Source organism: Phalacrocorax carbo, chromosome 7 (assembly GCF_963921805.1).
Source record: "Phalacrocorax carbo chromosome 7, bPhaCar2.1, whole genome shotgun sequence".
Lineage (NCBI taxonomy): Eukaryota > Metazoa > Chordata > Aves > Suliformes > Phalacrocoracidae > Phalacrocorax > Phalacrocorax carbo.
Window position 1 is genome coordinate 30,170,016 of NC_087519.1, and position 576,311 is coordinate 30,746,326.

The 576,311-nt window shown below is 41.2% G+C and overlaps 4 protein-coding genes and 1 long non-coding RNA gene across 7 annotated transcripts; 3 read left to right on the plus strand and 2 right to left on the minus strand.

Moving 5' to 3' along the window:
- Window positions 1–50,664: 50,664 nt before the first annotated feature.
- On the plus strand, window positions 50,665–88,172 carry LOC135314340 (uncharacterized). The gene is made up of 4 exons (XR_010373854.1): window positions 50,665–51,102; window positions 52,083–52,126; window positions 83,482–83,731; window positions 85,373–88,172. It is a non-coding gene; the product is annotated as an uncharacterized LOC135314340 (long non-coding RNA).
- Window positions 64,744–461,409, minus strand: LOC104046963 (glypican-5). Of its 3 annotated transcripts, none has more exons than XM_064457301.1 (9): window positions 461,112–461,406; window positions 437,540–437,701; window positions 364,944–365,638; window positions 325,697–325,827; window positions 320,992–321,051; window positions 318,947–319,072; window positions 222,752–222,872; window positions 163,826–163,976; window positions 64,744–68,466 (listed from the first exon to the last, which is right to left on the minus strand). In XM_064457301.1, the coding sequence occupies exons 1-9, from the start codon at window positions 461,278–461,280 to the stop codon at window positions 68,264–68,266; spliced, it is 1,818 nt and encodes a 605-aa protein (XP_064313371.1). In that variant the 5' UTR covers window positions 461,281–461,406; the 3' UTR covers window positions 64,744–68,263. The 3 variants fall into 3 exon arrangements, with proteins under 3 accessions (XP_064313371.1, XP_064313372.1, XP_064313373.1); XM_064457303.1 differs by lacking the exon at window positions 64,744–68,466 and adding an exon at window positions 163,332–163,372 and having other exon boundaries at window positions 461,112–461,409; XM_064457302.1 differs by lacking the exon at window positions 320,992–321,051 and having other exon boundaries at window positions 461,112–461,409.
- An 86,252-nt stretch (window positions 461,410–547,661) lies between these two features.
- Window positions 547,662–550,385, plus strand: OTOS (otospiralin). The gene is made up of 3 exons (XM_009510745.2): window positions 547,662–547,753; window positions 548,093–548,119; window positions 550,151–550,385. Exons 1-3 carry the CDS (start codon window positions 547,702–547,704, stop codon window positions 550,333–550,335), a joined length of 264 nt encoding a protein of 87 aa, XP_009509040.1. The 5' UTR covers window positions 547,662–547,701; the 3' UTR covers window positions 550,336–550,385.
- Window positions 550,386–550,906: 521 nt separating this feature from the next.
- Window positions 550,907–553,123, plus strand: COPS9 (COP9 signalosome subunit 9). The gene is made up of 3 exons (XM_064457305.1): window positions 550,907–551,014; window positions 551,115–551,187; window positions 552,821–553,123. Exons 1-3 carry the CDS (start codon window positions 550,952–550,954, stop codon window positions 552,856–552,858), a joined length of 174 nt encoding a protein of 57 aa, XP_064313375.1. The 5' UTR covers window positions 550,907–550,951; the 3' UTR covers window positions 552,859–553,123.
- An 8,749-nt stretch (window positions 553,124–561,872) lies between these two features.
- ADIPOQ (adiponectin, C1Q and collagen domain containing) lies at window positions 561,873–565,214 on the minus strand. The gene is made up of 2 exons (XM_009510692.2): window positions 564,973–565,214; window positions 561,873–564,549 (listed from the first exon to the last, which is right to left on the minus strand). Exons 1-2 carry the CDS (start codon window positions 565,184–565,186, stop codon window positions 564,032–564,034), a joined length of 732 nt encoding a protein of 243 aa, XP_009508987.2. The 5' UTR covers window positions 565,187–565,214; the 3' UTR covers window positions 561,873–564,031.
- Between the last annotated feature and the right edge of the window lie 11,097 nt (window positions 565,215–576,311).

The window sequence follows — 576,311 nt, forward strand, 5'->3', positions numbered from 1 at the left end:
TTAATACCTCCTTAAGCAAATTAATTTACCTTAGTGGAAGTGCAGAGATGTGAAGAGAGTAGAATTTGGCCTATAATCTTCAGAAGCAAAAGATTTCTCTTAACCTAAAGTGTTGCCTCCTCCAGCTTCATTTACAGCAGGTTCTGGCATGGATACCATGTATTTTTAGAGACTCTACGGACACATACAAGCTCCAAAATTTATCTTGTTAATTACAAAGTGTAGGACAGGAGAATCTACCAAATAGTTCTCTTTATTATTTGAAAATCAGTGCTAAAGCCACATAACATTTTACAATCTTTTTTCTTTAACTGTAAAAATATATTTCTGTACCATTAATTGTTGTTCCTGTATTTGGCATTACACTGAGTTGCCTACACATTCCCCTATTAACGTTCCTATAGCTACTGATCTTCCTCCTGGACATACATAGACAAAGGCTATCGCCGTCGTACTCTGATGATGTCATCTGTTCTTCCAGAGCTGACAGTTACCTTGACCTTTCTACCTGCCACTTTGCATTGCAGTGCAAGCTCATGTAATTTGCTGTCCACTATAATTTTTGGACTGCACATCTATTTCCCTCCATAGAATGACAGAATCATTAAGGTTGGAAAAGACCTCTAGGATCATCAAGTCCAATCATCAACCCAACAGTACCATGTCTCCTAAACCATGCTCTAAAGTGCCACGTCTCCATGCCACTGAATTTCTGGGTCTGGAGTTATTTTTCCTCCCAGAAGCCCTCCATGGCTTTTATCCAAGCAGATTCTTATACAGTGGCATTTAGGTCATATTTCTAGTACCTGTACTTGCTGCTGTATCCTTCCTTCATCTTGAGTAGTATCCATATCAGGTCCACTCTGGCATCATACATGCTTTCACACGCCAGCAGGAACTCTTTCAGATTTGTAGAAAACATGTTAGGCAAGAATGGAACTCATGTGAGTGTGGTAATTTCCACTAGACATAATTTTCATCAACCCCCTGCTTTTTATTTCTAATTGTTTCTTTCTCTTCTCCCAGCTAGCAGCCAAAAGACACTTATAAATTCCAAAACATTTCAAAATTAAGTTTTATGAGTAAGACTTCACCAGAAACCACGTTAATATCAAGCCAAGTCTTCTTCAGTCACAATAACGCAGTTTTCAAGCCAGGTTTCATTCTTATAGCCCAGTACGTGATAATGATTCTGCAATGGGTGATGTACTTCAGGGTACCTGCAGTCTCATATGGAAACCTCTGCTATTTGAAAAGGAGAGATCACTACCCCTTTTCCAACAGGGGCCTGTGGCAGGAGGAGAGCATATAACAGAAAAGGAAAAACAGGTGCAACTGTATGTAGGGACGCTTTAGTACATTCCCTCTGAGGCTATTTGTTTGAGGTTTCCAGGCATGGCTTGAGTAGGAGCAGCAGCTCGAGCAGAGCTATAGCTCCAGCTGGCTGGATTGCACAAACATTTGCCACGCAAGAGCTATATGCCCTTGCATATACGGACAGTCCTCTCCTGGGACTCATGGGAACTGCCAGGAATGTGTTGAACATGCACCCAGATTATAGCAGAGTAAATCCGACACAGTAACCATTCAAAAAGTGTCAGAACTACTACACATCTGCAGGACACCTTGCAGTGGGTCTGCATATGCTTTTGTTTTCATTTGGGAAACCCAAAAATAAGTATGTCAGCCTGCCATGTACAAGAGCTCTTCTGAACAGAACTTCATACCAACCCATCTCTGTCCCTGAAGGTTCTTTAGCAGAGCGAGTCTTTGTTACTGCAGAAATGACTGGGTGCCTATGTTGGTAGCAGACCAAAGGAAAATATAAATGGGGAAAGGAGGCTGCTGGGTCTCAGACCTCCATCTGGTTTTGGAGGATCTGTAGTTGTCAGCTGTGGCTGACCTTTCTGGTCATCTCTGCACTGATGCTTCACTTCAACAAAGAACATCAGCCCACTCCTACAGCTGCCTTCTGGGCTGATCTGCAGTGCCTTTCTATGGTCTTACTAGAGCTTGAAATTAGGTCTACCAGACAGGCACTGCCAGGCTTTTTGAATTCTGGTATTTCTAAGACATTCACAAATGCTAGACATGTCTTTCACCCACCTTATACATCCTAGAGGTCAGAAGGAAACCTCAGAAAAGCATGACAATACAGAATCCAGAAATAAAAGTGTCAGACAGTGGAATTTTATTACAGTAATGAAAGTTATCTGACAGGAATAAATGAGCCCCTAACAGCATTCTCGGGTACACACACACACGTAGAAACATAACCAGCAGAGGGGAAGGAGAGCAACAAAAATTCTTTCTCAAAGGCTTCTGTTATACCTTTAGTTTTTAGAACTTAAAAGCTTACTAGAGAGCAATACAGTCAGTGGTCCTGCACTGTAGCCAGCAGGGCTGCCAGCACAGACCTTGTTTCCTGGTCCTCACCTTGCAACACACAAATGGTCTGGGGCATCTGCGTCCTGCAGAGTCCCTCACACAGGAGGCCTCTGGTGGCAAGTGGCAAGTAGAGATGTGGCCTGTGATGCAGAAAAGAGCTCCTTCCTCAGGCTCGCCTTCCAGCCAAATTCTCCCTGGCTCTGCCACCGAGAGGATAGTAAAGATCCCGTCACTGCAAGGTTCAGCTCTCCCTTCTACCTCAAAATACCATGGAAACACGCAGTAAGCCTTTATCCTTCCTGTCCCAACCACCTCTCTTTCTATAGCCTGCTCCCCCCTGAGCTTTCCATTACATGGTATTCACCCGATGGCACTGGCTTTGTTCCTCTGAGAGAAGTTTTGCATCTATGTCTCTCTATACAGCAGGTTTCAGGGCACTATACATAAAATGCATTGCCAGATAACAATGAGTAATGCCTGCCATATGGGACCTAAATTCTGCATGTCATGCACTCAATTCCAACCCCAAAATTTAGAGGCCCAGATGGTCCTTTGGGTTATCCTCATCTGGAATCACATGAACAAAGTACCAGGTAGACACAGTAGGGTGTGTCTTGTCAGGTCCTCTCCTCTTTCATACCCAGTGCCCTGTCTGTGTGTCCCTCTGCTTAGTCATGCACGTAGAATCAGCCTGTTTCCTGCCTGGACTCCTTCTGTCATCTATATCTAAACAAGGGCCTGCATCCATGGACTTTATTACTCAGATCTGCTTTTCTCTGCACCACCTACATCACCTACATTTCTCTGCATCACCTACAGAAAGTAAAAGCGGATGTATATGCTTTCTCTTTTGGATAAAACCTGTAAGTCCCTCCATGTGCTAAACCACCTCATTTAGTTTGCCTCTAACTCTTCAGCATTATATTTCACGCAGCAATTAATTCATCCTCTATTTCTCACTACACTGAAGGCTCTACCATATTGAAGTCTGTATCTGAGCAGAGCTAGTAATTAATCAGCACTCCAATATCTCTACCTACAATGTGCTCATTTTGCTATAATGGGCTTTTTTAATCTTGCTGACAACTGAAATGTTGATATTGTTAAGGTTAATGACCCACTGATAAATACTGAAAACACTTTTACCCTCAAATAGTTTTTAATCATGGCTGTTGCAAAGTGTGACAAGAATGCTTTGTGCCTAAATAGGCTTTAGGAGCAGTACTTTCTAAATATCTGAAGCCCCCTTTTACTACCAAAGTGGTTTCTCTGACAGTTACTGGGTTTGCTTTTGTGCCAGGTTCTTAGGTTTATTATACTGAGGTTGTGTATGAACTGGCTGGCTTTTCTTTCATACTTCTTAATGGTCTGCATTGTGTGTTATATGTGCTGAGATGCCTTTGATATGTACCTTACAACTGATGAAATCAATTCAATCAGTAAGCAAGCTAACTGAAGGAACCAAAAGCCTGTGAGAGTTTTATTGGGGTACAATCACCTAAAAGGTACTCTCTCTGATATAGTACATTCAGCTATGGTTACTGGGTCATAAGAAGGCAGATTAACACTGATTTTTCACAGTTTAATGGTGCACATTTTAACACCAAGGTGCTTGTGGGGAGATGTTTGCATTGTACTAAGAAAAAGGCATGCCCATTTAATTCATGTAACTGCTAAGCCAGCATGCAGAGAGGGCTGGAGAAGTAGTCTCCATTTTTAATTCACATTGTGTTTTGCTGGATTTCTTCCAAGCATTGAACCAGCAAAAGAAATATGAAGCACTTTACATTGTGTTCTCAAAGATACTGCCCCAGCTCTCTTTAGCCAAAGAATGTCAATAGAGCTTCACTGGAGCCAGAGCAGCATGTGTCTGTCAGCTGACGATCTGACCCTAAACAGCGATTTCTGACTGTATAAGCTCCGTGAAAAAGACAGCAGAGATGGATATCACAGTATGCACAGTATGAAGCGATGGGAATGCAAAAAGAAAATTCCTATTCAAAGCAAGCAGTATTTTGTAGCACTGAAGGGATTTAAGTGGGGAAATAAGATCCAAGATGTGCGAGTCTCATATATTACATGTGTATCGTATCTATATGAGGGGAGAAAAAAGCCTTTTGCTTTGGCATTTACTGTCCTTGATTCATCCTGTTAATTCCCCAAAAGGTGGCTATAGAAATATCTAGTACTTGCAAACACTTTCACATGAACTGCGTGTTTCAGAGCATGCTAGCCAAATGCCACTCACATCCATGCTCGCCTCACACTGAAGCCAAGCAACTGAGCCAAAGGACAGTGCCAGGGAAGGACAATGAACTAATGGAAGTGGCTAGAGATATATTACCTCCGCAAGTAAGAGGCTTGGTGAGAAATTATTATTGCTACTTGCATTATGAAGTATAGCACCTTTGGAAAAGTCAAGGTAACCATTTTCCCTGCAGAGACTAGCCAATGTGTCTTAGCTCTATTCTGAAATAGCCTATGTTCCTTTTGCCAGCAAGAGAACTCCAGAAAGAGTCCACTTCTGATTGCAGATTTGACAAGGACTGGCCCTCTAGAGCCAAGACTGAACCTGACAACCTGCACTGCTCAAGTATAAGGTATATGAACAACATGAGGATGCAGGAACTGCCTCCTGGGTCAGACCAATGGTTAACCTGGCCTAGGATCCTGACTCAGACAGTGGCAACAGGATAACTCTCTAGAGAGAGCATGTCAACCTAGTCACTCTCTGCTCTCCATTTACTTCGTGCTCCCCCAGAGCTGTTGTATCATGGATGTTATAGGGTATATCATTGCTCAGTCCTCTTAGTATCCATTTAGAGACTTTGGTCCATGAATATCTAATCCCTTATTTAACCTGCTTGTACTGTCTGCCTCTATAAACTCCAACAGCAGCAAGCTCCAGAAGTTCACCACCCACAGCATAAAGAAGCACTTTCTTTTATTGACTTCAAACTTCTCCCACCAGCTTCACTGAGGTTCACGAACACTTGAAGTGATTCAAACAGTAACCCCTGCTGCATCACAAGATAACAATAAAAATACATATGTGGTCCCTGTTCCAGCCACAAGAGTTCCAGAGTCCTGCAGAATGGCTTGTAAGTCTCCAGGAACAAATAAATGATCACGCTTTTTGTCTGATTTAAAGTCACTAGAAGTCTAAGTACACTAGTAACATTATGTTGATTTAGCCCACACAGCAGCACCCAATGCAAAGGAAAAATAAAAAAATCTCATTTTGTATATACCTAGACACACATACCAGATGTTCCATATTTTTAGCTTCTCTGCAGGTGTGTGCAAAAGCAGTTTTGGGACTCATTGATTGTGGAGTTCTGCTAACTGTCTCAGGCTTGTACCATTCCAAAAGAGATATAGTCCTAAGAGCCTTACCACTAACAAGCTAAGCACTTTGCAGGTGCTGGCTTTTGGTTTGGCTACATTTATTTCAAACTGTGTTATTCTCTGCTAATTAAACTTTCGAAAAGGAACATAGCTGACAAGAAGTTCTGAGTAATTTGCTCAGTCCTTGACATTAGCCAGAAAGTCTCAAAGCAGAGGCCACAGAAGTACAAGAATACTAACCTCCAAGAGAAAAAAACAACAGTCCTTAATTAGAGTCTTACCTCAGATGTTGTTGTGAGGGTTGAGCTGAAGATATCAAAGCTATCCAAACCACAGATGATTCTGGTGGTAAGCGATCAGTTCAGACACACTGTGGCTGGTGGATCCCTAGAGGCAAAAAGAAATGGAAGAGATTCTGAGTATAGCTTGGAGACACAGATGCAGAGACTTGGAATTCGCCCTGTGGAATTCTTGGATGCACTTGAAAGGTCCCTCTCAAGGATGAAAGTGCAGTCTCTGTTTGTTTTGTGCCTGGAATGAACTGAGACCATCATATTATCTCAGATTCATTGGCAAATGGTCTCTTCCAATGGCTGCAACTGTTATTAGATTATAAAATATGCAAAACGACAGATGGCTCCTAAATTAATTGCCAAATTATTAAGTGCATGTTAACAATACAGAAGTTTAAGAACAAAATTTAAGGGAAGAGTCAGGTATGAAGGAAACCTGAAAACTGCTCCCATTTTCATGCCAACAGTGGCTAGGCTCTATCTTAGAGTTCACTGTTAGCCAAGGAGAGACATTTTTTTCTAAGTCATGAGCAGCATGTAAATTTTCCCACTTAGAGCAGGAATTAATAATTCAGGGACACTTCACCCTGTCCACAAATGTCAGTGGAACTGAACTAATTCTTTAAGCAACAAGACTTACTCCCCTCCCTCGCTCCAGCTGAAACTACTCTCCAGTAGAAATTGTCTAATACAGCGTTTGTATGAGTGTCCACTTTGTGGACACTTGGAGACAACCCTTTTTTACCAAATGTTGTGTATAGAGATTAGTGCTGTTGATATCTACAGCAACTCTGGACTGTACAAGTAAATGATAGTAAATCCACAAGAAAACATACTTAAACACCTCCCCGTCAACATGAGCTATAGATTTAGGCACCCCAGTAGTAAGATGGGAAGTATAGGAAACAGTCTTAGAGAAAAATGGAAGGTCAGTAGAAATGCCATGTCAGTAGTATGAAAAAAAGGCTTAATTAAACATCTTAGAAGCACAATCACAGCCAAGAAGCCCATTACACAAGTCAGACTCAAACTACTGCCTGGCGCTGCAGCTCCTGGCACCCATGCTAAGGGAGCCGCAGGGCCAGCCCTCGTGGCCTCGCAACCCGCCTCCTCTATCAGACCAAGGCTGACACCACATCCCTGCCACCTGGTTGCAGTGGAGAGCTGCAGGGCTGCTCCCACTTTACAGCAGGCAGAAGCACTCTCCTGGTCATCACTGGAAATGAAAAGCCTTTGAAAAACAAATGAACAAACCTGGTCTGTGATAAAAATACCACCAAGTCTTCACTGCGCCCCATTTCCTACAGGTAGCTGATAGATAAAGCCAAAGACGTTTGAAGGAGGAAAGGCAAAGCACTGTTTGTAATGGCAGCCTCCATTTTTCTTTTCCCTTGATATACTACTACACACAGCTACATATCTTCAGTTTCCAGGCTCAGGTCAGTGCTGTCTGCAGCTCTCTGCTCACCATTGGTGCTCTAGACAGTGGTGCAAGGACACCCCAGGAGCTCTCTCAGAGTCAGCTCTGTCTTGCAGCTCCCACCAGCTCTGCTTCAGGCCTGAACATAGTTAGGCTTCAGCTAGAGACACCCAGATGTGTCCCAGCTACAGCACGTTCCCCAGCACCCCTAGCTGGGACCCGCATGCTGGTCTACGTGCGGAGACATGAGACCAGGCAGCCAGCTCCAGCAGGGCTGCGGCTCCAGGCTCCCGCAGGTTGGTGGTCCTGACCAAAAGTAGCTAGATTGCTTCAGAACCCAGGCTGGACCCTGGCAACAGGGATCATGTTCCTTTCTTCCACACACAGTTAATTTATATAAAACCAGCACTGACATGTATTTAGCTCTGCACAACACTTTTGGAGAGGTTCTGGAAAACCTTTGTCTGTGATTTTGCACGGTGTCAGGCCTAAGCGCAGGAGGCAGAGGCATACACACAGTGGTGGCCAGCGTCTCCAGCCCCTTTACACAAATTTTCAAGGTAGGGATTGCTTTTGACTTTCTCCATATGATTCCTTAAACATTATTGTTCTGGCCTAGGTCATTTTAACTATGTACCAGCGCCCATATTACTAACAGTAACTGCATGAAAACATCACAACAGTTCATTGAGAACTATCGGAAAATAATGTATATTCAGCTAGCCAGTCAGACCCAGAATGGCGATCTGCTTGCTCCTATTCATTTTGCAAATGCGTGCCGACAATTTTAACTTTCATAGATGTAAACTTACATATAACAGTTTTGGGGTGATACAGTGGCAGAACTGTAAGGCTCTTCTACGTCTCATAGCATGTACCACTGAGTATTCCTCTTCCAAGCTGTCTGGCTGTTAGCACTTATTAAAATATCAGTGTTGAAAGCTCTGTTAAGACTTCCTTACTAGCCCCACTGACCCATCTCAAATCCAAAACTTTGTACAATGGTCTCAAACCTTCACCAAAAAAAATACACCTAATTCTTCTGCTCTCTTGAGTTTCTCCCAAGCTGCACAAACGCTTAGGCTTCCCGTATGTGATGCGGAGCCTTGTTCTAGCTATTGGCCTGAAATACACGCAAGAAAAACCTGCTTTGAATCCCGCTCTCACTTGGCTTTAGAGAATTTGGTTAAGTTTGTTTTGGGACATGTCACTGTGGTCTTTTTCCTTTTAGTTACCATGGCTGCCTGAGAGAGACATGACGTGACAGAACATCTGCAGCACATGCAGTTCTCTTTCCCAAGAACCAGACCAAGAAAAACAGGCTGGCAATGAAGTCAGCTAACTACAAAGTAGCACAAGACAATTTCTGTGCTTTTTGCCGCTGTTAAGGTAAAACAGTTCAGAATCCTGCTGACACTTCTACACTTTTCCTGGGAGGGGTCCTATGTGTTTCTACAAGTGTTCTGGCCTCTACCACTACGTGCAAAGCTGTATCATCTCTCTTCCGCTCTGTTTCCACTGCTGGTTTTTGGAGAACCCAGCTGCCTACAGTTATGGGATGGAAAGAAAACATGTAAGGGATGTGTAGAAGGAAGATGGATAGTCAAATTTCTGGCTGAAAGGAGTGGGACTGACCACCCAGCAAATGTTAGCTACCGCCTTGTTTTTCAAGAGCTTGAAAAACCGAGAAAAAAGAATTATACAGGAAAAAGTCTGTACATCCAACCTTAATTATGGTAATGGATCACAAGTGGCTTCTGGCACTCAGTTGAAACATGTCATCCTGTCAAAGACCAGGGAGATGAAGCACTGACTTCCAGCCATAAGCCAGACTAAGACAGGCTAGCAGTTGTGAAGCAGAGAGCCTCAGGAAATCCAAAGTGGGAGAGTCCAACAGCTTCACAACTCCAAGCACAAACAGGCTGGATAACATGTTAAAAAGTCATCATGTTTCTCTTTAAATGCATCCCTCTGCAACAAATGGCATTTGTAGTTAGGCTGTGTGATTTCACATTGCATTAGGCTATATCATGTCATATCATTTGGCAGTAAAATGATATGCCATGACATATACATAATCCGGGGCATGTCACACCCTATATTTACAGTATTTAGTATATTTGATTTAAATATATGACCATCTTGTCCATCTTTTTCACACCTTCCTCTTACTGAAGCTGATGGGAGAAGCATATGAAAAACTGATCAGATAATCAGGATCCAGAAGCAGAACAAGAGAATGAGTGACAGTCTAGTGCCAGTGGCTTATTACTAGCAGCAACGTTTCAGTTAACCTTGCATACTTCTAATTCCCCTTTCTGTCTGTGGAGCATTCCCTGTTGCCATTACGTCAGTGAATGCCATTAAGCCTAGATAGTCACTTGCAAAGTCTTGAATAGACCAGAAGAATAATATTGACTTTTATTAATGCTGTTCAGCTTCTTCATTTGGTCTCTTGCATCTTTCTTCCTCAAGAATATCCTGAGGAATTTCATTGTTTTCTTCTTGCCAAATGAGGTCTTTTCTTTTCTGGCCTAGATTAAAGGCTATATGGCGGCTTTTGTTGATTAGCCACAACCAATTATGACACCATAATATATATAATCTATATCTATATATATGATGACATGACATCTACTTTGGTGAAGTCTTCCTCATCTAAGACAGTACAAAAAGCCAGTCACTACGTACTGTAATAGAACTCTGAAATCTATCCTTGGCACTTATCAGATCAAGATCAATAACTGGAAAGAAACTGGTCTGGAGCAAGGCAGGAGGATACAAATTTGTAATGATACTGATGAACCTTCAAGTAGAAGCATGCTGCCAAGGTGGAGATGAGAGGAGGCACGAAAGAGCTCAGAAAATAAAGCACCATTTCCCAATCTTCTCAAATTATAGTGCTTCACTTTGAGCACACCTATTCTTCAAAACTAATCTGCTTTTGGATGAAGACTTGCACAGAATTAAAATTTAAAAATACCTACATCACTCCAAATCAGAGTCACAATCAATCACAATGGACAACCAATAAATGCAATATATGGTATCTTCAGTAGAAGACAGAGTAAAATTAATGAAGATGCCCAGACCTGGCACTCATATATGATCATAAAAATGCAGACAACCTCCCTTGTTAAAAAACAAAGGCTGTACAGAATTGTATATTGTTGTGCACAGGCAGTTTCTGGGCAGTTTCTGTGTTACAGTACAGCAATAATTTAACTGAACACAGCAGCCCTGCCTGGCAGTTTATGGAGAATCTATAAGGGAGTACGATGTCAAAATAACATGTCGGGGGGATTTAGATGGGCACAGTGCAGTAATTGGAATTAGATTTGGGACACTCTTGCAGCCTTGTTCATGATCAATTACAAGGCCCCTTGGAACTACACATGATCAAAATCTTCATTCCCAACTCCACGACAGACTGCACCTCAGGAGTGACTGGGGATAAAATACTGTCATGTTCCCCTCTCTCATTTTCCCTGCTCAGAGCACCCCCAGGAATCCAGGGCTAGAAAGCCCACTGCAGAGCAGGAGACACCAGGTGTGGGCTGAAGGGTGGTGTCAGTGGCCACAGCTCAGTGCCACATTTCTCCTGGGGCAAATGTGCAGGTAAGGTGACAACCTGGCTTCTCAAGCTTGGTTAACTGGGTTGCCCATTTATGCTCTTTCTTTTTAAAAACTCAAGAATAGAACTGTTCTTAACTTCAGATAAAGCCTTTGCTTCTCTATTTCTCTAAGTGACCTTTTCATGTACAGATGAACACTGTTTATGCTCTCCTCCCTTCTCTCCCCAATTTAGCAGGCAATGCTCAGAGGTTGAAATGACCTCCATAAGATCTTTTGCCATTTAAGAATTAATATACAGGCAACGACTCAGATTAGAGCACATGAAGGATATCTGTATGTCAAACAGGCTGCTCGTTTGTATCAAAGGTGAACATGTATGATATCTGATGTCTTCAGCCCATTTCTCAAATTAATTTCAAAGGGTGTGTCAGCAAATAAATAAGCATGGGAAGAAACAAAATACAAACAGTGCAGCTGAAAGATGTGCTGAAGGATGTCACATAGCCGAAACAGTTGAGCAACCTCATTTTCTTCTGGACATATAAAATATGCTAACTCACTCTTCTCATACCTATGTCTGGCAGAGTTCTTGCACCAATATGCTTTAAAAAGCACTAAATCTCTACTTTGGGATAGGTAGCCGTCACTCAGCCCACTTCTTCTGCTAGTTTTCCCTGCTGCTGGATCTATTTCTGACCATTCCCAACTGCAATCTACGGCAGCTTTGTCTTTGGGGCCCTCAAACAAACACCACTCCTTCCCTGGGAGTAGAGTATGTGGGAAGATGGGATGGGAGGTACTGACAGAGTGACAGCTTCAGGTTACCCAGGTGTTACTCAGAGCCTAATTCCCCAGCATGGCTAGTGGTCCATCGGCAGTGGTGGTGGGAAGGGGAAGAGAGGGGATTACTCCCAGCACTGAAGCAGGACCCCAGCCTCAGCAGTGGCACTATGCAGTCACGGGGATGGTCTTGGTAGATTCCCCAGGGAAAGCATCTCAGCCAGAGACCACTCAGCTGCTGAACAGAAAACATCTGCTGACTTAGCTTTACATTTCTTTAATATTTCATATTATGTACATCAAGTCACTCATTTCTTGGGGATTTTTTTCCAGTGGACATTTTATTCATTATCTTTTATTGCCTGATGCTCACAGGAGAGTTTCTCACTGAAGGTTCGCTAGATTAAAAGCTGGAACATTTTCTGACCCAAGTGGAGCTTACTAGGTTAATTTTCATCCAAGTCAAGATGTTACAGCATCTTGAATCAACAGAACAGTTTTGTGCCTACTGCTTAGCGCAGAGTTAAAGAGAAACCCGAAAGGTTAATGAGTAACAGGAAGCAATTCATTATAGTTTTGATAATGTAATGTTTCACAGCAATTTCACTTCATAATAAATTATAAATCCCAAAGGAAAAACAAAACCTTGGAAAAATGTGCACCTAATATAAGAGACTGGCAAGCAGGGAGGACTTCTCAGCACCATCCAAGAATTTTGGCAGCTTTAGCACTGTTTAGGGAAAAGTGCTTGTTCGTTGAATTGCTTTCTTAAATGTGGCTTTTTCTGATAAAATATTTCATAAACATTTTGATGTCTTCCCTTTAAAAATTCAGTTCTGTATAATAACATCTCAGAACGTCTGCAGATAAGTTTAATGTAACGTATTCTACCTTGAGAATTGAATCTTTTTAACAAAGAAGTATTGCATATGTATCTTCTGACACATACAGTGTTAGCCCCTCCTGCAGACAAGATGTCAGACTGGACAGACATGATGTCTGGTCTACTAAGGAGGTTTCTAAAGTACCAACAAACACGAAGGAATTCCTGCAAAGCCTTGTAACCTGCAGTGGGCTCCACAATGAGTCCAAATGGTTTTGCTTTCCTTTTAAAATCAAAACTTCAGAGTCTAATTTAACTTCCCAAACTGAAAAATCCATAGATTTGTCTTTTCAGCCTAACAAGGATTATGAACTAGAACATTAACATTTTGGCTTCTACTTTCTCCATCTCCCTACTTCCCAGAGTTGCTCAGAAAACAAAAAACCCTTCCTTCTTAACCAGTGAACAATAGCAAAAATATGACCATGACAAGAAAATGTGACAGATGACAGCTCCTGCAATAGCAGTTGAAAGCTAGGGCCCCCAGCGCAATTCTACTGAACGTGCAACATTACTATAGTTACAGATTAGAACAATGAATGTATTTATTTATGCAGTGATTATTGTGCATTTTAACACACTGGTAACTGGCATTTAACTTCTGGAATAACAGCTTAAATCCAGCCATTAAATTAATTTTAATTAAATGTTTTTGAATGCTTTTTACACTACACAGACAGCTACTGCTAACGACCTGCTCCATCTAGTCTCCACATAGCATTATTCCCCATAGGAAGCCCCTCACTGCTTTGCCTGCCCTGTTTTGGGGAGAGTGTCAGTGTTACTCTTTATGCACTGGGCCTGATTTTTCTGCTGCCACAGGAAGACATCTCATTCCTCAGACTGTCACTGTTCATCAGCTCAACGCTGCAGGGGATCAGCATCACGTTCTCCAGGGAGACGATGCATAGGAGGACAGAGCAGAGTTTGCTGCGCTCCCTGCTGTAGTCCTCAGTGTTTCTCTTCTCCTGCAATTCTTTCCCCTAAGGATATTTCTTGCTTTCTGATAGGTTTGGACAGAGCTCCTGGGTGTTTATGTAAATTTGAAGGATACAACTGATTTCCAGCGGGTTTGCACTTTGCTTTTGAAGAAGCTACTGGCACGCTTAATGTTGGAGGCATACCTGTTGTCTTCCCAGACAATCCCAAGTGCACATACAGGAATCCACAGTACTAACTAATCACAGTCACCTTTTCTCCTCACAAGCCCTGTAAATATTCCTCAGATTTAAGCATGTAAGCCAGTTAAGCATCGACAGAGACTTCACAGAACAGAACTGCCGTTATTGCCGAGCACCACCATGTCTAGCCCACTTCTGCAGGAAACCAGGCCATATAATGTTGTTCATGAAGTCATCTCTTTCCATCTGACAGTTACATCCCCCTCATTAACCCTACTGGGAGCTGCCCCAAAACTCACCACATTTATGGTGAAAACTTCCTTTTTCTCTTCAGAATTTATATTTGGTTAATGTCCATTTGTTTCTGTCCCTTAGGCATGAAAAGTTTAGGTTTAAATGGTTAAGAAGGAGAATGTCCTAACATTTCCTTGCCTAATTCATCTCTGTACTATATAATTGTGCTACATTATTCTAATAGAGTAAGATAACTGCATCGCAGAAGAAAAAGATTTAAAAATATATTTTTATCTACAGTGTGCTTAGTGTTAGGTGGGTGGAAGGGTAAAATACCAGCAAGGATGCAAAGGGATAAAGAACACTATGTGTGGTGAGCAAATCCTAGCTTCTTCACTGGAACCGGTTAAAGATTTTGGAAGGAGTGTCACAGCATCTGACTTGGTTAAGCTTTCCATAAACTTGACAAATAAAACTCCATCAAAATAAATCAAGAAATATTGTTTTCACATGCTTAAAGCACTAATGTCTGGAACAGAGGGACTATTAGCAAGATAGTCATTTGTCTGCAGCTGCCAGAAAAGCCAGGAAGTGGGAGAAATGGTATTCTCTACTGCTAACGGGCGGGAGAGACTTTTCTCGGTTAGTGCGAGAATGGAAGGAAGATCAACTCTTTGCCTGCAGAAACAAGCAGTTACAGCAACAGCAATCATAACTTGCTGGAGAAAGCACATGATACATGTCTACAGCTCAAAGGAGCTCAGCATTCCCACTGCATTAAAACAAACACACAGACAAAATGTCGTTGGAAAAAGTTAATTCTCCCATTTAAATAGTCCTTAAATTCAACCACAGAAAGAGATGCGAATTGATGAAAACTGCAAACATGTTATTGACTAGCACACTGAGGAGGGTTTTCAGAAGCCACGCCTTGGCAACAGTTTTCAAGATCCCAGTCTTGCAGCCAGGAGTAGGGAAACCCTGGGAACACCAGCCAGATCCACTGAGGCCTGTGGCCACTTAAGTGCTTCTGTCTGCTTTGAGATGTCCTCCAAAAGGCTGCCAATCCAGCAGCAGACTGCTGAGAAGGCAAATGAATTGACAAGAAACTGTTTCCATTAGAGAATTGTGAACAAAAAACCTCAATGTGTTCCTGTAGACTACCTTTATTTCACTGCGTATCTTTACCTTCTGACTGAGGAGCAGTCCACTGGAAGATTTACACGGTGCTCTGAGTAGGATTATTGTCTGTACGCCAATCAACTGAATCAGAAGTACCTAAATTGATGAGCACTTCAGACACATTCAAGGAGAAAGAGAAGGATTTCAGACAAGCATTTATTTCAAAACGAGTTCCTGAGATGCTATTTCAAGTAAAGAGACATATCACTTGATTTTCCAGACCAGTTATCCTACAGCTCCCACTGCGATGAGTAAGGATTTCTGGATACTCAGCAATTTCGAAGAGCAGGATGCCTGATTTGGGAACAGATGAACAGTGCCAGCACGAACACAGTGGCTCAGCAGGAGGCATGCAATACTGGGGAGGTGGCAAAACACACACCTGCTCACATTAAGGAGGCAGTCCCTGTTCAGCAAATGCTCCTGGGTTTGGCATTTCCTGTGGCTACATTCACAGCAAACTTTTCTGAAGGCAGCTGTGATACCCTGCAGAAGAAGAGGTTGCATGACTTGCCCACTGGCCAACTATATAAATTTATTTGGTATAAAGTAGCCCCTTGCCTACAAACCCTGCTGCCCAGCATGTCTCCATGCATTGTACAAGGAACACAGGCACGTTGTTTGCATGCTGCTGCACACAGATTTATAGGGTTTAAGTCCTGTGTGTGGATTGAGCCCTAAGCATCACAAATATAGTATTGAGGTTCTGAGTTGTGAAGATGTTGGCCTTGACCTTCTGCTTTAAAGAGAAATATTTCACAGGAGTCAATGGAAAAGAACTATTTCAGCTACTATGGATTCAGTACATTCTTTCCTTCCAAAACAGGCTGACACAGAAGTTACATGCTAGGGAGGAAAAAAGGGAAGAAAAAAAAAAAAGGACAGGGATTTTAGCTGATTCAGTTCCATACCTGATGTGATAAAGAATCTGAGGTTCATCTTCTGGAAATCCAGAAATTATTTTTTGGAAAGCTGAAAGGACCTAAAGAACATGAGAGATGGACTGAAGATTTTACCAGTCTTTAAAGCACCTGTGACTTATGAAAGAGAAATTTTTTGTTTCAAACTTTTCAAAGTAGGAAGCCTGAAGGGCTGACTGTAATTCATTCGCAATGTCTTGCAATAATCTAATTTAGATGTCAGACAAAACCCTGGGTTATTACTTTTAGAGAAATTACAATGTAATTGTTATCGTTTTCTTCTATAATTATTCTGATGGAGTTAACAAAGGATATTTTTAATAAGCTTTGCTTAGCTGAGAGATAACACTTGAACTAATGAAACATAAACAGAATATAGCCTTCATTCAGTGCCGTAATATTTTCTGTAAATGTATTCACAGTGATATTGGAATTTTGCTGAAGAGAAGCCTGCGCTGATTTTGCATCTGGCTATATTCACATATCAGCAGTATGAAGTGGACAACTAAACTGTTGCACCAATAACAAGTCTGCCACACTTTTATTAGAAGCCCACATCTTACGCAAAATATCATCACTCTCTCTTGGAGTATGTCAACATATTCCCATGTACTTCAATGAAGATTACAAGATACATCTGCCCAGATATTGCTGTCTGTCAAGGAATTTATTAAATGATTTCACTGGCTTTAAAGAGAGCGTGCTAGCCACTGTTTTCACATCAGAGATCAAATATCAACTTTGACAAATATACTTTGTAGACATGATTGCACCCAGAAGCATGGGATACAACATTAAAGTGGGCATTTTGTGGGAAAATCAAAATACCTTAGCATAAACAGAAGTTTCCAGTCTTGTTTCCATACCTCTGAACTTGGAAAGCAATTAGGCATCATAAAGTTTAATTTTAAAGTCTCAATTTAAAATTTCAGATTTCAACATTGCTCTCTGCTTTTTTGCAGCAGCCTGTATTTTGATGACCAGATTTGCAAGTCAATGGCTGGGTATGCAAGTATGTACACTATCATCCATACATCCATGTTAGCTGTAAACCAATCAGTGAGCTTTCCTGTGGGGTTTCAAAACTATCTTCCACTATTTGGATGCAATCATATGGATAATCTCACTCGTCAAGCTTTTCACCTCTGTGGATGGGGACTGTCCTCTGGAAAAAGCCCCAGTAAGGGCTATGTCAGATCTGCAGTATACAGCAGTATTTTCACAGACTTTAAATCATGGGAGTTCCCAGGAGGTAGTGACCTATGTTTATACACCTGAAGATTATGAGCTACATATTTTATTATATGACTGTCTGAAAACCGTATTGTATTAAGTACTCCCCATTGTCATGAATCACTTTGAGAGTCACTGTGAAAATATATAGGCTTCTCTCCTTCAGGGTCAAGAGTACCTTCCTCTGTGACCCTTCATTTTAACATGAGGCACGGATGTAAAATGCCAAAGGCTCTTTTTCCACTGACTTGAGTGGACATGGCCCAGAGTTCATTAAACAGCAAATCGTTCCACTATCAACCTAGCATCTTAATACTGCAAACCACCTACAGAGAACAGACAAGTATGAGCCAACATTAAAATGTAGATACATACACACGCACAGGCTGCTATTCAAAGAGTGGCTTTAATGAAGCATTTTTTTCTGGAATATATTCTTTCTGTTGCCTGAATGACTGCGGTCTTTTTTACCTTAACTATTGTGTCCAGTCAATCAAGGCAATGTAAATTATTCAGGTAAGTCTTGCTGTGAATCTTTAATGAAGAATCTCTGTAGCAAAAGAAAAAAAAAAGCTGGCCATGTAATTTTGTCCATCTGCAAAGGCTTTTCCTAATTCTATTAAAATACAGTACATATTATGAAGGACAGAAATCATAAAGTTAGCATCTAATTTGATTCTGGTCTGTACATTTCTCAAATACTAAGAATAACTTGGACTAAGCATTATTTTTACCATCAGATTTTTATAATGAGAAATCTGAAGTGCATGATACATTCACAGAAAGCTTGAAAAAGCCTAGAAATTGTGTGTGAACACAGGTTAATTTCTGAGAGTGAAGAACAAGATCCTCTCCTTTTCAAGGATCACAGTTTTTCACTTTAAAAAGACAGGCAGACATTGTACCATCTAATTTCACAAACAAAAATATTACCCAATTTCATCTGCTGTAAGTATCTTAGGATAACTACAGGAGTTATGTTTTTATACTTTTCATTTGAGTTAAGAGTATTTTTCAGTGAAGAGATAACTGATATTGTGCTTTTAGAGCAAACCAGTGAACGTAAATGATTTGGAGATAAAATATATTTTCAATATCTTCATTTGAAGTTTAAAAAATTGATGTTTAATAACTAAAATTTATGAAATTTAAAAAATAATTTATTGTTCAAATTGCTGGTTCAATTGCTTAAATTATGAAAAAACCCCATTGGCTGGTCAGTCCCACAGAGGGTGTTTGGAACCCCTGTACAGGGCCGGTCACTCTTTCACACCCTAATTACACAGTGTGTGCCCAGAGCACCTGTTCCCACTAGGAAGGCAGAGGCCACTGCCTGCTCCCCAGCTGCACCAGGCCAGTCACCTCCTGACACCTTCACACACCTTTGTCACTAAAAGAGGTGACGGTGTCATCTCGTCCTATACAACACTGAAATAGCAGGGGTACGAAGTACTGCCGGAGCACTCACTGTGTCTGCCCGTGGGACCTAGCCTCTGTAAAGCTAAAGCTTGTGCTTGCAGCTTGCAAGGAATCAAAAGTATGTGCTCAACAGGCATGTGGTTTAACTGTAATAAACCTGAACATTGCAACTACCTGTGCAGGCTCATGCTGCTTCATCACAGGCACGCAGGAGACAAGACAGAAGGCATTCACACGCGATACAAACTCCTCCCAAACACAACTCCAGAGACGGCTGTGGCGTTACACGAGGACAAGGGGTTTGTGTGTTTTGCAACTTGCGGGTTAACCTCCACCAACGTCTGGCACAAGAATACACCTAGGAAAGTCTACCTTAATCCATCAGATGGTTACTTATACTAGCAGGAAATGTAGGCTTGAATCTTATAAGAAACTATAAATTTTTTATTTGTTGAAGTTTATGAAAGAAAAGGTTTGTCTGGAAATGTAAGTGCTCCCAACAAGACTTCCAAAAATAGCAGCCCTCTTGTTTCAAACTGGGTAACCAAGGCAGTGATTTATAACAACTCACTGTATTTTCTTGAAAAAGCTCCAAAGTGAATAATCTCCTGAACTTTGTTCTCAGATTCTTCAAAGTCAGCTGAAAGGTGCAGGGTGGTGGGTTTTTGTTTTTATTTTTTTTAATGGGGCCATAAGCTTTAACGCATCTGTCCTTACATTAGGTGTCCAGATAAGGGGGATTAGTCCTCAGAAGGGCTTAGCATAGTGAAATTTAAACAAACAACATCTAAATGTTTTTTTTTAAGAAATCTAACAAACATTCACAAGCTTAAATATAGCTTTATGCTTCTAGTTGTAAAACATGTCTGCTAGGACTTGAGATTTTCTTCTCGTGGGTGAGTGGCCTAGTTGCCAGGCTATAAAAAGTCATTTACTCTCTTGGTCTGGCCCAATTAATATTTAATTATGCCAGGCAAAGAGGAACAGCTTGAGTGGAAGGACTTGAGGGTCCTCACACAGCTACGGGTAGCCCAAACTCAAAAAGTCATGTGGTACAACAAAACCAGTAACTGAATCCAGGTCCTCTGCACCCTAAGCAAATGCCCAGTTTGCTGGATAACAAGGAACAGAAACTATTACCTCTTTTGTATTTGATGCTGAGACCAAACCACTAGATTTGCTCTGAGGCTCAAGATCACGGAATCACAGAAGATCCTTTGAGAAATGGAAGACAGACTCTCAGTCTGTGAAGCATGCCAAGGAGAGAAGTGCCTACCTACCCCCAAAACTACCAAAACAACGCATATCCGCAAGTGTTGAGAGACAGCTTCAGCACCCAGTCAGAGTACCCTGACACTGAGCTGCTGAAATCCAAAATGAAGTCCGGCACCTAAGTCCCTCTCTGATCTAACCTCTGATCTGGGGCCAGATTCTGACTCACCAGTCTAATGTGACAGGAAGGAGAAGAGAAAATTAATTCATTTTTCTGCATACCTTGTCTTCTAACTGCCATTCAATGTTTGATGTCAGGTGTTTTATATGCAGGATGTTACAAAGAGAATTGCTTTGTGTTTTCTTCATGTCTAAAAAAAGATATTTTTTAACATTTGCTTTTTTCCCCTCACTCAGTTCAAAATACTTCCTGGACTGAAAAAACATGATTCCCCACTATATATATGGAACGCTTTCCAGTTCCCATCGCTATTTTGCAAATTCAGCTTGCAATTCGTAATAAAAGTAAGATTCTATGCTGTTATTTTATACTGTACCCGAAAGATTTAGGCAGTTGAGGGCTAAGATGAATTGTTCAGAGAAAATGAAATGCGGGTGTAAAGGACTACATATTACCCTGATGGGCCTATGTGTAAGAATAGCCCCTGAAGTCAAACAAAAACCTGAATGTTGAAGTAGCACAATTGTAGCCTTGAGTTCACATGTTCTGACCATGCATCAGGTAAGGGAGGCAGCACAGGGAATGGGTGGGAGAACTGTGCCCACTCCCAAGCTGGCATCTGTTAAAGATGCCCAGGTGGAGCAAGTTTGTTATACCTACAACCCTCATGTCCCACAGTGCTTCACAAGCCGCAGTGCCCAGACCTCTTGCACTGGGAGCTCGTCTCCCAAGCCCTGTAGCTCCTCTGGTCTCCCAGTGCAGAACTGTTCCCTGAGCTCTTGTCCCAAATCTACTCCAGCCCAAGACCACCTTCATCCTTTTTGTCAATACTTCACAAAGACTTTCACTTGTCTACCCTAAAGCCTCCCATATCCCACACACCTGAGCCCCTCGAGGCTTTTTCCCACATGTCCCACTCCCCTCTCTCTCAAACGCACTGCCATCTGGTTTTGTACCCACTACAATGCCCCTTCACTTTTAATTTCTTCACTCTTTATGAGTCCATGTCTACCCAGCCAGACTCCCCACTCCCCACCTCAGGGCCACAAGCCCTGCTGGGGTCCCAGCTGTTCTACTAATGCTGACATGGCTATTGATACTGTGGCTGCTGTCCCTCCTCAGCCAGGCTCTGACTTCCCGCCAGCATTCACTGCCATCTTCCTACTTCCCACCCCAGCCAACCAAGCTCATGTCTTCCTGGGACCTTGCATGCAGAAGGCTGTCCTGTCTTCTGCTCTGGCAAACGTTTTCAAAACCTGAACACAGGCTACACTTGCCCAAAATCTGCCTGGCTCAGCTCTGAAGAAATTAAAAATAAGCTGCATCCAAGAAAAATAGGATATATGGCAGCTATAAAGATCTGCTAGTGTGAATTGGCTCTTAGGCCCCCAAAATAGGCAACTACAAGTCTCGTTTCCCTGCACATATGTGCAACCAGGTTTTGTTTCCACAGTGCATGCGGTTATATCTGAAAATGATTGGACGGAGCTGTAGAGGTATATATATTGTAAATAACGTGAAGAACCTTGATACTTTAAAATGTGATATAAATATCAATAAGCCATCATTATAGTGCTCAGCTGTAAGCAACACACACTGGCTTATAGCTGTCACATCTCAGTTCCTGGGAATAACTGCTTAATATATGTTAAAGAACTCCCTTTTGCCTCAGAAGTATCAGAATACAGAGGGGTTTTTTGACTTCTTTTATCAAATGTTGCACATTTCTCAGAGTTCAGGCCTGAAAATGAATTATCTGTAGCAGCAGGACATTCAACCAGGACATCCACAAGTATGATACACTCGTGTGGACATCGTTACTGAACAAGACCGACCGCTCTCAGATCTTGCCTGCTGATGAATCCTGAGTATCAGGAGCACAAATAACAGAATACATTTTGCAAGTGCAAGAAGGTGGTGTCCAGTGCTCACAATGTCAGTTGTCAGCCTGACGGCACAGACCATAAACAGCTTAAGAAATTGTCATATAAGGATAACAGTATTGCACTGTAAGCTTTGTTCTTATCAGCACTTAGTCAGCAGTTAAGGATGTCTCACATCCTGCTGATGTTCTCCAGTTTGGGTTTTTTTCCTGCGTTTGGCAAACCATGAAAATATTTGAAGAATTTTAGTGATGTAACTATTGCCTTTGGGACTTCTGAATATTGCTAGTACCTGTGTGAGAATATTATGTCCTGATTTCAATGGATCCTACTTGCCAGTCATTTTATTCATTATAAGAATTTTTATCATTATTTTCCCCTTTTTTTCTAGCATTTATAATTTCTATTAAGATGAGGAAATAAATATTTGGTGATATTTTTAATTTAGACAGGCATGTACTCAGATTGCTATTAGTACTAGAATTCCCTGTTCAGTCAGGTTAACCTGTCACTCAATACTTAAGGTAGACAGTAGATCAGATTTATTCTTTTTCCATTATGAAGAATATACAGCATTAAAAAAAGAAAAAAAGAAAAAAGGGTAGCATGTACTGCATTGTAATGGAAAATGCAAGGCATCTAGATGTTTTTAATGTGTTTACCCACTCTTTGAGAAAAGGGACACTTCAAATGTCTGCATATTTGGAAACCTGCTACTGTCCTGAACCATTAAATATATTAAAACAAGCTTTGCTACTTCTGAGAATATTGTCCTTACAAAAATATGAATATAATCTAGTAACTTTGAAAGTCTTCTATGAACTAGCTGTGGATGTCGAGTGGAATTTTCAAATATTCAGCCCAGAAAGTTGGGCAGGCATTATAAACAGGCTTGATACTCATGCAAATACCTACTTGAATTTGTGTGAGTTTTTGAACAGCTCATCACCCAGCAGCTGCTACTGTAGAGTGCTGATGAACCATTCAGCAGCTCACTCTTCATGTTCAGATCTTGTCCATAGTTTTGCTCAGAATAGGGGCTTAAGCGTAACTGAAGCCAATCATAATACTGTCTACCTCAGGACATGTCCGAGAAATGAACAACTGTACATAACAAGATGCCTATGCAGTTTCCAATGGCTACATTCAAAATGCTATAAAAGTCAGATAGTCTTATACAAGCTTCCCTGTAATTAAAAACTTTATAGATCTTTATAGCAGTTTTATATAATAGTTTAGTAAAGAACTGAATCAATAGAGAATTTTTATGAGACTCCTAAGGCCTGCATGTATTAAAGCAGTAAATATTTCATTTTCTTTATAAATGTTAACATGGATAACATGCAGCAACATGCAATAAGACTTAAATATATAGCACTTGGTTGGAGATGTACACTGTTCTGTCTTGTCTGCGGAAGTCAGGACAGTCAGTGGAGCAGCAAAGCCAGAAACAAAGCTGCTCCGACTTCAAACATGACTCTCCCGAAGCCCTCATCACACTTTGTCCCAGTGCATTGTGTGACCTCCTCCCACTACCATCATTGCATCACCAACCACTTTTTCCTTGCTGGAGCCAGCTCCTCCTGCTCCCACTTTCCTCTCTGCCAGAGGGGAGCTGTGGGAATGCTGGTGGGAAGAAGGGAGGCCAGCTGCAGCGGGGACTGCTTCCCTGGCTAGTCAACTACAAAGGCAACTTGAGCCCATGAGTTACTGCGAGTATGAACAAGAGCCTGGGAATGCCCCAGAAATCACTTTCCCTGCATCTGTAAACATAGCTGGAACATTTCCCCCATCTTTTCTATAAATGCTCAGAAAAGGAACTTATGCTGGCACTAGCATCATGTCACTCAAGAATAATTCTATCAGATTTTATTACATCTAAGCACTTCAGTAAATATTTAAAGAATCAGACTGCAGCATATAGGGTTATAAGAGATTAAAAAGAAATAAATTGCCTTACATTACCATATAATATTATTTACCCATGATAATTAAATCAACTAAGTTAATCACTAAATCAACTAAATTTTCATTACCATGACATGCTTAAGGAGTACAGGTGACATTTGGTCAGAAACGTTAAAGTAATAATAGTAATAACGGTTGGTTGAGCTAAAATGAAGTAGCATTAAAACACATGAAGTATCCTTGCTGTTAATCTTAGATAAAAGTCAAGTCTACGCTGTTGGAGGGGAAAGTATTCATTCAGTTGTGAAAAGTATAGTTTAAAAATATTTACCGCTTTACCCTCTACAAGTTTTAAAAAAATACCACAGTGTCCTTAACCACGTCACAGGTGGGAAACCAACACACTGTAACATGCACTTTCCAAAGCAACTAATGACTTTCATACGCCTAATCTTTTGACATTTTATTTGATAATTCAAAGGGAACGGCTATTTAGTTGTTCCCTGTTGGGGTGTTTGGAATACTCAAAGGTGATTATTATATAGAAAGGTAGCTGGTCAGAATCATTTTAGTGCCAAAAAATTGGAAGGCATGTATAGCAGACCAATAGCCAAGGAAGACTGATGAGAGGAATCAAGTCTGAGAAAAGATGGGCCACTGTCATTAGCAGTAGCAAAAAAGAGACTTTTTCACATGAAACAGTGCCACAGTATGGCTCTACTTCATATTTTGTTTGCTCTCTGCACCTCTACCTGATAACATCTGGATGTTGCCCTACTTGCACAAACACTCCTTCCTCAGGAGAAAAATCTGGCAATCACTGTAACTGCACACAACAGCAATACACCCAAGGAGTCAGAGCTTCCTGTCACCGCTCCAGGCAGCTGAGCCAGAGCTTCTCCCAGGGAAAAGCTGAACTTCTGCAATTTTACTGTTCCTTTCAAGATGTAACTTCTGATTAAAACTTCCTTCAATCAGAGGCATTCACTGGCAATACTAAAACCGTTGCTCCTCAGCAATGACTCTGTAGCAACTGATTACAATGAAGGGAGCTTGTTCTCAGTTAGCAGACATAGTATTACAAGCTGTAGTATCCCTATCTCACTACGTGCAAATGGAAAGCAATCCAATTTTTATTGCTGATCACAAAAAAGCATTAAACTTTAGAATATTTTATTTTATGGTTACAAATAAAATTGTGGGGTTTTTTTTAAGGTTTGAGCACTCTGCACTTTTTTTCCCCCCAAATACAGTATCAGCATCATTGTTTTTTTCTGTTAACTTGTCTAATACCTATATTTGTCTGTATTCTTCCAGTTATAGGCCTGGGAATCAGAAATACGGTCAATTCATCAAAGGCAATGGAAAAAGTGGTACAGAGGGAAGTAGGAGCAAACATTCACTTAAAATAATGATTAATTTATGTAATTTACTGGTCACCACCTGTTAGGAACCTTCCTTCCCCTGTGCTGATCCATTGGGACTGTTAATGTCTTGCAATTGTCAGCTTGAGAACCATCCTCTCTCACGCATATGCAAAAGCCTTGTATTTTTAGCCTAGATCTGTTGATCCAGGTGGCATCCCTTAAATTTCCATTTACTGGGAGTCCATCCAAGAGGAGATGGAAACCTTCTTGGCCAACTGCATTGCAGGAAACGGGCCACGAGTGAAAAACCATGGCTGAGCATCAGTGAACAGCAGATAGTGGAGTTTCTGTGAGACCGTAATGCAAAAGGTACGTGGGAGGGAGGAGCTGTAAGAGCTGGAGACTTGTCAGGGCAGCAAAGGGCTCTACACCAGATATGGAAAGCAAAACTTTCATGCTTGCCCTGTTTTTATTGGTGGTCAATGTCCTTGGTTATAATGCAAAGCCTCATCCCGGTTATTTTGAAAACAGTGCATTGTCTGATCAGATGAACTGGGAAATAGCTACATTTCAAATAATTAACACTTAGAGTTTAGGTTCACCTTTCATGGCTCATCCTTGTCAGCACTTTCCATATTTTCTCTCCAGTATGTAATGTACAGTTTCTATTCCTTTATTCTTAATCACTTTTACTGTGTAATTTTCTTAGGTACTTATCTACCTTTTCATCTCCCTGCTTTGCCTAATTACCTGTCCCTCTCCTTCAGATGGTTCTTTTATTCCCTTCTTGCTTTTCAGAATCATTAGCATTGCATTATTATTCTTAACAGCATTACATTTATGTTTATTATGAAGTGTTTGCAAATAAATAGAGAACTGAACTTCTGGCTCTATCTACCTAAAGCTAAAAGGAGAAAATGCAATGCAGGTTGAATTCTTGTTTCGTTTACTTGCTTATTTTTGGAAGGAAGAATTTTTAATGACTACAAAACCTCTGCTTTACATTCAGTACGTTTTATAGCTTTGGCGTTTCAAGGAACGTTGGCGATATTTATCAAATCATATCATTCAAGTACAAAAAACCCTGTCCTAATATTGAATCCAATTTTCTTCTTTCTTGGGTACTATTATTTTCCTTAAGGAAATATTTGTAACTAAATCCGATAACTGAAATGATCCTGACTAAACTGTGACATTCTGCCCTGTGAAGCACTTCTTGCTAGTCCATGTTTGGCTCCATAAACTTCTTAAAAGGATAAACCTACCCACCTGGTGTTTCACCATTGTACCAGTTGGGTTGTTAGGTTTTTTTTTTAATTTCTTCTTTCTTCTTGTTTTCTCCTGGCTGTGTGGCTACACTGCCATTGGGTAAGATGACTAAAGTGACGCATGGCACTTTTCCCATTTGGGTGAAGGACAAACACTCCTACAGCTTACAGTGAAAGCAATGTTAAAGCTACCCAGCTCCCCAACTAGGCAAGCGTGTAGTTGTGCACTATTCACATTTAAGTCAAAAGGCTTGTTGAATGCACAAAGTTCAGCACAGGCTTCCCTACCTGATCAAGGCCCAGTATGCCTGCTGATCATCCATCTACAGATTAATAGTTTGTTGTTGGGTTTTTTTTGTAGAAGTAGCAGGAAGGTGGAAGCTGTTGGAGTATATTATTGCTTTGTTTGAGCTCATTTTAGTTAAAACTAGCTCATGCCATTGTGTTTTTGTAAAAACTAGTCTTGCTTCCTGCCAGCCCAAGCACTGACTGCCATAGCCACCACAGGCTCTCAGCCAGACTCCATTCAAAAAATTGACACAGAGAAACTCGGCCTTTGAAGAAAGAGACAGACTTTCTCCCTTCCTCTGGCTTAGGCAGCAGTGCTTTTAATTAGTCCAAGGAAACAAGGAACTTCTACCACCAAGGAAGGGCTCAGTTGCCCTGGTCTTTGTAAACCACTCACTCCATGACTCCATTTCTCTTTCTCTGCTGGCCTCTATTTAAAACCATGAGCTGTGACTTGTGCTCTCACCCACCTCGACTGCCATACCTCTTCATAATATGGGATCTGCTGATAACTTGAGTCTTTACATCTCTTCTATTGCTTAAGTTCACATGAAAAAAAATACTTGTTAAACATAAAATGCTAGGCGTTGACCTAGCATTTTTGACCCTAACATCTCAGCATTAATCCAAAGGTAATTAGATTTGTTACATGCCTTCTTTTCCTTTTGCCAGCAGTACACAACTACTCGAATTCTAATGGCAATTCTGGGCCTTGCCCATTAAATGGGGTCTGTGACTTCCAGGACCAGGCTGTGCTATGAGATGCATGGTTTTATGAATACAGGATACTGGCTGGTGGCCACTGCATGACCTTCCTCACACAAGAACACAAGCCCAGGCTACAGGTGGGTTCACAGAACTGGTATGCCTCCAGCTGACAAAGTAGCAGGTACTATTAGCTCATGGGATCACATGTCTCTGGGCATAGGCTGAAATACTGGAGTGGCAATTATTGCTTATCCTGCTCCTAAAAGACATCACTGAGGTCAAAGCTACTGCTTCTATAATTTCTTATTTTTTCCTTGTTTCATTCTTTCTGTCAGAGACATTACCAGTCAGTGAATGCATCAAATTATACAGGAAGAAAAGCACTTACACATCAATCTTACCCTGAGAAGCTTCAGTTGTGTTTTATTAACAGAAACATTTCACTTTCATAAATACTTAATGAAGTGACTGCCCATAGCAGAAAGTCACTTCAGAGCTAATTGTTGCAGTGGTCAAACCAACAAGCTACTTAGTATTTGCTTGCAGTGCCGCGTTACAACGTACACAGCTGACAAACTCGTTATTAAAATATTGGAAACATCTGCTCAAAAAAAGTGATTGTTTAGCTAGTACAAGTAGGTTGCATTACCTCTGGAATGACCAAGAGTCTATTGAAATACTGCATGAAAGAAAAGTCAAGGTAATTAATACATCCTACACAGTAAAACTAGAGACTACGGGCTTCGGGGCAAAGTGGCAGTGACAATTAATTTGTATCCACTTATTTCCACAAGACTATCAGAAACGTGAAGTTATCTTGCTGGTTTATACTGGTAGAGCACTGAGTTACAAACCGGAAGGTGTAAGAGAAAGAAACTCAAAAGGACACTGCTGTCACTTGAGAAGCCTGAACAGTATCCGGAGGCATGCCGTGAAACGCTCTGGTGGTACCAACAGGAGCGGTACAGAATGGCCATTCATCCAAAACAATTTGGTGCAGCGGTGTCTGCTCAGCTCTTCTGAAATTGGGTAGCACAGAAAGATTACTGCAAGATTAAAGTAGATAAAGAGCTTGCACAACTAAGATACCGAAGAAGGAAAATAGTAAAACAGCATCTAGATGATTTGGACAGCCGGTGATGGATTTCTCTTACTGAAGATAAAATAAATTTATTATATATGTTATCTTTGTAGGATGCTGAGACACATTGACAAAACAAATTGTACCTAATATTCTCCAAGAAAATCCTTACTGCATATGGATTGCCATGCCTAACAGAAGGGCACTAACACCTAAACAGGAGGTGGAGTGTTTTCTTCCTTTTTTTTTTTAAATACCTTTTATTCCCTATTGTTATTAGTGAACCAGACTGCACTGTTTATTTTGGCTTGCCAATAGGACACAGCCTGACTGATGGCCTGAGAGGACAAAGGTGAATGGCAGAAGCTAAAGGAGAGCCTTGCGCTTCAGCAATCCTGGGTTTTATACAGCAGTCCCAAAATGACCTCCTCACCTTCTACAGCAGTGCTGGAGAAGAACAAGTCCCTTCATCCACTCAAAAGATGTCACAAAAAATGTCTTGACCACCCTCAGGGTCAGAGCCTAGAGCAGCCTGGACATAGCAAAACCCCAAACCACAAGAGTCAGGGGAGAAAACAAGTAGCAGGTGCTGACATACTGGGGCCTGGGGCTTCCAAAAATCCATTGACCTTGCTTTGGGATGAGTGAACTCCAGATGCTGTGAATCACTATATCAGGCCTTAGGTATGACTGCTAGAGATTTTTTTTTTGTTTGTTATTTCTGTCATTATCTTTCCCTACTACACTACACAGTGAGTCAGAATTCATGATAAAACATGGTGAGTCATACCAAGAGTCACTTTCCCAAACCTATAAAAGTTAATTTATTTATTTTCCTTTTCAGAGACTCTTGCTGACCATCCACTGCTTTTACAAGGTACGTAAGTCAGCAGTCTGTCAGGGTTTTTAAAAATATTGATCCAAAAAAGCACATATGCTGAATCAAGCAATGGAAAAACAAAGCAGGCATGTGGAGACCTCAGCACTGAAATGTGATTTAGACAGAAGCAGAAGCTGCAGAGGAAAAAAGCCATGTCAGGTTGAAGTCTGGCAAGCTGTGAGGCTGCAGCTAGCATTCTCAAAGGGTTGCCTATAACAGGCAGTCCTTGAGAGTACCAGATTTCACCTCCAGACAGACTGGAGATTAAAACAATGGAAGACATTAGAAAAATATAAAGTTTTTATAAAATATAAAGTTTTTCCTGAAGGAAAAATGTGCATGGTTGATTGAAGGAAAATTTAGTTGTGATTATGGCAGAAAGCCATAATCATAAGGGCCAGCAAGAACCTTATGAAGTTCAACAAGGACAAGTGTAAGGTCTTGCACCTGGGAAAACATAATCCGGGAGTGCAGCACAGACTGGGATCCACCTGGCTGGAGAGCAGCTCTGTGGAAAGGGACCTGGGGGTCCTGGTGGACAAGAAGCTCAGCATGAGCAAACAGTGGCTGCTGCAGCCAAGAAGACCAACAGGATGCTGGGTTGCATCAAAAAGGGCATCACCAGCAGAGATAAAGAAATCATCATTTCACTCCACTCGGCGCTTGTCAGGCCACACCTGGAGTACTGTGTGCAGTTCTGGTCCTCACTATACAAAAAGGATGTTGGACAGGCTGGAAAGGGTCCAGAGAAGGGCCACCAAGATGATCAAGGACTGGGAAGCCTGCCATATGAGGATAGGCTGGGAGAGCTGGGTTTGTTCTGCCTTGAGAAAAGGAGGCTCAGAGGGGATCTCATCACCATGTACCAGTACTTAAGGGGTAGCTACAAAGATGGAGACTCCCTTTTTACCAGGAGTCACATGGAGAGGACAAGGGGGAATGGACACAAGTTGCTCTTGGGGAGATTCTGATTGGACACCAGAGGGAAATTTTTCACAGTGAGAACAGTCACCATTGGAATAATCTCCCCAGGGCAGTGGTTGATTCGGCCACGTTGGACGCCTTTAAGAGTCGTCTGGACAGGGTGCTGGGCCATCTTGTCTAGACTGTGCTGTGCCCTTCCCAGAAAGGTTGGACTAGATGATCCCTGAGGTCCCTTCCAACCTGTGATACTGTGATTCTCTGTGACTGCATATAGATATTTAAAATGATAGAAGAGCATGTGAGAAAGTAATCCATTTAATGTTTCGCCTTTACGTTGTGCCATTCCCTTATTCATCACATTTATATCTCTCAGCCAGTAAATTCCTTTTTAATTTTTCAAACACAGCTAATGTCTTGCTGTGGAGTTACCTGTGGAAGAATACTGTTGAATGTATGGGCAGTAAGAACCATACAATTCTTGTTTATATTGGGAAATTTCCTTGTGCAAGAGCGCTATGGCTCCCTGCCTACTGCTGCATTACACACACCAACAAGCATTCAGTAGAGTTATAGAGAAAGACTGCTGTGAGGTCAACACCTTACTTGATCCTTTCCTTTATTTTTTACTGTTGAAATGGAGACATGCTCAGTAGTGGGGAAGCAGGCTAGGAAATATATAAAACAGGACATGAAAGTCCTTAGGACCTGATGGGATGCACTCTCAAGCACTGAAGTATCTGGCCAATGTCACTGGGAGGCCATTCTCAATTATCTTCAAAAAGGTGATAGTGGTCAGCGTAATTTTCTGAGGACCAGAAGAAAGCAAATCTTCCTCTTATCTTCAAGAAGGGTAAGGAAGAGGATCCAGGGATCTACATGCCAGTCAGCCTCACCTTGATCCCTGGGAAGCAGTAAGTCCAGGGAAGGGCCACAAAGATGATTAAGGGACTGGAGCATCTCTCATGTGAGGAGAGGCTAAGGGCACTGCGATTGTTCATCCTGGAGAGGAGGCAGCTCAGGGGATTTTATCTGTGTGTATAAATACCTGATGGAAGACTATAAAGAAGATGAGCCAGGTGCTTCTCAGTGGCACCCAGTGAAAGGGCAAGAAGCAATGGACACAAACCAAATATGTGAAATTCCATTAATCATGAGAAAAGAACCCAAACACGTCTTCTACTGCAAGGATGGTCAAACCCTGAAACAAGTTGCTCAGAGACGTTGTGGAATCTTCATCCTCTAAAGTGTTCAAGACCCAACCAGACATTGTTCTGCACAGCCTACTCTATAGAGGTCCCTTCCAACCTCCATGATTCTGTGATTTTATGTGACTCTGGTTTTATGTTAGACCTGGAGACTTTAGGTCAGACTTAGTTCTCCTGGCTTTATTTTTCTAGAAGACCTTCCGAAGATTTGAAAGTTATTTTCAAATCTATGATGCTTGTCAAATCTGAAGACCTTAGATTTGAAAGGTCTGCATTACAGACTATCATACTAAAGATCACCTTCTTCCACAACATTGTTTTTTCCATGAACACAGGGTACACATAATTGCAAGTAAGAAGTCTGTCCCCTCCCCACCTTGTTTGTTGCTCTATCCTCTAGACTTTTGTGATGCTGTGATTTTTGCCAACAATCTCCAAGTAAGACAACTTAAAATCCCACACTTTTATAGGTTTTCAAGTGATATATAGGTTTTCTACCCTATATATACATATATATATAGGTTTTCAACCCTATATATCATAAAGTTATATAATGACAGGTCGATATGTAGGGTTTTTTTTTTCCTGTTTTTTTTTTTTTTTTTAAACATTTGTACCTTTACTATAATTGTCCAGATAGCACAAGGAACTCCAGCTATATTGTTTTCTTTGACTTAATACAAAAATCAATTAATTCCCATTACTTTAGACTACAGGGATCTTTGAAATCAGCCTAACTCCACTGATATCAGAGGAATTATACTAACTGACTTTAGAAGATGATCTGACTATTCAACTCAGTGCAACAGAATTTTACGTTAAGATCTGAGCATGCAGGTCTTTGGTGACAGCCAAAAGCAATCTGATTAAAAGCAATTCTGACTTCACTCCAAAGCACAGAACTTTATTTCAAAGACTTCTCATGAACCTAAGGGCTTACAGGACTACCTGACAAATCAGTAGTTTCAAGTCATTAAAAAATAAATTCCATGAGCTTCCCATGGCCTCTAATAATATCAAGATTGGAAGTATGGGCTATAGCATCTGACCCCATTACAAAATCTTTTCACAAGCTGATCAGGCTATCTCTCATTTACAGTTTTTGGTGTTACTGTGCCTACACTATTACTGCTTCCAGGTTTTTCTTCTGAGTTCTAGACATATGTCATCAAATCCTGTTTATTTGTTTTTATGGAACTGGTTCTACACCCAGCCTCTGATGTTACCCCACAACGTATACTTACAGAGCAATTATTTTGCCAAAGTAAACCAGCTAAGTCTGATTAGTTTCCACTTATAAGACAGGTTTTCAACTCCCCTAGTGTCCTAGTAGCCTTTTTCTGTACCTTTTCCAGTGTGAATTAGAATCATAGAATGGTTTGGATTGGAAGGGACCATTAAAGGTCATCTAGTCCAACCCCCAGTTTATTTTAAATTGATCTTTTCTGAACAAAATTACTAGAATTATTCACACTGTTTAAGATTATGTTAACTCAGGACCTCATGCATAGCCCTATCTCCAGTGGAAAAATATTGCCTGACATTGTACGTTCACATTCATCTTGCTCACATTGATAGTCATCTTCTGATCGACGAATATACTTATGCCTTGCTTCTCCTTTTTCAAATTTAGAGCTCCAACAGTGTATAAGACACTATTACTACTAGTCCCTAGCAGCACAGGCTTGCCCTGTATACTGTGGCATTTATGTTCACTTTGTTAGTTCAGTCCTCAGAGTTCTCTTGTTTTTCCTGTATATTTAGATCTTCTAAGTTCTAGATCAATTTTATATGTGTACTCCCACCTACCCATGCCATTAATAAAAATTTTAAACAAGATCAGTCCATCTGGAAGTCTTCTCTAACCTTTACTCCCCCTTCAGCATAACCTACTGTTGGCTCACATTCAGCCCACTTAACAATTCTTGCCCTTGTCCATATCTTCATCATTTTGACTGTTACGTTCCCATCTGGCAAGGCCACATGGGTTGCACACTTGCTGAGGCACAAGATATATGTGTGCAACCAAGGAATGAAAAATTACTACTGAAGACAAGAGAATGAAGGAAAGGCTCCTTTTACATGTCTTATCAGTCACTATTACTTTTTGGGTGCTTTAAGGATGTGTATCTGAAGATGTAAACACCTGACCATTATCAAATACTTCATTTCCAAAAATTAAAACTGACTTTGTATCAACTCAACAGTTTCAGCTTTAACTAGATGTAAGTCAGGAGTGCCTTTTGCTCACATATCTAGAGATGAAGACTGAAGAGGAATCACCAAGCACATGAACGGGACTCAGGAGATGTGGCTTCCATTAACATTTGTGCCAATTTGATTTCCTTTCCATCTATGTCCAGCCCTGCAAATTCACAATAGTGTCTGTTATCATCTTTGTTCAGTGTTCCCAGAGCTATGAATGCTAAGTGGTCCATAGAAAGGACTATATTCTTAAGTATCTGCTTTTCCTACTTCATCTATGGAAAAGCATTTCCTCTCCATGTAGACCTTGCCTCACTTAAAACCACTGCTCATATACGACTGCAAAAGTGTTACCACCACAACCTGGAAGAAAACATAAGCCAGTCAAGACCAAGACAGCAAATACATTACATGAAGAAAAGTGAAGCTAAGTTGTACACATTTCCTGAGTTAAAAAAAATACACACCTTTGGCGTTCATTACCCATATCTATTTCTGACTACCAAATGCAATGACAAACACCATATGAAGAGTGCTTTTGCATATGAAGAGTGTTTTGTTCACTCTTGTCGGATGGTGTGTAATATAATATGCAGCAAGCTTGCTAGAAACCAAGTATTATGTATCAATTTTCACAACAGTGCAGAGGATTTCCTGCAAGGAAGTTCTTCCTTCTGTCTTTGCTCTCATATCACAGTATCATCAACTCTTCAATACTGTGCTGTTTCCCCTACGCTGTGCAAGACAACTTTCATGTGCCAATCACTGCCTCTAAAGAGCCAGAGTTTGATACCAGAGGATGAACTGGAAGAAAACAAAATGCTATGTTGGTTCTGCCATACCTGCCCATCTCTCTTACAGATTACACCTGGAGCAACCTGCCGGCAAGGGAAGGAGGAAAGAAAGCCTATCCTTGTTAGTAAATTCCTGACACTTATCTATGAAACACCAATTATAGATTCTATTATATCAGTAATATCAGAAAATCATGACTCAGCAAGCTTATTACAGGAGCAGCAGCCGACTGAAAACCTATAATACTTTCGTACAGTTTAGAGTAAAGAGAATGCTGAAGACCTGAACCTGGAAGGACATTTTTCATGTGTTTCATCACAGAATGGTTTGGGTTGGAAGGGAACATAAAGATCATCCAGTTCCAACCCCTCTGCCATGGGTAGGGACACCTTCCACTAGACCAGCTTCCTCAAAGCCCCATCCAACCTGGCCTGAACACTTTCAGGGATGGGGCATCCACAGCTTCTCTGGGCAACCTGTTCCAGTGCCTCACCATCCTCACAGTGAAGAATTTCTTCCTTGTATCTAATCTAAATCTACCTGCTTTCAGCTTAAAACCATTACCCCTTGTCCTATCACTACATGCCCTTGTAAAAAGTTCCTCTCCAGCTTTCTTGTAGGCCCCCTTCAGGTAAGGAAGGCTGCTATAAGGTCCCCCTGGAGCCTTCTCTTCTCCAGGCTGAACAACCCCAACTCTCTCAGCCTGTCTTCATAGCAGAGGTGCTCCAGCCCTCTGATCACCGTTGTGGTGCGTCTGAGAGGTAAGCTATGCAAACGATTATGATCTCTCTATAGATTATTTTTCTGACCAAATTGCTTGGCTGGACAGGGGAACATTCAAAACCTAGAGCCATTCAGTACCACAGCTCAAAGGCTCACAAGGCTGGGTGCCTGGAGCAGTGGTGAGCAAGCAGAGCCCTCTGGCGAGGCCTGCAGGAGGGCAGCTCACTCTTGGCACCACTGACAAGCGCAGAAGAGGAGTACAGCCATACAGACAGCACCTAGAAAATACAAACCTCTGTCACACTGAACCCTGAGATGTTAACAGAGGACGTGGCCTTAGGAAGTGTGCTTATTAAAAACCCTCATTCTCTCATACACAGTGCTGAATCACTTGTTAAGCCCCCACAACAAACACAAAAGACAAAGGGAAATAACCACAGGGCAAACACCCACCTGCTGGTTTTGAGATGGAAGAAAATGAAGTACCTTGTATATTAAGATCTTTTGTTCCATGAAATAATGTGCTTGTTCTAGTTAAACAATCCACACCTGGCAAGAGCTCATTCTATTGTTCACAATGCTTCAGAGGGTTCGCAGAGTGGAGAAATACTGCACCACTAATGTTTCATTTCATCCCCCTCCAATGCATGTTGTGAATGACTAAAAGTCAAACACACCCTACTGAGTTTAAAAACGATAAATTATTATAATCCTCCTACCGGTGGGCAGAATGGTTAGCAAGAGTATAAATGAAAGGCTGGCACTTTAGCACAGCAAGTAATTGTAAACAGAACAAGGATGGAGGGTTGTGGACACACAGTAACATAGAAAAATGTGCCATGATTGATAGTCATGCTGTGAAGAAAGAAGTAAAAAGCCACATGCCACCTGGAAGAAGTGTTTGTGTTTTTAAGGACTTAAAGAGAGCAATGCATGTTTCTCTTCATCAGCAAAATTTGCAAAGCAAGAAGAGGAAAGGAGCCAGTAAGTTACAAACAGGTGACACATCATGTGATCACAATTTATTTTTAGCAATTGCAGAATTTTTCTTACATTACTTCTTTTCTGCTCCTGACACACGAGAGACATGTTTTGTCTACGTATGACATTTTACTAATGCCAGAGTATTCTCTCAGCTCCATGTGCTCAATGAATCATTGTAACATTCAGAGGTGAGATTTATTCACAGTAATTAGAAATGATTCCACAGTTTTCTCTGGGAGAGGTGGGGGGGGGGGTGTGTGTCACACATCCACCTTTGCACAGCCTCTACCCATTCTTGATCCGAAGAGCATGCCTTATGTCAGAGAGCACTGTGCTCCCAAACTTGTCAGTTTTTCTAAATCAGTCCTGGAGCCTGCACTCTATAGGCAGATACTCCACACTTCTTAAGCATGCTTACTTAGCACAGTACCTGCAAAACCATGGGTCATTTGGCCTGTTACTGGAGAGATACTTCCCTCTCAAGTCCAGAGGAGAAGCCTGGAAAGGGACTGGGCTAGCAACATCAAGCCTTCTGGGTCCAGCTGCTGCTAAGGATGCAGTACAAACCCCGTGTGTGTTTCCAAGGAAAAAATTAGAACTTGAATAGCCCATGTTCTTCATTGCTTCTGTAGAGTGCTTCTTCAAAATAAACCTGCACAAGTGGCTACTGAAACCTTTCTACTCATTTCACTGCTGAACTGAGGCAGATTTAGAAACCCACTTGTACGCTGTCGAGCAGTTGCCAAGATCCATGCTTAAAAGGGTTTCTTTGCATGGGCCGAAAAGTTTGTTGTTCTATTTAGATGAAAGTTTAGTCTCTGGAGAGGTGGATGGCAGCAACAGAAGTCTCCCAGGAAACTACTATGCTGGCAACCTTCTCATTTTTTTCCCAGGGCAGAATGATTTTGCAAGCCTATCAGAAATGAACTGTGCTTACTACCTGACTTCCAGGGAGTTTGTATTTTGAAGCATGTTACACTCAGCTGAGTATATTTGACACTGATGCTTTAGAGCTTTTAGTAGGGCTTATCAGCATCTATTTCAGTGTTCGTCCCTTTGCTGCGCATGGATCCTACACTGGTTTTCATGTCTGTGTCTGCTCCAAACCTATCAGAAGGTTAATAAACACGTTAGCTGGCTCTGAAGTGCTAGATGGCCCCAGCTTATCTGAAAGCTGACATTCCTCAGTGCTATCTCCTCCTGCCTCAGGTAATAGATCAAACCAACCAAACCTATTTCTACTTATGCTGTTCATTGTACCCAGTAGGAATCAGGGTAGTTGTTTCTTCTTGATCATGTCAAGAATTTGCCCACCAGAGAGAAACTGCCCTCCAACACTTCCCTGTGATAGCCAACACTGCTGATGAGATGCCACACTAGGACTGTCCCTGTGCAATCTCATGTTTTGCTGTGGTCTGTAAAAAGGGGTAGGAGCCCAGTGGGTTTTACTGAACAGTTTCATTCATTTTTGCAGATGTCTAAATCAGAAATATGCTTCCACAGTCTTCAAGTCAAAAACCTTTACATAAGGAGGACCTTATTTTTCAGCACTATGAACTTGAACTAGAGGCTAAATGAATGTTTCACAAATTAATTTTGGTTCTGTGGCTCTGTCTTTTCTTCTGGATTACGTGGATTAGCAGCCCTTGAAACAGTTTCAGATAAGACAAAGTGGATGAATTGTAATGATTAGTAATTTCAGACACCTCATACACAATATCATCAATTGCTATAAACAGTTCTCCTTAGTGAATACAACCTATATTTTATCTATTACTGGCCTAGTAAAAGCAGGGCAGTAATATTTCAAAACATTAGCATATTCTGTAGCACAAATTATATGTAGTTTGGAAAAGTGTTGGGTTTTGATAACAAATGTTTGAAAAATTGTTGGTCTTGATAACAAATGTTGAGAAATCTGTTTGGTTTTCAAATTTTAAAATTCAGTGAGGCAATAAATAATTAGAGGGCAGTTTTCTCTTTGCTCCTGCTTACCAAATGGGAGCTCCGTTTAGCAGCCATTCCTGTGACAAAGAATACTGTGAATCCAGAATAAATAATGCAGCCCAGATCTGTGCAGACCAGGCAAAACAGAGCCAATATCTTGCAGAGGCGACAACAGCTCAGTTTCATCATAGAAGAGATACTACCCAGTGCCTTACATGTAATAGCCTTAGCTAAAGGCTTGCTGTCAGCTCAGCCCAGAACATTTAAAATCATTAAGTACTAGACCTGACAGGCAATGGAAAATCAGCTAGGCAGGGTCTAAAGCGATGAAAGGATTTAGCGTAGGTTCTGCGTTTTAATTTTTTTCTGTATGAACTATAATCCTAGAAATAGTTTAATTAAAAAAAGAGAAATACAAGACAACCCTATGATGGAATAATGAAGTCAAATGAGGCTAGCATATGCATCAAGACATACATATGAAATGGCAACAGGATGCAGCTATAATGACCGCTTCAGTGTGCGCTGTGAGAGAATTAAGTAAAAGCAGGGACACTGATGTTTCTAATTTATCTCACCAGTGGATCCAGAAATGGTTCTGAAAAAACAAAGGCCCAGTTAGTGGCCTTCTGAAGCCTTATTATCTCCTTTGCAAGCACCATCCCATAGGGACCAAACCGAGACATTGAACAGATTAGGAAAAACTCAGGATTTGTTTCCTATGGGAAATTCTGATATTTTGTGAAGGGCTTTGTTTTGAATTAGAACAACAAGAAGAATTTTAGAAATATCCAGAACTAAGGACATTGTGGAACATGGGGGGGGGGGGGAGAGAGTAGAGAAGCCAAAACAGTTTGGATTGTTTTTTTTCTTTTTCACCCTGAAATGAAACAGAACAGTTGATTGCTCCCAGCTCTGGAGGATTTTCTGCATGTTTTCTTATTCTGAGAGACTTCAAAAGAAGTCCTTGAAAGTTGTCTTCACCTTCAACATAGAGAAGGACAAAACCTTGAACAAGGGCCTTTGAGGCTCTCTGCCAAGGAAACTAGAGTAAGCCATCTCACACTAAGGCTGAAGGGCCCAGATTTTCCCATTTCTAGACACCCCCCCCATAAGAGCACCCAGAAGATTGCCAGGACCCCGAGGTCCCAAATCTCTCAAGAGCCCACACGCAGAGCCTGCACTTGAACTGCAAGTCCTTCAGGTCCCCAGCATCAACAAGGCAGCAAGAAACCAGACAGCTCTCTATTAGAAACTCACAGATATGGCAGCAATGGGTTGTCAAACAGCCAGGTTTCCTCAAAGATTTTGGTTTTGACATAACCGGCATTTTCCAACAAACTCCCTCTCCTGGTGGGGGTGGAAAAAAGCATTCTTGGAAAGTTCCCATCCAACTGTACTCGTGATATACACCTACAAAAATAGCACTGCATTTAAAGTCCTTTCAAGCTTAATTTATATGAACCCTACAAAAAAAAAGGAATACAATCACATGTGATGAGTGCCTAATAGTATGCAATATCCTCCTGTGAAAAAGCATCTCTAAGAGTACAGTGCATCTATGTAACATTTGTGTATCACAATCTGTACACGTCTGCCTCTTAGTCACTGAAATAACACCTTGGTATTTCATTTTTGTGACTGCTAATTAGAGCATACTACCTTCCTTTGCGGTAACATATTCTCATGCACAGCTTGACATTACAGTGCACACAGATTGCCCAGAGAAATGCAAGCTTTTCCGTTTTTTGGTGTGATAATTGATCTGAACTTGACTGCATTCATTTCCCTCAAGATGCTTCAGATTAAATGAATGAATCTTGTGGCTGCAGAAGAACCGAGTATTAAAAGGATTATGCTCACTGCAAGAGACACAGCACTCCTACATCCACAATTACTTTTACACGCTTTCTACCTGCTCTTCAAAATATGATGTCTCCTCACTAAAAGTCAGCAAGTTGTGGAGTTCTGCTGAGTTTAGAGGTAGAGCTGCACTGACATCTTTTGCTCAGGCAGACTGCATACCAAAGAAGTACTGATAAGGTTCATGATCTAATGATTAACAGCAGAAGACACCTTTAGAGGCAAATGAAGTTCACTAAAATAATTGCTAAAATGAAGAACTTTGCTCTTTTTTGGTTTTACGCATCAGTGCGCCCTGGGAAGGTGCAATCTTCTCCCAGAACCACGACCAACCATTTAGCAGTAATGTTTTTAAACCTAATGATGGCTAGACAACCCTTCGTCATTTTTAAGCGGTGGAATCACTGTCTTAGTAACTCTACAATGATTTCTGAAAATGTAGGATGGAACTAGCAATTATATCCACTGAAACAAAGGTCATGAAACAGAAATTGCTACAGGTCAGCAGTATAGCAGATTTTGCCAGCATTTGAGCAGAGGAGATGGTGGCAGTGGATTCAAGTGAAGTCACCGGCAGCAGGTACAACACCCTTAGCTCTCATCATGGAAGGTGCAAAATTGGAATTATGCTCTTTGCAATGGATGTCCCTCCCTGCTTGACTGGATGCTTGGGGAGAGACCCAGTCTTGTAGACCTCCCTGTCTGATGGCCTCTGCTCTTTAATCCCCATGTGCCAGTGCCTGATTCGAGCACAACTTCCCTCACTCAGCAGAATCGCACTCTCTAGATCCAGTCTGGATCTCACAGAATAGTTCAGGAGATCATCTTCTCCAGCTCCCTGGCCAAAGCAGCTAGTTCCTCAGGGCCTTCTCCAGTTAAGTACTGAATGTCCCAAACCTCACAACATCCCACACACAGTGCCCACACTTGAACTGTGAGTCCTCAAGTCCCCCAGCATCAACAATGCAGCAAGAAACAAGGTGTTTGCTTTCCATTAGGATATAAGCGATCTCCTTTAGTTTAGAGAGGTGTCCTCCAGACAGTGAATTTTAAGTTTGCAGATTTGGTATTCATATCAGAAGTCCTTCCTATTAACTAGGGTGGGACATTGTTCCAAAGTCCCTTGCCAGAAGCTAGGCACAGAAACAAATAATTTAGAGCCAAGATGAGGATTTTATCACACACACTGCTGCTTAAACTGCCCATGAACCAGTTTGTGTTGGGCTACACCAGAGTCAGAAAGCTGGACCAGTAAATGGATGGGGTACCTTGAATGAGAGACTGCAGAGAACTATCTAGTCACTGATTTAAGTATATGCATTAGATTTTTTTTTTTTTTTTATAGAGCAGAAGAGAAAAGTGTTTCCTCACTAAAAGTAAAGAAGCAGTCAAATCAGATAGCAGGAGTTACAGGCACCCAGGCATTCTTACACTGATTTTCCCTGTTTGTATGACAGAAATAAGGAGAGAAAAAAAAAAGAAGAAAGAAAAATTTTCACATATGCTGCCTTGCTGCCTACATCTTCAACCAAATGAAAAGTCACCCAGTAGCCACATTTTCCTGGGAACGATGACTTAGATATGTCATCCCATTCTTCCTACACACACATGCATGCACAAAATCACCAAAGCTCCCCAGTTGTGGCCACTGAATTATGCCATCTTTGTGTTTACATCATTCAGCTCACCACAGGATCACTCAGACCTGATGGTGCATCCCTCTTTTCACAGGGGAGCCACCAACACGCAGATATCTCAAGTGGGAAGACAGCACCTTCTTCACAGCATATGGCAAGTCTGCACAACACACAGGTCTGGAAAGAGACTACCACTAGATCCCACTGAAACTGCAGGGGCACCACTCATAACATACCAAGCAAAAATATGACCAGGGCATAGAGCCAACGTATGCACTTTTGCTAAGGGTGCCATCAGATCGGTATTTGCCGCTAGCACTTGGTGCTTAGAAACCTGGTGTCATACCTTGTCCCCCAAATACACTGTAACACAAAGTTTGCTCTGAGCAGGAGAAACAAAATGAACACATATAAACAGAGTGGATTGACAAAGTGCCTCTGCTTTGACTGTATCATTAAATAACCCTTTCTAAAGGGGAATCACTATGGCCACAAAATCAGCCTGTCTGTGGGGGTTAGGGGGAAGTTTAAGTGAGAGAAACAGATTGCTCTTTAATGCTTTTTTACCTAACATGTCCACAGAATCCCTCAACAGCTCTTAAAAACACTTCAACCAGAAAAACACATTGGATGACTGAACAGCACAGGGGGAACAAAGCGTACCTCTATTCCCAACCTGACATCTGTGAAACTTTTTAGATAGGTGTTGTATGGGTATGTCTCACGCTTGTGCTGTGCCTCAGATGCATCATCATCAGACTCCATAGGAAGCACTCTGTTAGGGAACCAGAAGTATCCAATGCCTAGCCATCCTCCAGCAAGTGTGGGCCACGACCAACAGGTAACTCTGGCATGCAGAAGATGGGGGAGGGGGCATGCATGAAAATGATTTTTTTTTTTTTTAAATGAGTTTGACACAAGAGGTGACCTTTAGGACATACTAGATTAAAAAAAAATACTGACCATGTTGACATAACAAGGTAAGGTTGAACTGTTTTTTTCAAGCCTTTTTTTTTTTAACACACATGTATATGATTCATTGAAAAAATATGAATGCTTTGGCAACAAAAAGCTGGCATTAAAAGGCTACCTGGCTTCTTTCTTTCTTCTTTGTTTTTAAGGAAAGATTGAACCTTTTAATCGAAAAATGGGATGTCAGTTTTATCAGGTTCTCCAGAAAGCCACTTAACTAGTTCTTGAATAAATACTCTTCTCTGTGGTTCCTTGCCCACAGGTCCCAGAACTAAGTAAATTCACCTGTAGGTCACTTCTTGCAAGCATGCAATTCTCTGCTTTTTAAAAACTTGACAGAGCTGCTATGCATTCCTTTTTCAGTGAAGTACTGATTTGCCTGCTCTCTCTTGCTTTTTCAGGACAGGCTCCCTACTAGTGCTTAGTTCAAACTGTTGGCTAAGCAGAGACCAGGGGTGGAAAAACAAAGAACAGGGCTGGAAAAACCTATTTCAAGGAATGGAAAACAGATCACTTTATCAAATCAGAACAAGACTAAAGTTGCTCCATTTGAAGTCCTGGAAAAAACACAATTTAGCTCTAGGGTGAGTGTTGGTATATGAGTTCACACCTTATGTCAACGCATACTATTCTTGCTGCAGGTAAGCTAGAAAGGGAAATTTATTGCCATTGCATACTGACAATTGTGTAACTGGCTGAGTTGTGGGGGTGTGTTAGTCTTGAAAAAATAAAGCATCTAGAACCTGGAAATCAACATGTTCCCCAAAAGCCACCAAGGCCAGGTCCATTCACTGTCTGAACGGGTGAAAAGGCCTGTTTCCCATAGTCAGACCTGCATGCTACTGGAGATCTTCACTTGGTAGGAGTACAGGCTTTATTTACACAGGTGGGACGGGTGCTCTTGCACCATTTTAGGAAGGAACTGGCACATTCATTAGTTGCTCTTTTGGGAGTTGCAAATGGCATCCCTCCAGCATAACATGGTTTTCAAGTACGAACACGAAAACCCTTGAGACAAAACATACATACAGCATAAGCCTAATATCAACAGCTCCACTTGGGCTGGCTCCAGTGTACCTCCTTCCAGGAACAGACACCAATCCCCATAGGGCACGACATTGGGCACAAAACTAGGTCACTATACCTTTACAACAAAAGTAAAGGCATAGATACAGACAAGTAGAAAAACAGGTCATTATTTTTCATTTAGTAACAAAATACTTTGCAGATGGTGCCATCATCACCTGTGGAGAAATGGAGCAAACCATTCTTCTTGCTGGGGATAGTGTGAACTGAACACCACTGGCTGGTTAAGAACTTTGCTTTTATCAAAACACACTATCTTCTCTGGCCCTATCTCTAACCTCATTTAGATTACATGTCTATGCTGCAGGGCTGTCAGTAGAGGCAACGCACTGGGAAGGAGATGAGAGATTTCTGGGGTAGCATAGTTCTCATTTCAACATCAGACGCCTTGCTCACTACCGAGAGAAAAGTTGGGTCGTTTGGCTGTTGTTTTAACTTAGTCTTTGTGCAACAGGGTTGCAAGAAATATACTCTATAAACCCAGCTTGACCTTAGATCTTGCAAATCTCAAGGCACAACAGATGTATTAAGGCTAGAAAAGTAAAAAATATGGGTCTGTCTTTCAAGATGCTAAACCAAGCATTTTCAAATAACTACCTAGAATTAAAGTTGCAAGCTCTTGTGAGACTAAATCCAGTGCAACACTTGGGTGAATGTTATTCAGGCTTGATTTCTTTTCTCCCTCCAGTTTCTCAGTTCACTTCAGTGGTTTCTCAAGCTAACTCAGCAATTCAGGCAACACAACAAGGTTTTTGCTAGTGATTAATACAACTCAGAAGACTCACTAAAGCCATTTTAATGCTGCTGCTTTGATGCCAGGAAATGTGATCAGTTTAGACCAGATGATTTAAACAATGCAGGGCTTGAAGGGGATCCCTGTTTCCACTGCATAGCACGACACGGGCATCAACCCACCTTTCCCTAGCTGTTATCCCCAGACTTCAGGCACAGAAGAGTTACCATCTCTAGCCCAGGATCTACAGCCAGAATTGGGGGCCAGTGGGGGAGCACAAGTGGGAGAGCTGTGCTCTCACTTTACTGGGTAAAAGCAGACAGAACACAGTAATAAGCCAGTGGTTCTAAACCATGAGTTTTGGGAACTCTCCCACCCTTTACCACTTGTCTTCCTGCTTTTCTCATGAGCTGCGGCCAAACACCCCTCCCTCTGCAAGCAACTGTTCAACATCACTTGCCCAATTGTGCCTATCCTCACACCCTGAGAACAAGCCACTCCCATCTACCTCTTGCAGAAGAAGCCTGTTCTCCAAGATCCTTATGCAAGCAGCCACTATCCTCTAGTAGCCACCCCAGAGAAGCAGGCTGTTGCCAGGAAGAGCAGCACAGAGTCCTGGGCCAGGCAGGCTGCAGCTGCCTGATCCAGAGGTTTAGCTGCTGCTGAGGGGAAATGCAAGGCGGAGTTACATCTGTCAGGGTCTTGCAGATCCTGGCTACTTCATCCACTCTCGTGCCTTTATTAGGCATCAGCTTGATGCTTCTCACCAGGCTGTGACAGGTTCCTGGCTGTTTCTGCTGCAGCAAGTGCTCGAGCAGAGCTTGCCCCCTCCTACGGGGAAAGTGTGACAGACCACCTGGCAGCATCCCACAGGCCAGGCTGGGGTCAGCCCCTGAAATCAGTGCATCACCACTCAGGCTCCATTAGCAGAGTTTGGAGGTAATGATACAGCACCTCCTTCATAAAGGAGTGACCTCCACTACAAGTAGATCTGACCCCTCTGTTCCTTTAGGAAGCACGCAACTTGTGGGAAGTTCTGTCTGTTCAGAGTTTGGGGTGGGAAAGGAGAGCAATTGTGCTTTGTAAAGGTCAGGGATCAGTTTTCTTTGTGGGTACAACATAGCAATTGGAAAAGCGTGAGGCAGGTCCGACATTTTAATGTAATGCTATAGCTATTACTTATCTTCTTTTGTACGTGTAGAGTTTAGGTAGGAAGAAGATTGGTCCCTGCTCAGGCAAGCCCACTCAGGCTACAGCAAATAGGGTTAGTAAGAACTGACTTGCAACACTGGGACATTCTCCAAAAATAATCTCCAAAGGAACAGCTTGTTTTCTTGGCAGAGGTGGAAGAGGACAGAGACTGGATATTGTATAAAGGTCTAGGGCTGGTCTAGAAGTGGAAGGAAAGACTGGAAAGAAAAAAATTAGGTTCAACTAGTTATATAGCATAAATGAAGCCATCTCATATAGACCTCTGGCAAAATAGGTAACAAAAGGCAGGCAACAAAAACACTCCTCGCAGATAACAGCATGGCTTATGCGGTCTTCAGAAACATGATCATGTGAATGAAATAAATTGTCCAATATGTTGGCAATTTAAATGAAAAGCCTTGGATCAAGAAATATATTTTAATGTTGCAACAGTGTAGAATATGTTGTCCTCTGGGCAAAACAAAAGCCAAAATATTTTTCTATGTTTCTGCTTTAATTACTTCTTAGGAAAGAAATGGCCACATCAAACTAGGTCAAGATGACAAATCACAGTAAATAAAGCCTGCCATGTTGGTTCATCGTAATTAGGCTCTACAACATGTTCTTGGCCTAATTGGGATTCCACAAGTACTAGTGAACCTGGCTGGGCACCCACGTTAACCTGAAGGAGCAGGGCACCAGGAACAGTTCATCACACTGCGATTTTGGAAGCTACAGTGATGCCTGCAGAACAAGTCAATTTAGTATTCTCCTTTCAGGGGAGAAGTAAAGTATTTCCACAGACCAAACTGAGGCGTCGTTAACACTGAACAAAAGTATAATAGTACTCTTGAGTAGGAAAGAGTGATTTCACAGCACTTGCAGATGAAAGACAACATGCCCCATAACACAGTATAAAATATCCCCAAATCTCCTACTTTACAAAGTAATTCAATGAAGAGCTATAAATAAGCAGGAGAGAGTCAGATGTTCCAGGGAGAGATGCTGGTGACTTAACGACACATTAAGCTGATCTGGATAGTTAAGAATCAGTATGTTCACATAGCAATAAGATAAATAAGCAAATTAAAAAAAAACCAGATAAGCCTTTCCATGGCTCTTGACAAGCAGAGGTAAACAGAGAAGATTTTTCTATATACACTGATGAGATTATAAAAATGTGACCAGATGTCTTCTATGCTTCATAATACCCCATGAACCTTCAAGACATCTGCAAAAAATGCTTTGAGGATATCATTTTGATATGCTGCCTTCTGCTTCCCTTCACTAATATTGTTTCCCTTAACAGTGGACAGAGAGATCTACTTCAAGCAGCTGTTCAACCCAGAGCAATCCAATTCTCTTCATTTTAACAGGATAAGTAGGCTACAATAAGTGTATTAACTTGAAGGCCCTAGAGAAATAGTTTCATGCTTAAATAGTACTTGCACTGACAAACAGAATCAATACAAAATTAAAAATGTAGAACCTCCCCCTACCAGATCGTGTTTGTATTTCCTGGTTAGTCACACAGCATCTTCGAAAATTTATCTTTCAACATTTTTTTTTTATGCTGAGCAGCAGAACTTAACCATCAACATAAAAATTTTTGTCTTATTGCATTTTATAATCTATATGAAGTTAGCAATAAAGCTGTGGATGCTTTAAGGATTGGCTCAGTGTCCCATTTCTGATCCACTTGAACCAATTGCTGATGAGCCACTGGAGCTAAGACCAGGAGTAACTGGACCACTCATGACTTGAACAAGGGCTGTTAAAGCAGCTATTGCATTGGTCTGCCCACTGACTATTTGCTGATTGAATAAAAGCTATTTTATTTTTAATTTAGTTTCAGACTGCTACAAAAAGTTTTGGTTTTGTTCTCCAAGGAAGCTAAAAGTATTGATCTATAATAAAGCAGCATATTTCAAAGTTAGAGAGGTACATATTCTAGATTTTTTTTGTTCTCTGAATGACTGAAATAAAACAAGTTCATACTGAACTGGCAAAATTTTCTGGTGGACTTTTTTTTTTTTGACAAAGTTCCAGTGAAAGAATTTCACGTAGCTTTTCTTGAAGCCAAGTAATTCCTGTGATACCCAGAGAGATAAATTCCTGTAATGACCCTCATCTGAAGGCAGTACCAGGTTGAGTAGGTCTGGCATCTTCTTATTTCCTTACGGTTGCTTATACAAATTAACCATAAACATACCCTTAATAATCACAAGGCACGTTTCTATCCCAAAACGCTGCTAAGAGGAGATATGAAGTAGCCTAATCAAGCCTGAGAGATGGTCCACACCCTGCTTGGTTTTGTACCTAGTTCATTGTTCCAGCTCTTTCTGCTTCCAGAAGTTGCCAGACCTGCCAGAGAGACAGCAGCACTGGTTCCACTAAACCAAAAGTAGCATTGCTTATTGGGCTCTAATGGAGCTCCAGAGTTTTTACTCCTCCAGCACAGTGGCCCAGGGGTCTGTGGAGAACTTCAGCAAGAGCCCCCTTGCATCTCTCTTTACATCAACTTTTCAAAGACCCAAATAAGGGAAAGCATTTGGCATTTTGTGTGTCAGACAGATGGGTGGGAGGAGTGGTACTTGGAATGCTGAATAGTGTGAATGAGGCATTTGGGGATGGATTTAAAACATTATATAGTGAGCATGGTGTACTGACAAAATCATTGGAGCTAGGGAATCTGGTAATGCTTTAACAGAGCAGCCAATTAGTTAAGATTTTATTCCGGTTTTGGCTCTAGGTTTGCCTCTGTAGCCTTTCACTAGACACCATTCCTACTAAAAGTCAGTTGTATTTATACCACGATAGAAAAATGCATTGGCAAGTTGCTAAGACTAATTTTAAAAAGAACTGACAAAGTAAGTTTTAACGAAGAGACAGGAGACTAGAAAGCAAGCATGATTTAGATGGATGTGGAGGAGTAAATCTGCATTTAACTCTCAAAAAGTCATGATAACTTTGCAGATAAGGATTAATACAAGTTGTCCAATTAATTTTCTTTTCTGTGCATATCTGCATGGGAGGGGAGAAATGAGATGGAAACAGGGAGACCTATAAAGATGGGTATAAATTATTTTTGTTCTTTTGTCTTGCACAGATTCAAATCAACAACCAGGGTATGAAGATAGATCAAAATCCATATTCTGTGAATTACCATAAATAGGAGTTGTACTTGGGACTTCACAGACTTTTACTTAGTTGTTCCCTCTTGTTTATTGTCTGGACTACCATAACGCAGCTCTAGCTTTCATTAAGGTCTCTTAAAAGTCTGCCTTGACTGAAAGCTTCCTTGCATATTTCATGCTTCTACATTGCTATTGGCTGTCACTCTCCAAACTCTCTTCCACTTTGTGACCATTAGTTTAAAAATTATGCTGATACATACAACCATAAACATCCTTCTTCCCTTCCACATTTGCCAGCAGATGCACAGTAGTTTTTCCCTAAAACTTTTATTTCTGAAAAGTCATTTGAGTCACGTCAGAGAACTCTTCAAGCCTGTGACACCCCACCTAGATGAATGCTCTACATCACTGACATCCACTCTGGACATGCTGCTGTGTCATCACTGCCAGTGGAAAACACTGGAGTTGCCAGATTTAAAAAAAAACCAAACACAAAACCAGCCAATTATTTTGCCAATGACCTCTACATGACCTTGCACAAGCTGCTTTATCTTTCTCTTACTTCCCCTTCTTCCTTCACTCAGCATTTATCATCTTTAGGGAAGGGACTCTCTGAATAAGCACAGCGTGTATCAGCATGGATCTCTCATTTCAAAGCAATATTTACTGATACCAAATGATGACAAAGGTTCAGATATTAGAGAGGGATGTGGTATGAGAGATTTAACATTGCCTCTTTTGATTCATGAGAGTTTTCCTCACGCTAGGTTTAGAGCTGGAACAACGCATAACCAACAGTACAACTCATCTACGCACAATGCAGTATTTTATATTTATTCATACTTCCGTTTTACCCATGTTTAAGTAATAAGTTTGGCTCTGGTGAAGTGTGTGGGAGAAATCCTTAGTACGTTGCAACAGTAAATTTCACAGCCCATGGGACGGAGGGAGCTATTTTCACTAGCAATGCCTTTTGAGACAAACACAGAACTGTGGGATAAAATGGCAGGAGGGCACAGCGGTGTTCCCCCATACCCCATCTCTCCCCTCTGCCGGTCACCTTCCTGCCCTCCAGTACAGCACGACAAGCACAGTAGTCTTTTTTTTTTTTTCTTGAAGTACCATTATTTCCCAGTAGAAGAAACAGTATAAAATAAATTAATTAGGAGGAAAAGTATGCACAGCCTTCCCACTTAGCTACTAGGTAAGGATTCCTCCCAGGTGGATGTGAGGCAGCCCACATCGTGTCGTATGCGACCGCTACCTGGGGGGAGAGCAGAGGGAGACAGAGCAGGAAATTATTCATCTGCTGAGGTGAGTGCAAAGAAGTGAGGTTACCCCGATATTCCCGTTCCTGAGCCGTGCTCGGCTCGGGACATGGTACAGCACGTGCCAAGTTCAGCTGCGGCCTCACGCAACAGGTAACAAACTGCGCGGGCAAAATCACCTCCGGCCAGAAGCAGCCGTGGGCTGACCGAAACGGAGAAACCAAGTGGCCGTGAGGAGAGCGGGAGGGAGGGGAGTTGTCCAAAATCAAACCCCCACCGCCGCTGCCGGCTGCTCGGCAGGACGGGGCGGGCCGCGGGGGAAACCCTGCGCTGCCCTCAGCCCAGGCCTCCAGCCTCACCCCGCGAAGCCAGACTCTAACCGACAGCGGCCGTAAGGAGGGAGAAAAAACAGCAACTCGAACAACCTAAAAACCAGCCAACAACAAACCGCCCCAGAGCGTACAGCGAGCCCTGACCGGAGGGAGCTGCGGCGCAACTCCCCCGCCAGCCAGAACCCGCGGGTACCCAACAGGCGCCTCCCCGCGCCCGCTCTGTCAGCTGTGCGGGGCAGCCTCGCGGCTCCCTCACGAAGAGGGGGCTGGAGAGGCTGCCGCTGCGGTGGAGAAAGGGGAGGGAAAGGGAGGCGGTAGACGAGCTGCCGCCGCCCGCCTCCGGGCCACCCCCCCCCGCCCCCCGGCCCAAGGCGATCCCCCCGCCCTGAGGCAGGGCGGCCGCGCTCCCCTCGCACGCGCTGCCGCCCCGCTCACCCGCCTCCGGCAGCGCCCTGCCGGCATCGACAGCAACCCCCTGCCTGAGGAAAGGCGAGGGGCGCAGCCGCCATTTACCCAGCAAGCTCCAGGTGAGCGCCACTGAGCGGGGGGGAGCTGCGGGTGAGGGGGATGAGCTCCAGGTGCCCGGCAGCTCTGAGGTCTTCCCCTCCCTCACTCTACCAGGATATCGCTGGGGTCTGTATGCCTCCACCAGTCTCCTATTACAGACACGGGTGCCTCATGCAGGGTGTGTTTTGGGATAGCAGAGTTGTAGTTTGCCCTCCTGAGCTCCGTAGCCCAGTCTACCCGCTGAGGTGAGGACATGGCCACCCCACAAAGGCATCTCCTCATGAGAGGGCTTGAGAGTCCTGGGGCCGTGTACCTGGGCTGTGTCTGGCCCCACGTCCTGGCCCCTGACCCTTGGGGCTGGCCACCACGCAGCGCAGCAACCGCTCTCGCCATGGGCTCTCCCTCCAGGTGTGGGCCAGGTCTGGGTTTTGGAGGGAAAGCCTTCCCATCCTGAACCCATAGGAAGCAGGTGGAAGTGCCTGGCCCAAAACACGCACAACACTGGTGCCTTGAAAGGGGTGAGGACCTGTCCTTTTGAGATACCTTTAATTTATAGAGCATAATACTTCAAGAAATCACAAAAATCAAAGCATACCTTTTGTGAAGTACTCCAGGGGAGAAGGAAATTACTTGCCCTGAAATCTTTTTAGTACTGCAGGAGGGAAAACCTACCTTTTTTTGTTGTTGTTGTTTGTTTTGTTGTTTTAACATTAAATGTATTTTTTTGCTTTTGCTCTGATCTCTTAAATTCTTCAGTGTTTGCTTTTCTCTTGGCTCTTGTGTACACACATTTTCTTTTAACTGAATTGCTTCTTCATTGCAGTTGTATTGTCTTTAGTAGCTATGAGAGAGGTCCAGCTTTGCAAAGAAATTTCCATGTAAGGTCCAAACTGGGCACCTGTGGGTTAGGGACAGGAGCGTGGGACAAAGCTAGTCTGTGTTTCCTAATCTATATTTGAGCCCCAAACTGTCATTAAAAACCAGCTTTTTTCTTCTCCAGTTAACAGTCACTCAATTGAGAAGACCACAGGAGACCATTCCAAGGTAGGCTAAACTCTCTAAATGTGTTTTTTACATACAGCAGTCTTAAACCGTATTCCTGTTAAGTGTCAACAGGATCTGCTTTATTTAAGTTCCTTTTAATTATTCCAGTCTCTATTGGTGTGTTTTTGAGATTTTGTGTGGAGAGAGCTCAGCAAGCCTAGTCCTGGAAATGAGACAGTTTACTAGGTATTTTTGCACTGTAATTTTTTGATCCTGTTTCCTCAGCTAGCCTTGCTTTCCCCTGTATTTGTTCTTCACTTTTCCAGCCCTTTTGCTGTTGCTCACTATCTTGGATATCTTCTTTCTCTCTGTGTTCATCATCTTCTATCTTCTTCTCTCAGAAGAAACTAATCACCACATGATGCAGTGGTTCAGTAAGTTACTTCCAAATAAATTATTTCATTCCTATCTATCTGGGAATAAATCATCTCAACAGTTGCTGGGGTTTTTGACCACTTTATCTCTGCCTTTTGGTAGCAAACAAGAGGGTTTATTGCTGAAGGGGCAAAAGATAAACCAATAATATTTTGTTTTCATGTTGGCAATGACTGTTCATTAGTGCATCTGGAGAAAGATGAGAAGCAAGATTAAAGGGGTTTGTGCACATGCATCTGCTTTAATATGGAAGTACAGTCAGTCCAGTTATCTGGCATGAGAATAACCCTCAGTATAAATTGCTTGAATTAAATATCTAAGTCAAATGTGGATGTGTGCACATAGTAAGGCTGCTTAAAAAGGGAGATGTCTGAGGGAAGCCATTAGGAGAGGAAGAGAGGCTGAAAGACTCTAAGGAAGGTTAAACCTCACTAAAGAAAACCTGATAAAATAAATCCCCCCATCTTCTCCCCTGCTGCACACACAGATGTTTGCCAACCCCAGTGGAACATGACAGATTACAAAGGAATTTCTTCCAGAGGATATCTTCAAAGGATGTGCACAGATGTATTTTAAAATAAATTGGGTGGGTATTGAATTCACATCATTATACTATATATACTGCTCATTTCTTCCTTAGTGGATGACTCTTGGGGATCCTTCTCTCATTAGGTCCCAGACAGGAAAAAACACTTATTCATTAACTGGAAGACTGTGTAATCTGTTTTTTTTTTCACTAATCAATTAATCATCTTCCACAAAGGCCATAAGCTCCAACAGGCGCCACCTTTCAGTTTCCCATGGATAGGCTTTCTTTGGTGAAAGCCCAGTCATTTTCAAGTGTTCTTTATACAATAAAACATGGGTTAAAGAAAAACAGAAGCCTCCACCTCAGCTGATGACTAAGTGTACTATCTACTCCCTTTGAGTGGAATAACAAAATTGGTCCTCTGTACTGCAATTAAGGTAAGAAAGAAAAGGTGAAGCCTAACACAGGACCAAACCAGTACCAGTACTTAGTAGTATTAAGAGAAAATATTTACCTTCCAATAACATGGACAAAGAATTCAATTAATATTTTTCTGAGTATCATGAATCTTCCTGACAGATTGTGAATTTTCCTTTGTATGTAATAATATAAGGTGTCAATAACAGGAGTAGAATGTGAGAATGTTTTAGCACTGTAACTGATTCTTCTGTGGTGTCAAGAATATAACCTCCATTTTGCTCCATGAATGACATTTTGCAACTTGCGGCTTAGTTTGCTTAGTCCAAACCTATTTTTTTCCCGATCACAGGACAAACAAACGAATAAGGAAGACTTTGTGCGGTTTGATTGGTTTCTTGTATTATGGTTTCCTGTTAGTTCTCTTTTTTCTTTTTTTTTTTTTATTTTTTCTCTTCTGCTCCCCTCCAAGATAGAGAGGCTAGGGACAGGACAAAAAACAAGTGGAATTTGGTGTTGATGAGTTTAAGTGAGAGCTTAAACTAGAGGGAAAAAACCCACCTCTCTTATTCTGTTGCTTAGCGGAAGGAATATGTCACCTGCCTTACACTTGCTGTACATACACTGTAGGAACCATCTTAAAAGCCTGGAAGAAGACTGCTATCAAAAGTAGGTACTGCTCTCCCTCCTGAATGACTTCGTTCATTTCTAGACTTACCATTAAAAAGGAAAAGAAAAGGTAGAGCAGATACCAGAGTTCAAAGACAGGTGCTAAATATTGATAAGAGGCAGGAGGGAAACAGTTCTTCATAGACAACTGAAAAGAGTTCTAGAGTGATTATTTTAGTGAGAGGCTACTATAAAGATATAATTATTATTAAATAGCATGCAAAATGTTAATGAATATCTGCTGTTATTCCAACTGAATAAAGAATAAAAAATATATATTTTCTGGGAGACAGCTTGGATCTAGGAGCATGAATCAAAATGGCTAGGCAGTTAAATATAATAAATGGAATGGAAATGTTTACAAAGCAAAAAGGGTATCAAAACTGGGGGGACTTGCAACCATTCAGGAAAACGTTGTGAACTCTGAACGGAAAGCGCACTGCACAGGGTAGTAAAAGGATGTATGTTTATCTGAGGGACCCCAGATCCATTATCACAGCAAATTCAGAGCATAAAGTTAAATCCTGCAGGTAGAAGAAATGTACCCAATGCATGACTGATTCCATTATTCTCCTTTATGGGTTTGTGATTTTTTTTGTACTTTCCTCATATCCTTCGCCTTTTCCATTTTCTTTTCTGGGATAGGTTCTTTTAGACTGAGATGGGCCACCAGTCCACTCAGGAATTGTAACGTGTGACTCTTCTCTCATGGGACAAGCTGATAACTCTGAGTAATGCACTTTTTTTAAGCTCTTCGTTTTTCTACATCTCTTTAATTATGATTCCTTCTATTAACTGATTTGCCTCCTTTCTAAACTTTATGCTTATTGATTTTTTTTTTTTGAAGATAACTATTAAAGTCATGTACTCATTTCCATGTACCGTGAAGGCGTTTGGGAGTTCTCAAAAGATCATATGCCCAAGTAATGAGGAGTGACAGTTCCCTGAGCTTTGCTCGTGTGACAACACAAAGTACCATCTTATACCATCATTAAAGTGAAGCACCTTGAAGTAATTTATTAAATCACTGCCTTGCTTTGTTCTCAACAAGCAATAAATTAAGCCCTCATATCTAACAGAGTCTGTAACTTGGCCACTATTAAGTTTTCTGTAGCCTTGTTTCCCAGTCTGGCTCCCCAGAAATGCTAGCAGAAATATTCTTTATTTTTCCCTAGAGCAAGTCCTCGTATGTTGGGGATTACAAGCTTAGGTATCCACAGGTGAGTGTCCATTGTAGTTGGCTGGTATGACATGTTCCACAGTGGTTTGCTCTTTTAGCGGTTCAAATCATAGCCACAAGTTATTTCTGTGTCCTTTTTCAGGAGAATAAAACATAACATGGCAACAGCAACTGCTACTGTCTCTTGTCTTATGCACTGTGAGAATCCACAGCCCTCTGCTGTGCAAGGAGCAAGAGATGTGCCCAGAAATGTGTACCAAGGAACTGTCTCGGTGAGGGGAGGCTGAGGTGTGTCTTAAGCTCTTTCATTGGGAGACACATCCTTCCCAGTAGTAAGGAAATATGTTCTTTCCTTTTGAATTTCCTGTGTGAACCATCCCTTTGGAGTCTGTTAGATGAACCAGTTTTTCTCATAAAACGTTTAAGGACCTGAAGAAACTTGCTGATGCATGCAGGTGTTTCTGCACAGATAGGTGTCTATATATGGAAAGAGAACTAGATAATAGTGTAGGACTCCTGCTGATCTGTCCATTTGGAAGACAAGCCTCATTTCTGGGGCAGAGCAGAGCATGGAGTAATAGGAGGGCAGGAGATGGCTCCTGGCTGCCAGCGTGGAAGAAAGGCAAAGGGAGAATGATTCTACAGCTGTGCCCTGCATCATCCTGGGGCAACCTTTTACTCCAGTATTAGTAAATAGTTTTGGGGATCTCAATTTTGGACGTAGCTGCTTACTGGGACAAAGCAGGTGGCACTCTGATAGATAGGTTTTTTAGTCAATATATGTTTGAATCTTGCTGTTGTTGCATGTGCCGCTATGTCTTTCTGTCTGAATGAATTCCTGCATTCTGCTCTGCCCAAGGATGAGTGATCAGGAGTTAGCAGGCAGCATCAAACAGGAGGAATCATTTACCTATTAGCTGATTTTGCTCTGTGCAAATACCAGTCTTGTGCTTTCAACTTTCTGTTCAGACAAAATAAGCTGCTACTCCTAACTACTTGCATATCTGTGGCTATGAACATAATCTTGTAATGTTATAAAATCAGTATTTACCAGTGCGTTTACTTCTGAGAATTCCTTTTCTGCCTCTGAGAAAAGGTCAGGGTAGTTACCACTGTGTGGTAAGTTAGCACATGCTGATGTTCTTAATTTGTGTTGGGTTTTTTTTTCCAGATTTCACCCATGGTAAATATAATTTCTTTGCAAGGAGAAAAAAATAAGGGCTCTGGGAGATAATGAACTTGTTTGTTCACAGTGTTCTAATAGATTACATGCCAGAGTAGGAGCCAAAAACATGAGTTCTGATTGTGGGTCTGACATGCACTTGCAATGTAAGAGTACTGTTCCCTGAGGTTCATTTTCCCAGACAGACAACGAACTATGGGTCTCCTCATCTGAGGTTAATTGGAGTCTCTGTACCTTTCCTTAAATTAAAGAAATGCCCTGAGGAAATTGATGCACTAAATGTGTCTCAAACACTTTACATCCAATTTAAGGTGGAACTGAGAAAGGAAAGACAAGTGATAGGTGGTGACCGCAAACTGAATGCATCGGAGTGACACAGCAGTGCATACCAGGTGCGTGAGTAACATGGATGCTTTCCGGGGAAAGCAAAACGACTGCCACTCTTAGCAGTTTCTAATTCCTGAAAGATCTGCGGAAATCCACATTTTAGACCCCATAGGACTAGAATACTTTCTAGCTCTGCAGGTTCAGTTACTCTGTAATGAGAAATAATTGATTTTGCAACTATAAAAGTCTGCTCACTTCTGGCTGAGAAAAGAGAGGGGAGACACGGTAACAGTTTGTGCAGTACAACAAAGGGAACAGACTCCTACTGCCCCAGCACTTGCCTGAATCAATGAATAAGGGCTCATATGAAAAAAGGATTTATTTTTATTTTTTTTTACAGGATAGCTGCGAAACAGAATGGTTGTTTCAGGCCTAATTCATAGAATGGTTTGAGTTGGAAGGTACCTTTAGAGGTCAGCTAGTCCGACCCCCAGCTGAACTCGAGTTTGTCCCTTTTTGCTCCTGGGTGAAAGAAGATGAGCATAAACTTCTCTTCCTTCCTTCATGCCCTGTGGGCTACCTGGGGAGCATCCATAACCTATGGGTGTACCTTGGAGAAGGGAATGGCAGCATGCTGCAGGACCCTCTGTGAACCCTGGGTGAAAGCATGGGTCCCCAGGGGCTGAGAGGCTCACTGCACCCTTCCCCCCAGGGATAAGAGAGAATAATGCCTGTGCAATGATGGGAGGCAACCCCATAAGGAATGAGTTTTCTGTCTTCTCTGTGGGGATTTTCAAGTTCTAAGTGTTACTTTGGACCAGTGACCGCGGAGCCAAAAGTCTGTAAGTATCGGAGTAGCCACTGTGAGTGAATAGGGCTCACACATCTGGTGTAATCTCCTCCTGCTTGCTCTGGCGAATTCCTTTCATCCATATGTTGTTTTCTTGAAAATACGCAAGACGGGAAAGTAGTAATCTGTGGTTGTAGGGCATAAACCTGTAGGTGTAGGACATGGGTTTCTGTTGCTTTTGGAACTCCTTCTTTCTTCTAAAGTTAACTCTGAATCTCCTTGAGGACATAATAAATGCAAATAAAACCTGTCTTTTTCTTACACAAGCAGGAGTATTTTCATTTTGCTCTTTTAGGATGGTGGTGGTTCATGTTGGGTTCCTGAGTTAATAATGACTTCACAAGTGTTCTTTCCAAAAAAAGAGTGTTTATTTTCAGATGTAAAGCTGAAGTGTAGGAAGACTTCCTACACTAAAGTCACGCAGCCTCTCTCTGTAGCATAAGGCAAGTCATCATTCTGACAAGTCAGTGGTTGTACTGGGAGCTGTACCATATTGGAACCCCTGGGACAAATTAGGCTAAATCCACTCTTTTTACCAGGCTTTGGGCATGACAAATTCTAGATGTGTTTCAGAGCCAAAGCAACATACTGCTTTAAACCAAAACCAGCTAACCAACAGAAAAAAAACCACCACAACAAAACCAAAACCCCAAACGTGAGGAAAGATTTGGATTTCTGATGGGAGAAGCATCAAATGGATCATACACAGTTGCATAATGATCATACTGTCATTAGGCTAGCAGAAGGGCTACTTAATGCATTTAAAGATCTTCAGTCAAGGATATGAGCTTGAGTACCACTATTAAGGAACATCCTTGAGGCATCTCATCAGATCTGATGTATTCTGTGTATTTCTGGAAAATAAGTACTGAATCAGGTGAGAGGCAAAGCCTTTAAATAACCCTACAAATTTGAACTGTTGAAGCATTTTTAAAAAACATCTTTGGGAAAAGAAACAATGTCCTTTGAAGTGGAGGCAGGTTGGATTTCAGAGTGAAGCAGCTTCACAGATTTAGACACCTGCTTAATTAGAGGATGAATGTGAAATCCTTAAACTTAAAAGGCTTTTATGAGGCAGCACTTCAGAGAACAAGCATTCCTCTAGCATCGGCAGAGAAGAGCTGTTGGCTATTATCTTTGGAGCTGGGTCAAAAATGAATATTTTAGTAAAAAGCACTCGCCACAGATGGTGAAATGAGCTGTATGTAATTCCCAGACCTCAGATAGGAAGTGTTTTGAAAGAATCAAGGAAAGCTGGAATCATGGATGCTTTAGAAGGCAACACTCAAATCGTCATGCAAGCAGACAACAAAATGAGTAAGAAAAAACTAGGTAGGTAGGTAGCAGGTATGCAGTCATTTAAACACAATAAAGGAACATTTTGTTCATGATGCTATTGTGGTACAGTGGTCTGTCCTACAGTTTTCATTCAACCCATTTGGGAGTACTATAAGAGGAGCTCTTAAATACTACCAAAACAGGAAACAGAAGAGATAAAGCAGCTAACATCTGTCCCACCAACTTCTAAGTATGAAAAAACCAGTTGTTTTGACAGAGAAGATAATGGAGATAGTGGAGGGAATGATAGTGGAGAGAAGCTCATGAAAAGTAGCTTTAACAAATACTTGTACAAGCAAAGGTCTCTGCTGTGTCACTTTAGGACATGGTAGAGGCACAACCACGATAAACAGCATCTGACAGAAAAATACCAGATGAGGGTTTTTTCCCCTCAAAAGAAGAGAATCTGCAAAGTTCATAACTGACAAGTGATAAAAACACAAAGCTAACAGCAGGGCATTTCCTTTTTCTATTACATTGGCCTATATGAAGACAGAAAAGTAATGCGATCCTAATCAAAACCAAGGGCAAGACTTCTTACATGGCACACAGCTATTGCAAGGCCTTGGTCAATGGAGAACTCAGGTCTGACTGCTTATGTAGGAATGGAAGTTTGATGAAAAAATCCTACCTGTTGTGGTGAGGTATGCTGGCATTTACCCAGGAGACTGCTGCAAGCATTGTGTCTCTTCAATAATATTAAGAGCTCCCAGAAGAGCAGGTAGGCACCTTTACATCTTACTGTGTTTATTGCAAGAAGAAAAGAGCAAGAAAGTAGTTATGTGCTGAAGAAACAGACCTTTCTTTGCCAGACTATGACCAAAATACTCAGAGTTCCTCAGCAGTTCTCAAGGCCTGCATCCTTTATTCAAAGCATCATCTGAACAGATTAAAATATTTTTATTTAAGATTTTATCAGCTTTGTAATTTAAAACAAAGGTGATGAAAAATATTCAGAAAAAAATATAAAAATTCTAATAGACAACAACAGTCACCTGCTGTGGATTATTTATTTTTATTCCCATAGTTCACTGTCCTTTACAAAACACACTGTTTACCTTTTCAAGTAGCTTTGTTCTTCTTTTAAGACATTTTTTTCAGACTGCTTTTTAAAATTGCCTTTATAATTTTCAGTGCTGAAAACAAACTGAAGAACACTGACCAATTTATTCAATAAAAATATAAGCAAATATACTGCAAATAAAATGTGCTTGGGAAATAGAAATAATTATTAGAGCTTGAATACAGCTTAGGGCAAAACCAATCTATCTTGGAACTTAAAATACCCATGATGCAACTAATGTAAAGTACAAATGTAAGCAGCCTATTAATTCCTGTAAAATAAAATGAACTAAAAAAGACTAGGTGGCCATAAACTAATTATTTCAAAAGCTAAATGACAAAGCACATATTAGACTATCTATCCCAGTGTACTGTAAACATTCATACTGTATTAGTTCTGATATCAAAGCACAGTAAGTGGTTATATTATGCAAGGTGTAGCGTACTGGCTTCCATTTTTATTCTATTACTTCCCCATATAATAAATGGGATACAATAAACATTTTATATAGTATTGCTGCTACATTAGCCTGCTCCCGTATGCAACTACAGTGTTTTGGGAGTAGGTTTCAACCGTAATTTTACCCTAATTAGGTTCATCCCTAATGAAAAAGCTCAAATATTTCAGTTAATTTTCTAATTTTTCAATGAGACTGCTGCCAAAAGTCTTATTCCTTTCTTGAGTGCTTTATGGACTTATCTGCAACTTTTCCCTATGAACAATTTGTCATCTTTAAGCCATAAACTGTAGCTTGTCTCAAGCCCCAAAGAAGAGCCAAAGGGTGGATATCCTCTTCCATGACAAGCAGACAGACTAACGCTGTTACCAATACACACATGAACAACCACCCCACTCAGGGGAATCGATGTCTTTGTGAGGCCCAACATCCTGTTTTGGTTCCCTTCCAAGTTGGATGTTTAGCATAATATAAAATAAAAATAAAAGAGCCTTCTTTTTGTTTTTGTTTAGGAAGAAATGTTATTTCCTCTCCATAGGAGAACATCAGGCCACAGTAACTCACAAGTAATTTTATCTGAAACTGAATGCAAAGATACACAAGCTTCAGCTGAAGCAGAATATGGCTGCTTGTCTTCTCTGCTGCTTAAGCTTCTCTGGAAACATCAAAGCCATGATCAGTTCTCTCCACTGAGTCTCAGTTAGTTTCCAAGGCCAGTTTAAGACCTGGATCCTATGTTTTAACATGAAACAGAAAAATCAAAGCTGATTTGCCTCAAGGCCTGATCTGTATCAGCCAACCTCTGAGAAAGATTTTCTACCCTAGGAGATACTCACAGTATGAACATCTCCTCATAGCCCCAGATCATACCAACATGCTTCTGGAGAAGGCCCCTACCGTGCCCCTAAAAAGGGAAAATGCCAGAAGACTTAGAGCATCCCATGTGTTAGAGCTCTTCTTTTCAGGCATGAAGATACTATCTGATTAGTGGCCCGGGCAACATTAACCTGTTATGCAAATTTGTAATCACTGCAGTTACTCTTGAGTCCCTGCACCTGCAGAAAGATAGGAAGGAATTCACATTCTTGGGCTAAATACTGTGCTGGGGTAAATTTACATAGTTAAACTGAAATCAAAGGAGCTATACTGATTTATAGGAGCTGGGGGTCTGCTGCAACATTTCATACCCACAAAGAAGTCTCAAGCCCTTTTTTGGATTCTCAATTCCATATGTGTGGAGGTTGTAAATATTTGATACTGGCATTTTTGTTAGAAAGTCTTTTTCAGATCTGCTTTTAAGAAAGATCGAATGATCTTCCTCAATATACTGTGCATTTAAAATTACTATTTATCTAGAAGCTTACATGTGAGATTGAAGCAATCTGGTTTAATTTCTACAATTTTAACATAGTATCCTTTACACTCCAGCATAGCAATGCTTTTGGTAGCCTCTGATCAGTAAAACTTCCTAACTGTATAGGCGTATATATAAATGTGAAAGTTACACTAGGATCTATATTCCTGATGTCTTATTGCTTTCCTTTTTCATTACTGAATAAACTAGGCTACAAACCTGGGCTACCGTACCTAATGCTGGGGAATAAGTATCTGACTATTTCCATTTAACTGCATTAAAAATATCAGTACCTATTCTAGGTGTAATAGCCTAAAAGCCTAGCCTAGCCCATAAACCCAGAAGACATACGAAAACATGTTTCCGTATTCCCCTGCAAAGTAATTTTTACAACTGTGTATTTGCAAGGAGTTGACAAAACTAGCAATGCATTTAGTTTTCAAATGAAATGTCCATAGCCTGTAGAATAATTCAAACAGGTGCTAATTAGGTGTACAGAAAGGCCACTGAGGATAACATATATATCCCCCTGCAACAGAAAAGACCAGAATAAATGTTAATTGCTTATATTATGTAACAAATGATTTTTAGGATAGCACTAAATTAGCTGCAAATATTTTAATTACAAAGTACTGGGTAATTTACTAAAGATTAATTGAAATGATTAAGTGCAAGCTGCATAATTTTGCAAAGTAGTATTAATGCTTTCTGCACAGAAATGAAAAAAACCACCAAACGCCGTGGTTGTTACTGGCTATTTAATGAAGTACTTTATGCACCCCATGAAAGCGTCAGTGACCTCTCTTTATTTGCCTTTCTCTCAAAAGGGTATTACATGATTTTCATGGGGGAAATCATTGCAGTGTTTATAATAACTAGAGTGTCTAAACCAGTCTATTTTAAGGACTGAGTTTGATCTCAATGACATGGGAGCAACACAAAAATACTACTTCACAGTCTGTGTCCAGCAGCCTCTTCGGAAAGCTGCAGCAGCTGTGGCTATTTACTGAATAAGAATTTAAGCAATTGCACATGTAGTTTGAGGCATTCCTCATAACCTGCAAAAGGAGGCCCACTTTTAGCAAGATACTTGGAAATATCACTACGCAGCAATAGTTCTAATTCACTTTCCTGAACTCAGTGCACCAGCTTCCTGCATGCAGGCTTCATATTACACTGTGTGGGGGTAGAAGGGGATGGTGATGAATCTGGAGAGGGGAGAGGGACTTGGAAAACCATTCTAGTCCAGGAGAGCTTTCTTACCTAGGAGTATTCTCTATTTTACATGGAGGATACTTTTCTGAATTTATTATCTATTTATTACAATCTCTTGGCCGGTATTTATTTTTTGGTGGCTTAATATTTAATACAATGCAAATGTGGTTATTTAGAGAGTGACAGTGGAAACCAGAAGAGAATTCATTATTGGGTATAATTCTGGACTTCTGAGCCAATGGGAGGAAGACATTATCATGTTCTTTTTGACTAATGCATGCCACTCCTATAATGACATTGACTATAATATGTATCACTTTTCATTAATGCAGGTGCCTCTACAAGAAGCACTGTGAGCAGTGAAATGCTATAAATGGAAGTAAATGTCTTGTGCTTTTGGCTAGTTGTAACATTAAGCAATTATGATGCTGTGATGCTCAATGTGCAGGATACGTTTTAGGGAGTGTCTTCTATTTCTGCAGACCTAAATGTACCCATGTGCAGAGACATGAGGAAAGCATGTATATCAATTCCCACTTAAAAAATGGGTAGACTCATTATCAATTTTCAATACAAGGCTGAAAACCCCTCAACACCATGCTAGTTATGAAATTTTGACTGTAATTTCACGTAAACCTTAAAATCTGCTTAATGGGAAGAGTCCAATTCAGGAACACAGGGATTTCCTGGATTTTTGTCCTGCTCAGTACCTTACTTTAATGTGTGCTTCATCTCCTTTCACTGGAACAGATCTTGCTTAAACCTAATAATGTGCAGTATTGAATAAGAATGGCTCAGTAAATCTGGGAAAAAAGGCTCATCTAACATTAAAATGAAGTCTGTACACAACATCCATTAGAACAACATTGAGAAGATCCATACAGGATTAGAGTAAAATTTAAAATTATGATATACATTGCAGTCTTAGTAACAGAAGGAAATAGGGATGTATTAAATACAGATCTGATTTAAGAGATCAGAGAGATGTGAATCTCATAGCCAGATACCCGTACACAGAGCCTCTGAAGTCAGTGCAGCTGGACATTATTATTTGTGTTGCCCTTATCAAGCTCTGACAGATATTTGTACCTCAGAAGGTTCATTACTGAATGAGAGATCAGAATGACAATTCCTTGTGCAGTGACAAAGTACTTGGCACACTAGAAGACAGGGCATGAGACTGGCAGTGTGCAAGCCAGAAGAAAAAGTGCAAGGTTGAAAATCAGAGGCCAGATCCTGTAGAGCATTTAAATTGCAACGAAAGTGCAGTTCATAGCAGGTATCTGTGAAGTTGCCTGAAAATGCAGTCTCTAGGTTCTCTGCTGCTCTGTGCCTGGCCAGTCTCTATGTGTTAATTTGGAGAGGTGTAAAAGCCACTTGAAAATTAGCTGAGAGCACTCGGCTCAGGGCCTCAGAAAAGACAGCTGGAGGTTGCCATGCACTGGAGCATTGCAGCCGTGCATGCTTTTGTCCACCCATGTTCACTCTTCTCCCTGACGCTTTCATAGCCCGGAAGGGAATTAGTGACACATGAACCTCTTGAACCTCTTACATGAACCGGGTGTAACATGGAGCCCAAACAGCAGTGAAACACTAAGAACTGACTGTATCCCATGGCAATTTTGTCTTATTTGGTAAGAAGCCTGCATCACTACCAAGAGAAAATTATAGATTGATTTTACTCACAAATGTATGACAGCAGTTACTTTCTAACGCTGGCATTCACAAATGCTGGCACAGCAAAATATTAAAAGAAAGTCATAGCAAAACAATAAACATTCAAAAAGCAGTGGCTAAATACAATTCATAACTGTTAGGCAAAGCTACAGCAACGCTCTTCGACTGGTGCCTTATTTTACACTCAGATTACATAGACAAATTCAAAAGTATGTTTGAATTTAGACCTTTGTAATTACATCGTAATTACAGTGTCCTGGATAACAAAACAAGATTTTGCAAAATAGGTATCTCATTAATCTGAAAAGAAATACTTCCTTTATCTGACACAACCAGTTGTTTTTGCCTTTGCTGGTATAGATTTGTTGTTTGCTGGAAAATACTTTTTTAAATCTGTAAATGCGAGTGATCCTGAGGAAAAAAAAATCATAAACCATCAGTAAAAATATACTTCATCGCCCCTTAAAGCTGCACCATTTCTGATGCACATTATGAACATATTTACTGCTGGTTTGACCAGTAATCTTCTTACGGTGTAAAAGTATATTAGTGTGAAATGTATTAAGAAGCATGGAGTCCTCTGCAGTCTCTTCCCTCGTTCCATAACAATTTGTGTCTATTGAAACATTGGTTGAACCCAATGAAATGAGTTGATGAAGAATCTTTATCACCCTGCAGTTTGAACTTGTTCTAGTTTTGTTACAGAAACTTTAAAAGGGTTGCCTTGTTTAGCTTGAGATGAATGCTACATCATACTGATATTTGCCAACCAAACCAAAAATTGAAACACTTGATTTTTCAGAGGTTTTTGTTTAGCAAGATTATGATATTTAGCAACAACAAGTAATGCCCTGGGTGAGTTATTCCTTAGATGCCTACTGCAGGGCTTCTACAACTTCCTCTGCTACAGCTGAATAGTAGGCTAGCTGGATCACTGCTCTGAGCTAAGAGCACAAAAACTTTTACAGAAAAGACCTCAAAAAGACACATAAGTCTGGGTGTTTGAGTCCCCACTCTGCAGGTGAGAAGAACTGAAAATTCCAAGCTGCACAGCTGAAAGCTGGCAGCATCAGAGCCCAGCCCTGAAACCCTAGCTCTATCCATAAGAATCCTGATGGAGACTTGAGTGTCCAAATGTGGATACATTTTCCTGAATGACGATTTAGCATCTTAAGTGTGAGAATACTAAGTTAGGGGTCAGGTTCACAAGCAACAGATAGGAATTGCTTCAGTGAAGCCACAGTGATGGGTATTACCTGAGGAGCTCATGGTAAGTGTTAGTACCTGATGTACATATCTGTGTGTGCACAGAGACCAACCTGTCTAACATCAGCCATCGCAACTGATCCTTTAAGACTGCAAGGAATTTTGCTATATAAATGACATGGCTTGCACAGCTCCTTAGGTAAAAGTGCACTTTTCCAAAGAGTACTGAAAATGAATACACGAAGCGGCATTTTTAACTATGGATCAATAGACTGGTGCAGCTCACAAGCCCTGGAAAACATAGGACAGCCATTTTAGTACTTTTGGGAAAACTGATTTTCACTGATATGATTGGAAAGCACTACTTAGGGACATTAATATCCTTACCATTTTCAAAAATCAGAAATCAAATATAAAATATTTCATGTTAGTATATTTTCCATTTTACCTCCTTGTTTCAATATTAAAATTTAACTATATTTTAGAAAACTTAGCTGCTGCCACTTCAGAGACACTGTCTTTGCCGCTGGGTGTGTCGATTGTTCTGATTATACCGTTATGTCTGTAAATAGGATCTAAGAGCCCATATTAAAAATGAAACTTAAGCCCCACCTTTGCAAACATAATTAGACATGTTCACTAATGTTATCTGAAAACATACATTTGCATTGTCTTTGTTGACTTATCATATGCTTGTTCTGTATTATTGCCACTTCCTATATAATGACATCCAGCAGTAATACTGGCACGTGGCACTTCTTTGAGTCAGGCTGTCTTTTATAATCAGTGTTGCCAATAAAATGCCTGAAGTTGATAGTAAGATACAGGGTGGTTCTTTTGAGTTATGTCAGTGGCTGTGTCACTCTAAATACCAAAGAGATCTTTTACAAAAAAACCAAAGACAAGTGTTTTGCATTAAATCTTATAAAACTGTACATAAAGTCTACAACATGAAATCAACCATTAAATCGTTGTAATAGTTATGAAATGTAGTAAATATAACAATTCTGTTTCATGTATTTACCATATTAATCACTGTATTCATTCAGTTGTGTTTGTATATATATCTATTCAGTGGCACTGTAAACAGTTGTTGGAAAACACACATTAACTCTTAACCCATTAGAAGTTATAGTACTTTTTCATCCAAAGAGTTAAAATGCACCAATGTATCATTGATTAAAAAAAAAAGTCTTGTAATATAATGCACATTTTGACATTTTCTAGGGTAGCAATCAAGATGAGGCGTAACAGAGAATGTTCTAGGTTTCAGATTGCTTTACATTTACACCTACCATGATACAAAGTTTTGAACATTAAATGCAATTAAATAATACACAGTTTATGAAATAGAGTTGATTTCAGTGATCCACAATGCACAAAATCTAGTTAGTGTCTAATGGGAGTTCCCAATAATTCATCTCTCTGGGACCTTTATGGAAAATTTAAGTTGGTTTCTCTTTAACATCACATAGGCAAAGAAAGTTTGAACTGAATTATCTTTTTTTTCTCTGAATAGAGCTGCATTCAACCATATAAAACATTACGTTTATTTATGTTTCCTGTTGCTGGACATTCATCCAATAAGCCTTGAGCATATGCTTAAGCATCTGGTGATGGCATTTTGTGGGGCAGGGAAACTCACTATCTATATCCCTCAGTAAACAAAGTGGTTCTAATTTTTTTCCATAGTTAAGGCAACTATACTGATATATTAGACACACCATATGCTTTTATGTTGCTTCCTACAATCTAAACAGTAAGAGTGAAAAGAAGTTTCAAGCATGCTTTGATCTTCTTGACCACTTCGGAATTTCATCAAGCTGGTAGAGAGTACTTTGCTTTAACATGGTTTACAACTGTAGACATAGCTTGTTAGCTGTTCACGAATTAAAAAAAAGAAGTATGCATTGGCTGGAGTTTGAAGACTGACCATTCAGATAATTTAACAGAAAAATTAAACAAACAAAACCAGCCAGTCAGATTCCAGCAAACAAAATTGAGAAAAACAATCACACACACATACGCAATTTCTGTGTTTTCAATTATTTCTACCCCATAACTTAAGCTACTCAGACCCTTGTCAGCATTCCCTCTGTATCTTGGGTGGGCTTTGTCAAAAGCTATCTTCAGGCATTGTAAGTGATGACAGTTGGTATCTGCCAACTCCAGCGTATTGTTTAATACTTACTCTAACATATCACATAAACTAGAGAATTTGTTTTCTGTTGGGTAAGGCTGTAGGTATAAATGACAATGAACAGAAATGCTTGCGCAGTGGCTGCAAGGCAATACAGCTACAGTGGACAGTGCCACAGAACTGCTAGTGCTGTTAAAATAACAAGTGAGGAACTCGGGGCTGGATTGCTCCCATTTCCAGTTACACTGTGCTTAGAGGATGACTTGACAGTGCTTGTGGTGGTTGTGGTGTCAATCTTTTTCACAGTTGGTTTTGGTTCATTTCTGTTTTCTGGATGGGTTTTCTTGTCCTTGAGAATATCTGAAAACATGGAAGTAAATGGAAGATTAATCACACATCTTTTAAAAAGTGGCTTTAAGTTCTGTCCCTTGCGGAAACATGTTGTACGCAAATCTGAATAACTAAACTATGTATGGAGAGTGATGGGGCACTTGTGTTAATGTTTTAGTTGGACCCAGTGGGGTCACCGGGTCCTCAGCACCCACTGTTTTGCTCAAAAAGTCTTCTCTGACTGGCCTGCTCTATTTGCCTACTCGTAGGCACAGCCTGAGCAGAAGAACAGGTGTTCTGCATTGCAGTGACTGGTCTCAGAATCTGGTGTTCTCTCATGAAAAGTACCTTCAGTTTCACCTGGGATGGGAACTGGCTCATGCTTTAAAACATGATGTCAGGATTGAGTGGTTTTGTAACATGCTGCAGTGAAACACCCGTCAGGTTGCTGAGTTGCTGCAGGAGGAGCCCAGAGGGTATATTGACTTAACAGTCAACTTCATGGCTTCTTTCTGCTTTGCCACTACCCTTAACTTTAAAGCAACATGTGACCCTTGTGACAACCTGCCAAGAAAGATTGCTGACACGAGGAAATAAAGAGGTATCTCATATGTCTTGTCCATCAATGTGGGCAAAAATGGCTACAAAGATAAAATGCTTCAAGTTTTGTTTCACTGTTTTTTCCTAGCAGGTACAAGGATTTTTTGTTTTTAAAGTATGGAACAATACCACTGGGGCTTTCTTCTCCCTCCAGATGTATTTTGGGGCAATTCCAGGCATCTTATATAAAGGACTAGATTAATGACAAGGTGGTAGTAGTAGTAGGCCTTTACTGCAAAAACATGGCTTTTTTTTTTTTTTTTAAATGAGAAAATGACTGATAAAGGTCTTGGTTTCTTGACATTCCGAAGCTATTTGCAAGTATTACTGAGATCATATTACCCTTGAACCCTCTCACTGGCATTGGGGGAGGGGGGGAGGAATCACTATTTCATCTGATGATGGGATGATGCTTTTACAGTCAATCTGTAAAAACATACCTGAGTGCATGAACAAAAACCAAATTCCTACCTGGAAGAATTTATAAATTAACAATAATTGTTCAGGTCCAAGCTTAAAGGATTTGTGATACTAATGAATGCTGTGCACATACACAAGAAAGTAAAAGGCAGATATTTGTAATGCAGATTAAACAACAGTCCAATCTTAAAATAAAAACTCTGAATCACAGAAGCAAGTTCCTGGCAGAAACTGGAAAGATGGAAAGTATTCCAGAAATGTAAATGCAATCTGAGATCATTGTCTGCATGTCAGTAGTTCTGAACAACCATCAATAAACTCACTTGATAATAAAAATGAGCTGTTGTATTGGGAAAGCATACATTGTTCTTTTGCAAGCACAAACTGTAAAAGAAATGCAATGTATTCCTCTATTTTATCATAATATCAACATTAATCCCAGAGGAAGCTGTGATTCCTAGACGTGACTCAAGGGTGACTGCAGGGAAGGGACGCTGGCTGGTAAGGCATATAGGGGGAAAGGGTAGTCTGACACTGCGCTCAAAATTCATTATAGCAAAATGGGGACATAGCTTCTCTTTAATTCCGACTTGCAATGGAGCTAACAGAAATGAGGGGGAGAAAAAGCATGCTCTAAATGTTTAGAAAATGTCAGTATTCTGAGGACACTTAAAGAAAAATGGACAACCTTCAGACTGTCATTAAAGTAAATTAAGAATAAATCATGGAAATAGGTGTGTTCTGACACTGCCTAGACTCCTTTCCATCACTGTCATTCTCCATTTCGACTGCGGTAAAGGCACTATTTCTCTTCTGCCTCTTATATCATCCCAGCCTGCTGACTTCAGCTCTCTGGGGCCAGCTGATTAAATTAAGACCTCACTCAGGTAAATCTATTCCCCTCTTTCAGTTGGCCATGTCCAGCATTGTAACTTGATTGGCCTCTATAAATCGGGCAGACTGAAATGTATTAATTCATTTATTTTCTTAATATTGACTTAACCAAAAATCTAAGGTAAGATTTAATGCTATCAGAGAGGCTGTTGGTTTTTAAAAGCTTTCCTCTCAGTGACTGCTTAATGCACTACATAACAAGTGTTAAATAATACATTAGAAAATTCTGCCTTTATCCTCTCCACGGGAAGGACTACGTTCTGAATTCTGTCTTTATAGCAGAGTATCTCCTGATGCTGTTCATGGCCAATTCTAACTTGGGATTTAATTGTGCAAAACTGGCATTTTATTTAAAATGCTCTGTTTTCTCTCTTCTTAGAAATAAATAAAAATAGCTTTGGTCCTAATTCAATTTAAGATATTTTTCAATCCTACATTTAGTTTTTAAGGCACAAATTTCAGCAGTGTAAAGATCTCATGTTTTATTCCAGTTTCCTCAGAGTTCCTGTTGCTTACTCATTCCAGGATTTTGGCTGAGAGACTTCAAGTTAAATGAGTTTTTCCTCTTAAATCTTTTTCTCCAAGTCAGAGATGGTTATGTTCAGTCTACTACTGACATTCAAAAGGCAAAAAAAATAGCGAGCATGCTAAAAAAGAAAAAGTCTCAGTGTGAAGACAAGCACAGAAATGAAACTCCAGTCTCAACAAAGCAAACCCCAGATGTTCAATACCTGGGAATCAAGCCCCCAAAGTAGGACTTCTTCAAACCAAACTAACCCACCCCACAACTTTGGTTTGTTCTAATACTCACCTTCTGCATTTTAAAGGCTTTATGGCTCCCAATTAAAAGCTTTCTCCATCACTAGAAACTTTCATCCCATCACTGACTCCTCTCTCCTTTCCATAAATGGAGTGGTTAAAATCCTTGAAGGCTTCAGCTAACCTCAGGCTAACACATGTGACAGCCTTTTGGACATTGGCATGTGAATATTACTCTACACTGTTTATTTATCACTGCATCGTGATGGTGATATAGCCACTGTAGTAGCTACTGTGCTGTTGTCTTATGCAGGCTCCCAGAGTGAATATGCAAATCCTGCCAAAAGGGGTACTTAGCGAAGGCAGCTGACTGCCAAAGCAGCCTCTGAGAAGAGCCTTTTGGGACTCTTGCCGAGGTCTGTTGGGGTCAGTGAAGATGGCTCAGAGTCCCTCTAGGCCCCGTGATTACTGCGAGTACAGGGAACAGCTCAGATAGTCCAGGGGATTGAGTCCACTTCCTTAGCTGAACTTTCATCTGTGTTAACTGCTGTTAAATTAATATCTTGACAACATAAACAAAGCACATAATGAAAATTCCTTGACCTCGATGTTTAGAGCATTTAGGATTATCTTCACCTCAAAGATGTAAACGCAGACTGCTACCCAGTAATGCATGTGCCGCTCAGACGGCACTGAACTTCTCATAAATACTTATACGGATCAATACTATTCCTCAGAGAGACTAGCTTAAGACAAAACGGAGAGTCAAAACTGTCACTGTCATCTAATTTAGGAACAGGAAACACCTGCAGTGAGGGCCGAGCATGCCTTTCAAATGCATTTGGTGAGTCACACATTAAAGCACCCCTTAATCTTAGCAATAATGATACAGGGGCAAAACAATGCATTTATTATTTTTTTAGGTTATTACCAGGTTATTTGACACAAGTTCAAGTCATTTTGGCATCCCAGCTCTTAGTTCCCCCTCCCTAGTCTAAATGATTTGCAGTTTGTTGCTGATAGGGATTATCAAAGATGTAACTATTTATTGGTGTACTTGCATGCTGTTGCTCTCTAGTGAACAGTATTGGCAAGGTCTGCTTAAATGTCTGTTGAGATTTCCTGTTGTCCTGCCAAGGGATGAACAAGTTCATCTACTTAACAGAAACCCCTTTCCATTTTTGTCCTTCTCTTGACCTGACTTGAGCTCAGTCCTTTCTCTGTGTTTGCAAATGATCAGTGTGATAGAGAGTCTTTCCCTGCAAAGATCTGCCAGTGCCACTGAGTCCTCCTCATCTCCTATCTGAATCATGCTCAGCACTGTCTCCGCTGAGCTGGGAAGTGAATGCAAAAACTCCCTAAACAGGCTGCTGCTGCTGCTACCAACGGAGAAAGAGAAACTATTTCTGGGGTGAAAGAAGGTGGCAGGAAGGGAAGGGCTGGTGAATGGGCTGATGATCCCACATCGAGGGAAGCTGCATTAGTTTCGGGGAAGCCTGTGTTTGAGCTGCCCCAGCACCTTTTGGATTTAGGCCTTGTTGCCCTTCACCTCTCACAACTGAGCAGAGAGGGCCGCTGGCAGACTCTGCTTTGTATGCCAGCGCAGACACTAAGGCACTACTGCTTGTGGAAGTAATGTGCTTGTGCCTCAGGACCTCTGTTCCTCAGGCAGTGATTAACCAACAGCCATGGTGCCTGCATACATCTACAGCTACAGATCATCATGCAAGACAAGTGTACAACTCCTGTGAGGGAATTCTGAATAAAAACAAAACAAAGAAATTTGCCAGACTAGTCCTGTAAATGTTAATTATAGCAGCCCAGTTTCTAATGGAGTGAGGCACTGACAGCAGAGAATTGATGCTCATCAATCCACTATGCCCACAATAAAGTGGGGATTTTGAATACCTCTCCATCAGTTTTACAGCATGAGCTGCTAGGGAAAATTTTCAACCCAGCTATTTGGGGAGAAAAGAAGGGGAGATTGTTTTTTTCTTCTTTCCCACATTAATTACATGAAGTCAGACCTGTCCATTTCTTCCTAGACCTTCATGCAAACACTGCGCTTTGAAAAGACAGAATGTCAGCATCTACGATAGCAAATTAATGCCTTGGCCTTGCATACCTCATCATGGTTGTAATGATACTCATAACACAGGTCTAAAGCAAACTGGTCAGTACGTACATTTACTCTCCACGTTGTAGCTCAGTTGCTTGATAAATTTCACTTCGATCACAGGCTTGGTTTTGGCTGACAGCTTCATAAGAAAATTACAGCTAGGTGCAACTTGGTGGAACAGGCTCTTAAATTACAGTAGATGCTGCAGTGTTATTATTAGCTTTTTATCACCTCTGGTAGCAAAAGCTGAAATTACTTTTACATACTCAAAGGAAGGAGCTCTGAAATTGCAAAACAATGCTGTCACCATAAAATGTACCAACAATTTCCAAATAATCTATTATCCCGACATTAACACCAGCACTAATTATTTCCAGTTACAGCTGCAGCAGACAAATGGAAACAGGAACGCTGTGGAAGTGGGAATGTGAGAACTTTTAAAGTGTGATGAACTTGTGATGCAGTTCTCCAAATTCTGGAGTCTGTTATTGTCCGCTATATAATACTAGTCAGTAAAAGGCAGGTGTGATATATCCCTTTTGGAGCCAGAAGGAGTAATTAACAGCTTGGCAGCCTCCCACGTATGTACTGTTCTGCCCCTCTCTATTTCAGCCTGAGAATATGGTGTCCGTATAAGCCTTTCACCCACCACCTTCTTATTGAAACATGGCCTTAGGAGGAAAGAATCTGTAACCAGTAGAGGGAAAAACTACAGGAGTTACAACCAAATAGGGTCGCTCTGCTCCCTTCGCTACTGAGTTGCGTTAGGTTTAGGCCAGCCACTCCAGAAGACTCGTGGGACAAGATTATGAGGGTTAACTGATGTGTTCCATTTTCATTCTGTTATAAAAAAGTTGAATGCAACAAAGAAAAAAAGTGCAATAAAAAAATCAGGAACAACTGTGAGACAATTTGAGATGTCAGGTGCCTGGAAGCCATGCCTACATGAAATGGCAACTCCTTCTCCCATTCCCAAATAATCTGTTGTGTATATACATTTCAATGCAATGTATATACATGGAGAGAGAGAACAGGACATTATCTCAGCTGTACTGCTGTAAGGAAACCTGTCGCTGTATTTGTTTGGCTTTTGGTATACAGCTGCCATAGCAAACTCTGCATGATTTTCATGAGCCACAATAAAACTGTATTAGTTCTAAGGGCTAAAAAGTAAACCCACACGTATAACTGCCTCGGCTCCTGACATGGTAAATGTCAAGATAGAACAATCCATCTTTTCCTTGGGAAGAAATAACCTAACCTAACAAACCTTGTGTGATTCAGCAATAGTTCCATTAATCAATCAGTCGTTTGCAAGAAAAGACTTTGTAATTTTGTTTATATAAATACGGGACTTACTAAAATACAGACAAGCTGAAAGAATAAGCTTAAAACATGCCAAACAACTTTTACATTTCCGGGAAACATCTGTTTTTAGTCTAGTCCTAGGCACATGTTTGTGGTTGCATGTTTAAGCTTGTTTAGTTTGCCAGATACCTCGTACATACTGCAACACAGCTGACATGATATCCTGAAACACAGCATGGAAGTAACTGTAAAACATGATGTTCCCAGTAAATCTGTTGAACTTGTGCTGTAACTCACTTGTAATGAATGAAACAACTGAAAAGCTCTGTGACAGCCTTCTGCCTTCACTGTACGGTGCAATCAATTAGTTAAGTTTAGAAATGCTGTACATGCCTCACTGGTAATATCCAGAAGACTGAGAGCGATCCTGATGCCACATGCCGCACATGCTTAAAACTCCTATTAAACTTAATGGGAGTTTGGGGGGATACAAGGAATGCAGGATTGACCTTTATGGTTAAAGATGAATGTGTGCTCTAGACTTCAAAGATTAGGTGCCCCTGCCAGTCTGGAGTGTGCAAGTGATCAGCACGCCAAGTGCCAAAGGCATCTGCTAAATATCACGCCACAGCTCAAAGCTGTAATTAAGAAAAATATAAACTGGCTCAAGGAAGAAAAATATTAGTAATAATTGAAAATGCTTTGGCTGTTGCTTTTGTCCTGATGATCTCATTAGTTTTGGTTTTAGAAACAGTTCTCACACTGGCTGATGTAGGGCATGCTTTGTTTGTGCTCTCATTCTACCCACATCTTTGCCAGTTAACTTTTATTGCTCAATACAAAGGTCAAATCGAAGGCTTAATTAAATTGTATATGGGGAAACTATAAACTTATTTTGGAATGGAGTACTAAAACATTTAAAGCCATCCCAACTCCTCTCCCCCAGACACTCCTTAATTCTTGAGAGGAAAAAGAGCATGTGTTGTTGGCGCTGTTTCCCTTAAGGGGAAACTGCACCTTTTCTTGCTAGAAAATTTACATGTTACAAATATCCAGCCTTTTAATAAACTGCTAATTATATTTGCAATTGACATTTGTAACTGGGATTTTAATTGATCTCTGCAGCTCTGAAAAGACAAAGCTCCATTTTGCAAAAAGATTGGATGTGATCTCAGGCTAGCATCAGTCCAAGTTCAACTTACAGCAAGGATTTGAACTTCATCTGCTTAACTTTAAACAGAGATCATACCACTGAAATAAATACTGTTAACCACCTGCTTGAAGTTAGGCATATGTCTCAGCCCTGAGGCCTAAACCTGAAAAGCAGCATCTCTCTCAGCTGAAAAAACTCACACGTCATATATAAGCACCATTTAGTTTCTCCGTGCTGTAAGAAAAAAATTGCATCGCTTGAGAGGAAGGTCAGGTTCGAGTATGCTACAACCTGTGCACTAGCAACACCTATCTCCAAGAAATTCTAGGCTTCCATGTGACAAGTTAGCTGCCCGAGTTGAGCACTTTTGCACCGCTGAGGTTCTCAAAGCTCCTCTTCAGCTGTTGTCTAGCCCTAGGGACATAACAATTAGGTCCTTCAGTTTCAATCTTGAAAAGCCCTACGCCATTTACATTTCTGCAGCTGGCCATGCACACAGACCCCAGGGAGCTGTGAGCCACATGTCCCTTGGGGTGCTGTGGTGGACGTGGAGGGTGGCCTGCAGGTCTCCTCTCCTCTGCCGGACCTCGTCAGCATAGGGTTGCAGGATCACACCAAATGGCAAGAGATCAGACAGGTATCTGCCAGCTAGGGCAGTAGTTACAATGCGCACCAATGATAGATGATATCTAGGTTCAAGTCCTTCCTGTGGCTGATTTAGAAGGGGTGCTTGAACCCAGGTCTCTCCTGCACTATCCACCCCGAAAATGTATGAAGAGATGGGGGTGTCTCAGCCTGAAGCAGGCTCTGCAACATTGCTACGTGCCCTAACTACCTGGGGTCTACCCTGAGAGCAAACTGGCCCAAAATACACTGGAAAGAACTACTCAACTTAAGTAATAGGGTGGCAGCAAAAAGAGAAGACACAATAGAAACTGCTCTGTGCCACGGAGTGAGGTCTCTTCATGCCTCCACAAGGAAACGCCAGTGAGAGGCAGGAAGATGGACTGCTATCTGCTTAGGAAGCCATACTCACACATTTTAGCATAAACAGACATATCTGTAAGGAACAGACAGGAGAAAATAAACCATGGAAGAGCTCCCCTCCCACCAATCAAAGAGCTCCATGGCTCAGGGCAGAGCCCTTTTAGCTCACAGTTGCCTTTGTGAGGTAGGGTACATTCAACACATACTTCAAGCAGCCCGACTAAATCCCTCAGTATGATAACCACAAACAAGGCATCAACTCCCAGCGTGGCAGATACAGAAAAACAATCACTGATATCTCTACAAGACATCTGAAAAGCTCCTTTCACCTTGCAAACATGCTGCTCTAGTCAAATTCTTCCAGTTATTCCCACTAAGAAACTTGGGCAGACATGATTTTTGCTGCGAGATTTTGAAGTCACCAGATACCAATGGTGGCAGTGAGGATTTAAAATATTTCCTATATTTCTGTACTTTCTTGAGCACATATAGAATCTTACACTAAAAATGTTTTAAAGAGGTTCTAATAGGATATAATAATAATTAATGTTTAATTGTAGAATAAACATTGAAATCACTTCAGTCCACATATCATCTGATTTCTTTTAATCTAGATGACAAAAAGGATTAGTTATAATGGCAAAGCGTAGTTTGGGTCCTTAGATCAATCAGTAGGAAACATTTGTTTATTGAATATTTCCAGTATTTGATTTCAGTCAGAACTGAAATAAAAACTGTGGCAAGATATCCTAGATTAATCATTTTAGACTTAATATCAAGAGCAGTAAAGGAAAACATCACAGCTTGCTTCAGCTCTGGTATGGGAAGTTTAAATTAGTCTTTTCTCCTGCTTGAGTTTGGCAACTATTCAGCATGCATATCCTCTATTTCACATTGCTAGGTTTATCCAGCCAACCAGAACCCCAGCTCTATCACAGCTGACAGTTATTGACGGAGAGGATGATTAGAGCCATCACTCTACTGAATATCTGTAGCAAGAAGAACATGTTTAATGTGAAAATACCAAACAGCTTAAAAGCATTATCTTATTAGTAGTATGCGGCAAAACTGATGAAACCTTATCACATACAGCAGGATGACGAATGCCCAAATCAACACAAATGGAAAGGAGATATACAACCAGGCGTAAAAAATAAACTTTTCTAATAAAATGTCTTGCAGAATGAAGCACCATCTGTTAGCATATGCAGAAGACTATGCTCAGTCAGTGTTCAGGCTGTGGAGCAAATTAAAGGAAGGAAATTCCTGTCTGGAGCTGGCAATGATCCCATTCCCCAATTCTGTTCTGGAAGGGTGGGAACTGCGCCTTCCAGTTTTCATGGGAGACACACCAAAATCACCGGGACTGACTTCAGCTAGTCTGCTAACATTATAGTATGTAATAGACTGAGGGCTATAAATCTTCCCCCTTTTTCAAGGTAACAACACTTTTCATTGGCCAGGAGTGACCAATTTCTTCTCCCACTTAGCCATGTGGAAAAACCACTTCTGGCCATAGCCCACATATCAGCTAGAAACTCCTTGAGAATAATAAAAACACCATTTTGAGAGTGATAAACATTGAAACATTGCATTGGAACTCAAAAGCCTGCAACTTTCAACTGGCTTCTCTACACTGATGTGCTCAAGCTTGACTGCTCAGGTGAAACCAATGACAAAGCCAGTGTGGTTCCCAAAGCCCTCCTCCAGGCACCTGTGGCACCTCTCCAACAGATTGTGCCAAGTGGCTGAGGGTGGTGATGAGAAAATATATCATTTTTTAAGGAAGAAGTTGGAGAGCATGAAAGCAACAGATGTGTTGCTGCAAGTAAGTAGAGAGCAATAGGAGACTCCAGATCAGGAAACTGAATTAATACATAAAAGACCATTTCTGCTCGTTTCTACGCACAGAATTGGCATGGACATACGTAGAGCACTTCCTCGGTGACTGAGCATGTGGCTTGATTTCTGGGTGCTTCCACCCAGCCAAAGAAGCTTTGACAGGCCTCAGTCTTTTCTGAGATTTATCAGTAATTGCCAATTTCCTCCTGTCACAGGAGCTCCAATAAAGGGAAAAACCTGCTAGAAGCTCATGAGAGCTGACACTGTGCTTCGATGGATCTGTTGGCACTGCTGTGGCCTATTATGCAAATATGCATCAACGGACTTTGTAAAACATAAATTATGTAAATGCCCATTTAGAGACTCTTCAAAATGCAGATTACTTGCCTGATGTTTGGAGACAATTAACATCTCTGATGTCAACCTGCACTCAGGGACTGCTATGATTCAGCGTGTAGATGTCTAGGCCTAGCAAACTTTATTTTCCATGCAAATTCAATCTTGGTATGATGGACTTCTACTATAGAAGTCAACTGTGTCATGGTCTACTTAAGCCACATATCACTGACACCACAGGTTTTAAGAGACCTGTCAATTTGCTAGTGTAGCTGCGCTCCAAAAGATCCATTCTGGAATTCAGGTATGCGCTTGTATATTTGGGATTATGAAGGTTTTTTCTTTTTAATTAAGGCCTTGTATTGTAATTGATACATACCAACCATCTGTATGTCTGCATGAAGCCACATGGCTCATTCTCTTGTGGGGGTAAGGGTTTGAGTCCTGGTTCTCTACCTCTGCAATCCTGTTCCTGCCCTTGGGTCAGACCTCAGTCAAAGCCAAAATGGAACCAACATTGACAAAGATGACTTTGGGCTTGACTGAGCTCAGCTGCCAACTTGACACAATAGGTATAGGTCGATTCCTCAGGGTGCTTAGTGCTTCTTAGGAAGGCTGGGCCCCCACTCAGGAATGTAATCAAGCAGTTAGACTGTTTTTTGAGAACACTAAGCATCTTGGATTGTTCTCAGTAGGCTCATTCCTGGCATCTGAGATCTTACAAAAGTCTAGGCCAAGCAATGTATCCTTTGCTAGGAAAGAAAACGTCACAGAGCACCTACCTAGGTAAAGAATTTGGAGAAGCTGATTTTTTAGGAGTAGTAAACTCAGCATCTGTTGGACTTCATTAAATTCTTGTTTAACTTAAGTTGAACTGGGTGAAATTAACCTTTATACCTCAACAGTGCTGCTCTTATTTGAAGCAATTGAATCAAAGTAGCTTACCAAGGGCATCTTTCTACTTTATAACTTCAAAGAACATTTATTCAGAGATAGCATGTGAGATCACATAATTGGAGCCAGCTGATGGAGAAAGGGCTGCATACTGAGCTTGCTGGGGGAAAAAATACCTAATTTAAGGATATATTACAGATCTGAAGCAAAGTTCATAAAGACTGGTGTGTTACAAAGCAGAGGTAATAGTTTCCCAGACTGGCAGAGACAGTGCAAGATGAATGGAAGAGTCTTTCTAATCACTGTTGGCTGAGTAGTATTCCCTGAGCAATGAACCAGTTCCTATAAAAACCAAGGACCTTAGAAGACAATTTGTAACCATTCAGTTTTCTTTACTAGCAAGTTTAGGTTCTTTGGGACAGGGACAGTAATTTCTGTGGATCTATAGTAGCTAAGCATCATAGGGTCATGATCGTGACTGAGGCATTCATGCACTACTGTCAAATCAATAATGGGAAGGACATATACCTTGACAATTAAAGGACAGCAAAGAAGAACAGTGGACGTTTTTGATTTAATTGAAACCCAACTTTTACTGGTATCCAGAACAGTTACCAATTAGTAAGGCTGCAATCAAATCTTAAACTAGAAGCCCCACAGATTTGTAGTCATCTAGTTACAAATTTCGATTAAAAACATTCAAAATAATTATAAAAGATAGGACTAGTCACTTTACTGAACCATCTTGAACTGCTATGTGTTGGGATATGCACTAAACATCCCTCTGTCACTGGCTTGGGACTCTCAAGCAGTGCAGGCTAATGACATCTTCAAAGCTTAAAGCAAGTCAAGACAGGCTGTTGTAAAAGGAAATATAGATACTCCTGGGATATGTCACCGAGCCATAAGAAACTGAAAATTCAGATGTTGCTATTCCATAAAGCCACAGATACTGTGAGATGAAAGCTAGCAACATCCCAGAGCATTAATTTCTGGCTATGGCATGAGAGAAGAAAAGGCAGGAGAAGAGATAATCTCATATCTGTTCCTCTGCAACAAATTGTTGCACCTCACTGAATATCAAAAGGCAGTTCAGCTCTGCCATTCATAGTAAATGAAAAAAATTGCTGTAGAATGAGAGTGGTTATACAACTCTAAAAACATAGTTTCCTTGTAAAATACCAAGGGACAGAAATCTTGTTTGTGTAAGGATTACTGTAGTATCGTCCCTTAAGTCCCTTGTACATGGGCTGATACTCAACCTCTTCCCCTCTGCATTTCCACTGGTTTCCCTTAAACACCCCCCCCCCCCCCCCAAAAAAAAAAAAAAACAAACCCCAAACCAAACTAGAAGGAAATGGTTTAACTTAAAAATTATCATCCTTACACTAAGGTGAGTTTGAAACTGAACTGGGAGAAGTGCCTGAAGCTTGCTTTGGACTTTCCTATTACTATAACTATACAGGGATGTTTTTTTGGCAATAGGTTTTGCTTAAAACTGAGCATCCGTCAGAGCATCTGAAAAACATAAATAATTTTACTGTCTCCAACTAGTGAATCAAGACGTGGCAGATCATGGGCAGGCAGCCGGAGAAGAGGTGGCCATACGCAGATCGGCCAGGCATCCCCTGTTTAACCAGGCAGGAAAAGGAAAGGTACAGGATAGTGGGAATGGGGTACATGGTGCCAGCCCACAGAGCAAAACCTCTGTTTGCATTGAAACTGGCAGGGATGCAAAGGGCCACAAGAAGGGCTCATCACCAATGACAGGGAGACTGAGAAAAACACATACCCAGGGATAAATGAGACAGGGTGACAGAGGACACAGAAAAGCCTGAGGTATTAGAAGCCTTCTCTGCCTTGGCTTCACTGACAAGATCATTGCTCAGGTTCCTGTGTCTATGTCTGCGGAGTGACGTATTACCCATGGTAGAAGAAAATTAAGTTGGGGAATGTGTGTTCGTGCTGGGATGAGGACCAGTATTAGGGCTGCACAGGCTATAGGAAGCTGTAAAAACTCTCTCATTTAAGGTATTAAAAACCAGACTAGGCACATAGGAAAGGTTTTGGTAGAGCTGACTCTGGCTTGGAGCACAAACGCACACTAGAGAATCTTCTTCATCTCCATTTTCAATCTTGCGATGATCTATTAATTTTGATGAACCTATTCCATGTGAAAAGCAAATGAAAATGAACTATTCAATCAGTTTGAGACTAAATTTGTAACTATCTATAAAAACTGAGGGTGAACATCTTGTAAAAGGAATATACATTGGCAGCTATTGCTGATGAAGTGCTATCAATAGGCATTAAAGCTGCAAATGGCAAGGTGTTGGCAAAGTGAGAGGAATTGCTGCAGAAAGTAAAAAGCCAATCTGTATGATGAACAGAGTGTACATAAAGTAGAGCAAATTACCAGACACACAGACATGACAGTAGAGAGGCATGGGAGCTGCTTAAGAAGTCCTTGTGAAGAAATCTTGAAGGCTGGCCAGTTCCTCTAATTCTCTGGCACCCTTTCCAGCCGCTCAGCTAGTGAAAAGAGCACTGTCTGTGATGTGAGCGTACATGTGGTCATGTATTACAGGGAGACGATGGATGTGCAATACCATTGCAAATGGCTGCTTGGAACTGCCATCCCCCTTTCAGAACAATCCTGCTTTTCAGAGCCTCAGTAATCTTGGATAAATGCCAAAGAGGGAGACTTGAAAGGCCCAGCTCCTGAATTCCTCAGCGAGGAATAAGCTGGGCATGCGGCTGGATGCAGTGTGTGTCACGGACACCTCAAGTGTGTGACATTGGAGGCTCTGCTGCTGGGGTTTTACTTTCTGAACGCCTTATCCTGTACATTTGTAACCTGAGAGAGGCGATAGACGTAAGACCTCACAAGCCCATCAACTGCTGTTTTTCCTTAAAACCAGAAGCGTGATTTTTATTTATTTTTAACTTCCTAGGTTTTCTCAAGACATTCCTTTTTCCCATTTCTTTATGATTAAATACAATGGAGTCCTGCTCTTTAACTTTCTAACTAGAGAAAAAATAAATGAGTTTCTGAAAAAGAATATGCATTACAGACCTCTACTAGTTCAAATGGTGGAAGCCTGCAGCAGCTAAGCACCCTCAGGTGTTTTGGGTTTTTTCCATTACAGAGAAAATATGGATCATTTGAGGTTTGTCTCCAATATTGTTAATAATGGTTTGTACTAGGGAAAAATTAATGGTAACTGTACTGAATTTGATATAACTGAAAGTTGAGCTTGGCTTACAGTCATAAAGGGACCAATTAAGCTCAGGATTTGTATTGGAAGATTATTCTCTGCTTTACCTGCTATCCAGGAAAATTTCAGGACAGAAAAATCACAAACATGACCAAAAGTCTGATTTACATGCCCATTTGAAAATTACTGGTGCTTTAATTCTTCCCTTTTATGAGGCAGTCTGCTGTAAATGAAAGCTGAGTAGGCAGAGGTAGCCCATTAAAAATTCATTACCATCTTTTCGCTTATACCTTGAAAAGGAAAGCCCCCCCAAATTATGACCATGACTACTTTAATTGGGGTGCTGGGTGCTGCAGCAATGGAAATAATAAAGCATGCATGAGATTTGGATGTTGAATTTTCATCAGCTTACTTTCTTCATTGCTCTACAGTAGAAATAATAGGAAATAGGTGATTGCAAACATCGGCCAAATGCTTTTCCAAGGGTGTGTCTAAGTAAGTCTTTTTCTTTTCAGATGAAAGAAGCATCTATAACTGCCACTAAAATCAAGACCTTGAAATGCATCTCAAGGAAGATCCAGCTGCAGTGCTGTAGTGGGACCAGGGAGCACCACTTATCAGGTTTCTCTACAGCGCACCACCAAAGCGAGAGAACGGCTACACTGTGCCCAGAAGTGTTTCCAAGTCGTCTTCCATTGTGTCTTCTAATAGGGCACTCTACAGCAGCTGATACAGAGGTGACTGAATACAACTTGTTTTAGCAAGGTCAGTATCTGGGACAGGTTTTCTTGGTGCACCCTGAGGGGAATCCATCCTGCCCCCAACACACATCATCACAGGCACGTTGTAGCTGCTGGAGTATGAAGGCACTGATTAGCATCTGCACTCAACAACAGACATGAATGGCAACATTTTTGCTTTTTGTGCGTGGAGTGGGGGAAGAAGGGGAGGTTGTGAAAGACTGTGGAGATGCATCAGGATGGGAGGAGAAGGTACAGCTGCTTTCTGCAGCATCCCACTATGACCTGTATTTTAGTCTTAAACAGCATGGCACACCGAATTTCATTTTTCTTTTAAAATACGCCTGACTCTTGAAACGGCAAGCACACTGCATATGGAGCCATGGGGCCCTTTTCCACTTCTTTGCATTGTACTGTAGTTATGGCTGCTGATAAGAATTGTGTCTGGCCTTGCAGAGCTCTGAATGACTACCTTAAGGTCAAGGCACTCGTGAGGCAAGCCTGAATAATTTTTCTCCCACTTCAACCATTAAATGCTTCCCTTTGGTTTGGATCACAAGAGGGAAACCACACTTTCAGCGCTGCATAATGCACCCAGTTCAGCATACTGCTGCTCTGCAGTGCCAGCTGGATGGTGTTGCACAAGAACATAACCAGCATAAGCAGGGAGACAGAAAGCCAGCAGATACACAACATTTACAGGTATAAAATACTTTTGACTTGGGTGTTATTGTGCCCTTATTTAGCCTTTAAGCCCAAAAAATTAAAACCAACTTTTTCAATAGCTCTGAAGTGGTGCTGCTAGTGTATTACATAACTTCTAAAACATCTGCCTGTAAAATTTGACTGAAAAATGAATGCAACAAAGCCCAAACAAACCCCAGCCTCCCTCCCAGAAACACCATATCCTTTAAAACCTGGAATTCTTTAGCAGTTAAAGTCATACTTCAGTTGAATTCCCAGTGCTTGGGTAAAATTTATGATACAGCAGCGAAGTAATTTATATTCTTGTTTGGAATGAGCTTTCTAAATTCTGCTTTACTATAGATGCCAGCCTCTATACTATATTCTATCATGTGCCAGTGAAAGTTTTTCTTTAGAGTTAAGACATTCAGATGAATCACGTTTTCTTTGCATCTTTTTTAAATGAAAGGTTTCCTTGTCTCTGTAATTCCCACTCCCCACCCTCCAGTTTCTGTTGCTTTCACTTGTACAGAGCCAGACTTTGATATTTATTCCCTTACTTAACAATGAATAGTACAATGTATCAGTGAAAGCCCTTCTGAAATCAATGAGACTTTTTATGGAGCATGGTAGTACTCATTGTGAGCAGGCGTTTTTCAGTCTGGCCTGAAGAAAGATCCAAGAGGACAGAAGTTGAAGTGAATACAGTTACTCACCACTATAATACACATGTTTAAGAGAAAAGACCTGGGCAGATGGAATTTCAGTAGCTGCCAAATATTTTGACCCCCTACAGCAGGTAGCAAGGGACCTGGGAGTTCTTAAATCAAAGCATTACTGTCTTGACACTAAAATTTCATAAAAATCAGTGGAAGAAGTAACTTTTTCCATTTCTAAGAAGTCTTTTGTTCCAGAGTCCTGACAGAAGTTACTAACAGTAAATGTGGCAGCACTCCTAGGAAGTATTATTCCCATTTTTCAGATGAGATAATGGAGATGTGAAGAGACTAAAATGATCTGGATGGTGGTCACAGAAGAAACCTGCAATTACGCTCAGAATCAGCAATATTTGCATCCTTCAGTCCAGAAACTGACGCAGCCAGATGTCATTTTGTACTAAGTTCAGGCATTTACTAAAAGGTAGTTTAGCTTCTCTCCAAATAAAAAAATCAAACTATAAGTAATGATATGCTGGTTTTTATCTTGTAGCTCACATGTAGCTCATGATTCTTAGCTCACAGTATTTGATGAAGGATTGTCTTTGTTCTGCTTGCACAGCTCCAAACGTAACAGTGTCTGAATCGAACACTGGGGCTCCTGGGTTAGTGAAAACCAGGAATATTTGGAGCTGGATCAATCCCATGCTGTATTTACCTAGGGCGTACCACAACTGAATGCCTGGTCTTGCTAAGAATAGGATAGACATAAAAAATAGAAAATCTAGAATGATGTTACGGTTCTTAAAAGAAAAAAAATGTTCAGATGTGACGATACAACTACAGAACATCTTCCGCTGATGCGAGGTGCAGTAAATTACAAGTTGGAAGTATCAAAGGCAGTGTTATAATGGGGAGAGCTGTCAGCAAACAGGCATGGAACAGTGAAAGATGAAATAGCCTTTCTCAAGTCATGCAGCCTCCTAGAAGCTTCCCATCCAGTGTGATACAGATTACACTGAAGGTCTGATGAGACCAGTATTTTTGTGTATGTGTGGTGTCGGGTTATTTTTAATACTTCCTACAATGGGAACAAATGGTACCAGGTTCCAGAAGCACTACTTGGCACGCTTATTACAAACATCTATTTAATTAAAAAATTCTCAGCTTCTGTAAGAAGTCACAAAGCCACCCAACCTGCCTCTAAAAAACAAAGTTACCCAATGACAACATATGCCTCAGCATCTGGAGATTACCGTGCAACATACGCATCAAACCTTGTTTGCAAAGACTGAGAGAGGTAGTAGCTTGCTTTTGGCCCACCTGCTACATTGTTAGATTATTATCCTTGAAACACACTGAATGATTATGTAGAGATAACTTCATGCTTGACCAAGTATACAATGCAATTAACATTTTAAAGCCATTTGGTACATGTCTAATCTTAACTGCTGTCTTCATATTTACTCCTGTTCCCGTATTTACTGATATTAATTTATTTGTTTTTGCCTTGTCTTATCCTAAGCTATCAAATCTCTCCTTTCTTGTCAGCATACATCATCAGCCAGCTCATCATCATCATCGGCTCAGGTAGTAGGCACACTGGTAGAAGCAAAGGGTGGGCTAGACTTGGTTGTAAATATCACTATGATGGTGGGCTTGGCAGTGTTTGTTTACGGTTGGACTCAATCTTAAAGGTCTTTGCCAACCTAAGTGATTCTATGAAATGGAAACGTTATCCATAAACGTTTATCATGTGCTAATAATTCTGTACCAGATTCTGTGAGAGACAGAGAATGGAGAGATTTGGACCTAACACTCTCCAAAGGCCTTTGTGCTCAGCACAGTTGAAATATTCTTATCTGTGTCACACACCTGACACAGCCAGAAGTGCCCCTGAACCTCCAAGAAAGACCCTTTGGTTAGTATTGTGCTAGATAAAGCAAGAGCTAAAGATGATAGAAGTTCTCCTCGTGCTCAAGAGCTGAAAGGGATACTTTGATTACAGCAACAATGGGATAGTGGCAGTGCTGATGTTTGTACAGCCAAACGAGGCAGAAGGGGCTTCTCCTGTTGCCACACATGGCACAGACCCAGTCTAGCTGTCAACCTTTGGCTTTCGTTCTCTCCCAGTCTCCTCACATCTCAGCTGTTTTGCCTTTCACATGCATGAAATCATGGATGCTTTCCAAGAGAGATGCTGAGGGCATAAAACAGTTGTGACCCCCAAGTTTCTGGAATGAAAAAATGAAGATCCTGAGGTATCTCTGAGCAATTTGCCTTTTCTCCTGACATTTCTGCATGTCCCAATTGCTTCCCCTAATTGAAGTTCTATTTTTCCTGTTTGCATCATACACTTTTCGGTGCCCTGTGTGCTAAAGGGAACAGCACAAGTTCTCTGACAGGTATGATACAGCCTGACACTAAGTCGCAATAAGACGTACGTGATAAGAGAGCTCAACGTTTATTTGGGATGGGTGGTATTTGTGTAGGGAGCTCTGCTAGTGTGCAGGGCACAGAGAGACCTTAATGAAACATGTAAAACCTTTGCACTTGTTTTGCCTCCAAAACAAGAGAACATATGGTCTGACTCTGATTAATGCACAAAAATGTTAAGTATCATCTGTTTTAAAAGACAAAAGGTGGTTAAGATTTATAGGGAAGCTGGGTAACCCCAAACCTTTCATCAATATCCCCTCTCTGTGGAAGTGAATGGAACAGGCTTCCCCATATACATGCACCACAGAGGGGACTGCCATCCTGCACAGCCACAGGCACTTTATGGCAGTAATTGGCTAGTGGAAGTGAAGGAATTAATTTGTACACATATAAATGCAGCATTAGGAATGTGCAGTAGCATGCAGAGGAGTCATTTCAATTTTACTTGTTTATGTACCTCCTGTAAAAATAATCATTTATGGTCATTATAAACCAGTAAATCAGTATATTACTGCTGTCTCCTTTGGTCTAGTTTATTTGGCAGCTGGGTTTGTTAGCCCTGTTAGGAACCAAGGTTGTCAGTCACCCCACTATCCACAACTGAAAAGGACATTAAAAAGAGGTGGATGCAACACTGGGCTTGAATACTTAAAGAGTAGTCGCCCATCCCTCTATCTGCAGGAGGCAAGAAAGAGGCCGAGCATTGGGATATTCATATACTCAGGTGCAGGTACACAAACCTGCGGGGAAGGCTGCTGGTGGGAGGGCAAGGCTTGCTGTCTGGCCTCCCTCCCCTCATGTCCACCTGGCAAGCGTTGTGGGGGGATGCTTGTATTGCACTCAGTCCCTCATGGGCTAGATTGGCAGCTGCATACCCCCATACCACATCTGATGGATAGTCCTCACGACCTTCACCTGTTGGACAAAGAGGAAATGCACCTCATGGCATGCAGTGAATGGGCCACACTGCCACTCACAACAGAGATAAGGATATGGATGGCTGCACACTGTGCAGAACGGTCAAAAGCAAAGGTATTACAGAAGCTCACGATACCCAAACCCATCCCCTGAAAACCTTCTGCTTATTTCCTCTGATTGCAGCTGGGAAGGGAAAGACTTCTCTTGGTGACGAAGTGACAAACCAAAGAGAGGGGAAAAAAGTGGAGAGCAATACCTAAATCAAAAGAGAGGCTAGATGGGGAAGTCTTTCCCTAGATACTTCTAGCGTCTCAGGATATGAATTACTTACTCTTATTTATACCGGAGAGGTTCCTGGAATAATCTGGGGAAAAATAAGGGCCTCTGACTTGCTCAAATTTAAAAGCATTGTTGAGAGGAAAGCTGAAGGCACTTTTTGTTTGTACCCAGCAACTTCTCTATGCAATCTGATGGGTATCACATTGTGTTATGCATGAGCACAAAAGAGAGCACAGAGGAGCCTGGTCCTTTAATAGAACCTCAAAAGTAAAAGAGTTTTGAAAGGAGATTTTTTCCCCCCTCTTGAAGTAGTCACTATATCTGTTCAAAAGAGTCTCTGTGGGGAAATAAACCTTGAGAAGCCTCCAGTAAAAAGCTCCATCACATTTAATCCTTCTTGCAATGTAACCTGGGGTGCCAAGAAGGAAAAGAACAGGGATAACAGGGAGGAGAAGCAGACATACCAAAATACCCCTGACAACAACCCTGGGTTATGCCCCCGCATGACGAGTTGTCCCCCAGACAAACCTGGGTGGGTTTCAGTTTTCTGTGGGAATGTGCCACCTGGCAAAAAAACCCTCAAATCACCATATTTAGAACCTCTGCTGCTACCTGCTTATTTCTGTATCAGAGATACAATTTGCACCTTGTAGCTGTACGCTTCTATGGGAGAACTTATCTTGGGCCGCATATCTCCGGGACACAGGGGTCTACCCACCCTGGGGACAGTGATGCACAGACATCAATATGATGGATGCAAAATGTCCGTCTATTTGGCTGCGTCACACGCTTATATAGCTCTTGCGGTTCCTGTTCCTGCCACTCCTATGGGGAGGAGTCTATCTTTCCGTCACATCCCGTAATCTTCCGGTCGCCGATCCCTGTCTATTCCCCTACAGCACCTGAAATGCTTCTTTCTTGTTTCAGCTCAGAAATGAACACATTTGTAAAAGCAGACAGAGTACCTCTCATTTTTATGCCTCCAAGAAAAGTCGTTACAAGATCCTGCAGTTCTCTGTATTCCCTAGGCAACATTCTGCATGGTGGCATTTCCTACTCAGCACCTAGCTCAAAATGAATACAGATGGGTATTTGCTTTCATAATTACCATTTGATAGTAGGGATTATATTCTGTCCTGAATCGGCCATCTCCTGCTAGAGCAAACTTGGCTGGATGACTATCATTCATTAGAAATGAACTTAACGGTATTTTGACAACATCAGTTGTTTCCTCCCTGGTAGTTCACATATACCTTTCTATTTGATAGGATACAATAACGCACATTGGCATTTGAAATAATAGTGTCAGCAAACCTCAGAGATTAATGGGATGTGATTTGTAATTGCCGCAGCAGAACACAATGCACACATTGCCAACTGCTGATGAGCATGACATTGCATGCTTGATCCCCAAGCGGGAAACGGTACCCTACACAATAGCACACACCACAGGAGCAGCGAGAGCCGAGGATGAAACAAGAGGGCTGCAGGTGCAGCCAATAAGCCCCACTGCTCCCTTCCTTGCTTATTACTATGACTGCTATGATTTGACTGTAATTTCCCTTGAAGGGGAGCGCTCTCGTCTTTCTCTTCTCGAGTCTTTGGGCCCAGAGGCGATGGGAAAAGAAGTCCTGTAAATTTGGACAGTGGCGTCTCTGGGCAGTGCCTTCTTCAATGCTGTCTGGGAAGCTACAGTGTGAAGGGTCTCCTAATGGATGCTGTGCAATAGACCTGCTTACAAAAATGACACCTCTGATGGAAGGAAACTATCACCCAGCATGGACGTGTTGCCAAGGCCATATAACACATGCAAAAGGACTGCAAACCTGCTGTCCCTAGAAAAATCAGACCTCAAAGCAAAACACAGTGCTTCTCCAAAAGAAAAAAGAAAGTACATCCCTAACAAGCATCTCCTCCTGCCAACTACTAAGAAAATCAGCTTTGCATATATCCAGAACTATTCCAAACCAAGACTCAAATACCTGAAGGCATGTTTGAGGGAACATTCCTCTCCATGCCCTCTAAGGAGGGGTGTACTGAGACAGGGAGTTTGGTGGCCTGGATGGACCCCACTGTTCTGATCCAGTAAGAAGTTGCTCTGCTTTACTAAATGATTACACAGCATCAGTGAAATAAAGTCAAAACTCTTCCAACTGATGTGGGTAAATGTTTTGAATGAGACTACAGGAGACATGCTGTGTCTCACTAGTGTCCAACAGTGACCCGTAGGCAGTTCTTATGTCTGTGGATTGTGGGGGGCAAGACAAGTACTGCAGAGCCTCCTGCTCAGCCAGAGGTAGCTCCCAGAGTCACAGACACAATCTGGAAAATCTAATCTCCTCTGAATCCCGATTCCAGTACTGCGGGAGGGAATTTGCATTCTTCACAAGGTTGCAGAGAGAATGAAATCACTTTATAACTGATAGATGCATGTACACTATGGTGACAAGTCTATGCATTCTGGAAGCATATCTGACATCCTTTCCATAGGAAAGGGATTAATCCTGAGGGACTATCACTGGAAGGTTTCTATGAACAAATCTAAGAAGTGTTCCTTTTCCTCCTTAAAAAATAAAAACAAAGGAGAGATTCTCAGTGTTCGGTGATGAGTGACTGGGGTCTTACTGAATCTCCCCTCAAGTTTTTCATGTTAGCATTTGATCAAAGGGCTAGTTTTCCCAACTAATAGGGAATAAATTCTATACCTTTTCTGCTAAAGGTAATTCCATATGTAGAGAGATGTAAGGAGGGACTCTTCAATGCCTGTGTCAAACTTGTGAGAGAAAAATCCTATTTCCTAGCAATTTCATAAGCTTCAAGGAATATGGGAAGTTTGGTACCTTACAACTTTTTTTTTTTTTAAATATATTTAGCCTCATATTACACAGGAGAATGTTGTTGCAACATATTTACTATATGTAAGTAGACCTGCCAGCTGAAAAGTCTTATCTCTGGAATAATTACTTTGTAACTGAAAGCAAGCATTCATCAATACACCAAAAAATGCATGGGCTTGATTCTTTGTTGTAGAAGACATCAAAGCAATGATAAACTTGAATAAATGAATTAAGGCAATAGAAAACTCTTCCAAAATTTATTTTTCAGAGATTCACTAATGTACTGAAAACAAGAAAATAAATTAAGGGGTCACATCTGCACTAAAAATCAAAGAGAATTCCACCATATATTTACAAATATTGTGGGGAACATTTCTTTACTGAAGTTGTCCAAGAGTTTGATTTTATCTAAGCCACATCACTGAAGAAAGCTTATTTTAATGAAATTAAAAAATCCTTACTGCACCAAACTCTTCAATACTTACATCCTATTAATGTCAGAGATGCACTTCAATGCTCTGCTGAGTAGGGATGGTCTGCTGATTTTAGGACATATCTGCAATGAATCAGCTTCTGCCAAGTCAACTGAAATCTCCTGACAGCTTGCCACAGTATTCAAGAGCCATTCAGAAATATGAGGTTACCCACCTACAGTTGTGTTGTTGGAGATGTCTCCACACACAGTCACACTGCAGGTGGCTCTGAGCTTTGTCCCACACGTCCTCCTCTCATGAGGAGCCATCCAAAAGAGCAACCACTGCACAACCAGTGTCCCACGTGCCACCTTACTGTGATTGCCTGACTCCTGGTAAAGAAATAAATGGACAGATGGCCTCTCTGTGGCTTTCAAGGGTGGAGACAGCCCATAGTGACACATCCTGTGCTCCAGTGAGGGCTTCCCTCCTCTGAGGCAGGACCACATTAGCCACCTTGCAAAACAGCTGTGAAAGCCAGTGCTACAACTAGGCAGTTCCTCTGGGACGATGGCTGCACCTTTTGATCTCTTGCATGGTGACATGAATGGCCATCAAGACTGCTTGAAAGGCTTGTACATGATAAAAGGTGCTCAGCACATGAGAGGCTATTTCAGCCTAGAGTTACAAGGCTGGGAGTAAAACCAGGTATTTTAATTTCCTGATGCAGATGAAACTTGGCTTTGCCTCTGAACGGGAGCTGGAGAAAGGATCCAGGAGATCCTTTCCTTCCCTTTCCTAGGAAGGAAATTATATAGGGCAACTGACTGTTAGCACCTGGATTTCCTTCACACAGTTGGTATAAGCAACACCAGCAGAAAGGTGATCCTTACAGAAAGCCAGAGCTGCAAACAGGTTGTGTTGGGCTCAAATATCCACCTCTGAGTGCTAGAGGCACTTGTACAAGTGAAAAGGAAGTGCTTCATTGGAAATGGGATATTTACTTAAATCCAAGGGAAAAAACAACCAACAAAAAAAACCCAAAACAAAAAACCACCCAAACCCCCAAAAACTCTCAGACATGTTTACTTTTGTTTTGCTGCTGACAGAAGACACTGGCAGACAGTAGCTATTATGTCATCATTAGAAAGCTAATGGACGAGTCTGGAAGTCTCAGTAACAGAAGAACAAAAAAAACCCCAACCAAACCTGGGGATTCACAAAGTTTAAATTTCATTGAAAGGGCAAAACAAGTAGTAATAAAATGTTTCAGTCACAACTATTTGCATGCACAATATTAACTGCTACACTTGCACTCCCTTCAAACATTAGTGCCTATTTTGTACAAGGAAAGGAAAAGAATTGGACAGTTTTAGGCTGAATCACCTCTTATTTGTTTCAAGACAGTTTTAAATGCTCACTGGGTTTGATGGAAAGACTCTTGGCACTTAGCTTTGAATCAAAGTTTTTTATGATTTTCTCAGGTGTGAATATACAATACCTAGGACTTCAGCACGCTTTCTTTTCAGCCAGCCAGCCATTCTCTCCCTTGTTGCCAACGAGGCAGCTGTTTTCTGCCATTCGGTGAGTTTGGACGCTGGTGTGCGCACACACACTGGTTTGAATGTGACTGCAGTAGTACCAAAAGCCTTAGAACAGTACAGTACATGCCCAAAGCGGCTGAATGGCATATACCTAGTCTGCCTGATGCCTTCATGCATATTCCTGTCTGGGATGCGTAGGGTAGAAGCAAAGCAGCCTGCCCTTGGAGGCATCAGCCCCGTAGCCAGAGGGGCTAGCAGAGTCTTAGCATCTGTCAGGATTGGGCCCATGCATTTTTGAAATGTGGCATGCCAGCAAAATATCTGTAACACATCAGTCCTCATTGGTGGTCTCTAGTGACCTAGAAAGCAGTAGTTCAGAGTTCAGACACAAATCTGGCAAAAAGCTGTAGCTGACTCAACAAGCTACCTTGGGAAATGGTGCCCTTTTGCAAGCCCATGCTGGCAGTTTTTGAGGTGAAGAAACTGTATGGCTCAGACTGTGCAGCTACTGCTGTTTACTGTTATCGTCACAGATACAGGGAGATATAACTCCAGTTGAAGAATCTGCTGTAAATATTCACAATTTTCATACTATCTGCTGGAACTTAAAATGTACCCTTTTCCACTTAACAGCACTGCAATGTGAAGTAATGGTCTGTGACTGCGGAAGCTTTCAGGTAAGCAAGAGCTCTCTCAAGTTCATACCAATGTCCTCATACTGGTGTCCTCCAAAGGTCTATTTTGTGTATGTCTTACTCTGGTAAAACATTTGGAAGAACAGCTTAGTAGATAATCAATTTTTCTTGACATGGGATTCTTCACTGAGTGTATTTTTCCCATGATTTTGTCTTACAAAGACGACAGTACTCTGATAAACAGCCTGACTTTGTATAATTCATCAGGAGTTTCAACAAACATGGTTTCAAACCTCTAATTCTTTCTTCTTAACCCCTGTGGTGCATTCAAACCAATAACTCCTGAACTTTAGAAACCTAAGACTAGATTTTGGATCACTAAACCCTAATAAAGTCTCTCTGTACAACATTTATATACAAATCCTGAAACAGACACAAAGTATGTGATTTTAATGGTCTGAGGTCATATTACTGTAGGTACATAGCTCACAGTTTACATGATCTGCTGGCTGGCTTGTTTATCGAAGTACGTGATACTGGCTAATTTTGTTTTATATGTCTGAGTTGGGCTGGGGTGAAGGTCAGCTGGAGAAGACAGCCTGGGGCTAGGGATGCAGTTATGGTGCAGTAAGTGGGGAGGGACAGACAGAGCAGCAGACATGCAGCCGACACCCTGGGGACAGGGGCAAAGGGAAAACTGAAGGGTGAGCACAAACGTGGCATACGGGTGAAGGTACAGGAAGCCCAAAGCCCAGACAAGAAGAGGTGTGCTTTCCAAATTCATCTCCTGGAGAGGGAACCATGGCTGGCAAGAAACAAGTGGCAGAGGCAGAAGAAAGAACTGTGAAAGAAAACCCTGGGAAAGCAGTGGGGCAGCTCTGGGGTAAGAGGAGAAGACCCAGAAGGCAAATGGAGGGGACAAAAGCGGAGGGAGGCAAAACGAAAAAGGGGGATGAGAGAGTTGCCAACAATAGGGCAACTGTTGTCAAAGAGTGGTAGCTGTGACTGAAACACTTCAGCCTTTTGATGCAGTTAACGACACTGAGAGACTTGCCTAATGCAGAGAGAACTGGGCATGGGGCCAGGACAGAAACACAGGGCCTGATTTTGCAAACGTGCTGTGCATCCTCACTGGGAACAGTGGTTGGCTAGGGGAAGAAGGCTCGTGGCTTCCACCACAGGCAGTCGCTGTGTGCTGGGCTGCATTTCACCTTAATGCCAAGCTAACTCCGAAGAAGATGTGATGCTCAGCACCTCTGAAATTAATGCTATCTGAAATGCCAAGAGGACAGATTTTGATTTTTCTTTATGATTTTATTATATTTCCTTCAGTTGCTGGAAGGGGTCTGCTGCAGATTTGCTTGGGTACTCTTGAAAACCCTATCTGCAGCTATAAAGCTCCTTTGAAAATTTGGCCCAAAACACAGATTTGCATGCTCGCATTCTGGCCTCAAAGATTGAAAATGCCAAAAAAGTTCCTCAGGATGGTCTTGGGAGCCTGGCTTGGCTTCAGTATTTCTGAGAATACAGGCTTAAGTATGGCAAGGACTTTTCCAGCCAGGATTTAAAAAAAAAAAAGAAAAATTTACCTACACCTCCCTGTATGATACGTGTTGAGGTACTTTTTCCAGAGTAATTCTGAAAAACCCAGTGCAACGATACACCACATGCTGGCACTATCATTTCCCAGACTACTATTAGGCTATATGCAAACCAGCCTGCACACTTAAACAAAAAATAAAATTAAGAGATACTAAATTAAACAAAAATTACATCCTTATGCATTTGTCTGCAGAGAAGCATGTAATGGAATTTTGTTTGTTTCCTATAAAATAGCTTTAGCAAGATTCATTTAAGCCAGTCTTTAAGACAACATAGAAAGCATTGCAAAGAATTACATATCTAATACTGTTTTTGCACACACACAAATACACAAGTACATGAACATACACACAGACACAAAGAAATTAATGTTTATCTTCAACAGCTGTAAGTTAACAGATCCCTAAAAGGTAGATTTGTACTCAGCAAGTGGATACTCTGGGTTTGCCATTTAATACCTGTAAAGATTTGCTACAGAATCCCTTCTTTCTTTCCAAAAATCCTCATGCAAGGCACATTCAAGCCACCCATTTAAAAAGAAACTGTCTACTTGCGATAAGCTGCTCCCTACACATTTCTGCATTTATCAAATATGACTTAACTGAGAAAACAAAATGAAAATCTATTAGCTGCAATTCAGAGTTGTGACTGCAGTGTAATGGCTTCATTATGAGCGGGATGATAAACATTCCCAACCGCAGGCTGTTTCAGAAGCAGCTACCAAACATAAGCCTACACTTCAGCAGCAGCTCTCCTCTTCCGTTCTGTACTCCCAGCGACACAGCACACAGCACCCAGCATAAGGCAGGGCAGCGACCCCAGGCTGGAATTCCTGGGAGGCAGATTCCCTCCACTGTCTCTGAAAGACTTCCCTGTAGCCTTGGGAAAATGAGCTGTTTTCTCCATCTCTCTGTTCCCAGCCTGTATATGGGAGCCCACGTACTCTGGGAGAATAAATGCAGAGGAGGACTATGAGGTCCTCTTTCATTATAGCAACAGGCCATGCAGATAATCTTAACGTTGTAAGGATTTATGCCATAATATAACAGCAATCCTTGTTTTCTAAGAATTTTCATTAGCTCCCCTCCTATAAGGGCCCATGGGTCGGGGAAGTAGAGCTGTTTACTGTGGACTCTCTCTTGAGAAATTAGAGGGCTATGCTTCATTAGACGATGATATGGCCCAACGCAGAGAAGATCAAAATCTATCCCTTCACCCCAGGCTCCACAGCACTCTGTTCGCTTCTGGTCTGAGACATGCAAACACCAAGCATAGGGCCACAGCCCGATTTGTTTGAGTAATATACTCCGATTTCAAAAGAAGGAGCTGAAGAGACAACCTTCATTTGAAGTATATCTTTAGAGTGAGGTGCAAAAATACACGTAGCATTTAGCTGCCTTACATGCATTCAGTTTGCATTTGACTTGAATTGCTTAAAAATCCAAATATGAATTTACTAATGCATTTGCCTGTAAATTAGAAGCTTTCACAGCAAACATGGGCAAGTTATTTACTACCCACACAAAGCTCAAAGTAGACCTTTAATAGTAGCTAGAAGGCCAAGTCCTGGGCCAAAACACCACTAAGCTTATGTGCTTTACAAACACAGAGTAAAAAAACCTGCTCCTAATCTGAAGAACAAATAGGGGATTTATTCAGAGAATGCTAGAGGGGGTGTGGTAATGCCAGCAGACTTCTGCAGCTGTCCTTGTGGAAGGTGATGAAAGTTCAAACTTGGTATGTGAAAGCTTTTAGCCTAGGTCAAGACAAGAAAAAAGAAAAAAAAAAAATGCAGGATCTGCAGCAGGAACTTTAACCTCCATGGTTGGAACTGACCATGGAATAGATCAGGCTGCTTTAGGTAAGCACAGCATAGAAAAAAGGCCAAGTTTAGACCCAGTCTGCCCCAAATCAGTGACAAATTAAGTAAAACCACATTTCCTCTTTGACTCCTGTTGCTTTATGTTGTTCATTAGATAATAAACAAACTGGTTCTGCCCCAGAGCAGTGCTCCCCAGGCACTGAACTCATGCTCAAGCTCCCACCTACAGATGCAGAGACACTTCCTTTCTTACAGTGTAACATCTGAAGCACGGGGCAAGGTGGGGGTGCTGGTGGGCTGACCTCTCAGTAACATCTTTTAACATCTTAGAAATTATAAGAACCTCAGTACAAAGATTCTTCTCCTTCTTAGATTAAAATAAAAACCAACACCCAAACACTTATTTCTTGTATGCAAAATATGCATTATTTAAATAAATTTGCTTTCTTCTACACTGCTATTTTTGGAATATTCAATTTTTTTCTAGAATTCCTCCAGCCCTCTCTGCTCCTTCCTGATGTGTGGGGTCAATAACACTAGCCTGATGTGTACATGTTGGTTAGGTGCACTTGTACCGTGGGGTTACCTTACTCAAAATTCCTAATTCCTGTCACCCTGTGACTTGGGAAGCGCAGCCCACTGCCCTTGGTGAGGAGGACCACGGCGTGTCTCACTAAGGAAAATGTTTCACCCTTGCAATTAATTACATGCAATAATGCAACTGAAGACTGAGAAATGGAGCATTCAGAGATCACCGACATGTACATGTCTATTTTCTGTCTACAGGAGATGTAGACAGAAGCTGGAAAACTTAATGTCCAGTCTGCAATTTGGGCTTTTGCCATACACTATGATTTCTGCCCAGGAGTGGCTAAACAGGGGGGGGAAATTAAAATAAAATCTTTCAACAATACAGAAGCAGCAAATGGCTAAGGAAGTCCCTAGGATACAGGATGCTGGAAACTGTGAGAATACAAGTATACCCTTGCAAGGTTTCTGCCAGAGACAGAATCAAGAGACAGTCAGATCTCTGACAAAATTAAACTACCCTTATATTCCTATATTCGGACTCTAGATTTTGAAATAAATTTCTATGTTTACCTTAGAAAAAAAATTAAAAACAAACACAAGTTTGTTTCTGAACTGGAACAATTTGGGCCAGCTCTCCGTGAATTAAGGCCACCAAATTTCAGCTGCATACTTGACAGAGGTCCCCTGAATGCCCTGGAGAACACAGACCTTAAAATTTAGTTGGCACCTTCAGGTAGTATAAGATGAACTCTCAGAATTTTAGTTCTATTAGACACCACTACTTGGCACCAGCAGAACTTGTTCACATTAAACTTAATTTATGCTAATTAAGTACTGCTTATTACTGTTCTTTATCATTAGGCAAAATTAGTTTTCTGGGAGAAGTCATAATCAAGAGGCAACTTCATTTCAGAATATTCCAATTTTGAATAGAATTCTGTAATAAAGTTCATTTATAGAGTAACTCACTACAAATCATTTTATAAATATTACATGTAGCAGCAGTGAAAACCCCTGTGTGTGCAGCAAAGGGCAGTGGCCAACCTGCCTGCAGAGCATGCCAGAAAGACAGAGGGAAGACCCTTTTTTAAGGGCCATGAGATACCAACAACAAAGAGCTTGTCTGTGCCAAGAAAAGGATAAATCGCACACTTGTTATCAGTGCACAGCTTTTGTTTTTTCCCCTTAGGTATATCACAATAAGGACTTTTCAGGAGAGAAAACAACAAAGCGCAAGTTGTCTCCAGCATGAGGAACAACAGGGCAGACAGCCTGAAGATGCGTTTTTGCAGATGTGAATGGCAGCTGGTCAGGAGCTGCCACATTGCTAATGGATGAACGGCAACAGGCAGGGCCCCTGTGGGCCGGCGGGCCTGCAAGACCGGGCCGCAGCTTGGGCCTTATGTGCTGTCTCCAAGGAGGCTCCCATGCTTTTGGCAAAGGTAGGAGACATCAGGCTGATGCCAAACAAAAAGCGAGATGTGGGAACTGGGAAAGAGGAGGTCTTGGAGAGAAAGCCTCAGAGTGGGTTTGGCTACACTGGGCTCAGTGAGAAGATTGAGAACTCAAAGTCTGGTCGGGGAGGAAGATCTGCGGGGGTTACCAGCACAAGGACAGCACTTGTGTTTGCCCACGTGGGTGAGATTACCGCTGCTTTTAGTGGGAGCTCAACTAAGTCAAAACTGATTGCCCTGGGAAATCCCACCCATGCTGTTTTAGAACACCAGCACAGGACACTGCAGTAATTATTTCTTCTTCTAAAATAATAGTGCCCTGTGGATTAACTGTGGTGCTCTTTAGAGTAAAATTCTGCCTTTCCGTAAGTGACTTAGAAGTCCTTTAGGAGTTTTTATTCTCTCTACGCTTAATAATTGGTACCTATAACTTTAAAATGCTAGTGTCTCAGCAGCTGAGTTGTCCCCAGCCTTCCTTTTCCCTGTGTAAGCTTATAGTCATCTCAGTGATCCAGAGCGTGCAGGAATACAGTATTCCAACTCATTGTCCAGTCAATAAAGTGAAAAATGCCATTCCTCTTTTAGCAGATGGCAGCAGAAATGCAATACAAGGAGCAAGAACACTAATATAGAAATCAATATCTATTACAGTTTAAATCACATTGCAGTCCTGAAACGATAATAGCAATCCTTTAAAAGCTAATGCTGATCCTGTTTGTATTAGAAATTGGTTCAATGTGTTTCAGGTTTTAATTCTGTTACAAAAATAATTACCTTTTAACCTAGACCCTCCAACCCCAGACCCCTCCTCCTTCTCCAGACCCTGTTCCCACAAAGGAAAACAAACCAACCAGGAAAAAAAAAAAATAAAAAAAAGAAAAAAAGCGCCCTCAAAGAAACAAACCTAACCTCGTCCTTCCTCACTCTACAGCCAAGAATATGGAGAAGGGATTGTTATAACGGAGATGGCTGGGAATTCCCACAGTACATGGTAAATGCAGAGGGATTATTCAGGCAGCTCTATCTATTGCTGTGCAAAGCCTTTCTGGACAGCTCCAAAATATGAAGAAGGAGAAAAAAAGAAGTCTTTAGAAACTGCTGACAGAGCAAATGCTTACTTCCTTGAGTAAAATTGAAGTCTTTTTATCCTAGAAAACAATATTTTTTTATATAATCAGAAGAGCTGTGTGCACAGCAGTGTTGGTAAACCCATACTCTGTGAATTGTCTGCATGCAGCCAGTGATTAGCACAAAACGACAATTGTGTTACGAACCATTTGTACGCTAAATAGCAAGAGTAAACATTGGGGGGAAAAAACGCCACTAACCTCTGTGTGTGCTGGATGACCTGATAAACCCGATGATAGCAGGTAAACAGAGCAAGTCATACGCACGCAAGTGTAAAGCCCACAGCCTGACTGGAGCATCCTGGCAGATTGTGACCTGATCAGGAGCTTGCAAAGTAGCTTTATGGCTACAAGGACTAGAGTGCTTTGGGCATATAGCAGGGGAAAACTGAATAAGTTATATTACCACTACATTTATTGCCACTACTGCCAGCAAAATACTACATTCAGTGTTGATGTTCACACATCAAGAGAGAGCTTGATAAATTGGATATGGCTATAAGTCATGAGATTGATTAAAGGATGGGAAACTCATCTTAGAGTGACAGTCTTAAGGAGTCCGATTTATTTAGTGTATCAAAGAGAAGGTTAAGGCATGTCTGATCACTAAGCAAATACTTACTTGGGGAAGGGAAAACTGATGAGAGGAGGCTTTTCATCCAAGCAAAGGTACAACAGTCCCATACGCAGGACACGAAACCAGACAAGTTTAGGCTGGCAAAAGCCACACACTCAATAGTAGAGGAATGAACTGCTGGAGGAATTGCTGACAATTTTACAATTATAAATGGATGTTTCTTTAAAAGGTATGCTATACCACAAAGTGAAATTCCCAAAGTTAAAAAAAAAAGCCTTGAATAAAAGATAATTTTTTATTAGCCTTTTGATTTTTCATCTTGTCTGCTTCTCAGCATTCAACAAAAGTTGTTTGATGCAATAAAAAACCCCTCAGTGTCATATATGTTGCTTCTAGCTCATTTTGCCTCTCCAAAACCTATTCCTTTCTACTTTTGAGTATAAAGTGATAGGTCTTTATTTGCAAGAATTTATATTGGTGTCCTTTATGGTACATATGTTACTATACATGCTCGCATCTCTATCAAGAGCTGCTCCCACTTTGTTTCCTTGAGCACTCTTTACTCATCCCATTGAACAGCAACTCTGGAGCTCAGCTTGCCCCATTTGGTCCCTGGGTCACAGCATAGGTTGCTCCTACCCCAGCCCTGATGGTATCTCCTCTCACCTACTCCCTTGAGATGTTTTCTTTTTAACTGCCTCTGTCAGACCTGGAGGAGCAGAGCTTCAGGTTCCCCCGTTGCCCTTTCAGGACTATGGAAGAAAGTTCCTGGCAACTTTTACCCAGGTTAGCTCAGTCCTACAGGCAAAGAAAGAAAAGGGAAAAGAAGGGGGGAAAAAAAAATCTATATTTTTTTCTCCTCAGGAAAGGCAATAGGAGGTATCCTGGGAGCTGGGCTCCTCTGGCTGACCCGCTCCTCCCTTCCTGTGCAGGAAGCTTTCCACGCTTGTCCCCAAAAATGCTGTGAGACATGACAGGGCAGAGTAGCCTTTCACAGCAGGGCGGCAGCACGTCAGGCCCCTCTCATGGCATAAGCCTTTCAATATCATGTTGTCTTTCATCAGGATTTCCAATTTCCCAGTTCTTTCTCATTTTTGGTGATTTCCAGTCCTTTCCAGTGAGCAGAGGTGCAGGGTTAGCCCTGGCTTCCCCCTCACTCATGGGTTAGGAGACACTAACCCTGAACTTCCCTTCAACTTCACTCCTGTCTTTATTATTTATTATTTATGATTATTATTTATTAACTGCATTGACCCCAGGGGTGGCTGCCAGAGCTCCTGCCACCTCCCTTGGGGCTCCTGGAAAGATCTAATGCCCCAACCCAGTCTTTTTTTCCCTTCCACATGCCAAAAGCCACACTCTTTTTTTGCATGTCTCCACCCAGACTGTGGCTAGCAGAGGCCAGGTCCTCTCCCTCTGACTGCCCTGGGCTTCTCCTTCTGTCTCCTTTCCTCCTCGCCTCCCCCTGCTCCATCCCACACCACCTGCTGACCCAGGGAAGCACTCTGCTTCCTCGCTACTCCTGCTTTTCAAGAATGAACCTTCAAGATCAGCCGCTCAAACACAAGGGCAGGCAGGGCCTGAATCCCTGTCCCTTGGAGAAGCCCCTCTACCTGTGACAAGCCCCTATTTGTAGCAGTCAGAAGCAGTGAGCAAAGCAGAGAAGGGCTTGTCAAACACCATTGAACAAAAGGTTTTATAAGAAAAAGCCAAGACTGTGTAGATACCAGAGGAACCCTCTAAGCAAGCCCTCAGCTAGGTAGAGGAGCTGCTAACAGCCAGCCTGGGTTTGTGCCAGTCCCAGCGCGGCAGCAAACAAGCTGTCCTACTCACTGCACTCCTCGGGCTGCCTCGTGCCCAGGCGGCACCAGCCGCCGAGCCTCCCTGTTGGCAATTGGATTTGGGACCTTTCAGAAGCACTGAAATGTTTCCACCGTCTGGTGTTTGTGAAATATTTTGGAACAGCAAACCAATTAAAGTGTTTTGTTTGCCCTACTTGGGATGATAGGAGTATCGAGAACATTATTATCACTCCTGCTGTTTTGCCTGCCAGGAATCTCCCCTCCCGGCCATGCTCGCTGTGCTAGGCAGGCTGGCAGGCTGGGGACCACGTCCCGTCTTGGCTTTTAACCATTTCAGTGACTCAGGGAATGACTCTGTTTGTTCATGTGAGATGCAACATATTTATTCAATCCACCCACTGAATTTTTTTTTAATTGAATGACCAGTCTCTATTTGCCAAAATAATTGCCCTGGAACAAAACCACTGGCCCAGGAGGCCGCCTCTTGCCCAGGGAACAGCTGAGCCCAAACACCTCGTAAACAAGAGTGTGGGTTCAGGTCACTGCCAGCAGCACCGGTGCCACGTACAACCCCTCATCCTCTGCCTCCCTTGCTGCCAGCACTGTTTGCTGGAATAGGAGCTACTACAATTGAGTAAACCTGTTTTTGGGGCAAGGACCAGCTTTTTACTTGATGTTTGTCCAGTGCTCTGATCCACGAGTACAGCTCCTGCATTTTGCAACGACAGTAATGACAATGTTACAGCCACTATCCGAAGCTGTTCTGTCCACAATACACTTCACAGCAGAGATCCAAGAGACAAGTAGCCCCTAATATGTATCATTTTATAGGCATATTGGGGCTTTTATATAATTGATTTTAAAGAACCCTAACAAAGTGTCATTAAGAACATTCAAACTTCACTGAAGCCCATGGGAATTCTGGGTTTAACTTCACAGTTTCTTTTGTCTTGAGTTTCATTTGGGAGCAGCTGAGATCAGTCAGCTACGAAACTAACACAGCAACTTATGCATCAGCTTTGGTAGCCTTTGGATCAGGACCACGAATGATGATTTTTAAGAAAACTTGACAAGTGCTGTACAACTAAAACAAACAAAACAGCTAATAGGCTACATACATCACTGAGTATAATAAACCTCTGGTGATTTATTATGTTTTTAATTCTTGCAATATGCAAAAAGGTTAAATTAATCATTTCTGTAGAGGCATAATAATATTGGGCTTCAACGACATATCTCTGCAGTGCAGTTTGCCTGGAGGACTAATAAAAACTGATCATTATAACAACTGGATTTGGCTTTGATTAGAATCACCATAGGATAAAAGGAATAAAATGGATTACAAAGAAGAATGGGTAAAGTAAATGAAATAGACAGATACTAGTGGATACTGTACATTAATATTTACTAAAGAATTAGAGATGATAAAAACTTTTAATATGGTCAGCAATGAGGTGTGAAATGCACCATATTAACAGGTTACTCACCACTGTGCCAGACTATAAAACAACAGGGTAAGGTGCAATCAGAGGTCATTTCCATCCTTCTGCACTTAATTACGCTCTACCCCGTTTGGAAACACAAACAAAGCTTTTACACAGAACCACACAAAATAATTACATATACACCTATGAAAAATAAAATACTTTGTTAGTCATACTGGACTGAAGGTCAGGTTTCACCACTGGCTCCCGCCATGACTGCTCCTATCACATTTTTCTGTACATACCATTTCATAGTCAAATCTGTTTTCCCTTTGCAAAATGGCAAATTTCTACTTGAAAAATTACCAGCTCTTTCTCTAGCACAAGTGGCAAGATAGTAATGAAAAGATCAAACACTGATTGCTCTTTTTAATTTTTTTTTAAATCAGCAGTTCCCGCTTCTCCCTTTCAAATGAGTCCCACTACTCTCTGGCGGCAGGGAATATTGTGATTTACACTTAACAGTTCTTTGCAAAGGACATGTTTCCGGTTTGCATATTCCATGCTGTCAATCGAATACCAAAAAGAGAGGGTGGAAAACCAGTTGCTTTGCTAAGGTAACCTATCCTGTTAACTACCTGCGATGAAATGGCTCTAGAGTTCCTCACTCAAATTTGGGACCTCACTCTGTAACCTCCGTATTTTACGGAATAAGTGACGGCTTCAATTACTTCAGTAGAGCTAAACTTTAGAAGAAGGAATCCTTACACCATTAAATATTTACAGTATTAGAGGGTCAGGGATGCCAGGTTAGTTTTCTTAGGCATCTTGTATAGCTCTGAAGGTCCCTCCAGAAGGTAATTCTAAGCCAGGACCTAACTCAGGAGGTCTGAGTTACCTTCAGGAGTGGAGATTGTCCCACCATTCATTGTGTACCCAGGATGTCTAGGGAGAGCTGCTTTCCTGAAACAGGCGGTGAGAATAGGTCTTCAATGCATCAAAATGAAAAATAAGGAATTTCACATATAACTATATGCTTGTAACTCTCTTGGCAATGTTCTGAGGACCTTCCACATGGAAATCCCACTGACTGAACACTCTCCTTATGAAAAAGCAGCTGGATCAAGCTCTGAAAACAGAGCTACTTCTTTTTAGACTTCTTGAGCCCTGAAGTTGTACATGTGCTACATTAAGTTTCTGAAACACAAATGTAATTTTCTTTGATGCTGGATCTAGAACAGAAAAAAAAAGGGGGGGTGGGGGGGGGGAATGCCTCTTCCCTGAGGCAGGTAATTTTCACCAGGCATTGGCCAAAAGCATAAGATGTGACGCTGGAAGCTGGGATGGAGCTGAAGCTTGTGAGCAGTAGCAGCAGTATTATCTCCTTCCCATCAACATTGCTACCAGGGCCACACCACTATTAAAGCAGTAACAAGGTTTGGGTTTTTTGGTTTGGATTTGCTTCCCCTCCCCTTCTCCTGGCAAGATACCTGAAACAGCTCACCAAGGAAAATAAAAACTAGCAGTGGTAAACAGTTCAGGAAGAAACCCGTCCAAGATCAATGCAATAAGCATAACTCCTATTGTCGGTGCCACTGAATCCACATCGATCAGGTCCTAGATTTTTAGCCACATGAGCACACAGTTGAGTTGCACAGCATGACCCAAAGGTTAGTGATCTGTGACCACTTAAGGCTAGGACTGGAAATAACTGTAAGACTAAGAATTATTTATTGATTAGTAAACAAACGAAAATGCACAGCAGAGCCTGTTTTCAGAAGGTCCCTTAAGATATATTGAAACTAATATCTACATCCCTATTTTGTACTGTTACTCAATACGCAGCCTTGAAACCCACACCCAAAACTGTTGCAACAAAAGACACCACCACCACCACACAGCTAAGCAGTGGCTTCCCAAAAGGCCTAGGTCTCTTGGGTACAGGTGACAGGTTTGGAAGCATTGCTTCTGGGGGCAGAGCCAGTGTAAGTGTCCCCAGTGCCCTGAGCTTGCATTACATCCCCCGAGACAATGCCCACCCATGCCAGCGCACGTGTCTGTGTGCCATTATCATAAACAGGATTGGAGACCTGAAGAACTGATCTAGAGTGAAAACTTCTCAAACTTCATCACATGCGCACAGAGTTATGCAGAAATAATGGAATGGGAGAAATGGGGCAGGAATAAATGGGGAGGCACTAACGCAGACTGCCTTTTCAAAACCGTTTTGCTCTTCATGCCTTGCTCCTGGTTAGGAAAACAAACAGCCTGGTGGTTCTGGAAACCGGCCCAGGTCACTACCTGGTTTGTGGGAGTGCAGATTCCCAAAACTCAGTTACATCTCCAGGATGGCACGGCTGAGACAAAGGAAGCCATCATCAAAGACAGGGTCTGAGAACGGCAGAATGACAGACCTCATCCGGCCCAGGTAAAGACAGTGCGCAGGGAGCCAAAAAGAGACAGAGGAGCAGCTGAACCTGGGCTGGTAACAGGTACAATAAGATACATAAAATATATTTGACAGTATTTAATTGCTTAAGGTACGAGTCACAGGTTGTTTTTTATTGTTCTCATATTTTGTTTCCACTTTTACATGTACCATATTTACAAAAAAAGACAATGCAGAATAAGAGATGCTATCGATATAGTTATACAGCAACTAAAGATATAAGAAACGATGAGAGAAAAACTGAGAGAGCATACACTGAGTTTTAGTGAGGGATCTGTTGCTTCCTGGGATAATGGCAGATGAGATGAAATAGCCACATTTTCCACAGCAAAATAAAGACTTGCTTTGACAATAGTAATCCACGTAGCATATCCTTCTTATAACACAGAACAGTGTCAGCTCTTAGACACCAAAGTAGATCATGAGGACAAGTGCTATTCGTACGCAGCAAACACCCCGCAAGACTGCAAGCAATGCATCTGATGAAGCTTTAAAGTAGATACGTACAATTAATTCAGCTAATATTTTTATGGAAAATAGGTCTTGTAAAAAACAAAACAAAAAAGCAAAGGAAATCCCCTGGTTTCACTTCATAACAAGACCAAGTTTGATAGATAATGACACTTTCATCGTGATAAGTTTTTATATGGGGTTTGATTCAGTGCAGCATAATACTCTGGTTAAAAACACATTAATAACACATCAACTGAAAAAATTGAAGCGTTAGCTTGCCAAAGGGAAAAAATCATTAAAAGATGTTTCTAATGGGGTTTCCTAGTTACAAGTTCCTTTGTTACTAGCCTCCCTATATTTTTCAACACTTTCATCCACGCTCCAGATGCAAATAAATGACTGCTACCAGAAGCTGTGGGTAACACTGCTAAACAAAGAAGAAAAGACGGTGGTTATGTTGAGGAATCCAGTTCACCCATCTGATTCAAAGAAAATCTACTTTAACAGAACCAAATGTGACCTTATAAGCATATTTAAGCATGTTAATCATTGGTCGTCCAGATCAGCATTTTAAATAGACTGCAGTTCACTACCTCACCTGGCCTTCAAACAAGACTGGAAACATGGCAGCTACTTCAAGGAGAGGCCAAATAAAGCAGAATTTATGTTTGACTTTTAAAACTTGTATTTTTTTAATGTCGACATTAAGCATCCAGACCCACAGAGTTAAGCAATTCCCAGTACCACAGGAACTGACACTGACAGCACGATGAGTCATGAAAAATATTATTGCACATTTTGTACTGCACATTGTAACACGCATGTTGTAAATGGCTACAGTGATGCCTACTGAAGGAAATACTTCTCTTCTGCCTCTCATCATTTGTTGCTGCCTTCTCATGTGCCTTCTGCTCTTTCACATTACTGCCAGCAGTGAAACCTTCATCACCCGCATGTGCTGCCCCATGGGAGTAGATTCGTGTACCCCTCTGCAATTCAATACACAACTTGAAGATGTCTCTTTCCCACTCCTTTAATTGTTCTAATCCTCCAACAGCACAAGTTGGCGTCGTAAGAGTTCATCAGTTGTTCTCCATTGTCTGAAACCAGTATAATTAAGAGTAGTATGCGGCCCGACTTGTTTGGGGATATGACTGCTATGGAAATTGTGAAACACAACAGGATTTTGATCCAATTGCCTTTCTTTCCTCCCCTGAACCATGTCTCAAACTTCTCCTAATCCATCCTCATCATCCATTATCTTGTACTTCCCCATTTCGTACCCTCAGAACAGCTTCATTGAATTTTCTGTTGTACATTTTCTACTGGAAAAGGCCATGTACACATAAGCAAGTGAACAATAAATCATAAACACAGCTCGATCACATGAGCTGGGGTTAGCTTATAGCCAGGTCTCCAGGGTGAATTTACACAAGCACATTTGCCTGATTCTACGATCTCATTTGCTCGCCTGGAAAGTGTTAAGCACAAGGAATTATGCAGAACACAAAATGCTGTGTGAATGGGGGTCTGAGCTAGGAAAGCTTGTGTTTCCTTAATGAGCACCTGCTGTAAGAGATGCTGCCAATATCCTGTGCAGATGGCACCAGCAAGAGAAAGTCAGGTATTGACTGGTGCCTCCAGGGTACGGGAGGAATTGTTAAGGGTCTCCCAAAAGCGCAGCCCACAGTAGTTCCTTGCAGATGTGCAGGTTGCCGGTAATAACATTATCCCTGCAGTCTCAGTTACCTGGATCTGCAGTGCCACGGAGCAGAACCAGCAAGAGGCTTTCCAGAAATAGAGGTGCAAACGAGCATCCCATTTACCAACACTGTCACTTTAAAGGAGCTATAGATTAAATAAAGTCCAACTCCCTGTTTCTGAGTAGGCAGATTGTTGTGGGTAAGACACTTCCTACTGTGTTGACTTCTTAAATCTACCAGTGCCTGCTCAAAAAGAGCTGAAACTGATTATACTCAATGTGCTAAATGTCACTTAGTCATGATATGCGAGGTTTCTTCCTGCTTCCTGTGGACTGGAAGAAAACAGACTGAGCTATAATTTCATACCAGTGAGAGAAAGTTCGGTCACCAAAGGGCCAAGGAAACGTTGCCAAGCTGGTGAGGATGGCAGGAGGTGGAAAGGAAGAAATAATACATACTTGAACTGTCGTGAAATCTTTAAGGAACTACATTTAAAAAACTAAGGAGATATTTTAGGGAGATGAAACACTTGCTAATGTGATGCTTATATTAAAATTGTAGCCAGATTGGATAGTGGTATAAAACATGTCATTGGAACCAGCATTTCCATATTGTATGTTGTGAATTTTGCCTCGGGGGCAGAAAAAGAAGCAAATGAAATAGGAGATTTCCACTCCCCCACCCCACTGAGTTTCATGTAGTTATATCAGCAGGCTTACATATCAGAAGACATACTGGAAAGGGGGTATTTTTAACTGAATCAATCAGAATCAGACAATTCAGCATTTTTTTTTGACTCTTCAGTGACAAGATCTTAACCTGGGGAATGTATTTTTAATTTCAGTCAACTGTTTAATCTTGGTAAAATGCTGTGGTATTAGGCATTGCAAATAGCTCACTTGCAAAATGCCAATAGTATTTTATTAATATTGTTGCAATCGTTCTCTGGGAGAAGCAGCCGTGAGGGACAGAGAATGGAAGGGAAGGAAAGGTAAGTGGGTTTCTTTGGAATGAACTCAAAGTCCTTCCCACTCACCAGAGACAGGATGCCGGGTTGGCGTTCCTCCTATTACCAGGCATACGTAGAGACCCCCTCCTAAAGGGAAGCAAAGCTGATTTTAACTGAGAGTTCTTAATCCAAATGGGAGAGCACACACACCCTAAGCTGGTGTGGAGCTCATTACCCAAATAGTTTCCTTTGCATAAGGGTTTATGATCAGGAGAAAATGATGAATTATGCACACAAGGTGATGTTGTCAACATGAATCAAAGGCTTTGCAGAAAAGAGCTGTATATCCTTAGGAAACCTTCAGTCTAAGAGAAGCTGCTAGCATCTTGTGTAGCACAACATCAGGAACAGCAAGGCTGAAGCATGTTTTACCTCTGGCTGTAACCAAAGAGATAATTGCAAAGATGACATGTGCTCAGGAGCCAGATATTCTAGTAAACATATGGTTTCTCTTACACCCAAGCAGAAAATATCAACAAGAAAACCATAAACAAGCTCCTCTGGAGAAAGTTGACACTACTTGCAAATAACTAGAAATAAAATATCTATATACTCTGGACTATTTTCCATGCCATTTATTACACTTGGGAGAAAATCACATGCACTGGGCAGGTTCTTAATGAGTGGTGGGAGAGAGGGCTTAGGATGACAGCAATTACAGTAAAATTGTACAAAGGACTAATGGATATGCACCTCCCCATGTGGAAAAATCCAAGGCTGGGCAGCGGCCAATAAAATAGTTTATTTAATTAAACCTCAGACCCTCTTAAATACAGAAATGTCCATAGTAATGATGAGGCAGATCTTTTGGACCTGAGGAGAAGTTCTCGCAGCCCTTAACCTCTCTCTGAAAACTGAATTCTGGTTGCTTCTTCAGTGAGTCAATGTCTGTTAAATGATTTGACTCCCCCAGTGGCTTTAAACATATGTTTGGCAGAACACTGGTAAAATAATGCTTATTTCTGTGCTAGCCAACCAAAACCAAAGTTGGGCACCTGGGCTGCAGACACTCTCCCTGGTGGGTGAACTTCACCCCAACACAGCAGGGACCAGGCAGGCAGGCAGAAGCGCCCTGTGAGGAAGGATGCGTTATTACTCTGGTAAACACTATTTCTGCTTGTTGTAAGTTAGAGCTTTTCACTGTTTCACCTGTCACAGAAGCAGAGGCTCTGCTTTCCTGTTGACCCAGGTCAGAAAGTGACCATGATTCTAAAACAGACAGGAAAACTTAGGCCATACTAGGGCGAGTTTCCCCATTTACCTTGGCATCATCTTTAAAATCGCTAGCCTTTTAATGATCAAAAATTTCAGAGAAATCCCTCAAAGTCTCTTTTCCCACAGAAGTAAGAATCACTCTGGGTTTTATTACTAAGCTGTGAGGACTAGAGGCAGTCTCTACCAAAGGCCTTTCTGTGGATCAGCATTTTCTGACTTTCATCAGTTTGTGACCCTTTGTTCACTGCTCATTCATTTAGAGCCACTGATATTTGCAATACTGAGCACCTTGTTACAAAGAGCTGGCCACAGTTGTCTTAAAACATGCTTCACGATGAATTATGTTGTTGCAGACTTAAAACTATCAGTGGCCCATCTGAAGTAAGGCCAGTGGTATAATTATCATTGATTGACAGTTAAATTGGATATGCAATGGTGTGAACCCTTTGGGACAAGGGTGGTTACAGTATGGGGATGGTTTGCTACAACAGTTTCCTTGGACTGAGGTCTCTCCCTGCAGTTCTCCTTCCTGAGAGCCCCTAGGACATGGTCTCTGTGCTGCCATGGCTTCACACTATTTGTGTGTGTGTGATACGCCAAAAACTGGATCATGCAATAAGGCAGATGATGCACATCTGTCACACAACTGCTGTGTGTCAGGCCACAAAACAGCGAACGGCTGCTGTGCAAAATGGCAGGATTTGTCCTGGGACACAGCCTGGCCAGTCATTTGGCACCATCACCTCCTGGCACCTGGGCACACAATTTATCTCCTCCACAATTTAGGAGCATGAGAGCAGATCGTGTAAAGATACCCGAGTTAGCTGCAAAATAGCTAGTGGGGGCAGCAGCAATCATCTCATCACAGAAGAACAGGCTTCAGAAATTAGCCAAGCCCCCTGGGGAGAGGCACACGAAGCCAGTGGTGCAGAAGGTGTGCTGCCATGTCCCCTGAGCTCAGCAGATCCATGCTAGACCAGGTGTCTTCACAGAGTTTACAACCTTTTCTTGGGATGACAACGCTATCATATACTTGGGAGCTCTTTAAATCCCATCCAAATACATGTAAATTAAGACTTGACATTTTTGCTCCTGTCAGGAGATGTATCCCTCCTGAACAAACACATGCTCAAAACAGAATTTCCTGTTTAACCTGAGTTCAGTCCTAAGAACTCATTAGGCGAAGTACATACTTATCTTTAATAACCTTTCCCTTTCCTCAATCCTAAATTCAGATCCTTTTCACTTTCTCTCAAAAGAAGTTTTGAGAGAAATCACGGTAATTTTCTCAGTTTTACATTGCATCCTTTTAAAGGTTAGGGTACAATGCTGTATTTATAGAAAAATCAGTTATCAACAGCTAACATATGGAATGCACCGAATAGCAGGAGTCACAGTATTTATACCATATTTACTGAAAATGTGTTTGTAGCCTTATTCCTCTTATACTGCTGGGTGATGCACTAACTTACAAATTAAACATTAGCAGTGATGGCAACTGATTTACTAAATAGAAATTATAATGATTCACTAAATTACAGCAGCACCTGCTGTTACATATCGGCATTTATGAGACCTGTATTGATGAATTTTAGCACTACAGTGTGTTAGAGATACCGACTAATAAGTTCTACACTCAAATCAATATAGCTCATGAAAAGCAGTAATAATTATTCTGCCACCTAATAGAGAGGCTTTCCACTGGTTGCAACATTCGCCTTCATTTTCAATACTTATGCCTATTAAATTCAGATCAAGATAGGCAACAGGACAATCTAAATAAATTCTCCTGTGAAAGCAAAGCTCAGCAGTGAAGCTGAATTCTACCATGACTTACGCTTTCTGTGATGCCTCTAACTCATTCTCATATTCTACTGATTGGATGGCAGAGCAGCTGCGAACCCCAAACCACTCTTATGCTTAATTTATGGCAGTAAAGCTGCTTCTGCTGCAACCTGTCCTTTCTTGGTTTGTGTTCTGACGGGAAACAAGGGGCTTCTTAAACTGAACTGGCTCTTTACAAAGTGATTTATTTCCTGAGATGCTGCAAGTGCCACTACCTGCTAGCCTAATGCAAGCAGATTGACCTCCTAGAGCTGTCTTCCCAACATGTCCATCTGCACTCCCTGCTGCTCAGGTAAGCCAGCTTCCATCAGAACACGTGCAACTCCATAAATTCAATGGAACAAAATACATGAGACTCCGAAATAAACAATTTTTTTTTTTTTTTAAAAAAAAGCTTTGCTTTTTCCCAAGGAAAAAAAAAATCATTATGGGGTCAGGGTTGCACTGTGAGACCAAGTGTCTCCTTTTCGCCCTGTCACCCGTGCTCTGTGAACCAGCTTAGGAAAAACAGGAAACACTTGAGTGAGTGTCAACAGTACGTTGACATCAGGGCTCCTTTCACCTCTAATCTGATCACATGCATTGGCCTAGATATCAAATATCTAATGTGTGCTGCTGTCTGGTAGTTCTGCAGTGCCTCTAGCCAATAGGTTGGTAGTCAAAACCCGAATACCTTTGTTGGGAGAGAAAATACTACTGTCAGCCTGAAGGCCAACAGCTGCTTTTTTCTCTTCTTTAGTGCAAGATCTCCTAGTTCAGAGGAAAGACCTGCTGGTGATAGAGTGTGAGAATTCAATGTTTCTGAGGATATAGCAACTGCACCGCTTGCTCCGATTTTATGGGGTTTCTTTTGATCAGCCTGTGTCAGTCTGAACGTGCTCAGTACTTACAGGATTGATTCTTAATTGTTATGCACCAACCTTTTAATCTACTAAAAATCTGAACAAAGGAGAGAGAAAGCTAGTTGTCTCACAACCCTTAAAAATAGACAGTTGAAACCCAATAAGACTATATAATGTGAAGAAGCCACCCAACACATACAGACAACACAGCTTTACGCAGTGTACTACGAGAAGCAAGCGCCACAGTTCTCCCTGCAAAACTGACAGCCGTCAGATGGAAATCTCATTTCAAATTCTTGGCGCTGCCTCCCTCCAAATGTTTCAGCCAATGCTGTTAGAAGTGCTCAAGACTGCAAGCCTACCAAGAAGTCTCGTAACAACCACCTCATTAAACTATCATCTGTCATTGTAATTTAATTATTTGGTGCATAGACCATTTCTACTCAGGATTGTTTTTCAACACTTGTGGTAGTGGATCATTCACCTGGATAGCATTTTATTTCATTTTTACAATTCTAATCTAATCTGTGAGCTAAAAGAATTGTTTTAGCTGTCGTGAATTCAGAGGCACACAAAGAGCTTCTTTAGAAATCAGCTTCTTTGCTTTGCTGATGCTTTAAGAAAAATTTACCAAAACTTAGCATTCCTCTAAGATCATTACAAATTCTCTGATTCTCTTTGCGTTAGACTGACTGAAAAGGATAGTGCTCCATTATCACAGTACATTTAAAATATGTATTAAACACAAAACTATGCGTAATCTTATTATTGATGCCAACATAAAACCAGATCTAGATCAACCTTTAGAATCCTAGATGGTTTCTCAAATTACTTAGTGTATGAATTAAAGAAAACGAATCTCTTCATATGAAGTACCTGATTATACAAAAGGTATGTGCCAAGCCCTGCCAGACCTCCTTACATGGATCGTGGACCTTGCCTTTCACCCTCAACTGCCTGCCTGCAGTCTGCTGCTGCTCCCTCCATAGAGAATCCAGAAACACTCCAAGTCTTTAAAAAGCCTTCATTCCCCTGGGGAGCTACACAACCTGCTGGTGTCTGTGGTGACACAGGGTAGCCTTTTTTTTAAAAGACAATGTCTTTTTTTATTCAGGCAGAATACAGTGAATTAAAACGTCAGGGTAGAAAGGGAAAGGGAGGTACACACCAGTGTGGGGATGCCGGCAGCCATGCCAAAATCAAAACTCTTGACTTAAAAAGCCTGGTACCCCCTCTAGCCCCCTTCCTGGGCATGCACTTCTTAAATCCTAGCAAATTTTTCAGACAGTTTTGTGACTTTGCTTCTCTTCCCAAGCTCTGTCTGTGCTACTCTCACTTTTCTGGCCTCTCTCAGCTGCTCAAGGTTGTAATTCAATGGCCTCTCCCTGCACCACAAGGCACCCCCATCCCTGGCTCACCAGCCAGACTGGCTGGACAAACACCCCCTCCTCAAGCTCTTTCTTTCTGTCAAGGCGCATCATGGCACCGAAGTGAATGGAGTAAGCCAAGTCACTTCTGCTTTTGGGGAACATCAGAGAGAGATCCCCACCACCCCCTACAGTGGGTCATTTCCTACAGCTTGCATTTAAACCTCCAACAGCCTCCTCTCTAAAAAAAGCCCGGGGCCACGTGCCTTCTGCTCATCAAAAAGGGCCAGGAGGGAATGGGTGTATGGTGCTGCGAGACACCTTACTGAGTGATGTTCATCTGATACTGATATTTTCTCACACAAACAGTGCAAATGCAAACCATACACAACTGATCTTTGAGGATGGAAATGCTCAGCAGAAGCACTATATCAGGACTTGCGCTTCCTTCCCAGGGCCTTCCCAGCTGAAGGCCAAACTGCAGCAATCAGGAGTCTCTACTTCTGGTTCATGGCATATTTGCAAATCTGGCTTTTACTTGCTTTCATCATATTACTGAAGAAGACCATGCTTTACTACTGAAGACTGAACTGTTCAGTATAACGCTTTCATTCAGTGATGCAATTCAGTGCAGAGTGACTTTTTTGGTAGGAATCAGGTACCTAACTGTGAACACTGCCTGGGAGCTTTGGGGCTGGCACATGTATGGCCCAGCACCTTCCTGCATGCCAGGGAGCCTTCAGTGTCACCAGCAGTCACTAAATTATATTCCTCCTCCCCCTACCCCAGTGGTACTAGCACCCTACCTGCTCTGCACAGCTCAAATGGGAACCCACTCCGGTGTTATCCTTTGGATACTGTAGAATGTATCCCCCTTGGATGTGCTGAGGACTTGGGGCACTTGCTGAACTTCTTAAACAACAAAAAATTAGTTTATGAATTTGCCATACCAAATAAAAGATACCTTGCTTCATCCATTTAATCTTAAACAACAATAATCCACATTAAGATAAAAAAACCCCAAATGTCTGAGACAGACAGCACAGGTACATGTGTTTATGAAGTCACCCCCACCCAGAAAGAAAGAAAGAAAACTACCATTAGTCTAGTTACACCACAGCTACATCAGAAAAGTGTCTCTTTCCCTCATTAAACTGAATTACTGTTTCCCTCCTAACAAGATGATAATCATGACTCAAGGCCCTTTGCCTGCCCTCCCTTTTTCCTGGTGGGAGAGCTTGACTCCTAGGGCCACGCTCTGCACACACATTATTGATCCCAGCCCAGCCAGGCTTCCAGCTGGGTCTCTAACAAAGCCTGGGTTACTGAGCACAGCTCACAGAGCAGCTGATTTACCTCTTGAACTTCCTGATATTATTGGATCTTCCAGTGAAGATTTGTAAAGAGAAAACAAGGGCAGATGATTAGCTCTTCTGTTCCCCCATCCCCCAGATGCAGCTATCCTGGACAATCAAGCGCAGAAGCAGTGGGTCATTCCTTTTGCATCAACTCGCTGAATGGCTTCTCTGAATCACTTCAGGTCTGTAATATGGAGAGTGCCCTTCAATCATATCTAATGCTTTTCCTCTGCTGAAGCAAAAAGCGCCCCAAGAGGCGTTCGACATTACCTGCTGAATTGCTGTAAAATTACAATTTCCCCCTTGTTATCTGTTCATAGGGGGTCTCTTGACAAAGCCCACTTGGGCAGGGTTAAGTAATTTCTGACGCCTCCCCTACGGCTGGTTCTTCAGAAACCCAGCCACACACCTGCAATTAGCATTAATCACGGATGCCAGCCTGACTCCCACAGGCCTGGAAGTCTTTGGCAGCTTTATGAATTAATTGTTACAGCAGGGATCTCATTTCCAGGGAATGATTAAACATACTTTTAAATTTTATTTTTAAGGAACATAGGATCCAGCTTCTAACACAGGTGATAAAATTCTTGCTTGCACATATTTACCTCTGACGGATTTGTCCTTACCTTTGTTTTTAAGGCAAAGCTCAAATGTTTCTTCTAAGATACAGTCTTCCACATCTTTTCTGTCATCTGAGTATAACCATTTGGTACCCCTCAGGAAGTCTCTAATCACCTCTGGGTTACAGAGAAAGGATGAGGCATATAGCTTGTTGCTTTAAAAAAAAAACACACTGAACACGGCCTCCTCTCCCCCCTTCCCCCCAAACCCAAATTCCACGAAAGCCTTGTTGAAATTTAGGTGTCCCTTAGTTACTGTTTTCCCAGAAGAAACTTCATATTTAAAATTACGAAGTGCTTGTGCAACCACTGAATTTTATTTTCAAGTGATGATCTAGCTTACTTCCCTTTTTAATGATATTCTTCAAAGCTCAGAGTACCCAGAGGCAGTTTTGACTGGGCTGCATTTAAAGTTGCACAGAGATTCACAAGTTCTAGCCCATTTCTGAGGATTTTTGTTTTGAAACCTCTTCCTACTGGTTTAAGGTAATCTTCTGCTTATTTTGATGTTATGTATTTTCTTCACTGAAATACAAAGACCTTCAGCTTGGAAGAGAAGATTCATACCGCCCTCCTTACTTCCACAAAAGCAGGTGGCTGCTGTATCAGTGCCGGCAAGACCAGCACTGCTGACACAGCCACCGGAGCACGGTTCACTACGGACGTGGGAAGCACAGGGCGGCTGTGCTGCACTGCTCCTCCCTTACACATCACTCTCAGGGCTTGTCCCAAGCAAGTGTGGGAGCTGCTCTATTTCCTTTTCATCCAGCGGGTCCCCAGGCAGCCTTACACCCAGCTTACTCACTTTGCAGAAGTCTTTATCCCTTTTATATCCTAACAGATTCGCCATCTCTTTCTCCCTATATATCAAGTAGGGATTTGGGTGTGTCTTTCAGACCTACAATATGGAGTGCAATGCAAGCCCTGCTCTGCCTTTCTTCCCAGGCTACTTGTCCCAACTAGCTCCTCCTCTTCTTCCAGCTTTTTATGTTAGGGTGGTATCTGGGATGGAGCCAGAAGGGAATAAGGACTACAGTTAAACTTCACAGCTGGGAAAAGATGAGTCTTACCACTTTTCCATTCCATCCCTATCACCCCCAAAATAATTTCAGAAATATCTTTTTCTTATTCATTACTTTTGTGCATCAAGAGTCAGTGAACAGATATGCAACTGGGATGGCATCTTCTGAAAGAAAGCTGCAAATTCACATCCTTAGGCACATGAAAAGATCTGGCATCCAGATACCAAACTAATTACCCTGCAACAGCCAGCCGGGACAACTTTGTACCTGTTTCCATGTAACCCTGGCATTTGGTTCTTGCTCAGGAACAAAGAGAGAGATTTACATTTTCCAGCCAGAACCTGGAGACCCCAGATTGTATCCTGTTTTTCTTTCTGAAACGTATTTACAATTCACCCTATATTGCATTAAAATGAAAAGGCACTTAAGACAAAAGGAAACCATTCTTTTCTTCTAAACAAAGAACTAAGCACCACAATGATTTATATCACCTGCTCCCTTCCAGCATAAATATATGACTTACATAAAACTGAGAAAAATATTCCACAAGTTCAGTGGATCAGGGAAGATAATTAACAGGCTACTGTATATCTATGCATAATAATCTGTTACCACTAAGGCTACCAAGTCGGCATTAAGTGTCAAAAAATAACACATTGTCTGTGGATTCTTCAAAATCCCCTATTGCCTCGCAGAACTGGACCTTCTTTGGCTGAGAGGTGACACAAGACCCACTGGAGCACTCAGCTACAACCACTAACGTGATGACCACAGGATCCTCTGACAGCTGTGCCAGAAAAACTCCCCCAAAGGATTTCTATTTGCAAAGACAGTTATTCAGGAGAAGTTCCCTTCTGTTCAGGAACAAGGTATCTACATAACTCAGCTGTAGGGATCTGGTTAATTTTTGTACACAGAAAAGCCCTAAGTCACCTAAAACCTTAGGGCACTTGGGTCCTTCCCTCTGGAAGCATGCGGGGAAGTTCAGCCTTGTCAGCATGAGCAGCCCTAGAAACAGAGGCTAAAAGGGTGTCCCATCTTGTACAAACACACACGTCAGTGAGAAATTAAATCTTCATTTTCTCTAATTGTCATCAAATGTACATGTGAGGAAAAAAATCCCATAATTCTGAAGCCTATAAAAAACAAAGCTGGTTCCTGATACATGATGAGATAATACAAAAGGGATATAGAGGCAGGAAAAGAAAAAGCAGATCTGATTTGTGACTTTCATATGCACCTTACTTCCACACTCATCACTTTACTGCCTGCATGTGGCACACTGCAGCCACAGGCACTCACCAGCCCTAGGATCTTTCAGCTTCACTCAGATTCATACATCCTGTCATAAGCTTGACTTGATACGACTTAATTTCAAAATATCCTCTGATTGAGGATAAATATGATATGATAGGCGAGTTACACAACTGTTTGCTGACACATTATTTGCTAAAATCCATAAATAGAAAACAAAACATTAGCACAACGCCGTTGCATGTAATTAATTGTGGAATAGTTCCAGGATGGTTCTTGGGATTCAAGTTTATGCATATGAATGGGACTCGGTGTTCCCTTGTGCTTTTCTGTGTCTTCTTGATGGGAGGCCTAGGGAATGACTAGGTAGTTTGCCACTCATAGCAACATACTTTGAAACAATAAGGACTATAAATCTAACTGCTGTTGAAGCAATGGGTGACTTAGCTGGCAGTGAAGCTGCCCAGTCCTCACAGCAGATGGGCCAGATCTACATCTGTCTGGTGACGGTGGTGCTGGGAACGCACCTGCTGCTGGCACGACACGGACAGAACCAGGAAAATGCTAACGTGCATGAGAAGGTGACTTTTCCCTTAAGTCAGGAGGAAGGAGGTGTCCCCTCCCAGGGTGCCTTTCCTAACGAGAGAGCGCTACAGAGCAGGGTGCCTTGCCCCCACTATTTTTCTGGACAGCTGTTATGCATACACAGAGTACTCCCTTACTCCCTGTCTTACCAGTCATGCCCAATCTTATTAGTTGATCTCTTCTCTGTGCTAGGCTGTCTTCATAACCATGCAGGTATTTATTCACGTGGGAAAAGGCCTGTTTAATTATGCACACTTTGGCGGCAGGTTGCATTCACAGAGAAATCCACCCTGGCAAGATGCCTGTTAGCTCTGGAAGACAACGAAGTAGAAGCCCTGTCAGGACTAGCTGAGTGACACTGGCACAGCAGACCATGCCTCAGGGGATTAATGTTGTGTAACATGTAAAACAAGATGAACTATGTTCATTATTTTGAAAATTAGCATCAGAAAACGAAGTCCAGAGTTCTGATCTACGTTTATTTCTCATTTAAATCTTACCCACCTTTTTTCCTGAACGATGCCTGCAATATTTTGATTTAAATTATAGTCATCAGTTAAATCACTCATTTCAGGTATGACAGTAAAAGTGACGTGTTATAAAATTCATTCCTCAGCTAACATTAGGGAACTCTATTTTAATGTGTGTGACTGAAACGGCTGCTGCTTTCTGTGCATTTGACTTTGAAAACACCTCCGAAAATAGTAAGGCTAGAGAAATGCTGTGGTAAATGAAATTGCTTTCTCTGGACTGATTTCTGGCAGACTTGGCTGTGTAAAGGGAAAGACACTGGTTTTAGGAACTGTCCATGTTTATGAAAAGTCTAAATATAGACATAAGAAGGCTAAATATAGATATGAGAAGGGACGCTGTTCCTGGACAAGGAAAGCAAGCATGTTTTCAGGAACAATTTGCATGGGATCTTATGCACTAACCTAGAAAAATAAATGGTGTATTCTAATGCACTCAGGAAAACAAAAAAACCACCAACGCCCCCAGCCCCCCAAACCAACAACACACCTTTGTTGAAGAGAAACTCAACACACCATAGAAACACTGCCATCCTCTCCTGTCTTGATATCTCTTCATCATTTATTATACTTGTCAAAATTTTCAATAAAATCCTGACTCACCAGGAGGGCACCATACACAGGGATAGAATATCCAACATTTTCACCTACGGGTATTTTGCTTCCACAGCACTTTGAAGAGAGGAAAAGGAGTATCAGGGTTTGAGGTGAGCAGCCCAGCCCTTACTGCAGACAGGAGCCAGCTTGCTTGAGAGCTGCATGGCAGCAAGCCCACCAGCCAACCTGAGGCAGATACGTGTAAGCCTAGATAGATTAATGTTTAATAAATCCTTCCCCTACAATCACAGAAACATTAGGAAGCCGGTTAAAAAAGCAACAGCAAAACTGTTCAGAAAAAAAAAAATTAAAAAAAAAAAAAATCTGTGGAGGTGACTAATTTGGTGACTGAGTATAAACAGGAGACACAACAGCTGCACACAGCTTGGTTCAGAACCAGGGAAACTGCTGGGTAAATGTAGTTTATCATTAGAGGCAATGAGGTATTTAGAAAAATCAAATGAAGCACTTGTTCTCCACAACAAGCTCAGCCCTAGATGAGGGAGCAGCCCACAGATGGGCTTCCTCCCACTAGCACTGAATAGCCTGGGTACTGTGGGCAAGCTGTACAGCCATCCAGCCTCCAGATACCCCACCTGACAGCAGCACAGAGCCTGGCCCACTGCTGTCAGGGCTGTGAGGGACTATCGGACATCTGCAGGGTGCTTCTGGTGCTGACAAGGTTTCAAGGCCTCATGCTTCCTAACCCCTGGAAATGGCTAGGGGCACAAGCACACGAGCAGCCTTTGCCTTCTCTGCTGGGAGCCCCATTGGTACCTGCACAACTGCCAGACCTTTGTTCTTTCCTGGGAGCAAGAAGGTGCAGCGAGGAGACACCTGATTTTGTATCTGAACTGAACCTGGAAGAGCTGTGAGGAGGCAGAAGGCAGTGGTTATCTAGTCCTATACAACAAGAATATCCATTCAGTGTCCAGTTGCCTGTGTGGCAGGGTGCTAACAACTCTAGCAGCATTACTAGGAGAGGCACACAACTCTTTCAAATAACTTTCAGTTAAGAAGTATTCAAAAACTTTTGGAAGCTTTTATAAATTATATGAATAAGGCTACAATAGCTTTATTAGCACTTCTGTATTTTTATCTTCTATTTTTCCTTATTTCAACAGAAAGCAAGCTATTAATTTCAAGCTTCCACTGATGCTTTGCCAAGAGCTTGGCCACAAGAAGAGGAACGTACTGACACCAGGGCAACAATTCTTTGCTGTGAATCAGGCCATAAACTGGTACTTGGCATCCAGCAAGCACATGGGAGGTGGAAGAGCATAAGCTCTCCATTTCGTTTTGAGACACCCCAAGCAGACTGTTTGGGACAATGATTTTACTGATGGAAGAATGTGCCACCAAGGAGTCACCCAGAGCTATGACAACTTTTGCAGAGCAGAAACAGCAGCCACATCCATAAGCTGGGTGGTGTTTCCGTAGCCTTTAGCTTATCCCTATTTCTCTAAGCAGAGTCCAGCCCTCCCGCAGACCTAGCAGCTCAGCCTGGGAAAATGTCCAACTACATTTCCCAGCAGTTATCTTGTATATGAGTTTGGCGTAGGTATGTCTGAATAGAGCTCCTTTTTCCACATGACTCAGAAAGCTGTCCTAGGCAGGTCAACAGCTTCACTAAAAACATGCCATAGCCCTGACGTTTTCAGCAGCTAACTGCCTCGGTTGATGGGAACACAGTTTGCCTTCCAAACCCTAATACTTAAAAACGTATACTGTCCATATAATTATGTAATATATATACAGTACATGCATATAGAACATATATTACAATAAAAACACATTATATAATGCATTACACATTATGCATATTATTCTATAATGCATATATAGCACATTTGCACTATGTACCTACCCTACTGCATACATTTCATTGAAAAATCATGGCTGCATAGTGAATAAAGGTTATTGTAACAGTGGCAAAAATAAATACAGAAATTTAGAAGCTGCACCAAGTTTTTAATCAAGCGTAGAAATCACCATAGACCTCAAAGTAGAAAGCAACACTGCACCACTCTGCTCTACCACCTGATGTTTCTCAACAGCCACACACACAAACCCCACCTTCCCCCTGCTCTCACTTCAACATAAAAGTTTGCAGAACCCTCAGGCTAGAAACCATGGCCCATTTCCAGATGCTGATTTTATTCTGGTTCTGTATAAAGCCCATATTCTTTACCCATCTTTTTCCTCCTGCTCTCTCCATTTTGCCATCCTACCTCCCCCCATCCTCCCTCCCCCCATCCTCCTGCCTAGCTCACACCACACACCTCCTGCTGACTGTTCCTCCACTAGCTCTTCCTTCCACACTGCTGCCCCCAGGACAGCCAAGGAAGGGGGCAGCAGCAGGACTTACGTCCACAAGCTGGGAGAATGCTGGGTGGCAACGGGATTTGCAGCACGGGGGAGCACAGCAGGGGTGGTAGAAGGGGTGCTACAGAGTTGAGGGGGGGTGTTCACGTGTCACCCACCAAACAGACCTGAAAGTGGGGAAATCAGAACCTTTGCAGGAAGAGATTATGCCACAATGCTGGTTACGCAGACACAATCTAGATTCTAAAGAACAGGTGAAATGCACTTTGGATAAATCAAATAGTTCCAAGTTCATCTTCCCATGCACCCAGTCATTTATGTGAAACAATTTAAAGGCACTTTACACAGCTTGTCCTCACTAAGAGCCTCTTCTGCCATGCAGATATTTCGCTTCCCCCAATCTTGCTTTCATTCTTATAATATTACCACCATCAAAAGTCATTTAATTTCAATTTCATGGCTTGATTGGGCTGAATGTAATGGAACCAGATGCTGTGAATGAATGAAAGTTCCTTCTATGAACACCCATCATATTTTTGAGCTAAGTGGGCCATGTTCAGCTGCATGCAGGTACTTCATATGCTTTCAGAGCATTTATCTGTCTGTACCAGGTATGAAGCCAGTCCAATGAGCCGAAACTAAAGTAAAAGCATTAAACTGGCCTTTCTTGTTCCATAAAGAAAATACTATAAAGCTTTAATTGCTAGTTAATCAACATACTCTAAAATAAATGAATCATACTATTTTTCTTAGTGCTTACGTGGTTTAAAAATAGCGAGAAAATTATATGCTCATTTTCCTCCTAGGGTTTTCAGTGTGGATTATTTCAAAGACAAAACAATTTAACCAGAACATTTTATTTCAGTATAATCGCAAGGCCACTGCTGAATAAGGCCGCATAAAAACTACAGCATTTGAGAGTGCTAGTAGCTGGTACGCTGAGGATTTCCTTCAGAAACACAATTTCGCTGAAATCTTCTTCTATGCTGCCTGTACAGTGGTATGATAGGGTTGCACAGTGCCATGATAGGGTTGCACAGTGCCAGTGAGGGAAGCCAGGCTGGATGGGCAATACTTTGGAGACTCTTGGAGCAATACCTGAAGTTATCTGAAGGTGTTTCAAGTAGCATTTTTCTAACTTTTTCTAGTGGCTCTCCACACATTAGCTGGCCTGCAACAGAACTCAAGGAAGTCGGTACAAAAGTTATTCATAGGGTTCACTTTCAGCTAACTTCTGCAGCAATAAAACATGGAATTCAGCAAACGAAACGAAACATGATGGAACAAAACCACTGCATTATAGTGATATTTAGTATATATTTAGATATAACACTTCCAAAGTTAATCAATAAACAGGAGTATTAATCTTAAGGTGTATGAATTTTTAACGAAGTCTAAGGTTGTGAGGTTCTAGCCTATTGGAGGCAGATCTCACCCAGGCTTCAAAATTTTTTTGGTGCAAAAAAGTGAGTCTCCTGAGATCTGTGAATGGTATCCTCAGCATGAACAGGAGTGAGGTGTCACAGGGCCATCATCTCTGGACTGAGCCCTTCCTTCACTAATGACTAATACAGGATTATTAATCAATATCAAATGGCAAACCTAAATGCCTACAAAGCATCTTAATGTGTACTAAAAAGATCTACTGAAGTCTGCTAGCCTTATTACAGTCCCTCTACCTCTGGGTATGCACTTTACTTGCTCTGTAGAGTAGGAAAAGCTTCCTGCTGTTTACACAGCATCTAGCATGTTGGCTCAAGGCAACGGAGACTCAGACTCTGTTAAGAGGTCTCCAGGCTCATGCCCTTTGTATGGTTTGGGTACTAGATCTTTCCAGTAAATTTTGTAGATTAAGAACTAATTTAGGAATAAGTACCCAAATTTAGCAGTAGCTTCATGGAGACATGCGGATGATAGTTGAAACTTGACATGCAGAGCCACTGGATGTGCAGTAGTGTTATTAACAGCAGCTCTAAACCATAATTCAAAGCAGAAATTGGTATGTGGTATCTAAGTGCTTTTTTCATTGTTGATCCTGTCTTTGCCCAGAATGAGCACACAGGACTGAGTGTCACCCCAGGAAAGCTCCTTTTCCCAAGAGGCTCCATTTCCTCAGGTTCACCACAGGCAAAGCTGAGGCATTTCACTGTTCACAGACACACAAGTGAAGATTTCAGGTATTTCACAGATGTGTGCGGATCGCAGCACATACGCTGACACTCTCTTCACTGGTGCACTCCATAACTGATACTCCACGACACAAGGCACAGCAGTGCCAGTGGGGCAGAGGTCCTTCTTACGCTGGTCCATCGCATGGACATCGCATTCATAAACACAGAGGGACTGAACACCAGTAAAGACTATAAATGAAATCACCATGAAAAAATACAATGTGATTTTAATTCAAGTAACACTTATTTTGATTGGGGGGAAGGTACTGCAGCTTCTGATGTAAAATTTGAAATTTAGAGAGCTGCCAATATTAAGACATCTGCTTTTACTTTACACATTGACTTACAAAACCAGCCTATTTTTTATACCTTTTTAAAAAAAATAATCTTTTTGATATTAAGTTCCTTGTTTTGAATAGCATGTAAAATTGTGTTTAAAAAAATTCTTTAGATGGCCAACAGACAATTTTCCCCTAAATATTTTTTTGATAGATGGCTCATTATGGAAAATCAATTATGTTGATCTTCATTAAACAGTCCAACAGTATAATAAATGTTAAACATAATGAATTTGACACTGTAAGACAATTTCCATACTTGAAATCATGAAGTTAGTGACATTCTTAGCCTCTTTCCTAGCTAAAGCTCTTTTATTATTTCTGATTTTCTCTTCCTCCTATGAGGATATAATTTATGAGGGCAACCTATTCTAATCTGGGCTACTTCTTGAATTCTTACTGATAGTAAGCAATCTACTAAAATAACAGAATAAAATGAAACTACTTAAGTATTTTTAGAATATGGATGGATTTTCCTGTTGCAGAGAGATTAATTTAATACTGCTGTTATATGCACAAATTTGAGTTAATAAACACGCCTGGCAAAGACAGGAAACTAAACTGCTTCTTGCACAATGGAATTGACATTCAAGGTTCTCATACAGTTGGGCACATAAACCTTTAGCAAGGAATTAAAATTATAAATAGAATGTTCTCAACACTGAACACAGGCTTTCTCTCTTCCCCAAGCACATCCACCATATACAGTAAATGCATAAATAACCTTCATGTTGTGCATTAACAGATGCAGGACATGTAGAAATCCTTGACCATGGTGATGTTGCTTGTCACCAAAAAGAAACTCTCTGCACAGCTCTGTCTGTGGTCCAAATTGCTATCATCCTGATAGAATTACCACAGCAGAAGTTGCTCGGTGGTGTTAAAGACAGGCTGCCCCACACATGCAAGCAAAGGTTTTCATGTGAAGCCACACAACTAGTGCCATTTATGTTTTTTAAAACGAACAACTCTTGTAAAACAAAGTTATTTTACTCAATATGGAAAGCATTACATGGTCCATGAAGGATCCATAATGCAGTTTCTAGGGCATATCACCTCCGAGCATGCAGAAGCAGCAAAACGTGTAACCATTTGTGAGAATGCTCCAAATCCTCGAAACCACTCCTCACAGTGAGCGCCAAATCCTTCACTTACCAGCATAGGCTAATAACCTGGGGAGCTGAAGAATCCCTCTCCAGAAAACACACAAATCACAGACACATCAAAAGAATTAGAAACAGTGTACTACAAATATCACTGTGCATGACTAATACTCCCGGATTTTGCTAAAGGGTTTGCAGTGTCCATCCTGTACCCAGGCGAGGAGCTGAGTGCCAGTTTGTCAGTGTTGGAGCATTTTTTACTGCTACCGAAGGGTAGGTCCTACAAGGAGAAGGATTCGGGTGAAACTTGAGCAAATAATACCTAATCTTCCTTGTGGTTAAAGCTCTTGTGAAATGAAACTATTGAATTAAAATCAGCCAACTCAGGACTAGGACTTGCAGCGAGTTCTGCGCAGACAGATCCCAGGGTGGACTCCTCAACAGGTCTCTGCAGTTGCAGTTCAGAAAATATCCTATTGCCCTTTGCAGAAACTTATTTGATGGCAGGACAGAAAGTGGTGAGAGTGGCTGCTTTAACTGACGATGACTTAACATGAGCACTGAGCTCATCACAAACATTTTTTCCTCTTTTTACTTCCTTAGGTGTTTTTCAGCTGTAGATGAGTTAGAGGTGGCGGAAGTATGAAAATACACTTTAGGCTGAGGACATAGTGTCTGTGGCTTGCAAAAGCAAAGGCATAAACCTAAACCTTTTCATTAACAACTGAATGAAAGGAATGTCTTTGTATATTATATCCTTGTAATAGGTTTTGCGATTATATTTTCATAGCACTGTGGATTGTCTCTCTGTCCCTGTTCTCTACTGAACATTCAAAACTCCTTGCAAAGATGAGCAAGCATTTTCTCAGGTATTCCTAACTGTATATATGTTACTACAGAACACAAAATTAACTGAAATTTCAAGTAAACCCTGGGTAAAGAAAGAAAATCAGCTTTTATACTTTACCCAGAACAGAAGACAAAGTCTGATGTTCTTAAGTTACAGTCAGCCTATATCACCAACACTAGAGACAATGATGCTTCACTTCTCAGGTTACACCCCGCTTCCCCAGGGTGTTACAGCCACATGCGAGTTGCCACTTGCACAGATTGAAATTCTGGGACTAGAACACAAGTGAAGCCTGTAGCTAACCCAGGTGCCTAACGCAGGTACAGGGCCCTGCTGCATCACTCAGAAGGGTTTTGCTGAGGTCCTCTTTCCTTAGCTTTACGCTCAGAACCACAATAAAGCTTTCACATACACACATGAAGAAATAAAGCAATGTTTTGTCAGAAGAATTCAAACTGCATGCTTTCCCACCCATGTAAATGAGAAAAAGTTTATAAAAAAGCAATGAACAAGCCACATGTGATATAGAAAGAACTGTTTTCTTAGGCAGTTTATATCACCTGTAGGTCCTGAGGCAAGAATCTGGCACATGAGTCAGTCATGCCAATGGAGCCATGACCTCTTCTCGGTAGAGGAAAGTTTCAGAGGATGCTGAGTGGGAGCCTGAGGCAGTGACAGCCCTGCTAGGCGTGGGGACAAGGAACAGCATTCTGAATCCAAGGCAGAGGGATCTGCAAGCATCGTCCTCTGTCAAAAGCTGGGACAGGGAATACTACTGGGACATCTGAAGTCTCACTGTTTATGGCAAAGCTGAGAAGAATAAACCCTGAAGCCCCTGTCAGCACTACTAAAGAAATAGAGTTTACATTTGTGGTCAAATTCAACTGTGGGTCAGCCATGGTGTAACTCACTCAGCATAGTCCACACAAGACAGACTGAGCTAACTGTGAGACAGCTTGGCTTTGAGGGGGGGCACTGTATTGACCAAGGCCTGAGGAGGAAGGAAGGGTTTTTAAAATATTGGTTAGTGTATGGGAGGAAGAGGCAGTGAAAATACATTAACAGGCTTGGGGAAGGATCCTGAGCAATGTTGTTTCAGAAAGCAGTGAAAATTACTGAAGAAAAATGAACTTTACAGTTAGCACAAGCTGGTGCAACTCAACTGTAATCAGCAGAGGCAGTACCACTTACACCAGACATGCATTTGGCCCAGCTCGTTACCTCTGTCCTGCCTCGTTGCTCAGTAACAGCCACTGTAAGATCTTGAAGTGTAAGGCAGAAAAGAGAATCCCAACCTATTCTGCTCAGCTCAACACAGGTAGCATATTCACTATGGATTCTGCCCCTTGTGAATTATTTTATCTTTCTTCACTTAAGGCATAAATCTGATGTCTTAATTCAGTCCATTACCTATAGCCTGCACAGGACTGGAAGATGCAAGCAGGTATTACCGTGCTGTGGTTCACCTGCCTGAGAAGCTTCAACACTGATCCTTACCACCCTTTTGTTTCAAAACAATAGATTTGCACATAAAACCTCACCTTCCCCACTGAAATTGGCTAAACATTGTGGATGAGCCACAGGGAAAATGAATGTATGAACAAAGCCTAGTGGTGGGAAGGTGATAGGGGATGCTTTAATGACATGCCACTGCCATATCAGATTAGCATTTCAGAAAGTGGTCAATGCAGAGACCAAGCAATGCCTCAGCAAAAAATTGCGGAGTGTTAGTAGAAGCCTGAGTGGCAAGAGGATTACACTAAATCCACTGAAGGTTTTTCAGTGCAGGGAACCCTGACTTCTTGATGAGGAATATTATATGCATTCAAGACCAAAGGCTCTCTCCATAACAAGCAGCAAAAGATCACAGAAAACAGTGTCAAATGGGATATGCCCTGAGGCTCAATAAACTTGAAAAGTTCCATTTACTGGTTGTGTGAACTACCCAGGATACTGTTTCTCAAGTGGTGGGTCAGGAATATTTGGCAAGAGAGCAGACAAGGCACTATAAAAGGTCACAAGATGGTTAAAATTTCATTGCAATCTCCAGAGCTTGTTCCTTGTGCACCCAAATGCCTCCCCGGCAGAGCATCCTCTGTAAGCTATGCAGTGTGCACAAAAAGGTAAATTCTATGGGTTTAACTGTGCAATCATTAAGAATATGACTTCAAGAGTGAGAATAAAAAAAACTGAAGGGGAGTCATTAAAAACATATTTAGTTTGAATAAATCACTGGCAATCTGAAAAAGCTGCAACATGTCTAGAAGAAACTGCACGTGCCTTACTTTAAGGCTGCAGAAAGATAGGATGCTTGGTTGATACTGTTCATGGTAGGTAATATGCAAGATGATCCAGACAATCTGCTGAAGCAGGTAATCAGCTGGATAATTTAATATTATTTAAGGAAGAACAATTATGCATCTAATGGCTAAGAGAAAAGCAAAATACATCATGATTAAGGTTTTGCTGGAGGAAATGGGAAAGGCTAGAATACTTTGGGAATTACACTACAGAGAAGAAAGATTAGCGCATCAGCTCAGTACAGGTGACTTTTTGCTGTTAGGGGGCAACCGCATGCCTACAAGAAAGTCAGGATGAAGCCCAGTAATGAAGAATGTAGATGGAGAGATCTGGGATCTGTCCTGCCTGGACCATTAAGTTTGTGTGAACTGAAACAAGCCACTTTGCCTCTGTGCCTTACTCTTCTTATCTATGGGAGGGAGATTATCACTTAGCTTCAGAGTTACTCTGGCATTTATGAATATAAAGAAAGTTAAGTAGTCTGTGAATTTCAATCTTTCCTTTTTTTGAATAATTAAAATAAAAATCATATGCTGGTACTTTTAGCATCTCTTCTGTTTTCCCATATGCAGAACACCCCAGAGCTTTCTGCTCCTCCACTGCACTATTTCCCTGACTTCTTAAATACATTAAAAAAATTGGGCAGGAGGGGAAAGAAAAGCAAGAATAATAATCTTACCACAAAAAGCATAAAACTAATTCTGGATGTTAAAATAGACCACAAAATTGGTACACTTATGTTTGCAGTAGATGGTTATACATGAGTAGTTGAATTTTCTTAATCACAAGATTTATAACAGCATTTTTATACATTCAAAGTCTCTCAATGTTTACTAGTCCACTGGAAGATATTTAAAACAAATCAGGGCCTGCAACAGAAAATACTCTGTAGAAAACAAAACCAGGCTTTTTTTAGTGCGCTACTTGTGTCTAAATAACAGGACATATATCATTTTCTAACACTGTACTACATATACTGCTTCTCCTATTATTTAAAAGCATTAGGGCTGTTAACCTGTAAATGGCAGCTCCAGAGCCAGGCAATAAAAGTGCACTTAGAGCTATTTTAGCTCCACATGTAAGTAATTCAAGCTTTTAAATTATTAGGAAAAGCACCAATTGTGACAAAACTGAGAGGCTTTTTTTTTCACCATTCATATAATGTACTGCAAAAGACAGACGCTGTTTCTCAAATCTGCTCTATAACCACCTTTGTGCTGATAAAACTCTTCTAGTTAGGTGTGTCAATTCATATTAAAACAGATAGACTGGTCAGAGGTCCTCGCATGATCACAGTGATATCAAAGGGTTATACCAGCATAGCATACTCCCCTTCCTTTACATGCAGACACTGTAATGTACAAACTCCTTAGCAATGATATAACTTTCTGTAAGAGGGAAGGGGAATCATCTTCAGGTGTTTGCACTTCTGTACAACAGGCACCCTCCAAGACAAATGGAAGGGCTCACTCTGCTGTTATTGCTCCTTCCTGCTTGCTTGCAGGCTCAGGCAGACATCACTTCATCATTCTGTACTTGTTGCTTATTTTCAAGGTCATATTCTCAAACATGAGACGTAGGAACAGCCCTGGGGCTGAGGCGCTGACTCCAATACTTCACACTGGGAACCGGGGTCAGAGTCACATATTTGGTTCTCCCTGACACAGTTTGCAGATTAAAAATGCACTGTGAAGAAAACCTGACTCAGTACGGACCATCACAGCGATCGTTCTTTTCTACTAGTTTAAAATTCATATCAAGCATCCTTGTTGTAACAGCCCTGATTTTGAGTCCCTTTTGCCTGATAATGTCTGCTGGATACTTGACAGTATTTAAAGAGTTAAATTATAGGAAGTAACTTAATGCCTTAGAAACTGGACTCAGACCAAGATGCATCATACTATGTAATTTCAGCTAATAGAACTAAGCTAATAAGACCAACTGCTTTCTTAGGCGATAACTGAATTTCTTTGGTACAAAGAGCTAAACAAGGAAAATCATCGTGGTGACCATGGAGTTATAACCTGTTTCCGTCAACCCCCTTTCCAGCACTCAGAATTTAAGCACTGGTAGGATGAGACATGGATTTACATCTGGTCAACGCACTGGAATAATCCCCTTCTAATAGTAATATGTGTTGGCCTCAAAATCATTCCTATACAGCAGAGCATTTCCTCTCTCCTTTGGGCATGTCTTGTAAAAATAATAGTAGTATTTGTTTCTCTGGCTTTGCTGAAAACATAGCCAAGTTACCCTGCAGGATGAATTTCACTCCTTTCCTGGCAATCAGCAAATAAAGTCAACAGGATCTCTGTTTCTCAGTTGGAGGGTGGCTTTCTTCTCACCTACCATCAGGTAGCAAAGCTGTAGGCAGCACTACTGAAAGCACTACTGTAAGCCCTACTCTGCATCACTCTGTGACCAAGGGCAGGAGACACCTTCTCAGGGTAACTTCTTCCACAGAGTGAGGAGTAAAATTGCCCCTGCAGATATCCCCCCCTCAAGGGGAGCACAGATCTCTACCTCCAGGTAGAAGCCCGATATGCTGGCAGCTCATGTTAGGTGAGATCAAACAATCCCTCCTGCTCTGCTTCCTATCTAAACCCAAGGAACAGCGTCAGTTACTGGCACCACAGTCATGTTGCTGCTGGGGCTTCAACACTGCTTCTTCCAGCACTACACACAAGGATTTCCAACCCAACTGAAAGTGTCTTTGGTTTGCTGGTAGTTTAATTTCAATTGGCACAAGGATGCAATCAGAAACATTCCCTGTCCCAAATTAATAGAAGATGCATCTTACAAACAATGCAAGAGCAACTCTTTAAATAATTCTTCATTGACAGGACTGAAAATGGTTCTGGTACTAAAAGGACAGCTCAGCTGGCTACTCAGCAGCTTACTCTGAACCCACACTTTAAAGATATTCCTTGACCATTACAAAGTTTTGGTGGGTTTTTTTTCCTCTCTCTGTGTGTGTACATGTGTTTTTGTTTTCTTTTCTTTTTTTTTTAATGTACTGGAATAGTTTATTCCAAAAAAGTAGCACCAATTTAACAGAGAAACTGGCTAGAGATCAAGCATCCTTCTCATTTACAGGTTCCTAGACCTCCTCCTCCACAGTGGAAACCACAACCTCCAGGGAACTGCAGGGTATCAGACAGACATGTTACTCATCTCACTCATGCTTCTGAGAGGGCAAATCCAGCACCCAAGCTGCAGCCACCTCTCCCTGGCTTGCTGGTAAGGGGTCTGAGGGCCAGGCACCACGTTTTGGACACTCTGGCTTAGCGTAATCAGGCATCTCACTGTGGCATTTCATTTATGCTGTTATTTGTGATATTACATCCTAATGGTAACAAGAAATATCGCAGCTTCTAACAAGACTGGTACTAACCATCCCATCCTAAACAAGTGCCCTGGAGATCTGTATTTAGGAATCCAAAAGAGCAAGGTCAACAGTGTCGGCTACTACTCTTTGATTTGTGCTTTGAGTTCAGTCCTTCAGGCTTTCTGATATTAAATGTGGTTCTTCTGAAACAGCAGATTTGCCTATCTAGTCTCTGGCTAGAAACGTAGGCTGCAGACTGAGCCTGGAACCCATCAGCAATCTCTTCTTGCTCTCAGCAACTGTGACTGCCAATGAGAGCTTGCAGAAGCAAGGAAAAAGCAGCCTCATTTGCTGCCAGTCAGCGATAAGGAAACAGGTCCTGATTAGTTGCATGTTCAAGCCTTGGCCACAGCATCCATCACAGTCACTTACATTCCTGAGCTGACACAATCCCCAGAAAAAACCTGCGCCATAAGCCAAACAAGAGGGCAAATGTACTTTAGAAGGAAGCAAGAGAACTCATAACATATCCACAGATGCTTAAAATGAACTGATGAAATCCCAAAATGCTAACAAGTATAAGTAGCTTCAAGAGACTTCAAAAACAGGAATTAAAACCTGTTCCCAAATACCAACTAGTACCTCTGTTGTTACCAGACCTTCTGTACGATACTAGCCTTAAGAGAAAATCTAGCTTTGTTGATACAGTATCTTCCCAAAACAGTAATGTTTATTCATATCTGATAAAATCATTACTACTTAAACTGAATCTCTAGAGTGAGCTTTTACTGACAGTTAAACTGGTGTACCTTTTGGAACTGGCTTCATAGTGTTGGTTTGAGTGAAAAAAGAACAGCAACAACAACAAAAGACAAGCATATACAACACTTGCATTATCTCCATATCTCTCTGATGTCAACTAATTATCATAATGAAAAATAAGAACCTTCCTTCAGATGCCAGAACTTATCCAATATCTAGAAAAGATAACGTATATTACAGTTTTAGCCCTGCTACTTTAGAGAAGCTGAATCCCAAAAAATGCCATGAACTGGCCTCCATGCTAAAAGATACATTGCACAGGCTGTTTTCATAAACTATGCTCAAAACCAAAGAACGTATTTCTTCACATTAGCAATCGGTAAGCCTAATTAAGGAACGGAAATATTGCAAATGAATGCACTTAGTTTTGAAGAAAATGTGCAGCATATGCAAACTAGTAGCACACTGAGAAAATGGCTGCGCATCCTTTTTCTCTATTCAGATCTCATGAGCTCTCCGAGATAAACAGTTAGCAAGTCAAAGAAGGGGAAACACACAAATCCTTGCCATCCGGGTATTACAAATCACCACAGCTTCCCCTCCCTAACCCCCTTCCAAAGTCATTAGTTTACAAAGGCTTGTACACAAATGATTCTGGTCTGGAGAAAACACCTTCCACAAGTAAGTCCCCATGCCACGGGCTAATTTAGTGTGGCCAGAGAGGATGGGAAAAGAGCATAGGGCATCCCATTCACTAACAGACTCAGCTATCATGAATTATCTGAAGATAATACCTCTAGTATTTTGGGACATCCACTTCTCTCCCAACAAATGCAGCTGAAGAGACTTCCCCCTTGCAGCCTGAGGGAAGGCACTGCTTTGGGTGCCTGACCAGGGCAGAGCTCAGCCCCCAGCACAGCTCTAAAAGCGGTAGGTACATGCAGTGTCACTTGTGGGGCTCACGTCAATGCCAAAACTTAAGACCACAATGTGTTTAGACATGTTTAAGAGGAAATCTTCAAAAAAACCTCAGCAACAACAAAAACAGTGACTGGTAGAAAAAAGATGGGCTACGAATAATACAATTGAAGGGTGTATATAAAGGAAATGGTGATTTGTTTAGTCTGTTATTTAAAGGACCCTTACATAATGTAACATTGCTCACCACATATCAAGCCAAAGATAAGATTATTTTAGGTTGATTTTATGCTGTGGTTTTTGATTTTTAAACCACTGCAGGAAAGGAACAAACTGGTGTTTATTAACATTAGCTTGACTTAGACAAAACCCAGAGGAAGTTAGCAATGTAAAACTTAAAGAGGACAGGGATGGGCCTAAAGGAAAGAGCACCTGGAGGGGCAGTTTCAGGAATTGCAGATGCCAAAAGCCTCGCTTTACCAAGGACAGGCTAAAATCTGACTGCAGTCATTCCTAGCGAATCACACAGCCCTGGCTCTGCCTCCCACCCTCACCTCCACACGCAGTTAAATGACTGGGGCTTGATCTTCATGCAGACATTTGCTGAGCAGGGCTTACACATTGGTAAAGTGAAAGACTGAAAGAGAAGATAAAAAGCACAGATTTGAGCCACTCTGCTTTTGGGAATGGGAGAGGGAAGAGATCTGTCTTTACACAGCCCTCCGGAGGAAGACTTCCAAGCATGGGGCATCATAGTGGATTTCAGCATTTGCAATTGCCTACAGGGGCCACATCCTTAACCTTGAGCTACTGTGGTCTGCACATTTGGCTGTGGAATCTAAATTTGCTGCTGAGGTGGCTTCCAGTCCCTTTGGGCATGTTGCAGAATGTCTGTTAATCAGTTTCTTGCTCTAATAAGATGAGGGTTATGGTATTTTCTTACTGAATTATGGCCTGCAAAACCTTATATGATTTATTTTACATACCTGATTTCAACAGTACAATGATCTCTTAACTTGAAAGTGCCTCACAGCACACAAATGGGCTAGCTGGTCCTCTCTGTTGCAGCCTGTCAGCAATATAGAGATCTCAAATGATGCAGAACAAAGACTGCTAATCCCTGTAACTACCAGAAACATGGCTAGTCTGTTAATTGGTAACAATCAAATTATATTTTCTAATGTTACATTCAGTGGAAAAGCCTATCCCAGATGAACACACTGCAGCAGATGACTTCTTCATTTACTCTTAAGTTCTGACAGTTACCAGAAGCAGTAGGAAGGGAGAAACACTGCAAGGAATGAAGTGCTTGATTTAGTGTCAGAGCCATGGGATGGGTGGTACATGTTAACAGTTCTTCATGCCCAGTTTATGCCTTGAAACCACAAGAGTGACAGCCACTCCATGGAAGCGCAGATGCCTGGAAGGGACACTATTGTTTTCATTCCATCCATTTTGTCTGGCAGCCTCAAATTTCCTATCTGCTCTAGACAGGTCATTTAAAAGGTGTTAGAGTCTGTGACGGGTATCAATACTTCCTGTAGCCCCATATTTCAGACTTCCCAGACGGTTATCCTACATCCAGATCTGAACAGAAAGTAGTTATGATAGATTCTCTGTCTTGAAGCTCAGACAAAAAGGCCTACAGAAAAAGGAAAAAAAATCTATAGACGAAATTAAGTCACTGTTTGTTTTTCCCTTTCCTTTTCTAAAGGGAAATTATCCTTCACACAGTACAAAAAAGGCTCAAACTCCTGACATGAAGCTGGCACACAGAACATAGAACAAGATTATGTAAGCCACAGAATGCAACACAAACCAGTTGTTTCCCCCGAAAGCTTCAGAAGCACGTAGTCATACATCTAATATATACCTTAAACTACAAGGTCTGGACCAGATCTGTATTTGGCTAGACAAGCCCTGCTGACATACATCACTCCAAAACTTGGCCTAAACCATGTATTTCCATAGAATTTTGTTTTGTGGAATTCAAACTAATTAATATGTATTCACACAACACTGAAAACACTAAGCTGTCCTGCTGCTCCTTTGGATTTCTAAAGCATTTAACTCTGTCAATGCTGTGCAAAGGTGACACAGCAGGCTAGGTCACGCCCCATGCTGATTTCCATGAAGGCTCCTCTCCACCTAGAGCTCCACAGGACTGAGACATGTGCTCCCACAGCATCCTCCTAGAGAAGCTGGCTGCTCCTGGCTTAGACAGGTGTACTCCTGGCTGGGTAAAAACTGGTTGGATGGCCAAGCCCAGAGAGTTGTGATGAATGGAACTAAACCCAGTTCATGACCGGTCATAAGTGGTGTTCCCCAGGGCTCAGAGTATTGGGGCCAGTCTTATTTAATATCTTTATCAATGATCTGGATGAGGGGATCAAGTGCATCATTAGTCAGTTTACAGATGACACCAAGCTGGGCAGGACTGTCGATCTGCTCAAGGGTAGGAAGGCTCTACAGAGGGATCTAGACAGGCTGGATTGATGGGCCAAGGCCAACAGTATGAGGTTTAACAAGGTCAAGTGCCAAGTCCTGCACTTGGGTCACAACAACCACAGGCAATGCTCCAGGCTTGGGGAAGAGTGGCTGGCTGAAAAGCTGCCCGGCAGACAAGGACCTGGGTGTGCTGGCTGACAGCTGGCTGAACGTGAGCCAGCAGTGTGCCCAGGTGGCCAAGAAGGCCAACAGCATCCTGGCTTGTATCAGGAATAGTGTGGCCAGCAGGAAAGTGATCATGCCCCTGTACTGGGCACTGGTGAGGCCACACCTCAAATACTGTGTTCAGTTTTGGGCCCCTCACTACCAGAAAGACATCGAGTTGCTGGATCGTGTCCAGAGGAGGGCAACAAAAGCGTTGAAGGGTCTAGAGAGCAAGTCTTATGAGGAGTGGCTGGGGGAGCTGGGGTTGTTTAGTCTGGAGAAGAAGAGGCAGAGGGGAGACCTTATCACTCTCTACAACTATCTAAAACTTCTACCACCTTTTGGAGGTTGAGCGAGATGGGGGTCGGTCTCTTCTCCCAAGTAACAAGTGATAGGACAAGAGGAAATGGCCTCAAGCTGCATCACAGGAGGTTTAGATTGGATATTAGGAAAAATTTCCTTACTGAAGGAATAGTCAGGCATTGAAACAGGCTGTCCAGAGATGTGGTGGAGTCACCATCCCTGGAGGTGTTAAAAAAACCCCACACAGATATGGCACTTCAGGACATGGTTTAGGAGGCACGGGGGTGTTGGGTTGATGGTTGGACTTGATGATCCTAGAGGTCTTTTCCAACCTTAGTGATTCTATGATACTTATATCCCTGGTTCATCTTCCCAGGTTTGTTTCAGCCCTCATCAACTATCAGGGTCTGAAGAGGGTGCAGCTGGTCATTCTGCTCCCTTTATCACCTTCCCTCTGGTGTTGCTCTCCCCTTCAGTGATCAGCAGCACAGCGAGGGGGCAGCCAGGGATCAGGAGACCCTGGCTGCATTGCCAATCCTGGTGCTGGGAGATGGAAGGCAAATCTAAACCCTATGGTCTGACTCCCTTTCTGCTCCCCATCACTTCAGCCTGGCATGCCCAGGAAGCAGGCAAGGTCTCCCAGGTGACAGTGTAGTTTCTTATGTCATGGGACCCCGGCATGGATGCATCTTCTAGTCACAACAGCAATGCAGCTTTTACAAAGCTGGAAAGAGTTCATATAGTCAACATCTGGCAGCAGTTGCCAACATAAACACAGCATAGAAATATTTGTAAATGGCTAAGGAACAATATGGATAATGTGTCATTATACTATAAACAGAGTAGCGTATTAATCAAGAAACAATAAAGCTTTTAATTATATTTTAAAGAGTCTCACTTAAAACCAATGCAAAACATAACTTGTGCAGAATGGCTGGCCTATTTCCCATTGACTGTGTATTCCAGTTCTCCAGCTGTAAAATCAAGGAAACAAGTCTTGGGGGCATAATGAGGAAAAACAGATTAAAAACTAAGGAGCTCCAATACAGCTATAATGGATACCATGCAAGTAGGTGGGCTAGAGAAGACTATCCAAGTAATACAAAATTGTGTTTGTTTGGAAGGAAATACCACAAGTATCAGGAGAGGGCTTTGAAAACTGGCCATCCAGCACATAAGCGCAGATTTACTATGGAAGTCAAATGCACTTCTGCTCGCTGTGACCATTAAAACTCCCCAATAATGTCCTACCTTCTGTGATAAATTTAGAGCTACACAGTTCTTTCCTGGCACACCAAGCCTTTTGTAGTACATTTACGCTGCCTACCCATGGTCAGGAGACCAGAGTCACCTACTCACTAGATATTGTGAGAACTGGGCTGCCAAAACGCTCCTTAAGGGAAAGGCTGTGACACACATCCAAGCTGCACCAGGCCAGGTGTTTTGCATTGAGTATCTACCTGGAACACACATGAATCAAAGACCCTTTTGGATATAGCGGGGCAAAGATTGACAATATTAGCTGTTTTGTGGTGCCAAGAAGAGAGACTGTCATTGTTTACTGTCAGCTACGTTACATACATATGGCCTACTGCAGCACTCATCTCATCTTAACTTCTACCAGGGGAACTGTTAGATTGATGGGAAGCCCTGCATGATCGAGGTATATCTCCACTGAAATCCATTGCGATGAAAGAATATGCCACAGGCATATAGCACTTGCAGAGATTGAAAGCAGAATAGCTAGGGCTCAGACAAAGCCAACTGAAAAGCAAAGTTAAACACAATTGATTAAATGGCAGTGCTGGTCACAAGCACTTTGATAAGGTTTTTTTTGCCTTAAAAAGAAACCCAACAATTTCTGTTCAAAATGACCTTTCACCTTAAAATCAGGATAACTACAGTTATAAAACATCAGCAGAGTCAAATCTGTAGCAGCATGTTTAGAAGCTTCCAAAATGAAGCACTCTCTGTGAGCAAAATAGATCTCGTCCCCAGGTTCCCCATTCCCTAGGGTTTTTTCCTATTTCTGTTAAAGAGACATCAATGCTCTCTCCTCCACAAAGCTCTCAATGTTATCACAGAATCACAGAATGGGAGGGGTTGGAGGGACCTCTGGAGATCATCTTGTCCAACCCCCCTGCTTCAGCAGGCACACCTAGAGCAGGGGGCACAGGAACGCATCCAGGTGGGTTTTGAATGTCTCCAGGGAAGGAGACTCCACAACCTCTCTGGGCAGCCTGTTCCACTGCTCTGTCACCCTCACAGGAAAGAAGTTTTTCTCATATTGAGGTGGAACTTCCTGTGTTCCAACTTGTGCCCATTGCCCCTTGTCCTGTCGTTGGGCACTACTGAAAAGAGCCTAGTCCCATTGTCCTGACACCCTCCCTTTAGACATTTATAGGTATTTATGAAATCCCTGCTCAGTCTTCTCTTCTCCAGGCTGAACAAACCCAAGTCTCTCAGCCTTTCCTCATAAGGGAGATGCTCCAGTCCCTTCATCATCTTGGTAGCTCTCCGCTGGACTTGCTCAAGCAGCTCCACATCCTTCTTTAACTGGGAGCCCAGAACTGGACACAGTACTCCAAATGTGGTCTCACTAGGGCAGAATAGAATGGGAGGATAACCTCCTCTGACCTGCTGGCCACACTCCTTTTAATGCAGCCTGGGATATCATTGCCCTTCTTGGCCACAAGGGCACATTGCTGGCTCATGATCAGCCTGCTGTGCACCAGCACTCCCAGGTCCTTCTCAACAGAGCCACACTCCAGTAGTTCAGCCCCCAGCCTGTACTGGTGCATGAGGTTGTTCCTCCCCAGGTGCAGGACCTTGCACTTACTCTGGTTGAATTTCATCAAGTTCCCCTCAGCCCAGCTCTCCAGCCTGTTCAGGTCTCGCTGGATGGCAGCACAGCCTTCCTGTGTATCAGCCACTCCTCCCAGCTTGGTGTCATCAGCAAACTTGCTGAGGTTACACTCTCTCCCATCATCCAGGTCAGTGATGAATATGTTGAACAGGACTGGACCCAGCACAGACCCCGGGGGAGCACCAACACTGACAGGCCTCCAACCAGACTGCGCTCCGTTGATCATGGCCCTCTGAGTTGTTGTTGAGCCAGTTCTCTATCTACCTCACTGTCCACTCATCCAGCCCTCACATCCTTAGCTTGTCTATGAGGATGCTATGGGAGACAGTGTCAAAAGCCATGCTGAAGTTGAGATAGACAACATCCACTGCTCTCTGTTTGTCGACCCAGCCAGTCACGCCATCGTAGAAGGCTATCAGCTTGGTCAAGCATGATCTTCCCTTGGTGAATCCATGTTGACTGTGTCTGATAACCTTCTTGTCCTCTACATGCCTGGAGATGACCTCCAGGGTGAACGGCTCCATTAGCTTTCCAGGGACAGAGGTGAGGCTGACTGGCCTATAGTTCCCCAGGTCCTTCTTCTTGCCCTTTTTGAAGATTGGAGTGACATTTGCTTTCCTCCAGTCCTTGGGCACCTCTCCTGTCCTCCACAACCTTTCAAAGGTGATGGAGAGTGGCTCAGCAAGAACATCCGCCAGCTCCCTCATCACTTGTGGGTGCATCCCATTGGGGCCCATGGATTTGGGAGGATCCAGTTTGCATAGGTGATCTCTGACCTAATCCTTCTCAACTGACCATAAGTCTTCCTTTCTCCAGATTTTTTTCTCTCTCTTCTGGGGGATGGGATGCCTGAGGGCCAGCCTTAGCAGTAAAGACCGAGGCCAAGATCGCATTCTGTAACTCCACCTTCTCTGCATCCTGCGTCACCAGGGCCCCTTCCTTGTTCAGCAGTGGGCCCACTGCATCCCCAGTCTTCCTCCTACTGCTGATGTATTTAAAGAAGCCCTTCTTCTTATCTTTGACATCCCTCACCAAATTTCATTCCAAGTGGCCCTTGGCCTTCCTCATTGCATCTCTGCATACCAGACAACATTCCTATATTCCTCCCAAGTGGCCAGTCCCCTTTTCCACATACTGTGAACCTCTCTCTTCCATTTTAGTTTCTATAGAAGCTCTTTGGTCATCCATGCGGGTCTCCTGGCTTCTCTGCCTGACTTCTTCCTCCTGGGGATGCAGTATTTCCTCACCATTGCACACATCTGAGAAGCGGGATTACATTTTGGAGCAAGTGCAAATTTCTTAAGCTTCCTCCCACCCTTTGCAGTCACGGGGGAAGGCAATGAGCTCACCCTGTGGCATGGTCCCACAGCATCAGAGCCAGGTCAGCAGAGAAGGGTAGTGGCAGCAGCACATCCCATGGATGAGCCAGTGATCCTCAGGCAAAATGCAAGGGCTCTGATGCCAAACCAAGAAAACCAAATCATTCAGCTATAGCCCCAGAAGCAGGGCCAGCCACAGCACAACTAAACTCAAACCATTAATGAAAGCCATGATGGAGTTTAAATGGGGCTCCTGGGACAACAGCTGGAGGGCATGTGAGTGGGGGTCCCAGGTGAGGCTGATCAAGGTAATTAAGGGCTCCTGGTGGCACCTGAGCCTAAGAAGCTAAAAAAGCAAAAATCAGGTTCTGTGTTTTAAGCACCCAAAAGCATAAGATGTGAATACCCTGCAGCGTTGGTTCATCAGCGCAGGATTCATGTGAGGTTATCACAGCTCTGCATGGGCTCATGGACAGCCCAGGGTCACTTGGGAGCCTCTGGCAGCAACAAGGGATAAAGATCACCCCAGCTCAACATCAGAAACAAGTGGAGTGTTTGCAAAGAATGGAGAAAGGGAGGATTAAGTAGATTCTAGCAACAAAGGAGTATAAGGCTAGAGAATGAGATACCAAAAGTCAACCCAAGACTCAGTGAAAGACAAAAACACATGGCAAAAATGTTCTGCAACAGTATCTTTAAAAAGAGAACAGTAAAACAGAAGAGGAGCTGTTCAATATACTGCTATACAGTCCTCAGCTTTGTGATTATGCCAGTGAATACATGTAACTGGAAACAGAGACTGAAATGTCTTAGTAGGAAATCCATATGCAAATGGCCCAGTATCACATGTTCTACTGTGAGAAGCATTAGAAGACAGTCATTCACCATAAATAGCAATCCATGATAAAGTCTCTGACGGAAAACCAAAACACTACAAAACTTCAGATCTAACCATGATTGTACTGAAGCCTACAGGAAACTCTGGCTGAGAGCAGAAAGTGGAATAAAGGTAGCAAACGATAAGACTGATTTGCTTAAAAAAGTTTTGAAGAAGGCCAGATTGCTTGAGACAGACCATATTGATAAACACTTCTCTAGTGCAAACCATGCCAGCAAAGGTCTAAAGATATTTTCTGCAAAGAGGGGAAAGGTGAATCAAATTTCCAGCACTGGACAATGAGTTTTTCAGGCTGAGGTAAGCAGCAGAGATCCTTCTTTTTTTCATTCAGGCCTAACAGCAGTCATGAATCCCCCAAATAAAAGCTTAAATGGTAATTTATATTTAGAAAGATACAGACAAAAAGAACCTGTAGTCTCATGAGTAATAGGGTATTTGAATTACAGTTATTATTTGAATTACCATTATTGACATTGTAAATAACCTATGCACAGAAGCTCTTATAAGGGGTCTTAGCTTCTGATCAGTGCTCCAAGATGTACCTTAACACAGGCAATATAACAACCTTTGCATCACACTATGTGCAGATTAGCTTCCTTTGGTGCATATTTATTTCTTCCCGTTCAACTTAACCCGGGAGCTCTATGTTGCAAAAATATACATGGAGTTATGGCTGACTCTGGAATCAAAGCTGTTCTGCAAATTACAAACACTGGACTTTCTAACACAATGAAGTAAGAAAATATGTGTTGCCCAGGTAAAATGCAGAAGTACACTCTAATGCTGGGACAGAAGATAAGCTCTATGGAGAGAAGCTGCATTAATTTTATTGTATTGCACCGAAGACTACACAAGGGATACTATTATACAAAAGAATTATTCCTTATCTAATTTCTGCACACCCAGAGGATTGTGTCCAGTGCCTGCAGACAATACGTCTAGGTATAATATTAGCACGCTATCCAAGAAGCACACCTTAAAGCATGCTGAAACAGAGTGCATTTTCACTAGGCCCATAATTCCACTAGAGAATCTACTTTTATGGAAAAATCAATTTTTCACTTTCATAGCCATGTTTAAGTATTGTAATAGGTTTTATGATTGTTTTCTCAATATTAAAAATACAACTTCAAATATGACAGAGCAATAAATATGACACTTGACACTTATGAATATGATAGAAAATGATGGGGGAGGACTTCTGTGTTTAGTTTTTTTAAGATGGGTTGATATACTGCAGCTCATTCTATGGGGCTGACATACCTGACAATGTTGCTTTTCTCTTTGGCTATGTTTTTTTTTTTCTTTCATAGGCTTATTATTGCTAATTTTCTTCTTGACTGGTATTGGGTGTTTTGGAGAGAAGAAAATAAATGAGGGGCAGGATGATTCCAGTTATTGCATCTGGCACTCCAGCGACAGTATGGAGGCTCCTTTTAATTAAACAAGTGTTACTTTTTAAGGTTATAGTAATCCTAGCCTGTAATATGTATCTGGGAAAGCAAACAGACATTAGATCATCTGATAAGAACATGCTGAAGACGAGCGAAAGGAGATCAAATGGGATCCCACATGAATACAAACATGCAGAATGGCTGGGGTGGGGTGTGCATGCACAAGTTTGTGAGCACACGTGAACACAACGGAAGGCCTGCCACAGCCAGAGCTAGGGCCAGAGCTGCAGCTTAATAAGAAGCTGTAAAATGCACTCCTCAGAATGCCGTTCTATTAGAAAAGCAGGTGTTTTGGAAGGATAATCTGATTTCTGATGTGACATCACCAGATACCACATCACACTGTGTAGCAGACCGAATATGGGACTTGCCCTAGAGTTATCAATGCCTGAGTCTGCCTCCTCAGAATAGGAAAAGGTTTTGCCTCTCTCTGTCCATCACCTCTCCCACTTCAGATAAGAGCAAGTAGCAGGAGAATCAGTCCTTTACATACAATAGCTCTCCAGAGGCAGGGAGCTATACAGGCAGGCATCGGGGAAAACGATCTGTGATGCTCTCACTGCAACAGAAGGAAACACTATGAAAATCTGGTACGATGCAACAGAAAGCTTAGAAGGAACAAAGCTTGTTCTTATCTGCTCTTGGTCCAACAAATCAGCTAAACTTAAGCATACAAATAGCCCTAACTGTGAAGGAGGGCGATCTAAGTAACTATTTGCTTTAGTTTTTCTCTGGGTTAAAGCCTTTAGAAGGCAAATGCCCAAGCACAGAGCTTGCTTCCTCTGTGAGCTGCACACTGAGCACATGCACTGCACATGATAAGATTACCACCGTGTGTTCTCTTGACAGTAATGAGATGTTATTTCTCTTCTCATCTTAAATCACTATCACATAAAGAAAATTACTCCAAGTACTGTTATTCTTAACAAGCCTAAGTCCAGAGGATTTTAGAGCTCCTGCCCTAATCAGCCACTTCTGTCCATGATCTGCATTTGGCCTTGGCAAGTTTTGCTGCAGTTAGAGCCAGCCGGGTCTGAAACAGAGGAGCTGGCACCAAAGGCAGGCCGGTGAGGGTTTCATTTGTTGATTACATACTGCCAGGTTTAGAAACTGGAATCTCTCAAACCAAGGGAGAGGATGGTGTCTGGAGGATGTTGGAAAGATATTTCTGATTGGCGCTGAAGGCTTGCAAAGATTAGTAGAGAATTAGGCTCAAATAGAGTTACTGTGATCAAATATGGTGCTATGTGCGATCGGGTTGCAGCACTTCCAGGAAAGTGTGTCTAATGAAAGCGGCATCAGTCAAGCTAAGGAGCCCAGGTCCTTGTCAAGCCATGGGCACAACCCAAGAAAAGGCAATGCATGTTATCTACAGAGTTGCAGCACTGGGAAACTAGAAGCTCAGAGAAGGATGCTGAAGGGGTTTGAAAAAATCAGGAGCAGAGCTTTTGGGGGACACATGGCTGTGTGAACGACTGTAGCTGCATGAGCGGTAAAGCGACACTGGTGATTTTATTCCCACCCCAAGCCTCTGTTGAATACATTTTTTTCTGCCCATAAAAAATGCCAATAAATGAATCATAAGTCACTGACAGACTCTGAGATAGTGCCAGAAAATTAGTATTTCACATCCATACTCACAAGTAGTACTAAGAGAATGTTAATAAAGAACAGAGAGCAAAATTTGGGGTTTACTTTTCACAGCCAGAAAGAGCCTCTCCCTCTGAAATATCCAGCTACTCTCCCCACGCTCATGTGCTCTGCAATGAATGCTGACCTGTCTCCTTCCCTCAGCTCCGAGCAGGATGCTCTTCCTACCAAGGTAACCTGCTCCAGCACTGGGCTTTCCTCTCTTGTCCCTCAGAGAAAAATGAGATCTGAGACTTCTGAGATCTTAAGACGTACTCGTATGACAAAAGTGCCCAAGAATTTCCGAGAAAAATAAGAGTTTTTGAATACTGCATGGATTCTTGGTATCTAGAAATTGTGAAAGGGGATCATTGTACTAAGTTTGCTGTGAGAAAAACCCAAAAAGGAATAATATCATCATCATCTTCATCATCATCATCATCATCTCAGGCTGGGATGCTGACCTCTAAGAAATGTTGAACAGATGAGAGATCTGAGAAAATTAAAGCCATGCTATTATTTATTCAAATGGCACAAATAAGTGATATAGTTTGAGAAAATGCACTTTTTTTTTTTTCGAGAAAATACACATTTATTGTAAGCTGTTACACTCTTTTACATTGAGGGTGTTCAAATATTGTCTTCTTTTAAAATGGAATAATGTTTTGTTTTGTTTTTTAATTTCAGTAAGTCTGAATGTTTCATTTCTCAGTCAGAATTGTTAATCAGGAAGATGTGATACAATCTGCTAAATCTCAAGAGTGCTAAGATATGAAGGGCCTTTAGCAGTGGTACAGGTAATTAAGTTTGTTATGATTTTCTATATATTCTGCAGTAGAAAATCTGATTGTTCTTCTGGCAAGGGGCCATGTCTGTTCATCTTCAAAGATGACCTGTTTTAAATTTTAAAATAAATATTATTTAAAGCTGGAGATAATTTTATTTTAATAGGGCTCATAATACCAATGTATGTTCTTCATTATATGTAGCAATTAATTTTGTTGCTAATATACCACGGTATTGAAAACTTGTGTGATTTTTTAATACATATTCGAAAGATTAAAATACTAAAGGAGGTACTTAGCTGATGTTAACTAAGATGACAAATCCTGTGGAGCTACATTAACATCTTGGCATATTAATAGTCTGGAATTTTTTGACTGGCTGTACTCAAGGGAAGGTTTGGGTTTGAAAAAGAAGAGAACTTAGCAATTTTTTTCTCATTAGTAGTGTTTCTCACCGATTTCCATGAGAAATTATCAGAAACAACGTCTATGGGCATTCTCTACAGAATTCTTGCTAGTTGACAGGTGAAGGAGAACACTGTTTTGGAAGGAAACTGGAGTCAGGGGCTCCACATTTATCTGGTGCTCAAGAGAATACAAACGGTTTGTACCACTGTTTGGGGACGGTTCCACACTGAATTAGAACTACCTTGTGGATCCAAAAAAATGCCTCAGGTGTTTAAAACCTCCAGCTACTCTAAGGAGCTAATCTGAAACTCTTACTAGTCAGCTCAAAGGTGATCTATTTTATTAATCAGAAATATACCCACCCCCAATCTTAAAGCCTTGATAGTTTCAAACAGTATTCAAAACAGAACAATTCTCAACACCATTAATCCACACATGCTCACACATGCTCACACATCTGGTTCTAGCCAACAGATCAACTCATTTTCTCCCTCAAGAAACTGTCAAAACTGAAGCCCCCAAGAAAGCCGTAACCACATGCATCTCTCCACTTCCTGAGATTGACGCCTAACACTATTTTACAAGCTATTAGATCTAACAGGAAAAAAGATGACTGCAGCCATGTAGCTGGTTTACTGCACATAGAGCTGTTTACCAACTAAATAATATTAAAAGTATCCAACCAATTCTCATGTAAAGGCTTTGTTAATTTACAGACATAATCTGGATTTCTGGGAAATGAAACCTGTTGTTCATTTTGAAATTATACTTTTGTTTCAACCAATTATACTATTCATTCAACTTTAATAAATATGCTAAAAATAAGCCAAACAAAATATCACTCTTCGTGTCCTGTATTATTAATCTGTAGTAATTTAATTTCATCATGCTTGTATATTTTTCCTAAAAAGTATTCAATTAAAATAAGGCAATAATCAAATTAAATTGATCTACAACCTATAACAACTAGTTTTCCTTAGCACTGAATAACACATGTGCACCTCCTTAGCCTAATGAAGAATTTAAAGAAGAGTATTAATATGGTACTGTCAAGAAAAAAAAGGTGAGCTTCCTATGGATTCATCAATTATTACATTACTGCATACTGCCTGAGAGTTTAGCAGTCGTGCATTTGATGATGGGCATTTTAAGGCATTAACGCTGGGCAATTTTCTCTAAATTCTTTTCAGGACAAATCTCCTTAAGCTCATAATATCTTAACACCTTCCAAGAACAAAAGCCTTACATTCTAAGACAGCGGTGTTAATGTAGTCTATGTATAACACATTTATGATAACCGTGAATTGTACAAGACCCCAGGAGAAAAGAGATTACACATCTGCTTATTTTCCAAACCCAAGGTACAGAGACATGCTGTTGCAGGCAGTGTGAACTCTGCCATGCTCCCTACCAACTCAAACGCGCATTACTGGGGCTTAATACAGCTATGACTGCAAGCTATTAAGCCTTGCTGAGGGCTAAGATCAACTAGCTCAGGATCACTAATGCCACGCTAACGTGACTATAAGGACCAGAGTACAGGGAGCAGGAGCCCCCATCTGAGTGCCAAGGGCATGCATGCCGACATGCCCTGGATCTCTCATCTTGCGAACTATTCCTCCTAGCACTTACCCCTTGCCCTTGCAAATGCTCTGCTGGCAGACCTGCCTGGGGAGCTGCTGTACCACATCCACACAGAGATGTGCCTTGCAGCTCAGAAAAGGGCACAAATGCATAGCCTGCTCCTGCAAATGAAAGAGGCCACTCCCAAAGAACAGATTAGCAAGGGAAAGCCTTCTGTTTTGGAAGTTAATTTATGACCACATCCCAAATCTCAGAAATCAGTGAGAGATGTGTGATGCATGAATAAAATGAAGAGTAGAGAACCCAAATGCTCACTAGGGAAGAATCTCTATTTTGGCTATTTACCTTCTAAACTTGCCAGCATTTATCTGGTTTCAAACAGCTGTGACCAGCATGGAAAAGGGAGCACCACAAAGATTTAACATTAAGGCTCTTTCAGGGAAATATAGCAAACACAGAAAAGTAATCTCCACCAAAACCAATGCACGTATCAGCAAAGTAGGAGAAAGAACATGCCTATGCCAGTGTTCAAGCCTTCTTTATAGCATGAGGGAACAAATAAAGAAGTCCTTTTTTATAACAGTTTGCTGCTCTTTAAAAAATACAGTATTAAGGCAGTGTGAATAATACATAAATCTGTCTAAAAAGAACACATACGGAAGTAAGGGGTTGTGTTTGATTATATAAAATAGAAGTAGTGATGGATCACATTGCACTCATCAATATCAGCACAATGTAAAGGATTTGAAATCAATAATTTGATTCTTAACAAGATGCAGAGAGCCTGTACATGGTTAGCCAGAAGTTTGGTACTTTACATAAATGTTTTACAAATGGTGACACAGTAATTACAGTACTGGCTAATGGCTACTATCTATCTGCTCTGCATTTTACAGACTAAATAGAAATTTCATGCATATTGAATACACTTGTGTTAACTCAATTCATTTTTTCAATATCATTTTATAAGGTAAAAATAATATAAATTCTAAATTGCTATTCAAATGTTACATCTATTTTTTCATGAGTTACATTTCTAATAAAATGCAACTTTACTTGAAGCATACATAATGTTTGCATAATCTGTGGAAGAAAATTGTCACTGTAGGAATTTATAATTTGCTTATTTCTTACAAAACCTTCTTTTGATGTATTCTGCAGATTGATGGGTTTTCAGTGCATTTATACAGATATAAAAATATTTCCTGTTCTTGCATATTCACTCCTTTGAGTAGACTTCTTTATAATTTGCAATATATTTTCATATAGTTTGCAAAAATAAGTTTATGATTTATCTGCTGTTTAAAAAATTCATTTCAAATCTTTAATACAATTTTTGTTGTGACACAGATTATGCAAATTTGCTTGACAAAGAGCATGCAAACTGATTTTAAAGTAGGAAGTTCAGCTGACAGTACCTTGGCTTCTGCATTAAATCAAAAGGATTGTGGTTTTTTTTAGTCTCATGGATGGACATTGATTACCTGGGTTTTTTTGGATTAATGGGGAGACTCCCACTGGGCAATTCCTGGTGATGCATTTGGGTATGATACTGAACCACTGCTGTGTCCCCATTAGTGTCATGCATCTTCTTAATTTACTGACAAGCTGTCAAGGATCTGTTGAGATGTCACAGGACCTTGGAATATGATTAAAATGGGGTTTTTTGATTAAGCTCTTTCCAGTTCATGATATCTGTCAAGTAAATCAAAGCCTTAAAAGAGTCTGGAGACAGTCAGTACTTTGCTACTTAAATGGGTAGGACTGCATATCCAACAGATTTACTGGGAACACAAGAGATTCACACTCAGATGCTGTTTTCAGAGGAATCTCATATGCTGCTCACCAGTGCAGGGATCTCCCCTATGTACTAAAGGACCTGAGCGGGAAACACTCTGCTCTGTGGAAACCTCACATTCCTGAGTCCTCGGGATCAGGAGGCCACAGCAAACAACACAGACCAGCAAGTGTTTCGGGGTGTACGTGTGTGTGTATGTGCGTTTGAGAGACAGAGAAGCAGAGAGTTCTCCTGTGTGCAACTGCTGAATCTGTGTATGCACTGGCTGGACTTCAATAAGTTAGATTCTCGAAAAGCTGTCTGGTTTTCTTACAGGGCAGTGCCACGCACATCCTTGTCTGATGGGAAAAACATACAAAGATGTGATAGAGCCAATCAAAGAATTGCTCTGCAACTACGAGAAAAGCCTCCCAATAGAAATTGAATGTGATTGTAAGGCTCGTGACCAGGAGCCTCTGTTGATGTTCAGGGTTTTTCCTCGGCTTTGGAAAAGCAAAATCCAGGCAGCACCTTGCCTGGTTTCATGCTTCATAGCTGGGAGGGCTGTAATGAAACTCACAAGGATGGTTTCGATCCTGCACAGGCAATGCTGGGGGAGAGCCGTCGCTGGCAGTAGCATCCATGCCTTCAACCCCAACAACCAGGTTCTGCTAGGAGAACCAAATGGAAACATCTTGTACCTGGCAAGGGGAGGAAGAGTGTAGCAGAAAACCCACCCTCAGGGTAAGGCAAGAAAATTCCAGGAAAAATTCCCCCACCAAAGTTCAGTGGAATGAACATAAATACAGCAGATATTTACCAGACCGCCTGGTACACATGTTTTTCACACCGTGTAAAAATATAGTCCCTGAGACCTTAATAAAAGAAGAGACCCATGAAGAGAGAAAAACTAACTTCAAGTGAACATGAGTAGTTAGTCACTTTCACAAATAATAATTTTTTAAATGTGTGAACATAATGTGAATATTTCAGTTCCCAGGACTATTCTGTGAGTACTTTTTATGGTGAGTAATAAAATGTTGCAGCTTGGCTACAATTGTACTAAACTGTTGTAATGGGATTCTGTACTTCAACTTGAAATGGGACTGTATCCCAGTTTTGACAGCATGCTTTATTATCAATAGCTGATTTTGATACGCTGCCATGACCACTGTAAATTATATAAATCAGGATATGAGAAAAAGACAGTGTCACTGTTCTTTAACCTGAAACAATGTCATCTTCTGTGTTTTGGCCCAGGCCAGGCTCATCACTGCAGTTTGTCCTGAGCAGTAACTTTGCAGGCAGCCTCTTTAGGCATAAGCATCACTACTGTGGGATACGGTCCTGTGCAGCATGGATGAGGGCAGCAGAATGTAACCCTGCATTTGTTGGCTCAAACTGTCAAGTCAAAGGCAAAATTCCCAGTGGACATTATTGGTTCAGAACTAGGCCAAACTCCTCCATCTTGGTTTTTCTGGCCTTTATTCCTTCTCCTAAATGCTATAATATAATGCCTTTAAATCAAGTATCTTTCTGGCTGAAAATATCAAGTTTACTAGATGGCTTTAACAACTATAAGGTTTTTTTGCAGGTGGCAAAATATTCCAGCTTGAATCTATATTTTTCCTTTTGTACTAAAAGCCTACAAAAATATGCCCTCACATTAATGTTCTTCCAACTGCATATGTTACCAAATGTTTCTGTTTTGGAAAATGATACCTTTTCAATACAAAAACAAGTTTGTGTCTTTTTATAGGATGAAAACTGCATTTCCCCCATCAGTTCTAATGTTTCTATTGTGTAAGAGATTTATCCTGATACCGTTTAGCTCTGGGCGCTTTGCCTCCCCCAGCATGTTCAGGTTAGCGCAAATGTTGTTTGTGCTGGCTTTAGTTGTAGCAGCGTACAGCATGTGCTGCAGCAGTATACATATTTAAACAGGCTGTTCCTTTACAAGCACATGTTCAAAAGATTTTATCTAATCAAATTTTAAATAGGAAATTACTTGTCTGACTTCACATCAGAAAGCTAGTCCTTTGCCTACTGCTCCAGATTGGATTATTAGGACTTCACTACTAAATGGTCAGCAGTGTGTCTGAGTCACCAGTCTTAATTTTGGGCTATAAATATCAGATGATGATTTATTACTTGGCAGTTTCAATACTGCAATGGCAAATTCTCTTTAATCTCTTTAATTTGAGATGAACAGCAAACAGTTTTGAAAGCTGAGAATTTCTGAGGTTCTCTGTGCAAATAATGGCTAAGCCGTGGGCACGCACAATGTGGAATTTCACCCCCTTCATCAACTGATTTCAACGTACCCACTTTGTAGCAATTCAGAGGGTTTTTCATTGCCCATACTGATCTAGTCCTGCTTACCTTTTTGATTTACCTGTTAACTGTGGACAACAATTCAATGGTAAATGGGCTAAAACTGAAATTTTGAGAATGTTTACTCATTTCTACAACTAAACTGAATGAAGTTTGTAAGAGTAGTTATTACCCTTGTATGCTACCTGGATAGTAACTGTTTAACATTCATTCTTCATCTTGACTTCAGATGAGAGTTTATGATCTGCACAGTGCCAGAAAACACACTACCTGCTTACTCAGAAGTAGATGCTTGCTCACCACAATATAGTTATGGCTTTCACCTCTTCTAAAATTTTAATTCCATTTCTTCTAAACAGCACCAGATAACTAGATCTCGCCCCTTTCTGGGGAATGCTGCTACCTAGCAATGACTGCTAGGTCACTTGTGCAAGGTAGGTTTGCTTGTGCAAATCATATCTAGATCAAGAATGTGCATCCTCTCAGAAAGCATTAAAATAGGAAATGGACTTAAATCTTGCTGAAATTAAGACTAATTTGCAAACTTGACAAAAGTATGTATTTAGAAGATGAACAAACTCTAATGTGATAGATACCTCAAGAGATCAAAAAATTTTTTAAAAAATAATATAATTTCAAAAAATCACTTAGTCATATTCAAAGTTTGGTTGGTTCCTTATGCTACTTTATTTCAGAAATAATTCAAATTTGGCTTGACAAACTATTAGACATTCACAGAAGAACAGGCACAATAGGGGGGTTGAGAGACTGATTAAAGAAGACAGCCTAAAGAATGTTAGAAAATCTCTACAAATCCTAAAAGACAGGAAGACAAGGACAGAAAACATTTTCTGACTGTGATATTCAGGAACCTGGACTAGGAATAGAGATGTAATTAAGAAAAACAAAAACTTCTGATACAACTATACCTGAGGGGTCATTAATTGAGGCAAATGGAGGAAACCAGACTAAAAACAGTATTAGAAGAGGTGCTGTAGGATCCTGCATCCAGCTGACTTTTCCATTACTGAGTACTATGATGAAGACCCTCAGTAATGCATAATTTAGAGACTTCACCCTGTTGGCACAGATTCGTGCTCCACACTCCAGCATGTCATACAGAAACAAAAAGGTTTCTAACATCCCTGTTCTGCAAATTATATCCAGTTCCTGGGTTTGGGGCTAGCAGGTGGCATTATAGCCTCTTTGAATCTGCACAACACTCTAAAATGCCTCTGAAGGTCGTCAACTGCCCTGTCCATCCTGGAAAGTGTTAAATTTCAGGGAAACATTACTTAACTGCTTTCAGGATTGAAGGACATAAATAAGCACTCTTAAAATCCAGGAGACACCTTCAGATAAATCAGATGCAAAATCACCTACTGAGGAAGGTATTTAAGTTCGTGCAAGATCATCAGTTGGTTTAAGTTATCGTAAGTATCTTGATCTCAAGGCAGCCAGATCTAGCCCTATAAATTCATGATCCTGTTGGTACGTCACATACTTCAGCCTAAAGTTCTGTTCTTCTTATAGTACATCTAGTATAGTGTACGGAGCTTTTGCACTGTGCTCTCTGTTACTACAAAACTAGCCTGCGCTTTCTTTCAGGGTATTGTTTTATCCTAAATTTCTCAGCTGATACATTCTGATGGCATATCTGTGGCTTTAGGCACAACAGCGCTCTTTTAAGGTGTATTATTATACATTAAAATGGACAATCAAGGAATAGAAAACCTCAAAATGCATACCTGGTGTACTCAAGGCATTTTGGCCCTAAAAGCAAAGTCAAAACATGCCCAAGAAATACTGGTCCAAGAGAGGAAGGGAAGGAAAACAAACCCAACCAATTCTTCTCCTCCATTAAAAGAACAGCAACTGCTTAGGCTTTCCTCATGAATCATAAAACAAGGGAAGGTGGCAGCAGGGAGAAACAGAAATTGGATATTTATTTGTCAGTGACTTTCAGTTCTATTTCCACTGCCAAACAGCTGCGCTATCTGCCTTTCACTTGTTGTTTGCAATGAGAGGTGACAGAGGGTTTTTTAGAGCCTTTAAGATAGCACTAATTCATAACCTTACCTTAATTAACCTGGAACGATTTACCTTTGGAATAAACAAGGTTCTAGGTTTGCTTTTACTACCTTCCTTCCTCAGAGAAACGTGTTTTTTTAATCCAGGTATTCCCATGTGCAAACACATTGCTTCTCACAGCTATAGCACTGGATATTACTAACACCCTAAAACAAAGTAGCATGGCAAATGCTTCATACCAGCATGGGGTTTAAAAGGCACAGTAATACACTGTATTTAGTACCTCACTCTCCTGCTTTCAGGTGAGCCGGCCTGGTGAGCAGGCAAGGGCTCAAGAAGAGGAGGAAAGGTATGCAGAGGTGCCGCGTGGCACAGTTTAGCACGCAGAGGGTGCACTAACATCACCGTCACTTAGCTGTGACCAGGTAAGCGTACCCTTGTGTGGCATGAAGACTATCTTGCAGGTGAACATTTTCCTTAGGCTTGCAGGATTGTTTCGATAACTTATAGCATAATGGCATTAGCATATTAAACTGAGCTTCCATTAAGTTATACGAGTTATCTATTTTGAAGTAATTTGAAGGACCTTTCATTGTTAACTCCTCTTAATTAATTTTGGCTTTATGGCATTTTGGGGGCAAATTATCTTAGCCTTCACATTTATCCTATCACTACTTGGCATGACCGAGATATTACAGCTCTTAAGTGAATTTCTTGTCAGAAGGATCTAAATCACACAGCTTATGAGACTTACTTGAGGAAGATTGGTTTTACTCTCCATTTAGCTTGGCCTCTAAACTCTGGGTGCCAGCCTGATGCTTGCAAATGACTTTCACAGAAGAAGGCATTACGAGTGTGGGGTCAAAGCTTCTACCTGCAGAATCCTCTTGGCCTGAAGCGAGAAGTATGTCCTGCTTCATGTGTTTAGTAAGGCAATTTTTCTTGGAAGCTTGTCTTTCTCATAGCTTTAGCCATCACACACCAAGTTGCCTCTTTTCATTCATGCTCTTTATGGTCTGACTATGTCACTCCTATCAAAGCTGGCCATTCAGCTTTGTGACATTTTTGTTTTAAAAAAAGTCAACTTAATTAAAATGTGAGAAATTCTGGTGATTGGGAATTCTTTGGAAAATCAGATCAATGAGTTTTCAGTTTAGGGCTGTTTTCAAAACACATCTCAGAAATATATGTACACATCAAGTTGCCCCTGTGGAAAGTAACTAGATGAAATATTGCTGACAAAGTTAGTAAAAATTGTTCTGCTGTAATAAGTGTGTTCAAAGGACACAGATTACTTGTAATTTTTTAATAGAAAGTTGGTAAAAGCATGTTACCCTTCAGTGATCTACAATGCAATCTCTGCTGACTGCTTATATAGAACTACTGCACACAGTTAAGCCCCAAATGTCTTTATCTTGATCTCTCCAATGTTTAATTTCCCCTTATGGAACAGTGCATTGGAAGGCTTTATACCCTAAGCAACTAAAATGCTTTTACCTTTTACATTTGTCTAAATGGTTCTAAAATGACCAAAAATGTGCTGTAATTTACATTCCTCTGGTGAAATGGTAAAATTACATTTCCCCAATTACCTTTTTACCTCTTTAAAGGTACCAGAGATAGCATACTGAAGTTGTTCAGAGAGTCACAGAGCTGGTACTCGGTCTGTTATTCCTTTAGCTAGTGTTCTGATTAGCATTAAGAAATATTCCTACAGGGGACATGTTTATCTGGTCATGCAGGAAGTCATTTACACAACTTGGCAAAAACTCCTGTCTTGTATGGATCCAAGCAGGAGAGCTGGTGGTACTGGGAACTCTCTCACCTCAGGTCTAGGAGTGAAAATCTGAAGGAACTGAAATCCCTTTCCTTTCCACCTCAAACTGTCATGTAAATGCTGAGGTTGAGGAAGGATTAGGAGTGATTATACTCTTCTTCTCATATGCATTTCAGTTTAAATGATACTGTGTAATGAAAGACACTAAAATGACACATAATACCTTATCCCTTGTGTTGGTAGATTGTAAGATAGATTTAATCAGGGATAGAGAGGTAGGGAAACCTCCTTCTTTCTTTTCTTCTTACTTTCTTTCTTTCTTCTCCCTGCAATTGTCTCTCCTCCTATCCCCTTCTCAGAAGCCCCCTCCCAGCTATCTCCTGAGCCCATCTGCACAGAACAGAGGCTGTGGGAAATGTCACTGTCCCCCAGATAAATGCTTAGCAAAGTGAGCCCATGAGGCAACAGTGTGACAACACCATGAGTCCAGAGTAACTCATCTCAGGATGAGATCCTATCAAGTTCAGTTAGCATTAATCAAAATCTCTACTTTTCACCCTGATTATTTAGGTTTCTTTGGTTTTCTTTGCTCCCATGTCTTTTTCAAAACTGTATCTCTACAACAGAAGCCAAAGACAGGAATTTGCAGCTGTAGAACTACCACCTACCTCTCCTCACACATGCTGAAGGCCCTCTGGCAGGGTTTGCTTATGCTCCTGTTGACAGAGGTTCATCTCTATTTACCACCCCAAATTACAAATATAAAGCTTTGAAATCACTGGGTTTTCTTAAAAATCACCCTAACATAAGGGCTTAAATTGTTATTGTGCTGTTCTGTGGATAGAATGAGGCATTTACACTAAGAGCAATAAGGGAATTTATAGGCTCTCTAAAAACAGAGCTGGAGATAAAATTTCTTGTGCAACAAAAGATGTAGAAAAATGGCTATGCAAGGCAGTGGGATGGCGATGAGGCATGATGGAGAGGTTTCTCGAGGCAGGAAGATGGAAGACACTGAAAATGCAGTATTTCTGCAATCTAGGATCATCTGTGAGAAAAGTGAAGACGTGTGGCAACGAGAAGTTGATGAGCATGGCTGACTGCCAGCAGATATTATGATCTCAGAATATTGATGTTTTGTTCTAATAATTACAAAATCAGCAGCTGTACAATTACATATTTGGATAAATACAAGTGTAAGTGCATCCTGTAACATGGTGAATGGAAATGAAGTATGATTAAAATGACAGCTCATACAGTAATGCTGATGCCTAGAAAAGGCAGACAAACCAGGAGCATGATAACATAATAAAGGATAAAAGAATCTTGATTAAAAAAAAAAAAAAGGAACTGGTAATGAAAACCCATGAGCAGAGAGAGAAATATATTAACTTTCCATAGCTATTGAGAGCAGATACAGATCAGACAGAAGACATTAAGAAAAAAGAAAATGTACTTGTCTGCACTTATAAAGGCATTCAGGGGCAAAAAAGTATCCTTCTCGTATGCCCTAAAGAAGAAATCTATAACCAGGATAAACTCTTCTGATACTCTGTCTAGAGCAGAAAGATGCACTGAAGCTATGGACTGTCTAAACAGCCAAGAAGAAAGCCAAGGGTTGGAATCATGTCATCTAAATGTGCTAACAAAGTAAATTTGTTATAGGTTCCCACTTGGCCGCTGAAATGTGACAATAAGCAGGATATTTGACCGAGAGATATGTCTGAAATCAGAAAGTACTTATTAAAGGAAGGGAGCTTCATGAAAGAATTAAGAAGTACAGAAGAAAAATGTTATTGGGATTAGATAAGCATTTGGCAAAAATCACAGTAATAAAGCACATTTGACACAGTCATGTTCAAAGTCTGGCTAAGATGTCACAGGATGTGTTTGTTTACTGAATGCCTGCACCGACAGATATGATTTTAAAGTATTGTTTAAAATCTGCTGTGCCTGAGGGTCAGCACTGGTCAGGCACTTCTTGTTATTCTGCAGAAGTCCACTGCTTTTGGGACAGGGACAAAGCAGAAGCCCACCTCTGTGCAGAGCAGGCAGGCAGGCAGGGGAAAGGTAAAATCCATGCCTGTTTCCCAGTGCTCTAAAGTTTCAAGGCATGTCAGAAGGAGTGGTGTTAATATATGCCCCATCTGAGGGCTGAGCTTTTTGACCCATATATAGATTATACCCAGAGAGGTGGATGTAGTGTACATTCATGTACATCAGACAACTTGGCTTTGTCTATTCTGTCCAGAGGAGGACAGGCTCAAGGACAGGCTAAAACATATATTTTCCTTAACTTGTGCTGTTTGTCTGCCTTGTGGGCGAGGGGACAGCTGTAGTCCAGCACTAGCTACACTCCCTATGACTGCACGATATTGTATCAGGGTCCTCTAGAAAGAAGGTGGGACTAATTTCTGTCTTACACTGAATATGCAAAATGTACAGCTTCATATAAAGCACAGTGATACACGCTAGCAAGCGAGTCCAGGAATACCCGTGTCCTTCCATCCACAGACAGGTGTGCATATGGACCCATGCCAAGAGGTGTTAGCACAAGCTTTCTTCAACATAATGCTCCACAACTTACATGAAGACTAGAGCTCTTTGTGGGTGACTTGGGCTTACACTATACCCAGGTCCCTACTTGTGGTCTAAATATTTCCTCTGAACCTTGTTTAAGGGATAATTACCTGATGATTTCCCTCAATAGAGATCAAGTGTTGGTTGTCACTGCTTGGGTGGGGCCTCATCGCAACATACAGCTGTGCAGCACAACTGGGAATAGGAAATCCCCTGCACTAACTAACTTCCCACTTTTCACTGAACAGACTGAAACATTTTTCCTTTCCTCTGAACAGAGGAGAGGCAGGACACAACGTGAATCTGTTGCTGCTCTGTCTCCTCATGAACTGTAGGATGCTATCCCTCTCCTAGTAAATATTCCTGTGACTTGATCCTGCAAGGTACTGAGCAACTCCTGCTCTTCTCCACACCACTACTACTACGCTTCACAGTCCAGTAAGGGTTGAAGAATAAGCACTTACAACAGTGGACTCAGTTTGTGATCAAAGTCCATGTAAGACTATGCTTATGTGATCGCACAGTAACAAGCAAGGTTCAGACCAAGATGCTGCTGTGCCCTTCTGCCTAGAAATCTGCAGGACTGAAGCAGTGCAAATCACAGAGCAACTTCCCCATCCGTACTCAAGATTTATATGGCTTGCTTTCCTCTTCTTAAATCTCTCCTAACAAAGCTTTGTTCAAAGATGATTAACAGATGTTGTCATTAAAAGTTGGAACTCGCCAACAAATAACACATGGGTCTGCTTGAGAAACAGTGCTGTTTCCACAGCTTTCCCCAAGAAGAGATACTTGTAATTGATAAGGCCTGTGAGAATATGATATTTTAAAGTATCTTCCACCATACCTAATTTCCTAAGAGAATGCTGGTTTCCTGAGAATTTGTTAATCTTGTTTGTATGAAATCATTTGGACAAACACAGATGATAGAGAATAGATACTTACACCCATTATGATTAAAGGAGTAAGTGGTGATCTTTTTAGATAACAATGAATTTGGCGAGCAAAGGCTTATTTGTAACAAAAGTAAACAAAAAAGAACCACACCCCAGCATGAAATAATAGATAGCTATGTATCTTAATTGAAGACAGAAAATAAAATGATTAACTGATATGCAGAAATTATTCTCAAAGGCTAGAAGGTGACAAACAAAAGGACGGGATTTTACTATCCATTGCAAGCTAAGCTGAAATATATAGGCAGCAATCCCCAAGCAAAAAAAAAAGGTGAAAAGGGTATGTACAAAGGACCTGGCTGAAATATACAAGCACAGAACCACTTCTGGTTTTACCTGCCTGGTATACATTGAAACCTAAAACCTAGGCACCGGGCCTTCTGTTAGCAATTCGGAAAAGCAAACTGGGGAGATGGCAATGTACCCTGTCCAGGGGGATCTCTTAAGAGTTATAAAGATGGTAACATACATATTGACAAAATGCCTGGCAATTTATTGCTAATGAAAAGTTTGTGTTTTTTTTCTGGGAGGTGGAAAGCAACAAGCATCAGTAGGTTTTAAGAAACTGTTAAAAAGCAATTTAAGTCTTTCAACATATAAATTGTAAATATAATTTTCTTGTAGGTTTCAAATAAATGGCAGACGTAGTACATTTTTACTGCATTCTAAATTCAGCATTTTAGAGGTTCACACTGAAATCCTTTCCTCTCTTTTCCATGGACCTGTTGTTAAAAGCATGACTACTCTGCCAAAAAGTCTATGTTTTGAAAAGCTTTTATTCCCTTTTTTATTCCTTTTGTTCTGCTGTATGACTACACGCTACAACATGCACTGATGAGATCGGTGGCATTTTATAGCTATCATTTATGTCTCATCCAAACCTGCCGTAGTCAGTAGGAATATTCCCACTGACTTCACTAAGCTTCAAATCGGGGTTTTATTTGGGATTTAGCTTTAGCTTCAATTCATGTCTCAATTCACTGTGTACTTCAAGCAAGCAGGCAACAGTCAATGTTGTCATGTTCCACTTCTACAAAACAATGGTCAGATGTACTTGACAGGTTTTAAGTTTAGGAAATACAACAAATTCACAGGCTGTACAATTAGAAACAGCGTCGTACAGACATGCAGCAAGAGGAAATTGAACTAATCTGATGTTTATTTCTTTAACATTCTATTAAAGCAAAGAAGCTCTATAATGAGATTACTCCATTTTATCTCTTAATTGTATCCAGATATGCAAAACAGATTTACTGCTAGTGGCTTGTATACAGTACAATATTTTAAAGCTAATTATGAAAGTGCATTACTATTGTCACACAAAGAAATACTTATTCTTACTGTTATGAATCAAGACCATTTTCTAAAATTAATTGTAATTACCTTTTTAATTGGATATAAACCCTACTAAATTCTGAAACAACTAGTTATATAAATATAATTCTTTTAAATCCAGGATGATATCAGCATAAAATATTTTAATTAAATAGATCGCAAAAAAGGTAAAAAAGAGACGTTAAGTAGTTTTCCATTATTAAAGCCAGCTGTAAGTCAAGTATTCAAGTTTTTATTTTTGAACACCTGAAATCTGCCATTGTCCATGTAAGCATGCATACACATCCTCCCAGAACAGCATATTAATAGTTTAATTGTTCATTGAAGAGTAGTTACCACCTGGCTTTTGTTTCTATTATTCCACATAGAAAGGAAAGCCTATTAAAGTATTTACCCTCACAAATCCCCAGGGCCCAAGAGATCTAGCAGGCATTTCATTGCTTATGTATATAACACAACAAACAATTAAAAAAAGTTAAGCAAATAGTTTTAAAATAACATTGTATCAAAAGCATTGGTGAGTGGATGGTGAAAATCTTTACTTGGTCTGTTAGTTGCAATTATTTAATACTTTTAAAGAATACCGTCCCGATGTTATAATACCTCATGCGTCTTCATCATGCAGCTTGTCAACGCAAATTAAATTTCAGGTATTTATAACCTGGTACTGCAAACTAAATCTAACATTTTGCACACATTTCAAAATACATGTTTAAGCTTGTTTTTCCTGAACAAATATTCAAAATAGGAACAACTTAAGTCTTGACTACAGACTAATCCCAGCTTGTTTGGAAGTCTTACTTGAATACGGGATATATTTTCCCACTCTCCATTTAGTGGCAAAGGGACAAGAAAGAGGTATTTGTTTATTTCAGCTGAATGATGCAGCAGTTTAAAACTTACCTGAGTTCCAGCCATTTTAATGAGCATTATTTTTTGACACTATTATACCTGTATTTCATATACTTGCACATCTAAACTAAATTATATTTACACATACTATGATAACTAAAGCAGTTACATTTTGATGAGCTGAAATGAATCAGAACTTGCAGATAAGATAAACCAATAACATAAAGTATTTAGAAGGAAACATCTTACTTTTTATTGACTTACTATTGTAAGGACTTAACTACATATTAAATTGCCAGTATTTTGGCAGAAGTTGAGTTAGATTCTGATGCTGATTCTACATTTGATGACATATTATCCAAGTAATTTCATGAATAAATATTGCAGAATGCATACCTGAGGCTATCAAGAACTTTCATTTAACCAGCAGCTCACCACTAGAAAAAAAACAATACTTCATGTGTTTTTTCAAGAATATATACTTTCAGAAGCTAACTCTGTTCAGATCATCCTTCAGTATCATTATGCAACCAATAAATATTTATGTTAAAACGTAGCAGAGTCTATAAGGACATTAATTTTCTATTTGTTTGAAGAGCCTACATTATGTAGGAAGGCTCTTCCAGTATTTCTGTGATCTAGATTTCATTGCAGATATTATTCACTCTAAATTTAAGACCTTTATCTGTATGCCAAGTGTTAAATTATATTGGGTTACTCTCTGTATAATTCTATTTTTATTGCAGCTCTTCACAGATTAAGATTTGAATCCTTTTAATTTAGTAGGATTTTGACAGTAATTCAAGCAGTGCAAGTCTTAGCTCTGTCCACCTAATTGTGACATTTATGAATTTCTAAGCTCTGTGTGTGCCTATAGAAACTGTATTTACCTGCGGTGTGAATCCCGTCACCAGATCCTTGACAGCCATCCTCATCATCGCAATCCCCGCTTGACTCCATCTCTTCACTTCTTCCACCCCCACTGCCAGCATCTCGGGAAGCCCATCTTTCCAGTTTTAATTTTGCCTTCTCAGCATCCAGCTAGAAGAAGCAAAAAACCAACAATAGAACATTTACACAGTTCCTACCTCTGGTGACCAAGCTGCATTTATAAAGTAACAAGTACTTCCTCATTCATTTTCAAGAACTGCTCCTCAATTTGGAGGTTTTTTCTGGCAGTGACATCCAAATACTTTGGAATAACAGACTATACCGTCAAATTTTCTCCACCACAGATGACCAGGGACACTTACCATCAAACTTTTAATTGAAAACACCATATCTACCAATATCATCACAGGGAGCTCTGGTCCTTTTCCTCTTGCATACCACAGTTTGGAGATCACTGGTTAATGAAGGTACGCTCTGCGAGCTGTCTGAACATTTATTTTGGGTTATTTACAACTGAAGACCACAATATACTTGACAACCTTTGAAGAGTTGAGGGTATTTGCTACTTTTCATTATGGACTTGGAAACCTTGGCCCCTGGATATGACTTTTAAGATGGTGTCTTTTAAGATGCCCGTACCAATTGCAAGAGGTTCATTACAATTCACTTGAAATTTAATTCTTGGACTAGGTATAGAATAATAAAGCCTTTTCTAAAATAAGTCTAAATGCATCATACTAGGTCACGCTTGCTGTAACAACATATCTACTCCCCAAACTCATCTTTTTGACCTTTAGATAACTCTTTCTCCTTCTGTCACAAAGAACAGTTGCCTACTATTAGTGCTGTGGGAATAAGTGTTTTTTCAGTTCACTGGTAGTTCAAAAAAATGAAAAATACCATTTCATTTTCAGTGAATCTAGACCCAGACTATCCAGGGAACAACAAGAGCAGCACTATTTGGGAAGAAATTAAGTAACTGTCTTAGACTAATACATTCGGGCATTTGTCAAGGAAGGATGGTTCAGGAGAAACTTGAACCTGTCTCCAGCACCTGAAAGGAGCACCTGCTCACTGAGCTACACAGCACCTCTCCTGTTGGAGCTGTGCCATTTTTGTACCACATTTCAGAATTAAGGTGCTCCACATTACTCAGTGACCACCCTCCTCAACAGCTTGTACTTATTGTTGCTAGTGCAGAGGATGCTTCAGGGTATTAGAGAAGGTGGGGCAGCTTCTGCAGACAGAAGCCCCAACAGCTCAGCTTCCCCTACAGCCCAGTGATAGGGAAACACCCTGACTCAGAGTGGATTTCATCACAGCCTGGCTAAGTTGCCCTAGTTGTTACCGAGCTCCCATTCCCCCATACCATCACCCCCATTTTGTGAGTGAATACCAATTTCTTTTCTGAATCTTGTTGGAAAATTACATTGGGGGGTGTTGGTTTGGTTTTCAGGTGATGGAAAGAGCCATTCCAGTATTTCTGATTGCTTCCTTCTTGTAGCTGAAACTCAACCTACAATGTATATGGACACGGTTTTGAAAGGCAGCATCCTGTTTGTCCCCTTTGCAGTTACAAAAACCGTGTTCATGTTAGGTCTGCTTGTATGGTATGATGAGGTATGATTAGGACCTGATATTCCAGTTATGTGGAAATATTTTAACCAAATGGAAAGACTTCGTAATGCTTCTCGAAGTTAGTCAGATTTTGGATCTATCCAATATCCTTCATCACAAGTCTTTCCCCCCCCCGAGTACGGCAGATCCATTTTAGGCTTTGAGATCTGCTTTACCCAGAGAACTGTGATTATTCTTGGTACTGAGCAAAATATATTTTGAAATGTAGCTACTTTGAAGATCAAAACACATTTCACTCTAAAGAGGAGGTGGGCTGGGAACTGGGAGAGGAACTGGAGCACAGGGCTAATACAACTGTATTAACTAGGTTGAAAGGATGATGACGGATGCAGCAATTTCTCTGTAGTGGGAAGCTTTGTGTGATAGTCTCCTTCTTCAGATACTGTGAGCTGCCATCCTCCACTCTGGGGCTGACAAATGCTTGGATCAGTGTAGCAGAGATTTCTTTCTACGGAACAACAGATGCCAACTTCTATATGGCAGAACTCAGGAAATTTTTCACCCTTTCACTGAAAAGATCTGTTTGCTCATTCTGAAGACACAAATAACTTCACACTGCAGTGGGATCATCAGTAAGTGGGAGGAGAGGGTATGGACTCTAGTGGGGAAGTGCATTAAACACCCTCTAATTGTCACTGTGTGACTGTTTTTTATAAACAAGTTGCTTATTGTTGAGCTTCATTATTCACAGGCATAAAGACTGATGTAATGGCAATCGAACACAATATTTTTTTAAACAATTGGAAAAATTTGCCTATGAAGGAGAAGGATAACTCAGTTCTTTCACAGATTTATTGTGTCCTGACCATATTAGAGAAGGCTCATTCATTCTTAGTTATAATCCTTCAGAATGAAAAGAAATGGCTAAGCAGTGTACAGAACAGACACAAAATTTAATAAAGGCTTTTAATGACTGTTTGCCAGTCAAAGCAGAAATGTTTACTGCTTGTTAAGGTACTCATTCTTTTCAAAAATTTGATTTAATTCAGTGCCCATGGCTCAATCCTGACCTCTGCTCAAAACACGTAAATACTTGAACCAAATGTGCACCACCTTCTTGGACAAAGACCAAGAAACAGGCTCAGCTTTTCAACATGGTGCACTGCAGCACTTTACAGACTTCTGAGTTCTTAGTGCCTTCACTACAAAAAAGAGATTAGCTGTCACCCAGATCTGCATCTCCTGCCCATATTAATGAAGGCGCACCTCGGTCTTTCTTGACTTGCCAGTAGATAGTGCCATCAACTTACACAGAACCCTTATATACAAGTTCAACATTACCACTTAAAGTTAACTCAGGTGTGACCTACCAACCCTTTTCACCTTGTATACCCTCTCCTAACCTCTTCCAATGACTTTTTCCTCTGTGGCTACCATTCAGCTAGCACAGTGGACCAGAGTCCAACTTTGTGCGGACATAATGGTTTTTCTATAAATAAACCCATTCCGGTAGATGAAATCATGTAGGCACTTCAGTGAGGAGCTCCACCCACACCGTGCAGCCCTCCTGAGAAGGCAATGACACCATTGCATTGAGACTTGTGACGTAGCACCCTTCTCTTTTCCAAATTTTGAAGGAACACTTGTCCTCTGGCCACTGCCACATGACTTTAGCGAGGTCACTGTTTTAGTGCGATAGCAAAGCTTATGCCAGCATATCTCCACCTCCTTTTTTCATAGAATCATAGAAACCTTTCTCAAAGGTCTCAGACTGCACTGAAATACCACTGACTGCATCAGGATGGACTAGGATGGTGGAGCTTTAGAAGAAGATCATAATGAAAGACATTAACCTTCACTTTTTATTAAGCTCTGCTAGGTCCAGAAGATGAGTGTGGACAGGGAATGCCTGTAATGCTTTGTGGCTAGGGGACTGAGAGGTGTCCAGTAGCAGAGCTGGAGGTCATATAAAGGTTCCAGGCATCTTCAGATACAGCCATGATCCATTAAAAAGCCTGAATAATTCTCCTAGCTGCTGCCACCAATCAATAAAACTTTCTGCTTCCCCACAGATGGCTGCAGAGCGAATCACAGTCCCTTGCCCATATTTAAAACTGGAGATCAGAGATTGGAGTCAGTCATGGTATTTCTGTTATTGTTTAAAATCCACTCTTAAACAAGCCTTACTTTGCTGACCTATACTCTGGCTGCTGATGCATAATGCCAACCCGCCACCTCTGGCAACTCTGCACAATAGTTCTAGCCTGGGAGTGCAGTGTCTCGATGCTGAGAATTGATGCTTTGGTTAAACAATTGGAATGGATTTCAGGCTGGACACTAGAGCTTGTACAATTTCCTTCACAAAGCAGAAGTTATTTGCAGCCGAAGATTCTAGAAAATACTGGAATCTTAACAGCTTAACTCTTCACGCTTTTGCCACATCTGAAAGACCTGGGTTTTTTTCCCCTCATGAAAAGCTTATATAAATGGATCAATAAGATTTGTACAGCCCAATTGAAAACTGACTCAAATCAGGAATTTTCCCAACAGCAACAGGCTTTGGATCAGGTTCATAAACCTCTAAAGGGTTTTTGAGAAACTATGTAGTCTTTCTGTGGGAAAGCTTTAGTATTTATATCTGATTCAGCTGAAAGGTAAAAAATCATGTATTACTATTCAGCCCTGAGTCAGATATAGATGACTCTCCTCATGCATTTTATTTATTCCAGAAAGGTTCCAACCTTAAGTGACATAAAAAAAAAAAAGTTCTGCTGACATATGTTTTTATGGAGAAGAAGGAAGTCATATGAGAATGGTTGCTGTCTTTCTCCCCTATTAATACTTGATGATGTAGTGCACACGTTCCCGGTCACATAAAACAGTCCTTTAGACTGGAAAGGCATCAAAGAGTATGTGACACACAACCCCTGAGCTTTCTATGATGAGTCTAACCCTAATTTTCACTCTGACTGCAGGTGTGTTAGAATATAAATTTATTCTCATGGTTTTTCATGAAGGCATGTTCCAGTTGAATACTTCCACACATTAATTAAATAATAACTCTTTAGCTCCATGAAAACTGTTCGATAAAAGTACCAATTTCAATCCGTTTCATTGATTAGTAATTTTCTGAGGGGTCATAGATGCATGTATATCTGAGGGGATGACTCCAAGCTGTAGGACAATAAATCCATTTCATCAGAAAATAGGTTTTAAAATTATATTTTGTACCACAGTTTCAGACTTTTCAGGTCAGTGAACACAACAATGAAAATCTAAGAGAATACACTTTCTGAATAAAGCCACTTAAAAGTTGTGTGCTTGGAATATTCAGAGACAAATCCCATAAAATAATTGTTTCCTGTGGGATTTGTTAATTAGTTTTCTATATGACGGATTGCAGTGTGAGTGCTGTTCCTCTCTGAAGAGACAGATCTGAGGTGAAATCTGACTTCTGTCCACTCATCATGTAAGCACAAGTATCTTACTTGCTGGTGTTTTCACAGTGATCAAAAAATGGCTGATGATATACTGCATTTAGAAATTGTAAGCTAAGCATGATCTTTTCTCAAGGTACTAACAAGCAGTTGCCTTTTCAAAAGTGCTTTAGTGACATAAATATGATTTGCAGAGACAAAGCATTTTGCCAGCTCATGCAAAAATAATGTACAAAGCCTAATCTTGAAAAGAGTCATAAATGACTCAATCCTTCCATTCATTTTTTTTTAAATAAAAAAGTCCTTTCTAAACCATTATTAGGTCAGAAATGACTACAACAGAAAAAGACAATGCAGCTTTGTTTTTAGCCTATTATGTACATTTTTTGTTAGGGACTGACATGTTGCTTTAGGCATAAAGCTGCATTTTACTGGTGCCTTGCGACTGAGCAGATGTTCTGTCATTTCACAAAACAATAGCAACATAACAAATTTTAGACATAACTGCCATATATATGTTTATTCCAAGTGGGTCCTCTCCTTTGAGATAACATTTATGGTTAATTTTCCTCCACATATGCTCTTAGCTCCTTTTTAAAAACATTTGGAAGTTACTTTTTCTTTTTCTTTTCACATTTATCTAGCATTCATATATTACAACACAAATAAGCAAAATGAACTTATTTGTCTTCAATTTTGTCACACATTTTCTTTGGTTTGTTCTTCCTTTGTCTCTATTTCACAGAAATCCAAAAGGCCCAATGCATTATCCCCTTCAAGTTTCTTCAGAAAGTAGTACAACTCAGGGAGGTAGTACCACTCAACTCTTAAATCCTTTTTTTAGCTGAAGAAAACAGACATCTAACCTTCTGCAGCAACTGACACCCCAGAAGGTTTCCTTCTGCTCTATTTATTCAGGTACTTACAATAACCTTTGCATAACACATCTTGCTTTACAAGTCACCTGTACAATATTAGAATAATTTAACTGAACAGCTATACATAATTTATGCAACATGGTTAAGGGCTGACAATAGTTTTAGAATTCTATTCACATCTCTCCTGACCAGACGTTTTAGAACTAGGGAACTCACCAATATTGGTAGATTCCTTTGTTTCATGCTTTTCTGTCTAGCCTAAGTACCTTGTATTTACTTATGCTGACATTTGTATCTCTTGTCTATGCCACTGCTCCTGGTATACGTATGTACACATACAAACTGAATGGGAATGGCTCTCTTCAAGCACATGGAACATGCAGAGCACAGGTCTCGGACTGTATGTGCCCACAAAGGGGGAACTGACAGCCTTCTCTCCTCTGCTCCCCTAGCATATCACCACTTGAGCTATACATAGCATTTTGGAGGTTCTTTTTCCCTTTCTGATACTTTTTTTTTCAGTTTCTTTTGGCTTGTTTCACCACCAAGTTTCTCAGGTTGCCTGGAAGCACTTCCATAGCTGAAATGGCCCATGCCTAGAATAACAGTGCCAGTGTTATTCTAACCTGTACCTATGCACGCATCTCTCCTTCTGCATTTGTTCATTATATTGCAGCTCTGCAGTGAGCCAGTTTACAGATAAATATCACAACTTTCTGGTTGAGGTTATCTTGCAAAGATGATGCAGAATATACACTGAATGATGAGTGTGATTCTGAGTACTCTCATCCAAATGTTGAAGGAACTGCCGGCCCCCTGTCCTAGATCCACTTTTCCCAGGTCCACAAACTTGGAGGCAAAAGCCCTCAACTGCGACAGCAGTCCCCACTGCCCCGTGGCTGTTCTTCATCTCCTCAGGGGGAAGGGCAGAGGCCTGGCAGAACAGGGTCACAAGACCCAGCGGTAAGAACACAGTGGCCTAAGGATTCCTTAGGATCACTATATGTTGTGGGGGAAATAACACACCTGCTTCGAATGTGTTTTACATATTGTTTTTCATATTCTGCTTCATTCTAGAATTGTTTTGTTAAAAATATTTTAATTATTTGATGAACTCTCCTACCGTGTTTCTGAGCACCTTCATACAAGCTGTGCATCTTTTGGGAAGGTTAGGACTTGCTTTCTGACTTTATCCATCTTTCTCAAGCCAAACAGCTGATGTAATTGGTGTGTTTATTTATTTTATCCCATTAAATCACTAAACTACTCCTTTCTGAAACAGCATCTCTATTCCTACAATGGATTTAGCTTCCTATGGTTTCTGCAGAAGTCTCCTGCAACCATTCCTTTATTTTCTATATGTAAACTTCCCTCCTATTTTTATAGCCCTAACTTCTCCACATACACTTTCCAATCCTCTGTCCTTGAGGCTTTGTATTTGCATAAGTCTGTCTTTACCTGTGATTATATTTTGTTCTCCTGCTTTATACAGATTGAACTGTTACCCTCTTCCTCGTATTTGTATGGCCAGATGACACACTAGATACTTAAGGATCCACACTTTCGTTTGTCTTTGAATAATTTTCTTTTCCCTTCCGTGTCCGTCCTCTAACCTGGCTGTTTCTTCTGACTTCCTGTGTACTCCACTGCAGATCCATACTCTACAGTAGAGAAGCTAAAAGCAATTATTTCTCTCTCAGCTGATTACAAATATGATAGAATTATTTCAGCAGGAATCTAAGATGGTTTTTTGGAGATTCACCTTGTTATAATGCAGGATTAATGCTTCTGTTTTTGATGTTTCTGTTTTTCAGCTGCCTATTAAAGGTGAGTATATTTCCAGAAGAGTGCTAGCACTATGATCAGCTTAATATTCATTGAATTGAATTACGCAAGATACATATGGTCTCATATTTACTGATTACACTGTGAGTATCTAACAAGAATGTGCACCCACAGAATCTTGTCACTATTAGCAAAAGCTTCATAACAACAGTTTGGGTAAACTGTCACCCATAAAGCATTAATTGTGAATTATGTGAAGTGAGCACAAATAAAAAAAGATGACTTCTAGTTAATAATCTGTTTTAACTAAGCACAACAGCTGTTTAACTAGAATTAACACAATTTGATTTGAATTCAGTAAGCCAGTTGGGTCAAGGAAGCAAGCAGACACCTCTCCTTGATGTTTTATCATTGTGTTGGGCTATAGCTTTTTGTATTATGTGATGCATCAAAGATCTTTGTGACCTGATATCTAGCGTGACTAACTTAGACATATACCTCAGTTTAGTCCCTGCCACAGGCACGAATTTCACCTTTAGACAGTCAGCTTAGTGTAGTCTTTTCCAAAAATAAAATCTTCTTTTTAAATTGCAGTACATGTAGTCTGAAAATAGAGCATATGGCTAAAAAACCTGTTGTGTTATATTAAGACTTTCTGTATCTTGTTAAAGTAAAAAAAAAAAAGGTAAACAATTGTAATAAAAACGTAAGATAAACGTCTTAATTACTGGTGAAGAGTATGCAGGAATCACAAAAGATCTTTGACCCTTCAAAATAGTTCATTTTGGGGACAGTGGCTGTTTGAGACAAGAGCTTCAGAGGCAGGGTTGCCGAGAGCGTCAACGAGGTTCTCAGAATGACAGTGTCACCAGTTCTTGCAATGTGGCCCCTTGCAAGAAAAAGGTGGGCTGCAACATCTCTAGAAATGCATGCACGCCATCCGTGCACATATTAGACGGATGAGAGTGATATCACTAGTGGGAGCTGCACTTGGTTTTTGTAATAATCGCAGTAATGCACTAGACCAGAAGGCATAATACTCTGCAAGGGTAAGTGGCTGGGAGATGAACACGCCATGTCGCTGCCACACTGAGATACCAAGGCATGATGCCAGACCTGGCAAGTGTTGCCTCCTGTGCTTTCACAAATGAGTCTGTCCTACTTTGCTTACAACACTACTTCTCCATACTTGGAAAGGAAGAGCTCTAAGTGAGATAACTTTTGCAGGGGGTTAATAAAATGACCAGAAAGAATGAAGAGTCTTCTCTGAAAGACCATGGCTTGCTTTTCGTAACACAAAGATGACTGGGAGAATATGATTATTGTCTATAAATGTATTTAGCTTTCCCCTTAAAAGTGGAGAGACCTCTGAGGATAAAACTAGCATGAAAATAAAAAGAGAGAAACCAAGCTTTTTAACTATCAGAGTTATGAGTTTTGGGAGCAGCCTCCCAAGAGGAAGATGGGGACAAAAATTTTGTAAGACCTGGCTGAAGAAATTTACCAATAACGTTGTCTGTGATATCAATAAGCTAAATGTGATATTTCAGGAGGTCTCTTCCAGACTTCCATCTTCTGTCTCTACGCTCTGCTACTTTCTAGTATTAGAAAATTGATTTGTAAAATCAAAATCACAAACCAGAACCGCTCCCACAAGCCATTAGGAGTGTTATTTCCTTGCTTGTCTGATTTCTATATAGGAAAATTGTGTCCACATACCAAATGATGTCCATTCTTTCCTCTAGGCTAAGAACGAAGCCTGTTAGCTGTGCCTGAAGTCAAAATGTGGCTCAAAAAACGTATTAATTATTGCTGGGGCTTAATGTGGTTTACAAATGTCCTCTTTAACTAGGAGCTCTGATTCATCAGGTTTTGGACTTCTAATAATAGCCAACAGCCTTCTGTCTGATCAGACTTGGGAAGTGTGAAATGAGAAGTGCCTGCAATCAGGAGGCTGGTTGCACTCCATCAGCCCTTGAACAGCACCCTTCTGATAAGCTGCATGTTTTTATGGGTTAAGTGAGTAAACAGTGGCCAATCTAAATTGTCTAAGGAACAGAGCCAACCTTTGTCCTTGCTTTGTACTCAGGCAGCAATTACCTTTTTTATTTGCTGATGGAAATGTTCGTGACATGCTCCAGTGCATATTAATTCTGTTTCATGTTCTTGGATAATTATCTGTTTTCAAGCTCTATGTTGGTGAAGATCATTTTCATAGTATGAGAAGTTTGACATTTCATCGGTAAGACTTGTTAACAATCAAAGCTTCTCATTATTTGGTAGTGCCAAAGGACCCAGGCTTTGGATTTGATGTTCCATGTTAAAACATGACAGAAGCAGTGGTCTGTTTAGTCTCCTCCATACTAAATCCCAGCAACTGAGCACTAAAACACAATATGGAACAAAATATGGAAAATATGGTAAGAAGATGGATAATGACGTTTGTCATCCATTTAACGTGTACTGATGTTGGGAGATAAATCACAAATTACTTATTATGTAAGCTAACTAGCTTTAATAACACTGCAACCCAAACCCACATTTAAAAACAATCACACTGTCGCAGTGCCACCAGACTTCTCTGAAATCTTGAATATCACATTTCTAAATGTGTTATATTACTGAGAAGGTGCCATATATATATGGAAAAAGAAAGGATCAGAGCCCATGCTGCTATGAATCAGCAAACTGAATTCTGTGGAGCTGCTCCAATTTGTTCCACATGAAAGGCCAACCCACATTTTTTTTATTGGGGAAAGCGTGGTGTTGTAATGAAACAGACAAATGCATTTCATGTTGCATGAATGTGACAGAAGAAAAGATTCTCTCTTTCCAGATGTACTCACATGGTTTCATGTTAACATCTGAGGACATGTGATTGAGTGTTTTTGCTAAGTCATTTTTATTTAAAAAGGGACAAAGAAAGAAGAACAGGTATTTCTGCAAGCAGCAGCTGCCACTGCAGCCTTTTTTATATGGTTTCCTTTTCACTGGAGGCTTTCCATGGAGGTTCTCTGATGTTTTGCAGTGACTGAGTTCACAAGACAGTGTTTTTACCAGTGAGCCTCTCTCCTCTCCTCACAGAGCTCAGGATCTGTTAAATTTGGTTAAAATTGGCTAAAGGGTTAAAAAGAGATGGAGGGAGTGACAAGGCTGACAGGCAGGGACACAGAAGAGCAGTTATATAAGCTGTGTTTGTTTATGAAACCAGGTTAAAATGCAACGTAAGGGCAAAAAACCAACCAGCCTTGGCAGATGACTAGTAAAATTTCTGGAGAGCAGGAAGAGTTGCTTTGCCTTACAGTAGCTTTGCCTTTCCCCTCGTGGGTTAAAACTCTGTTCAGGCTTGGAACAGGCACAGTAAGTGGAAAAAGGTCAATGGATCGATCTTTGTGGACTATCATCTGCTCCTATTGCCTTCTCAAAAGCCACTAACTAGATAATCTGATCACAAAGACCAAAAGCTCTCTCGTGGTGCACTAGAGAAATTGATAACCACATTTTCCTGTACTGTATATACCTGTAATTCAGGGTTGGGAACTGGCCCACATTTACCAGAGATATAAAGTGGCTTTGAAATTCTTTCTTTATATCTAATTCACACTATATAAAGGAACTGCTGTCTCCAGGGAGAGGACTGAAACGTTCAGAACATTCAGGGCTCTAGACTTGTGCTACCAGCCCTTTACTGCAGAATACATTTAAGCAGTTTCAGCACATACATGTAACGCTCATTTGTCCTGTTGTTTTAAACTTACATTTTACACTTTTTATTTCAGAATGTTTTCTCTACAAGTGACAAAGTTCTCATTTAATCAATTAGAATAATTTCCACTGAAGTTTCTCCACACCATTTTTCATGTCATAAAAAAATTAGTTTTCTATTTAATTAAAATTAAAGCAATCTTTCTCTTTTCTCCAACGATGGGTCTAAATTAGATTCTACTTGTACAGCTCTGTAGGCCTTACCTAAATTTCAAGCAGTGTTAAAGAGGAGCAAAGAAAAAAGGTCAGCTGTATTAAAGACAAGAGAGTAATCTGGACTGGAGCTCGCTTCTGTTATTGTAATGAGACCTAGTTTTGAATAGGTGAAAACCCAGCAAAATGACCCCAGAACTACTGGTCAGTGTAAAACAAAACATTCTGCTGATAATTATCTTCCCCCCTTCTCAGCAAGATGCTTTTGCTCCCCATTTCATTTGTATTTAATCCTTCTTGCCAGCTCCTCTTCAATGCTTGCTTGTGACCCACCCATCTCTTTTTTTTGCCTTCTCATGGAACAGCATCCTCTTTCCTGCCTAAATACGGTCATCAGTTCAGCTGAGCATGATGACTCTTGGCCACTTCTGCTTGAATGTATTATTAGGTTGTACATGTGGAAGCTCATCTTCTATTGGAGGCTTGCCCCTGTTGGACCCTTAGGAGCTCTACCCAACAGATGGTTTTCTCCTCCTTTTGTTAATTTCCTTTGAAGGCCTGCAAGGACCATTCAATCATATCACCTGTTTCTCTTCCCCGCCTTAGCTGAAGAAAGAAGCTTGCCTACTTTTAAATTTTGCTCTCCCACAGCTTTTGTACAAATCTGAATCTTTCTTTATTCAGAGGATTCTCAGTGGAAACAAGGAGGAACCAACCCCAGTGATCTCACCACTGACCATCAGCAAGTTTCCCCACAGTCTGGGAAGTCCTACATGAGCTAGTCAGCAATACATTGTTCTAGATAAGAAATGTGGACGGGAAAAGCTTAGACATTTTCATGGACAGGTATGTTATTGAGGGACCATTAAGATGGCTCTAGGAAAGCTCATATTCTGATTGTAAAGCAGCCCGCGTGGGCTGCCTGCCCTGCCAGACCTGGCACACTGCTGACTCTGGCCTCCTGAGTGAGAGAAGAGATGTAAGCAGTATGAAGTGCTGGCATTTTGTGCTGGCAAATGTCCTGCTTTGCTCCCATTTAACTGTGCCCTTAAACTGCAGCAAGGACCAGTCAACACACATGGATAAGCTGTTGCTTTAAAACAAAAAGCTACAGGTGAAAGATACAGGATTTTAGAACTGACAGCAAACACTACACCCAGACCAGCATTCCTTCCTGACAAGGAGCTACCACTGAAATGAAGAACAAGTTGTGGCACGTCTCATTTACATACCAACTCAGGAAGAGCCTTGCTTGCTGTACATTCAACCCCACATGCATTCAAGTGTTCACATGCAGCTCTGGAAGGTACAATTATTAGTGATGACAAAGGATGATCTAAGCAAACAAAGGCAGACTCTCACGCACTTGTCCTCTCATCCTATGTGTAAGCAATCACATTACATAGCTTTGATTTGCCTTGACCATTTTCCTAACCATGAATCATGAAATACAAGGCAGAGACGGCACAAAAAGACTACAAAGAATTTACACTTGTAGCATACCTCAGCTGCATCATGGCTTCCCCTCCTTCCCAAGAGCTCCGGCATGGCTGTGCTGAGCCCGGAGTGCTGGCCACTCTGGCAGCAGCCACACAACACTAGTGCTAACTATAACCAAAATGGAAAGTAACAGGAGTCCCTAAAGAATGACTGGCATTAACTATTATATGTGGGGGAGTTATTCGGTCTGGGTTTTTTAAATATTTCTGAGGTAATACAGCTATATTTAGCTGCTGAAACATAACATGAAGTATACCAAAAACCCCCGCTGTGCATTTGGTCATCTGATACTAATTATGCATGAAAAAGAAGGAATCTATCTTCAGTTTAACTTCAAAGACAAGGCTATGCTTCTTACTGTCAAGAAGGTAGGACTCACAGTGATACTCTGTGATTACAACTGCAGGGGCACATACCCAGTGGGAAATCTAAGGCAGCTGGAAAGGCTCAACAACTCTAATGTTTCCTCTCTCTTTTCTCTTGCTAGTGTGTAAGTTACGGGGCAGAGTATTGCTATTTATTCAGATTACTCTGTCATCTTGAATGACTGTCTACCAAATCAAAGTCTGCTCACTGATTTCAGCAAAGGTCATCTCAAATTTTCCCTCATCAGTCCCAAGCCCTTCCCATGTTGTCACAGGGGTAAACACAGACGACACTCACCAACACACTCACAGGTAGACAAAGAGAATGATCCTGCAAGTCTATTTATTTAGGAAAGTAGGGAAAAAGCCATTGTGGAAATCATGGTAAGATCTACCTCCACCATAAAGCTCTCTGTTTTGCTTTATGTCCCCTTCCCCAGAGCTTTACCTGGACTTGAGTATGATTCTAAGCTCTGCAGGGACTGCCTACTCTTTTGGATTTACTACCAGGAGAGAGAATTGTTCTTAGTTGGTCCCTTATTTCTTCTGTAATAAACATGATCAATCTTAATAATTAAAAGGACGTCTCCCTCCTTTTTGTACTTTCATTACCATACAGATAGTAGGGTGTGTGGGGGTTTTTTGTGTTTTTTTTTGTTTGTTTGTTTGTTTTTTTTTCCTATGCTGCGTTTTTCTTTTTAAGTCTGATCTCACCACCTCTCTGCTACAGTGTATATACATCAGACAAATAACTGCAATTTTAATAAGGGGAACAGTGCTTAATCGTGCCCATCTTATAAATTGCATTTCCTCTTACCCCCTTTCATTTGACACGCTTTAATCCAGGTAAGTCATATCATGACTACACATATTACAAATCTGATTGTGAATATGTAAATAGCCGGTATCCTAATTCTCATTCACTTCAGACATTTTTTTGTTAAAAGAGATGGCAATATGGAAACGTAATGAAGGACCTTCTTGTCAAATTTTATCTTCAAGGAGGCTTGGATTAATATGAAGCACACAGCTGAGGTATCTGTGTCTTGAAGTGCTTGAGAGACTCTTTTAATTGCCACAATCTGTTGTGCCTCTCAGATCTATTTGTGAAGGTGTTCAGCATGGTGTGTGTTTTGCTGATGAGCTATTCTTCATCTTGTAATGAAGAAATGTTTTGTCTTGTGTCAGATATTAGAGCCACTGATATGTAAATGTTTAAGAATGGGAAATGAAAGGCTGAATACTAACAAAAGAATGCAAGGAGTTATGGCAATGATTGTTAAACATCGTAAGGTGGTGTTTTATTATTATGTTTTGTTTATCTCTCTTTTGTTCATTAGCCAGGAGCCCGGAGTTTTCTTTCAACAGATCCTCTAGTCTAATACTTTCTAGATAAAGGCAGTTTATTACCACCAAGTCAACTGTGTTCCTATGGTGTATGTCCATATGTTTTATATTTTTTTTCCCTTTGCATCTACAGTGGATGTTTTACATTAATGGCCTCTTTCAAAAGTTCCCATCTTTAAGATTTCTCTAAATGGTCTTGATACAGTGGAATATGCAGAAATAACTGATTATTCTGATTCTTCTTAGTATTCTATCAAAAATGGGAATTTATCTCACAATATGGGTGGAACTACCTTTGGAGCAGAAAACTTTCATAAATGGGATATTTTATATTAATAGTAAAACATACATGTGTTATCTCCACAGTAATCTAACACTTAAAATAAAGGGCCAGTGCAGAGCAGACCAAGTCATGTTTACTTGCCTTGTTGTTTGTAAGGAAGGGGTAACGACTGAAGCAACCATACTGTGCTATAATTTTCATGAAATCTCCCTTCTCCCTGTTATACATCTCCCACACCCTTCTGATTAGTAATAACAGATATACACACTGGGGCTTCTCTTCAGACATTCGTCCCATCTCTTTAGTCCATCTCTGCCATGCTCCCTGAGGCTCACGTCTCCATTCCCCTCTCATTCCACACTAGGTTTAGTTCTGCCCCTTCACCTGATCTCATATAGATACTTTATTCTCCCCAGTCTTCCTGCCTGCAAAGCCTCCATCACCGCAGTCTGCTTGTCATATCTACTCTAAGTCCTTTTATGCAGCTATGAAAGAATCCAAGTACTTGGGATGCTGATCTAAAGTTGCTGCCTTCATTAATATTTTTGTTCTGTAACTCCCTTTGTATACTGTCTTCTAAATTGAGGTGTACCTGATAGTTGGAGCATGACTTAATCTCAGAAAACTCTTTGGAAGTTAGTGCAGCTTGGGAGATCAGAACCAAACCACTCTCAGCTACTCATTTTCAAAGATCATATTAGTCAAGAATTTTTTTCAGTTCTCATTTAAGTGCCACAACAGCCAATGTAAGGTGAGGGATAATGATCTACCTCCAGAACTGTATTTAATATTTAATAACCCACGATCACTGTTTAATTTGGACCAATCCCATGGTGTATGCTGTAGAGGTCTCTCTATACTGTTCCACATCTGTTAAATACTTCAGATATTTTAGCTTTACATTTATGTAGTTGAGATGGAGTTTTAATAAAGCCTGTTAAAATCAAGAGTGTATGAGGTTATATTGGGTATTCTGAGAAAGACAGATTTAGCAAGCTTAATGGAAACCATTCACTCCTCTACTGAGATGTCAGATGTTTCTCACAGTTTTGCACATTATGTTTAACTCAGTTCTTTCCATCAAAGGCAACTGATGACTTCTAGCAACACATTCAGACATGGTTTCCTTCTTAGTTCCGACTTCTCCAGAATAAATTAATACCACAGACAGTGGCACGCACGTGAAAAAGATCATTCCATATGCAAAATGACGTATCTATAAAAACGTAAAGGAGCACAACTTACTGTCTATGTATACTGGAATTCTCCTAACTTCCTTCTGGGGATCTTGTTGAGTTTTGAGCAACACATTTCCATTATGGCTCAAAACTCCTTATATGATTCTTCTAAATCTTTAATAAGTCAGGAATGTCAGGCTGGATAACACCACAGTGATATGTCACTTAATGCTCCACCTCATGTTCAGCAAACTGTTCTACAAAGCTTGAATATCATTAGGCAGACAGAACATTACAAATATGTCTCTGCAATTATGCTTCTGTCCACAATTCTCTGTTGTCAGTATTTTCTCTAAAACTGAAGCTTTCATCCTCAAGAAAGACTCCTACCCTCAAGCAGGACACCTATCTTTACCAAAGGCAGGCCAACGTCCTCATGTGCCGTAAGTCAAGCAGGCAGGGGAGAAGACCAGCTTGGCTGAATAGGGAGCTTTGGCTGGAACTCAAGAAAAAAAGGAGAGCTTACCGCCTTCGGAAGAAGGGGCAGGTGACTCAGGAGGACTACAAGGATGTTGTGAGGTTATGCAGGGAATAGATTAGGAAGGCGAAGGCCCAGCCAGAACTTAAACCGGCCGCCACCGTTAAAGATAACAAAAAATGTTCTTATAAATACATCAGTGACTAAAGAAAGGCCAGGGAGAATCTCCCTCCTTTGTTGGATGCGGAAGGTAACCTTGCCAGGAAAGATGAGGAGAAGGCTGAGCTACTTAATGCTTTCTTTGCCTCAGTCTTTAATAGTCAGACTGATCATCCTCGGGGTTGTCAGGCCCCTGTGCTGGGAGATGGAGCTAGTATGCAGAATGAAGTCCCAGTTGTTGAAGAGGTGGCAGTCACCGACCTGCTCCTTCACCTGGATGTTCACAAGTCCATGGGGCCGGATGGGATCCACCCGAGGATACTGAGGGAGCTGGCAGAGGAGCTTGCCGAGCCACTCTCCACCATTTATCAGCAGTCATGGTCAACCAGGGAGGTCCCAGATGACTGGAAACTAGCAAATGTGACGCCCCTCTACAAGAAGGGTCGGAAGGAGGGTCCGGGGAACTACAGGCCTGTCAGCCTGACCTCAGTGCCGGGAAAGGTCATGGAGCAGATCGTCTTGAATGCCATTACACAGCACATGCAGGACAACCAGGGGATCAGGCTCAGCCAGCATGGGTTTATGAAAGGGAGATCCTGCCTCACTAACCTGGTCTCCTTCTATGATAAGGTGACCTGCTTAGTGGATGAGGGGAAGGCTGTGCACATTGTCTACTTGGACTTTAGTAAGGCCTTTGACACTGTCTCCCACAGCATTCTCCTGGAGAAGCTGGCTGCTCACGGCTTGGACAAGTGCACCCTGCACTGGGTTAAAAACTGGCTGGGCGGCCGAGCCCAGAGAGTGGTTGTCAATGGAGTCAAATCCAGTTGGCGGCCAGTCACGAGTGGTGTTCCCCAGGGCTCAGTGTTGGGGCCGGTCCTGTTCAATATCTTCATTGATGATCTGGATGAGGGGACTGAGTGCACCCTCAGTGAGTTTGCAGATGACACCAAGCTGGGTGGAAGTGTCGATCTGCTGGAGGGCAGGAAGGCCCTACAGAGGGACCTGGACAGGTTGGATCATTGGGCCAGAGCCAACGGTATGAGATTCAACAAGGCTAAGTGCCGGGTCCTGCACTTTGGTCACAAAAACCCCATGCAACGCTACAGGCTTGGGAGGAGTGGCTGGAGAGCTGCCTGGTGGAAAAGGACCTGTGGATGTTGGTTGACAGCCGCCTGAACGTGAGCCAGCAGTGTGCTCAGGCGGCCAAGAAGGCCAACAGCATCCTGGCTTGTATCAGAAATAGTGTGGCCAGCAGGAGCAGGGAGGTGATCGTGACCCTGTACTGGGCACTGGTGAGGCTGCACCTCAAGTACTGTGCGCAGTTTTGGGCCCCTCGGTACAAGAAGGACATCGAGGTGCTGGAGCGTGTCCAAAGAAGGGCAACGAAGTTGGTGACGGGTCTAGAGAACAAGTCTTACGAGGAGCAGCTGGGGGAGCTGGGGTTGTTTAGTCTGGAGAAGAGGAGGCTGAGGGGAGACCTTATCGCTCTCTACAACTACCTGAAAGGAGGTTGTAGTGAACTGGGTGTTGGACACTTCTCCCTAGTAACAAGCGATAGGATGAGAGGAAATGGCCTCAAGCTGTGCCAGGGGAAGTTTAGGCTGGATATTAGGATAAACTTTGTCACCGAAAGGGTTGTCAAACATTGGAACAGGCTGCCCAGGGAGCTGGTGGAGTCTCCATCCCTGGAGGTATTTAAAAGAAGGGCAGATGTGGTGCTTGAGGATATCGTTTAGTGGTGGTCTTGGCAGTGATAGGTTAGCGGCTGGACTTGATGATCTTAAGGGTCTAGTCCAACGTTAACAATTTTATGATTCTATGATATGCCAGGTAGGTTTAGAGGCCTGAAGATACAGGCATCGTTAGATGATGTTCTTATGGTTACAACTGTGGACACAAGAGAGAAATGCAGACCCAACCAATACAATTTGGTAACAAATCCCACTGTCATTCCTCACTAACATAATTTAAAGCGATCTCACTAGGCAGTGATAATACTGCACTCTATGCAAGTCCTAATGATTAAACTGGGTTACACAAACTTGGAAATGTAGCAATGCTATAGTGAATATCATGCATAGACAGCTAGGGACGTAAGCAAGAACCCATTAAAAAGAAAGAGACAGATATATCTACTATTTCTTATCGTTTACATTCTTAATGTTTAAACAAAACTTCTACTCCATTTATTTGTGCAATTAAGCACATTATTTCACTGGCTGTTCACAGCTCTTGGAGGATTTAGTCAAGCTCTTAAGCAATTCTGAAACATACTGCGCATATTTGTCTAAAAACATGCCCTAGTTGTATAGCATGGACAGGTAAGAGTCTTAATCAGAAAACAAAAAAGCAAACGTAAAGGAAGAAATGCTCTCAGGACAATAACGCAAGGCAAAAGATATGTTATTGGTCACCAAATTACCTACACAAGCATTTGCTTTCTTATTATAGCATTAATCTTTGCAAGCGTGATACAGGAGTCAGTAGCATTAATCCTTTACCTTGTTCTGCATGAAACCAGAGTGCTGCATGATACTATCGGCTTCTGCCCCCAGCACCTGACAGCAGCAGGATTCCTGGGTTTTGTGTAAGTCAAGAGAATATCTCTGGTAGAGAAAAGAGGATTTGTTTCCCTCTCTCTTACAAGTGCCATGTCACACTATTCAGAGAAATTCACTGGACCACTTCCCCATGTCCTGAAATTTCTTCCCCTCTCCTCTTCCTTCTCATAAACCCAGGATCATGCTAGCTAGCTTTGGCTATGGTCCACTCCACCTTGATCACTACAGCCCAGGCCCTTGTATTCTGTTCCTATTCACATCAAGCTTTAAAAGGCACTCTCCACCCTCTATGCTACTGCAGGAGGAAGGGCTGGATTAAGGAAATGCAGAATTACAGAGGAACACCGGCAAAACACCAGACACAGCCCTCACATTGCTGTTCGGCAGTGGAAAGCCACCTTTGCAGGACTAGGTTTTGGTCCCAAGTAGAGAATAAGAAAAATATTTTTATCTTGAAGATGTCAAGCACAAAAAGGAGATAAACAGCATCTGCACTTGATATAATAAATGCACCAAACTTTTCAAAATAGAAGCTTACTGGACACAACGCACAGCACCACACAACATGACCTTCCAAAAGAGAATTGTCACCTCTTGATTTGTACTTGCAACATCACTTTTTTCTTGCATGAATTTCAAAGTGTATGATAATGTACTACAAGTCCTCAGAGCCAGAGTGAACTGCTGGATAGCTGGCTCAGGATCAAAATGATCAGCATGCCATAAAGACAGCCATACAGCTTGAGACTAGGAGCTCATCTAGCCCAGTATCCTGTACCTGACAGTGGCACAAACCTGACACTGTTCCTCAGCACTGCAGGCAAAGCATAGTTCGTCATCCCAATGCCAATAGGCAAAGGACTTCATTCAACCCTTGTGGCTAGCAGCAAAAGTTATATTGTAGCGCGGTGGAGAACACTGTAGGACAAAGGATAGACTGGGAGGTGTAACAGAGCTTCAGGGGGCTCTGGCTAGGAGCTATAGAGCTGAGTAAGGCTCCAGAGGGATGACAGTAAGGCTTCTTCCCACTGTGGGACTCTAATGCCAGAAGGGACTGGACCTGCTGGGTAGAACTGAAGACCACAAGGGAACTGCAGGCGGGAGTGCTACACCTCCAATATGGTTTTTGAATAATATGGCTCTCAGAAACCTACATGTGAATATGTGCACCTGTATCTGTCAAACTGTATTGCTCCATCCCTTAGTCTTCACGTAGCCACTATTCTGAGAGGGAAGGTTTGGCACAACAGTTGGGAGCTGCTTCTCTTGCAGGCACTGCAGCGCAGAGCTCCAGGTGGGCTGATGATATGGGGCCAGCTGGCTGCGCTGCTGCAGTCAGGCTGCTTCCACGCTGGGGCTTGCTTGTTGGAGCATAGTCAGTACAACACTGCAGCACCCACTGCCACAGTGGTGGAGACACCCGAACACTTGGTTATCAATGTGCCAAACACACGGAGGGTACCTCCTACATAGTTATTTACAATCTTTAAGCATTGTTGCTTCATATTTGGTCCTGCTGATCCTGCAAAGAACTCCCCATAAGGGGCTGTTAGCACACGCTGAGAGACCAGGGAGAGTGCCTTGGATATGCCCAAGCCCTGCTTACAGAGCACGCAGCTGGGAGCTGGGAGGAAATGCAACAAAAACTGTCCATTTGTAATTCTTGATAGTTCACATTAAAAAAACCACGGGAGTACAGGAAATGCCTGACTGATAGTGTAAGCACTCATGTAAATTTGTGCAGGCTGGCAGACTGATTTTCATCATTCAGGCTGGCTATATTCTTTGAAGATATGTCACTTCCCTGGCTGTATGCAGCTGTGTGTTTGAAGCTCACGCTAGTTGGACAAAATGATTTGTTCATGATCTTAATGTTTAGCCCTTTCAGGGAAGAAATTCCAGCACTTCAAGCTTTTGTGAGCCTGAAAGCCTCATTCAGTTTTTAAGGATCTGCCTTAGCTTTTTTATTATGATTATTTATTTGAAGCCTGAACAGGCAATTTGATGAATGAGAGAGGGAAAGGGTGGGAGAGAAAGCACACAAATAATATATTGTATCTAGTTTTGCCAATTACCATGGAACAGTCCTAAACCAATTGAGAGGATTTAATATTTTTCATATGCTATTATATAAGGCTTCTTTTGCGTTCTTGTTGCTTTTCTCTTTCCTTATTATTAATTATTCTATTCAATCTCACCAGATTTTATTTTTAGGAACTGATCCTGATGTTCTTGCTTACACAGAGCAGTAGTTACTCTAAGTAGCTTCAGGAAACCAATGCTCTGGTCCAACAACAACAAAGCACTGGATTCCAGAGCTAGAGGGATATTCACTGCATGTAAGGCTGTTATGCAAAGATGTTGAATTTCTCACCCCTGCTTCTTCTGTGCATGCTTTTACAATTTTAACCCTCTGCATATGCACATGGTTGATTTCCTCCCTTGCATCTGAACCAATATACAGTCATTTTAATAGTAAGGTGATGTTTTTTCAGCAGTGTCAGTAGCTGCCAGCTCCATTCTGGGAAAGGTGGTTGTGATGTCTCTCAGCAAGGCAGGTAAAACACAAAACATCACATCAGCTGCTCATGGGGAGCCCGGAACAAGTCTGATTTAGTTGATTCTCCACTTGACTCAATCTGATATAAAAATGCAGGGATTCATTCTTTCTAAAGTGATAGACTAAGGTGGAAGCAAGATCCTGTGCAACTCCTTTTCTGATATGAGTACGGCTATACTGGTTTCACTCAGAGGATCTATCTCTACACATTTACAAACCTGCTGACTTCCCCATATGATAAAAATATTTACAGACTACAAAAAAAAAAAATAATTGCAGGGAATCACTTAATAAAGACTGATAATTCTTCCAGAGCTCTTAAAGTCAACCTATTCCCCAGCAAAAATATCAATTCAACGTTTTGCTGAATTTAAATGTTTTGTTCAGGATAATCTCTATTTGCAACAACATACAATTTTTTCATTCTATATTTTCTAAAGGATTGATCTATCAGGGGTTGTGAAATTTGGGCCTGAAAGCATTGACTATTTTTTGAAGCTAACCATAATCCTCTGGGCTACAAAATTATTTCTTAGGTAAAACTAGCACACTCTTCATTTAAGATCATTCAGCATTCTCTTGATTATGCTATGACATTATTTAAACTGCTGGAAAACTTTAGCTACTCAGTAAGTTTTACACTGATCGTATTTTGCCAGTAAAATTTAAGTATTGCATAGTTCAAGAGACATCTTTCACAACTGCTGACTGAATATTAATATGATTTTTTATTTCCACTAGACTCCATTAGAATGTAACTAAATATTAAAAATGCGCACTAGGTTCGGTGACACTTATTCCCCCATTGCGTATCACTATACGACTCTGGAGTCCTGTTTCTCTTTACCCCATTTGTGGTCCTATCCATCTGATTTATAGCACAAGCTGTACCAGGAAGTGGAAAGGAATTCTAAATCAGCACTCATTCGTCAGACTTCAATACTGAGTGCAAAATATGGTATTAAAGCAAGACTGAAAGCTTTCTTCCCTCCCCTTGTAGAAAATACCTCCTTGCAAAGGATTTCATGGTACAGCAGAGGTAATACGATAAGTGGTTACAAATTCTCCAACACTCAGCTGTGCTGCATGTGTGTGTTATCAGTCAGGGTAAAGTTTAAGGCAGGTTCAAACATGCAGAGTACATTCAAGTTTACAACTTAATTGTGCTGAGAACCAGCATTGTTAGTCTGGATCAATGGTGCTGAGAGGAGCATTTCTAAGTCTCAAAGCTTACTACACTGATTTGCAATTACCATGCAAACTGTCCACTTACTACACCATCCTGTAAGATGACGCCTTTTCCATGAGACATTAAGGGTTTTCATTTCTGCTTTTCAGCTCTCTTTTCCATCTTGAACTTTCAGACTGTTCAGAGGATTCATGCTGTCTGACATATGGTGCTTATACTATATGCATTGTTGAATTACTGCTTCAGAAAAAGATACAAACCTATTTTAATTAGATTTATGGGAAATCTTCCTCAGGCAAATTCTTCACAGATGCAATTACTGAGCACACCTGAGATAAAGGGATGGCAGAGGGAGGAATTATCTTTCTTTCAACATAAAATACAGCTCATTTGTTTATTTTCATTATCAAAACAGGTAATAATATTTTCAAAAGAAGCAAAGTAGCTCATCTCTATGAATCATTAACTGTTTATCCATAAATATGCACAAAGCTGCAAGAAATAAAGGAAATTAGGTTATGATGTTACAGACACACTTGTTGCAGCAGCAAAGCAGCTGGGAACACGTATCAATTGAAGCATGCGGGCAGAATGAGTAAAAACTCAAAATTACTAGAGCAAAATTTTTTCTAAGGTCTCTCAAGACAGCAGGTGCCTCGGGACCTGGAAATGTAAAGCACAGTCCTGAACCCTGGTGGTGCATAAGCTGTCTTTGGGATGTGTCCTAGAGAAACCCAATGCATCTACAGTGCACTGGCAGGGTTAGGAGCATTAACCCTTTGTGAACCTGCCTTTTATCATGCAGCTGACACCCTTTTGCTCTCTTCTGCCCAGGACAGCATTTGGGGACCCGCATTTGGGGACACATGAGCAGGGTATGTAGGCATAGGGGGAGAGGAAGGGACCAGGTAGTAGGGGAAAGCATCTGAAGCAAAGGCCTTTTACTCTCTTCATCACTCAGACTCAGAAATGAGTAGCCACGATGTTGCCACACAAAGCTCATCCCAGTCAAGCACAATATTGAAAAGAAACACACCGGAAGAGTTAGATCAGTGGAAGTATGCTACAAGGCCAGCATAGGTACTTGTTGAGGCCACTGTACTGGCTTTTGAAGCCCTACAAAGAAGCTGTTGTTTTTATCAATATCTGCAGAAATGAAAGTTGTATTTCATGCAAAAATCTACTCCGCTTAAATGGAACAGCTGATGAGGAGTAACCCCCTCAAATTGTGTTAACACCTGGTCCATTTAATTTCTGCTTTGAATAAGATTTTACAGTTGAATTCTAAGCTGCTCAGTGAAGGAGGCTGGAAGGGAAATGCTGACACCCTTACTACTGCAATATTGAATGTCTTTGCTGTAAAAGGTACTGCAATTTCATATTTGTGGTGTGAGCTAAATGGGATGTAATTTGTTGTCACTAATATAAACCACATTTATCAGCAGAAAGTTATCTTACATTTTTGGATGTACTCTAAGACTGTTTAAAATTAACGAAATGCTGCTGTGTGACCTTAATGCATACTAAGCAGTCAAGATTATAAACGTAGATCCATGGCCACAGCTTCATTTTATTAGATAACCCCGCCGATATCTACATTAGAACACTGTACATGTGGCTTTTTTCTAAAAATGATACATATTAATTGTGGCAGGTAAAGATGCCACCAGGACATCGACCTGAAGAAAACACTTAAATGAAGCTGCCCTATAGCAAACAACTAAACCCCAAATCAAGAATATGTATATTATAAATCACCAGGATGTTAAGCAAATCTGACAGTACAAGGACCCTTGAATTCAGCATCTAGGACAGCGAGAGCCACGTAATGATATAGGACCTAATGAAGGACTGTCTTTCTCTAAAAGTAAATACGTAATATTTCATAAGTATTCATATATGGGCTGCCAATGAGCTGCTTATGTGGAACTTGGGAGCATCTCACTCTCATTAGCAATATTAAATCCCTGGAAAAAAAACAATATAAATAAAAATTATTCCTGTCCTTTCAAACAGTGTTTTAAAATGTTTCCAGGAACATGCAATTACCCCAGCTGGGAACAGAATGAAAACTAAACAGAAACACGTGTAATCATTCCCTTAATAACAAATTACTGTTCTAATTTACTAGATGGATAAGCTCAACATCCATACCATGTATGAGAGATCAGTTTAGCTCCTTGCTGCTATGAAAGTTCTGTCACAATCTTATCAATCCAGCACAACTAGCAGAGCTAGACAATTGTCAAGCAGAGCTTGACAATTCATTCATGAAATTCTTCTTTCTCCCTTATGCTCCCCAGATTTCTCCACACATCACACTCCGTGACTGATGCAGTGATTTACAGTGGGGCAGCAGTGGTATCTCAAAGGCTGTATCAGCTTATCAGCCGAGGTCTTGAAATCTAGTCTGAGTACTGCTCTGCCCCACACAGAAACTAAAAGCTTCTTGGAGATTCTCCAGCTTGAGACAGATGGTTATAAGGGTCTCTTTCTGTGCTCACTACTGTTTCCACATTCATGACTTCTTTTGTGCACTAGTGATTGCTGTATTACTTCTGCTAACTGCAGTGTTTGTCCTAGCCCCTAACTTCTTTTTCCCTTTACAAGCCCTTATTTCTGTATATATATAGATATATATAAATACAATTTCCACCCTTAAAGTGTTCTTGGGACACTTAACTGTGAAGATATACCAAACAGAAGTAGCAATACATGTACTAAATATTACAGTGGTCAAATGGTCCCTTGTAGCAAGTATTAGCTTGGTTTTGCCTCAGTCAGTATTTAACTCTTGCCTCAATAAATCTTGATGTACTCCTCAATTCAAGTCAATATCTGTTTAATATTTCATGATCGAGCTAACCAGTGAGCACCAAATACATCTGCTTCCCTGTGCTCTGGGAAATTCAGATGATCTGCATACAGCCCGGGGACCTGGGGTTTGCTCTCCCCCCCATCTATTCTGGGGAAGGTGCCTTCCTGGTTCACTCCTGCTACCTCCTTGCTTCTCCCTGCTGCAGCCCCTCCTCCCTCTAGGACACTTTGCCCTCTTCTCACTGAGAAGCAGATGACACACCGTTGTCTATTTGGCTCTTTCCACCAATGTGCTCTCTCTGCTTGGAGTGCTTCAAATATTTAGCCGTTGGTTTAGCAAAACACAGTGCAGATGTTGGAAGTTTAGATCTATGATCCTGACAGCAGACTTGCTCAGGCTGCTGGAAGCCATGGTGTCATTTGAAGACAGATTGCTTTTCTTAAGTGCATCTATGCCTATTACTAGCTGCAGCTTTCAGTCCATAGGGTTCAGCTGTCATGACTTTTCTGGGGTTGTTTAAGGAGTAAAGGAAAGCAAAGGCCTTACTTCCTTGTCACACTGCTTTGCCTAGCTGTTACACAGGTCACCTTTTGGGTTATTCTCTATTGCCAGCCACTGGCCAAGGAAGGGACTGGAGCAGCAGGAGGAAGTGTTTGGGCGTCGTATGTTACCCATATCCTCCCTTATTCCCAAGAGGAATAACTGGGTATATGCAGGGAGAGAATAAGTTTGCTCTTAAAGGAAGAGAAAGAGCTGCCTCAAAGCAAGGGGAATTGTGCCTCAGCATTAGGGTGTCCTGTAGTTCAAGTGCTCAAAACCAAAACATGCCTGGTATTGCAGCCTGTCTCAGGCAATGGCATTGCTGCAGAAACACATCACACCTCACAGTGATTACTGTTTTTCCCTCATGATGCACCCGCTAGATAAGAAATGCTATTTTTCAGCTGAAAGCCAGAGAGAAGTAACTTGCATGGCAATGGTGGTAAGACTGAACATAATTTTCTGAAATACAAAATTATGTCGTTCACACTTCCAGTGCTTCCAACCAAAACCGACCATATAATTTGATTTTCAGCATGCTTATAGGAAACTCCACTCATTAGCCAGCTGAGCAAGCACAAGTTAAACAAGAAAGCTTACATCCAGGACCATGCTACCACTACTCACATTCTGTTTAAATTTTCAATTTAGGAATTACATCCCAAAGGTTTGTGCATCATAAAAAAAAAAAAGGAGGAAACCCCCCCCAATTATGTTCATGCAAAAAAAGGAAAAAATCTACCTAGCAATAAGCATTACTTGCAGGACTAAAAGCACTGCCAGATTGTGTCTCAGGTGAGGCACACTGCCTGCTCTGAACAACTGTCACACCTGCGGTAGCAGCAACCTGCACAGCCTTTCAGGGCATGCTGTACTGGACCCAACTGGTAACTCCGGCATCAGTCAGAGAGGCTTCAAACCCCTGTAAGCACTACTGATATCGCTTGCCAATACTTCCAAGGTGTTCTGTCAGCTTAACAAATCAGAGAAAACTGACACATTTATCAAGCTCTCTCCTGGTGGGAACTGCCCAGGGCTGTGCAATCAAGCAGCAGGGACGTACGGTGATGCCGGCTGGTTGTGTTGGCTCTGTAGGTTTCCCAGAGAAAGCTCTGCAGCCCGGGCCGTTGCTGGAAGTCAGACCCAGGGTACAGACTGCTGCTTTTAATTACCGTGCTTGCAATGCATTACTGTTCTTTAGGAAACTTCTAATTTCCAGATCAGAACTTTTGTAGATCAGGCTCACTCCTAGTTATATATTGATCCTTTTGAACCCAGATGCCTCAAGGGATGTTTTAAATTGCAGCATTTTGCGTAAGTGACAAAGACCTATGCTTTTCTTGCTGTGTGTGATCATGCCTGCACAAGTTGTGGGGTAGACAGTAATAAGCAGCTTCATGATTTATTTTGGGATGATAGTCTGAACTTGTAAGCTTTTAGGAAAAGCAGAATTGTTTCAAATTCATTCCCTTTTTATGTTATAGCTTTAAGTTTTGCCATTCACAAACCTTAGTTGCAGGCAAAAAAAAAAAAATTCAAAAGAGAGCTCAATTAAATTAGTGGCTCCCAAAGTTGTGTCTGTAGCACTGGCTCTCCTCCTGATCTCCAGATGAAATAAAACACATGTGAGGGGAAATGAATGGAGCAACCAAAGTAAACAGTGTGACTTGGTCAAAAGGAACTCCCTCTCCCCTGCAAGATTTCAAGACTTCCCCTGCACCATTCCAGCTGAAGGGATATAAATACTTTTCCATTTACACCTGGTTGAAGCTTTCTGTATTTCATTTCCTCTCTCCTCTCCCATTTTCATCTCCCCTTTTTTCCAGCCACCCCCTCCATAGGTATATATACACATATGTAAACACGCACATAAAAGCACACAGCAAAATACAGGATTAATTTTAAAAAAGCATGATTTGCAGGTTGACGTATTCTGAAATGTGAGAATAAACTAAATACTAACTAAATACTCTGTAGAATATTCTGAAGTGAGTCATTCTTAAGACAATTTTTTGAGACACAGTCTGGAGCTGAAACTCCAGCATTAGATATTCATTAGCATTTTGTGCAGTGTGGCTTTAAGTTAACGCTGATTAATATTACCAGCCCTGTCATTAAAACAACTGTTTTCTCTATTTAATATTGCCTGGATTTTTGTATTGGCACTTTCTTTCAAACATAGACACTAATTGCGCAAATTATGTAAATAGCCATTTGTTTTTATTAAATACTATCCATATCTCCATTTATCATTTAATTTTGCTCTGCTTATAAACTGCTCTGAAGACATTGGGACAGCAGAATAGATGCTCAACAACATTTGAGATAGTCCTACCAAGGTGAGGAAAACCATTCTCTCAACTCAGCCGGTAACAAGCAACACGCCATTCAGAAGGGGGTTTCAGCCAGCTGATGTGCACGTTTGAGGCTCATCTGACAACAGAACTAAGTTATAAAAGAAAAATTCTTTAATGGGAAATATGAGAGAGAGACAGAGCTAGGATGGAGATGAAGAGCAAAATGCTGGGCAAACATTTGTCATGTATCACTGTCAGGCCTCACCCAGCTCTGGGTTTGAGAGAAAGCAGGAGATGCTCTTGTTTGATGAAGAAGCCACAAGCTGCACAATGGGCTAATCTAATCCCAAAGACCATGGTAAGGGCAAGGAGAAAAATGTGTAGGCACTTATCATTTAGTCTAAATCTACTAATCTGTTGTGCAAACAAAAGTAAAGAATGACTGTCCCTTGTAAACTGTATCAACGCCTACGTTTGTTTGCCCCAGTTCTTATGACTGGAGGGAAACTTCAAATTCCAAGTGACTGCAATAGCAGTGCTTGGGAAGACCACCTTGTTGCAGAGGGGGCTGAGGGGCAGCCTGTACTATGAGAGGGCACTTTCAGCAGAGATGGTCACTGCTGTCTGCAAAGACCCAAGAAAATCAAAAGTACATTGGTCCAAAAAGCTTGGACTGAAACACAGCAGTCTGTCAGGGCTGGGTGAGCTCCCCCATGACACCAACGTCCCCCAGCAATTGAGGCAGACCACCAGCAAGCTACCGGCTTCCCCTCCTTATCAGGGACACCTCTACCCTATGCATGCAGCCAAGAGGTGCTTTTCCTTTACACATAACATACAGTGTTGCCTACTGCTGGTTTGGCCTTCCAGAGGAAAGAATAAATTATTAACAAACAGAGAAAGTGGAAAATTTGCATAGGTGACTTTCTAAGGTAGCTTGCTGCACTATAAAAAGAGGAAGCTTCAACAGTCCACTTTGAGGGAATCTCTGGGGCCCATCTGCAGGTTCCAGGCTTCCAAACTGCTCTCCCCATTTCATCTGGACAGTGGTAGCACACAGAGGGTGCAGTGCTGGGGAGCACGCCATGCCCTGACGCACAAAATTCATCTGCTCTCATATGCCGTATGTACGTACTTCAGGTTTGTTGAAACGTCTGTCACCATGTTCCTGCTCAATTAAAACCAGGAAAAATCCACATGAACCATTTGTTGAGGTAAGTGTTATGAACACCCCACAAAATAAACTTAAAGCCAACATGAATTGGTAGGGCTTCATTTTCCCTCATGAATATGCATAACTAATACATAAAATGCTAATCCTGCCCTCCTCCACTTCCTTTCTGCCTTCTCCGTCTGCCCCTTTTGGAATTAAGCACTTATCTCCTACATAGTGAATGGGGCTCCATTATGTGAAGGCCTGCAGAATTTTAATGAATTGCAAAATATAGTTAATTATGGAAAAAAGACATCTTCTGCACTTTTTCATGTAAATTAGACAAATTAATTGGTGTTCAGTATTTTTTTAAATGTATGCAGCCCTAGGAGGGAAGAAAAAAAGGCTACTTGACAATTCAGCATTGGAATCGTGATAGAGAAAGGAAAACAGAGGGGGCATTTCTGATACACTGCACTAATCCAGCCTCCAAAGTGAATACTTCCTAATTCCAATCTAGAATCGTGAGAAAGTTATGGAAGTCTGTTCTCACAAACCAAGTTATTAATTTTTTAAGTTTTCACCTGTTTGAGCTCCTGAATCTCAAGAATTAATATCAATAGCTAGGTCTAAACACAGCACAGGGCAGATATTGTGTAAGTTTTCCCACAGCCCTCTGCCAATGCACCTCTACACCAATTTCCCTTTGGATAACAGTGAGCAGTTGTGTGAGCTTGTATGGAAGCTTGATGATGGGAACACATGTCCTGTTGTGACTGCAATGAACCTATTAGGCCAATTTTCAGGTACCATTTCCCAGCATTTGAGTCCAGAATTTGCAAGACAAAAAACTAGCTGTTCTGGTTGAAACCCTGTCCACAAAGAAGCCAACGGCAAACTGCATAGTTTTAGCAGTGCACGTTACAAAAAATTAAATATACGTCATGGGATCTTGAGTCCTTCAAAAAACAATACAACATCTGCACTGGTGACCTAAATAAAGCACCTACATTCTGCTTCAGGCTGCCCAAATCAATACTCATGTATGTAAGCAGACACTTCTGTGCCTAATTGTTGCACGTGAGTTAAAGGAATTCTATGTAAGCGGAGCTTAAAAACAGAGCACTCTGTCAGCTGCAATAAAAGAAATGGGTTTATTTCTCGAAATGTAAAATTGACCCTGGGTAGTTTCAGAGAAGGTTACTGTCACAAAACAACATATCAGCAACAACAGTAGTATCTATTAAAATTACTATATAAAGCATGTGATCTCATATTAGGACTGTTCTTTATAAATAATATTCCACACTTACATAGCATCTTACATCTATAAGAAAAGTGTTCAGGCTGATTTATTTAAGTGTAGCGTGGCAGCATTATCACACACTATATATTTTTCTTCTAATCTGGCTGTGCTGGAGATATGTCCTGCTCTGACCAACTGAGGCCAGAATCTCTCACATGGAGCACGACTTCATGTCCTGAGGACCTCTAAAGCCAATTGCTCCCATCAGAATCAAAGCAGTGCACAGAAATTGATAGCATTGTTGTTTTCTATGATACATCTTGTGGTCCAGTCACTAGTTGCTCCTCCATTTCGTACATGTATTCTATATATCTTCATTGGCACAGAGAAAAAGCTATTTTCCCCTTTGTCCTAATATATTACAACTGATACGGCTTCAAGAAGTTGATGATGGTTTAATACTTAATGATACTAAATGCTTCAGTGAGGATCAGGAGTCTTTGCTTGGGTGCTATACAAACACGTAAGACAGGAGATGCTCACAAAGACAAATGTGTTGATACAGACAAGGGAGAGAATGACTCTCCTCACAGGGAGATGCCAAAGCCGGAATCAAACTCAAAGGGCTCTGAATGTCACCTAGAATTTCTCTTCCTCTCCCCTAACCATAGAGGGATTCTATGGACACTAAAGAGGACTAAAATTGGCCTTTTATAATTTTCTTGTATCTCCTCATCAAAGAGATTACAAGTGAAAATATCGAAAGTGTCTCCAAGGTCAAAATTTACTACAAATATTAACAAAATGGACTTCATAACATTAATACGAGGTAGAAACAAGGAAATTTTCATTCCTGTTTTACAGATGGAATCATTGACATTATTTAGATGGATCTTAACATTTAAGTAATATTAAAAATCTAAATTAAAAAGTAACTTGACTCTGACGGAAGAATGATAAATGCTGAATGCAATTTTATCAAAGTAAGAGTTCAAAGCAATGCAAACCGCAGTTGATCCTCACTGGCATGAAGAAAGCATGCCTGAATGATATCAGAGCTTGTTTCAGGAACTGATTTATTTGAAACATGAAACGTTTCTTAGAAAAAAGTTGCTGATTTTAACTTTTTAAGCAGCAGTCAGTAAGTCAGGCGGAAGACAAAATATGTTGTGGGTCATCTGCAGACCACTTGAAAGGTTGAAAGTGCTGAATGCATTAGAAAGCCTAGTTAACAAACTATATCCATATTAAATGCTTGTAGGAAAACCTGCCTGCTCATATGAAACATTTGTGCCTTGTTAGGAAATTTAATAGATTAGGTAGGGTTTAGCATCACAATTTTTAAGTAATGGAGGGAAACTCTGCTAACCTTTTTTAATACGCTTCATTTTATTAAGCATGATTTAAAATTAAAAACCCCTCTACACAGTATTCTTTTCCATCACCAATCTCTTTTAACCATATTAGAGCTGGCTTACACTTAATTTTTAGATAATAGATCTAGGATCAAATGTCCTTTGAACTCAGCCAAGGTTTTTAGGGCTATTTGGATCAGGCAATGAATTAGCATTTAAGCACTTCAGCATCTCTTTAACTGCTAAGCAGATGCTACATCCTACCTCTAGCCACTGATGAAAATTAAGACAATTTTAAGTGCTTTGCTGAAAAGAATGGAAGGAAATACCTTCCTCCTAACCAGGCCCAGAAAACAACAGAACCAGTGAGTAGAGTGCCTGTTTCTAAGGATACTTTATTTCTATCTCTTTCTAATAAATGAGATATGCAATTAGCTTAAGCAGAAGTATTTGATATAGCCATTAGAAACTACCTGAGCAAGAACATATAGGCCAACTTTGCTTTGCATTTCCTTCTAAGCAAGAATTGTCTTTGCTTCTGTTTACAGGGTACCTGATAAAACACAATCACAACGAAAGCCTGCAAAGGTGCAATACATACGGAGTATAATTGATAAGTTCATGCTTCTACTATTGTTATGTCTAATTCAAATCTTAAGTAATTCAGGTTCTGCTGTGAACAAGAACAGTGACAACACAAAATAGCACAAGATGAAAAAATATACTTCAGTAGGTACACCACAACCATAACATCTTAGATCCAACATGAATTAATGAGCTCTGCTGTTGAAGGTTAAATTAGTCTATGTACTACCCAGTTTGCACTACACACAATCTAATCTGTCAGCTAAAATACCCTAAATGTTGTATTATCAATTGCGGTGTGTTTGATTTAAAAATGAAATTTCAGGTTGTGTCTGTCCACCACTGCAATCAGTAAGTCCTCCAGCAGTGACTCTTGTGCGAAGCAGGATCTCTCTGTTAGGGTACAGCTTCACAAAGCTAGCTTCCTCAAACAGGATCAATTAACATGAAAGTGGCCTTGATTAAAGGGAGTAAGAATGAGAGAGCACCAATTTCTTTGCTATACTATAAACTCCGGAGAAGCAAATGACTGTCAGCTGCAATTACCCTCTGACCCTGGGATAGCTGTCAGTTAGTCCAAGGTCCCCATCCAAACATGAATGAAGGTCTTATCCAGAGCTCTGATGCATTTTATTTCAGCTATTAGGTCATCCAGCTCCCTGACACAGCTCCAGAGAGAATGCACCCTGCTCCTCCTCTACTAACCAAACCAATCCTGAAGATGCCAGCTGACAGAGCCCTAAGGAAGGACAGACACGTCACTCAGGCTGAGCTCACACGCCTTGGGTAGGTATTGTATGATTCACTGAGGTAAAGTGCTCACAACATACAAAACATTCTATAAATGCATTATTACCATTAGGGGAGCTAGTCAAGGAAAAGCTAGTTTAGAAAAAGTAAATCAAAAATGCATTTTAAAGAACAAGCTCTGTATAATAATGAATGAATTCAGTTAACATTATCAACCCTCATTTATATTTGTCTAGATAATGAACAAGATCTTTCTTCCTGCTGCTAACAAAATTTATTTGCTAACATATACTCCCACAGTATTACTACATGACTTTGCCAGATACACAGACATTGTACAAAATAAATAGCTTTGAATGGCATTACAAAGATATCATTCATTTACTTCTACTTCCTATCTGCCTAGAACAAAAAAGATCACAATATTTTTTCTTAAATTCTTCAGCTTAGAAAATTTTTTGCAAGAAGCATTGATTATCACCATCTACCCTTTACACTATCCATGCTGACATATGCCCTTCAGTTTAAATTTCTTCTAGTACAGGCAGCACATAAGAATCTCAGTGTGCCCTTTTAAATATATATTCTAGTTCTAAACGTATTTTGTGTACATAGAATAGCCATTGTACAGCATTCTTTCTATCTGTACCATTTAAAAAAATTTTTCTCTTCTACCTGAAATTGCTGACAAATTCATCATTGTCATGAGGAAACTGTGAGATGGTTAAATATCTTGTACCGGTGGTAAATTTGCTTAGTGTTCAGGGGACATTTTTCTCCAAATATATCCGTATTTCAAAGTATATTTTCTTAAGACGACACATTTTAAAACAATGGGATTATGAAATACTAAAAGACAGTAAAAAATTAGTACAAATAGTCCCCTCCCTCAAATAGTCCAGAGAATATCATAGCGTACTGTAAATTAGGAATCCACAATTAGTCTCTTAACTTGAATTCTTGAAATCCCCGGTTTTCAAGGAAAGTAGCTTAGAATTTTACAAGAAGGTCAGAAATTCTGGCATAGAAAAGGTGATTTCTACAAAACATATGTCCTCTCATCTTCTCAGTCCACTGTTCCTCATCTATCACTATGTCTACTCTTGCATTCTAACCCAGAAATAAAGGCAGCTATCTTTCCAATGAACATATTATCCTTTACTTCAATTGCATTTCCAGCAAATGATCTAATGATCCTCACTGTGAAAAATGATGATCCTTAATTCTCTATTTACTCTGGACTTTTTTTTGCTTGTAGCTTTTTGTCCAACTTATTTTTTCCCAAAGCCTTCAGTAAGACTGAAGTGATACGTATTTGATGAGCCTCTAGATAAATTTTAGAAAAAATCCTGTTTTGCCTGAGCAGAGACATTCAAACTCATGTGAAATCAGATTTCACTTTCAGTATGTCTCAGTTTTCAGCCTTAAAAACCTCTATTGCCTCGTTGCTGTAATATTCTACCCATGAACAGTAACAAGTCTTGTCCTCAGCATCCCAGAGGAAGAAAGGAAGTTATACTTCCATCACATCCTTGTTGTGTTCCTTGTTCCCAGGACCAAGGAAGACATGGAGCATGAGCAAGGAGACACCTGAGGATGCCATCGATTTACACTCACTGCTAGTGAGGCTGTTACAAATTCAGCCTAATGCAAACATGGTGGGGAGATTTTGAAATTATGGCATGAAGGAGTCTTGCGATCAGTTCACAGCCCCTGCTCATGCGTCTGACAGCTGGTGCTTTGACCAGCACCACCAGTGGGACAACCTTTGATACCCGAGCATCTCCAGATCTCCTTCTGTGGTAACAGCTGGTCTTTCGTAATCACTTGCCCTAGTAACACCAAAGGAAGGTAATGTTATTCTGTCTGTTCCAGAATAGGAAATAATGTGAAGGAGACACTTGTCCTTGAGAACACCAGGAGTTTGTCTCCAAGAGGGATATTAAAACTGAGTTCTCATTTGTCTTGTATATCTACTCTGAATACTTTTCTGTCTCTGCAACGTAATCATCCTTTGCTTCCATTTGCCTTAGCCAATTCCTGTGAGGCTGCCTTCCTCAAGCTGAACACTGAGAAAGATGCTCATGACTAAATAAATGGATATTAAAAAAAAAAAGTCAAGATATTGAGTCCCCAGACTTACTTGATCACACTGCTAGTGAATGAGCCGTTACGAGCTCTGTATCAGCAAGCTGCTACAGAATATTTTGTAACGATAATAACCATAAGTTGTCGTGATGAGAAGGCTCACTACTAACCTATTCAGCCTTTCTCAGGGACTGGGAAAGATCAACTATTTCTGTCTGGATTAGCAAAATGATATTTTATCTGCTTTATTTATATTTAACTGCATTTACCGTCTGACAGCACAATCTTCAACATGTGAATCTGCTTCAACTGAAGCTTTGTATTTCTTCTTACTCCCTTTTTATACTAGTTTATACATCTCTCTACAATACATTTAGAAGTACCTTATATACCTTAATTTAGGATAGATCCATCTGTCCTGAGGAATGGACTGAAGGAAGAGGGAGAAAACAGTTTTTGAGTCACACTACCCTTTACACACAGAGGCTCTTTCCACTCCCACACAGGAATTGGTGCTGGCAGTTAATGCTCTGTGCAAAGGCTAGGGATTGCTTGATTAATAAAACAATAGCTACCAAAAAAAAAAAAAAAAAAAAGGAAGGAACTGCCCTTTTTAACAAAAACTATGTATTTCTCTGAAGCATTTCCTTTTCCTAGGATGTACAATGAATATATTCTGTGAAACAGGTCTAATTATAAAGCTTCAATACCAATGCATCCTGAAAAGACCCCTGTTCCACTGGCAAATGCCAAACAATCCTCGAAAATGTGATGGAAACTGAAAAACTTGGGAGGACTGAGTGTACATATACACTAGAACATGCACACAGATAACATATATTACAATTGCTCCCTTAATGTTTCCTGCTGCTGGACAACTGCCAGAAACAGAGGTATCAGAACATCATGAAGAAACTTGTTTTCACAAGATTTCTGACAGAGGGCTGTAGGTTCAGACACAAAGGAGAGTTCCTACGTGCATTCCCAACCTGGGCATGTTCAGCAAACTGAACTCCTGAAACTTTGGCAGTTCATTCATCAAAACTCAGCTTTTTTCCCCACTTGAAAAGGTTTTTTGTTTCTTTATTTTCTTCTTTTTTATGGCTAACCTTTTGCCTCCTTTTGTGAGGTAGTTTTCTATCCCTGTTTCATCTCTCCTCTGACTCTAGTTTTGCCATTAATCTGCAATAGGCAAACTTGTCAAATGTCACCAACACCCAAAATGTAATTACAGCAGGCTTGAATTTCCTTCTTTCTTTTTATCAAATATGTGGCTCTGTCTTTCAGCATGACTGAAAATGACTCTTTTCTAAAGAAATGTAATTTTAAACCCAAATGCAGCTCAAACTAACAGCATTTGGTTTGGAGCTCTGGCATCTATGTCCTAAGCCTCTATTTTAATACTCAGAGGCATGTTCAGAAAAATGGTACAAGAGAATCAGAGCACGACTTTTGTGGATTCTGAATTTTTCAATATCTGTATTATGAAGCAACACGTCATGTACATGTAGCTCCCAGTGAAACTATGATTACAATGGACATCTTGATATCTCATACTAGTTATTTTGGAAGGAGGCACTTTTTGAGCTGTTTTCTGGAACCAGAATTGTTCTCATGCCCTGATCATATTCCTAATTTAGCCCTGAGCACACTTCTGTTAGTTACCCCACTGACTTTATGAATATCTGGCTACTGACCAGAAAGCAGAGACCCAAGAAAGCAAGCACCGACTTATTCCAAATGGCTATAGAGCTTCCCAGAGCTCGTCACAGCTTCCCAGCTCTGGATGTGGATATGTCCCACCACCAAACCCCAAGGACAGCTTCCCTGCCCAACAGCAGAGACTGCCTCCACTGACTTGGAGCCAGCCTGCAAGGAGGACTGGAAGGTTAGTGAACCAAAATGAGAGTTGTGTCTTTGGACAACTTCAGCAATAGCATTCCTCGCCGCATCCTCTCTTTGGCTCTGTACAGTGAAAAACACTTTCACGAAAGCCCCATGGAAAGAATGGGTTTCTATTATCAAGCCATTAAATCACTGTTTAAGAGGATGGCTATTTAAATAACAGACACATGAATTTATAAAAAGAACCATGTTTTGACTGGCAAAACACTCGGGAATATTTTGTTAGGCTTTGAAGGCTGCTTCAGACACTTTCACCTTCTCCCCACCTTGTGCTTCTTCCGAATTGTTGCAACTCAGGGCAGCACAAATCTGCACCAAAATTTTGGTATCTACAATAACTGGTTTCTTGAGCAGAAGCAGTCATCTCTAAGTACAGCAAGCTGTAACTCAGGGTGGGTTGTGTTGGTTTTGGTTTTTTTCCTGTCTGAACACCTCAGCCTTACTTTATTTCAAGTTTGGAACTGCGCTTATGTGGGATTGGCTTTATGAAGCACATTTCCAGCATGTATAGAAATAATTTGGCATTGCTAATTACGGCCACACTGATGGTCTCTGTGAAAGACAGTAGCTATATTTTGAGAGTTTTCTAATAAAGCTTTCTTGCATATGAAGCATTAAACAAGTTCTGTGGCATCTGAAACATTAATAATTCAGAGTCATTCAGTCCAAAAAACACATGTGACGGACAGCTGTCAAGTGTGTGACATCACCTTTTGATTATACAATACAATCATTTATGGTTTATTGATGTGTTCAGTAAAATGAACAATCCACAGTAAAGCACAGAAACTTAAAGGTGACATCCAGATAAGAGTTCCTCCTGAGCTGTTAATTTATATTTTCTGGACGCACTGGGAATTTGCAGTTCTCAGCACAGCAAGGCCTTTCTGATGTGACATTAACTTTCAGCAAGTAGTCATTAACCGCACAACTGGTCCAAGATCACATATTAGGCTGCTGTGTACTATGTAAGAAACTCAACTTCTGCTCTAAAAAATATAGGGAGATTTTTTTTTTCTTTCAGTGAAGTGAAGCTTTTAACACTCTTACTCATTACTGTGTTGGTTATGCAAATACAATAATGAACACATAAATCTATGTTTTGAGCTGCAGATCAATTTGCAGTTCCCTAGAAGAGACAGCAGAAAGCAATGGTTGGAAAAGGTAAGCATATAGACTTTACTTGCTTATAATTTTGAAAATGAGGAGTTTAACTGTTTTCACTGTCTAGCTTGGAAAACAGGGAAGTTTATCTATATTTTTATTCACCAAACTGCTGAGTACAACAGGGAAAGCAAAACTGAACACACAGGCACAAATGGAACAAGATGTTCTGTGGGAAGCAGAATTTAGCCTGATTACCTTTGGCTTTGCGTTCTGTGGCTGGATTATCTCAAATGTAATCAGGCATGAGACACGACTGAAGGTTTTCTTGCAGCTGGGCCACTCAAAGTCCTCTTTCTCATTCCTTCCCCTTAATGTAGATTCTTTGGGATATAAAAACACAGCCCACCCTGCAGCCTTTCTGTCAGTGGGGCACTGAACTGGATCTCACTCTCTAAATACCTATTCTCCTCAAACTTCTACGGTCTTTTTTTTTTTTTTTTGAGATTTAAACACTGCTTGAAATGACTGACAGGTTCAAAAGTTACTGGGAGGATGACCTGAGCTATTTACTGACCTGTTCACTCACTGATGGATGAGCAGGCGATTTCTGACCTACCCCATACCTGAATGCCACACTCCCATGGAGTGGACAAACTGCAACTGGTGCTGATCTCAGGCTTCACCAACTGTTTACAAAATCTGACAGAAGAGTAAAAGGAAGTTACCCGACATTGTGATTCAGTTTGGGCATCTGCTGCAAAGGTTACTCTGGCCTACGCCCTAGCTTCTATAAGAAACACTTGAGCTTCTGATATGTGAATATGCTGAAGGAGCAGCATTTTTATCAGTGAACTTTCCCTGTTATTCCTGCCGCAACTATTTCCTCTCTTTCTTGTTTTTTTAATTGTTATTAAAAGAATGCTAAGAAATTGCAACTATACATGAAAAGGATTGTCAATTTTCTAACAGCAACAGCAATTACACATTTTCTGCAATGGTGAGGAAAAAAAATCCCAAACCAAATCAACCACCCAACCCTTTAGCTTGAAAGCCATTCACTTGCTTGAAGATAGAACCTCACAATCTGGGGAGAGACCGGAGGGAACCTTCACATTCAAAGAAAATAATGAGCTGCAAGATGCCCTTATTTAAAGATACCGCACACAATTAGCCACACAATTCTAATTTCTGGAGAAGAACTAGCTGAAGAGATGCTGCATAAACCAGAATTTAAACAGTGCAGTCTTACTGCAGAATGAACATCAAATAGGGCAGGCCAACAGAGAATAGCAAGGAACTAAAGTGTAGCCCTCTACACTTTTTTAATTAAAAGAATCCAGAACAATAAATGTGTCTAAAAACTCCCAAGAGGCCTGAAAGAGCTAGAACTCAAGGACAGAAAATAATTGTCAGATCTGCACCCTTGTAAAGGTCAGCTTTTGCAAGGGTAAAATTTAAGTTACAAAAATGTTTAGGAACTTGGCATCCCAGAACACACAACAACATACACTCCTGCTTGTAGACTAAAAATAACCACTACCTATTATTAAAATGCCAGAAGAACAGTTATGCTGGGTCTTCACACTGGGGTGTGCAAAGCACCTGCAGTGTGTATATTAATTCAAACAGTATTCCCCAAAAAATCCCCAGCCCTCAGCTGCTTCTTTGGAGGAGATGGGGAAAAGTTGCTCCCTACTAATCTTTATGCAAAGGGCAGCTTTCAGCCAAAACCTTCTGCCTGCCACTGCCATGTAGTACACAGTCTATCCAATAGACCTAGGTTCACATAACCTTGGCAAACTAAGTTTGGGAAGTCGTGTTGTAATCCAAAAACCTGAATGGACATTTTTGTCCACTGCCTTAGTGAAGATGTGCAATAATATCCACAGCAGCAGCCTGAGAACAAATGAACCTGAGCAACTCCATCAGATACAGCTAAGAGTTTTGTCTCTGATTAGAGCAGTGCTCCAAAAAGTGACCTCCATCCAAAGCACTCAGTGAGCTTATAAACCTTCAAGAGGGGATGTTGTCTTGCCTAGAATTTGAAATAAAAGTTATTATAAACTACATGTGAAGATGAGTGCAGACCGGGCAGAAGGGACAAAGTACCTTTGAAGGATCAAGTACCAAACGTGGAAATGCAGCAGGTCTGGAGGATTAATGATGGAGACACTGTTGTCCATGAACCCTCTGGGTGGGAATGAAGCATAGCAGATGACAGAAAGAGGTATTTTAGATGGCCATCAACTGGTCTTCTTTCAGAGACAGAGGAAGAAAGAATCGCATCAATATGAGAGTCGCAGGTAACTACGCCTACTGTCAAAGTTGTCAGTGGCACATGAGCATCTGACTGATCAACTAGCTTTTGATTCTGCTGTCTTCAAGTTGTAATGCTCAAAATTATATGCATACTCAAACATACATGCACATACATATATGCCAATGCAGTTGATTACACTTGACAGCTTTCTAAAAGCTACCGAAGTCCAGATAAAATGGAAGCCTGTTCAAGCCGTTGTAGATATTTCATCTGATTTCTCTAGCATCTAAAACTTTGTATAAAGCCACATTAAGGAACAGCATCCTGAAATGAAAGACTGAATTGCCACCAAGCACTGTGGACTTGCAAGTGCTACAGAATATTTTGGGGTGAGGGCTACAGGAGGGAGGTGCTGGAAGGAACAAGACAAACAAAATTCTTCCTCAATATCATGTCTTCTGGGCCGATCTTACCATTTTGTTTAGTCCACGACTGGAAACTTAAAATACAGCATGTTTGCATTCTCAGGATTTTGTGTTCTTTAAGAAATCAATGTCATCTTCCCCTCCAGGAACCAGACTAACATCGCCTTCTTCCACCTTTCAGGGCTTACAAAATAGTTGAAGAAATTTGACTCATTTAACTGCAGCAACATAACTGTCAGGTACTTGTAGCTGTCATTGTCACAGGTTTAATCTGAATCCAAGGCAGAAACCAGGGACTAAGTATGAATTTGCTAAATCTCCCATTTGCTGCTCTTCCCTCTGTCAGACCCTGAAGTTTCAGCTCGCCTAAACTTGCATTATCGACCACTGTGAATGGTTGATGCAACAGGAACAGAGGAACGCTGAGAAACAGCTTTGGGGGTGATGCTGAGATTGACCTGAATTTTGGAGTTTGCACTGAAGTACCACACCCCCAAACTGCATCCTCCGCAAACTACACTTTCATCCCACTTGAATCTTCTATGGAGCACTATGTCCACACACTCGCCCACACCCCCCAGGGCATATGGCCTGCTTCACACACGTGGGGCTTGTGCTTCACCCTTCTCTTGTCACCCAGTTTTCATTGGCAAAATTAAATGTTTCATTTACAGCAGGGGTTGGGAAGAAGGAAGGGATAGGAAAAAATACGAGAGTAGGAGAGAGCTAAAAAGCAGACTGAATATTCTGGTCCCTTCTCTCATCCTCTACAATCTGTCCACAGTCATTTTTCCCTCCACAGCTAGATCATGCTGGGGGCATTCTCAGGCACCCAGACAATAACGTTACTAGAGATCAGACCAGACTTGGTCTTTTTAGCCCACTTCCCAATCCCCCTTAGAAAAGGGTGGCTAAAATCTTCCCTAATACAAACAAACTCCTCTAGTATTCTACACAGACCAGAATTTCCTTGGATTTGAGGCTCCAGCAAAATGATCTTGTTCTTTTTCTCTCTGTGTACCAGCCAGAATACATTTTGATCATATGATCTCTCTGAAATTGCTACGGGCCTAACAGCAGGCTGCACAGAAACTGCACACAGTTTAACTCCTGCTCACTAGTTTAACTCCAGTTTGACAGTTCATATTGAACTATTTTAGCTGAACCCAGATTACAGTCATCCAAGTTTTCCCCTACCTGAACTGAAAAAAAAACCCCCAAAACAACATCCACCTAAAAAAAACCTGTGCTGGCTTAATCAAAACAGTGAACACCAGAGTTACATCTAAAACTCTGCATACAGGCAATTCCTAAGAAGAACACAATGTCCTGCATCCTTTGTCGCTGTTTATGTGCTCAGTGCATCACTCTTGGGTGCTCCTTCCAAGAATCTTTTCTCAGGAATCAAACGGCCATATGTGCTAACATGTCTGTGTAGTCCAAAAACTTCTGAAACAGGAGTAATCGGCAAGGAGAGAAACTTCCTGCACAGATAAAAATGGCTACGGAAATGTGGTTGAACTTGATCACTTTAAAATGATGCTGGAGGAGCAGGCTGATAGGCAGACAGACAGGACAGCTTTGGCTTCCTCAAAGAATAAAGCCAAAAATTTCATAACATTTACTAAGAATGTTAAGTTGCACAGGGATATTTTTTGCCTTGCTATTAATTATTTACTCTCTAATGGTATACCTTGGCATGCAAGATAAGACAGTTTCTTACTGTCTTCGGCCCTACCAGCCACATGTTTTCCATCACACCTTTAGTTTTTCTTCTCAACTTTTACATGTTGTAATTTTGCTTTGTACTGGTCAGTATTTCTTTTATTACTTTTGTTACTTTTGAAATTGTAAAGTGTTTTTCCTTTGCCTCTGAACTGAAACTGTTTATTACCAGCTAATCCCATTTCCTGAATACGCACTCATGGCTTTCTAGCTTTTAACATTATACTCAGGAGCTAAACAGAAACTTCTTATGTGAAAAAGTAATTATTCAAGTTTTCAAAATAAATCCAATACATTTGGTTTTGTTTGATTGTCTCAGAATTAAGTAGCAATTTGTTATATTTTGTTTGGATTATTAGTTAATATATCATATTATTGACCCAAAAGTTATTTTACATGTCTGGTGAGTGGTGTGCAATTTTTAGTCTACCAAGTACTTGGAAGTGATCAGCAAAGCCAGATGAAAAAAAATCTTAAAAAGTATATTAACCAATAACTGAGATAATCTTTATAATAAGAAGGTATAATATTGCTTCATATGGTTCATAAACACTCTAAACGAAGTCCAATATTGAACTTTAATACTTAAAATGATTCATTTTACACACCTCAGTTAAAACTTTGTATCATGCTGCATGACTCAAAATTACCCTCAAGACTGAACTTCACGCAACACAGCTCTTAATATTAAACTTTTCTTCGAGTGACTGGCACAAACGGTCAGCTTCATCAAGGGGTTCAAAGTGCCTGCAGCTCGCTGTGGCCTGCGGCCCTCTCCTCTCTCTTTATGACTTCATCCAGCCCCAATTATACAGCCTAAGAAAGACAAATCTCAAGCTTTCCATTTACCCTTCTGAAATCCATTTTATATTATTAGATTCTCCTATTTCAAATGCCACATCAAATACGGTTCAGCGTCATTTTACTGCAGTGAAGCACAAGTCATATTTCATTATATTATCCAATAATTACATTGTTTGTCTGCCATTTCGCTCCCATGAACATGTCATTTTGAAAAACTCTGCTGTGAGAGGCTCCTCTTATAGACACTGAAGGGAGCAAACAAGATGCAGAGCCCTGAAATGACATTGAGCACTTTTTTATTCTGTTTGCAAGACTGATTTGTATCGGGACACATGGCAGCATTCAAAATGCTACATGTTTCATATCAGTAGGCTATGTTCTAGTTCTTTGCTGTGTTCCTCCCCAGGGAAGTGGTTGACTCCACCACGTTGGACACTTTTAAGATTTGTCTGGACAGGGTACTGGGCCATCTTGTCTAGACTGTGCTCTTCCTAGAAAGGTTGGACTAGATGATCCCTGAGGTCCCTTCCAACCTGGGTTCTGTGATTCAAATTTGACTCTCACTTGGATCCATTTGGATTAGTTATTAGACACATGTTAAAAGCATGTAGAGGCCTACATAAATTCATCTTTGATGTGACTGAACTGTGTAAGACTAGGGACACATTGTGGTTGCTTCAAAACAATTCAATCCTGTTACCCCTGTCTCTTCTGGGGACCGTGTGATGTGATGTGCACACTGCCATGAGTCTGGAATGCATAAACACCTGTGCAGGAGCATACTCAGCACTAAAGCATCAAAAAAGCACACACATCTGTACATGCACCAGCATACAATACCTGAGTGACCTGTGTGTTTGAATGCCATGCTGAATGAAGGCGTCTGGTAAGGAGAAAACAGAGGGGGGATAAATGATAGTGGACTGGCAATGGTTAATGCTAGCCTTGCCAGAAGACCCTCCCTAGATTCCCTTTATTATCAATGGAGAAGGGTGGTCTGGTGTAAAAGCCTTGATGTCAAGATTTTGGCTTCCCCTCTTGCAGAAGAAGTCTTATTCTCCAACTGTTATGCAACGGGTATAAACACAGAAGGTTTCCACCAGGCCCTGTATCTCTCTTATTTTTTAGTGTGCCCTTCAATTAAACAAGAATATAATTATAATTACACACGTGAATAGCCAATGGAATTATTTATGTCTTTAAAGTTAGGGACACATCTAAATATTGATTCTGGGGTTGAGCATGGCTATACGTGCTGGGTCTTCTTGGCTTTACTAGACCAGTGTCACCCTTTGTGAATACTCACCAATGTCTCTATACTAACAACTTTTTGCAAGCTCTCAGGTGCTGTAAGAGGCAGAGAACCTGGTTTCTGTCTTGCGACAAGGCAGGTACCCTCTGCCGTGGTATGTGAGAGGCTCATGCTTGGTAAGTACTGGCAACTCTCAAATCTCTGGGGTGGGGGGAAGCACTTCCATGAGATTTATGGGATAACAGACTCTCTATGGGATGGCTTTTTTCCAGAGTGAAGAATGGTGTCCTTGCACAGCTCAAAAGTGAGCTTGAGAAAACAGTGATGAAAGGGTATAATTTCTACATGTGAAGTGGCACTGTCTTACTCACTGCCTCTCATTTTTCACTTCGCTTTTAGTGTTAGGGCAAGGCTACCCATTTCTGGAGGGAACTGGTGGTCTCCTGGGTGACTGTTCTGCATAATAAGTTCATCCATGACATCTGGGACTGGGAATACTCAGCCCCAAATAGATCCACTCCCACATAACTGCTCTGAGGCACAGGCTCATTTTAGATGCATGCAAAAGGCAAGGGAAATAAATGTATTATCTCATTTAAAATGCATACAGTCCCATGAAGCAGGATAGATTGTAGGTGCCACTAAACAGTGCATAGTAAATAAATCATATTTGCAATGCAAGACGCTTCAGCTAACCAAAGCCTGAGGTGTTTAGGGTATAGAAACTGAAGGCCTGGATGTTTTCAGGACTACAGAGATCAAATCTCTAAGTAGCCTTTTCAGCCATGAAATCACAGTTAAAGGTAGAGAAGTCCCATCTCTGCTCAGCTACATTCACAAATGTGTAGGAGCCATCGCATTCGGTCTCTTACATGCACCTCATTGCTATTCAAAAGAACAGTAATAAGCAAATGGTCCCCAACTGTAATACCCAAGGCTTTTCTCAGCATCATGTGCACAGTAGTAAATTTTCTTCCAGCCAGTAAGTGTATGCAAATTCTGTGCTCTGTAAACGAGCAGGCTGCTGCCTAACCAGTATTCTCCATTTGTCAGCCTCACTGGTGATAATCCAGGCAGGCTGGACTCGCACAGGAACCTGGTTCATGCAAGATATGGAGACATGCTCTTTACTTTGGTTGTCATTTCCTTTGGATGTTTTCCTATAGGAAGCAGGAACTTCCAGGTATCCTGCTGTCAAGTTATTATATAATTGCTCTTGCTTTATATACTGGAACATATTTCAGTGTATAAAGGTATAAAGTGCCTATTCTGCGCCCAAGAACTATTGTCTATGAATTGAAGCTGGACCTTGAGAACTTTATAAACAGGAAGAACTGAGGCATTTAAGACTAGTGTCCTTATTTTCATAGATATAAGCAAGCAAACAAACACAAAGTGGAGGGGCACAAAAGAAGAGATGGAATCTCCATCACTGGAATTATGCAAGACTTGATTTTATAGGGCCCTGGATAACTTAATCTAAGGCTATGATTTCAATAGAAGGTTGAGTCATATTATCTCCAGATTGTCCCTTCCAACATCAAATTGTCTATTACTCTGGTAACTTTTATATTCTGGTAAATACTGGTAGAAGACAGTAGAAGAATCAGAATTAAAATATATGCCTCTAAAAACAGACTTACTGCTAACGCATTTGGAAAAAAATCCTTAATTCCCATTGACTATTACTTATGACAGCCCTTAACACAAGTGCTCTGTGTGGCTCTACATTTTGTCATTTAAGCACCATGTAAGCCAGTGTGTACAATGTTAGCTTGGACCTAGACTTTTAAAGAAGGCTGAGGAAGGTCACTCAACTCAACTGTGCCTGAGTTTGCATTTAAGACACAGGTGCACAGTAACTCCTTATCATTATTTCTACCAGTGTTTCACATCCTGGGTGAGGGAAGCCATTGGGTATCATGGTGATAAAATGCCACCTCGCAAGGTATCAACCTGGAAAGGCACAGTGGGGAGAGTCTGGTTAATATTGTATCTTACACAAATACACCAACTCTCCAGAGAGCGCCTGAGCACTAACAGAAAACCTTAGGTCTCAATCTGTGCTGAGCTGACACCAGACTACTGCCCAGTCCATGTTGCAGCTGGGGTTCCTGAACAGTCGCTTTGTAAGACCGTTCTCCACTTGGGGAGACAGGGCTTCTGAGCTCCTTGAGCTCTGGAGGGCCAGGAAAACCTGCTACTCCAGGAAGCCCCACTTTTCCTTTGTGAGTAGCAGAGTCCCCAGCTTCTTGGGAAGCCCAGATCTCAGCTGATCCTGGTGTCTTGCAGCTGTGAGAAACAGTCCTCCTAGGGCCATTTAAAGAGAGCTCCCATAAGCAAGGCACTGCAGCTGTCTGCCCCAGGCACCGCACGAAGCTCAGGCCTGGGCCATGGCTATTTCCTCTCAGGTACTTCATAAGCAACTTCTCCTCTTTGGGACAGAATGCAGAGATCAAGTGACAGGACATCAGCTCACCTCTATTTGAGAGTGAGTTTTAACCTTCCTTAAAGATGTAGTCCCTATGAGGTTCCCTGACACACAGACCATCTTCTATGGCTTTGGTGTGGAGTTTGGTTCCATACAGAGTGCTGGGCCATTTAACCTGTTATTGATATAACTTTCTCATTTTTACCATCCCTAACAATCCAGATAAAGCAGTGTTTATAGGAAACTATGCTGTAATCTCCTATGACCAAAGAAATTACTTTCCATTCCTCGCTATGTTTTCCTCTTAAGCCTACATGCTGGCCTAATACCTGCACGGAGCTGAATTGAATTGGGGCAAACTCTATAGGCTGTCTGGAGTACAATGAAATCAGCTGATATAGTCAGCTGAAGAGCTTTTATAGAGCCTTTAAATAATATACCCAACGTAATTATTTTAAAATGGACTTAAACTAGGCTCATTTTCAGAAACAAAACACTTCAATATGGGTGAGAAAGGCCAGTAAAAAAACTAAAATAGTTAAAACTAGCCAATGCTTATCAAAGTAACAGTGCAATTGGGTTTATAAAATTCCCACTAAACTTTTTGGCATTAGTGGAACTTATGGTCTTTGCAAATCTCCAAGTCTTGACAAAAAAAAAGACAAAAATTAAGAAACAGTTACAAATAAAAGTGATTTATCTCCCTACCAGGCGGTTCTCTTGCAGTCAGTATTAGAAAACAGGCAGGTAAGACTCAGCCTTTTCTATCTGATGGGAAGTTTATCGTGGGAATTCTGATGAGAGTACAGCATCAACTTTCATAATGGAGAAGACAGGATGTCAGCCACACAGAATTAATGCTATTAATGGAGAAGTGTTTCCCTGGAGAAGTGGGAATAGCTATATTTGAAAGCTGGAAGATGGGAGAGATGTCTCAGTGTCAGGATGGAAGAAGCCTCCTCAGCCTGCTTGTGGGGCAGATAGCAGGTAGGTGCCTTCTGTGCTGTGCTGGTACAAGCCTGCCAGCCATCATCTTCAACATGCTCGATGTTTTGGGGAGCACACTGAAAGCAACGTCAAGGAGGTCTGTGGCCTTTCAAGAACTGCATCATGCTTTTGATAAAAGAGGGGGAGCAACAATGATCATGCCAAACTGGCATTTGTGTGATTTTACTGATTAGGTTGATGCCCCTACATACATCTTGCTTTTTTGATTTCAACCTGGCAGAAGAGCTTATGATGAGATTAGGAAAATGTGAGTCTGATATCCTAGGATCGCTTCTGTATTTGGTGGACTACTCTCAGCACGGCTCTGGGATGTGTGTGAGATCAGGTGGGTGCGAGATGTAAAATACTTGAACCTTTACAAGTATCATGCACAACACCTAAGAAGTGCAAGACACAGGTCTATTTTAAGACTGAATTTCTTTAAATTGACAAATAATGCTATTTCATAGTTGCAGTTCTGCCTCAAACAAGAGGATTGTTTCCTTTAGTCTTCCCTATTTTAGTAATTACTTGTGACTATCTCCCTAAATAGAAGAGAAAGGCTATTCCTGACACAGTCTCTCCAACACTCAGGCTTGCTTTCTAAATTCCAAAGTGTAAGGGAACGAACACTGATAGAAGAGGAGTGCAGATCAAGTATTCCTCTGATGTTTGCTCATGGTCCTATTTTCTCCTTTATAGACTAGGCAGTGACACCAAGAAGTTTGCCTAACCTCACCTCATACCTATCATTAGCTCTTCGTTATTTTGTCCTCCAAGAAGTACGTGACTGATCACATGAACACAAATGGCACTAAACTGATTCAGAGGTTTTAGCCTCTCTACACATTGCAGATACAGTGAGGAGACATATTAAAAGGCTGCTTGCCTGGGCAGACAAGTATGAACCATCTCACACTAAGCTGCCATGGAGGAACCTGTTAAGCAGCCTAAATATGAGGGCTGCAGTTGTTATTGATGACTTGGCTCCCATGCTTCTGCGCTGTGCCAGAAGCATCTGGTAGTGGCATCAGGCAGCCATATCAGACACCTAGTAAGAGGAACCTCTCAGAGGGACACCTGATTTAGGGCTTCTCAAGTCCAGGTCTGATTCATCAACTTGTCCTACAATGCAACCCAAATTATTGCTGGAAACCAGTTGTTTGCTTTAACTGGGAAGTGTCAGTATACTTTAGTAGCATTAATCTACTTGCCACCAACTACAGATCCACTTGAGCTTTACAGACTATATTTGGGCTTTAAGTACTTTAGTTGTATTCTCTTACACTGTATTCTCTTACAATGCTTTTTCTACCTGTCTCCTCCCTTTAGTCGTGGAACAGAAAGAGGAAAATAACCCTGTTCTTGCTTTTGGCCAATGATCAATCAATTGTTTGAAGACCTTTCCTCTACCCTAAAAAACCCCAATGATCAGCCCATAAATCCCTGCTTTTCTTTCCTATTATGCTAAGCTTACCACCTCCAAAAATAAGCATGCTATTGTACCTCAGGAATGAGATCAAAAGTAAATACCATAATCACACTGCTAATGATAATAACTTGAAGCAATGTATATGACTTACAATTATTATAGTCATCAGAAAAAGATGATGGGATAATAGAACAAAAAAGTATAATAAGTATTTACATAAAAGATAATTCATAATTTCAGTACGACAACTTTAATTATTCCAGTGATAAACCCTGAATTTCTATCTTTAAAAAAATCAATTAACCTCAAAACAAAAAGGCTAATGTAGCAGTCAAATCCATGCTTCCTCCCCTCTGCCAACACCCACAAAGGGGCATTTCTGGTCAAGAACAATAACAACTGTTAACAGTCTTTGAACAGTAACAACAGTATGCATTTTGGTTAACACCTTATACCACAAAGACAACAGTTATTAGAGTGATGCATTTCTCTTTGGGTGAAAAGAAACCACAGTATTTCCATTAATGTTGGAAAAGTTTTCCTTTCGCTGCCTCCACCCGTTGGGCAGCAATCCCCAAAACCAGGGCTGACCAGCTGTTCCTAGATGCCTCATGCTCCTGCCCCTGCCTTGCTTTCTTGCCTGGCCTTGGGTGCCAACACCAGCCCTTGTACTCCTGTGACGACCTCGTGCTCCCGTACCACCTTTCACTGGTCAGGCCAAAGCAGATCCCTCCAAGACTTGACCCTCTCCTCTCTTGCAGGCATTACACCAGAGGATCCAAAACACTTCTCATCTGTGAAAACAAGTATTGGCTCAGGTTTTCCTAATCAGCTGCAGCTAGAACTGGGCACTCAAGCCAAAGGACAGACTAGGGGTTTTTTTGTGGGTTGTTGTTTTTTTTTTTTAAATAAGACTCTTTTCAAACTATGTTTTTCTATATGTGAAATGTTTTGGCTCAGTTATACACTGAAACAGTAGCTTTCCCCTCCCTCTCCCCCACTTGGCTCAAGTTGCTACTGTGACTCAATATGTGATTTTGATTTATTAAGACTAATTTCCCACAATGAGCAAAACAAAACACATACAATGGCCCATCTGGGCAAATAATTTCTGAAAATGCTTGCAAGACAAATAGCACAGCATACTCTGAGACACAACACATGAATAATAAACCGGCATTTTAGCATTATATATTTGCTAGCATATAATAAGATATGCTGGATTTACATGGAGATTCAGATTTGTCTTATTTTAAAATGCTACATTTTGGTTTAGTGAGCCAGTATTTCACATGATTTCTGTTTCTGTTGAAACCTTGATGCTGTTTTTAATACTAAAAAGCCATTTCTCAATTCTAATTAAAATTATTTAATTATATCTCGACTCACTATATTTAAAAAACCAAACAAACAACCTGCAGACCTCAGGCCAGTAAAAGTACACTGATTTCAGCCAGGGATGATATATATCTCAATTAGCAATAAATTACAACATTAACATATGGTCTCCATAAAACAATGCTCCAGTGACATTTTTTCAGTGGGACTGGATTAGAAAGAGCTCTCCTGTTATGATTCATGGACAAACTTCTGGTTTTGACAGGAGTTTCAATGCCACGGAAGAACCAAGGTTAGAGCTTCCAAACTCCTTTTCTTTTTAAAACAGAAAGGCGCATCAAAGAAGAAAACCACTGCACACAGCCCACTGACCGGGGCTGCCAGGCCTTGAACGAGGAGACCCCACATCTCCAGGTGAATAGCCTAATGACTGAATTATTATCAGCTGATCTGCTGTTCTATCTGTCCCTCAAGGTACACAGACAAAGGGAATATGATTGAGTTTTTCTTCCTTCATGGCCACAAATCTGTATTATCCAGTAGGAGTCCAGCTGAGTCCTCTACAGCCCTAGCCTGTCCCTGCTCCTTCCCCTGCCTGCCCCCTCCCTGTGGATGCTCCTCCAGCAGCCTCACCTGGGATGCCTAAGTCAGAAATGAGAAAGGGGCGCCAATTACTTGTCTCAAAGCAATGGCAGTTTGCAGAAGCCTAAGACTGGAATAGGATTTTAGCAGACTTCAGATGCCCCAGCTCACTATTTGAACATATTTCTTGTGAATTTTACTCCTTCTAGTGGAAGCCCTGACAGATAAATGCTCCAAAACAATCAGCAACTACATCCTGAGAGCTGCATGAAACATTTCCTAGTGAATCAACCCCATCACTATGTAGCCTCTATATACAACCATATCCTGATGTGCTACCGTGTGATACACTGCTCTGCAAAGAGGCCCCCATAGACAGCAGATGCATTTTCTGAACTTTGACAAGTCAATGTGAAAATACGTTACAAAAGCAAAAAGCTTCAGACCCAAAGGTGACTTGAAAGGAACTATATATGACAGAAATCTGCCAGGTTCTTTAAAGAAACAAAAGCGTGCTAAATTGCTACTAGATTTTTGTTTATTTTCCCAGGCAGGCACCATTTATATATAGTCTCTTGCTTTAATCACAGATATGATGAAATCTGATGTCTTCAGAATTTTTATATAGTCTACGTTACATATCTGTGTGTGTATATATATATTTCCTAAGAAACAGAAAACTATACCGAAGACCACACAGAGAAAGATTATGCTCAGTCTTTGAGTAAGCTGGATTGTTTCAAGCACTGGGACAAGTTGTTTCATTGAATATGGATTACGAAAAAGATCATAACTTATCGCAGAGCTTAGCATTCGGTATCTGTAACTGGAAGCATAGGGATGTCCGATTCTTAGCAAGGGAGAATAAAAACATCTCATGAATCTAATAAGAACAAACATTTTGAAAAAAACAGAATGAGAAACAAACTCTCTATAACCAATGAAGTAATCCGAGATGATAGTTTATTTGAAGATAGGGGTGAACAATTTTGATACTGCAGAGCAGGAAATAAAAAAAGAGAAAGTAAACAGTCCATTTGCTCTTTCCTGGCATTACAAGGCTTTCACAGAATCACAGAATGGTTTGGGTTGGAAGGGGACTTAAAGATCACCTGGTTCCACCTCACACCCCCTGCCGTGGGCAGGGACACCTTCCACTAGACCAGCTTGCTCAAAGCACCATCCAACCTGGCCTGAACACTTTCAGGGATGGGGCATCCACAGCTTCTCTGGGCAACCTGTTCCAGTGCCTCACCATCCTCATAGCAAAGAATAACTTTAAATATAATTTATTCAGGTTTCATTAATTCTATCTTTATTTTCCTGATGTATATGCATTTCTTGCTGCTATTTATTAATCAGCCAATAGCTATTGTATTAATTCAGTTATCACTGATGTTTACATTTGAGATGAAGGAGGTGAAGGCTGTTATTGCCTTTACAGTGATGAGAATTCAAAAAGGACCAGCACAACTTTAGAAGCATTTGCTTCAATGAAAATCTCTCTTGTATCTGAACTGTGGACAAGCAGAGGCAAAATTAATCTTTAAGACTTCTATGACCCAGACCATTCAAAACCTGCACTGAAGAATCAACAGTCTCTGCTGTGTTATGGACCGCTTTCACCAGCTGATTGCTGATGTGGGTCCTACATTACTTTTCAAGTGCCTGTATAATAGAGTCTGCATGCAGTGAATCCTGAAAGCCTTGAAAGCGTACTATGTGTGCAGAGATTGCCAGTATGCTGTACACACTACACAACTAGAACCGGGGCCCAGTCCCTTAGGTGTGTCTTTTTCTATTAATCCGTGCATCTGCATTAAATTAAATGCCTCAAATTACAGATAGTCTGCTTGGTTAGCCACCAAAGAAAGAATTAGTATCTCTGGGATTTCCAGATGTATTGCTTCACGCTTCCAAAAGGGATACAGAGCACCTGAAATCCTGAAGAGATGTCCAAAGTCTCCAAATGTTTTCAATGGAAAAAAGGAGGACCTGTTTTGGAAATCCAGACATGAGGCAGCTCTGGGAAAGGTGCTCTGTTCTGTAAGTGACAAATGTCTCTGCAGGTTTGGGGAGGTCTGTGGGGGGCAAGCAATAATACTTCTAAGCCTGTTGGGGCTGTTTAGATCCCAAGATGACTACACCTCTCTTTCTCTGTTTTCATTGGATGACATGAAGAACAGAATATTTTCAGTCTGAGCCCAAGTCAGCTACAAGTTTGGATGAAAATCAAACCAACTTGTCTCCACTTAAATCTAATATAAGAAGTCTATAATGTAATACATTTTATAGATGTCTAAAAAATATATACACTTTTAAGTTAAGTAGTAGTTAAATGATTTATTGTATTACTCTTTATTGTCTAACCCAATTAAATTCACATTTGAGATTAAATTATGGCTAGATCATATTATTGATAAGAAGCATCTCAGTGTTGGTGCTTCGAACTTGGCTATGACATCATCCTTTGTATACAGATCTGAAGGGAATTCAAGTTACATGCATACAAGTTACATACAATACAAGTTAAATTCAAGTTCAGCTGGCAGATCCATGAGACTTTGGTGGGGGAATAAAAAAGAACAGGTGGGTCCAGATCCAGCAAGATATGCTTTGGCATTACTCTCATTTTAAGCGCTAGGATATTGCACTGTCTTCTTGAATTACTGCCATGCCCTAAGCATTCATCTCTGACGGACAGCAGCAAAACACACTGATTCTCAAAATCTGTCAAGATCAGATTTAGGCTGACAAAAGACCAATAAGTTAAAATTGTATAATACTTATTATTTGAGAATGCCTATGTAACCCTGCTAGTAAAGTTATAGTCAAAGCTTTTTCACTTTTCCCTAACATTCTTGTTGCTTTTCAGTGCAATTGAACCTTTAGGATTTTTAACCTTGGCCTCAGAACCACTTGTTTTTAAACTGTGAAAAATGTTATGCTGAAGAAAAACATTAAAACATATTTAAGTGTGATTACGTGGCAAAAAGTAGCAGTCAAAAAAGGCACAATGGGGGATTTTATGTCTATTATCAGTTGCAGTTCACATCTGCTCTATTCACAACAAAAGAGGAGGAAAAGATGTTATTTCTAACTGCTAGTTCTTGAAAATCAACCTGGGACTCCACTTGATCTGCTTCGCATTACTAAAAGTTACTGTAAATTGTAACTCAGTAATTCTATTGATATGTGAATCAGCAGCTACAATAAACCCTTCAAACACCTTATCTGCCAGGGATGCAAATAATAGTAATTGTTGAATAACATTCTCTAAATTTCCATTTGCTTTTGGCTTTGCAAAGTGGTTATGAAGCAGCCTGTTATTTGTATAATCATTCTTTAAAAACAACAATTATGTGGTGAGGATTTCATTCCCAGATGAAAAAACATGAGGAACTGCTATAATCTCAACGAACTGGCATTTCAACCTAAATGACAGGCAGAAATGGAAGACGACTTGCATACAGATTATTTGTAACATGCTGGGGTTGGGATGCACCAACTAGAACAATAACACATTGTCAAGAGTTCATGTCCATGGGATTTAGGATCAATGAAGTTATTAATCTCTTTACATCTATGGATAAACCATAATAAGGAGCAAAGAAATGGCTGCTACTCAGCAAAGACTGTCAGATTTGGATTTAAATGAATGGTTTGCTACTTCTGCATGGCCAGCGACAAGCTGCTCTTGCTCACAGCCTTGTGCTGCATTGCCACCCCAATTGCCAGAAGCGCATGTTGTCTCAGGCCCAGCTGACCCTGCTGCACCGTGCTGCTGCGTCCGCAGCCTGGGACTGCCAGCATGGGGGAAGGTGGCTGCAGCAGTTGTTGCAGAGTGATGAGGAAGAGCTGGGGTCCAGCAGTGGAAGACAGGAGGTGGAAGAGGATCTACTGAAGCCAGCAGCAATTAGATTTGCTCTAGAAATCATTAAGAATTGCTCAGCTAAGGTACCTCTTTTAGAAAAATGAATCTTGTTGATTTGAACGTAGCTGTAGTTGACAGTACTCTACAACATCAGCAAACTGATCTAACAGCAGATTATTCTGATTTTCAAAAACATGCACCTTTGCAATACAGAATGAGAGAGAAAACCAACAGGTACAGGCTCTCTGGAGGATAGATGCAGCATGGCTGGAGCTTGTTTTGTTAAGACAGAAATGTTATTTCATTTAAAAAACTCAGCACATCTTTCTCTTATCCAAGAATATGCTTTCTTCTGGATAGTTTAGCAATATTACTTAAGTCGTATAAGATTTTTGGGGCGTAGACAGAACAAATCACCTACAATGCACATTCTGTGCATTGCTTTGTTCTCTGCTCTCCAGGCTTCCCACCTCTCTAGGATTGCTTCTATATATGTAATATGCAACTAGTGCTTAAAATGGGTTTGCAAATGTCAAACACTTAAGAAGATACAAAGATAACACCTTATTTGATCACTGTTTAAATTCCACCTTACGTATTACCTACAAAAAAAAAAAGGATAATCCAATGAAAAAGATCAATTTGCATGTAAAATGAGTAATGGAATTCTGTATAACTTCCTGTAGACAATCTACACACACTATTGATGACATTTTAAACTCCTGATTTAAACGGCTTTTCAGTGTCAGTTTTTATTTGTATATTAATGTCACAACTGAAATGGAAATTCAAGAAGCAGAAAACAGCTACCCATGTTTGATGTTGTATGTGAAAGCCTTAGATATTTAGCAATTTCTTTGATGCTTTGATCTCTGAAGAAATCTTACTAAAATTATGATCAAAGGAATTTATATTATTCCAAGTACTTAAGAACAAACCATCTTAGGGCAATAATCAGTATTCTGTTTAATCTTTCACCCTGCAATCCATTACTGCTAAGCACCTCAATCTGATGGGAGTTATATTTACTTAAGGATGATATTCTCCTAAAACAGAATTAGAAGTAACAGAAAGCAACATTTCCGACTTACAGAAAGAACTAGGAACTGCATTTTATTCTTCTGACTAAAAAGTGTTCTTTGAAGCTGTTTTGTAAACGTACATAACTTAAGAGTATTGGTATGCAACTCATTATGAGACCATTCAGATTTTTATTTTCCTGCAGCAAAGAAACAGAATTTCCAAAACACAGCTACTTTAAATCTATTTCTAACTCTTTCCCATTGTCAGTGCTTATAAAAGACTACAACACAGATGGATATACCTAATATTTATAAAGTAAATCACCACTATTCTTTATAACATGCAAAGACAGATAAATAATGAATTGTCATTTTCATCAATCTGACCACATAATGTCTATTCCCCTCTAATATTAAGTATTGCATCAGACTGGTTGTTGTAATCCCTCTATGGCAAGTTAAATCAAACAGTGTGATCCAAAGAATCCCTAAACTGCAGCCTACAGAACAGTAGAGCCAGCAAGATTTAACAAAAACACTAACTACTGGTTAGATTATGGATTTACCACCAGTGGTTAATGAAAGGTAAAGGAGGGTTGTACTTTTGCAGGAGCAAGTAAGAGATTAAACCATGACTCCTGGTCACAGCCACAGTCTTAATAACCTCTCACATCCTCACTAAGCAATTCCTCCTCCCGTTTTACCTGTGCAGACTATTTTTCTTCCAGCACACCCCACCTGCAAAGGTGGACTTTAATCTTACAGTGGTTTTCTACTAACTATTTACATCCCCATGCTCCATCATTCTTTAATGGTGAAGGACTATGAGCAGACTAATGTGCAAACACATCTGACTCCGAACACACTGTTGCAAGCATTCTTCCAAGCTGACAAGAAAACATGCCTACTTTAAATGAAAATCAATCTCTGTTAAATCTGTTAGCTCCAGCTCATTTGGACTGGCACTACTTTAAGAGCTCAAAAAAGAGGTGTGCTGAAGCAGTAATATCAGAGAATCATGCATTCAGCTTTGAAAGACAGCAGATTCACCAGGACTGCAAGTGCATCTGAGGGAACCCAAATAGATGATAGAGGCAGACACAGGTTAATCAATCATGCCTCTGACAAACTCATTGGTAGGTTATCTTTTCTTTTGGGCGGAGGGGCTTGAGAACAAGGCCTGTCAAGGAAATGTTTTCAAAGGTGCAAGGTTAATTCATCCTGGAGCACCTCCTGTCCTGACTTCAGCATTCCATACATTTCACTTATCCCACCCTTATAGACCCATTTTGTCTTTTGATCAGTTATATCTACACCACTGCAACACAGGAATCTGCACAAACAAGGAGATATTCCTACAACACAAGAATATCACAGGACTCCTAAAGGCGCTCACCCAGCATGACTCTAGTCACAAGCTTCATGTGGGGCTCAGGAGTTCCTCCATGTTCCTGGGACTGTGGACTGTAGGACAGTTGATCAACAGCTATGAAACAACAGCTGGGAATTAGAGCAACTTCCAGGGAAATAATTCTACCTCATTAGAGTTCATAAATCAGCTGATACGACAGAATCTGCTGTTGTCTTTAGCACCAGGCCCACTCCATGACTATTTCAGGCCTATGATCCTGGGAAATGCAACATGAGAAGCAGTACAACCTAGTAATTTTAGCTTCAGCTCTGCTATCAAAACCAGTAACAAAATGCTTTTACCTCCAGAAATTACTTACTTGATTAAAGTGCTGAAGTTTATCAATTAAATTACTGATGAGTGGGTCCAACCCTCTGACTTTCAGTTCTGGATTATTAATTTGTGCCTTCAGTCCATTGGAAACAACTCTGCTGGTGTAACTGAAAAAAAAGAGAACAAAAAAAGAGAAAACATCAGTGATTGGGACCATATCCATTGGAATCAAAACATCATATTAAAGGGAACTTTAAAAAAGCAAATATTTTGTAAACGGGAATAGAAATTTGTAACAAATATTTATGTTTTTAAATATACCAAACTGGAATAAAAATCACGGTTTCTTGCCATATCATTCATCACTTCAAACTATTCAAGTCATGAACAAACAACAATTTCATAAACCACATAGAGGTTCCTTTCATTCATATTTTAATATTTGAACCTTTATAACTGACATTTGGAAGTTCTTCCATGCAGCAGTCAAAGCTGATAGCTTCCCAAAAAATCATTCTTTCATAATTACAGAAACCCAGGGAATTTAAGACAGAAACTAACCATCATGAGACTGAAGTAAAATCCAATGAAACGTCACTCTGATTTTGAAAAGATTCTTAATCAAACTGTGAGATTGGACTTCTCTTTCTAGACTAGCAGTTTATCACCGAACTGCCTAGAGACACTGTAAAGCAGCACCTGCTGTGGTACCAGCATTCCTCACCATGCCTCATCTCCATTACAAACTCCCTAGCCAAGGTCCACATACAGGAATTGTCTCTAACCAAGTCTTGCTTTATTTGAGGAATAGCAGCTGTTCTCACACTGCAATGACCTCTTATCAGCCATCTTCTCTTACCAACTGTTGACTAAACAGTTTTGCCAGTCTCTTCTGGAATACGCTACAGCGTATTCTCAATTCCTAATCATCTTGGGGCTCCACCCATGTACTCTCATGGGGAAAACTCCAGGATTGTGTATGTTTGGTCTCTATTTCTGAACATGTCTTTACCACAGTTGAAGAGATGAAGTCATCAGCACACGTGTGCTGAATCCACTGCTTCCTGGAAGCCAATGCTCCAGATTTGATCTGTTCATGAGTGGTTTAAGTTCAACCCACCCACAATACAGTGCATGTCCCAGAGAGACAGAGCGCAACCTTTTTGGGTGAGTCACACTTTTGAGAGTTGTATGTAACCATTGTCATTAGTTTGGCACTCATTTGTCACAAGGTGAATCACAGATATTTGCATGACCAGTTATGAACTGGACAAGAAACTGTTCCCAAACCAAAGACGCACACACATGCCTGTGAGGATCTCATTAAGACACCATACTGGCATCTTTGTAAGTTGGGTAGTAATCAGCTGTGCTCCTTTGGACCTAAATGTCAGGAGAAACATCCTCCTACATCTTTCCCCTTGATCATACCTACATACTCTGATATCCCAGATGCTCTCCTATCAGTAAGTTCTTCACTGTAAACCAATTTGTGCCGAAGCTGAGGACAGCACTTCAAAGTAGAAAAAAGTGCCCAAATTCTATTGTAGAAAGACAATAGAATGTGGTGGGGGGTGACCTAACTCTCCAAATATATCAGTCCTATCTTAATTTCATTTAGGATGAACAACAAATTTTATGCAAAGTGTTGACGAAGCATCCTGTATTATGCAGCTGTAAAATGTGTGGCTAAAAAACCAGAAAGAACTGAGAATGGTCTACCTTGTCGGTAAAACCAATAAATTTCAGTTCTCAGGAGAAAAAGAAAAACAAATGGTTTAAACAAAGAATTGAGAAAAATTGTATTTTACACGAATAGCCAGATAGTATTTAGAAGGCAAACATTAAGGAAAATCTTCTTCAGTGAGTTTGTATTTTTTGTTGACTGTGCCTTTTAAAGGTAATGTTCTAATTTTTCTTGATGTGTAACTCAAAAAGTATAAACTAATCTGGAAGTATAAACTTTCATGATGCAATGGTGTGTGCAAAATGATGGTCAGGTTCTGATCTTACAAGCAGACTCAGGCAGCTGGACCAACATCCCCAGGAAGAACCCAGCTAAAGTATTATTTTGAAGTCAAGACTGGTATATATCATATCAATCCATATCAATTCATTTGGACAATATTGGAACACTGCTGCACCTCACCTGTCGTTAGCTTTACCTTTATTCACAAATTGTTCTATTTGCTGAATGCTCATCATTGCTCACCACGTGAAAACACATGGTTATCCACTGTAGATGTACAGGGACACTTGACACAGCTTTTTGAGATCACCTAGCTCCACCAGTCTGTTCAGTGATTCTCTGTGTGCTTCGCTGTGTCTGATCAGAAACTCATCAACAGCAGCAAAAAGCAAGGGTTTTCCTTTTCATTGCTGTTGACTGCTCTCCATTCAACCCCTGGTTAGAGCTACTGGAATTTCTCTAGAGGCTTACGTCATTACAATCTAGGACAAAGAATGCAAAATTGCTTCCCCTCTGGATTGGTTGGGTTGGTTGGGTTTTTTTTTGGCAAATGGTATTGGTTTTTTTCCCTGTGAATCACCAGGCTCCATTAAATGCCTCGAAGTGGTATTACAAACCTACAGCTCTGCATGGAGTTTGCATAAACATGACCAATTCAGTGACAGCAGCAGCAGCAGCATTAATGCTAGAGTCCTCAAAGGGACTCAGTATGTGGAAAGTCAGTCTCAGTCAACTCACACATATTGCTGTTGCTAAATACATAACCTCTTTTACATACATTGCTATCAGGAAAATCGGACCATTTGGTATGAATGAGTTCACAGCCCACCAAGACAAAGGGGATACCCATACCCTTAAAGTTCCATACGCATTTAAGGACTCCCTCTTTAAAGCTCTAGAGATATGCATAAACTACATACAGATATTTCTGTTGCCCAGGCTTCTTGTAATTAGATTCATAATGTGAAATAACCTGAATTTCAGATGTCAGAGAAAGCATGCATGAGTTTTGTGAATCCTGCATCATTTCCTTATCTCCTTGGTCTAGCATGGCTTCAGTATGGCAGTCACTAACAACTACACCTAACTGCTAATGCGAGGCTCCAGCATGTAAGAGTTGGCCCAGCTATGGTCTGGAATGTGACCTGCCTGACTGCCAATGCCCAGAAAACCAACTACAGACTTCTGGAAGTAGAGAAATAGATGTACTTTTGGAAGTAGAGAAATAGATGTGATCTGCCAAATGAATGGTGTAAAAAGGTGATGTAAAGAGAGGCAAAAGACTTACTTGCAGAGCACGACAAAAACAACCGTTGGGTTTCCCCGTAACAACCCCTCGTCCTACGTGTTCTTACTGAGACATCATTTCTGTAACAAACCTAAGCCCAGAAAAGACTCAGATGAAATAAAAAATGGTGAGTTCAGAGAAGGTGGGCTACACCTCTTGAGGAGACAGAGAACTGAAGGAGAAAGCCTGCAAGAAGGGACAAACTCATCACAGCCAAGAAGCAAAGACTGTACCAGAAAAAGACATTATGTCCATCTGACTCAAGGTACTACCCTGTAAACTGTGAATCCTTCTACTAGCTCTGTATCCTACTAAAATACCTTGAAATAAACACCGTACATTTCCTGAAAGATAATCTGATTACTTCACTTCTTTGCACTATCTACAACATTTTTTTTTGTTGACATCAGATCCTGAATTACTGGAAATGTACATTAAGTAAGATCAGAAATTGGCTTGCTTTATTTAATAACATGCAATTTAGCTGAAATATTGTAGTACAGAATTGTTAACTCTGGTTACAGGTCTAGTACTTTATTCATACTAAACCCAGAAATGTCAGCAGAAATGGCCAGGAAAGTTGTATTAAAATATTGTCACTGGAGCAATCCTGAAAGTAACTGTTACAGTGGAGCCCAAGGAACAGCGCGTGCAGGCAGAATTTTCATCCAGACCTCAAGCCTCATGCCAAGGTTATTCCACTGATTGTTTGGGCAAAGCTATGATACTTTAAAAAAAAACAAACAAAAACAAATTATAAAAAAAAAAAAACCAAAACCCAGCTTTACACCATTTCAGAAGAACAGTGTCAATATTTTAGATCTTAGTTTACACAGCTCATTGCAGGTTTAAAAAAAAATTAAAAAATGAAATGTTGTTTACACATGGGATTGCATTTCAACTGAAGGTACACGTTTTCATTTTCTATATAGATTAACAGAGATATTTGAGTCTAAACGTTTATTTTAAAATAAAGCCAGACGTTATTCTGATGTGTTCTTTTTAACTCCTAATATGAAAAGGAATCAAGGTATAGGATATCCTCAAAGACAAATACGCCATTTCAGATGTTCAATACTTTAAAAACAACATATAAAATAGAAATAACTTCAAATTCCAAGCAAACAACTGCAGCGGCTGCACTAGGGATAGATCTAACTAGCAGTGATATTTAGCCACAAAAGCCCCAAAAAAAGGGTGATGTTTTCACACCACTTCCTTCCCTCCTCCCTGCAGGAGACCATACCAGTCAGGATACAAATGTCTGATAAAGCTCTTGTAGGCAGCTTTTCCAAGCATTATTGATCAAGCTCCAGCTGGGAGACTATTTCCATTACTCCATATTCCTCAGGGTGCTATTACCCTGAGTTGTGCCACTAGCAGCCACTAAGCACCCCAGTGCTTTGATCCAGTGGATAATGGCCTGTCCTTTTCCTGAATGAAGTCAGCTCCAGTGCATGTACTCACCAGAGGGATTACAGAGGAAGACACCACACCACGCTTCATATGCTTTGTAACATTCACTGAGCATTTCAGAATTACCTATATTGGAAATTCAGGCTGCCTGGAATCTGAACTTCATCTGATTGCAATTTTCTAAACTTTAGTTCTCTTTTCTCCACTTGAGTATTTGGCCCAACATACCTCCGAAGAGGCATCAAAATCCTTACTTAATTGTGGGAGAAAGAAGGCACCTAGCATCACAAGGCAAATGTGAAAATTTGAGCTTCACATCCAGTTCAGAGGAATCCATGAAATGCCATAGCATCTCTGTGGGACAGAAATTGCTTCTGATGAAATAATTTGTCATACAACCTTGAGAGTTGCCATAAACATAAAATAAGAATAAAATGCACTGGCTACAAAATTGAAGATATGTTTGCTGAGATGTTTCTGATCTGTTATCCACATTTTAAAAAAATATAGTTACACACGACACATCACCAAGGCAACAATTTTTAACCAGAAATATTTTTTGTAATCTGCCATGTGTTTTTAGATCTTTTTTTTTTTTTTTTTGGTACTGGTTGAATAATTCCACTATGATCAACATGCGCTAAAACAGCAACACCTTTCTGAGACATACTGGAAAACTCAAAATCTTTATGACTGAGACTCTACTGGTTCTAGAAGTCTCATTTAACCATTCATTTCTTTGGCATTACAAAAATGTGACTGTCCTATTTTCTGTACAAATGTATAAACTATTCTGTAAGAAAAGCAACCCAACAGAAAAACATATTAAAAAACTGGAGATTGGACCACCTAAAAAAAAAAAAATATTTTCTCAGCCTTCTAAAAATCAATAGCTGTCCAGCAGCCTGCTAAAGCCAGAGACTAAAGAAACTAAAAAGACGCTAATTTTATAACCAACAAATTCATAAAACCACTGAGACAAAGCTAGACTTTACAATGATAATTTCACAATCAGCTCTGCTTTTTTCATCTTTTTGCATAACTTCGTAAAGAGGTAACAATCCTAGAGATTTACATTGCCTGTAAAACCACCCAGAAGTAGATAGCACTATGCAAATAATAACTACAATGAATTAAAATGACGTCTTTTTAGGCCCATATGTTTGAAAGTCAGTCATTGACCGCAGGCTCTCATTTGCTAAAAAAATCCTGAAGTAGCCTGTTTATTTCAGCAATATACTCAACACACTGTTGGAGCAGACACCACCCACCACCACTAAATGACTCAGAGGTTAAAGGGTTAGAGGGGGAGAAGGAAAGGAAGAGCTCTGAATGTGTCGTTTAGTAAGAAGCAATGAGAAATACGGGTAAGCTATTTAACTGGCCCTGAGATCCACTGAGCAATTAATTCAGTTACATTAGGCATGGTTCACCAGATGGTGTGTTTTGTCTTATATTTATTCATAATTTGACCCTTGGGCTGGAATGGTTTGCCTGAAATTCAATTATGTGAATCCACTGCTGATCTATACCAGTCTGTTGTGTCTCCAAATTGATAATTTTGGGACATTTTACTTGTAGTTTTTAGAGGCAGCCCGTTGTGCATGTGACACTCTGACCTACAGGACTCTGCAAGGAATGATTTTCTCCCAATTCAGAGAACACAGAAGTGCGCACCAACTAGTAAAAGCAGTAACAAAAAACCTGTATAGTTGCAGAATTTGAAGTAATTCATCAAGATTACCAGCTTTGATCTGATTAACCCTTCTGCCCACTTCTTTGCAAAATGGAAAGAACAAACAGAATATACGGCAATTGCATATCGCTTGCCTAGTTATCATAGTGGCTTGTCACTCAATACGTAACTTCAAGGAAGCAAAGCAAATGCCATTTTCCTGAAGTGTTGTTGATGCTTAAACATAATTTTCCAGGAGGAAGAGCCAGCCAGCACAGGATTGTCTTTTGACTCAGCTGTCCCTAAGCTGCTCCACACGATGAGCTGGGGAGTCCTGCCCCCACCCTCTCTTCAGATCCTTGTCATTAAAACTGACCAACAGGCAGATTGTGCTTCATCTCTGAGCAACTCCTCCTACAATAGCACTACTCAGAGAAATGTGTCGTATCATACTTTTTATCATTTCTGTAAGAACTTAACAAACCTGGATTACAGTCATTGAACATCTTGGCTGAGAGGTCACAAAGAAAGGAATGATCAATCCACGACCAGTACTGTTCTCTAGGAACTAAATGTTCTTTCACTAAGCTGAAACAATAAACAGTTTATTTTTTTTAAAAAAAGAATAGAAGTAAGAAATACATCTTGATAAATTTACTGTCAATCAGCAGCCCTGAGGGAAAAAACTGCCAAAGTTTGCAGATTTTAGTTTTGTCTTATAATTCAGTTTCTCTTCACCTATCCAACTTGAATAGAATTAAACCTTGGAAGACTTCCTGACTGTAATATTTATTCAGTTGGCCTGATAGGTTAGGTCATTCTGCAATTAGCTCTGTTAACTTAAACGGATATATGCCTTCCGTATAGGAAAGGTTTCAGTCAGGCCTCTACTCATAGCAGAACTGCAGTAAGAGCAGCTGAATTCCACCTAGCAGCTGACAAAGGTGTCCTGTAACAAGTAACATCCTGCAAACGACACTGTGTGAGGGCACATCTTGGGAAATCTTGAAAGCTCCAGATGTTTTCAAGCCCTTGCATGCAGGGCTGCAGCCTTTTGTGTGATTGTTGAAAATCACAGCTTGTAACTTCTTGGGTAACCTGAAAACCAGGGGGGCATCTTGTTTCTTTTTAAGGGAAAAACATGTAATTTATGACCATGTACAGCAGGAGCAATTCTGCTGAAGTCGGTGAAGTCATACTAGGGTAAAATTTGGATATATCACATGAAAATCAGACCCATCATGCACAAATAAAAAGATTTTCATGTGTTCTAAAAGATCAGCTAGGTACAACTGGAACATTCTCCAACAGAAATATTTATCTGTTTGAAAATACCCATGTAAAAAGCTCACTTTGAAACTATTAAATAACTGCCAACAGACTGCAAGAAAGCTCAAGTCTAGCACATAATGAGTTTAGCTGCCCCGAAGATTTTGTGAAGCAGAACTGACACAATGTGAATACTGCCCCTGCTGGAACTATTTTAATGGGCTTCAGTGCAAGTTCCACAAATAATCTTGTTTATTAGTACTTATGGGAAATGATGAGACAAATATAGTGTATTAATGGGCTAATGGGATAATAAAAAGAAATCACAAAGCAAAATAGCATTTATAATGGTCTTTCAACTTGTATAGGACTAAAAAAGACCTCCTGCAGTCTAGATTATAAAGACAGTTTTAAGTCTTGTGCTGGTTTTGGCGGAGAAGGGGTTAATTCTCCTCACCGTGGGGAGTCGGCTACCTTTCCAGCTTCCTGCGCTCTGCCACGTGGCGCGGGAGGGCTGGGAGGGGCAGGGCCATGGTGGGGACGGCTGACCCCGACTGGCCAATGGCAGGTTCATTCCTTACCATGTGACACCATGACCAGTATGTGAAGGGGGGGCAGGTGGCGGCTCGGGGGCAGCGCGTGCCTGCGGCGCGTGCGGTTTGTTTCGGCGGTTCGTTCCCCTCCCCCCTCCCCCAGGGCTTTGCGCCTCTTGTTGTTCTCCTTTACATTGCATTTCTGTTGTTGTTTCTTTTAATTATTAAACTGTTCTTATCCCAACCCACGAGCGTTACCCTTCTGATTCTCTCCCCCTTCTATCGGTGGGGGAGTGAGCGAGCGGCTGTGTGGGGCTGAGCTAAACCACAACAGTCTGCAGGTACAAAAACAAGTTACTGGAAGGCTTCAAGTGACTGGGTGTTGCCAGCCCATGAACACACTGAAAATCACAGCAAAAAGCAACTCAGCAAAGAGGTGTACATGTAAAAGATCTTGCAAACAAAAAAGATGCGTTCATCAGTTTTTCCAGAATCATGCTGAAAATGTACTGACTTGAGCTTCAAAGAATACTTGTAAAATGCTTGAAAAGTGTTGTAAAAAAGTTATTACGGACTGTAGGTGAAATAGCCTACATTCTTTTCCTAGGTATATGAAAAGTTAATACTACCTTCAAGGCACACTGAAAGCACTGAAGAAATTTGTAGAAGTTAATTGGACAGTGTTTATTATGTTGAGGGAAGGAGAAGCACTTGCCTAGAATAACATCAGATAGGAAAGCTGTTCAGTTTAGAGTGGAATAAACTCTACAGAACATGCAAATGATACCTCTATACCCATCAAAGTGAATATAATGAGCAATGAAAATGATACAAACCCAAAAGCTGATAACATAACTAGGAACTGGCAGCATAAAGACCGTTCCCCATTAAATGAATTTAAGAAACAGAACAGAAAATAGAACAATAAACAAACAGTATATACTTATCAAAGTAACATCTGTGGCCATTCCTAGGGGAAAAAGTAAAGCTTATCTGAAACACCTTTTTCTCAGTAACAACTAGACCAGGGGAGAACATTCTTCAAGTACAAACAGAACAGAGCTGAGCTAAATCCTGATGGAGTATCTGATTCTGTACTTCTTGGAGACTGGCAGGTTGCACCCTGTTCTGAGGGCTGTGGAAAACAAATGAAATAAATGACCGCCTAACTTTTTAACTTGCCAGATGGAAGACACTAGTGGAAAACATAACTGACTCAGCAGAAAAGAAAATACAGTCTCAAGAGAGGAGAGGACTTGAACTCTCAGAAGAAAAAATACAAGCAGACTAGCAATAAAATTCCCAGCAGTGGAGAGAGAATTAATATCAAGCAAGGGCTTACAATATTTGGTTGATAGGACTTTTGGCAGGGCAAGGCAGCAAGGATTCAACTCCCTTTCTGGAAACCCTGGTTGCTAATACTTAAAAATTAGGCTTGACAGATGACCACGGGTATACAATAGGACATTCTATGATCCCAGCATAGAAAATTTTATGAAGCAAAATTGAGTATGTCTTAATTTGCACAGTATCAGGCATATGTCACAGGGAGAAGACCTTGCCTGTGGCTCATTAAAAGCAAAGCAAAACAAAACATAACAAAAATACATTAAAGCCAAGAGGTCAAAATTGCAGCTTTCCTCAGAAGTCAGTTTCTCCAAATACACTTAGATACACATGGGAGATTAATGAACAGCTGACAGTAATGAATACATGAACTGCAGCTCTGTATGAACTCAACTCAGGGACTGAACTCTGCCCCCAAACAGTCTTGGCTTAAGCCCTTTGGCTTCAGCACACCCTGCATTCCCATTGCAGCCTACAGCTCCTACCGAGACAGTCCTGGGTATGTACCATAAGCATTTATTAATTCCACAATCAAAACTACTTTTGAGCCTAATAGTGCAGCATGACAGTTGAATAGCACTGCTTCTGCAGCATTTTCAAGTTTCTTGTCTCCATTTTTAACGCTTTCTACAACTCTGATCCCCATGCTTATCTCCATGGCACTTCATCTACCCTTCTGATTATGCCAACGTGAACCCAACTTTGCTCACTCCATTCTAAACCCTATTCTTCTCTCCCATGCCAATTTGAAGTACCTTCTCAGGTTACTCTTTAAGGTGACTCACTACCTACCTTCACCCCTCCCTCAATGCCTACATGTACTGCAATGTTGACAAAGCCATCAACTAGTGCCAAAGCTGGTGCTCTGTAAGGGAAAGATGCACTTATCTGGTATTTACTGGACACATCAGATATAGCATTCCTTCCCATCTCATCCAAAGGAGGCATTTAGGTTGTGCAGGATGACTGTCTTCCAGGCTGAAGTATAGGGCAGCTGAGATTTCCACTTTCAGAACACCTGTCACTTTCCCTGGCTATTTTGGCTCTTGGGGATGTCTCTGACCGTTATGTATTCCAAACATGCACTAATGCACACACATTTGATTATGTTCCCTTATACAGTTTTTCCAATATATTTGTGCAGAGTTATTCAAGGCAATTCTTATCTGCTCCAGTGCCTCCACTTCTGCTCAGGCCTTAATATCTTATAGCAGGTTTTTGGTCCTTTAGCCACAGATGGAAGAGTTATTGAGTCATTCTGGGCTGCAGGAGTGTCAGGTACACAGTTCCAATTTATTCCTATTTCTAGGTTAATAACTTTATCACTAAGATGGTGATGCTAGATTTTATTTAAGGAAAAAGTAAATAGGAGGCCTTAATGCTCTATAGAAAGAGATCAGACACTAAGACTTCCAAATCTCCTGACTCAGGGTTCTTAAACTCCTTCCCTTTTGCTTAATCTTTTCCACCAGCAAGACAGCTAAACTCATCATTCCAAAGCACCAAAGTTTTATTCTTATAGAGGAAGCAGTATTTTATTGCAGAAGCTATGAGCTACCTCCTGTTCAGCCCACCAGCAAATTTCTATATTTCATCCATCTCCTTCCTTTGCAACTGCCTAATTGGCATAGATCAGGAAAATCAAGTTATTGTTCCCCTAACAGTGAAACACCAATAAGCCAAAAGGTACTCAGCATATTCTGCTGCCACTGGTTGCTAGTTATGGGCACTGGATCAGGCTTAGCTTAATTACCATTATGCTGTAGGCACCTTTATTGCAATTCCTCACAGATACACCAAAGCCTCTGCCATACTACTACCACAGGGATAGGTTCTGAATACAGACTTTTTCAGCACCAGCTTCATGGTTGGGAAACAGTTTAGGCAGCTAGCAGTTTTAATTTGTTGCTAGCTTATATCTAATAATGTTTGATGCAGTATTTCAGTATCTAGCAAAAAACATCACTGTTATCACTCTTGAAAGCACTGCAGAAAATGCTAGTATTAGTAGAGAGCAAGTATGGTCTAGCTATGGAGATTAAAATGTCTTATCACTTGTCCCAGAGAAGTGTTTACCCAGGTCAAGGCTGAAGAGCTCGAGAGTAATGAGGGAAATTGGGCGGCCTCAATTCATGTTTTTGTCGTTAAATACAAAGCATTGTTTTCCTTGCTTGAGTGTCTCGTACTTCTCATAAAAATAACTGCACTAGAAGAGAGGTCAAATGTAGAAAGATTTTCCTGTCGTCACAAATTTGAAAAAGAGAATATTTATATAAAAATCAATTTACTTGACCTATACTGTTCAATTCTTCTGCTAATACTGTTGAAGATTTATGTCTGGTTAAAACTGTTCCCTTCCACAATTTAGCTTGATTTTACAGTAAGGTCACAATCCTGAGTTCATGATTTTATACTTTGTTTCCACAGACACAAGCAGCAACACAAATTCAACAGAAGTTCACTGCAGGATTATTTACTCTGAAGACCAAATTGTTAGGGGAAAAAACATTTAAGCACAAATACATATGCCACAAAATATTGTGCAGAAGAAAACCTAAGAAGAAAAATAAGGACAGGGAAACCTTTTTGCCCTGCTGTAAATGCTCTCCTCCTGAAAATCCAAGTGTCACAGAGGCTTCTGTCCTGAAGAAACCCAGTTCAATTATATGAAGCATGATCGTACTTTTGATAGTCACTTCTAAGCTGGATGATAGTAAGTGGGAAAAGTAACCACTTCTGGCATACTTGCAAGTTAGTGGCATGTTTCCTCCAGAATTTTTATTTCTGTTGCACAGATTCCCTTCCCTTACACCCCCACAAAAGCTCTAACACCTTTGTGTTAAATACAGTAAAAATATTCACTATAAAAACCCGAAGTACATGAACACAAAGTGGATCATGAGACTGACTAAAAACAGGTAAACTCAAACGACCTTCCCATCACACATATACATATAGCACGCTCATGAACATGCATTTCTCACTTTTTAGCTAGAAGGTGTAGGCACCTGAAATCAGAAAAATAAACCGACTGAGTAACATAACATTGAAAGAAATAAGCCTAACATGGCATTATGCTAGATGCAACAGAGAAAGGAACTGAAACGTACACAAGTAACTGATGTGGCAGTGACTGCAGGGACTCTCACACAGCCCTCATCTACATAAAGCCCAAGTTGACCTGACTCTTTTTTTCATGTAATAACATGCTACTGTTCTCAGTTTATGCTTAGGGGATGGAGTTATGGTGCCTTAAGCAGAGATACTAAAAGGACCCTGTCCCATCCAATTCCCATTGATCATCTGGGCCTGAACAGTTTAGGCTCATACTTGGAAAATGCTAATGACCAAGGAATCAAATGCTGATCTACCTCTATCACCCACCCACTGCATCCTTCTTGATCCTCTCTAGTTTATAACAACAGGAATAAATAGGTGTCTCTTCCACCCTCCTGAATAAGGGCACACTGATCCAATCGGTCTGTCATCAATTACATTGCTGGAATACTTGCCTCCAGGTACAAAGGCTCACTTGGACTTTCTTCTTGGCCCTCTTGGCACCTTGGAAGGAGCAAGGTGCACCCTCCATTATTGCACTCCCAGCACAAGGCCGAGGAGACACTTGAACATGGTCAGGACATACCCACGAGTGAGGCTGGCACAGCTAAGGCAAGATGACACTTGCCCACTGGAGTGCGCAGCAAACTGCCTTTTAAAGAATACTCCCCAGAGAACATGCATGAGCACTTCACTGCCAGCCTAAGCACTTCTCGTAGTAGGGCAAAGAGGTCATGACCTATCAAGCAGCATGTTATGTTTTCTATGGATGTAAGGTAGAATACAAAGTACTTCAGAGCTTGAGTGTGACCACACTCAGTTAAAAAAAGGAGCTGACAGTTTCAAGTGGTTGCCGTGGGCCAAGCAGAGAGCTCTTTCCTCAGGCTCAAAAGCTGCCCTGACCTGTGTATTTTTTCAGGTCTTTCTGGAGATGCAGAGAGCTTCTGCACAACCAACATGCTGGAGCTGACACCCCTCAGCACAGGAAGTATGTATCTGCCTGTGCTGAGCCATAAGGAAAGGCCTACAAGTACCAGGAAAAAAACATCAAGAAGACTGACTCTATTTTCCTGTTACAATCAGCAAAAAAAAAAAACCCAACAGGAAGTCTTTTTTTTTTCCTTTTAAAATGTACGATACTAGAGAACACAGAGAACCAAAGTAATTTTGAGCACAAGACAAAAGGAATGAGAGAATAGCAGGCAGTTTTTTGTGCCACAGCTATCAGCTACAAAGAACCACTTGTTATCTATGTGCTAAAAATATTATGATGATTAATGGCAAGGACGAAGGAAAAACCAAATAATAGATGGAAGAATATATGATGTAACGATGCATAAAAAAAAAAAGCATGTGACATTTCAACATTTACAATAGGACCTGAATAGGCTTCAGTTGTCTATAGCCTCATTCATCTTTGAGGTATCCTGAAGAACTTTACAAAGGGGCGGGTTGAGCTGGTACTACTGTGACTCTGATGGCAAACGGGCCAGGCATTTGTCACGAAAAACAGTCCATAAGCAAATATTAAAGTTGGTTTTCAGTATGTAAAAAAACTTTGCAAGTCTATACAGCTAACACTGTTGGATACTTAATTTCTCTTTTGAATAAGATGGCAAGGGCAGCACAAGGACACTGGTAATGGACAACTGTTCATTCTGAGGTCATGGGCTCAAATTCTTCAACATCTGAGTGTTTTCAGTGCTCGCTGGTTATTCAGTAGCCCGCGGAAACACATCCTTGTGGACAGTTGCAAGCAATGTCAGAGAGCGCGTTCTTGCTTGGGAAGTCTCTGGCAGGCTGACTGTCGGTGGGGTTGGCACCTTTCAGCAGAGAAAAAGAGAATTTCTCTCCCTTTCAGGGCACACAGTTTCTTTATTATGGTGTAGGCTTAAAGGGACAGGGCTGAGCACAAGGAGGTGATGGAGCATCAGTGCTCCTTTGAGCACTACCTCCCAGCTCTTGGGCAAGGTGGCACTAGCCCAGCCCCTAGCTCCTAAAGAGGGAGATGGAGCAGCAGCACGTGACAGCAGGGACAGTCATCTCTGACACTTCCTCTTCTGATCAGCTGGCAGACAGACTTATATTATGACTCTTCACAATTAATACCATGAAGGTAAAGGAACTCACAGGAACCCAGGGGCTTTTGCAGTCTGTCCATACCTCCTGCCATGTGTGCTACTCTGGATCCAGAACAAAGAAGGGACAGAGTCCCACACCACTCCCTGAGCAAGCACAGACCCGGTCCTTTCTTTCCTATAACAAGTCAAAACCACTCTTACGACTCCTGGTCACATTTGCAGCCACCCAAGACAGGCAGAGGGATATGTATCTTTCCTTGAGCTCTTTCTCAGGACTGTTGCAGCTTTCTAGGTCAAGCACAGCATCAGGAACCAAAAGGCAGCCAGCAAGTGCAGGGCATAGGATCCACATGTCTCAGCAGCGAGCAGGCGGCTGGCATTCCTCACTTCTGTTTCAGGGCCCAGAGCCACACAACTACGTGCATCGCCCCACAGCAGCTGGCCTGAGAGGCTGCTGCTTCTTGCTGAGCACAGCCCACAGGCTGCAGCCAGGTGTGTTTGTGTAGTGCGGCTGCGCATCAGCAGATAGCAGGTCCGGATCAGTCACCCCTACAATGCAAAGCCTCCAGCGTAAAGGTGGAGGCACCATGTCCTCTCACTCACTCCCCTCTCCCACCCTCTACTACGCTCTTAGTTAATGAGAAGGCTAATGTAAAAGGGTCAGACTTAAACCCCTCCAAGCTTTTCACAGATCTCAAGAAGCTCTGGATCACACACAGACAATTTAAGGAAGCTGGAAAACTTACAGTAAGAACCACTACAATATTCTGATCTGAGGAATATATGGCTAGAAAAAATCTTGTCTGAGAACATGATCCTGCACAAGGGCTTGATGTGACAGTGAACACAAAAACTCTGTTTAGACAGCAGCTGAAGAGTCTTACAAGTTTGTCATCATTAATTGAAAGGTTTTCCCCAGTTAAAGACTGTCTAAAAATCTGAACAAGCAATAATGTCTGAACCTGTTCTGCAGTGATTTGCAGAGGAGAGAGAAATTACTTTACGCACAAATACGCCAGCTTTGAAAGTTGTGCTGGAAGAAAGCAAGAGGAGCAAGAGAAGGATGAAGCATTGACTGTCATTTCCTACCAGTGCACAGAAAATCTTTTACCAAAGAAACCAGGTAGAAAAGCTGTGAACCAAGTTCTATTGTTTTACTCACTTGAAATTAAGTGTTTCCTATCAGCAATGGCAAAATATTTTCTGCAGACATTTATTAAACATGTCAAGCCTCTACTTTGAGATTGTACTTAAAGAATAATTAATGAAAAAATGTTTTTAAATGAGATTAAAGTTAATAAAAAAGGTGTGCGGGGGGTGAGGGAGTAGTTTATTGCTTGCATTTTAATGAATCACCTATTTTTAACAGAGCAAACATTAACAAAAAAAATTAGAGATCAATTTGGCCAAAATTACATTATTTCCTCAGATTTTTTGTTTTAGCATCTAAATTTAAAAAGTCCATTAATTCCTGAGGTGTACAAGATACTCCAATGTGACTGTATAGTTTTACATACACATACAAGCTCTTGTTTGGGTCTTGCCTTAGCATGAGCGCAAATATTATAAAAAATTAATAGCCTCCATGAAGACAGTTATGCTCAGCAATAACGATCTCTAATCTATTTCTCAAAAGCATCCCTGAAACTCTAATGACATCTCTCCCTCTGGCAAATGGTGCAAACACAGCAAATTGCTTGGGGAAAAAACATTTAATCAATGTTTTATTAGTTTTCAACTTGAATAGAGCAATATATGATCCATGTGAAAAGGTAAGACATAAAACTATTAGAAATTATTGGATGATTAGCTCGGCCCAGGCCAAATTGTTGGACAATCAAAGCCTGTGGCTCAATGCTACTGCTCTGGAAGGGATGAGTCTGGAACTTGTAGAAACAGAATTAAAAGTCACTTGGAAGAGACACAAGATGGTGGTTACACCATCATGATGCAGGCATCTGTCCTACTTACCAAGAACACATCAAAAGAAGCTCCAAACTCTGAGCTACAGAGTAGACTGCATTTCTTTGCCCATGTACAACCATGTCCTCATCCACCTCATGGCCAGAGACTGGTTTCCCAGCTGACCCTCCTTCCTTTGCAAAGTTGCCTGCTTTTGCAGAGAGGTGGGTTTCCACACCAGTGAGCTGGACTGCGACTGGAAACCTTAGACCTTAGTCATGAAAACAATTGTGCTTGGATATGCACAATTCAGTGGGGACTACTCATGGATTTAAATCTGGACACACAATCTGTTTGCACGAGTAGGGCCTTTGTTAGTAAGCCTTTGTTATGTATCTCTTTTTGTTGGAGAGATACATAAAATCTATTAGGACAGTCATCACGTAAAAGCTATTGGTGGAGATACTGTACTCAGAAGCTGTAATATGATAATGCAGGCTCATGGCTTATAGTGCAAATTAATGAGGAGCCAAGCAGAGAGGTCTGTATCGTGTTTCTGAGAGGTACTGTTCCCACCTTTAACATAAAATGGCCTGGGAGGATGGCCACACGTAGACAGGCTGCTCTCAGCTGCCTCCTATCAGCAGCAGTCCAGAGGCTCTGCTGAATGCTCCGCTGAATACTCCAACTAAAAGCCCTAGCAGGTACCACAACACGTCCCTCCAATGACCAGTTCAGCCCTGGGCACAGGAAGTGAGTGAAGAGGCAGTTGCAGGACAGCCTTGCTGAGGAGGCAGTGTGAATTTTTACACATGCTGGTTTATTGCTTTACTTAGCACATGGAGGTCTTAGGAGGGCATGAGAATCACGTCTTTTTCTCCTCTTCCCTTTCTACAAATTATATGAATCAATCAAAGGAGAAAAAAGACTGGAAACAACTAGTTTAAGAAAAATACTAAAAACCACCTGCTTACTTCAGCTCTCCCACATAAAGCTGCATAACTCATATACCATTACAATTTGATTGTAAACTTGGGCAGAGCAGAGTGACCAGAGCCTGTGACAAGCCTGACACAGCTGATACCAGCCACAGTGAGAGAACCCCTCCAGCCCAGTGCAGTGTCAGCTCCACTTTGCTCTGTTTCAGGGGCCCCTGGGGTTTGTGGGGCTGTTGGGCAACTGCTTGTCACTAATGAAAAAAAGCTTTGCAAGACAAGGAAGTGGAAGAAGCAGCTCTTAGCAGTAGTTTTCCCTGCAGGAAAACAGCAGCGCCTGCGACACACATGGATAGCACAGCAGGGACAGCATCTCAAACACTGAGTGCTTGGAGGCTGTAAGACACAGCAACAGGCTGAACATCAATGACAGGGTCTGAAACCTGCCTGAAAGCTGTGCCTGGAGACCACACCAACCTCTAGGTTTTTGTACCTGCTCCATACAGGACTTTTTTTTTTTAAAATGCAGAGCAAATATCTTTTATTCATAAAGCCTGTCACCACTTGCCTCGCTGAAAACCTGCTCTCTGCTTTCTTCAAACTATAACAGTGACCATAGACTGTCAGCACAATAGGTGTGGGCTCTGAAGGCTTATATGTAAATAAAGCTCCAGGATGTCCCAGGGCACTGAAGCCCTGCCCCAGCACGGACCATTGCAGTGGCCTGGCCATGCTGCATGGTGCAGGCACAGGCTTTGCCTCCAGAGCTCCAGCAAGGAAGTGCAGAGACCACGCAGCCCTGCAAAAAAAACTCTGTGGTAGCATGAATCGCCCCCCAGCAGGAACCTGGGCTCACAATGAAGGACCTCAGGAATAGAAGTGCTCTATCTTCAATAAGAGCCAATGATTAATCACACAGCTGTATGCTTGTGGGAGTGGAAATGAAAAGCCTTTTACTGGCATCCTCATTATTTAATGATAATTAGAGCCCAGCATGCCATAAACTGCCCCCAGTTTTTATTTTTACAAATAGGAGGTAAATTCATTGCTCCTCCTACAGATGTCTTAAAATCTGTTCAGTTAGCCCTCAAATATAAAGGAAACTGGAAATGCAATGGCATAGTTAAAAACAAATAATGTAGAATGAAACAAACCTTTACCCACCCTATGCTTTGGGAGAGGGGGAGAGGTGGGGAAGGGAGAGCTTTTGCTTAAATTATTCTTGCAGCTTTACATGGTTCGTCTCCAGCAGCTCTGATCTGTCTCATTTGTAATTTCTCCCAACTGTAGGAGGCATGTTGGAATTGCCAGAGAAGATCAGCTCACCAGCACATTTAGCCCTAAATTCCTGCCTCCGGCGACTGCCTAACTTCTAATGCTTCAACGGAGACAAAAAAAACCCGTTTTCACCGTATACCTAACAAAAGGTATTTTTCTGAACCATGGATGCCAGCTTGTAGCCTCAAGCGTGAAATTTGATTACTTAAGTTTACTTCTTGTCTCCACCTTTCCTCCCAGAGATATATTGTCACCTATACTCTGTTTATGCTGGTGTATATTTCACTGGCCTTCCCAAAAACAAGACAGTGAAGGAATTTCTTATCCAACAAAAGAGATCTCATGAGGCAGATCCCAGGGTTCAAACGGCTGGTATGTCTTCTCGGAGTTACACACAGCCACCAAAGAGAGAACCAGAGCCTGTAACTGAAGTTAAACCTATGGCTGTAATTATCTACCAAACTCCTGACCTTGACGACTTTTTTATATAAAAGGAGTATATTACCGCATTTCTTTACAAAGCAAGCAAGCTAGAATTTCTGATTATTTCTGATCCCAAATAAATTTGTAAGCTTGGAAAAATCCAAATAAAAGCCACCGCTAGCTTTTATGACAGAACACCAATACCACTTCCAAAGTGCACAAGGTACCCTGAGAGGGACAGGGATGGAAGCTGGTTCTGTTCTCCTGGATGCTTGTGACATTCTTGCAGTCACCACACAGATATTGCTGCAAACATGCTGCTGTTACTTCAATATACTGCAATGAGTGAAGCAGACTAGTACTGAAAATGATTAGATATCTATTAAATCCTGACTTCTGGTAGGAAAGAAGCTCAAGAATTTTTAGTTCTAATTTGAAAGCTGATGAAGTAATTTTCTGTCATTTCACTGTGCTCATTTGACATGCCAATCACAAAAAGTAAGCCACAGGAACTGCACTTCCATTTTAATATAATTTCAAATAATAACAGCACATCTATTGCTGAAGAGTGATTAGTACCACTACTTCCATTAAAAGCTAAGTGGCACAATATTACTGCTGACGCTCAGCTCTACTAAAGCTTGCGGAGTGATCGCCTCCTACAGACTCTCTAAAGTTATAAAACTGCATTCAATGTGGAGAGTGACTCTCTGCACGTCATCTTTATAGCTGAATAGGTTTACAAAGAAAACCCTTGTGAATTACTATTAACTCACCAGAGAGAAAAAAGCCAGTTTGCATCGATTCTACTGAAAAAAATCAAGTAGCTTTGGTTCCATTAAACCAATGATTAAACTATTACATTCTAGGAAATCATAATTTTATAGTTAAGTCTAATACACTGAACAATTTAAAACACAGAATGGCTAGGGGACATTCGGTAAAATGTCATGAATATTCAGCAGCAATTTGAGCCTTGAGCTCCCCCTTGTGTCACATAACTAAATTACAAACAGAATAATTTGGGTTTTCTTCACTGGCTTGGCTGGTGGGGATTTTTGGTGAGTGGATCCAAGAATGCTGATGGACAATGAGCAGCCACTGCCTGGCCCATCCCTGCCAGGGATGTCATATGTAAATTCAGTGGAAAAAGATTAAGGGTATGTAAGCACAAGGGGTTTTTTTTCTTGTGCTCAGCTCACAAAAGTATATTTCTCAATGTTACTGACACTCACATCAAAATGCTGCTGCATCTTAAATGCACGTAATACACATTACCTGCAAAATGTAGGCTCTAGATTCACTGTCTTCATCAATTCCTTCATTTTGACCAAAATACAATTTGTGACATATTTTTCAAAGAATATTGCTTTTTCCCTGAATACGTATGGAAATGCCACATGACCTGAGGCATGCAGTCCAATGTAAGAATGGTCTCTGAAAAATCAAATGTCATCTCGAGCCTTAGCATAACTGTCTAATGTTTTGAAAACAGAAAACAACACAGGCGATAACTATATAGACGATAAATTAGACTGCTTCCAAGGATAGTCTTTGAGGCCAGTTGTTCTAACCACTTATCCAGATTTATTCTTTTATAATACAGTAATAGTTCATCTATAAATTCATAAGGAAAACACAGTTTCATCACATTAGTTCCACCATGCTGTGTGGGTAACTAAAGCTGACACCTGAGCACTCCGAGAATGACAATCATCCATTTCAATAACAGGGAAGCTCTTCTTCAAGCAAAGTTATCTGTCTAAAACAGAGATATTATTCTCATGAGAAAAATCTATGCCTGTAACTGAGTCTGGCTTATAAACCACATGCAAAAAAAAAAACCTCCTAAAAGTGCCACTGCTTAAAAACCAAACCAATCCATGCACAAAATACATCTTAAAAATGTACAAAGAACTGCCCTTGCACCAGAGATTGTATCAAGCCAAATGCTGCTCCCCTTAAATCCAAAGAGAAATGAGACTTGATGAGAGTGGGACAGGACTAGGGTGTTGAAAACCCTTTAGAGTATTTTAATAGCTGTCATTTAAATAAGTGTTTGAGGGTGTGGAGCATAAGACACAGTCTGGCAGGTGTTTTGCCACGTTTTGTAAACTTTAAAAGATGAGATTTTTTTGAAATCTTTAGAAATTGCATTTGTATTGAGATATGAAAGAACTCTGTTTGTTAGAAGTCTACAGCCTGATGTTTTTCTGCAGGCATGTCCCTGCAAAGTGCTGCTGTAAACCTGCTCTTTCTGGGAGTTATGTCTGTTGGCCTTCTCTGGTTTCTGTAGCAAGGGCTCTCAGCAGAAAGGCAAGAAGTTGACACGCAAGGTCTGTAAATGTGTGGACAGTAAAAGCAAGCTGTGTTTTTTATTCTTTCATCCATCACATGTTCTGCAAGCCTAGGCAGGCTATATGTGCCACACGACTAAAGGCACTGCCGTCCCTGGGCTTGCACAGGTGTTAGTGACCGGGAACCTCAGAATCCAATGGCACCAGCATGAACAGAAAACAGACCCCAGCTTGGAGTTGTGCCTGCAAGGCTAACATACGTATATTTTTATCACCAACATCTACCAAGAAAACAGACTTCATATGGTATGCTGTGCTGAGTAATTCCTCAGAGGTATGTTCCTATATAGTAGTATCTGAGATCAGAAACACATTTTAACTGACAAATCCTGTTTCTCCAGTGTAGATATGTGTAAAATAAAACCTGTACAGCAATCACTAGCAAAAACTGACTCCTGAATAGACTTGAGACACATACGGTGAGGCAGAGACAATGGAAACCTCGCCCATTTCCTCATTCAGAAGGTAAACCAGTATTCAGCAAATCTGTTTCTTTAGGGAAGTGTTTATATTTATAAAAATGACTATGAATTTTTATCAGTCACACAGCTCTCCCAGAATTTTCTATAGTATGCTAAACAGGTGGTGAATTTGCAAAATATAACTAGTCTTCAAATATCCTCCTAGGTTTTTTTTTTTGAGTGTTTTGTTTTTAATCATTACTCTCATTTTTCCATTGTCTTCTGTGATAATGATTTTATATTTTCTTCCCAGACACAGGTACTGACTTGTACTGGGCTGAATGCAGATCCCTATGGAATGAGTACAAATTAAGCAGCCTCCTCAGATGAGTATTCCTCATTTCCAATTTGGTTTTTTGTGATCTTTTAGGCAGTCTTAATCCAGTAGACATGGGCAGTGCTGATTTAATAATCACACATGGTTTTACTCAGAACGTTACCTGGCACTATGTCAAATGCCTTACAGAAGTCTAAGTACATTAACAGAGTTATCTTTTTCAAACTTTCGTGAATTCCAATAAAATCCAGCATCAAGTTGGTCTGGTAAGATCTGTCCATAAACCAGTGCTGCTGGAATTATGTTACCGCCTTCTGGTTCTTTATTAATTAGGTCCCATAAGACCCTTTATAACTGCAATTATCATTAAACTGACCAGTCTTCATTTGCTTAAGCCGTCCCATCCATTGACTTTAAAACAGTGGCACGTCATGAGCTTTTATTCCCAGGTTTTCTGAGCAGTGTTGAATAGTCTGTGTCCTTACACAGACAGGCACATGTCTGCATGAGCTGTGCAACTGCTGCCTGCCACAGAAGTCCACAGAGAGACACTAATGTGCAGTAGGTAAGACCCTGGCTCTGCACTTCAACAATTAAGGGTGTATCTAAACTTCGATTTAAAGCTGTGCCCAGACTATGTTTATGGTGACATATTTTGTGGGAGAGCAACAAAGAAACAGGGTAAAACCAACCACTATTCTTGGCAACCAAATACCATCTTGTATTCACAGTAACCAGGTTCCTTTCCATTCATCTTTTCCACCCTCCAACCCTTAGCAAATGAAAACAACTTCTCTTAGGGCCACATCTACTACAAAACTGCTGTTTTCCTTTTTCTTGTAAAACGTATTTGTTGCAATTTTTCAAAATCATTTAATTTTAGCCTAACTCTGCTACTGTAAGAAATCAATGGCAAGACTCGCATTGATTTCAGGAGGGCAATTGTTCAAACCCAATTGATTTTACTATCTTCTCTACTCCTTTCTGCACCCAAGCCTCTGGTCCTTAGTGGGAAACAACTAACTGAAGCTCAAACACTTTGTTGTTCCCACTCGCTGTTTCCACTAAGAATCAGGACCACGCAACTGCCAGTTCCTAAGCACGGCCATGTGATGTGGTCAGCACTGGAGGTAAGACACTGCAAAAACAGATGATGTCCTCACAGCTGCAAGTTTCAAGAAATTCTGTAAGCGTGCAGATTTAAATATTACACATACAAACCGGAACACCAAACAGCCGCTCTCCAAAGGCAGCGGTATCCTTACAACTTTTGCATAGGACACTGCAGACTGACTCAAACAAGAACCACTAGCGATTTTCAGTCAGAGCAAGTCCTGATAAAGTGCCCCGCCTCTGGGCCCAGAATTCAAGAGAGGAGAACACCCCTCCCCTGTGGTGTTACAGTGCTGTGACGCTCCTTTGCTTGCCAGTCACACAGAGCCTGAAGTAAACAAAACCCGGCAAGGGGCCAGGTAAAAGTTCAAATGGTAAGAGCAGAGCAAGCTGCTGGCTAAGCCACGCTGGGACTCCAGCAGCACCGCTGCTGGCCGAGGACTCCCCACAGTGCCCCTTGGGCCCTGCCTGCCGCCCCCTGCACGAGCACCCTTCCTTCTTAATCCCTTAATCGCCAGGAGTAAGAATAACTGAGCTCCCCTCCATGTGCGCCACCGCTCTTCCCACAGCTCATTCTGCTGTTCACAATTAGAGTATATCAATCACTATTTACAGCAATAAAAGATCAGGAGCATAAACCTTGAAAACACAGACTTTCTGGATTTTTTTTTTTTTTTTTTTTTTTTAGAAAAGTTCATTTCCTTCCTTATTTTCCATAGCAAAGCAGAAAAGGAGAAAAAAGAAAATAGAAAGAAAAGTGCTTGCAAAGCCAGGGAAAAATAAAATTACATGGAAATAAATTTTTAGATTTTCTTTCCTCTCTTTCCTCCAATTGTAAATGGAAAAAAAAAAACCAAACCAAAAAAACTCCTTGTGGAAAACTGCAGACTGGGGATTTTTTTTTTATTGTTGGTGGTGGTTGAGCTTGAATATCTGTGAACTAAAAAGAACTACCATTTTTGGACCACATTTATTTCTTCTGTTGAAGATGTGTCTTAGTTTCCAAAAGTTTGTTTTTTGATAAAAATATAAACAAACATTACCAAGTGCCCCCCACTTTCTAAAGGGAGCACAGCAAAAAGCTGACCATTAGATGGCCTGTGCACACATGCTGAAATTAAACTTGTGAAACTTCAGCCTGAGAGTGTGTGTTTCTAGGAGATAAACATGTAATACATTATAACAAGTCAAAGTTAATCTATTGTTATCTGTCTTTTATTTCATCAGCAATTTGGATTAGACTACACAGCTTCACTACCAGGCACTATGAATAGACTAGATGGCAAATCTTTTTATTATTCTTACTTTAAAGAATACACTTTTCAAAGCCTGGTTATAAATCCTTGGCTGGCAGGAATTACTACCAGAAGTATTGTGTAAGAAATATATTCTCAGCACAAGGCAAAAGGCTTTCGTCAAGGATTTGAGGAGAGCAATGAAAACTATCATTAAACCTGAAATGGGGCAGACATTGCACCTTTCCAAACCAAGTCTAACAGCTTACTTTCACATTTGCATATTGTTTCTTATTTTACATTTTTAGTTACAGATCAGGTGCTTTTAGACATATTTTTAATGCATCTAAATATTTCTGCCTTTCATTGCACAGTATTCCTTTAAGTCTGAAAAGGAAAATGGTACCAACTCTACATCAAATCACTACATACGGAACATATCAACAGTGGTTATGTTGCCTTCCTGTATCAGAAAACAAGTTTAAATAGCATCTGTGGTATACTGTGCCCTGAAATAGTCAACCTTACCCAAACCGTGTGGGTGAAACAGCGCAGGTAGCCAACTTCCCTGTCTGTGTGCAGGGAATGCTCTCATTCATGCACATCTTTCCACAAAACTCTCTTCTATGTTATTACTGGGAAAGATTAAACTGCACACTGTGTGGCCTGTCAAGCACGTCTGGGAGACTTTAGTAACCCTCAACATGCAATGACTGACCATCCCACAGTTTAGTGAAGTGGAAAACAAAGATAACTGAGCAAGCTAGCTCTGCGTGCATGCTCACAGACCAAGCTACTGAGAAACAGCATGGAGGGGTGTCTCGGTGGCGTGTCACTTTGTACTTTCTGTCCTGCTTCTCTACGCCAGGCAATGTTAAAACTAGATTTGTCATGTACTGACAAAGTTAGAGAAACAGTGGATTAAAAGGATGAAGTCCACTAGGAAATAGATACTAAATAGATTTTTTTGCCTTCACTTATTAATTTTACTCATCCTTCTCTCTTACTGCTCTTGGCCCTTTTATGAGCTCCTCTGGACTGTTGCTTTTTGTGATATCTGCTGATAATTGCAGGCAGTGATGAAGAACAGTAGAGGTAGCAACTGGTATGCTGGCTCAATAATGCAATCTCAGTTATGGACGAACCCTAAAAAGCAATCTATCAAAAGAAGGATAAGCCTCCCCTTTATCCCAGGGGCAGAGACAAGGTTTTATTAAAAAAGGAGGAGGGGGTTATGGGTGAATGTCTTTGTTGAGAATTTTTATAATTTTATTTCAGTTTTCCTCTCAATACTGGCTGCCACTTGTTCCCACATCTCCTGGCTCTTTTGCCTGTATAAACCAACAAAATGCTAACAGGACAGTTTTAATATAAAAGGCAGATCAAATAAGGGACAACCCTTAGGCTCTAACCTATACAACAATCATTAAATGATTTCAGGCTATTCTAAAAGGAACTTTTCCACTGAACTCTCAAATGTACCCCCCAGTCTTGCTGAACTCAGCAAGTTTAGCAGGAAACCACCACACTAAATGCCCCACAGTAACATCATTAAATTCTCTGGATCTTGGACATGTATTCTGCATGTAGTATATTATATCCTGTGCATTAAAGGCTCTCTTAGCAACTGAACAACCACTGCTCACCAAAATGAGCTCACTCAGATTCTTAATAACAGACAGAAAACCCCAGATACCCACGGGAGAACATAATTCACAACCAACCACTGCATCTCTCTGACCTCTCGTCCTTTATGAGGGATCTTCAAAATAGTTCTAAAATACAAGCCTTGGAACTAAAATTCATAACTCTGCTGGACACTGAAAAAAACCCCAACAATAAATCACACTCAATATATATACTGGTTTCAAGGCATGTTGTATTTCCCCATCTCACAGCTAGCCTCTTCATGAGCTGCAGACAACAAACGACCTGTCTCCTCTTTTCTCTCTGCCAGAGGAAGTTCCCATGGGTAACAATCCCCTCCTCCACCTGTCCCCATCTCAGAGCAACAACCTTTCTGCCAGTAGTTTAACTGATTTACATAACAGAGTGATTGTATACGACATTTTGGACCTTTGTTCTAAGACAGCTACTCAGGAGCAGCAGACATTGCCCATGAAATTACTCCATATAATAATGCTTTTATACAAGCACAGTAAATTGAGAACCACCTCGCACTACATTTCTTTGTTTCTTTCTTCTCAGTTACTCACATATGCAGCCCCATTTTCTAATGAGGTCTGGGCTCAAAGCAGCCTTGTCTCCACCGTGTCTCAAAGCCAGATGCAACAAAAGCAAGTGAGAAGAATGACCACTAGGGAGCTTCAGTCTGAGACAAATTCGTACTGAAGTGAGCAAGTAGCATTTCAGTGCCATTTTAAATGTGACTGTGCAGGCTCTCTAAGACCCAGATCTGCTTTTGCCATTTTCAGGGTTACCCCTGGACTGAGTTAGTTGACACCTCTCATCCTACCTTATTTTCATGAAAAATAATTGCTCCACCTCCTTTCTTGTCCACCCTGCCTTTGTGCTGACTCGTGGATCGGGACAGTTTTGCATCAGAAACCCGTGCAGCATCTGCCTTTCCAGACCTGTACCAGTAACTGCTAGCAAATAACAGTAACTGCTCAAAAGAAGTTTTTCAGATTGCTGATAACCACTTCATTAACTGCAGTCCCAGATATCTTATTTAAATTGCTTATTTTAATCTACATGATTAGCCACTGTTCCTACAGGTCCAGTTCAGGCAGGCATTTCAACATACAGTCTCCTTACCTTGACGTAATCCAACTGAATAACCCAGTGACTTGATTTATTTACGTAACTGCAATGGATCACAGCCTAAGAACTTATATTGCTTTTACTTCTCCCTTTCCCAAATGAAATTCTACTGAAGCCACCAATAACTAATTGAGGAGAATGGATCTACACATGCCCCTTCTCACAAGGTGCTCTCTTACCCCTCCCCTCAGCCTATAAATGGATAGACTTGGTGGGACATGAAGGATATTACTTCCTGAAATTTGCAGTCATAGGCTAAAATTTAAGTAATTTTCTGACTTTGAGCCATGGGTCGGTGTAAGAAAGTATTGAGGATACACATCGAAATTAAAGGGTCACTAATAGTGTGGGTTTTTTTCTACTCTGTTATATCCTTCACTAGGAAAGGAAGAAAAAGCAGGAACTGTAAAGTGGGGAAATATATTCCTCTCCTGTTGGACTTGGAAAGTTAAGAGAGACTTGTTCTAAGATATGGAGAGCTCAAAGGAATAATCCTTCTGTTGGTCTTGTTGATATGACTGCAACACTTGCGCGCCATCTAATTCAAAAATCACAGGAGAAAATTTAGGAAGCTGACAAAGTCTTAGTGCACAGGACTTTGATAAGCCATTTTGCCATTCAGGTAGATAGGTTTGTTCAAGGGTCCATATTTCTGGGCTACCTTCTCATGCCAACTCTCAGCTTACTTCCCATGTGACTCAAATTCACACCCACTAGATTTCAAAAGAGATTGATTCCTCTTCTATTATACTTGCTTTCTATTTGTCTCCTTCACTCGGCCTGTCAGCTCAAGGTAAAATTTATTGCAGTTTAATGTTGTGTAGCATCTGTTCATCTATAAATTAATCACTGTCAGATAGGAATAAAGATAATTAGTTTCCTAGGGTACATCTTTTTCTTTAGTTGTTAATTACTTATATAGGGACCTGTGCTTTCATAGAGTCAGCATAATCATAACATTGAAATGTCATTATTCAATCTCTTTCTGAGAAAATATTAACTATCTTTATACTTAAGCAGCATTGAAAATTAATGCAAATATCTTATTATATTCATCATTATGTAAAATGAAATAAGTTATCACAATGTTCAAAGCACCTAAATTAGCGCCCTATCAGATTATATTACCATAAGAGTGACAGTCCTTGGAGGCAGACCACAGTCAGGACACCTGAATTCCACTTTCAGCTTTACAATGGCCATTTTATATGGCCACCTCTTCAAGCACCTTCTTACAAATTCAGATGACACTTATCCAACCTTGCAGTTCTTTGAGCAGAGCCCCGTAACCTCTACATATGAAGTATAGAGTTCTGCAACATATGCCTTCTTGCTTAGCATAAGAAATTTCAAACAAGTTGCTTGGAAATTAATTATTTATAGAGATGCCTGGTCAAAAAATGAACATATATTTCTATAAACCCAACAATATATAAACCCAACAACTTCCTGTATTGTTATACAAGAAATGTTTTTCAGAAAAAAAATCAACCAAAATAAACCCTCAAGTCCAGACAAACACATAACACACATCATTTTTTTCCCCCATAAAACAAGAACTTTTCCTGCCAGCTTTGAATTTTTATGTGCATCCGGTAAGTGGACTTCTCTCTGGCCACAGGATCAGAAACCTGAGACACAGAAACTTTCCCTTTTCCTGAGAGTTGGTAACCTAACACCTTTGTATGTCAGACTGAAATAAATGACCAGGAGGAAAGAATTTCTTCCACTGCCTCCCAGAGAAGTCCAGCTCTGTCATGACTACTCAGAGGGCACAGCTTACCCCAACAGGGCCTTGTGGGAAGAAGAGAGCAACTGCTTTGTATCTGTCCCAAAGCTCCTGCAAGCACCTATAGAAGAGCAGGTAACTTTCAGGAATCTAGTAGCTGGGATGGAGCCTTTGCATGAGGGGAACATCACCCCATTTCTTTCTTCACAGTGAACAAATGCAATGTCCTTGACTGAGTTTCTTTAGTCAAACAAACACTGTGAATGCATTTCAAGGAAGCTATCATCATGTAAACTAATGATTCCTAAACTATTAGCTTTGGTTCACCTTATATTTATAAAAATTCTATACCAATATTGGACAATGGAAAAAGAGGGGCATGGAAGGGTTACCTCTTCCCAATTACACTAGTGAAGACTGAGGGCACCTGTTAAAACAACTGACTAAGATGGAAAATAAAGCAGGAAAAGCACATGACACTTTCCCTGACAGGAACGCATTGGAAATCCATATCAATAAGTTTTTAAAAGTGAAGCTCCTGCAGAAAATAAATGGAATGTAAAATTCAAAGTTAACTTCAGAAAGTGTGCCTTCTCATAACGTGAGACACACTAATGATTTTCACCAAGAAATGGTCTGAATATTCTCTCCCCTAACTGCCAGAAGGTGGTAGTATTTCAAATTATTATTTATGAGGAAATACACTCACTGGTTTATGAATTTTGGCTGTCTGCCAGTGTTGTATTATTGTATTCATAAGAGTTACAGGTCAGCAGCCATGCTATGCCATAATCTAGACACTTGGTTATCAGAGGGACCAGAGAACATACTGCAGAGTCTTGTCATTCAAGACAGTTTGTTTTCGGGGGAAAATGTATTAATACTTGCTTGTCATTGAGGTAGTCTGCCACACTATCAAACATCAATGATATTATCTGGAATCTGCAAAAGAAACTGAGTGAAATATTCTCAGCCCTGAGAAGAGAGTTCTCTGTAGGATCGCTTGAGGCCAAGTCTCCCACTCAAAATGAACACCTCTTTACAAAGTCATGAAACCTTCCAGAGCTTTTTCTGCTATCTTCAAAAATGATTTGTCCAGTGAGGACAAAACAAACTTTAGGATGGATCTGTAACTAAATAAGGCTGCCAAAGAATAAATCTGGCTCATGTTAAAAGCCAATTCTTGGCATACGGTGTCTGAGTATCTATTGAGGTAACCTAAACAAAAGCCATTCCACAGCAATGCTAACAAAAAAAAACTTGAGTATTTTTTTTTGCTCATAAGTGAACAAACTTCTGCAAATCTTAGAACCAGGGTGAAATTGCTGTGGCCACATAAATATAGTACACGTTGCTTAGACCAGATGTGGTTAGTCAAAGAAATCGGTTATAGCAGACAAAAAACAGATGTCCCAACCAAATAAATTAAATCCAATGCATTTTTGTAGGATATCATAGACAGAAGTGGCACTGCTAGCCAACATCTTCTGACAACTTCTGCAGGTTGTCATTAGCACTCTCAGGATGAGCAGAGCATAGGTAGCACAGGAAAAGGTTGTCTTTTTGAACACAAGACAAGAAAAGATCCCAGTAATTCTATCAAAAACAGACCTGCACAGCTGTGCCAGCTCACTTAACACATTACGACAGAATCTCTGTGAGTCAAACGTCTTCTCAATGGGGGGTATTACACTAAATTTTCCTACATTTCTCCTTTTGGTGGAGATGGAGGGAATGAAGGAGGGAAGTGAGGACAATGGCTGTGCCCCCTCCCTGTCCCACCCATGGAAAGCTCCTTCCTCTCCACAGCTTTCCACGATGGCCCCAGCCCTTCATCAGAGGGAGAGCTACAGCAAGGGCTGAAGGAGGCAGCATGGCCTGAAGTCACTGGCTGTCTCCTCTTACTAGGGAGTGAAGAACAACGTGCACAAATCCTGGAGCCTTGAAAGTTTTCCTAAAGAGACCCAGAAAACATCTCCACTGAGAATCCCATTCCTATGTAGGTTTGTGGGAGCAAATAGGTTATTTCATCATGAATCTGAGGAAAGCTGAATGGCACTGTCCAGGTTCGACCTACAAAAATAAACACACTGGGTACCACCTAGAAGCTCTCACTTTACTAGTCATTTGTTATATGCTAGGTCATGCAAGTTAATCTTCCTTGAAGATCTAATGACACTCATTTGACGACACGTCCATGTATGCACCTACTGGTAAGAGAAGTGAAAAAGCTATCACACCTCATGGCTGCACATATTTATGCTCAATAAAATACTTGGTTGCAATAAGTGCCTTGTGATTCTTGCATTTTTATTTCATCCCTACATCTTTAAGAGACAAAGTATGACAGAAGGCGCCTTTAATATTCAAGGGGAGAAAAGAGTTTTGACAATGGCACCCCAGGAACCAGAACAATAGTGTTGCTTTTATTCTGATGTGATCTGTGCAGCTTGAAAACTAATCTAGAAAACCCAAGTACTATTAAAAGGGAAAGAACTTTTCTATGGGAAAAGAATTCCTTAGGGCTTGATACACAAAACAAAAAAAAAAAAAATCAAACCACGAATTATATGAATCTTGACTACACTTAGAGAATGGCTTGTATGCTTCAAAACTGTTAGCTCAGCTCTGGTCAAAATCCAGGCACAAGGAATGAGGCTGAAAAATAAAAAGCTATGTGGGAGATCCCTGGTGAATCAAAAGCAGTCTCGTTCCAGAAAGGAGGAAACAGCCACCCTAGGTCTTAGCTTCCACCACAATTATGTGATGGGGTGTACTTTAGGAACAGAGTAAAGTTGGTTGTACACAGTGTAAAAGTTTGGCCCTTTAGGCATGGAAGAGTACCCCTGCAATTTCTGGGAATAAGAAGCAAAAAGACAGAACAATGTAAAAATAGGAGGAGACAGGCCAGATTAGACAGTCTGATCCGTAATTCAACCTGGCGTTATCACCAGATAGAATCCTCAGAGAAAAAAACTATTAAGCATAAGCGAACATTAAGTAGTGACTCTATACTTTTTTTTTTTCCTTCTTCTTTTGAGTGTGCAAATACCATCTTCTGTTGATTTTTTTTCCTGGGAAACAGAATTTCCAGTGCTGAGCTGAACCCTGTCCTGCCTTTTAAACATACACAAATAAAATCAACACAGCTCTATGGTGTTGAAGACAGCAGATTTTGGCCTCCTTTTCCTGCACCATGAAGGGTGCTACACTCAAAGTGGGAAACTGTAAAAGGAACCAAGAATCTCACAGCTTTGCTCCTGGCTGGAGTCAGAGCCCAAATGCCTCCTCTCCTACTTCCTCACAGAGAATATAAAGTGACGACATGCTTTGGACTGGACTGGGAAATGTCAGGCAATAAATATACTGCAAATGTTGATTTCCCTGGACTCTCTGCAGGACTGGAAAGAAATTGAGAGTCCCTTACTAACAGGAGCTTACTTTTTCCACAGTAATGTCCTATAAAAAGATATTTATTAGATAATGAATTGCAAGGGGCTGTCAACTGAAAGTGATCTCTCATGCAAGTGGTCACATTAGGCAAAATTTTATTTTGGCCATTTAATCAAAACCAAGGAAATTAGTTTATATGTGAATTCTTCATGGAAATCTCTTTTCTACTGACTGTTTCTTCTCTTTCAACAATTTAGGACAGAATTTCTAAAACCATCAGTAATACTTAATGCTCAACTCTAAGCAATACACTATTTAAACATCTGTATCTCAACTTAAAAACTACATTCCTTGAAAATATTTTTATTTTTCTAATCAGAAAACAGTGTTAGCTGGACTCAAATTTACCGCTTTCTCCAAGCACCCCTTCTCTGTACTGTAAGCAGTTAAGAATGTTTTAAATTTGTTTTATGGGGTACTAGCAGGGGTGAAACAATAAGTAAACAGAAACCTAAGATGAAGCTCCTTTCCCATTCTGAGTCTGTCTGCCAACTCCCTACACTGACATTGTAAGGGAGCAAATGTGAAGACCGAAGACAGTTCAGTCCTCACAGAGCTCTCATTTTTCTGACTAAGCAAGCCAAGTGTCCCAGGTTGCTAAATATGCAGAATCAGAGGAGTACAAAAGACATTGTGGGTATATTGCCTTCATATAATGTATCATCAATGAAGCATACTGCTCTTATCTCTACTAACAATCCTGACACTTTGAACAGCATCACACTCAAGCAAGAGAGACCACCCCGTGAGCAGAGGTGGCCAAACCTGCTCAAAGGCAATGCCCGGTGATGCTCATGGACACAGCCACATTACCAGCACTAAGAAGGCTCTCCTTCCACCCAGGTGTTTCTGATTCAGAAACCAAATTGGTTCTTCTGCTGTTAGGGGGAAGAGAAGACCATCTGCACCACCCTTTGGCAAGGTCTAGCACATGACATTACTGCCCCTCATTGCCACTCACCTCCCAACTTTTCTGAGTTCAGACAGAGCAGGGAAGAGATCTAGAGCTGCTCAAGGGCTGGCTGCTCACTCCCCTCTCACCTTGTCCTGAGCTGGAAAGCACATGCCACATTCTCAGTGCATGTCAAGAACTTCTGGAGTCCAGAAGTTGCAATCCAGACAGACTTGTCACAGCCTTGCCACTTGTTGCCTTACACACCAGTTATGAACATTATGACTCTAAATAGCTCAGAAAGTGTTCTTGCTACATAAACAGGTAGCTCTGTGAGGAACAGAATTGATAAAGCCTTTCCTTTGTGGATTTTTTAATGTCTAATAAAGCTGAACTCACCCTGCAGTTTTTCACTGAATGGAAATATTAATGTGATTTCTCTTTGCTTCCTATTCTTACAGGAGTTGTAGAGCTAATATTGTTGAGACCTCTTCCTTTCCAACAAATTGGCTAAGACTGGTTCAAATTTCACTGAAGTTGCCCAATAAATTAAAAGTAAAGAGCAGACAGGCAGGAGAACACTGTGCAATTGCATACACCTTATTTCTGTAGGAAATTAAGCCAAAAACAAGGGGGCAAAAAAGCTTTTTTTTTTAACAGAGCTTAACTGCAGGGAAAAACCTAACTCAGTCTAGGATCCTTGTAAATGCCTGGCTAGTTCTGCTGATACTTTAAAAGCACATTTATTCCAAATATTTAATAATTGTGAAGTTATGTTAGAATTTCCACTTCTGAAATATTTGATTATATTTTAGTGTCTTCAAGCCAGGTCAAGTAATAGTGTGTGAAACCCAAATATCTGATGTACTCTCACACAGCAGGGATGGCACCTTTATAGTCAAAGCTGCAGCAGCACATGGACCATTTTAGCACTTTTCAGTCTTGGCAAATGATTTTAAATGAGAGAATTTGCTTGCATTTACCAATGAACAGGGATTCAGTACAAGAAAAACTGTAAGAAGATGGGATTACCAACGGGGGGGGGGGGGGGGGGGGGGGGAGTGCGGATGCTAATGTCAAGGACATTTTGGATGAGTAAAAGGGAGGTAACTCCTGCAACTTTTAGCAAAGCACCAGCCCATGTACATATAAATGAAAGAACCACCATGCCCTCAAACATTGCATATACTACACAATTAAATTACTTTTTAATGAAAATAGACGGCTTAGCCCTTGTATACCTGTTGTAAAAGCACTCTCACCCAACTGCTTTCAACATAAAGGCTTGAATCATTTAGCTGTGAGCTGCAAAATTCTTCTCAGGGCTGGAGGGGAGGAGGAAAAGGGGCATCTCATTCAAGAAGGCACAGTGGTGTAGTATAATGCATTTAGGTACTGTTAATGTGCCTGTTACAGCAAACGACCATCAGTCACACATATTTTACTTCTTAATAAAGGACAGCAGCATTAATAAGAGAGAAACAATTACAGGAAAAAAAATGGGGTGCAAGGTAGCTCTACTTCAGATTGTCTGTCATCCAGGAGAGCAAGTTTTCTCTTCTCTCTGGAAGTCTCCATTCCTCCTCCCTCACATACCCTAAGGCCTTTCACACAAATGGGGTCCTTTTCTGACTGTGCTGGCAGCTGAGCTGCCTGCTCCTCCTCCCATACAAAAGCCTTGTATACTTGATGGAAGCAAGAGGTAGAGGAAAAAGCTGACAGCAGGTTCTGCCAAAGCGTTTTCCCCTTTCCCTTGAAAAATGAGAGAAAACTAGGGTTGATCTTGGGTGAGAAGAGTATCTATTAAAGAAAAGGAGAAAATCAGAATGATGGTGAGAAAGGATTTATGGGCTTGGGAGGGAAAATAGTGGTTGAGCTGCTGAACTGAAATACGTGATCATAGTACCATTGCCGATAAGTGTTTATCAGCCTTCCACCAGCTGGGGAACAGCAGTATTTGCAGGAAGGCAAAGGGAGCTGGGCTTGTTTGAAAGGGCTACAGTTTTCAGGGAGTCATCTAGGTCAAGTGGACTCAATCTGCCCTCACCACAATATTAAAACACCCCATCTTTCCCAGCCACCCAAGTTATGAACTTCTGAACTGGCACCAGTGAAATCTGTGAGGGTTTATATAACCCATGAAGTCATGTAGCTAAGTTATAACTCAGTTCTCCCAGCACATATTGAAGGCCCCATTCCCTCACCTTGTACCATGTGTAATCATTTATGCTTGTCCAAAGTGAGGCAGATGTATAATTAAAAAACTGTGGTTGCACCTTGTGCAGATTTTCTGCTAGTGTAAGCGACTGGGAATTAGCCTTTTCCTTCCTTTCCCGCAGGAATTAACAATATTGTTTGGAGGTTGCAGTTGCACTGAAGTCACATAAGGGAAGCCATCGTTAGACTTTAGAACAGACCAGAAGTCAGAATTTTAACCTTCCTTTTCTCCCTGAGATGAGAAACTAGCCTACAACACAGAGGTGGACAACACTAGTGATGCAAAAGCAAACTGCTCACATCTAGCTGAAGCACAGACGAGCACAGCTGGGCACGGGATAAGCTAGATGGGAGATGCAAGACACCACAGAGTACGCAGTGCTCCTAGGTGGATTCATTACAGCCCCTTCCCAAAGCGAAGGTGTTAGAGTGAGTGTTCGAAAACACATGCTGATAGTGTTGGCAGAGTTCAAACTAGACAGCATGAGCAATCTAAACTAGTGAAATGCACAGGAGAAAAATTAACATATGTCAAGGCAGAGAGAAAGAAAGGGGGGAAACCAAGCACCTCCAGATAGGCACAAAGCTTCTAATGCAACCCTTAGGAAGAACTCATCTCTTTGTTCTGAGAAAAAGTCCCCTGAACAGAGTAACAACTTACATTTAGCATTCTTGAAAAGGAGCATGAACTGCTGGAGCATGTTTATGGGCTGCATGCTGGCTCAGATGACGTGGAGAAGCACATACCTCAAAGACACCTCTGAGCTGGAAGAAGATCCCGTATTACTTAGTCCTCGCAACAGCAGAGTCCTTTAACTCTGGGGGAACTGGAAGCATCTGAACAAAATAAACCAGCAAAGGTACAGACAAGAGTACACTGCTTCCAGTGGTGTCTTCCTTGCTGCCCAACCTGTCTACCTGCACTTCTCCTGCCTGAAGTGACAGCAGCACAGTAGTTGTTGGTGCCATCGGCACCTGAGCTGGTTCCCGTTGACATTTTTTCAACCTCATTTGGACTATTTTGCCTGAAATGGTTTAAGCGGCAACAGAGACCAAGAGTGAAAGAAAGTCAGGGATGTTATCCTTGTTCTACTGATGGGTTATTCAGGCAAAGGGAGACTAAGTCATGTTTGTGAGCAGGAATTGTAGCCTAACTTGGAGCTGGGCCTACATCTTCTCAGATCCAGACTGTACTTTATAAACATCAGACTTGCCAAACCCTTATTCTTGAGCCCTTATTCACATAAGGAAGAAACACAAACCTTGATAATTTTTTTCCTGAAACTCTTTGACTCAGGGGAATTATCACCATCCACCACTGCTTCTCCACCCTCCCCTTTGTGCCTTTTCTTTACACAGGCCAAGCTCCATACACAAAGAAGTTTTATCCCACAGCCTCACTCAGCTCTGTGCTTATACATCCTGCTGATTGTTAGCATCGGGCCCTGGATGACAGATTTTCCTAATGATTGTGAACAATTGCTGTGGCACAGGCTGCTGCAACGTACAGAAACTAGACTTGGACAACCAGAAGTTCAGCAGTTCAGAGGCAGCTGCAGATCGTAAAAAGAAAGCCAAGAAGTGAGTGAGCAACTGCAAACATCCCAAGGAAGACTATATTGAAAAGTCATTTCAGTTATAATCCTTTTATACATCATTATAAATTGAACTCTCTCCAGGCTAACAATGGGCTGGGTTTTTTTCTCCTAGGATGATCTTAGCCAAAAGTGCTGCAAGCTTTTCTAGAATTATTGCTTCATTGAAAAATAATTTAATACAATGATTGTATTAAATAAGCACATTCGGCTTGGCTCCATCACTTCAAGAGAAGTTGCAGGGAGAAAAGTATCTTGAATTTCAATATGGACTAGGTTACTTAAGATTTCAGGGGAAAAAAAAGTATATTTGATTCTGGCATACATACTGAATCAGTAGCACAACTTCCAGTATCTAAAGTTAGATAACAAGTTTGTACACTTTTATCCAATGGGACCAGAACTCCAAAATATTTGGTAAAAACAACTAGGACATACATAAATATGTATATTAATGAAGAGAGAGATGAGCGCTGAAGAATATGTTATCAATATAGCTTCTGCGCAGTTCTGCAGTCATTTAATTATGTGACTGTAACTCATGACAACAGTGGGAGCAATGGACAGCCAGGCACCACTACCTATACAACAAAGTGTGATTTGACCAAAAGGTCAGACACATAAAAAATAGGTGAACTAACTCCATCATGACTTACACTAATGCAATGCTAGGACATATACTGTTTCTCCTGCCCTGGTGCTCCTGGTGGAATACATAACAGATAGAAAAGGGATATGTACCATAAATCATGGAAAGTACAGTCTCAAACTCTTTCCAATAGGTGCTTGTATAAGCTGGAGGAAAAGATCAGAAAAGTATTTGGAACTTAAATGGATGAATTTTACAAAAAACATTGTACTAAGTAGCCTTAAATACTTTTTGAAAAAATAAGCTGATTTCTCAGGGTCCTCTGCCAACCCTATTTTCTTCAATTCTACCTGTGGTAAGCAACTTTCAGAGGATTAGCAGCCGCTTTTCTAACTTAAATTACAACCAGAATATATTTTATTCTCACAATACGGCATCCTCACTTACTTTCAGGTTCTCACTTTCTCCATGGCTATAGGCTGCAATACAACCCCCCAATGAGACAAGTGTCTGAGGCAGTGCTCTGAGACACAGTCATTGCTTTCCCACCAATTCTCTTCATGGAAGCACTGTGCAGAACCTTCAGCAGATTCACTGCTGACTCAGAGCTTGCCCATATGGAATGGGATGATCCATATTAAAATTTCAAGATCCAACTCACAATTTTCATCTGAAGATACTTAGTCCTCCTACCAACTCGTTAGTGGGCATAAAATAGCATGAATCTGTGCCTGTCAGAGGAGATATATTAATTTATAGCAGTTGAAAGTGGCTCATGAACTTCAGTGTAGATACTCTTAATTGCCACTGGTGGAACTGGGACAAGAACTGAGCTCTTTTGAGAAGTGAAACCCACAACTGATTCAATTGATCAAAACATGCCTGGCATTCCTCCCTCATCATTGTTATATCTGGCACAGATAAAGTATGCATGTAATATAAATCTTTCTCATTAATGTCCTTCAGGAATAAGGGCTACTGGAGACTAAGGATCATGGTAGCAGTCACACAGCAGACACAGCTTAGGGGTTAGGGAGGAAAGGTCTGCACTTTCTAACATGGCAGGGTCCCATGCATGACAGCACAGCTACTTGGGCTGTGTGGAAATGGGGGAAGATACATCCCTGAGAGAGTAGAGGGTGAAGAGTTCTCTCTCTCAAAAACCTGTTTCCCATGTACAGTATAAACTTCAAAGCTCTAGGGAGAGGAGAGTTGGTTATATTGTTCAGGCTGTGGTTAGGTCGCTGGGATTTGGTAAATAAAAGACATTTTTACAGCTCATTAAGTGGAGCTATGGGAAATGTTCTCATATCCGTTTTCAAGGGGCTGTGGAGAGCTTACATTGTGTGGTGGGTCAGGGAAGCAGTCATTTCAAACTAAGGGTTCAGGGGAAGGTATATATACTGGGCTGAAGAACACTGATGTGTAGCCTTCTCAGTTTACTGATATGGTGGTTGCTAATGTGTTATTGCATTCACTTGCTAGATTTCACTGAAAGGCAATATCTTACATTGTTTAATGAAAGAGAATAATCAAACAGCCTGGGAGGACGGGATAACGTAACTGGGGCACTTTAACTGATTCTGAAAGACCAGTGAATTACTATATTTTCTCTACATCACATGAAAACCATTTTCTATGCATGTAGCTGAAATTCCCATGCGTGCTTCACAGGAGCATTACTGGCCTCGCAGGGCTTAAGGGACAGCAATCTTTCTATTACTACTTTATACAGCTCACAAAAAACCACACACATGTGCTCTTCCAAACGAACACAGAGCACTTGGTGTGGGCCATTATTCCAAAGCAAGCTGTGCCCATGGGTCAGAGCACCTCCCAAGAGCACTCCTTCAACCAAGGAAATGCTCACTTGTGCACAAGGAGACACAGATGTAGTAGCAACTGTGGACATCTTCCCATTTCCCCCTCAAAAGTCTCATGTTTGGGGTTCAAATTATTTTAGGGTCGTCTTTTTTTTTTTTTTTTTAAAAAGGTACCCTCTTATTTTCAAGAGACTCCCAATTACAGGCAGTGCTATTGAAAAAACCCAAACTGCCTTTCCTCTTCTTTGCATTGTGCATATTTTCAGGGGAGGAAACAGACAGACATTTTTACTGCTTATTTCAGCCTTACTATCATTTTTTCACTGGTCCTAGAAAGGCAAGTTGTCACCTCCATGCCTGGCTTTGACCAAGAATGGTAAGACCTTGCACTGCCCTAAGAATTTTTATTTTGCTTGCATACGTATGCTTGCAAGGAGCCATGAGCTGCCGCAAGTCACCATGGAAAGCACTGGCACCCAGCAATGTCAAAGAAAGGAGAACAAGACAGATGGTGAGAATGGCAGAAATGCCATTGACTGGCACTTTCTCTTTCTCTTGCATAATACTTTCTAACCAGCCAGCTGTGCAGAGGGAGAGGTGCTGAGCAGTTGGGTTTATGGCACTGGAGAGTAATAGCCACTCTACCTCTTCCAAGACAGACTTAGGGCAGCTGGCCAGCTGGAGCACTCCGATTTACATTATTGATTTCAGTGTCTTGCCACTCTGATTTAGGACCTGATTCTGTACCACTGCAGTCAGCTCAGCCCTTATCTGCTGAAAAACGAGACTGTAGATGGGTATGAAATTAGTCAAATAAACTAGAGAGATCATAGCCTCCCTTTTCTGACGTATTTGCCTTTTATACCATTAACACTACATCCTGAACATTAACTCACAGAAGAAATTTTAATGGCTACACTTTGGTCTAGAAATACTCCTAGAATTTATGGGGTTGAGTAAATTGCTGTCTTTCAAAAGGGAAAACATAACGTAACTACATTCAAATGCCAGAATAACAGATAGTTTAGAAGAAAGATACTAAACCAGCTGAGCAAGCGAAGCCTGAACTATTATGTGAGCAATTCTTAATCCTGAATGGATTTTAGTTTCTCCATAATGTGATGATAGATGGGAACATTGATCCCGTTTTCAAAAAGGGGAAAAATGGTCTCGCTTACCTTTTCTGCAAGTGACTTGAGATGGTGACAGAAGCAGGTTGAGACGGGACTGAATCCTCTTGTGAGTGTTCACCCAAAGCCCTATGTTCTAAGCCAATATTTCTTGATTTTTTCAGGCTAGCGATCCTTATTTGCAGTTAGCAATTTTCATGAGCTTCCTTGCATTTACTTTGAAAGCATTTTAAAAGTAAGAAAGAAATTAAAAGTTAGGGTATTTGTGTGAGATTTAAAAGGCCGATACAAGCATTTGATCGTGAAGAATATGGTATGTACTGGCTGAGAAGCAATCTCTGCATAAACTTACCAATAGTTTTCTTAGATTAATAATTGTCCGATTGTCCAAATACGCTAATCACCAGTTAGGAACTGCTACATTAGGCCAGCCTTCTCATACTGCTAAACAATAAAAGCCCAGACACAAAGTGTTCTCACAGAAAGAGATGTCCCCACACACTTGGACATATGGAAGCTCATTTTGATTACACCAAGGGACACTCAAACATTCAAGGAGCACTGGTCTGATAAAACTTCTTGAAATAAGAAGCCTTCCTCTCTGTTTCCAATAGGCAGCCTCTGAACTCACAAAAAGAGGTAGCCACACCTTGAACTAGATTCATAAATTGAGAATGACCTTATAAAAAACAAAAAACCACAAGAAAAAATACCTCTTCAGCCCTGATTGGACTACTTTCTCCTGCAACTGGTTGACTGGTTTCCACCTGATCTCATGCCAATAAAATCCATAAGACTGTCACTCAGGGCACTCTCACGATCAAAATCTGAAAGATCCTTAGAAGAAACTGCATTACCTGAGACAAGTGCTATAACACTGTAACTAAACTCCAACTAGTATTAAATGTCTAATGACTTAATTACACCCACAACCACCTTTTTCATACTGCTTTAGAGATCATATGAATTCTTTGAAGGCTGAAACACAAAGTGGAAGAAACGAGTGTTTCTGTAACATTGTGCAAAGAATATCCCTGTCCCCACTCTATACCTCTGAGCTATTTAACACTCTGTATTCAGTACTATCGGGAAAGCAGATCATACCAACACCTTTCTGTATTCAAGGCTAACATTGGCCTTCCCAAGTGTGGAGTTCAGCATAAAGCCATGTTTCAAACCAATATACAATTGAAAGTTACACAGGGAAGTAAACAGATATTCAATAAATGTGATAAGTAACTTCCCTCACTTCGAACACTGTAAGGAATTTTTAGGTTCCTTTGAAATTTTTTATTTGAACAAGAAACATTTTATGCATTAGAGTGATTCCCCCACCCCCCACCCCAGGAAACAGCATTTAGTTCAGAACCCCACAGGAGTGCCAAAATGTTCAGGAGTTTGCAAGCATGTGAAAAAAATTTCGTAAGGAATGCACTGCATACAATCTCAAACAACAATGCAGTGGACTTGAAAGCTAGCAAAGATGTCCATGTAAAGTTTTGAGTATTTTTTTAATTCCAAGTCCGATGTTAGCATTGCGCTTGAAAGACAACAGCCAAACCAATGGGGTGTGCCTGGAATTAATTTATTGGAAGGAAATTTGCTGCTGGCAGCAAACAGGATGAAGTTGACAGCCAAATGTTTTCTGGGGCTGATTCAAAGAAATTATCCAGGAACTCGGTTAAGAGTCTCCCCAAGGAAGGAGTCTGTCACTGCTGATTAGTTTATCAAAATGATCCTGTTTCACTGGGTAGAATGAAATGAGATTTGGTAAATCTCCCCCAGTACTTTTTTTTTTTCCCAGCATGGCATGCCATGCCCATGTGTACCTTCAGAGAGCCTTCACATAAGATGAGTTTTAATTCTTCAATGTTGTTCTTAATTCTTAATTACCACAACTCCATATAGCCCAGTGCCAAGTCAACAGGCATCAAAAAGTGACACAAATGCTCACTTGTCACCTCTGTCAATGTTGCCTTCTGTTATCTACCTGCACGTGCCTTTGTGGGCTGCCTGCTAAGCTTTCTAAGGCTATGAAGCTCCGACACAGAGAATTCACTGTCAGCTCTCAAAACAGAAGAGAATGTTACTTAACAGACATGAGGGAAATAGGAATGTGAAATTTATGCCCAGAAGTTTTAGGGCATTTCTCCTCCCAGTGCACAGCTTCACTGTTCTTTCTTCTTCCCACGTACGTGAAAGTGGAAAAAGAAAGTTCTACTCTTAAACAAACAAACAAAAAACACACAAACCCTGCACACCACCAAAACCCCAAACAGCAAACAAACAACAAAAAAGAACAGTTGTAAAAATCATTTTAGATGTAACTTGTGTGCAAAACTGCAACAGCACTGCTGCTTGAGCACCAGTTCCACACAGACCTCCAGATCTATGGAATGAAAAAAAGACAGAAAGCCCCAGAGCAAAACAGGAGAGAGGTTTGGGTTTGTTTTGGGGTTACTGTTTATTTTAATACCTTTGTCATCCCTTACTTCACTGGAAAGTAATAAATCTTCTGAAGGAAAAGTACCACCTGCTGGTATCATTAAGAGATGTAAGCATGGCAAGATAAAACTCCCTGAAGTCAAAGCAACCATTTGTGTCAAAGAAAACAATACAGTAATTTATATTTCCACTCCCAAGTTTTATGTTACTGCAGAAAATTTAGTCCTTTAACAATTAATCATAAATCAAAACACTGACAAGATATTGGTCTCCTATTCCTTTGAGAGAAGTGGAATGTATATCAAGAAGGAAAAATAAGCGCTTGCTTGCCAATGTGTCAGAGGGAAGCTGTATTAAGGGGATTGCTGTATTTTCAACTGCAGCAGCAGTATGGAATTTCTGATTCAGCATTAAGCTAATGAACTGGATGACTAGCTTCAAAATCCACAGACTCCATTTGAAGTGAGCTGCTCTCTTAGAATGCTTAGTGAATGCAGATCAAAAAGTGCTGGTCATGGAACGCCTTTGATTGCTCTGTTTGTTTTACAGGGAGTGTCGAGGGAGGTGAATGGAGAAGAATTTATGTGTAAGTAGGGAAACACAAAGCACTGATAACTCGAAGGAGTCAGGAAAAAGGTAGGGGACAAATTTTACACATAAAGGATGGGCAATTGTGTTCATTTAATTAGTGATCATTCTTAAAAAGCCAGTGCCATAAAATGCTGGAGCCTTCAGACAGAAATTCTGAAACAATTCACACTGATAACAGGGCAAATGAGAACAAACTTAAGAAATAATTATAACATGCCCATTCATATCAACTGCAGGAATAACTTTTGTAAGAAATATACTTAGGTGCTACCACCTCACACTGTGTATTTACCTAGTTGACTTCTTGCCAAAAAAGAGCGTATGACGACAGCCCTTTTTTATATATATAAAACAGTTATCTAGTCAAAGAAGGAAAGGTTGTTCCGTATGTAGGTAACTAATTTGTGTAAGACGTTTTCCAGGTGAAGAATTAAAGGTATTTGGGATAAAAGTGGAAGGATTTATGACACCAAGTTGAGTGGGGAAGTTGACACTCCAGAAGGGAGAGCTGCTCTGCAGGGAGATCTGGATAGGCTGGAAGAGGGGGCCAGCAAGAACCTTATGAAGTTCAACAAGGACAAGTGTAAGGTCTTGCACCTGGGAAAACATAATCTGGGAATGCAGCACAGACTGGGATCCACCTGGCTGGAGAGCAGCTCTGTGGAAAGGGACCTGGGGGCCCTGGTGGGCAGGAAGCTCAGCATGAGCCAACAGTGGCTGCTGCAGCCAAGAAGACCAACAGGATGCTGGGTTGCATCAAAAAGGGCATCACTAGCAGAGATAAAGAAGGCATTATCCCACTCTACTCAGTGCTTGTCAGGCCACACCTGGAGTACTGTGTACAGTTCTGGTCCCCGCTATACAAAAAGGATGTGGACAGGCTGGAAGGGGTCCAGAGAAGGGCCACCAAGATGATCAAAGGACTGGGAAGCCTGTCATGTGAGGATAGGCTGGGAGAGCTGGTTTTGTTCAGCCTTGAGAAAAGGAGGCTCAGAGGGGATCTCATCACCATGTACCAGTAGTTAAGGGGCAGCTACAAAGAAGACGGACACTCCCTTTTTACACGAAGTCACATGGAGAGGACAAGGAGGAATGGACACAAGGTGCTCTTGGGGAGATTCCGATTGGACACCAGAGGGAAATTTTTCACAGTGAAGACAGTCACCATTGGAATAATCTCCCCAGGGAAGTATATGACTTGGCCACGTTGGACACCTTCAAGAGTCGTCTGGACGGGGTGCTGGGCCATCTTGTCTAGACTGCACTTTTCCTAGAAAGGTTGGACTAGATGATCCCTGAGGTCCCCTCTGACCTGTGATTCTGTGATTCTGTGTGATTTCTGAGAGGTGCTTAGCACTGTCTTCTCCCTCCTTCTCAAATGGACTGGAGGTGACTGGTATCATGCAGAATGCTCCCTTGACTGCCACAGGAGCCCACATAGTACATCCATCCATCCATCCATCCATCCATCCATCCATCCGTGGAAGGCAGAGGGGTAAAGCATGTGACAGTTAAGAGTTTAGGTCAGCACTCACCCCTTCTGCAAAAAACCCAGGAATTTACAGATTGCTCTTATTCATCAAGTAAATTATTTCTAGGTTTGAGGGTTTTTGTTTGTTTTTGTGTTTGTTTGTTTTTTCCAGAACTTTTCCAGAATTTTTCAGTCCCCTGAAAAAAAACACTGGAATTGTGCACATCCTGCAGAAAAAGAAAAAACCCCAAACAATCTGAATAATATTAAACTGCATGATCTGTGGTGGGAATAAACTGGGGAAAAGCAATTTAAATTTTGAACTACCCTTCAAACATCTTCCACCAGCAAAGGGTTTTTTGTTTTAAGGCAGCACATTCATACAATTCAGGTTGAATACTTAACACTAAAAACACATCTCGCATCAGTATGAAATATTGCTGGCTGCCTAATCTCCACATCTTTTTCATACTTAGTGACTCTGGTGGGAATGCTGAACTGCTACAGAGGTAAGAAGTACAGGACTAATGTGTAATCAGTTTCTTTCTAGTGGGATTTTTGCAGACAGTTCTTCTTACAGGCTCTGACAAAATTAGCTATAATTTCACTATTTCCGTGAACAAGGAATAAGAAATCCTTATTACCGTTTCTGTAAGGAATGCAATTAAAAAAGCTTGTGCTCACTTTTAATAACTGCTTAATATATTAACTTTCAATTTCTTATTCCTAAATCTCTCACCTGACAAGGAGATCATGTTTGAGAGTGCTTCATTAGGAGTTTCAGTGGGATTCAGTTATACATACAAAAATTCATCCTTTTAAAAAAAAAAAGTTTATAGATAAAAAACTGGCCATGAGCAATTAAGAGATGCAGCCAATTCCTGATTGTGATAAAACGTCTCATCAGTCACCATTGCTCTGCTCAAATTATTCCATTCTTAAATTTGCATCTTTGCTCTCCTCAGGAATAGAATATATTGCTGTATGTAACTGATGATATAACTGATTATTTGGTGTGCAATAAAGGTTTCAAAAATATACTGCTAGCATCCATTAAATTCTGGTCAGGGTCCACATATTTTCTTGGCATGTAAAATTATTTGTGGAGACTAGGATACCTTTTAATGAACAGAAGCAAAATGGAAAAAATTTGTATGACAGATGACAACATTTTAAAATATAAAATGTCTTGAAGTGGTGGTGTGTTTCTCAGGTTTGTTTGGGTTTTTTTTCCGATTTTTTCTCCTGAATTGTCTGAAGAATTAGGTCATTTGGACCAGATAAAGGACTAGAGTTACAACAGGTATCATTAATGAACTCAAAATAGGAAACAAGCTTTAGTCGCAATGTGGAACAGTTACAAAACATCTACATCCTCCAGTAAGACTGAATTTAACACTATGGAGTGTCTGAAGTTTCTGTTTAGCTTGGCGATTCAATTAAAGCAAGAGTTCTACTTTAAATTCTATTTTATGGTTTTCAGTAGAAAAGCTTCAGATCACCAATCGTACTAAAACCGAATGTTAAGAACATTTAACGTATGTTAAGTATTCTACATCTCCCAGGCAGAGTTATGCCAGCAGTTGAGACACAAACACAGTAATGTCTAAAGACAAATCTATTGCTTCCAGGTGTGCTCGGCTGAACAGCATTTAGAATAGTTCTTAAAAGGATGTAAATTTTGTTTGCTTCTGTTTGTTCTATCAGATTCACCCCTTTCTATTGCTAAAGGAGCACTGAAATCCATCTTGTTATATTATTGCTATTATCAATAAAAGTTCATGAGCAGAAAGGTTGGAGGGACAAGGAATTTTGCTAACCTTTCTTTATCAGTAGTTTTTAACTGAACCACTCACAATCAAGCATTATAATACTTCATGACATTTCCTCCTGATTTTGAGATCTTCACTGTTTTTAACTGCATTTGCACAAAACCCTGCATACAAGAAGGTAAGCTGATCTCTTTGCACTGCTTTTTAAATTGCAAGCAATCATGGAAGCCAGAAGATAGTGAGAACTAAAGTTTACTTTTATTGCCTAGCCAAATAAGATAAACATTTCAAGCAGTAGCAATTACAAATACTGTATTTGCAGAAAAAAACCTGCCCTAATTTCAAATGTGCTTCAAGCTCAGAAATGCTTTGCAGCTTTAAAACAATTTTACAAGTCTGTTTTGGATATTTGAAATAGAGCGTCTTTCATACAACTAGTCCAAAAGAGGCATCTCCTATTCGACTGAAAATTATTACCAGAAAGTTTCTTACCTAGCTTTATATGGTTAAAATGAAATTGTCTTATTTGATTGATTCAGTTGTCTAATTTGAGGACTACCTGCTGAATTTCTTAAGAATTGAGGGCTGACCTCATGATCATTTGACTCTCTGCAAATGGGCCAGACCTACCTATGCAGGTTTTGGCATGAGAATGATCCCCATAATCTCTGTTTCTCTATCATAGGATTATACTGGAAAGGAAGTGCACTTCTTCACCATACACAAATAGCTTGTAGAGCTCATTGCCACAGAATACCACTGAGGACAAGATCTTAGGAAGGCTCAGACTAGGATAACACACATATATGAAAGTGGAAAACTGCAGTTATATTAATATATCTGAAAAACTAAACATGAATGGTTCCGGCACCCTGGTGATGCACTTATCAGCAAAAACGTCTGACAGACAGCTCTCTATTACCATCCACTGCTGTATATGATACATGTCACTCTTGATATTGGATTCACTAGATTAAACTGGATTTAACAACGCCTGTATTTCTGAGCAGACGTGTGCATCTAAACACAAAAAAATAAAGCTCTAAGTTGTACAAGAGAGTTCACTGGCCTCAGTGCTGTTAAAATATACAGTCATTATTTGTAAATGGGGATTATGCTTTTTACAGTTCTCTAACCTGAAAACACACTTAATCTTTTCACTACAAGATAAATATAATCCTTCCCCTACTTTCTTTCAAAATAAATGTAAATCAAGCACTTTCTGAAAAGTCACAGAAATGTCAAACTCTGCAACTGCTCTGGATGGACTCACTGTCATGTTCAGTTTATTCAGGAGAAGATTAAATTGCAACAAAAAGCAGAAAACATTTAAGAATTTTGCGTCATTTGGCATACATGCAAGCAAAGGAAAAGGCATGCCACACATCTGCTTCTTGTCATGATTCAAGCCAAAACGCATGTGACAATTGCTTTGCTTTTTATTACCATGCATACCATAAAATTTTGAGCCTCTCCCTCCTATTATGGACATAGCAGTTTCCAATCTGTTCACAAATGTGAAGTGTGGGGTAGAATTCCTGGTTAACCAACAATTACTTATGAACTGTTAGGTAAAAGGGAGGGGAGGTTTCCTCCAAAGAGCTGGAAGGATCACAGCAATGCACAAAGACTGCTAAAGGGCTTCAACAAGGGTGGCTGATTCTGCAAATAAGGAGCAGAAAGAATGTTTCAAAAACTGGCACAGTTTCCGTGCAAGGGTGCGTGTTGTTCAGGTGCTCTGTAGATTTTACAGTCCGCTGGGCAAAGAGCAGCACTAGTTGGTGGTGATGCGGTTTGTTTTCTTTTTTATTACCAGGCTACCTTACTGCAAATTCCTGATTACCACATTTCCTGTACTGATGAGAAATTCAAGGAAATGGAAAGGGTGAAGTCAGTCCTTTCTGCATTATGCCTGATGCCCCTTCTGGCTTCTTTGATGTCCCATCAGAAAGTCATTCTCCATAGCTGTGCAACAGAATACCAAAATACTTTTTATAAGTACTATAAGGAAGTTTTTATAAACCAAGAGGTATCAACAGAAAAAAAGAACCTGGTTTGAGGCAACATAGCACCAGAGACAACCTGCCAAGAAATCAATGTCCTGAAAGTGGAAAAGGTGGTATAGACTATCAGCACAGAGATAGTGAGGAAACAACGGGTACTTTCATGTTGCCCATGGGCCTCTCCCCTCTGCCCTGCCTGGTGCTGTCACCACTGGTGGTCGCATGGCAGAGCTAAGCCACAAGGAGAGAAGTTGAAGGGTTGTCCCATGGGTGAGAGACAGGTCTGCCCAGGCAGATGACATCCTGGCAGCTCAGGGACAGGCGATCTACTCCTGTGTGCCTGCGCCACAGAAGGGCAGCAGCTTAGGGTAACTGAGCAGTGTCCAGGGGCTGCTTCTGCACAGAGCTGGGATCCCACCTGGCACATGCCCTAAGCAGGAAGGGATGGAGCTTCCTCAAGGTTCAAGCTGCAGCTAGCCCAGCCACCACTGACACAGCCACGTACATCAGCTTGGAAAAAGCTGCTCCACACATCAGCGTAATTATTGAGTTTGCCCTTTCCATTGAAGGGTTCATTAACACCCGAATGACCAGGGACTGTACAGATCAGTCTTGTTACGAGAAATAACAATCTGTAACAATTTATAATCAGGTATTTTTAACAATATGAAAGGTTGCTTCCCCAATAACCACGTAAGCTTTCGCCCTTACAAAATCCTCTACCGCAAACCCTATCTCAAGCAGCATGGGCACAACCTAGAACATGCAGCTGAGAGGCACTGACAGAGAACTCTGGAGATATGGTAGGCTATGGGGAAATTTGCCTTTTAGTAATTTCATTGTTATTGTCCAGTTAAGTAAGTCTTATCAACCTATGATTATAGTTTTTATCATACACTCCAACAATAAAACTGATAAATCACTGAACAGTCATTAGAGTTTTGGCTCTAAGGTAGTCTTATGGGGACCCAGCCAAATAGCATAAAATCCCATCTTCTAACAACTATAAAATTAGATGCAGCATTATGCAGCAAAATATGCCAAGAGTTCAGTCTCCCATACAAGCTATTCACAATCTATAAATGCAACCTAAAATCTGCCTATACAATCAGGCTTTAAATTTCTGATGTTCTCAAAGAAAGGAAGGCTACTTAAAGTTGCTATTGAAAATACTAGTCTTGATTTCAATCTTTGTTGCAACTGACCTCTGCCCAGCTGGGCTAATGAGGTTATGTTCCGAAACAAATAAATCAACATAGCTGTTCTGAAGTGAGCAGCACAAAGTTGATTTAAACCAACTCTTGTTCTGGGCTATGGAAAATAAACTTTAGGCTTTGAGGGCTAAGTAGTTCCTACTGGTGAAATATAGAAAACAGCTATAACGGTATGCTACAAAGATATATCCAACATTTCATTTGCAGTGAAAGATTTATGCATTGCCTTCCAGTTCACGAATAAATATGATCATTTCAGACTCTGCTGAAAAATATTTAAACCAGGTGACAGCATTCATAAGGTTGGACTAGATGATCCCTGAGGTCCCTTCCAACCTGTGATTCTGTGATTCTACAAGCAGATAGACAAAGTGATGTTTTGACATCTTTCAGAAAATCAGTGAACACTGAATAACCCAAAACAAAAATCTGCTTTGATATTTCTTGCTCTTAAAGTCTTTGCTTCGCTTCTTCACATTTGCAGATGAAACACTTCCAGCATAAAAAACAGCGAAACAGAATAAATTACAGCATAACTCTTATGATTTCTTAAAACACATCCAATAAAATTTGAATACTTCATCTTTGGAACTTTTTCCTCTGAAAACTATGATTTGACACTTAAAAAAATAATCTATTTCTCTGTTTTCCTCTCTCATGGGAGCTGAACTGAACACTGAAAATGAAAAAGAAATCCCTAAATTTTAAACCACAAGAGAAGGTAATGCTTTCATTCAATCTTTCTGAGTTTGTGACCTATTTCTGAGAGTGAGAAAAATACTATGCTAGTTACTACTATAAAACAATACTTCAACAACAACATGTTTGTTTCCGCTGTCTGGGGATATGGATGTTTCGCCAGCTCAGAACCATTGCCCTCAATCCCTCTTCTTACACACAAACCTCGAAAGGACTGTGACATCTAACTACGTCCTTTTATGGAAGCAATAACAATGCCACCAACTGTACTCAAAAGATAGTAAGCTTTAAGTGCAACTGTGCAGAGTAAGTTCAGGGGTGTGCAGGGACAGCTTATGACCAGATTAGGCATTGGTGCGGAACATACATATATGTATGAATATACATATATGTAAATTTTGAACAAAAGGTTTTAGTATGAAGCATAGTTAGATGATTTTATGGTACACCACACCCTCACATATCCAGGGAATCAACCTACAAGCGTGGTTGTCATTTTGTGGAGTAGAGCTGATTCCACGCAACTGAAGAGAAACAAACATGGCCTCAAACCCTTTACCGGGGGTGTTCAGTTGCCCTTTTGTTAATCTAATACCAAAATCACCAAGTGTAAAGTAAGTTTCTGTTTTGTCTCTGGAGCCTATAACGTTAAAAAGTAACTGAAAACAGTTTTTGATTTGGAATTGAATTTACAACCCGAGATTGCAGTACTCTGCTTGTGCATATGAGCCTTTAGGTAAAGCAGGATATAATGAAAAGGTCTTCTCATCAAAGTTGATCAAGTAACTCATTTCTGACAACTTAATAAATTAAAATGATCCCCCATTCAGGCAATATCTATGAAAACATCACCATCCTCTTAAATTTAACTCACTTCTTGAAAGTGCTATTCCATGATATAAGCAAAGCTTTACAGATTAAACATAAATGGTAATTTTCTACAAGTACTTCTCTTTAGGTCCTGTAGGTCACTCATTAATAGGCCTGTTAATATGAGGGAATGCCTCCGTTCCCCAAGTGAAAGGTCTTAAATAATTTGACACTCTGAAATTGTGGTCCATAAGCACACAAGACTTTAGGAAGAAAAGGCAAAAAAATAACAAAACAAAACAAAACCCAACCAAAAAACCACACAAAGACGTAATTGCACAGGCCAAACATTTCTAACAGTATTTTTCTAACCTCTCTCTCTTTCTCCCCTTACTTTTTTCATAAGCAAGCTGGAAAACATAAATTACTGCCAAAGTTTACTGAAAGCATACTTGATTCTGTTGCAAAGGGCCCTAAGATGTTGCTGACAACAACAACGTTAAACAATATTGACAATACATGTTGAAAGCATGTGTTCTCCAACCAGATGACACAACTTTTATACAGACTGTAAGCAAAAGTAGTGTCAGTAAATGTTCTAAGAAATAAGAGACCTTAAAAAAGGTACTTTTTTTTCCCCCCCTAAATACACAAAAGACTTGTAAATGGTACTAAGACACAGTCTGTCTGTATGGCACATTTCAAAGATATCTGAAAATGCCTGAAAGTATCAAGATAAACTGCCACATTCAGGCAGGTTCCATGTTCTGAAAATCCTGTTGGAACTGCTGAAGTAAGTCAACTTAAGCCAAACGATATTTGTTTGCTTACAAAGATATTAACATACAATGCACCTTGTTTAGCTGGAAGCCAGGAAGCTAATATATGGAATGCAAAAAATAATCCAGCTTTTAAGGGAAAATATCCAATACAGCTGGGAAATGTTTGAGGACTTGGGGTTCTTTTTTCCCTTTTTTTTTTTTTTAATTTCTTGTCTCAGAGAGAATCAAAAGCAGGTACAAGCAAAAAAGAAACAGTGGGTTTGTTAGCTTTTCCTCATGTCTCATAGTCTTCCAGGCACCCTGTACTCAAACAAGCCCTTTCACATACAGCAAAAAAGGGCAAAAATAAAGAATTAGACATACAAAAGGAAGGCAGTTCTTTAGTTACCCATTAGACAGAACAGAGGACTCCTCTTGCACTGTAAGAGCAGTCATATGGCAGGGTGGGAAGAAGCCAGTGAAAAAATTGAGGCTCAGTTAGGGAAGGAGGCATTTTTGGCAGCCAGCGTGGCCCACTGAAGAGCTGAACCACCTACTTGAACTGCTTAACTCTTGCTGCTGACAGCAAATGGAGACCGGGACCAACAGGCTCCTAAATTATTTGCCTCAGTTACGTAGCTAAAATCAGGAAAGAGGAATTGAGGCTACACCCAGGATGGAAGAACACTGCTACAGTCTTTCAGATAGGAAACCTGACCTTGCATAGCACAAAATGATGACAGAAATCCCTTCCTGGCTGCTGAAATATTCCATGCAGACGAAGTCTTAAATCTCTTCACAAGAAGGGAACAGCATGAAGCACTGAACAAACACATTTGATAGTTAGCAATATCAATGTCATCAACATCCACCCACATGGCAGGAGCTACCAGTGCTTCCTAGTATTTACACAGCCTGGTAGGGCAGAATTGGGGCCTGTTGCTCAAAAAGATGACAGCAAAGTGATTTCTTTTTCAGAGCCTGAGCAATGGCACATGTAGCACATGTACTTCAAACTGAAAACTGAAAATGTGGTTTCAGTGAGAATGAAAACAGGACGACGACGGTGGTAAAGAGGGAAAGGGATGCACTAGTAGCTGAGTTACTAAATTAGCACTGCTGCTTTTCCCTGTATGAGGCTCAGCCATGAGAAGGTGCAATTGGGATGGATGGAAGAGGCGTCAGACACTTTGCTGGCTGGAGGCTACAGGGAGTGGAGGACATGCTGACCCCTCTGCTTGCCAGCTGAGCCGGAGGAGCTTGAGCCATGGTGCTATCCCTCCCCACAGCGAGGAGGTGATGAATTGTAAGAGGGCTGCAGGACTGGGCTCACCAGCTCTTCTGCATCCTAAATGAGCCTCTGCAATTTCACCTCAGGGAGATAATTAGGTGGCAGTTTGTACAGGTACCATTTTGAAACTCCAGTTTGCTCTTTTGGTTGGCATAGCCCACAGAAATTCTCACTAGCAGCAAAAAAAATCTGTCAGTCTTTCCCATCAGATCTCACTTCACTCCTAAAGTACAAGTAGAGTTTATTTCCCTGTTGAATCCAGTATATCATTAGTGCCTAATACCACACATAAAAGATTTTTGATAAAATATGATCTGGCCTGAAGCATACTTTTATTAAAAGGCTTAACCCTACTATATTCACAAGCATTAATAAAACACCAGGTTATAATTAAAAATAAAATATTCAAGGTTTTTCAATATCCTATACATGCCACGCAGGTTTGTGGGGTTTTTTTGTTGTTGTTGTTGGGTTTTTTTGTTTTGTTTTGTTCTGGGTTTTTTTTTTTTGTTTCTTAAACAACTAAAGCTGGTCAAAAGCTAGAGATTTTCCACTGCTGCCTTCTGACAGTGACAGCAAACATCTTCTGTTATACATATCTTGCCTAAGCTAAACTTTTTAACTGGAAAAATGAAGGAAGTTTCTAGTTGTAAACTCATAATGCAAACAAATTAAAGAAATGCCAAACACTGCTTTTTCTGAGGGTCACCTAAAACACCCATCTGCTCTGGGAAATCTAGACTTCTGGTCTGTTGGGAAGATGGGAGCCATAGTTTGTTTGATTCCTTTCCAGACAGGGTATCCAGCAAGATGCTGCTATTAGCCCAGATCTAATGAAAAAATCTCACAAAAAGATGCATAGCTCATTTTGACAATTCATATCAGGAATTTTTTGTGCCATAGAAATTACCATTTCTTTTGACACACACACCCCCCCAGCTTTTCAATCTTATTTAAAAATTAGTGTTGTTCAATGATCCAAGATGACAGCAGTCTTGTTTCAGTGCAAAACTGCCTCAGTCAAGGGAAAAGTATTAGTATGGATTAAAAACATCAGGTGGACCAGGAATTTCTGTATTTTATATCTTAGGCCAGCCACTTCATTGGTCTTAATAACACATTGCACTTAATTAGTATTGAATCAAAACTATTTGGTTATGCTTTGAAGTATATCTGTAAGGCAAACATAACTGCCTCACGTTTTACTGGGAAACTGATATTTTCAGAAGTTAAGCAACTTGCCCAAGGCTACACAACCATTATTGCCAAAACTAGGGTTAGCATCAGCCATTCCTGCCAGGGAAAATCCTTAGCACTATATTTCTTTGAAAGCTCAGGGTTCATTCTTCATAAAAAAGGGATGAAATGTAATTACTTATCTCTAAGGACTCCTGTAGTCTATAAATAACATTTGCACATTGCTAACTAAGAGCAAGCCTTGTCAAAGGTAGTACTGGTCTTTCTGAAATGTCAGCTGCAGAGTCTGAAGCCAAGGCATATAAAATACTAGCCTTTGTGGGTATGGAGGTTGCTAGTCTAACAGAGCACTTTGCATTTAGAAATGTTCAATATTGGAAAAATATTTTATGGAAGGAAAAGTTCAGTTTATTTTACAAAAATATTTCATTTCTGTAGATTTCACAGAGGCAAAAGTGTGCAGACTTTCAAAATTTGCTTTCAGATGAATGCCATTCAATTTCCAGCATTTTGTCTCTCGTACATCAACTACTGGCCAATACTGTCAGATTAAACCTGTTTGTACATTTGATGCCATTTGCAGCATTTTGTCTAGTCTTTTAGACTAAAACCATGCTTTACCCATAAATGTGTGTCTGACTACCATAGGAAGAAAAAAGAAACAGCTTCTCTTTTGTTGAAAGATTCCCATATGGACAGATCATTCTAGGGGTTTGCTGTGAGACCCTCCACTTCTAGTACTCTCTGGGCTTCTTGGGTAGTCACAACTCCAATTTAATCAGTCTTCCAGAAAATTGCACATGCAATACTTTTTGCCTTGCTTACACTGTACAGGATCATACCAAAATTACAGAAAAAACTCAATTTCTCTTCTGTCAACTGCACTAAGGAAGAAACAATATACCAACAGATACAGCAAGGAAAATATGAAAGGAGCATGTGTGCATTTCTAAATACTGTTGTTTCTTCTGGGGAAAATTTTTTACCTAATGAATGTAATAAAATACTCGTTCAAATATTTCCTCCCAGCAATTTCATACATTTCATAACTGATTGAGTGCTAAACTGTATGTTTACAGCTGTAGAGCACCCCACAGGTTCTAATATCAAATTAAAAATAATAGAAGTTCTTTTTGTGCTAATCTTTTACAGATTGACACACTGAAGCAAAGAGAATGGCACACATCTTTCTGTGCCTTTCTTGTGTTGTAGTATGCCTAGTATTTGAAGCTTTTTCTGAAGCACTCTGAGAATTTTTTTTCATTACTCTACGCTGGCTCCCTCCACACAGTCAGCATTTGCAGAGCAGCAAAGGAGCAGCAGGACTCTGAAATTACTCAACTGAATCCCAGCTGGAAACCTGAACACGCCATCTTTTGCTAAGCCTATTTGCTGTGCAACAATTCTGCCATTATAATTACCTATTTTCTTGTGTGTTGACACAAAAGGTATTTTCAGAAATAGTGTGAAGTGCTACAAAGTAGCATGAATTTCCTCAGAACAATCACAGGCTAGAGTAAGGGAGACTGATACTAAGGATGTTTTATTAAATTTCACTCTTAAGTTCACACATCGTCCCTGATCTATTAAAAAAAAAAAAGAAAAAAAAATTCTGTCACCAGTTCCTAAAACTACTATTCCATTTACTAAAATTCCACAGCCTTAACAGAAACCCAAATATTTTTATACACATGAAATTTTTGTGAACCTCACAAGCATGCAATAATATAATAGCAAATGCATCTCAAGAGATTTACATTGAAGCCTTATAAATCATTGACTTTGAAAACACAAGTAGCAACCAGAGCAATCAACAGTCTTCTAAGCAGCTGAATGACATTGTTCTAGTTTGGAAGCTGGGATTTTTAGATAATGCTCCGCTGTAAGTTTTATTGCCAGTCCTAATAGCAGTAATGCATCACTTCTGCAATGAGCAGATGCTATCAAGACATCATGGCAGTACTTTACAAAGCACAGCATAAACATGTAGTGAGGAAAAAATAATCCTTCAGGCAAAGCTTTGGAGATGAAAGACACATATAGGAACAAAGCGATTTCAGTAAGGCGACAGGTCAGTGGCAGAATCAAGAACACAGAAGAGATCTTTTCAGTCCCAAATGGCCTACCAGTGACAGAACAGAAGCATAAAGACCATTTTCATTGGAAAACATAATATGAATCATGCCAGACTGGATTTCATTGAATCTGACTCCCTTATTGCCTCAAGTACATCTAAATTTGGAACCACAGACAGCAGAACCAGTCATCCCATCCTTTTCCTTTTTCTGTCTGCACATACATTTTCTGTGGAGAAACCGCATCAGTTTCACATCTTGCCTCAAATGATAATACTTCACTGCCACTCTCTGGGACACTTGTCTGTGTCCGGTTTGGGTCAGAAGACTTTGCTAGGTACAAGCCCGGGAAGCAGTGTGCCTCTGTAGCTCATGAATACTGGGAGCTTATCTATAATGGCATTAAACTTCTGCGTGAAGTATCTATCGTTGCTATTATGTTTTGAGTGGTGCCAAAAGCTTATGGATTGTGATCCATCCAGCCCCAGTGCAGAGGCACAAAATTGAGAGTCTGTCTGCTTTCTTCTCTCACAATTTATCCTCCTGGTGACACATGGCTTTTCTTTTAGAAAGTTTATTGCTATTTTTACTAGGATCTCTGTCAGTAAAAAGAACAAGCGTCACACTTTGGAACAATGCCAAATAACCATCATGCAGATACTTTTCCATGTTCGGTCCATTCAGCTTAACTGCTTTTATATTACGAACAAATCCTACAAGCAACACCAAAAAGGTGGCACAAACCAAACAAACAATCCACACCTAATGACAATGTATTATAAGTGCCTCAAATGCATCATCCACCTGTTGGGTGGGTCATGAGAAAAGATTTATGTCCAAATAGCCATAACTTCTAGGGAGCAAGATGCAGAAAGACTATCCCTCTTTGCTGGGAAATCTGATCTTTACCAGAACATATTCCAGTAATGGATGCAGCTTGGGTAAATTTAATGGTCTATTACTTTTGCATTTGTCATGTTCCTACATGTTTTGTGCTTTCTTTTCCTTTACATTTAATACAAGCACCACAGTATAAATATAACTGGCAGAATGTGTCATCCCTTGTTTTCTTTTCCATTCAGCTGACGTGCTAATTTTGTGTAACACAAGAAATGAACAGCGCTTTCCAGATGTATGAAATTTGGTTTTAACGACCAAGTAAGGCGGGAATTTTTTTTTTATGGGATCACAGTTTCCTCAATTAAATTTTAAGGGAATTCAGCTTTGGAAACACTGAGTGCTGTATTTTACAGCTCTCGGTGGGGGGAAAAAGTGAGGTGGGAGGATGTATGCCTACTTTCAAAGTACAGAGAGTTAACAAAACATTACTTCAAATTCCGTGATTTTAAAGTCAGTTGTCCACGTCTGCTTAAATGCCTGTAGGTAAATATGCTAAGGTTTGTAATACACTTCAAATGGTCAGTACTGTTATGATACTCTTGCAATTACTGCACTACTAGAAAGGTTAAGTCAATCTTTAATCTAACAGACGAAGAAAATAAATATTTCTCCCTTTTCTGGCTGAGACAGACAATTTTTCAAGTTACAATCCTGCCCAACAACTCAAAATGACAGTGGTAGACTCTGTTCTGAAGCTGCCCTGCCACACAGATTAGAAATCCTCTACAAGAAGTGGGAGTCCAGCAAGCTTGCAATGATTGTAACTGCATGGTGGACTAAAATAATCAAGTTTGTCTTACAAGCAGCATGCTTGGGCCTTCTACTAGCTGTAATAAGAGCCCTCATTTCAAGGAGAGAACTTCCTGATTTTCCTAGACAATAGATCTACTGGAACTTTCTCAGGGAGAGGTATATGTGCATGCATATGCATGTGCATACAAGCATGTTTACATGCCTGTCCACAAATATACAAAGACACAGAGCAAACCTGAATCTATATAATATCAAGTAAACTAAAATAAGGAAGTCAACAAAGCTGTCAACACAGTATTCCTTGAGAATGGAAGGAACCAGAACTGCTCAAAGGATTCAAAGAATTAAAGAAGCTGAATTTCCAAGCTGACTTTTGGAGCAAAATTGCATTAAAAGCATCTTCTGGAGACTGCTTGGACTCAGACAAAAGCTTGTTAGCTGCTCTTCTGGCATGAAAAATATGCATGCAATTTTTTTTGAGTCAGATAACAATTTCTTGAGTTACTTGTCCCCACTGAACACAGGCATCTGCCACTCACACTCAGCCATTAGTTCAGACTTGGAACACTGGCAGTAACACCATTTTGTAACCATAGAAAATTACAAAACTTCCTTAAGTGGCACCACCTTTAAATTTACCAATTTCACAATTAATTATTCTTGCAAAGGAACATGGGAGAAATGTGGCATCCTGAGAGAGACTATGGCTTCCTATTCAGAATGAGCTCAAGAACATGTTTAGATTTAAGCTCCACTAAAGTAAAAGAATTTACTAATGATGCAAAATTATTCAGTGTGGGAAAAAAATCACACCTGTCGAGTCGTGTGGAGGATTTCACGATACTGAGTGACTGGGCAACCAAACTGTTGGATTAAGTTCAACATCAGAAAATGCAGCCAGAGAAAAGCTGCTCTAAACACCTACACACTGGGGGGCTCACAATTAGCCACGACTGCTCAGGAAACAGCGCTGAGAATCAGTACAGTCAATTTGAGAATGTCAGCTCATTGTTCAGCCATTGACAGAAAGGGCAACACAATGCTGAATTTCTTCTGAGTTTTTCTTCCCATATTAAAAAAAATATTTTTTTTGCCACTACAACGCCATAGTAAGCTTGTCTCTTGCAGACTCCTTGTAGTTCCAGTTATTCCACCTCAAAAAGGATACAGTTGGAGTACAGAGAGGTATAAAAATGGCAATAAATATGTTCAAGATGTGGGATAGCTGGAATACTAGGACAGGCTAAATACATTAAGATTCTTTAATGTGGAAACTAGATAGCTGTGGGTGGTATGATTAAAGTCAATAAAATCACGAACGGCCTGTAAAAGGAGGAGGAAATTTGTTTTTTACACAGTCTCAGGGTGACTGTGGAGGAACAAGGCATTAAATTAACTATCAGATAGCAGGGTTAAAACAGGAATATATTTTGTTATATCACATATATTGGCTCCGCTACTACTTCACAGAGACCAAAAGAGTAATTAAGTCATAACACACAAATGTACCGAAGGCCACTATGAGCTAAACCCCAGAGACTCAGAAAATACCTCAGCTACAGATTGCCGCAAGCTGGGACAGTATATTTGGGAAATAATCCTCTCAAACTAGTTAAGCTCAGGAATGCTATTGTATTTGCAGCATGTAAGCAGATATCACTTGTGGTCCAGTCTTGCTCAGGCTGATGGTGCCGGGTCTCTTTGCAGAGAACTGCAGGCTCAGTAACCATCAAAGGGGAAAGTGTACTGAAGACACCTAATCGGAATAACAGCACCTAGACTTGGTTGCAGAAAAATATTTTACTTTGTATCTATACCAATACACCTTCTATTAAGAACACTCTCTAAATTGCAGTTTAAAGGTTTATTTTACAAGCCAGCTATGCCTCTATATGTATGCCTGTCTTGTGGTTTTCTTTCTTAAAGCACTTTTAAACTTCAACAGCAATTCCAGTGACTAAAACAAAATAAAAACCGTTTTTTTCATTGATGTTTCTACTCTTCTACTAGAAGTCTAGCTTCAGGCTCAAAAACTGCTACCTGACCATGGGGCCCCAGGATGCAGACAGTAAGCAGAAGTCACCCAAACACCCCAAGAGTTGTTCTCACTCAGACCAGGTTTCACCTGCAAATGGAGCAAAGCTCCAGCCTGCTCCTGTGCAATGCTATCAAATACACACCATCTCTCAACAAACACGGCTAGTCATTACCACACATAAGCATCTGTGCATGCGTTTGCTAATAAAAATGCTAAATTTTACTACCTACAACTATACTCATCAATCAACTGATATTTATCAGATCTGTATACAGACGCTGTGTATGTACTTGTTTCATCTACCAACATAACTCCCTGTACTCTATCTTCTTAAAAAAAACTAGAGGGAAAAAAGTACAAGCAAACAGAGCATCACAATTTCTATTGTGCTTTAGGCAACTCTTTAATTTGAATTAGTAATTAGTGCATTAAGGTGACATACCATAAAACCCAAGAGAGTAACTCTATAAATAGATGAGAAGGCTGACTTTCAAAAGATTTTAAAATATCTTCTCATAGTTAGAAATGCACCTGATGTCACTGAAACACTGAACGCTCATTTGCAGACCCTGTTATATCTAAAATATATGTCACAGTGCCCATATCAATTTTCCATACAAAAAATAAATCTTTTTTAAAAAATCACAGTCAGTTAGAAGGCGTCAATTCTAATTGGTTACAAACACTGCTTATTAGCTTAAGGCCCCTTCATGCACAGCCCAGAGAGCTACACAGACAGAAATGTCTAATGGGTAAAAGGTAGAAATCGAAAAAAAGCTTAAAAGTGGCTGACTGACCTCATCAAATCTTTTCACACACACGCCCCCACACACCCAGGGAGCCCCCAGGGAAAGGATCAGTGGAAACACATTTTGTCAGATCTGATAAATTATATATACAGAGAAACCATTAATGCCTCCATCCCCTCTCCATGTTAAGCAAAGGCCACTGTCAAACGATCTGGGCAACAGTGCACTCAGCAGCAGGTGGAAGACGAGCAACAGGCTGAAGAAGCTGAGAACACCCACAGGTCTTTATGAAAGAAAGGAGACTAGCTCCCAGGCCAGTAAAACAAATTCAAGGTGCATAATGTTATCAAACAATGCAGTGCAACTACAATGCAATAAAATAGTATTTTCTTCCCAGATAATTTTTCTTGTTTGTTTTTTCCCCTCTCATTTAATCTGTGTGAACAATTTCTTCTGCATGAGATAGAACAGCTATTTCCTTCTGCAAAAAATTTCCAATGAAGACATCAAACACAATGAAGTGTTTCCAATTGAGCAATTTCTCGGCACCGATTTCCCCTCTTACGTCGTACCTCTGGCAGAAGCCATCTCAAGTAGTGAGATTCACCTGAGAGCTGGAGGGCAGAAAAGCCCTGTCACTGTAAATACATCTGTGCTGGTCTAAGGAATTTATTGAAGTTCAGATTTCTCAGTGACCTCCAAGTTAGTTTGTTTCTGCAAGCTGACGGTTTTTCCTCCTTCTCCTTTTTCAAAGCTTTTATTGAAATTCCTTTTTAATTCAAATTCTTCTATCTGTTTGGATTTCAATTTACACAACAATACCTCATTCACCATGAAAAAACAAGACAAGTTTTTTGTTTGGTTTTTTTTTTCCTCCAGGGGAACTAATGTTGAGCAATGTGAAACCATGGTAACTGTCAGCTTCCACAGGGTTGTGCTATAAAGGAAAATGAATTGGTGCAACCATCTCTTCAACATTTCTGTCAGTTATCACCATAGTAAATCTAACAAAAACACACTTCATTCTATAACTACATTTTCATTTCAATGAGGGAAACCATTGATCATTTTAACCAGCTACTTGTGATCTACAGTCAGCAGTTCCCATAGGAAGTAAATCTGTGCTAAGGGGAAAGAGGAGGAAATGTATCTTTTTCAGTGGTTTTTCTTCTAGCAGCTTAGGGCAAGGGTTGGCACAAAGTGTGAGATTTAGGGGCCCTTGCTGGGATAGGAAACACTAGATAGGAGCAACTATGGACTTCTTGCAATGCAAGAATCTACAGAAATTTTAAGCTTTGTTGTCCTTTGAGCATGAGAAAAAACAAAGACTGCGGGGGCCAATTCTGTAGTAGTAATAAACAGAGAATAAACATTAGCATAGAGTGGGTGATAGAAGTCTTCCTATGAAGATTTCTTGGTTACTAGACCTCCTATAAGGCTCTAGAGCAATGGCCAATGAGATCCTGGTGGGTTTTGCCTTACATCCCTCCTCCCTACCCAGGATCTAACCTTCCCTGCACACAAAACTAGAGGAGTGGATGAGATCAGGACTTGAGTTCCGCCAGAGTAACTCGAAATCTCTGCTCTCCTATATCCAACCTTATAATGCAGCTGGTCTCTTTCAGATGTCAATATTCCTTGTAGGACACAGGATTGAAACCAGACTCCTGAGCCATGAGGTCTAGTCTTTATTCATGCTTAAAATGGTTCATATTATAACAATATAGGTTATTTGTCCCTCAGTACTCCTGTTGATGCACTGTTCCAGCAGCTCAGTTCTCCAATGGACATCTAATTCCCAGACTAAATTTACCACTATTCAGCTTACACCCACGTATATGCCTTTGCCAACAATTTTTTCCACTTAAATAACTCTTCTCCCTCTATGGCAAGGTATTTATAGAGAGCAATCACAGCCCCTCTGTGCCTTCATTCTGTTAAGCTAACTAAGCCATACTCTTTCTGCTTCATTTCCTATGGCAGGGTCTCCATTCTGTCCTCATCTCTCAGCCTGAATTCAGCCACACCTGAACTGCTGGCTTTCTCAGGCATTGATTTTTGCTCTGTGTCTACACCTTATAAATGTCTCTCTGTACTATCTTCTCTTGCTTCCCCTGCACAGAGAAACATCACGAAGTTTATCTACACATCACCAAGCTTCATTACAGATGAATGGAGCTCTAATGTACAATGCCTTCCTACTAGCTTTACCTTGACTTCACTTTCCTGAGCAGTGTCTGCTGCTCTGACATGTTTCTGCTCTGTTATATCCACCTTCATGTAACACCAGTTGTTCACAACCCTCCCCGTTTTGTTGCCCAGGCATCGCATATAAACAGTTCATTTGCCCTTTTCCCTGGCTAGGTTAGGCGCTGTCCTCCCATGAATTATATCACTTCTTTAACTACTGCATTCAGCAATCTTAGGATCAGTTCTGCATATCCACATGTGCATATGCTTATGCATATGTATTGATAACTGCTAATAAATTAGACACTGACAAGTTTTTTTACTACAGATGAACATGAAAGGAGTGTTTGAATCCTATTTTTAGACAAGTTTTTACCTAATGTGCCAGACCTGACACCTGCAGTTTGTTTCATCAGATGAAACCGGCTTATCTGTAAAAATAGTAAAATACCAGTAATGACATATTATTGATCCACCAGGAGAGCTTATGGGCTTTTGTTTGTTTGGGTTCTTTTGGTTTTATCCACCAAGTTATCTCTAGAGAAAGATCACAGAGCATTTTCATCATATTTCACAAAATAAATGTGGCAGCAAGAAAAGTGGGGACAATGAAAAAGCAGACTGTGGTAGCTGTAGAATCCAATGCTGGCTAGGAAAACCAACAGTGAAAAACTGGTGAGGATGCAGCCTTTTAAGATCAGACCTTCAGAAGCCAGGCCAGTAAATACTGGCACTGTGTCAGCCATATACTTTGACCCAGCTGAGAGCCTGGGCACTGACTCCACCTGTTGTTTTAAAACCATGCTGCTTCAAATGCGGGAAGAAATTTCATCTGGAGCTCTAGTACCAACCTGCACAATCCTGGTCCTAGATTTGGAAAAAGTATTGAGCAATTCAATACCACTCCCATAAGCTGCAAGAAACACAAAGAGTTGCTGCTGCTTAGAACAAATTTAACCTTCCTCAACACAAGCTTACAACATGAGTAAACAGAACTCCAGACAGCCACTGTCAACCAACAGGCACTTGCAAGAGCATTGGTGAATTTTTCAGTTAATCCAGCAAAGTAAAAACTTTTCTAGAAACTTTGTTCTGTCCTGTGTGCATGTTGGGAGGGCTGTGAAAGGGAAGACACATATTTTATTATTCTTTTCAGCATATCAGTTCAAAAGTATAATTTTATATAAAAAGCATCCATGCCCCTTTTTTCTGACTTACTTGCTTTTTCAATTATATTCTGCACCTTCTTTTTTTTTTTTCTTTCATTATTTGATTGATCAAAACTGTGACTTCTAAAAATGTTTTGAGATTTTGGGGCTGTATGTTAGGGTATGGCAATATGAATATATTCAGCTACGTTTGTTCTCCCCCAATAAACTGTTCAACAGGTCTCAATTCCTTTTGATAGTGACTTGACCAAAAATGTCTTGCAGTTTCTTGCATAAATTCCGGTGTATTCAGGACCAAGAGCTAAAAAGTATTCACCAGACTGAGACTTCTTACAAGGTTACAATAACGTTTATGAACAGAGGCAGGCAATTCAGAAACTACCATTATGGGACCATACAAAGTAAAACAAAATCCTGCAAAGATTTAGAACTCTGACTCAAAGGTTTATCAAGAATGAGTTGCACAGAAAGAAAAAGCTTTGATTATACCATTTTTTCATTTAGAGGATACCAAAATAATCTAAAATAAAAATTTAGAATCTAATTTCTGAACCACTTAATGTCTGGTTATTCAAATGAAGCATTCTATGTCATTAGTTTGTAGCAAAGTACAAATTTTTGAACACTTGATAGACAGGAAAATAAAACAACATCTGTCAAAACAAACAGCTACTACATAACAGCAACTGCATATCAAAAACAATCAAATTTTCTGCTGGTATGAGATGGTGCCATTCCACTGATGCAGAAGCTGCAGCAGCTAAAGTAACAGAGAACATGAAGGTCCCAAAAAGCTGTAGTTCAGGAACACAAAAGCACAGAATTATTTGGGTTTAGAGGTCATCTAGTCCAACCCACCTGCAGTGAGCAGGAACATCTTCAACTATATCAGGTTGCTCAGAGTCCCATCCAACCTGACCTTGAATGTTTCCAGGGATGGGGCATCGATTCTTGGTGAAGTAAGAAGAGGGGTAAGCAGAACCACTACCATGGACTTCCAGAGGGCAGACTTTGGCCTGTTCAGGGCACTGGTTGGGAGAGTCCCTTGGGGGAAGCCCTGTAGGGCAAAGGAGTCCAGGAAGGCTGGGATTTCTTCAAGAAGGAAGTCTTGAAGGCGCAGGAGCAGGCTGTCCCCAAGTGCCGCAAGACGAACTGGTGGGGAAGGCGACCGGCCTGGCTGAACAGGGAGCTGCTGCTGACACTCAGGAAAAGAAGAAGAATCTACCGCTTTTGCAAGAAGGAGCAGGTAACACAAAAAGAGTACAGAGACCTCATTAGGTCTTGCAGGGAGAATATTAGGCAAGCAAAAGCCCAGCTAGAACTCACCTTGGCCACTGCTGTAAGGGATAATAAAAAATGTTTTTACAAATATATTAACAACAAAGAGAATCTCCATCCTCTATTGGATGCAGAAGGGAACACTGCAACTGAGGATGAGGAAAAGGCTGAGGTACTAAATGCCTTCTTTGCCTCAATCTTTAACAGTCAGACCAGTTATCCCCAGGTTATTCAGCCCCCTGAGCTGGAAGGCAGGGATACATCACAGAATAAACCCCCCATAATCCATGAGAAAGCAGTTTATGACCTGCTGCTCCACCCAGACACTCACAAGTCTATGGGGCCAGATGGGATCCACCCGAGAGTACTGAGGGGGCTGGCAGAGGAGCTCGCCGAGCCACTCTCCATCATTTACCAGCAGTCCTGGTTAACAGGGGAGGTCCCAGATGACTGGAAGCTTGCCAAAGCGACGCCCATCTACAAAAAGTGCTGGAAGGAAGATCTGGGGAACTACAGTCCTGTCAGCCTGACCTCAGTACTGGGGAAGGTTATAGAGCAATACATCCTCAGTGAGCTCACCAGGCAAGTGCAGGACAACCAGGGGATCAGGCCCAGCCAGCATGGCTTCATCAAAGGGAGGTCCTGCCTGACCAACTTGATCACCTTCTATGACCAGGTGACCCTCCTAGTGGATGAGGGAAAGGCTGTGGATGTTGTCTGCCTAGACTTTAGCAACACCTTTGACACTGTCTCCCACTGTATCCTCCTAGAGAAGCTGGCAGCTCGTGGCTTGGACTGGTGTACTCTTTGCTAGGTAAAAAACTGGCTGGATGGCCGAGCCCAGAGAGTTGTGGTGAATGGAGCTAAATCCGGTTGGCAGCCGGTCATGGGCAGGGTTCCCCAGAGCTGTTGGGGCCAGCTCTGTTTAATATCTTTATCAATGATCTGGACGAGCGGATCGAGTGCATCTTCAGTAATTTTGCAGATGACACCAAGTTGGGTGGGAGTATTGATCTGCTCGAGGGTAGGAAGGCTCTACAGAGGGATCTGGACAGGCTGGATCGATGGGCCAAGGCCAATAGTATGAGGTTTAACAACACCAAATGCCAGGTCCTGCCCTTGGGTCACAACAACCCCAGGCATCACCACAGGCTTGGGGAGGAGTGGCTGGAGAGCTTCCCAGTGGAGAAGGACCTGGGGGTGTTGACTGACAGCCACCTGAACATGAGCCAGCAGTGTGCCCAGGTGGCCAAGAAGGCCAACAGCATCCTGGCTTGTATCAGGAATAGTGTGGCCAGCAGGAGCAGGGAAGTGATCGTGCCCCTGTACTCGGCACTGGTGAGGCCGAACCTTGAATCCTGTGTTCAGTTTTGGGCCCCTCAGTGCGAGAAGGACATTGAGTTGCTGGAGCGTGTCCAAAGAAGGGCAACGAAGCTGGTGAAGGGTCTGGAGAGCAGGTCTTATGAGGAGTGGCTGAGGGAGCTGGGGTTGTTTAGTCTGGAGAAGAGGAGGCAGAGGGGAGACCTTATTGCTCTCTACAACTATCTAAAACCTCTACAAGTACTAATTAATTATTCAGAAAGGAATGATGCCACTCACTTTAACAAATTATCATTTTATTTTTTTTTGTTCTGGCACAGTGACTTGCAGGAATCTAAAATAATTTAAATCAAAACCCCTTTAGATCCGAAAGTATTATTTGCAGCAATTGTTGGGGTGTAATGTCCTATATCAGCTAAAAAGGGCCTGCAGGTTTGTATAATATGGCCAAAGACCATGTATATCTTGCTTTTCCATGGCATTTTGTTGATAAATTAAGACCTGTTTTAATATGTGGCCACTAAAGGAGCCTTAAAAAAACCCTCTGTAATATCCTAGAAGGTTCACCTCCGTGATTTAATTAAAGGCTTTTCAATACCAGTAGAATAACATAGTAGAATGACATAGCAGTAGTTGGGAGAGATGATCAAAAGCCACTTCCTGACACAGAATCACTTAGAACTTCCTCTGTAACTAAAACTCATGCACTTAACGCAGCTTTAAGACAGCAGTTGTTCCAAGTAAATCCACACACTGACTGGCCACTAGAATGGCAAATCCTTCTCAGTTGTTTCAGTTATACATAACATTGCCTAAACTGTTATTTCCTAAGATATTACACATCCCTCAGGCAACCTTAAAGGGCGAACTTAAAACAAGTCAATCTTTAAGGACCCAAATAAGCCATAGCTCCTCACAAGATCTTTAACAGACTGCACTTGCACGACCACTTTTTCTGGCAACAGTATCAGCTTAAGGTGCCATTGTGTATCCTTTCCCTTTTCCAAATTATTTGTTCTTGGCTATGCTTTTCCCCAGGTGTATAAACACAACTGCTTGCACGGCCATGTGGCATATTAGGGTGTGCTTTGACATAACTCAGCTGATACAACACCTAACTGCAGCCAGAAAACATGGTCCTTCTCCCTCCTTGTGCACTCTCACTGCCTCCCTTGCTGCCCTAATACTCCACCTGATCTAAATTAACTCATTGTGCAATCACAGGACTAATAGATCTGAAACAAAGGTGGAAGAGAGTAGGAACCTATAGGCAGGTGCCGGGGGGGGGAGGGGGGGGAGTGATACTATCTTTCTTTTGCTGTCAGGCAACCATTTGACATCAAAGCTGGCAAACTGCACCCTCAGACCAGTGGATGGATAGATTTGGATTAGCATGCTGTTTTAGTTTGGAGTCAGGTAGAACTATAGCCTTAGCACAGATTTAAGCCTTTTGCTCAGCTGGAACCTAAATTTCCATCAACAACTAAGTCAATGCTCAAGACATGGACACAATGCTTTGAATAGTAGTGTCTAATCTTGTGTCTTGTAAGAAAGTAATTTGCAGAGTCATGCCCCTTGGTTTCAATAGCAGGGTATCATCAGTATTGTATTATAAAAGTTCTGTTCATTGTTAAAAGCTAACAGTGAAATTTCACTCTCCCACTCCATCTTATAATCTGTTACCTGAATTACTTGAAATCCTTTATCCTGGATGAATGTACTGCTAGCATCATCTAGCATTATTGACACAAATTCTATTATCTGGAGGAGCAACTTATGCTTCATTGCTATTAATTCTGCCACAAAGAAAAACCATAAAAATTATCATTAATACAATGTGAGCAATTTGATTAATTAAGAAGCACTGATTTACACATCATAGAATGTTCTGTAAATACTCAGAAACCACACACACACAAATTATCATTACAGAAACTGAATACGGTTTTATTTTTAAGCTGGATCAAGTCCTATTACCTAATGCAGGCCCTTATATAGACAGCTTCTACTGACTGTAAATAATTCACATCAGTCTGTGACGATGCAACTCAAAAACATCTTCCTATTGGAAAGGAACTTCATTATGTTCCAAGTCTGCTTGCAATCAGCAGTTCTTTGTAGGCAATAAGATGGTTTAGGTCCTTTGCCAAATCTCAATGTGTGGCCATTCCATAAAATTGACTAACTGAATGCACTTTGAATTCTCAAGATAGTTAATTTTCCAAAGAACTTGCCTGGGTCAGATATACGTATTTAATTCAATATATATGTAAAAAATACACATTACATTAGTTTCTATTTTTCTTAGTTTTTAGATCTATTCAACTTAATTAAATTCACATTTAACCTCTTGTTATGTAAGCATTAGTTTTGCTCAGTGCTATTTCCACCCCAAGTTGTGAAAGGTGATAAAATGTTTAACTCACTGCTTCAATATAAATAATGCCCAGCAACATGTGTATTTTAATGGTTGCTAAGTGACTTTGTAAGTGCTCGCCATTATCTTTCATAAGTTTTCTGAGTGATCGCAACTTCTGACAAGGTGTTTCAAAGCTCTGAGTATCTAGTAAGTTATTTGAGCAGTAATATTATGATGGACAACTTGTGACGTGGGCTGTTCACCCAAGTTGTATGCTGTTGCTTGTGCTCCCCACAACCTTTAAGAAACAAGTGTAATGGCTAGCGAACAAGAAATAAAAGTATTCCCAAACACACACCCTTGCCTGTTTATGCACTCAAGTGCTTGTAAAATCAGAACTCCCCAAGGCTGAATCATGGTCAGCTCAAACAGCTGCTCCGTTTGTCTTTCAGCAGTTGAGCAGTTGTAGTTTTCTTCATGTCAGTCCTGGTGGGCTGATGACTATGAAAGTGACCCAACAGTCAACAACTGCCTGAGAGAAAGAAACTGTATGGCAACAGGGAATGCTGTAAGGAAGGCCACTTAGGGATCAGTCTGGGGAAGTTTTCGTATTGTTTTGTAGATCAGTAAAAATCTGGGAACATTTCATAAACCAAGCTCCCCAGTGGCAGAGAAAGCATATCCGATTCAGTACCCCTCCACTGAAACAGGCTAAAAGTTATAATCTTTCAGAAGAAGTGCCTTTGCACCTAGCAAGAAAATTCAGGTACAAATAAACCTACCCTGTCTCACCTTGTCTGCTACCTTTTTTAATAACGTTGCTACTTTCTTCACGTTTTTACTTCTTATTGGTTTAAGTTTTTTTTTCACGACCTGTGCAATTCATCACGTGATAGGTGATACCCACATTTTGGGCACACATGCAGTAAAAGTTAACAGACATGGCTCGTGACATGGCTACTGAGTGCCTCCACAGCAAGCGACATAATTCACTGCGGGCTGAGAGAAGCTTAGTACCATTTTCTCTAAAGTTTGGCCAGAGCCATGGAAAAACACACAGTAGTTCTCAGTCCAGTCTGTTTCCAGCCCATTCCATCTGACCGTACACTCTGATTAAAACTTCATGGGCAGTTGCCAGAATATGCTTTAAAGTTAACAATACTGAATGTTAAATGACACCCAACTTTTTACTACATTGCCCAATTAATAATATAGAGCTAACCTAAGGCAATAGACTAGGCAATCAGCAGAGAGATGGTTTTTTGCCTGTTTTGCTGCAGACATTCAGCATGACTTTGGATGCATTGGCTAAAACACTCTATCTTGGTTATCTGTCTCTGGGAAATTGCTTTATCTTGGCCTCTCCATGCATAACAAAAATTTTACTGGTGCAACTGTCCCTTGTTCTACATACACTGAGCAACTAGAACAGCTCATCTTGCTTTAGCCATGAGCTGGTTTTGGCTGGGATAAAGTTAATTTTATTCATGGTAGCTAGTATGGGGCTATGTTTTAGATTTGTGCTGAAAACAGGCTTGATAATACAGGGATGTTTTAATTCCTGAGCAGTGCTTACACAGAGTCAAGGCCTTTTCTGCCTCTCACCCCACCCCACCAGCGAGCAGGCTGGGGGTGCACAAGGAGTTGGGAGGGGACACAGCTGGGCCATCTGACCTCAACTGACCACAGGGATATCCCACGCCATATGACGTCATGCTGAGCATATAAAGCTGGGAGAAGAAGAAAGATGGGGGGACGTTTAGAGTGATGGCATTTCTCTTCCCAAGTAACCATTACGTGTGATGGAGCCCTGCTTTCCTGGAGATGGCTGAACACCTGCCAGATGATGGGAAGGAGTGAATGAATTCCTTGTTTTGCTTTGTTTGCGTGCGCAGCTTTTGCTTTACCTATTAAACTGTCTTTATCTCAACCCATGAGTTTTCCCACTTTTACCCTTCTGATTCTCTCCCCCATCCCACTGAGGGGGGAATGAGCAAGCTTAGCTGATGGCTGGGGTTAAACCACGACAGGGCAGGAAGAGCTGTTACCATAGGAGCATTTTTAACAAGTAATTCAGTTAAAAAGATGGCTTTTTACAACTATCTCCCTCTCTCTTCAGTTCAAACTGTATAGAAGCACCTAAACCCCTACAAGAACAGCTGACGGTCCCAATATTACCAGGTCCAAAAGCAATAGTGAAATTATTGAAATAATAAAAAATGATCCCTCTTCCAGAATGTATTTGTTGATACATGCTATTTTGCACAATGCTAGTAAGTCTACCCTAGTACCCTAATAACCCAGTCTTGTTCATAAAGTTTACTTTTCAGTCCTAGAAGGGTTATTTTCCCTTAAAGATTCTGCTGTGAAATAAGCCTTTAATACAATCATGACAGCTAAGTCATGAGAGTTTTGTAGAAGACATTTAATACATAGCCCTTCACCTGGCTTTTTAGAACATACTATTGTATTTTGAAATCTATTGGAAAGGCTTTCTACACATGGCTTATTGCTGATAAAACAAAGGAACTCAAGAGGATACATTATTAAATAAAGTTCCAAGAATTAAAAAGGAAAGGATTAAAACATGGCTATAGCCCAATGAAGTTTGTAATTAAACCTGAACTCTCAATTGCAAAAGCCTGCTTACTTTATGTTAAAAAAAAAAATAAATCACTTGAGTAGTCCTTTATCTTCAGGAAGAAAAAATATCAGACAGAGTAGCCCTACAGAATCAGCCAGATTGATCAGCACAAGCTACATTAGTTCCACACAGTTTAAATTAGTACAGCAGGAAGTTTTAAAAATTTACCTCCATCAGAGAACTTTGCATTTTTATATACCCAACTACAGTGCTAGCAATGAAGAGGCAGCACTGGCCAGTGGGTACTAGGCATTGATACCTGGTACACCACCAGCACACATGATACATTTTGAACACACTAGGCATAAACATTCTTCCCATGAATGTTTTGTCTCAGCAATGCTCTTTGCTGAATCCTCAGCTGGAAGGGGTTCAGGAGGACCTGGGGTTGGGACCAACAGAAATGTGGTGGCTTCTCAAAGGCACGCAGAGCTTTCACTTGAAAAGCACCCTATCCTGTTACTGACAAATGCCTCCATGGCAGGATGGGAGGCAGTCCCCTTCCCCAAAGCAATCAGAGATTATCAGTAGTCACGCAAAACTGAAACAGAACTTAAATCTTGAACTTAGAAAGATTAGTCCCTTTAACGATTTTAATTGACAGAATAATTCATTCCTCCAGGTAAGAGGTGGCTCTGCTGTACCTGTAGCATGGATTGTTTCAACTCAGTGTTTCAGGAGGGCTGTGCTTTTGGAATTATTGCACTAGACAACAAACATCCCTAAGCATAGGGGTGCTCTTTCCCCTCTGAAAAAGGTTGTTTTGCTCCAATCTCTGCCTCTGTGACAACAATGACAGCAATAACACAGTTCACACTTTTGCAGAGTCCTGGCAGCTGTCATATGCTTTGCAGTAGGAGTAATATTCAACTTCTTAACCCCAAAACATCAACAACAGGAGATTACTGTCATTTCACATCAACTTTACTTCAGAGGTTATCAAAACCTCCTTCAGGTTCCCTGACATGTGATTTCCTGGTTGTAAACTCTGAACTTGGGCTTTTGGGAGCAAGATGACATTTTGACACATGCCCTGTGTTTTCCACTCATATGGAGTCAGATCCAGCTCTTTGCTGCATATTTGATCCACCCTCCTAAGGACACCATAAAGGTACAACTTGGCCTAACAAACTCTTGGAGGGATTTCTGGAACTAAGTCCTCACCACCCAAACCATGGAGATGTTCTGACAGGCTGATAGGTCACATTACACTATAGCACAGCAGAAGATTTGCTGTTGACCATGATCTGTAGTATCTTTTAATTTGCCATACGAATCTCTGAATTACAACTTTCCCTTTATTCTCTTTTCCTCATAGTTAAGTTCTTGCTTACAATAGCAAGGCTTGTAATGCCCACTCAAACATGTTGGGTAAGCTGTCTGCCACCACACAAAAAAGACCTCAATCCTTTCTCCCTTCAGTCCAGCTGCAAATTAACTCACCCAGACAACCCCAAGTTTACCTTAAATAAGACCCTCCAGAGCGTCTGAGTATACCCAGGGGGAACCAGCTATGCCAGGGAAACAGATGTTCTTGAACATCTGCTGTCCACAATCTAACTTTTCTAAAATTATCTCTGCCATGGGTAATACTACACATAGGTATTTGTTCTTCTATCTGTTTTTAGCATGCTCCCAAGTTGCACAGCCGCACAAGCCTTCCCACCTAACAGTCTTCCCCCAGAGACTGCTGGGGGAAGCCACCCCAGGGACCTGGCTATAGGAAACAACGAATTATTATGGATCAGATCTGTCGCTGGTTTAAAGCAGCACAGTTCTATTAAGATTACAACAGCTTAAAGTATGCCTTACAGTTTTTTTATTCCAGGTATTGCAAATACAGCAAAAGAAAATATGTGACTGGAGCAGCAGTAACTCCAGTTGTTCCTTTCTCTTACTTTTTACTCTGTTACAGGCTTTGGTGGCATCCCTTATTCTCCCCTCACCCTGGTATGTGGCTGAGGGGATAAGAAAAAATACTGGAGAAGCCATGGCAATGTGCTACATCACACTAATTGTGCTCAACCAGCCTGCATCTGCAAAAATGGAAAATATAACTGCAGTTGTTTTTGTTTTGACCACAAGTGGTTTCTGCAGCAGCAAATTGTCTATTCTCTTGCTTTACCTAAGGCATTTTCTAATTAGCTAATGAAGACTCCACTATCACAAATCAGCCACAGACATTTAAGATACTACAAAGTCTGCTGGTTTTCCTTAACGAAATTGAATTTCCTGATGCATACTCAAAATGTCAATACATACATTGAAATCTTTTAGTATTTCAGGGATAACATTTTAAATGCATTTCCTTAGCACAGGCCTGGTGATCTTGATTCTCAAAACTCAAGTCCATCTCTATGTTGCTTTTTACTTCTGCTGTTCACTAGGTGAAATTCTAATTTTAGACAAAGGGCCTGCAAAGGTTAGAGGTCAACACTGAATGTGGACTTGCATTTTTTTTTAAGTTAACTTACACATTGTTTGTGCCAGGAAGTTTAGTATAAATAATTTGAAAGGACTCTTACAGCTGGGCAAGTATATACATAATTTTCTTTAAATTTTTGTACGTAGAAATAATTACTTACGCTTTTAATAAATACACTATTTGTCTTTTTTACATTAAGTTCCCCAAAACACATTGTTCAAATTATGCCCCATATTCTTCAGTAGAAATGAACTGCTAAGTCCTGCATATGAACAGAAATAACAACTGAATATTTATAGAAAAATATCATATGTAAATAAATAAACAGAGAAATAATTATTATCTGGACAACGACCCTGGGAAGGACTGCGCCTGTGCTATGGGTAGGAAACTGGGAATTATATATATATCCACCACCCTGTTATTCCCTGTGATATTGTAGTTGTGACAGCCTCTGCTGCTAATTAGACCAAAAGCAATTAAAATGGCATTATATTCAGATAAGAATGTGACAAAATATATTGTGTAGACATCAGGGAGAGGCTTCAGTTATGCACTACTTGCATAGTGTCCTCTTCCCAGGAAGGCATCTTGGTAGAAGCTAGTCATAGAAACTGCCTGAAAGAAAGAGAAGTTAGCTACAGGCATATTGGTTCCCAACTCCCAGAAAACCTGACTACCCTGTTTAATTAAAGAAGGTGTATCAGCCACTGGACAGAAATTACTTTTACTGCTACAGATTTCTATTAGGACATGGCCAAAATAAAACCATCATGGATTTAGCTCCACTGTCTTTACCATTTAGATAATAGTTTAGATAATAAGATAATATAGATATAAACTTCTAATCTAATCAAAATCTTCCAAAGATTTACAGTGAACTTGGCCCTTCTCAGAGAGTAGGAAAAATAAAAGGAGGTTGTCTTGCTCTGAGATTTAATTTTATTAATCAGCATTCTTTCTCCACATCACAGAGCACGAACCAGTCTGGATTTTCTCTGAGGCTTGGTTCCATTTTCCATGCCCAGAGACTCCTAGAAGTAACCAGCCAAACCTCATCTTCACCTTTGTTTTTCCTGAGAGGTCCTTCCCTGTCATCTTTCGTTTTCATAAGCCTCAAACTTTGCTCCTGAGCACTGCTTCTACTCTCCCTGCTAAACAATAATCCATCTGCATCACTTCACAGGACACCACCTTTTCAGCCATAGAGAGGCATATCTGCATATACAGCCCCTTAATAGAAGGACATATTACGTATAATACCAATTATGTAAAAGATGGAAAAGGCTTTCGTTTGGATGCAGGACGATTAAGTCTGTGATTAGCACATGGCTCAGTCCTACCACACTTTTCAAAAAGTATGGTATAGCTACAGCTATAGCTTACTATTTCTTTACTTTCATGTCCTTGGTTTACATCATCTACCAAGTGACCAAAACAGCATTATCATCACTACCATTAATTATTCACAGAATAGTCAAAGAAGAAAGATCATCTATTTCTACCCCTTAGGTGATTTTGATCTAAAAACATATTGAAACAGGTAAGTCAAAGAAAAATCAGCAGGAAGATGTCAAATCAGATGTGGAATGCTTGTGTTTAGTACAATAATTGGCACTCGTGGTCACATACGAATTATTCTGCTGCTTTAACAACTATTATATCAGTAAGACAATAAAACTATAGCTAGTTCAAAAGCAAGGTTTCTGGGCCATAGAAAATTCTTCTCTCTCCCTCACTACATCAGTTCAAGTGTAATCCAACCCTCCAATTTTTTCACAAACTCAGTCCTGAGCTGCAGCTCTGCAAGGGGGAAAACACGATCTCTGTTAAGCCTGCCATAAGACAAGCTTTTAGGACTCCTCATTCTTGCTGTCCACACTCCAGACATGCTAGCAACCTGACTGGCTTCAGTTTGGAGCGACCAGTTGGCAAAACTCAAGGACAGAGCAGTACTTGCTGTACAGACTATAGGAACATACCTGCCTCAGCCCCTGTGGCTCTATGAATTTCAGCACGCTTGGCCACAGCAATGAGACAGGGATTTGCCCCAGCTGGCATGCCAAGGATTTGCACACTCCTTATGCAGAGGCAGGACCAGAACCTGTTTCAAAGCAGGGGTTTCAGGCTCCCCTGCCCAGCAGAGCCACTGCAGGCCCAGCTGGCTGCTCTGCAGGCCCAGCCGGTCCCTGGTGCTGCTGCCAGGGCACCCAGCAGTGGAAATGGCGGCTATACAGCCCGGGACTGAGTGCTGCCCCATGCTGTGCATTTGGCTGCACTGAGTCCATACTATTTCACGTGCAGTATACAAGGCTCAGCAAATCAGGACACTTTGTGCGTTTCTAACTAAAGCATGGATGAGGAGGAGATCTCCCTGGGAGGCAAGGGCATCGTCAACATAGCAACGGCTTAAACTGAGGAACTTTTCAGACTCTGCACATCATCTGCAGTTCTCTGAATTTTATGCCAGTCCTCTGCTAAAGACTTAGGAAGAACCACCAGAGAAATCTTCTGGCTTCTGGCCTTAAAATAATCTCTCCAGGAATCTTTCATAATTAAGGGGAATGCGTATTTATTTATTTTTTAGGATGCTTCCTAAAAATTCACTGACTGACCTGAGGAAAGCCTCAAAGAAGGAGTTAGTGCTCTCTACTTCTCCACTATGACCCTCACCAAACCCAGCCAAACAACTTCCCTTCCAGTTCAAGTTTCATTAAAGTGGTTCAAGTTTCATTAGAGTGCAGTTCTACTCACAAGCATAAAAACATGACTTCTGCAGTGATTTCCCCTTCCTTAAAACATACTTGGTTCCCACAAAAATTCCTCCATTATCATATGCTTCCACAGAGGAAAGGAGCAAAGCCTTTTTGTCCTTTAATTGCAGCTCTGAAGTTGATAGATTTTGTCCTCATTTAAAGGTGGTGAAGCTGCGTGACATTGCTGAAGGAAAGGTCTTGTATCAAACTGCTTCTTCACACAGGCAGTGCTAAGGGATTTTACAGCAAAGACACCGTCATGCCGGCACACTTCCCCTCACCATCACTCCTGAGCATGCCAGCTTCACGAGTACAGGGATATTCTCCAATGTGCACACAGCTTCAGATTCAAGCCCACTCTCAGCAACATCAGAGACTAGCAGAAGGAAAGGATCGGCTGCACAGTCTACAAGTGCTACAGAGTATGGCATATCCGCATAATTACTGTGGATCAAATACTACACACAAATTACTTGGAGGCACTGGCTTAATCCTAAGGAATTGAAAATAAGAACGTATTTTAGGCTTTCTTATTACCCTCCAATCAGAGCTCGTATTTTCTTTATTCCCAAAACTCCATAGGGTTCTTTCTGTAGCTGTATGGGAATATTTGCATTTTAAACTGACAACTCTCAGAACAGAAGACAATCTGTTTTAAAACGCAATCATAAGAGAGGTCAGTGAAAGTACACAGCAGACAGGGAAAGCTACAGCAAGATGATTTTATACCAGTCACATGGAGAGGTTGTGTAATAAACAATGTATAAATTAAACAACTTTTAAGTTATATTTAATATTCATCAAACTGTCTCTGTGTCTGCTAATCTGATCTGCTTCTTATAGGCAAATCTGCCTCTAACCAGAAGACATGGCTCTGAATACTATTGTAGTCAGCAAACATGCTTAGATAACTATGTTTTATCGGGAGGTCAATTTCTGGGATAGAATTAGGCAGCAGTGTTTTTTTTTTACTGCCAAAAATACCAGCATTTCAAAAGTTTACCTGTTCTGTGTCAAGAAAACCCAAAACCTTTCACACAGGAGAATAATATAATTTCACTCTACATAATCACTTATTAAAGCTGAGGTTTATACCAAAACTACCAACATTGCAGCTGAGTAGCCTAGCCACAGAGCTACACAACAGCCTCTTTTCTCCTTTCACTGGCATGTTAAATGCTTTATCGCTTATACATAGAGCAGGTTCAACAGGAGAGTGTGACAAATTCCTCCAAAGCATAACAGGTTTCTTGGGGATCTGGGTGACAGTTCAGCCTTCCAAGCTAGAATCCAGACTTTTTATTTTTTTTTCTCATTTTGATGAATCAACATGTTGCAGTGAAAACCAGGTCAATAAAAGAAAAATGCCTATCCCTGACTCCAGCTCTAAATTTGGATTCTACCCCCCTTTGTTACAGCTATTTGTCTAAGAAGTTGGCTGTGACTGGATAGGTTAAATCATATACACATTATACTAGACCGAAGATACTTAGCCAACATGTACCCCAAGCCTACACAGGGAATGGAAACCAGCAAAAAGCAGATGATTTCCTGTTTTTTTGACATTAAGGTTTGGATAGCACTAGAACAAACTTTGAACCCACCCTTTAGATACAAAGTACCTGTAACACAAATAAAACCAATGTGAAGGCCTAATTTACCTTAATGACAATTTACAGGAAGATCATTCTAGCACAGTAAAACCTGGATCAAACTGCCAAGTATATTTAGTTCATCTTATATCTACTTTAGTTTGAACTGAAGCATGTGCCCACACAGAGAACAATTCTACTGACCTCTACAAGATCACTCAAGTTGCTACTGCCAGGTTCTTGCTGAAAGAGTGTGCTGAATTGAGGATATAAATACAAGTACCACAAGCTGCACACAGAAATGCTTTGTGATATCCAAACAGTAGAGAGTGTGTGAGAAATAGTATCATCTGCTACAACTAGCAGATAATTGGGTATTTGAACAAGGCAACAAGGTGAGAGGAGGGCTAGGAGCTGTTACACAGCAGAATAACTATTCATATCTTCAAAAGGAACAAAGTAGGTTGACAGCAGCTTAGCTATTAAGTAGAGATTTTTCTGCATTTCCACTAAAATATTTTCATTTAAGCAAATGCAGGTTTTATCACAGCAACACTTCTAAGTATTCACTTTTGTTTAAAAAATGTCAAATTTATTCTTTGTTTTATTTTTCTTTAGGCTGCATTAAAACATTGACTGGTTCCTAAAGGCCTGCTTCAAAGTCCAAAGAATTTAATGTGTGTTTTTTTCCATTGACCTGCTCATACTGTAGATAGTCTACAAATGATGTTTTCACCACTGTTGGAACACAGGACTAGTAAAGAAGAATGAGAAAATTCACCTCCAACTAGTTGGGGTTTTTTTAATACATTGTTACTTTTACATTTTCAGTTTTTTTAAATAATATCAAAAAGATTTTTACGTACAGCTGCCGGTATTTTTCTCACACCTATCAAAGGATTACATCTTAACAGTTACACAAAACAGTTCAATTTGTAGAGCAAATTCTTTTAGATACACCCATTCTGGTAATACAAAGCAATAGAAGACTTTGAGAGATTGTTTTGGAAATTTAGAAGTCTTTGTATAAAATAGTGTACCACTCAAAAGTGGTGTGCTCTAGGACAGCAGAGACATTCAATGTTCTGAGAAATGCCAAAATCCAAACATCATATGTTTTACCTTTTCAGCCAACAGACAAAGGGACCAGACTTGTGATTCTAACCTCCAGTATTAGGAGAGAGGATTAGGTATACTAGTATTAAAAGCATTCTTACTGATCTCTCCTTTAACTGATATTCTGAAGAATAAATTTTCAGTCCAGTATCTCTAGGCTAAGATAGGATTTTCTTGTTGATACTACTGCATTACATACCCATTAAATGAAAGCAAATGACTTTTACTTCACTGGTGGAAGAATCTTTGGCTAAAATAGACTGAAGGATTAGATGAGACTTTCTACCTTTCAGTGGGACTTTAGCTGTGACCTTTCCTAATAGGAATGAGTAGAGAGTCGCTACGTTGGACTCTGCACAAGAAAATAAACTTTATCTTGGATGTCTTCCATAGCTTTAACCATGTCTGGATTGTTTTTGTTAGAAGAGTTTCAATGATTGGAACACTACGGTATTATTACTATAGTATTTTAATTGGACAGCTTCAGTTTTCTGATGGAGTAAGGGCTGATATTTCCTTCTTCTGAATAAATAGAAAAAAATAGCATACAAAAGAAAGAGTACTTGCCCATCGTTCTTTTTTATTACTCTTCAGTAAAAAAACATCCCAAAGCTGCCAAAATAAAAGAGATACTATGATAGTATCAAATTAGTCCCCGTTAGAGATTGCATCTACAGAGTACTCCACCACTGGAGTAACCTAGATGACTATGACAAGATGTATTCTTCCAGGTATTCTGCTCAAAGTCCTGCCCCACGGAATATTTAAATCAAAAGGAGTTAGTCAGGGAGCAGCCATCAAATTCACAAGTGTCTCCCAAGAAACTCTGAAACCCAGTATCATTTGTATTCAATTCCCTCAACCTGAGAGAAAACGCTTAATGCTATTATGTTAGAAAGAGCCCTTTACAAGTCAAATCCCTATTTATATTTACAGAAATGTTTTTCAAATACTGACTTGAGCCATCAACACAAGTTACCTGGACATATCACAGTAACAATACTAAGAAGGAGGAAGCCTACCATTAACGCTGCAAGTAAGATGAGGGTGTGATTATGCAAAAGAAGGACCATTTCCAATAAGCAGGTCGTACTTAACTAGCAGTGGGCATGGAGTTACCATGACTCAATCCAGAAAACTGCATTCACCATGGATTATTTTTCTTTTTAGCAGTATACTATGCAGAGACACACAAGACAAAATGCAACTGTAAAACAACAAAGCTTTAAAGACAAGCACCAAAATATTGGAGGTGGCTTCTTGGCTCTTCCTCAAAGCTGAGCTGTAAACGGTTTAGCAAAGCTGCTAGCGGAGTTCCTCAAGTGACCCCAAACCCAGCCTGAGCACAAGAACAGCCTGCTGTCTACCAAGAGGTCATGCACAATGTGCACCAAGTAACAAGATCTCAAACATCCAAACTCCACAACAGACCAGTCCAAGCAAAGTGAGGACCACAAATCATTCTATCAAACTTCACAAACAGACCTTGGGTGAGCCATTACTCATGCACTGAATCAGGCTTCTTGTGTTCTTTTTGTGACACATGAAAAACTTACATGCTTGCTACTGGCTTTCTCTTTCTTTTTATTTGTGGACCTTAGTACACAACTTGCCTCCTGACTCACATTAACAACTTCTCTGTAGCTGGTGCTGGATAATTCAACATGTTGCTCATTTTTGGTGTTAAATTTTCTCCCAACAGCTGGCACACAATTACAGTTAATGGAATCTCTACACTGAGATCAATCTATTAATGGTTTGTAGGACTGAAATCCTTAAGATTGTCTTTCCTTCATTATTGCATTAAAAACCCACAAAACAAATTAGCAAACAAAAAAATTAAGTCTTTAAGCATATAGACTTATCAGTTTAAATTACAAAGATCAGCACAGATGACATCCAGCCAGGTAGTTTGCCACAAGTATTCATGAGGCAGCTATCATGTACAAACATCATTAAATTCTGTCACTTTTCTTTACACACTTTTTCAGTGTGGATCACACTGTAGACATGCCTTGACCTTTTTAAAATTTGTGGTGAGGAGGGAAGGGACTTAAAAAGTCCATATTCCTAATAGAAAGCCTCACCAGAAAACATTATTTCTGGTCAAAACTGTAAAAAATTTCTTACGTTTCTGACCAAACTAATAAATCTTTCCTCAACAATGGAAACTCAGTTTGTATTTGCAAACCCAAACATTAATTTTCAGAAGTCATACAATCCAGGAGCAAATAATTCTTTGCTCATTTAGTCACGATTCTACTAGTTCACAAAAAATCCTTAAATAAATGCACTGAAGCACCACAAGAAGCTTTAATACAATGCTGCAGACGTATATGGGCATGAATGCAAGCATTCCTTTCCTTCGGTGACTCGCTTGCACAATGGAGGGGGAAACGAAGGAGGGCTTGCTACTAAAATTAATTATGTGCGCTTGTAAAAGTTTCTTTTATAGCATAAGGAGAAAGTTTGTATATGTATGTAGTGTGTAACACAATACCGGTTTTCAGCTTGTGGCTTTGATCTAGCATGTACTTCAGGGTCCTGTTTCTCATATCCCTACTGCATGCATACTCACACAGCAAAAACTGAACTCACAAAGCTACAACCATTGGCTGCAGCATCAGAGTCGTGAAGGGTTCGTTAGGGGCAATCTTTCATTTTTAAAAAGTTCTCTCTGTACTTCAAAAAGGCATCAGGTCTTACCACACCATACAGCAGCTGTGGAACATATTCTTTTTGATCTTGCTAGCTCTTCTCCAGCGAAGGAGGTACCTTACTCACAGGTAGTTATGGGACACATATAAGGTATTTCATGACCACTTACTTTTCAGCTTTGTATCCTGGTTCTTAAAGACAGCACAACAGATGCTCCCAAAAGCGTAACAGGTATCCTTTTGACCAAACAGAAAATTGAGGCTGAAAACCTGTGCCTGACAGCTTAGTTTTGTGCAATATTAGAAATGGCTTGAGTGAAGAAGTAAATACATCTTTCCAATTTGTGGAGAAAAATAACTACTGTGGTAATCTATGGTAAACTATAAAGTAAACTCAACAGCTGGAGAAGTCTTATGATGTGTAACAGCTTTTGAGACAATCACCCGGTCCTGTTGTCCATGTGTTCAAAAGTATTTACAGCACTGAAATTCACTAGGTACGATTTTACAAATAGGGAGCAGTTTTCCTAGTCCTATTTTTTCCCCTTTCTGTGTTTTAGTTAGAGCAAGACTGTCACCAAACACACACAGCGAAGGAGTTTTCTGCTAACTATTCAATGGCATTATAACACGTCAGTTCATTGTTAGAAAGACAGTCCCCTCTCCTCTCCCATGTGATTAAAGATGTAACAGCTCATGATTTTTATGGAGTCAGAACTAGAAGCAGAAGAGTAATCTAACCACAGGATCCTACATGGCAGTAATCTCAAATCACCCCAGAAGACATTCCTTTCTACATATGTATATTCACAAAACCCCCTGGGAGATGTTTTAGTGACGTTCTTTCTGGCACTAAATATGTAATTCCCTCAATTAGTATCAGCTTAGTATGTTGGCCTCTGTGATCTTGCTGAAGAAAAACCATCTAGGCGTTATTATACGGCATTTTAATAACTCTTGCAGATTGAACACAGCTTGTTGGTTGAATTTATAAGCTTCCTTTTCATAAGAAATCACTTCATATGGTTCATATACGTACAAAGCATCAAATGCTATCCAATGATTTTTCCGTTTGCTAGTGCTGGTGAAATGCAGTGAAACAGCTTCACTTTCACAATATATTACAAATTCATTTGGACCATATTTTCCATTCATAACTGAAAGCTGCCTAACATCTTTTTAAGAAATCCTCTCTAAAACTAAAAACTGAAATTGAATTTATTCCTATTAGAAACAAGAACAAATATTGTCTCCTCATTGAGGCATTTATTTCCTTATGCTCTTATGTTGTCTTAGTTAAATAGATTTTGCTTTGTTAGCATCTTTTAAAAACTAGTATGGTCCTCTGTGGAGGCACTATTCATATCATATGTATTTTATCTAAGTACTACAGGTTAGTGACTGGGGGTAAGGAACAGTTCTAATCTCATTCTTCGCATAATGCTCTGTTTAAAAGATAATTGCTTCTTTCCATCACCAGTAGAGCCTCTCATGTTGTAAAAACAGCAAATAAGGCATGTTGCTGTGTCTCTCATTGCATCTGACAGCTATTAAGAGAGTCTTCTAAGCACTGGTGCTTGCTTGCTGTCAGCATGGCATTTAAGAGTTCAGGTTCGCAAACACTCTATGGCGCATGGTCAAGAAACAACAGATAAGATCTGAAATTAGAGAGGTTCTGACTGGATAAAAGGGAAAATTTTTGCACCACAACAACAGTCAAGAAGGGGAACAAGTGTCCCAGCGAGCTCATGCTACCTGCATCGCTGGAAGTTTTCAAGGCCAGACTGGATAAAGCCCTAAGGAACCTGACCTGATCTCATAACAGCCCCTGCTTAGAGGAGGAGTTTGAACCAGTGACCTCCTGAGCTCTCTCCCAAGCTGAAGGGAACTACGGTTCTAGGGACATATATTTTTAATTCATGGGACTGTACCGTAATTTTCAAATAAAGCAGCAGAGAGTAGAATCAGCACAACAAACATACTGGCTTTTCCATCCTTCTTCATGACTGATCCCAAAGCTGGAATTCTAGAAGCTTGAGTCTCAGCAATCAAGAATGAATCCAGAGTATTCCACAGAAGTGAATAAAGCCTCCGTGCCTTTCTTGCAGTGCTGCTGCTAACAGAGACCAGTTTTTGCTGCCTGATGGTAGAAGCAATAGAACAGGATATCTCAGCTAAAATTACTGCAATCAGCTCTGCACCCCCTTAGCTGCTTTCTTTCCAGCATCTCTGGACTAAATACTACCGTCATTGCCTCACCTCTTCCTATACACAGCTGACCTCCATATACCCCCTACCTACATTACTTGATTGATTTCCCTACAACTCTTCCTCTTCATATTCTGTGGTCTGGCAGTGGCACCGCGTGTCCTACAGAGTCGGTTTTGACCCACTCATCTTATCCTGAAGAAACTTATATGGATATATTTTGTAGAGCAGATAAAGTATGTATAACAGAAAGGGAAACAGTTTCTATGACACCCTTCTGTCTTCACTTCTGCAAAATGTCTAACTTTCAGCGACCAAAAACGCAGGATTTATTTTCCCATTTGAGAAAAAGTAAACAGAGAGAACAGGGCCCAGTGTTGTCCTTTGCTGCTTTTTAACCGATTCATCTTCAGGAGCAGGGAAGAGACCAAGTCAGACAGCAGAACACATTCAAACACGTGAAATAGCCCAGAGAAAGCAAATACTCTCCTCCTGACTAGCCCAACTCCAGATTTTTGGTTCCTCACATGAAAGGGCAAGCTTTACCAACAGCAAATTATCACATTCTATCCTTAAATACATCACAGACCTGTGTGTACAGATTACACATGTAGACAGTTGGATAACAGCACAACCTGCCTGAGACCAGCTGCCTATATTTTATAGGTCACCAATACAAGTAAAGGGTTTCAACTGTAACCGCATAATGTCCAATCTCAGATCAGAAAGTACAGAGAGCTCTCCAACTGCTCCTGTTCTGCACTACGGTCAGTCACAGCTCATCCTCTTCCTAAATCTTGAGCCTCGAGGCTTTTGCTTGTTTGTTTTTGTCCTAGTACAACTTGCCTGCTACTGCAGGTGGCAAGCAGGGAGTCCCTGAACTGAGGGTTCCCCGGTCACACATGAGTTTACATGTGGTGAGGGGTAGCTATTAAACCATTGCCATCTCTCCTCCCTATGGTTGACTGGGGCTGTGCAGGAGGTAATTAGCAGCCTTATTAACATTCACATGCTTGCATGGCAATGAACTTTAACCCTCACCCCTCATGTGCCCTGATGGAAGGACACAAAATATGCCATTCAAAGCCTGACAGAGCTCTCCATCATTCTGAAGAGTAAGCTCAGGCAAGTTTATGTCTTACATGGTCTCTTCTAACACAGTGTATTGTATTCGGTTTATTGTACAGGATTAAGAAAAGAAAAAACATCAACAAAACACACCAATGAAAACACAGCAAGTCCTAGAAGATACCCTAAAAAAACGCAAAATACTGCAAAAAGATGTAGCACTTGCAACCCACAGTAACAAGTACATCTCCAGAAATTGTTTACACTGATGGCACAAGCTAAATGTTTTTTAAGTATGCTAAGGCTGAATGATTATCTGTGTTTTCCATATCCAGATGGCTGCTTGCTAGAGTCTAAGGAAATGAGAAAGGGGACAACACAAGTGCTAAACTCATAAAAACTGTAAGTCTGTAAAGGAAAACAACTTGAGAAAAGGAAGTCATTGTGATTTGCCAGTTCCTTTCTCAGCCAGCTCGCACAGACCCTGAAAGCCTAACAACCCATGACATGATCTGCTCAAGCCCATGGACAGGTGTCCCCTAATCTCTCCACTTAATGCAAAATTCCAAGAAAAACAAGTAAGGGACAGGAGAGAAGGAAGGAAAAGAAGTGTGGGTTCCTACTGAGTGTTACAAAACATTGTTCTCTTATATTCCCAGCAATCTGGTTTAAAAGCCATTTTTATATGTAAGTTCTTAACCCCAAAATGTTACACTTGAAATTTCCTGAGAAAGTGACTCAAATCTGAAAAGCAGTTGCCGTAAAAGAACCTCAGGCCCTGCCCCCCACAAAATCAGGGTACTACATGTCAAACCTGTAGATTTCAGTGATATGAATATGTTTTTACTACCTTTTAACTCCTCATAGCACTACAAAATCAAGGCAGATTTGGAGAAAAGAGAATAAAGACTTTAGTCTGTCTCAAAGGTTTTAATGCAATACCAGTGGCAAAGTCTGCCATATTCAGAGAAACAATTCCAGATGAAATCGACCCGTACACACGTGAAGGGACACATCTGAAATGATAATGGGTTCAGTACCTCTGCAATGGAAAGCTGTGTCTGACCAGCAGAATTTTTCTACCATCATTAAGACTATTTCAGATCAAGCTAATTGGCAATAAGAAAAATACCATTACATTTGGAAATTCAGGAAATTTTCTCTTGCAACTGAAAGGCAACAAACACGAGATTCCCTAGGGTCATTTTCACCAAGGTTTTTCTTTCCCTGTTCCAAATTAAGCGAAGTTTGATCTTCTGATCCAACTATTATATATAGGTTCCAATTTAGAAATTTTTAGAGCTCAACAACTGTTAAGCCTGATAGATGGAAGAAAAGGGTAAATAGAAAAATAACAAATATTAGAGTGGCTTAAAGCATACTTACAGCTGTTCTTTATAAGCCTAGTTCTAATTCCTGGTTATAGATACTACATATACGCACAAGTCTTTGACAAAGAGTGAAAACAATGATAGCAGTCTGTTGGGATTTGGTGGGACAACCAGTTATGTGTCAAAAATGCTTTACTTGCTACAAAGGAGGAAAGATGATCCCTAGCAACAGGAGAAGAATTCTTCCCCTCTTTCTCTCCATATTTGAAAATATTTTGCATATGGCCATAATTTCATAGTTTCCTAGCATTAGGGAGAGAATTTGTAATTGTTTTTCAATTTTTAAAAAATGGGATTACCCAAAATGGTAAAACTAGGTTGCAGAGCAGCTAAGACTATGGAAGAAATAGCATACTTCAAAGTCAATGGAATACAACTTGTTTGCACTTGTAACTAAGTTTCAGTACTTCCTTGTCTTGCCTGAAAGAAAAAATGAGAGTATGGAAAACTGCTTTTCTCAAAAGTATTCTGGAAATCAAACTCACATAGTTTACTTATTAAATGTTGTACAGTAAGGAGCTGACTACAGAAATGGATGGCTCAGCGTTTGAAGTGTAGTTGTTCCAAAAAAAGAAGATGCAAAAACCTGGAAGGGGCATAGGTTTTTCAGGTTTATTTGTCCTGTAATTTATAATCTAAACAGACATTACCACTATTTTGCTCCTTCTGTGGTGGATAGAAAATATTAGAAACAGCCTTAAAGTTCAGCTCGAACAGTGAAGACTTAACAGAGATCTCTCATTTAAATGCAATTAACATAATACTTATTTTGGTCTGAAGCAAGGCTCTTTAAGACATGGACTTCCCAATTCTGTTCTTACAGGAACACACCTTTTTATTTCAAAGGAGGAAAAGTGGTTCAAGATATCAGATTTAGAACCAGAAATATTCGTTCCAAAATATTTTTGGAAGACCTAGTCAGAACATGATGGAACACTGAATAACCATCAGGATTTAAGGCAGCATTTCATTTACTTTGAAAATATTTTAATGACCGTGGCAAACAATCAAGAAAAAAAAAACAACCCAGCCATGTTGATTTCTTCTTGACGCCATTTATTACCTCTTCATGACTTTGCTAAGCCATTTTACAAATGCAGTATAGATCAGTAGGCCACAGTAACCACTACAGCTGCTCTGTTTCACTAGAGATTCATTCCATCAAAACCTGTTATGTCCAGGTCAAACTAGTTTTGACTTAAGATTCCTAAAAATACAATGAGAGACAGAATTGTCTTAGAATTATTGAGACATTTAAACATCAATACATGCCACTTAGTAAATCTGCTCTTCCTTTCACCCATTTTTAAATCCCAAGTTTTCAAAAGTATTCTGCCACTACTGGCTTGCCCAAACTCCTGTTAACTGACCTCCTCTTACTTTGGCTTTGTGTGTCAAAAAATCATCATGTGACATGAAGAGGAGCCTGGAAAAAGAAAAATCTCTGAAGCAGCTAGCAATCCTGTCGCTCACTCTAAGCAAGTGGGGGGGCGGATCTGGAAATAACATCCCTTTCTTCAACCTCCTAATTCTGTAGAAACTTCCAACCCGTTCCACAGTTAGGCATCAAGTAGCAATAAATCCTAAAACAAATTATACGTCTACCGTGCAATTGTAACTTGTAAAATGTCTCACTGACCTAGAAGTATCACGACCCTTTGCTATAGGAAAAGTCATGTAAAGCTGCTGCACATCATAGTCATGATTTGGATTTGCTTCTTCCAAGTAAAAATTTCTCTGCCAGACTTCTGACAGCTTTCTTTTCCAGAGTCAACTTGAAGGTTGACACTGTTCTAACAGGTCTGGGGTTGGGTTGGTTGGTTTTTTTTTGGTTTTTTTTTTTTTGGTTGTTGTTTTGTTTTGTTTTGTTTTGTTTTTGTTTTTGTTTTTGTTTTTGTTTTTTTTTTTTTTGTTTGGGGTTTTTTTGTGTTTTTTGTTGTTTTTTTTTTTTATTTTGTGGTTGCTTTTGGTTTGTTGTTGTTGTAAATGGAAAATAGAGCATCAAAAGCAGCTAAGAGCCTGGATTCAGGTTACCACCTGCAGCCACATCAGTAACTGCTGTGATCTCATTAGGTTTCACACATCTAGCACAGGCAGGCTGACTGAGCTCCGGGATGGGATATTTCTGCTGAATTCTTCAGAACGCAGCAAACCTGTGAGCCAGCCCTGTCTGACAGCTCTGAAGCACTACACCACCTCACCATTAGGGGCAGTGTGCTACCAGCATTGTCACGATAGACTTAGTGCATCAATAGATTACATTGATATAATTTTTTAACAAAGTTCTTTAATACATGCTAATTACAGCCACTAAGTACTTATTATTTGATGCAGTTAAAGTTTCAGACCCCAAACTTCAAATGCAGGTGTCCAGGTGACCACCAGGTGTGCCTACATTATCATGTTAGTTCTGATCAGCTTTATACTTTTCAGTTAAACCCCATTTCTCACACTCCAGTTTATATTGCAGAGCACTCCCAGAACCAGGTTCTTTTTCAACAAAACTAAGGATGCACTTCAAGGATGCCAGTGGCATTCAGTGCCCAGGAATGCACTAGAGCTAGTATGAGGTAAAGCTTCCAAAGTACAGATAGCGTGGGCATTGGGTTATCAGCACCATCCCTTTTCTCTGAAGATCCATGCCTACTGTGCACTGGAGACACAGCCTAAAAGCATTTTTCAGCACCTGAGCAAAAGGGGCTTTATTACAGAGATCCCAAGCACCCACTGCTGCTAATAACAAAGCCAGTCAATTTTCTTAATTACCAGCTCACATTTTCCTACTATAAGACTCAACCTGGTTTTTGCATACTGGAACACCACAATAGAGATGGTGTGCATTTTAGAGTATATGGAAGTAATTGCAAGTGCTCATTCCTTAAAAGGAAAAAGATTTGAATGGTAGCAGCCATCTTACAGTTCTCACTAGCATCTGTTAGCCTCTAAATTTCAACTCATGACAGGACTTTCTGTAGGAGCAACATAAGAGGTTTTCATGCCTATTCCTCTGTTGAACAGTCCCCACACACAGGCAGCTGCACGCTAACACGAGTCATCATCAGCTGACCTCTCAACTTTCAAAAATCCTGAGATCCTGACATGTTGCTCATGAGAGGAGCGTCTTTGAAATGGTCATGCTAAAGGCACACATCCATTTACGTGATAACTGCAGAACCTGTCTTTGGGGACTTCCCCGAGAATGCACCTTCTAGCAGAGCTCGAGGGATGCAAAGCAAAGCTGCAACATTGTCTTTGCTTTAGGATTAAGCCCAGACATACAGAGGAGGAGGCTATCACCAACATCTGAAAAGCAAGTGCTGAGGTTGCTGAACATGCCGTTGGAGCAACTTTCACACTCCACACTTGAAGCCTTAGCAGTGCAGTTGATAGTTTTCAGATTACAATCAGCCTCTTTCTGAGGACTAATGGCATAGCCATGCAGAAAGAGTAGGAGAGTATATGTAGTGCCTAGAGTTGGCTATAATGAATGCCAGCTACACTCACAATGTTTTAATCCTTCTATACACAGATTACTGCTTGTCTATGTATTATTCATGATTGTTTCATCTCTTGAAATAGAAACTGAGAGAGATACATAGGCAGGCAGAGATGGAAAGACTGAATAATTATCTAACTTTAACGTGGTACTCACAACCCACTGTTCCCTTAAAGTGCCATTTCCAAATCAGGATTACTCATTTGTTGTACACAGGCACGCCCCAAAAGCCTGCCAGTGAGACCACCTCTCCTTTTTCCTTCTCTAGCAGCAGAAAGATCTGTCTCTGATAAGGCTACTCTACTGCAGCTAAGACATTACAAAAGCCAAACTTCACAATAAGAAGTTCTAAAGAGGAATCCATGTTTTGTCCAAAGATATAAGTCTGACATCAACAGAAAATCTCAAGATGAGCTTTTCAGAAAGTCCTTAGGCACTGTATTGTACTAGTCTGCCATTTACAAGGCTGAGACGTGAGACAGCAAATCCTGTTTAGGTACTGCAGCCAGGGAGAATGGAGAAAGCGATTCAATGCCAGCACTTACCTTAGTTGAGGACATATTCCTGAGAAGAGGAAGGTTCCTGCAGTTTAGCCCCTACAGAAAAGTCCATAGGAGCAGCTGCCTGAGGGTGACCAGAGATCTTTTGTCTAAACTTTTGCCTCACCTTTTAGAGAAGGAAACTCGGATGTGGCACCTGGTTGCCTCACACCTGCTCAGATAGCCTTTACAATTTACATTTCACAACTTGCTCTTCTATGAGCTGAATTTGCTCATTAATTAATCAGGTTTTTTAAACATCCCGAGGCACGAATTTTCACAGCTTAACCAAAAGTTTATACCTACTTCTGTTTTCAAGATGTCACTTATTAATTTAAGAAGATGCCCCTTGTTCTTGTAATGAAAGAGACCGCGAACAACAAATCCCTATTCAGCATCTCCACAACACATTCTTTTTATAGGCCACTACCATATTCCCCTTCTATCTTTTCTGTGTCAGGCTGGCATGTCTGCCATTCCACATACTGGATTTCATTTCATGCCCTTGATCCTCCTTCCTTGTTGCTCCCTCTGTACATGTGCAGTTGTGTTCTGCCTGGGGGACAGAATAACTGCAGATGCCACATGCCTGGAGCAGTGAAAGCCACCTTAGTGCACACCACTCTGTATGTAACATTTGGATTGTTGTTCTTATGTGAATCACTTTACATTTTCCCATGTTGAATTTCATATGCCATTTTATAGCGTAGTCATTCCATGTCACAAGTTCTTCCTGCAATTAACCACAGCTGACCCTTGTCTTTTCTACCCAGGATAACTTTGTATCATCAGCACATGCTGTCAGCTCAGTATTCACTCCCCTTCACAGGACTTTTATGACAGATGACCAGCACAGGTTCCAGCACAATCCCCATGCGCTGCCACTGGTGACCTCTTTGTACTGTAACTTATGACCATCTACTACCTACCCTTATTTTCACCTCTACCAGCCATGTGTGAAAGACCTTATCAAATATATATCAGAAATCCAAGCAGACTATAGCTATCTACCCTGTCTACATGCTTGTTATCTCCTTCTAAAGACTCTCAACATGTTGGTTCCTTTCCCTAAGTATCACGTTCATCTGCTTACAGTTTCTACACATTTTACTGTTACATACCAAAGTTTACCGGTGACATCTTTCTGAAATCCTTAGTTTGCTAAAAAATACAATGATGGCTTCACAGTTCACATCTTTCCATCATCTGCTATTGGAGCAGTCTTAAAGCAAATACGGTATCACAATGAGTAATTCCACTATTTAACCCTTTAGTCCTTTTAGAGTTCTTAGGTGAATGGTGTCTGGACCTGGCAGTGCATGACAGTTCATGCTGTCAACTTACCCTGCAATCTCTTCTACTGACGTGGTATTGAGATAATCATCTGACACACTGCCAGGAAAGAAAGGTTCCAAGCACAGAAATTTCTCCAAGCTTGCTTCACTTTGCAGAAATACTTTTCCAGTTTTTCTGCTCTAGTCTCATCTTCTCTGAGCATTCTTTGTATACTCAGACCATTTACTTAGCCTCACAGACTTTTTCTTATATGAAGTCTTGATCCAGGAACAAGTTGCTCAAAAGGGTATTGAAGAGAAAGGCGATACTTCTGGTGCAAGTATTTGTAATGTCTTCAAAGGCCCTGAACTGACACTAGAGGATTCCTAGCAAAGCCATGTTTTGCTGTTCATCTGAGGAGCAGGCCAGAAGCATATTCTTAAACCAGTGGAAATAACCTGGTTCTTTTTATGTTATATTTACTGGCAGGTCAAGCTTTTTTTTTTTTTTTTGCCTGCTAGTGCATCGATTTAAACATGATAAAACCCAATCCAGAGAATTACAATAAAATAAAAAAGTACAATAAGAATCCTGTTTATCAGATCCTCTGATAGACCTCAAGTGCCCTCTCTACTAACTGAATGCACAATCCCCATTTCTGAGTAATAATTTCGTATTGTTTCAGGCTGCATTTGTGTGTCAAATTGTTTTTAAAGGTTGAGTTTGTTTTTCCTAAAGAGCTTTAATGCCAATTAGCATGCAGCATAAATATCACTCAGCTTTCAAATGGCATTATGAAATGGAAGAAGCATCAAGGAAACAGGAACCGCAACTTTTGCCAGTTTCACAGCTTGAGTAACCTTAAGCTCAGGTTCACACAAGATCCACCAGATGAATTAGGGACTTCTATTTTCTGATACACAGTTAAGAATAAGGGCTCTATTTTGAGTTCAGAGCTGTTTACTACTGCTGATATTTAATCCTCTTGTCTCCTGGGAAAGGAGAAAGAACAAAGAGAAATGCATCTTCAGGCATCACCAGGATGGGTTTATTTCTCATGGGGGGAGAACTGATGACAAGACCAGCCCATAACACTGATGATGAAAGGAGTAAAATTAGACAGCAAGCAGGCGCCATGTTTGTGCTGCTGTGTAGCACTGTTGGCAGTGCAGGCTGCCTGGAAAGGCCTCTCCTTTTAAGATAATCAATACTGCAACAGAACTGATAAATATATTCATATTGCTGTCTGATTAAACATAGGAATTTAAACTTTTTTCTAATTTGCCCATTTAATATGTTAACTACAAATATATATTTCAGGGTCTGGTGGTAGCTTTTTTTTTGTTGATGTCGTTTTGGGGTGTAGGTGGGGTGTTTTTTTTCTTTCTTTTTGCTTTTTAATTCAAAATATGAGGGGTCTTGTTAGTCTTTTCCCTGCTACTTTTCCCAGCTTCCTACCCTTTTCAAACCTGAAACTCTTCCACCTGTCCAGCTCTGAGAAAGTTACAGACTTGCAAAGGAAAGAACCAACAGCTTTCACTTTCATGTCATTCTTAAGCATGTATATCAGCAATTTAAGAAGCTTTTTTTAAAAAAAGATATAAATTAAACCTAAATTTTTATTTATCTGTTCAGAGAGTTGATATAGAAAATATTTTTCTTGGTTTTGCTTTTCTTTTTTTTTTCTTTTGGCCAGAAAGCTGTTTGTTCTAAAAGTTTACTGTGTATCCAGCAACATGTTACCAGGAAAAGGGAATCCGAAATGGAAATACTGATCAGAAACACCAATATTCTCCCCGCTTTCTCTCCATTACTTTTACAGTTAAAAACTTCAATCAGTATTACAACACTATACTTCAATATTTAGAATACTGCATTGTTGCCAAAATCTTCAAATATATGCTTCTACAATTGATTTGTAGTGCCAATATACATTGAAATATTAAGCTTTAAAGTTGTCTTTGAATGTGTTAGACATGTATTTATCTCAGGCTTAATTAAACTGAAGTTATTTACACATAAGATATATCAGCAGAGCTGTGTGGGAGTCAGAACACCCTTTAGTGGGACAGCCTATAATTGTAACATCTCTCTCTGTTCCACATTGGAATTATTCCATGATTTCCTACAAAACAATTTTCAATCATGAAAATTGTTCTAAAGCAGGAAAACAGAATTCTAGAACTTTATTTGCGCGAACTGCTACAGACCACAAAATACACTTCAAAAAGAAACATCACGAAAGCCAACACAATCCCTTGGAATGTCTCTGTTTTGACAAAAAGACATTTTTGGAAAACATTCACGGGCACACTTGCAACCAGCTCTCACTGCAAAGTGATGTACACTTTGACAATGATAGTAACAGATACAGTTGTATTCTGAATACCTTCTTCTCCTCAGGGCAATGTTGCCTCATGTTATACAGAGTAAGAGAAATGACAGCAAAAAGTTTAGCAAATGTATTTTCCAGTTTGGATTCTAAAGGGTGGTGGGAAGGACTGTGATAAAATACAGAGGGGAAAAATTTAGCTGACAAACTAGAAATATCTTTTCACCCTACAGAGCTTCTAGCTGCTCTACCCACATGGAACAGTGCATTTATTAATTGTTACTTTGTAAGAATTCCTGCAGAACAAGCTCTGGTAAGAAAGCTGGGCAATTCCAAAACCAATTGTCATCCAAAGTACTATGTCAGAAATTTTGAAAAGAAATAGCAGGGAAATCCTTTAAAAACATAATGGTCTGGTGACTATTTTTAAGACACCTTTGCAGGAAGAGCTACATGCTTTCTAATTATGGCTAAACGTGACATTCAGCTCTGCACTAATGAACCACTGGAAGTCACAGAGGTACTGCTTGCTAACTGAGCTTGAGAGGGCAAGACCTCTCTGCAGACAAAGAGCTGTCTCTCTTTAGTGAAAGAAAGAGACTCTTCAAAGCAGCCCTTCAAGGAAAGTGTCCCACTGTATTTAATATAGGTACCTAAAACTCAGCATTAACAGTTTTTTATTTTAGCAAAACTCTTGCTCAATTAAGCATTGAGTTCACTATGAAGGAGACACTTGATAACTACAGTGTCTCAGAATGGTTCTGAACCATCAGAAGGGTATGAAGTCACCTTTTTCACCATTAAGGAAAACTTCTACATGTAACTTTACCTTTCTACAACGTCCTCTCCATTCCAGCAAGTTGAGCTGTCTCTCATCACCAGGTCTCCATCACACAGCCTTTCTGCTATAGAGGCATAAAAGGTTCGGGATCGCTTCATGTAATTGATGAACTCTCTGTAACGTAGGAAGAACACATTTAACAACAGAATAGTACACTTTTGGGTTAAGCCCACTAGTTAACCTAATCCTCCACAAGGTTAAGAGTTCAGACCCTTACAGAAATTAAGTCATCCAAGTTGATTAATTTCTATTTCTGGTGTATTTCTACTCCTACGTATTATCCAGTCTTACCTAGTCCAGTGTTAATAAACGTAATTACATACAAAGGGTGGTTTTAACAAATATGTTAACACATCTCACACAAAATTTGAAAAAAGTCTATATCTACTATCTCTGTATAAACAGATTTAAAAAATGATGAGAAAACATCATCACTGAAGGAGTGGGCTTTTTCTCTGTTACTGGAAGCGAGTATTTCTCCATTTCCTCCACACGTATGAGATGAATGAAGAACACAATCAAAAACCCCCTGGGTGGAAAAGGCTTCCTAAAGCTAACATCCCATCACAAAACCTGAAATACACTGGAAGTACCCCACACATACAACGGAAGCATAGAAAGTCATCTCTTTGAGATGTGGTGGGGTCAATTCCTCCCCATCATCACTATCCATGACACATTTTCATTAGAAAGAAATTTCTCTCTCATCATGTCTGGCACCTCACACCTGTTAAGAGGAGGCTGTGCCTCCTGCTTTGGTGAATAACCAAGACTGGCCAGTACAAACAGCTGATTTCTAATCATGTGTGGATGGAAAAATGCCTTGTAGGCAAACTGCTGCCTCTCTTATAATCTGATTATACCTATATCTGGCTGAGGTAGCTATAAAAATAAACTGTAACAGAAGATGTGTTAATCCAGCAGACAATTGAGAGTATTTCAGAATGAGAAATTACGCTATCTCCACGGGTTTAGAAGCTGCTGTTTGGTGTAAGATATTGAAGAACTGAGAATAAGACACAGGACACAAAAACTGAGCTAGAGCAATCAGGGAGCTATCTGCTTGCCTCAGAAGTCCCTCAGCAGCCTCACTGGGAAGGCCAAAGGACTCATTCTGGTTTATGATGTTTCTGCTTGACAGGCTGTAAGGGGACACTGCACTGAAGAGATGATACCTGGGGATACGGCTGGATGGAGCTTGGCACAAAAGCAGTCAGGATTTATTATTCCTTTGGGAGCAACAGGTGCTTTAAACAATATCAAAGTCCTCTGCCAGGTATCTACCCCTACAAGGTTTAGGCAGTGGACTTCTCTCCCCATAGCTACCTTTATGCTTTCCCAAAAACGTTTAACAATCCCATTTATCTTATGTGTGATGAAAACCTGCTCGAGAGAGATTAGTCATCGTATCATCCTAAGGAACTAACTTATCCTAACAATGCAGGAAAGCTGCCATTTTAAGCAAAGAACAAAGCAGGAATTTGGGGGCTTACAATGAGGGAAACGGTATTTCTATTTCTTGACCACTAACTTACGAATATGAGCTCTAAATATTTATACAGTAAACCTAGGTCCAGACTGGAGGCCACTTACCTGATAGAACAGCCTAAGAGCGTCAGTGATGAAAGGTGGCACAGATGCTAAAGATTTTACTGGTTCTAAAATGAAGTTCCCTTTGAACAAGGAAAAGAGCACCCTTTTAAGAGTCTAAAGTTCATCTTACTCAGCTCATCCCAAAAGGCTTAAACTCCTTTGCATTTTCAGCAGAATGGGGCTCTGACATTTCAAAGTAGCACCTTAGCAAAGGCAGAATTCTGTGTCCAACTCTTAATCTTAACAAGTGAAATATTTACTTTTCATCAATATAAAACTAAACACACTAGGGAGAAAAAGTACAGTTTCCCAGTACCCTACAGTATAAACACGGTGATCAAAAGTATGCCAAATCCTAGATTACAGCTGAAACAGCAGCTTACAATGGAGGTGAGCTAAGTGTAGAGACGACAAAGTATGTCACCTTGTTTTCATCTTACCGAGAGATTTTTTTCAAACTTCTTGATTTGTCATTCTTTGAAGCCTTCAGAGGCAGAGAACTGGAATAAGCCGGGGAGAATAAGCATCAACCAGGAGAGGTTGGGGAGTAGGGAAGAAGCAGGAATTCAGGCAAATAAGGAAAAGAAACGAGAAACAAAAGAGAAAAGTAAAAATTATTTGAAAGAAAGGTCATCAAGCACATGCATAAGATAATATAAGAAAACAAATAAGGAGGAAAATTGTCATGAGATTTTTCCAAAGTATAATGTAATTAAAAATGTCAATGCAACACTGAAAAAATACAACTGAGAATGTTTCTCCCAATCATTTTCAAATACAAGCACAGTTACAAACGCAGCACGCACAGCAAAATGCTGAAAATAAATTCAGTGGTACTCAAATTAACTATAACTGATACCAAATGGAAGAACTATAAATCTATGAGGCTATACAAGAAAACAATGGCAAAGAGTTTAGAATGAGCACCATGGGAAGGGAGATACAAATGAGTAGCATCCATTTTCTGGTACAATGAGCTATTTGCTGTCTATTAATAAATAATGTGAATACCGATATTTTTTACTGTTCAGTTCTGGTCAGATTGCACTACTGAAAAAAAAAAAACCAACACCAACTCTGCGAAACAGAAGACACAGGCTCTAAGGTTATATCGGAGGAAAAACTGTGGGAATAACCCTGGTTGTTATTTAGTGCAAATGCATTTTGTGTCACTGATGTCCCAAGGTCCCTTAATTAATATTAAACATTGTATTGAACGTTAATATCACCATGCAATTTTCGACTTACATGATTTGATACCACATTCTGCTCTTTCTTATACCTGTACCCTCATGTATAAAGTAATGGCAACAGCTAGAGTAATGCATGCCTACAAACAGGTTCAACTACACTTGCCAATCCAGTTAACTCTTACTGGAGAGAGTAAGCACCACCTTCAGCAGCTCTGAGGACACCCAGACAATGGCAGCTTTGCCATCATACTTTCTGGGAGCTAACAGCAAGGATGGCCACAGGAGAGGATGGACCTGCGCTGATGATCAGATGAGTGTCACCTGCCATCACTGAAGCAGTGATTCCAACACAGCCAGTCAAAAAAGGAAATAAGAATTTGTAACAGGGAAAAATCTGGACCTGCTGAAACTTCTATGTTGGCCAGTCAGTCAGAAACATTTGATTTGTTTCCACAGTAACTTAATTTGCATCTGGCATTAATAACGTTTTGTACCAGCACTTTAATACTCAAATTTTAATAAAATCATGTGATGCCAGCCCCAATTGATACTTAATTTTAAATAAAGTAGATGACATCAACTTCAAACATTCCCAAAGAAACTCAAAATTGTTTATTTTAGGATGTATAAAAGATCCATAAGTTCACAGTATAACAAAGAAAACTCAACAAAATATCATTTCAAAGCCTGCCTCCTCCAATTAGGGACCTAATATCATGTAAAAGTTCTTTGTTAAACACAACATATTTTTATATATGGATCTATAACCAGTTTATGTTCAGTGGTTTTAATTGCTACATGCAGCAGACATGCTAAAAGGCAGGTATTCAAATGTGCTAGGAGTCTGGCCCTGACCAGTTTAGTACTTTGTGCTGAACTCAGCAAAAAGATTCCCATTTACTGATTGAGATTCTGTACATGCCATGTACATTCCCTGTACCATCATATGGTTTCAATTTTCTTGTCATCTCTACTACATGTTATAGTAACCTCCACATTAAAAAATGACTACAGCAGCAATCCTGCCAGTTTCAGTTAATCCCTGAATACAATTGTGTAATGCAAAAAAAAAAACAACCAAACAATCAAATCTATGCTTTTCAGCTTAGTCAGAGGAATAGGTTTCCTACAAGATCATGCAACATTTATTCAAATTTCAGCTTCTCACACTATTGTCCCTGACACTTAGTGTTACATAACAAAAATATGCAGGAATGGAATGCAGTGGAAAATAAAGATGGGAAATCTCCCAGGAAGCCACAAGAGTAAGAGGAGCAGGAAAGGATTTAACTGCTGCAAAAAAGGATCCAGTTGCTACGTGAATTCAGGGACCACACAGGACCACGCTGTGCAGAACAGCAGAGGGAAGGTGAGAAGGTCTCCAGCCAGACTCAAAACACACACACCCAGAAGACAGACCAGTCAGGCAAGGAGACACCGTATTAACAGTCCCACTTTTCAACCGCACGAGCAGCCATGGCTCTACTGAACAGCTGAAACCAGAGGTTCTCAAACTCTGGAAAAGGAGCATGATTTTGTAACTGGTCTTGCAAAGATGTAATACCTTTGGAACAAACATACGTATGTAGACATAAGCTATTTAGCATTAGGTTTTTAAGGTCAACTCTAAGCAGGTACTACAGAAGACATGAGAGGCCACTTTATCCTGGTTTCTCCTGCAGATGTGCTAACCAGACTGGTTCTTCTCTGTGAGCTTGGGAATATTCTAATACATTAAGGGAGTGAGCCACAGCTTTTCTGTTTACTTGGGCAGTGCTGGCTCATTCCTTCTCTTTTTCTTTCCTTATTCTAAAACACGGGAGTCATGTCCCATATTCCTCTTGAATTAAGGATCATTTGGAGGGAAATCTACTGCACAGACCAACAGACAGGCCAATTCCCTGAGTGACCTGTACCTAGACTGATAGACAGCTGACATTATTGCTCTTCATTTTTTAAATCGCCAGAAGGAACAGCACCAAAAAAGATTCACATAATTACTTTCATAATCTAGATCCCCCGTAGCAGTTATCTGTCACTCTAAGTGCATTTTATACAACCCACTGCAGGAATTATTTCACCCATCCATTATAAAATTTTATTATCTAAAATTGCTTTTTATTGATATCATATATGATTAAATGATAGATGAGAAACACCACAGTGATACAGCCAATCACTGTGTATTTCACTCTATTTACTGTTTTGCAATTGTTTCCAAGAAGCAAACTACAAGCTTTATGCCATGTGTTTTATAGCAAGCTGTGGAAAATTTAAAAACATTCTCTACTTCTTACTAATTATGGCTCCATCATTCATCTTTGGTTCATAGGCTCTCCATAATACCTATCAACACTGTATTTCAGTAATGTTTTATGCTAATTATATACGGATGGCCTTGGTTTGAATTTTTTTGCATAAATTAATTTTCAGTGCACAGACCAATTTTGCATATTTTCTTTTCCACATACAGGTCTTAAAATTTAAAAGGTCAATATCCAAATAATTTTAGATGGTTAGGAATGGAGCAGATCCTCAGGTGTGAAAGAACTGCTGATATGCCATTAAAGACACCAATTTGCATCTGTTTAGGAGGTTACCTCTTAATAGGTTGGTAATTCTGCCTTTTCAACCAAAAAAGCCAGCAAGTAAGTCCCAGTGAAGTCAGTGAGTTATACAGAAGACGGCCTAGAGGTCTGTGTTTTTAGAAGTGTATTTTGTTAATTGTACTACAACTGTTCTTTGGATTATTACTGCTTAATTTATTAATTTCATTTCCTTAATGCTCTTTTCTCTGTTTTTCATGGCAAAAATTTATTAGCTCCAAGCACTAGCACAAACTGTTTGTGTTTTAAATTACAGAAGGATAGCAATATCGCTATCACTCTAAAAACTTAGCTTGCTGCTACCACTTTTTACCTTTTAAAGCGGTGTTTGCTTCATTCATGCAAGCTTAGATGAGAATTAAAATAGAAATATATAAAAATCTCATCTTCACAACTCAAACTCCAGAATCCAGGCTATGGAAATTTTAATATTGTCTGTCATCCACCTACCCAACATGCAGATTAGATACTGTTCTCAGATAGAGGCGTAAGCCCAGCATGATTCCACTCACTTCGCTGAAGTAGTTCCAGATTTATACTGGTGTTACAGAGAACAACACGTTAGCCAGAAATATGTCATTGTGATTTTATGGTCAGTTAGCTCTGACATCTACTCGCATCTTGAGTGGGATTGCAAAGACACCCTTCCCTTCCCACTTAACAATATACAGAAAACCAATCCAAGTGCTACATGAGGGAAAGTGAAAGACTAGATCTTGAAGCAGGGATACTCACGCCAGAGCCAGTGGCAGTAATTCAGCTGTCTAGTGCCTCAGCTGGCACGCAACTGAAGAACAGAAACCAAGATGGACACAACAAGCCTAAACACAAATGCTTCTTCTCTTGCCCTGTTATGTAACAAACGAAGGAGATCGCAAGGGATCTTACATCTTCTGCCCAGCCCTGCAAAATGAGGGACTGACTTCAAGTCAGGGCAATGAATCTTTCCTTTTCACCCCTTCCTCCTTCCCACCTCTGCTCCTGGATAAGCTCAAGTCCTTAAAGACCTGGGCAGTTGTACTTTAGAAATTTAGACTCAGCTGTGGAAATTATTAAGACTTTGTGAGAAAAAGCTTTCATCATTTTCACTGAAAGTTTCTGGAAATAATGAACACCTCTGTGCTAAGTAATGACATCAAGTCTGGCCTGTAAAAAGCTTTTCTTGGAGAGACATGCAATGTAACACCACAAACACATCTGTGTAACTATCAGCGATGGCAATGGCTGGAGAGCACACAGACAGGGTGACAGAACTGTGGCTCTGGCTTAAACACTATGGTGCAAGCAACCATTAACACAAATTGTGAGGCAGAGTTTATTTCAGAGCAACTATTGCTTAGGGTTACCTTCTTTTATTGTTCAGACTAGCGTGAGCCATCACAAATGTCTGGACTTCAGTTGCTTCCTTCACTGGCACTATATTGTCTGATGACAGGTTCCCTTCTTGTTGTTTAGGCTGTCCACACACTTTATCAACCTGTATGAAAGGAAGGGAAAGGAAAATGGGTTTGAATGGAGAAACTGTTTTACAATTGCCAAAAGGTCAGCTTGTTCCTTGTGGTTGGTGTTTATTGCAAGAGAAGGTGTCGGGGGGAGAGAAAGGAAGGATTCTTTCCAGGACGTGAAAACTAGCCCCCTTCATAAGGAGGACCAAATTAGGACACTGTGCAAAGAGCACTGCTACCAGAAAGCTAACAGTCATGGATTTGTCACTGAATACCTGGACTATAGCACACCAGGAAACACACTGAAACGGTGACTGATGGAAGTGTTGCCAAACTTTTATTTAGAAACGTACCCTGCAGTTTGTAGGTACACAGATTTTAGTGGAACATCTGCCCTCTATATAAAAAGCAGAGTCGACTTGGTATTTGAAGGGGCATGTAATCAGAAGACAACTGAATCTTCAAGCCTTTAGCTAGACAATGTTCCCTTTTCCCTTAAAACAAGGAAATGAGCAAAGGAAGTCAGCATCAACACATCACTGCCAATAAAGTCTTTCCTTGGGCAAAAATTCATGAAATGAAAAGAGAATTTCCAGCCCTGGGAATCATCAGTGCCTTGGATCCTGTGTTTGGAACACTAACATCACTCAGCCATTTGCCCTTGTTGCCCCTCCTGAAGCCTCTTGTAGGGGATTTAATACAAGACCAGGAGAAAGCAAGCTTGTGTTTATCCGTCGTGCACTGTGGATCTGACACTACTCCTGCATCCTGCCACACTTATTTGCTATAACAGCTTTAAGTGGCAATAGTAAGACAAACCTCTTCCCTTTCTAATCCACAAATAAGTAATCTGTAATGTTTCCACTTACACCTAAATCCTCAAGCAAACATGAAAATAATACAAAGCAAATCCTACTGTGGGCATGGTACTACCAGAGACCTTAATCACACAGAATCCATCATCCTGCACAGCACTGAATTTGGTATCCTTCCTTCATTTTTTGATTAGAACCAGGGTGAGATGGATTCTTGCTGGTCTGTGCACTTTACTACATCTTTAAATCCCTTACTGAGTCACGACTGACTATCTGCTGAATATTTCAGACCACAGACAACTTCAAATAATTTTCTCTGCCCCTTTGTACCATTATGTTGAATATGTCAGTGCAAGTACAGAACACTTTTCTATATTTTAGCTCATTTCCTCCAGGAAAACTACTGCTACGTAAAGCTAAATATTTTCCTTTGAAAAAACAGGCCAAACAAACATGAGAAGTTGGAAGCTCTATAGGCATGTCGCTTCACATCAACTTTAGCTGTATGAGTTATTGCCTGGTCCAGTGTAATGTGCTGTGAAGAACCTAAAATTATAGCAACTGAATGCGAACGTAGTAGATTAATCCTGACATAAATCCAGCAGTCAGAGCAGGAGCCAGCTGCCTCACTCAACACCATGCACTGCGTATATAGTTCTGGTCTCACCAGGGACTAGCAGGGCATTGCTTTAAAACACAACTTGTGAAATAAAATATTCTATTTCAGTCACTTCTAAACTTCTGGAAAGAAAAAAAAACATTATGCAAATGAAAATATAAAACAAAAATGCCTTTTGAACCCTTTGGAGCTGGACAGAGAGTATAACACAGCTGGACCACATTCCTGCACAGGACGCTCTCCCCTGTGCCCCAGGCTTCCCAGGTCTCCTACAACATGCATACCCAAATTCCCAGCATAGGTTTCTGCAAAGTCCATCTTAGATTACATCATGTCACACAAGTTCATGTCTTCAAATTACATCGTCTCAAATCTAGTCACTATGGATTTAAGAGTTTTAACCAACTAAAACCAGAATGGTTTGGAAAAGCAATGTGGTTCTCATATGCATAAACAATGAAGAACTCCAAGTTTTTTGTTCTTCCTGTGAGAGTTTCGAAGAGATTTAGTCATCACTTTCGTTGCGAATCAATAGTTTAAGCATCCAAATGAAAACACTCACTTTGTTTTGAGTTGTATTTTTGATACCACAGAAATAAAATGACTGTTTAAATTGCAAAAGTTTCAGTATTTTCTATTCCAAACCTTAACTTTGGGGTTTTCTTTTTAACCAGTAATAACAGTTTCTTGCATATCAAACAAAACCACAGTATTTTAAGGAAAAAGTATTTCTCAGTGGAAAACTTTAACCAGTTCTACTCCATTGAAAAGAAAGTAATTCATTAAATGAAAGGGCAAATCACATTCACACTTTTTTGTTTTGCGAGCCTTTTAGTGCTTTTCTTCTCATTAATATGCTAAGAGACACTAGCAATGCTCCATAATTTAAACTACTGCACAGACATTTTAATCTGAAGTGAGATCAACGAGATGGAAGATACAATAATGATATATTATTTGTAATAAGAGCTACTGTTACATCTCGGCCGAGATCTGCTTTTTACTGGGACCAAAAAAAACCAGCACGAGGCAGTCCCAGTCAAACAGCATTTGACACTTAAAGGAACAAAAAATGATGGGAAACTGATGCAGGGGCACAAAGTGACTTCTCCACTGCCACAGCTGGGGCCCACGGCAGACCACAGCTCGCTCTGTGTGCAGTCAATGCCCTGGCCTCCTCGTGCAGCTCAGCCCAACCGCCCTCAGCCCAGGCCCAGCTCCCCAGGCTGGTTCCACCTGTGCTGCAGGGGCCTGGGCAGTTCCAGCAGGGCCAGGCTGGCAGCTCATCAGGCATCTTTTCTTCACACCCCTTCCAGCATGGACTTTCTTCAAGGTTATCATGGATCACCAGATATTCTTCCTTCCCAGCCTCTTCAGGGCAGCAAGGATGGAGGATTTCATCCCACCACTGCTCTCACCACGTGTACAGGTGGTTTGAACACTTATGCCCATGAAGGTGGAAGTACCCGACATCTTTGGATGTAGAGACCAAACTCCCTCCCAGGAGACTGGTTCTTGACTTATCTCTATTTGGCATATCTGTTTCAGATTTTGGATGAGTTAAACTTTTTTTTTTTTTTTAAATTTTTTTCATGTGGACTAAATTTGACATCTCACCAAAATGCGTATTTTTTTCTGTAAAATAAGAGAAAAGGCTGAATTTTACTAGCTAATTTTGGCAGTCACAAAGTTGACGGCAAGGATGAGAACACTTATGTATGGAAAACCACCTTAAACTTCCAGCTAGGATGTCTACGAAAAAATGAGTTAATGCTGTGCAAATTAAAGAGTATGAAGCATGCCATTAAAAAAAAATTTTAAAAAAACTGTTTTCTGAAACTGCAACATTTGGAATCTACTGCTACAAATTACCTGTCTGTTAACGGTAAGAACATGGAGGGTTTCCCTCCCATCCTAAGGGCACCAGACAACTGCACTGTCAGTTTAACTCAGAGCTCATGAATCAAGACCCACCAGCCAAAATAAAAATAGCACCACTAAATATGGTTACTGGGATTTAAAAAATGTATTTCCTTGTATGTGTGTCTTACTGCTTCCAAGTTATCTCTTAAACTGAAAACGTAAACTAAGTGATTTTTTTTATTTTTTATTTTTTATTAGTTTTTATTATTAAGCAGGCATTAACATTCCTCTACTGACACTGGTCACGCAGAATTTGACACAATAACAAAAAATATCAACTATTGTGAAAGGCAAGAGAACTGCAAAACATTAGCTGTAAAGAACTGGAGATATCTGTGATAAAATTTTAACAAAAATTAGTAGAAACAGAAAATCCTTTGCTCTCTTCCTAAATTCAATTTTTAGTACTCAGAATAATCAGGTATCAACTTAAAGAATGACTAAGCTGATTTATTTCTTTGATTTTTAAACTTAAAAACAAGCCTGCCAATCTTAAATTACAAACTAATAGAAAATCATCTCTCATTAACTGTAACACCACTAAGGTAATTCCTCAAGTCTCTGATGATATGTAATCAAGTCTGCCTTCTAACAGTAAACACCTATAGCCAAAAACTAGTCTTCCTCAGACCTCATTATCTTATGTTGCTCAATTCTATACACTTTTGTTTGGATTAAAGCTTTTTTACTTATACACCAATGATTATTCTTAATTATCTATATTTCTAACAACCATAGCCACATTTCTTCTCCTGTGAACTTTCCTCTGTAATGAAACACCGAGTGATATATATGGATTATTTGACCTCTTACTATTTGTTCTTTAAAACAATGACTATTTACAATTACTGCAGAGGCTTAACAAAATAAATTGAAAAAAATCTCATCCAAAAATCTTTTGAACTCTTGCAGCTTGAGCAACCTTAAACATTGAGGTCATATTTAATACACGCAATATAATCAAACAAGGGAAAAATGTCATGCCCTTCTGGATACCAAGAGAATCTTATCTCTCTAACGCAGGAGACCTTTTTGCTAGTTCAGAACAGTAATTTTCTTTGATTTTGTAATGGGATGCTTAGCATTTTAAAACACAAGATTTTTTTTGATTGGATTCTGAGTTGTTACTAAAATGGTGATACATTTTCCAGCAGTTTTCCACACCCCCTGCCCCGATTTGTAACCCAATTCAGCTCTGCAAAAACCCAGCATCTGGGTGAACACCTCTGACAAATTATACCCCTCAGCCCAGGTTCCTGATAGCTGTGCAGGCATCAGCACAGCCGTACCCTGCACCACACGTGCCACAAACACATTTCAAATCAGAATTGGAGTTTGCTGGTTCCAGCCGCCAAGTTTGAAGTGAGGGAAGCAAGAAACACTGACTTATGGGGAAATCAGGTTTGAATTTTCTGGCTTGCATGTTTGCCACAAGCTCTTGTTTCCTTTGGATCAGACATACCCTTATCACTTGATTACTCATGACACAGGACACCACAGATCTTGCTTGTCGCTTTCTGTTGACCAAGCCATCAACTGAAGTTCATTGTGTAAATACAGAATCCTCTCCTTTGGAGTGGCTGTCACTTATTACTGTAGTATTTTTGCAAAATACTTATTTCCAATGCTGAAAAGATGATTGGGATCACATTCGATCAGTGTAAGCCAGGGCGTATTGCTCTTTGCCACTGTCTATACCTTACTGGACAAAATCTTACACTCAGTGAAGAGGCAATAGCTGAGAGAATAAGAAAGATTATAGGAGAAGAGAGTAAATAACCTTTGATTTTGTCTGCTTCAAAACATTCTTTCTCTTACAGAATATGTTACCTATTACAAATGCAGCATTTTTCTGATAGCAAAGTTCAGCAGTACATAAACCAACTATGGGATTATTAGCTCATTTTCCTACAGGAATATGTTGTATTTCACTTGGGAGGCGAGCATTCATAGAATCATAGAATCATTAAGGTTGGAAGACCTCTAGGATCATCAAGTCCAACCATCAACCCAACACTACCATGTCTCCTAAACCATGCCCTGAAGTGCCACGTCTACATTCTTCCTCTCATCTTGAATCTATTGGACAGTTTAAGGTAAATTTATTTCCTATAAACCTTCTGAAAACTGGCAGTTAGAGAAGTTGACCGTTACTAGATACTAGAGAGTCCACCAAGGAGAGCGGCATTATGAATTCCTCAGGGGCAGAAAAACCTTCTGCCAGAGTTGACACTTACTTAGACGTCAAAGAATCCAGCTATGGAATTTAAATCCATAAGAAATCAGGCTCTGTGTGTGCTCTGCTGCTGCTGGAAATACCCGGGTTTAACCTAGTGATCTGAATTACAGCAGTATTTCTAGGTTCAGTTTTGGAATCAAGATACAAATATGCCAGAAATAATCAACTAAGTCCTTTAAAAGGAAGAGCTCACATTCTGAGGAAACAAGAAGAAACTACAGGCATATCCTGAAAAACGATGGAGAAGTACTGAGATGCAGATCATCCTGATTATTTTTATGAAACACCTGGGCTCCTGTTACTCCTAGGCATATCTCACAATATTCCTCAAACAACAACAAAAAAATCAACAGTAAAATAGTCTTGTCTTAGCAAGATGCAGAAGTAATGGAACACTATTTAACATACCTGACATCGATTAATTGATGTTGAAATCTATTTTCAGTTCCCCAACTTAAACCCATCTATTTCAATGATCTTACATGCTTTTTGGGTCCAACCTGAGGTATTACAAGGCGACGCAATACTCCTGGATACCCCTACAAGAAGTGTTGCTTAAAGACTCTGTTGATCTATTCAACAATTCGTCCTCCTTCCTTTTTAACTAAGAACAAGTTTCCAGGATACTAAATATACGGATAAAGATGAGTGTTCAGCAAAAGTGACATAGCAGTAGTATTCTGCAAACAGCCCTGAAATTGGTTCTTGAAAACAGAAACTTAAGTGCTGTGTTAGGAGGTTTTGCGCTTGGGTGAATCGACATATTTCTCTTTCATAGGTTCTGTCTGCAGCAGAAGAGACGTACTTACAGGCATTAACACTGGGCACACACAATGGTCAAATTCCGCAGCAGCTACTCAAATGAATAAAATTCTACCAGGCCTTCTCCCAAATTAAAAATGAAAATTATGAGTAACAAGAATTTGGGGCCTTATTCTACAACATCCTTAAGAGTGGTTAGATAACCTGTACTGAGCCAAGCAACCGGGCATGCCATGAAGCCTGCATCTGAATGCATACATACAGGTTTTGTTCAATGGGACAGTAGTTGAGGATTTCTAGAAAAAACATAAAACAAGGAAATACCTTAAACAATATCAGATATTTCAAGAATTCTATACAGCTTGTATCTAACAAATATTCACTGTAAATTACAACTATGCTCTTTTCTGGCTGTTCTTACTGGCTTTTAAAATTGCATACACTGGTCAGGATATCAAACTATCCATGGTTTATCTCCGCATGTAAAATCTTTTAAGCACAAGTCAATAACTTTGTCTATTTTGTGAGGAGCTTTTAAAACATTTTTCTTCAATTTCTATATATATTTATCCAGCTGAAAAGAGAAATTGTAATCATTTATAAAGCCAAAACAAAATACAGCACCTGAGAGGTAATGACAGCTCCCCTCCTCCCCCACAATACCCCCATGATCCAGTACTAATCTTTCATGACAGTTAGCCTTTGTTAGTTGTGACATTTGTCCTTAGATATTGACAGCCTAGAAAGGTTAAGCTCAATTTTATAATTAATTACAATCATCTAGTATGGAAGGAGAATTCTATTGGGAATCAATCCAAGTGAGTCACTTTAAAAGCTCTCAGAAAAATTAGGTAACTTTAAGGATAACATAAGAAGAAAATCAATTAAAAGATTTTATTCAAAATTCCCTTTTATCACTTTTCAAATTAATTAAAGTATCAAAATAGCATTTCATGTTATGTGTTTATTATTTATTCCCATTTGTAATTGAAAGTAATTATAAAAATATTACTGGAATTTCTTTTATTACTGCAAGCTTAAAATGTAACTAAGAAAAACCCTTCATAGTTTGTTCTTCAGAAGTTCAATAACCAAGTACAAAAAGTAGCGGAGAAAGATCATACATGCATAAAAAAAAGCAAAACACACTCATACCATTTTAGGACTTTCCTACTATGCAAGTGTTGTACTGATTAAACAACAAATTGCTGCAGTTATCACTGCAGGTAAAAGTCCCTAGCACAGACCGGTTGGTTCCCAGTGCCAAGGCAGTACCATCACCATCACCAACTGGCCCCAGCACCTGCTGCTCCTCCCTCCCAGGAAGCAAGGGCTGGCGCTACCCCACCTCCAGTAGCAGGACTCAAGGGTGAGCTTCTTTAGCCCTCTGCAGTCAAAGGAGCCAAGTGTCAGTATCAGGGTTCAGTTGAGCTAATAAGGCTCATTTTGAGCTGACCCAGTCAGAGGTAGCTCAGTCACTGACTGGCAGCCTCTAGCAGCAGGGTTCTGACAAACAGAAAGGATCGTACCCATGATTCAGGTAGGTCACCAATTGGCACAGCCAAAAGAACAACTTCACTTACACTCAGCTACCTCCCCAGCTATCTTCAGTCAAAAAAAGGAGCATGTCACTCTTAGATTTGTTTAACTTGGATTAGAAGATAGTCACATGAGGAGCTATAAATAAGCTATTTCTTTCTCAAGTTAACTTTTGCAGCTTCTTGATGATACCCAAGAGCTCTCTGAGACAAGATTGTGACCCTTTCCACTAAATGCAGCTAGCTTGATCACCACCCCAACATAGTCAGTCCCATTGGTTTTAGTGAGTTTCAGCCACCTGCCAGCAGAGTTCACAAGATGGCCCAGGAACAAAATATCAACATGAAGGGGAGGCTAATGAAAGAGGGAGTGTTTCTCCCTAAACAGCATCTCCTTTTGTAATTGCCAAAGGCAACTGGGTAGAACAGACCATTAGTCTGACCCAGCTGGGGTCTTACATTCCTCTATACGTAGTTATTGCAATGACAATCACATCAGAATTGCAGGATTTATTTTGAATAATTGGCCAAGTCGATTGCAAAAACCTGTTCTTCACATATGAAAAAATAAAAATTCATAATGAATTACCAGGAACTTGAGCCAGATCTGATCCATGGACAACTTAGTCACGTAATTCTCTGAGCATGCAATTCAGCTTCATTTTTGAGTTTAACACACTTTCATAGGGGGGCATCACCACTCAGGTAGTTAGGCACAAGCCCAGACAACCCAAACAATCATCCTAGCAGGCCTTTTGGTATATGCATTCTAAACACAGATTTCAACTGAAGCATTTTGTCTCCAGTCTTTAAATAATGCAAACAGAAATGTTTCTCCAAAAGAAGGCAATGAACACAGCACAAGATTCATTTTTACTTACTTCATGACTTACACTGATCTGGTGTCTGTAAAATATTACATTAATTAGATACCTAATTATGCAAATAAACTACATAACTGTTTGTGCTACAGGCCCTAAGATAATCCGAAATGCTTCTCAAAGCGATCATGTAGTCTGTGTGGGTTCCTCTTCCTCTGCAGGGTGCTTGAAAGCAGGGTTGCATGAGCTGAGGGCAAGCCCCAGGGTAGTGAAGAGACAGGCAGAATGTCCACACAGAAGAGAAGGGACCTCAGACTCACAGGCTTGACAGCTCCTCTTCAAAATCTCCCCTTTCTCTGCAAGTAGATATATCCTAAGAACCAAGTTTCACGAAAATAAATGAAGGAGCTACTCCCCAAGTTTAAGAGTTTACTCCAAATCTCTTTGAGGAAAAACTGCTTCTGTTACTTTAAACTGACATCTGAGTACATCTAGTGGGATATTTACAGGGAAGAGAGCATCCCTATTATGACTGACTCTAGCTGCAAATGTGATCCAGGTTTTAATATACAAGAAGGGTCATGCATATCCTATATATTTAAGAGCACTGACGTACCTACCCTGAAAAATGGTAATCAAGAGCAGGAAAACACCAATTTTCAACAAAATTTTAAATCCTCCTAATATATTTTTTTTCTCTTCATCATTACTACAAGCACTCAGTTGAATAGGCAAAATGCCTGAACTTTCTCTTGCAAAAGACATTATGAAAGTGACCTAACAAAAATATGTAGGAAGTCAGAAGACCATTATGCTTTCACATTGTCATATTAGCTGAAATAATACTGTAAGTTTACACAATCACTAAATAAACATGTCAATAACAACGTCAAGACCTCCAAAGAAGATCAGAATGACCTTGCATTTTGTATATAACAGGAATTGAATAATTAGAAACGATTGGTAAACACATTCAGTTCATTTTTTCACGAAATACATCAATTATGATTTGCTGACAGTTGCTGTCAAAATCAACATGTTTTCTCGTGCCTTTTTTTCTGAACACAAAGAAGTAATTTTAGATGACACTGAAGACTTGAGTAATTATTTTAGATCTGTACCAATAGTATGTAGCATAATTATCAGGAGCAGCAGCTGCCGCCCTTGTTTAAAATATTTAGAAGACAATTTTCATGTTGAGACAAGTACATTACATTTATATAATGTGATAATATATTTATAAACCAATTATAAGACTTATGTCTCCTAAAGAAATCACTTCTAATGCAGTAGCAATGTGTTACTTATAGGGGGTACCAGAACAGCTGGTTTTCCTGTTACCTTAGGACCTCAGGCAGATGTTATCAGGAGTTTTACCAAAGAGGACTGGCACCCTGCACAGAGTGCAAAACCCTAGCTTCTCCTGGGGGCCTGAATTATCACATCCATTGGGCTGAACTAGCATGCAAAAGATGTCCCAAAAGGGAACAGTATTGCATTTCAGAAAATTTTAACTGAGCCAGAAACATGCCCTAGAGGCAAAGGCTAATGGTATCCTGGCCTACACTAGGACAAATGGTTATCTTCCCTTCCATTCAGCACTGGCAAGGCCACACCTGGAATACTGTGCCCAGTTCTGGGCACTAGGTGGCCCTTTTTGAGCAGGGGGACAGACAGACATGGGAGGGGGGACACTAGATGACAACCCCAGATCTCTCCCATCATCAACCAATCTGTGATTCTGAGAATTCACTTTTTCACCTCCTTTATGACTTCTGCTAAGTCACCTAAGGGTAAACAACACCTTCCTCCTACCCAAAAGACACTTAAGAGTAAAACATTTAAAATTTGGACATCCCTGCTGGACACATGGATCCTTAATCACATGCTGTCATTTAATACACATTCTAAGCAATTCAAAAGAAAAGAAAATGAAATTTGAACTTTAGGATAGAAAATAACTCGGTGAAATTGAGATAGCTCATAAACCAAAATGAAAGAAAACACTATCAAAAAGCACAGTGAAAGTTCCCCTTCAAAACTTGCCTACCTACTTGGAAATCAATAGTATAGCATAGCATTCATAGGACAATTATGTGCTCTGTGAGCCTATTATGCTTCTGGAAAGTATTCTACTCCGTTCTAGCTACAGTCTTGAGTGGCATTTATCAACACTGCAACTTTCCCATCTTATAGCCCTCACCTCACAGTAGGCAGTAATTCTTTTTTATTTTTATCTACATTTTTCAGACAAGGAGGCTAAGGCAGAGAGATTAACAAATCTGAGAAAATGATGTAGGACAGGCTTGGAACTGACCAACTCCTGACAACAAATTTAGTTCTCTGACAATTAAATCACATTCTGAGTTCAAAAGCTCTGGCAAAGTGCCTGCATGATTAGATACTTGCCTTGCCTACTAAAACTTGTAGATTTGTAGAATTGGGCTACAAATCTCACAAGAGCATGGTCTCACAAACATCCTAGTGGATCCAAGGCTGCCTCTGCAAACCCAAATGGGCAGACAACCCAGGCATGATGCACCCAGTTATGTCCAAGACCACCCAGCAGCCCAGCATAGCAACAGAAGTTGGCAATCATCAATGCAACCTAACTGATTGTTTAAGGCTGTAATTAAACTGCCCTGAATACACAAACTTGTTTTGCTCAGTAATTGTTTTACTTGCCTAAAATAGGAACTGGAAGCAGTTGATTTGAGCTATATGTTCTGTGCTCATCTGCTTTTCAAAACACGTACAGTTTTTCATTAATAACATGTATTTCTTTACTTCCTTCAGTGCATTAGAGAAGAGTTTAATTTCCCTTTTTCTCCAGCCACAAGAAAGCACTACTGGCTCAAATCAAAGCTCAATTAAGCCACTGGTCCTTTCAATTCATGTGCCAAGAGACACTGCCCTCAAAAAGTAGGCCCACAAGAATGTAAAACAAAGGAAAAGGAAAAAGTAATTTACTGTTTAGGTTGCTTAGTTTGAATCCCAATCTCTATTCCCTGCTCTGCAGCCTGAACTGGTGCACTGGCACTCTCAGTCAGATGGCACCAGGCTCACATCTGTGGTAAGGGCAGACCTGTCAGTTCGCATGCTCCAAGCGTGAGACCTGCTCAGTTGCCACCCCACCGCCGCAACACAGCCCCTGCATCTCACACATACGCAGCACAGTGCTGCCACTTCCTGCACCCACCTACGCCTGCAGCCTTGGACCCCGCTACTAAACTGGCACCACAGAGGTATTGTGCTGCAAAAGGACCTGCCCCTCCTACCAGGATGCCGTATTCAGGGACACCCTTTGAGCAGCAGCCCCATTCCACCACCCCTCCCACTTGCCATGAGGTACCACCTCTGTTCATGTCTCAATGGACTGTGTCACTCAGGCAAAACCTTCCACAGCAGCGCTCAGCTCACACAGCTGTAACAATAGTGAACTGACAGTTTTGGGAAGCCCTAGCTTGCCTTCTTTTACTTCACAGCATCTTCAGTGGCATATGCAACTAAATGGCCTTTTGTCGAGGCTTAATACAAACCAGGAGAGACGGCGATTATTTCATTCTCATATCCTGGTGCCCAGAGCTCAGCCTTCTTCCTTTGACCTCCTAATCACTATAATACTGACCAAGAAAGCATCCAGCAAGGTTTTGGTCTTGCAAATTCTGGGGTACATTCTCCCAAAATTAGCCAATAAATCAGCCAAAAGCTCAGTTGTCAGCATCTACTGGGATAGAACCTAAGGTCTCATTTAGGAGCAAGTTATTGAAGCAAGAGCTTGGCAGACAAATGAGGATAAAGTCATCATCTGGTTGCAGGAAAAAAAAAACAAAGCTAGGGAATATAACACACCTGAGATAATTTCACTACCATACAAAGAATCAACGGCAGTTGCAATTTCGTTTTCAATGTCAGACTCTTGCAAGGCAACATGACTAGATACAGGCAAGCAGTTTACTTGCAAAATCTCATAATCTCTCAGCAACAAATAATAGCAAGTAAAATATTAATCACAAAAAACTTATTTTTACTTTCTTACATTCCAACATTTATTTCTTTATTGCTTTCTGCACACTTTTTTTCTTCTCCAAAATGTGCATTGAATTTTACACTTAACACCAATAGTTTCACTGATGTCAGCTCATTGGTCTGCTTGGGGCCCAGTTTGGCCTGTTTTTGAGCTAATTGGAACTAGATATTAAAATACACTGAAAGCATCTTGAGTGTCCCATAAACATTGTAATTTTCATTGTTCAATATGCATAAAGGATAAATATAATAAAAACTAGACTATAGCAACCAGTCAACTCAAAGTCCTTCAACCATAGTTTATAAAATCAACATCAGCAATCAACAGCAGTAAGCAAAACGTGATAATAGCAGGCTACTATTCATTTACCTAAGCAAAAAGAGTTAAGTCCAACGTTTTTCTGATAGATAGGAACTGACATAACAAAACCCATTACCATAATTGGATGGAGAAAGAGGGCTGAATGATCATGGAGAGAAAACTTTTTCCTGAATTCTACATGTTTAAGTGAATCCTGAAGACTAAATCCTATATGTCTTCGGCTGAGACTCCTTAATGTAAGAAATATAATTTGGGATGGGAAGGCAGTGCTGTGTAGCATAAATATTTTACTGCCTTTACCTGAAGTTGTCTGCCTGGGCATTGCTACTCTGAACTACACTACAGCACAGAATACTTGATGAGAAACACAGCGGAGCTTAAGCGCTTGCTGAAGTGGGTAAAGTATGAGAACGGGACAGCAGTCCGCAGGGTACAACAACCTCCCAGGAAAAAACAGACACAAAGGGCTTCTCTCATTTATACTGTGGCCTTTCGCTGCTTTGATCAGCCACTAAAAAGACCTATATATACAACTTTAGTGTGACAAAACTTTCTAGAAAGGCCACAGCATGAATGGGAATTGGGACCAAAATCCCTTCTTTCCATAACCATTAAAAAAAAAAAATATTAAAACTTCTACAACCTAATAAAACACATGGGAGGTTAAAAAATAAAACTGGCTTGTTTCTGAGACAGGTCTTAATATAGTATGCCTGTAATAATGAAAAGGGTAAATGAAAAGCATGCCAATTCCTGTTTTTCTTTGAGTTAGACCATGCCCTTGGGTAGTACACAAAACCCCAGACATGCAAAATATGAAAGTAATAAACATACAATTGCTCAGAACTTGATAATGATCTCTGTGAAATAAAATCTGAGGATTTTTGGTAGGCTTTGATGATTCTGAACACGGAATTAAGCTGAATGTATTTTAAATTAAACCTAAAATAAAAACAGCTGCTGGGAAACATGCATGACCAAATTCTTCATCTGAACATGTGCTGCTTTTGGCTATTTTCTTTTAGATTTTAGAACTACACTAGCACTCTGTATATTCAACTCCAGCATGGAGCAAAGTACAGTAGCTACTGTTGGCATTCAGCTAAGCCAATCTAATTTTATAGATGTTTGTCTAACAACTCAGAACCACTGCTATTTCCATCAGCGAAGTATTATTCCACCAAATATATTTATTCACTGTGGTAGCTGCAGTTCTATGTGCGTCAGGACCTAAGAGATACACAGTCAACATTTAGGCTCATGAAGTTCAGCCCACTGCTCTACTGACAACCATCAAAAGCCTAATCACATGGAAAAAAGAAAGACTACTAATTAGTGTTCCAAATGGTTAATTTTAAGAACAAAACAAGATTAATTCCAAACTGGAATTTTCCTATATGAAAAATACTTATTCCATTTAAAAAAAGATCTAGACTGCTTGAGAAACAGGGCAACAATACAGGAGAAAGACACAGGAGAAGAAATTACTGTTTGCTGATACATAAGAAAAAGCCTATCCCATCACAGCAAGCCAGAGGGCAAATCTTAACAAGATGTATAAAATACATTTCCACTTGTGATTGAATTACCAAACAAAAGATATCCATGTCACAGTGGAAATGCCCTAATCAAATAAACTTTGAAATACCATTTATTTGGGAATCTGACCTCCTATTCTCAATTCTACAAAATTCCATGGAAATTCAAGAGGGATACACAAACCAGCTCATTCTGCAGCACTGAAAAAGCTCCATACTTGTGATGTTTTTGTAGATACCAAAAAAACTGTAAACCATGTATATGCATAGTTCCCTTTGTAGTTGGTAGGATGACAGCAAAAATGTAAGCAATTAACTTCACGGTGTGTGTCTAAACAGTTGTCTGTCCCATATTCACTTAACTTTAAAGCCTGCAGGTCTTAAAAATATATCCTAGATCCTAAAAAAAAGTCCTAAAAAATTCATTCCTGTAAAATTGTTTTTCTCTTTGGTTTAATCTCCTCGTAGCATCTGCATATCTCAGAACTTCTCTAGAGCAAAAAGAGAGCTATTTTCATTAGCCTAAAAACTAAAGGCCCATAACCATTGCCAAAATAACACAATATTAACTCTACCTAAACACCAGAAAATAACAATTTTCTAAAAGCTGCCCATAAATGTGAAATGTAACAAAATGTAGACAGAAGAAAAGATTTCCATGGAATAGTTTTATGTATTCTGGAAAAAAACAAACCAAAACAAAAACCAACCCAGTCCACATGCTAAGCTATTGATAATGCCTCCCAGTACAAAAATAAGCTTTCCTTGTTTTCTGCAAGGCATAATTCTCAAGGGTTTTATGTAACCAAGTTATGCATAAAGCTGTCCATGACAAGCACCAAATACAGGACAAGAGAAGAAATGGAGCTTTATTTGCTCATAATCCTCAAGAGTGGATACTCCAGCTCCAACAGTTGTCTGTCTCCGCAAAATCCCAGTGTCTTCACCTAACTTGGCTACAAGAGGATGAATTGGGATTGATACAGCTCCAGAGTTTCAGATTTACTCTTTCCTGACCCACAAAGTATTCACTTCACTCCACCTTCTTCCTCTAGACACCCTGGTTAGTTGAAGGGACCCACTGGCATCAAACTGCCTGCCACAAGGCCCAACTCTGCAAGTATCAGTTTCATATTTCAGTAAACAGTTAACTGGACAGCTGAAAGGTATCTACAGGAAAGCAATGAAAAAGGTCAGAAATCTAAAGAATTTAACAAATAAAGGCTGAAGAAACGGAGTAAACTGGTACCAGTCAGCATGAAAAAAAGAAGATACACTCAGAATCTTAAAATATGTAAAAGTGTGCTGCATATAAGAATAACGTATTCTCTAGATCCTTACAAGAAAGATTCTTACAAGTAATAAGTTGCAAGGGAGATTTAAGTTAGAAACAAGACAAACTTCCTCACAGTAATAACAGAAATACTTGAAAAGACTGTCTGGGGACATTGCAGACTCTCCATCATTAGGGGTCTTTAAGAAGAGTTTAAAGAACATCTGTTAGGAATGGCTTAAAGATAATTCTTCTTTCCTCAGGCAGGGGACGGGTTACATGACATGCAGAAGTCCATCTGCTGACCCTATTCCTGTATGATTAGGGTATTTATTTGCTGCAGAGATTAAGCATTTTGCATTAAATACTGGCACAGAGGACAACACTGAATATCTACGTGCAATTATACCACAATCACGTCAGACCACAAGCCCCCAAAAGGATACTATTGCAGTGAGACTAAGTTTCTCTGGTAGGAGGTCTCTGCCTCCTTCCTGACTCCTCAGAGACCACGGAATTTTTGCCAGATGGCAAGCACTTGGGACCAATGCTCTCAACCTTCCCGAAGGCATGTGTTTTCTGCGCACTACTTTGTTATTGCACTGGTTTTCCCTGCACTTTATAGATTTGTAGTTTCAAAGACACTGTTGTGCTCTGCTGTTACTTGTCTGTGACTCTTCACAAGAATGCAATTCCAGAATTCAATTTTAGTTGAAATTAACTTGAAAGATAAATAGGATAATAGGTTAATTTTGAAGAATCAGACTGAGCTTGCAGTACTATCCGTAAGGATTTTTTTTCTGTTATTTGGAAATAGAGCTGGAATACTGTCAGAAAACACAACAGCCCAAAATTCAGAATAGCAATCAATCACCAGTTTCCACAAATGGCTTTTTTATTCACACCCTTGTGGCTGTTGATGTTGACCTGCATGAATGGGAGATGTTCTCTCCAGCTCTTGACTCCCATAGCACCAATCCCCACAACGAGCAAGTTTTTAACAACAGCAGCAGGCTTCAGGTCTTGCCACTGTTAATTATTCTGTATGAAGAGTGAAACTTGCATTATTTGAGAAACATTCTCCAAGCTTCACTTTTTAAACAACCCAAGGCAAAAGAAAAAAAAAAAGCATTGTTTAAAATTAACCTTTCAAATATAGACCAACTTGGGGGACTGACAGGAAGAAGCTAGAGAACAACCAGTTTTCAAACCAAAAGTCACAAAATGGAAGTATGCACTAGCAATAAGAAGTATGCAATTTAGGCTATATCAACCTTGAGATTATTCCTGAACTTCCTTAGCAGTCCACTTCAACATTAAAATTTTCCTGATACTATTGCTTCAAAATTGAGAATTAAAAAAAGAGATTTGTCACTAACAGGAAACTGGACATTGATACAAATACTTTCCAAATGTGGATAAATCGACTCTCAACCTTTCAAGAGGTTAATTACAACTAAGACAACAGTTGGCACTCTCTCCATCCCTGCCATCCACGCCTTCTACCTTTGCCAACTAAATATTAAAACTACCACACACAGCATAATCTTCATGTAGCAAGTGTTAGAGTTCACTCCTCAATGACATTTGACTAAGCTCCACCCGCCTTTGCAACCACACAGAGATCATATAGCTCAGCTGAAATGCCTCAGCAAATCCTACATTCTTTGTCACTTTTCCAAGTTTTTCAATAGTTTATTATGGGCATTTTACTCCCATTTCATTATCAGGATATATTTATGACATAAATTCTAAATAAAGTCAAGGTTGTCAGGAATCTGACCTTAGAGCCAAAAGACTGAAAATTTTATTCAAGCAGTGAGCAAGCCGGTTTCCAGCAAGAAAATGTGCAAGAGCACAATAGCAGCCATTTCAACCCATTTTGTTATGAAGATTTTATGTTGTTCTTGATGAAAAAAAAATGAAAAATTGCAGGAAATTAACATGATTAGTTCTGCTTTTTAAATGCAAAAGGAACTTGTTTTCTCTTAAAGTATCTTCTCATTCAAAAGAGTTCAGCCACTTCTCAAGTATATGGACTGACAGCTATTTTGCAAAAGACAATTTAGAAAAGTCACATAAATGTCAAACTAATTGGTTACACAAAAATGTGTATGTTTGATGTCACATCATCAAAATATCCCAGAAACTTGTTCACCATGGATCCTACCACTGGACCTCACCAAACTTAGTTCTTGACTCATTTGGAACAGAATTGGTACCTAAGTTAAGTTTAAAAGTTGTAATTACTATTACATCAATTTCCAATTTACTACTTAAATATGATACATACACTTTGGCCGTACCATCATCACTGCCACACTTAAGACCTACCATTTTCTTTCAAAGGTGTGTTTGAAACAGATCAAAACTATAGATTTAAAACACAATAATTTTATGTAAACATATATTTACATCTCAACTTTGTAGTAAACTATATGAATATTGCCTTGCATAACTACATTCAGTATGTTTAGAGAGCTTCTGTATTTACACTAGATTTGTATTCAGTGTAATATATACATGTATTATACATGTATATATTACATGCATAATGTAATGTACGTAATATATACATATATTCATTACTGTAACAATTTGTATTTGGATATTCCCAGTCCATGATTCTGAATGTGGATTGCACTGTAACAAAATGTTTTGTGTCAGAAGAACGCAAACTGCACACTCACAACATGAAAATGAGGGGATATATAAAAATGTGTTAGACACTATGACTTAGAAGCTGAAGAAACTTTCAGTCGCTCAAAAAGCATGGCCCTAAAAGGGAATAAAAGTATATTTTGCTATACAAATCTGAGTATTTTTTTTTCTCTAAAGAGTATTAGGTCCCTAAGTAATTCACAAATAATAGACCTGTTCTTGACAGAAAATGTCTACCTTTTTTAAAAGGATGATGAAAAGTTTGTTACTTTTACTCAAGCAGATTTAAGGGTTTTCAAACACACTAAGTGGCATAAGCAGTTCTTCAGAGAGGTAGTTCTCCTCAGAGGTATAATCTTACCATTTTCAACCAGGGCCTGTTAAAGGAATTTATTTGTGAAAAGGATAATCTTCTGCAGTTTGAACTTTCTCACCAAGCTCCCTTCTCATTGCTATGCAGTGTGGGAGGTAAATCTGCTTGCAATGCTAGCCATGTCTATCGAATCAGAACTAACCTTTTGTTCCAGTTATTGTCTTTGCAACATTTTGCCATCAGTAGCCACCTCCAAAAAATATACTTCTGTACTTTTGAAGCCTTGGTGTCTTTTACATAATTCACCTCCAAGCTGGTTCAAAACAGTAAAATTTCATCATTTTACAGAAAGCCATTTGGGACTTTTTGCAGAAGACAGAAATACATGGCCTTAACTTTGTCACCTTTACTTTATGAATGCTAGCCATACAACAATGTAAAAATAAAAGGAACGTCATCTAAGATACCGTAACACTAAATTATACTCGGGTCCAAAATGACAGACCAGAACACTGATTTCCATTACTTATAAATACTGTCAGAATAGCATGATTCAGACAGTAAATCAGTTTCAGGAAGAAGAAAAGAACATAGTAACAATCAGCACTAGCGATATATGTAAACACCAAGGAGATCAAGGAAAGATTGATGACTACAGTACTCAATTCACTTTATGAAAAAGAAATATTTCTTGGGGAATAAGTATCTAACTTATACCACACACCAAAAAATTGGGTTTGTTCACAAAACATTAAAAATGCATATAAAACCATAAAACAGACATGCAAGTATCCTGCAATGCAAAATACAAATAACCCATGGTGCCTGAAGGAAAAGCCCACAAATAAGTAAGCATATACAATTAGAAAACCTCATTAAGCAGATGATGGTGATGTATCATGGATGCAGCTTCAGCTCAATCTTAAACAAGAAAAAATAGAACGTGATATAAAATTAATCTTCAAATGTGTGTATGGTTTCCCTTTTTTATTCAATGCTCTGTATTACATTTTCAAAGTATTAAAAAAATCTTGGTAAAATCATGTACTGTAAGAGTAGCACTGGGGAATTTGGTAAACAAACAAAAAAAAATTGGTCTCTTTGTTAGCCAAGCCACAAAGCATCTACAGAGCCTAATTCATCATGAAAATGCCAGGATGCCTGACAGCTGACAGACAGATGAGCCCTCTAACTTGCTCCCTCTCCCCTCATAGAGGAGCCCCTTTGATATGACATGTCTGTTCCCCCTGGACAGAGTAACTCGTGCAGAGTGGTTGTATGCAAGAGCTTAGCTCAGGAAAAAGAGGACAGATTTAACACAAAAGCCTTCACAGGATGGCTGGGAATGTGCTGGGTGAAGGAAACTTCTCGTCTGGTGTAAGGGAGCATTTCCACACATTTTCCTTCCTCCCCGCTGGTAAGGGATATTGCTTTGCTTTCCAGGCCTGCAGCCCCTGTGCAAGGCACCAGGCTCTGGCAGCCCAACCTGGCACGTGCCCAGGCAGTGTGTTCTGGGACCTGCCATTCCCAGACAGCCCAGTGCTGCCACCTGGGACCTGGGCCGTGCCATCCCACCTGGGCACTGGAGGAGCATGCCCTGGCTGTGGCACGACTGCATGAGCAACCCAAGTCCTCCTCCACCTCTAGTGTCAAGGATTATGGGTTCAGCCTTTCTAGGCATCAATCTGCTACTTGCTTTAAAATTAAGCCTGTGCTTAAGTGCTTTATAGGACTAAGGCCAGAATACTCTTTCCTGCAAAACTGAGCCCTATGTTTTTACATCCATAATGTTAGCTCAGTCTTTCTGCCAAGCAAACCCCTTTTCCCTGAGTTTTATTTTTCAGGATCAAGCTCAGTGAGGGGTGGGGGTTAACCTAAAGCGGCCTGATTGCCATGTATGCAAAGGCATTTTCTACTGAAAAAAAAGCTATAAAGTATGCTCGCTTTATTGGTCCTTAACTCTGCAAGGGACAAGCAAAGCAGCACCAAGATAAGTGAAAATGAGATTCTCCCATTCAATCTGTGAAAAAACAGATTATAAGCAAGTGAAAAAGTAAATGAAAATAATACCAAGTACATAGCATTACATAGCTTATGCTTTCAATATCTAAATTTTCTCTGTATGTTTTAAAAATCTAAAACTCTGTAAGACAAAAGAAAAAGGGAAAAAAGGGAGTACTTGGAAAAATACTTCTGAAGCAAAAGCATAAAAAAACCTCCCTCCAAATCACTCAAAACATAGAGATTATTCTTCTAATCATTACCAATGTGTTGGTGAGAAATGTCTCTAAAGTTACTGGTCCTTGGCAGCAAACCAGTGAGGCACAGACTTTCTTGTTCTCTCCCCAACCTTTCATAAACATTTTACAAATAGATGATGGACACAGGGAAAACTGGAACCACTCAGACCTTACAATGACAAGCTGATGTTTGTGGTCTTAGTTTCCCATTAGTGCACAAAGCCAGCCACTACAAAGAAACACAAAAGCAAAATAAAACTACTTTTTTTGGCTACTTGGCTGGCTTTATTACTTGGGTCACAATTTTTTATCATTGCCTCCCAGGCATCTCATGGGAGGAAAGGCTGTGATCGTAAAGGATTTTGACACTATTATTCCCTCGCATCTCACCAAACATTTATCCTCTCAGGACTATCTTTCTACACAATTCTGTATTCACTGTCACTGTAGAATATTGTTCTGCTACACTGCTTAGCCTTAATTCTCTCTGCTGAAGTTTGACCATTCATAGTGAATGAGAGAAAAAATTAGAAACAAAGAAGAGAGTCTTGTGACTCTAGCAGACAAAGGATGTCCTGGTTTATATAGCTGCACCTAGGTCCTTGTGAGTGATACACCTTCAGGGTTTCCGATATGAGATTTTGTGCCTGATTCGCAGAGTATTTGGTATTTCCATTATCTATCTGTCTTTTGAAACCTTTTGGTGTCATCCAGGCTGCCAGGTAAAGCAGTCCTGAGTCCAGGTAAAACATTTGGTTGTGACTGACATCAGTATGTGGACATAAGATGTTTTCTGTGCTGGGGAATCAAAACTGTCCTAGACTAGAGCTATAATAATGCCAAAGTTTAAGTACTAGTAGAATTGATGGAAAAGGAAAATTTATCCACTGCTTCCTGGTGGCAGGGGAATTGTGACCTTAGTCTCCTGAAGCAAAATGTTGGACACATTATTAGCATATTACCAAGAGGCTCAGGGTTACGAGACTAAGATGATGTTGTAGAGTACTGATCTTACAAGGGACTTGTTTGTGGTTCCTCAAACAGCTCTTCTGCAGTAATCCACAGTGGAAAGGCAAGTGGAGGGCTTTTACCTCTTGCCAACATGAGCTGGCTTTTAGTCTCTGGTTCCAATATGCACACCTCAGTGGTGTTATCTCCTAATGCTCAAATACAGAAGGGGAAAAAAGATCCAGCATGCTATCTCTGCTGATAATGAATTCAAGGGAAACAATCTGTGAATCTTGAGATTGCCAGGTGAGCTCCCCAACCCAATATGAAGGAAGATAAAATTATATCTAGCTGAAAATTCTGTATAACTCACATTATAACTATGTACATATTATGCCAACCACCAGATATCTGCAACTGAATCTACCAGAAAGTATACACAGGTAACAAATAAAAGAAGTTATTCAACTTAACTACTATGTATCAGACCAGAAACTGTAAATGTTCTAACATGGGCATGCAGCAAGTGCCTCCCACTTCAGAAACACTGTTTCTCCATAGCCTCAAAAGACTGCAGGAGCTCTTAGTCTATAATACTTTTCAATATGTCCACAGAACTCTAAGGATGCAGTGAAATACAGATAAAGCAAGGAAAATCAGTAACAATCATTCTACTTGAATAGTTTGCAATTTTAAGGTGTTTGGAGTAAAACGAGAAAAAGCAACTCTCATTATTTTTCTCATAAAATTACTACAAGAAAAAAATAGGGAGAAAGTCAAGGTGGGACCTGTCAATATTCGATGGTTTAATATCTGACTTTCCAAGAAGCATCTGGTAATAGTTTGTAACTATGCAACTTCACAGTAGCATAAACCACCATCTATTTCTGATTAATGCTATTAACTTTTAGAACCAACTTCACTGTAGATCTAAGATAAGCATTTAGAAAAGCAGACTGAAAGTGGGAAGTAGTCTCAGGGGAAAAAATACTAAACTCCTCTCACCAATGACAAAAACTCTCTTTCTTCCCTTATATTTTCCCAGAGTAGTTTTCCAGTTCTTCAGCAGCAGAATGCACAGGCTTACCTCCTTCACCACCGCCTCCTCAGACTTCCCCTGTCGTATCACCATGATTCCAAACATCAGTCTCATTCTTGCAGGCTTCAGACAAAAACTTTCATACCTTTCAGTTAGACTTTTTAGACTGAATCTTTCACTTTTCTCTAAGAAACTGAAATTTGTCAATAACAGATCCTCACTCTTCTTTTCTTACCCAACCTAGCACTTTCCCTTAGTACTTTTGGCTTCTGCTTTGGTTCTGCATCTTCAGTATTGAGTCTATTCTAAACCGAATTACAATTGCACTGTAGTATTAAACAGTTAGTAGATCATGCAGTTGCCAAAAAATTCAGAGAAGCACCATAAAGTTGATAAGCTAGAGGTAAGAATGAAAAGTCTTATTTAGAGATGAGGACAACTACCAGACCACAAGTGTGAAAGGAGAGGGCTGTAACTATGTAAGTATAGTTTATATAAATGCAAAAACTAGAGTGATGTTACTGGCTCTGTCCTTTATTTCAAGTCAGATTGTCGAAGTTAGTTAGATGGACTGGAAGAGGTGGATACAACAAGAGTAGACAGAGCTACTCCAAATCTGTTGCCAGTTTTCTATGCACTGAAACCATTGACAACTCAAACCCACTAACACAACTCCAAGCAGAAGGCAGCTTCCTTCCATTTCTGCAAAAGGCGGCAAGGGACAAAACTGAGACTGGGACACATGTTTATTTCTGAATATAAGGGATAAGGTTTAGAATATACATCCAAAAACTTAGCTAACACTGACACTGTGATCTGTGATGCACAAGAGTCATTTCCACAATGGATCAGCAGGGCAGGGAAGTCAGCGATTCTTTCCCAGGCAAATGTCACTGTGTGTATATATATTATTTCTCCATGCTTAATCCAAGCACTTGCAACTTGGTTGTTAACAGTTCAAGGGGCTCAAAGCACATGAAGGTGTGCATAGACCAAAGCCACAGCTGGCAGGAATTGGCACTGCAGTGCTTCAGCACTTGTACTCGCTAGGATCTGGCACACAGCAGGTTCACATTCTTTGAGCACTTCACATGCTCTGATGAATTTCCGTACTAAAAGATTAAAGTTTCAAAGATGGACAGACAGAGACTTAGGCTTAACCTGCTCTGAAGAACTTAGCTGCTGACTTCCCTCTTGTTTTTAATATAACTTCTCTGGAGTCTGATGTCAAAAAAAGCACATAATTATACCAAAGAGCAGTGGTGAAAAATTTTCATGAGTTCACATGCAGTGGGGAGGAATATGAACAGGCTTTTATAAGTGTATTACATTTCTTATGAGTTGGAAATCCCAGGTCACTAAATGTAGTCTCAAAATGGAATCGTGGATGTATTATATATTTTCATAGTTAACTATAATGAACAAACCATTCCTTTTTAGTTTCAGAGTATGATAAATGTCAGTTCAAATAATCATCATAAAGAATTAAGCTTACGGTGAAATTCAGAGTCTATCAATGGAGCAGCTTCCTGACCTGATCCTGCAAGAAGCTGATTCTTCTTAATTCCATCAAGGATGAAGCCTCAGAACTGAGGGCGTATCCTGGGCAAGTTTAGACAACAGGAGGAGTATAGATTATGTAAAATTAATGATTAAAGCTTATAGAGTAATGCATCACATATCCTTGCACAAAACAATGCAAAATGCTTTTTCGTAAAATGCTCTGAACCGATTAAAGAGGGAAAAGGCAGGGCAGAGCCAAGTGGGCCAAGAGAAACTTAACAAAGGCCCTAAAATCAGTGGCCACGAGTGTGAAAGGGTGTGTGCTGTCATTTACACACTCCAGTCCTTCCCTAGCTACCAGCAGCAGATAACTGCACACCTAAGAAGGTTAGGCTGAGTGTTCAGGAGAATTCACAGCCAGAGCAGTCCATCTGAGTCTCCTCTAGCATAAGCAAAATATGGTTAAAACCAGCTTGAAACGGTAGAATTACCCAAATAGGGCAGTCTAGGGGGAAGGGAGACAACATTGATGTTAGGAACTCCACACCCACCAACCCAAACTAACAAAAAACAAAAAAAAAAAAAAAAAGAGGCAAATAACAGGAATATAATCACTGAAAAGAAAGACTTCTCCAGAGGAGTGAGTCCACCTTGACAGTTAGGTGATGTGACACCCTTCCCCACAGGGCATCATGGGGAATGCCTTCAGCCTTACTGGAAAAACCATAGCGCTGCAGCCACACAGCACTAAGGGAAACCACTGACTAATGTGCAACCACAGCAAAGGAAAATAGGATATTGCTCTGCTTTGGTAAACTCACATGGCCGTGTACAGCACCATGTAGACTTAAACACTTTCCTCCAAATGCAGCACAGCTGTGTTTATAAGACAGTATTCAGGTTGCTAAGCCTGGTTGAGAAGACCTGTAAATGTGGCCATGCTGCACCAGGACAGGAAGGAACAAACCTGGGCCCGGGAAAGGGGGTAGGAAGGAGGCTTTTTAGTTTTTGTCTGTCTGTCACCATCCAACCCTATTTTGATTTGCAATAACTTAGTTTTCCCCAAGTTGAGTCGGTTTTGCCCAAGGTCAACTCACCACAAATATCTTCCTCTGATTTGTTTCACTGGCACATGTTTGGAAACTTTTGTTTGCCGTTCTGATTTTAGCAACTGCGTTTCAACTTTCAGTACAGAAAAATCAGCAGATAAAAATCCATCAAGCTGTTCAAGTTCCTGGTCTGGTGTCATATAAAAGTGTGACAGCAAGGATTCATACAGAAGCGCACAAATATTATCTCCCTTTGCCTCCACAGAGGAAGCAGTGTCGCATTTGCTTATTAGAAAAAAAGGAAAAGCAGTGTGTAATTAAAATGATACAGCAAGCGTATTTAGAATAAAATAAGAACCAGGGGTAAACTCTATATATTTAAGTAACAGCAGCGATTCCAAACAAACCATCTTACTAAGTGAAGTTTTTAACAAAAAGTATTGACTAAATGAGAAAGAAAACCAAAGACAGAAACATAGATGTCTCCCTGAAAAGAACCAATGGACCTTCCAAACAAATATGTGCACATCTTTGAAAAATTCTACTACAGCATCATGTGAGCAAACAAGTATCCTTCAGTAAAGGCACAACGATGGACAGAAATATCCCAATTTCCTCTTCACTATCCAGACAGACTTCTGCTCCTCAAATCGTTTTCCTGTATATCACATTTTCCTATTGCCTCCTGCCAGTCCAAGACACAAGTGCCCCTGTACTCATCTTTCAAACTGCAGTCCCGACTCCACTCTGACTATATAGAACAAAGCAGAGATTTGAATACTTGATAAATACATTTTAAGAATTATTATATATTCTTCTCTTTCCCCTATCCTCCACTCTTTACTAATATTTCCAGTAGTAAACGCCCTCTAGGGAACTCAGCAGCAACTAGACCCACCTCTAGGAAAATGAGGATTCACATGTTGTGATGGCTTTACAAGCGCATGAGCTATAAGTCTACAACAATAGCAACACAAAATTTCATGAGAGAGGATTAAAACTATTTGGTCTTCCAGAAAACGACTACAGGGGGTGGTACAGAATGGAGCAGGTTTGCAAAGAAATAGAGGTTGAAGCCACCAATATCTGATTCAGGTAAGGAGAACAGAGGCTCTTACCATTGTAAAAATCCAAGCTTTGGAAGTTGTCTTAGTGACTGCTAGTATCTCGGATGAAAGTTGCAACTGTCAAAATGCTCAAGCCTCATCCTGACTTGAAAAATCAGATATTTTATGGTATGTCCAGTTAGTGACCTAGACAAGCAAACACTTGAGGTAGCTAAGCCACTGCTTAAGTCACAGACAACAAAATCTGTAGATCTTTCTTTCCATGCAAAAGCCTAATTTTGCTTTCAGCAGGGTCCCCTTAAGAGGAAAGAGATTGCTCAGGGGAAGATGCCTACTTGCTCTGTTTGGTCCTACAGCTGCAGTAATCACTTGGCTGCTGCATATGAAGGGTGCAGCCTCAGAAAGCCCACATCTTTCTCCCTAGGACTGAAATATCTAAATGAAAAAGCACATCATCTCCTCTAAATGCAGGTACAAGAAGTTCGATAACTAGGATTTATTGTTCCATTTCTCTTTACATAGTCTGTGTCAACTTCTCTGGTTCATATAGACATAGGAAGACTAGAAAAAGTCTGTGAAGTAAAGATTTTGTGTAGATGGACTAGAAGAAAAAAATATTTTTAAAATAAGTAAAGCTTCATTACAATAAACAGAAGTCTAGAGAACCACAATAAAATCATCAGGGACTTTCACCTCATCTACTATAGAAGAAGGGAACACATACCATAAGTCACCAGGGTCCTGTTTCCAAGCGGTGCCCTAGGTTCCTTCACATAAACTGGCTATTTTAGCCCTGACCCAGGCCAGCCCCACATGCCAATGCTGCTGGCTGCCTAATGCCTTCCTCACACAGCTGGAAATGCTGGTAATGATAATTTTATCTCCATTATTCCAGTTAATGTTAACCTAACTACATAATTCATCTGGAAAAGATGCAAACAGGAGAAGAAAGGAAAGGTTTGTACTCGAATCAAATACATCATTTTTCCCAGTAGTATACAAGACTGAGTACTTCACAAAAGGCAGCCTCTTCTGTGGCAGAAGGAGACAAGAGAACCAACTTTGCTTTTCACCCTAATCTCATTTGCCCATCTAGTGTCAGCAGAATGAAGCCTTCCACTCAGGTTGCAAAATTGAACCTCTTTTACCCTGGTTCTTTAAATCCTTTCGATGAAGCTGTAACAGCTGAGGACGCCCTTATTCTCTATCTTACCCTTGTACTCCTAAAGCCAGAATTTTTCAGGCTTTCTCCAAAGCTAATGCTTCTGTGTCTCCCAGACCATTTAAACACTCTGTTTTCATGGCTTTTTCTTAAAGACTGAACTATGGCACATTAGGAGGCAACCAGCTCTTACATTATGAAACATTTGACAAGTGAGGACACACTTCTATGTTCTTTCAGACACTGAATCCACAGCCTAAGCTGTTCAGGAGGAAAAAAAAAACACTCCAAGTAAGGAAAGATGGAAGAATTAACACACATCTTTAGCTGGAGATCAAAAAGACAAGTCCCCAAGCTGCTTGTAAAACAACCCTACAGCACTAAGCTTGTGTGGCATTTCAACAGCTAAAAGATGAGCAGGGACATGAAGAGAAAGATCTACAAGTTAATAGACTAGCACCCAAATGTCTTGTTGATAAAAATAGGACTAGAAGTTATTTACAGAAAAATCACTTTTAAAAAACCAATGCTATAAGTTTCTTAATAGTTCAGTTTTTATACTCAAAGAAATGTATCATTATTAAATATTAACTTCTGATGGTTTTGTTTGAGGGTTTGGTTGGTTGTTTTTGGGGTTTTTTTCCCCAAAAATCTAATTACATTAAATGCAAAATCAGTCAAAAACCTTCATAACTAATCCTAAAAAATGAAATAAATTTGGGAACATTTACTGTTTAAATTGGCAAATCCTCTACTGGCAACCAAACAGTTAAAGAAAAAAAGAGGGGAAAAAAGCCTTAAGAGACTCAAGAGAATTAGCTGTTGCTAAAACAATTTTATGGTCCTTTCCACTTCACTGGAGGTAGTTTGTATGGCTGACTGGAATCTATTCAATGCTGTCAAACATCTAACACTCCCATAGCTAGACGCCTTACAATGAATAACAAGCAGCCTAGCTGCCAATATGCTAGACCTGCATTTTTTACCAGGGACTGGACCCCAACCCAGCAACACTCTAACTTCATTGTTTGATGCCTTGTTAATTTATAAGACCAAAACTTAACCACAACAAACAGAAGTGCCAAAATTCCAAAGCACTGCAGCTACAAAATCCGCTATATTTAATAAATAGCAATACAGAAAGTCAGGGTCGTAAAAAAACCTGCACATCTAATTTCTCTTTTGTAGTTTAAATTGATTTTGTAATAGAAAATAACACTCAGTTTCGGCAGGTGTCTTACACAATCTAGGGAGGCTTACTATAGGTGCACAGAATAGCATAAAAAATGAAGTAGAAACAATGAATAAAGAATACACAACTCTTGTTGAAACACTAAGCACATCATCTGTCATCTTAAGTATCATCATTTCCATAAATATTATCCCAACCATTGATTGTCTTGCTCAGTATTGTGCTACAAGCAAAATCCTGGACTCTCACCATGTTTATGTCCTTCATCTTTCAACTGTAATAATGGTGAAGCGCTGACACCAGAATCATATTCCAAGTAAGATAGAGAGTGTTCAGTGACTACACTGTCTCTCTGAAATTATGCCTGTGCTATCTTGGCAGGTTTATGATTATGGCTTTGATAGGACTTCTATTCTGTAGTTTGCATCCTGCCATCAGACCCACAGGGGCACACTCTCCTCTTCATACAGCATTGAGTTAAAGTCAAACAGGACACAGATATTATGACTCAAGGTAGACTCTTTAACGTTTTCAACTTCAGGGTGAAAATGAGAGCAGCATTCTGACCATGTATTTTACACAGGTTATGACTTTGGGTTTTGCTTTTCATTATTTTTTTAATAAAATTACACTTGGCTGTAGAGTTCCCAGGAACTAATTCTCTAGGAACCAAAAGGTGCTGAAAAATTTCAGAGCCTCAGTTTGGCAAACAAAATGAAGCTAAGCAGCCGTTCTGAGAAAAAGTGGTTATATTGTGCAGACACACAGCCCCCTGACAAAAACTAAATTCAAATCAATAGTAGACCCAATAAGCTCATTCTTACTAAATAAAAACAGATGCTACAAGAACTAGCTTTTTAGAACTGAATTAATTATCCACACCCTAAAAAAGATGCAGGTCCATTTGAAGGAGTGAGAAAAAAGCAGTGGGCTGTGTATGTTAACATTTGCACATGTGCTTGTGTATGGTTGTGTTAATCTTTATAGCACTTAACGTCACAGAGGGGCAGGTTTAACACTCCTGTGGTGGCCAAGAACACTTGTTTCATCAACCATGCACTTTTAAGCATGCATTTAGAATTATTATCAATGGTGTATCATTGTTTTTGTTAAACTTAAAGAAGAAAACAACAATGAAGTAATAAAATGTACTTTTTTGAAATCTATCATCTTTTTAAATTATTTTTCTTATATGAAGATGGTTGCCATAATGCAAAATGAATAATAAGTAGTGAATTTTTTACTACATTGTTTAGGCCTCTTGCTCTGAAAACTGGTTACTATTTCTTGGCTTTATATCTAACCTGCTATCCTTACTTTCTACATTTGGGTAACTTACTGGCTGTACACCATACATTAGCATATGCCTATGCAACTTAGAAAAAAAACAGATTCATGCAGAATTTCATCTGTTTTGGATCAAAATGCATGCAAAATCTCCTGAAAACACTCGCCTATATAGCAGCTTAACAGCATTTCTGGGACCACAAACACACACAAATATCTGACACGTTTTCCACAAACACTTTGGCAGTAAGACTAGGCCAAACAAGTGTATCTCAATTGTAAACAGAAAAAAAAGACTGGTGCCATGATCCCTCTCAAAGACAGAAGCCTTTTTCAGAAGGCAGCAGCCCCAAATCACTATCATTCCCAAAACTTTAATCACAGTAGTTAACCACAAACTGTTAATCACCATCACAGCTGGTCTCAGATCAAAAGCTGGTAAAAGGCTACATCCATCAATTCCATTGATATGAATGTTTAGTATAAAACTTTCAGGTTACATGTTTATACAAAATACAAGATTTATGGAATGGAAAGTAGAACTTTGAATACTGCTCCATCAGGCAGAAAAGAGCTTTTTATCTTACTACAGATTAATGACTTGTTAATAGTGTGGTTAAGCACTATCAGCAAGTCAGCAGTCAGTTGGAAGGTAAGATGTGACTCGTGATGGAATTCCTGTGGGTATGAAGAGACATGCACATCCAAATGAATGATCACTTCTGCAAAAGCAAACTTAAGGCTCTACAATTTATGCTAAGAATTTGGTTGTACTACATGTTTAATCAAATAACATGACAGCTGGATAATTCCCAGTAAATATCCCTCAGAAACAACTCAATTGTAATTATACGGTGGGTTTTATTCCTATTCTGGTTGATAATAATTTAGGGTTTTGGAAATATATGTATTTCATTTTAACCTACTTCATATTGACATAAATAACAAATTTCAAGCAGTTCTACCACTAGAGATGAGATGATCCTTAACACCAGGAAATGAGGCTACTCTTTGGTATCAAACATCTGCATGAACGAAAACTGTCATTAACCAACATGGGCCAGAGGGTCCCTGCATCCCCTTAAAGAGCTGTTCAGGACTACATGAGCTCTAATTCTCCAAAGGATTTTTGTAACAGATGGGAATGAGGCAAATGCATTAAACAATTTACATGATTATTTCCAGAAATACTTCTACAGTACTCAAGTGTCAAAATGCTTTTAAATCAAGCAAATAGCACGTGGGCAAGACTTACAAAGCTGACTACAAGAATTAGATGCTTATACTCCATGAAATTCAGTTGATTGTAGACATATAGTTTCACTGCCCATTTTAAAAAATTCATTCATGACAGACGGTATCTTAATGAGTATAAAGCCCAAGAGAAATAAAACAAGATTTTAATGTAGACATACTTTTATATGTCTTATACCACTGTGAAAACCATTCTTTTACCTTTTGCACAGAAATGGGTCATTACATTATGAGGTTTGCCTTCAGTGCAACTCACCAGGCTTCTGAAAGGTCTGCTCTTGTCCCTGGATTCATAAAGGATTTGAGCGTGATGTACATTCATGTACTTTGGTCCATGAGAACAAAATATACAAGGTCATGCCTTCAACGTAAGTGACTGTCATTCAAGATCACATCTGCAAGAACGAGCAGTACTAAATCACTACTAGGGCAACCATTCTGGCTCCTTCAATATCATTTACAGATACCTCTTCATAGTCAGGCATTTCCTCCATTTTCTGTTTTCAGAGGGGGTTTCCTGGTAAGTGCTTAGAGAAAGCAAAAAGTAATTTTAAATAACATTTCTCTTGCAAATATTGCACAAACATAGCTTTCCCTGTACATTTTCACAGTTATTTTCAGCAATCTAACCACAAGGAATTGAATATACTGTTTTAACCTCTGCTAAGTATGGTTCTTATACTTATTGACAGCTGGTGTTGATCATTTGAACTGGAAAACTTACAGGAAGGAAGCACCTGAGTTCAGCTCTGAGGGTTCTCCAAAGTCTCCAGGAGTGTTTTATGATACTGTTCAATGTCTTTAATCAAGTAGTTCATTACTGGCTGGCAGAAACTCTTTGTTGCTGTGAACTCACTCAGCACAAAGTTATTTTGTTCATAGTACTGCCATTTCCCTTTCAAATTTGTTAGGTTACTGTGCATCAATCTCCCGCTGTTCTAAGCCTGGCAGCCTTTTCTCTAAGCTTTTATTATCCTAAAGGTGACCATTTTAACAGATCTCAAGTCTTTTTGTTTCTCAGGACTGGTTTTTCTTCTCCATCCCTAATGATTTCAGACCACCTAAACTATTTTCCGTAAGCCTGCCATACACTGCTGAATTTTTATCAGAAAATTTGTGGCAAGATTTTTTTTCCCAAAGATCACACCCTGTAAGTTCTGGCTCAAGCCCACCACAGTAATGTGGGCATTCCAGTATACACCAGTTATGTTCTTTCACAGGCAGATGCCCCTTTTCATCCTTAAACTGAACCTAGCAAATATCTACATAGCTTGCTTGTTCAATACCAAAGGTATTATATGCTGCTTCTTAGCAGGGGTTATTTGTTCCAGTTAAATGCAATGTTAAACAGATCTTTGCAACTTCCAGCTGGCTAAGGATATGTGTGGAGCTGCATCCTATGTGCCTGCAAAGGACACAAAGTCTACCCTCAGATAGCTCTCAAAATTAGGTGCCGTTGGAGTACAGAACTCAGAACCGGGAAAAAACACCCTGCATTTCTAGCTCTATCTCTATCCCTGACTTCTTTTTTAATACTACTGAACAAATCACATGAGCTCCCTCCATTTGTTTTTCAAGATGACACCAGAATACAGCTATTTCGTAAGAATACTGCAAGAACCAAATACTAGACATTCTTCGAGCGCTTCTGTCTTCTCAGACTCCTTGTTGCCTCCCCAGCTCTCTCCAACTCTACCAGTATTTCCCATCTTACCCACCTATAGGCTAAATACCTCAGATAACTACATGCAACCACTTTCTTTAGTGCTAAGTACCATACAGTGGTCAGCAAGAGCAATTTCAGAATCAAAACATTAATGATGACGTAAAAAAACATGACAGAAATGGATTTTAAAATGGCTTCAGGGAAGCAAGTTTAGAAGCCAGTGGAGAGTCATGGGCATGCATTTTATGACTACCTACTTTGCAAAAGGAATAAAATTTTTAAAACCACTGATGAGAGAAGATTGATGGACCAGCCACCAAGCACAACCATCCACCTCTAAGTATTTTGTGTTGATTTTTTTAAATTGCTCTAAGTTCTAATTTGCTGTTAATTCTATGTAATTTGCATCCCCATCTCCCAATTACATGCCTAATTGCAAGTGATCATAGCAGATGTGGTTGGACAAGCGTGGAAAGCCTAACTCCTTTGTCTTTTCTTCATAACCAAGGACAACAGCCCATGCTACAAGCTTTCACCTTCTCATGCCTTCCTTGCATTTCTTGAGCTACACAAAACTTTTAACAAATACCACTCAAATGATCTGCCAGAAATAGGCATCAGATGGTCTTTTTCATTATAACCTTAAACAAATCCACTTTAAAACACAATCAGTATTTAGTAGACTTTTTCTCAATATTACCCATCCTGACCCTTGAAGGCTTCGCAACTTGCGGAAAGACTGTCATTGATTTCTTTGGGATTTTTGATCAGATTTTTTTCTCTCACAATCACTAATTCTGTTCTTCCCAACACACCAGAAATTCCTAGCATTGCGCATCTTAAATATCCCTCACTTCTTGTGTTTGTCCTACCTCTATCTGCTCCTCTTCCCAAAACTCATTCTTCTATCACTTTTTTATATTACTTTTATCATATTGGTAAGCTTGTATCCAAGTTGTTAATTGGCTCAAGGCACAGATCTTTCTGCTTTCTCTTAATGCCTAATCTCTGATCATATCCAGGTTTTACAAGCCCTGCCAATCAAGCCTTTTATTAGCTTTTGTTTTTATAATCAAGAAACACAACATGTTGGACTTCGTCTTGTATAATGTTGTCCATTCTACAAATATTAGGCCTGCAGCTTTTTACATTCTCTTCATTTCATATATTTTCAGCTATTATTAAGATAAGTACTTTATGCTTATGAACTTCACGAAGCAAGAACAATCCAGAGGAATATATGCCTTCCCACATTCCAAATATTTCTGCTAACACACATCACTTTGCATTTTCTACCACATGGGCAGGTAGGCAGGTTTCACAAGAAGCCACATGCAGAGTAGAAGTTATAGAAATACCTGGGAAAGTGTTTAAAAGAACAATGGGTAGTTATGTGTTCAAATTCTATTGAGCTGAAGTAGAATTCAGACCATAAAACGTTTCTTCTTCGAAAATCTTGCCTCTGCCTTGCCCTTGACAAATGGAGCCCTAATACACAGCAACATTAGCAGTACGGAATTTTTCTACTCTAAAGAGTTATTTCCATGTGGCCTCACTGCCCTTTGAATTAAGGCATAGAAAAAAGCACCAAATATCAGGGTTGGCAGCCTCACACAGCTTGCTGCTCAAGCATGACCCAATGACTGCAACTGATACACACAGTCCCTGCCAGCCACCCATACAGCACCATGCCCGTTTGTGGAACAAGTAACCAATCACCATTTCCAGAAGTCCAGAGGGGAGCCAGGATCACAGGCCTTACCACTGTGGGCAAATGCATCTCATATGCTTAGATAATCTACACAACGAAAGAAGCATCCTTTAGCTATTAGGCCTCAGAACACTGACACAGGGAAGCAGCATATTCTATCCTGCAGAAGAGAGAAGAAAATCCGTGTAAGCACAAATTGCTAAAACTAACAGGAAATCTGTACCTGAGCAGGGCATTGACTCTTGAGCTCCCGCCTGTCCAGCGGGAAACCCATCCACAGATGATGGGCACCTTTCAGATCCAGATCAGGGAAAATCAGTGCTACTCTGCAAGCAAGATAATGGCCAAAACTGCATCAATGGTATATGTTCCGTATCTGTGGAGATACAGATTTGTAGGTAGTGGGGCCGGACAGATTCTAACCATTTATGATCCAACAGAAATCTTCCCTACCTCATAGATTATTCTTTTTCCAATACCTGTCCCCATTGAAGACCCTTGGTCCACTGGAGCCAGGCTGCAAGCAAACCCTCACTAACTCTACACAAGCAACTAGAACACGACCTTACTGGGACTTGACTCCAGGGAGTACAGGCACAGACAGCATTTGTTACACTACCTGGTAATACACTTCCCCAAAGTGCTCATGGCCAGCACATATTTCAAAACTGCCCCTCCTCCTCCTTGCATTTTAGTTGAGGGTATTTTATTTTCACTTTGAACAGAAAATAAAAAAATCAGGGATGATGCACAAAAACAGAGTTTGGAATGCAGCAACATAGTAGCCTGAATACATGAAAAATTAGACCAGCTTTAAAACACAAAGACAGAAAAAGAAAAAAAAAAGCAAAGATAAAAAGTCTCAAAAGTGATAAGGAAAGGTGAACAAACTTGGCCTCTGTAGATGGCACCAAGAAGCAGTCAGGGCTCCTCCCAATACAAACAACAATTAGATTCCAGCAGACAAACCAGAAAGTAATGATTATGATTGCTGATGCTGCAGACTGTGGCTGGCCCGCATTAGGTTAAGTAAGCTGGATGCAGGCCAGTATCACTGAACAAATGGCATAGCACATTCTGGAGGAATCTGAGGAGAGATTGCTAATATCTTAAAGCTGACCTTTCACACATGCTATCCCAGCAAATCAGGCAATTCTCCTGGCTATAATGGACGAGATCAGCAGAGGCCCATCTCTTGAAGTTATGCACTCTACATACAAATAGGATTTTTTTTTTTTAAATTATAATAATTGACTGCACCTCATTTGAGCAAAGTACCCTAAGTGCTGTATTGGTTTATTTCAACCCTTCCCCCTGTTTTAAAGAAAGCATAATCTAACTTTCCATTATACATTATCATCCAGGCAGACAGCAAGCTAAAAAAGAATTCTGATTTCTAGCCATATTGTCTATTAAAAAATGTAAAACGTTTCCTAACAGGGCAGGTGCATTAATTAAGAGTGCCTTAGGATAACAGCAAATTACTCTGCTTTCTTGAATGAGTTTTCCATAGATTATTTATAATTGAATGAAACCACTTACAGCATTTGCAATGGAAACTGTACATAATTTAGGCATTTCCACTTTTGCAGAACCTGAAGAGCATACCATTTGAACAGAAAAAGGTCTCTATATTTTTATGAAGGGAAAAAAGGAGGTCATATCTTTTCTAAAAATTTTCCCATAAGTAAAACAAGCAGTAAATACACTGTGTACAAAGCCCGTCAGTGCGGCCCAAAAGGGCCCTAGTGCAACTGAGAATCAAGTGACTGGATTCCGAGAAGTTGGAAATCCTGAAGCTGTAGATTGAACTCCTTTCCGTTTCTTCAGAGAAGGAAATACATCTTAATTAGGCTCAATTTTCTAAATAATAGTTATCCTCTGGACTAATCAGTAAAGTTTTAAATCAGTATCAGACTAAATGCTTGTTCAAATAGTGGAACATGCTCTGTCTTCAAAACATAATCCTACCCTGCTGACAACTGAAAGGCTAGAAGACTGAAGGTAACACACACTGGCATATAGTTTTTATTCTTGAACAGAAAATGTCCTTTGCTATCCTACAAAGCAGTCCCTAAAACAATCTTCTGTGCACAGAGATTTTGCTAGTGAGAGAACACAAACAGAAAAAAGAATTAATGTATTTTCCAACACAACAGTGCTTTCTGAATTCTTGCTGAATGGAAGAAGGAAAATGTTTAAAGTTGCTACTAGAGAACTAAGAAAGACCTAAATAAAATTATTTTAATAAACATTGAAGAAAATCCTCAGCCAGAAAGATGCTTGAGAGAGAATTCTACTTCCACATCAGCTAAAAGCAATAGAGACATTGACTTAATCTGTAATTACCTAATATTCACCTGGATTATGAATTTTACCCCACTAGTAAGCTAAGCAAGTGCATATGAATTAGGAGGCTGACAAATGCAATGCAGAATTATGTTTTGGCATTTTGTAACATGCTGTATATATTGCAGGAAACATCTGTAAGACCACTTTTGCTGCTAGTTTTCAGAAAGCTTAACTTTATTCCTAATTACTTCTGTGTAATCAGTAATGAAGCCATGCAATGATTTAAGGTGTCTGTCTATAACCTGATAAAACTAACATATATAAGAATAGCATACTTTTATTTTCATCTCCCTTCCAGACTCACATAAAAATAACATCTGAGTGAAAACCGGAGCAGATGCAAGAAAATTGTTCATTATGTGTTCTAGGTTTCACACTGCTTTATGGGACATGTGATGCTACCGGCTAGACATTAGCATGATGAAGACTTGCTGTTCTCCAGTGCACATAGACTCCAATGCCTACCATGCATTAACCAAAAACCTGGACAAATCTTTTCTTAATTTTTCATGTTTACCCTTGATGTCAGATAAACCAGCACACACAAGGGTCATTGATGAAAAGTAAAGGAAAAGCTGAGGCAATGTGAACTGAGATAACTACAAATATCAAGCGAACCTTTTATCAGATTAGTAGAAGTGGATGGGTTGGTTTTTGGTTTTTTTTTTAATAATCTACATGTTACACTGACTGTAAGTCTCTAGCTCTATCAGGTGTTCTAAATTGAAGAGAGCTATGGCATTAGGTATCTTGGAAGGTTACAAGCATAGAGGCATTTTTCTCCTAGTAAAATACTTCCTTAGTTTACAATACACTCTGCCATAGCTTCTTTCTGCAAACTCTTTCAGGTATTTTTTTCTCTTACATAATATGGTGACCAGAGTTCAGCACAGGAATTAAATTTTTATATCTGTGCATTTCCTTCTCATTTTTTCTCTGCAAGAATTCCTTTACTTTCAAGACAGATAGATCTATCCGCATTTCTTAGATTAGTCTTTACCCTGCTTAAGGCCACACTGCTACATTTTTTTTTCCATTGACAGTTGTGTTGAACTTCATACAGATGTAGTCAGCTGCATCATTAGTCATTTCAATAATTTCTGGTCTAATCTTCAACACCTTGAGAGAACACCTGCCAGTCATATGCTGCTATTATTTATGAGACAGCTCTACCATTCTAATTCTTTCCTACTTAACCTACTACTTACAAAAATGGATCCACTTTAAGTGTATTTTTATCCTTTACTTACATAAATGCTGTCAAATAAGTTTAACTTTTTTCATGCTCTTTTTCTAACTTTTGTATGAGAGGTGTACTCATCATAGACCCATGTAACCTTCCTGATGTCTCAGTCAACACAAAAGTAAAAGGACTGTAAAATTATGAAACAGCTCATGTCTCTGCCTTTATTTAGAAAGCCACACTTCTAACCCCTTATACCGATTTCTGTGGAATGTCCCCATACACCGGGGAACACTGCTCCTAGAGTTACAGGATCAGGTGTTTTAGAGTACGAAAATACATTGCTGATAGCAAGTATACTATACCCCAATTTTTTGTTTAGAAAATTCTGCAGATGAGCCAGAGCTATCTGCTTTACAGGGTTGCTTCTCAAGGAACTAACTTCCCCCCCAACCCTTTCATTTCAAAGCAGACTCTATTGAACGCCATCATAATTATCTGTAATGTTTTCATGGACTATTAAACACAGATCTAGTTGAAGACTAAAAACTGATGCAAAGGCAATACCAACTTGTTTAAATGTTTACTCATCAAATAATAAAAGTGATCAATGGGAGTAATGAGTAAATAGAGAGCACTTACTGTAGCAGAGAGCTGTGGCCCATTCAACTGTGCATGCAGGATGGCTTCATTGATGGAGTTCCGGATTCCCGTCAGTGCAATTTCCAGATCATGTGAGGCAGCGATTTCATTAGCCAGATACTCCAGCGTGGAAATGTACTCCCTCCATTGTGCATCCAGTTCTGACACACTGGCCAAACAGCCCCTCATTACATTTAGACAATATCCGACACAGGGTCTGATTAGCGTCAGGCCCTGGCAGTGCGGGCAGTACTGCATCTTCACTAGAGCTTTGCTACATTCCTTCGTGAGAGCTACATGTTCAGTAGTATTTATCACTTCGATGCCCAGACTGAGGGCCTGGCTGAGCATCCTACTTGCCCAAAGAGATTTTGACAGCTCTGTAACCATGTTTTTAGAATAGTGTCCAAAAGGATTTATGTCTTGCCTCGTAAGCCGTAGACACTCTGTATAGTCTTCTGATAAATCTGTAATTCCTGGGTTTATTAGCCGACTATACACCAGAGGAAAGAGACTGTCAAAGAACCGTAATACTGCACTTTCCACTGTAGTCTCTGCACCCAGAATGTAGAGTGAGATGTCTGTAAAAAGTTCTTTAACAGGCTCTGCTGCTTCTTTTGCCATAGGTCTGTAAGCTGTCTCAAACAGGGAACTTGTGCGGTTTTCAGCAAAGTGAAGCAAAGACTCAAAGGCCTCTAAAAAAGGACAGGGAGAGAAAGAACTAGAGGTTACTAGCAAGCACCCAACATCTTAGTCACAGGACTAATGTCCGGAACAGGAACATCAATAGTTACATGAAATTTGCAATATAAATACACTAATAGTTAATACAGCTTTCATCAGTAATATGATTTAATAAACACCTAGATATTACATGTGCATAATAAAGGCAACACATATGTGCTGGTTTTGGCTGAGAAGGGGTTAATTCTCCTCACTGTGGGGGTCGGCTACCTTTCCAGCTTCCCGCGCTCTGCCGCGTGGCGGGGGGGGGGCTGGGAGGGGCAGGGCCATGGTGGGGGCGGCTGACCCCGACTGGCCAATGGCAGGTTCATTCCATACCATGTGACACCATGACCAATATATTGAGGTGGGGGCAGTTGCAGGGAGCGCGGAGGCGGCGCGGCGTCGGGTCGGCGGGCGGCGCGCGGCTGCGGCGCGGGCAGTTTGTTCCGGCGGTTCGTTCCCCCTCTCCCCTCCCTTCCCCCCCCCGCCCCCCCCCGGGGCTTTGCGCCTCTCGTTGTTCTCCTTTACATTGCATTTCTACTGTTGTTTTCTTTTAATTCTCGTTGTTCCCCTTTACATTGCATTTCTACTGTTGTTTTCTTTTAATTTTAATTATTAAACTGTTCTTATCCCAACCCACGAGCGTTACCCTCCTGATTCTCTCCCCCATCTACCGGTGGGGAGTGAGCGAGCGACTGTGTGGGGCTGAGCTGCCGGCTAAACCACGACAGTCTTTTTGGGTCCCAACGTGGGGCTCACGGGTTGGAGATAATAACAGCTGCTGGTCACAGCACCATGTTGTCCTTTTTGCAGTTGGTGTTACAGATTGGTGTTGGTTTGTTGAGTCTGCTGTGTTCTGCTGTGATTAGTAATGTTTTGCCTACAAGATTTGTTATACAAACACTCGTTTTCAGCTTTATCTGGTATTTGGGGTTTTTGCTGAAACCGTTACTGTACTTTGGATACCACCTTGTTGAGGCAATTAGCAATTATACCTCCTCCTCTGAGAGATTTTATATGGAGGAAATACAGAATAATACCTTTGCAACTTTGTTCTATGATGTCTGTGCCTTTGTTACAACAACGTCTTTGTATCTTGAACATCCTTGGGTGGTTAAGGTGCACTTATTGTTAGTTTTTGGGCAGGTTGTTTTGGTTTTGACTAAGCAACTTAAGAATATCACCCAGAAATCTGCCCCGAGGCTTGATAGTTATGAGTGGCAGGGCATGTGGGATAGCATGGGCAAATACCTAGGGCAGTGGGCACCCCCAGTGTTTTGGAGTTTCACCCCCGAACAAGTGCAGAATCCTAAAAAACTAGTAGAATATTTGGAGAAAGTATGTTGTTACGCTGGGAACTCCAGAGAGACACAGATAACTGCAACATGCTGGGGTCTGGCCCATGCATACCGAGCCCTGCTCAACAGCATTCAATGCCCCCAGGGGGAAGAGAATGTCTCTGGATTGAAATGCAAAGTGACTAGCACTGTAGACAATCCAGCCCGGACGACAGGCACTGCAGCCACTCAAACCCCCACAACAAGTACCGGAGCTAGCTCAGAAAACAAACCCGTACCAGTATCAGTTGCCCCCATACACAAGACAAAATATTGGAAGCGGACATCAACTCGTTTAGAACGGGATGATGAAGAACCAGGGCCATCGCGGGGAGAGGAGGGAGAAGTAATAAATGAAATAGAGACCACCCGATCCCTGTCCTTAAGCGAGTTGCGAGATATGCGAAAAGATTATAGCCGTCGTTCAGGTGAGCACATTGTCACCTGGCTGCTCCGATGCTGGGATAATGGGGCCAGTAGCCTGGAACTAGAGGGAAAAGAAGCCAAACAATTGGGATCCCTTTCTGGGGAAGGGGGCGTTGACAAAGCAATAGGAAAAAAGCCACAAGCCCTCAGCCTCTGGAGGCGACTCCTGTCTGGAGTGAAGGAAAGGTATCCCTTTAAAGAAGATGTTACATATCGCCCAGGAAAATGGACAACTATGGAGAAAGGCATCCAGTATCTAAGGGAATTAGCTGTGTTTGAGGTGATTTATGGTGACCTGGATGATCAACGGTCATCCAAAGATCCAGATGAAGCCGAGTGCACACGACCCATGTGGCGGAAGTTTGTACGGAGCGCACCATCTTCGCATGCAAACTCATTGGCAGTGATGTCCTGGAAAGATGACGAGACACCAACGGTGGCAGAGGTGATAGATAGACTCCGAGATTACGACACAAATATCTCTTCCTCGCTTGTCTCTGCTGTGGAGAAACTATCCCAAGAGGTCCAGCAACTCAAAGAAGATCTGTCCTACTCCCCACCTCGACAGAGCAGTGTCTCAGCTGTTAGGAATAAGCGTCCTTTGGCTCAAAGAAGGGGATACACACCACGGGCCACCCTATGGTTCTACCTGCGTGACCACGGAGAGGACATGATGAGGTGGGATGGCAAGCCTACCTCGACCCTACAGGCACGAGTGCATGAACTGCAAGGAAGAACAGTCACTCAGGGGGGCTCTTCCAGGAAAGCTGCTGCTCCAATTTCCAGTGAACAAGTCCCCAGACAGAGGAGTAGAAGCGCAGATTTTATTTCTAAGTGTAATAGAGGGACTCCTGATTCACATTTGCAGGAAGTGAGTTGTGACTGCCATGATCAGGACTAGAGGGGCCCTGCCTCCAGCCGGGTGGAGGAAAGGGATAACCGGGCTTACTGGACTGTGTGGATCCGATGGCCTGGCACGTCCGACCCACAGGAGTATAAAGCTTTAGTGGACACCGGCGCACAGTGCACCTTAATGCCATCGAACTATATAGGGGCAGAACCCATCAGCATTGCTGGAGTGACAGGGGGATCCCAAGAGCTAACTGTATTGGAGGCCGAAGTGAGCCTAACTGGCAATGAGTGGCAGAAGCACCCCATTGTGACTGGCCCAGAGGCTCCGTGCATCCTTGGCATAGACTACCTCAGGAAAGGGTATTTCAAGGACCCAAAAGGGTACAGGTGGGCTTTTGGTGTAGCTGCCTTGGAGACGGAGGAAACTGAACAGCTGTCTACCTTGCCCGGTCTCTCAAAGGACCCTTCTGTGGTGGGGTTGCTGAAGGTCAAAGAACAACAGGTGCCAATCGCCACCACAACAGTGCACCGGCGGCAATATCGCACCAACAGAGACTCTCTGATCCCCATTCATAAACTCATTCACCAACTGAGGAGCCAAGGAGTCATCAGTAAGACCCACTCACCCTTTAACAGTCCCATATGGCCAGTCCGGAAGTCTAATGGAGAGTGGAGACTAACAGTAGACTATCGTGGCCTGAATGAAGTCACTCCACCGTTGAGTGCTGCTGTGCCAGACATGCTAGAACTTCAATACGAACTGGAGTCAAAGGCGGCCAAGTGGTATGCCACAATTGATATTGCTAATGCATTCTTCTCAATCCCTCTGGCAGCAGAGTGCAGGCCACAGTTTGCTTTCACATGGAGGGGCGTCCAGTATACCTGGAATCGACTGCCCCAGGGGTGGAAACACAGTCCTACCATTTGCCATGGACTGATTCAGACTGTACTGGAACAGGGAGAAGCTCCAGAACACCTTCAGTACATTGATGACATCATCGTGTGGGGCAGCACAGCGGAAGAAGTTTTTGAGAAAGGAGAGAAAATAGTCCAAATCCTTCTGAAAGCTGGTTTTGCCATAAAACAAAGTAAGGTGAAGGGACCTGCACGAGAAATCCAGTTCTTAGGAATCAAATGGCAAGATGGTCGTCGTCATATTCCAATGGATGTGATCAACAAAATAGCAGCCATGTCTCCACCAACTAGCAAAAAGGAAACACAAGCTTTCTTGGGCGTTGTGGGTTTTTGGAGAATGCATATTCCAAATTACAGTCTGATTGTAAGCCCTCTCTATCAAGTGACCCGGAAAAAGAATGATTTCAAATGGGGCCCTGAGCAACGACAAGCCTTTGAACAGATTAAACGAGAAATAGTCCATGCAGTAGCTCTTGGGCCAGTCCGGGCAGGACAAGATGTAAAAAATGTGCTCTACACTGCAGCCGGGGAGAATGGCCCTACCTGGAGCCTCTGGCAGAAAGCACCAGGGGAGACCCGGGGTCGACCCCTAGGGTTTTGGAGTCGGGGATACAGAGGGTCCGAAGCCCGCTATACTCCAACTGAAAAAGAGATATTGGCAGCATATGAAGGGGTTCGAGCTGCTTCAGAAGTGGTTGGTACTGAAGCACAGTTGCTCCTGGCACCCCGACTGCCAGTGCTGGGCTGGATGTTCAAAGGAAACATCCCCTCTACACACCATGCAACTGATGCTACATGGAGTAAATGGGTTGCACTGATTACCCAGCGGGCTCGAGTAGGAAACCCCAGTCGCCCAGGAATCTTGGAAGTGATTATGGACTGGCCAGAAGGCAAAGATTTTGGATTATCACCAGAGGAGGAGGTGACACGTGCTGAAGAAGCCCCACTGTATAACCAACTGCCAGAAAATGAGAAGCAGTATGCCCTGTTCACTGATGGGTCCTGTCGCCTTGTGGGAAAGCACCGGAGATGGAAGGCTGCTGTATGGAGTCCTACACGACAAGTAGCAGAAACTGCTGAAGGAGAAGGTGAATCGAGCCAGTTTGCAGAGGTAAAGGCCATCCAGCTGGCCTTAGACATCGCTGAACGGGAAAAGTGGCCAGTGCTCTATCTCTATACTGACTCCTGGATGGTGGCAAATGCCTTGTGGGGCTGGCTGCAGCAATGGAAGCAAAGCAACTGGCAGCGCAGAGGCAAACCCATCTGGGCTGCCGCACTGTGGCAAGATATTGCTGCCCGGGTAGAGAACCTGGTTGTAAAGGTACGTCATGTGGATGCTCACGTTCCCAAGAGTCGGGCCACTGAAGAACATCGGAACAACCAGCAGGTAGATCAGGCTGCCAAGATTGAAGTGGCTGAGGTGGATCTGGACTGGCAGCATAAGGGTGAACTATTTCTAGCTCGGTGGGCCCATGACACCTCAGGTCATCAAGGGAGAGATGCAACATACAGGTGGGCTCGTGATCGAGGGGTGGACTTGACCATGGATATTATTGCACAGGTTATCCACGAATGTGACACATGCGCTGCAATCAAGCAAGCGAAGCGGGTAAAGCCTCTGTGGTATGGGGGACGATGGCTGAAATATAAATATGGGGAGGCCTGGCAAATTGACTATATCACACTCCCACAGACCCGCCAAGGCAAGCGCCATGTGCTTACAATGGTAGAAACAACGACTGGCTGGCTGGAAACATATCCTGTCCCCCACGCCACTGCCCGGAACACTATCCTGGGCCTTGAGAAACAAGTCCTGTGGCGACATGGCACCCCAGAGAGAATTGAGTCAGACAACGGGACTCATTTCCGAAATAGCCTCATAGACATCTGGGCCAAAGAGCATGGCATTGAGTGGGTGTATCACATCCCCTATCACGCACCAGCCTCTGGGAAAATTGAACGGTACAATGGACTGTTAAAAACTACACTGAGAGCAATGGGGGGTGGAACATTCAAGCACTGGGATACACATTTAGCAAAAGCCACGTGGTTAGTCAACACGAGGGGATCTGCCAACCGAGCTGGCCCTGCCCAGTCAGAATCCTTACGTACTGTGGAAGGGGATAGAGTCCCTGTAGTGCACACAAAAAGTATGCTGGGCAAAACAGTCTGGGTTCTTCCTGCCTCAGGCAAAGGCAAACCCATTCGTGGGATTGCTTTTGCTCGAGGACCTGGGTGCACTTGGTGGGTGATGCGGGAGGATGGAGAAATCCGATGTGTGCCTCAAGGGGATTTGATTTTGGGTGAAAACAGTCAATGAACTGAATGGCACAATGTGAACTGCTATATAATACTGTGTGTCACCTCTGTGTTGTACCAATGATATCAGAGTACGAGCCTCCCAACCTATGGAAGATCAACTATGAAACAAGCCGTGCAGCAGTGATGGAACGATGACTGACTCGGTATGCAGCGACCCAACGCCTCACACCATCTCTCCCACCCGGAAAGACTGATACAACAGATGGAGCCCAGAGTCATGGACTGGATGAACTCAATGGACATTTTTAATGGACATTGTACAGGGAAGGTCCATGAACTAAGGGAATGATGTCTGTGTATTATGTTAAAGGATGGGAAGGGGAGGGGTGGTGGTTGGTATGGTTGTATTGCATCATATGGGACCTGGGCATGGTGTAAATGGTATGGAATAAGGGGTGGAGAATGTGCTGGTTTTGGCTGAGAAGGGGTTAATTCTCCTCACTGTGGGGGTCGGCTACCTTTCCAGCTTCCCGCGCTCTGCCGCGTGGCGGGGGGGGGCTGGGAGGGGCAGGGCCATGGTGGGGGCGGCTGACCCCGACTGGCCAATGGCAGGTTCATTCCATACCATGTGACACCATGACCAATATATTGAGGTGGGGGCAGTTGCAGGGAGCGCGGAGGCGGCGCGGCGTCGGGTCGGCGGGCGGCGCGCGGCTGCGGCGCGGGCAGTTTGTTCCGGCGGTTCGTTCCCCCTCTCCCCTCCCTTCCCCCCCCCGCCCCCCCCCGGGGCTTTGCGCCTCTCGTTGTTCTCCTTTACATTGCATTTCTACTGTTGTTTTCTTTTAATTCTCGTTGTTCCCCTTTACATTGCATTTCTACTGTTGTTTTCTTTTAATTTTAATTATTAAACTGTTCTTATCCCAACCCACGAGCGTTACCCTCCTGATTCTCTCCCCCATCTACCGGTGGGGAGTGAGCGAGCGACTGTGTGGGGCTGAGCTGCCGGCTAAACCACGACAACATAATACACAAATATTTTCTTAAAAAAATATTACTCCTTTCTCAGTAGCTAGACCCTGACCCAAACTCTAGAGGCCAGTGAAAGACTCCCACAGACCCCAATGAGCCCAGGCAGAGTCTACCTACGGTGGCTTTTGTAACTGACACTGCATTTGGGCAGTTCAGCTAGATACACTTCCAGAACATCCCTCTACATACAAGTGACATCAGTTTCCAGTACACAGGGAAGACTGGAACATTTTCAATGTTCCTATAGAACTCCAGAGAATAATAATTTTGCCTATTCAAGTATCCACGTGATGCAAGTTCTGGAACTGTGAGACAGAGGAGTAACTGGTAACAGGAGCTGTCTATAATACACCAATCACACTATTGCTGGTGCGCTGGACAGAATAAACATCTACATTTAATAAAAGGGTGAAAATTCATATTCAAACTTCTTGTAAAGCTATAGGACTTTACTGAATATTGATATTAAAGTCAGAGAATAATATCTCATCAGTGCACAGAAATGCTGATCCTCATTCATTAGCTGTACTTTTCGGCTGTAATTGTCTGAAATGTTTTAATAACTTAATAGTTTATGAAAGCAGTATGTTGATAACATAATAATAGCTTAAAGTTGTATTAGCCTTTCATTTCAAGTGATCTGTTGCTATGAAATCCTGCATCAAGAATGGAAAAGCATAAGACATTCATGTCCTCCTACAGTCTAGATTTCTAAAACACACACTTGTACGATTTGGAGAGCTGACATGCAGAGTAAATACATGCTAGAAGGAAGGACTAGACAAAGCTGACACACCAACGGCAACTTTACATAAACTGCTGGACAGCAGCTCCATTGATCTTGTGAGATAACCAAATACGAACAGAAGTTGAAGTTTTTGTTTTGCACTGCTGTGAGTGGGTGGCTGAGAGACACTTATTGCAAAGTACAACTCAGGGATGAAGGCAAGATGCTGTGTGAATAAATTCCCTCCCTGTTAACATCGGCTAGGTCTGGACACCAGCCAGTGGTTGATCAGGACTGGACATCAAGTCCACTATGACCTAAAATCAAAATGAAATTATAAAGTCAGGAAAACAGTATCTCCTTTAACTACATCATTGTCAAGATTCATTTTCAAGAAGTTTTTTGGGTTTGTTTTTTTTTTTAAATAAAAGACAAAGAAAAATTTAAGGAGTGCCACAGTTAACCCATTTCATATTGCAGAAGGCAAATATTATACACCCAAAACACCGACTGGGGTGCTAAAATTCAGAGACAGGCAAAAGGGAGGGATCAGTCCTCAAGATTATTTTTAATGACACAGAAGACAGTAATCCACACGATTCCCACTGCTTTGTTTGGAAGGTCTACAACAAAAAGCCTCTGATGTAAATCATTCTTGCACTCCTCTGACTGGTGAGGAGTTCCAGTCAAGGCAGGAGACCTATCTTTATAACTCCTGAGGACTGGCCAGATAATGGGTTTTTGGTCTAATCCTACTCTACGTTCATCTGAACATCACCATGCGATTTGCTGGAATGTAACACAAACCAAAGTCACTCAAAGATCAGCTCAGCAAAGGAGCAGATACAATACTGTAAGTCAAGATTAGCATACACTGGCAAAGTTTTGTAGAAAAACCTGCTCAGTGCCTTCCTCTATTACATCTCCCTGGGCAACTAACTTGCTTATTATGTTAAGCATTACAATCCCTTTGCCACAAAGGGTGATTTAACTAGACAGATAATACAACGTATCTCATTGTACATTAAATCATCAGTATTTTACACACACATGCACATGCTGTATCCTTCTGCCAGAGAATCACTTCAGCATTCCCACTGGTATTACAGCAACTCATACACTGGAAGCACTTATAAAATATAGAAATTAAGAGTTCAGACACACTTCATTTGGAAAAGAAGAAAATTGATTATCAGGCAGAGGAACACCTTGCCAAGTTTCAGACTGAAGAAGGCTTTTACAGCTGAGGGAAAAAAAAATCTGAAAATTGGACTTAAAATGGAAATATTGACACAACAAACTCTAGTGCAGTTAGCTGTGTGCTACTGCACTTTTGAAAGTTTTTTTGCTTGCCACATCACCCCTATGCGTTTATTTTTATTTCTAGAGGAAACCTTAACACCGTCTTTGTTTATCATACTAAAAAGACAATGGAAATATTCAAAACATTAATAAAACAGTGTTTTAACTTTCCTCCTTCAAGTACACTCTCTTCGTCTCTCACAGATATTCAGCCTACCATTAGATTATGGAAGCACGGACCGTCTCCTAAAATACCAATAGTTTTACACTGTTGGTTTGCCCTCCACACCTGTAAAGGCTGAACTGCAGCCATCAACCTCCTTATCTGAAGACTAAATGAAATGCATTTATAAATGTGCAAGTATCCTTATTGTCCCGAGAAATATCCACCACAGAGAAAAACGAGAGCAAAACAGACAATAACAACATACATCCCAAGAAAACAGATTTCCGCAGCTTCCTGGGATACCGATTGTAGACTAGAAACCATGTAGCATTTTATTTTCAAACCTCTTAACTGTGAAAATTCTGCATTATTCTGAGACAAGTATGAAATAATAACATTTAATAGCGTCACTTATTTTTAATTGTATAAGAGAAAAATTGTGACAGTATGTATCTTCATTCCCCCTGCAAAAAGAACCCTAACATGGAAAATATGGTACAAAAAACTATTTCTGCTGATTGTAGATGTGCTGCAAACACCGGTAAGGTATCATTTGCTTCCTTATCTCCACTGGTCAGACACAAAAAATGACTCATGCTTGCAGGCACTCTAGCAATGATATTTGAGAAAGAAATATATCGGTCTTTTTTCATTGTTAAGGCATTAAGAGACATTTGACACAATCAAATTACTGGATCAGCTAGATGTTCTTAGTCCTCTAATTAGAAATAACGGGGCTTCATGCAGTCAAATGATTTTGTAACAACAGACATCTTGCGCTCTAGTTGCACAGACCAGGCAACCTTAGCACCTTGTTTTAAAAGTGATTAATTATATGCTTTTAACGCACCTGTATGGCGTTTCTAAATCCCAAGGAAGGTTTACTGCTATCTGAAAACTGGATGCTCATCTGTGCAGTCAAATACAGCAAACTTTAGACATTTATGAACTCACAAAAAGCTGCATTCTAAGCCCAAGTACATACATATGATCATCCTTCACAGCCTTTGGCTTCCACCCCCCGCCACCAGCACACAATGTACTATAAGCTGTAAACATATTGATTCTGAACAGGAGTAAGAAATAACCAAGATCATCCAGAATTTGATGGAAACATCATATATTTTCTGTTTCCTTTAGTATTGAACTAAACTAGAAGGTGGAGAACGAGGTTTGTTCTCATGTTCCTCAAAAGCCCCTTTTTGATTTAAGACTACAGGTAAAGTGGAACAGCTGCCAACTTTGGATTTTGAACTAACAAATCAGTAACTACATAATGTAAGTCAGGCAACACACCTTCCACGGGAAGAATTTTGTTCAAATATTTTATTTTACGCTCACAAAACACTTGACACCACCACTGATGTGTCTGTGACAAACGCAGCTGATCAAATACAGCTCACCTGTGGAAACTTCACATCTGGACTGCTGGTGTTTGAAAACTAGCTTCTGGAGACAAGCCCAGTCACGACAAGATGCCACGCTGGGTTTGCAATTCCACTGGCAGCACAGAGCCTGCCCGGCCAAGCAGCTAACCAGTTTGCATGCTGAGCTTCTAGCCTGGCTCCTCGCATTCGCATACACTAAAAATTATATTATGCTTAGTCTCACACCTGCAGATGAGAAAACACTGCTTTGCACTTACAGCACCCGTGCTTGTTCATCATGAGCATGGCAAAGCTTGGTTTGGAGCGACAGCTTCCTTCTGACAGAAATACACCCATCCTGACACAGAGGATGTTCTCCTTCTCTTAAACCAGCCACCAGCTACATTTCATATACTTAATGCAATAAAAATCGTAAAGGATTCCTGACTTATCTCACACCAGCTTTTGCACCAGTGTAATGCTGCTGACTTCTTTAGTGGGATTTAATCTTGATTTAAGCCCATTGTATGTCAGAAGAAGCTGCAGAATTTAAGTTTTTCTGCTAAAGAAATCTGCTAAAGGACAGTGCTACCGGGAGAAACAGATTTAGGAGACATGTATCAGTCTGCCCAACACTGGTGTGCCAGCATTTTCCAAAGATTTCCTCTATTTTTTCACTACCTGGAGGTATATTTGGGGAAAGAACAAGATATTTTAAGTAACAGTACAGACAAAGGAAAAATATCTAACATTGTAACTATAGCTTTGACTAGTTCCTCATGTCATGTAAACACTGCATTCAATGACAAGCTAACTCACTTCAGCAGGAATAGATTCTTGCATTTTTAAATTGCTATCACCTCTATTTTAGTGCAGTCAGGTGCAACAGCTCTCCAAGTTTGTATCCAGGCCACCACCCCTTCTCCTGCAGTCTTATCCTTAGGACAAGAACTAAAGATGAAAAACTGCCACACATCAATTTGCCACTCTTTCCACCACAAAAGTCTTTCTCAGTGTGTTCTGAGGAACTGTGTACTTTTTCAGGCTCCCAGACACATGGCAACGTAGCCTCAAGGACTGACCTCAGCAAAATGATCCACCGAAGCTCATAGTCTGCACACACACAGTAGTACAGGAGCTTGCATTCAGAATTGCCTTCATCTCATAAACCCCAGATTTCTTACAGTGCATGAAGGTCAGCAGATGTGGTCTTAGGGAATACATACAGATAGGAGTTTCCCAAGAAACATATGATAGCCATACATAGAGGAAGTTCATTTGCTTCCCTCTCTTACACCAGACCTTTACAAGCTACTGGAATTCTTACTCTGTAAGCAACTATAGGGTTCGGATGTGGAATGTTAAGAGAGGGCTAAGCAACTTCCAACCCACTGGATTATGAATCAGTCCAAATCTATGTTCTTTTCTTTCCCCAGGCCCAACACAGACATGTTAGCATGGGAACAATTTTCCCAAGATAAAGTCAATCTAAGCACCAGACACCTCTATGCACAGAGGACCATTTTTGTTGGGCAGTAGCTGAGGCTCAGGTAGGGTGGGCCTACTGTTTGAAGCCCTGTGTCTTCAGAAACCAAAGTCATAAAACTGAGCGCAAACCACAACGTGCATATGTGAAAGGAAAGTTACTGTCATTGCCGTTAATGCTTCTGTGTGTGACTCAAAGCTGGCACCTTGCCCACAGAAGTGACAAGGTAAGACCACCCTGCTAATGCAGCAGCTCTCCATTATATTAATAATTCCTTACACTGTGAAATAATTGAATGCATGCTGAACTTAAATTTAGAAAATCCACCAGCTTCAAAAAAAAAATCAACTGTCTTATAAACATTACTGAAAAGATTGAACAATGCTCAATAAACCAAAAGTAGAAGCAAACACTGAAACAATCTATATAGAAATAACATCTGTGTACATTTTAGATTTGAGTGTAATTATCAGAGAAGAATGACAAATTTAAGTAGCTCCAGTATTTGTTTCGTCTCCTAGGACCACACTAATATTTGGCTACTTTCCCTTCAACATCTTGCATTTATTACAGTTACAGGATGAATGAAAGCTACAGTTTGTTCAACAATAGCTTCCTTTTAATGCTTTCAAGTCCATTAAATCTTCTGCATCTTTATGGCTTGCCAAAATAAAGGACAATATTAATATTTTGCAGCAGTAGAATTTCAGTACATACTATTTGCAATTTGATGCACTGAGAACAATGTACACAGCAGAAAATCACACCCAGAAACACATCTACAGGACACAGAAATCATAAACTTCAGAGTTCTGCTTTCTCAGATATGCAGTGATCTCAACCTAATTTAAAAGAATAAGAAGAGTGCTCAAAAAGCATCATTAAACAAGATGAACAGGTGGGAGTTTTTAAGATCTTAAGTTTACTTTAAAGAAAGAATGTAAGTGCAAAAAAAAAAGTGTCATGTTTGCAAAGACAGAACCTGAAATTCATTCGTTCAGCTGCTTTTGAAAACAACTTCATCTAAGTTTCAGCTTCATTTCTATTTTGTGACATTTTCACAGAATCACAGACTGGTAGGGGTTGGAAGGGACCTCTGGAGATCATCTTGTCCAACCCCCCTGCTTCAGCAGGGACACCTAGAGCTGGGGGCACAGGAACGCGTCCAGGCGGGTTTTAAATGTCTCCAGGGAAGGAAACTCCACACCCTCCCTGGGCAGCCTGTGCCCCTGCTCTGGCACCCTCACAGGAAAGAAGTTTTTTCTCATGTTTAAGCTAGCAGCAAAGAATGTCAAGCAGTGGAAGTTTCCTTCTTATTTATCCTGAATCATTCTGCTGAATGTAGGGCCAAAGCTCTTTATTAATACTTCACTTTTTCATGTGGTTTACTGTTTTTAGAATGGCAGTCTTGCTACACATAAACGCATGATGAAGCTGATGAGAAATAACATGTTTACAAATACATCAGCAGTCTCATGGAAATACCACATCCACCGCATTGTAGTTGACACTACACCACCACTTAAGAAAACATTGTAAGCTTGCTCCAACACATTTTGTGTCAGAGAAAAACCTGAAAGCTTTCAGAATCTGGCCCAAGTGGAAGCATTGCTTGCTTTCTACTCACCTCCTGTAGCTGCTTATAACATGACAGAATGCAAAATAGATTCAAAAGCAAGAAACCAAAGTCAGTTTTGGAAAGGGGGGAAAAGTTTGAATTTGCTTGCCTTGACAGCATACCCTCTCCCGACCAAACAGTAAAAAGAAACCAGATTTCCATTCCTGTGCATAGGGTAAGGTCCTTACTTAACAGACTCCCCACAAGTTTGTTGTTGATAACATCAGATAAATCCTGTCATGTTCCTGTTGATAGAAACTTCTGCACAAGTTGAAAAGTAAGAAGTCTCCACCTCCTTCTCTGTCCATACCCAATAGTTCCAGACAACGCCGATTACCCAGAAATCAATGGGTAGGACTATTTATAAACTACTGCTATCAGGGGTCACAGAATCACAGAATCTCAGGTTGGAAGGGACCTCAGGGATCATCTAATCCAACCTTTCTGGGAAGAGCACAGTCTAGACAAGATGGCCCAGCACCCTGTCCAGACGACTCTTGAAAGTGTCCAATGTGGCCGAGTCAAATACCTCCCTGGGGAGATTATTCCGATGGTTGACTGTCCTCAATGTGAAAAATTTCCCTCTGGTGTCCAATCAGAATCTCCCCAAGAGCAACTTGTGTCCATTCCCCCTTGTCCTCTCCATGTGACTCCTGGTAAAAAGGGAGTCTCCATCTTTGTAGCTAGCCCTTAACTACTGGTACATGGCGATGAGATCCCCTAGAAGCCTCCTCTTCTCAAGGGTGAACAAACCCAGCTCTCCCAGCCTATCCTCATATGGCAGGCTTCCCAGTCCTCTGATCATCTTGGTGGCCCTTCTCTGGACCCCTTCCAGCCTGCCCACATCCTTTTTGTATAGCAGGGACCAGAACTGTACACAGTACTCCAGGTGTGGCCTGACAAGCGCTGAGTAGAGCGGGATAATGACTTCTTTATCTCTGCTGGCGATGCCCTTTTTGATGCAACCCAGCATCCTGTTGGCCTTCTTGGCCGCAGCAGCACACTGTTCGCTCATGTTGAGCTTCTTGTCCACCAGGGCCCCCAGGTCCCTTTCCACAGAGCTGCTCTCCAGCCAGGTGGATCCCAGTCTGTGCTGCACTCCCGGATTATGTTTTCCCAGGTGCAAGACCTTACACTTGTCCTTGTTGAACTTCATAACGTTCTTCCTGGCCCCCTCTTCCAGCCTATCCAGATCTCCCTGCAGAGCAGCTCTCCCTTCTGGAGTGTCTACTTCCCCACTCAACTTGGTGTCATCAGCAAACTTCATCAGCCTACACTTGATCCCCTTATCCAGATCACTTATAAAGATATTGAATAACATTGGGCCCAATATTGATCCCTGGGGGACCCCACTTGTGACAGGTTGGCACTTGGAAAAGGAGCTATTTATCACCACCCTTTGGGTGCAGCCTGTCAGCCAGTTCCCCACCCACTGCACAGACCACTTGTCTAGGCCATAACACATTACTTTCTCCAGGAAGAGACTGGGGGGGACTGTATCAAAGGCCTTGGAGAAGTCCAGGTAGACAGTGTCCACTGCCCACCCCATGTCAACCAGGCAAGTCAGTTTGTCACAGAAGGCCACCAGGTTTGTCAAGCATGATCTGCCCTTAGTGAAGCCATGTTGGCTTTTCCCAGTCACATGCTTCATTTGACTTGTGATGGCCCCCAGGAAGATTCTTTCCCATAAATTTCCCAGGGATTCAAGTAAGGCTGATGGGCCTATAGTTACCCGGACCCTCCCTCGAGCCCTTCTTGTAGATAGGGGTAATATTTGCCTTCCTCCAGTCCTCTCAGACATCCCCCGTTCTCCATGACTTCTCAAAGATTATGGAGAGGGGCCTTGCAATGATGTCAGTCCGCTCTCAATACCCTCAGGTGGATGGCATCAGGGTTAAACCTCTGCTCAGTTCCAAGTGTAATTTAAGACTGTTCTTAACTTATGAAAAGTTGCAAGGGCTTTAAAAAATTCCAGCAGTGAGACTTCCAGTGCATAAGAATACCTGGTTTTTTTGCTTAGTAATATCTCTTGTGCTGGGAGCTTGGGCAGCAGTTTGCCACATGTAACACCAGACATGAGAAAGGCCGGTGCAATCTGAGTTTCAGAGCAGCAGATCCACTGCTGCAGTTTGGTAATACGGGCAAAGCTAAGACACTTAGGAAAACCAATTTCCAAATGCTGTTGGAATCCTTACTTCCAATAACAGCAATAGGAACCAACACCATTAATTACGATGTGAAAACTTCTATTTTGGCATGAAAATTAGTCTTGTTTTTTTGTTTTCATATGCACAAACCTATTCTTTCAGCCTTGGCACATGGGAGGTAGCCACCTCCTCCGCCTGCTGCTCCAGCCAGCAAACCCCCACCCTTTTCTGAATCAAACAGTCCAACAGTACACTTATTTCTTCTTTTTCTTCTACTTTTTTTTGAAACTTAAACAGCTTCCTTACTATACAATCTTCTACAGAGAGAAGGGGAGGAAATATGAAGATCATATTTTAGTGAGACTGATGAACACTGAAACCATTAACTTCAGGTTATTTTGGTGAGTATTTCATTCTGGAAGCATCGGTAATAGACACAAGCTTACCAAGTTTGAAATAGACTCACTGCTTTGTAGGCTGGTGATGCAAAGGGGGAAAAAGGCAGTAGACACACAAGCCTGAGAGACACCTTAATAACAACAGAACAGTCCAGTGATAAATAGCAATCTTTTCTTTTCCTCTGGTCATTTTACCATGAAATCACCTAATAATTCCTGTAGGCTGCGTGCTGGGGAATATATCCAAATTGCTCAAAGTAGTAACCACAGCACACAATTTTTCAGACTTAGTGGCCTTGGCTTTATCATTAACAAAAAAACAATGAATAACAAAGCTGCAAAAGTATTTATCAAAGACAATCGAGAGAAAGCTCTGCAGTCTGCTATACCAAACCGTATCTACCCCTTTTAAAGAAAACACAATATGGAAGAGTTAACTAAGTTGTTATGCTTCGCAAAATCAGTTACAGTTTGCTAACTTGATTTTGAGCTGCTCACTGTTTAGTTCACCTTCAAACCTTTTTATGAATACAATGAATGAGCTGGTAATTAAATTTAGCTCTTTATTATTTCCGTATACTGCATTTCAGTACAGTTGTACCTTATTTTATACACTGTAATTATACGGTGCAATTACTTACTCCTTTTCAAAGCGAACAGTCTCAAGTAAAACTGGATCAGTTGACCAGCAGAAAGCTGGAGACCAGATGTGGTATTAACCTTTTATGACACCACTGGGCTTCTGCTGACAGATAAATAAAACAAGTAGTGTTTTGGGAATATTTGTGCAGTAGAAGGCTGATGGACATCTAGCAGCACCGTGATAAGATGATCTAGAAGAGCAGTAAAAGCCCTGAGGACTATGGCTGGACATTTTATAAAGCCGTGGCTATCAGTATTATTCTCCTTCTGTCAAAACAGAATTCCAAACGATGATTCATATAATTCCTATCTGCCAAGTTCAAACCTGTCAGCTATTAATAATATCAATTCACAGTTTTAACAGGAGTTGGGCCAAAATAACTGAAGAACAAACTACAGCTGTGCTTCTACAACATTAGCTATGCCTTTAATTTGCTTTCCAAGTACAATTAATTTATAAAAACAGTTTTCTCAATCTACGAGGGAAAAAAATAACAAGCAGTTATATATCTGTAGGTAGCTAGGTTCTTCACATAACTATAACTACCTCTGAAATTCTTAGGAGGTTTAACAGCCATCAGACTGGAAGCAGAAACAATGTTATCTGATTTATTTGATCAATCACTAACATAGACAGTGATGACTGGAATCTACAGCTACAGAAGGTAGCACACTATTCCCAAGATGGATTACAGCACAAAGCACTTGCAGAATAGCTTTGAATGACAACTCTGAACCATTAACAGTTCTTTCAAGATAGACCCACAGAAACAGTCTATATTGGTTAAATTAGGTTTGATCTAAGTATTCTATTGAACAAGGTTTTTGCCACATAAAAACGCATCCACTTTTATTTTTTTCACGCTAAAACCCTGTGCACAGTTGCAAAGATGTATAGTGAACTGGAAAGTCACCGTTTTTCTTTAGAAAATAAAAAACGTTATGTGTAAATAAACAATAGATTGAACAGTATTTTCTTAAAAATCAACCCTGAATCATCACTTTATGGGATGAGATAAACCTCCAGTATTTTTTCAAGTAAAGTCTTGCTGTGTGGTGGTGGCATTTGGGTTTGAACTTTGGTTTGTTGTTGGATTTTGGGGGTGGTTTTTTTGTGGGTTTTGGTTTTGGTTCTTTTTTTTTGGGGGTGGTGGTGGTGGTGGTTTTTTTTATTTTACATATTTGAGTATTGTCATAAAAACATAGTGAGCCCCAAAAGGTGTGTTGGCCCAGTAACCCACGACTTGCATGGTGTTAGACAGGATTTATACTGGGCTCTGAAAAGTGGATTGCCCTCAGTTTGGTTTCTTCAGACTAGATACTTTGTACATATGGCTGCAATTCCTTTGAATGAGCAGCACCTCCAATGCCAAAGTCTTGCACACTTTTTCTACCAATTTTCAGTACACAATAGCTTAGTTATTAAACTGTAACTGTATACTTCTCAAAACTCACGTGGCTGTTACCAAAATACACAGTGAACGATGGAGCTCAAGGTACCTTTAGGGCACACTTACATCTGCAGCTAGCCAGGGAGTTAACTGCTCCTGGTGACTATACATGTTAAGCACTGACACACAAAAATACTGCTAACGTTGGGAGATGGTGCAAAGCAATTACTTCATTCTTTCTGGAGTTCCGTAGCAATCACTTTCCCACACATGCAAGCAGTTTTTCAATGCTGTGAATCACTGCACTATGCATGCTAGCATGGGGTGAGTTTATAAGTGAAGATAATACCTTTACTGTAATCTTTAGGATTAAGGCTTTCAGGTAATCTCTTCCAACAGACTGCTGGACAGAATAAAAGGGTATCACTTTTCTTTGGATTTCCCAGACTACTTTTATCACAAGTACTTTTGGAATGAGATACTTAGTGCATATAGTGTAGTTTCCAGAACTAAAAGGACTCATGGAAGCATCTCTGCACGTCCATGACTGCCGTGTAGGCTGGCTTGACAGCCTGACACAGTGTGTCATCTACCATAGCACTCTGAATGCACCAGGTCTATATGGAGTAAAAAAAACCCTTAATCAGAATCTATTCCTAGGAAAGGGTGAGGACAACATTTAAAAGACAACATGTGTACAGCATATACATTCAGGAGCAAGTCAGTCATAGTAACCATGGACTACTGCCATAAGAAAACCAGAAGTCCAAAATGCAAACAGGTGGGGAAACATAATGTACAAGTAAAATGTGGATATGTAGACACATTGCTGGTTTATATTGCTTGAGGTGAAGGACTATTCAAAAAATACTAGGAAAAAGATGGCCAAAAATTACTTCTGCAGCCTTCCTGCAAATGAAAACCATATAGAAAGTAAAAGCTGTGCCAACTACACGCAGTGCCAGGTACTAATACTGGAGGAACAGATGCCATCATTAGACAAAGAGAGGGCATTTCCATTGATGGTCTGCTGGAGCTCAAATGCACTGCACGTTTGACACAACTGGGCTTGGAGACCAAGCAAGTGGGGCTTGCCAAAAACACTACAGGCTTCTCTGTTGCTTGACTTACACAGTGGCACTTCCACGAGGCACTTAGTGCTGGGATGTTACCTACGGAGAAGTGTAAAATATAAAACGTATCTTTAGAATCCAGATGTGACCAGAGTAGTGAGTGCACTCTAAAACTTGCCTCTGGTACATTGCTGCACTGCATGTTCATGTTTCCTGGCAGGGATGCACTTCAAAGCTGCCAGTAACTTTGGGACATGAAGAAATTGAGGTATATTAAATACTATTGAGAAAGGAAAGTACAAAATAATTTTAATGACTTGCATTAGTTAAGAAGAACCAAAAAAAAATCTCCCTTATGAGTCAATCAAGAGAAAGCAGGAAGATGTAAAAGTCTCTTCATTCTTCTGGAAATCTTTTCATTAACATAACAGCAACCAGACAGAAGCCTCTAGAGACAATTTTCTCAACACTGATTAAGGAGTTCAACCGGCAGTAGGAAAACTAATACATTTCTTTCAGAAGGTCATGAACTATTTCATGATTTCCAGCTGAATTAGTTAGGTGGTCCATTATGACCCATTTCTAAAAAATCTGAGCAAAAAATAGCTACAAGAGACAGGATTATCTTAACAAAGATGAAATTTGGGGGGGAGGTTGGTTGTTTTTCATGGAGTTTTTTTCTTCTTGTTTAGGTAATAACATACAAATACAAGAAATTAAATATGACTTCTATTAAAGGTCACAAATAAGACCCTTAAAATCCTCCTTTTTAAAAATCTAGGTTAAATCTGTATTTATCAACAACTTTAAATAGCCCTTATGTAGAGAACAGCAATAATGCAACCCTGTGTGTTCAACAATGAAGACTCTCTAACCCAGTACTGCCAGCTGGCTCAAGAACTGCACTCCGTGTGCCCACACACCGAGCTTCCAGCCATCAGCTGCAAGAGGGAGAAGGATCCAGGGCAGTCAGACACTGAATGGCAGTCTTCACAGTCCCAGTGTACTTCTAATTTGTTCAAAAGCATGGGCCACAAAACCTTCCAGCTGTTTCTTCTGATTCTGGATTGGGTAACACCAACTTAATTTCCTAGTACTGTGAACTTATTAACTTTACCCACCTTTCTTTCTCAAGCTAGTCTACATAGGGAAGCCTTTGCAAAAGAAACTAAGGAAAACATAAGAGTCCAATAGCTAAGTATTGGTGCAGAGACAGTCTTTCATAGAAGTAATCTTCTGCAAATGGTTTAATTCAGTAGCTTTTATGTTTTTCAGATCCCTGGACAACGCCTATCCACCAAAACTAGTGACATAGCAGCATGAGGTATCCTCACCCAAATTTCAGGTGAAAACACACTTTGATATTGTTCCACAGACCAGCTGCAGGCCACAAAATGGTTCATGTCTGGTCCACAGGGTGAGAGCCACTGGGCTCTTCCATAGCACACCGAAAAGCATACAGTCATCTAGACTAAAGGCAAAGGTATTGGCCTTGAATGAAAGATGTGGGCAAGTAATGCTTAAAAGACAAAAACCTTTCCTGCAACATCTATTTTTGGCTGTCTCCTCTTGTAGATTATTTTGCAAACATGGTATCATAACATCATAAGGTAACTGAAAGGATGTGCTGGCTTGAGGAAACTGACCTTGTTTATGGACTTTCTTTACAGACAGAATAAAGAATTTCACTAGAGTACTGAAGAGTACTAGTGGAAAAGACTTCCATGACTGATTTCAACAGACGCTGAATCCAAATCACTATAAATTTAGGAAAATATTCCGGGTGTTGCTTTTTAAAATGTCGCATGCTTACCAAACCTCTCTCAATGGAAAAATTAAAGGTGGATCAATACTTAAAATGATCCTATAAAAAGAGAACACATTTTTCTTTATGGTGAAGAGCTTCTCAATTTATCCTCCCAATTCCTTTGAGTAAAGTGACTGGCATGTGTTCAACATATGGGTCAGCACTGGGAGAAGTACAGATGTTGGTGATTTGATAGCTAACCAGATGTTTGTGGGGAACTAGCTCATTTTCCTTAAGGGAAAGCACATAAAATCCGTTAGCACTAATAAATCAACACACCTATTTTTCTCATGAAATTCCTTCCTTAAAAAAGAAAATCCACGAAGGCAATTTTTTTCCAATCACATTGACTACAGAGACTTTACAAGTCCCAGCCACACCAACAAAGACCAGAGGCCAAAGCAATGAAACTTCTTAGGTGCAGAAAATTGTGCAGTCCTTGATCAAAATAAAGTCACCATGACACCGTATTTCAATGTTGCCACACATATCCAGGCACCTTCCGAGATGAGCAGGGCTTCACAAAATCACAGAATTTGCTTAAATTCAAGAAGTTGCATAGTTGCAACCCTGTGCTTGCTTATTCATCCCCTAAGTCCACTGGTGGGCAGATCACAAATTCAGTACATCATTTTTTGCATGAGTAGCAGCAGCAGCAGCAAAGGAATTTTGTAAGAGAGAACAAGGATAGGCTAAAAAAAAGTCTGAAAAATTCATAGACTTGCTTTGTTCAACTTCCTCTGTATAAAGCTTTATGGCTTGGATCTAAGTGCGATGACTGAAGGACCAGCCTGAGTCATGCAATCAGTTAAGAAGCTCCCATGAACTTTGAATATCTGGGGACTTGCAAAGTTGTTAAAAGCAAGCAACTGTTTCCCCTCTGGGCTAGCTGAAACTCACATTTTCAACTTGGGCCCTGATTCATGAAGATATTTAAGCAAAAGCTTTACCTGCTGAGGACTGCTGATGTTCTCAATTATCTCACTGAGTGCAGGTCCAAACAGAAATAAAGGGGAGATTTTTGTGGGAATGCATTATAGTTTTCTTCTCCTGCTTTCTCATGTTCTATTATTGAAGTCATCACTGTATTGCTTCCTCTATTGCTTATGGGTATTTGGTATGTTACAATGTACACTTTGTTTTTGTTAAACATGGGTCATTAGTTATGGAAACTCAACTACAGAACTATACTTTGAATTGAGGGTCAAAGTATCTATCACATACATCTGTCATACTGAAGTTTAAATATGCAATTGTTAAAACCTCTCATATATATGCAGCTTTTGTAGTTCTGTTTAAAGTTTTGTGATCTTTTACTCAACATCTTAATGAAAAATAAGAGTTGCAGATAAATCAATCTGATAATGAATGCAAATTAGCCATTATGCTACAGCAGACTTCCAACATGAATTAGTCAACTGAGACTGACTGCAGCAATGTAATGCTGTCTTCAATTAAAATTCAGAGCTTCCCTTTCCAGGTAGCTTTAGAGGGAGTTTAGCAAAGAACTATCCAGACCTAAAATACCAAAGCTGTGATCTATGCAAATAGTATCTATTGTAAGCCTTAGCAAGCCTCGATTAAGCCAGTAGTGTCTTTTAGGATGGAGGGAGTCTCATGAACGCAAGCAGCATTGCAGAACAATGGAACAATGAATCAGAAGAGCAAAATTATTCATAAATGAAGAGGACGACAGGTTAAAAGAGGTTGATACATAAAGCTCAGTATACACTACAGGAAATACTGAACACATCTAAGAAAAATATGTGGATTCTATCACATGTCCATAACAAATGATGGGTCTAATACTACTAGGTGCTCTATATTGCAAAGAAGTTTGGGGGGCTGTCTAACGGGAAAAGAACTGGAACACATTTGAGACACAAGCATTCCTGCTGCAGAGGGACCAGCCTATGTCAGATGACTTCTGCAGCTGTAAGCTATAAATTGCATTTTACTTTGCTACCTAGCATCCTTGTGCAACTGCCTCCATACTTCCAAATACACTCACAGAGTATATCTTATTGCCAACTTGCTTTCTTGAGCCAGAAAATTACCCAGGCATGAAGTCCAAAATTTCACTTCACAGGAACCCTAGCTCATGCACATCTTCGATATAAAAAGAGCGCAGTGAAACAACTTAAAATATGCAGCCATCACTTGACTATAGCACAGTCTTGGCTTTTCAACAGTGCATTGTTTTAACACACCAAAGTCCATCAGTTCCTCTTATTCTCTCATAATACAAAAAGTTTAGTTCTCAACAGTAAGTACAGAAAGCTCCACAGTATGGTCACTTTCTCTTCTATCCTACAAACTCAACCAACTTTAATCACTCAGTTCTGTCCTAACCTTGTATAATTCATATTATATTTAAAACATTTAACATATGAGGAGCAAACAGATGCTTAACTAAAAGATATAATCTGTGAAGAATTTATCTTCTTAAAATGCTTATCTTCATTTCAAGGTCTTATGGAATCGATAAAAACAAATCAATTTTTGTACCTTATTCATTTAAGTATCGCATTTTATCCCAGTCAAATAATAAAAAAAAGGTTTTAAAGGGGCAGAGGGAAATCACCACTGAAATATTCTGACAGCAATTTTGTTGTTTTTGTTTCAGGAGAAATTACAAGATTCAGCTATTTTCATGATCAAATAAATTCTCCACTTCTTTTTATGGATCTTTAAATTCATTTTAATAGACATCTCCCACTGTTTACGTTCTACTCTCTGAAGCTCCAGAACTGATTGGTTATTTTAACAAAGACCCTTTGGTGAAACTTTATCTGTATAACCCTGTAATGAGATCAATCCCTTCAGAAGCACTGAAAGAAACCAAGAGAGGAACAACCACCCAACCGAATAAGGAAATTACTGGTAGACTAAAAATGAGAGAGTTACAGGTAAAGCAGAAGAATTTCTGAGCCCTGAAGAAAAACACATTTGCTGCATTTTAGACCCAGTTCAAAAAAAAGATTTTGGCATATATAAAGTTTATCCTATTTCTGCAATGCAGTTCTTAATTCACAAAATCCCCATAGAACTTAAGTTCAGCATGCACACTTAAGTTTTCTGCCAAGAAAGCGGATTTGTGAAACTGGGCCTTACACTTCGCAAAATCTAAATTCTATATAGCCATTTCAATTCCTCTGACAAATCTCTTGCCTTCTTGGACCATAAATGTCAAGCTGTTGAAGAGTCTTCCCGTCTTTCAGATCAATGACACTCTTCATAAGATTATGGAAAAAAGAAATGTTGACTTGCATAATCTGTTCTGGGAAAGGTTATAAGCGAGCTCCTTGCAAATAGACTACTTCAGTTGGAAGGGACCTACAGTGATCATCTAGTCCAACTGCCTGCCCACTTCAGGGCCGACCAAGCTAACGCGTGTTGTTAAGGGCGCTGTGCAAACGCCTCTTAAACACCGACAGGCTTGGGGCATCAACCACCTCTAGGAAGTCTGTTCCAGTGTTTGACCACCCTTTCAGTAAAGAAATGTTTCCTCATGTCCAGTCTAAACCTCCCCTAGCACAGCCTTGAACCAATATTCTGCCTTGACCAAAAATTTTCTAATCTTGTGGAAATATCATGCCCTAACACTATTTTTTGTTTTGTTTTTGCTTACTTTCACCATCTGCAACAGCAGTCCCTGGTCTGCCTGTGCCACTTCACTCAATGCTTGAATGTCATCATGGATGTCATGGACATCATGATCACTGCATTCAAGTTTGCCACATTTCACCACTTAGTGCAAAGACATTATTTGTAACTACTTGCAAATTCCCTTATAAACTTCTGTTCAATACCTTTTTACTGAACAACCTACTACACATCTCATCTAACACCGCCACCTGTTCCTGGTTCTGGGCAGCGTTACAGGTGGAAGCAGGGTCAATAGTCTAATCCTGCCAACTAACTAAGAGTTGTTACAGCTTAGATGTCTCTGGGATAGCATTATTCCTACAGACATGCCTCACCTGGAACAAAGATTAAAGGAGGGTAGATGTTACTGAAGCAAGTAAGGAATACAAAGAATTCTAAGGAAATTTATTCAAGCCAGAAAAGTAAATTACTATAAAAATCCTAATCAGGCTCCATTCCTACCCTTCCTTTCCCCAGTGCTGCCCTGGCCACAAGACTCCTGCAGGAGGCATCTGTTTTAAGCATCTCCCTTTTTGATTTCTTAATCCTCACACAACAGAAACGCAGGTTTCATTATCAGACAGGGTAAGAACAGATCTCCTGCTACATGCAGCTTTTAAACAGAGGTGCAACAGTTGGGAAAACTCTGCCATCCTAATGGTAGGAAAATCCATAAGAACCAAGTGCTTCCCAATTCAAGAGACTGTCAAAGCATCCCGGAAATGGAAATTCACTGATGCTGAAAAGCCTGCACTGTAATTTAGTGAGGCACAGCTAGAGAGAACACACCAAACAGTAATTTAGCAAAGACTAACAGAGCAAGAGACACAAGCCATTAAAATGAAAGTGGCAGAAGGTGAAGGGGTTTCCAAATTTATAGGGGATATAACCTTGAGGACTAGTTTTCAATCTTCTCTTCAGAGACCAGAGGTAAGAGATTTGCTACTTGGGGAACTTCAGCATGACCTGATTCTGAACAGAACAGAATAAATCAATATTTAAAAGCCTTATGAAATTTGGAGCTGCTTAATATACTTTAGATAATGCTGGTCTGTATAGCAGGTTCAAGAACATTATAAATTTCTCTACTGTGTATGAGCGTTAATCTGCCAATCCTGATTACACTGTTCAGATACAGTACAATAGCCTAGCAGTCTGTCACACTGGCCAAAACAAAATCCATCTACATCTTCCCAGAGACAAAAGGCCTGATATTACAATGGGACCTTGAGGTATGCAAAAGCATATACCCATTGGTCCTCAGAATCGGACATTTGATTTAGCTGAAAGCTGCTAAAATATTACAGAAGTATCCAGGGAACATTGAGAAATTATTTTTGTATATTGTGGTTAACTGGAACAGGAAGGCATGGACTTTTGGGACAGAAAGCAGTCATCATGAAGGAGCTGCCATACAGGAAAAAACAGAGATTGATCCAGTCCCAGGTCTGATGGCAGAAAATAGTTAGCGTCAGATGCTTCACACAAAGCTATACGAAGCCCTGCAGTTGACAGCTCCAGGGTATAGAATAACATGCCCAGGGGACCTGCCCAGTCTCTCACAGTCTTTTCTGCCTTTAATATACCACAAGAATTTCTTGTTGTTTGTTTTTAAGTCTTTGACTCTTTGCTCTTCAAATTCCATTTCAGGCTTTTCAGTTTTCCTTCTCACACTGCCCACTCTGAACTCTAGGATTCACTAGTGTTGGATTTCCAGTTTCTGACAGCTATTTCTTTTGCTCAAATAACCTCCTGAACTTTGTGTTTAAGCATATGGATTCACTTGCCTTTCTGCTCCTTTTCTCGCATGGTGCTACTCCTATTTGCAGTGACAGATTGTGGTGTGCTTAAGTAGCTACTATGCCTAAACTAAGATTTTAATTTCTATACTTAATCACAGCCATATATTTAAACAGTGTTCACATTGTTCTAGTAATGAAGAGGGGGCCCCAAGCACATTGGTCATTATGTTTTTCCAGTCTCTATATAATCTAGGCTGAACTGCAACTGTAAAACTCTACTGGGAGCATGAGACAAGTTGCACATTTAAACTCAAGTCTACATAAACCAGACCCAGTCTTCAGCTAACTGAAGCAATTAAGGTAGACAAGTAATATTAGGGTCGCTGTATCAAATATAGCAGTGGCATCTAAAAAGCGTCTATTACGTGGATAAGCAGTAGGTTGTTTTAGCTACAAATATTTGTGCAAGAGGGCAATAGCAAAACTTTCAAAGATCCGTAAGCTCAGAAAACTGTAGCATCTTTGGGAATACCGCTTATAAACATTTTTAGGTAAGATTTGCCATTGAGATGCTACAAGTTTGCATGTAAGTGAGAAATACAACTTTAAAAACCTTTCTACTGCCTGAAATGCTGGCATAAATCTCAGCCCATAGCACTTAACCATCTGAGACTTGTTTCACCATTTCAACTCACCTGACAAAGCAAAGCAAAAATTAATACCAGACAGACTGATTCCCCTCCTACAGAAATCATCCTATTCTTTTCAGTGAGGCAGCTCAGAGAGTAAAGTCCTTCTTCCAACTAAGAATATTAAAATTTGTCCCCCAATGAGATGCTCCACTGCATGGTTTCAGGGGTCTCCCTCAATCAATAAGCACATTATCCACAGATTAATGACAAAACTAAATTGCCATATATCATCTCTCTCACATCTTCAGTATCCTCCATGGATTTGCCTCCTTCAGCCTCTATGAATTAATCTCCTCCACTCTTCCGGACCATTCATCATGCTCTTTCCCACTCTCACTCCCTGTCTCCTTATACTACAAAATGTCTTTCATCTCTGTTGCACAGTCACATTTTGGAACAGCTTTCTTAACCCTATTAATCACTACCTCAAGATCATTCTTCTTACAGCCATATGACATCCGCAAGTCTTCTGCTAACAGAACAAAAACATCTTACCACCATTCCCTTCCACATTTTTTTGAAAAATTCATGCCTAAATTTTGTAATTTCACATTCGTTTGTGTTCAGCTACCAAATAATGCAGAAGTTACAAATACAGGAGAGTTAAATGTTAAATTTGTACTGCTTACCCAACTGAACTATACAGCTGCAAATAGACTGAAATCCACTAAATGGGAATAAACATTTTGTATGAAACTTGCAAATATAAAGGTAATTTACCATACCATGCTATCTTTTAAATGTACATTTGCTTTTCAAAGGAATTTGGAATACATTGATCAGCTCATAAAATAACTGATTCATTAAAAAAAGTTTGAAATAAAGGTCTTCAAGATGCAAGGAAATAGTAAAATCCCATTTTATATTAACATTATCTTTATAATATTTTACCATTAATGAACAACATTTGCTAGATCTTCAGAAAAAATTATTGGACAAAGACAAAAATATTGATTCTTGCTAAAAATATCAAAGTGGTACAGCCTATTTCAGTCCCACATACATATATTACAACATAGGAAGGAAGGGCAGCACAGTTATATCAAAGATGCAAACTCATGAAATCCTGTCCATTTTCCTACTCTCTATTTATAGCTACTTCTAAAAAAAAATTACTACTTCTACAGTTCAGTGCTGTTTACAGAAGAAACCAATATAGTTGCCTGGTAAACACAAGAATAACAAAGTTCTACAGTGATTTATAAAGACTTCCCACATTGCAAAAAGGATGGATCTTCTGTTGGAAGACTATCACATCTACCAGTGAAGATAAAATGTCCTATATAGCCTGGCTCAAATGGAACCGTGCCATACAAGCCCTTCGTAGGCCAGAAGGGGAAACAACGGAGGGAGAGCCTTTCCAGCTTAGCAGCTGAAACAGCTACTGGTCAGTAATGCTACAATAAGCATAGACCAACACCAGCATTCTCTACAGTCACAACACATGAATGCCTACAACCATATTTTCTGTAAGATGTGTCTTCAACACCTAGGATAAATTGCTCAAGAATACATCAGAAATTCTGGAATGGACATCTAAACAAGTGTCATTGGAAACTGCATTCCCTTAGGTGACTTAGAAAAAACAACTTCTGCAGTTAGAGTTTATAATGAATTGTTGGCTTATTAATACTATATCAAATTTATACAATAAGAAAATTCTACGCTGTAATACACATTACTACTATGGTTTTATATAGCCATCAGCCTACACATTTATCATACTTCCAATATACAGACTCATGGTACTTTCACAATTTTAAATATTGGCCATTTATAATTGTTTTCAGGAAAATCAAGGGCACTTAAGCCTGTGCACATACAAGGGACAGGGGAGGGGAGGGTGTCCAAGAGAGTGTGGTAAAAGAGCTCTTTTTCTTTCTGTATGTCTTTCTAGCTGCTTCCCACAATGAGACCATCTCCCTTCTGTCAGGAACCACTTTACAGAGAGACATTCCTGGAACATCAGTGTTCCAGGAACCTTTCCTGTCAGGTTGATGGGTAACATTCTCATTCTCCTTTTTCTGTGGATAGAACAGCTGCTGAATACACGTTTATCAAAAAAAACAGCAGAAGAACCAAGTTTCAACTTCATTGAACTGTCAAATTCAAAAATCATTGAAATCAGATGCTGGAGTATCCTTCACCCATGTTTCTCTAGGCATTTCCTCCTCCTCTTTCTTAGAAGTCTGAGAGTTACAGAATTTTCCAGGCTTTTTTCCCCCCTCACACACACATATCTAGTAGATCTAGCAGGCTTTCCTTCAGTTACTAAGCAGTAAAGATGTATTGCAACTCAGAGCTCCTACACATGTGCTGCATGCTACATACCTCTGCTGTGTTCAATAATCCAACACATGCAGAAAACACCGCACTTAGTGCTGGTCTGCTGAGCAGAAGGGCTAAAATTCCCAAGAAGCATTAGACAGACATTTCTAAAGTCACTGCTCTGCAATTGGCCTCGACATTTATAATAAGCAATGTTTCCCAAAATGCTCAGGGCTCCAGGAACAGGACATTTGTTTCCACGCACAGAAACACCAAGTGTTAGCTTTGAGTTCAGCCACCGTCATTCTCGGGAATTGATAAGAAATCAAAACTGGCTTTGGGGAGAAAATAGCAATGTGTTTAAAGATTCTAACAATATTTCTTTTCCTGAGGCATTCCTTGAAATCTTCATTCAAAAACACAGAATTAAACTCATCTTCTCCCAGAATACCATAAAAATAAGGTAGTAGCACTGGCATTAACATGGCTTCTATTATGTGAGTTCCTAAATAGCACCAGGACACCACAGAACAGTGTGAAGGGAGTTTGCCAAGATGAGCTTTATTAATACACGGGCTTGAAACTTTTGACCTTTCAGAAATATTCGGGAAACTGAACAACAAAAAAAACTGATATAGGAAATAATTTTTTGCTGCTGATGTCAAAAGTTTTTTTTCAAGCTTAAGGAAACAGCAGCAAGATATGAACTACTGTACAGAGGACACAAAGAAAAGCAAGCATCATCACGGAATAAGCTATCTTATATAATCAACTAGTCATAATCTATTTGCCTCTTCAAAGACCATAGTCTTATATGGGAACAACGTCACAGATCCTTTCATGTTATCCAGAGTCAAGCAAATATACTGAAAGGAGGAGATACCACTAGTGGGGCATTTCCAAAGATTCCCATTAGTATGGCCACATCTGTACTTGACTGACTTGAAATATGATTCCAATACCATGTAAGGAAAGGTGGGTTTTGAAAGCACGTATCAAATTCTTATCTGACCACACCAAATATTAGCTAGCATTTTACGAGGTGTTTGTTATCTATGTTGGCAGAATGCAAAACCTTTTGCCTGGAGAATTGTTTCCACATCACGGAGTCAGGTACAATTTTGTTATTGATTTACCTACAAATTTCCATCATCTTCTTGTATTTCCTTTGATGCATAGTTGAGGTCAACAGAGCTTCCATTTCTTTAAAACCTGGGTAAAACACATCTTTTTTCATCTCTTAGCTCAGGTCTCCCTCTGCTATGTAGCAAAATCCCTTATGCTCCATGTTGACTGTCGGTCTTAAGAACAAAGTTAATGAACAACTGATGAGTTAATGATGTTCACTTATTCTAAACAAATACCTATATTATACAGTCCCAAACTGTAACACAAAAAAGAAATCTTAATTAAGCAATTAAGAAATTAAGCCATTAAGAATTACTTAGGAATCTTAAATTATTTATACTTAGCCTTACTGAACCTAAAGCGACTACCCATGTGCACACAACTGAACATATTTGTGAGTACTTCCATGATTTGGACTTCTACAGCATATGTCTTAAGACATAAGACTTGAAGTCAATTGCTCCTTAAAAGCTTGCAAAACTGCTGTGATTTCACTGGATTCAGGTACCATATAGATATGGAACACTACCCTGAGCTTTCCTTTATTTTTTCTGCATCTTTATTCCCCCACCACCAGCTTCTTGACAGGGGAGATATTTTACTACTGACAGGCTAGCAATTAACCTGCTGCCACAAAATAATAACAGAGTAAAACAAAATTTGAGAAATGAAAGATTCATCATAGGTATCACAGAAAGATCTAGAAACAGCATCATTTCAATTGGGGTTCTTTTCCCTATGGTCATATAGTCTTCTCTTGTACAACTGCAGTGTTGTTCAGTTACTACTGCAATTTCAGGACTTAATTTCCTCCTCAGCACTTGAGATGCAAGTAGGAAGGAAATCAAAGAATGAAAAATTGAAATAAAAGAAAAAGTCACTACACAAATCTTGTACTTTACACCTTAGCTGATACCCAGGAGCTGCAAAAGCTTCAGCTACTTCCCCTCCCCCCTCAAGTGATACTGAGCCAGTTTTAAAATCCCAGATATTATTTTTTTCCTCCTCAGAAAACTGAGTGGTTGATGTTGGCTTTTATTTGTTTCTTTTAATTTCTCACTGACACGTTCTGCCTCCTCAATGAAAATTAAAGCTCAAAACATTTCATAAGCTTTCAACAGAAATTATTTTGGCTTTGCGAACACTTGTTTATTAACATCTTAAGCAGAAAACACCACTTTCACATTTTTATTCAAATGCCACTGTTGATTGAAAAATATTTTGACAAAAAACTTAATGCAATTTATCACTCCTCCTACACTTTCCTATTCCTGGAAATGACTTTTTCTTCTACATGAAGCCTGCCATCCAAATACCATAAATGCCTTCCAAATATGAGGGTAGTGTTTGTCTGCTGTATTGTGTTACCAGTGAAGGACAGCTGCATGTATTCAGTAAGCCATAAGGTGAAGATGACTGCAGCTGGACTGCTGGTGCTGAGTAACTTGCACATCACCTGTCTGAAGCCCTGAGACTCTCTAAACATTTCTCATTACAACCACAAGGCAACAGGCAGAATGATACACTCTGGTTATGTGATGTTAGCTTTTATCTCACCTAGCTCTAACCATCAAACTTCACTAATTTTAGCCGGAAATAAGAACTGTTTTAAAAATTCTCAATAAGAATCTCTGTACAAATTAAGAAACAGTTAAACGGTGGGCTGAAAGTCACCAAGCTAATCTTTCACAGATGCCCCTCCAAAAAAAATTATATATGTAAGTTGAAATTCCTTAGTGAAAACAGTTTGCTTCCTTTGTGCCATTCAAATAACCATTCAAACCACAAATTAAGGCATCTTAAATATTGTAATACCATACTAGCGCTCCTGAATCTAAGAAATTTATACCTCCTTGAGTGAAATCAGCCTGGCTTATATTAGCCTAAACACAATAAGCTAAGCTGCAGGCAGAACAGGCACCAATACAGGGACTACATCAATGGGAAAGTTCACCTGGAGAAAGGGTAAGGCACATGCAAATCCTACCGAATGGAGGAGGTCCTGGAGGCAGCCAGCAAAGCCCCCAGACTAATAGGTGTTGACCAGAACAGGCCAAAAATCTCTGGATCACCCTAACAATGCAGCAGTCAGATTTTACCGGCAGCAAACACACTGTATTAAACTGTTGTCTCCATCCTGTCCTCTGCCCTCTTGTAGAAAATCTGAGACACAGGAAGCAGGTGAATCTCTCTTACACAGAAACCAAGTTCCAAGAACGTGACACAATTTCTCTCTCTTACAACAGCCCATATAAAAACTCCCCAGATATGTGTCTACACCAATAGTTTGTACAGACCCACAAAAAACTGGAAGGAGGGGAAGAGATGAGAATCGATGAACCAGCTTTAAGAGTCCAAAAGCTTAAACAAGAAAAAGTCTATTATCAGAAGCCTTCAATTCACCATGCAAAAGCCTACACCTGCACTAGAGAATTGTCAGAAGTGAGAAAAGCTTAAAAATTACCAAGTTAATGAGACACAACTGCCATTTACAAGCCTCTACTAATCCCTGCAGTGCTCAGCCAGTTTTTACTTGATGCATAGCTAGTCATTCATTCCCAAATGAAATTAGTCAAGCTTTTGTGAATAAAGATTAAGTAAAAACAAAGTTATGACTCAAAGAATTGGCACCAGGATGTCAACTCACTGTCATGAAAATAAAAACTGGGCCCTGTACGCACACACTTATTGGGAATACTAGTAGTTACTTGCTGTTGAACACACATATAAATGCAGACTTGTTTTTAGGCTGCTATGATGAAAATCACATTAGAGAAATTATCTTTGCAAAGCTACAAGCAGATGATACATCAAAGCAAGCTACCAAATGTTTACACATTTAGGGTGATAAAAATTTGCAAGGAAACAAGCACCTTTCCAAAAAACTTGGTCAGTTAACTTTCTCAGCTTCTGACATAACACAAAGGACATTTCGGAATTTTAGCCACTAAATTAGCTTGTTACCTGGGATGCCATGCCCAAAGTCACGAGCAATGATGAAGTCAGGAACAAAGACAAGGGCCCACACATCACACGTAGGGCAAGACAATGAGAGGTCAGAGAAACTCAGGGCTGCACCAAGCCAAGAATCTGGGAGAGTAAGCCCACATGGAAACCAAGTGATCTAGGGAAGGGAAGAACAGGGTACCAAAGTGCATCCCTTAAGTAAAGCAGAGGCCAGCCTGACACCAGGACTTGACTGCTCAGGCATAGCCTGACAAGGAATAACATTTGTCATGAAATCACCCAACAATGATTGACAACAATAACCACAAGTAAAACCATAACTTTGATTCTACTGGTAGTCCAATGCACATTCACATTAAGTACTCTACCCATGCCCACCATACTGATTTGTGACAGAGATAAAACATTCTTTTTAATTTTTTAATTATTGTAATCATATTGAAATATATTTTGAAGAAGTACTTTGGGTTTGAGAGAAACCAAATATTTTGACGAGTTAACAAATAGCCTTTACTAGGCAAAAGACTACAGAAAATGCTATGAAATACTGAGATTTGCAAGCATGTCAATAAAATATATTTATATTTCAGTTTAACTGGTGTGTTTTTCATGCTAGAGAACTAGACTAGAGAAAATTAAGGAACTAAAGTACCTTATAAACATCCTTGAAAGAAAGAGAAGGAAAATAATACTGAACCATCTCCCACAGAAGTACTTTAATTCTTATGAAAGTACATAAAAACTTCACTAATATATAAAATTGCATGCCTTCTATAATTTCATGGTGTTCTGTTAAAGAGGAAGCTCAGCTGCCCTACTTTAAAATGGTAAATAAAAGGCTATATTCTAATTAGGGTGAATATTGGCCATCTGTTATGTAACTAAAGGACCGGTTAGAAGAATGATGTCTAATTTGATCAACCTCAACTGGCCCAGGTTAATCCAGGAAAGGTTCCAAACAAATGTCTAATCTTTTTCTAATCACTACTGGATTAACTGGACTAATCCAACTGGATGTATATAGTGTTCTTACACCACTACATTTATTTTGAGTATTCTACTTCCCCCCCACCCCCTTTACAATCTGCATTAAGTTACTTTAAGAAAAGGCTTTCCAAAGTTTTGGCGTTTTCTTATGAAACCAGTAAAGTCATCTAGTGAGTAAACGAGATGTTTCACAGAAGATAATTCTTTGGCACAGAACACTCATTTCCCCTTTGGTCCTCCACCGAAGAGTGGTAAAACTTCACTATGAAAACAAAAATGATTCTTGTGTTACAGACCTGGAATCGTATGCAAAATTGAAACAAGCATCAAAACATATCTGAGAAAGGTAGATCAGCTACAATTAATCATCTTTCCCAGCTACAGATTTTTAAGACTGTAGAGTAAGCATCCTCACATCACCTACTGGTATTTGCTGGGCAACTCTTCAGACCATATGGTTTCTCCCATTCCAGGAGGTCTTTAACCCCCTCAAAACACATGAAGTAGAAGAATAGGACCTCCCTCCCATCTGTAGCTGACCTGATTATTAGTACTGGCAGGAAAAAACCAACATAAAACGCCACAGACGCTGCAGGTGACTCCCCAGCAACATTCCTTCAACCAGGTTCACACCTTATTTTCTGTTTTTCATAACAACACTGGATGAAGGTGTCACAAATTCACAGAAGATATACATTACAAGTCTGGTGAGAAGAAAATGGAATTTATCATCTTAGAAAATTAAGCTGGAGGTGGAAATGGCAAGAGTTTACAAATGAGAGGCTGACTGAACTTGAAAGGGGAATGCCATTCTACCTGCATGGACTTGTCTACTTCTTTGGTGTCCACTAAAGTACGATAACCAGTCAAAGGAATACAGTGAGCACTGGAGACTGAAATTCACTGATCTGACACAAATTATATAGTAACTGAAATGGCTTCTGTAAACTGTAAACAGAAATTAGCTCACAACACTGAATGGTGGGATGCAGTCACTTTTTAAAGAGCTTAATACATTTTAATTGCACTACTTGCATCTTGCATTCTTCCCCTCACTTAATGAAGCACATCAAACCCAACCCTTCTATAACTTTTGTGATGTCGGTCTAGGATTTGGGTTTTTTTGTGGTTGGTTGTTGTTGTTGCTTATCTTGCATTATCAGTGTGGCAATGAGAGTCATTTCACCCTGACCTTATCACTCCAGTGGCAATGAGACTAATTTAATCCTGAACTTATCATTCCATTCTTCCCATTTGGAGGAGGCTTGTCACCTTTTTTTTTCATTAACTAGTACATTTTTTCTCTTGCTTTTAGCTGCACAAATGCATGCAATAGCAAAGGTGTTTTATTTACTGCTCTCAAACTAGTTGTATCGATCAGAAGAAACTTGAAGACCTTGTGTGTGAAGCGAGGGCCAAGCAAAAGGAGACTGCAAACCCTTTGAATACATGCTATTTTGCAATCGAATTAAGTCTTCAAGAGAATTTAAGAAAAGAGAATTGTCTAAACTTTTCAATTGGGATTATTTACAATTGACTAATGGAACTGGGCACTTAATTCCCTTACGCTCTTAAAAAAAACTTCACATTGAATAATTAATCCCATATGGATTTTACCTTTCACAGAATCTTGTCTTCAGTAAATTAACGTGGGAGCACCAGACTCAATTAGAACTGCTTGGCTGTCTGTAATGATGCTACGAAAAGAGACACAGTAGGATCAACTATCCTAAACTCCCACGGCTGTAATCCAGAAACATAATTGCAATTGTGTGCCTAAACTCTAGGACTGTACAGTCTCCTCAGCATACGGTTCAATCCCAAATTGCTCAGCACTGAGCAAGGCTGCCATTCAGTCAGCCCACACCAAGTATCTGCAGCATCCACTGTTGCCTTCCAGCTATCTGAGCTAGTTGCCAGCCCCCACCACTCCTTTGGACTAGACTATAAGCATACACACTTCAGGACTGTTACATTTATAAGGTGAGTTACACCTTAAGAAAACTTCTACTATAGAGGAGAGTTCACTTCTTTTGCTTATTCCTTTTTTAGAGTACTAATCTGCTTCCTGACAGAGTATCCAGCAGGCTTCTCGAAACTGAGTCCTGAAGGATCAATTCCACACCAACATGAAAAATAAGTACCTAAATAGATCAATTATGCCAGTGAGCATATTCATTAGCATTGAGATTAGGGCCTCACAGATCCATTCCTCTCCAGGTAAGCAACAGGAATGTAAAAATCTGAGGTAGAGCATGATATGTTGCTGTTCACATTGTAAAGCTGATACCACACAGCATAGAGGATGTGAAGAACTGCCAAATTAATGTATTTCTTAAATTTACCAGATTTTACCTATGCAATCTTAGTATTGTGTTAATATAGTTTATCTGTGTCTACTATAGACAATATATTCCTTAATGGGGAGAAAAACTGAAAGAAGCATTCACTGTGTTAAAAAAATAATCACCATGGCATGAGTGCTTTACAAAGCCATTTCAAATATATCTTAGACCTCAGCATGACCCATTTCCAACAGATCCACATAAAACAAACTTTTAATTTCCTCCTCCAACATTTCTCAGCATTGTATCATTCTTTCCCATCACCAACAAGAAGCACAGCAAATCTTTAACAAATTACCTAGAAGGTTCTACATTTATTAAAAGTTACTTCATAAAAATGTTTCATTTACAAGCGCCTAGAGAACTGCATGTTGATAGCCTTGAAAAGGGTTAAAAATGCTACCTGGATTTCCTATGAGTTTACACCGAAAGATCAACATAAATAGAAATAAAGACCCCAGTTTAACACACACTTAATGGAGGTTGTAAATAAGTTTTAAAGAAAGAAAAATAGTTCTTAGATTGAAAAACAGGAGATTTTGAAAGGCAGTTAAATAAAATCTATTGGAAGCATGCCCAGTTTAAAAATATTTTTCACTTGCACTGTTTCTAAAGTGTAATATAAACAAGTCAATTATCCTAATTAAACTGATTACAGTGATAACACAATTAATTCAGCTGCATCTTGGGCAAAGATGACACTTTTCTATGAGTCAATCTCATCTCTCTATAATTAAACAAGACAAAATTTGAATGTACCTTTAGAACTTGGGTACAGATTCACAGTGGTAGCAAATCTGCATGGTAGGATTGATTTCCATGGTGCAAGGCTGATTTGCACCAGCTAAGGGTCTGGCTTTTGCCCAGAAACTCCATTAGGCTGGTATAAACCAGCTAGATATTTTGTGGGGACATCCACTTCCCTAGTCCCCTTTCCTACCACCTCCCTTCTTTAAATTCAGGAATCCCTGGACACGACTCCCACTGCTTATCTGTACACCTCAATGCTAAATGCAGAAAAAACAATTACTGATTTCACCACTGCTTCCCTCACTATGCACTGTGTCTTGGTTTTGGTGGCGTCTCCCCCCAGATATCAGGACATTGCCAGAATCCACAATTTCGGAAATACAGCAGATGACCTGTTTGAAAGAATGTCCTTGTAGGCTATATACCCATGGCACACAGTGATTCCTCATGCCTATGAGCAGCTACGTGATCTTTCCAGTTTGTGACACACTGCTCATTTCAGGCTCCTCACTACAACACTGTTCACACTATTACATTTGACAACATGATACTAGGCATGTAACTTTGCAGCATCATTTAGTAGTACTACTGATATTGAATACTTACTCAGACCAAACAGAAAACCAGTGTGATGAAATGCTCTTCATTCTTTAGCCAGAAATGCTACCAGGACACAAAGCTCTGCTGACAGGTATCTGAAAGGAGGCTCAAAGGATGTAGGAAGTTACAGGATATGCCAAGTAGTTTGAAGGCATCAAGGACTTCACACCAAATATCATCTTTAATGGAAATAAATAATGAGACATGCCTTGATTAAAGACAATAATTCCACAATGATCTTGGCTGTGTGATCTTTGACAATCAAAATCTGTGTCTGCTTAGCTATAACATTCAGAATAATATGCTTCCTATGAATATGGCTTGTGTGCCATAATCCTAATTTACCAAAATCTAAACCGTTTTTACATCATTTCCGTCCTTCATGGCAATAAAGGACAATCTCGCAAACCCTGTGAAGAGCACAAAACTAGCAAATCTACATACAACCTGACACAAAGGTCTGAGGACATGAATTTTATGCCCCTTTCCATGGTCTGCAGCAGTAGTGCTGAAGCCCATGACAGTGTTTGAGTATCAACACCACTAACATAACCACCTATCTTAACACAGAGGACTGTGGGCCAATGCTGTATAGGCTAAGAGTTGGAGTTCTCACAAGCACAGAAATAACAGGAAAAACAACAAAGGAGAGTCACAGAGATATGGAAGCAGAAAGGGAGAGAAGAGGATAGAAAGACAGGACAGGAGTAACAACTGCCAAAACTAGAGCATGTTTTCTTACTAAGGGGTAATAAGGAAGACAGCACTGTATTTAATCCATACATACACAACATGTCCTTGGCAGGCATCTACTGAAAAAAGCAAAGGCCTGAAACGCACTAAACTCTTGTCAGCAAGGCCATGAAGTTGGAAGAATTTGGTTATTTGTCCCCAAAAAGGTATTTAAAGTCATGACTTAAAAATCTTCTAGATGAAAAAAACAATGATGGTTCTGCATAACAGTATGTACTGATGACTACAGCTGATACTACATTTTGGAAACTACAGCTCTATACTTCCTCCACAAAACGACTGCAGGTTTTCATCCACACTGTCTTGTGTGCACGCACTCTCAGCTTTGCAGACCAGCTGTAAAGGAGAACGTAATGTGCTCTGTATGAATCAACACACTTCGCAAACCAAATGCTGTAGTTCAAGTGACTGAATGCGCGTGTCTGAATAGAATACTTAACACCAAGTGACTTAAAATGCTGAATTCAATCAACTGACACTTTTATAATTTTAAAGTGTTGCTTTAAATTATTTTGAAGTTTTGCAAAAACTAATTAGCAAACTGATGGTCTGGCAAATCAGGATTAACAGTTACAAAGAAGTAACTTATATTTCGTCCTGCTGCTGTTGGTGAGGTACCTCCACGAAGCTTTTAAGCTTCTACAGAGGAAAAAAAAATTGGCCTTCAATCACCCTTTGGTGGCTTTTCAAGGTTACTGCTTCATCATGCCACAAGTACAATGGCATCCAAGTTAACTCTACATGAGACAGCTCATGTCTGGAAGCAATACAGCTGCATTTATTTTGTTGCCCTGCTGCCAGACTTACTCCACCAGGTCAGCACAAGCCAAGAGATCTCTGAACTGCAGGCAACGGTGTCACTGACCTTTTGTCTCTCCATTACATCCTCAGTGAATGTTCTCACAAGCTAAACTACATGTGTTTTGAATAATCTGTTCTATCTGGGTTATAATCTTGTCCTTTTACCACCTGGGATAATCAAAGCTGACAATATTCAGAATTGAAGCCCTGATCCTAAAAGCATTAAAAACAGGTATTTTGTTCACCTCCAAACACACAAAAATTTGTATGGTTCATAAGAATATTCAGTAAATGCCATACAATTAAAGTGGCATAAAATGGCATAAATGGCATAAAATGGCATTAAAGTGGCACAAAATGTTGTGCCTTTAAAAATAATTACTTCACTATTACCTGGGGGAAAAAAAATTGTATTTTTCGAAACACTGAGGAAAATGTCACTGAACATATTTTTATATTAGACTGTAACAATTAAAATGAAAATGCATTTTTAAGATAAGCTTTGACATCTAAGAGAAATTTTCAAAAACATTGTATTGATTTAGGAAATTCCTAAAGACCACAGACTACAAATCCTACCAGCCGCCTTGGTGTATCCTGCCTTTCTTATCATGTTGAGTATTTCAGGAAAGAGTGCTGGCATCAAATTAAGCATGGGCTGTTGGATGTCAGCTTTACATGAGAATCTGCCTTGTGATCATAGCAATAGTGTTAATGAGGCTCCTGGCTTGCCTTTCATTAGAGACATGAAGATTTCACACGTGCAGACCTTCTAAGAAAACCTCATGTAGGTCAAACCTGAAACTCAACTAAATATTAGAAAACTAATTAGAGAAATAATTTTAATCTATTCTACCCCAGCAGTTTAAGGCTTTGTACACAAGTTAGGACACAGCATGCTACAGGGTGAATTCAAGATACACCAGCCATTGTACCTCAATCTTCTGAGGAGACACCCAGTGCACTGATGAAACTTACGTATTCGAAGTTGAGTAAACTCCTGGCAATAGACTCACAGCACACTGTACATCTACACCAGGGCTTCATGGCTTCATGATACCGCTTTGCTTCCCTGTGAGGAGTCCAAGGTCACTGCAAAAACTGGATAGCAAACACTATAAAGGTCGTGACGTGGCTTAAAAACAACCATTTGTTTTGCCAGTTGAGTAACAGACAAATACACGTGCACTTGTGCAAGCACAATGGAGGAGAGGCAACATGGTGACAAGGACCAGCGGCCTGGGTATATGAAGCAAAGAACCACTCCCTTCCTGGCTACTACAGGCTTAGCACAGAAATGAAACAACAGCCTGAAATCAAGCGTAGAGTGTTTTCAGGCCTCCTCTTATCTGAAATTCTCTTACATACTACTAAAAGCATGTAATATCCCTACAAAAGTCCTTCTGAAAGGCTGAACTTTAATAAAAAACTCCTGGATACTAGACACATTCTCTTGTTTGTTCATTTGTACTTGATTAAATGGTTTAAGACAACATCTGTAAACGAACCTTGCTGTTTGCAAAGTATCACTAGTGAAGAACAACACTTTAGGTCACATTGTTAAACATCTGCTGTGCTGGAAAACAACATAGTCTTGGAAAACAACACTGATGAGAAGATTTGGAAGAGGAAGTAATGTTTGTTTTTCTGGGAATCCCTTGAATGTTTGAACTTAAGTCATATTATCGTCTAAGTCTCACAGAAAAATATTATGGAGAACAGATACTTTGCAATCAATGCTTGTTTATTCATGCCCATTTATCAAACCCGTACGTATACATCCATCTTCTATTCAGCTACTGTTAAGTACTTAAGTCTCTCACAAATAAGCTGCGTGCACAACTTGCAGTGCATCATTTAAAGGAAAAGGAGACAAAGTTTGCAGGGTAATAACTGTACCAGGACAGACTGATTTATCTTAATTTTAGTTTTAATGTGGGTCAAATTCTTTAAGCTTGTACTTAATTTTAAGAATGCAAATGATCTCTTGGAAACCAGTGGAAATAGTCACACTTTGGATTAAACACATGGTGGATTATGTTGGTGTTTCAGGACCCTGGGAATATTCCATCACTACTTTTAGCCCATGCCATTTCTACACGCATGACACATATTTGTGAAATATAATTTTCACACAAAAATCACTGCACACAATACAAGTAAAAATTTATGCCACATCAGATTGTTTAGATGCCTTACCTGAGTGCATTACTCTGCATAAAACACAATTCTTCAAAGAATCACTAGAGATTAAATTCAAGGCTTTCTATAGACATCCTTCCTCTAAAGTTACCTTTACATTACAAAAGTTGGAAGTAATTTAAACAGTATCTACTTTAATCATATTCGTAATTCACAGTTGTTACTAAGCCTTCTAGTATTTAGTCAAGATGATTTTGACTAAAACATCTAATATTTTTAAGAAAAACCTGTTAGAAAATGAATACCCTCCATAACTTCCTGCCTGAAGCAATTCTTTGGTCTCATTGATAATGTCTTCATACTCTCCTAGTTTCTCAATGACTTCCCACGAATATATTTCGTTAGAATTTTAAGCCAGTTAATTTAAAAGGGGGTGGAGAGGGGACATGATCCTCTGCACGCACTACAGATGAGAGGGGACTGTGTGATAATGACCAGCAGGGATGAGGGACAAAGGACAAACTGTTGCTGAATCACCATACAGCTGCAGACAGCCTCCAGTTCAAGCTTCCCAAGGATCAGTGTAGAGAGGCAGGAACTGAGGCAGATGTACAGCTATCCCCACTTCCCCCCACCCTTTCCTGACCACAGTACCCAGGTTTCATATCTGCATTCATGCCCTGCTTCCACATGGGAAATGCATCCTGGGCTCATAAACCCATTTACGATATGCTATGATCTCTAGCTGGGAACTCTTGCAACATTTCCTACCGCAGTGCAATCCTTTGAGAGACACATGGCCAGTGAAGTGTTATTATAGCACCAAAAGCCTGCATTCTTTCCAGTTCAATTCCTTCAAGTCAGGTTTTAGTATTCATTTTAGGATTTAAGTCACAGTCACATTTTTTGAGGTAAGCTTATTTCATTTATTATATACCTTCTGTGTGCAGGCCTGTGATACTTGTTGCAGGATTCCTTCATGTGCTGTTTCTGAACAGAGTAATAGGGAGCAGTGTATTTTAGTACATAAAGAAGAAAAAGGATCAAGAATGTGGTTCAAACCACACAGGTATTCGTCCATATTAATACAATGATTTATTTTCCTGCATGTCCTCACCTCCCTAGCACTAGGTACTAACAACTCTTGTTGCTATTAGCTATATCCCACTTTGGCAGCCCTGTCTTTGGTGTTTTTTCTGTAATTTCTGAATGATAACCAACACAGGCACCACCAGCATTCAGTGTGATTATACCTAGATTCTGTCCCATTTCCTATGGGCCTGACCCTGCTTGCCTGTCATAAACAAAACAAATTCTGCTGCACACTTTAGTTGCAGCTACAGATGAAGGGAATGGCACTTTGCTATTGTTTTACCTGCCATATAGCTCTTTGCACACATTTTTACTGGAACTGCCAAAAACACTCCCTTCTACCCTTTGCAGCAGAAGAGACTGCAAGACCCTGGCTTAACACGTCATGTTCAATCATAACCATGACCACCATCTTGGCAGACACAGAGTATTGAGCAGAAGCTAAACCAGAAGTGTCCACTGCAGTTTGTTGTTTTGTGGGGATTTTTTTTTTTAAAAGAGTTACAACAAAGCTCTATCACAGTTATAATTCCTGAGCTGTGGACACTTTCCCAAAGGGAAGTGTACCCAATCACCACCATTTCACAAAGCCTGCCAAGTCATCCTAACATGGTAACTCACTTAGATTGACGTTTATCTGGTCTGTATTCAAACATGAAACCCAAAGATTTCAGCCTATGTTTTAAAAGGTACTAGTGGCAGTGAATGTCTCATATTTCTAAGAACATTAAATTATAGATTCTCTGGCTGACGTGCATATCCTTTTGTGTACACTTATCCTTGTGTCACACAGCTAAACAGCCAGTAATAGAAATATGTAAAATAATTTTAAAAAAAAATCAACATAAATATCTTACTACTAATAAATGAAGCACATCTCCACAAGGATATAGAATGAATTTGGTTTTCTTTTTTTTTTAAGTCTGTGCTTGTATCACCCCAACATTATTAAACACAGGTATGCATTTATTTAAAATGCATGTCAAACTTTTAATAAATACTGACTCCAAATTACTCACCCTCAACCTTAACTTAAACAGAACTAGCCCAGGTTTTTTGCAGCCTGTTCTGCTAAATCAAACAGATCCATGGCTTTTAAATTTACAACAGAGTATGTCACAAAGTTGGAATACATGTGAATTTGCATGAGTACCATGAAGTGTGGTGCTGTATTAATGTTTCCTCTATTAACTGAGCAGTATCAAGAGACACCAATACTTCCTAGGAAAAAAAAAAAAGTAATTTATGTTACAAAAGAAGTTAGTTTTAGCCATCAGTCAACTGATTATTATTTCAAAGAACTCAGTGTTACTCAGATTATTAGACTAGCTGCTAGCCATTGTATCCATATTTCACTGTCATTTCTTTAACCCTCGTGCTATTTCATTCTTTCCATTACCTTTGCAAATACAGCCCTGATTCTGAAAAGATTTGTTCCCATTCTTTACAAGCAGCTCAGCAGGGATCAACAAACCTACATACAGTGCATGGATCATCACACACAGCAAGAGTGGGCAACATGAGTTACTATAACAGGAGGGAATTCGACAATTTGAAATCTATTTTCTGCACGTGCAAGCCTAAAACCCTGTAAAATCGTTGGAAAGTCTTCATTAATTATAGATACCTAGTAATCAATGCCCCCTATAAAAGCATACAGAATAACTTACTATACTTCCTCCATGCTGTTGCCTCCTACTCCAAGGTGGTGCTAGCATGTTTCCTAAAATCGCAAGGCTAGGTAACCAGCTCCTGTTCTCTTTTAAAAGACTACATCAATACATTAATACCATCGCAAATTCTCAGGAACCTGCATTATACCCAAGAAGTTAAAGCTGATTTAGCAGAATTGGAAAGATTTTATAGTAAATTAAGCATTTAAGATTTGGCTTTACATGTTTGTTTCCAGTCATATCTGAGATGAAAGGAACTAGATTGCTTTGACAAATTTATCAAAATTATCAAAACACACATTTCATGTATTACTCAGAGTGGAACAGACTCAATGAGACAACACAAAAGCTACCTTTCTCCCAAATACATTCTATTGAAACAAAATTGTTCGCTTTTTGGTCACAGATATCAACAACAAAGGGTTTTCTTAATAGTAAATGTTAAATATGGGAACATATTCTATCAGATATTCTAATACCAAACTTTGCAAAGAGAAATGACAAGAGCAGGCTTCTCTAGGGATGTTAAAGCTTCTGATGGCTATCAAAAGGTCCAAATGCCCCAAATGCACTCAAGTATTAAGTACATGCCACTGAAATACTGAGATCAGTAATGCTTAGTTTGTTCACATGTGTTTGCATCACTAGGGCATGGTTAATATTGCATTTTATTTCAGAGTACCATATTTATTGAATAAACATAATTTAATTACCTGTCCTCTGATCTCTTAACGACTAGGAAAAGACTTATTCCTTCATTCCTAGTGATTTGCTCATTTTTACGATGAAAGAGATGATCTATTTGCACTTCCCACGTTTTGGGGTTCAGAGAACTCTGTTATATACCCTCCTATACCTGGGTTATAGCTGATGTTAGAACAAAATTAAGAACCAAAATGCTCTTTAGAATTCCACAAATACAAAATTGAAGTTGGGCAATTTAGAAAGCCTACCAATGAGGACAAATAACTAATAAAGCCCACAATACTACAAGAGAATGTCCTCTTTCCAGGACTTAAACCACTTTATAAAGGTTTGTCTTTAATGCAACTACAGGAATATTATTACAAGTTCTGTAGATAGAATTCAAAGTTACAGCTGTGCAGGTCAGAACACACAACAGAAACGGACTTTTGGTCACTAAGATATATCCCTAGCATCTGAGGCAGTCAAATAATCTTTTCCATAAATGAAAATAAGATTGTTTTACTTTCATTACCCTTTGGAATATGGCTTTGGAATAAAAGCACACATAAAACACTAAGTATTTAAAAAGTCAGTCTAACTTGTGCAAAAAAGTTAAAAGAAAACACTACATATGGCTATTATCTACAATTCCCTTATATTATTATTAAAATAAAGGAGAACTCAGTATCTGACACTCAATATACTAAGAATTGCTCTCATACTGATACACACTTGCTTGTCTGAAGTTGTAGAGCACTTACTTCTCTTGACTAGGACATGTCTTGTGTTGGACATATTACTTGAAACTCAACCCTATGGACAAGTGAAAATGTGAACTTTCATCTTTTTTTCTGCTTTGTTGCAAGCCCTGATGCCTGCAGTATACCATGAATGCTCTCTCAAATTCCAGCTCTGTGGAGCAATAAAGAGTTACAACTGCATAATTACTAAGCCTGTCTTATGTTTTATCCCTTGGGTTTGAAATTTCTGATTAATATGAAAGCACACTTTCAAAAGGAAGGAAGAGCAGGCTTTTATGAGCAAGCTAGCCAGAAAACAGAAGAGAGTTCATTTTTCAGTATAAGGCTGCTAAGTAAGTTGTCCTTAAGCAAAGCCACATTTTCTTAGGCGTGAAGAAGGACGATACACTGCTTTAGGAGTTGCATGTGTATTTGGAGTTTTTAACCTTTTGTTTTAATGCCCTGGTCTTAAGATTATTGTTCTGATCAGAAAGCATTCAACTTGCCGTCACAAGAAACCAAGCAGCACAGTATTGACGTCTAAATTTTAGTAAAAATCATCTGAATGGCTCATTACTTTTCAGTTTCGTTGCTCTAAGCAATTCACTGCATAAAATAAATGACGTGTAAAGTGAAGAACAGTTTAATTTCTATAGGCTATTGAAACAAAAATATAGGGAGGTTGGGAATCAGGAAAATAGTCATGCTGCGGTAGAGTGCTGGTCCATTTAGAACCACCGCATGTGTCTCAGTTTGTTTACAGAAAAAAAGAAAATTATATTGAAAAATGAAGACTTTTAAAAAGTATTGCTCTGCAAGACATACCGAATATGCATAATCCTTGTCTGAACCGTAATAAGCATTTGGCCATACTGATGGCTCGTGGCATTTATTGTCACAAGATAACTGTTCTATACAAAAGAATTGGAAAAAGCAGTGCTTTCCAATATAAATTGCCCATTGTTTTAGAGTAATGAGATCAGATCAGTAAGAGCACTTGATTTCCTTTTTCTGTGTAGCAAGCATTGAGCCCTCATAGAAGGAAAGCTAAAAAGCAAGATCCAGGATGTATGTCAATGATGTCCCCAAGAGGTGGATGGCAGCCAACATGCAATGGCATCACAGGAGAAGAACGGTCTGTCACTGCAGGTTCAAAACCCGCACAAGCAACAGGGAAGATTAAAAGACTAGTGTCACCTTCTCCAAAGGATATAGCCAAATTATTATTATAAAACAGGAACTTTTCCACTCAAGGGAAGTTGTCCCAGAAATGCTGCTCCTTATCGCTTGCTGTTTCAACACTTCTGAATATTCACATAAGAAGGAAGGTTGCTTATCTTACTCCTCAAGAACAATCACTGAAAACAAGTAAGTTGATTTTTGGAATAAAACATCAATAAATAACAAAAAGGTTGGGAAATGGGGGATATCAGATTCAAAAGAGGGAGAGAAAATTATAAAACAAAACAGACTTTGACGACATCATTTCTTGTGCTGTAACATTAATGGACCATTCCAACGAGCTGTTGCTTCTACTCTCAGAAGTATCTGAAGATTGACTCTCTACCAAACCCACAGATTATCAAGTGAGGAAAACATATTATTTATTCCATTTTAGCAACATTTTGCTAAAAAGGCAGTTGCTCTAGTCTAGCACTCAGTTTGAGAAGATAAATTTGGACAAGTATTGCAAACCTCATAAGTCTCATATACCTTGTACTCTAAACATTTGCTGCAGTAAGCAAAAAACCTTGCACAAGCACCAACTGTTCAATCTCTCGGGACTGTAAAAATGTTTGGATTGTGACTACACAAACAGTACAGTCAAGACTTTATGATATTATCACAAGGCGAATCAAAGTCAAGCAGAAATTTTCTAGTGACAAAGCTTCATTAGAAAACTCTGGTTCAGGGAATCAGAGCTGATTGTTCAGAACATCTTGGGCTTGATGGATGAGCTTGTCTGTTATCTCTGGGCTGCACGGCATTGTTAGTCACAAACAAGCTTCTGACAATATCCTCTCCTCCATACACACAGAACTGATCTTTTAAGGACAAACTCAAATTATCCCACTTGAGATCAAGGTGGAGTATTCATCAGGCTATGAGAGTACTACTTAAGCTGCTCCTATCAAAAGAGAAGAGCCTAAACCCTTTAGACTCCTATCAAAACCCCATGCTTCAGAAGTCTGTACCTTCCTTCCAAAAACCTCAGCCTCCTTGCCAGGAAGCTCTGACTCCTGAATAAATTTCTGAATTAGGAGAATGGGATTACTGCCATCTTCCTCATCAGGGACATCATTAACACACACATTAAAACTCTCCAGCTTTTTTTTCCTTTTTTTTTTTTTTAATGATCCTCCACATCTGCAACAGAAAACTCCTTCCCACCTTCCACAAAATATAATGCCCTCTGTTCTCACAGAGTCCAAGCCCCTCTTTGCACAACAACTTTTTCCTGCTTTTAAAAGATCTCAGCACCTACAGCTCACCATTTGCCTTCAGAAACATTATTTCACCTATGTGATCCAAGGCTTCGCTAGGGAGATTTTGGGTTTCCTGCTTTTTTTTGCCTGCATGCTCAGAGTCAGGCAGTGTCCTTCCTCTGTCCCAGAAGCCACTAACCCACTATGTTGCTGTGAACAGCCACTTGCAAATGCAATAAATCTGGGGTCCTTGATGTGATTCTAATGCACTGGTGGCAGTCTGTAGCCTTCCAATACACAGTTGAAAACAGCCAGCCAAATACTTCACTTCTGCTGTAAAGCTGGATTTTTCAAAACCAAAGAACCTTACCTGAAAGACCTAAACCAAAGATTGACATGGCACATGGAAAACCTGGAAGAGGTAAAGCTCTAAGAAATCATTCCACTGAGTACATCCAAGTAGAAGTCTTTCTGAGCGTTCCTTAGATGACCTTAAGTCACCTTTATTTCAAGATGTCCTATAGAAAGGAGTTGTGAAATCTGATGCTCTTCACTGCCACCCAGTAATTTCATCCAGTTTAGAGGAGACCATGTTTTAACTGAAAATTGGGAAATTAGTAGACAGTAATAGAATAGACATGTTGCTAAAATCCTGTTCCTGAGCTCTAACCTGCATGCTCTTACCTTTGCTTTCAATAGCACTGTGTGTTTGCAGAATCAGAGCCTTCAGGTCCAGTACAAGGTCTCTACTGACAGATTTAAATCAAGGACTTAATGCAGACTTTTTGTATGTGTTTAAAGTTCTGTAACTTAATACTACTGTAATAATTATCTTATCATTTAACTTACATTCTCTGTTTCACTGGGCCCTAAAAAGTTAAATTGCTTTGTTTATTTAAAAATACATTCAATATTTCTGAAAACAAAAAAGACATTACTTTCTTTTATTAAAAGCTGTACTGAATAAGCACAATTTGTCAGAATATACTAAAAAACACAAAGAAATCATAAATAGGCAACATGAGTTACCCTGCTGCCAAAAACACTAAAATTAACCAAGTGCAGCAGCCTCCCAGAGATTTATTGGTCTGGAAAGAGTAAGGAGCTTCTCGAGCCAAAAGAGAACATTGCATTTACATGGGTTTTCTTTCCCCAGAAAATATGAAGTCAGCATCTGGCTTCTTTTATTAAAAGTACCTTTTTAAAAAAAAATAATAATTTTTAGAATACCTGGTTGTTGTACTGTATACCTGAAATCAATTTATTCTGTAGGCAGACATGTTCAATATGGGTTCAATAAATAATATGACTAGGAAAGTATTTGGCAAATATTATTTTTCATCAGGAAATTCTGGTGCCTAAAATGAGTAACTATCCAAGTTTTGTTTGCGACATTTGACATGTGCATGTAGACTCCCACATGTAGACATACGTAGATGTTTTGGTTGGGCTGAGATATGGTTTTCTTAGTTACAAGCCATGAGCACTTATCTTTTGATGTTGACCCTAATGCAACAGCACCATTTTGATTTGAAAGTGCAAGGAACCACAAGTGCTGCTAGTACTGAACTACCTGGGATTTTTAGCTGTATTAATCTGGAATTCTAATGTTATTAATAGGAACCTTTCAACTAGAGGTACAACTGCAAAGCACGCTGTTTCAGTTCTGGGGTAAAATAGGTTCAGTTATTCAGAGATGTTCAAGAACGTTCACAGAGTTAACATTCAGCCTAGCTCTGATTTGAATCAAGTCCATGAATTGTAAATAGAAACACACTAATCCCACACAGGGACAGCAGGGAACTCCCAGGGCCCGAGACACACTGAATGGGTTCTTTTGGAAAGGACTGACAGACTTCAAGAATGCTGATTGAAAAAGACTTCATTTTGCATAAAAAAAATGGGAGGAGGGCTTTTTTTTCCCTAGTTCTCCCTGGCACCAAAGGTGTATACATACACTTCTGATTAATTCTGTTCCTCAACTTATAAGCAATAGTGCAATAGTGTCCATAATGCCTTATCACAATGTGTTTTTTCAACTGTACAACAAATCATACAAGGTCATTACTCAGACCTTAAAGGTGTCACATATGGAAATCTCTCTGCATAAACAAAATCACAGTCCACACTCTTGTTGACCTACAGGTTATATAGGTTCAGATTTGCCGGTACACATCACAATTACTTACATTTTCGTAACACTTCTTAGGCAGAACATAAGTGATTCTCCCACTTTTTTTTTTTTCTTCAGGGGTGGGGAGGAAAACCCTATCACCACCTCTGCCAGTACAACCACATTCTTAGATTATTGCCTATCAGTAGTTTCTGTTTGTTGCAAGGTTTTTCATACATCGTTTGGTGATGACCCTCCCATACATTTCAATTTGATTTATACTTTTGGTGTTGACCACACGCTATCCTAACTCAGAATATTTCTGAAATAAATTCTGAGACTTCTGTGTTACAAGGTTAAAAAACCCAAACATTAAGACAGGACAACCTGATTCAAGTCTGGTTTAAAAAAAACATACAGGTGAAGCTATCACATGGTTTTCCATTGTAAAGGGTATTCATGCTACTTCTCTTAAACTGCCACTTCTAAAACATCACATACAGATCCATGCTTTAATTAATATGGTTTAACCAAACAACATCAAATGGTCTTCAATATCACTGGTGACAGACATATAAGTAATATATATATTATATATATAAAATATATATATAAAAAAAGGATGACATTTCAAGTAACAAAGTTTTGCTCTGTAAAAACTAAGTGGAATGAAAAACATTCAGGACTTCTTGCTTTACACACAATATGGATATTTAATAGATTATTTTTAAAAATTCAAGAGTAAACCTCTAACACGTAAAACCTCAAGACTCTGCCCTCCCTTGGGGAGGGTACAACCAGGGATACATCCAAAGGTGGAATCTAAATAAGGTCCAAAATTGAAAATAAAAAAATGCACACATCCATCCACATCTATTTATGCTTATAAGTCATGCTGAAAACAAAAGAGAAATAGCATCCAAATACTAACAAGAAAAGAGTCTCTTCACACTTACAGCTCAACATAAACATTAAAACAGTTTCAGATAAAATTTCATTACCCACATCATGGATCAATAACTGCACAGATTTTAAATAGCAAGTCAAGATAAGAACACGTGCAAATTACTCTAAAGGTCATAATAAAGGTTTAATTCCATTTTTGTATCCGAATCTTTATTCAAACAAGTTATCATGCATGTGAATCTGAGAAATGAACATGTAAATAGACTTGAGTTACTTTGCTCAAAAGCCCTCAGGCTGTGGAAACTCATTTCCTGGCAGACCACTAAGACTTACACAAAATCAAAAAGGTTGATCTACAGAATATTGAGTTCTTTGGTCCCAAACTAACAAAGAACCTAAGCACATGTCTATTTTAAAAGCACAAGAATCTAGGGCTAAACCTGACCTGCGGAGTCAGTGAGTCACCATGAACGGCTATGGAAGGAAGGTGAGTACAAGATGTTGTCCTTAAGGCATCAAGAAACTTAGTTGGCAGAACAAGAATATATTCAATGTTCAGGTTACTCCTTGGACATGCTATACTGTACAGCACGGCCATCTTAATAAGTTGGAAGACCCCAAGCATCTCAAGCTGATCTGGCTGCTGCAGACACTCAGTGGAGCATACTGCACCCATGCAGAGGTTCAGCCCAGCCCAGAAAGCTTAGATCTGTGATGACAGCTGTGAGTAGTTACACAGAAAACTGGACAACTAATTGGAAATGCTCTAGGGGGCTGAAAGCAAAACATGGCTGTAAGTCCTCAGCATGTTGTGAAGAACAAAGATGGCAGCCACCATAGAGAGGGGATGGTCAGCCAAGCACCCTTTCCACTCACCATATTAGCATGTAACTGGACAGTACTGCCCCTGTACTCCACTCTCTGCCCCTCTACTCTGCTCTGGTGAGACCCCACCTGGAATGCTGCATCCCCCTCTGGGATCCTCAACACAGAAAGGACATGGAACTGTTGGAGCAGATCCAGAGGAGGCCACAAAAATGATCCAAGGGCTGGAGCACCTCTTCTATGAAGATAGACAGAGAGTTGGGGATGTTCAGCCTCAAGAAGAGAAGGCTGCGGGGAGACCTTATTGCAGCCTTTCAGTACTTAAATGGGGACTATAGGAAAGATGGGGGCAACCTCTATAGCAAGGCCTGTTGTGACAGGACAAGAAGTAATGGTTTTAAACTAAAGGAGGGTAGATTTGACTGGATATAAGGAAAAAAAATTACACTATGAGGGTGGTGAAACACTGGCACAGGTTGTCCAGGGAGATGGTAAATGCCCATCCCTGGAAACATTCAAGGTCAGGTTGGAGGGGGCTCTGAGCAACCTGATCTAGTTGAAGATGTCCCTGTTCACTGCAGGGGGTTGGACTAGATGACCTTTAAAAGGTCCCCTCCAACCTAAACCATTCTATGATTCTATGAAGCATTAAAATATAATATCAGTTTATTGTGTTAGGATCAATGCCGGTTTTAAGATGGCTGTTCTGCTGCATAAAATAAAAACACTAAAGAAGAGAAGGAGGCTTTACAATTAGCAGTTAACCGACATTAGTTGTCACTGTGCAGCTGCCTCCAGGAAGGAATGTTGTTCTAACACTCTGGAAAAGCTTCAAGTCTTCTGAGACACTTTACAGGGTAGTGTCAGCGCAGATGTCATCTCCACCCAAGAGAAGGAGTATCATCTTCAAGAGTCATCTTGTTTTGCTATTACATAATGGTCTTTAGTCTAAGCAAGAAGGAAGTTACTCAATCAGGTTGGTGATGTGTGTGCAGAATTTCAAAAACAACTCAATTATTCTATCCAGGCAAAAGCTGCCATTAAGCCAGTGTTCCTGAAAGCAGTACAAAGCCAGAGTGCCCCTACATAAAGGGGGTTCTTGCATGGTACCTTGCACTCTACCAACGGCAGAGTAAAGCCAGTAGGGCAGGCAGAATAAAGTAGCGGGCAACAATATAATAGTTGCATTCCTTGAGTCAGGTAGTGGCTTCCAAGCTTTTCTACCTGTAAGCTCCATTTTTGTTGAGTTTGAAACAAACACAGCCATACAACTAAATTTGTGTTGAGTTCCTTACCTTATTAACCAGGAACAATACAGCAACATCACATCCATTCCTTTCTTTCATGAAAGGACATTAAAAGACAATTCATTCTGCTTGAGGTCTCCTCCCTGGACTGAAGGCAGATGCAACTGCAATGTGGTTCCCCAACATTTCACACTGATAAAGTGCTTGGATACTACACTAACAGAGGGGACTGCCTCCCTCATCCTTTGCTTATCTAGCAACCTTATTCACTGCAGGCATATCCCAGGTCTTCAGAATTTTGAGGTACTGGGTGACATGCCTTTTTTTTTCCTTAGGCAAAGCAGATGGGTATATTCGTGTTTGCCTGTGTTTCCCACCTGTCAGGCCTATAATCTCACTACACAGATTTTAAGCAACATACTAAGGCCAGAACACCTCCATTCTGACCCCTGCTTAAATAGGACCTTGTGCTGCACCACCAAACACAGCACATGTTCTGGTGGCACTTGATATGACAGCTGTCCCAAAAGGTGTGTTGCTGAGTATGTGGTGGAAAGAGTGGGTGGGCTGGGGGGGAGGGAGCGGGCATAAGCCTGCTTTTTGCTTTTAGTATTTAAGTTTTATTGATCTTGAAATAACAAGTCACTAAAAATTGCTACAAAACTCATCAGTCATAAAACAGGATCAAAAGCAGGCCCACAGAAAAGATGCCTGCTTGAGGAAAAGACCTTGATGGTGGCTTTGGAAATACAGAAAAGCACATCCTTAAATAATGTTTATAGCCTCAAAACTGCTCTGTTCAGACAGATTACAAAATTAGATAAAACTATCTATTGCCTTGAGTGATGACAGGAAAATGAACGTTTCATCCTCTACAGAACCAGGAATCTTCAGATAAGATTAGTCTCTGCCATCACAAGATAAATCACTGTGGGTCTCATGCTGCTGTAATTTACACCAGTTATACCTAGTGTAACTCAAAAGCCTTCACTCAAGTTACTTCATGTTCAAGTAGCTAAGAAGATAATCAGTTTTTAGGTAGAGATTAGTAAGAAGTTTTAGAAGCCTTCATTAGTTCATCGCGTTTTGCTTGAAGCTGTGCCATCCCTGGGCTTATTTTGTCTTTGCTATTCATCAGAGCATTATTTCTAAGTATACAGTGGGTTAAGTATTTCTTTTCCTATAGTTTTTTCTACATGTCTTATTTGTCCTTGAATTCTTCAGTATTCCTTTTTGCAACAGCACAATCATTGTTGAGGCTAACCTTGTCTCTCAAACCTACCGAACATACGTAGAAAAAAAAAAAGGGGGGGGGGGGGGGAAGAAAGCTTTGTGAATACTAAAAAAGAACCAAAAAAGATTATGACCAACCTCATATCCCATTAGAAAGTGTCTAGATTACAAAGGAAAAAAATAAAACAAATACTGATTTAAACCACTGCAATGACATTTCCTATTCTCCAACTGAAAACGTACCTAACTCAAAAAAACTCCACTCCACTCTGAAGTTAATAGTACACTCAGAAGAAATGGTAGCTTTATGCTATCAAATGCCACTTGATGTGGCATCAGTTAAGGCCTGCAAGAAAGAGGATGACTGAACCTCAACATCCACACATGCACGCAGAGCTCCCTATCAGCTGTCCAGGGGAGGAACAAAAAAAAAAAAAAATCATCTTTTGGACACATAAGTCTTTCTTCAGACACAGAACTCTGAAGGACTGACCAAAAGGCTATTTTCCTTCCCAACTATATTGAGAAATCTAGTGAAAAAAAAAGTATCTCATCTCCTCTTATAACCATTTGCAGAATTTGCTCTGTTCATCTGCATACCAAAGCATTGCTCCTCTTCCTCCAGCTTTTCCAAATTTTGCTACCAAATACAGAAGCAGTAAGGCAGGTGTGTCTGATCAGAGTCTTCGATTTTGGAAAGGGGTGGTGGTGAAAGAGTATTTTAGCTGCTATATTTAGCATTTAAATTATAACATCAAAGTGTCAAAAGAATATCTTGTTTTCAGCAAAAATTGACTACACTGGCTTTTGGCTCTTTATTCACTTAGTTCCTCTGCTGGTCTCCACCTGCCTCTCTTTGCCTATATCAAACATTTTAAGTACTGATATCTTGTTTGTTCTTTTGGCACTTCAGACTTCCTACAGCCCCTCAGCAGGAGTGGATGAATGACCCTTCTCACAGGAATCCATTTTTTGTGAGATGCATTGCAGGTTGCCAGGAGGAGGTTTTTCAGTAATGAGTTTGAGCTGGCTCATACCAACTGTGGTTCACTCATTTGCCACTTAGCAATATATTCCATGGAACATCCCGATAAAATAATCTTCACTCAGGAAACAGAAGCCTCCCCTCTTCTTTGGCATTGTAATATAAAAACCCTAGCTTCATTCTATCCTTGGAGCCAGGGTCCAAGCTCAATTAAATCAGTGGAAGGATTACCAGTGATTTTAACTGCTTTTGGACCAAAGCCAAAGTGAATGCTTTATTCAATTTTGTAAAGACTATATAAATAAATTTAAATCAGAGAAGACCATTTCTCATTCCTATGGTTTCAGGTAAAGGATAATATTAATCTTCGTAAGAGCTACTTTGTCCCGCATGGGTACTATATCCACCTACTAACATCTGCCATCACTATTCAGTAGCTTGACACTCAGAGTTAGAGTCTGCATGGGTGGAAACTATAATCTTAAAGGTATATAAATCGTTACAGTAACTCCTGGATGGCAATGGCTTCAGTAGGAACTTCTCAAGCAAGCACTTCTGAATCACTAAAATTTATTTTACTTCCAGTGCACAGATCAACTTTTTGTTGGCTTGTTAGTAGTGAAATAAGTTACATACATGAAGACCGAGTTACCACTTTATGCTGTTTTCTCCTCTGACTGCTTTCTGCCTTGGGTCTGCCCTTTTGCTTCAGGAAGTATGAACAAGACTTCACAGTAATACAAAGCAGGATCAAATGAAGGACGTGCCTGTCAGGTTGCCCACAGTGGGTCAGCTCTAAGCATTATTTCACTGACAGGAAGAACACACACATATTTGAAGCCTTCAATCAGCTTTTGTACATTGGCAGGATCTGGCAACAAAGCAAAGCTCTGAACTGCAACTTCTTGCAGTCAACCACCTTGGTAGTTCACACAATTTTTGTTTTTAGGAAGCAGAAACCAACTCTACAACAATAATTGTCACCAGTGCAGAAAAAGTAGGAACCAGGTAATTGGAGTATTTGGAGAGATCTCCAGAGGAGTCCTAGATGCCTTTCAGGGCAGGGAACACAGGTAGAGAGCACTCTATGCACAAAGGTACACTTTGGTGAATCTGCACCCATGCAAAGTCAACAACATTACATTATTTTAACTTAGGTCAGTTTAGGAAGTTATTTTCCAAGTTTCTGAATTGCACTGATGCTTACTAAATGATGTATTTTGCCTTTACAAAGAATTTTTAAAAGACCAATTAATTGATCTCTTCAAAATTAGTCAAAAAATGAATAGCAAAGTAGTCTGAGCTAAAAGGATTCACCCTTCTGAATGGTCCACTGTTCCTTTAGCATCACATTCACTGGCTAGTGCCCCTAAAACTCAACTTTTGTTGGCAATAAATTTGGGAATGCTTACATTTTCTAACCATTCTTTTAAAGATTAGTACAGTCGAAGGAATTAGTCTTTCTGGAGCATAAGTTTGAAAGAATTAAAAAAATGAAAAATATTCCATAAATGTATTTTTTTATATTTGTACACCTACACCTATTCCCAGTAATGTGGACCATTATTTTGTCTGCAGTGTTACAGTGGTTTATATTTCATGTTTACAATAGTGTATCATATGCTCTTTTTCTAATAAGTTTAGTGAGTAAGGAAAGATGCAATGTGCTACAGGAGGTGAGAGAGTCCTGCTGGATCCGAATAGCCTCTTTCACCCTATGCACCATGCAAAAAGATGTGCCTCAGTTTTAAAAGTTTGTAAGAGTATATTTCAGCAACAGACCTACACCCTTCTTTGCTCTTAAAACAAAGAAAAAAAACCCCTCTCATTTAATGTTAAGTGAATACCTACATAACCAGCTGAATCAAAACAGTACTACTTGAATGGCTTAGATCCTCCAATGGACATGGCACCATTGAACCTACTAAGACTCCCTCCCACCCCAACCCCAGCTGAACAGGACACAAATATAGTCCCCTTGTTATTAAGAAATAACCTGCATTTCCTAATGGCACAAAGGTGCACTTTTCCCTCCTCGCTAACAGACGTAAGACCTTCATTTGTCTTGTCATACAAAGAAAAGAATCAATTGTTTGGAAGCATCTGGATCATTCCCTATTGAGTCAGGCACAGCAGCAGCCCTGATTTGTAACTTTCCATTTAGTCCATGGAAGTAAAAAACCAGCTCTTTACCACGTGCCCAAACATTTCCTTAGAGGATTCTGTATGGGTAGAAATAGAAGGAAGGTTTTACAGAGGTGTTAGACCATATTTGCTGTTATGAGTTGCACACAAAAACCGTGGCCAAAACTACTAAGAGGAAAAAAAAACCAAGATATAGTACACAAGGAACGGATTAAATGCATATAGAAAGGAAGTTCTAGCTTAGATAACTGGTTCTGGTCAGCTGTATTTCTCAGAGTGCTATTTATCCACCCACAACTACTACCTACCCAGCTGTATGAAAGCTGCTTGAGGGATCCAGAGTCAAACACAACTCTACAGCTGGGCTAGGGCAAGTTAAGCCTGGTCACAGAGAGAAGGAACAAGAACTGGTTTCTGGAGCAGCAATTCCTACACAAGGTGCCAATGGGGCATGTGGCCTCAAGCATTATAAAAATTACTGGTCATATATGGAAAATGCAGATAGTAGAAAGAAGCCAAGGAGAGGCCCTCTTGAAACACCACTAAAAGGGGAAGAAAGGGAGATCTAAAAGCTCCATGTTTTTACAGGTGCACCTTTAAAATCCTGATAGCATATACGTACTATTTATTTTTATGGAAAGCCACTATTCTTGTTCATAGCCTTCTGTTTACAGAGAATATTATGAAACCTAACAAAAGCAGTAATAGAAATAGCAAAGATTATCACATCTCCAACAAACATACCTCTTTCCCACAGAAATCTAAAAGTTACAGGAAGCTCTCCCAAGAAATTGACAGCACAAATCAGAAACAAAGTTACACACTTGCAAAGTAGTTATGGAAAAAAGCAGAAGAAGAACTATCTGTTAAAGCTCTTCTTTCTGTTAAGAATCCGCTAAGACTTGCAGCAGTACTTCCATTCCAAATGTAAACATCTACAAGGATCCTCATTTTAGCACAGTACAAAGACAAAAGTCTTAATACAGAAAAAAAGAGAGCCAACCTCTCAAACCTTTGCCTTTGCGATTAAAGAGTCAGAGCAGATGTAGTTAACTTCAGCAGAACAAGGCTCTAAAATCTGACACAAACCACCCTTTAGTAGCTGTGAATAGGCCTACAAGACTGAGGTAAAGATCTGGGGGATGTGGGGAAGACATGACCCATAAATTCCTTAATTCCAAGTCCTATTCTCACTTTGTTGCTTAAGTCTGCAGACACCCCAAATGTTTAGTGACTGCCAAGGCAACTGTTCATTCACTTCAGTCAAAACAAGAACAACCAAAAAAATCCAAAACCAAAAAAAACCAACCAGTATCACATTCAAAACCGTCACTTGCCAGTAATTCAAAGTGAGGCATTTTCATCCTAGAATACACACACACATAAGGAGTTCAGTGGTTTGAGCTGACACCCTGCTCTAACCAAACTGCAGGTCAACGTTATTCAGCCAAGCTCCAATTGCCCTTAAACCCTGCTCTCCCATGACACAACTACACAACTTCATTTTGACAGTCTGGTAAGACATTGTTAATTACAGAAGAGGTAATAACCAACAAATGTTAAAAGGTCACAGGTATACACATGTTTTCAATGTGTCTACCAAAAGACCTACATTTGGTTCTACGATGAACGTGAAATGCTAACAAGCAGCTGACATGCCTATGGTAGCAACTCAGTCCTCCTTTTAGACAGTAAAATCAACTGGAAAAGCAGGCAGAAAAATCCCTCCTTCAATAGAAATGGCATCAGTGGGACAGAGGCTATCTTACAGAAAATCGCTAAGGCCTTATAGATCATCAATAGCATTCAGATTCACACTGAAAACAAGAACTCCATGCAACATTTGAAGAACAGAAAGAGTCAATGGGAAACTGCTAGGTAGCAGCACTAGCTAATCATTTCCCCAATAAAATGGATAGGAAGTATCCAGCAGATTATGTTTATAACCACACAAGTCTTCCTAATTCCTAAATCTAAAACATCTGAGTTTAGAGAAAACATCTTAAGCTTTCTGCAAGGATGGTGATAATTACGAGTCCAGTACTTCATTAAGTAAACTCCACTCCCAACAAAATAACAAACAAGAGGCATAATCCAATAGCAACACTTCCAAAATAGTTACACTCCAGCTGCATGGCCAGAAGTGTAGAAATGCAATCCAAACAGATGTCCATGAAGAAGGCACGGGACAAGGAATCCATGCTAATTTCAAATCTGATGTATTGCACATATCACTTCACAGATATTTTTGCAGACAGATGACGAACAGCCATTTCGGCCCAAGGTCAGATGGAAGAGTAAGTTTTAGTGAGAATCATGTTCACATTCCACTGATTTGACCAGATATCTCTACACGGTTATAGTATACCAGTCTACTTTCACGTTACTTTATCTCTGCATCCTTATAAATTTTAGTCTCTCTCACCACACTGGCATACAGAAGACTGGTCCAAGTACTGTTTCAAAGCAAGGTTGATAGCCATGCCATGGCGAGAAGGTGAGAAGGCAGAAGGAGGTGGCTCAGCTGTTCTGACACACAATCATCCAATTGCAAATCAGCAATCCTAAATTAGTGGTAGAGCAACCCATAAGTACAGGGCCAACATTCAACGAGACATTCCCTGCTCTGCACATATGTTCTTCCTTCTCTCCTCCTCAAGAGAGACACCTAAGGGAAAAGCATAAAGGACAAAGGGGGAAAACTGAAGTTACAAAGAGGTGAAAAGTGACTGGTCTATGTGTTTGCCCGTTTATGCTGTGAGTGGCTGAAACATTCAAGCATACAATTACAAAACAAACATACAAGCAGTTTTCCTTTCCTTGCTTCCAAAGTCTGCTACAATTCTAAAAGGTTTTGAAAATATTTTGTCTGAAGGTAAATGCTCACATGAATAAACTCACTTAAAATCAAGTACACCTTTTTTTAAACTAAAGTATCCTCAAAGCCTATACGCTTCAACCACAATGCCCTCAACTGGTGGGCAACCTGGGAAGCCATGACATTCTAGAGTCACAAGATTTTGACAAGGAAACTTTGAACTAAGAAGCAGCACAGAAACTCTGAAATCTGATCTAAAAATCTCAACATTATAAATGTGCTTGTAAATACTAAGACTGCTATCTCTTACACTGAAAAACGTGATCGTATTGCTTTTACGCACCCTCCATCTGTCTATATTCTTCTGTCTCTCATGTTACAGTAACACTGTAATCTTCCTGAGACTGGTACGGTTTGTTGGGTTTTTTTTATATACAGCACAGTGAAGTCCTAGCCAATAAATAAAATACCACACATGACAGCAACAGCAATAAATCATTTTCTGTTAATAACTGGAAGAAAAAATTTTATCCTCTTTTTTTACAATACTACACACCTAAGAGTTTAGCTTAATGATGCATTATGTCACACAGCATTACTAAAAGGCCTATCTGCAAACTGCTCCAAAAGTAAAAAACAAAATACATCTGCAAACCAGAGATTGTGAGAATTAATTTTCTAGAAAAAAATTCAGAAGCATCTAAGACATTCCACATTTGCCTCCTAAAATAAGGGAAGAAAATAATGAAAGCATATTTCCTAATGGCAGTTAACCTGAAAAAAACTGATTTTGTTTTCTGAGTAAAATTCTTTTCATCCATTGAACGCCTACAGTTGGCAGAAGAGAGCACACTGCAAACCAAAATGCCACACCATTATTTCTGGCGCATGATGCTGAGGTTTGAATCTATTGTTTTTTCCTGAACGTACTTGCTTTGATATATCTACTCTCTTAACCTTGTTGGTCTCACTCAATTATTTTCTTTCTGAAGTCTGAAAATGCAACAGTGAGAATGAAGTAAGGATTTCCTGTAAATCACTCCTTTTGTGTTTATCACCGTTTTCCCTCCTATTTTTATTGAATTGCAGTTTCAATGTTACAGTACCTATACTCTTGCTCAAAGGACATCTAAAATTTTGCATCTAGAAATGGCCTAAAAGAATGCCTTTCCTGTTTTCAATATCACAATAAAAGGACTAGTAAAATAACAAAAGGAAGTTTAAACAATCAGTCATCTTTAGGAAAAAAGGATGTGTAAAATTAAAAGCTGAATTATCATCTAAATAAACTCCTCCCACAAACTGAAAGACAGTTACTGGTCCTCTTTTTTTATTCCAAGGAAGTTTTACGCAGGAGCTTACACTCCTAATGAAAAGAACTGCCACAACACATCACTTCTCTGGTCTTCACCCATTTCTTTCAAAAAATGGCAGACTAACTTAGGCAAGCGGGAAATTAGACTTGATTGCACTGAGAACAATTTCATAAGATTTACTCAAATACTCACACAGCCAGCAGCAGAGTCACTGCGATGGGGAACTTCATATAATTAGAGACTCAGCAGTAATGCTACCTGTACGGAAATGCCATGTCAGAACAAAAGCGAAATAGAGGGAAAAAACCACCCACCTTGTAGTCTGCAGTAAGGAGGCCACTGAAATTTCACAAGACAGTTGTGAATGAAGTGTGTAACTCCAAAAGAAAGAGGACACTAAACGAGATTCCAGAAACACTGTCACCAAAACACTGCCCTCAGAACAGCAACTGCATTAAAACCTCCCCGGGTAGTCAAGCCCTCAGATTCATTTACGCACTCAGCTTTTACATGTTTTTCTTAATTTTCTTATTTTAGGAATGAACACTTTCTCTCCAGCTATCTTTGTGTTTTCTTTCTATCCAGGCTAATTAATCATTGAATAATTGTGCTACCCGTCCACCGTGCTTTTATACTCTGGAGATACAGTCAACAGCCTGACAAGGTATGGGGGGGGTGGTGGGGTGGGTGGAAGGGGAAGAGGAAGAGGAAGGAAAATTATGACACAGACAGGTGAAATATGGACACAGGGATATAACATGGACAGAGATGTAAGATGACCAAACACATGCTGTGTGTATTCATCAGATTTCTTGTTGTAGCACCACTACGCCCTGCCCACATTGCATGAACAACAGTTATAAATAGGTAATGAAGAGACTGTCCCTGCCCCAAATTGCTTACATTCTAGGTATCAAATGACAGCCAAAGCCAGACAAGCTCAGGAAGCAAGGTTACATGATGATTATAAAGGCTAAATAGATGATATCTTATCTAGATGATTTGCTGCTTCCTTTTAAAATATATTTAATGTATATTTCTCTCACCACTTCACATTGAATTGTACCGTCCTTTCAAAGCCTTGGGCCAAACAATTCTGTAAAATCTGTATTTAATCACTTTTAAATGTAACAAAGATATCTAAACAATACAACATTTTTGCTTAACAAAGCACTATAATTCTAGTACCTTCTAGTAATTTCAGTCAAAATCTTTGATACTGATAAGTATACAATGATTACCAATATAGGCTTCTGGCAAGACTAATATTATCCAGTTACCCACAAGCACAGTTCTGCATATTGCATTCCTGAAAAACAACTGCAGACTATTTCATAAATCAAACCTGCATGTAATATACAGGAACTCTTGTAACTGAACTACTCATAATGCTGTTGACTCCACAATATCACTGTCGATTGCTGATTGATATAAGGTAATTTCAATGTAATAAGTAATATTTGATATAAGGTTTTCCTATGTTTAAGGAGACATCCACTATTAGCAATATTGTCACACGCTTTAGCTATCCTTTAAAGACTTACATAGGCATGATATTTGTTACCAGATATGGTCTGCAAGATAGTGATTTACATTCCATGGTTAGAATTAAGTGTTCTTCATAGGTTTCCATTGAATTTTCCACTTGAATTTGCTGTTTTGAAAGTCATCTGATTTTCCTGATGAAAGAGTGTAGTTTCCTCCATTGTTCCTCCCTTTGATTTTTCCTGTGTTCTTTAAAAGACTAATGATTTCTTCTTCCTAACAAGCTGCCCAAATGACAAGGCACAGCAGAGGGATACATTAATGAAATCAGAAATGCACAAAAGTTACCAGGGTCAACAGTTATTTACATTACTATAGCAGTTAGGGATGCTAATAAAACACCAGGATCACAGGTACTGTAAAGATCCAGGATAAAGCATGGTGCCTGTCTCACAGCTGCCAATAAAAGGAAAGACAAACAACAGCTGATACACACACACACAGGGGAAGAAGGACAAAAAGGAGCAAGCACATCACAAACCTGGTCAACACAACAGTAGTGGATTCAGCATATTTTGGGTTGAGCTTTCACAAGTACTTTGTTTACTGTGACCTTAAAGAGAGTTTTAAGAATGCCATTTAAAGGAAGATTATGAAGGTACAGAGGATCTTTACAGCAAGCACACGTTTCTGTAGCGTGAAAGACTGCACAGGAAAAAACAAAAAGGTACCCAGCTGTATTTTTATACTAAGTGAATGAAAAGGCTGGCATTACTGGCCTGTGACAGTAACCGACATTTAGATCATGAATCACAGGTGACCAGCAGCATGGGATGCACTGGAAAATATAAGATGAAAGGCTTATTTTAGATGCAAGAGGGTAGCATTATCATGGAAACAGAGAATGTGATCAGGAGTTTGGCTAGGGAAATCATCTTTTCAGCAGAATTCAGGTAACCTTGCAAAAAACCAGAACAGTGACAACAGTAAAAACCATTGGATACTTGATTTTCATAACATATACTATGGGAGATGAAACAGCATGGGAAAAATCAAGAGGCACAGAGCATCTTGGAGGACATGAGAGGCTGGGATGAACTTTTGCACACACTTGGTTTATGTTTACTATGCACTACTAGGAAAAATTTAAAGGTGAAGATCTATTTGTTGGCTTGTTTCCACATCTAACTTTAAGCTTGTATGTATATAGAAATAAAGCACACTCCTCAAGTAATTTGTTGATAGTAGGTCATCACACCAATTCCAGTATCTGTGATAAATGGAACATTACAAGACACCAGATTAGAAACACTTCCATTTTCTTGTAATCTACACCATGAAAATGTTGATCTGGATCTAGAATCTGAACAAAAGTGTACACACAGCATCGGAAAAAGATATTAGTCCAAAGGACTGCAGGTAGTCCTTCAGCCAAAAAAAGAATACTGCACACCATTCAAAGTGTTTAGAGATCAAACACACAAGCTGTGTAGCAAGTTCAATAATCACCATTCACAATGCAATGTTAATATTTACTCGCAGTCCCTGGCACATCTCCAAGATTTTCTTTTGATTTTGCATGTTCAGAAGATAAAAGGTGAGAGCATCAGGGAATATTGCACATTGTAAACTTATTTTTTATATTTTCCTGAGAAAAAGACAATTACATGAAAGAATTTAACATCCTTTCCCTCACCCCACATGCTGACAAAGACTGAAGTCTTAGCAAAGCTTTGGGCTCTAAAACTATAAATGGCATATAGAAGATGAATAATACTTACACTGGCAGTAACTATATTTTTTAAACAATAAAACTTAAGAATCAAGTGACACAGTAGAATTAATAGGCAGCATGTTTATAGCAACCAACCTGATGGATAATTAAATTGCATTCAGCATGTGGTCAACATTGTCAATTTTTTTGTGGTAGCCAAAAGATAACCTGGGGAAAGAGGAATTAATGGATGGTGGGCCCAACATTGGATAATTACCCCAACAGATAATGCACACCCCTCAGCCTAGACTCAGAAAGTTCTTGAATGATCATTCTCTAGGGAACAGTAGGGTTAAAAAAAGGGAAGTGTGTTCATATTTCTGGTATAATTCCCTATTCATTTACTGGCCACTGGACAAGACTATGTTAGATGGCCCTGCAGCCTCACCCAACATGACAGTATTCATATGTGCAGCACAGGGAAATACGTGGGAGTTGCTGACATTTCATCAATTGAGATGACACCAATAAAAAGGATAAAAACAGGATGGCAGAATCCAAAGACCACCCCCCACAAATGTAATGCTTCACCACTATTGCACATAAGTTTCTTGGTTACACAGGCATTAGTTATTTCTAACAGACTCTGCGTCTCCTACCCTACCATCTTTTGTTGCCTCCACACACCATAAACTTTTACAGTGGATTGCAAAGCAGGGGAATTCCTTCATCCGAACTGGTAGCACACTAAGCATACTGGATTTATGAACTTTCAGTTAGTACCAAAATGCAAAGGAGGAATCTGATCACCAAAGAGTTGATGCAGGATATCCCTTCCTCATACTGCACTACTCAAACACTGACCTGGTCCATGCTTAGGGCAAAGTAGCCCAGCTGTGCCAAGACCAAGGCCAAAATGAGCATCTCACTCTCCAAGAAACACTTCAGGAGACTACAATCAGCCAAAATTCCCTTCCCCTCCGAGCTCTCTAGAAATCACACATACTTTTTTTAGAGGGGTCAGAAGAGGTCACGAAGATAAACTAAATTGCATTCTTGGCTCTTCCTATGATATGATGTACCACTTCAGAGAAGACATTTTCCCTCCCCTGTGCCTCACTTAATCCATCTCCAGAACCAATACACCCACAATGAAGTTCTTTTCAAAAGTGTTTAAGATCTACAGAGAGAAAGTACCATATGAAGATCTACGTTTACATTTCAATAGAGAACAGAGCAGCCAAAAACAAACAAAAAAAAAGGGCTGGTTTTGTCATACAGATGAAGACAGTCTTCTCCCACCTAGAGCTCCCCACTAGTCAGACAGACAGCAACAGTCCATGTGCATGCAGTTCACACATGCAAGGCTACAGCAAAAAAAAAGAATATTACAGCCTCCCATAGGCTGCATACATAAAACAGGCTTTCACTCTAGCTACAGAACACTGATTGATTGGTACATTGGAATAGGAATGAATAGCATACAGGAGGTAGACAGAAATACTCTAATGGAGCCTCTCTCTTATCTCTCTCTCTGTAGGGAGTCATTTCTGCATTGAGCCAAAACCAAATTACACATCTCAGCCAGCTTTCAGCTCAAAGGTCAACAAAGTACAAAACTCTTCTTAGCAGGGTTATACAAGTGGAACGGGGTGGGTAACAATTTGTCTCAATAAAAGACCAAGTACTATGGGATTACAAAAAAACTATTTAAAAAACAACATTTCTGCATTTCTATAATCCAGCAGTAAATAAAGGAAACCATAGGCATTGTTGGTGATGGTTGGCTTTTTTTAAATAGCTGATTGATTTTGGACTGCATCCATCTCTAGCATTGTGACCACACTTCATATAGTAATTAACTACAAACCAGACCACACTTCTCCAGCCAACTCTTTTTTGTTTTGTAAATTTCATTGCACTTCAACACCATTAACCAGCCACCCCTATTTCAAGCTGATATTCTTAAGTTCAGTAAAAATAAGTGTCAGCAACACTGCAACTCAGCCAAATTAAAATGGAGAATGTTTTTGACTCCATAAGGCTGAGTGCCAGTGTACTCTATTACTTATTTCTGGGAATGTTCAGGTCAGTTGATTACTGGGCACACTACTGGCATCCATCCCCAGACCCACAGAAACCAGCCAACCCTTCCCGTTTACCAGGGAGGATGCTAGATCAGAAACTTTGTGCTTAAGGACTTTTTGGATCAGCTGGACATTAACTTTCAGGCATTTTACCAAAAACCAGGAGTCCTGGGCTCCATCCCTGCTACAACTAGGTTCCCCTTTCCGCCTTGTACCATTCACGTCCTTCCCAGTTGCCTGCTTGGATCAGATGATAACAGAGTAAAACAACATGTATGCACAGCAATGTCACTGCAACTCCTGCTATTAGAAATAGCAGCAAGGAGCTTTCCCAAATAGCATTTCCCCATTCCATATAAAGCAGAACATAAGCACAGCTTTGCCTAAACCCTTGAGTTAGGAATGAGAGGAGCAGACTGCTACAAAGCTAATCTACCCTCCTATAGCTGGGAGAATACGGGAACACCTGGCTCCACCATTTGACCCCCCAAGGTGAAATGAATACTATTTCAGAGAAACACCACAAAATTATTGCTTTATGACCAACACACTTTCATTTGTGAAAGAGCTTTCTCTTCAGAGGCTGTGAGTGAACAATTCCTATTGCCTGCTGTAAAAACAAAAAGTGCAGCAAAGTATAGTTTTTTTTTTAAGCTGCTCAGCTCAAACAAAGCTTTTCACTGTATCTCTGATACCTGCTAATTTGGTGACTGAACTATGATGTAGGTTTCAAAATATCCTGTTCTGCCTCTCTGCAGAGACCATCAGCAGAACAAATAAGTTACCAGTCTTCAGATTCTCATTACCTCAAATTAGCCTCAGCATAAGATGACAGCTTTTTGCAGGTCCTTACATGGCACCTGTTAGCACTCCATAAAGGACACAGAAAAGGGAGGGCAGGTTTCTCTGCTGTCTGCCCACAAAGAAGCTTTCCTGACAGCAACTTTCAGCCTGCACACACATACCACTTTTAATCCACTAACAATGAATCAGTTGCCTTGATTGGACGTGTCCCTGAGGAGTGCAAAGACTGCATGAGGGCATCAGCAGGGAATAGAAGGATGACTGTACCAAGTAACATGTAGTATCACCAAAGACACCAATCTAAGCTAAAACAATACATTTGTTTACATTCAAGCCTAAAAAAGGTTGGGACAAAGGAAACAGTAAGTTCAAGGGAAAGTCTTCTGGTTATCAAAGGGGAAAGCAAGTTACAAAATGAAAGCATCCTGTTTGAGCATTCATTTAAATAGTTCTGCTGGGCATCTTCAGGTTGCAGCCACAGAAGCTAAGAGAAAGAGCAGCACATCTTTGGATGGGACAATCTGACCTGCTCCAAAATGTATCCAAAACAAAGCCACCTGTGAAGAGCCAGAGGGCGACACACTAGGAGCAGTACAACAGGCACATTCTCCTCCATTATGCTGTTCCTATTAGTTTGGCACACTTGTACATCTCATCCACTTACTCCATTTTGCCTTTGATTCCATTTGGAGCAGAGAGTTACTAATAACAGATCCGTAAAGTGACTAATACCATGGTAATGACTTTTAGGCTACACCATGGACCAGAACATTAAAAGAAAGTGAATCAAGCAGCTTTCCATGAGACTCTCCCCCAGGGGCCTGGTTACACTGAACATGCCAAACACCCAAAAGATTTTGTGGCAATGTATGATTTTGCAGGAGCTGAGACTGATGGCATGCTTCCCAAGCAGCCAGCTGGTCCTTTCATTCCTGCCTGTCTCCCTTCCTCCTGTCCTGGTACTAATGAGGAGGGCATTTTAAGGTTGCAGCTGATGCCAATGTGCCTCTTCCTACTCAAATCAGGTGTAACTGCAACATAATTAGAGACAGGAGTTCAAGCAAAACACATCTATGCAGAAGTTTGATTTATTAAGTGTTTGAACAAGGACTAGGTTGCTAATATTGCAAACTTTAAAGTGGGAAAATAGCAGGATTAAACCATAGTGCTAAGGCTGTCCATACGTACAGATTGGGCATTAGCCCAAATATAACAAGCCTGCCCACAGCTGTGGTATATTTAATCAAGTCTTACAGACTAATTATTTTGCACAACCAAATCCAGCACCTGTGAAAACTGTCTTATTTCAGCTGCAAAGATACTTAAATAACATTTTCAATTTCAATAAAACCAAAACAATCTCTTCAAGTCCAAAATGTCCACAGTAAACTGCAGTAGCCAGACAGCGTAGAGGGAATACTTAACCAAACTTGTACCAAAACACCTACTCACATGAAAAAGCTCCTTCCTATTAATACTGTGGAATCTAATTGCAGACCCTCAGAACTAAGAAGGTCTTTTGACTTCCATGAAAGAAAATAAGGAGATGAGAACTTAAAAAGAAAAAAAGTATATTCTCTGTCCCCTGTCACCCCCAAAAAAAGCTGCTCTCCTTTCCTACTGACATTTAATTCCCACCACTATGTTCTCAAAGCTGAACCCCTGAAAATCCATTTCTTACACCATATTATACTGGAAATTATTTCATCATTATGGGTATAATATTAACAGTACTAACTGCTTTTTATGCACTTTTAGCAAGCAGCAGGCAGCAAGGCTAACTACTGCTTTGCTTTGACTACACAAACAGTACTAAGAATGTGTACTTATAAAAGAAAGTAAATTGTGCAAGTAACACCACCACATACAAATGAATATATTGTTTTGGTTTTTTTAAGCAAGTCAGAGCCAGTTCTCATTGCTGCAATGAACATGAAATCTCAAAGGCACCTGAAAGGTTCCAAAATAAGGATATTTCTTCTCTCAGACTTTAAAGGTGCTTTTGGCACACTCACACTTTATCATTCAAAATAGCAGCAAACCAAAATAGACCAAAAGGACAGAGTTAATTCAATGCAAAGATCTTCCCTCTCAGTAAATATCTTACACAGCACTACTCTTAGCAACAGAATGTCTATACACCACAAGATAAAGAGAGAGGCTTTTCACTGACACCTGGGACAAAACCAAAGAACAAAAGCAGCTCCCAGTGCAAGAGAGAAAAGTTACATTTTCAAGTGTTCCCACCTAATGCAGACAGAAGGCCAGCCATAAAAAATTACAGCATACAACCTATTTACCCACTTCCAGAAAACACTTGTAAATTTAAACTCTGTGAAATGTCTAACTACTACTTTCATTCCATCAAAAGGCTTCATCAGCAATGAACAGGACAATAAAGCCACTGGCTTGATCTAAAGGGGCTGGTAGGTTAATCTATTCTGACCTGATCTTTATTCAGTCATGATACTGAAAGACTGCTTGAATAACTTACCAGCATTTAACAAAGCCAACAGTCTCCCTTTTACTATAGTGCTCCTCCAACCAAATTTTTTAATCATGGAGATATTAACAGGTTTCAGAAATTAATTTTAAAATAAAACAAAATGCCATTTCTCACTCATTGGTACAGAACAGTGGAAAGAGAAGTAAATGACCAAAAGCAGAAAAAATTTTTTTCTTGCCCTTGCACATCTCTTTCAGAGTTCCACCATCATTTATTGTCAATAAGAGACAGCATATTATCTAAAATTAACTGTCAATCACATCTTTTATTGTATTTTCACTCAAATGGAAGAAACTAGACAAAAAAAGCTACTATTTTTTAAAACCTGCCGAGTAACAATAGGCTTAATCATGCAGACCTCAAACTCTGCATTTTAAGAACTACTGGCTTGTTTTCAAAACCCATTCCATGAGGGTGCTTAGCACTAAACATAACAAACCAGAGAGTTAAAATTAAGCACATAATTAGGCCCACAGAAGTCAGTAAGCTGGATTCATCACTCTGTGATTGATTAAATCACTCAACTCTCATTATTTAAAGTTCACAGCCTATGCTTAAATGCCCTTCTGGAGAAAAGTCTCCAGTGCTCAATACTGTATATTGCAGAATCCTACACAAGCATTGTCCTCCCTTTAATAGTACAATAACCACCTGTATGAAGAAACTACATAGACTTACATCAACCTGTTTAGAGCGATGTAGCTTTGAGAACAGCAAGAGTTATGAGAACAGAGTTTCAGTGAGGGTTCCTTCATGCATTAACGTTTAACTGCGTGGCCGTAATTCTTGAAAACAGATCACTCTTCATGTGACCTGCCAGGCAGTGAAACCTTTTGACATGAAGAGAATGCAGTGTTCTCACTTGGCACATCAGTTGGATCATTTATTCTTCAGCAGCAACAAACAAATGCATTTTCATTTAACCTAAACATGTAAATGATTTGGCAACACAAGAGAATATCAAAAAGCACAACCAACCATCAAGCACCTAAATGACATTTGAAAACACCTTGAAAAGCATCCATGCCAATCTTTTTAAAATGATCCTAAGAACAAGGACTAAGCCTAAATCTATTCCTAATTAGATTTAGGCAGATGCTTAAAATACCAGTCAAGATTAAGTGCCACCACCTTTATCCAAGAGCAGGACCATCAAAGAACAGAGAAGTAAACCATAAGCCAGCAACCACAGCATGCAATGCAAGAGAAATTAAAAACAAAGGAAAGAGCTTTTCCTTTTGTTTGCAGAGTATACTTATATACACTACTCGTAGGACTGCAGTACCTCAAAAGTTCCTACCTTGAAACGCTGTGATATGACCAACAATCATGTACTTCAGTTCAAAATTCAGTGCCTGGATACTTTGAGTCCTCTCCCTTCGAACAGCTGCCTGGTAGCTTTCCTCCATTTTTTTGGTGCAACACGTTGGTGCTCTGTGTTGACAGATCTGTAAATCTGACTCTTAAAGCAAACAAGAAAAACACGGTAATTAGAAAACCTCCAAACTTACACCATAAAAATAAATAGCTTCTTAGTGTCAAAACAACCACGGTGTTTAAAATTTTGAACCAAAACACAACCCATAAGGAATGGCGTTGTGAAACTCAGTTATTGTCTCAAGGACACTCATTTATGACTTTCACCTAAACTTGGATAACATCACATTACTAGCTGCAAACTTATTTTACACTGTTAAGAGCACTGGGCACAAAATCATCTAAACACAGTCAAGGCCACAACAGAATCACTAAAGATACATATTCAAAGGGGCAACATTTCCACTGTACACCTTGTGCTAAGTGCATTGTAACTTGAACATCTGAGTGAAATCCATGCCTCAAATTAGGATCCAATGTTCACCTGTGTAGTGCCCCAAGGAACCACCTATTCACCTCTTACACTTGGTGAAGTCTCTCAAAAATCTCTGAACTCCTAAGCAGCTCACCCAAGAGAAAAAAAGGAAAAAAAAAAACCACACACAACACAAAGCACACCAAAATGCATTTGAGTTTTATAAAAGCTATGGTAGCTTCTGGTTGGAGCAGATTTTTTGTTTTCCTTTCCTCTCTAGTTTTAACATATTTAGTACCTTTCTGAATCAGATTTCAAAACAAAATGAGCAGCAATAGTTGTCACAAAAATAGAATTGATTTCTGCAACAGCCTGAGTTTAGCTGTCTACAGCCAAATGTAAGAAACTGACCCCAAACAGAGAGACCCAAACCTACAACCGCTGGGAAGTTATTTCAATTTCTGCTATTTCAATTTCTGGGCTTAACTTGTAGTGAGAGTCTACAAGTATTCACCTGAACCAAAAAGAACTGGTTTTAAACTTAGTAGACCTCCATCTACTTGACAGTAACCTTGACATTTTTAAAACCAAGCTCTAGCCTGCCTATATGTAATGTAAAGGCACTGAAATCACTTCCACCTCAAAACTACAGAGAAATTTGGAAGTGCATTAAAAACTTAATTTTTGTGGAATACTTTTTTATCATTTCATTTTTGCTTGTGTTTCAGTAAGTTTAGTGTCCTTGATTAGGAAACTGACATCACACAGAGTTACGATGGACACTCAGGGTCTATTTGCACTACACCACAAGATTTGCAGGTGCCAGAAAGTGCCAGAAAGTTCCAGAAAGGAGCTGTTACAGACTCCAGATAAATATATTCTGGTGCTTCACAAATACACGTTTTAAGAACAGGAGGAAAAAAAAACCAAAATCAGAGGCACGCCTAAAAAAATACCAGAGCCAAAATAGTCACACAATATTAAAAAGTAGGTGTTTCCAATGCAATTTCTCAGTGAAACAAGTAAAAACACCCCAGCAAAACATGATGTTGATGAGGATTCCACGCTGTGAACACTGCTGGCAATTCCTCCCCACACAGCAACAACAGGACTAGAGAGCACGAATGGATGGAAACAGCCACAGTTCTCCAAAAGGCCATACTCCACCAGAAGATTTCACCCAGGTCAGCACGCCGCACCCGGACCAGGCCTTTGGACAGAAATATTCATGAGCAATTACACTGCACTAATGCTCACCATTTGGCCTTGCCGGTTAATGCACAGCAAGGCTCCACATACAGTTGATGATGATGAAAACCAAAAGGGTACACGGATGCACACTGAGAAAGCAGCAGAGAAACATCCAAACAACCAGGCTCTGCTCAGGGCCAGCTGCAGGCCAATAGCTCATCGAGACCAAAGCTGCAAGGAGGAGCTTCAGTAAATGTCACTTGCCAGGAAAAAACTAAAACCACTGAGAGTGGTTGAAACATCTCATTTGACTTGAAGATATTGCTTCCAGTTTACAATAACTCGTATTTGAAAGTGCAGCTAGTTTATGTCAAAAAGGTCAAAACCAAAGTGAAATATTTCAAACCACCTACATTTTATGCCTGTTCAAACACACAAAGTTTTCACAGACTAGGCTGATACAGAAAACCACTTTGGAGGTGGATTGTTTCATGCTTTGATATAATCTCCAAAAAAGGGAAAAAACAACTCTGCCCACTCAAATCTGAAGTCCTAAACGCCAGTGAAAGCCCTTGAGATGAGACCACTATATACTGGCATAAGCCAGCAGGCTGCTAAAAGCAGCAGCAGGAGGGCTGCACACTCATCACTGGCTGGGCACACTCGCGTGCTCATATCTGCCAGAGAAGCTGTCCCAGGTTGAAATTAGCTTCTTGGCCAGGCTAATTTTAACTTGGATTGGTTCCCTGATCCAGTTCCCCCCATGAACATATGTTTGTTCTGTCACAAGGAACTGGGGGTCAGGGAAGGACCACTTCTCTGAGCTAGCACCACAAAGCATATGTGAAATTATAACAGTACAGACTGCTGAGCAGCCAAGTCAGTTTTGCAAATAGGTGTCTGAGCAGAGCAGTTGTAAACGTTACTCGGCATCTGAGCGTTTCTCCTCACAGAAGCCCTCTGAATTTTTATTTGAAAGGCTTTTGCAAAGCTCAGACCTGCTTTAAAAAGGGTTTGAAATACAGACTACTCCTTACTGACTACACACTGGTCCTGGCAAGGAAGCTATGCATGGCTCTCAGTGCTCTGACTAGTGTTCCGCTGCGAACCGAGGCACCACAGGAACCTGCATCTCCTCCAGAAAGCTTTAAGAAGAATATTGATATCTCAGCTGGAATTGCACTCCTGGGATTCCCCACCCAGCTATCTCCTCTGATAAATACTCCAGGAGCCTGGAAGATTAGTTTTTGTTGGTCCAGAGCCAAAATGATGCAGAGGGCACTCTTAAATAGAAACAGCACTGAGCCCTTGACAGTTAAGGAGCCTGATGTAAAACACAGAGCATTAAAAGACCAAAGAGCAAACCCTGCTCCCCTAGCAGTACTATCAGATCAGTGCTGTCATGCACAGAGCTTGGCAATTTCACTTGCTTGAATACTAACCTGAGGGTATCACTTTTAACACAATTATAAAAGCCTAATAAAAGTTTTCAATACTATACATGCCTGGGTGCTGAGATTAAATTAGAACTGATTTACTAATCATATAATATCTTGAAGTCTTTAATAACTCTGATACTAAAATTAGTTTATCTCATCTCTTTCATCCTAAAGCAAAATACCCTCTCCAACAGAAAAAGGAGAGGGAAGGGCCACAGTGACCCGGTGGTGACAAAGCAACATACTGCATGAACACTGCTGAGATGCTGGCTAAGTGCCACAGCTCTCACCCCAAAGACAGACAGCACCCCACAGCAATCACCTCTACTTAGTATGGGCACTGCCAATCAACAATAGGGAGACAACCTTATGGACAAACTCCCCCTTGAAGTTTAGGAACAAAGCCATTCTATACACCGGACAAAAAGCACCTTCTGTGAAAGAGGGAAGAAAACAACAGCATTACTTCAGCAATCAATCCTACTAGTTTCTCTCTAGGACTTTGTTACCTCCTCTCCCCAAGCTGCCCCTTATTTCCTAACTAATTATCTAGTTTGGAAGGTACCTCTCGTTCCACCTTCCCCTTAAAGCAGGTCAAACTACATAAGGCCTTCTTCCAGCCAAGTTTCAAGCATATCCCAGGATGAATGATCCCACAACTTCTCAGAGCCCCTGCTCTAATAGTTGGCCACCTTTGTAGTAAAACAATAAGTAAATTAAAAAATGTCACCTAATGAGAATTTCCCATGTTCCAGCTTGTGTCTGTTGCTTCTCAGCATATCACTGAGTGCCTGCAAGAATCTGGCTCCACCTTCTCTATTTCCTCCCAAGACAGAGTTGAAGGTAGCAGTACTATCTCCCTTAATCTTCTGTTCCTACAACTGAACAAACTTAGCTGTCTATTACCACATGTGATCCAGCCCTGACCACAATGGGAGCCCTCTGCTAGACTCTAACTCTATGCCATAGATGTGAAGCACCTGCATCCTAAGAAGCCTCTCTCTTTATTTCATTTTCTTATGCATGAACTTACTGACAGGGCAGAACACCTTCTACTGTACATGCCCAGGCTTCAGTTCTAAAAGGTTTATAGCTGTCATAAAATTAATCCATTTTCTGCTTCAGGTCAGATGGAAGGATTACTCTGACAATTATGTACATTATTTCTCTGTTGGAGTCTGGTTTTCCATTGAGTACTGGTTTAAAATATAGAAAGCTTAGCCACAGTTTTAAGTGGCAAAACTATAGACTTTAGAACCTTACTGTTATTAAAAAAACAGGACAAAGTATCTTGCTCCGCTTTGAAAAACAAAGTCACATTCAGAATAGCAAGCAAAATTATACTATGCTGGAGTCTAAAGCATGAGTATTTTGGAAAGCAACAATGACCCCTACTCAAAACTCTTCTGCAACCCTAAAACACTTATTACATGCCAAAGGCATCACCTTCAAATACCTCCCTGTCACAATTATAAATTACTTAAGATGCCAAATGCACAGAAAACTACACACCCTTACCTGATGTCCATCTGGACAGCTCTACAGAAATCAGCTGTGGAGTATTGTGTTGTGTGCTGTTTGGGGATTTTTTTTTGTTTGTTCGTAGAAGTTTGGGCTCCATTCTGAACTTAGTTTGTAGCAAAGTCAAAGAGACATTGGCCATTAAAGCTAGCTGAATTAGTATAAGTTCCTAAACACAAGGAGGGGCCTATTTAGCAAATCAAATTAACTTCTTCCAAAAGCTGAAGGTATATTCATTTTGTTAGCTGACCATTTAACTATTCTTCTAACACACAGTAGAAATTTCAAGCACCCTCCACTGTCTTTAAAACGTTGTACACACTTTAAAAGCTATACTGTGAAACCAGAAAGCCACTTTTAACACATGCTAATTGAACTACCTTCACAAACTTTTTCAAAGACAGGCTGATTTTTTTCAACAAGCTGAGCCCATAGCTTCCACTGCATAGAATACTCCTAAGTGAGCATGATCAGAGCGTGAGCTCAGTGCAAGCTGTCTTCTGATAGTTTTTATTCCTTTGTATTTTGATGAACTTTTCAACATTATTTCCAAATAAAGCTTTAGTCCAAAGCCCAAGATTTTAATGTTGTACAAATATCTTTCGAGACTCCAAGACTGATTATGCCTCAGTAACACAGAGGAAGGTGCCAAAAGTACCTTGCATTGTGCCTGGCCCAGCTGAACAGAAGCCAACACTTCATCCTTCTTGAGCCTCATCTGTCTAGTGCAGCTGCTGCCTCAGCTAGAGGAAAATTCTGCAATTAAAACCCAGCTAACGGAGTGGAGGAGGCCAAACCAAAAAGGAAGCAATTTCCAACGAGGGCTCCCCCTGAAACTACATGGTGCACGAGGAAAGCCCACACTACAACAGCCACACCAGGGAAAGGGAATCCAGCCACTATAGGCTGCCAGATGTTTGCAAGCTCCTTTCTTTATGTACCTCTTGTGCCTCAGCAGTGCTGGAGCCATTCTTATCTTCAGCTGCAAGGCTGCTGTCAAGAAGCACTCATCCACAGAAACAAACCATTCTCACCTAGCAGGGAGCAAAGCTCACTGTGCACAGCCTCACAGCACAGCTCAGTCCCATCACAACTAATAAAATGTTTTCAACTAGAAAGACACATGAAGTATATTAAATTCATCAAGCACAATACGCACATAGTCAAACAGCTACTATTTGATTTGCCAATGTTCTTTCAAATATGGTAGTTACTATGCCTGAAGTAGTGCATGCCAGGAATTACCTGAAAAATCAAAAAGTGCGTGCAACAGACTAATTGGTGCACAGCATTATGCACTGGTGCAACCGACTGTCGTATGTTAAATAACAACTAACCCTATAAATCATCTACTCCCCTGAGCAAGAGGTAACATCCAGGTAGGCTCCAGGGAGCACAGACTCTAAGTCAAAGGGAGATGTCCGCTCTTCCTGCTTCAGGTAAACTGTGGCCAGGCCCTCCCACATGCATTTTCTGACTAGTCAGAAAGAACATTCCAATCTGTTTCTAACTCTTCCTTCTATTTTGTTAAAATAACCCCAATATCAGCTTTAATATAAAGATTACGTAGACAAACAGTATGTTAAAGGTCCCTTTAAGGCCAAAAAGCTGAAGAAATACCAAAGCAGAGCCTGAATTTATCCCTTCTCTCTTCATGCAGCTTGACAACGTGCATATATCAGGCATGACAACTTACAAGTGCAGTTTGGAAAATAAAAGCCATGAAAATTTCCTTTCCCGTGAGTCCTTGTTTCATATTGTACATTAACAGAGGTATTGTTTAACTTGACCAGCGGACTTTTACATTCTCACTGTTATTCTAAAATACATTGAAGCATCGCAAAGGCCATGGCCAGATGTGCTATTCCAGTTGAAATTATCAAGGCTAAAAGATAAACACCTCCAGTTTTATCAAGCACCACTTGGATGACCTAATGTAACTGCTAGCATGTGTAACTACTTCAAACTCTAATCAAGTCAAATAGCTTGCATAAGCTCAAGAGTTCTTGAGTAGACCTAAAAATACAAAATTATAAAAACCCCACAAAACAGAAGGAACCTTTTGATTGCACTGGAATTATGCCAGCAAATTCAAGGGGGGTGGAAACGTTGAATGGGAAAGAAAGGGGAACAGCAAGAAGCACTATATGTCATGACTCCAGAGAGTTGGCAGCATCAGCAAGTGCCACAGCTTGCAGGACAGCTGGAGACCATCAGGCACTGGCCCTGATCGCCTTCCGGAGCAGGAACTCTCCAGAATACGTGGGTCTTAAGGGAAGCATCCGCACAATGCAACATTGCTAGGACTGTTGCTAAGTACTTTTTGTCTGAGTGTTTTGCACTTCCCTCTGTTGCTTGCCTGGTTCTCACTGCTCTTGTATTCTGATTTTTGGCCTAGTTTCCAAACCATCCTCTGCCCTACACCATAGGTTACTGCACACCTATGATCATTTGCTTTTTCACCTCAGCTTGTACTCCACAGAACCTGCCTCATGGGCCTCAGCTTCCCTGCAAAGAGCAGCAGTTATTGCAGGGAGAGACCTACTCAGGCCACTCATCCCCAGTTCTCTCAGCTGTTCCTTGGAAACTCTGGCTGTATCTGGTAGTGTGTGATGCTGAGCAGCTGGGGGCTGTAAAATCCTGCCTCACCAATGCATTTGGCTTACAAGGGAGGACCTGGTCTTCTGTTTGGTACACTGGAGTAATTAGAGGGTATAGAACACACGCACAGGAACAGAAAATCTTGTAAAACATGTCTACAAAGCACCTACAATTAGAGACTTTTCAGTGGCTCCCAAAACAGCCTGGTTTTCAGTAGTATGTTCGAAGATGCACCTTTGGGCTCAGTGCCAAATGGCCAGAGTACTACTGCTCCTAAATACTTTCCTTAAGGTACAAAGAAAGGGTGACTAACCTCCCATAGTTCACTACTCCCTCCTCCCGTCTTCCCCCACACCCCAGGCCCTGATCTCAGAAGCAGCACAATTTCAGTGGCAGAAGACATGAAACCCACCTCACAGAATCTCAGTGTGTTGAGCAGGGCAAGCACTAGCTGCTATGCTCAAGGGAGAGCACAATGGTCACTACCTCCAAATCCTGCACTCCTACAGACAGGTGATAAATTGTTTAATGCTGATTAAGTGGAATAACCTCACATCAGCCCAGTGTTAAGTGAGACAAATTCTTTGAATGTGGGCCTATGTGGGAGACTTGCTGACAGTAAGATTGTGAATGCTATACTTGCTAACTCCAGCGTACATGCAAATCCAAGACTTACACTCTTGATATAAAAGCATGAAAACTAGACCAATGCACATACAGTACATTTTTAAATGATCTAGGCTGATAGAGGTCATTGAATCTACATCAAGGGGCTTTCTATATTATTTACTGTAATGCCAACTCCTTCCTCACCTTTTCTGGGACAACTCGTATAATTGCAATACAGAGGTGAGAGAAAAATTACAAGAATTACCATTAATTTATTTAGAGGCTACTATGACTCATCTTTCACTATGTCTTACCCCATTCACAACAGAAAATCCCATACCTTTCTTTTAAATTTTAAACTGAAACATGGCTATATAGCACTCTGGGGATTATAGTGTTTACAGCAAAACTGAAGTTGCTTTTAACTGAAAGAGGTAGGTTTCTAGACCTGTACAGTTACAAAAAAAAAAAACATCCGAATGCAAATCAGTAGGAGGCTGCCTATCCAGTTCTACAGGGAAATGAAACAAAATAGCTTTGAGAGGTGTGAATTGCCTCATTCATCTCAACTTTGAAGCCTAATGATAATTCAGATGTTAATGTGAACTGTTTTTCCAGTGACAGATGACCTTTTTTTTTTAATAGCAACTGCTTCCTGACATGCTTTATGCACTGTGGTAAGATCCATATAAGGTGGCGTAGCACCGAAAATTTAAAAGATATTGATATGTTCATGCTCAATTGTATTTATTCTTTTTCATTTTATCTGTCAACATAAAAACCCGTAAAAATGTTAAACTGGAAGAAGAAACAAAAGCAAAGAAAAATCTAAAGGCACCAAGGGACTACTCGATATTTGGGCCACAGCCTCAGAAGGGGAAATTGCAAGAACAGTATTGGAGAAGTGAGGAGTAACAATTCCCCAACCCTCCTCTCCCCTCAAGATCTGAATACTTCCATTTTCACCATCTCACATGAAGCCAAGGTGCTCAGACAATATGTTCTCTTTCCTTTAAAAATATGCATCCATCTTCCTTGAAGTGTTAATTTTACAGCCCAAATCCCAAATGCTTTTGACCATTTTTCGTTCTCAAGTCATGCCAAAAGTTAACTGTTATACACATGCTTACTGGACAGTTTCTATCAGAGTTTTCACCAGTATTTGAACTAATGTCTTTATGATTCTATTCCTTCCGTTTTATTTATTTTTATGAAGAAGAAAGGGGAAAACTTTAAAAACATGGTGGGTAAAATACCCAAATTTTTGAAGACAAGCAAAATGAGCTCTTAATACTATTTACACACAAACACACACACAAAAAAGCAATCATTTACAGAGCTGAACCAAAACTAAGCAACTGATTACTAGGCAAGACACCCCTCACTAGGGCTAATTCTTCAACTTCATCACCCATGACACAGTAACTAATTAAAACAGGCAACAGCAAGACTACAGTATCACAAGATCTCTGCATCTTGTTTCCCTTCCTGGGTTCCTTATGCAGATAATGCCACTGCTGTCAGGAGCAGTGACACTGATGTAAAACTAGCGTTTGCTACCACAAATTGGATGCACAGGCACTGGAAGGCAACACACAGCAGGCAAAAGAGAAAAGAGCCCAACATACATAACAGTCTAACTACACATGAATACTCACTCATTCAGCATGAGCATGCGGAAGAAAAATTTGCAAGTGCTGTCTCAGCAGTTTGGTCCCTCACCTCTGTGCTAGTCTATTCCTCTGCACTTCCACACACCCCTGCCGGTAAGGCTGGCAGAGCTGAATGCTTGTTCCGAGTTATGCCATGTTGAAAAGTGCAGGACAACTGTGTAGTACTTAAGGGTAACGAAAACAACATCCTGCAACAACCACCATTCACCACACCCCAAAAATACCAGTTGACAGTCCCACAGGTCACATATAAGAGATCAGTAGCCTGTTTCTGAAGGTCTAGGCTGAACCTAGATTTATACTCAGATCACTTGTTTCATACACCACATGAGCAATATTTTGCACAAAGGGCAGGAAAAAGACAAGGTAAGTAATACCAGAGAGTTTGGTTCAGCACCCCCTGATGTCAGTGGAGACTCCCAGCAGCATCAACAGTCATACAAAACACAACTAAACATAGTTAAAGACAGAATACTGTGCTTCATGCTTCTGAGAGGATTTAGTAGTTTGAGATTAACAGAGCTCTGAACTCAGCAGGCTTTGGGTCAAACTTTTAAGTGAATCCTGTTCCAAGAGCACAGCCATGAAACTTATTATTAAAAAGTCAAAATTAACAGAAAAATGAACCTACAAAGAATTATAATTTGGAAACACTTTAACACCTTAGAGTGACATGCACTTGATTTCAGACAAGCACTTGTGAGTTTTAGGTGCATACATTTGATTAAAATCAATGGAAGGTCAAACAGTTAAAATCCCAAACACATCAAGGAATTGGTGACAGTATTAAGTGGTCCGAAAAGCAATAAGGGCCCATTAGCAAGCTAATCTAGCCATCATGAAATTAAGGGCCATGACAGTATTTTCACTTACACACATGGTTCTTCTGAAGTCAGGAGTGGGAATGGCCTTCTACCCTTCCTCATTTGTTTTTACTTTGCTTTGTTCTGTCTACCTAGACCACAGAAAATATTCTGGTTATACCAGGAGCAGATTCTACCTGGTGCTTCCCCAGGGCAGCAGCAATGAGAAATGAAGAATTGGATTAAAGAAGGTCCACAGTGAAATCCCCTCTGAAGGGACCATTCCCCTATTTCTGAGTACCAGCCATATCCCCAAGCTGGAAAGCAGCTGAGCTCGCTGCACATGATGCACCCTACCACCCATTCCTGGACCCCAACAGTATGTTTAGCAGGAAGGCCTGTATCTTGCCGGGACATCTTGAGCCAAGATAATGGATTCTGAAACAGATGCAGCTTCCCAAAAACGGAGGAGTGGCAGGATCCTTTGGAAGATGTTCCAAAAGCCTTTAAGCTGGGACCACAGACCAACAGCTTTTGAAAACCAGTGTGGAAACCTTTGATGGGCTCCTAGCTTTGGCAATACAAAAATGTATGTTTGACCTTAGGCAAGTCCCATAGTCTCCACATTTTGTTTCCTACTTGTAAGAGAGGACAATACTTACCTTTCATTTGTTTGCTTAGATTGCAAGCAATTGCTGGTGGAAACTGCCTTTTGCTATGTGCATGTTCAGTGTTCTGAGAGCCTGGTTTTGATTTTGATTCTATGCACCTGTTATATAAATTAAGAAATCATGTTTCTTCACTTACATCACTAAAACAAGGCACCATTCACAGTACATTGAACTGATTATGATTCCCTTCTTGCTAGTGTTATTCCATTCAAAACCAACAGCATTACTGATGCTTCAGAGCTATTCATTCAAGATGGACAGAGCAGTCCACTGTGCCGTGGAGCTGTCTGACACTGGCAGGCATCACTGGCTACACTCAGTCCACATTTGGAAAGGGCAGAGGCAGGCAGTTAGAAGGAAAGCTGGGTTGAGGATGGCAGCCATCAGAGGCACAGCAGCCAAACTGACACGAGCTGGCCCTATTCAGTCCTTGCTGCTCAGCTAATGTTTTGGCACCTGAGATAGTGACTCTAGAACAAACTTTCCAGATCTAAGCCAATGGCCCTGCCAACAGATGACATTGATGCTTTTCATCACAGTTGGGGTTTATTTCTATCAGAGAAGGCCAGAGCATACAGCAGGTCTGTGACCAGCAAAGGGGGAGCTGCCAGATGACAACCAGGTACAGCCAAACCACATCTACTTTTTGGGAAAGGCAAATGTTTATATTTGCTGACATATGTAGGGCAAACCAGGTTAAGAAGAATAAATTTGATTACTGCAGCTTGAAACTGACAGTACAATACTTCAGCCAAATACAACTTTGGGCCGCTCCGAATGGTAACAGATATATTTTTACACCAGACTTCAAAACGAAGATTAGGAGACTAAAGGCAAGTGTTCTCCTAGTAGAAGTTTGAAAGTCTTTCCCAGAAAGCAATGTTTTCAATCTCTTTTAAAAGCCCTATGCTGTTTTGGGAAGTGAGTGGTTTTTCTGCATTATGCTTTGTTCTCTTGCCTTCAGACTTATTACACCTCTCCTTTTAACTGTCCGTGTAAACATAGAAGATAACTAAAAAATACATATTATTCTGTACTTCTGAAAGACTGATTCATCTTGTGTGTTGCAAGAAGGGAATATTTCAACTACCAACACCAGGTAGTCATACAAGATTCTGGGTGCTGCTCCTCAAATATTACTTAGCAAGTTCCTGTCCCTTCTAAAAATGTGATTCAGGCCTTCTAGTTCCCACCTTCGGCGTTTCCTTATGGAAGGAGAATGGGGCGGGAACACAGGACAGAAGGGTTTGAGATTTCATCCTCTGACAGACTCCCAGGACAAGTCATGTGGAGTACAGTCACACAGTATTTTGCAGACAGACATCCATGCTTTGGAGTGGCAGGACACAGGCTCTGATCTGAATCCAGGCACAGCATCATGCCAGATATGGATATGCTGCTTGCAGCACAGCACTGGACTGTAGCTGTTTGGAGCATGCTAGAGCAAGACCAAATTCACCTGGAGACACAAGCATAAACCACCCTGATCTTTGAGCCTTGTTTTTTCAGCCACAAAACAAGAATAATTTCCCTACATCAGTAAGATTAAAACATTGCTCAAGAATGAACAACCCGAAACAGTGATACTGAAGAACAGAGGGTTATGGGCCAGAGTTACTCTTTACCTGGAAAACTGGAGATCCTCACACTTGCTCTAGAAATCCTGCTTCTATTTGCAAGAGACCTAAAACTTCAGCCACCTTCCTCTGTTTTCAGTAGCCTCATTACCATCTTCTGGCCTACACACCTGCAATATAGTGAACTACTGCCAGCAAAGTCCAGGGTGAATACATTTTTTTTTTTTTTTCAAGTTAGGAGCAAATGCCCCACTGCAGCTCAGAGACATCCCACTTCATATAAGCTTCATATTTTCCAGGTATCTCCATGCTGCTATGCTGCATCACTGTAGTTTTCTACTAGCAACCTTGCAACTCAACTGCTGTTGAGAGTTTGATCACTTGAAAACTGCTTTTTCCTGCATGCTTCCCTCTACCATTGCATGGCAAATCTGTGAATTAGTTATTTTGCTTTAACGAGCATGGAATTTGATATCCCCACACTATATGTCTGCTACACAATTGCTTCTTCACAATACTCTAAAATTTACAAAGGAGGAAGAAACACATTCTTTGGGCTCAAATACCAAATCATGTTATGATGCTTAATGAGTCACCACATCTTGAATTAAATTCATTCATTCCAGGTTAAACTAGGGCACTTCATGTCAAATTTATTTCAGGCTCAGAGCACATGTGGCTAGTTACAAAGCTCATCGGACTGCATGTGTCCCAAACTTAGGCTGGATTGACTTACACAAAGAAAGCTTAATGCTATATCTGTCACCAGCACAAATGCATAGAGCAGTGTTTCAGAGGAGAACAAACCAGAGCATGTCACGTACATGAATGTTACTGCAAAGAAGAAGGTATTAAGAATAGGATAAGAAGCAAAAGGCCTGTATTTTAGCAAGGGAGAGTTAGGTTTTGCATTAGGAAAAAAACCAAAGCACTGGAATAAACAGCCTAAGAAGGTTGTGATCTTCTATCACTGATTTAAACACAGCTTATTCTGGCTGCAAGTAGCAGGAATGGACCAGATGATCACTTCAGGTTCATTTCAGCACTATTTTCTATTATTCTATTCTTTCAGCAGCTCTCAGCAGTGTATTTTTCAAATTACACCCAGTTTTCACCAGATTACTCTCTCTTTATTCACATTTCCTAGCACAAACATCCAGGGCAAGCCGTTCTGGACACTAGCTCCTTTGGTGCTATGTTGCTGTACCTTTTGTGAGGATTTGGCCCTTAAGATCTCTCAAGAGTAGAGCTTTAATTTCACAGCACGGATCTTGCTCATTTTACTCCATATTTACTGAGAACAAAGGGAAGACTATGCAAATGCCCTGCTACTTAGACCTGAACAAAGTGGAAGCAAACATGTAGATGTGAATGGAAGACATAATGGTATGAAAAAAACAGCCCTTTTCAAAAGTAAAATGACTTTGTCAGGGTCCCTTTGGACTGTGTGCATGGATGATTTGTGACAAAACAAAAAAGTGCTAGCCTAGCACGTCACCCATGTCAGAGATTAGAGCACTTCAAAACCTTCAGTAGTTCAAGTACTTTCTGGAACTTGAAAGGCTTACTTAGGCAATGCTTAGCTTCTTTATGGCTTTTACATGACTTTGATGTGCACCTAAGAGTGAGGAATCTTAATCTGAAATTTTCTATGGAAGATACCCATATTGTATATAAATCACAAAATCTTGTCACCCTGATTAACATGAGTCAAAAGTTTACAAAACTTTGTGCCTAAAGTTAAAGATTCTGAGTCATTACTTTGATACCCAAATAAGAACCCCAAATTTCTAAGAACTTAGTTACTTTCAAAAGGCTTCTCTAATAATAGCACTAGAGGTGTCTAATTATTGACAGAGTATGCTGTGGGGGGTGGTAGTCAGTTATATAAGTGTCACTTTTCCCCCTATTCTCATAGCCTCTTTAAAGCAGAGTTTTAAAGTTCCTTAAAGAATCTGTTGAAACACAATCAATTTCTCATGTGTTACATAAACCTCTTCTCTGAGTGCAAACATGGATGTATAAACATAAGCTTCCGTCTCCCCCCTCACTATACACACTTAACCCCCAGTAGCATTAATGGGAATTATGCATGCATAACAAGCAGAGAATAGTAGTCTTATGAATAGGGCCCTTGTTGGAACACTGAATACATTTAACCATTAACATCTAGGGATGTGCCGAACTATCCAATTTAAACTAGCTGCCAAACAAAGCTACCATGACCTATCTGATATTTTCAGGTTCCGAACGTGGCACTCTGAAATTTGTCTCTCATTTGTTTTAAAGGACTTGACAGTGGCCTGTGCAGCAGAGCTGGGGCTCTTTGTCAGAACAAGCTCCACGAAGAAGGATGGCCCTCCAGAATGGCTGTCACATCCACCATGTGATGGAAGAACTGTGGAGAGGGAAAGATCGTGACCCCAGGAAGCAAGCAGAGCCATTAGAAGAACAAAAATCCATATATACATGGTTAAAATGCATATGTACCTTCACCATCGGTATTAATGGAAACCCAAGTAAGAACACAAAAAGGCAGAATATGGGACAGAACCATATAAGGCAGGCTAAAAAATACATATCAAAAGAAAAGGGGAAAGGCTGATTAAAGACAACTTCTAGGGGAATAATTTTCTGTCTCCTACAGCTCTGAAGTTCCTATGCAATTGCCTGGCTACACTTGCTCTTTATTCCTATGTTTTAGCTATCGAAACAGAAGAGACAACCTGAGGATCTTACATGTATTAATGACACTTCCTGACACTTTTGAATCCACAAAGTAGCAAATAAATTTAATGGTATCCACTGCGATATTTAAAATTCCTCCACTGTCTTAAGTTCCTTCTGTATTCTTTGAACTAGTGCCTTGAAATTTCACAAGTAAAAACTTTACACATTAATCATGCATGTATGAATACACTAAGAAGGTAATTAACAACCATCCTTTAAAACTGATGTACTGAAAAGAGTAAAATAGATGGATTTATTCTCATGAAAGTATACGCAATAGTGCTTATCCATAATAAGAGGCGAGGTTGTGGTTGCACCATCATAAATCATTTGCTAAATACTGCTGAAGTGCTAGTGCTGTGCAACAGCACTTAGAGCCCCCAAGGAGATCCAGGACATTCAAGCACTCTATAAAATCTGTCTGTAAGAATGCTAGGGCTTGGTATACTTGTGCAGCACCTTGTACAGAACAGAACATCCTCAATCCAGAGTGAGCATTTGGGCATTACCCTGTTATGGAAGTGCAGAAACCTCTTATCTCAGAAGTAAATCCACCAGAGGCAGCTGAAGTGTCTGCTGCAGAAAATCATGGAGCAATGAAATCGGTTACATTGCATTTCTAATCTATGCAGGGTTACTTGCCATCAGATGCCACCAGACTACAAGTCTCAATATGGAATTGGCAAAGTCTTCTCAGCCACTTGAGTTTCATTTGACACCCTAAAATGGGGATACAAATATTGTCCTTACATTCTTCCACAGGGTGGTGGTAAGGACCAGTGTTGCTAAAGCAGTTCAGACACAAAGGCTAATTCCAAGTATCAGCATTGCTACAGAAAATATTTAGCTCTTGAAACAGACAAAATTCAGCCATTAAAAACAAATATTCTGGATACCTGTTATCTTTCAAAAAAATAGATCGGTTTGGCACACAGACCTACTACCCTTACTCCATGCACAAAACAAGTCAGTTCCCTGTCCAGACCATACAGAGTCTCCTAGCACACCTGGATCTACAGAAGACCATCCTGTGTCATGAAGGACACAAAAGGAGAGAAAATCCTTGTCCTCCTAAGTCTGTACTATATAATCCTGTGGGCCCAGCTCTTAGCTTGGGCTCAAGTTACTTTCGTAGATCCAAACAGAACAAGATATTGCACAGAAATATTTTGCAGTTTTCCATCAAATAATATATTGCCTTAAAAAATTAAATCTTAAGTACTTGGCAGAAAGTGGAAACAGACTTGCTTCCCTATGTGTTTTTTTTATTATCCTTAAGAAGATAAAGCATTAAACGTTAGCTAGGTACCTCATTTCATTCACTGATGCTGCTCAGAGGTCACCTTACTGTGAATGAAACAAATATCTATAAATATCTCTTTATAGGTATTATGATGTTTCTATCATATTAAACAGTGATACCTAATCAAGTTGACAGAGATTGAGAGACTAAGTATAAATTCTGTGTCATGGGCTCGGCGGCTGTTCGGAAATTGATTCTGATCCATCAAAACTCATATTTTCCTCTAGAAGTAGATGTAAACTGGTAAGTGTGAGTACGTATTTGAAGTATTCTTAGACATATGCCTCTATCATGTCATTTTGTGCTTTCATGGGAGAAAGATTCAATTACAAAGACTTTGCAATACTTGGAACTATAGCTCTGCTTTTATACCATCTAAAAGCAAAACCATTTTTGAAAAGAAACCCATTTTACTGCCTAGGGTGCATTTCACACATATCCTTGCTTTTTACAGATCCTCAGGTTCATGCCAATTTTCATGATTAATCTTTATAAAAGCTTTTACTCATTTTTATATATTTTATTGATTTATATAGCAATTATTATCATGCCAACTTTGTTTCCACTTATCACATTAATGCCTTTTCATTAGTTCTGCCCTTTGATTATGAACTGTCTGCTCAGCCCTGCCATACTGGGATGAGGGTGGGGGAGGGATGTTTTTCTATTACTTTCCGATTACAGTCTGACAGCAAAACTTCAGTGGCACATAAGGTGCTACAGAGGCAGCTCTTGAGAGTCACCAGTATTTTAAGGATGAGTCATTTCTTATTACGTTTGTTCTCCATCCTGACTTCCAGTTCAACACCAGAATCGCCAGATCTTGAACTGACTGTTAAAAAAAATAAATCACTACACAGTCTTTTCAGCAGAGATTTTTGAGGGAGTGAATAGACTGTGTGAATTGTAGGAATACTTGGCTCTTTCCCTTGACTCAGTTTGATAACAAGATTGTGTGTTGGGGGAGAATAGGTTCTCTGCTGACTCTTGGATTCCTTCCCAAGAAATTTACAGGAAATGTTGATCTCAATAACTAAGCCAGCCTTCTACTCACCTGGACCAAATGCTCACGCAAGTCACTGAGGACGCTGCTTTTTCTGAGGCTCACGGATATGAGAACTGTAGATTTCCATCTGGCAGTGGAACAGCAATTCCATCTTTATGAGGCACTAAGTAAGTTTAAACAGATTTTTTGTATATAGATTACTCCCAGGAGGGCAGTACAGAGTGGGCAGCTGGTCCTGTGTCAAACAGAACTTTAAGGCATGGGAAAGGAAGAGGGGAGAAAAAGATACTACTGCTGGCATGAGTCTTGCCTGCATCCACAGTCATCACCAGCTTTAGGTTAACACTTCTGGTGGCAGTCTGAGCCTGAAGAGGGCTCTAAAATCCTGAGAAGATTAATGAAAGAAGCATCCTTAGTCCAGAGGAGCTGCAGGCTGCAAAAGGATAGCTTTTCTTCTGCTCGGAACAGCTATTGCAGCAAGTGCAGACTACAGCCTGTGACTGCTCAGAGACTCTGGAAAGCCTGCTTCCTCCTTGGGACTGCCTCTGGATGAAAGTAGTGAAGGAAGGACATCTTTCATGTTCAGCTTCCAGTTCATCAGAAACCAAGGTAACTTCTAGCCTTTTTCCTCACGTAAAGAAAGATTTAAGTGTAAGGCAGCCTGAAAACATGAAGGTATAACTCACGTTGTCTGGCTGTGATCTACCTCCCTTTCACGGCAGTTTTTCAGCAATATCCCTCAAAATAGCATACCATGATACAGCCCACAGAAAGGGGAACTGAGGCACAAGTGGCCTTGTTTTAGGCTATTCAGGGAGTAAAAAAGGTGGGAAAAGAATCCATCTCACATGGGACCAGTCCACTCCCTCCAACAGGTCAACAGTCTGTGGTTTAAACTACCAAGAAGTCTGTGTGTCCATAAATAAGCAAATACTAAATGTAATAGGAAGAAAACCTTCCGTTAAAACAAGCTGCAAGTAATGCCAAGGACATTTCACAAGCTTGTTATAACTGTCAGGAATTTCTGAAAGAAAAAGCAATCTCATGGAAACAAGATTATTTTTTGTGTCTTTTCATAAAATCTTAACCATCCTACGCTGTTTCTAAGCATTAACGCGACTGTGCTCATCCAGCAATCCCTTCTCCTAGATGTACCCTTCATCCACACTGCTGAAAGCAGTCCCACACAACCAGGTATGCAGGTGAACAGTAAACCCAAGTATAAATTGCAATTCACACCAAAGGATTTTAGTCACTCATTCTGATGGGGCAAAAACTTTCCAGAGCCAATGAAGCAAGTTCTTTTCACATCTGGCACACACCAGACTTATGAATGGCTGACAGAACACTGCTGTGAGCAAAATGTGTTTCAGCACTGCACCTTTACTGGGGGAATAAGTGTTCTCATTAAGATGATAGAAATAAAGAGCTGAGAGGTAATAAAAGAGAAAAAGATGAAAATAAAGTAAGGAATGACCCATTTCATAATAAAGTAACTAGTTTAACAGATATTCCTGGACAAATTTAAAAGGTATCTAGCTCATGCTCCTTTCTCAACATGATGGGAACTTTGCCACAGGCTGAGATGGGATGAGATCCAGTCTAAAGCATGCACCACATGCAGCAAGGAGCTTCTGGTAGGAATCTAGGACTTCCCTGTCGCTATTCAGAAAGTGAAATAGTTTTAATGCATAAATCGTTAATGCATGTCCAGCTCTGCTATGGGATATTCAGCACATACACATGGCAATGAACAATTCTGCTGATTTAAGGTGCAGGATGACAGTAGAGAATAAAGAAGCTTTTGATAGGACAAAATCTGCCCTTCAGAAGTGAGTCCCTGAGCACAATCTGGGCAGCTTCTGTGCTCTTTGTAAAGCAATAGAGCAGCAAGATAAGCAAATCATCCTTTTGTTAGTCCTCAACAAGATGATTATTTAGAAAGTAAAGAGTTCCTAGAACTCCTTCACAAGTGACAAATATTTTCCTTGTTTACCAGAAATCAGCCCAATTCTACCTCTACACATAGATGTTTACAGACTTTTTTTTTCTTTTGCATGATTATACACTAGTCAGTAAGCAAAAGAGACAGAATTGAGCCTATATAAACAGAGAGAATGTTTTCATGGTTACATGATTATCAAACGAATCAAGAGGGCTACTTTTATTCTGGTTCTGCTACAGTTCACTGCTTGAATATGGACAAGTCTCACACTCCAGTTGGATTAGTTAAGTTTTTCTGCTGTGCGTTTGGAAACCAGTGACAGCCAGCCACCACCATGGTCTGTGCCATGGAAAAGCCTGTGAATAAATGGAACTTTAAAACACGGTCTATGCCAGTGTGCAGTTATGCTGTAATATAATCCAGGGCTCACAGGGTATGACTAGTGGCAGCCCCATGTCTGGGAGGAATACCATACGTAGCAGTACGCATCAGATTTGAGGTATCTAGACTCCCTGGAACCAAAGGCTTAGTCCCCTGACAGGATTAACACAGCCCTTCACCCTCAGAGACAGCATATAATTCTCCTTCGTCAAAATGTTAACCAAGGAGCTCCTACAAAAACCACCCAGCTCATCCTGTGAGAATCAAAGTACAGGATGGGGAACGTATTACCTCATTTTCCAGTCTGGGAGAAGACACAAAATAACCCTTCCTCTGAATCACAGCCAAGACAGCAGTACCTTTACCTGAGCAATCTGTTTGCTATTTGCAGCAAATTACCCTTGAAACATTTAGTTTGTTCCAGAAAAGCAGACTACCAAATAGCAGCAGACTCTGCTAGCGGAAGACAAAGGAGATTTGCTGCTCAAAAATACCTCTTACCCACCCCATGTCAAAACACTCTTAGTTCTGCACTTGTTCATGGACTAGATTTGGAAAAAGATCTATTACCTTTTGGGGAAAGTGTGGAAGAGAAATTTAAGAGGAAAGTCCTAGGCATCTCTAAGAGCTCTCTTGCAAAGGTGATTTTCTAGAAACGTTGCTGCCAGATTCATGTCACACCTTAAAACAAAAGCATATTTTCCCCAGGAGTCTTCCTCCTTTTCTTGCCAATTCATTTTATACAAGAGGCTGGCAGGTCCTGCCCAAAGCTGCTCTCCATCTCACTGCAGGTCATGCTGACGTCCCTCTCTAAACTCACCTATGCACTTAGGGATCACAGTGTCCTGTCTGCAGACCACATGTAACACAGGGAGGCAGCTCCCAGCCCCCACAAAGCTTGTATCTGGGATCTGTCATTCTACCTGGGATCCATCGGTGTGCAGCTTCAACACTGCAACCACGACTAATACCACAGGAGGGTGTAGGCTACAAACTCTCCCAAATATTTGGACTTAATTTTATTATGGGTGAAACAGGCACCACCCATAAGAGACAGAAAATATACACCTGACAGTCTGCCTGCTGATCCCTCACCCAGCACTGGGTTGGGCCTCTCTCCTCAACTGAGCTGCTGATTTTCCTGAAGGTTATAAGAACTTAATAATCCTTAAGACTTTTAACCTCTGTCAGATTTGTTGTATTAGCCTATAAACACTGGCTTGAGATTAGCTAAGGGCTTTCAACACTTTTGTGATTGAAAATACCTAGTAAACAGACAACAGGACTGCAAAAGGTCTATTTTATATAGAAACCAAGCCAAACACAACATGCAGACAACTGAGGACTGAGGAGCATCCCAGTGCATGTGCAGGTCTGGCCCACACAAGCAGAAGTTAGTGGGAAGCTCTCCACAGGCTTTATTCAGCACTAGATTCAGCTGAGCATGCTGCTTTCCAGTGTTACCCCCCGCTGCTTACCACTCTTCCCCTCTTCTGCTTTAACTGACAACTGTCTGAAGTCTTCAGGGGAGATGCTTAAACATTTGTGTGTTGTTAGAATGCATAATAAAACGAACCTCGACTTTGGTGGTGGGGGGAGGGTGGGGAGGTTGTATTAACATATATTTGCTGATAATAGCTGCCAGATGAAAACACTGGAAAATACTTCATTAAAAGAGGGCACAGGACAGGAGACACTACTGCCTGGCAAGACATCATTAAAACACACAATCATTGTTGGAGATGAGAATACTTAGCGAACAGGAAAGATCAATATGTACCACTTTTCCTCAGCTCTCCTCTGTTCCAATCATCCTCTTCAAAAGAAACCTTTATGAGCTAAAATTTAAAAGCGTATTACCCTCCCTCAGCTTCTCTCATGCTCTTTGTTTTCTGAGAGCTTGTTATTCAATAGGAAAGTTTAATATGACACAAGAATACAACAAAACCTCTCTGAAGTATCACAGCATCTATACCTTCCTCCTGGAAACACAATTTCCCCCAAGGTTCACCTCAGTATTAGAATTTTATAGGAAATGTAAAACAATCAATTCAATTAAAGTTTGAAGAATTTTTTCCAGAAAGAGCTCAGGGAAGAAGCTTAGGCATGCATTGAAATGGATGCAAAGCCTTGTTTTAACTCTTTTTTTACTAGCTTTTATATTTAGTTCTCAAAGACAAGTGGGATCTGATGCCCCTATCAGCACAAGAGAACAGTACCATAATTCAAGCTTCAGAATGCCATCCTGCAAATCTCTTCCTGCCACAAAATGAGGAATGATTCCTTGCTCACAGGCAACTTTACAGCCACCTGTACAGTTGAGCGCCATCTCAACTACTTTATGCAAAGCAAAGCTAAAGATCACCAGCACTGTGCAATCATTTACAGCCATAAGAGTTGCCGTAAGAGATCAGCCCAATGGCCTATCAAATCTAATCCCCAAGACAGAAACCCATGCCAGAAAACACATCCAAAACTCATTTAAGATAAGAAGTCTTTCCATCAAACTCAGCAGGCTTTGAACTGTTTTTGTTTTTTTTTTTCTTTTTAATAAAAAAAAGACAGAGATGTGAAAAAGTAATAGAGCAACAACCCAAATTGACACTTATACCACCACACACCTACAAGCAACTGGGCTAGTATGAAGCAGCTAGAAATTGAGATTGAGTCTTTGATTTTTTTATTTCAGTTCTTGTAAACATTTTCTTAAAACATGTAAGAGTCCAGGATGCAGCTTCATTATCTTGATAGAGACATGGTCATTCATAAGAGTTTAATCATTTTTTATCCTCTTAGAATTAATTCTACAGGGTAATTACAGAATGCACAAAAAAAATCTTATGTGTTACTTTTCCATTCCATTGCTGTTATGCATTGTTCAGGAACTGTATGAAAAGGTGAAAGGGAACACCACGCTACTCATCAACTTTCACAAGTATTAAGTACTGCAGACTTACTGCTTCACTAAGCAAAAGCTAAGTTCTGACGACTGTACCCCTCCAAGGTGTTACCTCTGCCTTCCCTTAGGACAACGTTCCCGGGTTCACACGCAAGGTAACTCTTCCCAATTCGGAAGTTACAACGTACTGAGCAGCCTGCCCAACGATCCCTACATCTGGTCCGCAAACCAAGCGTTCCTTAACGACTCGGTTACTAATTTGCCTTGTAAGAAAGGGATCCTTTACGGGAGAAAGCCTCTGCTCTAGGTACTTCGCAAAGGGATCGTGCCGGTCTTAAACGAGGGGGAAAAAAGGTCTGGTGCTTGCGGCAGCGATCAATAAGCAAGACCTGAGCAATGTAAAAACCGAGGAGTCATTCCCCTCTTTTCCTAGGAAGGCTTTGAAAAGTATTTTAGTAAGAAGTGTGCCAAATCCGCCTAGTTCCCCGCTACCTGCGACCGGCAGGAACACCGGCGGTGGATGAAGGGAGCCGCGCTGCACCGGCTTCTCGCGGGCAATCCCCGACGGCGGCGCCGGGAGAGGACGCCGAGTGGGACCCCGCTACGCCCCGCGGCTCCCAGGGCGCAGGCAGGGGTGAGCCCGGCCCGCACGACCCCCGGCCCCGATGAACCCTCGCCCCGCCACACCCCTCGGCGCGGAGAAGCCAACCCGCAGGTGGGTCGGTACTGACCGGCCGTAGGCACGTCGGGGACCAGCTTGAGGGGCCCGATCTGCCGCAGCTGAAACGCCGTCCGCACTTCGTGGCAGCTGGGGGACTTGGCCGCCGCCACGCCGCCGCACAGCCCCGCCGCCGCCAGCAGCCACAGCCCCAGGACCCCGCGGCTCCCCTCGGCGGCCATCTCGCACCCCCGGCGGCCGCGGGCCGGGCCGGAGCGCTGCGGGGCGCGGGCCGTGTGCCGGTGCCGGGCGCCAGTCCCGGCGGCAGCAGCGGCGGCGGCGCTGCCCCCGCCCGCCTCCCGCGCTCCTCCTCGGCGAGCGCGGCCGCCGCCGCCCGCCCCCGCCCCTCCCCGCCCGCCCGCGGGGTCCGAGCGGGCCGCCGCCCCCCCTCCCCCCCCACCCCCCGTGCCGCGGTCGGGGGGAGCGGGGATGGAGGGGAGGGCGGGAGCCTCACACCGCGCCCGCCCCGGCCCGGCCCAAGGGCTCCGGCCCCGAGCAGAGCTGAGAGAGAGGGGGTGCTGAGGACCCTCCAGCCCCACCGCGGGCTCCCCACCGCGCTGACCCACGCGAGGCAGCGAAAGGGAGCTGTGGGGACTACTGGTGGTGTTCGGCTGCGCAGCCCGGCGGGAGCTCGTATGCAAAAGTTTTTACGGAGCCGTGCGTGCAGGGCATCTGTACAGCCTCTGCAGGCCGTCAAGTCCCAGCCGCAGATCTGGGTCAGCTCAAGTCACCGAAGGGTCGCAGGAGATGGGAGGTCCGTACCAAGGGAGAAGAGAGGAATGTGGGCTGTCCAGGAAAACAGGTACAGAGTGGAAATAGAGCAGTAGATATAAAAACCCTCAGCACAGCAGGTTGGAGAAGTCGCACTCAGTTTGCTTCACTTCTGAAATTCCTAGCAGATGACATGGAGGCCATTGTACAGCCTTCATGAGACAAGTGGTAACTCCAGCCAACAGTCACTGCAGAGACTAGAAAAAAAGAAAAACCACTTTGCACTAGGAAACACATCCATATGTACCAGCTGCATATATAAACTGTCGATTTGTACAAAAGCCAGCAGCAGTTACATCTTGTACTGTTTTGGGGGACACAGACCCCTCTTGGGGCTGAGATCACCAGTGTCACCATCAGAGAGGTCTTCTGCAATCTTTTCACTGCCCTAAGCATGCTGCCTATCAACTGATCTACTGCACATTTCAACACAGAACTATGCTCAGCATCCATTAATATTCTCTTTCACAAAAACACTCCATTTCCAGAGAAGCCAAACCCAGGAAGTCTCCCAGAAACAGCCCTATTTGCACAGTGCCTTTCAGGCATATGGAGCACGTTACCAGCTACAGGAATTACTATTGTTCGAGGCCATTATGTCTACTTTCTTTAAGGTTACTTGCAACCCTCAAGATGCTTCTAATGTGCTCCTGGAGCAACAGGGGAGCCCACCTGCAGCTAATTTAACCATTATACATTCCCATAGGTAGTAATGAGAGGCTGAGCTCAGTGCTGTAGACAGTTGCCTGAGTTGTATTTTAATAGCTAGAAGTGCATATCCTTTAAGCAGTTCCCTTGTATTAACTTTGCTCCTATCATGATAGCAAGAGATTAATTTTCTTTTTTAGAGAAAAAAAAAAAAAACAATTCAGTTCAGAAAATTTAACCTGTAAGCTGAAAAACCAAACCAGAAGAACAAACCAGCCATATAATCAGGCTTCTACATTCAAAAGCAGAGAAAGTTGCCTTAGAAGCCTCCTGCTCAGCCAGGTCAGAGCTGCACTTTGCTCACCCCACAGCTCTCAAAGGTCACCACAAGAGCCCAGGACAGCACACCCCAAAGGGCTGACCCCCAGGAAGTCCAGAGCCCTCAGACACTGATACAAGTTAACTTCACTTTCAGCTAGATAGGGGTCTTACTGCCAGCAAGGCTCAAGTTACATATATGTACACACACGTTAACAGGACCAGACCCCAAATTGAGGTGGCAAAGGTATATTAAAGAGACAGAAGGGGCTAACCAGCATCAGTGAAAGAACGATTGTCATCATAAGGTGCAGCACCCCGGCTGCCTGCCTACCTGTTGTCCAGTGTGTGGTTTTATGAACTCAAAGAAGAGGAACAAGTTGCCCCAGTTGCATTTTGTGTAGACTCGGGCCCAATCCTAAAGGACTTTATTCAGACAATACTCACATTGACTTCAATGGGAGTCCTACCAGAAAAGAAATGGCAGGATGATGGATCTGACAAATAATTTACTTGATAAATAACAGCATTATTTGGGATATACATTATTCTATGAATAGCTTTTAATCAGTCCTGTGCAAGAACCTGAGGCATTTAATTCTGTGGGATTTCTGCCATTGTTTTCAGTGAGTGGCAAGTTCAAATCCCAAATGGCTAATAGTTTTCTAACATGACTGTTATTTTAGCTTCTCATCTCATCTTTATATGATGGGTGTTCTGTTTCTCACCTGTCTTTTTCAGGCTATGTTAAGTCATATTGTTTACCTGTATTTTTTCATTGGTCCTCATGTTGTTAGTAGAGGACAGTCCACTACATTATCATCTCCAGTCCCCCTCATCACCTCAAAATCCTGCTAAGGAACCAGAATTATACATGTACACAAATACAGCACAAAACTCAGTGAACTGGAATGCCCATATACATAATACTTTTTACTTCAATACATAAGGAAACATTTATGTATGGTTTTGTAATCACTATATTGAGAAGCATGAATTAAAGATGGCCTGTTATGTTTTTCAGACTGGAGCCTGAATTTTTTTGGCCCCTCTGCAAAAAAGTATGTAGATCCCTGCACACTGTTCAGATGTAGGTTTTTGTCACTGATTACTTTTTTTTTTTAAATGTAGCACAGATAGGAGGCAGGGAAAAGGAAAAGTTTGAGGCTAATTTTGGAAATGGGCATTTCTTGATCACTGACATGTCTGAATACATTTAAATATGCCCTTTTAGTTAAAAGAACTGTTCTAGAACATGCTGCAGAGAATCACTCATAAGAGTAAGATGGTCATTATCACCTTCAGTAGTCAGAGGTGATGTGCATGCAGACACACTCTCAGAGCCCACAGCTAAATGCTGGTCTCCCTGACAGCCCTGCATCTCTGAGCTGACACTTAACCATCACACCTCTTTCCTTACACTACTTTGGTGACAAATTATAACCTTATGGCTCCAATGAGCATGCAAGATAGCTACCCACTGACAGAGTGTAAAGTATAAAGTGACAGCCACCTTAGGTCTTCCCCCCTACAAATTTTTGATCAGACCCAATGTTGTGTTTGGGCACGACTGACTTCCCGAAGGACTGAGAAAAGATACCACAGGCAGAATACAGTGGACCCCAAGTAATTTAGGCCCTATTTCTCCAAAACATGTGCTCCACATACAGCAAGGCAGTCAGATCAACAGTAGTAAAGGTAGTCAGGTGCTTAATGGCAAACACATGGCTAAGTGCTTTGCTGGAAGAGGGCTACAGATAACAGAAGAGCCATTTAACTGATTATTGTACATGACATTCTACCACACTTCAGCAATTTGCTTGGAACAATCACAGTTTACCTTGTCAACAGGTGTATTGTTGTTTTAACAGATGAATAGTTATTAACTGTACATCACTGAGAACTGTATCAGTACTTCTTACAATGAATAGCAATATAAATCTGCCCAAACAATCCGCTCAGTCTTAATCCTGCTAAAGTGACCGCAGTACTCAGCATGAGCTTTGGATGTGTAAGAAAAGCTGGGATCAGGCCTGGAAACAGGGTTTTGTGTGCCTGTTGCCTCAGCCCCCCTCTAGTTGAATATAGCTGGAGCTTTGCCAATGATTTAAATGGAAGCTGGACTAATTCCCTTATGTTTAAGATAAGCCCATCTCCAACACTGGACTTTCCACCAAATGGAACTTAATGGGCATGAGGTCTGCTCTTGCCAGTTCAAGCTGCCAGAGAGAAGCCCTACTGTGTGTGTCTCAGCCATTCTGGGAAAGCTAGCAGTATAGTCTTTAAAGCCTTATTTTATCTTCAGAGCTCCTGTTTTCCAAGATACACGTTTCACTGAAGTACCTGAGGAACTCAGCGGACTACTCAGAAGTAAAATTAAAGGACCTGTTTAAGTCACAGGAATGAGGCCAAACCACAAGCTGATTTTCAATTTAAAAACAACTTAATCTGCCTAAAAAAAAAAAAAGGGGGGGGGGGGGGGGAGGGGAATCCTCTGTCCAGAAGAATCTGTAATTAAGATAAGTTTCTTTTTTTCAGGTTTTTATAATTTTCAGGTTTTTTTTCTTTTAAGAAAGTTAAGTCTATTTTCTGAAGACTACTATATTTCAAGTCAGAGCAAGCTTCAAAGCTAAGTATGAAGTTTTAAATATAGATTTTAATGGTTAAAAAAAAAGTCATGCATGAAATATTCATAAGTACTCCAAGACTAAAAAGCACTGCTAGAATATTATTTCTGGTAATTTTACTCAAAATTTTCTCATCCTGTTAAAGTGATGAACACTATGAAACTAAATAGAAAAATTACCAGCATAAGCCTATCATTCTCTTTTTTGTTTAGAGATCCCATTTCCTTCTCTTCTCACTCACTCAAAGTACTGAGCACAAGGAGAATAAGTGTGCTGCCATACCATGAGTTGCTTCCTGTGCTATATGTATTCCACATGGAAAAAATGTGTGCAGACCTTTTGCATGGTCAAAATGCAGTATTCCTGTGCTGCATCATTATTTCATGGGTATTTTTCACTTTACCAGACAGAGCTATTCAAATGCACAGTTTAAAAGTGCCTTTTGTACTTTTTTTTCCTGAGAAAGAAAAAAATCATGCCTGAAAGGCACAGCTGTTAACTATACCATAACACTCATTTTTAAAAAATTTATTAGACCACCAACCAACAAAAGATCTATGAAAAAATACAATTGGTGCAACAATCCAACAAGTCAGGACAGCCAATAATTAAGAGAAAACATCCTATAGACAGTGCTGAAGAGAATTCCACTTTTTCATCATTCTCTATCATTTCCTTTTAACAGTGAGAGAGCAATTAGTTTGGTTCAGCGAAAAATCCTTTAGCCCATTGATTTGTCTCCTCTGGCAGAGATCAGACCTACTATGCTTATTTAGAGATTACACCATGCGCAACATATCAGAGTTCTCCCTCTCTATATCACAATTTCAAATCACACCCTGGCCACCAGAGACTGCTATGTATTTTCTCTGACATCAGCCGAGAACATCAGTTTAATCCCCAGAAAAGCAGCTTTTTCTTTTTGTCATAAATAAATTGCCCCCAGAAATAGGCATCTTAAAAATCTCACTGGAGATGTAAAGGAGGAAAAGGCACTCAGACTTTTCTTACTCAGAAATACAGCATCTCCCAGGGTTGATAACTGACATGATACATGAGGAATATGACGCAAAGGTAACTGCATAGTAACAAACAGTTTTCCAATCTCAGTAATACGGTCTCATTCTGTTTGAATTCTTCTTCCTAAAGCATCCTGATCACTGAGCAGCTGAGAAGATGAATATAACTCTTTGCCCTTATCTGCATGGCTTGGCATACAACTTAATTTAACTGGGACAAGCAAGAAGGTTCTGAACTTACTCATGTGAGAAGCTGCCACATAGCCCAAGGGAAATCAAGTAGATTACTCAAGGAGTAAGGGTTGCATAAAGTAAGTAGAAATATCTAGCTCTAGTTTCACATGCTTTGAAAGACTAATAAAGGAAATAGGTTTCATATTAAAGAAGTCAGTAAGTTACTGAGCACCTTTCAAGAGTTCCTCCTCCCAACATGAGAGTAATATCACATTGTACACCAAGAATTCACAGCTCGTTCCACAAACACCAGCACCAAACTCACCGCGCTAAGGATTATAGTAAAGGGACATCCATCTGCCTCTAAGGTAACAGTTCAGGTCTGAAAATAATGCAGTACAGCAACAAACCTGCAGCTAATAAGTGACTGTCCAAGAGGGCTGCTGTCTTAAGCTGCATGGTAGCCTTAGCCTGGGTCAGCAGTAACTTGAGATTCTTTGCCTTGCCTTTCCCACAGGATGTAGGCAGGCCTGGAGGGACCACCAGACAGATGCCTCGTTAGCAGGAGCCTACTGGACATTGTAAGGATGACCATCGCTGCTATTCAGTTCTTGGTGGAGCACTTCCGAGTACCACATTCTCTTAAAACATTGAACTTCATAAAAATGTGTTGCTAAAATAATATTTATAGAAAGTAATTTTTTCCTCTCCAGAATGGTGCAACAAGCTAGATACACAGGACAGAGGGATATGCAGACTCTGCTGCAGGTTGTGACAGGACATACATGCTCTGTCGAGCAGTTGTAATGCTAAGCAGCCACCCCCTTACTTCCCACAAAATTTGTGCTTAGGGCTTCCATAGTGACAGAGGTACAGCATCACATTTAAAGTGCTAGACTTAACCTTAAAAATATGCATCAAAAGCTGCCTGTAATTTCTGGTAACCTTGCAAGGACTCCTGGCTGTTTCCTCCCTGATGGGTAAAAATCACATGTTGGACTTCGTTAACAAATTGTTAATGAATTCAAAACAGCTTCTAAAATTCCAACCTGATCTTCTTGGAGAATAGTGTCCTTATTCAAAGGCTTATGATACAGAAAAAGTTCATCTTCCAAAAGCACTATTTCATAAAAAATTAAAAAGATGACATAATACGTATAATAGAAGTGTGAATAGCATCACTATAATACTTGTAATAGATTTTTCTAGCAGGACAAAGTGGCCCAACTTTCATTTGTCTAGCTGGGCACTCAGAAAAGATGATTTTTAACTATGTGTCAGAATTTGAAGTTAATTAAAACTAATTGCCCACTGTACTGTAAGTGATGCCACTGCATTTTCAAATAGCTCTGTTTCCATAGGATGATTTACTTAACACTGGTGTGTCTCATTGACTGAATTCTAGGTTTGCCTTAATTGTATTGTTCAAGTTGTTTATCCTTCCTTTTTGCCTTGCAACTTAACATGAAAGGTCATAAATACCAAAGTTCATAGCTAAGATTGACACTTTACCAATGTGAGAAAAAGCATACTGAAATATAAACTAGTTTATAAAAATAAATTAACTCCTCTGACAACTCACATTACTGTTCCCACTAGCCACCATTTTCTGTCCTCAGAATACTTGTTTATGCATTCAGCTTTGTAGCAAAACTGTATAGCTCAGAACCACTATACTACTTCACTGGTACAGCCGTGTTCGCTAGTCTTACCATAAGGGTGTGAAGTAAATCTTGGTAATGAGAGCAAACACACAACCAGAAAACATATTGCTACTCCCACTAGTATATTGCTACTACCACTAACATATTTGCAGACCTTTTCAATTTTTTTTGTGTCCAGAGTGCAAGTCTCCACATGCTGGATCACATAAAGGTAGTACCTCCTTCCTTCATGGAGACGGTATGAGGGATGCGAACCAGGGTTAAATAAGGGCAAACATACCCAGGCACAAGTTTCTGCAGCTGTCATCCAGCAAGAGGGGCCGGAGGACTGCAGCAGCAGATGGGGATTATGTCTAGAAAGAGTAGAGGGCTCTGGATTTCCAGTACAACACAGGTTGAGTCTAGTGAAAAAGCATGACACTTCCTGCAACTATGACAAAAGCAGGCTGGTTGCCACCACACTCATGTATGGCACAGCAGGTTCATTTCACCTGCTTACATTAGTTTATGGATTAGCACACATGCCTTCAACTCCTAACTTCCTCCCGACTGACACCTGCAAGGGGTGCTTGGACCAAATTTTAAGACTGCTGCCAGACTCACAGCACCCTACCTGCAACCCTGATGTTGGTGGTAATTCAGGCTCCCATGGGAAACCCTTTCCATGGCATGATAATCGCTCCTTTCCTACAGTTTGGTTATAGGGGTTACATCAGGAGACCCAACAATACACCGCTGTGAAGTTTACCAAGCAGCCAGCATGCAGCATCTGCCCTTGATCAAAGCATGTTCCAGCCAGCACACAGAGCATCACAAGAGCCAATAGCCAGTAGGGACTCTGAGTAGGTCCTGAAGATAACTTTTGTTGTTATAGCAAAGGTATTATGGGGACCAGCTGCTGTATATTTTCTAGCCTAATAACATGCCTTCAAACTTACTTTGCACACACAAACTTGCCTCATTCCCTGAAGTCAAATCCTGCCCAAACCCATCTCAAGTGTCAAGAATCTTACTCAAACTCAGCTTCTCAGAGCAGATGGTGGTTGAATGAGATAGGCAGCTTGCTCTGCGGACAGCCATCAGCTTGCCTTACACTTTTGCATAAAAGCCTCTGCAAAGCTACTCATCACAAGTCATCCAAGACTTACATAAAGAGACCCACTGGGTATATGAGCTGCCGTAGTGGAGGATTGTGTTAAAAAATGCTGGCATGGAGATAGACCATCATTTGCCAGTAAAATCTGCAGTGGAGAGAGGAACAAGCTGGCAGACACGAAAAAAGCACCACATTTCACTAAGTTGAACTTCCAGATGTTAGATCCATACTATACTCCTAGTCCACTTCATAATGAAGGGCAACAGCAGCTTGATAGCCTGGAGGCTAGGACAGCAATAGCAGAACATGCACAAGTCACTGCTGAAGTATGCCTGGGAAGTTTGCCTATGCAATTTGAAACACTTGTTTAAAATAATCTATTCATAAAAATACATGTTGAAGAGAGCTTTTTCTAATTGGCATTCCATGTTATCAGTTTTAGACAAACACCCTTATTAAAGATCTCAGCGCTGAAGAGTCTATGATAAACATTTCCAATAGGAGAATTCTGAAGAAGAAATCTGCACTCCAGGAAAACTGTGGAAAGCTTCCTGGTTCTGTGATGCTGGGGGCAAGTCTATTGTCCTCAGTTTCCCTCTGGTTCAGCAACTGCCCAACACATTCACTCCAAATGGACTTCTAGAGGCATCCCTCAGAGCAAGAGATGGCAAAGGTGGAATTGAGCAGGTCTTGTATAACTTGGCCTGCAGGACCTTTGTTAGGGCAAATGCTCAACACCTTTGCAAACTGAGCAAGTGTGATACAGAATCAGAAAAATAGAGAGGAAGCACACTGGGCTACATTTTAATGTACATTACATGTTAGGCATACCACTACATTTTTTTAACTACTAAATTTAAAAACTGATTTGTTTTGGTTAAATGTTTAAAGTAATCTTTTGCTGTTTGTCTTACACCATGAAGTGACTTGTAAATCTAATGCAAGAAGAAATCCTGGAGCTGAAAGGTGTTTTTCAAAGTGAGGGAACTTGAATGCAATGGCTCAGTTAAATCTGTGTGTCAGTGCAAACTTTCCTCTGTTGGTTTTGTTCATGAGTACCACAGCAATTGCTGCAATTCTTCACATAAGTGACTCGGGAGAATGACTCCTTAGCTCCAGTCCTACTGTGAGACCAACTCTTATCAAAGTTCACTGTTTTCAGTAATTTTTTCCCCTTTTGCAACAGGTCTATATTAGTGCTTCTTGCCAGTGGATCAGCAGTTTAAATTGCAACTTATTTAGGGAGGCATCTTTGCAGCTTCTTATGACACAAGTTTCATGGTGCTTCCGTTAACAGAGGGTATAACAAGCAATGACAAAACACCTCTGCTTGGAGGTCAGTCTGCTGCCACCCCTCCCTCACCACACACTGCTCTCCAGGATGCCAAGCAGGTCCTGGCTTCATCTGCTAGACACTGAATTTTTCATGCACATGACTATAATCTCTCCTCTCCAAGAGACTGCAGGAAAAAGCAGATGAGCCCTAAGCAAGTATAAATTAATGCTGACATTTGCTGGAATAATGTACTCTCTTGAGCCTCTGCATCTATGACGCCAATAGAGGCTGCTGGCGACATAAGTTTATGTGCACCTTTCTGTTAAATCAGAGCATCGTCTGCACAAATCAAGGACTTGGGAGACATCATGAGATTTGTGATGGTCCCTGGAGGACTCCAGGTCTGTAGCTTGATTCTTAGCCATCTATTCTCACCGACTGCTGGGATCTCTTACAGGAAATTTTTAGTGACAAAACTAAGGATAAATCCCACCCATATTTCATAAGGTAACAGGCGAGCTTTGTTTGACTTTGAAGTCCAGACTACTCAGTGGCAATAGCACTACCTCTTATACACAGCTCATCTTCTCCCTTCAAAAACAAGTCCAGGGCTGGTTATAAGTGGTTTTCTGACCTGCATAGTAAACCTGGAACAAGGTGTGATGCCTGCCCTCCTCAAGTCCTTCACATGGTTGGAAAGTTGAATGAATCGGGATTCGTTTACCTAGTGGCAACTGTGTGTCTGATCCAATCCTTAAAAACCGTGCAAAGCTCCTCTGACCCTAGTGAGCTTTGGGACAGGTCTGCGCTAGCCTGGTACTCCTGTACATGTCTCACCCTTGACCATATAGGGACAAGGGTTTGTGCCATGCTATAACTCACAAGGATGACACCTACTTTCTGCTCTGTTTTCAGACTGACCCCCTAGAAAAATTTTACAGGAACCTTTGGCTTCCAAGGCAGCAGTTCCAGCTCACTGGGTGTACTTGTCCTGAAGCTGGAAGTGCTGGGGTTTATATACTTCCACCAAGGAATGTATTAGCCACAGCTCTCCTCACTGACTGCAGAAGCACTGTGTGCAAAGTCTGCATGCAAGAATTTAGCCCTTTAAGTTATGAGTTTCAGAAACAAATCATTTAGCCAAAACAAAGCCTTAAAAGCCTAAAACTAGATACTAGGACCTAGTATATAGTCACAAGCAGAATTTGCACTTAAAGATCTTGATACGTGACAAGCTTCTTTATGAAGGAACGGGTAGAGAGTGAGTTTTGGGTTTTTTTTAAGCTCTGATATGCCACTTAAGCTGTGGCATGCTTCATTCACTAAAACAGACTATAATATGTCTTTGTATTAAGTTATATTTGGGTTGGTTATTAAATGAAAACTATTATTCCATTATAGCCCTAAGAAATTGATATGCTGCATATGGCTGTGTGCAATCCATTAACTGGCTTATGGAGCCGAAGACCCTTCAGAGACTATTACAGATCCATCTGATGTCCCCCTCTGCCAGATTTTACACACTAATATCTGTACTAGAGAGAAGAAGAATAAGACTATAAAGCCACTATTAATCAGGTTTTATAGACTGTTTGTGCCCACAAAGACAAAGAATATTCTGAGCTCAAACTTATTCCTGCTGTACTGTGTTTAGATAAATGTCATGCATGGAAGCAAAACCTAACTATTCTAGCCAAAGTACATCATGTTAAAGAGTATTCAGACCACTGATTTGCGTCAATTTCCACCTTAACTTGCCTCTTGCAAGGCAATAATTAACCTAATACAGCTCAGCTTTGTAAAGAAAAAAAACCCTGTACCTTGGGGATATTTTCAATGGCACGAAGTGGGAATAAACAGGAGAGTTGCCTTAGCTGACTAATGGGCCTTTGAAAATCATCACCAATACTCCTTTTGGTATATGATCTTTATGACGCATGCCATTTTTCATATGCAGAGCCTTTAATATTAGAATTCTTTACAATGATTCAGCATGATCACTTGTTTCTGCAGTATTCTTTGAAACTATGTGGTCATACAGTTATGAGTCTGCATAGATTGTGTTTAAAAAAGGTAATTTTATAGTGTGAAATCGACCTTTTGTAATTTCCTTGGTATCATCTAATGTGGGAGGGCAGCTTGGATTTAAAATGATACAAAGATAATGACTCAAAAAAGGTACTAGTTAAAAGCAGAAGTTTGATCCAGGTTTCAACTAGGAATGTTTTGCTACCCAAAATGAGTCTTTCCTCCTGTTTTTGTTTTGCTAAGAGAATTTTCCAAGCTGTTTGATACAATCAATTCTCTCCTTTCTCAGTTGTCCATTACATATTCATCAACTCACATAAGTACTGAGAAAATTTTATCTGGAAATGGTTATCACGGAATGAGATCTTAGCTACCTGTGACTCTGCAGGGACAGATAGACGGGACTCGTGAATATAAGATAGAGAAGCTACACAGAAAATGGTTCGTAGAAGGGAAAGTGCTCCAATGAATTGAAAGGAGCCAGATTTTAGTACAGAGCAGCAGTCAGATAACGATAAGCACAGAGAAGGAACATACTTTTAAAGGTGGGTGAGATGGGGAAACCAGATCTAAGCGCTGACCAACTATTTTTCTGATGTTCAGAGGAACTTTCTTACCAACATCTAAAAGAGAGAAATGCAGAAAACGGACACAAGGAAGAACCAAGTAAAAATTGTGAGGTGCTTGGAGAGAACAATAGCATCTACAGTCCAGTATGTTAGCCCTTTCATTGCCAGAGCTTTCAAATATGTCTTTACTTAAGACAGACAAAATCCTATGTAGTTAGTACATTTTCTGGCAACAGAGTGATGTTCTAAAAATGCATGACTCATGCAGGCTGTTACATTTTATTTCCTCCTCAGTAAAGATGACTGCTGTCACCTTTGTCTTAGGGCCAACATTTTGGATAATCTACCTTTGACAGTTACAGCCCTAAGCAAGTTGAGATTTCTCTCTAGGCCAGTTCCCAACCCCTCTTCTGAACTGAACACAAATGCAAAAAGCTGATGCAATTCCTCAAAAGCATGAGCTGGCTATGCAGTGGGTGTCGGCTGCCTTAACAAGACATAATTCATTATCAAATTAGCTGATCTGAATCACTACCACCATGCACACAGGGATCCACAGGTAAGCTGTGACAACTAAACAACTTTTTAGCAAGCCTGTCATGATCTCTCATAGCTCAGCACAGACATCAAATGAAAGCTCCACCTCCAAAACATCCAATCTACCTTACAGGAACAAGCTCCAAACTACAGGAGACAGGAACACAAGTTTTGTTTTCCTATTTTTGTTGACCTGTTATTACCAGGGGCAGTGTTATTTCAAGTTACGCTGCACTCCACCACCAGGAATTTTCCTGTGGACTTTTTTCTTCATTCAGTAAATTCATTCAGAAGAACTGAGAGCAGATGCTTACACAGAGGTGATAGAAGAGGGAAACCTGCCCAACTCGGCAGCGTCTAAGAGCATCTGGTAGCAATAACACATCAGAGATTGTTATTTGACTTAGAGACTCTCTTCCTAATTCAGCAATCTTCTACAGAAAACCCTTCCCACAGCTGGCTACAAGAACCTGACAAATTCCTTTTCTTTCCACTTTTCCTACTCTCTCCAATACCATGTCAGGCTCACAGCCAAAAGGGATCCTCCTTTCTGTTCCTCACACGTGAAACACATCAATGGGGCACTTCTTTTCTTCTCTCAGCACCAGTGGTTTTGAAGAAAGGAGAACAACGATAGGAAAAATAGGAGAGATGAGTCAGAGCAGCCCAGAAAACTATGCAGAAAATGTGCTTGAGGGAAACATCTTGCCTGAAACAGGAATGGGATATTATCCACATTGCTAACTCATGTTCATAGCAGATGTGCTCTTTCTAGGCACATTTAAGGTCCTCCTTATACCTGATCAGTTCAGGCTCCCAAGCCCCTTCCGTAGGAACTCTTGGAAAATCTAAATGTATTTTTTTAAAACCCAGACTAAAAATCCAGTGAGCTATAATCATACCCATTCCAAATTCTTTCAAAAGAAGAATTTCTTTTAACAGGAGATTTCAAATCTATTGATACCTCAGATCACCCATGAGAAAATAGGCATGGAAGCAGCACTTTTTCCAGGACAAGAGTATTCTTTATGTTAAGTTGGCTGCACTGAATGATTTTTCCTAGTTTTATTTCCTTTCTGGAAAGACTTTTTCCTCCTGGTACTTGTTGCGTAACAAGAAAAAGATAAAAGTATGCAGAAACTTGCAATCAGGACTTCCACAGCTGTTCACTGCACCAGGGAAATCATACAAATGACTCCCCTCCAGTGTCCCTTACTATACCATCATAAATTTGCATTCCCAATTCCCCTGGCACAAAGACAGTGGAGTTTACTGAAACTGTGAGAGCCAAGAGAACCAGCTCTCATCCTTATTACTGACTGCAAGAAAAGAAAACCACTTTGGTAGAGCACAGAGGGTTTGGAGGTCTCTTTAGATAGGGCCAGGCAACCGTGGAATCACAATTAGCTGTCAGAAATGGGGACACAAGGGCTGCTTCTGGTTTTCAGGTAATTGTCATCTCCAGAAGGAGGCTCTCTGTTGGGAAGCACCCTGGAGAAAAAAGGCACTGTCACTAATTTAGAATTCCACCTAAAAAAGTGTAGGAAATCCACATGAAATGTAAGATTTCAGCAAGTTGGGGCAAAGCTTCAGGGGGAAGTAAAAGTCCAGCTAGAAACATAGAACTTGCTATTAAAAGGCAAAGCCAGTTCAAAGTATTTCACTTGCAGAAGAATTCAAGTTGTAAAAAACTTGGATCCTCTAAGGACCACAATCCTCTTTCAATTATGGAGCAACTGGAGAAGGATGCATTTCCCCCTTGACACTTATTGACTTACCTAATCATTTGAATCAGATTTTTTTTAAGAGGGTAGTTTCTCCATGCTGTAACCAGTCTGGCCTCAGCTATCAACCCACTTCACTGCCAGCTGAATAAAGAGTCTTTATCAACAGAAGCAGAACTGGACTAGAGTCAAGGCTTTAGGTACTATTAACTTCACATTTTAAGCATGGTATTTTACTGCTATTTAGCCATTTAACAATAGATTCCCACCCCCCATTTTAAAAAAGCTAAATATCTGTATCTCTAGTTGAATGCTATGCAGGAATTCTTGAGCATCTCCCATTTAGAGAACACCACTGATTTCTATTTAGGGTTTTTTGTTTTGTGGTGTTTTGGGGTTTTTTGTTTGTTTTTTACTTTTCTTGCAGTTACAACAAAATAAACCTTTCAAAAGCCAGACCTCCTCTACAGATGACAAAAATCTGTAGTTAATAAAATGAAAATTATATATGAAAAGATGCCTCTATTCTGAAAAGTTATTCCAATTGCTTGATAAAAGGCATTCTGGTATAGTCAAGTTTTGCATAAAAAATAGGACAGAATTTCTGCTAATGCAAAGACAGTTCTCAAGTAACGACCATTCATTTCAGCAAGAAATTTGCTTAACGAGACTTTAGCAATATAGCTATGTAATTTCCCCTTTAGATCTAGTAAGCCCTTTTGTGGGCACCAAGATGACATAAAACACACAATATACAAATAAATCAGCAAAAAAAAAAGAATTACCAAATACTTATTTTCATAATTTCTCCAGGGACACTGAAGTTTCTCATTAAAAGAGGGCCTGGTTGCAAAGAACAAAAAATATATAACAGATTAATATACTGTTGATCAAATGTAGAATATATACAACAAGATTATAAATATGGATTTTAGGCATCACTATACAGAATATGCAATGAAATCTCTGCTGCCCACAAATGTAACAAAGGAATAAACATGTTGCAGGAATGGATTTATTGCACAAAGTTCCACATTTAAGAGGTCTCCAGAGCAGTATTATGCACTAGGTACATTCTGATTGATAGCAGCTTCCAGTACAGGCCCCTTTATCCCCTAACATATTTCACTATCAAAGCTACAATTTTTTTTTTTTTCCTGCTTGTCTTTTAATTCCGTTCACTGACAGTTAAAAGATTTCTAAACAAAAACAGGAAGTTTCTGAAAATCCTTTTTCATATTAAAAAGGTTATACTTTCATAGACTTCTAAGACATCTTTTCTTGTGAAGTGCACTCTGACTCCATCCACCAGTAAAGGAATCACGCATGATGGGAGAAATATAAACACTGTCTTTTGAAAACTGGGTTGTGTGCAAGGAATCACAGAGCAGCCTCTGATCCAACGCCCATTAAAAGTCATGGGAATGTCTCTACCAAGTCCCACAACCTCCAGATCATCCCATTTTCCTTAGAAGAAAGGCGTTAGCAGTTGCCACTTAACAGATTGTTGCATAACTTTCATCTTTTCCTGAGAAAGAAGGGTATGTACCCCTGCAACTCCAGCTGAACCTTACCTGAGTTTCCAGAAGAACCCTGTTCCCACAGAACCATTAGGAAGACTGGCAAGAAACAGATGATCACCACCGTGCCACTGTTTTTAAAGCAAATCTACCTTCTGAAACTGATGACACACAGTAAGTCATTGTTATCTGAATGGGGTTTTATCACAGTTTCTGTATTGTTATTTTTTCATGTCATTGTCACATAGATTTGAAGCTTTGCTAAAAATCAATCTGTAATGCACATTTAATGGTAACATAAGCTCATTTATTAATGTAAAAGTTAATCTGGCAGACACCTGCATATAAGTTCATTGAGGACCCTGTTGCTGGCTTTGAAACCATTATCACTACTTACAAGGCTGAGCATAAATCCTCTCAGCTGCAGAACTGGAGCCTACAGACTAGACAAATACACTGCATAGTGGCTTTCAGACACATTGTACCAATTTATTCACAAGTCCAAAGCAAAATCCCTTCTAATTGCATTGAATCAGCCTCACTTCCTTTGAAGACACCAGTTTTATGTCAAACCCTGGTAAATGAACATCATTTATTTGTTGTTTGTGTTGAAATGAAGTGCTAACTAGTACATCTCCTGTTAAAGAAAGAGTGGCATTGAGTAATTCTAATCAGTTCCTTTATGAGAAAGTCTGTTTCCCTTCTGCCCTTGTTTGCTGTCTGCATGCTAATTCACCCTTGCTTAAACATGCAATACTGTCACCACTTATCCAAGTAAATCTATTTTTTTTAAACCACATTAAGACAGGTGTAGTAAATGATTTATGCATCTGGATTACATTGTTCCTAAGACAGAGATGCATATACATAAGATACCCTCATGACCGTGTAAGATATATACTTGCTTTTTTAACTACACTGTACAATTACTTATTTGCTGGAGTTTGAGTAGTTTTTATATATTCTGTCTTCTCTATCTTGCGCAGTACGCTGCCATTTACTAAATTCACTAGGGAAAACTTATGGCCTACTGCCCTACATTAAAGCCCTGCTAATTAATTACAGATATTCTTCTAGGACTGTGTTCTAGATCAATGGAAGGGGAAAAAAAAAAATGTCCCATACTTTCCCTTTGTTTTTACACTTCCACACCACAGCTAATGGCCCTTGTATTGAAACCCTATGCTGAATGTAATGAGATGCAAGACTCTTCCACATCCATGGTTACTATTTACTAACAAAACTGATGATGTCAGGAATTTAATTAGGTTGTTTCTAGCACAGAGATTTTAAACCATGAAATCATTACAGTGTCTAATCTTTTCTTTGTTGGGATTTTATAAAAAAGTAAACCCCAAACTAAACACCATTCCTTTGTCACAGAAAGCTGAACTTCTCAGGGCTTGCCAGGCATAACACACTAACAGGTTTAAGAGTAATTAACACAAGCTATTCCACACACTTTTTTCAAACCACACCACAGCAACTGCCACTAGCACTGTTGTGCTTCAAGATTGTACAAGTGTTTTTATTACAAATCCTTACTTTCAAGATTTATAACTTGGCTGTAAAAATGAGCTTCAGGCTAAAATTTGGCATACATCCTCAAGCAATTCATTTTTAACACCAAAGTTGTTACAAATGAGCATACAGCTGGGATACATTGGGGTAGTCCTTGTCCCAACCATTACAGAGCAGAGCAAGGTGGGTGCAGGGGCTGTGGAGATGTCCCGCGTGTCTGTCTTGGCACAACCTAGCCTTCATCCACCTAATCACTGGTGCTCCTGTCCTGCTGAAGCTGGCTGCTGCTCTGGGCACCTCCTGTACATGGGAGCCCCTCACTTGCCTTCCCCACTTGCTGGGGCTAAACAGCCTTTGCTGGGAGCAAAACTCTTTCTGGGCTGCAAAGAGGATCAAGCCCAGAGGTCAGTGTGTGGAAGGACAGTGATTTCCTATCCAATCCTGTCCTGGGCAAGCCCTTTCCAAGGTCCAGCAGTTCCTTAGGGAGCCACCAATGAAGCCACCAAGCACAAGGTAGCCAATTTTAGGAATCCACATCACCTGTGATTTGAACAAGGTTTGCTTTCGGGGCATGATGAAGGAAATAAGCATGTGGGCAACCACAGGTTTTTTGGTTTGGTTTTTTGTTTGTTTGGTTGGTTTTTTTGTCAAGTCCTTACGACCTTCAAAGATCATGGGACCAGAATAAGCTGGTCTTCAGTAGGAGGGCCACCTTGTCATGGTGCTGCTGCCTGCAACAGTGCTACATTAAAGAAATAACGATGGGAGCAGACAAAGCACTTCCCACACCTGGTCATCCCTGCCAGCTCAGCTCAAAAACCTGGGACCACACATTACTCCAAGGTGGGATAATCAGAGGGCTCTGTGCAGCAGAAAGGCACCCTGTGTTCAATCAGTGAACATCTATAGGATTCTCTCCAGAGACATAGCCTACAGGATTGCCAACAAGCAAGAAAGTACATGTAATTAATCTGTTACATTCTATGTACTAATCTAACTAAAGGAAAGCAGAGAACTCAGGGCAGCACTGAACATGGTCTTTGCACCTGCTTTCCTAGACTAACACCACCTGTAACCCAATGTAATCAGAAGACTTCTCCCTGAGCAAGATTTAGAGGAGAAAACATCTATCAAGAACACTTTTTTATTTTTGCATAATATCAAGACAGTTTCCATTAACTACACTGAAGGTGGGCTTGAAATGTTGCTCCTTACCGTCAGTGTCATACTCATACCAAACGCTGGCCACCTGTTATGTCTCCTACTTATGCTGATCACCAACTGAACAGCCATCTATTCATTACCTCTGCATGAAAACAATGGAGTCATGGTCCCTCCAAGGAGGCTACTATAGTACAGACAAGTGACAAATGTGAGGATTACTGTAATGTCCTTGGGAGAATTAGAGCATGGCAAGAAAACTCAGTCCTGTTCACCTCTACAAAATGGATAAAACCTTCTTTATCGCTATTACCGCCAAAGCTTCTTAATGTACAAAGCCAGAGGTATCCTGTCAAAAAGCAGTAGGATCTCAGACAAACTAAAGAACTTCATTAAACCCAAATTTCCCAGAGTCGTATTTCTGCAGTTTTGACAGCCTCCTCTTTGTCATCAAGAGTAGGAATTTCATGAAAGTGTCTGAAGTTCTAAGTGACAGGAATGTGGTCACACCTAAGAGTAAAAAAAACCCCAAAAATATATATTAAAAAAAATCAAAGGTATAACTTCAAAGGAAAATAAGCTAGAAGTCAAACTCATGTAAATCAACACACGGAATTGCTAGAGGCCCCAAAGAATCATTTTCCTGAGCACATCCTTTGGAATAGAAAGCTCTTGAAAGCTAGATTGGTAGAAGATCATTGCACTGGAGTTTTAAGATAGTGGCTTAATTTTGTCATGTAAGAAAAAAGCAACTTGGATTGATTGCTACTTCACGTAGCAAGATTCTCCTGAAGTTCACAATAAGCACTGAAGAGGATTACAGTGGAGTAAGAGGGTTTTTTTCTCTTCTGAATGATTAAACTTCTGCTGAAAAATGCTAACGTGGTTTGGTTAAAGCCTTTTCCTAATCTTAGCAGATTGTTTTGTTTGCACAAGAAACCAGAACCTGAATTTTCTTCAGTTCAAACCCACTTATTTCTGTATAATTTCCTAAATACTTCAAACTTCAGTTAAAAGCTTATCAGAAGTTCTTGTCTTTGTTTTTAATTTTGAAACTGAAGAAGAGACTGCACTTGAAGTAGAAATAAACTGAACCAAAGATGCGATCATCCCACATCTCAAAGACTGCAGAACAGTCTGAATAATCTGAACTAGCATGTACTACTAGCTTTGCAGCCAAGTTGGACCAGATGATCTCCCAAGTCCCTTTGTCTAAATTGTTCTGTGAACCTAGTTTTCAGTTATTCAGAGAGGTCTGAAGATAGTTCCCATCTCTGTACAGTTTCATCTTTAGGCTTGTGGTAGAGGCCAGACCCTGACAAACTCAAAATCATTCCACTGAATTTCTTAACAGGCTCATGCCAGTTCTCCAGGAAGCAGAAGGAAATAATTTGTTCTTTCCTGTACAAGTCAGAAGTAGTAACTGAAGACACTTTTGGACCGATTCAATTCCACACACTGCAGTGGTAGATGAAGGCTGCCTGCATGTCTACACACATGCGTGCTAGAGGATTAAAATGCAAATGCAGCACCCATTTCTAGCAATATTCCTCACAACCAAATTCAGTCCCTGCCTCAGGACTAGACTTTGCCCATCTTAGGCCTCAGTCGGAGAGGAAAACCCACCTGTCATGAAAAGGGCACCAGTTTTCTAGAGGAGTGTTAGCAGTAATGCTACTGCACTTAGCCCTCTGTACCATGCCTGCCATGCTAACTTCATGGCATACAACTCCACTGTGTCCCTGTAACAGCTCTGCACAGCACTCTGATTGCAATGACAGAATTTGTCATTTAGATTTTGCTTCCCTATTTCTCCAAGGTAAAACTCCCAGAATGAATGAAGAGGACTCCTGCATGTCCCCATTTATGAATGGGGACCACACCAGGGCTTCTAACCCCACATCTTTCTACATTTCAGGTGTGAGGCTACCAAGGTGTTGTAGGCACAGCTGGAAGTACCTGTGGACAAAAGACTTAGTGAAAATCACTTTTCCAAAAATCTTTAAAATAGAGACGCCTCATGGCTCATAACTCACCTTAAAGCAGCAGGCAGAGAGGACAGATGAAGAATCTGCGAGGGTAACTGTATTCCTTAAGTGAATGACAAAGGCAATTCTAACAGGCATTTAATTACTTTGACCTTATATTAAAAAGCATACCCTTTATTTTTGTTCCAGGTTTACATAACCAGTTTCTTTCCCCGCTTTGATCACTTAACAACATGCATTTCTCCTGCACAGAGCTATGCTATTGTTCCCATCAGACTCCAGAACACAACTGTGTACTGTTATGGCACAAAAAGCAGAAAACAGCAAGTTTTGGCATTCTGCCATTGCCATTTCACTTATTTTCATCTTAAGTGCAAACTGTTCTTTGCTTGGCAAAGAATAAGATGTGTGTGTCACAGTGGGGAGGGCAAAAACATGAGCTGAAAGTCAAACAGGGTACATTCTGCTCACCAGGCTGTTTTTTTACAGACTGAAAGTCACCCATCGTCAGCTGACCTAAGACTCACCATGGGGAGGGTAAGGGGGAAATCACATAGGAAGAAAAGTAAAAACCTTGGAGAAATCCCCCTTCCCCAATACATGCAGATAGTGAAAAATAAGCAAGATATCTTCATCTTTATTTACATTTGGAGACTGATATTTTAAGCACTTTGTGTGTCAAGGGACATAGGAAAGGCAAAACAAAGGAGAGTTATCAGAAGGAGAAGTATAGCTCTCAGCACACTTGTGTTACTGCCTTCCACCATAAAATTTAAGATGAACATATGACACGCTATAGGATGAAATTATAGGGCTAGGAAAGAGAGATGGCTTAAACGTGTGGTAACTGGAATGTCCTTCAAATGGCTGCTTAATTGATGTGCTCAAAAACCACAGTGCAGGGTAAGGGCCTGAAGCCAAAAGGAGGGAATACAGCTTGTCCCATCAAGTAAGAATTTAGGACTCCAAGCTTTTCCTCATGTTGGACCATAGTAAAAGCTGGTAAGTATAAAAATGCTGCAGATGCATAATAAAACAATCAAGTCTCATCAGCTTAAATATTTCCTCCACTAGAATGATGGCACAAGGGAAGGCAGATAATAGTTTCAGAAAGGAGGCAGATCAGCTGCAATTCATTTCAGCAGCAAAGAATCAGTAGCTTAAGACCAAAATAAATACATTTGTCTGAGCAAGGAGTCTCTGGAGAGACACTGTCAACATAGCCCAACTGTGGCTCAGAAGAGATAAAACTGATCCAGAAATTTGTCCTAGGAAGTTCCTAAACGAATGAGATACTTTTACAATATGCCCCAAACAAGAGCCTTACAATAATCTGGAAAAACGCGCTGTTAAAATTTTGATTTGGTAGAAAGTTCTCTAATTCATCACTAGCAGTTATCACGATTAGCACTGCCAGCTACTTCAACCGAAGAACATTACAACCTCATCTGCTCAGACACTAAACCGAAGTATCAAAACTAATGCCCAAGCCTGGAATACATGAGATCTGCATTCAGTTTGCAGCACAGCAACAGACTTGTGGGCCTATTTGATAGAGGTAATAGAGGAACAGATAAGGGGAGAGGAGTATCTTCAGCTATGATACAACAAATTAAAATAAACCTTTTAAGTTTAAATCTTTTAAATTGAATCTCTAAAGATCTTAATGGGAATTTTAGTCGTTATAGAAAACCATCTCTTTTTCTGCTTGTATCATCATAAGCCATCACTACCTCCAGTCTTTTGGGACTTCTTGCCTATTTGTGAAATGGGATTGACAGATAACAGTTCTTATCACCCTGCTCTTTTCTCACCAGGCTTTGCAGCACAAGCTCTATTCCTAGCCCTAGGAGTACAATGCCTCACACAAAGGGGCTCTGAACACATCCGAGATCATCAGTAACATCTACAAGAGAAGCAGCAATAACATACCCCACACAAGCAGCCTCTAAAAAGTCTGCAGCTGTAAGAAAGGCTAAAAACAACCCTCCCTTCTCCCAAACTGCAAAGAGAAATGTTTAGTCACTGTAATGGGACTATTGGTCTTAATGATTCACTTAAACAAAAAAATGTTTTGTTGTCTATAATTGGTTCGCATATGAAGTGTGTTGGACACTGTGCCCTCCTTTCCTATTGTAAGCAAAAAATATTATATCAGTAGCCTGACTACAAACTTTCTTCTAAGGTTGAAATGCTCCCACTTCATCAGGATTTACCTGTACCTGAAGAAATGCACTAGGCAGAGCTCACAGTGTGTTTCACAGTAACAGCATCTGCAAGGACATTCAGTCAGATCTACACATCTCCTACATGTATCTAATATTAAGTGTAAAGTACTTGAAACCTTTAGGAGCAGGGACAGGTTGAAGTTCATCCTGCTTTTGAGTCTTGCTACAGACTGTCAGGCTGACCTGAAGATCTCTCTGGGCCTCTATGGTCATTTATAAAATAGGAATAAAAATACTTCCTTTTACAAGCCCCCCTTCACCTACTTTGTTTAGACCACACATTCTCTGTGTTAAGTGTCTGACTTATTCTATGGTATATGGTATAAGAAAGATGCTTAGTCCTGGTACTCCAATGCAAATGAAAAGGTGAAATACTGTATATCTTGAGACAACCAGTCTCTTTCAAAGTTTGTCTCGGGTTTCCGGAAACATCAAGCTATTTCTTTTCAAATTAATGCTTTGTATTAGAATACAGCAAGAGAGATGAAAAGTGAAGAAAAAGGTCCCTTTATCTAGAGAAGGGACATTGGATTTCTATGAGTTTGTCTGAAAGAACAGAGACAAAGTTGAGTTGCTTTTTCGTGTGACCTCCGTGTAATATAGAACTTATTTCTTGTCCCCTTGATCAAGATGATAGTCTTTCCATAGGTCCTAATTCCACTTACAGATGTTTCCAAACAGGTCTTTGTGATGCCCAGAGCAGCAGTGCTGGTGGTTTTCACTTCCCTGTGGGTATGCAGCTCTTGGGAACAGACACAAACAGAGCAATAGAGATCACCGAGAGCTTGCCATCCTTGTATCCTGTGACCGTGGAGAGATCACGATTGATAGCCTTTTTTGGACTAACATCAATGTGGGAAAGACATACAAAGTTGGATTTAATAGGTGGACCAATTTGTTCAAAAGAAGTTGTTCAAAACCATTATGCCCATACTGCTCAGGAGCGCTGTTTTTATCAGTATCAGAAAGTTTGCTGAGCTTTAGAATGATCTAGCAGAACTGGTTACTACCTTCGTGTAACACTGGCTGCTCCCAGCGAACATCACATCCACATTTAACATCACCTGAAGCTACCTGTATTTGATGTGAAACATGTTTCATCAGCAGGTTGCCAGAGGACTGTGCTCTGATCTGCAGACTTTGGATGGTCATTTTGCTATATGCTTTTATGGACTAAATAACTTGCATACAAGCGTGGCAGAAACCAACATGAACACACAGAGCATGCATGTTAAAACACTAGCAATATGCTTCTTCAGAGAACATCTTCCTTGCACAAAGGACTAAGGAATGCAATGTGTCTTAAGGCTTGGTCTCATTCTGCAGACCTTAACTGTTCACTTGCACAGAAGCAGGATAAGGTGTAGCCTAAGATTTTCACCTCCCTCCCCAACACAACATTTTGCCTGGCTGCTATTGCTTAATTTTGATCTGTCAATTTTCCAGTCCTCACCAGTCTCACTCAATACCTCCTAAGATGTGCTGCAGATACCTAAAATCTTGTTGCTTTTGGTTAAGAGTCTGCTGAACTGGTAAAGGGGAAGTATAAGGCCCAGATTAGAGAGAGATGCTAGCCAACTTTGTTTTTATGTCAGCATAGCCTACACTTAAAATGTAATTATCTTAGATTTAGATGCAAAAGTGACAGGATTGTTTCAATGGGCTCAAGTTTCTCCCTGCTCCAAAGCCTAGGTACGTTTCCTTTCTCAAGAGCAGTTCCAGATCATAACTTGCACAGCCTGCTTTCAGATAACAGAGTGCAGAATAACTGGATAAACGAATTTAATATTTCAAAAGTAGCAAGGATTGTTTCTTTTAAAGTTTGTTCTGTCTTTTTTTTAAGTTTAGCTTCTTGACAGGGAACTTGTGTCTAAGAACGATGTCTCCTTAATATCTGGTCCATTAATCTGCAAGTTCAGCAGGTGGTGAGTTACCAAAATAATTCTCACTTTCACTTAACTAGAGATGATTGTGGAAAACCAGGGAAGGTGACCAAAAAACTGCCCAGTATGCAGTTGAGTCTAAATACAAGCTGTTTTGCATGACTGATTGGCCCCTGAAGACATTTCATTTCATGGACAATAAGCTCTAATAGAAACACAGAAGGTGAGCTTTTAACATACAACACTGTTGTTGAGGCAAGGTGTTTCAAGTTCTTTTACATTTTATATGCCAGATTCCCTCCTACTTCAGCACCCAAAATGCAGATGACCTATCCTGACCTGTAACCTCAGCAACTCTTGTCCTCAGACATACAACTGAACTCTGAGCAAATATAGTCAGCATCTGCATTATTCTGCTTCTAGTACCCAAAGTGGTATAATTCCCACTGATTTTTTTTTTTAATGAGAGCAGACTCAAGCCAAAATCAGGTTTCAAGGATCTGCAAGAGGCCAGATCCATCTACATCAGGGTCCTGTGCTTGATTCTTTCCTGCCAGAACTGAGGCAGTTTCTAACTGAAAGCAGCAAAAACTCCATATGCATCATCAGTACAGATTAGCCTGTACCCAAAAACCTGCTGTAAGGACCAGTTTAATCAAATTGAAGTCACCATTACACAAACATATCCCTCCTCATCAGCTGAAGAACATCTATGAGAAAAGATGCAAAATCTTGAGTTTTGTTTTTTTTTTCAATTCAGACAGCTTTAAACACCTAGCCTCCTGAGTCAGCTCTACCAACTCATCCCACATTTAAGGCATTTTTGGTGATATGCCACATACAACAGTGAGAAGTTCTGCTGAAAGCTAATAACTCAGCACTTGGCATCACTGGATTTTCATTTTAGTGGCTCCTTCACGTGACTTCTCCTTATTATGTTAAGGAAAGTTCTCCTCATTATGGTAGAGAAAGGACAAAGGCAGCACATGATTATACCACATATGTATTATCTACAGACATGCACAATTCAGAACTCATCTGAGCTATCATTTCGCATTGTGATGCCCTGCTGCACTCATATTCCAAGAGCCTCTGACTGTTACAATGTCTGATGCGTGTCTAAGGGCTCACTTGGTTATAGCACACCACTGAACACAGGGAAGTGGGATGGGGCTCTGGGACTTAATGCTTAAGTCCCCTAAGCCTGCTGCTGAGCAAGAACACACAAAACTACAAAGGCAGGTTGAGCTTTCTGTAACTTGACTGGACTGGATGTGGCTGGCAGGAGAAATCCAGCAGAAGTGCTTGGCCCAAACACTTGCGTGCAGCTCACCCAAGAATCTGGTAAAAGTCTGCATGGTTAGCCTCGTCTGAGCTCTCAGCATCACAGCTAGTCTGAACAAGCTGGTTTTAGAACTAGTTTGGGAGCACATGCTTGTGATGTAGCCACAACAGCAGGACAGTTGCACTCAATGACACTGAGGACTTCCCATCTCAAAAAACAGCCAGGGCATGGCTCACTAACTAGGGGTTTCAGGCTCCTGTTTTTTTGCAAGCATGCCAGGGTGAAATATGGATTCAGAGCCACTTTTGTGCCATCTTCAGGAGCTTGGTGTCAAGAGCCTGAACTTCAAAAACTGCTCACTAACCTCTGGTGAAACACCCTCTGACTTTGATGGAAGCAGCTGGACTAATTTGGACATACATCTACAAACTTCACCCACCCCAAGCACCACTTGTAGCAGCAGTATGGATGGGCAAATACTGTTTCTAATCACTCAAAACACCTATTTTGCCATGTGTTGAAGTTTAAATGCCTTACAATGGAACCTCTTCCTGGCAGCCCTAATACTATGGGGTTTTTTACCAAATAGCAAGAAGGCAGCTTTGTAAAGCTATTTGTAAGGTTTACCAATACTTCAGCTACAGGGTTACATGGCCTGCAACCAGATGGGTTGCTGCTGGTCTCAGTGAAAGATACCATTAATTAGCTGCTGACAGCACAAACAGGCTTTAAATCATACAGTTGGGGGGTGATGTGGGAGAGAGAGAACAACTGAATCAGTGGACAAGATACGAAGGCAACAGATGCTGATATGCTATGACCTCAGTGTCACCACTGTTCCTGTAGGACTGATGTAAATCCAATTTAACAACCAAAGAAAAAAGTGAGAGAGGGATTCATCTGTAACAGCTACCGGCTATGCTCTAGCAGTTCAGCAGATGGCAAAACAAGGGTTAGCTCCTCAGCCTGAGCACAGCAGAGCTCTACTAAGCACCAGAGTCCTCTCTACAATATGGACATGACCTAGCTGAAAACCAGCACAGCTCTGGCAGCATCACTTGTGAGGGGAGGGCATCTCCACATCTTCCACAGGTGATGGACATCACTCACCCAGAAGGAATGAGTAGAGTGTCTTAAGGACATTAAACAGGCCCTTAACATCTAGAGAGCATGCAGTTCTGTGATACATACACAGCCTCAAGTGCAAGCTTCATCATTGACAAGCAAAGCCCACAGGAAAGCATCCTCTGCCTCCCTGTAACAAGTCAGTCTGGAGAGTCAGACACAAATACTAACTAATCCTCAAATTGCTAAAGTTCATAAAACAAAACCTAGAATTTAAAACAAACAAGCAACATATGACTGCTCAGACTGCTACCGCAGCAATGAACAGCTAATACAGGCACCAAGTAAGGTATCTGCATAGGCTCTGTGCACACTGGAATCATGACATAAATCCGTGGGACGACTAACAGGGAAAAACACTTGGGACTAATGTGACCACGAACAGCTGAGAAGTGGCTGAAAAATGAGAGACGAGGCTAAGAACCATCAACAGAAGTCTCAGGTCAGGGCAGGCAGATATGGGAGGCCGTTCAGTTAGCAAGGATTTTGTCCTGCTTGTCTGCCAATACAGGCTAGTTTACAACTTCCAAGAAACAAGGCTCATCTCTGAATGCAAAGCACACTACCAAGCTGAGGCCTTCAGATAGGTCTTTTAAAAGTAGCCATGATCAGATCTGTAAGACTGAATATGAACAGAAAAGCAACACACTCCAATTCGCTCTTTGTCCTGTACTCACAAATTCCCTTTCTTGTGACTAATCAGACAGAATAAACACACTGTTGGAGCTAGATGTCACAGCTGATGAATCTTAGACAGATTATCAGGCACAAGTTGTGCCAACTGATATCAGGATGAGCTGATGGATTCTGAAAAGGCTTTTCTTTGTTCACATTTGGCTTTTGTGACTCATGCCCTTTACTGGGAAAGGAAGGAGCTGAAGAGTTCTTCACACGACAAAAACCCACGGCAAGAGGAAAAATAACTCTTTTCTGATACTGAATCTATTCTTCCGCTCTTTGGCTTTCTTGCTGACATGCAAACACCAAACGTTACATGCAGGATGAGATCATGTCAGTGATCTCAATCTGAATGTTACCATATAGGTTAATAGTTTTGCTGGCTCCCACACTGGAAGTGGTTTAATTTTTCCAGAAGTTCAGTGGTCTGATTTAAGAAAACAAAACACTCCTGAAGCTTCAGACATTAATCTTGGGTGCAATTCCAGTACAATCAATGGAGCCACAAATGGAAAAAATTGGCAATTTCTTTGGATCTCAGACAAGACTAAGGTTACATCGGCTGCAGACAGAAAAAGTGTTCCTTCTGAGTCAAAAATGAAACTACATATTTGACAAAGAACAGAAGCATATAATACAGTTTAAGATAGGTTCAAAAGCCACAATTTAACTTATATTTGTCAACATCTATATTTCACATACATCAAGGACACAATGTAATATGCTATCAATAAAACTTTCAGAATCTACTTCCCCCAAGTCATGGTCAAATTCAGCTTGCCACAGATGTAATCCAAAGGTAAGACTTTCTGTATATTTGTGTATACATATACACACACAGAGGGTTTTTTAATAAATAAAAACTGAGATCTGGAATCTGCATATATGCACACGTGAAGGGTAAATAACTTACATCAATGAACTCTGTGTATGGATAGTTGCAGGAAGATCTGGATAGGCTGGAAGAGGGGGCCAGCAAGAACCTTATGAAGTTCAACAAAGACAAGTGTAAGGTCTTGCACCTGGGAAAACATAATCCGGGAGTGCAGCACAGACTGGGATCCACCTGGCTGATGAGCAGCTCTGTGGAAAGGGACCTGGGGGCCCTGGTGGACAAGAAGCTCAACATGAGCGAACAGTGGCTGCTGCAGCCAAGAAGGCCAACAGGATGCTGGGTTGCATCAAAAAGGGCATCACCAGCAGAGATAAAGAAGGCATTATCCCGCTCTACTCAGCACTTGTCAGGCCACACCTGGAGTACTGTGTACAGTTCTGGTCCCCACTATACAAAAAGGATGTGGACAGGCTGGAAGGGGTCCAGAGAAGGGCCACCAAGACAATCAGAGGACTGGGAAGCCTGCCATATGAGGATAGGCTGGGAGAGCTGGGTTTGTTCACCCTTGAGAAAAGGAGGCTTCTAGGGGATCTCATCACCATGTACCAGTAGTTAAGGGGTAGCTACAAAGATGGAGACTCCCTTTTTACCAGGAGTCACATGGAGAGGACAAGGGGGAATGGACACAAGTTGCTCTTTGGGAGATTCTGATTGGACACCAGAGGGAAATTTTTCACATTGAGGACAGTCAACCATTGGAATAATCTCCCCAGGGCAGTGGTTGACTCGGCCACGTTGGACACCTTCAAGAATCGTCTGGACAGGGTGCTGGGCCATCTTGTCTAGACTGTGCCCTTCCCAGAAAGGTTGGACTGGATGATCCCTGAGGTCCCTTCCAACCTGTGATTCTGTGATTAATAACTAAGGTCTGGAATCTACATATATAAGCAAAGACTGAACAGAATGCCTCTTGATCCGGAAGTCAAACTTATACCTCTAGTAACTCGAGGGATCAAGGCTGGATTTACAAAGGTATTTCAGGGACCTAAATATACAGGTAAACGCTGAATGGATTTTACAAAAACCACCTGAATGAGCTAAGATTTGCCTTACTGAAAAACGACCTCCTTCGCTAAATTGTGAAAATCCCTCATAGGAATTTACCCGCACTCAGCTGCTCCAATAACTTTATGGATCTGTTTCCTTACATTCCCCCATTGCATGCGTTGGCTCAAAGTCAGCAGCTGACTAGTGGGACATGGGTTAGATACTGGACTGGACAGGGGCAATGCCTCATTGTGGTAGAGGCTGTTGCATAGTGAGTTCACAGCAATTCACCATTCAAGATGTCTTTCATGATCGATGCAAATCAGAGCAAAATAACACTCAAAATATACATAGGGAAAACAACTTGTTGATGGATAAGGAAAGTGATTATTTGAAGAGAAACCAAACCATTAGTGCAGACTGAATAAGCACATAATGAACAACTGGTTAGAAATAACCTCAGCAAAAAGACAGTGGAGCAGGTAACCCTTTCATCTTAGATAAAGGCAAAAAATAAAATTGGCAAAACTAACATTGTGACATGTGGCTTCATCACACATTAACACAGTGGCCTGCTAAATCACCTATATCCAGCCTCCCTGCTACATTGCTACAATGACAATTTTCCCGCAAAAGCTTATTTAATGGAATTTCCTGATAACATCCTGACATGGCAGAGATGACTCGGGTTTCTGTGCCGCTTGTCTGCTCTAAAAACAGCTCCAAGTTTTCATCATCCACTCAGTTTTTAGGTTGAGGTATCAGCAAGACGACAGACTTGGCTTCTCTACTTTGCATATGTTTCATTACTAACAAAAAATGAAAGAGATCTTCAAAAAGGAAAAACCCAAAATAAATACCCTTGCAGATGAAGCAACAATTATAAGCTAGACCGAAAATCACTACAATAAACCAAGAGAGACCTGGCTTTGTGCTAATTACAGCATTTCATCAGATGCGGAGATAGGAACCAAAATAGGCAATCAGGTACTCAACTCTCTGGACCTTTACTGAAGCTGAGGCACTGCCCACAACAAACTGGAAGGAAAATATTTAGTTATTAACTGCAAAAGGAGGTACTAACAGTTGTTCCCCCTGATTCGGGTCTCACTAACAACAGTCATTAACTGGGATGAAATGGAAAGTTCACAGAACACCCAATAGGGCTCTAATTCTCTTTCCAAATTAAATTTGAACTTGTTTTGTGATGACTCTGGCCACTATTGGGAAATAAGGCAGTGATTTCAGCCCAGCTCTTAATGAGAGGGTGTCTATGCCACCAACACCTTTGTAACTGATTCTTGCAGGCATTATGCTTGCAGTCTCAATAATCAGGTCAGGAATTGACACCAAAGCTGACAACTCCAGTTCTGAGATGAAGTGAGACCAGCTATGACCTGTGTGGAGCTACCACACTGACACATTTATGTCTAACATAAAATGTTGTAAATTAACAATAAAGTTACTGGAAACAAATCCCTAATTTAGCAGTTTAATTTAAACTTTTAGTACTCATCAAACAAGATGGAACAACAACAATGTAGGAAATCAGATGCACGACAGGTAACTGGGGATGCCTTTCAGTGTGTGAGGCCTCATACTGTCATGAAGCCTGGAGCACCCCAGGAAGGATCAAGTAAAGCCCAACAAAAAGCAGTGCAGGAATCATGGATTTTACAGAGGAAGTTCTAGGTTTTGACCTAACATGTAAACAAAGCCATATGAACAGCCAATTATAATCTGATTTAGCCAAATAATTAAAAAGTAAGGGTCCAAAAAGTGGTGGCAGAGAAGATTAACAGTGAGTCAGTCTGCAGCACACCCACTGCCTGCAACAATTTGGCTACTCATTATTAAAAATGAATACTGTGAGGAGCTCTTATGTATGACAATTAAATGACAGGAAGCAACTCCCATTGAGTGGGAATAAGGATGATTAACATGTTGAAGGGTGATAATACATCACTCATTTGTGCTGTTTCCACTGATCTAGAGGAACCAAACACTAAAAGTCAAAAACCTCCTCGGAGTTTAACTAGGATTTTATCATCTGGTGACTTTCATATTTAAAGGAAATGCATCTGTTAAACTTAGAAATTAAACAGAAGGAAAAAATCATGGGGAACTCAATTTTGCATATAAGTTTTGCTTGATAAACAGGACTGCCCAACTGGTTGCATTGAATGGGTGGTACAAGGTTTATTTGCCAGTTTCTCCTGTGATGTTATAGAGGGAAGAGTTGTGTTTTGTCAGGAGAATTTGTTGCTTTTTGAGGCACACAGAGAAAGCCTAACAATAACCAGAAAACATAGCTTATCCGTTAAACAGTGACTCAACTTGCAGCAGAGTATTGTCTCAGACTCTTTCAAACTGACAAAATTTATTCACTCTATAGAAATTGTGACAAGAAAAGAGATTGATATTTACATTAGAAGGCTTGCTCCAAACACTTATAAACTAATTCTGAAGAAAAATCCAGGGCCATATAGGTCTAAACCCAGTTTTTCAGGTCTAGGAATCATCCAATTAAATTAGAATTTCTACATCCCTTTAAAAACAAAATACATTTCTAGTCACAAATCTAGTGAACTTGTCACAAGACCAAACTTCTGGGAAAGCATGTGGAAGATCACCATTGGGATTGCCTAGTGCAAGCCTAGAGTACCACCAGGGCTTATCATTCCAAGGGGCCTAGCGAAAATCATGACACCCAGATCACCATGAGGCAGCAGTGCACTGGACACGACACAAAGAATACAACACAACTGTCTAGATAAGAACTTGGGACCTCCAGCCAACCCGCTGCAAGAGGAGGTAGGCCTCTAAGGGTTTGGTTTTGTTATGGTCTCACTTCTTGACATGCGCACAACCATCTAGTTTCTACTTCCACTTCAAGAAGGGCTCAGGCCCAGTTGTTAAGATATTCCTACAAGCCCAAGTTTCCTGATATTATCCAAGTTTTAAAGCAAAGGTATTAAACTGAAAGCAAATAGTGTTCTCTGTGGAACCCTCAAACCCTTCAGGTTCCCTTCAAAAAACACCTCACAGTAATTTTAAATTCATTCTGAAGTGTAATTGAACTTACACAAAGTTTATGAAGAACAGGGTTCCACATACCCCCCACCCTTTTAAGTGTTTTAGTGGTGATAAATTACCTAAAAATGAATGCCTAAGCCCGGTCTTCTAACAGGTCTAAGACAGTTCCATTACATTCAAGTAGATACTGTCATCATCAGATAAATACTTAACACACTATTGTTAGATAACATTGTTTTGAAAGGTGTATCAAGAGCAAATTGCTCACAAACATTTGAAGACATACTTTCTTCTCCCCAGAACAAAAGGGAAACCCCTCCAGTATTTTCATCTCAGAAGACTGGCCAGTAAAACCACACTATAAAAAAAAATTCAAAGAAGCATATTTGAGCTGAATTTTGAAAACTCAAATTTTAACAGCTTGTTGCTGTATCAATGAAATCACAAGAGCTGAAACAGAGCTGGCTTACAGAGACCACTCAACCCAATGTGATCCTGATTTAGAACACTGCTACACTGTGACAGACATAAGCCTGCAAGTCAGATCTTTAAGCTAAGAAACTACAAAACACCCATTTATCATTTGAGGACAGAAGATATTTTCCTCTGCCATCTGAATCTGAAGATCCTTGGATTCTCCTGATGATCAGTCCTCTAACATAAGAGTATCAACAGCATCCTCAATGATAGAGAAGTAGATGGTAACATAAGGGTTGGAAAACTGCCAGCAGGTGTGTGACATGAAAGGCATCAAATTAGGGAAGCACCTTCACCAGAATAAAGATAAAAATATGACACAAAAGCAATAAATAGTAAAGGACTAAGGAGAGCAAATCAAAAGTAGAAAGCAGTTGCAGTGTCTTCAGCCTTTCTTGATAAACCTATTTATTACCAAGCTTCTGGAGCAGCTAGGTGTTTATCTTCTGTGCTAACAACTTAGTAGCATCATCCAATAAAGCCTCACATCTATTCCAGATTGCTGCTGTTTGTTAAAGACTCCAGTGTGATGCAGAAACTGATGTTGAGTTAATCAAGCCACACAAAGAAAAAGTCTATTCACTTACTCCATGCAAATCCACTTTCTTCAGTGTATTTATGCCCTAATGCAATATTACAGATGTCTCTGAAGAGATAACTCCCCCAGCTTTTGAGGATTTGCAGCAAAAGGGAGTCCAGGAGTTCAGCACACTCTTGCTTTCAAGCTACAGGCTTCAGCAGCTCTCCAGGAGACCACAACCACCAAGGTTCAGGCTGCTATAAGCACCACATAAGTGTCTGTGTTTAACATTTGAAGATTGAAGCTGAGCAGACATATAAAAACAATTAAAATTCTCCTTCACTGCATATATTATGCAGGCAAGTGCATTTGTTAACCACCTAGCAGCAGCAGGTTCTCAGGTGCCAATAGTACAGGTGCCAGAGCAGAAGAGATACCTGCATACAGGCAGGGAACTGGGAAGAGAGGAAGGTGTTCTCTGACCTGGAATATTAGTGGCCATTTTGAAAGCTGGTTGTGCTATAAGCTCTTTTGGTGCCCTGATGATACTGATAAAGCTACAAAATTGAAGTGTTTCTAAAATTATATTTTGTTATTCCTATGGTGATACCAATGTGTATTCCTGCAAAAGGTAATAGCTCTGTCATGGATCACATTCCTGATAGCTTAGAACTCCCGCAGATCAAAGGAAACAATTAACATCCTAAAGGTTAATGCCATCTGGTTGCTGTCATATGAAATGCACAGTAATTTGATATAAAGACAAGTTCCTTACCTGGTGTAAAACACAATAGCTTCTCCATTTATGTGTATTTAGCTTTCACTCCATTCCAGATCCTCTGGAATTTGTAAGTTATTCTGTGTCTGGTAATTTGTAAGTTATTCCCCTTCACTTTGCCACTAATTTTCAGAAACAGGTTTTATATTTCTTGGTTTTATGCTTGCAGAGACCCTACTACTTTGATTTGCCTTAAGGGCTATAACCATGTGTTTTCTTACTGGAGCCACAGTAGATCATCTTTTAAGGATTGAAAATATCCTTGGCAATGTTGTCCTGCCTTCCTAAGAAAAACAGTATCCTGACAGGTTCCTAAAGCAAGTGCAGCTGGACTAACTCTGGGTGGGAATTTTCCCTAGGGAAGTCTGGCTTCACTTTTTAAAATTTGTGATGGATGCCTCACAAAATGCCTCCAGTTTTTAGGAGTAAGAAACAAAAAAGCAAAGAGGCAAAAATGCAAGCCTACAGAGAGGACAGAGAAGATGATAGTTTCCTAAGACTGTTTTGCCCTACTTACTGCGTAAGTAATTGGCAATTAAAACTTCAGAAGAATTTAGCCTGCACACAGTAGTAATTAGAAGATACTTTGATAAGACTTGAGCTCAAAAATGTTTTCTTTAGCCGTCTTATTATTTCTGGAAACCCTGCATAGCTAATGCCTGATATCTTCCCCTTCTCATTCCATTGGCTGTCAGCGAGCATATGATAGAACAGACGAATGAAGCATCTCTAGGCAACAGACACCAGATTGGAACTTCTTATTTGTTTAGATTATTTTCCCAGTTAACTCTTGTTACTAATGCTGTACATGTGGCTTTACAAACAGGAGTTTGGAGCATCCTCAGTGCTCACCTAGTGCTTTTTGTATATTACACACATGAACGCTAGGACAGTCAAAGCTGTAAAGATCTAGGTACTTTAGTCTCACTGACTGTCATTAAGAAACACTTTGGCAATTAAGAAAAGATGAAACATTCAGAGACACTAGGTATCAGAGGTATCAAGACTAACATGTGTGTTCAACCCCCCTCTGCTGATTTTAATGTCTCCTAAAAAGGTGGAGGAATATATGCTATGTAACTTTTTCCCTCCTCAAAAACATGCTCAGCAGGAAGCTTTGTAAAAGGAGTTTACCCTCTGTCCAGTGTAAACTGGACAACCTGTCAGTGATTTTGAAACAATTAATTGCTGGCATGTAACCTGTCCTGGTCACAGCGGGGAGATGTGGCTTTATCATCAAGATTGTTTTATTGCCCTTGAAGGTATATTTTGGAAGCTACAGATGAGAGTTATTGCAATTGATAAAGAAGTTGTGGTCCAACATCTGAATCAATCCTTACAGTGTATCGGGAAGAGCTTACAGGAATAGAAGCTAAATTGCTACTGAAGTTAAAAAAAGAGTCAACTCCGTATCAACCACTAAATTTATACTTAATTCTAGCTCAAGCCCCAGAGAGAACTTCCCTCAAGATGCTAATCTTAAAATGTCCCTAGGAGATGAGCACTTGAAATCTGGCTCCAGTATTGCTACCTCAGTAAGAAAGTAACATCTAAACTTGGACCCTTGTTATTATGCTTTGATGTCCTTGCTTACTTTCAGAGAGCTTATTTGCAAAACAAGGTAATTTTGCTTCCTTGCTCCCACCTTTTGTATACGCTACCAAAGTTATGTTCTTTATTGAGCAGACCTTCTGCTACAGTCCTAATTACAGCACAGCAGACCTGTCTCAGGGGCAGCCTTGATATATAAACTGCCCTGCCACTATGCCTGAATCTTTTCCTTTCTTGACCCGAGTGCTCAAGAACTGCCATTTACTGTCACATCCACAAGAACTGTTTTGCATTTAATTTGCTGCATAACTATAGCTTTCTGTACAACCAGAATCCTAAAGGACTGAAATAATTTCTCAGCCTCCAGTCTATATATAACACTGTAAGGTAATGTGATTTTAACTCTTTATTACTGTACATGAGCAAGTAGAAGAATTTTCCTCTGTGATGAGATGAAGTATTTTGTCCCAGGTTAAGCTAGGTGTCTATGAATAATTCCCATGGTTACTATATTAAAAAACAGCAATGGCTAAGGTAGCTCATGTTTTAGTGAACATCATTTGCCAACCATTCTATGAGCACTATAAACATGAACTGTCTTCACCTTCATTTTAAGGGATAACACAGCACAGTATTTAGCTTTCTCAGATTTACATGATTCAGAGATCAGAGCAGATCTAGGAATTTCAGTATCCCAAAAAGCAAATTTGAGGCCACTATTGCTCTTCATTGCATACTAAAGAACAGGCTGGGTTAAGCTGCGGAATTAGTTGTCCTCTGATTTTACCAGTGCCAGTCCATCATGACTGTGCCCTACTACAAAGGGGGAATCTAGAAAGCACCTCATCTTTATGTTTTTCACATGCATTGTACCAAAACATCTCCCCAAGAAGTTTCCAAAGGATGAGCACCTGTGGGAGACACAGGGTTTGTGCTGTTCAGGATCTGAGCATTAAAGACTAGGCACTTCAGTGACTACAGTCAAAATCACAAATGGTGCACTCACTAACTCAACCTGAATATAGCTTCTAGGAATAATGGCACTTGGTTGATTTCCATATTGTCCATTACCACGTTACAGCTGCATCAGTTCCCCTCTAAGGCATGTCACACCCAAAACATCAAGCATTTGATCTTATAATATGCCTTGTAAAATTTCATCTTTTTAGCCAAGCTGATAAAAGTACCATAGAGTTTTATGGCTATAAAACCTGAACTCAGATGATACTGTCTACATGCTGTGAACCACAGCAGGCAGCTGCTTGGCATGTGCAGTCAGTGACTTCTCCTTCAAGCCACCAACACTGCCTTTATTCCTACCTTGCCCTTCCCTCAGCTCAGAGGTGAAATTTCTCACAGAATAATGTAGGTTTGAAAAGACCTTTAAGATCATTAGGTCCAGCTGTAAACCTAATACTGCCAGTTCACCACTAAACCGTGTCTCTAAGCACCACATCCAAAAGTCTTTTGAATACCTCCAAGGATGGTGACTCCACCACTTCCCTGGGCAGCCTGTTCCAATCCCTGAAAATCCTTTCAGTGAAGTAGTATTTCCTAGTATTGAATCTAAACCTCCCCTGGTGCAACTTGAGGCCGTTTCCCCTCATCCTATCACTTGTTACTTGGGAGGAGACTGACACCCACCTTGCTACAACCTCCTTTCAGGTAGTTGTAGAGAGTGATAAGGTCTCTCCTCAGCCTTCTCTTCTCCAGACTAAAGAACCCCAGCTCCCTCAGCTGCTCCTTGTAAGACTTGTGCTCCAGACCCTTCACCAGCTTATGAAGCCCTTCTCTGGACACGCTCCAGCACCTCAATGTCCTTCTTGCAGTGAGGGACCCAAAACTGAACACAGGATTTGATGTGCAGCCTCACCAGTGCCCAGTACAGGGGCATGATCACTTCCCTGCTCCTGCTGGCCACACTATTCCTGATAGAAGCCAGGATGCTGTTGGCCTTCTTGGCCGCCTGAGCACACTGCTGGCTCATGTTCAGGCGGCTGACAACCAACACCCACAGGTCCTTTTCCACCAGGCAGCTCTCCAGCCACTCCTCCCCAAGCCTGTAGCATTGCATGGGGTTGTTGTGGCCCAAGTGCAGGACCTGGCACTGAGACTTGTCTCAGCCCATCGATCCAGGCTGTCCAGATCCCTCTGTAGAGCCTTCCTACCCTCAAGCAGATCAACACTCCTGCTCAACTTGGTGTCATCTGCAAACTGACTGAGGGTGCACCTGATTCCCTCATCCAGATCATTGATAAAGATATTAAAGAGAACTGGCCCCAACGCTGAGCCCTGGGGAATGCCACTTGTGACTGGCAATCAACTGGATTTAGCTCTGTTCACCACAAGTCTTTGGGCCCAGCTATCCAGCCTGTTTTTTACCTAGCAAAGAGTATACCTGTCCAAGCCATGAGCAGCCAGTTTCTCCAGCAGAATGCTGTGGGAAATGGTGTCAAAGGCTTTACTAAAGTCTAGGTAGACAACATCCACAGCCTTTCTCTCATCTACTAAAAAAGTTACCTTGTCATAGATCACCAGGTTAGTTAAGCAGGATCTGCCTTTCATGAAGCCATGGTGACTGGGCCAGATCACCTGGTTGTCCTGTACATGCTGCATGATGTCACTCAAGATGATCTGCTCCACAACCTTTCCCAGCACAGAGGACAGACAGGCCTGTAGTTCCCCAGATCCCTTTTCTGGCCCTTCCTGTAGATGGGCATCACATTTGCTAACCTCCAGTCAACTGGGACCTCCCCAGTGAGTCAGGACTGCTGATAAATGATGGAACGTGGTTTGGTGAGAACTTCCACCAGTTCCTTCAGTACTCTTGGGTGGATCTCATCTGGTCCCATAGGCTTGTGTGTGTCTAAGTGTGTAGCAGGTCACTAACCATTTTCCCCTTGGATTGTGGGGACTTCATTCTGCTCCTTCTCCGTCTTCCAGCTCAGGGGGCTGGGTACCCAGGAACAACTTTTCTCTTACCATTAAAGACTGAGGCAAAGAGGCACTAAGTACCTCAGCCTTTTCCTCATCCTTTGTCACTGTGCTTCCCCCCCACATCCAATAAAGGATGGAGATTCTCTTTAGCCCTTTTGTTGCTAATATATTTATAGAAACATTTTTAATTGTCTTTACGGCAGTAGCCAGATTAAGCTCTAGTTGGGCTTTGGCCCTTCTAATTTTCTCCCTGCATAATATCACAGCATCCTTGCAGTCCACCTGACTTGCCCCTGCCCCTTCTTCCAAAGGTCATAAACTCTCCTTTTTTTCCTGAGTTCCAGGGAAGAACTGTGTTCAGCCAGGCCAGTCTTCTTCCCCACTGGCTTGTCTTTTGGCACATGGGGACAGCCTGCTCTTGCACATTTAAGACTTTCTCCTTGATGAATGTCCAGCCTTCCTGGACTCCTTTGCCCTTCAGGACTGCCTCCCAGGGGACTCTGTCGATTAGTCTTCTAAACAGGCCAGAGCTTGCCCTCCAGACATCCCAGGTGACAGTTCTGCTGATCCCCCTCTTTACTCCTCTGAGAATTGAAAACTCTATCATTTCATGATCACAATGCCCAAGAGGGCCTCCAACCATCACATCACCCACAAGTCCTTCTCTGCTCATGAACAACAGGTCCAGCAGGGCACCTTCCCTAGCTGGCTCGCTCACCAGCTGTGTCTGGAAATTATCTTCCACACACTCCAGAAACCATCTAGACTGTTTCCTCTCAGCTGTATTGTATTTCCAGCATACATCCAGTAGATTGAGGTCCCCTACAAGGAGAAGGGGTAGAGGTTGTAAGGCTTCTCCCAGCTGATGTAGAATTATTTATCTGCCTCTTTATCCTGGTTGGGTGGTCTGTAACAGACTCCCACCATTATATCTGTCTTGTTGGTCTTCCCCAATTCTTACCCATAAACACTCAACTCTGTCATCACCATTATTAAGCTCTAGACAATCCAAACACTCCCTAACATACAGAGCTACCCCAGCACCTCTCTTATCTTGCCTATCCCTTCTGAAGAGTTTATAGCCATCCAATTGCAACACTCCAGTTGCGTGAGTCATCCCACCATGTTTCCATGTTTCCATGATGGCAACTATATAATAGTTTTCCTGCCGTATAATGGCATCTCCATACAACTTCAGCTGGGCTCCAGTGAACCCAGCTCATCTCAGAGACACAGGTCGAGTACCCTTGCCAGCACCCCATCCCTCTAACCTTGGCGCATCAACCCTCATTTTTTTCCGGCAATATCAGGCAAGCCTGATATTAACCCACTCTCCTCTCCCTGCAATGTAGGACATTAATGCTGTTGTTACAAAGTTTACACTAAAAGATGGGCTATTCACTAGCTCGCTGAGAAGCCACCTTCAAAAAAAAAACCCCAGATGTTACACATCCGATCCTTAGCGTGCACCCAACAAAAGCAGCCCAGATTTCCAGAACAAATGTGTCAGTTTTCATTTCATTTAGAAGTTACCATAGGAGCTGTGGATAAATGTGCTTGTACTTGGTGAAGGATTAAAATGGGCTTCTTCCAAAAATTTGTACGATAGCCATTTTATACTTGACAGTACAATTAGAATAAGAGGGAAACTTCTGAAAACAACTACTGCTTTAATGTTGTACAAGCACAACATTCCATTTATTAATATTTTAAGAGGAAAATTAGATTAATGAAAATGAAATATGGTACTTCTGAGTTACCAGGGTAAGCCAAACCACTATTCCAGACATGTTAAATAATGTATTTCAAGAAGTTACTAGGTGCTACAACACAAAACCAGAAGTACACTGGATACTGGTATACAAGTAGCACACAAGCATCCATACAACCCATCTGTATTTTGCCACATACTGTGTCCTGAGATGCACTGTAAAGAACCACAGGTTGACTTTTTTTTTTTTTCATTTACACTGGCATGATTTTGCTGGCTTCAGTAGGACTGAACTGGCACAGCAGAAGGAATCTGTTCTTCCCTGTGGTCCTTTCCTCAGAAACGCAGCAATCAAGCTTCCTGTCAGAGTAGCTAACTGCAAAAAACCCACAGATCTTGGGTTTATCTGGAGCCATCAATACATATTTGGGGAGAAACCCTGAAGAATGTTCAGGTTTCTCAGCCCTACATGCTTCAAGCAATTTAAGAATTGTAAAGAATGTATTTCTAAGTGAGCATTATATAAACATTATTTTCTGCAGTCGTCTGCATCTTTTTTTCTGCTGTAACCACGCATACTTAAGCATGACTCATGCCCATGACAGGAGCTTGGAATTCCCGTGTCCCAAGCTATAAGCCAAGACAGCAAGTTATCCAGTTTCCAGTCTCCTCCTGTTTTCAATCCAGCATTTCCTCTCACCCAAACCTCCCTTTATATATAGTATTTTACATTCCAAAAGTTTAGAGGTAGCCTTGTCCTCTGCTTATTTTTATACACAGAGGAGAAATTGTGGCTGCCCAACTCTTATGGATTAATGGCCATACTTCAAGAAAACCCAAAGCTACAGGGTCACCCCAACTTGTTTGTGAAGTGCCATAATTCAGAGGCATTATTTACATACATACATAAGAAAACCACAGCAGCTCTGCTAATATCTTGACATCTACTATTCCTGGCCATCAAGCCTTCAGTAAGCTCTGTGTCAGCTCATTTTTTGTGCAAGGAATTCTGCAAGGCTAAGAACATGATGCATCAAGTATTAGCAATTTACGAGTATCCTCTAAAAATCTCTGCACATGCCTCACAAATATCACACATTTCGTTTCAATAAACTGATAAACAGCATTGGCCAATTCTGTACTTCAACTGGGAATGCAATTAGCATAACTGGCTGTTAATCTACATGTAACAAGGACCTGAGACACATTCTCAGCAGGCATGCAACAAGGCAACTCCTCTGACCTCAGAGGATCCATGCTAGCTTACATTAGGGCTAAATCCAACCTGCAGTACCTGGTGCTTTTGTTACAGCACTCACTGCTCTTCTTCCCCCATAGTGAAAAAGAAAGCTGAAGATGAATTACAGATGCAGACAAAATCTTCCAAGCCACATTCAATTTCATTTATTTATCATCACTTAGTCCAGATACCATTAAATGTTCAACTGCACGAAGGCACAGACTCAGATGTCATATATTAATGTTATCTATTATTCTGTGCCTTTGGGAAGGGGAAAGGGAGCCTTCCCTCTCCCAAGCTGCAGATTTTTAACATCTGCTATTTTAATGCAATTTTAAAAAATTATTTCTGAGCTCTAGAGCAAGAGCTTATTGCATGGCAGAGTCCCACAGAGCCTAAATTAGGTGTCTCAGGTCACAGAAATCTCTTATTTCAGCCTTTTTTTAGAGGCACAGAATACCCGGGGAGAAAGTTCTGCTTGTTTGCATGTAGCAACACACAGCGTAGAAGAATGAGGATTTATTTAAACCTACATTTTATACATTTTAAAGAGAAGAGATGATTGTTTAAAGATGTTGAACACCAAACTGAGTGTGCTTTTAACCCTTTCCTGGCAGTATGGACAGGAATCTCTGCCAGCTGAACCAGAGGACTTCCACTAGGAACACTCATCTGCCCTACAGATAGGGCTAATGATGAAATCGGTGTCCAAAGGCACCCTGTGCAAAGGGGCAGTGAGAGAGAAGGAAACCCCCATCTCGAGTTACACATACCGTTTTGGGCTTTTACAACTCTATCAGAGTTGTATATGCACAAATGAACAAAGGATTTTCAAGACACCGGTACACGCACCCTGCTGGTGACGGGGTCACCTTTGAGCCAAGCGCATCTTTACAGGCCCGGAGATTTCCAATCTAACTGCCCCGACAGCCAGTGACACAGAGCTGGGGAGATTTAGCTAGAATAGCCCCATCTCGCGACTCCTGTTAGTATTACACAGGACTATTCAAATAAGTGCTTTGGTTTTATTTTAGTTCTTTCGAACTAAGCACTATCTCGTAAGACTGTAAGAGGTTTCCCTTACACTTTTCATCACAGAACACATATTTTCAGCATACGGCTAGCAGATTAACAAGAGGAGATCTGTTAACAGGAGTTCAATGCAGAAGTGATTCCAAGAAAGTCTCAGAGTCCCTGCAGAGCTCAGGCCCGTTGCTTGCAGCCAGACCCGCCCTCCACATGCCTTTCCCTATCTGTGTATGCAGAATGTGCTCTCCAGCCATTGTGGGTAAATATCTTTCAGGGAAAGTACTGGCTCCCTGCAGACAAGATCAGTCTCAATAAATTCCTAGTACACAACTCCCTACAAAACAGGGTGGGGAAACAAACAACTCAAATGCAGAGAAACAGTGGCTTAATATAAGGGGTTCACCAAGGCAGTGCCCACCACAACCCTTCCCAAACCAGTATGCCGCACTTTGTTCAGGACTGGTCAGAGACCTTGCACTGTGGCACGGCCCCTTTAGAACAGGGGGCTGTCTGAGATGCTTGACTGCATTCGCCTTTTGTCCTAGAAACATGGACTTAATAATGAAAAACCGACACAACTGAAGTCAGTGGTTTTGATCTCATGGATTGTTTGTATACTTAATACAGAAAAGCTGTATCTGATTTTGTTGGTTCCCACTAACAACCAGTGCAAAACGATGAGGTATTGATGCTATCTGAATTCTTTCCTCATTACATCAAACTTAAGAAAACATGCTGTGGCAATTCACACTTGTGACATAATGAGTGTCAACTGCCACAAAGGAAGCACAGACAATCTGAGAACTAAGGGATGTGAGGATTAAAGTGATTCTCTCAGACACCCACTTTTATCTTAACTAGGCGGAGTCTTGCTATTAAATTCCACAAAGAAGCACAACTCTGAAAAACTCAGTTGGTAGCAGTGCCTGGTCTCCCATGTGTTTTCCTGTGCAAGGAAGCATTAAGAGGATCTGGTTCCCCTTAGGAAAGCCACAGGACTGTTGTATCCTTTCTCAGATATTGACAGTGACCCCCCACATACAGCATCAAGGAAAGCTTAAGTCACAGCCTCTCCAGCTCACCAGTCTCCATCCTCAGTTCATCTCAGTGCTCTTCCTGAGTTTCCCCCAAATTTTGCATGCCTGAGATTTCCTCTCTAATTGTCTTTGCAGAAGAAACCCCTTGACTGTCTCAGAAGCACCTCTTTAGCCCCTGCAAACTCCCTTAACCCCAAGGTTGCTGCAGCAATAACCCAACCCATCGGTGGTGGGCCAAATGCTTTATCACTGCTGTACAAACAGCATCACTCCTTTGGGCTAGATTGTGCTCTTTTATCTTCTTGCACTGTAAGCAGTGCTTGTTTTATCTATAGTGCATCTCACACAGCAGCATAAGGCTCAGGATGGGCAGAAACCCTACGCACATCCCCAGAAGCTGAGCCATCTGCAGCCTGCAGTGTGTCCTCACCTGCTTGCTAATGGCCCCCAAAGGAGCTCATTTAAAGCTTGCTTGGCTAAGTATAAATTGTTCAGTCTTTACAACATAGACGTGCCTAATCCACAGCAGCATGAGATTAGATCAAACACTTGTTATTGTTTTGCTATGGGAAGCAGACTGTTTTTAAAGTGGGGGGCAGGGGGGAAGGTTGGAAACCTACGTCATTTCCAAATAGGTTGCAGTAACTGATATCAACTAAATATGAAAGTTTCCTTAATATTTTCCCTGTCACCTAATTTCTCTTTTGTTGCCTATTTTATTTGCTTGTTATGACTTGTCTTGAGACTAAAAACTCTTTATGCAGAGGTCCCCACTTTCAATACATTTATACACCACCAAGCACAAGACAGCATTAAACAGATGGGCGTTTAGTGCTATCAAAATATAAGTGCATAATCATATGCTGCATCTCCAACCTATGGGGATCAGATCTAGTGTAACACAAAAGAGTCCTGTCCCAGGACTCTTTCATTCTGCTGCACAGCAAGGCTGTGCAGTAAGCCATGGCCTGAAGTTAAGCTTCTAGATTTTGGAATTACATACTTAAAAACTGTACATCATCTGACTTTTTGCAGCATGGTCCAGGCTGGCTCCAACTTACTGAAATGCTGTAGCCACAGAATGCTGAACAGTAATTGGAGCATATACTGGTCAAGACCAGATACAGGCAGTAAAGTGGTTATTCACACACTTTTTTGGTCCCTGAAGTCAATTTCAGCTGGCTGCACTCCAGTGTAATCACCTTGACACACAGACACAAGACGAACTTCAAAGAACTCCTCTGTGATAAAACAGCAGGACTTGTCTTAGCTCAAGCAGGAGCCCTCAACTGCAAAGGTTAAGCAGATACAGTTGATGCCCCAACTGAGTAGAGCTAAAAAAGGAGATTACAAGAGTGCATTTGCTCTTGCCTTCATTCCTCCTGTCCCCAAACAGGCTTAAGCTTTGCCCTGTCAAACTCTTCGAGAAACAAGGTGCTCCATCTGTTGATCCTGACTTGCTGCTTTTCCTGTAGAAGTTAGTACAGTGGCTTTCCAAGCTAAAATCAAGGCCTCCATATCCCTGATGCAGTATGTCTAAAGGAAGGATTATTACCCTGAGCTCATAGGTGGGGGACAGATGAAACAGTTTGCCTCTAGACTATTCAAAAAGCCTTTAGGCTGAGCAAGGGCTGAACTCAAGTTCTGCCTCCCAGCCAGTCCTTCAGTCAGACCTTTCTTTCTTCTCTCCAATAGGATCTGTGACTTTTCCACAGAAAAACTCTAGAAGGTATCTGTTGCCATTTCTGCACGTAAATTTCCACAGAAGAGGTTGACAGAAGAATGAAGAAAAATAAGACAGTCAGGAGTAAAGTCAGAGGACGTAGCATATGATAGCTGTCAAAGCTGCTTAGAGCTGAGATTTCCAGATTTACACATCCAAGGAATTGAGTCAGCTTCCTCCAATAAATATTTATGGAGACCACTGACCACTTCCAAGGTCTTGCATAAGCCAGATACCAACCTTAATTACAACAGCTTTTAGCAATCATGAAATTCATCATTCTCCAGGTGCTGATAAGCCTGTTCCCAGCCCTACTCTGACTTTGTTATTTTTAATAACTTATTATGGAAGGATTTGGAATGTGAATTCCCTTTTCCATTCATTCCTTTCTGTTATTACAGTCAGGGATTCCAGCAGTTGGTTTCAAGTGATTTTTACTGCTAAAAGCCTGTCAGACATGCTGACTGGTAAATATTCATTACACTGAAAAAAGAAACCCCTCTTTCTGTTGATGTACTGGATTTCTGCACTCCAGGCAGTCAGCTTCACACCACCCAGACAATTTCATAACAGGGAACAATTTAGTTTTGAATTCCAGAACTTCAAATATTAGAAGCAGTGAGGAAAACAAGCACAGACACACACAAAAGGATGTTTTCAGTGACCTATGGAACTTCCCTCAAACAGCCAGCAATGTTCTTAGCCAGTAAATGTTAAAAAGCCTAAGCCCCAGCTCTAGTCTGTTATGTCACATATTCCTGCTAGGCTTTTAAAAATTTCCCCCCTTCCTCTTCCAGTTCAGTCTTGCTAGGAAGATACTGCACTGGGACCTCAGGAGGGGGCACTGAGCTCTCAGGGACTTATGCTGGTTTGTCACGTCTGCATTGTTCCAGCCCCCTACCTCCCATTAAATCCCATGAGTGGCCAAGGTAACCCTGACAGCTGCAACAGCCTCACTTATCCATTTCATGAAGAAGGATATGATCAGCAGGTCTGACAACACCCCTGCTTCCTCTGTAACCCCAGGATTTCCAAGGGGAACCGCAGGCTATGGGTGCCTATGCAGAGCCTCAGCTGGAAGCAACCTTTGCACCAACCACATGGCTCCAGGAAGCCCCATTCAGCCTTTTCACCCTGGAAAAAGGAACCAGTGGGGTAACGGTTTCCCAACTATTCTCTCATTCCCCCAAGTTTCACAGTTGCTTGATAGAAAAGGAAAACCCAGCCTTGTGAGATTTTGGGGGCATGTCTGGTGCATAACACGCTCAGGTTTGCAAATGGAGGTCTGACAGACTTTCAAAGGTGCCAAACTGACATGAAACCTAGTTGGTGGTGGCAGTAACAGAGCCTAGATTACAAAACAAGCTCACAAAGTTTTCAGTAGTTCAGATGCAGCTCATCTGCAGCACATACTGTGCAGAATTATTACAAAAACATTCCTCCAAAAGCTCATCCCAACATCTGCACTTTTTAAAGTCATAGTTAAGGGCTGCTGAATGTTCTGATCCTTTCATTTTTCCTAAAAACCATGTCTTGGCAGATAAACCAATGTTACATCTTTTCTGCTGCAATGTCCTTCCTATGCCAGCTACAGTGCCAAGCACTATTTATAGCCACATAAAACCAAAATGCACTTATACAAGATTGTCTTAGTAAACCCAAGTTAAGGAGGAATTGCAGACAGATCAGCTTCTTTGTGCAGTAAAACCATTATCACAAATCCAGGATCTAGAAAACTGCAAGCCTGCATAGCAACAGAAAAGTTCAACAGTTCAGTCCTGTTGTCCTCACTCAGGTAAGGCCAGCATACCTGCACCTAGGCCTACAGCCCTCCACAGATCTGGAAAACACCAGGATCTGTCAGGGCTGGACCAGTGCTGTTCCCCAAGAGGCAGCAAAAATACAGTCCATGAAAGAGGGTTATTGTTTCTGAACTACCTCAGCTCATTTGCAGATCTTTCTAGTGGTGACAGAGACATTTTGCTATTTTGTTAAGTTTAATTCTCACTGGTCCTTGTCAGGTTTTGGATAACACATCAAGACCTTTTTCTCCAGCCCCCCCCCTTGATACAGGTAATGTCCTTATCTCCCAGCCTCCGCTAGGTGCCCTTCCTCTCTTAGCAGATGGGCCTGAGCATGCATGAGGCTGAAGCCTCCCATGCCGTTCACCTGACAGGAGGAGGGAGAAGGGCTGGGCTGACAGCATAACTGCCCAGGACATCTCTTGCAGGTGTAAGGCACTGTAAGAGTATACAAGCACTACCACGCCTGTTTACTTGCCACAGTTTTGCATTCCAGCCTTCCACAAAATTAACCCTGACCTACACCACTCCAACCTCATTTACAATCAGACTGTTATTTCAAGGTAACACAGCAGCCCCACCTTGGAGAACATAGCAAACCAGAACCACAGCCCTGAGGGATGATGTCATTGAGCACTAAAGAGTAGGTGATATGACTTATCCCATTGCTGTGCATTACAGGATGCTAATTATGGCTCAAGAGCAGCAGCAAAATACAGGTAAGGAAAGAGCATTGAGTCTCTGAAAATGGACACGCTGTGAGAATGAGACCTGCGTTAGACTGCAACATGATACACAATTTCAAAGGGAACAAGCGAAAACACTGAAAATAATGGGCTTCTTGCAATTATAACATTGTCAGACTCTGGTGTCATTTCTTTGAAAAACTACAAGCTTTTCCCTTTAATGATCAGGAGGAGGGTGTGTGCACACATATGTAGGCACCAAATACATTTTTAAAACCTACGTCTAATACACTTCTAAAGTTTAAAAAAGAATCAAAGTGGAAACTTTATATTGCAACAATCTTCCTTCAAGCATGCTTTAGGGTTTTCATAACCCCAAACCGTAGTGACTATTCAAGTGAGGGCACAATGAATCAAATGTTTCCTTCCCTTAGAGCTGTTGCTGGAAGGATGACCCTGTTTTCTCAATTCAGATCACCCTTTCCTTCTACTCCAGCTCAGGAAGTTCCTACAGCATCCATAATTGGTACAGAAGCAGAGTGCTCAATCACAAACCAATCCATAAGCCCTCTTCTAATCAGCACAGCCCACGCTGGGATAGCCCACACTCCACAGCTTCTTTCATATCTGACCACAACACATTACATGAAAGAAGCTTCCATCAAACTTTTGTATGAATGTGGGCTTATATCAGGTTCTTAAATTATTGCAGTGTAGGTTACTGCAATTGCCCGATAATGCCAAAGCTTCATAGTATTTGCAAACGAGAGACATAGTATTTAGAGTAGGATTTTTCAGAAGCACTGAAGGATTGACAGTCCCTATCAAGTAGTCCTTAAAATCTTTCTGGAAATTGCTTCTTCACTCTATTTTAATCTTTCTAGAGAAGAAACACATTTAACTGATGCAGGGATGCTGAACAAGTAATGAAAAGGTCAAACCTGGCAACTAGAGCTATTTCAGTATGAGGTATTATACTATGCCCATCTGTATTAAAAGAATTTTAGCAAGGTTGCAAAGCCAGGTGTTAAATAGTTCAGTGATATCTGTTGAGCCTTTGTGTTGCTTCCTGAAAAGCCTGCATTATGATACAGCCTAATTATATGATCACATCCTATTTTTCTCTAGAAATTCCCATCTCGTTCAAGACAGAATAAATGAAAATATTACGTTTCATCTTCCATGACCGGTACTTACTTCTATGGTCCTATTTACTGCATGCTGCTCAAAGCATACACTAAAAAAAAAAATGTTCCTTTACGGCCTCTTCCAGTGCTCAGCACTCTTGTACCCAAGCACTTAAAACATCAGTGAAAATCTTTTCACAGTAACATAGGGAGATGAAGTGCTTTTACTATGAGTTCACAAACCAGACTCTGCACCAAAGATAAGGCACTCCAGACTTAACCTCAGCCAGATAAGACCAATTTTCAAAACTCTTGACATTGTATTTGGTTCTTGACATACCCCAAAAAACTGGCTAAAGCTGTTTGGGACTCTGGCACTGAGCAAAACTGACTCCAAAAAAATGAATATACAAATAGCAGATGCTGGTGAAAGACTCATTTCCACGTGAACCCATGCCACAGATAAATATTTGAAATGCAAGGCTCAAACTCCCCTTCCACAAAGCTTGCGGTTTCTCCCTGCAGTTCTCAACTTCTCCTGGGACTCCCCTTAGAGAATACCCACATGGAGGTTCACGTGTGAAGCAATTCTTGTAGCAGAAGGACAGCCACTCCCTGAGCACAACCAGATGCAGGAAAGGGGTGAAGACTCAGTTGGAAATGGTAGCCCCTGATCCTGTACTCAAAGGGTCAGAGGCTCCCTAGACAACCTTTGTCCCATCATGTCTCACCATTTCACCTGTTTTTGTGCAGCTTCCCAGGCTTGCCTGTTTTAAAAATACTCTTCCATATTCAAGCTTTCAGACTCCTCACTCCTATTCTCTTTTCTGATGTCCCCATTTAGCTTTCAAACTTCCTGAAGGCAAGCCAGCTACATTCATCCCCAGCTCCTGGGTGCCACACAGCCACCAGAAAAGGTCATGGAGAGCACAAAGCAAGTCTTTGCCCCCACTATGTATCTACTTTTCCAGCAGATTGTTAGGGAAATGCTGATGTACCCCAGAAGACATACCCAGGATGAACTGGGAAGCAGCTACCAAATAAAGTAATTTCAGAGCCTGCAAGACTGGAGTGACATGTAAAGACCACTCGGTCAGGTTTGGATGGCTCTTCCCCACAGGAGCAGAAGCCACTCCATTAAACCAAAGGACTCTATATTGGAAAATTTAGTCCACAGCCCAGCAGTCTTAAGACCTTTACAAAGGAAAATTTATAAAAATAACCATAAGAGTACCTTTAGAAACACATGTGCTATTCTTGCTGAAGCTTTCCAAAAAACATCCAGCCTGATGCAGATACACAAACTGTAAAGTTTTAGTCCACAGTAATTAAGTCCAATGAAATGTGGAAGGGGCAACAGATGACTTTGCCTGTTGCTCCAGCTCCACCTGTGACTATGCAGATAATTAATTAGTTTTAAGAAACTTATTTAAACCACTGAAGTATGAAGTGAAAGCATGGCTTCTCAGGAAGACCTGCTTCTGGCTGAAGGGTCACATTGTCCAACCCCCCTGCTTCAGCTTGGACACCTAGAGCAGGGGGCACAGGAACACATCCAGGTGGGTTTTGAATGTCTCCAGGGAAGGAAACTCCACACCCTCCCTGGGCAGCCTGTGCCACTGTTCTGTCACCCTCACGGGAAAGAAGTTTTTCTCGTACTGAGGTGGAACTTCCTGTGTTCCCACTTGTGCCCATTGCCCCTTGTCCTGTCGTTGGGCACTATTGAAAAGAGTCTAGTCCCATTGTCCTGACACCCACTCTTTAGATATTTGTAGGTATTGATGAAATCCCTGCTCAGTCTTCTCTTCTCCAGGCTAAACAAACCCAAGTCTCTCAGCCTTTCCTCATAAGGGAGATGCTCCAGTCCCTTCATCATCTTGGTAGCTCTCCACTGGACTTGCTCAAGCAGCTCCACATCCTTCTTTAACTGGGAGCCCAGAACTGACACAGTACTCCAAATGTGGTCTCACTAGGGCAGAATAGAATGGGAGGATAACCTCTCTCGATCTGCTGGCCACACTCCTTTTAATGCAGCCCAGGATATCATTGGCCTTCTTGGGCACAAGGGTACAGTGCTGGCTCATGGTCAACTTCTTGTCCACCAGCACTCCCAGGTCCTTCTCAACAGAGCTGCTTTCTAGTAGGTCAGCCCCCAGCCTGTACTGGTGCATGGGGTTGTTCCTCCCCAGGTGCAGGACCTTGCACTTGCTCTGGTTGAATTTTGCTAGGTTCCCCTCAGCCCAGCTCTCCAGCCTGTTCAGGTCTCGCTGGATGGCAGCACAGCCTTCCTGTGTATCAGCCACTCCTCCCAGCTTGGTGTCATCAGTGAACCTGCTGAGGGTACGCTCTCTCCCATCATCCAGGTCATTGATGAATATGTTGAACAGGACTGGACCCAGCACAGACCCCGGGGGAGCACCGCTAGTTATGGGCCTCCAACCAGACTCTGCCCCATTGATCATGGCCCTCTGAGTTCTGTTGTTGAGCCAGTTCTCTATCCATCTCACTGACCACTCATCCAGCCCACACGTCCTAAGCTTGTCTATGAGGATGCTATGGGAGACAGTGTCAAAAGACATGCTGAAGTCGAGATAGACAACACCCACTGCTCTCCCTTTGTCATCCCAGCCAGTCACGCCATTGTAGAAGGCTATCGGCTTGGTCAAGCATGATCTTTCCTTGGTGAATCCATGTTGACTGTGTCTGATAACCTTCTTGTCCTCTACATGCCTGGAGATGACCTCCAGGATGAACGGCTCCATTGCCTTTCCAGGGATGGAGGTGAGGCTGACTGGCCTATAGTTCCCCAGGTCCTCCTTCTTGCTCTTTTTGAAGATTGGAGTGACATTTGCTTTCCTCCAGTCCTTGGGCACCTCTCCTGACCTTTCAAAGGTGATGGAGAGTGGTTCAGCAAGAACATCCTCCAGCCTTTTCAGCACTCACGAGTACATCCCATTGGGGCCCATGGATTTGGGAGGATCCAGTTTGCATAGGTGATCTCTGACCCAATCCTTCTCAGCCAATGGGAAGTCCTTTCTCCAGAATTTTATCTCTCTCTCTCTGTGGGCTGAGATGCCTGAGGGCCAGCCTTAGCAGTAAAGACCAAAGCAAAGAGGACACTCAGTTACTCCACCTTCTCTGCATCCTGCATCACCAGGGCCCCTTCCTTGTTCAGCAGTGGGCCTACTGCATCCCCAGTCTTCCTTCTACTGCTGATGTATTTAAAGAAGCCCTTATCTTTGACATCCCTCACCAGATTTCGTTCCAAGTGGGCCTTGGCCTTCCTCGTTGCATCTCTGCAACATTCTTATATTCCTCCCAAGTGGCCAGTCCCTTTTATCACATACTGTGAACCTCTCTCTTCCATTTGAGTTTCACTAGAAGCTCTTTGGTCGTCCATGCAGGTCTCCTGGCTCCTCTGCCTGACTTCTTCCTCCTCGAGATGCACCAATCTTGAGCTCAGAGCAAGTGGTCCTTGAATATTGACCAGCACTCTTGGACCACCCCATCCTTCCAGAGCCCTAGCCCATAGGATTCCTCCAAGCAGGTCTTTGAAGAGGCCAAAGTTGGCCCTCTAAGGTTGTAACCTGACTCGTTGCCCTTCTTCTACTTCACAGCATCCTAAACTTGACCATCTCACGGTCACCGCAGCCAAGGGTACCCCCAACTCTCACATCCTCAACCAGCCCTTCTCTGTTTGTTAGTATAATGATGAAAGAGAGGCTGAAAGGGAGACCAATGAGCTCAAGCTAACATTTGCATATGGACTGTAAGCATATAAAGTCAAAAGCACTGATATCTCACGGGTTACATTTGTCTACTATACACCTAAAAATACACTTGCAATATTTTAAGTTCAAATTCAACACTAAACCCCTTTAGTATCCTGTCCTGAAGCATGGATATGGCTGTTCTGTAATGAAATAGGCAAAAAGTGACAAACACGCAAGAGCACTTCTGCTTCCACTACCACATCCCTTCCTTCCCCACATGCACATCAGAGTCAGCATAGCAAGCTCTGCAACTTTCCCATGAACTAAAAGTAGCAACACTGGAGCAAAAGTATTGAATGTCGGTGGTGATGATGAGAAAGTTTTGTCAGGAAAGAGCAGATACCATCTGACACATGGAACAGCAGCAGTAATGTGGAAATTAGAGACCCAGGCATATGCTTTCTAAAATTATCTGTGAAACTAAAACCAAGGGCAACATAGTTAAAATACTCTTACAGCAAGCCTGCAGACCGCCTGCACGCATGCTGGCTGAAGGGGACTTGCAAAGCAGCCTCCCCTGTGTCGGACCTGGAATCTGCTTTTGGTTGAGCATGGAGTCCTTCCCCACCTCAAATGCCAATGCCTCCAGCACCACATGTTGTTATAACATTACTAGCAAGACACACTCAGATGTACCTTTGGTAGCTTTTGTTTCATGCCAGATTGGTCAAGATATTGCACATTTATTTTATTGCTGCCTAATTGACTTTCCTCCCCCCAGGATAGCACTAACCACAGCCAGAACATTTGTTTGAGGCAATGTGATTTTCAACTAGCTGTGGAAAAAGTTGGCTTCCCAGACAGCCTCTCAAGGACAGAAGTGATGCTCCAGACAATGTTTCTCTGAAAATAGCTGCAGTTCCCCCCCACCACAACCCTGCCTTCAGACAGCTATCCCTGAATTTGCTGCTGCCCAGTAACTCACTAGGCACTTGCACAGGGGAGCACAGCCTCTCCTGGCACACAGCAGTGCTGGGCCGATGGCAATCACATGAAGATAAGGTAAAACATGGGCACTGGTTAACCAGGACAGTGCTCAGGGAATGTTAATTTAACTCTTCTCAGTCACTGCTTCCCCTAGAGAGCTTGTGGCCCGTCATAGAGGATAGATACATCATCCCTATACAAGAAACAGACAGGATCTCTAGATCTTTTTGAAGCAGAGAAGATAAAATTCTCAAGTGTCAGTGAAGCAGCATGAGATCCATCAACCATGAGCTTTGCAAGTTTCTTTTTACCAAACTTCCCCTTGCTTCATTACAACCTCCAGTTTCAAATTATCTCTTGGTGTCAAAGCAAGAGACTTTGACACCAAATCACGCAACAGAAGTACTCTCGCTCTGTGATTACATTACACCACTTGCACTCCAACCCATTGAAATCAGTGACCCTATTTCTTCCTAGGGCTGCTGCCATTCTGGGGAAGCACAGAAGGAGTGCCACAAGCCTCACATCAGACAAGGTCAAATATAGTTCTTGCTGTATATGAACCAGGCAAACACAGAGAGGAGCTACAGGAGGAAGGTCTAGTAAGAATGCAGCATTAGGAACAGCCCTGCTGTTGAGAGCCACAAGCAGGGGAGTCAGTTTTCATGCTTCTAAATGACACATGCACCATCTTACCTGCACATGTACATGCGTGGGAAAGAGGGATTCAGCATTACTGGCAAAAATCAAGTGCTATGAAAATCCTTTCCTAAACAAAGGGATGACTTAGTGGGGCATCTCACATGAAAAAAAGTGTGAGAATAGGAACAGTGACACTTGTGGATGTAAGAAGATTAATAGGGGCATTAAGGATGGCATCATTAGACTAGCAAAAGAAACAGTAATAAGCAACCAGGCTGGGTAAAAGCATGTGGGAGTTACATAGGTAGTCTGGATAATCAGACAACATATGGCCAATTTGAAAATAAAGCTTTCATGAGGTCAATGAGGAATAAATTCTGCCATACAGCCTGAAAGCCAAGAAAGTTTATTTAAAGGGATAGACAAACTCCAATGAGTTGTGTTTATTTTTCAAAAAACAACATGCAGAAGGCACAACATCATTTGATGCTAAGGCTGCAGTCAGCTGCACTGGGACTACACCCTTAGCATTCACAGTTCAGATTGCATCTATTTTGAATTGATGTTCGTGACTATAAGTACTGCATCTGCCCTGTATGCTCAGGCTGTTAACCTACAAGAAACTGCTGTGCTTTTACTGATAACTCTGCATTCTGCAGGTGCAAGAAGGTCAAGGAGTGGGATAATGAACTTGTCCTGACCTTATAGCCTCTAAAGCAGCAATAGAGGTAAGTATGTTAGGTGGGCTTAGAAAACCTGGAAACACAAACAGGGAAGGTACTCCCTCTCTCCAGAGGGAGACCTGCTAATCATGCATGTTACCTTCCTCTCAACTACTCAGCATAACCTTGTTACCTTTATGCAAACCACTACTTCAGGGTGGTAATATACTTTGAATATTTCAAGTTAAAACCTGCCCAAAAGTCATGACAAAACTTACTGCACACAGCAGACCCAGCTAAAGCTGTGCATCAGTCCTTCAGCAGCACGTAGGCTGGGCAACAAAATCAACCCAGAGCCCTTATGCTTACAGGTGAGGCTGCTTGATTCAGGATATCTATCTCAGATGTCATTGAATAAGGATGTCATCCCAGGGATATCGGTCTCCTTTCCAGGAGCACAACCAGTTGTCATCCTTACCCTTCCAGACAGATAGGGCTCTTGCCCAACACCTACAGTAGGGAAAACAGCCAGGTGAAAGATTCTTAATTTTGGCACACCGAGCAGGGAGTGCAAAGCCTTCGCTGAACACAGACAGTATGCCTTTTCCCTCTTGTAACCAGCAACATAAGTATCCAGTGAACACCACAGTTCTTTCCTGACTCTACTAGTTTTACATGGCAGTCAAGACCCCCAGAGCCTGCAGTACTGCACATTTGCACCTCCTGCAGTGCTTTAGCCCTGCAATAGTAGAACTCTGGGTCCACAGACAGGATTAGCATTTGATGCCTTTAGGATCTTGCAGCTAGTAAAGGCCAGGAAAATGTTATGGAAGACATCAGGAGCTGCTTCAGAAAATTCAGACACACATGACAGGGAACTAAAAATCCTTCTCAAGCTCTCCAGCAAAAGCTGAGGTTCAGGTTTGTCAAGATGGGTCTCATGCAGACATTCAAAGGCTTGGGCCAAGGTCAGGCACAATAGAAAAGAAAACAAGTCAATATTAACATTTATCTTTACTCCTTTTTATAAAAATTCAGTCCAGCTCCAGTCCTAATTTTCTCATAATTTCTTAGCATTTCTGTCACCCTGTATGAACTATGTGCTATTGATGTATGAGCCCAGTGTAAAGATTAATTGAAGAACCACAATTCAGGAGGGGTTAACTTAATTCCCTTCTGCAGGTGCTCTGCAATATTTCATACAACTTGTGGCCAGGAATATTTTATTAGTTTAATGCAAGAGGACTAATGGCAAGCACTGTTGCTCAGCCTTGGTTAGCTGAAGCTGCTGCACAAATTCCAGATCAGAGATATGCTGGGGAGAGGACAGGACAAGAGAGGAAAATTGGCAGGGGGTTCCTCCCAGAATAGAAAGCAAAAACCTTTGATATATCAGGATGATAGGCAAGCACACAGTCCATTATTTTAGATTGAGAGGCATGCTCGCAGCAAGGGTTGGGGCAACAGTTCCATTGCTTTTGAATCCAGAGATAGGAAAAGCAGGGTTTGTGGGGTGGAATTTCCTTCCAGTTGCCACAGCACTTTCAAGAATAGGAGCTAAGCCTGATATTTACTCCTGTTCTGGGGAATAATTATCCAGCAGCATGAAACTCCTTCACCTAGTTTGGAAGAAAGGAAAGCAAAGACTACCAGATTAATCCTGCTGGTATTAAAACCATTAGAGAAATGCATCAGTAGAAGTTATGCCACTACTTCAAGCAAAGATATCACAAAAGATAGTCTTATTCTGAGGACAGAAGAGAAGAGCTCTGCAGCCACAGAATGCTGCTGCCTGGCCATGGGCTGGTCTCGGTCCAGCTTCAGGTGCTGGAAGGGGGGTTTCTCCAAGCACCTATACTCACATTTACACACCTGCTCAAGAACAGACAGATTATGTTTTCCAAGCCATCCTTCATCCTCTGCTGGGCTGCTCTCCAGACTTAGCTTAATATGGTGAATGTTTTGTTCAGGGAGCTGATGACTGTCCACCCTTGAGGGGATGACTAACCACTTTTTGGAAGTTTAAGTACTCACTTTGACACCAGGCTGGAAAGTGCTATCCAGGAAGGAAAACAAGCAGCTAAAACACAGGTTGCCCCCAAAGTCATGAAAAGGGCAATGTATTGGTTAAAATACAAACAAAATATTAAGAAATAGAAAAACATGTCCAAAAAGGCAGTTTGGCAGCTGGCAGTTTTAGAGTTTGAGATCTCTGAATAAGAGGATCCACATAAGTACATTTTTACACTTTTTTACATCAGCTCTTAGAGTCAGACCTCAGCCCTGCAGCTGATTCAGAGCTCTGCTCATGATGCAGAAACTTTTACTGGTCTCACCAAGACTGCGTTTTTGTAATTTAATATAAATGCCAATTTCAACATGCAAATTAACTGTGAGGCCAACTCTTTGAAGAGCTGGATATCCTCAATTCCCAGTGAAGTCAAGGAGAGTCAGAGCATCCATAAAGGCACAGGATCAGAGTATATTAGAAAATGGACAATTACCATATTATGAAATCCTGATACATTCAGCTAGTTAATGCTGCTGAGGAGTAGAAGGGTAGCCAATAATAGCAGCTGCTAATTGATTCCAAAGAATTAGAGGAAACAAGATGCAGTAAAATCCTGTATTTCAGCCTAAATATTGTTAATGTGTTTCTAAATAGGTGGGCAAAAAAAAAAAAAGACAGTTTTAAGTATTCTCTAGATAGAATAATTAAGCCTCCATTGTGACATGTCTCTGTAGGCATTTATTTTCCATTAACAGACGATCAGATTTATAGTTTAATTATTCATAGGGTTCTAAAGAGGTACTCTATTTAAAAAAAAAAATCATTGGATTGCAGGAAAAGTCTACGCAGCTCCCATATACCTTAATAAGGCAAAGCAAGAGACATGCAAGGCAGGCTCAGGATAGAGGAAGGAAAGGAAGGCAGGACAGCACTGCCGGTGACACCCTGCTCCTGGCAAGGACACCTCCCCAGGCCAGGCTCTGCAGGTACGCATCCTGGATCAACTTTACCTGTCTTCTGGGGATTCCCCCACTTTGTTGACTCTATACATGGGTGAGGTTTTACATGAGCATCACTACACTGATACAACATTGCATCTCAGCCTGGGATTTCCACAGGGGCTAATGGGAAGCAGCTCTCCTCCACAGGCAGAGTTCAGCTCCTGATTTCTTTATATTTCTTTGAAAGTCTCATACTTAGGTTCTCCAGCACTTTTATCATCCCTTCATACACAAACACAGATTCCTGAAGTCTACATAAATCAGAAAATCCTGTCTCCAGGGTCTGTAACTTAAACACAATGCATAAGCATAAACATTTTCCTATTACATGTACAGTCACTCTCCACAAAAAGCTGCTGTAACAGGGAAGGTTATTCTTTACCTGCAGAGGTACCTAAAAGGGGTTGTTGCCTCTGCAGTGACAGAGCATGGCATGGAGCACGGGTGTTGTCACTGCTGTCTGGTGCCCTCTCCTGGCATTAACAGTGACACGACCTGGTAAATCCTGCCTAGATAATGACAATCAAGGTATTTCAGCCTAGCGTGTACCTTCAGTGCTAGGTGGAAACTGGTTAAAACATACACTAGAAAATATAGTTTTACATCAGATGAGTATCAGGTACTGACAGAATAACTGTTATTTCCTCTTTTCTTGGTGGAGATTTCCTTAAATTAACATTTTTGGGGGAACAAAAGCTTCTTGCTCCCCCAGGGAGCAGAGTTTAATTTTGGTTACAATCTTTTTGGCCTCATAAACAGGAAACTGAAATACTTCTGTGAAACACTTCTGATAAGAAACAAGCCTTTCAATTATTTTAGAACTGCTCAACCAAAAGAGTCATGCAAATAAAGTCCAACATCTAGAAAATTTTCTCTGAACCTACCTTAAAAAGAGAGAAGTTTCAGCTGGATAATTTTTCCCAGAAGTGGGGGTTAAACCTCTGAACCAGCTAAATATTTTTATGACTTGTAGTTACCTGTCCTAAGATTTATAAAGATAGAAAATGTACATGTTACCCCACACAGAATCATTCTCCCATTGAAAGCCCGTACAGAAGGTTATTATATAGAATATTGTGATTTCACAGTATATTTGTGCATAACCAGCTGATCAATACTGGAAAAATCCTGGTCTGGAAGACACAGAAGGAGCTTGCAGACACAGGATATTAGTGTTCACACCAAACTATTGCCTTCTGTCTATAAAGGAAAGCCAATTTAAAACTGATACATATCTCTCCAATTCTTTATTTTTAAGCTAGCAGAATTTTAGAATTGGCCTACTAATTAGTCCCTTCAGTATGAATTATACTGACATTAACTACACATTAGCTCCACAACTGAATATTCTCCATCTTATATCCACAACTACACAAGCAACTGGAAGGAAGACTTCACTCCAAGTCAGAATTTTAAGATATCTCCTGCATACTTGTTGAAAAAAGTCTATTAATCTAGATCACTAGCACAAAATTTTCTTCAGTGTACCCATGAACAAAAAGTGAGGAGGTGAAACATGGCAAGTACAAAATTAGCAAAATGGTATTTTAAAGATTCCATGTTTAACTGGTCAAGCTGGCTGTCATTATTGAGAGCTTCACTGACTTGAGGCACTGATACAGTTAACAGCCACATAGGCCACCACAGGCTAGGTTCCACAGGTCTATTCAGAAGTTACAAAGCAAGTTTTGAAAGAAAAATTCTTGTTTCACACCTAAATCAGCTTTCAGTCATCAAGCTTATAAAGCAAATACTCTTACGCATGCTTTATATCCAGCATTTACCTGTACCTCTTTCTCTGAAGCACTGTACAAGCACACATGATGCAGGCCTGGATATTCCATGCCCCAGCCCAGAGCCACTGCTCGCATTTCCCTCAGGCTTAGCTGCAACTCCATGCCTCGCTGTCTTCTCCAGGGGCTTAGCCTGGGCTCAGGATCCCTCCAGGCAAGTGCTGTACAAACAGAAGATGGCAGACAGTGAAAACAGGAGCTTAAAACATTTTACAGCCTGGCCACCTCACCATATCCTCAATAAACTGCTTTAGCAGTATTTATCTTTCCCAGCTCACCTTCTCCTCAGGTGCAGCCATTACAGCCTTTCCCCGCCAGTACACTTCAGGGAAAATATCCACTGCTCTTAAGGGGTCTGCGCAAGGGACAAGAGAAGGAATGATGCAATGGGGAACTACACACAGGACAAGTTTTTGGGGCAGCTCTCCGTTTGTAACTCTTTTTTTTATAATCCAAGGCTCAGTCCTAGGTGCTTTTAACACTAAAAAGTGCCTCATTGGGTCTTTTTTATTTTCTTCCTAAGACAGATGAACCTCAGCAGTTCTCCAGCTGAACAGGCTGTAGTGAAATGGGGATTAACACAGCTGGTCCCCAGGCCTTGCTGGGCTCTAGTCCCTGCTGCCACTCCTACCCCTTTCCTTCGGCCAGATTAGCTGCCTTTCCTCATACCCCACAGCTCCTCTGAAAGAAATGCCGGTTGGGGATACAGCAGGCTACAAGGCGGCAGCAGCATGAGCAGGCTCCTCATATTTTGCACAGCTGAATTCCCCTAGGGTGTGTGGAGCAGAGCCCTAACCCCCATGCTTGGGCCTGCAGATCCCCAAGCACAAAACTGAATAATTTAAGGAAGTGTCTTTTCTAAATCCCATCCCTCTAAGTCAGAATGTACATAATAATACCAAGAAATGGAGAAAGTCTCAGTAAATTAATATACAGAACTCAGGCTGTGAGCCTCTCTCCAAGTCCTAGACCTGAAAGTCAGAGGGCCTGCCCCACTGACAGAAACATGGTGGCCCCTGCACTCCTGCCAGGCCTAGGGGCAGCACAGCAGGGCATCTCCTCAAGGACAATTTGCTTTTACAACCCAAACCTCAAAAAAGCTCAAACATTTGAACCATCATCAAGTGACATATGGTTGAAGTCTACCAGCCTGTAGTCCAGCCCACCATACCACTCACCAAGGGAAGTTAAGGGAAAAATAAGAATGAAAATGAAAGCAACACCTCATAATAACATGGCAAACAGATAGACAAGGAACATCCCTGCTGAAGGGATGCAAGTGTCAGCCACCACCAACTCCAGCAAACCAGGCAGTTGTGCTGTGGCACCACCCTGGCAGGAGGGTCTGCAATTTCAGAGACCCTGATGGAGGACAGCATTTGCTCTTTCTCATCTTAGAAATCAGCCATCACTGGATGCTTTAGAACCACCGTCCTTGATGACCACAGCCAGAGATATTTATTAAAGAATATTTAATAAACATGGGGAAGTTGCAGGAGGCTGCAGCTTGGTGAAGGGTTAAAATATTGGAATGAGAGTTACTGCCAAAATCTAGGAACACAAAATGCCAGACCTCCCATGTTTTTACTGCAGACTCCTGCAACAAGAGTCACTCCACAAGTCTCCACCAAAAAATATTTCTGTCTGTATATGTAGGTCCTTCAACTTGACAACATCTGAGGGAGCCCTCTCACAGCCTCAAAATAAAGCCAGGCTGTAGTGCAAGTAGGTGGTACATCAGGTTTGTATTAACTGTCATATGTCTAAACACAAAGGTGTCAAGCATTGAAAGTCATCAACTGAAAAAATCCTTATAAACACAATTTAATTGCAAACACATCCCTTGTCTTTCATTAGAGACACTTAAAGCAATAGTAAATTTGCACAGACCCAGATGTACTCCTTTTGAGAGGACCTAGAGTTACTGACTCTCCCGAAAAGCAACCCTGAGAGCTACACAGATGCTTGACTTTACAATCAAGCTGTCCATTGGGTCAACAGGACTTAGTTCTGGGAGGAGCAGTAAATACACCTGTACGTGCTACCCTTTGACATCTAAAATAGACATTATAGGACACAGTTCACAATTATTATAATTTCTCCTCAAAAATGTTTGTCTCCAAAAAGGTCCATGCATAGTAAACGTTTCTGCACCCTCATCATCCCTTCTCCATCCACAAGTTTTCCTTCATACTTCTATTTTGTCTCTGGTTGAAGGCAAACAGTGTTAAAAGGTATACTTTGTCCACCTCTTAGAGGAAGTAAATTTCCACAAACAAAAACTTAATTTAATAAATCAGAGAATTTTAATTTGGAAGTGTCAGTCAGTTAAGTCTAGGGAACAGCTTGTTATGATCACGTGCCTAAAACACACCACCTCTCCAGGAATGCAAGCTTACACGTATGCCTACATTAAGTGACCGCTTGAGTCTTTCCCTTCTGACCTCCCTGGCTCCAGCTCTTCTTAGCCAGCTTTCCCCAGTAGGAACCAAAGCCAGCTGTCCTGAATATACTGAGAGTAATTGCCTCTTCAGGATAATCATACTGAACAGTGCTCTTCAAGGCCATATGAATAGTCTCACTGGTTTCTCAGTATAACTGACTTGCAAAGCAGAGACAGAAGTTACTATGAGTAGCAGCAATACTCATCTAGCATTTTGTTAAACAGGGGTTCCACAAAAAAGTCTGAAAAAAATCACATCCAGAAACCTTCCTTCCTTCTTTAAAACACTCCCAAACAACAGACAAATCCCTCCTTTCCTTCTGTTCACCCCAGTAATACCAACATGTGCAAGATACTTGCCTGCACCCATATACCCAGAGATCAAAGCCATGAGACAGGAATAAAGTCTTTGGCCCTTTAGGGTTCAAAGGCTTTCTCTTTCAGGAAAACTCCTCTTCAGTACTTACAGAGCACAACTGAAAGCCCCAAAAGTAGAAATAGATCCATTTGCCTTACTCTTGCTTTTAAGGGCTTGTGTTCCCAGCAGCCCTGAGGAGGCGATCAGTGTTAATAAATGGGGAAATTAAGACACCTGAGGTAGCTGCATCTGAAGCAACACCTGCCCCTTAGCCAGTGTCCTAGTGAGGACTTAGTAAATGAAAAAACAAAGGTACTAACAGTCCCAAACCAAGGACTGGGGAGGGGGGGTTCATTGCTTTGAGATGACCCATGGCTCAGCACAATCCAGGGGCCTGATAGCCATGGTCACCATATGTCTAAGCTCTCAGCCTGCTACAGAGGAAGCAGGCAAGACTGGATCACCAGAATAACCTCAGTGTTGTCAGCTGTACCATGCTGTGAAAGGGTGAGGGGGGCTTCAGTGTCCTGGCACCCTGTTGGCACCTGAGCTGGCTGGGGAGCAGCCCCAGGCGCAGACCACTACAGCTCACACAGTTACATGCTTCCCACCCTCGCAAGGGTGCCAACCATGTGCCCTCCAAGTCTCACCTCCAGTGCCAGAGGCAGAGGCTGGAGGGAGGTGCCATGAGGTTTGCTCTACTCAGGGTAGCAAAGAGCTGCCCTCAGGGCTTCCCAAACCCCAGCTGGGGATGGCTGGGGCACCAGGGGGCCAAGGGAGCAGGGGATTTCCCAGTGAGCAGCTGTGAGGGGTCATGAGAAGAGAACAGATACATATCCAGGCTCCTCCCAGACTGATTTCTTTCTCCTACTCAAAATCAGCATCCCTCAATAGGGCTGTTCTTGTGACACAGGGCTATTTATTTTCATGCACACCACTTTGTGGTTTCACATCCCCCTTGCCCTTTGGCCCAAGTTGTAATTATCTCTGCCCTGTTCTGACAATGCAGCTTGTGAAAACCATGACAGAGATATTTCCAGGTCAGACGAATTCAAATGCTTATAGGTCAGCTTTATCCTGTGAGAGATTTGCTGTATTATTTGGATACCAGCAGTCAGCCATGATTAACAGAGCAGAGGACAGAAATGCTGAGCCACTTTCTTACAGACACAAGTATTCCTGAGATACCTGTACATAAAAATGTGTCACTTCCAGATGATGCAAAATTAACAGGTTTCAGATGATCTGTAGGGCATCTTGATATTCTTGCTGTGTCAGTGGAGCCAAAATCATACTCCAGTTCTTTAACTGTGCTCATCCAGCCTCTGAAATCGGTTGGGGAGAATTACTACAACCAAGGCCTGGAGTCTGTTGTGTCAGCTACAGCCAGAAAGACTGTAAGACACAGCTTCTGCTTCAAAGGCTATCTGCTGTCCACACTGACAAACACAGCACTTGTTATCCCTGTTTCCCAGACAGGGAACTGGGTCACAGCAAGCCTTTTGCCTGAAAGTGAAAGGTGAAAATATTTCACCTCCAGCTTGAGTTCAACAGGAGCAAGTATTGGTCATGGTGACCCCAGTAAGGCTGTTCTGGACACCCACCACATTCTGGAAAAGCAAGTGACAGAAAGCCATAACCCTTTAAAAGTGCCCTCAGTGCAAAGCATACCTGGCAGACACCAGGGCTTCAAATGTCTCTGCAGGTACACAAGGGGAAATCTGCAGAAGGTGGAAATGCTGCTCCTTCCTGGGGCAATGGTTGTGGGCAGCAGCTCGCAAGGGGCTTTGCTGTGCACGACTCTTTCTTTGCCATCAGCAAAGCAACATGTCCGTCCCCATGTTTGCCTCCCTGAAGGGGAATGAAAACCCCAAGTGTCTGCTCTGGCACCCTGCTGTGCGCCTGTGGCCATGCGTGCCTTGGCCACCGTGCACCGCTTTGGAAAATGGGCATTTTCTGAGGCTCAGGGGAAAAGCTGGTTGCCTGACATGCATCTAGGAGAAAGGGGACTACAGACATCTGGCAAATATAATAGTTCTCCGGACTCATTCCTGCTGATCTAAACCAGTGTGAATTTGCACTGAAAACGATGAAGCAATGCTAGCATGGAGCCAATGTATGTGAGAGGAAACTCAAGCCCCGTGTCTGCAGCTTGTATTTAAAATGTGTTGCCTGCGTGGATTGCTGTGTATGAGATGATTAAGATAACACATTGTATAGTGCTGGAGCAACATGAAACAGCGTCTGCCCTACCTGACCTTTCCTGTGTTATTGGAAGCTCATTCATACCCAAAGCACATACAGTCTGAAACAACAAAAGCATGTGTACTGCTATTCTCCCGCATGGGCTCAGTTTACTGCTGAATATTGTCACCTACAAAATATTCCTGAGCAGGAGAACAGCTTAGGTGATAGACAGTACCTGACCATTTTCTCAACACAGTTAAATAGTTATAGGCTCTGGTCACAGCTGTTCAGCATTATGCTGCTGTAGAGCTTCTACTTTTCTCCCTGACTCATCCCATATGAGTTCACTAGATCTGGAAGCTGGAGAGGCCAATAGCTATATATTTACATGCTATCTGTCATCTTCTTCAATGAACAGCCTTAAGCCATCTGGAAGAGTCACTAAATTACTGCTTTATATCATGCCAAAATCCTCAACAGATCAGAAAAAATGCTCAGAAGTGCATCCGTCCAAATGGTCTCAATTCTGCAAAGACTTATTTGTTGTGAATACTTCTATGAATTTGTCTTTGAAGTGTGTAAAAATCTATCTTCTTTCCCTCCTTCCTTCCCTCCCTTCTTCCCTCCTTCCTTCTTTCCTTTTTCTCAAGATCCAATTATAACTGATGATGGGAAATTCTTGCCTACAGATATGACCTTCAGGCCTAGTGTCCCACATAGGCACGGCACAGCTAGGACTGTCAGTGGAAAGCAAGGAAATGTAGCACGTTTTAGCAGCTTTCAAAATGTGTCTCAACTTTGGGATTTACAATTGTGGCAAATGCTACTTGCTATGACGACAGGCTGGGTTAAAAAAGTGGTTTTTCCAAGAAGGGAAGTGTACAGAGCATGTCACTGCTACAGCCCAGACAAGTGTCCTTTCCAGAAGGGTCCCACCACCACCCATTTGGACACTTGCTCCAAGTTGGGTGAGGTCTGGGGCAAATTGCCAGTTGCTGATGAAACCTGTAACTTTCTGTCACTCTCAATTTTTTTGTGTGTGTAAGAAGAACGAAAGCTGCAAAAGATTTTATTTGTATTCAAAAATACATATTTTTTACATCCCCAAGCAGTTGAATGAGAACATGAAACATAAAGATATAAAGAAAAAGAAAAAGAAGCAGAATGCAACAATTTAGGTGAAACCAGGGAAATCAGCCTAAGTTCGGCATAAACACATTGGCAGAAATGTACACCATCCTAGATCTAAGGAGATGACTAAAGATAGAAATGCCTACTCTATCTTTTAATATTACAGTTATTACTATTTAAATCAAAGCAGCATTTTGATCTTCAATTTCCCATGGTTAAAGAGAGGTGCTTTTTTATCCCGATCCGTGAAGAGATTGGATAAGAGGCCTGTCTCTCTTCTACTTAGTAACAGGAAAATGATGTATATTGAAAAAATATTTTTGAAACCAAGTTGTCAAAGTTTCAAATTTCTCACTGTGTAACCAAATCTCGCAAGATCCCAGACCTTGGAAATAAGGGTCAGAGACTTTTTGAGGTTTTCCCACCCTTAATATTTACATTCACAAATGCTTCTCAGTGTAAGATTCAGAGAAGTGGTCGGAGTGATTTTCCCGTGTTTGTTTATCCATGTTGACACTGTGGCAAGCTAGCTTATGAAATAATAATGAGGCTATTTCAGTGTAACACACAAGGAATTGCACTTTTCATATAGTTCCAAGTCAGATGGGGCTATTTGTCATTTTTGTAGCTGAGCTGAATCAAATTGCTGCAACTTTAAACCTCTATTGCCTTTTCCACTCTGAATTGCATTATGGAGTTAATTTAAATTACTTCAGGAAACAGAAAAGGTATTGGTGGTGCTTCTGTTGACAAAAATGTACCTTGGAACATTAGCCGGGTTGCACACATATGGAACTAAGCACTGGACCCATATAAAAGATGAAATCCTGGCTTCAGCAAAGTTAATGGCAAATCTCCTTTTGACTGCAGTACAATCAGGCTTTCTGTCTGTCCTTCCAGAGAATGAGATAGGAGGTATTAACAAAAATAATAAGGTGCTAAGTCCTGAGTACACAGTCCCCAAATGTAATTTGTTACATGGTGGCAGCAAACTTGAGACCTTCACATAGCCACTTGTTTTGCATCATAAGTTTACCCTTTTTCTGTAGGTCTTAACACAGAGTTAAGGTCTGAAAAGGGGGTTTTGATGAGAATAGCATAGCAATATATTGAATCTTGAGAATAAATCACATCAAATAATTCTGAAAGTACTCTGCCCATTACCAATTTCACCCACAAGAGATGACAATATTCTTTTTTTTGGTCTATAGCCAGCACCCATGAAATCACAGACCTTAGAAAATGCCCTGTGATTTATGTCACTAATGCAGAAAATGCAGGCAGCAAGCTACAAATGTTCCCTGCCTTGCACCTGTGGGTTACTCAGGTGGCATGGCAAAATGGCTGCATAATTGCCCAAGGGAGTGAAGAGAGTGGGGATGAGAGTGGGGATGACAGCAGAGACCAGGGTCTCTGCTCTGCACCCCTTGTTTGCCTTAAGTTCCTGTTTGTGCTTCTTTGAACTTCCCGTGTGCAACTTTTTAGAATGAAAATCTACAGGTCCTAGAGCTGTCCAGAAGCTCTGACTGTTCTTCTCTGTCTTTGATGCTAGATGCCTATTCTGACTGGTTTCCCACATTTCCTGAATTTGGTCACATCAGCATCAGGAGGACACAAGCAATCACAGGGGTGTTCAATCTTCTCCAATGGCTGAATCGAATAATGAAAGGCATATGTATTCCTGTTGTGAAGTTTTTCCCAGCCTTCCCTAAGTAATTGATGTCAGCATCGATACACCACTTTTTGCTGCAGTGTTTATGGTAGGTTTCCTTTTTAACTGTGCTTTCATTTTTCCAATTTCCTGCTCTTAGAATCTTGTCCAGTAAATTCCTTGTTTGGGCTTTATGGACTTTTTGATCATATTTCTTAGAAGATAATTCTTCTGGGATGTCACAGGTGCGGAGAAGCTCAGAAGAATTATCATTGTTGACAAGATGTTTGACTATGGACAAGTGTTCCTCATTAAGAACAGGTTCTATTTTCTACTTATAAAAACAAACTTCCTGCACACTCCAGTTACAAGGAAATGGCCTTATTTTTATAAGCACATGTTTATGTTTGAAGCCAGCAAGGGGCTTATTCCTTCTCTGGCCTTTTATCATGTTCATGCTTGCTTTCCCTTGCCCTTGCTGAGCTTTAGAGAAATTCCTCTCAGTACATCATCAACCCCTGACGCACAACAAAACAAAAATACCTTAAAAATAATATTGTGTGGTTGCTGCAGACTAGCACAGACTGCTGATTCTACCATACCTCCACATCAGAATCACACAGAATCACAGAATCTCAGGTTGGAAGGGACCTCAGGGATCATCCAGTCCAACCTTTCTGGGAAGGGCACAGTCTAGACAAGATGGCCCAGCACCCTGTCCAGATGACTCTTTAAGGTGTCCAATGTGGCCGAGTCAACCACTGCCCTGGGGAGATTATTCCAGTGGTTGACTGTCCTCAATGTGAAGAATTTTCTTCTGGTGTCCAATCAGAATCTCCCAAAGAGCAACTTGTGTCCATTCCCCCTTGTCCTCTCCATGTGACTCCTGGTAAAAAGGGAGTCTCCATCTTTGTAGCTACCCCTTAACTACTGGTACATGGTGATGAGATCCCCTAGAAGCCTCCTTTTCTCAAGGGTGAACAAACCCAGCTCTCCCAGCCTATCCTCATATGGCAGGCTTCCCAGTCCTTTGATCATCTTGGTGGCCCTTCTCTGGACCCTTTCCAGCCTGTCCACATCCTTTTTGTATAGTGGGGACCAGAACTGTACACAGTACTCCAGGTGTGGCCTGACAAGTGCTGAGTAGAGCGGGATAATGCCTTCTTTATCTCTGCTGGTGATGCCCTTTTTGATGCAACCCAGCATCCTGTTGGCCTTCTTGGCCGCAGCAGCACACTGTTCGCTCATGTTGAGCTTCTTGTCCACCAGGGCCCCCAGGTCCCTTTCCACAGAGCTGCTCTCCAGCCAGGTGGATCCCAGTCTGTGCTGCACTCCCGGATTATGTTTTCCCAGGTGCAAGACCTTACACTTGTCCTTGTTGAACTTCATAAGGTTCTTCCTGGCCCCCTCTTCCAGCCTATCCAGATCTCCCTGCAGAGCAGCTCTCCCTTCTGGAGTGTCTACTTCCCCACTCAGCTTGGTGTCATCAGCAAACTTCATCAGCCTACACTTGATCCTGTTATCCAGATCACTTATAAAGATATTGAATAACATTGGGCCCAATATTGATCCCTGGGGGACCCCACTTGTGACAGGTTGGCACTTGGAAAAGGAGCTATTTATCACCACCCTTTGGGTGCAGCCTGTCAGCCAGTTCCCCACCCACTGCACAGACCACTTGTCTAGGCCATAACACATTACTTTCTCCAGGAGGAGACTGGGGGGGACTGTATCAAAGGCCTTGGAGAAGTCCAGGTAGACAATGTCCACCGCCTGCCCCATGTCAACCAGGCAAGTCACTTTGTCACAGAAGGCCACCAGGTTTGTCAAACATGATCTGCCCTTAGTGAAGCCATGTTGGCTTTTCCCAGTCACATGCTTCATTTGACTTGTGATGGCCCCCAGGAAGATTCTTTCCCATAAATTTCCCAGGGATTCAAGTAAGGCTGGTGGGCCTATAGTTACCCGGACCCTCCCTCGAGCCCTTCTTGTAGATAGGGGTAACATTTGCCTTCCTCCAGTCCTCTCAGACATCCCCTGTTCTCCATGACTTCTCAAAGATTATGGAGAGGGGCCTTGCAATGACGTCAGCCAGCTCTCTCAACACCCTTGGTGGACGGTGTTGATCTGTAGAGGTCAAGCTCCTGTAGTAATTCATGTACTAACTCTTCCTTCACTGATGGTGGGTCAGTGTTTGGATCAAATGGCAATTTCATTCCCAAAGCCTGGGACCCAACAGTGTTGGTAAAGATAGAGGTGAATGAGGACTAGAGTCATCATCCCACACATCCTTGGTTCCTGCTGGCTTTGTCCTTGCCTTGCTTTATTAATAATCATTCCTGGCTCTTCTGCCATGCTAATCATCTTGCAGCACTTACACCGATGCGTATCTAATGCCTAGAGCTGTAGCATGAATTGCCTGTGGTTACCAAGAAATGCTCCCACAGAGCTCTAAATACAGCCTGTCTCTCTTGGGTCTCATTTGAACTTTATTTTGTTTTTCCTCTTAGTGCCATCTTTACCAGCCTCCCTAGCTGAAACTTGGTGCAGGTAACGGCAAGCAGCTGGCACGCAGGAGCAATCCAACTGAAGTGAGTGGAGTTGTGGGAGAACCAATTGCCCAGACAAGTTACCTGATGACACACAGAGTGAAGACAGTGGAAATCTAGACTTCAGTCGTTTCTGGCTTAAATCCTGGCAGAAGCCACGATTCAGTAAATATTGAAGCATGTATTTAAACATCCAACTTATCCCAGTCCCTGGTCAATAAGGCATGTGCCTGTGTGTTTAACTTTCTTTGCCATGTTGTCAGAGATGGCTGTTGGTTGCTCTGTTACCTACCTAAAGCCAAGTACTCCGCACACTTTCTGCCTGGCTTTGGACCACTGTGGTGGTGTTTTGGAAGAAATTAAGATTTACAGGCATGCTGCAATGGGAAGATTCTGAGTCCTGGCCATGCTGGCTGCACCCTCTCCCAGTTCTGGAAGCCGTGCTCCCCTCACCCCTGGGTCTCTAAGCCTGGGCATTATCCCCTTCCTGCCACCCACCCTACACACTGTGTGCTTTCAGAAAGGTCTCACCTGCTCTTAGCAAGGCCAGTGTACAGAATTATAAAATATTTTAATGTAAAAACCTCAAACTCCTGTCATTTTTTCTCCTTATTTTCCATAAATCATACTCTAAGATCCCTTTGTTGTAAACAGAATCACAGAATCACAGAATGGGAGGGGTTGGAAGGGACCTCTGGAGATCATCTTGTCCAACCCCCCTGCTTCAGCTTGGACACCTAGAGCAGGGGGCACAGGAACACATCCAGGTGGGTTTTGAATGTCTCCAGGGAAGGAAACTCCACACCCTCCCTGGGCAGCCTGTGCCACTGTTCTGTCACCCTCACAGGAAAGAAGTTTTTTCTCGTACTGAGGTGGAACTTCCTGTGTTCCCACTTGTGCCCATTGCCCCTTGTCCTGTCGTTGGGCACTATTGAAAAGAGTCTAGTCCCATTGTCCTGACACCCACTCTTTAGATATTTATAGGTATTGATGAAATCCCTGCTCAGTCTTCTCTTCTCCAGGCTAAACAAACCCAGGTCTCTCAGCCTTTCCTCATAAGGGAGATGCTCCAGTCCCTTCATCATCTTGGTAGCTCTCCACTGGACTTGCTCAAGCAGCTCCACATCCTTCTTTAACTGGGAGCCCAGAACTGACACAGTACTCCAAATGTGGTCTCACTAGGGCAGAATAGAATGGGAGGATAACCTCTCTCGATCTGCTGGCCACACTCCTTTTAATGCAGCCCAGGATATCGTTGGCCTTCTTGGGCACAAGGGTACAGTGCTGGCTCATGGTCAACTTGTTGTCCACCAGCACTCCCAGGTCCTTCTCAACAGAGCTGCTTTCTAGTAGGTCAACCCCCAGCCTGTACTGGTGCATGGGGTTGTTCCTCCCCAGGTGCAGGACCTTGCACTTGCTCTGGTTGAATTTTGTTAGGTTCCCCTCAGCCCAGCTCTCCAGCCTGTTCAGGTCTCGCTGGATGGCAGCACAGCCTTCCTGTGTATCAGCCACTCCTCCCAGCTTGGTGTCATCAGTGAACTTGCTGAGGGTACGCTCTCTCCCATCATCCAGGTCATTGATGAATATGTTGAACAGGACTGGACCCAGCACAGACCCCGGGGGAGCACCGCTAGTTATGGGCCTCCAACCAGACTCTGCCCCATTGATCATGGCCCTCTGAGTTCTGTTGTTGAGCCAGCTCTCTATCCATCTCACTGACCACTCATCCAGCCCACACGTCCTAAGCTTGTCTATGAGGATGCTATGGGAGACAGTGTCAAAAGACATGCTGAAGTCGAGATAGACAACATTCACTGCTCTCCCTTTGTCATCCCAGCCAGTCACGCCATTGTAGAAGGCTATCAGCTTGGTCAAGCATGATCTTTCCTTGGTGAATCCATGTTGACTGTGTCTGATAACCTTCTTGTCCTCTACATGCCTGGAGATGACCTCCAGGATGAACGGCTCCATTACCTTTCCAGGGATGGAGGTGAGGCTGACTGGCCTATAGTTCCCCAGGTCCTCCTTCTTGCCCTTGTTGATTATTGGAGTGACAATATATGTAAACATGAGGGGTTTTTTTTATATTTTATATATAAAATATATATTTTTTAGGTATTACTGTGTTTTGTGCCTGAAAGGGATGATAGGTTGACAAAATCTTAGTTTCCTCTTATATCTTCAGAATGGTTAAGAATGGTCATGGATTTTACATTACACCCTGTTTATTTCCCTTGTATCAACCACCATTACTTGTTTTTAATCTTCTGTTAGGGACAAAGAGAAGAAGGCTGGGAACTGGAATGAAGAGGGATGCATTTAAAAAATATATAGTTTAAAGTGTTAAATGAGGCTTTTATTTTATTGAAAGCCCACACTCATTTTTCCCTTAGCAAAAAAAAAATAATCAAATAACAGAATTTCCCACAGAATGGCATTTCCACATTTTGAGCAGCTCTCACAGCAATATGTACCTCAAAGCGGCATTGTGAGCCTGAATTAATTATGGCTCCATCCTCACACACACTGGGCTCTCTGGCCCCAGTCCAGCAGAGCACTTAAAGCGCGTGTTTCTCGCTAGGCATGTGAGCCGGCCTGCCACTTTCATAAGGTCCCTCTGCATACCTTTAAAGTTAAGCATGTGCGTAAGTGCTGTGCTGGAGCAGCGTCAAAGGAGGCAGCACCTCACAGGCTGAGCCCTTCATATCTCCAGAGCATCTTCAGTCTTCAGAAAAAAGGCAGTGCTGTATCAAAGAGGCATATGTTTACACATGGAGCTGTATGTAAACCTTAAAATGTAACCATGTGAGCCTCCACAGATTTGATGTACCCACACTTGCTTTCTTTTTTAATAAGCAATATTTAAAATATTAGCGCTTTTGAGTTGAGATAAAAATAACAGCTGTGTCCTTCCAGATGGGAAGGAAAAAACAGGCAAACAAGCTCACACACACACAGAGAGTGAAAAATACTTTATGTTAAATGATTTATAGACTATATCTCAGGGTGCCCCTGTTTCGTGCAGATGAAAATGGGCATTTTATAATCAGCATGATGATAAAAGCATAAAGAAGCATGTGAGAACAAGAAAATGGGAGAGAGAGGTGGGCCTAACTCAAAGCAAAGGGAAAAAGCACTGATGCGAGGGTGGGCTCACATTAACAAGATGATGGCAAAGGTACAGGAGTGAGAGTCATTTGAGGAGCAGAATTGCTGGTTCTAACTAAGCGGCGGGGTGAGGAAGGGAGGTGTGCATGGTGGGCATAGCCAATCATGTTCACAGTGTTTTGGTGATGTCAGGAGTGGATTACATGTGTTGGGCTGCAGCTTCCCCTGCAGCTTCAGAGGGATTAGGAATTGTGCTGGCTCAGGCACTGGGGAGGTGATGGGACTCTCTACTGTCTCCCAAACTTGTGTTTTGTATAATGAGGGGAGAAATGACACAGGATCTTTGCCTCTGGGCTAAGTGAAAGGAAAGCCGCATAGTGAGCAGGGACATTTTATATGAAAGGTGAGGGATATTCCAGCAGCTTGTTCAGTGGGAGTCAGAAACTAATGTACAGGCCAGCTAAGCTGAAAAAGAGAGGTTTGTGGTTTAGGGTAATCCTTGCAATACCTCCTGGTGGTCAGCCTTCCTCCAGGCTGGAAATGGTGAAAGGAGTAGAGACACCAACTGGGTTATACAAACACCAGGCAACATGCAGTTTACAGAGGAACCCATGCCTTGCGCTAGAAATCGGGAAACAAGCCTAACTGACAGAGATCTTGACAGATGCCCCCAATTATTAAGAAGTACAGTAATGAATGGATTCTCCTTGTCCCTTTATTTTGCCCAAAATACTCCCTCTCTGCTGGATCTTGAGCATGGCCAGCCTGAAAAGCAAGTAAGCACCACTTGTTACCTGTTCCTGTTTTGGAGTGCTGCTGGGAGGAGCACTGGACCGTCAGTGCATGCCCGCTCCCCTGTGTTGGGGCCAGAGCTGGGCTCAGGTGGGTTGTGGATGGGGACAACAGCACGGGACAGGCCACCAAGGAGCTGCTGGGAAGGCACAATGACATGTGGAGGCAGGTGACAGCACAGTGCAGGTGAAGCCCTGCTCAGAGGGAAGTTATGTCTGGACTATGTGGGTCAGTGCCTTTACACATACTTATGTGTGAAGCGATGAGTTGTCTAAGCTGTAAATACTCAAAGAGCTGTGCTTTACATGTGCTTGTATTGGAGTCCCCTTTATCTAGGCTCATCCTTTACTGAAGGAAAAGGAAAGCAGAGCACTTGGGCACCAGCTGCCTTGCACAAAGTGGGAGAAAACAGTGCCCTTGGGAAGGGAGATTCGGGATGCACTGCCATGCCATGTGTCACCCAGACCAGGGAAATCAAAGCACTGGCAAGAATTCAGCAAGAGATGAAAACTCCTGCCCTTTTCTCCCAACAGCATATGACAGTGCCTGCCTGGCTTCTGGAGGCTGACCCTAAATGCTGCACAGTTCTAGCACTGGGTGAGACAAGCTGCCACACGCCTGCAGCCATGGGACCTGGTCCAGTGCCACTGCAAAGGCTGATGCTGAATGAGAAGGGCACAGGCCAGGCAGACAGCACTGCCTGTCCGTATTTTGTACCGTTTGCCTTCTAGTGGAGGTCACAGGCATTTGCCTTGGAAAGCTTACAGCAGAGAAGACAGGCAAAGAAAGCTTGGGCCACAGAGAAATTGCCTTGGTTCAGCCTCCAGGCAGTGTTTAGTCTTTGTTCCTGTCCTGAGATCCCACAAACACTAGAAGAGCCACAAGTCAAGGTGGGGCTTAAGTTCATCATGTTTAAAAGGGTTAAAGATAGATATGATCATGATTTTAGATTAAACATATCAATAGATGTGTAAGCACCTTCATGGGTTTCCAGGATTGCATGGGAAGACATTAGCAATGCCAGGAGCTGAACTTGACTTTGCCGAGGGCTGCTCTGGGGCTTTGGCAGCGCCCTCACCCTCTCTCCCAGCTCATCCCTTGCCTCCTTTGGACAGATGTCAGCAGTTTGTTTCTGTTCCCTTTGACAGTCAGACGTGTTGTCAGGGCCCTGAGGGCACTAATAGATACTAAGGTCCATGAGCAGCTTCACCTGGAGGCTACACCCACACCCCTGCCCATGGGCCCAGGAGTTTACTTAAGTTCAACTCAGGGCTGTAAATCCTAGTCTGAGCTCTGCTGGGTTGCTGCTTTCTAGTTCAGCTATAGTTATGCCTGTGTCTGCTCTGTGGATCCTACCTGTATGTTTGGGACCCTGGCCCACAGTGGGCTCAGGTGAGTCACTGCTCAGCACTGCCTTCTTATAGTGGCTGATAGAGCACAACTGGAGGGAGCAGGGGGTCTGGGAAAGTGGTAGTGGCTTTTCTGCCCCCTTGTTGCCATAAAGGTGAACAGTGCCTGAAAAGATGATGCAAGATGTTCCTGGTTTCCTTTTGGGTAGGAAGAAACTGTGATGTCTCCTTCAATCACAAAACCAGTCTCCTGCAATACTTGGTAAAATGTATCTCAGGAAACTAGAGTGGTTAGGCAGAGGAGACAGCTCATGGCTGAGTTTGACAGCAAAAAGGTGGTGTGCAGGAGGAGGCTGCAGGGAAAAACAGAGGATTATAGACTACAGAAACCCTGCCTGGGTATGTAGGGATGGTGTTGGGAAAATGAAAGCTCATCTGGTCTGCAAACTGGCAAAGGGTTTCAAGGGTGACAAGAAGCTCTTCCACAATTGTGTGAACAGCAGAAGACTCCACAAGGAAGATGCGGGTCCAGCTGTGAAATGAGGGGGGTGTTTTAGTGATGGTGGATATAGTATGATGGTGGTGCTTGGACCTTCTCTGTCTTGGTCCTTGCTGATGAGGTCTCCTGGGCCTTTACCCTATACACAAGGCATGGGGCAAAGAGGTCCTGGAGGCAAGGGAAGGAGGATGCAGACAGGGATCCCCAGCTAGGCAGGAGGGAGAGTTTAGGTGGAGCTGAAATGGTGATGATGGAGTACCTGCTCCAAACCTCCTGGGACCCAAGCTCCACTGATCACCTTTGGTTTGAATTTTAGCCTGTCCTTGGCACTTCAACCTCAGCTTCTCACATATTCCCAGTGACACCCTTGCCTAGGTAAGCACCTCAATACTGAGGTGAGCTGTGGACAATATGCTTAGTGTCTGTGTGATTTCCATGCTTGCCAGGCTGGTGATGACCACTCTCCTCCCTATACCTATGGCTCTGCTCCTGTGCAGTACTGTGGTTCTGGTGCTCAGGAAAGAGGGAGCTGGGGTGCAGCTCCCTCCTGTGCACATAGCATCCCACAGCTGCCTCCCTAGGTGTGTGCCCTGGATCACAATGGGCTAGGTGCTTGTGCCTGCAAGTAGTGTCAAAGCTGTGATGCTCTTCTGGTGGCATTCCTGCTCCCTGGGCCAAAAAGAAGCTGTGTATGTTTGTGTGCAGTGGAACATCCCCTGGGAAGGGGGGTGCTCACCCCGACTGCAGAACTTGGCCTCTGGAGCATAAGAGTGAGAGAGAAAGGGCAAAGGGGGTATAGTGTTCTTTCCATGGGATGAAACTTGCAGTGGAGGGTATCAGATTAGTTTAATATATCTGGTCTGGTTTAGCATTCAGAATACCCTGTGGAGTTTCTGCTGGGGGGTGGGGGGACAGCTAAATACTGCTTTCAGTTAATACTGCGCTGGATTCTGCCAGCCTTACTCATGCTGACTGGACCTGCACTTGGTACTTATCTGTCTGAAGCATCCCACCCAAGGTGTGAGTCCTTCTGTAGTATTTTTACCTTGTTTGATGGGAAGATGAGCTTTTGATCGTTGAAGCAATAGAAATAATTTGCAGTGACTCAGAGATGACTCAAATTTGTAGAAAGGAACTACCTAAATCCACCTTTTGAATCTGTAGTGCACTGTAACCTTGACAGTATGACTGGGTGTCATGGTGGTGAGCTGTACTGGAAAGACTAGAAATTGGGGCTGACTTTTATTTTTTAATTAGAGTCTTAAATAGAGCACTGACCCAATAGTCCCGCCCCCCCCCCCCCCCCCCCCAAAAAAAAAAATATTTGGGGGCTCCCCTTCTGCTGAGCAAACAATGTCAGTGCTATAAAACAAAGCCTCTTGAGGTAACATCTTCCCCACACTTCCGAGATGGAGTTATCACCATTGTGATTTTGGCTCTGTTTTTTGTTATCTCCTGATGTAGCTTAGGCTTCGCCCTGATTCTACTCAAATTAAGTCTGTGACCAACAAAATACCAAACGCAAGAAAAGTCTGAATACCTGGAAGTGTGAGCAAATCCTGCGCTTCTGAGTTGGCGGTGCTGCAGAGCGGGGATCCCGGGCCGTGGACAGCAGAGGGTGCCAGAGCCCCGCGGCAGCAGCCCCGAGCTGGGCTGTGTCCTGCCCGGGAGCCTCCCGTGGAACCGGGAAAGTCCACGGCAGAAAACACATCGCCAGCAAATACAGCTTCCCTTACTTCATGCGGACTGTCTTGCTCCACGTGAACGAAATGAACTTCCATACCAGGGCTGTGGTAAAGCTGCCCCGCAGATACATGTGGCTTGATTTCAGTCAATACTGACAAAAAGTGGCATTAAACTGAATACTGAGGCATATAATAGTCTGGACTGTCAGTCAAGTTCAGACGCAAACTGATTGCAAAGCGATGTGTCAAACATGGGCTGCAGGGAATGATCATCAAATGGTGAACTACATAGCGATAAGTGCGGCAAGCAAGAACTGGTTAGGGAAAACAGTTTAAACAGTGCCTGTGTTTAACTGTAAGCATCAAGGAATTTCAGTGTGTCAAAGCCAACAAAGCTGTTTTAAAGATTAATTTATTCCATTTGGTCACCTATTGTACTAGGTTCAGTCTTGTTCAACCTCACTCGAGTTTAGCACATTACTCCAAACTAGAACCTTAAACCTCTAATAACTCCTCTCTGTGAAGTGGCTTGCACAACTTGGTAAAACCACTAACTTCAAAGGCTAACTGCCTGATCAGAATAAATAATACCTTAAAATAGGCTAGCTATAAGGCTAAGCTCTGTACCTAATATATAAGGCAGTAGCTACCTGGGTTGCTACAACTTATAAGCTCCTAACGCTGTGCAGGGTTTGTTCTTCCCCTCCAACTGCAGTATTAGCACTGATCACTGTTTTCCAGATAAAACTGGGTCAGAAAAGAACTGCCGTTTCATTTTGGGATGGTGACTGATAGTCCTCACCCTTTCAGACTTTAAAACAGCAAACCTTTAAGATGGAGAAACAGATTTATTGCCTCCTGACAGGCATGTGACCCTCCTTGGCTGCTTTGCTTACCTTGAGGTAATATAGGACACAGGAGACAGTGTGTTCCCAAATCCACTCTGCTCCACAGCTGGGGATGCTAGCCATGTGCCATCCTTTCCATGGCACTGGCATAGATGGGCTATGGTGAGTCATAGGTGTGCAAAGAGAAATGATGGGCACTGCTCTGTGGTTGCATTCCTGACTGCAGATGTGACTCTTCCTCTGTGTCCTTCAGGTTTACTCCTTAATGCCCAGCAGAGTACAAGTTTCCAGTTATAGTGGCACTTGCAGGTGAGTCACAGCCCAGCTCCCCCCATGGCAGAGTGGGTACAGAGCTACAGCAAGGGCAGCATGGTGTTTGTGGTACCCATGGTGCTGGCTGGCCAATGAGAGATGAGGCCACATGCTGAGCCAAAGTGGGACTCTTGCAGTTCTTGGGGTTTTTCCTCCCACTGACCAGGCAGGGTGACTGTTCAAAGCCGTGATAACATCCCAACCCTACTGCAGGCTTCACTGAAGACTTCTTTCCCTCTCTTGCAGGACCAAGAGAACACAAATGCCTGAGCCTTGTCCTGGAGTAGCATGAGGGACACTGTCTCCCTGGTGCAACTGCTTCCTACGCTGGCAGGCAGTTCCTCCTGGTCCATTGTTAAACCTTGTTTACAAATTGAGTTTGTTTCTTGAAATGCTGGAAGTCTGAGGGGAGGTAGGATGTGGATGCTGCTTGTAGTGCTGAGCAGCATCTCCAGCAGTGAGCACACTGCGTGACTGCACTCTTCAATCATATAGTCCAGGTCAATCTATTGAACTTGATAGAAGCTGCCTCCTTGATAGAAGTCTTTCAAATGTAGACCTCTCCATTTGCAGCTGAAACAACCTCTTGATAGCTAGATGGTCTTCCTGGGCTATTGCCCTGCTTCTGGGTAGCCAGGTCACTGTCAGCATGGCAGGGCACTGTACAGCACTTGTTCCCTTCACAAGTGGCTTTTGGTCTGGCAACTGCTACAATGATACAGCCCCTAATGCAGTCTCATTGATTGCTGGTATCAAATATACTAGCAACTTGCTCAGATCTCCTTAATGAATTTTTTTATAATCAAGCCCATCTCTTCATCAATCTGATTTAATCAACTTTATTGTCCATAGGGCAGAGCTGCTCATAGGCAGGTATAACTGGTGATATTGAAGTAGCCCCAGAGCACAAAAAAAAAGGAAGAAAAGAGCTGGGGTGTAAAGAAGCTTCTGCTCATCCTACTAAAATCTTGACATTGTTAGGTAACAAAATATTTATTGCACTCTTATTTAAAGAACCATCTCTGACAAATGAAAACAATAAACAGCTGCTGATGGCTTAATAGCTTAAGTGTAGCTGGGGCTTTCAATTAATCTGAAAAGCAATTTATTGTGAGTATATTTCACAATGGTGGAACTTATTGCTATGATACATCTAACCATAATGGTAACGGGAAAAATACATCCTCTCTTGAGAGCTGTGAAAGGGCTCAGTGACCAGTTTGTCAGATTCCCTGCTGAGTTCAGTCATCTGTGGTTGTGCTGAATAGCTGAGTTTGGCTATAGCAAGGAACGGACCAATTTTTCAAACAAAAAACAACAAAAAAAGCGCGCCTTGGAAACAAACTTAGGCCTGAGGTGGGTGCAGGAAGGGAGAGGACAAGTCCTGGATGCTCTGCTACCAGAACCTGGGTGCTGCTGCCTCTTTCTCCCTGCAGCAGAACTGCTTGGATGCAAACATTCCTCATTGCAACACCTTCTGTAGTGCTAAAAGGCATCGCCAGCCTTGCCTCCTGAGAAAACAAGATGTAGGCAACCAAGTGGACTTGCTGGATCTAATATTCCATTTTGCCTATAGCAAATATAGTTTGAAACCATTAGCAAATTCTAACCCACTTTGGTGGCAGCCTAGATGTGAAGTTCCTATAATTCATGTGAAAATTTGCAGATGGACAGTGGAAAAAATTTATTGGTATCAGTGGTGGTAGGAAGGGAGAAGTCTGCCTGTATCTGGTCTCTGCTTGTGCAGGAGCAGCTGCTTGACTGGTGAGCAAGTGCAAGCAGCCTTGCATGGATGCTTGAGAAAGCCAGACCTGGTGCTTGGAGCTGGCAGTGCTGACCTGGGAGGGAAAGGGGCAGTGGGGGAGAGCTAGAGCCCCTTGCAGGAGCTGAGGATATCAGGGTGCTCCTGGGGAGAGGCACTGGGACACCTGGCAGGAGCATCTCATTGGGAGCCAAGCTGCACTAGTCCTGCTGCCAGTGGAACTGGTCCCTTGCTTTGGTTTCACTACCTGCTGCTGCATACAGCACTGCCTGCTACCTATGAACATCTGGAAACTCATCTGCATCTACAAATATAACCTTTCTTCAGATAGAGGTTAAAATGATAAGTTGAAATAAATGTGGATGGAAACACTTCGTTCTCAAGTCTGATTTAAGTGTAGAGCTACTCCTCAACTCTATGGTTTGTAAGTATGACCTTCACCTTGACAGCTAGTTCTAGTACATGTGAAAGTGGTTCATTTTAACTTGGCTATCTCTAACTGCACCACAGTTATTCTGTTAATTGATTTGTAACTATACCAATCCATCTGTTGTGTCTATCTTCAATTGCTTCCAAGGACTACTATAATCAGTACGATCAACCCAGTTGCTGGCAGGAAAAGTGTCTGTTCACAAGAACTGGAAACATGCAATATTTCAGTAAAACAGTCTGGGTCAGCCTGGGAGCTCACCTGGCCCAGCATCAGAGACACTTGAGAAGAATAAGACAGAGCAACAGTGTGGTGCTACTTGGTCATGCTCCCAGGCCAGGCCAGGCTCAGGCACTGTGTCCTTGATGATAATACATTATGATGAGACATGCCACAGCTTAACTGTATTGCAGCCCACTACCTTTCGTTTTGAACAAGCCATTGCCAGACTAATTTAATGTTTCTGGTTGAAGTCAAGGTCTCTTCATCCCTTTGCTGGCCTGAAGAGTTCCAGTCTGCTTTAGCTGGTCCTTGACTGTGAGGTCTCCTCACCCCCTCCTTTGTGTCTTGTCTTGTTCTATCCTGCCGTTCCGTGATGGCAAAACCAAAAATGCATGCAATATCCAAAATGGGAGCAACTGTGGCACAATGGCATAGTGATGCCTTGTGGTTTTTTCCCTCTCTTCCTATTTGATTTGCCTTTTTGTCTGTGACTGAGCACTGAACAACATTTTACTAGAACTATCAGTTGTAGCCCCAAACCTAGTTTTTGAGTGGGAATGATCAGATACCATGGGCCTTCAAAGTTGGAGGTATTTCCCCAGATACCTTATTTTACATTTACTTTTTATTGGCCATTTTCTTATTCAGGTGTTTGGTACTGTGAGGTCCTCACCTGATTCTTCCTTGGCTGCCCTGGGCTTTACTACGCTGGGCAACCCAGCATAGCCAGAAAATTTTAGTTTCTGTATTCACAAAAGGGGAAGCAGAGCTCAAAGGAAAGAAAATGAAGCTGTAAATGCCTGAAAGATCTAGAGTAATTCACATCTGTCTGAGCAAAGCACATTCTAGTCACATGAATCTCCATTTGATCCATACTATTTGGACCAAATTGCTGGAGGAAATAATCAAACATTTGTGTTTCCCAGGGATGGTCTATATATCACTGCAGTTTGTTGTTTCTGATATGCAGAAGTGTTGCAGCCCTACAGAGAACATTTTGCCTGGTCAAGCTGGGACAAAGCACTTCAGATGCAGCTGTAAGTGCTACTTAGTTTTTAAATCAGTTCTTACAGAGCTCTGCATCTCTGTGCTTTTGCCTATTGATTAAATAGGAAATATCCTGTTTCTTTAAAATGAAGTACAGGGTTTTTTTCAGTGCTTGGAGGATTATAGAAAATTTTTTTGTGTGTACTACCAGTCTAATATAGCTATTGAGAAAACAAAGGCATCCATAAACTCACTTTTTTGTATTCCTTCATCTTTGTTTCTAATTAATCAACAATGAGAGCTGAATTGCTCCGCAGGCGTCGGCTCTGAGTAAAACAGCCCATTAGCAATGGGCCCACCGGAAGGCAGGCTTGCAGGGCTGGCAGCTTCAGGACTGTTCCCCATCAGGGAGTAAGTCACACAAAAAACTATGCTGCCCAAACTGCATTCTCCTATTCCCAAGGGAATATCCTCAATGTTCCGATTGATTTCTGCCTCTGACAGAGCTGACTGATGTATGTGGGATTTTCTGGCTTTGAAAGCCTTCTACAAAAAGTCTGTATTGATTGGATCCTCTTGGGACAGGTGGGTGGGAGAAGGTCACTAGGATCAGCCCCTTCTATAATGTAGCAAAGCTTTTATGAGTCAGTGGCCTTATCTAAAAAACTTTTATGCATTCTTTGGAATAAGCTACCTGAAAAACTTTCTGCAAAAACATGACAGTGTTTTGAACTAATAAGCCTTTCTGAAAAAGAGTAAAACAGTGAATTTCTTTCCAAAATTAGTAGAAATTAAAATACTGGACTCTTTCAGCAGCTACTCTGTTAAGTGCTAGAGTATCTACTGAAACATGGTTGCTGCTGAGCCAAATTTGCACTTACGGGCACCATGGCATCTCCAATTACTGCTCAGCAGTGAAGAAGCCTGCAGGGCAGCAACTGTTAGTGGAGGGCTTTGCTAACTGATCCATACCAGCACTTGCACCGGGCATTGAGTGTTGTTACTTCAATTGACTGCCTTCTGTGTGGAGTCCAAAAAAAGGAAAGGGGACCAAGAGCAGAAAGAAAGGAGGATATGGAATGAACGAGCTTGCAGTGTGTTACAAATACTGCAGGTCAGCACACAGTGTGCTTTCTGGTTTGTCCCAGATGTGATGCTCTGCTTGGCACACTGAACCCACCATGCGCAGTCCTTTGAGCAACTGGAGCAGTGTTCTCCTGTTTAACATCTTCTGAATTATAATGCTGGATCCAGCTCATCAGTTCTTCTGTAGTCCAATGCTGTGTTTAAGACAGACCCAGTGGGGGGAAGCAGTCATGTACAGCCACAGAAGCCTTGGTAGAAACGGGATTAAAATTAACATTTAAAGCAGCTGTACCTCTTGGCTGTATCCCCTGATATAACTGCTTTAAATGCTAATTCCTATCCTCTTTTTATAATTTCCTAGGCCTCCTTTAGCATGGAAACCCTGAGAATTTATTTCCATCTCCAACTGATGCTTTAGCAAAAGGAAAACTTTGATATGAGTTGAACTGAAAGCCTTCAGGTAGAAGACTGTCACACCTGTGATCCCCCTAGCTCTGGAAGTGGGTAACTCCAAGCTTCAAAAGACAGTAAGAAACTGCAAGGGAGATAGGTGTAAAGGTCTATGTCAGCGTAAGCCTCAACAGTGACATGAATTCTCTTATTCTCTTAAGATCATCCAACGTTGTAGCAGACCACATTGGGATCTGAGTGACTCTGAACCTGATAACCTCTGTGACTTTGTCATCTTCCTACAGCACTCTCAATTCCTTGAGGCAAGAGCTGTGGCATGTGGCTGTGTCAGGAATGGCGTTATTTGTCATCTTCTAAAACACATTATCTCACCTCCCACTTGGAACTACACCTCCCCTATCGACTCCCAAAACAAAAAGCTACTGATGGATGTGCACAGAAGTAGCTTTATGCTAATTATTTAATTACAGCTAATGACTGTTTTGTGTGTATATTAGCATATGTCACCACTTCTCATAGTTTATTTGAATAGCATATTCAGATTAGGCAGTGAAAGGGGAAAATGCTGTTCGGCTTTGCAGGCAGTGCTGGTGGGTAGACCCGAGTGCATAGCTGCACCAAAGGGCTGCACCAAAGGACTCCACCAAGCAAGAGAAGTGCCTTCTCCCACTGGCAGCTGCCGTAGCCCAGGAGAGTGGGGCAGAAGTGCTGGCAGTTTGTGGCTGATATAAGACCTGTCCTGCAGGCCTAGGAAATATTAAACAGGAGGATTAAAGCCTTTAAAAGATGGAACAGGTTCTGCTTTCATAATATTTTTCTTTTCAGCCTCCACAAGAGTTGGCACAGCTTGGTGTGCAACAAAGCATTCTTTTTTTCCCTTGCTCAGAAGATCTTTAATTAATTCTTGGCAGAACTATCTAGCTCTGCATGTAAATAGGAATAAACTCCAGCAAAGCTGGCGCCTCCTGCAAGGCCACTCACTTGGGTCTCTCCACTCCAGGACTTTGCATGAGCGCGCAGACCTTCCCTGCGTGATACTCCTGTAGCAGACAAGTGGATGTGGTAGAGCAAAGGCACCAATGTCAGGACTCACACACAGAGCTAGGAAATGCAGGTGTCTAGAATTGAGATAGATAAATGATTTTGTAGACCATAAAGGCAACTGAAAAATCCCAGCCAAGAGGGAGAAGATCAGATCAGCAACTGCATGATCAGATCATCACAGCATGAATGTAAGCAGTAAGCTCTGCACTGATGTTTCAGTAGCTCCTTTCCAGAGCAGAGCCACCTGCAAACAGTTGCCAGGTTTGGCAACATAACCTGAACAGCCACATCTTCTAGGCGCATGGAAATACCCACATCGCCCCATGATTCACAGAGATCTTTCTGCTACACCTTAGTCCCTGGCCATACCTGCTGCCATCAGGAGTTTTGTGATAAAAGAACATCAATCAAGATGTACACGTTGATTGAATATTCTCCAAACTGTGTCTCATCTCCAGGTTTCTTGAAGTGCTGGATCCATTCAGCAACCTGCACAGATCGGAGCCCAAAGCACATGCTTGGCATTGGGAGAGGAATCTTTCCAGGAAATCAGCATAATGTGAAAGTGCATTTCAACGCACCTTATTGACCCCCTTTGAAGGCCTCAGTACCTGCACCATCACCATGGCTGAGGTCATTGGGGACCTACTTCTCTGCTTAATGTAAGCCAATTGATTTCAGTGGGCACTCGGAGCCCACATACACTTCAAGATCTAGATTTTAAGGACCCCAAGTAAGAACATAAATCAGTGTCAAGTGTTCGTGGGTTTTGTGACGCAGCTGGAAAGGGAACTCAATATCCTCTTAGCAGTTTGCTCAAATAACATATCTTAAAGTCTATTTTTCTGAAGGGCTAGAAAAAAATCAAGAGGGCAGCAAAGGCAGTAATTGCTGAATTTGTTTCTGGATTTTCTCCCTCTGTCTTCAAAATACAGAAGCATTATTGCCAAAGTTCCTGATTCCTTTGCTGAAACTGTCTACCGTATCTTCCATGGACAGTGCTGAAATATAATGCAAACATTATGCAGTTAAAAAACCTCTATGTGAAGGCAACAAAATCAGATTGGTGTATTAACTTAGTGACGTTTATCTCCATTTCCCCCCACCCTTCTTTAAACAGCGCTGCTATTTTATGGCAGAAGAAATCCTTTTGGAATTTTGTAGCTGGCTTGGAGCTACAGACCTCTACTACTGCAAGAAGAAGAAAAGGGGGGGGAGAGAGGTAATTTCTAAAGCGAAATTAAATTATCCACAAAATAAAATATTTCCAAAGACACTTAATTTCATGTCAGTTCAGTTGCCTTTTGGATTTATGCCACCGAAATATAAAATATCAGTACATACTTCAGGACTCTGGTTCTTTTAATACTCCGTGTTGCAGTTCAGAAATTGTAAGGAAATGTAATTGGATCTTCTTATGCCTAAATTAATAAACAATCTGGTTTGGAACATATTTGTCTAATAAAAGAAGAAATAATAGACTTTCCATAATTATTAGTCTCTTGTAATAACCCCAGCAGTACGGATTATTTTTCGGAAGCACGTGCAGTATCTTGCAGAAAAGATGACATTTATTAGCTCACTTTTCTTCTGTATGCTGATGAAGATCCTAACAGGTAAGATTACTGCTGAATTTATTCTCATTTATTTTTTCAAGCATCCAGAAATATTTTGTTACTAATACAGCATCTTCTATTTAGTGTCAGATATCGTTCATGTATTAATCACAACTGCTCTGGCTGTTAGTTAAGGGTATTTGGTTTGTAGCACTGAGTGACTGCAAACAGGGAATTCCTTATTCAGCTGCTCAAGAAATAAAAAACATTTGGCTGTACAGAGGGTCTTATGAGTGCATTAAAGAACTTGTCAGCTTCTGGCTACACAGCAAACTTTTTATTAACTGAAAGTCATTCTGTGCGGGAGCTGGTACTGATGAGTTTCCTCTTTATCTACAGATGCCCGATCAATCCAGGATGGAGATGGTAATTTTTAATGCTTTTCTTTCCTTTGTATCACTAACAAGTAGAAGAGATATTTGTAACTCCCAGACCTGACCCCCAGCAGCAATTTTGTCAGGAACGCTTACTAACCCCAGTGGGTTGTGGAAGTGCTTTCATCTAGTTCAGATGGAGAAAGAAGAGTGAATTTTTAGAAAATTCTTTAAAATTGATTAAAAGCTGACATACTAATGTCTAATAATAGAGCTTAAAGGTTAAAATTTACAAATTGCCACAAATCCAATTAATGTTGGAATAAATCCCTTAGAACAGCTACCCTGTGGTTCGTGTCACTTTGTGTGATTAGCCTGTTGGATTAGTATTTGCCTTTGATTAAAAAAACGTTCAACAACCTAATGATGTTTACACTGGCTTACTAATGATTATATTAGTTAACCTCTCTGGTGCTTTCAGACAGAATTCTTTCTGAAAATGAAATTGCATAGAAGTATCTGCAATACAAGGTACGGCTTTGCTGGTGTACATCTTGGTTAGTATAACTAGCAGTATAGCCAGCAGCATCCCAAGTGCACAGATACAAATATGCAGGGAGAGTATTATAACAGCTATGGAAAGTAGAAATACATATATGGAATAAAAGCTAATATGATTATTTTTAATTCAAAACATTTTTCCCTATGCTCCATTGTATCTCCTTTTGTCTCTAAAATACTTTGAAAGCATCACCTGTATTTTCATAAGTTTAAGGGCACTATTGTATTTGTGCACAGAAAGTATTTCTGTGGCAACCTCTTAGTCAGTAGAACATGTGTCAATCTAAAAATAAAACATTGTTTAGGCAATATCCTGTTGCTGTCATAACCAACAGTTATGGTTTTCTTTCACACTGGGCCAAACAGCAGACTGCAAAGTGAATTTAAGGTCAGCTGGTATAAACACTGAATTCTACTCTGCAGACAGCATTTGGCTGGTTCATTTGATTTGTTATATGCCATCTGTGTCTGTGCGCTGCAAACTTTACTCAGTAAAATTAAGCTCTGACAATAGGATTGTTGAAGGCTCTTAATTCCCACTAAAGACCCTGGTCCCAAGCTGAGCCTGGTGAGCGGAATGGCTCCCACTTATTTAAATAGGCTTTAAATGAAATAACAATACCAGGTTTTTTAACTTTGCTGCACAGAAAGACATTTGTAACTATGTGGTCTCAGCAAGTGTTTACATTTTATACATGCTTCTGTGTTTGCCCAGATTTGGGCCCAAGGGAGGTCAGCTCCTGCATTTTCAGAATTGCTTTTGCTTGCCTGCTGAATTAGAAATCTTGTTTCAAGGAGTACCTCATGTTTTCTCAGATATTCCTAGAGCAGGCAGAAATGTCTTCCAAGCTGCAATGCTTTCCTCCTCCATTTCCTCAGCCTGTTTCCTATGGACTGCTGAGGAGAAGCACGACTCTGCAGTCCCAGGCAATGCTGGGGCAGGACAGACCCAGTCCCCAGGAGCCCGGGGCAGATGTTGCAACCTTGGTTGCTGCTGTACTCAGCTGGGCTGCCTTTGAGCTGAGATGGTGGGGGAACAACTGCCTGGCTCTTTTTTCCTGGCAGAGCAGGCAGCTGCAGGGGCACAGCATAGCACCTTATTCCTTATGTTTTTATATTGGGCAGAGGAAATGACATGGAGGAGAAATGGGGTAATATGACTTTAACCTGTAACTGTTCCTTGCTTTTAAATACTCATCTGCCTTCTAGACATTAAAGCAGCCTTAGGAATTCCTGAACTGTCCCAAATGCTGATGGTGTCCCTTCATTCTTGCTCTCTGTCTCATCCCATCCCATCCTTCCTGGTGCAGCTGGAGCAGAGGGCACTGGCTCCATCAGGTGAACAGCCATCTTCTGTGGAGCAGGGCACAGAGGGCTCAATGGCTCTGCCTGCCTCTGTCCTGCCAGAGGAGACCACAAGCCCCCAAGAGGACATAGGGCCCCAAACCATGTTGGCTCACAGGACCAAGATTTCAACAAAAATTCTTCGTATTATAGTAATCTGCATATTTATTTTTTTAAGATGTCTACCAGAGATCTGCAGCCTTGCCGTACTGGCCCTTCTCATCCAACGATTTCTGGTCCTATGTGGAGTATTTCCGAACCCTGGGAGCCTACAACAGGATTGAAGAAATGGCCAGAACCTTCTTTGCCCAGTTCCCTTCTGGGAGTCACCTTGGCTATCACGTCCCCAACCACGAGCACTAACTGCTTCGCTCATTTTTGCTAAAGCTGGTGAAAAGATGTTTAAGCAAATACATGGCTGCGCAAATGCACCTGAACTGCCCTGCAGCCACTTATTGATACTCATAGCAGTCACACATAGTATTTCATGCTTTAAATCAATCTTTTCTTTTTTACGATTTATGTTGTGCGAAATCAATAAACTCCTTGATTCTGTTGTGCGGTTTTTGGAGTTTTTTCACACATAATGCTTGCAGCCTTGACTCAGGAAATGGATCACTATGTGTACAGCTGTTAAATACTAGTCCACCCAGTCTGGCGGCTGGAAGGACCACCAGTATAATTCACAGCCACGTCCCTTGCAGGGTATCTGCTCTCACCCACCAGCGCCTTGACTGGCCCGGCGCCATTTTCCTCCCTTCAGGCCCGGCCCGGCCGTTGCCGTGGCGAGGAGGGCGGGGTGAGCAAAATGGTGGAGAACTCCTCGCCATGGCAATGGCGGGACCCGCCCCCAAGGCGACCAGAGAGAGGCGAGTCCGCCGACCGCGCAGAGCGGCACCCCGCCGGCCGGCCTGGTAGCGGAAGTAGGTGGCCGGAAACGGCGGAGCGCAGGGAGGGGGGGAGCGGAGGTGCTGCTGCCATGAAGCCGGCGGTGGATGAGATGTTTCCTGAGGGAGCCGGTCCGTATGTGGACCTCGATGAGGTGAGGGGGCGTTAGGGGGGCTCCTAGGCCGGTGGGTGGTGTTGGGCTGTGCCGTGCCGTCCGGCCGCGGCCCGGCGGCGCTCAGCGCCTGCTTTCCCAGGCAGGGGGAAGCACGGGGCTGCTGATGGACCTGGCCGCCAATGAGAAAGCCGTGCACGCCGACTTCTTCAACGGTGAGAGCCGTCGCGCCCCGGGGGCGGGGGTGTAGGAGGTGGGAGCGCCGTGGGCCCGCCGGGTACCCGCTTCAGGAACGGAAGGCTGTCAAAACAAGCCGCGCTGTGTTTCTTTCTAATCTCACGTCTTCGGTGCCTGGTAGTCACTAAAGTTCTCACTAACCACGCTTCTAGTAAGAGCGCTTCAGCGTTTAGTGATGCGGGTGGGAGCGATACAGTGCCTGTGTTCCTCCTCTCGTGAACGTTTTGGGCGGTTTAGCCTCTTAATCGCTACAAGGAGAAATGCCTTGATATGTTTGCATAACAAATAGCTTATATTAAACGTACAAATACGTATAGAACCGTGGACAGGCCTTTACAAATTGTCTTTGGTTGTTACTACTTTATAGATAATTCTTTAATCTCTTAAGGTATGCATGCCTAGGTATTCAAAGCAAAATAAAACTTTCGTTTTTATATGCTTTCTGCATTTGAAAGTCACCTCTGTGCACATAAGTATATACAGCTGCTTTTAGAGAGAACAGCTATGCATCTGGCCATTGAGGGGTAGAATATACAACACCCTACTAAGGTGGAGGTTTTTTATGCTTCTTAAGAAATATATTTAGATATGTCAACAGTGAATTTCAGATATGATATTAAATCTGGTTGCTGTGGGGATGTGGATCTCTCAAACTGGTATTAATTCTGAAGTAAAGTAGGTTTCTTGTGTTACTCAAGACCTAGAATACAGGAGAAAAAGGAGGTTCTGCCATGATATACTCTCAACAGTTGTGAGGGACCCAGCTTTTTGTCAGAGCTAGCATTTTCAGGACTAAGTATTTCTATAAGGTTCTACTGCTTAGTTTGGTATTATATTGAATTGGTAGTTTAGGAACGAGTATTAATCCTCAGTTTGGCACTTATAAGTATGGCACTTATATGTTCCTTCTGTAAGAATAAAGACTTGGTTTCAGTTATGTTGTTAGTTTATGCTCAATATACAAAGACGATACAAAACCAAGTAGTTACGAGTAGTTCCCAAAGATGGCTAGAACAGCTTTGATTAGCGGGACGCATTTCACTAGTCTGAGAGAGAAAAGTTATTAGCACCTTCATGGCAATGAAATGTTTTTTAAGGAAGGGATTTTTTTATCAGCAAATCACACATGCGAATGTCAACCTGCAAAATTTGTAAGCATGTGCTTGAATACTATGACTGAAAGCCAGAATTCTGCAGCAGCGTCTACATCTGAGACTGGCTGTATGCATAAAGCTAGTACTTGTTTAGCTCTGTAGTCTAGGAATCATGTTTGATCCACTCTGAATGTGATGGCTACTTAATCCATGTATAAAAGCCCCTCCTTTGAAGCTTTACATTGCTTTCACAAATTTAGTTGCAAAGCTTGTATTGAACAAGTTTAATTTGTGTATGGTAGAGCACATATATTTGGGTCTGCCTTTCTTTCCCCTTTCTCTCTTGCCACCCTGATATTACACTTGTACTAACTGATGGTACAGTAACTCATTCACTAATTCATCCTCATTTCTGTATTTAATCCAAATAATTAAAAACTGTACATGTGGAATTTGTGCATATATAACAGTTTAAACTTTTAAGGTTAATTTTACCTTATCTTATTTTTCTGACTAGATTTTGAAGATCTCTTTGATGATGATGACATCCAGTGAACTTAGTTGTCCAGCTATGCAGTGCTGAGATGTGGATTTTTCTCTAGGATCACCTGTGGTGTCCATTATTTATTAAAATAATCAAAACAGGAAAATCACAGAGGGGGAGAAACCTGCATAAGCTGCTTGGGGAATATGAAAACCAGATGGTAAAAGATAACTAAGGAGGGAATTGTGGACTGTTATTTCTAGGAAGCTGTGTTTAGATTTTTCTTAAAATTTTACTTGCTGATGTGCTCATTCAATAAAATACTAACAAAAACTCTCTCTGGGATATTCTTTGAAAGTAGATATTGCTGTCTTCTGAGGTGCCTTAGAGAATGATTTTTTAATTAAAACAGTCACTGTTACTTTTGGATATTATATAAAGATACACAACGGGGCATAATGCTGCTTAGAAAAGTTTTGTTCATCCCACAGTGTTGCATTATCTAGGGCTAAGGTGATTGATTTTAATGAATAGTCTAACTCTCCTTTGCCAGTCGCTCTAAGAAGAGTGTGCCTCTTCCCCTGTTTCATGAGAGATATTCAGCTACCATCAATACTTAGCTTTTAATCTAGGAAGCACAGGAATAAAAAGCAGCAATTTTATCTTGATATTTTATGCAAAGAAACATTCTTCGTCCTGGGTCATGGAAGTGCTTGAGTTTAAAAATGTAGTTTCAATCTTGAAATTGTGCTGTGTAGAAAGAAAATAATTTTAGGATTCTTTTCTCCTGCAGCAGGTAATCTAATTATTCATACTTGTATGTACAGGGTATATGATTCAGTCTGTTAGATATTAATTCAGATTTTGACACAGGTTTTCAGAACACTTTTAGAAATGTTTGATTTTGCATCCTTCAGTGACCAAAGTGAATCTTTGAATGAAAGGAACAGGTGAGTTTGTAGAATATTATTTCAGAGTCAAGAATTTAGTCCTGTCTAATCTTAAGTGCAGTCTGTATTTCATACATTGATCACAAAAACAGTACTGTGACTGATCATCTTCTAAAGACTTTACACTACTTAAATTTTGCCTGGAGTGAAACCATTTCCTCCCATCATTCTGTCACGTGTTTTTGCTTGGTTTTGTATTAAAAAAGGAGATCTTAAATGTAACAGTAAGTATGCTAGGCCCCTGAACTTAAAAATATAAGCACAATGAAAACAGTAGCACCAAGTGTCTTTTTATTGTGTTCCTGTACATTTCTTGACGTCCTCTGTTTCATCATGCAGTAGATGTTAAATCAGCATTCTGACACATACTCTGCTTAGTGTCTGACATTACAGTGTGTCCCTGAAGGAACAGTCTTGCTGTGGCAGTCTGCTTTTCCTTTTTAGTGCTCGCTTTGCTTAAAGAGGAACGGACTTCAAGCTTTCCTCATTGAAACCAATGTAAGCATTTTGACTGAGTGGTAGCAACTGTGTTTGGACTTTTTCTAGCTTTGGTGCTGTGTTTTCTCCAAACTAGATTTTGAGAAATGTGCTGCTGTCAGTAAACAGAGACTGCATTCTGGTCAGGTGCAAAAGGTGGAATAGAGGTAAGAAGCAACCCTTGTTTCCCTTGCTTTTTGAGCTGCTTTCTTTTACTGATGCCCAGATTTCTTAAGACGGGCACCTTTGGGTTTGGAATACTTCCTCGTCCTTGTTTTGTACAAATTTCTCCTTTGTTTTCCATTTGCCTGCCCTAATCTGTAAGAAACTCAAGCCTTAGGTTTGATCACAGCAGCAGAAGTGTATTCTATGATACAAATCCATCTTGAACAGTTGCTCTTCAGTATGAATGGTGTTCCAGTCCCATCCACCTTCTTTTTCAAGATAGTCAAAACCTCAGTGAAGCATTGGTTTGAAGGTGCTAATGGTGAATAGTTCTAGTTTTGTAACGTCATGTTGCTTGATCAAAACATGGAACCTATCTTCATGAAACTGGGTGGAGGCCAAATAACGTTTGTGGTCACCACAGCCTAAGAGCCAAGAGTTTTAATCCTGGATAGGATATAGCTAGCCATTGAAGGTAGGTATAGCTAACTCCTATTTGTGAAGCTTTCGCATCGTGATGTTTCATGTTAAAAAGCAGCACAAGTAGTACTGCTGGCACCTGGAAAGTGTGATACGCCTGTCTGTAAGGAAGGAACTTACTCTACGCGGTGTGTAAAGGTGTTTGGGTTAGTAAAATTCTTTATGAAGAAAGCTGCTGAATTTCACAAATGCTTTCATGCGGAGCTGATGCCACTCTGGCTGTAGCTACTGTGAGTTCTCTGGTATTACTTCCCAGCTGCTAAGCTTGCACTTAAATCTGATACCTGATGTGGATTTGTTCTCTCTGGATGAAGTGAAATGAAAGGGAAGTTCCTCAGAGGTGAATGGGATGATACAGAAGGTACGTATGCTCTATATGTCTGGAGTATGAAGTTCTCTCCTTTGCAATGAGATTGAGTGAGTGTGTATATAGCTTTATATTTCTAAAGAGAGCTCTCAGTGGGTAAGAACTCTCATCACGAACTGTAATTTCTTTGGGTCCCTTTTGGGACAGTATTAATATGGAAAGGCTAATCTGAAGAACAAAATACCCTTCACCTTCAAATGGTTTCTGTTATCATTTGCTAAGACTAATTAGTCTGCAGGCTATCGGCCTGTTGTCGGGAAATAATCACAAGATGTCAATCTCTAATAAAAATTTATTTAAAAGGCATTTGCCTGCCTTGGCCATTTCATTCACTGAGCTTTGATTTCTGTACTTTTTGTGGAGATCAACACCACTCATAACAGATGTTTCCGAGTGAAAGAATAAGCCTGTTCTAACAGCATTTTGCACACATTTAAACTGATGTATATTTATGAGCTGTTGGGTACTGATCAGTATTTCAATATCCAAATAAAGGCTCTAGTCTGAATAGATTTATGGAGGTACTGAGGTTAGTATCGTGAATTGTCCTACTGACTTCAGTGGCACAGCTGGCAATGTATAAAGCTGACCTTCTGCCTGAGTCTCGGCAGGATGAGGTCCTAAGTGCTAAAATGCTTTAGAAAGGGTGCGGCCAGTTGTGCAGCATGGATGAAAAGGAACGGCTTCAAAACACTTAAATGTCAGCCCCTTGCCTTTGATACATTCGCAAGGCCAATTCTCTGCAGGAAACTGCTGTCACGGTATATTCTTGGGAATTAAAATGCACAATCTATTTTGAGCTGAAAATAATCAAGTCATTGTGAGGGAAGGAAAGTTACCGCACTAAAGGAAGCTGGCTGTCATCTGTGCATAGCACTTCTGCAGTGCTTTTTCTGAGCTGGCTACCAGGTGAGCAGGGGAATCCAGTGCTCCATTGTGCTTCATGTGAGCAAGAACAGGCAAGCTCAGACCTGGTGTGGTAGTAGTGGGTTTTCCTTGGTTGCTTTGGAGGTTTTTTCCTTAGATAACTTCCAGGGAATGAAAAGGTTTTCCTTTCAATATTTTACTTCAATAATTGAATTGGAAGGTGTTTTTATCAATAAAGAAGGAATTGATTTAGATTAATAAATGGACATCTTGCTGCTTCCCCAGGGTGTTGGGAAGCTGGCAGGCATCTTCCTGCTCTCAATATGCAGTTGTTCAGCACATGAAAACATGCTGGACAGATGACAGTGCAGCCCTGTTCTCTGTGAGTCCCCCTGTCAGTGATGGGGCTGGAATGCAAGTGTCACATCGGGCTCTTGGAAAAGCACTAGCACAATGCAAGTCAGTCCTTGGGAGCAGGGATGGCTTTAAGGACAAGGATTTGCTTCCATGTTTTTACTTTGAGATTATTTTTTTTTTCAGTTTGACTTTTGCTTGCTCCAGTTGGCCTTTGCCAAGCAGCAGGGTCAGAATGCTAATCCAAATTACGACCTTTTTCTCAAGCTACTACAAGGAGTTCAGAGCAGAGGGAGGGAGGAGCAGAGCCTTCTAAAGCTTTTAACGTTGGAAAATAGGGCCTTTTTGGTGAATACTTTTTTCTTATTTATGGAAAAGTCAGTTTGCACGTAGCAGGTTTCCAGTCAGCTCTAACTTTAGCTGTGTTCACAGCATCTGGTCTGCAGAGATGACATGTATGTACAAACTTTACATAATCCTACGTGAACTCATGAAATTTAAACCTTTTGAGGGAATAGATCCTTTTTTGTATATTGTTATGAATAAACAGACAGCTGAGAATGTCATGTACGAGTTGGATGACTGAGCAAGGGAATAGATATGAACAAGGGCACGTCACAAAGCATCCCTGGTACAGACAGGAGCAGCCCCTTCCAGGGGAGTATCAGAATCCCCCTGGCCCGGCTGAGGATGCTTCATCAAGGACACCTGCAGAGGGGACTCCTGTGATTGGACAGTGATTCTGTCCTGTCGGATGGCTTCCTCGTCAAGGTGTGCCCCCACTCATGGCTCCCAACAAAGCCTGCCGAGCAATGTGCTGCTTCGGTCTTTTGGTCTCCTACTACTTTTAAGTTGCCTCTGCATCGCTGTAATACAGGTACTGTGGTGTGGGAATGCCCCTTCTCTGTGTTTCACCTTGTCTGGGACGACAGACCCACCTTGGCCTTAAAACTAGAATGGCTTCTTGAGATATCCCTGTCAAGGCAGCGGAGAAGCTGTGCTGTCCTGACTCCTTTGGGCAGAGCACTATGTTTTCACAGATGTCCAGGGGATTGGACAGATCTGGGTGTGTTGGTTATACCCCCTGTCCTTCCCTGCCTGATTCTCTAAGGGATTTAGAGAGGAGCTTCAAGTGCCCCCCTCCGTGATGCCTCTCCATAAAGCTGTCTTGCTTCTTGGAAGAGATCCCACATATTGCCTTGTGGGTGGGAATCCTCTGATATGCTACAGAGGAAGACATAGATGATGTTTAATGCTTCCATGTCACTGGGAATAAACCTTTCTTTCCCCTTGGAGTGACTGGAGAGTAACAAACTGCATCTGCATGTGAGGTCACACAACTGTCCTCAAACAGCACTGGTGTTATGTTGGGCTGGTATCCTGGGATGAGTCTAACGATGAGCTGAGGGTGGGTTTGCTGATTTACTATGCCATTGCAGGCTGAGTCTTTTCATCATGTACCTACATCTAGTACAAACACTATAAAACCATCTGGCAGCCTTGCTGCCAGCCTGGGTATGCTCAGGATTGGTTTCCTCCAGAGTATTTCAAAGGGTAAAATTTAATGGCATTTCCTGCATAGAAGTACAATGGCTGATTAGCTAAATGTAGTGCTTTATCCTGATCCCTCTGCCTTCTTCCATGCTGACAAGCCTCTAGCAATTTTATACTTCACAAATAAATACAAGTCTTGCAAGCAATTTATCTCTTGGAGCTCTTCATGTTTTAGTGCTGCTGCTATTTGTATTCCAATTAATTAATGGCACAAGTGGTTACACGGGGTTGAGGCACAGTTAGGCTCAGGCTATAATCGTGTTTAAAAGGGCCACGGATGTTTTTGCACGTTTTCCCTGCTGGATGAGACTGGCCTGTCTCTCCAGCTGTAGTCATGTTATTTCTCCCGAATTGTTAGTGCAGTGGCTCAAATCTTTCACTGGGGGATGTTCTTGCTTTCTGCCTTCAAGAGATCATGCTGCCTTCCTGCTGTGATTCTCTGAGCAGCAAATAGAGGGAGAGAAGAGTCAAACACAGCTGTCAAGACCAAAGGAGCTGAGCGCTCTCTTTACAACCTGTTCTAATTACAAAGTGGCAAATACGACCTCATTCTACATATTGGTTGTTATCTAATAGGAGATACTGGCAATGTTTATGCCCAGAGGCATTCCATTTGTGTGCCTGCAGCAGGACATTAGTTTCTAAAAGGAAAACCAGCCATTTAAACCTGCCGCAGCTAGAGAGGCAGTGAATAGCGAGACCTAACTTTGTACTAGCCACCTCTTGTAAGGATTGATTAAAAAAAACAAAAAAGCCAACCCCAAAACATTTCAATTTGTTGGAGGGCAGGTGATTCTGTGCCCTTTCAGCATGCCAGTGTCATTCTTGGCTCCTTCTTTACAAGATAATCGTATATTCAAAGCACTGTGCAGACCTCGGGAGCCAGCCCAGCCCTTGGGTATGTGCCTATTTTGTTCAGGTTTTCCTACCTCACAGGTTTATGAAGCATGGAGGAAGAGTGAAACCATAGCAGCTCAGTAATGGCAAAAGGCTGGATTAATTAGGGACTCCCCTGAGCTTGTCCCCCAGGACCTCATTACCCTCCTGAGCCCTATTTGCAGTTCTCCCCTAAAAGCAGTACAGGGCCAGCATGGTACCCTGCAGCTCCCTGCCCTTGTGCTTCTCTAGTCAGCCTGGCTGCGTGCCCTGGCACAGCAGAGCCAGGGAGGTGGAGGTGATATCCATAACTCATGCAGGGATTCGGGTTGTTCCTGGGCTTTAAGGACTCCTCACTGGCTTACAGTCTGGTGGGATAATTGCTGGCTATGCTCAGCTGCTGCTCCTGAAGATTGTTAGCACATTTTTGGCTTGCTGAGACCCCACATGCAGATATCTGCAGGGGCTGGGCAGCCTCAGGAGGCAGTAACAGAGGTGCTAAGGACAGTTTCAGGGCTTGACCTGAAGGTGTTGTTGCTGAGAGGGGTTTTTGTTTTGATTTGTGGTGGGGTTTTTTTGTTTTGGTTTGTTTTTTTTTTTTTTTGCCTGTCCTGCCCTGTGGCTGTACTTGCTTTGCTGATGGAGTGAGCCTCTGTTGGGAGCATTTGCCCTAGGTGAGCTAGGAGGGGGCTGATTGCTGCTCATGGGGGTGCAAAGTGGCTTTCTGGGTGGTGGCTTAAACTGGGATTTGGTCCTTGTTAGGGAGGTAAGTGTGTGTGTCTCTTTAGCTGAGTTCTGTAGAGCAAGAGTCTTACAAAGATTTGAGGTGAAAGACTTCATAAAGTAGTCCAAAACCCTAAACGGAGGGCTTTGATCCCTATTTCCATGCAGCAGGGGCTTGCCTTGTTCACAGACTGCTGCCTGGGCTGCACTAACTGGGGGGCTGGTCTGTTGTTTTGCTGGTTTTCAAGGTGCCTGGCTGGGACATGCATGAGCAATGCAGGCACCCTGCATGGAGCACCCTTTTCCTGTTCGGGGAGCTGGGAGGAAGGCAGTCCCTGTGCTCACATCCCAGAGGGTGGGTGTCCTGGCAAAGCTGCATTTCAGTATTTATGACTGACAAGGGGGAAAAGCCAGTACACAGAAAGCCTTGATGGTTTTCTTTAAAACCTCCCAAGTGCTTTGTCTTACTGTCTTTACAGGGGTTTCTTGATAAAACACACAGCATCAAAAGGATGTGCTATTCTCAAGCAGGATACCTCTGTTTGATTAAGACTTTAGCCTGGGATTCAAACCCTGAGGTTTAACCTTTTAAAGGGTGTTTGAAAATATCCTGTAAAAGACAGAAGTCTCTGCTGTGCTTTGGGCAGAGAGGAGATGAGAGGAGGCTTGTGCTGGATCCGCTCTGGTGCCCTCCTGCCCTGTCACAGGCCTGCCCTGGGTTACTGCATGGGCAAATACTCTTAAAAGGCAGGTGCTGCATGAACCAGGCTGCCCCCTTCCTTTATGCATCCTTGCTACTTACAGTGGCAACAGTACTTCTGCTCATCATAGCATGTATTTGGCGTGTCACTGCCTTGGTTGTGTTTGGAGTGCTGTGCGGGGTTTGGGAGAGAGTCCTTGCTCAAAGTATTTACGTGAGGGACCCAGTGTAAGCTGAAGACCACATGCTGTGTCATGCACAGGTGGGAGGAACTGAAATGAGGTCCCTGTGTCAGCCCCTGCAGTGGGAGAGTGTGGGGCGGCTCATCAGCCCACGACTGAGGAACAACTGGGTGCTTCTGATAGGAGTCATGTTCCTGTTTTTCTGCATCTATTTTTGGTGAAACAAATATGTCCCTCAGTGAGCAGCCTGACTCCTGCCCTGACAGTGAGAGGTCAGCCCTTCAGCTCCCCATGCTGGAGCCAGAGTCCTCAAACACTTCCAGTGCTGAAACCCTGCTTGATGCTCCCAGGGAGCAGAGCACTGCAACCCCCTGTGACTCTGGTTCTGATGTTCCCACACAGCATGCAAGGAGGCAGGTGACTGCGCATGGGGCTGCTGCTCACAAGGGAATTTGGAAAAGCCATTTCCAGGGTGATAAAGAGGCTGCATATTTAACAAATAAGGTTAAAGACTTTATGTACAGCATTCTTGTGGAGCTTTGTTATCTCATGGTCTGTGATAATGTGCATATATGTACATACAAGACACATATTCTACTCATATATGAATATAGTGGTGACTGCAATATTGGGTAACACTTCTTCTGGATACACAGCCCCAAGGACCCCCACCCTGATGGCTGTGACAGGGGAAGACCCAGGACCAATGCCAGAGCCAGGCTTTGAAACAGGGACTTCCAGGCTGGGTCTCTGCTGCAGGGCTTGTTTTGGTCCTTCATGTAGCCCTCTGCCGTTCCACTACCAAGGTGGCTAAGAGGCTGACCAGGAGTCAGTGGTGACCCTGGGCTTCTCCTGACGTGCTGATCATCACCACAAGGTCTGACAGCATCTGCAAGCATCCCGAATGGAGTGAATTTTGATGTGGGATGATGCAGCGTGCTAGCATGGGGTTCACTGAGACTTCACCATGAGGGCCAGCGTGGCCCAAGTTTCTAATACGTGCTACATTTCTCGCACTACAGCCATGGTGACTTGAGGTAGGAGATGCTGTTGGCCTGAGTGGAAGTCATATCAATGTGGGTCATGCTGGTGATGGGACTGTTGCAGGGGCTGGTGGGAAATCCTGAACTCTGCCCTGGCCTAAAGCACATAGCATCAGATATTCGTGGCAGTGTGAAAAGCCATGTCTAAGCCTCTGAGTCCTGGTCTACAGGATAAAACTGTAAGCATATTTGCTCCTGCTGTGTGGCAGCAATGAAAGGAATAATTTGTTTTGGGTGCCTCTTGGGAACTAGTCTTTAAATTAGTATTTCTTCCTAGTGTTTATCCTAAATGCCTCTTAGCACTTTGGTTGTTTCAATTTTCCCTGCCTTCAGAAAATCTATCTGAAGATATTTGAAAAAAATACTGCAAAAGCTCTGACTTGCTTCTTTCAATTTAAGCCTCTTGTGCCACTTGATCAAGCAACTGCTGCATTTATAAATCTCCCTTTGTTTATGGATTAGTTTTTTTGAGTTTGTTTGTGTGTGTGTTGGGTTTTCTTGGCGTTTTTTTTTTCCTTCTCCCTGTTCCCTTCCTATTAATTCACACAATAGGAGCAGGGTTTTTTCACAGCATGATCAGGGTTTTCCAGCATGATCAGATTGAGCATTAGTTTGGGCCTTGCTAAATCTAGTATGCTTAAAGCCTCTCCCTCTGGCTGGCGAGTCAGGGTGGATTCAGGCACAGTGGTTTTGAGGAAACAGTCTGGAAACCAGAGCTCATCTTATCCAAAAAGGAGGAAATACAGTGCAAGGTGGGGAGATGCTAAAGCCTTGATGAGAGGTAGAGGGTGGGGAGTTTCTTGGGAAAGCAAAAGGAGGGTGTCCCTGTGTGTGCCAGCCTAAAGTGCTCCCACCTTGCTGGCAATTTTTTTTTTTCCTGGGATGTCTGGCAAGGCTGGAATAAAATCCCTTTCTTAAAACCCTTCCCAACGACACATACAAAAATGCAGGCCCATTTTCATTCAGAGGAATCTTTTATTGTTGTTATTTCTAATGTGGTAATGCACTGGAGTGTAGAAAATGCTGCTGCTGTTGGAAGTAATCTCAGTTGAAGCTCTTAAAGCTGTTTTGTGCTCGTAATAACGCATTAGTTCTGATCTGTGTTAGCTTGTTCTGAAGCTTAATGGGAGTCTTCTTTGAATGTATCTGAGAAGCCATCAAATCCTCTTTTACTAAAAGTCAAGCAAGCTCCTTGGAAAGCAGTTTGATGGGACTACTGCTAATCTCAGCCTTAATACTCTTTGACCAGTAAGGTAACTTTGCCAAGAGCTGGGGCAGGTCCTGGGGCTGTTCATGGCATGAGCCTGCTAAACGAGGGAGGTTGCACCACCACCTGAAGCTCTGCCCATCTGGTGTGCAAAGCATTGCTTATGGCACACTTGTGGTGTGGAAAAGTAGAAACATGGTTGCTAGATCTCAACTTCTGACTGCACTTGGGAGCTATTCAGAGGAGAGATGGGACAGGATCCTGCCAGCTTGCAGATGGAAACTGTAAGATGCTGCTTGTGTGACCCATGCTGGTGGCCTCTGGGCTGAACACGTACTTGTGCCATCACCTCCAGTGCCAGGGGAGTGATTTGGGAATGGACACCTCCACCCTGGGGTTCCCTCTGCCCAGGAGCCTTGAGAGACCTTCTGCTCCCCCGTCAGGCACAGTGTTTGTAGGGTTCCTACTGGCATTTCTGAGCATCACAACTGTGCAGCCAACACATCTGTGACCACCTCAGGACCCCCAGAGCCATGCGGTCAATGGGCTGCTTTTGTTGTGTAGCCTCACTGGTGTTCGTAAGGCTTTTCAGATAAATCAAAAGAGTAGATCCCTGCCCTAAATGAGCATGCTATCTACATTAGAGAAAATTATAAGGGATAAACACAAAAGGAAAATCAAAGGATTAAAATCAATGAAAGTTAATAATCTGAATATATTCAAAGATCTGGGCTAAAGAAGGGAGACAATAGACCATGGGTGGAAGTCAAAGGCCATAATAAGACAGGGAGTTACGATGGAAAAAACAGAGCCATCTATTCCAGCTGAAAACAAGAGCAGAAATAGCTTTCATCAATAGTCTTCTCCCTCTTCTACTCAAATTTTAAAATGCTGGCTAAAATGTTTAAATGTATTTAGGTAGTTTAAAAAGGGAAATTTAGAATGTGATATTCAAATTTAAGCTGTTTTTTTTTTTTTTCTCTTTGCAGTTTTAAATGTAAGAAAAGGTTAGCCCATCTTTAGAGTTACCTTTTCATGATGTGGCAGGAGTGGTGTTTGACTTTGGGCCCAGGTTTCCACAAGGAGAGCAAGAGCTGAGGTAGGAGTGAACTCTTGGTCCCATGGAAGTCACTCATGTATAACCTCACTGACTTTTCAGGTAATAGGGTCCACCCTTGGCAATTGTTGCCCCTGCAAAAGGCAATTTTCTTGTAAATACAGTATAGCTATAGTTCCAGTGCCCCAGAATGCTGACTGGGGTTAAGCCACCTCCTCCTCGCCTATGCAGCACCCCTTGCTTTAATGGGCATCCAGGTCTGGGTACAGGAGGAAGCCCATGAAAGTGGAATCATTGATGTTGTCAGCGTAGATGCCATTGTTGTCCCCCTCCCCGTACACCTGAAGCCAGACCTCATCTCCAGCGTTGAGGTGCAGCAAGACGGAGCCACTCGCTTGGTCAACATTATTCTTCTGGAACTGGTCATAAGTGAAGATCACCGCCTTGTCCTTCTTGTAGAGGCTGACCTTGACATCTGTCAGGTAAACTGTCAGGTGGTAGGCGAAGTAGTACACACCAGGGATGCTGCAAACAAACTTGCCGGTGCTGGTGTCATAGTGGCTCTGCTCGTTGTAGAAGATCTTACTGAAGCGGATGGGGACATTGGGGTGGGGTGCTCGCTCCGTCAGCCCCACACTGAAGGCAGAGCGGTAGACGAAGGCACCTTCACCCTTCTGTCCTGGGTATCCCGGAAATCCTCTTGGCCCTTCCCGCCCTGGGAGTCCTATTTCGCCTTGGTCACCTTTGGGGCCTTGCACACCTAGGGGACAGAGTGGGGATGGGGAGTTGTTTGCACTGTGCTGGCAGCCACTATCCACCAGCCCAACATGTGGAGGGGGCTGTGGCATGAGGATCTGCTCGGCAGCATGGGGCAAGAGGTGGTGTCCCCTGAGGAAAGGCTGGATGACCTGAACACCCCCCATGAGCTGAGTCAGTGAGTGGAAATCCCGCTCACCCCCCAGGTTGTGTGCAGAGCTGCTGAGAGCAGCACATTTGAAAAAAACATCATTAATTGGAAAAACAACCACCAAACCAAACTCTTTGACATGGGATGTGGAATCTCCATCCCTGGAGGTACTCAAAAGCCATCTGGAAAATGTTTGGGCGTGGCCCTACCAGATGTGATTCCTGCCAGGGCTGCTCACAGGCTCCAGCACCAACATACCCCCTGCTCCTCACCAACCTTCCTCTCCTTTCTCTCCCTTTTGTCCATCTTTTCCATCTTTCCCGTCCCGGCCGGGGAGCCCGTTGTGACCAGGGTAACCAGGCGCTCCTCCCATCCAGTTGGCACATGGCATTTTGGGGTCAGGCTGGACCTCCTCGGTGCCCACCTTTGTGCAATGGGGTGCCACCAGCAGCAGCAAGCAAAGGAGGAAGCCTGCTGGGACCCTCATCATTGGTTCTTGATGTGGACAACGGCTTTGTTAGCTCTAAAGATTAATGGGGCGGAAAAAAAAAAGTTAAGAAAACCCCCACCCTTGAATAATGGAGAGGCCCAGAAAACTAAAGTTTGAATCAACATGTCCAAAGCAAATCAGTTCTGCTCACCCCAAGGGTCCCTCTGCATCCAGCATGATGCTCGTGTGAGCTCCATGAGCCAAGACAGAATGGGGCTCCTGGGAGCACTGTGGACCTCAGCCCGGGAGCACATCCAGCATGGGGAGGAGTAAATGCCAGAGTTACTCCCCTGGGGCTCACAGGCTCTTTGTATGGGCACAGATGTAGCTCCTGACTGACCATGGCAGATGCCAGCGTATCCATGGCCGATTTCTTTGCAAAGCTCTGCTCAATTAGCCATGATATGCTCTAACTTCTGCCTGGCTGAGTGAGCAGCTGCTTGGAAGTTCAGGTCTGGCAGAGTCTGTCTTAAAACCTCAGAAGCCTTTAAATCACCTGCTCAGCTTATCACTGCATGTAGAGATCACTAACCTGAGCCTATTTAGTGTGAACAGAAACTACAGCCAGGCTTTCCACCTCTGAGCAACTGTATGGAATAATGATACTGTTGGTTTTTTTTTTTCTACCCAAATTATGATTTTGGATTATGGGAAGACAAGTTGCACAGCACTTAGGCACTGTGGGGTCATATTCTTTAATTTAGTCGTTTCGCTAGTCAGAGCAATTAGTGAGGCCCCCCAGAACCAGGTTGGTGATGACACCCTACAGCCAGCCTGGGGCTTTGTTTTGATGCTCCCAGAAATCATGAGGACCTTGGTGGGCTTTGGGTCAGGCTTTTAGGAAACAGATATTTTAGAATTATTGTTGTTGTGTGATGCTGCTCCCTGGGCAGAAATTATACCCTGGAACAATAAAGGTATCCTGTTATGAGGATTGTAAGTGGCATAATAGGCAATAAAAAGTGAATAACAGCATGGCCATTAGAGTCCCTCAGCTCTGTAATTTCCAAGAAAAATAATATTTCAGAGCAATTCCTTTGTAGGGTTGATTTTCCTATGCAAGCTATTTAAATATAATATTTTAAATTATATCTTATTAGGTCTTGTGTAGTTGTTTCAGAGGAAGAGGTTATTGTGATTTCAGTTTTTGCAGGATATTGGGGGAGGCTTTGAAGAAAACTTCAAAGCTCTGCTTTATGACCACAACCAGAACCTTAGGCAGTGTTCCTGTGTCTCTGCACTTTGGGAGGCAAAATGTCCTTTGCAACAAGGGATGTAGCACTCGCCCATGAACCAGGGTGGACAAGTGAAAGAGATGTCTGTAAAATCCTAAAAGTGGCTTGGTTTGGCAAGCAAGGGTGTGCATATTTGGGCACCCAGTGACATGGCCACTTTGCTATGTCCCAGTGGATGGCACTAAGCAGAGGGACCCCTGACCCCTACCTGGGTCCCCTCTGGCTTGGCTGTGTCCATGCATCCCTCCAAAATCAGCATGGGCTGTCTGGGGGCATCTAACTGCATGAAGACATGCTAGTATTCAATAAAAATCTGCCTCAAAATTGTGTTTCTTGAGTTGTTTTGTCGTGATTTTGTTGGGGTTAGTTCTGTTTTATGCTGCCTAGAACTCAAATATCATTAAAATTTTAGCAACGTGTATCCCAGAGCTAGGTCTTCTGCTGATGCAAAATAAAACCCTCCTTTAAGTTCAAAAGTGGTGCAATTTTGAGGCAGCCCGAAGCAGGGCTGCAGGGAGCTTTCCTGACAGATGCCTGTCCAGCTTGCTCTGAAAGGCTCGAAGCGGTGCCTGTCCCATGGCACCCCTGTGTGGCTTTTCACTGTGGACACATTACACAATCTAGTTTCCCCCTTTCTCATAGGAAAAGTGTTGTGATATGCAAATAGAAAACTACTTCTATTACTACAGTTTGACTCAACCACAAGTGGTTTCCTTGTTTGAGAAACGAAGCAGTTTTCTGGCATAAGTATATCTTACAAAGGGAAAGGTTTAAGCTAATACTGCTGGGTCTGAGCTTAAGCTCTGGTTTAGGTATGATATCCCTTTCCTATATCTTTCCCATTTATTTTTGTCTTTCCATCTGATGCTCAGCAGTGTAAGGCAAAATAATCTGCTATATTTGAATGTCAGTTGTACCTTTTGGACAAGTAATAGATGCACTAAGTGCTCTTGGTGGCTTTCGGTTAATAGAGTAGCTTCCAAGGGAATAAAAGCTCATATGCATTATACAAAGCTTATTAATTTATCAGCAGAAATCAGCATGCCATCCATAAGAACAATGTCATTCATCAGTGGTACATAGTGATTCAGACCATGGTTCAGAATTTAAATACTACATAACTCTATTTAAATATTACATATTTACATATATAAATAAAAGAACTGTTTGCACAAAGCATAAAAAATTCATCTGTTTTCCAACTCCAGTATTTTCTTCAAAGGGTATTAACCAGGGGTTTGGCTTATGTTGATCTTTTTTTCTTTTTGTAATTGCTTGTAGCATAGTTTTTGCTGAAGTTTCAGCAGTGACTTGCTCCAGGGGGCCCACACCTCTGAATCTGGGTGGTGCAGGTTTCTGGCAAGGAGCTGATATGACCCAGGGAGACTTGGAGCAAAACCAGTCTTCCCGGGAGTCTTTGAGGAAAGAGGTGACTCGAAAGGTACCAGTGCAGTACTTGCTGTTATAGCCATGTAGTTTTTAACTGCTGTTCCTGACTGCTTTTGATTTAAGAGTTTTGATCTCTAAATAGTGTTTCCAAAAACAGGAGTATGAATCTAAGGGAGATCAGCTATTCTTGATTTAAAATAGTCACTGGCTGTTCTGAGAATAACTCTAAGAAAGGGAACTTCTCGTGAACAGAAAAGTCTGTCTGTCTGATTCAGCCCAAAAGAAGAGAAAATCCTGAACTTAGTAGGAGAAAAAAAAAATCATGCTTACCAGCTGCTTTGAGTCCTAGTTGCCTTGCTGCAGTCTCTTTAGAAATGAAGTCTGGCTACTGCATCACTATCCCTAAGGGCACAGGGAGCTGTCAGCTCAGACACTGCCTTTTCCATTTGCTGTTGCGTGTGCTGACCTAAAAGTTGTGTTTTCCTGTTAATTTTTCCTGGCCATCACTTAAGTTTTGGACCACTTATATAATCTGGTTGCACTGGAATAGCTTACAAAGGTAGCCTTAATGGGGAAAAGATGGGTTTGGGAATTTGGTAGGATCTGAAGGAGCAATGGTTTGCTGGAGAAGCACATGTGAAAACCTGATCATCCAGGGCTGGGCTTGTACAGTGCAAAGCTCCTGCTCCATGTAAATTGGGAAATGTTGTTAGTAACTGATGGATAAAGTGTGTCTACAGTCTTGCATGCACTCAAATTTTTTAATTTTTTTTCCAATGTGTTACTAAATGAATTATTGTGTGAAAAGTTTTCTCCTTTTAATGGCAAGGGCAATAGTTCCTGCCTGGAGGCTGCTGCCGCACCAAAGAAGGGCAAAGCTGCCTGAGGCGAAGGGTAGTGCTGGGGGAAGAGGTTCATCTTAAGCCAGCCAAGCACGAGCCAGTGCTATTGTAAATCGTCAGAGTAATTTCAGCCCTCTGATAGCTTTCAACCTATCACACGTTTTGGCTTTAGGTCAAAACAAAGTCTTTTTTTTCCCCCTGTGTCTCTCTCCTTCCAAAACAGAGGTTGAACTCAGAGAGTGGAGGTTTTACTCTCCATCCTCTCTGGAGCAGTTCAAGGTTAGCTAAGCGTGCAAACCTGGGCTCGCAAAAAATAGTGTGATGCATGTTGTTACAGCTGGGTGTGGGGAGCCGGTGCTGGGGAGCTGGTGTCCTTGGGAGAGGGGAAAGTCATCCAAGTGAATGCCAGCAGGACAGTATCCCAAATTACTGAGTTGATGTAAAGACCTGGCTATCTGGAAAGACTAAAAGGATGTATAAATCAACCCATAAATTATTTCTTATAGGTAGAGCTGGGAGTCAGCAAGGGTGAATTTTGAAATCCTGAGAAGGGTGCAGAAGGGAGGAGCCACAGGACGGCTACTCGCTGCCTGCCTTATTTTGGTCAAGCCCTTAGCCCAGCATTTGAAGAATTTGATTTTTATTTTTTGGGGGATGATGCTTTTTCCATGCAATGTTGAGATTTAAAACAATCCCTCATGCAACCCCAGTAAAATATGACAGAGATCTAATTGGATCTGTTGTTTTCCTCTATATGTGATTTGCTAGAACCATGTGTGTGTTTGTGCGCGTGTGGTGCCAATGTTTCTGTTCAAGTCTCATCTCCTGAGCAATGAATGGAGGAGCAGGATCTTGGAACTGAAATAGGAACTTTTTTTGCAGTGGAGATGAGAGGTTTTCAGTTGCCTCTGCCCAGGGTGTGAGCAAGACAAGCCTGGTTTCACTGCCAACTCTTAGCTTGAATACCAGAATGCATGATTGGGGTATTTATTAGGCTGCCAGGACTTTAAAATTGGACCTGACATGCTTAACAGGTAGCACTGCAATTACCTCATGGCCTTTCAATTCAGTTGTTAGGAAAATACCACAGTGATAAATCTTTCAGTGGTCCATCAAACAGCCTCCCAGACATTATCCCTGCCTCCCAGAAGAGGGGTGGAAGTTTATCTCTGTGGGTACAATCAGCTGATCAACAAACCCTGACACACTCGCTTGTGGTTATGTTGTCTTACACACTTGTTTTGTGAGCTGGTGCTGGCTCCTGTTCCCACTGCAGAGGGAGATATTGTTCAATCCAATGCGCTACTTCTGCCTGGGTGATAGGAAAACAAGGTGACAAGCAAAACCTGCCACCAAATGCAGACTGGATGGGCAGTGCCCACAGCTGAGGTGTTTAGAGGCAGCAGCTCATGTTGGAACTGGGGGGGTCTTTGGCACAGAGAAAGCTGCTGTCCCCAAGTCCTGCAATACCTTCTCCTTTCTGCACCGCAGTCACCAGATCTCCAGGGCAAGACATGTTGCCCATACCTAACTCGGCTACAAACCTTGTGCTGAGCCTGACCTTGCTTTCTCTCTTGGATGTGATACAAGCCTGCAAATAAGAAAAATACGAAACCAACTTGATGGATTGTGGATCACAGCTTTCACTAAGAATTAAAAATAAGCATAAAGTTATGTTTAGCCATCTGTAAACAGGAATAAAGTAGAGCAGGGGGCTCATTATCAGCTGTGCTTCATCAGTGCAGTCACGATCCCTGCTGGTGCGATCTGATGGGTGAAAAGCCGCTTTGGCTGGGGGAAGTTCAGGATGGCTGCCTCAGGAGGAGGTTGGTGGCTGCCCAGGCCAGCCTGGCTCCATGGGCAGGATCTGTGCTGTGGGGGCCAGAGGAGACCCCAACTGCCCACTGTTGTCCTCCCCCAGCGGGGTTGAACCAGCACCACCCCGGAGCACAGCCCATGGGATCCCTTGTCCTACTGGTCATCCCTTCCTGAGGCTGCTGTGCCCCCCTCAGCGCCAGGGCTGGGGCTCCTCCGCCGGGAGCTGTCCCCTGCCCTGCTTGAGCTCACTGTCCCTCCGGGACGCCTGGCCCTTCCCTCGTCTTTCTGCTGGCCCTGGATACTGCACGTCCCAGAAACAACACACATTCCCCACTTTGCTAAAAACGGCAAAAACTGTTTATGGCATTTAGCAGGCTGGCTGACAGGCTGTTACGTGCTATTTTTGTGCTGCCCAAGGCTGTGTGCAGCAGAGGGACCACAGTCTCCATGCCAGGAGCACTGCTGGCTCTGTCCCTGGGCACCACCAGCCAGCACTCCTGGGCGAGCCGGCTCACCACTCCATGGCAGCCCAGCCAAGTCGCCTGTGCAGCCAGACAGACCCTGTGCCCATCCCCGCTGGTGCTCCATGGGCACCTGCATCAGGTGCAAGATGGTGCTGAGTGCTGAGGAGCCAACTCCAAAGAAAAAGCAGTAAAATGGCCTTTAGCACTGGTGCCACTGTCAGCAAGGACCTTAGCCAGAAACTGCAATTTTCCATGATCCCATGCATTGCTGTGTGCCCACCCCTTCCCCATATAGCATTGTACTTCCCTTTAGCAGCTAACAATTTATGGGAAAGAGGAGTTCTCTCCCTGCGGGCAGGCTGGAGGGTGTCAGCCTGGTCCTGCATGCCCTTGGGGCTGCTAAGCCCCTACTCCAGCAGCCTGGCTCCTGTGGGCTCTGTCATGCTGGTGGGTGCACCTTGTGCAGCATGGCATTGGGCTGCTGCAGCCATTTGCATCCCCCACAGTGCTGCTGGGGAGGCACGAGGGCCATTGGCATGGCACATGGTGCAGCCACACCTGTTACAAGTTCATGGACCCTGATGTTCTCACTGTATTATCCTACATGAGCCCAGGGAGGTGGCTTAAGTCCAGGGACAGGCCAACCTGGCAGCAGTGGCCAAGGAGGGCTGTGCAGGTGCAGTGCAGGTTGTGCCAGCCTGCAGGAGGGGACAAGAGCTTTATGGGGCTATTATGGAAGCCTAGAGGAGCTGCACATGGTGGGTTGCTCACCTAAAGCGATGGTAGCACGGGTAGGGTGGTGGAGGGGACAGGTGCCCCATGGGTACATGCCATGGTGGGGATGCTGAGCCAGCATTTGGGGCCACTGGAAGCCAGAAGTGTGGAGGGGACGCACCCTGCTTGGCCAGGCAGGGGGAGACCTGGCCCTTCCCCGGCTGCAGGACCATGGGACATGCCCAACGCCTTTGCTTTTGCAGGATGAATCCGTCCGCTTCTCGGCAGCAGGGTTACTGATTTTTCAGCCCGTTTCACATGGGCAAACAGGCTCTTTTTTTCCCTGCAATGGCCAGCTCGGGCAGAACAGCTCCAACAGGCTTGAGCAACAGCATGTTTCTCTTCTCCGTGATTGCAAATAAACTTCCCTAGCCTCAGGGGATCCCTGCTTGGCTCCCGGCGAGGGATCTTGGCGCAGCAGGGTTTCCCATACCAAAAGGGACATTGAGATGCATTTGCTAAGGAAACATGGCTCTGTAAATACTGCTCAAAGCTCCTTTTATTAACGTTATAGCTGTCCTAGGATACTTGTTTCTGCACTGGTAGTTTGGGGCGCTGGTTTGGCCTCACTGGATTATGCCAGGGAAATGCAGCCAAGTGCCCATGTAGAGTGTTATGCATTACTCCATCCAGCTCCCCTCCACCCTCACACCAACTTGCAGCTGAGCCAGGTACTGGCTTCTTTCAGTACAGGCTGGTCTTGTTCTGGGACTCATTCTGGGCTGGGAAAAGGCTGGGCAGGGAACAGAGTAACAACCTCAGTGATCTGGTATGCAGAGCACTCCCCTGCAACATCCCCTGCCAAAATGTCCTCCACAGATTTCACTCCCAGCAGTGACTGCATCTTTCCGACGAGGCACCTGAGAGTGTACCTCTGCCCAGCTAGCTCTCCCCTTCAGCCTTGCTCCACAGGTTGAGCTGTTAATGAGGTATTTAAGGAGATTTATACTTGCCAATTAAAATGACACCACATTGCAGGCAAGGAAGGAGAGCTTGCAGTTGATAATCACGCAGCCCCCTGAACTCTACTTGCATTCATCGAAAACACATTTTTACAAAGTAGATAAATTATTTATTAGAAGAACATTTCTGAATAATTCAGGCACGGAGGAGAGCAGTTTCCTTTGCACACATGAATTTCCTCATTATCCAAGTCAGCCAGGCCCCTCGGCTGTGAGGTTTGGATAATAGATCGTGCTAACCACCCTGGCACCACACGCCTGGCCGAGCACTGCCTCAGCCAGCAGGACCAGGGCCTGATTTACAGTGATACCCCAAAAAGGGCTGCTGTTCACTCAGTGGAGAGCACCAGGAGGACACACCAGGGTTTCCTCCAGGCATCTCAGTAGAGATGCTCCTGCAATTTCCATCTGCTGGACCCAGCCAGGCCCTTTCCCCTTGGCGTGTGTGGGCTGTGGGGTGGAAGGGAGCCGTGGCCCCAGCCAGCTGAAAACAGAATGGAAGAGAAAAACTTCAGTTTGTTTGGGGCTTTGTAGTATCAGTGCAATGTGGTGGAGGTAATCCCAACTCAACTATCCTGGGCTCCCTGGTCCACATTACTCTTCCACCCTTTTTAAAGGGGTGTTTTCCCCCCAGTCCCCTATTTTTTATTAGTTCTGGTTGCTGAGGGGCAGCACTCACTGCTCTTGATTTGGGGTAACAGTGTTGCTGGAGTGTCTGAAGGAGCTGCACAAACACGACGAGCGTATTTTTTCTGGGTCTGATGGGAAGGGGGAGGGGACATGCAGAGCCCTGTAACCCTGAGCGGTTTGGCAGAGACTGTACTGGGGCACAGTGCAGGCATCAAGGGGCCACAGGATGCTGGGGCCACAGGATGCTGGGGTTTCAGGATGACCCCAGCTCTTCCCACAGCAGCCAGTTAGGATTTAGGACTTCTCGCAAGCGGATTTTCTTTCCTTCTCTCTGTCCCTTCCCTCCTTTTATCCCCCGTTGCAAACAGGACAGTTGCTTTCACTGCAGGCAGGCGTGTGGGTGCTAGTGTACCTGACTCCTCCAAATGTGGCCTCAGGCAGGCAGGGTGCAGGCAGGGCTCACTTGGCTCTGTAAACTGCAGCCCTCGTCTGCTGTGTTTGAAAGCACTGCCTGGTGACAGGCCAGCACCATCCACATGCACATCCACCCCGCCACTGGGGTGAAAGTCATGAGCCAATGAGTGAGATAACACCCTCCATCATGCTTTTCTTTGCTTTATATAAATACAGAAGAATAATTTTTGGCCATAATGGTTTTTCCATTCACTGCAGTATTGATCCAGAGCCCTGCTTTTTGCAGCATGATGGATGTGATCACAGGGCAGTGGGGCAGATGGGGTGGGCACTAGCCCACTGGGTTTTGGAGTTGTTTTCCCTGTGCAGGACCTTCCTGCATTGTCATTCAACTGCCAACAAGACTGAGTCACTGTATTGTCAGGCCGGGAGACCAGTCCCTGTGTACCTTGCGGAGGGTGTGTGCTCAAATTCGATAATACTTGCTTCAAAGTACCAATGAGGTGCTAAGAATAACAGTTTGCTTGTTTCTGTCATCACTTATAAATCTAATCACTTAGCAGTGAGGATGTGATTAATTAAAGGTGTTACGAATCTTACATTATCTATAAAATGAAATATTGTGGAATGAGTGATGCATATTTCACCAAGAAATTGTAAATCTGATAAAAAATGATTACTATATGTTTTTACTCCAGGCGTTTCACGGTATAAATCATCATGAAGTGCTCTTTGGGAAGTCGCAGAGAATGATACATCCATGGCACTTTTGTTAGGGCATTTCTTTGTGCTTAGAAGAAGGCACTTATGGTTGCTGTAGGGCTAATAAAAGACTTACGATGCCTTCAATTATTCATTTTTATAAGTGCTTGTTCTCCTGACCTGAAGACCCAAAACCACACTGTGACTGGTTTTATCAGTAAACTGTTTTTCTTCCTGGAATCAAATGACTTTGCCTCCGCTGCAGACTTTGCCTCTCTTCCATATAAAAGACAATGTCATTTCACTCTCAGCTATCACAACAATTTATATGTTTCTTGCTTTGGAAAGCACCTTGCCATGTGGCAGCCTGGCCAGCTGACCCGGCAGCCTTTGTTCACACTTGGGCTGCAGCATCTTGCCTCGTGTCTGCCAGGAGGTTTATGTGCAAGCTGGAGAAGCAGATCTGGCAGCCAAGAGCAGACTGAGGGCCTCAACACACTGTCACTGCAGACATGCTGAGGAACTTTGGAGGATGTATTCAAAGCATTGTGTTCACTACAGTAGGCTGTGGTCAGCAGCCCCAGTTAGAGCTTCCTCCTTCATGCTTACAACTCAGCCTGGGCAGAGGAGCACTTCCTTCAGCGGCAGACAAAAATCTTTACAAATGCACATGCAAAACATACAGTGGTTTGTGTCAGTGCCCCTGAGCTGGTGCTCAGTCACGGCAGGATGCCAGGGACCCTCCGCTCCAGGTGCACAGCCATGAGACCCTTAGTGTTGCTCATCTGGGCTTTGCGAAAGCCTAGTACCCCAGCCCACACAGAAATTCTGTGGGATTGGGCCCCCAGATGACCCACAGGCAAACTAGATGTTCTGAACCCTCTTGCTATCACACAGCAGTTCCTGCCATGCCCCCGTGGCTGCCCTCCCCTGGCAGGACAGGCACCCCAACTGTGAGCCTTGGGGTACCCCGGCATGCCGGGCTGAGATCCTGCTGCCTTAGCATCATGAGAGCCTCCTCCAGCAGAAGACATGGAGCTAGACTGGCAAGCAGGAGTGAAAGTACTTCTGTATTAAACCATATTTTCTGGTGTTCCTTTATAGGTTTTTAATGTGATTCGTATGTCCCCGCCTGGCCCGCTGCCCACAGGCAGGCACTCCCCTTCCTCCTGCTCCTTGCTGCAGTGTTTTCTGTGGATTAGGTTTAACTGGATAAATTCATCTCCTTTTGTATTTATAACCCCTATGAGGGTAGTGTCTTTAACAGGGACTTTCTTCTTGTTGCTTTGGCAAAGCAAGTTCCAGCTCCTCACTGTGTTGACACTGAGATTCTCTGAATAGCAAAGACAGAAAAGGAAAAGGATCTAAGCTGTTTCTTTTTTATTTTTTTTTTTTCCAGGCAGCTACATGTATCCACCTCACAGAAAATTCCCCCCCAATACTTCAGTTTTTTATTTTTCATATGCTTGCATCCTGGAGGATCTGGCTGTGAAGCATGCTGGCTCACTGATGGAGATGGGGACATCAAAGAGTCTATTTGACAGGAGGAGAGGAGCAAGAAAGGGGCTTTTGCTTCTCCACAGACAAAGAGGAAAAATTAAGGAAATTCAAAGAATCAAAATGAGGCATGATATAGGTATTCATCATGGGAAACACCCCAGTACCTGACATCTGGGACTGCAGTGGGTCTATACTGACCTTACAAGTGGTCCAGCTAAAAAGTGTAATTTAATTTCTATCATGGCAAAAGCCATTCCTGTGCCTGATCAAGACTGCTGACTTGAGGCAGGAATAAGTACTTGTGGCATTGCCTCATTTTCCCAAGGCAGGGCAGAGCACAGGTGCCTGCTGACCCTGGGCTCTTTCCCAGCCTGCTGGCTCTCTCAGCAGAGAAA

Excerpts from the sequence above, each read along its gene's own strand:
- OTOS (XM_009510745.2), top strand. The coding sequence starts at position 547,702 with ATGACATTTATTAGCTCACTTTTCTTCTGTATGCTGATGAAGATCCTA. Across the intron at positions 547,754-548,092 it reads GCTGATGAAGATCCTAACAG|ATGCCCGATCAATCCAGGAT; the intron begins GTAAGATTACTG and ends CTTTATCTACAG. Across the intron at positions 548,120-550,150 it reads ATCAATCCAGGATGGAGATG|ATGTCTACCAGAGATCTGCA; the intron begins GTAATTTTTAAT and ends TATTTTTTTAAG.
- ADIPOQ (XM_009510692.2), bottom strand. The coding sequence starts at position 565,186 with ATGATGAGGGTCCCAGCAGGCTTCCTCCTTTGCTTGCTGCTGCTGGTG. Across the intron at positions 564,550-564,972 it reads GGGAGAGAAAGGAGAGGAAG|GTGTGCAAGGCCCCAAAGGT; the intron begins GTTGGTGAGGAG and ends TCTGTCCCCTAG.
- COPS9 (XM_064457305.1), top strand. The coding sequence starts at position 550,952 with ATGAAGCCGGCGGTGGATGAGATGTTTCCTGAGGGAGCCGGTCCGTAT. Across the intron at positions 551,015-551,114 it reads CGTATGTGGACCTCGATGAG|GCAGGGGGAAGCACGGGGCT; the intron begins GTGAGGGGGCGT and ends CTGCTTTCCCAG. Across the intron at positions 551,188-552,820 it reads GCACGCCGACTTCTTCAACG|ATTTTGAAGATCTCTTTGAT; the intron begins GTGAGAGCCGTC and ends TTTTCTGACTAG.
- LOC104046963 (XM_064457301.1), bottom strand. The coding sequence starts at position 461,280 with ATGGCCGCCGAGGGGAGCCGCGGGGTCCTGGGGCTGTGGCTGCTGGCG. Across the intron at positions 222,873-318,946 it reads GGAGAGGACGTTGTAGAAAG|TTACACCAGCAGAGTTGTTT; the intron begins GTAAAGTTACAT and ends CTTTTTTTTCAG. Across the intron at positions 163,977-222,751 it reads AACTTCAGCACTTTAATCAA|CTGGATGCTGAGAAGGCAAA; the intron begins GTAAGTAATTTC and ends TGCTTCTTCTAG.